General features: G+C 39.7%; 4 protein-coding genes and 1 pseudogene across 15 annotated transcripts; 2 read left to right on the forward strand and 3 right to left on the reverse strand.

The window, feature by feature from the left end:
* Nucleotides 1-26,117: 26,117 nt before the first annotated feature.
* MAP7 (microtubule associated protein 7) lies at nucleotides 26,118-192,179 on the reverse strand. 10 transcript variants are annotated; one of them, XM_060283920.1, is made up of 20 exons: nucleotides 170,112-170,344; nucleotides 169,597-169,850; nucleotides 88,817-88,918; nucleotides 81,524-81,601; nucleotides 65,916-66,079; nucleotides 64,995-65,112; nucleotides 61,014-61,124; nucleotides 55,432-55,545; nucleotides 50,521-50,672; nucleotides 48,487-48,675; nucleotides 44,390-44,505; nucleotides 43,771-44,054; nucleotides 41,149-41,359; nucleotides 39,598-39,769; nucleotides 39,257-39,358; nucleotides 38,808-38,858; nucleotides 38,648-38,705; nucleotides 36,075-36,177; nucleotides 31,828-32,051; nucleotides 26,118-30,027 (listed from the first exon to the last, which is right to left on the reverse strand). In XM_060283920.1, exons 2-20 carry the CDS (start codon nucleotides 169,727-169,729, stop codon nucleotides 30,017-30,019), a joined length of 2,493 nt encoding a protein of 830 aa, XP_060139903.1. In that variant the 5' UTR covers nucleotides 169,730-169,850; nucleotides 170,112-170,344; the 3' UTR covers nucleotides 26,118-30,016. The 10 variants fall into 10 exon arrangements, with proteins under 10 accessions (XP_060139903.1, XP_060139905.1, XP_060139904.1 ...); XM_060283922.2 differs by lacking the exons at nucleotides 169,597-169,850; nucleotides 170,112-170,344 and adding an exon at nucleotides 191,990-192,179; XM_060283921.2 differs by lacking the exon at nucleotides 170,112-170,344 and having other exon boundaries at nucleotides 50,521-50,648; nucleotides 169,597-169,942.
* A 5,657-nt stretch (nucleotides 192,180-197,836) lies between these two features.
* Nucleotides 197,837-416,211, reverse strand: MAP3K5 (mitogen-activated protein kinase kinase kinase 5). Of its 2 annotated transcripts, XM_030853368.3 has the most exons (30): nucleotides 415,343-416,211; nucleotides 345,780-345,919; nucleotides 332,156-332,179; nucleotides 325,903-326,096; nucleotides 324,964-325,132; nucleotides 323,690-323,796; nucleotides 321,242-321,412; nucleotides 295,312-295,424; nucleotides 289,516-289,675; nucleotides 286,909-287,062; nucleotides 274,054-274,161; nucleotides 268,268-268,317; nucleotides 265,619-265,714; nucleotides 261,913-261,994; nucleotides 248,170-248,303; nucleotides 240,643-240,770; nucleotides 239,859-239,995; nucleotides 238,830-238,935; nucleotides 232,992-233,149; nucleotides 230,369-230,546; nucleotides 229,636-229,656; nucleotides 226,572-226,749; nucleotides 226,313-226,481; nucleotides 220,494-220,679; nucleotides 216,987-217,092; nucleotides 206,566-206,809; nucleotides 202,117-202,229; nucleotides 200,982-201,094; nucleotides 199,362-199,438; nucleotides 197,837-198,649 (listed from the first exon to the last, which is right to left on the reverse strand). In XM_030853368.3, the coding sequence occupies exons 1-30, from the start codon at nucleotides 415,764-415,766 to the stop codon at nucleotides 198,589-198,591; spliced, it is 4,101 nt and encodes a 1,366-aa protein (XP_030709228.1). In that variant the 5' UTR covers nucleotides 415,767-416,211; the 3' UTR covers nucleotides 197,837-198,588. The 2 variants fall into 2 exon arrangements, with proteins under 2 accessions (XP_030709228.1, XP_060139696.1); XM_060283713.1 differs by lacking the exons at nucleotides 197,837-198,649; nucleotides 199,362-199,438; nucleotides 200,982-201,094; ... (1 more) ...; nucleotides 206,566-206,809; nucleotides 216,987-217,092 and adding an exon at nucleotides 219,729-219,979 and having other exon boundaries at nucleotides 415,343-415,901.
* LOC115851409 (heterogeneous nuclear ribonucleoprotein R pseudogene) lies at nucleotides 394,450-397,072 on the reverse strand (annotated as a pseudogene).
* A 33,954-nt stretch (nucleotides 416,212-450,165) lies between the features above and the next one.
* On the forward strand, nucleotides 450,166-540,377 carry PEX7 (peroxisomal biogenesis factor 7). Of its 2 annotated transcripts, XM_070043464.1 has the most exons (11): nucleotides 450,166-450,390; nucleotides 452,322-452,379; nucleotides 453,260-453,410; nucleotides 455,006-455,140; nucleotides 462,267-462,344; nucleotides 462,928-463,036; nucleotides 482,839-482,945; nucleotides 484,595-484,708; nucleotides 485,956-486,011; nucleotides 511,335-511,434; nucleotides 534,567-540,377. In XM_070043464.1, exons 1-11 carry the CDS (start codon nucleotides 450,261-450,263, stop codon nucleotides 534,633-534,635), a joined length of 1,107 nt encoding a protein of 368 aa, XP_069899565.1. In that variant the 5' UTR covers nucleotides 450,166-450,260; the 3' UTR covers nucleotides 534,636-540,377. The 2 variants fall into 2 exon arrangements, with proteins under 2 accessions (XP_069899565.1, XP_030709226.1); XM_030853366.3 differs by lacking the exon at nucleotides 455,006-455,140 and having other exon boundaries at nucleotides 450,167-450,390; nucleotides 534,567-540,376.
* Nucleotides 540,378-542,541: 2,164 nt separating this feature from the next.
* SLC35D3 (solute carrier family 35 member D3) lies at nucleotides 542,542-545,931 on the forward strand. Its single transcript, XM_030852859.2, has 2 exons — nucleotides 542,542-543,166; nucleotides 544,190-545,931. The coding sequence occupies exons 1-2, from the start codon at nucleotides 542,728-542,730 to the stop codon at nucleotides 545,017-545,019; spliced, it is 1,269 nt and encodes a 422-aa protein (XP_030708719.1). The 5' UTR covers nucleotides 542,542-542,727; the 3' UTR covers nucleotides 545,020-545,931.
* Nucleotides 545,932-576,716: the final 30,785 nt, after the last annotated feature.

Consider the following 576,716-nt stretch of genomic DNA (forward strand, 5'->3'; position numbering starts at 1 on the left):
GCAGCAGTGGTCCCAAGGCAGCCATCCCCTAGCAAGCGGTGCCCTGTGGCAGCTGTCTACTATGAGAGATGTCTTTCTCTTCCATCATACTGATGATATCCTGTTAACCTAGGTCTTTCCAGTTTAAAAGTAGCAGCCCCACGCTCATGGTTCATCTGATTGCACAAAGATGGCTGAATACAGACAAAACTTAACGACCTGGATTAGCTACAAAAGACAAGCATTCCCCCAACCCATCACCCCTAAACAATTACAGACCCAGACTTTAGGGACATTAACTCAAGAGCAGGCTTGTGAATTGGACTTGCCCAGTTACCCAGGAGGGCTGGGTTGGGGCCTGTAGCAATGGCAAAATAATAACAGTACCTTGGGCTTCTGGCTTTATCTGTGGAAGGGGGCAGAGCAGTGACATACCATGATAGCTGTTCTTCCCTGTGCTGTCTACAGTGCGATAAAACAGGTGGAAGATATTACAAAAGGCCTACCCGAGTCCTCAAGCAACGCAAAAAAAAAAAAAAAAACACTGTTTGGGGTCTAGAACAGCTGTGTGTGACATAAGGACCCCCAAGACTGTAAGGGTTGTGCAGGATATGTAGGGGTGGAGTGTAGGATCAGGCCACACAAGATTGCGTTCTCATACTCTCTGAGGCCCTGCTCGACCCAATTCCTGCTTCACCTATGTTCTATTCACATGAATGTGTTTGCCCTGTAGGCCGGAATGGCTCCACCTGCTAGTTTATTAAAGGGAAATACCTACCCTTGTGATGGTCATTAACCCGAGGAGCGACGAGGGACGTGTCCCAGCTGCTGGTTTCCCTGGTAGCTGATAAGCCAACCTGATTTCAATTCCCCCTATAAATGGTAGCCTCTTTCTCCCCCTCAGATAGCGAAGACTGCTCCCATGTCTTGCCCACCGTCTGCCACACATGGCGGGGTGTTGCTCCAAGACCTGCTTAAGGTATGTAAGGTCTCCCATCTATTAAGCCATCGATGTCTCTGTCCCTGTCTTTGGGTTCTTCCTTCAGTCTTGAGCTGGGCAACTACAGGGCTTGCAGGCCTTCGGGGTGCAGCCCAACATACATATACTGCTATACCCACTAGTTGATCCCTGCATTTTTACCAAAATACAATATCTACTTCTCCTTGCCTTTGTTACTACCTTAGCTTCTCTTTGAAACTGCATTTGTTTACTTTCCAAAAATATTTTTTTCTACTCCTTTGCCTCCTTACAAAAATGGTGCTGCCTTTTTGGCACCTTTCCTTCAATTGATGGTTTCTTACTACTCATACGTAGATGGTTTCATACTACTCATGGGCTCATCTTGGTGCCCATCTCCAGCTGGCTCACCCACTTTCCTCATCCCCAGCCACTGACAATAAAAATATTTGAAAAAGCAGTGGCCTGTGGCACCAACTAGCCATAATATAGATCTGTAAGTCCTCCCCACCCCTACCTTGGTAATCAAGTCTTGTGGACCAGCCTACCTGAGGTACCCATAAGCACGATTTCATACACATGTGTCCACACACACATTTACATAGTCTGCTTTCTTTTTCTTTGAGACCAAACTTTTTCAGTCAGTATGAAGTATGTTTTATTACCTTGCATTTTTTTAGGACTTGAATTCTTCCTAGCTGGAAAATTCTAGAAGCTCTAAAAACTTGACGTTCTTCAAAATACTGTATTATAGCCTTTGTTTTTCTTCTATTGAGAATATGTGATGAGTCTGACTAAGGGTTTATCAATTTTGTTTACCTTCTCAAAGAACCAGCTTTTAGTTTTATTGATCTTTGCTATTGTTTTCTTTGTTTCTATTTCATTTATTTCTGCTCTGATCTTTATGATTTCTTTCCTTCTACTGATTTTGGGTTTTCTTTGTTCTTCTTTCTCTAGTTATTTTAAGTGTAGGGTTAGATTGTTTATTTGAGATCGAATTGTTATAAACTTCCCTCTTAGAACTGCTTTTGCTGCATCCCCTAGGCTTTGAGTTGTCATGTTTTCATTGTCATTTGTTTCTAGGTATTTTTTAATTTCTTCTTTGATTTCTTCAGTGATCTCTTGGTTATTTAGTAGCACACTGTTTAGCCTCCATGTATTTGTGTTCTTTACAGTTTTTTTTCCCTGTAATTGACTTCCAATCTCATAGCATTGTGGTCAGAAAAGATGCCTGATACAATTTCAATTTTCTTAAATTTTCCGAGGCTTGATTTGTGACCCAAAATATGATCTATCTTGGAAAATGTTCCATGTGCACTTGAGAAGAAAGTGTATTCTGCCACTTTTAAGTGGAATGTTCTATAAATATCAATTAGATCTATCTGGCCTATTGTGTTATTTAAAGCTTGTGTTTCCTTATTTATTTTCTGTTTGGATGATGTGTCTATTGGTGTAAGTGGGGTGTTAAAGTCTCCTACTATTATTGTGTTACTGTCAATTTCTCCTTTCACGGTTGTTAGCATTTGTCTTATGTATTCAGGTGCTCCTATGTTGGGTGCATAAACATTTATAATTGTTATATCTTCTATTAAACCCTTACCCAGACTCATCGAGGCAAAAAAGGGAGAGGACACAAATCAATAAAATTAGAAATGAAAAAGGAGAAGTCACAACTGACACCGTAGAAATACAGAGGATTATAAGAGACTGCTACAAATAACTATATGCCAATAAAATGGACAACCACAAAGAAACGGACAAATTCTTCAAAAGGTAAAATTTTTCAAAACTGAACCAGGAAGAATTAGAGAATATAAACAGACCTATCACAAATAATGAAATTGAAACTGTAATTAAAAATCGTCCAACAAACAAAAGTCCAGGACCAGATGGCTTCACAGGTGAATTCTATCAAACAGTTAGAGAAGAGCTAACACCCATCCTTGTCAAACTCTTCAAAAAATTGCAGAGGGAAAAACACTCCCAAATTCATTCTATGAGGCCACCATCACCCTGATACCAAAACCAGACAAAGATATCATACAAAAAAATTATAGACCACTATCACTGATGAACATAGACACAAAAATCCTCAACAAAATACTAGCAAACAGAATCCAACAGCACATTAAAAGCATCATACACCATGATCAAATGCAAGGATTCTTCAATATATGTAAATCAATCAATGTGATACACCACTTTAACAAATAAAGGAATAAAAACCATATGATCATCTCAATAGATGCAGAAAAAGCTTTTGACAAAATTCAATACCCATTTATGATAAAAACTCTCCAAAAAATGGGCATAGAGGGAACCTACCTCAACACAATAAAGGCCATATATGACAAACCCACAGCAAGCATCATACTCAATGGTGAAAAACTGAAAGCATTTCCACTAAGATCAGGAACAAGACAAGGTTGTCCACTCTCGCCACTCTTATTCAACATAGTTTTGAAAAACCTAGCCACAGCAATCAGAGAAGAAAAAGAAATAAAAGGAATCCAAATTGGAAAAGAAGAAGTAAAACTGTCACTGTTTGCAGATGGCATGATACTATACATAGAAAATCCTAAAGATGCCACCAGAAAACTACTAGAACTAATCAATGAATTTGGTAAAGTTGCAGGATACAAAATTAATGCACAGAAATCTCTTGCATTCCTATACACCAAAAACAAAAAATAAGAAAGGGAAATTAAGGAAACACTCCCATTTACCATTGCAACAAAAAGAATAAAATACCTAGGAGTAAACCTGCCTAAGGAGGTGAAAAACTTGTACTCAGAAAACTATAAAACACTGATGAAAGAAATCAAACATGACCTAAAGAGTTGGAGAAATACACCATGTTCTTGGATTGGAAGAATCAATACTGTGAAAATGACGATACTACCCAAAGCAATCTACAGATTCAGTGCAATCCCTATCAAACTACCAATGGCATTTTTCACAGAACTAGAACAAAATATTTCACAATTTGTACGGAAATACAAAAGACCCCGAATAGCCAAAGTGGTTTTGAGAAAGAAAAATGGAGCTGGAGGAATCAGGCTCCCAGACTTCAGGCTATACTACAAAACTACAGTAATCAAGACAGTATGGTACTGGCACAAAAACAGAAATATAGATCAATGGAACAGGATAGAAAGCCCAGAGATAAACCCACGCACATATGGTCACCTTATTTTGAAAAGGGAAGCAAGAATATACATTGGAGAAAAGACAGCCTCTTCAATAAGTGGTGCTGGGAAACCTGGACAGTTACAAGTAAAAGAATGAAATTAGAACACTCCCTAACACCATACACAAAAATAAACTCAAAATGGATTAAAGACCTAAATGTAAGGCCAAGCACTATAAAACTCTTAGAGGAAAACATAGGCAGAACACTCTATGACATAAATCACAGCAAGATCCTTTATGACCCACCTCCTAGAGAAATGGAAATACAAACAAAAATAAACAAATGGGACCTAATGAAACTTAAAAGCTTTTGCACAGCAAAGAAAACCATAAACAAGATTAAAAGACAACCCTCAGAATGGGAGAAAATAGTCGCAAATGAAGCAACTGACAAAGGATTAATCTCCAAAATATACAAGCAGCTCATGCAGCTCAATATTGAAAAAACAAACAACCCAATCCAAAAATGGGCAGAAGACCTAAATAGACATTTCTCCAAAGAAGATATATAGATTGCCAACAAACACATGAAAGGATGCTCAACATCACTAATCATTAGAGAAATGCAAATCAAAACTACAATGAGGTATCACCTCACACCAGTCAGAATGGCCATCATCAAAAAATCTACAAACAATAAATGCTGGAGAGGGTGTGGAGAAAAGGGAACCCTCTTGCACTGTTGGTGGGAATGTAAACTGATACAGCCACTATGGAGAACAGTATGGAGGTTCCTTCAAAAACTAAAAATAGAACTACCATACGACCCAGCAATCCCACTACTGGGCATACACCCTGAGAAAACCATAATTCAAAGTCATGTACCACAATGTTCATTGCAGCTCTATTTACAATAGCCAGGACATGGAAGCAACCTAAGTGTCCTTCGACAGATGAATGGATAAAGAAGATGTGGCACATATATACAGTGGAATATTACTAAGCCATAAAAAGAAATGAAATTGAGTTATTTGTAGTGAGGTAGATGGACCTAGAGACTGTCATACAGAGTGAAGTAAGTCAGAAAGAGAAAAGCAAATACCGTATGCTAACACATATATATGGAATCTAGAAAAAAAAAAAAGGTTCTGATGAACCTAGGGGCAGGACAGGAATAAAGGTGCAGACGTAGAGAATGGACTTGAGGACACGGGGAGGGAGAAGAGTAAGCTGGGACGAAGTGAGAGAGTGGCATGGACATATATACACCATCAAATGTAAAATAGATAGCTAGTGGGAAGCAGCTGCATAACACAGGGAGATCAGCTCGGTGCTTTGTGACCACCTAGAGAAGTGGGATAGGGATGGTGGGAAGGAGACGCAAGAGGGAGGAGATACGGGGATATGTGTATATGTACAGCTGATTCACTTTGTTATAAAGCAGAAGCTAACACAGCATTGTAAAGCAATTATACTTCAATAAAGATGTTAAAAATAAATAAATAAATAAAAGGTGGTAAGGACTCTAAAGATAACCTGTTCCAGAGCCATCAGCTTGCTTATAGAAAAACTAAGCCCTGGAAACTTTAAGTGACTTTTTCCAGATCACAAATCAAAGCTAAAAAATGTTCATCCACTTTTCTATCATATCGAGTCGTCTCAAATTAAGAGAGATCGCCTACCTTAGAACTCAGTGCTTGGAATGTATAAAGCCTCACCTCCATTGGTTTTATATCTTTGGTCTAGCTCAAAGGTATTTCCAAATATTTCAGGAGTAATTTATTATGTAGGTAACCTGTAATTTCCCAAATTACTTGGTTGATGCAGTATGAATATTATCTTCATATATACAATGTATAGGATTTTAGGATCAACTGTTTGAAATTAAGAGAAGTCAATAATTCTTTTGTTTATTCCAATAGTATAATGATGGAACTGAAATAACTACCTGGCTATTTTAGAAATTATATACTTATAGCATGCTTTTTTTTTTTTTTTGATTCTTTAGTTAGCTTTAACTTTAATTTAGCTGGTATTAACTTTAATGATCTTTTCTACTTTATCTCCTTTACCTTTCATTCTTTCTATTTATCTATATATCTACTTTTTATTATTGCTGTTGTTTTTGTTGTTATATTTACTAAAGAGATTTTGCGGTTTAAAAATAAGAGATTTATTTTTTCATCGTGTAATTGTTTTTTTTAATAAATTTATTTTATTTTATTTATTTTTGGCTGCGTTGGGTCTTTGTTGCTTCACACAGGCTTTCTCGCTTTCTCTAGTAGCGGTGAGCAGGGGCTTCTCTTCTTTGCGGTGCGCGGGCTTCTCATTGCGTTGGTCTCACTTGTTGAAGAGCATGGGCTCTAGGTGCATGGGCTTCGGTAGTTGCGGCTCATGGGCTCTAGAGCGCAGGTTCAGTACTTGTGGTGCACGGGCTTAGTTGCTCCGCAGCATGTGGGATCTTCCCAGACCAGGGCTCGAACCCATGTCCCTTGCATTGGAAAGCGGATTCTTAACCAGTGTGCCACCAGGGAAGCCCATCATCATGTAATTCTGAAGTTAAACTTTGCCATGCAGACTTATGAGGTTGATGACGTGTGAATTTGGACTTGTTGGTTATAATCATAGTGGTGATAGTGTTGCTGCTGATGTGTGTCCAAAACATTTTGTAATAATGGTATGAATAATAAAGAAATGGCATTTGTTGAGTGTTTATTATGCATAAAAAAACAAAACAAAACAAGAGAACTATAAATACATTGCTCCCATCCTACCGATAAGAAGACGGATAAACTACAAAACATTTAAAGCCCACCAGAGCTAAGGTTGAAAACCTAATGAATTCGAATCCAAAAAGTGAAAGTCCCTCCTAGGAGAGAAAAGTCCTAACAACTGCCTTCATCTTTGGCAGGGCCGTGAACTGGACAGGGAGGAGGAAGTTCCACAGATGCAGGTAAGGAGAAAACAGCTGAACTTATAATGAAATTTACCCGTGGGTGACATGGCCTCTTTATATCCCTGGGAGACACAACTCTCTTCCATGGGATTTCATGCAGTACTCATGAGGGACTGGGGGCAAAACAGAACTGAATGTTACACTGGCTGAGGCACACGTCCCTGGGGCCTGTGGAAATCTGAGGGCAAAACCAGACAATAACATAAACTCACAGGCACGCTCAGCCTTGTGATCCTTATCATAGTTTTCAGCTATGGAGAGACCCCCTCCCACTGAGGTACAACGTGGGGCCTGCCACAGAAGGAGAGCAGGACGGAAGAACTAAAAAAAGCTCTTCAGGCATACAGATCCCAAGTATGTCAGAAGATGTTTTGATAAAACCCTCGAATGACTTAATCTGTGGTGAGCTGAATCTAACTAAAATAACCATAAAGCCCAGGCCCAGCTCAACTATAGACTAGATTGACTCAGCCTCTCACACTAACATCCTGGTGGAAAAAGATGTGCCCCTTTCTGGATATAAAGTTTATTTCAGCCTCTTCAATTTTTAAACATGCTATATACTGCATTCCACCAACAATATGAGGATGCAAGAAAGCAAGAAAACATGGCATTTTCAAGAGAGGAAATGTCAATAAAATCAAACTCAGCTATGACTGAGCTGTTGAAATTACCAGTTAGGGACTCTTCCAAAAAAAATTGATAAATATGTTAATGGGCCTAGTTGAATAGGTGGACAACATGAGTAAACAGATGGTGCATTTTAGCAGCGACCTGGCAACCAACAAAGAGCCAAAGGAAAATGCTAGAAATAAAAAAGAGTCTCAGAGATGAAGAATACTTTTGTAGGCTTATCAGTAGACTGAACGCAGCTAAGGAACAAATCGGTAAACTTGACAGGTCAATAGAAATTATAGTAAAACACAAACAGAATGAAAGATAAAAAGGAATAGAGCATTGATCTGTGAGTCATTGTCAAATGGCCTAACTTACTGGTAATTGTGGTCCCAGAAAAAGAAGAGACAGAATTGGGTAAAATAAGTATTTGTATTTTTTAAAATTGATAAAATGATCAGTCCACAGATCAAAGAAACTCAGGTACACACAAAGACAAAGATTCAAGAACTATAAACACAAAGAAAACCACACTGAGACACATCATCGTCAAACTGCTAAAAAAACAAAAATAAAGGGAAACCTTGAAAGCAATCAGAGGAAAATACTCTCCCTAAAGGGGAGCAATTATATAAATGACAGCTAACGTCTCATCAAAAACCATTGAGGGGCTTCCCTGGTGGCACAGTGGTTGAGAATCCGCCTGCCAGTGCAGGGGAGACGGGTTTGATCCCTGGTCCGGGAAGATCCCACATGCCACGGAGAAACTAAGTCCATGTGCCACAACTACTGAGCCCGTGTGCTGCAACCACTGAAGCCTGCGTGCCTAGGGCCCGTGCTCCGCAACAAGAGAAGCCACTGCAATGAGAAGCCCGTGCACTGCAACGAAGAGCAGCTCCCGCACGCCGCAACTAGAGAAAGTCCGTGAGCAGCAATGAAGACCCAACGCAGCCAGAAATAAATAAAATAAATAAATTTAAAAAAAAACAAACATTGAAACCAGAGGGAAAAAGATAAATGCTTAGTCAAAAAGTAAATGCAATTGTAGTTTTATTAAATATTGCCAAAATGCCCTTTAAGAGAATTGTGCAAATTCGAAATCCCACAGGCAATGTAAGAGTGCCTATTTCCCCACAGCTTTGCCAAAAGGGTATGTTATACTTTCTCCAATCTGATCAGTGAGAAATAGTATCTCAATGTAGTTTTAATTTGATTTCTTATGAGCAAGGTCAAACACTGTTTTACATATATAAGGGTCCTTATTTTATTTTTGGATGAATTGTTCATATACTTTGTCCATGCCTTTTCCCCTTCATTTTTATGTTTTTAATATAGTAAACATATTGACCTTTAACTATGATATATTTTGCAACTTGTCAGCCTGACTTTGACTTGGTTTACGGTATTTTTGCCCTGAAAACATTGTGTAATCAAATGTGTCCATTCTTCTCTTGCTGCATCTGGACTTTCAGTCATAGTTGAAAAGCCTTTCTTCTCATTCAAGATAAAGATGAATTCACTCAAGTTTTCCTCCAGTCCTTGTGTGGTTTCGTTTTTTACATTCAAATCACTGGTCCACTGGAATTTATTCTTAGATTTATGCTTCACACCACATATAACTTTTTCCAAACAGCCAACCAGTTCTCGCACCATTTACTAAAATTCCTTCCTGGTCTCAGTGACTTGAAATATCACCTTAAAGATTTCATATGAGCTTGGATCAACTTCTAGACTTTCTGTTCTGTTCCACTGGTATACCTGTATATTCATGTGCTATTACCACAGTTTTAATTACAGACTTTACAGTATATTTTTAGTATGGGAGGGCTAGTGGGCTAGTCCTCATAAACTTTCTTAGTATTTCTGACTGTTAACTTCATATGGAACAACATGTATCAACTTGTCTAGCTTCACAAAAAAGCTAGAATTTGGGGGGAGGACTGAATTAAATCTATGAATTAACTTAGGGAGAACTGACATCTTTATGATGGGGAGTGATCCTATCCAAATATGAGAGATAGCCTTTAATCAAAATTAATTTTGTTTCTTCAGAGTTTAAAGTTTTCCTCATAAATTTGTACATTTTTGATTAAATGTATTTCTAATATTTTATCTTTCTTGCTACTGGGATTTTCTGTCATGTCTAGTTGTTTACTATTTGTATATATGAAGGCTAATGACTTCCACATGTTCACTTTATAACCTGCTACTGAGTTAGTTTTATCATTGATTGTCTAGGGTTTTCCAGGTATATCATCATATCATCTACAAATAGCTAACTAACTTTATTGTGGAAGGGTCACGGTGGAAACGGTCAAGTTGATTATAACATTTGTATGAAAATGCAGTGAACCTGGAAGAGTCAAGACAAAGAAACAAATATGGTGGGCTTTACATTACCTGATTTCAGGTTTCACTGCAAACCACAGTAATTATAGTGTGGCATTGGTGTGAGGATATTTAAATAGATAAATGGAATAGCACAGACAGCCTAGAAATGGACCTATACCTATATGGTCAGTTGATTTATCAATTGTCACCAACATTAAATGAGAGAAGTCTTTAAACAAATAGTGCTAAATAACTAGATACAGATGTGGCAGAAAAAAACCCTTGATTATTATTATTACTTCCTGATCATTACTAATCTTTTGTTGTCTTTTAGCTTCTGAAATATTTATAAGGTTCACAATTCCTTATCTGTAGTTCCAAAATCCAAAATTCTCTAAAAGCCACAAATTTCTCTCTAAATCTTTTGGTGCCAAAACCCAACCTAACCTGAATTTAATGTGGCCACAAACTGAATCTGAAATGTGTTGAGGCAATTTATGTAGCCTCTATGTATTTTAGCATACTCACACATTTCGCGGCAGGTATATGAATGTATTTGATTACAAGTTGTTAACAGACCCTACTAATTGTGTTCCATACTATATAATATATGCAATTCATCACCTTGATAAAAACCTCCAAAATTCTGAATTCATACATATATACAAATGAGATAATACATGTAAAACAGTATATTATTTGGCACAGAATAACCCCTCAATATGTTTACTACTACACCACCACCATTATTATTACCATTATTATAAATTGTAGGAGTAGCCAAAAAAAGTGTTGGCTTTTTACTAATTACACTAATTACTTTTAAGTGTTTAGTCAAAATAACAGCAAAGGTTAAAGGACTGGTTCACGGTCAATAGGTGAATCAAGTCTCTGGCTTCCGTGGGGAAGTGGCATTGGCGATTCCACAGAGACCCCGTGAGGAGGAGGTGAAACAAAGCCAAGTGTCTTCCAGGAAACGTACCTTCCCTTCCCAGGTGGAGATTCTTCCTGCCTTGCTAATTTTAGAGAATCTGCAGGGATTAGAGGAGGTGGCAGTAGTGGGATTGCTGGGTCGTATGGTAGTTCTATTTTTAGTTTTTTAAGGAACCTCCATACTGTTCTCCATAGTGGCTGTTATCAGTTTACATTCCCACCAACAGTGCAAGAGGGTTCCCTTTTCTCCACACCCTCTCCAGCATTTATTGTTTGTAGATTTTGTGATGATGGCCATTCTGACTGTTGTGAGATGATATCTCATTGCAGAGAAAACCATAATTCAGAGACACATGCACCCCAGTGTTCATTGCAGCACTATTTACAATAGCCAGGACATGTGGGCAACCTAAATGCCCATCAACAGAGGAATGGTTGGGGAAGATGCGGTACATAGATACAATGGAATGTTGCTCAGCCACAAAAAGGAACGAAACTGGGTCATTTGTAGAGACATGGATACACCTGGAGACTGTCATACAGAATGAAATATGTCAGAGAAAAACAAATATCGTATAAGCACATATATGTGGAATCTGAGAAAATTGGTATAGACAATCTTATTTACAAAGCAGAAACAGAGACGCAGATGTAGAGAACAGATGTATGGATACCAGGGGGAATGGGGGGTGTGGGAGAATTGGGAGATTGGGATTGACATATATACACTATTGATACCATGTATAAAATAGATGACTGGCAAGAACGTACTGTGTAGCACAGGGAACTCTACTCAGTGCTCTGTGGTGACCTAGATTGGGGGGAAATCCAAAAAAGAGGGGATGTGTATATACATGTGGCTGATTCACTTTGCTATACAGTAGAAACTAATACAACATTGTGAAGCAACTGTACTCCAATAAAAATTAAAAAAAAGAAAAAAGAGGTGGCAGTTTTGCCAGTAGAACATAATCAGGAGAAGATTGTTACCATCCAAAAAATATTTACTTTTCGGGGGGAGAGAGAGCAGAAAGAACAAAATTCGTAGAAGGAATAGGGAAGGGAAAGAGAAAAGAGGGAGGGCCAGAGAGGACAGCTCTTTTCCAGAAACAGCACCTTTTCATGGGTCAGTGATAAGAGTGAGTCATGACCAGTGAGTATAATTGTATGAACGTTAAGGTCCAGTGAAAAAATTAAAGAAAAAGTTAGCCATAGCAAAAGCTGTAAATATTTTCTCCCACCCCATAGGTTGCCTCTTCACTTTGTTCGTGGTTTCCTTTGCTGTACAATAGCTTTTAAGTTTGATTAGGTCCCATTTGTTTTTGCTCTTGTTTTTTTTTGCCTTGGGACACTGATGTAAGAAAATATTGCTATGATTTATATCAGAATGTTTTGCTTATGTTCTAGAGGTTTTATGGCATCATGTCTTATATTTAGGTCTCTAAACCATTTTGAGTTTATTTTTGTATATGGTGTTAGGGAGTGTTTTAATTTCATTCACTTAGATGAATGAAATTAGATGAGGCTGTCCAGCTTTCCCTTAGATGAGGCTGTCCAGCTTTCCCAACACCACTTGCTGAAGAGACTCTTTTCTACATTGCGTATGGGGGTGTGGGTTTATTTCTGGGCTCTATTCTGTTCTGGGCTCTATTTCCCTTAGATGAGGCTGTCCAGCTTTCCCAACACCACTTGCTGAAGAGACTCTTTCCTACATTGCGTATGGGGGTGTGGGTTTATTTCTGGGCTCTATTGTGTTCCATTGATCCATGTCTTTGTGGTATTCTCTGAAGTCTGGGAGGTTATGCCCCCAGCTTTGTTCTTTTTCTTCAGGATTGCTTTGGCCATTTGGGGTCTTTTGTGGTTCCTTATACATTTTTAGGATTCTAGTTCTGTGAAAAATGTCATGAGTAACTTGATATGGATAGCATTAAATCTGTAGATGTCTTTGGGTACTATGGACGTTTTAACAATATTCTTCCAATCCAAGAGCGTGGGATAACTTTCCATTTCGTCAAGTCGTCTTTCAATTCCTTTATTAATGTTTTATAGTTCTCAGAGTATAGGTCTTTGACCTCCTTCATTAGGTTTACTCTGAGATTTTGTCTCAATGCCATTTTAAATGGGATTTTAAAAAGTTTTTCTGATATTTCATTGTTAGTGTAAAGAAACACAACAGATCTCTGTATGTTTTGTACCCTACTACCTTGCTGAATTCCTTATTAGTTCTAATAGTTTTGTGTAGAGTCTTTAGGGTTTTCTACATAGAATACCATGTCATGTCATCTGTATATAATAGTCTTACCTCTTCCTTCCAATTTGGATACCTTTTAATTTCTTTTGGTCTGATTGCTGTGGCTAGGACTTCCAATACTGTGTTGAAAAGAAGTGGTGAGAATGGGTATCCTTGAATGAAAAGACAACCTACGGAATGGGAGAAAGTATTTGCAAATGATGCAACTGACAAGGGTTTAATTCCAAAATATACTAACAGCTCATACAACTCAATAACAAAAACAACCCAGTCAAAAAGTGGGAAGAAGACTTAAATAGACATTTCTCCAAAGACATACAGATGGCCAATGGGCATACGAAAAGATGCGCAACATCCTTAATTATTAGGGAAATGCAAATCAGAATCACAATGAGCTATTGCCTCATACTGGACAGAATGGCCATCATCAAAAAGGCTCAAATAATAAATGCTGGAGAGGATGTGGAGAAAAGGGAACCCTCCTACGCTGTTGGTGGGAATGTAAATTGGTGCAGCCACTATGGAAGAGTATGGGGGGTTCCTTACAAATAGAGCTACCATATGATCCAGCAATCCTACTCCCAGGCATATGTCCAGAAAAGACAAATTCTAATTCAAAAAGTTACATGCACCCCAGAGTTCACAGAAGCACTATTTTCAATAGCCAAGACATGGAAGCAACCTAAGTGTCCATTAAACAATGAATAGATAAAGAAAATGTAATATAATGGAATATTACTCAGCAATAAAAAAGAATGAAATGCCATTTGCAGAAACATGGATAGACCTAGAGAATATCATACTAAGTGCAGTATGTCAGAAAGACAAATGATATCACTTATATAGGAAATCTAAAAAATAATACAAATGAAATTACTTACAAAACAGACATTGGTAACCATAAGTTTGTTTTCTAAGGGGAAAGGGATGTGGGGAGGGAAAAACTAAGAGTATGTAATTAACAGATACACACTACAAATAAAATAGATGAGCAACAAGGATTTACTGTATAATTCAGGGAACTATATTCAATATCTTGTAATAGCCTATAATGGAAAATATCTGAAAAAACATATATAAGTGAACCACTTTGCTGTATACCTGAAACAAACCATATTATAAATCATTGTACTTCAACTAAAAACGACAAGTAAAACAAAACAAAAAAGCTGTAAAAGTTTATTGTCCCAGAACACTAAGAAAAGTAGGTGGCTTGGATTTTGCAGTTTAGTGGACTAAATAAGCCCACTTAGTCATCGTGTGATTAAAATACTGTTTTAAAGGGAAGTTCGAGAGTAGGCAGAAGGAAGATAACAGATTTTGAGTAAGAAGGGCCTTGATAAAGGAGTTCTCCAGTTTCGGGACAGATGGAACGGGACAAAAATAGGCTCAGATACACAGTGGAGGATCAGTGAAGAAAAGAATGGAGACTTGATCAGAAATGCGTCAATTCTCTTCATTTGGGCTGAGAGCTTCTACCACCTCCTTCCTGAGATCCTTTGCAGTTAGTTGTCATGGACTAAATGTTTGGGTCCCCTTCAGATTCACATGTTGAAGCTCTAACCCTCAACGTGATTGTATTTGAAGATGGGAATTTGGGGAGATGAGGGTTAGACGAGGTGATGAGAATGAGGCTTGTGATGGGGTTAGTGTCCTTATGAGAAGAGACACTAGAGAGCGCTCTTCCTTTTTGCTGTGTGAGGACACAGTAAGAAGGTGGCTGTCTGCAAGCTGGGAAGAGAGCTCTCACACCAGCCACACTGATCTTCAACTGCTCAGCCTCCAGAATTGTAAGAAAATAAATTTTCTGTTGATCAAGCCATCCAGCCAATGGCATGTTGTTATGGCAGGCTGAGCAGACTAAGTGTGTAGCAATATACCGATACTTACTTACATCTGTTCACTCATTCCAGCATGTGAGTTCAGTCATTTCAAATGAATCCTATCGTCATTATTCCAAAGCAAAAGAGCCCCTTAAGGTATTTTTATATTTACATGGATTGAGTGCACCCTGAGTATTGAAGCCCAGACAGATCAAACCAGGAAAGCATCCCTTACATAACGCTGCATTAGTTAAGATTATTTCTGCCTGGGAATGCTACAAGTAAGTGAATGAGGATAAAATAGCTAAATAGGCCAGCTTCTCTGCACAATTCAAACTGGCAATAAGTGTTGGAAATCCTAGGCTGAAGTCTTTTTAGTGGCTCTCTTCCTCCACCTTCTGGACATTTGGAGATATAACAGGGCTGTTTGTTACGCATTTTTTTGCTTTTTAATTCTTTATCACCACCCTTATTGTGTACCATCTATTCATGGTAAAAGCTTCAGTAGACTTAGTAGTATGAGAGAACTTCCTTTATATGATAGTCTATTTATAAAATATCTACAGCAAACTCTATTAAGAATAATCACATGCAGACTACAGTAAGAACTCCTACCAATCAGTAGGAAAAAGACGAAACCCAAAAGAAAAATGGGCAAGAGCTATGCATATCGAAAGAGCCACTAAAAATTGAAGTGCTCAGTCTCATTAATAATCCAGGAAATGAGATAGCACTCTATACGCACGGGAATGACTAAAATTAAAAAGTCTAAAAGACCAATTTGGGGTGGGAATGTGAAGCAACAGGAGGTCGCATCACTGTTGATTAGAGTGTAAATGGTACATTGATCTCAGAAAATACCATGGCATTGTCAACTAAATTTGAATATTTGCGTTTCTGTTATCAAGCAATTCCACTCCAGGTATATAAAATGTGTGTGAGTGAACCCCAAGACACTTGTTCAAGAGTGCGGATAACAGTAATATTTTTAATATCCAAATGTCCAGAGTGGAAACCATACAAATGTCCATCAGCAGCAGAAACAGTACATACGTTGTGGCATATTCATCCAGTGGAATACAGAAACAAACAAAATGTGGAATCTTACAAATGCAATGTTGATCAAAAGAAATATACACACTGTACAATCCCATTTATATTTGCTGTAAAAAGACAGCAAGACCGCACTACAGTGTTTAGGTATGCTTAGGTTTAAAGAATAAAAGAGAGCCAAAAAGATGACTATATTTAAGTACAAATAGTGGCTACTTTTGAGGAGGGAGGGATTTGTGTTTTGGAAAGGGCATGCAGAGGTTTTCTGGGGTTCTGATAATATCCTCTCTGACCTGGGAGATTTACATGGGTGTTAAATTTAACATAAATCCTTACACTATAATTTATATTTTACCTATGTTTCTGCATGTATATTATATGTCACAGTACAAAAAGGTTAAAAGATATATTTTCTTTTAAAACCCAAGGCAAAACCATCAGATATGTGCTCTTTGCCCAAGCTAATGAATCTTGCAAAATACTCCCACAAATTCAGATACTATATCTCCAGGCCTGGCACAGCAGCTTGAATCTTCCTTTCGCTGTCGTAATGATAGTAATATTAATAGCAAAAACAATAACGGCTAATATTCATGTCAAGCACTACTATTAATGCATTCCACATCTCATGTCATTTAGTCCCTATTCACCCTAGGAATAATAATACCCTAGGAAGTAGGTATTACTTTTATGCCCATTTTACAAATGAGAATACAGGAACAGAGGAGTTAGTTGACAGCTTGTTAGTGGCACAGTTAGAATTCAAATACAAGGGTCAGAATTCCAAATCCTGTACTCTTAATCACGACAGGTAGCTTCAGGCTTCCTATGGCCTCAGTATCCTACAGGATGTTTATCCCTGCCGGTTTGATTCTAGGTTTGGAGATCTCTTAGACTTGCAGCATTAAGAACAGAGAAGGCTCTGAGGCCATCCTGCTGAGCTGATTTGGCCCCATTTGTATCCGAGTTACTGGTCCCAGATGGGGTGATATCTGCTAGTGAGAATTAAATGCAAGAGGCTTTTCATGTCCTAATAAGATCATTCCCTGGCCAGCTCAGAACAAACCACTTAAAATGTGTAAGCCTTAGTTTTAAGTCCTGAGTGAGCAAAAGGTTGGGTTTTCTTTTGAGGTGAAATATATTGTATCTTAATTACTCCATAGTGAGACTCACTTTCTTTGTGGATTTTTTTTTTTTTTTTTGCGTACGCGGTCCTCTCACCGCCGTGGCCCCTCCCGTTGTGGAGCACAGGCTCCGGACGCGCAGGCTCAGCGGCCATGGCTCACGGGCCCAGCCGCTCCGCGGCACGTGGGATCTTCCCGGACCGGGGCACGAACCCGTGTCCCCTGCATCGGCAGGTGGACTCTCAACCACTGCGCCACCAGGGAAGCCCCTCTTTGGGGATTTTTAAACATTGCTTTTGCAGTGAATTCTGAAAGTGTTTAGAGTTGTGCTAGATGTCATGAAATTTTTCTCCCTGAAATAAGGGTGAACATTTACATTAATTAAAAAGATTGTTTTTAGTTAGCCTGCAGAAAGTCTTAAGATATTCACTTGTGAGAAGATATAAGAATGGAGGGATGTAGGTAAATAGAACACTGGTGCAAACTACAATCAATAACTATTAACTACATGGTATAAAGGAGTTCAATAAAATTTGAGGGAGAAGAGAAAAAGGAGGAAGAAGAGAAGGAGGAGAAGAAAAATTGGTGATGATATGGTTGTAGGAATAAAAGAAGGACACAGACTTTTCATTTGAAATAACCCTCAAAAAGCAATACATATTTCAAGGGACAAGCCTCCTCACAGAGCTGCTGAGAAACATTAGAGCCCATGTTGAACAGGCCTTTGGTACCCTGGGGTCCTATTAATGACTAGAACAAAACTGTGCTTACTTCAAAGTCTTATGGGTCCTCCAAACAGTACAGATCTGGTCTTTGAAAAATACACACATTTGCATAGCATGTGATTCGAAGCAGCCAGTATTACCTGATGTAACTGTGGAAGTTTGGTTGTTTTTCAGTTAGGCAGAAAGCTGGAATAACACATTCACCCCGTTTATATTCTTTCTTTCTCCTTCTGCTGTTTGTCATACATTTCCTGAGAGGATAAATCTCAGTATAGAAGGAGCCATGACAAGGGCATCCAGTACTTAATAAAGATTATATGCTGTGTTCAGAAAATGCCCAGCGTTAAAATGAAGGTTAGAAAGGATTTCTTGGCTGGCTGTGTTTCCTTTAATCCCATTATCTGTGGCCTTGAATAGGATTAAGGCTCGGAGGAAGGGATAGGAGGAGGTATGGATAGAGGGGGAAAGCAGGGCCGTGAATGGTGTGTGGCAGTATTTTCCACAGAATTGCTCTGCCAGCCTGTAGTGAGAAGACTTTCAAGCCAATGCAGGTGCATGTTAAAATATATTGCAACAAGGCACTGAAATTCTTCCATGTATATATATGACCAAAAAAATGTACTTTGTTTAATTTTAAGCCCCTTTCTATTTATTTGAATAAAAATTTCAAAAAGAAGGGAAATAAAATAAAATAAAATAAATCGGTGGAAATTTCTAGTACAAGTCGTTACTCTCTCTGAGGGAAGAGGAACTAAGTTTCGTTTCACTCCTATTTTGTCCCAGGCACTTTGTCATGTTAGAAGAAAATCTTCCAAATCTATTCCCTTTAAACATACCTGGTTTTAAGGTTTAAAGAAACACTTTCACTGTATCACCATGTTTCTTATACTTTGGATGCCTAAGTGCAGCAGCTGAGGGACAGCATGGAGTAGTAGAAAAAATATAACATTTAGAATGAGATACACCTAGGTTTCAATCCTGCCTCTGGCTTTTACCAAATGTGAGATTGGGGTACTTTCCTTAATTTTTCTGAGACTGTTTCTTCATTTGCAAAATGATAAAAGGCTCTACTATTGCCTATCTTGCAAGAACGCTGTGAGAATTCAATGAGAAATGCAGATGAATAGTTTAAAAGCCAGGCTCGTAGCAGACACAGCCAGCCTTCAGCCTGTAGAAGCTATGATTACTTTTTATTTTCCTATTCATGAGATATTCATATATGAGGTGAGGACTAAACTTTGGTTCCCACCACTTTCCAATTTTAAGGTAATTTATTCTACAGGCAAGGCAAAGAAGGGGTAGGAACCTCAATCACAAATTCATAAAAGTCTTCTCTGTAGGTTTATGAAGACAAGAAAAAAGAGAGAAACCAAAAAGGAAAATGAAGATAGGAATGAATTATAGTTTTTTCTTCAAGATAATTCAATTTGACTTTTATTTATCACTGTCATTAGGTTTTGCCTTTCAATACTAAAGTTTTTTGTCATTCACTCGTCTATCAAGAATTTTTCATTTTCAAAATTTACTGAGTATTGACCCTTTGAGGGACAGCAAATTTTTTTTGGACCTAAGTTTTTTTCCCCCCATACCTGTCTTGAGAAACAAGAAAATAGCACCAGAATGGCCAAATTAGAAATCTCACTTGAGATAAAAACACAGGGCGGCATTTGACGGCACGTTAGACCACCTGAAAGTGATTTTTTTTCTCAAGAATCTGTACTGTTTGAAGGGAATGAAATATATCTCAATGTTAACATGGCAGCATAAATGTTTTAATTAAGCCAGTGCCCAGTGTGGGTGTGGAATGTTTAATTAGACCCCGTGGGTATCAGTAATGTCTACCAGATCTAGGGATGGTTTCTACCCCTGAGAGGATAGCTTTGCAGAAAGGTGTCTGTAGGCTTGCCTACAAATGGCCGGTCACCATAGAGGTTTCTTTTTCTCCCTGAGAATGTTTACAAACGGAGAAGAATTTTATTGAGTCCATATCTCATTACAGAATCCATCTCACCATCAGTTTCTAATGAAAATGGGAAGGGGAGAAAGAGCGAGAAGGAGAGGGGCTGAGTGAACTCAGGCAGGGGTTGAAGCTTTACACAGCGCCTCCCTCTTACTGGTCCTCTCTCAAAGCTCTCACAGTCACATCCCCTGGGCGGTTTGAATTCCAGATAAATTGAGGAGCTATGTCTCCATGGGAACAGCATGGAGAGAACAAAATGGGGAATAAAGTTAATATTTATAGCCCATGACTGTTGATTTTATGTGCTGGCTTTATTCATTAAGTTATCTTAGGGCTGCGATTGGCACAGGAAGATAAGGCTCATGGGTGCTTTAGTTCCCAAATCTATTTTTTCCATTCCTTTTCCAACCCATCCCTAAAACGTCAAGCCCAAATAGTGAGCATGAACTGTAAAGTTTATTTGCATAACTTTCCTTGGGCAGTGTTTTGTAGATGAAACATAGGCTTTGGAGTCAAGACGATGTGGATTCAATCCCAGCTCTGGCACTACCCTGTTTCTTCATCTCTAAAATAGGAATAACGATACTTACCTCTGCCAGCTGGTGAGGGGATTCAAAATGATGCATGTTAAGTCCCTGAGTCTGTTGCAGGCAGAGTCAGCCCTTCACAAATAGTTGCTATTATTCATATTATTGACCCTCTGCTCACTTAAATAGCTCGTCACATTTTGATTTGTAAAAAAAAAAAAAAAATAGGGCTAAGGAAGAGAAGGACAAATCATATTCTTTAGCAGAGTTCAATGTTACCAGGAGACCTTATATCTAGAACTGGAAGAAAACATTTTATAATTAAACATCTGGATTCTTCGGGCCTAAGAAGCTTAAATAATTACCTCTTTTCAAGGCATTATTGCTTTGATGTATGTTTAAAAAGTATCTTGGCACTTCCCTGGTGGCGCAGTCTTTAAGAATCCGCCTGCCAGTGCAGGGGACACGGGTTCGCGCCCTGGTCTGGGAAGATCCCACATGCCGTGGAGCAACTAAGCTCGTGCGCCACAGTTACTGAGCCCACGCTCTAGAGCTCGTGTGCTGCAACTACTGAAGCCTGCGTGCCTAGAGCCGGTGCTCCGCAACAAGAGAAGCCACCGCAACGAGAAGCCTGTGCACTGCAACGAAGAGTAGCCCCCGCTCGCTGCAACAAGAGAAAGCCCGCGCGCAGCAATGAAGACCCAACGCAGCCAAAAATAATTTTTTAAAAAATCTGATATCGCCTGTGACATCTGCATTTTACTATTATTTCCAGGCTGTTAGAGAGGCCCATTTCATCCACCCTGAGAGTCAAAGGCACAGAGGATATATACACCCACATACAAAAGCCTCTGCCAGCAGAGTCTGTTTTGTCATGGAAACCCTTGTCATTTCCAGCTGGAGAGTGAGTGATGATGTCATTATCAAGAGAGGACCAGGGACCAGGCTGAGCACCCAGTCTGAGCTGCAAGCCTATAAAGAATTATATTTCATAGTCAAATGGTCATCATACGAAGACAAGCCATCGGCACGAGGCGCTTAGGCTTTACATAAACATGTACTGTCTTTGGCAAGGAAAGTATTGGGCTTGAGAATTTGACTTGATGAGCAGTATCTGTATGTATGTGATTTTAAGAGAATGCATGAAGCTCTGAAGGATCTGTACTGTGTTTAGTGAAACTATAAATGACTCCTGTGGTCTAGTGGTTCATTAGACAAAGTGCAACCTGGTCTGGTCAGAGATCCACTGATTAGAGTTGGGGACAGACCGGCTGCACAGGAGAGGCTCTGACAGCCAGACCAGGAAAGAGGGCTTCAGCAGCCTGATGATAGGACCTGTGTCCAAACAGAGAACCTTGGAAGAGGAAAAAAGGGGAGCTCATAGTACCTATCCCAGGAGGGCAGGCTAAATGAGGACTGTTCCAGCAAACCAGGGTGTGTGGTCACTGCACGTGAATCATGGACACGACCTGATTTTCTCATAGAGAGCAGCTCTGCTGTTTTAGCTCCAGAAGTGTGCTGTGCAGCAAAGGATGGCTGAGAGGGGAATACTGGTCACCTACATGCAGGTCAAAAGAAAACACCAAGCTAGGGGTCCAGATATCACCTCAAACAAATCAGCCCTGGCCGAGCCGTCACACACACACGACCCCAGCAAGTCTCATTCTAAGAGTCACCCAGGACACCCTCACCACCACACCAAAAGAATCACAGTCTCCAAAAAAGAAACCTGGAAATGTGCCTTATAGTATCTCAGGGCTAAAAAGACGTTTAGCAAGCATTTAGTGCAATTTTGTCTTTTTATAAACTAGGGTAGCAGAGCGGTTGTAGCCTGAGCTGTGCACGAGGCAGGCCCGAATTCAGAGCCTGCCCCTGCCCCTTTCACCTGGGTGGGCCTGCGCAAGGTGCTGAGGCCCCCTGAGCCTCTGGGCTTTGTCGGGAGGATGTGTACTATGTATAAAGCGGTTTGGGCACCGTCTCCACGTAGAGTAAGACTTCAATAGATAGAAGCCACTGTTACTCTTTGACTCACCTCGCAGTCGTGGTGCTGGTTCAGGGCACAGCTGTGAATGAGATCTTTAAACTAGGTTACAGTTGTCATATTTTCTGTGCTAATGTCAGGCAGAAGGAACCGATATCAACCCAAAGTTATGTACATATATTTAAACATTTTTTCACTTGGAATAATTTCAAATTCTAGAGAAATTACAGAAACAACACAAAGAATGCCCATATACCCTTCATGGAGATTCCCCAGTTAACTTTTACATTTGCCTCATCACTGGGTCTCTATACATACGTAAGCACACACAGATACACACCCACACACATATATAAAATGCCTATGATATGTATGTGATGTATATTTCCCCTCTAAGCTATTTGAGGTTTACAGACCTGCTCCCTATTACTCTTTGATACTTCAGTTTGTAATTTCTAACAAGAGTACTCCCCCACCTGATGACAGCACAGTCTGGAAATTAACGTTGATACTCACCACCAGTATTTCACAGACCGCCCCCCCCCCCCCCCGCATTTGTTTTGGCTGTTGTTCCAACGTTGTCTTCTTTAGACAAAGGAGCCAGTCAAGGAGTATATGTTGCATTTCGTTCTCAGGTTTTCTCTCTAGTCTCCTTAGATCTGGAAATGTTTCTGTCTTTCCTTATCCTTCACGGCCTTAACATTTGGAAGAGTACAGGCCTGTTACTTTGTAAAATGCTCTTTATTTTGGGATTGTCTGATGTTTCAGCATCATTAAGTTTAGGTTATGCATTTTGGGCAGGTATGTCGAAATGCCGTGTTTCCTCAGTGTAACATATGAGGATACATATATAGATCTGGCCCATGAGCTGGACTAGTGTTAATGTTTATCACTCACGGTGATATTTGACAGGTTTCTCTACTTTAACGTTAATAAGTATTTTTTAACTTTTTAAATGAATAATATTAGGTATTTTGTGGAAAGATACTTTAAGACTATATACGTATGCTGTTCCTCATCAAATTTCCACCGTTTGTGGTATTCATTGATGATTATTGCCTGAATCAATTATTATTATAATTGCAATTTGATGATTTTAAGATTCCATATTCTTTCTATATTTATTACCTGTAATTTGACTGTGAGTTAGAGTTTTTTCTTCTATTTTTAATCAGTATGGCCTCATTAGTTTCTTTTATTTAATGGGTCACAATCTATGACTATCATTATTATTTTGATGCTCAAGTTGTCGTAGATTTGGCCAGTGGAAGGACTTTCAAACTGGGTCCTGTATCCTTTTGACATGTTCCCATAATTTTTAAGGCATTTGCCCACTTTATGGGGCATAAGATACATCAAACTCGTACTTTCCCTGCCCTTGCCCTGCAAGTAGCCATTTCTTTAAAGACCCCTCTTTCCTTTTAGTGGAAGATGATATTTAGTAACCAATATCTAGGTCCTAGATGTGATCATTGCTAATAGATTGTCATTGCTACTAGGTCCTCTCAGGAGGCAGAGCTAAGAAATAAATGTATGCATATACATATATATGTACAGAAATCTCATCTATCTATCTATCTATCTTAGATACTGTGCATTCACATCAATACCTCCAAATCTAGTTCAACACCACTGGGTTTCCATATTTGTAACTATTCTGAGAATGAAGAACCTTACTCCAATTATCTCCAAATATATTTACTTATTTGTCGATCTCTGTGTTTAATCAATGATAAGTAAGATGCATCTTCCTTTTTTTCCCCTCTTGAGAGTTTACTGTTAAACTAAAGCAGTAATTCCCTTCACACACAGAGCACATTGATTTCAATGAACTCATTTTAGAGGTCACAACATAGATGGAGCAGAGGATATGAACTTGGGCCCTGGAAGCAGACCTAGGCTCTAGTCCTGGCAGTGTACTTACCAGCTGTGTGATTTTCAAAGAATTCTTTACCTCTCTAAGTCTCCGAGGATAATAGTATCAACCTCAAGAGTGTGTTGTGAGGATTAAAGGAGTTAAAGGAGCTAATGTATAATAGCTGTTAACACAGTGACGAGCACATAGTAAATACACAATGAATGAGAGCTACTTTAACTATAATTGTATTTTCTACTTAATATAGGAAATTTTCTCTAACTTTCTAGGCCAGGATACAATTTTGGAAAGACAATTACCAATAAGCTTCAAAATTCATTAAAGCTTAGAGATAAGACAAATCGTAAAAACATTTTTATTACTCGTATCTCCATATGAGAGAAAGAAACTGTACTTAGCACATAAAAACCTATTCATACCTGACTTTCTTGGTCTCTGTTGAACATAAAGGGAAAAATTGTGCTCGATGTTACATCATCTTTTTCTGATCTGGAGTAATCATCTACCTTGAGTCAAAATCGGTTGATGAATTGCCTTTTAAAGACCTTCAGGGAATTCCCTGGCGGTCCAGTGGTTAGGACTCAGCGCTTTCACAGATGTGGGTCTGGATTCAATCCCTGCTTGGGGAACTAAGATCCCGCAAGCTGCGTGGCGCAGCCAAAAAAAAAACCCCAAACAAAAAAACCTTCATCAGCTTTTATGAGGAAACAAAAGCTTTTGAGCATGCTCCGTGCGTTAGATATGAATGTGATCAGAGTAGAAATGAAGATGGTGAGAGTAGGACCATAAAGGTAGACTTTATTTCAAAAGTAGTGGCCAGCAGTTAGCGGGAAATAGTGGACATAAGACGACAAATGAGTACGTACATACTTGTTCAGGTTCCCAGATGCCTACGCCCCGTATTTTTTATGTTCTCCCACTGATATGATAGAGGAATACAGGTAGCAAAAGGTGGATAACAGGCAAACCATAATCAGAAAAGCTTCCTGGCAGAGCTGTGGGCATGGGGGTGGATTTTTCTGTCTTGAGGGTCTGAGTGGGGACTAGACATGCATAATCCCACAACAGGCAAACTCAAGGAACGGGCAGACAAAAGCTCAGAGTTAAGACACTACTCCGTTGCTTTCCTTTTGTATTAGCCTGTGTGACATTCAAACTGAGTGAGCCTTCAAAGTGAGTCAACCGTGTCTGAACTTTCAATCTTCTGAGGCAAAAGGTGCTTCAACAGCAGCGTGCAGCCACAAGGGCAGCAGCAAACAGAAAAGAAACAGTTCAGAAGTTGTGTAAGAGGGAAACCTGGAGACTGAATGTGGAATGCAAAATAAAAAAAGAATATCTGATGTCTGAAGCGTGGATGATTGAAATGGTGGTGGGAGAAAAGACAGGGATGTCTAGAGGTAGAGCTGATTGGGGGAAGGAATGATAAGGTTGATTTTAGACACGGTGAGTGTGAAGTACTGGCAGGATGCACAAGTGGTATCAGCTGACAGGCACATGGACCAAGAGAACAGCCTTAGGAGGGAGGGCAGGGCTGGAAATTAAGATTTGTAAATTGGGCTAGGAAATGAATGTGGGTATGATTGCTCTTCAAGGCAATTTCGGGGGAAAGGGATGATGATTTAGGGTAAAATCATATTGGGTGGGGTGCTGGGAAGAAAAGGAAGACTCAGTTAAGAGGACAGAGCTGGGGCTGAGGAGGGCCAGGACAGCGGCAGGGCCACAGGACCTGAGGAGGATCCTGGGGGCTGTCTTTTTTTTTTAACATCTTTTATTAGCGTATAATTGCTTTACAATGGTGTGTTAGTTTCTGCTTTATAACAAAGGGAATCAGTTATACATATACATATGTCCCCATACCTCTTCCCTCTTGTATCTCCCTCCACCCCACCCTCCCTATCCCACCCCTCTAGGTGGTCACAAAGCACCAAGCTGATCTCCCTGTGCTATGCGGCTGCTTCCCACTAGCTTTCTATTTTACGTTTGGTAGTGTATATATGTCCATGCCACTCTCTCACTTTGTCCCAGCTTATCCTTCACCCTCTCCGTATCCTCAAGTCCATTCTCTAGTATGTCTGCATATTTATTCCCATCTTGCCCCTAGGTTCTTCTGACCATTTTCTTTTTTTCTTTTTTAGATTCCATATATATGTGTTAGCAAACGGTATTTGTTTTTCTCTTTCTGACTTACTTCACTCTGTATGACAGTCTCTAGGTCCGTCCACCTCACTACAAATAACTCAGTTTTGTTCCTTTTTATGGCTGAGTAATATTCCATTGCATATATATGCCACATCTTCTTTATCCATTCATCTCTGGGGGCTGTCTTAACATCCAATCCACCATGAGTCTAGGATGCCTTTCTGCAGTGTTAAGACTGAAAACTACATTTCCCAGATTTCCTCGCAACCAGAGGGTCTGGATGTGATGCAGGTTCTGAGAATCGGGTGATGTGAGTGAGGCTTGAAAGATGTACATAGCACTTTTGGGCTGCTTCTGCTGGCAAGAAGGTCATGGGACTGTTGGCTCCCTCTGCCCTTCCTGGCCAGTGTTCAGCATTCCCACATCAGCTTCCCGAGGGACAAGAGGCAAAGGCCTGGGAATCCATGTTTTGCTTGTGTGGCTCTAGCGGAAAGTTCCGTTGTGGTGGCTTCCTGATCTCTGGATCTCAGCAAAGGCAGTATGTTCAGTGGTTCCAGAGGTGGCTTCCTGAATTCTCATCTTCCTGAGTGGAAGAGGTAGTAGCTCTCCTAGTGAGTTCTATCTGCTGTGATCTGGGAGTCATTCCTGAGGGCCCAGTCTAGAGCATGCTCTTCAGTCCTTCCAACAATTTTAACAGTGTTTAAATTCCCCTCTGCTGAAAATACTGTGGTGGTTTCTGTTGTCCGCAACTGACCTCTGATTTGATACAAAATCCACTGGAGAAAGGATATTCCAGAATAAAGGGCTAATCAATAATTCAAAAGCTGTCAAAAAGTCAAGATGAGGATTTCACGCATGCATGCCAGCATCCATCCATTATAACAATTACCATTGCTAAGTCCCTAATGGGTACCAGGTACCACACTGGACATTTGGGAATACTGTACAAAGATGAATAAAAGTCTTTCCCCTCAAGGATTCAGTCTAGTGGGGGAGAGAATCATGAATATAAATGTAATAGATTGTGGCAAGCACAATGATAGAGGCATATTCAGAGAGTTAGCATTAGAAAAGAGGAAGGGCACCTAACCTAGAGTGAGACTCTGGGAGGAAAGTAGGTTTCTTGAAGGGAGAAACACAAGCTAAATATTGAAGGATGAGTCTTTTTATTTAGTTAATAAATACCGAACGCTTACTCTGGGTTAAGCATGGTGCTAAGATCTTTATATGCTAGACCTCATGGAATCCTCCAAACATTCACACGAAGTGGAGAGTATTATTAGCAGAGGCAACAGCATTAGCAAAGGCAGGGATGAGAAACACTGTTCCAGCTGACACCTGAAGATAGGGCCCCATCTCCCACCCGCTGCAAGACGGTAGGAGCCCAACTTTGATAAGACAACAAACCCAGATGAGTTTCACATGGACCAGCACCTCTCTTCCAGCTTTTTGTAGTTTTTTACCTCTCTGGCCTGCTCAGCCTCCTTATTCCCTCATTCTCCCCTTAAAACTCTGTTTTAGATTTGCTTTTATCATAATATACCACCAGGTACTGATGTTATGCAGGAGGAAACGTAGAGCCTTAGCTGCCAGCTTTTACTGGAAGGTATCTACCAAATGAACTTGTGACTGGCGATTAAATTGGCCTAAAACAGACTGCAATGTTGTGGAAAAGGAAACTAAAAGCCCATGCACCCTCATTCCGTGGAGAGGGTCATATTTGATCCCTGAGACCTTCCCTTAATGTAGTGCCTACTGAGGACCTCTTTAAGATCAGTAGGTGAATACTGATCTTCAAGGGCTGGACAGAAAGCATTCTAGCCATCGTAAAGGTCAAGGTCATCCTCTGGCAGTGTAGTTATCAAAACAGAGTTAACAATTTTCTACCACTTCTAATTAAAACTTGATTACTTAGAGGCATTCAGTTTGCTCATGATTGCTTAAGTTAAATATAAATGAATAAAGGAAAACCTAGCCAAAACAGAACTCCTGCTCTAAATTTTAAATCAACCTATTCTGTATGCCTGTTCAGAGGAAGCTGGTTGAGGTTAAATGAAGAACAATTTGAAAACTCAAGAATCAACCTAAGTGAAGTCATAACATATGAGAAACCTAAAAGTAAAAATATGTCATACACATTTTATTTGGTGTTCCATGCTAGGTCGATTAAAAAAAAAAACAATTTGGTTGAACAGATTTTTCTTTTAATATGACTATGTGTACATGGACAACTGAGAATAGGGAAAAACCCCAAATTAATGTTTTTAACAAATTACAGCTGTTACTAAAGACGGTATGCTTGGATTTTAAGGAAATGGTCCAATAAATGAACAGTCCCGCATTCAATCTAGATTAATCAATCCCACTTTGAATAAAAACACATTCTAGTGGCAGAAGTTTACCTTTTTTAAACACTCCATAATAAAAAAATGCGTTCCCTCAGTGTTCTCTCCTTCAGTATTTAGTTATTAGTAGTCTCTCAAATGGCAAAATAAAATTGAATTTGTATTATCAAATGAAAGTGCAAGTTTGTACAGCCAAGCTCAGCAGCGAAAAGTGAAGAAGGATGAAGGGTGAAAGCTGATGGATGCCACGCAGAACAAGGACCTTCATGAAGGTATCATCCTGCCGTGTCCTGGGTGCCAAACACAGTCCACATTCCATCATTTTTTCATTGCTCTTAAACGAGCAAAACCAAATTCTCTTTTTTATTTAAAGAAATATTAAATCTTTATTCTCCCCCACCTCCAAATAATTTGTGATCAGGTAAGGCAAAGGTAAGTCCCACCATCACTGGGGACAGCAGCAATAAACAGACTTCAGAAATAGCCCTGAATCATCAACAACATTCTCTCATGGTAACATAAGGAATGCATCTCATAAATCAAATTCTGCAACGTTGTTACATTGTTCTAATTTATTTGATTAGTTTATCTGAAAAAAACTTTATAAATACATTATTTAAGAGGACAGTAAATTATTTTCTTGCTCTGAAAAAATAATGTTCTTTTTTTTCACATTTTAAAACTGTTGAGTATGTTTTGCAAAAGGAGATGCAAGAAGAATGGGACAGTGGGGTTTGCAGAATGTCCATGTACAAGTTGCATTTACAAGAACCTGGTAATCTGCCTCTACAAATAGAGCTCTTTGCAATATAATATTTAAACAAACAGGCTTAATTTAAACGTCTCTCCTATTCACTCTACTTGTTGAACCAAGAGGTACTTATATTTCAAGTATTACACTGTAAAAGGTAAAAATTTTTGTGCCAATTTTACATGTTAGCTTTTAAAGTCCAAAATATCTATGTGAAAAATCATGCCTACTCGGCCCATTTCTTTTACAGCCAAATGCTCTCATCTTTTAGAGAATGCAGAAAAATATTGATTTCCTAAGAAGGAGCACACTGGAAAAAGCTATTTTAAAGTACTGAAGAACAAGGGAGGATTTCTTTTTCTCTATTGGCGAAAATTATTAGAAAAGCTATCCAGTCTGTTGTCTTTAGCTGGTTTTAATATAGTCTTTCCAAAATGATGGTCAAGAAACCTTTAGAAAACGGGGGAAGGGGAGATGCTCCTTTGTAGCATGGAAGGAATTCCATTAATTGTAGAAATTCTTATTAAATTTCTGCTTTGGTTCTTTAGAAGAAATGCTCATATAACTTCTATATTAGGAGACAGAAAAAAGAACAGATTAATATAACATTTATCTAAAATCTTAAAGAATACTACAGTAATATCTTACATTCCTAAAACTTTACCATGCTTTTATATACATTGTCTTATATAAGAATAGGCAATTTTATCAGGATCCGTGGTCTTATATGTAAGTGAATTCTACCACTAATAGGAAAACATGTCCTTTTCTTTAACTTAGGCTATATATCATTTCCTTTTCCAAACTGCGTTAAGTCAACTGTACTTTTCTTTGAGAACAGGGACTTTACATTCGTCTTGAATCCTCAGTCCCCGATACTTTGGGTTCCAGCCATACGTTGGAGGTTACATAAATGTTGGTTGATAAGTAGTCATGACCACAAAAGAAACCTAACACCACTTAATATCACAGACACTGGACTATGTTCCTAGAGAAGGTATGGAAGAGTGAGAATGAAATGACAGGTACATCAAAAGGTGATTTAAAGCCTGGCGAATGAAGCAGGAAGTCATCTGAATGTTCCTTCCATCTCTCTGAACCTGTGACATGACAAAGCAGGAAGCTGTACCAGGAATGTTTCCACCAACACACAGGTAATCAGATTGTTCTCAAAGGCTTAAGAGTCAGAATGTCAGGCTTTATAGCTTCCACTCACAGCTGGACCTTCTTCCTTTTACAATCTAGAAAAGTAGATCACTAAAGGGAAGTTACACTCCCCAGGTCAGTATATTAGAGAAGGAAAAAAGACTAGCTTCATTTGGATAGGAGGTTCAAAGTTGGCTTTTTCAACCAGTTTTAAAGTGGGAAATATGTTAAAAGTGCACAGATGGAATCTAAATGACAAAACAATTTGACCACAAATAATGCTTTACTGACTCATCTATAAACATCCTGAATTTGCTTGGCTCTCTTCATAACAGTATAAAAAGATGCTGGTCAATACATGAAAGTGAGGTGCTGGGAGAGAAGCTGATAGAAATCAAAGAGGTTTGAAAAGACATGGAGCTGGATTATCCCACTTGTTCTCGACACTGATGGGACTGTGCTGTTGAGTTACTATGAGCACTGCACTGGTAATTTTTTTATGTTGCTATTTCTCTGGGTCCTGTAAAGCTATTGTTCTTTTTGCACAATGACTTCAGGTTAAGTGTGAGTTCCAGAGACAGGGTATAAGAGAGTCACTTGCAGTTTCAACAGCTACGGTCACTCAACAAGGGATGGAAGGCCCTTGGGCTCAGTATGCTCCTAGTCTGGAATATTAGTCGCATTACCTTAAATTGTAACTATCTTATTACATTTAAAAAGGACAACAGTATATCATCCCAGGTTGCTAAACCCAAATGAGAGAAAAATGGTGGGAGAACATGTTGGCAGTCTTAAAATGTCTGAAGAGCTGAGAAAGATGGAATAGAAACCAAACAAACCTTTTCTCTAGTGGACAGAACTAGGTTCAATGGCCACTCAGTTATGGTCTTCTGTCTTAATATGAAGCGTGATCTGGGCACGCAATATGAAGCACTGCCACTGGGCAATGAGTACCGCTCCGTGAGGAGAGGCCCATGGATACCCAGTGGGTGCTGCGGACCGAATTTCTACACTGAGTGGGAGAACAAGAGCGGCCCTAGAAGTTGCCCAACCCAACTCAAAATTGAACTTCTAATGACCCATGCACAATCTCTTCCACGTGGCTTATTTGGTCCCTTGAAGGACAAAGTGTGCCACAGTCACACAGCAGAAGGTTCATTCCCTCTTGGGTGTCACATATTTATTTCTGATGATTACTGAAGGAAGTTCGAGGCAAGCTTACCTGCTGTTTGTTGTGTTTGAACACCATCTACCTGAGGCAGGGTCCCAAGTGTCCCTTCATCACCAAAGGCCAAAATAGGATTCAAAGGAATGTCTGGACTCTCGCTGTTGGTGACCTCTAATCTGGATGGTTTAGATCCAATGGGTAAATTTATAATTTCTTCAAAATCTTCATTCTGAACTGATATTCCATTTTCATTTGGTTGTTTTTCCAAATTGGGAGTACTAGGGAGTTTGAAACATCAAAATCAAAAGGAGTTAGTATTAAAACTGGAAAACATTTTTAGGACAAAGTGTTTTATAATAAATACTTTTATAATCTTACAATCGAAATGTTAGAATGATTGACCTCATCATTACTAACAAAAATGGTGAATTCTGACATATTTGTACTTTAAATTCTTATTTAAAAAAACAGCTTTTAAAAATAAAACTTATCAAGTGGACCAAGTTATCAATTAGAATAGATCCTCATCATCAACAGTTCTACATATATTTAACATGCCTGTCTACTGCAGGCATTTTATATCTCTTTGTCTTATAAAGAGTAGCCCTTATTAGGATCTGTACTTCAAAGATGAGGAGATTGTGGGGGGGATAATTTGCACAAGTCACACAACTACTGGGAGACAGTCCAGATTGAATGCGTGATCTCTGGTCCTATGTTTTTCTCATAATCCCATTTTTTATAGTCCCAGCTATTCAAATTCCAGCCCTTCCTGGATGTCTCCAGCTTCCTAAAACATGTGCATAATTTTATAGGTAAATTGTTGAAGACCAACCTTCTCATCTTTGCCCCTTAAATCTGCCTCTGACCCCACCTTATTCTTATTAATTCATGGTTAATATCTTGGATTTTTGAGCTACATTTTTTTAAAAATAATTTATTTTATTTATTTATTTTTGGCTGTGCTGGGTCTTCGTTACTGCATGCAGGCTTTCTCTAGCTATGTTGAGCGGGGGCTACTCTTCGTTTCCGTGCGCGGGCTTCTCACTGCAGTGGCTTCTCATGTTTCAGAGCACGGGCTCTAGGCTTACAGGCTCAGTAGTTGTGGTGCATGGGCTTAGTTACTCCAAGGCATGTGGGATCTTCCTGGACCAGGGCTCGAACCCGTGTCCCCTGAATTGGCAGGCGGATTCTTAACCACTGTGCCACCAGGGAAGCCCTTAGAGCTACATTTAACTGGCCAACAAATTCTTAGTTTCTACCTATAGTTTCTCTTAGGGTTTTTTTTTTTGGCTGCGTTGGGTCTTCGTTGCTGTGCGTGGGCTTCCTCTAGTTGCGGCGAGCGGGGGCTATTCTTTGTTGTGGTGTGCAGGCTCAGTAGTTGTGGCTCGTGGGCTCGGAAGTTGTGGCGCACGGGCTTAGTTGTTCCACGGCATGTGGGATCTTCCCGTACCAGGGATCGAACCCGTGTCCCCTGCGTTGGCAGGCAGATTCTTAACCACTGCACCACCAGGGAAGTCCCTCTCTTAGGTTTTTCACTCCCTTTACACACTCCATAACCAAATAGGTAGCCCGTTAGGTTATATGTTCATTATTATGCTTTACAATGCAGCAAAACAATGCCTGTGCACCAAATGAACGCTAGATTAATTTTATTGTTCACTTGATCTGACTGCAGCAGTAAACATATTTGCAAACTTCATAATTTGTTCAGTGGCTCATGTATAAAAAATGACCCTATCTGACAAAATTCTAGAGTTAAAATTTTCAAATGGAAAATATTAATAAGACTAAAAATGTGAAACAAAAATCATGATGGTTTTAACTTCTAATACACACTCATCATAAACAATGTTTACCTGCAGACAGAGATCTATGGAAGAGATCAGAAAGTCAGGTCTCTACTGTCAGTAATGCCAACAAATTGAACTTTCGTAAGTTAGTCTTTTTCCGTCTCCTTCCCAAATGGTGAAAATGAAGCTAGTAGACATCTAATCTTTCCTTTTTTTTTTTATTTAAGGAATCTTTGCTTTTTTTTTTCCCTATTGAGGAAACAGTTTACTTTCCCCAGTCAGTGAGATACATTGACTTTGTGGAACATATTCTAAAACATTTCTGATTTGGGTATTACGGTATTTTTTGTTAATTATTAAACCCTTTCTTCTAGAAAAAAAATAAAGATGCCTGACCTAAGTGCTTCACAAGGTATTGCAGGGTATGTTGAAAATATTATTTGTAAAAGTGCCGTGGAAGAGAACATAAAAATATTATACAGATTCAGACTATCATGGTGCGTTTCCGCTATTTCACTAAGGAGGGGAGAAGAGGCTCGGCATCATGGTAGCCTACATTAGCGCGTGTGCACTCGCACACACACCCCGTCCTAATACCCGCCGTTATAGTGCTTGCGCTGCCACGCCCTTCCTCCTGCTCTTTCCCAGTACCAATGCGCTTTCTGTAATCAGGGGAAGAGTTTTGGTTCCCATCCCAGAGAGATTTTTAAGTAGAAGTTTTGGCAAAAGAAATGCATCTTCAAAGCCCTTGTTCCTTGACCATGTCAACTCCTGTCACCTTCCAGGCCTGCGTGTGCTGACAAGCTGTAATGGCAACGCCAACCCCAGGCTTGAATCAACAGCTGACCTCATTTCCCCTCCCACTCTTACCCAACCACCCCACCCATTCTTACTTGTTAGCAATTAGAGGAATAATCATGCCCTGTGCTCTGGATGAACAATTATTAAATGTTCAGAGGACACTGTGACCAGCAGAAACTATAAAACGGAAGCTGAGGTTGCTGGGGTTAGGGTTTATGGATCTGTGTGTCCTCTTAAGATACAAGTATTGGCTTTTGAATTCCCCTTCTTTGGCTACTCTCTGGAGGTTGAAGTTGGATGCAAGACTCTTGAAGATATGTTTCAGGTTCTTATACAATGATTAATCACTTGATTTTACCACTGAAGAGATTCAGCTAAACTATAAGCTAATTTTATTCCTCAGAGAGAATTATCAGTGGCTTAAAAAACCTATCCTTTGTTATAATAATGGGGTTCTCTGTGGTACTTTTTATCCTTTTCTAAAAATCTCTGACATCAATGAACTAAATGCCATAAATTATAGTAGTTGGAAATGAGTATTTTATTTGAAAATCAAACTATAACTAAAAAAATGAAATATCACTTAATATATCTCTTGGGTAATTATGACAATAAATTTATTAAACATAATCAAACGCTTATTAAAATCTCTCTTAGGAAAATTATTTTCTTTGGTATTATACTGGGCAAATTAAAAAAAATTTTTACTGTCCCAGACAGATATACATAGATACCTTATGACTTATAGATATCTTAGGATGTCCATCTTAGGACAACTTGTCTTTTCATGGCTTCCAACAATATAAAATGTTGTATAGTATGTGTTTTTAGATGGAGAAAAGAATTTATGTATATCAAATCATTATGCCATATACCTTAAACTTATACAGTGCTGTATGTCAATTATATCTCAGTAAAACTGGAAGAAAAAAAGATCTTAGATCTTAAAAGACATTTTTCTATCTATTAAAAAAGTTAATGTGAGGAGCTTCAATTCTCTTATGGTAGCAAAGACTCTGGCATTAGAGACAGAACTCATAATCCAGTAAATTCTGATAATTAAAAAGTTGCAGCTGAAAAATTTGAACATTATTATAAATATTTCTACAAGTTCTCTATGACTGGATTTCTAGACACAGGCTATGATTACCCTTAATTTTCAGTTTTGAGAGCACTCTTACAACGCTGTCAGTATAAATGCAAGGGAACAGGAAGGCAATCTTTCTTTAACGCACACTTCTTAACTATTGTTAGCAACCATCTGTTTCCTCAATAAGAAGCTCTACTACTAGTAAAAGAAATATTGGCATCTAAATTACTTTTACTAAGGAACAAACCTGTGACTCACTATAATATTATATACAGTGAAAATACAGCTGCTGTATATCATCAAAGGGTGTGAAGATGGTCCAGGGTCATGCCAAATACATACAAAGGAAAGTAACAAATTATTCCCTGTAATTTTGTTTGATAGCCACACAAAAACCTCACCATCATATTTAGAGATTCAAGAAAAAAAGACATTTTCCTTTTCTCAGATTACAGAGTTACTAGCTCTACCAAACATTAATGAACCTAAATAAATCTTCATGTTAAAACTCAAATTCTGTCTGGCCCCAGAAAATTCTGGTGGGATTGGTGGGGCAAAAACAGTCGTGCTTTGCTCTAATGCGCATCAGTAAGAGAGGCCGCAGTTGTCTCACTCACCTCTCCACAGTCACTTCTGATTGGTGTGAGGCAACCACATGGGGGCTGGCTGCTGGTTCTCCTTGTCCTGGAGAGTTTGTCATATTTGGAAGTGCAGATACCGCTGGACATGGCAAAGAAGATGGAACAAAGGGTTACTACTACTCGACTATCAAACCCAAACCCCAGGAGCCAGAATGCCTGGATTTATGTCCTGGCTCTGCTAGTTACCAGCTGTGTGACCCTGGGCAAGCCACAAATGCTCTGGGCCTCAGTTTCCTCATGGATAGTAATAGTACCTAACTCATAGGCTACTGTGAGAATTGAATGTATTAACACATGCAAAGTACTTAGAACACTGCCCAGCACATTGTAAGGGTGGAAATCAGTGCTGTGATTATTTCTGCTTGTACCACATTGACTTTGGACAAAAAAGTATGTAATACTGAAACCAAAGCAATTGATGAAGATAACAGTAAGCTGATTTGGTCAGGCAGATGCTGAACAAATTATTACTGAAGGCTTTGGAGCAAATCACCATGAAATACCCTAAGTGATGAAAAATATTTTGGAAAATTCAGTTTTAGTCCCACTTAAGAATGGTAGGGATTTCATGCATGGAAGGCCAGTGAATTGTACCTAACTGTGCTACCTAGTCATTCAATATTCCCCACTGGAGTCTAGCGTGAGCAAACAATATTGATGACTGACTTTAAAATCTGGGCCAGGTTTACGTAAAATCTTAAGAAGAGACTAATAACTTAAAGCTGCCAAAATTTGCAAAGCTGGTAATAGGAATCTTCTGAGAAGACTTCTGATAGGTCTGCAAACTCACCTGCCTGCCCAGCCTAGAATTCTCTTTGGAGCACTGGTGATACCATTCAGTCCTCAACCAAATGTGGGACCAGGAGAAGAGGAACATATGTTAGATAATCCTCAGGCCTCGTTTTAGCACTATTAACTCAAACCAAATTTATTATGGAGTTGATAAACACAGGTGTGATGACTGACAAGTTGCACCTTCCTTCTGGCCATTGTTCATTCTCGAATTGAGGTACAAAGAATAATCGAAAGAATTGATAGGGGAATAGCAGGAAGAAGACACATGGAAAAACAAAAAAACAACAAGGAGCCCAGCCATGTACAAACTACAGCATCGGCTCCTCAAATAATCCTGGGTTGTTGTAATTTACATTCTAAAATGCTCATTCTGAGGACTTACTGGGTGCCATGCCTGCTTTAAGCCCGAATGTTATCACAACATTCTTGGAGGCAACCTGTTAAAAATGCAGTGGGGTTAATATGCAACCATTAGGCTATTCTCCAAACAAATATAATTAGGGCACCTTTAAAAGAGAATGAAAAGCCCCACACTGAAGGGATTATGACATAGAGGAACTCGGATAGCCTCTACTGAAGTAAAACCAAATCCCCAAATACCAGTATTTTACATTTGAAAACCCCAGAACAGAGAATGTTGTTTCACATAAATCATTTCATTTGATCTTTACTCCAGTCTACAATAAACAGTAAAAGAAACTGAGGTATCTCTGGTCCTTTCTTTTCATATTGATACTGCAGATGAGGAAAGAGGAAGACTGAATAATGAATTATCGACCAACCACCTGTATGTACAATCATGAAGACCACGTGGAATCACGGAAGGAGCCAAATTACAAGCTGGTGACTTGGACTCCAGCTGTGCAAGCTGGGCCTGTCACTCAATCTGAGTTCTCCTCGGGGGTAGGGACCTCGGCTGACCTGCTCACACTGAATCCTAGCACCTACAAAAGGGCCTGGCACACAAAAGTTTTCTGAAAATGCCTGCTTACTCCAAGATAAGGCATCTCCTATCTCACAGGCCTGCAATGGAAATTAAACAAGAAATGTATGCAGATGTATCTGACACAAAGAAGGCATTTCATAAATATTAGTTGAGTGTGAGTACTAAAACACTAAGATAAATTTTACTTTTATATACACCAAATTTGGTTTAAAATCACCAAGAAATTAATCATCTTTGTCCAAAGCCTATGGCATATGAACAACTTTCTAATGAAATTTCAACAAATTTCAAATTTTAACTCTATTCTGAAGTCAGAACTAAAAGAAATAACATTTAAAGCCTTTTCTGAGAAATGCCGTAAGTACAAGTTGTCAAAATGTTTAAATTTAATGTCCTTAATAGCAAATATAAACACAGATTCCTTTAGCAGATAGTAAATGACAAATGAAATTTAATTTTATAAACTCAAAGAAAATTCTTCTAATCGTGTGTATATATACACATATACGTGTGTATACATATCTATAGAGGCATACATACACATAGATATGTAGAGAGACATATATAGGATATAAAATGACTTAAGATATTAAATACTCCATTAGAGTATAAACAAATGTGAAAAAAATCTGCTAGAAATGCTAGAGATTTTTAGATAAAGGGGATTATTTGTGGACTAGATGAGAAACACCTAAGCTTCTGTGAGTCAATGAGTATTTTTATTTTAAATCAATGTTTATCTTGACCTCCACAGAATAAATTAAAAAATTTTATATTTGTATTGATCTGAGTTCACTGAAATAAGTACCTGTTTCTCTAATGAGCGCTCCCTTGGTTATATCTCCATTTCTCTGATCAACGGTTTTCTAACAAAGAAAAAAAAAAAAGACTTTTTAATGTTAAAATTACAAATGAAAGTTAAAAAAAAAGCCATTAAGAATAGTTTAAAAAAAAGGCCATCTCAATACCTTATCTGAAGCTTCTGTTCTTCTGGTTCTTTTCATTATCTCCTCAAGCCGCTACGAAAAAGGCAGAATTGAGCAAACACATCAGATGTGGAAAGAAAGCTAGCCTGGCGCATTTCACTGACTAAGCAAATAGCAGGGCATTGAAACATGTCCATTATTTTGGGAAAATATAATTGTCTTTGTCTTAACTGGAGTTACTCAAAGAAGTTGAAATTGGCTTAAGCCGCATGAATTGCAAGCAACTGTTTTTGGTGAAGCCTGAAACACCAAGAGCGATTTCTTTGGAGGAGAACATTAATACTGAGAGCTACTTTAGTTAACCTGGAATGGGCAGGACACTTTTGTTTTCTGATGGCAGTGAGCTAGTCTCTTGGTCTGGAGCCGGCTTCAGTCTAGGCAGAATCAAGAGCAGCGAGGGCGCCAGGCTGCGGGGGCAGAGACGCAACTACCTTCTTCCTCTCCAGGCGCTCCTGCTCTTCTCTCTGGAAATGCTTCTCCCGTTCCTGCCGGACCCTCTCTGCTTCTTCCCGAACACGAGCTTCTTCTTCTTTCTGAAAACGGGAAGTCGGTATCTGCTTCTTACACACAGGCCGGCTTTGCCCGCTGCCCCCAAGGTCCCGGGGCGCCCGAGGACGGAGAACGCGAGGACCACGAGCGCACACGGGGGAGACACAAGCACTCCTAACCACACGCTCAACAGCTTCCTCTTCCCATCTGGGCTGCCCCTTGCCCCATCTTGAGCCAAGGCTGCGCCGACCTGCTTCCCGGGCGGGAGCCGGCCCCCCGCTACCTGTTTCTGGATGCGCTCCATCTCCTCCCGCTCGCGCCGGGCCCGCTCCTCCTCCTGCCGCCGCAGCTGCTCTTCCCTCTCCCTGGCTTGCCGAGCTTCCAGCTGGCGGGCTTCCTCCTCTCGGCGGGTTCTCTCTTCAGCCACCCTTTGGGCCAATTCTTCTCGCTTTTGTCTGGAAAAAGACAAAACAAGACGAAGATACGTGAGGGGACTTCCTTGGCAAGGCGCGATCAAGTTTGTGGTTACCGCGAGAACAGTTTGTTGGGAGGGCTGGCCAACAGCATCCACTGATCCACGTGAGGCCACCCTCTCTCCTTCCTCCTCCCCTTCCCAGCCTCCCGTTGCCTCGTGGGAAACAGACGCAGAATGTATCCACTCATATTCTGAGGAGAGCTTGTTTTCTTTCTTTCTTTCTTTCTTTCTTTTTTTTTGCGGTACGTGGGCCTCTCACTGTTGTGGCCTCTCCCGCTGCAGAGCACAGGCTCTGGACGCGCAGGCTCAGTGGCCATGGCTCACGGGCTCAGCCGCTCCGCGACATGTGGGATCTTCCCGAACCGGGGCACGAACCCGTGTCCCCTGCATCGGCAGGCGGACTCTCAGCCACTGCGCCACCAGGGAAGACCCTGTTTTCTTGTTTTTTTTTTTTTAAAGCATCTGCAATATAACTATCTTTAAAGGCTGAGATCTGTTTAATCCAATAATGTGACTTTTTAGTAATGAATTTAACGCTCCCCTCCAAATCTCTGTAAGTAAATAAAGGTTATAATGTTCTGTTTCAGTACAGGGACAAGATGGACCATGTAAGCTCCCTGTTGGGACCAAGGGTAGGGCATGTCCAAGATGGCGGCCCAGCACTGGGGCTGCCGTCCTTTCCGGAGAGGCAGTTCTGCTTATTTGAAGAACAATTATATTGACATTAGCCTTATTAGCTCCAGAAGGGGGGCAACTAAGCAAACTGCCCCTGGCATACTGTCTGGCAGGCAGTCGTGGGGCACTTAACTATCTCACGCAGCTACCCTCTGAGAGGAATACTATCTGGAAGAAAACATGAGCTGTTAATATGCAGCTTTAAGATAATGAGAAAGATAATGAGGAAACATGGAGATGAGAGATACGTTAAATAAAAAATTAAGACTGCACAACTGTACCTCTACTGTGGTTACAATTATGCAAATCTATGTGTGTATGTATATATTTATGCATGTATATACACCCACACACTGTTCAGAGACTGGAAAGGGTGACCCAAAATGTACACAATTATTGAAATCTGGTAAGAATATGGATGATTTTTTTTTTCTTTAAACCTTTCTCCCTAGTCCTTCGAAAACAAAACAAAAAACCCCTTCTCCATCAATTTTGTTGCACTGTCATTATAATAAGAAAATGTGGCTTACAAAAGTCGCTTAGTGCTCAGGGGAACACCAGGGGAGACTAATTCTGAAACAACTAAATAGATTCACCTTCAACACTACTATTACCTCTTCTCCCTGACTGAAGACTTAATCCAAGGTGTCACTAGGGTGTCACTGAGCAGTGTCACTCCTTTACCTTTCGAGCTCTTTCGTCTCCCTCTTCTCCCTTTCCTCCTTCTCTCTCTGCTCTCGGGCCAGCCGCCTCTTCTCAGCTAGCAGCCTCGTGGCCTCTTCCGGGTCAGTGGTGCCCGCAGAGGTCTTCAGAGAAGCGATGGCAGTCACAGTGGATGAAGGGGCCGGAGTGGAGGCTGGAGCGGAGGCCGGTGCTGAGGCTGCCTCCGGAGCAGCTGTACAAACAAGTACAAGGAGAAAACCAGTTGGAAACAAAAGCCAAAGAACAACACAAAAACTAGCATCCCCCGCACCCCAGGCCTCGAATTCATCGCTATAAAAGAAAAGGGAATGTTTATTACTGCGCGTTCTCACGGTTTCACTGTATTCTATCTGTAACCGGGCAACAGATAACAAAAAGCCGCGTGTGTAAGTGAGACATCCGAAGCTGACACTCTGTCACCAAGCCTTATTTTTATACAAGTTAAATCAGTTAACAACATATATCGAATGTGTACTAAGTATAGAGCCTCATGTTAGGTTCTGTGGGAAGTTATACCCCAGGAAAAAGGAAGATGAGATCTTCCATTTCCCTTTCATTACCTTAAAAAAAAATTCCTTCTCTTTAGTGACTATTCATCACTAGAGGACTCAAGCCTTTCTGTGACCATGCCCAGTGTCCATACCACTGAGCCCGGACTCAGGCGGGAAGAGACCAAGGAAGAGGCCTCTTCTGTCTACCCAGAGCTGCCTCCAGGTCTGAGGAGGGAGGAACCAAGAGCCTCTTCGGGAGACGGCATCTGTGCTCCTTAGACATTGCAGGTCTCCACTGCCAGTTCTGATGCCAACGTGCAAGATGAGAGTAGTTCTCTGACCTTATCTGGATTCAGGAAAAGGACCTAGGGAGCTGGGGCACCCCTGCCATAGGCACCATGGTGAGGTGTGATCCCTGACCACTCCAGACCCTCCTTTCAAGATCTGCATTTCTCCTGCTGCTCCCACAGATTTTTCTTTGCCCTCAGGACACTTTTTGGCCTTTCTCTTCTCCCTCTTTCCATGCAAACAGGTATTGGACTCATCCATTCCCTTACTATACTATCATTTGTCTTGAGTCACTATTCTTTCTTTGCCCCCCACCCTGTATCTTCAAATTAAGTCTTAAAGAGAAAACTCTTGAATGAAGACAATTTTCAACAAGATACATTGAATTTCTAGTTCCAGGTGATTTTAAACTTCTAAACAGCATCTGGTTAACTTGGTAGAGATGAGATCCACTGCGTCTTTTGGAAAAAATTCTGACCTCTGTCAATCACATACGCTAAGCCAGTGGTCCCCAAACTCCACTACACACAGGATAACTGCCACTCTATTTTATCTGGCAATCCTGCACAAGAGTCAACAGATGAGCTTAGTATCCTTCAGAGTCCTTGGACCCACCACGTATTCTGATTCAATAGGTCTGAGGTAGGGGCAGCGTTCTACAGTTTGAAACATTATAGATGTGGTTTAAAAATATTTCCCTAAATTCTTCGAAAATCCTCCCTTTAAAAGATGAAGGCTAATCCCCCCAACTTGAGTGTGAGCTGAAGCTAGTGACTTGCTTCTAACGAATAGTATGACAGAAATCGTGATTTCTGTGACTTCCCTGGTGGCACAGCGGTTGGGAATCTGCCTGCCAGTGCAGGGGACATGGGTTCAGTCCCTGGTCCGGGAGGATCCCACATGCCGCGGAGCATCTAAGCCCCTGTGCCACAACTACTGAGTCTGAGCTCTAGAGCCCGCGAGCCACAACTACTGAGCCCGTGCACCATAGCTACTGAAGCCCGCGTGCCTAGAGCCCGAGCTCCGCAACAAGAGAAGCCACTGCAATGAGAAGTCCGTGCGCTGCAATGAAGAGTAGCCCCCGCTCACCGCAACTAGAGGAAGCCCGTGGGCAGCAACGAAGACCCAAAGCAGCCAAAAATAAATGAATAAATAAAAAAAGAAAAGAAATCGTGATTTCTGTGTGTGTGACTTCTGAGACTGGGCATAAAAGATACTATGGACTCCTCGTGATTCTCTCCCCCAGCTCACTCATTCTGCGGGAAGCCAGCAGGGTGGACAGACTGTGAGGACATCCAACAGCCCTATGGAGAGGTTCATGTGTCATGAAACGAAGGTCACCTGCCGACAGCCCTGTGCATGAGCCATCCTCTAACAACCCAGCTGAGCTGCTCCCAAATTCCTGACCCAAGACTCTGCGTGATATAATAACTGTTTGTTGTTGTTATTAAGCTGCAAAGTTTTGGAATAATTTGTTACACAGCAATAGGATAAATGATAAAATGATTCTGATGCAGGTGCTCTGAATACCACATTTTGTCAAATTATTGGACTCGGCCAATGAAAGGACTCATAAACCACACCTGAATTAATATGCTGTGGCTCTGACCATAGGCTGTAGGATGGATGATTCTTTCTTTGTATGTAGGAAAATTATATTCAAGAAAAGTTCCCCAGATTAGCCTTAGAGTAAAATTTTCAAGTGCCCAACAAGGGAAAAAAAGAAAGAAAGAAAAAGCTAAGTCAAAGCAGTGCAGGAGGAAAAGGAAGAGTGAATAAAGAGAGCAAGCAACCCACACTCCACCACGAGTCAGTGGATTCCTACCAGGAGCAACCTCTGGTTCGACAGGTGTCCCCTCTTCAACTGTGGCTTCTTCTACCTTCACCAAAAGTGCCCTGCCCTTTAGTGAGGGCTCATTGGCAACTTTCTGAGGTTCCTTCTCAGGGTCTTTTCTCTCAGGTTCCACTCTGACTTCTCTCTTGATGGGGCGGATGTTGCCGGGCGAGGGGGGCCGGACCTGAGCAGGGGCAGGTTTGACTGGTCCAGGAGGCATGGAGGATGCTGGTCTGGGGGTGCCAGGCAAGTGGGGAAAGGACTTGGATGGGAGCCTGGGCAACAAACAAAGTAAAGAGAAAGGGGCACATGAGAACAGGCTTGCCAGAACCTTCCTTTCCCCATACCTCCACCACGTAATAGTCTTGGAACACCAATACGGAAGAGAAATAAAGATATTTAGCTGTGTGAATGTGTCTTTTATGTGGCAAATGCAGAAGTACTCACTTTAGAGGCTCATTCCAGGTTTCTTTTTTCTTTCCTTTGAGGAAAAATATTACTCTCCAAGTGAAGGCCAAACAGTGTGGAGAGAACAGTTTCTTTTCAGAGGACAGAGGCTCTTAATTCTTCAACATGGAACAACCCTGCCAGCCTCTTACATTTCACTTACCAAAGTCGGGAGGAAGCTGGTGATCTGGCTTTGGGATGAGATGGAGATAGTGCCCTTCGGATGCCGGGTGTGAGGTGGAAGGGTAAGTTTTCTCTCTCCCTTTCTCTTTTATAGCCCTAAGTTCAGAGGAACACAATAATTAGATTTTTCCATGAGCGGGACAATCACATTCACAGTATTCAACAGTGGAGCTGCAATCCATTGAATGGCTTTTGGGAAAATTTCCAACCTTTGCCGTGTATATCCATTCCACCCCAACAAAAGGCCTTTATTAGGTTAAAACTGAACATTATAATTGAATTAACACAATCTGACACTAATAAGAAGGTTCTGGATGTGTGATCTGGACTTACATTGTAAAAAAACAAAACAAAAACACACTTTTAGAAAGCACCTATACTTTGTATCTAAAACTACCCGGAGCAAAATTTCTCAGAGTCTGGTTTAGCCCACACAAATGTCAAAATAAAGGTCCCTTTCAGCTTATTCCCCCTACCTTTATCTCTTTTAATTCTTAAGCAGTTTTTTTTTTTTTTTAACCCTGGAACACACTATAGCTCAGTTTATATATTTTTTTAATTTACATGTCTGCTATGTCAGACATTAATTCATTTTTTTCTTTATATGGGTGTTATACAAACAAGTCTTTCCTCACTTAGTGTCCTCTTGCCCTTGAAGGAAAAGTCAGGTTCAAGGTGAGGAATTTCAGCTATTTTTAGTCTTCCTCATTAGGGATGAAATGGAAATCTCTGAGCTCGGGCCAAAACATCAGCCCTCCTACGACTGCATACTAGGAATTCAGCCAGAGAGGTGACACCTTTCCTAGGTAGAAATGGGCAAAAGGAAACCCAGAAGTGTTCTGATAGTCTCAAGTCAACGAAGACAAAAATAAACAAACAAACAAACAAACAAACAATAAAACCCCCCAAACCAAAACACAAACAGAAACAAACAAAAAGACAAGGCACAGGGCAAGGGAGAAAGTACTCATTCCAAGTATCTGAAACATGGCCAACAGTGTTCTGGGATGGGAACAGATGCTGGCTGGAGGGACCTGTGTGGATGCCTGTCAGTCCTTCACTCTGTGGGATCCTTGCAGGAAAGCAGACTGAGGGTGCTAGGGAAGGGGCAGAACAACACCTAGCCTCAGGGCCAATAAGCTGGCGTGTACCTTCTTTTCTTTCCTTTTCTGCCTGGCTCAAACATCATGCCCCTTCTTTCTTCCCTCCCCTTTTGTTCCCTTCAGCATCTCTTCTAACTGCTTCTATTTTTCTTAGTAGCATCCTAGTTGATGGACTGGGCTATAGGTGGGGGAAAAACATCTCAGCGTCAAATAATACTCAATGTCTCCCCAGAATTTCTAAATAAAACAAATGCAGGACGAGGCAGGAAAGAGCTTCACAGGGTGTGTGCCACCTCTATATCACTTGCAGCTGCATGACCACCCTTTGTCCCCGTCTCTGGTAGTAGAAGGCAGGAGGCAGGTTATTGGAGAACAGCTGCAGTGCTTGGGTAGCAGAAGCAGCAGCCACCATATGGAACCCTCTTGACAGGTGTACAGGATGGCAATTATGCCTCTGGCAGATCAAGTCCCCAGAGTGGGAGGTACAGGCCTCTTCCCGAGGGAGGTTGGGGTTAAGCCCTTGAGTTGCTTTTCTTTCTTTTTCTCAAAACATTTTAATTTGGCTAAAGTCAGATCAAGGAGAGACCTGAATGGGAAAATAAGTCAGGAAAGGTAATTTGTTGTGTGGAGGATTTGGGGACTAATGTCATCATCTACGTCTTGATAAGACAGGCATCTGGGAATAAATCTACATTAAAGTGTATAATCCTCAGAGTCTTCTTTTTGTTAAAGTGCCACTGAACCAATTCTTTCTTTCTTAAAACTGACCTCCCTTTAATCACCTTTAGGGAGTAGGGGGAACAGGGAGAAGCAGTTTGGAAAAATGCTCAGTATTTGACATAACACCCTCCCAGGCAGGTAGATAGATGCTTTTACCCTCTTAGTTCTTTTAAATATCTTTCCACTGGTCTTGGACCCAATCACCTATTTGAGTTCCACACATGTAAAGATGCTCCTGATTCTCATCCTGATCTGAGTTAACAGCCAGTGGTCTGTACAATAATCTTTCCTGTTAACACGTTCCACAAGGCTAAGGTGGAACACACACAGCAAGCCCATGTCAGTGGTCTAGGCAACTTACCAGCAGGACAAAGACTTTAGTTTTACAACTAAAGTTAGGTTTAGAATACAAATAACCCACAAGAGAGGCAATATAAACAGATATTCAAAGGCAGCACTGTACAAGAGAACAGTGATGATAGAAATGTTCTGCACCTACACTGTCCAAAATGGTAGCCACTAGCCACATTTGGCTATTTGAATTTAGACCTAAATTAATTAAAATTAAATGTTAAGTTTAGTCTCACAAAACATATTTCAAGTGCTCAATAGCAGGCAGTTGAATTTAGATCTAAATTAATTAAAATTTAATAAAATTGAAAAGGAAATTAAGAAAACAATCCCATTTACAACAGCATCAAAAAAAGAATAAAATACTTAGGAATAAACTTAACCAAGGAGGTGGGAGACTTCTACAGAGAAAACTAGAAGGCATTGCTGAAAGAGATTAAAGAAGACACAAATAAATGGGAAGACATCTAAAGTTCACAGAATGGAAGACTTGTTATTACTAAGATGTCAATACTATCCCAAACAATCTACAGAATCAATGCAATCCCTATCAAAAGCCAACATCATTTTTTGCAGAAATAGAAAACTCCATCCTAAACTCATATGGAACCTCAAGGGACCCTGAATAAACAATCTTGAAAAAGAAGAACAAAGTTGGAGGTCTCACAATCCCTGATTTCAGAACATATTACAAATCTATGGTAATCAAAACAGTATGGTACTGGCATAAAGACAGACATATAGACCAATGAAACAGAGTACAGCATCCAGAAATAAACCCTTGTGTATATGGTCAAAGGATCCTTGACAAGAGTGCCAACACCATTCAATGAGGAAAAGATAGTCTTTTCAACAAATGGTGCTGGGAAACTGGATATCCACATGCAAAAGAATGTAGTTGGACCCTTACCTTACACCATATACAAAAATGAACTCAAAATGATTGAAGACCTAAATGTAAGACTTCAAATTATAAAATTCCCAGAAGAAAATGGGAAGCATCATGATACTGGATTTGGTAATAATTTCTTGGATATGACACCAAAAGCACATGCAATGAAAGCAAAAATAAACAAATGGGACTTCAAACTTAAAAACTCCTATGCATCAAAGGATATAATCAACAGAGTAAGAAGGCAACCTACAAAATGAGAGAAACTATCTGCAAATCATATATCTGATAAGGGATTAATATCCATAATGTATAAATAACTCCAACAACAAAAATTAAAAATAAGATTAAAAAACGGGCAAAGGACTTGATTAGATATTTCTCCAAAGATGATATACAAATGGCCAACAAACTTATAAGATGCTCAACATCATTGATGATTAGAGAAATGCAAATCAAAACCATAATGAGGTATTATCTCACACCTATCAGGCTACTATTTAAAAAACAAACAAAAAAAACAAAATGAAAAAACAAGTATTGGTGAGGATGTGAAAACACTGGAAGACCTTGTACCCTGTTGGTTGGAATGTAAGTAAAATGGTATTGTCACTTTGGAAAACAGTATAGCAGTTATTCAAAAAATTAAAAATAAAATTACCATAAGATCCAACAATTGGGTATATATCCAAAAGAACTGAAGGCAGCATCTTGAAGAGATATCTGCACACCCATGTTTGTAGCAGTGCTATTCACAATAGCCAAAAGGAAGAAGCAACTCAAATGTCCATCAACAGATGAACAGATTAACAAAATGTGGTGCATCTGTACATGTATACATGTGTGTGTATATATACACATACAGAAATATATATGTATAGACACACACACACAACGGAGTGTTACTAGCCTTAAAAAGAACAGAAATCCTGTCACATGCTACAACGTGGAAGGACAGACCTTAAGGACATTATGCTAAGTGAAATAAGCCAGTCACAAAAAGACAAATACTGGGCTTCTCTGGTGGCACAGTGGTTGAGAGTCCGCCTGCCGATGCAGGGGACATGGGTTCGTGCCCTGGTCCGGGAAGATCCCACATGCCGCGGAGCGGCTGGGCCCATGAGCCATGGCCTCTGAGCCTGCGCATCCAGAGCCTGTGCTCCGCAACGGGAGAGGCCACAACAGTGAGAGGCCTGCGTACTGCAAAAAAAAAAAAGACAAATACTGTATGATTTCATTTGTATGAGGTATCTAGTGTAGTCAAATTCATAGGAACAGAAAGTAAAATGGTGGTTGCCAGGAGCTGGGGGAGGAGGATGGAAGGTTGTTGTTTAGTGGGTATAGTTTCAGTTTTGCAAGATTTAAAAAGTTCTAGAGATTGGTTGCACGACAATGTGAATACACTTAATACTACTGAACTGCACATTTAAAAACAGTTAAGATGGTATATTTTGTTGTATGTTTTTTGTCACAATTAAAAGTTGCTTAAAAGAAAATTAAATTTCAAATTTGATCCGTCAAGTCTCATTTGCCACATTTTCAAGTGCTCAGCTGAATTCCACAGTGCAGCTCTGGAGTATAAATGATTTGTGAGTCGTTTTCTGGCAGTAGGTATTTGCCTAAATATTTAATTGCAAAGAAGTGAAAAGGCAGCCAATAGATCAAATACAGAAAGAAGGCACTAAAAAGACAAAAACAAAACCGGTGAGAAAATATAGGTTTTGGATCGTATGATGACAAATCCCTCTCATTTAATCTGTTGGCCAAGGATCAGCTCTCTCCTTTCCTCCTGGAGTGTTCATTTTTGTTTTTATCCGTAACAAGGTATCTTTTTCTTTGGTACACGCTTTTCTCTACCCAATAAGTATCCAACATTTGGGGCCAAAACTGTTCTGCTTAACTATTGCTACTCGTCCACAGCTAGGATCTCTGAGGCACCAAAGTGCTAATGATGGAAGACTTCCCAGACATCAAAGGTAGTTTCACTTCTGGCTTGAAGGGCTGGAGGTCTGATTCAATCATGAATTAAACCTTGACTCCTGAAAGCCTGAAGCGCCTGAAAGAAAACTGCCTGTAGGCAAAGCCACCAAGCTGTCACAACCCTTGAATTATCCTCAAAGGTCTAAGCAAAATCCTTTCAGGTGTTCATCAGCTTTATAAATCTGAATTGCTCCGAGAAGCTAGGATTGAAAAAAATTGTTCCAGCCTCTCATGGGTCATGCTATTGCCATGAGAGAGGGGCAATGAGATCTTCTGGTGGACTGGGAAGTCCTTTAAGACTAAAGTACAACGTCCGAAGACCACAGAACAATGTCTATACATTTCAGCGGCTACCAAATAACACACAGTTTAAATAAAACAAAGAAGAAGAAAGATTCTTGGAGACATACAAGTGACCTCATTGCAGTTATAGCATCGTGAAAATTAATGTTAGTTCAGCCACCTTGTCAGAAACAACAGGTGTAAATTATATTCTTCACTTGCAAAACGTGAGTCTGTAACACAGCCCAACAGCCTTTCAAGAATTACTTAGTGAATAACTAGTGTTTTCTATTCTTTGTCACTATATTTTAAGACCTGGGCCTTGACACGGATTAGCTAAACAGACAAAAATTCCTTATCTTGCTTTTTAGTGAACCACATTTAGAGTTCAGCCAGCTTCTGGACAGGGTTGGAATAAAATGCAAAGGCAGCAGTCCAGGCCCACTTCCCCTTCAAAGGTTTTCTTACTTTCAAAAATAAAGTATGTTGGCATTGCACTTATTCGTGTGGAGGCACCCATATGGCAGTTCAGCCACTCAGACATGCTTGAACAAAGAACAATTTTCATCTTCAAATTCAGATTTTCAAGGGGGAGCAGAATCGCCAAGTGGGGAGGAAGTGTGGGGACAGCACCACTCAGCCAGCCAGATTCAAGACTGGTGGGACGGATGGGAGGACGGATGTCACCATCGCCTGGCTTACATCCTCACTGCACCTCGAGGCGGTGTCCACTACGCACAGAAACAGTGCAGACTAGCCAGGCTGCTCCCAACAGCTACTCACCGCTGCGCCGTGAACAGTCCTCCTTCGCGCGGAGCCCTCCGGTGGCGTTACAAAGAATTTTGGTCGCTCCATCGGATTTCTAGAGTGTGCGGCTTTGTAGGGCATGATGTTGATGGGGCTGCAAGATGCTGAACGAGGACACATGGGGGTAACTAGGGTGCAGGTGATTGTTTTACACGCAAGAGTGCCAGAGGAGCAGTTGAAGGAAAGCCAAAAGCAGGATCAGGAAAAGTAGCAAAGCGGAAATAGAGAGAAAAGTAGGGAGAAGATGTTATTACCTAAAGGTGTCCAGACCATCATACTCAACTCTCCTCAAGGTCCTATTAGTTTACAGTGTGTCCAAAAGGAGGGCATGTCCAAATGAAAAATCTGGAATATAGAAACTATTTGGCTACTTAAATACTTATTAAAGATATAGATGTAAGCCAATAATTACAGAGAGCAATGGTCTTATAGTCCCACAAACAGATGGTTCTGATAAAATGCGACATTAGTGACAGATAATTTTAAGATAAGGATTGTTTATAATTAGATTTTTCCGAATAGCTTTAAGATGGAACAAACGGTGGAAAGACAGCAAGTGAGCAAGCAGGCAAGCAAGATATACTGCAACTATTTTGGGAGTAAAATTCAACAACCACTGGGGAAAAAAAGCAACTGAAATTTTAAGATGTTAAATGACCAAGTCTTATCAGGTATTAAGACTTGTTACAAGAATAACTAATAATTTCCAGAAAAAAAAATTCTGTAAGTGTTTTATCTACTTAAAGGCAAATCAAATGCACGCTTCTGGGTTTTCCCCAAAAGCCAAGGCATTTGATGGTTCATAACAAGCAGCAGAAAGTATGGGGAAATGGGATGTCATCATTTAAAACGGTGAAGGGAACATAAATATGTTAGAATTGCCAAAAATAAAGTTGAATCACGAACAGCTGTTGCAGTTTTACTCAAGATAGAAATTTTTTTTTGAAAACCACGTAGCTTCTGACCATTCACCTTCAAAGGAACATTATCATTAATCAAGTGATTCTGAGTAACAGTGGGTTTAAAGAAATTCACAGAACACTGCGTAGGTATCAAACATGTGGGTACTAATGTTCCAAGGTTCATTTTCAGATCTCATCCGGAAATCTTGTTTTCCAGCAAAAAATAAGACAATTAAACATGACTACTGAGGGGAATGCTATGTATTCGGACCATGTTATAAAATGACTTTACCCGACCCTAGCCATTGTAGTAGCAACCCTTTAAAGAGACTGTTAGGTCAACTGAATATAACAGTATTAATAAATTAAAAACTCAAAAGTTAACAGGACAAATTCAAGGTAATCTCAATTTCAGAATTATAGTTAAAAATATTTAAGTGCTTTTTTGGTTTAGTCTACAGACAGAAAGTCCATCAGATTGCATCTGTATTCCTGTTCTCTTTCATTAAATGCCTTGCAGTATCTTCTGGTTATCACTGCATGGTCAAGGTGGTGAATCGACTGGAAACTGCACTCTCTTCTCCCATCATCTGAAAACAGAACCCTTATTTCTTGGATAAGCCGAAACACCTTGCATTCCTTCAGTTCTCCTTAAAAGGTATATGTCTTACTTCCAAACTGACATAAAGCTTTGCCTCAGACCTTAATCGTGAAGGAAGTTTCCTTTGTGTTGTGAAGAAGGAGACCCTCTCCTCATCTGGCTTATCATGATCACAGGGAAAACTGTTGGAAAACAACCTTTTCTCAAGTGCCACAACAAAGCAGTTGCCCTTCCCAGACAAAGAAAGAGCTCATTAATGCAAACCTCTTCCAAGCCAATCAAATGCCTTTAAAGAAGAACATCCTGGCACAAGGCACTTCTGTGGGATTAATGACCAAGAGAGGCACACACAGCCCAGGGCACAGCCAGAGGCCATTAACTGCTCAAGGATCAAGAAACCCTAGATGACAGCCCTGCTCTGAGGCCATGGGTCTGACACTGAAAAAGGAATGAAGCACAGAAAGATGATTTTTTTTCCCTCTAGTGGAAAGTAATAATTTCAGGGGTATCTGTGGAGCACTTCCTTGGAGCATTTCCTGAGACCACCGTGGATATAACCAAGCTCATCATGCCTCTGGTTCATTCTTTATTATAGTGCTGAGTCAATGTGAAGGAAAGGAAAAAAAATATCCTTAAACCTACCTAATGTAGTCCAAACAAAAATCCTCAAATTTAATTCTTCAAGAAACATCGTCTGGCTAATTCTAAGGATACTACATTTCATGGAATTCATCGCTGTTCTTAACAGCAACTACTGAAAACCCTGAAACCTTTAAATCAATTATTCTAATAATCTTGCCCTTCTGAAGAAATAGGAAGAGCACTATATGATGGTTGTTTTCTTTTCCCTCCTAGAGTGCCCTCCATAACCCAAAGTAGTTTTGTTAAACATTTCTTTTATGGAAATGTCTTTGAGAAATCCTTCCACAATATCTGTTATTTCTTTCTACTATTGGTAGCAAGTGTGCATTAATTTAACGTATTCAGGATTTTCTATGTGAAATAATGGCTGCAGAGAAAAGATAATGCAGTTCAAGTGGTTGGAGTGCAGCAGAGAGAATAATTACATAGTAGAATAATAACAACATTTATTGAGTGCCTACTATGTGCAGGTACTATTCGAAACATTTTACATGTGTTAACTCATTTAATCCTGAGTTCTAATAATCACATGTATCATGAATGTATTTTTTAAAATGGGCAAGAAAAAAATCAACCCAAAGCAGTGGTCACAATGAAACATATGAGACTCTGATTTCCAATTTTCAACTGCTCTTATTACTTGTTCTGGGAATTTGCAATCACCAAACACCCTAGGAGTAAGGATGGCTGTTTTGATTTGCTACTGTAACCCTGGCTCTGGATGTAGGTCACCCTCTCGCCAATGGCAACTGGATATGAGGTGAACTCAAGGGACGACACTAAAATGGGAAGACGAGAAAAAATAATCAAGGAGACCAGATGGAAAAATAAAAGTGATGGGAAAAATGTTTTTGAGGAGATAAGTGTAAGAGACGTTTACATGAATAATTTCAAATGGAAATTTCTAAACACAACAGTTTTGGTTCATTAAATATAAGCTGTTATCAATGCAATAATAGGTAACAATGATCTAAGGAATGTATTAATAAAACAGGCAACTCAAGTAAAGGCTATGTATGCATTGCTTCACACTAAAATACATTACAAAAATGTATCAATTTGTGAAGAGCAGAATGGAAAAGTTGCAAAGTAAAGAAGAGACAGTTAGCAGATTAAAAAGCACCTTGGTTGAGCGCCAAGGAAGGTGGGAAGCTGGGCAAGTCGAATGGGTGGAAAATGAGGAAATGGTGTTGGAAGAGACTAGAGGAAGAGTGAAAGAATTGACAAAAGTTAGTGATGACAGAAATAGCAAAGAAAGACAATTTTTTAGCTGTGAGGCAGTCCTTTAGTATGAAACAACATACAATGTGGAGGTTCAGAAGCATGAGAACCATAAACTATTTAGATCCGATGAATTAGGACTGAAAAGCAGTTTTAAAGGTTTTTCAATTAGCTGGACATAAAGAACAGCTTTCATGACTTATATGAAAGTATGACAAAATGGACATAAAAATAAAGTATCTTGAAATAAACTGTAGTTTTTTCCTTCAGAAAATTCTCAGATGCAATGTGACAGTTGACAGGAGAGTTACTTTATAGAAAACACAGATCACTGTGGTCCAGCTAGTTGAACGCACAATGGTACAGAGAGCATCACGAGGGTGCCGAGGATAGAAGCACGTTTAAGACCTAGTCCACCAATTTTCTAAGTGCCTCTGGTATAACTCACTTATTGTCAATCTCTTGTTTTCCACAGGCAGGTGGTGGGAATGCCTGCACTTGCTTTCTTGACTGCCTCCCAGTGGTACTATGAGAATAAGGGTTGATACTAGCTCATTGGACACCACAGATGAAAGATATCATAAAACAACCAAGAATTATTATTAAAAAAGAGGGCTAGTGAACATGAAGTGGCTTGCAGAGGCAAAGCCTTTTTTAAAGGGAGCTTTATGAAGAGGCTGTGCAATTTCTCATGTGCCAAACATGAGGGCTGGTTACATAGATACACCAATTGTGCCCAAAGATATTTGGGAAAGTCAAAATCAACTCACCAGGAGAGAGACACTGCCAAAAGCCTAATAGGTATCTTTCTCTCCAGCCAGATGTAGACTCTATACGAACTTCTCATTAAACTAATTGCCTCAACCGTCAGGGGTGTTTTATATTTCAAAAAAGTAGAGGAGTTATAACTAATTATAATAACTAGTACTTGGCACATTTTACATATTTTCAAAGTATGTAACAAATAAGAACACTGTAATTAGCCTTCTCCACAACTCTTTATAGAGTTTTGAAAGGGTACCATTCCTCAATTACAGATAAAAGACTAGCCCAGGGAGGATACGTGACTAGTCCACAGCTACATTATGAAACGCTACGCTTAAATCGGCTTGTGCTTTGAGTTTATCCCCAGGCCCACAAATTAGTATTAGATATTAAATTATTTCTACCTTTGATCATCCGCTCAGATGCAGGGGAAGAAAGGTGGGTAAGGGATAGGATTTTCTGGTAACACTATGAACAGACAGAAGCCTCTGAAGCCATCTGATCACAGGGAGGGGCATCCTTTACCTGCCCGGCATCTGGTGTCCAGATAAGATGCTAAGACGGATGCTCAGAGGAAACGATACCAGGGGCATGAAACCAACACCAACAGACACATTTCCAACGCCATTCCACCAGGAGGAGGAGAAGCACGCGATGGGAAAAATTGAGATGGGATTAGATGAAAATGGGTGGCTTAGAGACGCTTCTAAAGGAGGACTTTACCTCACGGAGAAAGTTGCACCTTGACAGTTTTACCTGTATCTCCAGACAAGGCAGCTGTGCTTTTACTTCTGGCCAGGAACGAATGTGTGGGCGTCAGCAATCTGTTAACCACGCTGCTCTCCCATGGGCTGAGCTGCAGGCGGCGAGCTAAACGTCACCACATAAGTGAGATGTTAGAAGCATTCTTTCCAGGGGCGAGGGGGTGCAAGGCATCACCCCTATCGCTCCCACACGCCGGGCCTTCGCGAGAGACCTCGACAGAGACCAGGCTGTCCGGGGAGGAAGCTGGTGGAGAGTCAGGGCAGGAGGGACTCTGCTCAAAGGAGCAGCTATTCCATAAGGTGCCTCTCTTCAAGAGGTTAAGTTTGTGGCAGGTTCTGTATTAGTTTCATGGACACAGATTTTGCTAACCACCCTCCTATGGATCCAACAGGTAACAAAACAGAAGAACCATTTCCAGCAGGTTTGGCATGTATCTCTGAGTCTGTTGAACCCATCTGCCTCATCAGGATGGGTGGTGAGCAGACAGCACACACCTCAGCCAAAAGGCGTCCTAAGTACCCTGAATGTCAACTTCAACAAAGTCGAAGCTTCATGCAAGACTGGAAATATGTGGATAGAGAAAAGGTCTCCATTACATTTTGCTACATCTCCATGAATTGCTACTTGGGCAACTGGAGGAAATTAGATATAATAAAGTGAAAGAGGACTCATGCAACGTTCTATGTAAGTTTTTCTTTTGACTTTCCCATTTAGCAAGCAAGTTCTTTCAGGTCCCTGGTTTGGCAAAAGCATAAAAATTCTGATGGAGGATAAGGGTAAAGCTGAAGATAAAATTACGATAGAAAAGCCAAAATTCAATACAATCATAATGTCAGAAATTACTAGTGGGTGTGTGAAGAGTCAAGAAAATCAATTTTAAATGATGCAATGAAGTGGAGTCCCAAATTGTACTGGGGCTTCGCAAGACCACCGTTAGGAAATGCATACTAATTATAAATTAATTACTTTGCTTATACTGTTAGCTTCCAGCGATGGTCCATGAAAATATAGAAGCTACTTTCCAAAGAAATCAGGAAAGAAGCTCGCAAAATCCTACAAATATCACTAAAATAAAGTGATCATATACACTTGACCCTTGAACAATACAGGTTTGAACTGCGCACGTCCACTTACACGTGGATTTTTCCACATTTTGTATTTCCCAGTAAATATACAGTTGGCCCTCGGTGTCCATGGATGCAGAACCGGCAGATGCGGAGGGCTCACTATGGAGCTTCAGCATCTGAGGACTTGGGTATCTGCGGCGGCTCCTGGAACCAACCCTCTGCGGATACTGAGGGAGGACTGTATCTCTATTTTAGAATACACTTCCAAGTCGCTTATAAAAGTCTTTCAAACTGTCTAAACCTGACAAGGCCACTTCTGTTCTGCACCATAAACAGCAGGTGCAAGTCCTCTGGTCTCCGGAGCAACTGTCCTTATAATAAATTTTTATATATGTTATATTTTAAAGAAATGACTTCTGAATTCTAGGAAATTAGTTTTAGTTAATAGAAGCCATCCGATGTTAAAGGCTGTTGTAGAAAATATCCGCTCCTATTTGAAAGGAAGTACCAACCTCCAATAAGTACGTTAATTATCGGACTTTATTTCAAAAGAGTAGCTATTTTGATCAAGGTGCTGGTGAATTTAAGAACTAGTGAATTCTTTATTCGAATTTCTGTTTATTGGGAGAGTCTTCATGGTTAAAATCAATCTGCTGACAAATAAAAAGATCTGTTATGAAAACTATTGTAATAGTTACACAGTTAGTAGAATGCACAGTAGGATAAGTGCTATTATGAACTGTAGTATGGCAGTGTGTGTGTGTATGTGTAACAACAGCAGAATATAGTCTAACCTAAAATTAGAATGCATTCAGAGAATTAAATCAGTGGGAAAAGTGATTAGGATTAAATTAAAATCTTCACTAGAATTGTATTTTCAGTAGATGATGAAGGGAAGAAGAGGTGAATGTTTCCTTTTCTTAGATAAACTCTGTAGGATAACTGGCTTAGAACTGTAGAGATGGTTTATCAATGAAAAGCCGTGTCTTTTTTTCCCCTTGATTGAGAAGCTCAATTACTTTATTTCTGTTGGTCTTTAAGGCATCAACCAAAGAATCTGCCTCAAATGAAGATCATTAAACACTGTCTTTGACTGGTGTTTAAAGCAAATCCACAGAGATTTGTTTTATAGCTTCGAAACTGTGAATGAAAGATTTTGCGAGGAGAAACGTTTCCACATCTATCACATTCATAACTATGCTCTGAGCAAGAGAGAAACAGATCTCTTCCATAACTTTTTAGTAAAGGTTAGTACAGGAGAGTTACTTTATTGTTTTTTTTTTAACCTAGAGAGGCCTAATCGTGAGATGATAAGCTCCCGAAGGAAAGGTATTAATTCTCATGAAACAACTATGGTATTGATCCTACTTAAGCACTTAAAATGAGATATTGACAATTCCCATAAAAGACCATCTGGTCCAAGGACACAATCAAACATTAGAGATATTTGTGCTGCCCTGTTCCTTCACAAGCAGGAAGTCACTGTTCAGTCCCAGATGACGGGTGCCATGCAGAAATCAGGCAAGTGTTGCCACATCCTGACCTAAATGTCATATGAAATCTTACATTTTTAAATATGATGGCAATTAATTAGATCTAAAACAGGAACAAAAAACCCCTGCTCCGGTCAAACAGAACACGCGGGCAGGATTCAGCTTTAGGTCCGCCACCATGTCCTCTAATCTAGATTCTGGGGAAAAAAATGTATGAACTAATTTTCAGCAAAGAGTAGCCAATTTCCTTCTTACTTTTTTCAAACGCCCTATTCTTCTTCCTTGAGAAAAAAGCTGGTTAAGCAGGAAGCTTAAGATAATATGCAATACACATTTTTAATGCAAATTAAAATTTATTTTAATATTGCAAATTAATGCAATATTCTCTCTGTTGCAGCGATTACAGAAATCTTTGGTAATCAGGGGTTTCCTTTAACTCGGGCATTTTACCAGTTTATGTGACACTATATTCAGGTGTGATGATCAAAATATTTAAAAACTGGTGGGGCAAGGCACCAGTAGAGCTCTCCTAGTAGAGCTAGTAGATAACACTCTGTAGGGCCTGGGGAAGCACAGCTCGGGGAAGTGGATATTTACCAACTGGTATGGAAATATTCCAGCATTTTGAATAACCAGCAGAGCATTCCAGCTGAATGTCAACTTCAATAGTATCAGAGCTTCAGTTTAATATCAGCTTTAAGGCCTGTGCTGTAGGGCTGAGAAAGCTCAGACAATCTAGTAATGGTGTACACTCTCTATGATCAGGCTGTAAAAGCCTCTAATCATTTGATAAGCATGCTCTCTACTTTGATAATAAAGCATAATCGAATTTAAAAAATAGATAGCAGAAAAGAAATTATACTAACGAAATTACTTAAATCTCTAAATTAGAGAAGTTCAAATGCAGAAGATTTCTATTCTCATTAAAAGACAGAGCCCTCTCACTGTGCTAGGGTTCTGCCTAACTTAAAAAAAAAAAAAATCGCTTCCTGGACCACACGGGAGCCCCTGGATGAAGCGGATCTTTCTTCCAGGCTGACCTCGTCAGTTAGACCAGAACTGGTTCACAGTTCTTTTGATAAGGGGGGAGGAGACATGGAACCCGTAAATTTAGTGCTCTCCCCCTTATCCTTTTAGTCCAGCTTAGCCCTGGGTTTTATAGGCCTGCACCATAATTCAAGGGGCAATTTCCTGGCCCCAGCTATGAACCGCTTATTGAACTGCCCCTGGCCCTTAACCTCACCCAAAGGAAGAGTGCATGGAGTCAGGACTGATGTAAGGAAGGACATCCATGAAGGAGAGAACTACAAATGCAGCACAGCAGCAACACGGCTTGGGAGCTGGTGATCTCTGTTCTAGTCCCTCTTCTCCAGCGATTAACTTGTAGGATTTGAAGTCAGGCCCTTCACCTCTTAGGGACTCTATTATCCCAACTGAAGTAGATGAGCCAACCAACAAATTTTTCCCAGTTCTAAGATCCAATTACTTAAGGATATTCAATCAGATATTGTCATGCAGAGTCTACAAAACATCTTATTTCTAGTTGACACAGCACTGTCAATCCACAGAAGTGTGGACAGTACTCTGTTCGGTTTATTGCCCATCTGCCTACCCCCAACCTTGTCCCAGTTTTGGCTACGGGATTGTAGGAGGCAATAAGCCAAGGTTTAACTGAAAACTGCCGTGAGTCCCAGTTACAGTTTGTCTTAGACCCACGTTCACAAAAATATAAAATTCAAGTGCTAAGTGACCAATCCCAAAGAAAAGATGAATACACAACTGTTAAGAACAGCATGCTATATTTTACGTTATTTTAAGGGAATTGGTTTGAAAATAAAGGCTACTTATGAAAGGAACTTCAATTCATAATACTTTTCTCTAACATATAAAAGGCCATTAATTTGACTACATGTCTAATATCAACGATTTAGGCAAACTAGGTTAAAAAAAATGATTTAGGTTAAAAGGCAAGAATAGGCAGTTGATTCATTTACTGCTTTAAGAGATTAATTATAACATCAACGCATTATATTGTACATAACAATGACACCATAACTTTTATACAATACAAAATATACAAATACACATACACACATATAGAACATGCACACATTACATTCTTTTTAAAGACTATAAACACTTCAAAACCAATCAGTTTCTTAATAAAGCACTCAAAGTCACCACAGTTTGTTACTTTCAAAGAGTATGTGTTTTTATATTGCACAATAATTCTTTGGTTTTTTTAATTTAAAATCATTTTAGTTATGTAAAACAAGTAGCTTAACTTAAAAGCTCGATTTTTCATTCTATGATACGTAAATATGTAAAATAAAACTTTCATTTCATAAGTAACTCAACATTCATGTACTGTAAATCCATGGGATGAACAAAACTCAAAATTCAAATAAAATGTTAATTGGAGGACTATGAATATTGAAATTTTTAGGAGGCTTAAATAATGATGTTCTTGAAGTTAGGCCAAATCCCTTTAAATGAATGGACACCAGAAAACCAGTCACGCACACACAAGAAATGCAGTAAGAAAGGTTTGGTTAAAGGAGAAATAAATTAGCAAAATGAAATCTATCAACACGAATCATTTAAAAAGGTCTTTTAGAAAGTTAAAGCCTGGAATTCCCCAAGTACAGATGAAAAGTCAAAGACAATCTGATTGAAGTGAAATAAATGTTCATAACAAAGATTATTTGCATGTTGGTGGATAAGTGGGTGATTTCTGGAGCTGTAAACGCATGTACTAAAAACTTGAGAGAAGCACCGCTTTCATCACTGCTAAATGCAATCATTCAGCCAAGTTCTAAAATGAGAACCGTTCTTGTCGCAAGGAAAATGCTGCTCAGACGTTTATTGCTTTTTTACTCTGAAGTTTTTTTCTTCCTATTTAAGAAACGTAGGGAAAGCAACTTCAGATGCTTACTTTTATCTGTAAACATCCAGAAAAAAAAAGCATTAAGGAAATAACAGAACACTTTTTTTGTTTTCCTTTTGACTGTACCTCTATCTGGAGAATTTAGTAAAGTTGCAGATGAAGAGGAGAGCCGCTTGCTAATGACGGGATCAACATGTTTCGAAAGATTCATGGTGGAAACTGACCTCCTGTCTGGATCTAAAACAAATGGAGATAATGCTAATTGACAGCCAGCATGCAGGATTGCAATTTCCTAGTTCACTGATGGAAGGAAAAACTAGGATTGGATGCTTTCAGCTCTATGACTAGATCTTTACTATAGCACAGTTTTCTAAGTGGACATTTTAAAGGTAACTTAAAGGCTAGAAATAATACTCATTTTTCTTATAGGAAAATAAAAATATAAAATAACTATTCAGCTCACCAGTTAGTCAGCTAGGGAAATTCAAGCATATTGTTATAATACAACAAATGTAGGAAGACCAAAGGAAAGCCAGCGGAGGACAACGAAAATAATGGAAGGGGACTGTGAAGCACAAAGGGGCCCATAAAAGTGAACGCCTTGGGCTTCCCTGGTGGCGCAGTGGTTGAGAGTCCGCCTGCCGATGCAGGGGACACGGGTTCGTGCCCCGGTCCGGGAAGATCCCACATGCCGCAGAGCGGCTGGGCCCGTGAGCCATGGCCGCTAAGCCTGCACGTCCGGAGCCTGTGCTCCACAACGGGAGAGGCCACAACAGTGAGAGGCCTGCGTACCACAAAAAAAAAAAAGAAAAAGTGAACGCCTTCATGATTTCCCAAAGTGTGAACAATGGGGTAGTAATAGTGCTGGTAGGCTAGAATGCAAACACTAGAATAAAAAGAACACCAGGTTCTGTGCGTCTGCTGATACCTTTGCTTGTAGAGTCATTTTACCCAGGGCATTAAAGTTCATTATAGAAAAACAGATTAAAAAGGAAGAAAAAGAAACCCTTTAGGTGTGGAAAGAATGGCCCCCAGAGCAGTTCTTTTTTAAAGTACACTAATAACCACTCCTCTGTGCCTATAACACAGAGTTTAGTGTGGTTTACAGATGTAGAATCAGCCCACAAACCTGCCTAACAAAACTGGCAGCAATGCAAAGAAAATCAGAATTCTTTCTCTTTAAGTTTATTAATAATATTCTTATTGCTGTTGGATAATTTTAGGGTAATTCTTAAAGTTCAAGTCAGAAGAGAAATAGTAGCTGTATAAAAGGCAAAAATCAGCTCTGATAGTTTGCTCTCCTTACAGTGGAACTAAGCTATAACCACACTCACTAGCGTAAATCACATTCCCTGAATAAAACTGTGTATAAGGAAAAGTCTAAACATCTCATCATTATATTTATGTAGGATGCAGGGAGTTTTTCTGGCCTATAATAGCCAAAGTTAAAGAGGTTTTGCCATATTTTATTTTATTTTCTATGGTTAGCTTCTTCTAAAACTGAAAACAAACCAAAATATTCCTCGTGAGAGAGGCCTTCAAACCCCGTTCCCACTGGTCTAACTAACCCTGGTGGTAAAAATGTTAAAATTTCCCCCACAGAATAACCATTTTGGGCCATTATTTATAGTGTGCAGGAGATAAGCAAGTCTTCCATCAACATCAGACATTCCTGTCTTCTACAGGGACTCATCTTTACGGTTGAAGCAATTTAATTAAAAATTTTTTTATTTATTTAAGTATCCTTGACTTACATGAAGCAATTTAATTATTAAAAGGAAAATAACCAAACATCATTTCTGTGACTCAAATTTACACGTAACTGATGGGCTCTTAGGGCAATCCTAACAAAGAAAAGATTTAGGGTAAAATGTCAAAAGGAACATCTTAATGATAAAATGTGAGGTTCAAGGGCACAAGGAAGGAAAATGAAAGTCATTTCTAGGAGATCTTGCAGCAATATCTTTTCTGATATTGCTTTATATGTTAAGCTTCAGTTGGGGGGAGATTGTGTCTACATGCAGGCCTAACAAGCATCATTAAAATTATGGAGATATAATATGTATTTATTATATTGCTTAACATGTAAGAATTTTTAATCTTTTTCTTTCCCTCTCTGAACAAAACACAGATCCACAAAAGGATTCATGAAGAATCGGTTTAAAACGTATAAAGTTTTACAAAGCAGTGTGAGCTGATGTGGGAGCAGTGAGACAACACACTGATTTAATCTGGATGAAATTCAACTTCTAGGATTTGTTTGTTGTACCTACTACAAGTTAGGCCTTGTGGTGAAGTAAGGGGTACTCAAAGTGATCAAGACCTGGTCACTGCTCTCACGATCTCAGCACATCATTCTGACCTTTGAGAATTTTGGCAAATTCCCATTATTTTCAAACTACTCTGTTCCAGTATAAGAGCAATTTTCTCTAATTCACAAACCTTATAAAAAAGGATTTTATCCAACAGCTCACAAATACAAGGCTGGTTTCTCTTGCTCTGAGTGGCAATAACAAAGGTTATATATTGAACTGAGTGTGGAAGCAAGAAGTAAAGCTAAGGAACTTGAGTTCCCCTCAAAAATGTTTGAAAATCTGTAATAGGTTTACATGTGTAACGTGCACATGTAAAACAGGAAGCCAGGTAAAAGAAAAATAAGTAAGGTTTTAAAGTACATACCATGACAGCTTTTTTGCATGGAACAAATATGCAAAATTATCCCTAGAATGAAATATCACATGTAAATGATCCTCATGACCACAGATTTGACATGTGCCCCACAGCACATACCACTGGGTCATGAAGGGCCAAAGGAAAAAAACATGCTTTCAAATTTGGTTCACTGCAAAGTTGTGGCAACATGCTTTTAGATCTTTTTAAATGAAGGGGTTATAGAAGACACACTGAATGTTAGGAATGAAAGAGAATAAAGCAAATGAAAATCCATAGTTATTCAGATTAAAACTGAAAGTGGCAACAGCTGTACTGATGGGGTGGTTGGGTGGATAAAGCCACACTGGATGTACTTTGAGCCCTGGTGATGTATTAGTGAAAAAACGTTTTTTTAAGGTTCTATCCAAAAGGATCATTTAAAAAGAAAGTAAACATAGCACATGTAATTACTTTATTTCAATACCTTTAAGTCACCTGAGTCATACTATCAACACTTGAGAAACACTGTGCCACGTCCCAGATCTAGGTCTATGCAACAGGATATTAAGCATGCATTATGACTAAGGTGGTGATGGTTCAGCTATTGATGAACTGGCCCTAGGTCTGAGGTGCTAGCTACAGGTCAGGCAATCAGCAAATCACAAGGATGTCTGTACCAGGTTTTCTAGTACCACCAAAAGTTGTGAAGTGGTGGTCCAGTCCTGCTAAATCGAGAAAGGTGAATGATGACTCAACAAAACCACCTGGAGACAGAATGTAAGACAATGATTTTTCAAAGTAAATTAAAAAAAAAAAAAAAGCTTATTAGACTCACACAAATGAAAAAGAACTGACACACTATATAAAATTCAAGGTGTATTGAATTTACAGTACAAAAATAAAGCCTTTCACTAAATCCAAATTTCAGTACGATTTTACGTCAATTCAAGAACAAGGGAACATCCATTTGCTTGGACATCTACTATTTCTAGCTTCAGAAATCTGTATTTTCTCTTGAAGAGCCTTAGTGTTGCATATACTTTAGGGTCAGAATACATAAGCTCATGGTATTGATTCTGATTGTCAATACTGCTATGGTTCTTCCAGAGAAAAAGACGAAACTGGTTAACCTATTCCATAATCCTGAAACCACTATGCAAATGAATTACTTAAAATAACGTGGAGTTGAAAGTAGTTGTTTAGAAACATTGCATAGATTTCCAATTCTTTAAAGAATTTTGTAAAGGATGAGAAAATCAGCCTGTGTGGAGGGAGGGAACCTTATCTTCTTACCTCCATCACCCTCTTATCCTCAAACAGTAGAAGCATCGTTTAAGTGTAACTTAATTATTTCCGCAGGATTTTTGTTTTGCAAACACAGAATAAAAAAGCAACTGTGACTTGTACTGTCCAGAAAACAAGAGTGATTTTTGAAAGCGGTTACTGTCTGCTTACCTGCGCTGTGGGTACTGGGGCTCCCGTGGAGAGCGCCTCCCCATGACCACCGGTTATGTTTCTGTTTTGGCTTCTGGCTCCTCTCCATTGTACGTCGTACAACGGCTTCATGGCGTTCCTTCAAGGGAAGAGAGGAGCTGATGATTAGATTCCACCTGGATGTCTGAGGAGTCTTCGACTTCAGGCAGAGTGGAGAGAGAGGTACTACTTAAACTTCCTAAGTCCTACACCTTAAGGTGAGAGTAATATCAACCTGGGTGAGGGGTTACTGAAATTATTAGGTGTCAGTTGATAAAGCGCTTGGCATACAGCAGGTACTTAAATAAATGACGATTACTATTAGTACTGGGAGTGTGATGCTCCCATCAATTCACATAAGCCTGGTAGTGCAGGTCTTAGCTTAAACACATGTGGTACTGTATTTTAAAAACAGCATATGGAATCTACGGATGTGGGTAATCCTAACCCCACAACTTAATGGATTGTACGACTTTCTGTAACTTACCTATTCTGAGTCTAAATGTCCATTTTCACAAAAACTGACAACACTTACTCAAGGATTGAGCAAGAGTTAAATGAGACAATCTATGAGAAAACGTTTGTAAATGGTAAAGCCCTACAGAAATCCAATTACTGGGAGTAGTCTTAAGACTTCAGTATAGACGAAGTAAACATAAATAAGTTATAGGTCTAGACCAGAGAAATGAGCTTTTAAAGTTCCTGGGGCAACAGTGACAATCATACCATTCTCTACCTGATTTCCACACCACAACCTCCCTAGAAACTATGACTCTGTAAATCTGCTGCCTCTGAGACATTCTTGGTGTGCATGCCAGCACCTTAACGGGAAGCTTCACAGTAAACGTGCTGTGTTTCTGAAACAGACAAGCCTCCCACGTTTCCCCCAGAGCAGCATCTCACCTTGTCCTCCTCGAGCCTCTGCCTTCGCTTCTCCTCCACAGCAGCCCTCCTACGTTCCTCTTTCAGCCTCTGCTCTTCTAACTTCTTCTTCCGCTCCTCCAGGTGCTTTTCGTAGTGCTGCCTGGCTCGCTCTTCTCTCTCTAACCAGATTATTTCTCTTGCAGCTTCAGGAAGAAAAATGAGGGAAACCAAACACAGGCAGGTTTAAAAACTTAACAGTTAGGGCTGTAGAAACGGCCCACATTTAACAAACATGGATGGGGTCTTTGGTTTTAATTAACCAACCATGGCCTTTGCTTTTCTCAAATTTTCAGGAAAAAAATATTACTGTTAAATTTTTAGCATAACGTAATATGCAAACAACGAGGCCAAAGAAGATGCACTGAATTCTACTCTTTGGGAACTGGAACAGCCCTCTAGTTTGGTATATTATAACTGCAGAAGAGTGCATGCATCACATCTCAATGCTGATAGCGATGTGATGCCCTCAAACCCACAGTACCATCTGTCTCTCTCTCATTAAAACATGTGATATCCTCCAGATCAGAAGTGTGTGCCTTGGGCTTCCCTGGTGGTGCAGTGGTTAAGAATCCGCCTGCCAATGCAGGGGACACGGGTTCGAACCCTGGCCAGGGAAGATCCCACATGCCACGGAGCAACTGAGCCCGTGTGCCACAACTACTGAGCCTGCACTCTAGAGCCCATGAGCCACGACTACTGAGCCCACGTGCCGCAACTACTGAAGCCTGTGTGCCTAGAGCCCGTGCTCCGCAACAAGAGAAGCCACTGCAATGAGAAGCACACGCACCGCAATGAAGAGTAGCCCCCGCTCACCGCAACGAGAGAAAGCCCGCACGCAGCAATGAAGACCCAGTGCAGCCAAAAATAAATTAATTAAATAAATTTTTAAAAAATTTACGGAAAAAAAGTGTGTGACTTCATTTGTTTCAACATAGCATTGGTTCTGTAAGTGTTAAAAGGATTTGGGAGAAAATCCCAAAGATTGATAGTTGATGAAAGATATGCCTCACAGGCATATCACACCGAATCAGTAAAAGGATGTCAGGGATCAAATAAGCAGCCGACCTTGTGTCTGAAGAGTTCATAATCTATTTAGGTAAGACTTAACAAAAAAGCCGAATGAAAATATACAACTCAAAAAATATGGTTCAGTGATGGAATGCTTCCTTCTTCTTTACATATATATGCTCCTTCCTCATTTCAGGGAAAAATAAATCCCACAAAACTTTAAAAAATATGATGCTTCCTTCAGCCGTGACAGCTAAACACATTTTTAATGTGAGCTATTAACATTGTTGGCAAAAGTGTCCAAACAAGATATCAAGCATAAACCTGGAGGACACTACGGTGGTATATCAATTAAAATGTTACTTTTTTAAGGGAAAAACAATAAATTCAGAACATTTTGCTTCCTCTAAATATTTGATATTAGAGATTCTGTATTTCTGCTACCATTAAATCTTTCCAGAGCTATTCATTTCAGGAGAAAAATCTACTGAAATGGATCTGAACTGGCTTGACCTTCATGGAAGGAAAAGCATGAGGACAAACCCACGGTAAGTTTGTCCTCTGACATCACTCAGGGTGGTACACAGAGATCTGGGTTTTCCCAGCAGCTCTGCTGTTAACACATAGTGAGACCTGAACAATTTCATTTGGATTTCCGTTTACTCTTGCCTAAAACATGAAGAAATTGATCTTCAAGGTTCCTTCCTTCCAATGTTGAAAGCCCATGGTTTTAAAGAAATTCTCAGGCCCAAGTTAAAAGTTTACTCAGAGAAAAAGCACATAGTATGTGCTCAATAAATATTTACTGAATGATTGAATAAATTAAAAAAATACTCTGAGAACACATATTAAAAGTAACAGATAGACAGCATTATTCACAATAGCCAAGATATGGAAGCAACCTAAGTGTCCATATCAATAGATGAATGGACAAAGAAGATGTGGTATACATAGGCCATGGAATATTACTCAGCCATAAAAAATAATGAAATCTTGCCATTTGTGACAACATGGATGGACCTAGAGAATATTATGCTAAGTGAAATAAGTCCTACCTAAACTTGGCCTTAATATCTTTATTTGGTCTTGTTCTGCATTGCTCTCCAAAACATCCTCGTCAATCTCCCTCGAGACCTTTCTCCTTACTGTACCTCCTAAATAAACCGTACTTCCCCCATCTCTTTGCTCCTGTGGTTGCCTTGCTGGGAAAGTTGCTATCCTTTTTTTTTATCCAAACAGATCCATCCTTTAAGGCAGTAGCCTCATGAAAACACAGATTGCTGGGCTCCAACCCTCATTCATTTCCACTTTTTCTAGGATGGGGCCCAGTAATCTTCATTTTAAACAAACTTCCCAGGTGATTCTGGTCCCAAGTGATTCACTGATGGCATATGGAGGAACACTGCCCTTAAGGTCTTCTCCAGAAGCTTCATCTCTTCAGGGCTCATTGCTGCTCTTATGACATCTACCACAAACTTTAGCATTTCTTATACTCTGATTTCTATGTAGCAAAGGACTACCCCCCCCCCACTTTTTTTCCACTCACTATAGTGTTTTTCACAACTTGCACATAACCAAGGGTCTTACTAATTAATTACTTCCTGATTCATTGAGAACTACTTCTTGACTCATTCACCCATAACTGTCTGGTCTTAGGCAAATTACTTAACTTCCTTATGCCTCGCTTCTGTCAGGGTAAATTCTGGCTACATATAGGACCTTCTCATGGGTTTACTGTGAGGATTAAAAGAATCATTACATCTAACACAGTTAGAATAGTCCTCTGCACTTTGTAAGCACTCAGTAAATATTAGCCATTATTGCTAGATTTGTCATCATCATAATTCCAATTCAGAAAATTAAAGGTAGCTCGTAACATTGTGTTATCAGTCACAACAGGGCTAGACATTATTACAACAATAATTAGTTTTATCCCAAATAATCTTTTAAAGGAAGAATATTTCTTTATCAAACTCTTGAGTTCCACTTCTAATTTTCTACCAGGACGTGGAGATCCTATTGCAGTGCCTTTTTAAACAACTGTCGTCTTTAAACAGCCATACAGAGAACAGGCAAACAATGGTGAAATAGCAAACAGCAGTTTCATATTATTGCAGAGTATGCTGCTGACTGCTAGGATTATTACCAAGTACAGATCATGCAATCTTTTAAACTGAAGGATAATGTAAAATATTTCAATATTTTAATAAGAATTGAAAGTTAACTAATTCTAGGAGGTTTGGTTATTTAAAATATTCCCTGTGGATAATAGAAAATATCAAAGTTTTGTATTTTCTCATTAAGAAATGAGACTTTTGAATGCAAGAAAAAACATCAACAATTGCTATGGAGTGAATTGTGTCCCCTCCACTGCAATTCGTATGTTGAAGCCCTAATGCTCAATGTGACTGTATTTGGAGATAGGGCCTTCAGGAGGTAATCATGGTTAAATGAGGTCATAAGGGTAGGGACCTAATCCAATAGGATTACTGTCCTTATAAAAAGAGACACCAGAGAGCTCACTCTCCCTCTCTCTTCACGCTCAGAGGAGAGACCACATGAGAACAGAGCGGCCACCTGAAAGCCAGGAAAGGAGCTCTCATCAGAAACTGAAGCCTACCATAGCCTTGATCTTGAACTTTCCAGCCTCCAGAACTGTAAGAAAATAAAGTTCTGTTGTTTAAGCCATGCAATCTATGGTAGTCTGTTATGGTGGTCTGAAGAGACAAATAAAACTCATTCAGTATTTAAATCATTAACGTTCACTAATTTCATAGCGGCAGCTCTATAAAAGAATAACATGTCCCAAAAAAGGACCTGTGATGAATATCATTAACCTTTACTTTTGTGAAGTTATCAGTTTCTCCTGGACTCTGAGATCATAACATAAAAATGAAATGCAAACCCACTGTGGCCCCTGGACCTTAACAACCCAGTCCCATCCCTGAGCTGCTGCCACCAGGATTATACTTCAATGACACTGTAACAGTATGTCAGTGCCACACAAAGGGGAAATTCGCCATCAATCCGAACTCTGTTTAGAAACACACAGTGACTCGTGTACTAAAAGGAGTTTGAAATGAAAGGGTATAGGATAGAGTACAAGCTCCGGCTTCACAGGAACCTGAGTCCACCCCCCACTCCTGCCACCCTCCAGTATGTGTCACTGAGCAAGCAGTGACTTCTGTGGTCTCGTTTCCTCGAACCGTCTTCCTGAAAGGGCTGCCAGGTGGGCTCGCGGTAACATATAAAGTGCTTAAGGCAGTGCCAGGTACATGGTAGGGACTCTGTACATGTAGATAATTATAATGAGTGAATCTTTATGATCGTTATACTAACTCCTGTCTTATCGCTACAGAAAAAAGGCAGCTAAACAGAAGAACACAGATAGGACAGAGAACCAGATGGTGCACTCGTGGGCTGGGTCAACTCCCGTCCCAGTCACATTCGACCATCTAGTGCCCAGCCTGGTCCTTCTGAGCAGGCTTACAACAGTGTGGGTGAAGAACGTGTTCCACTACCGTCTGAGGGAAAGAAAATGATGACGCTCAGAGAATAGAGCAATGTTAACACTGAACCTCTGAAACACACACAGCTTAGGTTCATGCTAGGATATGGAAGGATATGAATAGGTTACTGGTAACACTGGCTACCAGAACAGCCAGTAATATCATGAAAAGTCAGAAAATGACAAGTGATAATATCTGAGTTTGGATCTTGATTCTGCCGCTCATTCTGTGTGACCTTGGAAAAATTAGCTAACCCCTCTGACTTCTAAGTTAGAGTGTGTACAAAATGTTCTCCAAGGTCTTTTTCAATTCACTCCCATGACTCAGTTGTTTTTACCTTTGAGGACATATGAGGGATTACAATTAGGTTTCTTTCTGTTTTGATTTTGAGGGCTAAAAATTTAATTTTTGTACTTTATCTCAATAATTATTGTGATTACTTACATTCAAATAAATTTCATTTTTATGTTGGTATGAAAACACTGATTGTTTTGTGTGTGCTAAATATTAATAAAAAAAACGGCTTAACTTGGTTAATCAACCCTGGGAAGGGGTGCTGTGGACTGAAAAATAAGAGCATCTGTGTAGGAAATACTAATTACTTTTATTTAATAATGAAGAAATGGGAATGAAAAGGTAACCACTAATAGTATGGAAAATTATAGCACAACTTCTAAATTAATATGGGCAATCATGGAATGAACAGTACTTGCATCGAACCGACGCCTACACCTCTACACCACCAACCCTACCCCTACCATAAAAAGGGAAAAAAACAAAGTTTAAAAGGAATGAAACTAAGCTAAAAGGAATAAAACTAAGCCTATTAGTTAAGACTGAGAGTTTTAGACCAGGCCAAAACTAAAAGCTAAAGGAATAAAACTAAGCCTATTAGTTAAGATTGAGACTTTTTGACCAGGCCAAAACACAAAACACCCAGTTACATAGTTTGAAAGAAACAAACCTAAAACAAAGTGTCAAAGAAAATAATGAATGAACAAATAGCTAGCTATCAGGCAAATGAAAATAAAATTGTAATAAATGTGGGAATAATAATCCCATTTTGTCTGGTAGTAAAAATCAAATGAAGAAAAAAACTCCAAAGGAGATAAATAGCTCTCCCAGGACCACATGGTCTAAAAGAGGTAGAGTTGAAATTTTAAGTCAGCTCTGATTCCAAAGCCTGTACTTTCTGTTACTACACACTATTTCCTCTGTATTCACAACTTCCTGCCTAAAATTTCCACTTGAATTTCCTGGTCAGATCCACCACATAACCTTACTCATATCTGCTTATTCATCCCTACCTCTGCTCTGCCTTCTACGTTCTGGTAGCAGATACACGACCTCCTAATGGTTTACAAAGTTAGACCCCTCGAGGTCATTCTCAATTTCACCTCATGGATGCTCCAACCTAACTCCACACTTCCACAATTGACTCCATCATTTTACATCAGAATTCAGTGTCTCCCCTCCCAACCTTTCGATTCTACTGTATTTAAGCCCTCATTCCCTTCTTATTCCTGGTGTTTAGTCTATCTCCTCTTCACATCTATCCTTCATACTGTTCTCAGAGACATCTTCCCCCCCACCCCCAAACAAACCCAATGTCACAGTCCTGCTTGAAAACCTGTTGGTTCCCCACTGTTCCCCAGTTCAACTCCTTAGATTGACCGTATAATCACGTACATTTTTACAAGCTACCTCCTGCCCAAAACACCTCTTCCCACCTGGCAAACTTCAACCATCTTTCAAGTCCTGGGTCAAATGGCCCTTCCTCTGGAGGCAAAGTCACTCCCATAGCTCCTTCAGACTCCTACCTGTACTCTAGATCGTAACTACTCTGCTCTTACTGAGTTCTTCCCCATATAAAACTGTGTCTAGTTTAGCAGATGATAAAAGTAAGTATGATGAATAAATGAGCTAAGGAGTTAAAGGATTATATGACTTCCAAGCAAAGTGATTTACATTGAGCCTTAGTGTTAATTCAAAGCCTTCTCAACAAGTCATTTAAACTGTGTTTCTACTTTCCTCTCATTTGAATATTACACTGGAGAACTGCCTGGTAATAAGGATGACCCTGCAGATACCCACAACACCTGTGTCTCCTGCCCGAGGGGACTTCCTACTTTGCCTTCTCCCCTTGACATAGCGGTAGACTAATGGGACTCAGGTGCTGAGACAGAGCTGAGGTGCTTATACTTGTGAAATGTCTAGACCCTTTCTCTGGAGATAGGAAAGCAATACTGTGCCAGGACTTCTTATCTTCAGAGCTAGGCCTAAAGGAGGGTTTAGCCTCAGCTAAAGTAAACGGAGTTTTGCTAAAGCACACAGAGCAATGGTTGTCCTTGGAATCTTTTTGTTACTGCCTCAACCTTAATCCACTTTCACTCCTCATAGAATGTTGCCATCCTCTTCCCTGGCTGTCTTACTGAGCCCCAGCCTACTAGACCAGAAGCACACACACCCCTCTATCTTTGTCTCCCTGTAGCTCAGAAACATTAGGTTTCTCCAATCCCAGGCATCTAGGTCAGTCTCTGGGGTCACATGACCTGCCATTCTCGTCTCTATCACCACCATCATCACGGTGAGCTGTGCTCAGTCCTTTATGCTGACACCAAGTGATTTACAGGCAGTACCTTCATAGCTGATAGCTGCCAGTGAGGTAGACATTGCTACTAAACTTATTTTATTAAACTTATTCACAGAGAAGTGAAGTAACCTGTCTGATGTCTCAAAGTTAGTCAGTGGTGGAACTGAAATGCAAACTCTGGACTGTCTGACTCCAGAATTAAACGAGGAACCATTACGCTAAAAGGCAGGATTTGGAACACCTCCCCATGACTGAATTTCCTCCTCTAGATCGGGACACAGTGTTCATCCAATGTGAAGATCCTGATCTTCTAATGTCACTCTTGGCCTTCGGCATCATCTGTTTAAAAGACCATTTACTTTTCAGGCTTTAAGACCTTTGAATTGTCAGCTTTAAAGGCAAAGTCAACCTGGGACAAATAAACAATGGCTGCTTAGTCACAATGATTCACCTTATGTCAAAGCTTCAGCCTCTGAGTTATCTAATCCATCCCGCAACAAGCATTTATTCTTTCCAGTCCCGAGCCTGACTCATGAGGCAGTGCTTTGGTATGTGCTCCTGTCCGAATTCCTCCCACTAACATGTACTCTGATCCTCTGGTTGTTCATAACCTGCCTGGAGGCCTTGGGAGCTTTTGTACACTTCATTCATTAAGTGACAACTTTAGGAGGTGGTTGACCACAGATCTGTCAAAGTTTTATCCAGTAAAAATTTGGATTACAAAGACTTTCCCAAAGTCTGTTTTTGTTTTTGTTTTTTTGGTGTGTGGATAGTCTTATTAAAACCAATGACTGTCTATCAATGATAATAATGTGAAATGTAAAACCAGGGACAGTTTCACTTATGATGCTAATCAGAGTACGGCATCACTGTTTACTAATTAATTCTAACCTCTCTATCAACATTTTTGAGATGAACATTCTAAGCCAGGTTGAAATGATCATTTATCTCTTGACTGCACTCTTATTAATACTGCTGCCCGAGGTGACAACACACACTGAGTAAGAAGGGTGGGGAGGGAAGCAAAGCAGAAAAGCTGTGACTGGAAGGGCAAGGAAGTCTGGTGAAATTATCTGAGAAACAATGCAAAAATAATTTAATTGAAGGTCAAAATCCTTTTCATGTTATCTTATTGTTATTTCTAATACAATACATTATGATAGGTCTCCTGTACAGCTTTGAACTTAGCTATAAAACCCAATATGAATGAACTGAATGAGAGATTTGATTAACTTTATTTTTTCTTCATGAGCTATGAGTCAATCATACAATTCTCTGATAAGCTTCCATGATTATATAGACTCTCAGAAAGCCCCCAGCTGGGAATGTGACTCCATTCGCATCAATACTTCAAACTTTAACCTGTATCACCTTCAAAAAGGGAAACCTTATATCTTCCTAAACACAGAAGACTATTCATCTGCTAAATATTCCTTTGAATTTGTCAACATATCGTAGGACTATTAGTTTCATAACATATATGAAGACCAAGCAGTTTTAAGGCACAACTATTCTATAGATTGCCTTTGTATCCTTGCTCGTCTAACTGAGAAAATGCTTAAGAATAAGAATTTCAGACTTGTTTGAGTGGACAATTATAAGGGTGGGTATTACCTGATAATCTGGTAATGTCTAACTAATTTGCAGTATACCTGCTGCATTCACCTCTACTTACATTGAAACATACAGATTTACTATTCATTTACCATTCAACCAACAATTGTTAGACATCGACTACGTGCCAGGCACTATTCTAGGTACTAGGCTATAGAAATTTAAAAATGACACAAGTCCTTTCTTTTATTAAGCTTATATTCCAGTGAAAGCCGACAGACAACAAACAAATAAAATATATACATGCTTAGATACTGACAGTGACGTGGAGAAAAGTAGAGGACTAGTTTGGGGGAGCTGCAAATTTGAGTAAGATGGCCAAGGAAGGCCTCACTGAAGAGATGGCATTTAAACAATATCGGAAGGAGGAGAGAGAATGAGCTACACGCATCTCTCAGGACAAACATTCCAGGTGGAGTGCATAGCAATGTAAGTACCAGGAGGTTAGAAAATTGATCTTTCACTTTAAGAGCCCAGGGTTCCTGGCTTAATAGTGACCGCACATCAAATATTAGGTGAATGAATATGTGAATTAAAACAGCAGGAACTAGCTGTAAAAAAAGGTGGTGGTGGTAGTTAGTATTACTTTAAACTATCTAAAGTAAAAAATTTATACTATTGCATAAATTCTACATGCTTTGATTCTTGTAGATGTTTCTGAAGAGAAATTAGTAACCAGGATCTATTCCAAGTTCTTACAGACTCTTTTTTAAATTTTTTAAAATTTTTTTGTGGTACGTGGGCCTCTCACTGTTGTGGCCTCTCCCGTTGTGGAGCACAGGCTCCGGACGCGCAGGCTCAGCGGCCATGGCTCACGGGCCCAGCCGCTTCGCGGCATGTGGGATCTTCCTGGACCGGGGCACGAACCCGCGTCCCCTGCATCAGCAGGAGGACTCTCAACCACTGCACCACCAGGGAAGCCCACAGACTCTTAATGGACTCCAAGGCTAACAAATGGTCAATGCCACAAAATTTTCTCAAAAAGATATCAGAATCTGCTCCAACACTTACATTTACCCTCTGGTTCTGTGTCAAATGGACAGTGAGTACAGCACCCATGTACCTTGCTTGTGCATGAGGAAGCAGAATAGCTCTTCCTCCACGTGAGAGCTGGGTATGTGCCCAGCTCTGAAACTTCGGAAAATCTACCACCGCATCTGAAGCATAGGGACCACTCTCTACTTAACAGAATCACCACTTGTTCAAGAATGTAAACATTGATCTTGGTGATCCTGTCCATATTAAAAATATGCTTAGGGGCTTCTCTGATGGCGCAGTGGTTGAGAGTCTACCTGCCAATGCAGGGGACGTGGGTTCGGGCCCTGGTCTGGGAGGATCCCACATGCACGGAGCGGCTGGGCCCGTGGGCCACAGTTACTGAGCCTGCGCGTCTGGAGCCTGTGCTCCGCAGCAAGAGAGGCCGCAACAGTGAGAGGCCTGCGCACCGTGATGAAGAGTGGCCCCTGCTTGCCACAGCTGGAGAAAGCCCTCGCACAGAAATGAAGACCCAACACAGCCATATATAGATTTAAAAAAAATAAGAAAATATAGTTGATATGGCAGAAAGAAGAAAGGGTCTATTAACTATCCCATTTTTTAAGATTCAGTTCCTCCCTTGAGCTAAATTATCACAATGCACTTTTAAAATAAAATAAATGACAGTCCATAAAATAACTTAACATCAGCAACTATGGCAGGCTCACACAACAAAAAGTACAACTGGGCTTCCCTGGTGGCGCAGTGGTTGAGAGTCCGCCTGCCGATGCAGGGGACATGGGTTTGTGCCCTGGTTCGGGAGGATCCCACATGCTGCAGAGCAGCTGGGCCTGTGAGCCATGGCCTCTGAGCCTGCGCGTCCGGAGCCTGTGCTCCTCAGCGGGAGGGGCCACAGCAGTGAGGCCTGCGTACCGCAAAAAAAAAAAAAAAAAAAAAAAAGTACAACTATTGTGTTAATTTGCACCTAAATGTGATAATACAGAGTGAAGTGTTTAGAACACTGCTTGGCCCATAGTTAGTGCTCAATAAACATTATTATTATTAATGAATAATATTAATATTATTAAGACGTAATTAAAGACGGGTAAAATCAGGAAAATCAGCAAATATTTATTACGCATCTGTTTTATATTTAGCTCTGTATACTGGGATAAAAAGAATTAGAAAACCATGGCCATACCCTTTAAAAGTTTAAAATATATAAAACCAGAAAGTTCTATAAAGTCCAAATAGAAAAAGTTCAGTAGCATATAAAGTGGCACTAGAATGTGAGCTAAAATATGATAGTTATGCAAGATATAGAGTAAGAAAATGAGAGTTTCCAAAAGGGGAAAGATCATAAAAACCAGGAAGGCGTCAAAAAGAAGGACTGGCACTAACCGTGACCAAGCTAGAGGAATGAAGTACATCCATGAGATAGTTTTGGGTAACTAAAATCTAAATTTACTAAGGTCTGAACTAGGATGAGTGCATAGGCAGCAAATTTAAAGGCATGGATCTGAGACCTATGTTGAAGACAGAGGCCTGCTGGTCTTGAGACTAAATGGATTCAGGGATAGTGAGTGTGGCAAATTCCACCTACAAACCAGGCTAGAGGTAGCTGAAGCCCCAGCTAGAGGACTAGGCTGAGTCCAGGCTGACCACTGGTACCTACAAACAGCTCAACAGGTCCGAGTGGAGACTAGGCAGTGCACAGCTCTGGACCACCACGTTTCATTCTGTAAAAGATGCGGTAGTTAAGGCTGGTAGAAAGATGCCAGTGCCTCCAGCAGCAGGAGAAAGCATCAAAAATAGTGGAAAGATAATTGGGCGGGGCAGGGGGGATGCTGGTGCAATTGACCGAGACACAGAAATTCCTCAGAGGAGTGTTCTGGAGGGAAAGTTGATGGGCAATGTAGTTGTATAGAGCGGGGGTCCCCGACCTGCGGGCCACGGACCGGTAGCGGTCCGAGGCCTGTTAGGAAGCAGGCTGAACAGCAGGAGCTGGGGGGTGGGCAGGCGAGCAAAGCTTCACCTGCCGCTCTCCACCGCTCGCATTACTGCCTGTACCAACCAACCACCACGCCCCCACGGAAAAACTGTCTTCCACGAAACTGGTCCCTGGTGCCAAAAAGGTTGGGGATCGCTGGTATAGAGGCTGAGTTTCAGATGACAGGAAAGCACCTACTGCCTTATGAGTAAGTTGGAAATGTGAAACCCACATTATCAAAAAAGGAGGGTTGAAACCATGACACAACCCTCCTTTTTTGTACAATTAAAAATACAATTCTCCCACTTACCCCAGGAAGAAAACCAAAATTAAAGCTTAGAAGAGAGATGGTAAAAAAGATGCAGAAGTCAAGAGAGAGAAGTTTGAAGGAACGGCCTGAATAGAATCAGATGAAATAGTGGTTGAGGAGATTTCTTCATGGGAAAACCTTTTAAGGCAGAAAAATCAAGCTTTCAGAGTGCATATGCTCAACCAAACAAACAGAACAGTCCCGTACTTGAAGAATTATGCCTGATTTTACGTGATAAATTGAAGGATAATGTGGAAAGAGCAGGCCACATGATATAATCCTACCATAAAGCATTAAAGCATGACTCAGAAATTTATCCTACAGAAAGTTATTAATAGATCCTCCCTGTTTGTAGAACAGTACAAACATGACATGCAGCCCAAAACAAAGACCTTTATTCTCCCTTTTAACTTGCTTTTTAAAAATGTGGATTACAAAAAAAAAAAATCTTTAATGATTTCAATGTTAATTTCAACCTACATCCAACAGTGAATAATCAATCTCACTGGCCAATAACTTTAAACTTTGCTTTGTTGGAATTTCTGGAATGTATTTTTTTTCTAACTTGGAAAGCTTTAAAGTTTGATAATAGTTGATATTATCAACTGCTTTCGTGTTTTCAAAAAGTACACCCCAAAGACCTGCTATTAAGTGACAGCCCTTCCTCACCCCTCCCACCTTTTTTTTTTTTTTAAACTATTCTACTCCCATCATAGCTTCTCCACAGCACAGTTTATATTTATGGGTAGTTTATCAGCTGCACTTTTTCTTTTAGAACTAAAATTTTTTTAGAAATTACCCTTATGTATTCTAAGGCACAGCTTAAATTAGATGCTAGATTTTAGATGACTCTTTTACAAATGTACGTGTGCATGAATGTTTATTTGTGTATTTATGAAGATTAGTTTCTACTCTGACAGCTTAAAAGAATAGGCCAAAATTTAAAAGAAATTTTAAAAGAAAATGCAAATAATGCAGAAAAAAATAAAAATGAGTAAAATAAAACAGAAATATGATAGATAAAAATGTATTTCATTAAAATTATGACTGTCAATGACAACAAAAGAGATAATATCAAAATTAAGGAAAACTGGGAATTCCCTGGCGGTCCAGTGGTTAGGACTCCTCTCACTGCTGAGGGCCCGGGTTCAATCCCTGGTCAGGGGAATTAAGATCCCACAAACTGAGTGGTGGGGTCAAAAAAAAAAAGAAGAAAAACTATGGTATTAAATACGGTAGGGTAAGAAGAAAGAAAAACCATGTCTATGATACGCTAGCTCACCAACAAAGTAAAGCTGTGACCACAGGATAATACAATAATCTGAACGTTACTTTGACCCATATAAGAATCTGATAAGCAGGTTGGGTCTGTTACCAGATGCCCTTTTGCCACCTGTCTTGCGTCAGTGCTCTACAGTCCCCACCTCTTCTAGCTCCCTGGATGACTCCTCTTCATCCTCTAGTTGGACGTTCAGGTGGCCCCTGACATCCTCAGGCTGGGCTAGGTCCTTCTGTGGGGTTCTCGATGCCCCATGTGCATACCCCTTCAATACCACCCTCTATTAGAATTGCTGTGTGTTTATCTGTTCCCGCCTCCCCACCACTAGACGGTAGCTAGCCCTGGAGGGCTGGGCCTCAACCTTTATTCATCTTCTTAACACAATACCTAGCAAATAGAGTTTTTAACTATATAAACTAATAAGCCATGTTCTACATCATCGACATGAATTAAAATGGGGCCACATATTAAGAAGAAACCCAGCCACACAACAGATAAAGTTAGGCAACTTGTAGGGAGAATCTGCAGGCTCAGAGCTATACAACTTTATAGCATAAGAAGGGAAATGATTTTTGTGTGACTAGCATATTTATACTTTCTACAAAAAGAACTAATAACGCGTGGATCTGAAAGACAAAGAAACCCAAATGGAAAGGTATGAGTTAAGGTGCAGAAGCTAATTCATGATGGGATTTAAATGATACAGGAGTCGTCTCCTGACCCTAGGGAGCTACTTTTACTCAGGTAGATACGAATCCACACTGCAGTGCTAAGGAGACATTTAACAGTGGGAAACCTAACCCAACAGGGATGGGGTGGAGAGGGGAGAGGACACAAGTGCTTATCTTTGCTTGGATGGATCCAAAACCAGAGTGTAAATACTTATGCTCGCCTGGAATCTCTTCCTGCTTTAGTAGCTCTGCCTTTCCCTCTCAGCTCTGATCCACTTGTCTAACTGACCTTTACTGGGGAGCAGTGGGCACAGTTCACAGAAGAAAGGTCTCCAGACTACACAGCACTCCAAGCAAAGAGGGACCCGCCTCAGGGCCACAGGCAGCCCTGTTCTCCAAGAACCTACCAGCCCGAGGGAGACCTGATAGAGGCAGGGAACTTCAAGCCTGGGTGCAAACTCTAAACACAGAAACACGCAGCTTGTTTACTGCCAGCAAGTCATTGAAATCTGTGTTGAAAAAACCTTGGCAGCATAAGAAATGACCTCACATGACCGTGATGGCAAGGGAGAGAAAGAGACCTGTGTTCAAAGAATGTAAACAATGTCAACAGACTTTTGAAAATCAGCTTCCAGTGAATTTCACAAATTTGGATTCTTGAATACAAATAATCAGAGATGGGATATGGGGCTGGGTTTTCCAACTGAAACATTAACGTTTACAAAATGCAGTAGAACTTTAGAAAAGTTATAGGTCATCCACTGGAAAGACTGTGGCAACCTAACTCAGCTCTGGTTTTAAAATATCCAGACGCTCTGGAAACAATGAGACACACTGACTAGACATTTCATCTTTCCAAGGCACATAAAGAGAGTATCCTGTTTTAGCAACTTTGCATAAATGGACATTAAAGGAGGAGTTGGCACCAACATCCTTGCTCAATGTTCTGGAAGACAAGGACTGCTGAGTGCTCGGATCTTGGCTTCCTGGTAAGCTCGTCCTGTGACCCAGCTCTCTAGGTGATTACGTGGCAAATGCTGCAGTTGCTAACCTTTTGCTAGGGCCTTAGATAACAAAAGAAAAATCAGACCCCTCAGCACAGGTCTTGTGTTTTTCCTGGCAGCACATTGGTAGCATCAGTCTATAAATTCAACAGCAGCATTATTTCAACATCGAAAGCAGTGAGTGCCCTAGCAGTGCACAGTCTCATAACTGTTCACATAAAAAGAACCACATGCTGACTCTCCTGGTATTTTTTTTTTTTTTTGCATTATGTGGGCCTCTCACTGTTGTGGCTCTCCCATTGCGGAGCACAGGCTCCGGACATGCAGGCTCAGCGGCCATGGCTCACGGGCCCAGCCGCTCCGCGGCACGTGGGATCTTCCCGGACCGGGGCACGAACCTGTGTCCCCTGCATCGGCAGGCGGATTCTCAACCACTGCACCACCAGGAAAGCCCTAGTTCTATGTTTATATCAACATACTAAATTCTGTTTCCCAATCCATCTGCAAAACTCATAAAGGCATGCTAGAAAGCATGCTTATTAGAGTGATGTCTGTTTGTCCATCATCCTCGAGGGGAAAAAAGTAACATTTCAACAACGGTGTCCTTGAAAGATCAAGCGAGGGCTGCGGATACCTAGCTGCTTCTCCCGCTCCTCACGCCGCTCCCTCGCCAGCCGCTGCCGGTCATCAACGCGCAGCACTGGTGGAGGGTCTGAAAAAGAGAAAAAAAAAACATGAGAAGAGGGGCAGATTTTGAGAAACGATATACACTGATAAATATCTTTTTGTCCAGTAAATCTGATGAATGAAATATTACTACATCTTACGTATAGTAACGTGACAACAATTAGTACATGTAACTATACTTTCAGTGATACACTTTATTATAATTTTCCTGAGAATTTCCAAGTATTATCTTCTATTTAAAAATATTACATAAGAGGTTAGATTCTAAGAGATCTCATCACAAGGAAAAAACCCATTTCTTTTTTTTTTTTCATATAAGATGATGGATGTTAACTAAACACATTGGGATAAACATGTCACAATATAAGTCAAGTCATTATGCTGTACACCTTAAACTTACACAGTTTAATTGATGCTGTATGTCAATTATATCTCAATAAAACTCAAAAAAATAAAGTAAAATAAAAAGACACACAGTCCCCCCAAAATTTGTGTAAAACATAACTGTGCCTTTGGCTTGTATTTATCAAACAATATATATGAGGTTTTGTGTTCCTAAGCTACTGAACCTCTAGCGTTTTTATGTTTCAAAAAGCCTGTTCCTTAACAGCACATAGACTCCTAAGTGAATTTATTATACTAAATACATGTTCACCAGATAGATGTGAACAGCCCAGCTCTGGAGTCAGACGGGCATGAGATCACTTCCGGTTCTGTCACTCACTTGCTGTGAGATTTGGCCGAATTACTCACTCAGCTCTCTAAGCCTTAAGCTATGATATAGGGTTCATGGGTTTTTCACTTATTGCCTATGAGGATAAAATAGAACCTATCTATCTCACATCATTGTAAGGATTAAATAAAATAATGCTTGTAACAGCGTTAGCACAGTGCCTAGAACTTGATAAATCTCAATAAATTCACTCATTTACTGAACACACTGAATAGCTACTGTGCACCAGGCAGTGTTGTATGTGCTGAAAAGAGAGCTATTAACAAAAAAGACAGAAATCTTTGCCCAAATGGGGTTTGCTTAGGGAAAATTTATGGAATAAATAAGTAAAATATAGAGAGTGAAAAAAAGGGCAATATATAAAATGTTAGACTGCAATAAATGCTAAGGAGATAGCAAAGCAGCCAAGGGGATTGTGAAATGGCAGGAAGGGGAGGTCTGACATTTTGGATAGGTGCCAAGGGAAGTCTAATTGTGATGGTAGCTTTTATGTGTAAAAACCAGATGGAAGTAAGGGAGCTACCCGTGCAGATATTCCAAGAGAGGAAAAGCAAGTGCAAAGGCCCTGAGGTTACGAGTACCTAAGGTGTTCAAGAAACGATATGAAGATCTGAGCCACTGGAGCAGAGTGAGATCAGTAAGTGATGGGGCCAGAGACCTGAGGGCCTGGTGAGGACTCTGGATTATGCTCTGAGTGAGATGCCACCACGGGGTTTCCAGCAGAGGGTCACATGAATACACTCACTCTGCCTGTTACTAAATAAAAGGAAAAGCATAGTAATAATAATGATGATGATAATTACACTTAAAATCAGCTTTGTTTTCCCTGCTACTTAATTAACATCACAATTTTAAGATCTCTTATTAAAAATAGAAACCTACTGGAATAATACTTTAGAGACAACTGGCAGAGCTTCATCAACAGACTTAAAGGACTTGCATCACAAATGCCTCTTAAATGTCACAGAATTTGTACATTTAAGGGAAATAAAAACTGTCTAAAAGTACATTAGGACCTGCATAAACCTGGCAGTGTGTATCATGGTCAGGACCAGGCGATGATATTTTATGCTTTTCCTTTGCTTTAAGGTATGCTTTTTCAAAAAATTCATAATACGAACCCCTCACTAGCTCATACTCATTATGATAATTATTTCCCAGATTTACTAATCATTTATGAGGTCTCAAATATTTTTTATGTAGAAAAATGTGGCCTCTGGTCCCAAAAGGTTTTCCTCTGACACTAGAAGAGGGGCACGTGGACTCCCCTCAGGCACTTTGTTAAGGATCACAGACAGGGGAGTTCTGCTGTCCTTTGTTTTTGGAAGTGACAGCCATAGCAAAATGGTATTTTGAAGAAAAAATGATCTGAGAACAAAAGCCAAAATGAAGTCAGAAGAAAGACTTCCAACAATTACTTATTGCTTAAAAGAAGTCCTTAAATAATGAGGTTTTACTCCCTCATGAAAACTTTGATTTTATTATGAAACTTGAAAATCAACTTTATTTATAAAAGCCACATAGGCACATTATAGAAAGTCTGTAAAACAGAGTCTATAAAGTCAAATTTTGTTCATGGAATATGGAGTATGTGACATTTCTAGCTTACTTTCAAGTACTTGCCAAATTTCACACAAAATTTTGAAAAGAAGGTTTTAATAGCAACGTATGGGACACGCACACTCATCCTCATCTACCTTCTTCCATCCAAACCAACCCTGAGAACTCTAAGTCAATAACTGATGTTTCTGCAGTCATGAGGCAATACTCAGTTATGCAATGGAATGCTTGCTTGCCTTTTAGATGCATAGTTGGAAAAGAGCAATGCAAGAGGGGGCATAGTTTACCTCTGATTTCTATGCTATCATTTCATATGAAAATTACACTCTTCACAAACTGTATCCTGTCTGGTAACAACTGTATACAACAACAGGCTGTATACAGTTCTATGCAGATATATCAATAAGAACTATAAATAAGGGCAATGCTTAAGAGTCGGAATATTCCCACTGGCCACCTTTATCACTTCAGTACTGATCTCAATCAGTATTTATTTAGAATTAGGTTTGAGGAAGTTGAGAACAAATGCAACACATTTCTAAAGTATAAGATGCATACTGACTATGATATGCTAGACAGTTTCGGTTGGTTTGGGGACCTGGCAATAGAAAATACTGTAGAGTGAAAAAGGTATTCAGTTTGAATTCTGTTTCTGCCCTTCTGGTCACATTAATAAAAAGCCACTTTGATACTAGAATGTTAATAAACACCCTGTGACAGATGAAAGATGGCTGTGAATGCAGGTAGGGAAGAGCAGAGCCTGGTCAGTTTTGTTCATTGTTATATTCCCCATTGCCTAGGACTATATTTGACAGGAAGGAAGGCATTCGATAAGTACTTATTAAATGAATGAATGAGGGGACTTCCCTGGCTGTCCAGTGGTTAAGACTCTGTGCTTCCAATGCAGGAGGCATGGGTTCAATCCCTGGTCAGGGAACTAAGAACCCCACATGCCAAGGGCATGGCCAAAAAAAAAAAAAAGAGAGAGAGAATGAATAAACAAATGGGCCAACAGTTTTAGCTAACTTTCAGAGCCAGTACACTTCCATTAAGCATCACTACTGGGGCAAACTCATACCAATCTTGTAGTTGACAACAGACTTTTTAAAATGTAAATACTAGCAATTACAATTTTAAGATTTAATAACTAAAAACTGATAAAAATGGTCTTTAAAGGTAGGATTTCAGAAAGAAAAAATACAATTGAATAATTCCAAGTAAATAGTGAATTTTCTGTAATTTTTGTCTCCCTCTCATTTCTACCCTCATATCACTTTTCTCTGGAACAAAATGAAGGTATAGAAAATGATTTGACATCACGAACATTTCACATTGTTTCCCAACAGATCTAACGTTGTTAGAATAGAACTGAGTTACTTATTCTCAGATGGAGAAGTTTTAAGAGAAATAGGATTTCGGTGGCGGTAAGCTTGCAGCTACACTCTGCATCCAACCTCCTACCTGTGATGATTGCAAAGTAGAGGGACTACCCAAATGAGGGCACTTTTAAAAGTGAAAGGGCGTGCTGATAAGAGTCTGTCTGTGGCGACGTGTGTAAACCTGGACTATTCTGCAAAAATCGGAACTAAAGAGTGACCCTCAAAGATCAAGAAAATCAACTCACTTTGACAAGGCTTTTTTCCAAGAACTCAGTAGACCTTGACTCCTATCTGAACCACTACTGTTTATACAGTAAACTACTTCTGTTAGGACTTTTTACAAGGACTTCCATATATATTATCAGTTTATTCTTCACAATAATCCTATGAGTTAGTCAAGCAGCTAGTCATTCAATGAAGAGTTATTGTGCCTATTTTCCAAATGAGAAAACTAAAGGAAATAAATGCATGTGACTAAGGAAGGTGGCACAGTTAAGTGTCAGAGTTAGGCCTTAAAATCCCATCTTTAACTCAATTCTGTCCCCCCTTTTCACAGCCTGGCATCTACAGTGTCATTAGAATCAGAAAACAGCTGGAAGATTACAGGTCATGTTTTCCTCCATGAGGGAAATTTATTTATTATTTATAAGAAGAAAGTTCTACTGGCTCTTCTAAAGACTTGTGGTGGGGAATAGTAGAGGGATAGGAATTAAGAGGCATTTTTAATAAACTGGAGTTTCTGCTTTTCTCAGGTACGTGCCCAGTAGTTCATGAAGAAAATGCAATTTTCTCTTCTAATCAGGTCAAACTTTTACCATTTGGGTTACAATCAAGGAGGAGGTGAAATGAGTCCTCTAAGAAATAATCGCTCGAAGCACAGAGGGAATGCGTGGGAAGAAGATTCACAGCTTGTTCTCAGGAAAAGCTTCACAGTGGATGTGGCAACTGAGAAGGATCGCCAGAGACACACTTGCTTTAAGAAGTGTGGATGGCATGGGAGGAGGGTGTTACAGAAGGAGAACAATGTAAGCTTGGTGTTTCCCAAAGTGGGTGGAACAGTGGAGTCCAAGGCTCGATTTTAGGTCATACACAGACAACTTTTTTTGTTGAAGTGTGGTTGATTTAGTGTTGTGTTAATTTCTGCTGTACTGCAGGGTGATTCATTGATACACGTATATACTTTTTTTAATATTCCTTTTCATGATGGTTTATCATAGGATATTGAATGTAGTTCCCTGTGCTATACAGTAGGACCTTGTTGTTTATCCAGGAAATTCTATATATAAAAGCTTACATCTGCTAAAAAACAAACGAACAAACAAACAAAACTTTTACCATTTGGAGGCAGCTGATGGAGTTCTGAAGAAGCATCTCGCACTTCCTCAGTTAACAGTAGTCATAAGCAGACTCTGTAACTTTACAAAGTGTCTCTTTTGGACTTGGTTCAAGTATTCACAGCTGAGAGTACCCTTCCCTCTTGGGTAACACAAGACACAGTGTGCACATATTTATAAAACACCATGAGGACCTTCCGTTACATGTTTTAAACGTAAAATATTAACAATTTGAATGTGAATAGATGCTTTCTAAATCAGAGATGTTCTAGAGCATAAGTATCAGAAAGTAAAGGAGGGCAAGAAATTTCACGAAAATTTACTGGATAAAAAGGGACGCTTTTTCATTGTCAGGATACTTGCATCTGGTTAGGGCAATACTCAAAATATCCCCCAAACAGCATGTGCTTCTTTTCTTTTTAAGTTCCTACAGTAAGAAAATCAACAAAAACTGCTTTAGACAGACATTCCTGTGACTCATATCCCATAAAATCAAAAGGTTTTACTCAAGCCTGGAACTCCAACTTGGAACCTCTTATGTCACCTTCAGAGATACTCAGGAAGATAACATCGTGGTTTTAAAAATAAGAGTCTTCTATGTATCTTTGCTGTGTGTATACACAAGAAAGCAGATGTAATCTGAAATGAAACGTCTCCTCACTGAACTTGACTCCGGCAACATAAATCAAATGGCTCTATAAAGAGATGGCCAGTTGGAGCAGAAAAGATGTTTTGGGCCTCTATATTTCTATGCACTCTGCATATGTCTCTTCTGATAATGGAAATACTGTGTTAGAATGATTTATTCATATACTGGTTTACTCCACCATACTGTCAGCTAGAGGGTAGGAATTATGTCTTTTAATAATATTTCCCTACTACCTATACAGTACTAGCACCAGATAAATAAACAAGTTATCGGGATATAAAAGTATAAATTGCACAGTAAAGAATGTAGCAATTAGAAGCAATGGTTGATGGGGAAAACAAGGGAAAACCAGTACAAACCATTTAGCTATGTTCAATTCTCATGGTAAAACAAACGGGATTTTCAGACTAAAGAGCTTCTACTTCTACAAGGATGCTCACTGGAGTATAAGGAACAAAAGTCCACTAGAACAAGCTGCATGAGGACAGGGGCCCTGTTGATTTGCTCATACAGTATCTCTCACAGTCCCAGTCATAAGGCAACTACTCAATAAACATTAGATGGTGGCTGGGCTTTGGGTGGATAGATGGATGGATAAATGAATGAAAATGCAAACTGACTAAATGGGGAAATCTTAGCCTACAAATTAAAACTCCACTGAAACTACACATCATTTGCCAGTAATGGTTACTCATGCAATACCTGCAGTAGTACTGGTTATTTCTCTCCTAAACGGCAAGCTAGATTTACCTTCTCTGTTCAAGACCTTTTCCACATGGGAAAAAAAGCCCCACAAAACTAGGTGCAATAGGGAATGTTTTCTATGGGGCTAGGTACCGTTATTTCCATCTTTATTCTCACTGATTCACTGTTCTTGAGTGACTTCGGCCTTGGATGTACGCTTCCAAGAACCTCATGGGGTGTTCAATTTGCCTTTACCTTCCTTTGACTGTCTCTTATCATCAGACTGTAAGTTAGTCTCTCCCAAGGACCACACAATGGTTGATACCTGGAAGCAACTGCATTGTCTGTTCAATTGTTTGTATTATGTTTACAGAGTGTTTGCTTCGTCGTATCACTGAGTGGAATAGACCATGAATCACAGGCTATCAGATGAAATTACTGTGTAGGTGTACAATCATTGCAGGGAATGGAGAACAAAAACATCATTCTATACCAGCTATACTGTGTGTAATGATTTCCTTAAGTGGTTTTTGAAAAAGTCACAAAAGAGATATGCAACAATGCTGGGCATACAGGTACAGAAAATGGTGTCATATCTATCATTTCAGGCAGAATGGCAAAATTATTTCCTCTTACACACTGCTTGACAGTAAACAGTGCATTCACATACACCATCTCACTGACTGTCAAAATGATTCTGAGAGGTAAGTAGGGCATAGCCTTGAATCTCCATTTTAAAGAGAGAAAATCAAGGTGTGAGAGGTTCTCTGACATATTCATACGAGTCAGTCTGAGTGTGTGTTTTGGTGGCAGGACTGAAACCAAGCTCTCCTAAATTCTAGCATGACTAAGCCCTTTGGGTTAACCTTCCTTTTTCCACAGCAAAGGCAATGCATAGTACCTGGTTTATTTCCTGTGTGGTTGCTATTCTGTCCTGAAATAGCAGAAGCAGGCCGGTTGGAGGCCGCGGTTTTCTTATCTTGCACTTTGTTGCCATCAGGCGCTATACAAATGAGACAAAAGAGAAAAGACATATTTAGTTTCTTAAAATTTATTCAGAAACATTCACATATTCAACATTTATTGTTAACCCTTGTATCAAATGCTAGGCTAGATTCAGGAAATATAAAGATTAAGCAGCCAACAACCCCTGCCCTCAAGGAGCATACTGTCCAGTGGGAAGAACACATTCAAAAATCAATAGCCTAGGGGCTTCCCTGGTGGCGCAGTGGTTGAGAGTCCGCCTGCCGATGCAGGGGACACGGGTTCGTGCCCCGGTCTGGGAAGATCCCACATGCCGCGGAGCGGCTGGGTCCGTGAGCCATGGCCGCTGAGCCTGCGCGTCCGGAGCCTGTGCTCCGCAACGGGAGAGGCCACAACAGTGAGAGGCCCATGTACCGCCAAAAAAAAAAAAAAAAAAAAAAAAAATCAATAGCGTCAGCTCAACTAACCCATCCTACAGTGGTGGCATGTTCAGGGTCCATGGATTTGCTCACCCTGGCTGTCCCAGTTTATACATAAAGCAACTGGGAAGAAATAAGACTGGGATCTACAGCCTCTGATCTTTGTTCTTAAAAAGGTCATGCATTAGGAACCAAAAAATTCCAAGAACATAACCAAGCAGGTCACCAAAAGGGAAACAGGGAAATAATTTACTAGGATTTTGGAAACGCCTCTAGCAAATGTTCAATGACAAAGATTATTCAAGAGACTAAGGGAAATGTACTCTAGGACGGGACCGAAGGGCAGAAATATCAGGCAATTCTCTGGTTATATAAAGTATAGGGTCCTTCAGGTAAATTGTTCTTCACACATATGACTTGAATATATTTTTAAAAGATATTTAAAGTATCTTTGCTACTTCTCACAAATCATGTCAAAAACCAAGCCCTTGTTATTCCCTGCCTCCTACCCTCTGCCTTAAAATCTGTTCCACCCAGTCTTCCCCATCCATTCAGGCAACTCCGTTCCTCCAGTAGATTAGGCCCAGAGCCTTGGAATTATCCTTGATTTCTCTCCTCCAATCAGTCCCCAAATTTGATCCATTAGTAAGTTCTTACAGCTCTACCTTAAAAAACATCACCTCTACCACTACCTTTCTGATCTCCTCTTCCCTGTGACTGCAATATCCTCTTAACCAGTCTCCCTGACCCCACCACTGATCCTCTTCAGTCTATTCTCATCTCGGCAGCCAGAGTGACCCCATTAAATCATAGGTCATGTCACTCCTCGGTGCCAAGGTCTAACAGCCGCCATCCCACTCAGAGCAAAATTCAAGGTCTGTCCATGGCCTACAAGGTAGGTACGGTTTGGCCTTTACCTTGCACCACTTTCCCCCTTAATTACTCTGATAATACTGACTCAGATCATACTGACTGACTTAGTCCATCTCAGAGCCTTTGCATGTACCTGAAATGTTCTTCCCCCAGATGTCAACACGGGTCTCCCCTTCACTTCCACTGGGTCTCTGCTCAAATGTGACATTAGAGTCCCCTTGATCTATCTAAAACAGCACCTCTATCACGCATTACCGCCCACTCCTTTTTTTTTTTTTTTTTGCGGTACACGGGCCTCTCACTGTTGTGGCCTCTCCCGTTGCGGAGCACAGGCTCTGGATGCGCAGGTTCAGCGGCCATGGCTCACGGGCCCAGCCGCTCCGCGGCATGTGGGATCTTCCCGGACCGGGGCACGCACCCGTGTCCCCTGCATCGGCAGGCGGACTCTCAACCACTGCGCCACCAGGGAAGCCCCGCCCACTCCTTCTTACTCTGCTTTGTCTGTAGCCCTCATCCCTGACATGTTACATATTTATTATCTCCTCCATTAGGCTGAGGGAAATGGCTAATAACTAGAAAACAGGACTCACTGGTTCAAGGTTTTGGAATCTGAAAGGGTGTGACAGTAGTTATGCTTCAGGAAGACTAAATTTAAAAATGGCACCTAAGATGGACTAAAAAAAAAAGTTACTAAATTTACCTTTTACCTCTGAATGAAGAATATACCAAATTATAGCTGTCTGTCAATTACATACAGTATTAACTAAACAGTTAGCTAAACAGACTAAACAGTAGAAAGCATCTTATATAGTATGTTTAACACTGTTTAACTGCCCAGTTTCAAATAATTTGTTGGCTTTAAATACAGGTTCAAACATAAACACTGATTGCTATAACACACTCTCATCCTACTTGCCAAAAACAAGTTGCCACTCATCACCACGTGGCAGGTAAAGTCCGTATTAGTTAGTATTGGCCTATAGTCTCACAATTTTAGAGGTAGCCCCTAAAGACCAAAAATTGACTTAATTGGAACTCTGGTGCTCAATATGGATAGAACAACATTCTTCCATATTCTGCAAGGTAATCTTAAAACTGCTCATAAAGATGATTAACAGAAAGGAGGGCACACAGATTTGCAATACCTTTATTATTTTCTTTTTATTATAGCCACCTCCAGCACATAGTAAATAAAGCCTTAACTAGTAAGCTGTTTAAGGGATCTTCTACTTATTATTTTTACTTAAATGAAAGATAATTAGGACCACTTGTTTAGAATATATTTCAAATGTATTCGTTTCTTTCTTGCCTTGGCATATTTGACATAATTTAATCTGTCTCTGGTGATTGAATATCTGCAGTTGCCCCCAGGTCCTGACAACACACATCAACCCTAGCTAAATATTACGTTACAGTAGACCATGAAGGAGATTAAACACATGTTCAGTGCAAGTGACTTTTCCAAATAATCCTTGGTTAATCCCTGATAAAAAGCTTTTTTTTTTTTTTGGTTGTAATTTGCTTTGTCTTGAAACTCTAAGATATACATTTCAATTAAACTTCAGGTCTGGTTACTTGAGTTCCAATTTATCTACATCTGACTTTTAACAGATCCACTCTAGTTGAACATCTATCTGCCCACTTTTTTGTTTGTTTGTTTTTTTGCTGTACGCGGGCCTCTCACTGTTGTGGCCTCTCCCGTTGCGGAGCACAAGCTCCGGACACACAGGCTCAGCGGCCATGGCTCACGGGCCCAGCCGCTCCACGGCACGCGGGATCCTCCCGGACCGGGGCACGAGCCCGTGCCCCCTGCATCGGCAGGCAGACTCTCTACCACTGCGCCACCAAGGAAGCCCTATCTGCCCACTTTATTATCATTTGGATCTCAGGAATTCATTTCTATCACAAAAGACCTGAGTCCTATTCTTAACAAGACAAATTTAAAATTGATCTTAAAGTGTGTTATGTTCATATAAAACTGACAGGTTAAATTTAGTAAAATAAAGGTAATTTAAAAAGTTGTCAGGCTATTTAGCCCAAGATTATATACTGTTAATTTTTAACCATTAGGTTGAACATTTGTCTAAAGTTTTCAGGCTATGTTTCTGCTTTTCTATTGGTCTTTCCTTTCCACCAATGTAATGGTCCTTATTTCTCCAAAAACCATTTTGGTTAACACTCTATCATGGTAAGAGGGAAGAGAAACTCAAACAGACCTGGGTTCAGCTGTGAGCCCTGCTACTAACCAGCTCAGTGACCTTCAAAGTTTCTTGACTTTGAATTTCTTTCAATTTCTTTGAATTTCTTTCTTGACTTTGAGTTTCTTGACTTTGAATCTGCCTAACTCACAGGGTCGTTGGGAGGATTAGTTGAAAAGATGTTAAGAACACGGATTGGCATATAGGAGGTGTGTAGCAAATATTCAGCACTCCTTCTCTCAGCGTTTACGCCCTTCCTCAAGGTCCTGGGCCTCCCACACTCGGAGGTGTAGCTGTGTGTTTGAGTTTGTGGGGAAGGTGTGCTTTGGAGTCCGTTGACCTGGCTCTGCCCCTTAGAAGCTGTGAACCGGTCACACATCACTTAACCTTTCAGCCTTCATTTCCCCATCTGCAGTGCAGGAAAACACTTTCAGAGTCGTGAAAATTAAATGAGACTGCCAGGCCCACTGCAAGGCTCAATACACGGTGGAAGGTATTTTAGGCTCTCTCCCTATTCCTACACCAATGTGGGAAACCAGGTTTCTAGTTCCTCTGGGCTGTGCTTGCTCATCGCTAACAGGGAAAGCAAACCTGTGTCAAACTGGGGACAGTGCTCCTGGGGAGCAGAGTCTGGCTCTGCTGCTGCTTTCAGAGGTTTTCAGCTCAGGTACAATCGCACCTCCTGGGGGCCTCAGGTTGCGGGACTTATTGGTACAGTTTCCAGGGTACAACCTGGCTTGGGAAGAGGTAATCATCCATCTTTCTGGGGCTTAGAGAGATGACAGTTTTCTGAGATTTAATACCTTTCAAGTTACCGTCACATTAAGTAAGTGTGAGCCTTAAAAAAAAAAAAAAAAAGAACCCTCAATCATAATAGGAAAATAAAATCTTCTGAGGTGGTTTTTTTTTTTTTTTTTTTTTTTTTAAACCAAGCGCAGGGAATTTCACTGTTTGAGAACATAGTGAAAAGGGGGAATTTATTCGTTTTAAGATTTAAACACTTAAAAATCTGGAAATCCTAGATAACTAGCAGGTAGGATCACATACACTATTTTTAAATTTACCATTAAAATAATACCATTTCTAAAATGACCCAAGTGACTTTCCAGTATTATTTATTTGAATCTCTTTTCTTTTCATTTTTCAAAAAAGAAAACTAAGCCATATACTATGACGCTTAATAAGTGTTTGCTAGCCTTATAAAATTTTTATTGATCTTCCTGCTAGCTTGAAAGCTTTATTCCATTAGTGGCACATGTAAGTGTATTAAAGACAAGAGGAAGGATGGAGAGAAGCACCCTTGTGGTCTGGGACTCTGCCTCTAAATCACTCTGCAACGAAATATGCAGGCAGCAGACACTTGGAGCTTTCATCCAGCAAAATTTCTGCAGCTCCTGGAAGTGCCACCAATGTGTCTCTGTAATCCATATCCTCTACCATTCACTGCAATGTCTTCCCATAAAGGTCATGGGGTTCCCACTGCTTTGTTTCTATTTTTGGCTGGATGGTCCGGTTGAAGAGTCTTCTCTCAATTGATCAAGATAACTGGTCCAACAAATGCTTAATTTAGTAAAATGCTTACTCTTGTAAGATATTTATGACTGCGACCTTAAGGACAATGCTGAGTTTAAACTCACTGAATGACAGGTCGTCTTGACCTCCACAAAAATTATGTACTTCTGTCACCATTATAAAGGGTGGCATGTGGGCTGGGAAACCGCAAAACTTTAGCCCTCAATTCCCAGCTCTGGATGACGGGTTGTACTCTGTGGAATCCAGCCCCACAGGCTACACACATAACTTTGGGGGAGTAAACCAGAAGACAGAACGAGAGGCTGAACTGCACACAACTGTCATTTCTGTAGTTAAAAATGGTTGAATTTTGCAACTTCATCTGTCTCAATCTCATAGTTTCAATCTACCCGTGCAGAACAAAAGTCAACATTGCAGGCCTGCAAGTGCTGTCTTGCTTTACGTCTTCTTGCTACGATAAATCTTAGCCACAAGTATGACTGTATGCTGAGTCCTGAGCCTTTCTTAGCGAATCACAGAACCTGAATCATAAATAGCGTATTTGAAAATCTGGCCGCAGAATACTGCTCTGGCAATTGAAGAATGTACTGGTTTAAAATCACAACATATAAAGATCACAGAGTAACTCTCAGGTAATTCAGAGTGTTTCACCTAAAATGTTCTGCTTTATGAGATCTGTTTGCTTATTTGCTTGACAGTTAAAATTTATTCTAATATAGCTGCCAGGAGTATTGTAGCATTTAAGTCATAGCTATTAAATGTTTTATCCAATATTATTTATGAACGTTGCATCAGGATAAGAAGGACATAATGCAATCTCGTAACTTCTAATGACTTTTCTGATTAACCCACATGATGGAGAGCTTTTCAGTTTAAATTCCTCATAATTGTATGTGAAGTTGTATAGGAATAATCAAAGCCCATGGGAGTCAGCATGAGACAAACCTAGGTTTAATTTCCCACTTCACTTCAGTTTTCTTCACATTTATTCAGTCAACACCCTACTCCGCGGAACACCTTGTGCTCAGTACAGGGAAAATAATATTAAGTGAACAATGCATCTTTTCTAACGCTTTTTCCTTTTCCAGACCCCTGGGAGCTTTTGATTCCCCTAATAATTTCTCTTCCTTTAGAAACATTCTTCCCTATCATGGCCTGAAGCACAATCTTGACCTCAGTCACTTGCAAATCTGCATTTATAAACAGTCTTCCACCTCTAAGGAATATATGCTCATGTATCTCTGCTATCACTTGAAACTATGTCAAAATCTGAACTAACTGTCCTCACAAAATCAGCCAACTCAGTCTCCTTGTTACTATCAATGGAACCACAATATTCCCAGGCTCAGAAATGTTATGTGGTGTTTTCAATAAACATTTACAGACACTCCCATGGGCCAGCCACTGTGCCATGCCCTAAGAATATGAAGATTGTAGGACGTAGCGTCCACCTGCAAGATGCTCATTATCCTTTGGAGGAGACAATATGCAAATACATGCAGTTGCAAAACCAGACCAATTCAGTTTTCAAAAATCAATACACTATAGAGGACTAATAACCAAATAAATGGTATAGTATTACAGGGATTCAGAGGTGGGAGGAGGTGCTACAGGGGGTAGTAGTGATGGGAAACTTCACTGGATAAAGATTTTGAAGAATGGAGCGAATCTGTGTAAGTGGTGGGGAAGCAGAGAACACGCCTGGCTGGGACATGGCATATGCAAAACTACCGAGGCAAAAAAAAAACGAGAGAGCATCAGGGGACTGACCAGTCAGAACGGTGGGTTTAGTAAGGCAGGCAGTTGAAAATAAGACAAACAGGCCGAGGTCAATGTGTCCTCCAATTCCATGAGTTTGGACTTCATGATGAAGGCAATGGAAAGGCACTGAAGCATGGCCACACGGCACTTCTGGCTGTGAACTACTCTAGCTTCAGTGGACTCTGGATAAATGAACGGTGAGGCCCAACAAGCCCGCTGGAAATGTATTTAAAAAGGTTATCATCTTAATAAAAGGAAATCAGACTAAAACCAGTTATCTTAAGAACTCCACTTTCTGGATAATTTAATAATTATTCAGATTTTTCTACTTACCCTTAACTCTTAATCATAAGAGGTGATTATGTAACCATTAAGGGGAGAAAGTGACACGATTGACTGTGGTGAAACCTCTGTCTGTAGCTGAAGCATCAGGGAGCAGGGGAGGAGCAGAGTCAGTGTGGCCAGCCTAGCAGGAGCCAGGGCAGCACCACACAGGGACCCTGCGCAGACGCTCCGGGTCTCCTCTGCTTCAGATCCTGCAGGAAATGGGGCCCCAGCCACGAACTCCAGGGAGCAAGGGAGTAGGTAGGAAGAGGAAACACGGAATGGAGGAAGTGTGCCTGGCTGGGAAAGAGGTGAGGTGTTTTTTTTTAATTTTTTTTTTTGGCGGTACGCAGGCCTCTCACTGTTGTGGCCTCTCCCGTTGCGGAGCACAGGCTCCGGACGCGCAGGCTCAGCGGCCATGGCTCACGGGCCCAGCCGCTCCGCGGCATGTGGGATCTTCCCGGACCGGGGCACGAACCCGTGTCCCCTGCATCGGCAGGCGGACTCTCAACCACTGCGCCACCAGGGAAGCCCCTGGGGTGTTTTTAAAGGCCATTTTGCAGGCGGGTCAAGAAAAGAAAATACGGGTAGATGCTGATGAATATCTTTAATCTTTCATAGACTGCTCAGGATGGGGAAGCAGCCACTTCACTATGCAAACTTACAGGTACTGTGCCATGGCAACGTCTGTAACTAGAGATACTGAAAAACAGTGCCGAGTCTGATTTGCCCCCCTGCACCAGGATAAACCACTTCATGGTATGGCACAACACCTGCCCACATTTAGCCTGGCAGCAATAAGAACCATGAACTATTTATTCAGCGCTCTATTGCTCATTTCTTGTTGCAAAAAGAAATGCAATTAAATGAGAACATTTGGTAATAATGTGTATCCGAGTCATACACCGCATCTTCCTTACTCATTCTGTTGACAGAAACAATTCAATTAAGACCTTTTTCTTTGCATTTCACACACTCCAGATAGAACAAAAAGTAATGACTTGGCGGCTACACTAGACTACATTAGAGGCTTGTAAGACCCTGTGGAGGTTTTAAAATCTGGAGGGTGCTCATCCAGCAACAATGAAGAGTGACTGAAAGTCACTTTCTGATAACTTCATTTCTTCATAATGAAAAACAAATTATGACAGTGATGGAAAACGATATTCAGCCAAAGAGCAAAGAAATTTGTCCAATACGGAGACAATACAAACCCAATGCAAAGACATTGATTTTCCAAATATAATCCAACATTGTGCCTAGTTATGTGATGTATGGGAACAGAATTCACCAGAAACATCACTCATCTTCAGAACAATAAGGCATGAAGAATGAAACAGATACATGTAGCTGTTTATTAACAGTTCGTCATCTATCAACTTCGTCTTTGATACTTAGCCAGGTGCAGAACTGTGATAAGTTCTACCAGACAGAGGAACTTGAGGGCAGGGATGGTGCCTTCATCTTTATAGCCTCTGTACCTTTAGTGTTTAGCCCACTATCTGGCATACAGGTGACACTGAATAAATGCCTGAAGAAGGAAAGGAGAGAGGAAGAGAGGGTAGATGATGTAGCCCAAACAAATTGTGGCAAAAGCCCAGGAATAAAACGTATTAATGACAAGGTAAGTAAAAAGAAAAGTACACATTCGCCCTTTTTTTTTTTTCTATGACAAACTGTTTAATGTTCTATAATGTGCAGCTTCTAAGTGAAAAAGGCCCGTTAAAAATCTACGAGCTGGGCTTCCCTGGTGGCACAGTGGTTGAGAGTCCGCCTGCCGATGCAGGGGACACGGGTTCGTGCCCCGGTCCGAGAAGATTCCACATGCCGCGGAGCGGCTGGGCCCGTGAGCCATGGCCGCTGAGCCTGCGCGTCCGGAGCCTGTGCTCCGCAACGGGAGAGGCCACAACAGTGAGAGGCCCACGTACCACACACACACACACAAAAATCTACGAGCTGTACATTCTGGTAATGGGGCAGCCGGCCCCCTCCCCAGCCGTCCCTCCGAGAGGCAGGGCAGGGCAGGGTACAGGCGCCGTGAGGACATGGTCCTGGGTGTGCTCACCAGCAACACACGCGGGTCAGTGCCCAAGGGTCACGGGGGTGGGGGCATGATATTTACACAGGGGAGAACCACGGACACACGTGTGACCGGAAGACACGAGGGGCACAGGTGACAGTGGACCCGGGAGGCCCAATGCTCCCGTGGAGGTATACACAAGAGATGTGGGCTGGACGGGTGGGCACCACGCATGACGGGCTCAGGGCTCCTGTAAGCAGAAGAGGCTGTGGAGCCGGGAGACCTCGTGTGCCAGGGGGAGGGGCAGACGCGAGCCGGCCCCATGGGAACTTGGGTGTGCAAACCAGTGCACAGGGGTGAGAACGCAGATGCTCCAAGGTGAGCGACGAGGGAGAGGACACAGACGTGTGCATTAGACCCACGAGATGGGTCCGTGGAGACACGGGGCCACGGGAATCGCCCGTTTTTTGACGGCTGCTGAGACTGCAGCGAAAAGATGACCAAAAGAATTGTCAGCTCACAGTCACATCACTCCACGTCAGAAAACAAAAGCTAGTTAGTGTCATCTTTGGATGGTTTTGACATTATGTCAGGCAAGACTCAAAATCAAATGACTGTTTTGGCAGCCATGTGTTAGAAAGGTTTGCCCAGTATCACTTATAGTGAGTATCTGGGAAATTCCAGGGTCAGTCTCCAAATACAGAACACTGCCTATACTGCATGGGATAAAGCATGAGAACAGTATAGACTTTGGCTGGAAACATCAGACAGGCTACAAAACAGGCATTTCACCTTTGAGGGGTTTGTGAACCCCAAATTTTTTATCCAAAGCAACTTAATTTGTTTTGATAATCTGTTTGTTAAAAAGCCAAAAAAAGTCCACCTTAGCTGAAATGAAGAAAAGCATTTCAGAAAAGCACATGTTCCATATATTTTGTGGAAACAACTGGGAATTAATTCTTAAGGTCTTTTGTTTATCACCAAAAGCAGCTTCTTGATTCGTGTTACAAAGTCCTTCTGATACATTTAGCTGACAGGAGTAAACACTACACACTTTACATTCAACCCAAAAGGCTTTTATTTAAAAGCAAACAAAAAATAAACAAAAGCCTTCCTCCAGCCAGATGGCAACACTATAAAGAGAATAGAAAATGCTGTATTTTCCTCCTGTATTAATATAAACCAGATTAAAAGGCAAAAGCCTTTTCATCCCCATGGGTGACGTACGTTCCTGGCGATTTATCACCAGTCACAAGGCAAGCTGCTACACAAATGATCTCTGCCCCATAATATGAATAATGTTTATGATTGAGCCAAGTCCAGGTCAAAGTAGAGAAAAGAGGTGAAAACCCTAACCATATTGTTTTCCAGTCTCACTGAGAAATGGTAAATTACAGGTTGTAGTTCATTGTCTAAATTTCAACAGCTGGGTAGGGAGTTTATCAATTAGACCCAATTAGATTCAATTTAATTGAATTCAATTAAATTCAATGTGTAATTAAAAGCAACTGTTTAAATAACTTGGGAAAGAAAAATAATTAGAACTCAACTTTATTATCCTCGCCTTAATTAAAGTAACCAACTGAAAGAAGTTTTTACTTTTAACAGGATTACAACTTGAAAGAAAACTAAAATGGCTAATGCTAGTGTTTTACAACATGAGTTTTGGCCACAAAACAGAAAAGATTTTGTACTTAAATGCAAAATATAATTATCAAGGTAGTAAATGTACAGTTCTCAGAAAGGATCCCAAATAAGCAGTGGACTTAGTTTTGCAAAGAAACGTGAAAGTAATTTTAATCCTTTGAGTATTAGCTGACTGAATGAGTTTAATCTGTGCTTCACATATACACATGGTTGCAGAAGATGAATCATTACTCCCTCCTCCTCTGCAGAAAACGGCAAAATACTTAACTTTAAATTTTCTTATGTTAACGCTGAAAACTCAGTAGGAATGAGTGGTAAATAATGAAAGATTAAGTTTATTCCAATTCATTCCAGGTAATTATTGAACATTTAGCTTAAAGGTTAAGACGATGGGCCAACCCAGTTTCACATGCTGTCTTATGCTGCAGTCATTTCTACATCTGTGACCTTATTTGTTTTTCTTCTCTCCTTGGAACATCAGCCTTACCATCTCTCCAACTATTTAAATCCAATCCATCTTTTTTCTTTTTTTAAAGAAAAATAGCCTTTATTTCTGAGTTTTAGGTTTACAGCAAAATTAAGCAGAAAGTAGAGAGAGTTCCCATGTACCCTCTGCCTCCACACATGCACACTCCCACCAACAACATCCTGCACTGAGTGGTACATTTGCTTCCCTCGATGAAGCTACACCGACACATCATTGTCACCCAAAGTCCATAGTTCACGTTTGTGTTCGCGTTTGGTGGTGTTTTGGGTTTGGACAAATGTATAATGTCACGTATGCACCATGATAGTGTCATACAGAATCCAGGCCATTTTTCGTAGTCCAGTTCAAATCTCCTCATGAAATCCTTTCTAGCTATTCGTATCTCCAACATATTTCTTTCTTTTACTACACTCCAAGGCTTCCCTGCACTACTTAGCATTTGATTTCATTCTATCGTACATGAGGTTTTTTTTGTTTGTTTGTTTTGTTTTTTTGCGGTATGCGGGCCTCTCACTGTTGTGGCCTCTCCCGTTGCGGAGCACAGGCTCAGCGGCCATGGCTCATGGGCCCAGCCGCTCCGCGGCATGTGGGATCCTCCCGGACCGGGGCACAAACCCATGTCCCCTTCATCGGCAGGCAGACTCTCAACCACTGCGCCACCAGGGAAGTCCCGTACATGAGTTTTGAATGTTTATTTCCAAAAGGTCAAAATACTGATAATCTCATGAGAGGCGAGGCAAAAACTGTGCTTTATAGTAAAAAAAAAAAAAAAGTGGGGGGGGTGGAGGGAATGGTTGATGCAATATTTCTCGGTTGGAAATTCATACTGCAAACTTGCATAGGGAAGGCTCTGGGTCAATCCATGCTGGTTGCCCAATAAATATCTATTCTCTGATGCTTCTTTTCTAACAGAACCCCAGTTAGCCACAACGCACAGTTCTGGCCAAAACGTTGAAAACTGAAGTTGCTGGTGGGGTTTGTGGGAATGCTCCTCAGAGGAGAAGCAGACACAGGTGGGTTTGTTCCTTCCCGCTCCTTTTCCTCCTGCCTTGAACCTGGATGTGATTTTCAGGGTAGAGCATCTGCCTTGTAACCAGGAGGCAATCACGAGGGAGAGGCTATGGGAATAACTGAGATCTGGCCCTGCCATTTTTAAGCTGCTGAACAAGTACTAGCAACGGTTCACTTCCATGTTTGATGTAGCTAAAAAAAAAAAAAAAAAATCCTAATTTGTTTAAATCACTTTTTTTTCCTAGATTCTGCAGTCACCATTAAAAGCAATCCCTAAGCTAACAGAGTTCTCACTAACTACAGAATGAAGTCCAAGTGTCTTAGCTTCCAAATATCTTCCAAACTTTGGCCCCAGCCCACCCTGCTAGCTTCCGCTCCCTCTATTCCCCAACAATCACCTCTCCCAACCCAGTCAGACATCACTGAGGGCTGAGGGGATGCTCCAAAAGAGCTCTGCAGGTGGGTGAGATTCAGAAGAAGCAGAGGATTTAATTTAGGTGCGGGAATGGGGGATAATAAAACGCTACAAAGGGCAGTGATGAACCAGAAAGGAAAACAAGGCACACAAAACTAGATATAAAAATATCTCATGTGTGTGTCTTAGAGAATGGCTTTTCATTCAAGGCATTCACGAGCAGGCTCGACACTGGGGAGTCTGGACGCACCTTGGATTTCAGCACCGCCTTCATTTGGTACATCATAACTTATTCCAATTTCTTCCAGAAGTCAGAAAGCAAAACGGGCTGGTTCATTATATTAAAGCAGATCCGCATTTAGATTTGAAAAACAGCAGGAGGAGCAAAATTAGCAGGAAAAAAAAAGAGCAAAAGATGCCAGATCAGGGTTTTGCTTGGTTTTTTAAAATAAATTTATTTATTTATTTAGTTTTGGCTGCATTGGGTCTTCCTTGCTGCACGTGGGCTTTCTTTAGTTGCAGCGAGGTGGGCTACTCTTCGTTGCGGTGCGCGGGCTTCTCATTGCCGTGGCTTCCCTTGTTGTGGAGCACGGGCTCTAGGCACGCGGGCTTCAGTAGTTGTGGCTCACAGGCTCTAGAGCGCAGGCTCTGTAGTTGTGGCGCACGGGCTTAGTTGCTCTGCGGCATGTGGGATTTCCCGGACCAGGGCTCGAACCTGTGTCCCCTGCATTGGCAGGATTCTTAACCACTGCGCCACCAGGGAAGCCCCCAGATCAGGGTTTTAATAACATCATTTGTGATAGAAATCCATTCCACAGGAATTCAAACAATTTAGAAGCCAGTAGATTTCTGAAAAGAATGTAAAGGGTTCTCCCAGAGCAAACCTGGTCATCTAGAATAGCTCTTGATAATTTCTTAGCCACAATTCTCCTTTTTTCCAATTATCTAGTATCCTAAGGCCCGATATACAACTGCTTATTAACTGCACAGAAGCACTCACAGTTTGGCTACAGGACTAAATTACATTTATAGAATTGCTGAGAGAGAAGGTATCAGAGTAGGTATTAATTGTACACTTGCCTATAACAAGAAATAAAAATAAAAATTTCAATTGATTTATTTTTAAAAATAACATTAGCTTTTCTATATTATACAAAGACTATGAAGATAAAACTTTGAAAGGTCCATAATCCCCTCACCTGAATAACCCATTTATTCTTTTTATCTAAAAAAGAAATGTCTATCATATGGTTAGAAAATTCAAATAGTACATAAAGCTGTAAATTAAGAAGTAAAAGCCCCTTCCAAAAACGTATGCGCATATATATTTGCATTCAACTTATTCAAAGCATCAGGATACTTGCTCTTCTGTTCCTTTCTTTTCTCATTTGGTAGACAGATTTATTTATTTATTGGGGCAGGCTGTGCCGGGTCTTAGCTGTGGCATGAGGGATCTTTAGTTGTGGCATGCAGACTCCTTAGTTGTGGTATGCATGCAGGATCTAGTTCCCTGACCAGGGATCGAACCCGGGCCCCCTGCATTGGAAGCGTGGAGTCTTACCCACTGGACCGCCAGGGAAGTCCCTCAAGTTCACTCTTTAATTGCACTGCATTTCGTCATTTCCAATACATGCCTACAGTAATCAAATATCAGTAATCCCCTATCTCACTTTCTCTGTAACTTCAAGTTCTCTGCATCTTCATTGCTGTGTGAGAACACAGCCCTGAGTATAATTTATATTCAACACCAGCACTTGATCCCTTGCCCCAGAGTCGGTGTATTCATCTCTTGCAGTTTAGGTCTCTCTGCTTCTGTCAGCCTGGACTCTACTGAGAAGGCAACCACTCTCAAGGAAGAGGACTATCAAAGCTCCAAGACGACTTTACTTTCCTGGGAGACAGAGGAAAGCCAACAAAGGCAGGAATGGGATCTGCCAGGAGCCACAGTGTTTGGTCTCAAACAGAAGCTTACCAACTAGGTTTGCTCCGTGTGGGTACATCTACCACTTCCCCTCTCAGGTTCGCAAGCCAAATCTGTATTGGTTCAAGCTGTGGCTTCTGCCAGCTCTGATGGGAGACACTGCGGGCTGGGCTGGAATCGAACTGCTTCTCTGGCACCTTCTCTGCATAGGAAACGTAGCAGTGCAGCAAAAGTAGAAGAATGCTTCCTGGCCACTTCTGTGCCCACTTCAAAGCCAGAATCATAGGCTGTTAAACGGGGAACTGCTGAGAAGAGCAGAAGGCTGACGACACCTGCAGTGACAGAGCACTGACTCCCACCTTGGGAGCTCTGCACAGATGCTGTACTAGCACTCACCCTGCTAGTGACTTTCAGGGGTATGTGGCTTGTGATGTGAAAATACATTCGACTCTATTAGGTAATTAAGACTATCATCCTGGAGTGCAAAAAAATGTGACTAACCTAAGACCTTGGTATGCTTAGAGCAAATGACCAGAGACTCAGTATCAGGCCAAGGAGAGGGATTTGAATCGCAAAGCATCCCTTCAATCTTCTGCAGGAAAGAAAAAGTGAGACTCAGAACATCGTGTTCTGCTCTCTTTATTATCTTTCTACTAGACACTGCATTCTATCTGTTCAATTTCTTTGCAACACTCAAAACATCCCCAAATAGAGGATCTCAAATTTTGGAACCTATCCAATACCTAAAAGTAGTAACGAGCGAGAACAAAAACGAACAAAAACGAAAGGAAAGGATCCAAATTTGAAAAGAAACAGGCCTTTTACAGAGGACTGCCAACTCACAAAGGCGACTGGGTGGCCCGTGTGACAAGCTGACAAACGGTATCAGGCCGGAAAGACTCTTTACAGGACACTGATGACTATTCGGTTTACAGGCTGCAACTTATATGCTTGTTTTCCCATACGTATGTTCATTTGAAGGATGCGACCATCCATTTCAAACAAGAGAATCCAATTACAAGTTCTAAATCCGCCTAAGCTTTAAGGTCTTTCGGGGTCACGAAGAGCTAAGCCAAAACTAAGCTGATAAACGGACTCCTTTCTTCGAAGTGCCTTTGGAATGCATCGTATGAGGCCATTTCTTACTTGACCACCTCCATCTGGGAGTTGGGAGCTAGGGTAGCTGGAGAAGCCAGGAGGAGGGTAAATCTGTATAGATAGCTCCTCCTAGAAGAAAGGGAAAAACTCAACACTTACTAAGTGGAGGTGGGGAGGAATGGAGCTGCCGTTAGCCAGGCTGCTCCCCTTCCATTCCACGGAAGACTGGCCTCGGTACTGGTCATTGGTCACCAGCCACCGGACTTGAATATCTCCCCACCCTGTTCTTTAACCAAGAACCTGCTTCTAGACCACCAGCTCTGTTTTCAGAATTCCAGTGGAATCACTGTCAGAAAGGAAAATATTTAAAGAAATATCTGAGCTTTCTAGTGAGGTGTGAATAAATCTCAGTGCAGTCTTGGAGTGCCCCCTCAAACCTGCCACTTTGCCTAGATGTGCCAGGGAAAATCTAGGAGGGACAGAGAAGCATGATTTCTTTGTGGTTTATACAAATGAAGCACAAGCTCAAGACTTCTGCAAACACTTTGTTATTCTACCTCCTTTGTTTTATAGCAGTGAAAACGCTTGGAAAATTTTCAAAAGGGTGTGTGCTTTCTGTAAATAGCGAGGTAGGGAGAGACTGTGATACTGTTTAGTCTTCATGTAGGCTAAGGAAGGAGAGCAATTATGGATGGGTGACGACAGGGCAGGGAGAAGGGACTGGGAGAGGGAGAAAATCAGCTTTCAAAACAGAATATGAGCAATGTAAGGGTAGATCATTGTACTATTAGAATAGATGTTTAGAAAGTGTTGAATGTATAACTGAGGTTTTTTTTTTCATAGAGATTCTATGATAACATTACTAGATAACAGGTTAAATAGGCTTTTGTGGGTTATCAGTTGCACATGGAATATTTTTATAACGTGAATGTGTTCCAGCTTTCAAACAGCCGATTCATAAATAAACTCTGGAACACAACCCATATATCATCAGGAATTGCTACCTTTTTTTTAAGACACTACAGAAGTCTAGCAAATATGTATAAAGCAAAGGTCATAGGTGATCATATTTTAGGACTAGTTGAGAAAGGAAGTTCACTTGATAAGTGTAATCAGCCATTTCAGTTTTTTAAATGTCTGAAACAGTCATTCATATTTTCCTCAATTCATTACCTCTGGATATGCTATTCAGTTTTCTTTAGGCAAGATTTTTCGGGCAGGCAGGGCTGAACTTGACTTTGTAAACAAATATTCTGTAGCAAAATTATGGCAATTACTAATGCCTGACAAAAACTCCATTTTTCATGTGTCTAAAAGATTAACTTTTTCATCATCTCAAAACACCATGGATAAGCATTTACTCCACCTCAAAGCAGGAACGGGAAAGATGAGTATGGCTGACGCCCATCTCAGTGGGAGTTGTTTTCATACAAGGAAACACTTACCTTCTCTAACTCACCAGACTGATTTTAGAGCATCTTAATCATTAAAAAAAATCACATTGAAGTCATATGTGGGGCTTCCCTGGTGGCGCAGTGGTTGAGAGTCCGCCTGCCAGTGCGGGTTCGAGCCCTGGTCCAGGAAGATTCCACATGCCGCGGGGCAACTAAACCCGTGCACCACAACTACTGAGGCTGCGCTCTAGAGCCCACAAGCCACAACCACTGAGCCCACATGCCACAACTACTGAAGCCTGTATGCCTAGAGCCCCTGCTCTGCAACAAGAGAAGCCGTGACAATGAGAAGCCCACACATTGCAACGAAGAGTAGCTCCCACTCGCCGCAACTAGAGAAAGCCTGCATGCAGCAATGAAGACCCAACACAGCCAAAAACAAAAACATAAATTTATAAAAATCATATGTGGACGTTGGCCTTCAGAATGATCAAATTAATGTGTGATCACATTAAAAATGAGCATCTAAGTCTTTACACTGAGTATCTAAGTCTTTACACTGAGTAACCAGTCACATACAATTTTTGCTGTATCTATCCTCTATAACAATACATCAGCCTTGGCAATGCGAGCATTGATGACATGATGGTATAACTCCACCATACGTGGAGGTAGGAATAAATACAAATGACATCACTATGTTTCATCTTCATCACCTAGGCTGATTTTTAAATCCTCCATGTGTATGCACCCTGTGCTGGGCTAGGACTAGGTGAGTTAAATGGGTTAAACAGGTGAACTTCTGAGACCTCTTGACTGCCTGAAATTCTACTTGTATATCTGGTAGAGCAACACCTCTGTAACAAAGAAAAATGTTTTACAATGACATACATCGCTGTCAGAAACACTATTGCCTATGGCAGAAATACTATGGAAGGTACATTCTATTATCTTCAGTTTCAGCAGAGAACTGCCTCCTTGTCCCTTTCCTTCCTCCTCCACTGACTTCCAAGCAGTATGGTCTATGTTGGAGGTGTGGCTGCTTCCAGTCTGAGCGAGACTCCCCATGATGAGAGCCCAATAGTCCCCCTCGGACTCCTTGGTAATTGAACTGGATAAGGTCTGGCACCCACTCATGAGAAGCCTGTACCAGAGAGAGCATCTCAGCACTCTCCCAGTGTTGACAGAGGGTGGACTTCCCTACCTCCATCCTCAGAGCCCTTGGCCCACTCCACAGAGATGCCCAGAAGCCAAATAGCTTTGCTCCTAAGACTTCTGTTTGCAGACACATCACTCCACCCTGGAGGAAAGCCAGCACCATCTCTGTGAGCAGTTCCCTAAAACTCACTGCTATTTAGAGCAATTGATATAGCTGCTGCCTTTGCTGGGGTTACACAAATACTGACACTGGTCTGACTTACATCAATCTGAGGTCATTTAGCTAAATTTGCACTTAAGAATGACAGTTTCATCTAAATTTTTAGGGACAGAGACAGAATTTAGTCATTTCATAGGAGCCTAAAATGAACACACAAATGGCAACACATTTTCATTTTCATTGATCTGGAGATTATTTTAAACCAGCTTTAAAAGTTTGTTGATTCTCCTTTCACTAGGAAAAAAAAAATCTTAGCCCTTTTATAAAACTTGACTTTAAGGAAAAGCTTAAGCTGAGTATAAAAGCTAGAAAAACTATCCTAATAGTATGCAATGTCCAAAATGTTGATTATAAATCTTCACATCTAGGTTTTAGATTATTATAAACCTTTTTAGATTACTTAAAACCATGCTTCAAATTCTAATTAGAAACGTCCAGTTGAGTATGTGCTGCTTCTGCTCATTCCACTCTCCCAGCAGGCTTCTGGTCTGTTATCTGGTATCGGATTAACTCAATAGGGAAAGAAAAGTAGCCTGAGGCGAAGCTAACAAATGAGAAAACACTGAAAACACTCAATGTAAAAAGGGAGAAACACAGACTGTTCATTATAAAAACCAAGCTCTAAAAAGTTAAATAAGATAGCACAACCACAGAAGAGGGGGAAAAAATACATTAGTAACAGTAACAAAAGCAACAACTGTGAGAGCCATTTATCAAGCGGCATCTGATGTAATAAGCACTGTGCTAGAGACTTTACATCCATCACATCTAGTTCCTATAGGTACTGCGTAAGGTAGGCAATGAGCACCCCCATGTTACACTGAAAACACAGAGGCAGAGAAGAGTAAGGGGTCAGAATCGGGTATGGATCTGCCGTGGTTTGCCTCCAGAATTTGTGTAGTTTTCAGTCACCATGCTGATTTTTGAGAAAAGGGTTAGACAAACTCACCTGCTAGACTACCTGGAGAATAACTGAGACCTGGTCCTGGGGCGTGAGAAGAGCCAGTGGCTTTTTCTTGTTTATTTTTTTTATGATGAGAAAAAGCAATAAGGGGGCCTCATCCCTCTGATGACCTATCTTGACCCTAAGGAGAATTTGTATACCTGCTTTGTGAAAGTTCAGCCCTGCATGGGCAAGTACACATGAAGTCACAGTAGTTTTACTATTTCCTGGTAGTTCATAGTACTAATGAATTCATAATAAAGCCACAGTTAGTTTTAAAGAAAAACGATGGTCTCCAAGACTACAGAAACAGAAGCAAGACCTTCAGTGAAATGATAGGAAAATCCACACGGGATGAAATCATATTTCTCTTTCTTAGCTCTTGCTCTCCCCATCCCTAGCTTAATTAAAAGGTATAAAATGGCGAGAACAATAAACAATTCTCATAGCAATCTGACAGTAGCTACAAGATAAATGTTTCAACCCCTTTCTCTGCCCAAATTCAGGCTATAGAGTACAGCTGATACACGTAGCTCAGTCTTAAATTGTACTAATTTGTATTTCATCAAAGTGAGAAGTTAATTTTATGTTCAACCGCACTGTTGATCAGTTAATACCTAAACCCACGTGGAGGATGCATACAATCTTCGGGATGCATTCAGGAGCCCCAGGGCCATGCAGCTGCTCTTTTCCAGAAATAAAAGTAACAAGTCCATTGTTATTTTTTTTTTCCTTTTCACTTTTCAAAATGAAAGGCAGCTGCTCTCAAACCCTCTATACAGTTGACCCTTGAACAACATGGGTTTGAACTGTGCGGGTCCACTTATATGTCTATTTTTCCCCAAAGTAAACACTATAGTACTACACTGTCCGTGGTTGGTTGAATCCGAGGATGTGGAGGAAAGCTTGGATGTGGTTCCCACTAAATTCACTGAGCTGTCGTAAGAAATTGCCATTTTCTAGTTCAGGATTGTATTAATATTGGGGCTGGCCAAAAAGTTCGTTTGGGTTTTTCTGTAACGTGTTACGGGAAAACCCAAATGAACTTTTTGGCCAACCCAATAATTGAGTAGACATTAAGTAACTGTAAAGAAAAAATAAATTTATTTTTTATTTTATTCATTTAAAAAAATTTTTGGCTGTGTTGTGTCTTTGTTGCTGCGTGCAGGCTTTCTCTAGTTGCGGCGAGTGGGAGCTACTCTTCGTTGCGGTGCACAGGCTTCTCATTGCGGTGGCTTCTCTTGTTGTGGAGCACGGGCTCTAGGTGTGGGCTTCAGTGGTCTGGCACACGGACTCAGTAGTTGTGGCTCGCAGGCTCTAGAGTGCAGGCTCAGTAGTTGTGGCGCACGGGCTTAGCTGTTCCACAGCACGTGGGATCTTGCAAGACCAGGGCTCAAACTGGTGTCCCCTGCATTGGCAGGCTTGATTCTTAACCACTGCGCCACCAGGGAAGCCCTAGGTAGCTTTTTTTAAAGATAATATAGGCCAGGAAGAAAGGAAATCTTGCTAAGATAGTGATAAGATGAGAAGTTTGAGAGCCTGAAGCTAATGAAGACAAATAAGGAGTGGCTGGCTTAGTCGTCAGCTTCATGCCTGGTCTCGCTCCAGCTATGAAGGGTAATCTTGGACTGATGGCCAGTCTAAATATCGCTAGATTCAATTTGGACTCAGTTTACTGCAATGGGCTGCTGGTCGGGCCGGGCAGGTTCACTTGGTTGGCTAGAGCAGAAGTTTGAATGCCAAAGCAAGATCCACGCACTGACCTGGTGGCACAGAATCACAGGCGACTACAACAAATAATGGGTGAGAGGCATGAGTTGGGTGCTTACAGATGTAACTACTCAGCAAAATATTTAATGAGCAGGCATCATTCCAAGCATAATAACACAAGGATAATGGTAGCGAAGTTAACGTCTCTCAAGACAGATAGAAATAGATAATTAAAACATAACGAGGTAAGGGGCTTCCCTGGTGGCACAGTGGTTGAGAGTCTGCCTGCCGATGCAGGGGACACGGGTTCATGCCCCGGTCCGGGAAGATCCCACATGCCGTGGAGCGGCTGGGCCCGTGGCCACTGAGCCTGCGCGTCCGGAGCCTGTGCTCCGCAACGGGAGAGGCCACAACAGTGAGAGGCCCGCGTACCGCAAAAAAAAAAAAAAAAAAAATATATATATATATATATATATATATAAAAAACGAGGTAAGTACTGAGAGAGAGGTATGTATGAGATTCTATGGAGGCACAAAGGTAAGGGAGGCTTCCTGGAGTAGGCATGCGGGTTGGGGGCACTTCTGGTCAAGAAGAAGGCAAGATAACCAAAAGCAGAAAGGAATTTACCCATTACAGAGAAAAGGGCAGGTATATGCATCAACCTTCAATCATGCTGACGTGAAAGCCTGTCAACTTTTTTTTATAAATGAAAGATCGTATCTTTTCTTTATTCCTTTAAAAATACTTTTCTTGTAGTTTTTTTTTTTTTCACTTGTTGCAAGGAGGAAACTATACATTTCACGTCACATTTTTACTGTTTCATAATTTTAGAGTATGGGTCCAAGGACACAAAACTGTCAAAGGTAGGGGATAAGCCAAATATTAAAATAAAATTATTTTATCTTCAAAAAAGTTGTTGGGCTTCTCTGGTGGCGCAGTGGTTGAGAGTCCGCCTTCCGATGCAGGGGACACAGGTTCGTGCCCCGGTCCGGGAAGATCCCACATGCCGTGGAGCGGCTGGGCCCGTGAGCCATGGCCGCTGAGCCTGCACGTCCGGAGCCTGTGCTCCGCAACGGGAGAGGCCACAACAGTGAGAGGCCCGTGTACCGCAAAAAAAAAAAAAAAAAAAAAATAGTTGTTTTACTTTAATGATCATTTTGCTTTCGGATTTTTACGCTCAATAAGTACTCGATAAATTTTAATATTTTATATTCATTTTTTCCCTAATGTAGAGCATCAAAACCACTTATTTGCCACCCTATGATGTTGTGCCGTGTACTGCAAAAACAAAATAAACGTTTTTATTCCAGGAATAAATATAAAAATAATGATAAAATTAAATCATTAAAGTTCAATGCTTTTCTCATGGAATTAATGGTATTCTCATAACAGTCTCCTTAGTAGATCTAATAATTCTGTCTTTTGGTCACTTCATGATTATATTTTACTGTCTCAGTATATGGGAAGCTATTTTCTGCCTCTCCCACGCCCTTATTTAGGCCATGAATACCCTTGCAAATCTCAGGAAAGCCATTGGCCCCTGACCCTGAAAAGCTGTCCATGTAACTGCAGAAAGTTTCATGGCCCCCGGGGACGGATGGTCAAGCACCCGCTCACCTCCTGCCACAGCAAAAGGTGCCTTAGGCGGTTACGAGTTCCAAACTACAAAGTGAATCTTCCCCATTTCTTGACATGAATTTTTTCAATTGATCTTTAAAAACATGATACTTAAAACAGTTCTTATAGAACAAGCTTTCAAAACACTTCTCATTTGAGGGTTTGTAGGAAAACCACCTATGGGCCTTTAACACGGAGATGTCCATGTCTCACCCAGACCTACTGAACTGCAATCCTGAGGCATTAAGTCTTAGCTGTACAATTTTAAATAGCTCCCTTGAGGAGTCTGATGTACATCCCTGATTTAGAACCAGTGGATTAGGGAATTTAAACTAGGATTCGTCTCCCACAGGCTTAAGTGATTTTTCACATTTTTCATTCCTTGGCAAAAAAAAAGCAAGTCTGGGGTTCCTGGACTAATACTTTAAGACAAGTTGGTGGGCTTTGGTCTTCCCCGGCTCAGCAGGCTTCAATCTGGGGTATGCATGCTCCTAAGGGTAACTGAAGGCTTTCCACAAAAGGATTTTCACCTTTTTTCCGCTTTGGATTCCTTTGGCAAAGGTCAGGCTAGATCCCTTCTCAGGATAATATCTTTAAATGAATAAATGAAAATACGTAGCATTACAAAAAATACATATTTAAATTATATTTAGGGACTTCCCTGGTGGTGCAGTGGTTAAGAATCTGCCTGTCAATGCAGGGGACACGGGTTCGAGTCTTGGTCCGGGAAGATCCCACATGCCGCAGAGCAACTAAACCCTTGTGCCACAACTACTGAGCCCACGAACCACAACTACTGAGCCCGCGTGCCTAGAGCCCGTGCTCCACAACAAGAGAAGCCACCGCAATGAGCCGCCCGCACACTGCAATGAAGAGTAGCCCCTGCTCGCTGCAACTAGAGAAAGCCCGCACGCAGCAACAAAGACCCAATGCAGCCAAAAATAAATAAATAAGTAAATAAATAAATAAATTTTAAAAATAAATTATATTTAAAAGCTTATCAAGATGTTAAAAGGTTTGTACTATAGCTATATATGTGCTTCCTTATTAACCCATTAAATAACACGATCTAGAGGCATGTCTCATAACTGCCATGATTTCAAGCAGTTATCTGTTTAAACTGCCTTTTGAGGTATCTGAAACAACTGTAATGTGTAGAAAATATCTGACTTCTGTTAATGCTAATACTGCTGTAGGTTTTTTGCTCATATTCATAATGAAAGGAAATGTTCGGCTAAATCCGAAAAAGAGGGGATATATGTATACGTATAGCTGATTTACCTTGCTGTAGAGTAGAAACTAACACAACATTGTAAAGCAACTGTACTCCAACAGAAATTAGTTAAAAAAAAACAAAAGGAAATGTTCAATTTCCAGAAAAGGTTATTGGAAATAAAGATGCAATTATTTTCTTCATTCAAATTCACACACTCCAGGTTAAAGAACCCTTGTTAAAGGGAATACGTGTACATGGAGGGTTTTAAGGGAACCAGTTCCCAGATTCTTTCCTAAAACCTTCTCACCTTGCTTTTCACATTCCCCTTCTCCCACTATCATAAGAAAGGCACACCATTTATGCCTCTTGAATATATGTGGCTCAAGGTCTGTGGTGTAAAAACTCTGAAGTGTAACCAAAGGAACAAGGAGAAGATGCACTGCTCCTGAAGAGGGGCCACTTGTGAACAAGGCAAGAAATACTACGGGAGCAAGGCCTTGATTTATACAAGTGAAGGGGGTCAGGAGATGCCACCCCCAAATATGCCACTCTGGCATATGGATTACTTTGAGCTGAAGGCAAATGAAAAACTGTGGACACAGGAAGCTCTCTGTCCTCCCCCTTTAGGTCTAAAAGCATTCCCTTGTGAAGGTGACCAGTTTCCGTTTTAAAGGCACTCTCCTTTCCCATACCAGAATTAGGAGAATGACTTTTATCACCAGAAACAACTTGAGTCTACATAGCAAATCTTACTAAATAACCCTTATCTGCCATTAGTTTCTCCCATATATTTACCTCCCCACAATTTACAGCCTCTAGAAACCCCAAACCCCTTTCCCTTGTCTAGTCACTTCTCCACAATTTATCACCTTTTGTTAAAATGATATATAAGTCCCTGGGTTTAAACACCTCTTTGGGTTTTTATATATTTTCTGTGAAGCCCTCAGGCATGTAAAAATATTAAGAAACATATTTGCGCCTAGAAATTAGAGCATTTCTCTGCAGTTATTAACGTTTTCCTACAGAAGACACTGAATTAACAAGATTTTTTCATTGAGGGGAAAAAATATTAAAAAACCAATGCCTTTTCTCCTGTTAATCTGTCTGTTGATAGGTACTTTAACTAAGGCCTGCAAATTAAACTAAGTGGGTAGAGGAAAAATTTTTCTACCCCTACACAAGTAAAAAGGTTTGCTTTGCCTGTCCGCCTATATTAATGTGTCATTTGTCATGGGGCACAAATTGATATACTTATTTGCATTAAAAAAATGAAGTCAGACCTTTTCTGTCAGACAGTAACAAGTATGATACGGCTGAGGGTTCAATCAACCACGATTTTTTGGATAAAATAAATGATTTAAGTCTGTAGCTTCAAAGTTTTGATAAAGGTGTATTTAAAGCATGTATACACCATGGAATTTTCTAAAATTAGAGCCTTTGAAACGATTTAAACTAGTTTTAAATAAAATAATTTTGGATTTCAATTTCTATGTCTATAAAGTAGCACATGATTTTTCAAATTTCTTCTAGGATTCACGCAAGCAAAAGTGTTTGAAGGCTGACCAGTGTTTCTTAGAGTATGGCCCATGAACCTCTTTCATCAGAAACAGTGCGGTGTTTGTTAAATACCGATTTTTATGCCCCATCTCAGACCTACAGAACTTGAATCTGTAGGGGTAGGGCCTGGGAATCTTCACTTTTAACAAACATCATGGTTGAATTGGATGTACACACCAAATTTGAGAACCACTGTACTTTATATTACTTTATATTCTTTATTGCTTTGTGGTGAAAACTTCCAGAAAAGATATAATAACGTTTGAACCATTTTTTGGACACATATTTATTCTCTGACTCCATGGACAGGCATTTGTCACAAGCTACATTATATAAACTCAACACGGGCTACTGACTGATACTTATTTAGACTTGTATGGCAGAGTCAATGTCAATAGGAACCATCTCTTTAAGCATCACTTAGTTTTCAGTGATATAGAATAGTAGTGATGATTTCTTTAATATATATGTGCCTTAAAATTTTGACACTATTTTTGGATAAGCTATAAATAAGCCCATCAGAGAACAGAAAGGCAAATATTCCCTTTTATACAAACATGTGCCCTACCACATGAGCTAATGATAGACTTCAACATTGGCCCTACTATCTAATTGTTGTCAGAGAAAAACCCAATAAAGCTCAAGGGTTAAAGCTTAGGCATTTGGCATTCCATGGGTATTTTAATATTTCTGAAAAATTTCCCAGACTAAAATTCTATTAATCATGCTACTTGGAGCTTCAATTTTGGGCCTTTAAAGAATGACCCAGTTTTAAATTATTCTTGAAGAAGTTTGGCCCTGCCCACTGGTACTTTCTAGAGGTGAGATGTGCTGACTAATTGTTCAAGCCTACATCTTTGTTAGGTCTCTCAGTTTTCATGTGATCAGATAACTCTACTCCAAGGTCAACTGCTAGTTAAATCCTGTGATTCCACTATTAACTGACACCATAAAATGTAATACAGAAATTTGCCAAGGAGTACAAGATCTCGTACTCACTCTTATTCAATAGCTAGCACAAGTTCAGTTTCAAGAAGCTATATTGTGGGCATATACGGTAGACGAATTCTTATATATATTCTAAAATCTACTCCTGTATTAAATAGGACTAACAGAGAACTGTGCAACGAACCACCCTGTCCTCTATAAAACATGCTTTTATGGTTACTTCCCAACTTTAGCATCGATTTAATCTGTTTTGAATATTTTAATACTCCTTTCTACACTGAATAACAGCTAAGGCTAAAAAAACAAAAACCCTGATATATTTATATCAAAATCAGAGTATTTTGAACTAAAACACCCACCTCTCACACATATACACCCCAAACATAAATTTAAAAAAAAAACTGAAACTAAAGATTTCTTTTTCCAGAGCTTCTCTTTCCTTTTGTCAAGGCACTAGATGTGTTTTAATACTATCAATATTTCAACTAAGATTTATACTTTATAATAATCTTTAAACTGTAATAATTAAGGCAAAATTTAAAGCCTCAAATATTGGCTGAATACGTATCATTTTGAAAAAAAATACTTAAGTACTCGGTGCTTTACAAAAATTGAAACAATATTGCTCTTTCAATATTAATTTATCCTGAAAGTCATCACCTAAAATTTTAAGCAATAACCTTCATATGGTACTGTGCTAAAATACATTTTTTTCTTTTCTTTTTTAAGACAAGGAGTTCAAGGAATTAGAGATAAGAAGCTGGGGCTTCCCTGGTGGCTCAGTGGTTAAGAATCCGCCTGTCAATGCAGGGGACACGGGTTTGAGCCCTGGTCCAGGAAGATCCCACATGATGCGGAGCAACTAAGCCCGTGCACCACAACTACTGAGCCTGTGCTCTAGAGCCTGTGAGCCACAACTAATGAGCTCTTGTGCCACAACTACTGAAGCCCACGTGCCTAGAGCCTGTGCTCCACAACAAGAGAAGCCACCGCAATGAGAAGCCTGTGCACCGCAATGAGGCGTATCCCCCGCTCACCGCAACTAGAGAAAGCCCACGCGCAGCAACGGAGACCCAATGCAGCCAGAAATAAACGAATAAATAAGTTTATTAAAAAAGAGAAATAAGCTGTTTTGACTTCTGAGGAAATAAGCAGGTTCTGGGTTCTATAATAATGCTCTGGGGTCTATGCTGGAAAAAGTCTTTATAAATAAGCTTAAACTGCAATAAGGTCCTTTTGGCAACACTAGTAATTTAAAACTTTGTATGATAAGAGTCCAGAGTTTTAAAAAGGCCACAATTGTTAAAGGACAATGAATTTATCACAAAGCATTCCTATTCTACAAAATGGCGTTACATCAATGCCTGACAGATGAAGACGCAAGAAGAAGTAACCAAGCAATCCTTTCAAGCAGATGCCAAGAAAAAGAAAACACACTTTAATGTTATATGTCTTTTAGAATGACTAAAAGAATCCTTCCTCATTACTCCATCCATCCACGGCTTACACTGGAGCGCCTACATCCAATGTGTTAGGTACCAGGGATATAATGGTGGGCAGAGGCAGGCACAGCCCTGCCCACATGGAACTTAGAGGCTACAGGGAGGTAGGCATTAGAAAAATGATCACACTAATGAATGTTACACTGTGAACCGAGATAACAGCTCTGAAAGGGAAGAACACAATTCTAGGGAGGAACAATACACAGGAAGCTGAATAAATGCTACTGTTTAAAATTCCATGTGGCTTCTTTTAAACCTTTTGTCCTTCCAGCTAACATAATTCAGGATACAACTCTAAGTAGAAAAATACTGTAACTAAAACAACTTAGAATCCAAAACTTATTTCCAAGGAGATTTCTTCATTTAATTAGTTTTAAAACAACACTTTCACCCCTACCACTTCATAAATGCAGATTTTTTTTAATAGAATGTAATTCCCACCATGGAATACTTTTACTTACCTGACTAAAAATCAAGAACTTAATACCTCAGTATAAAATCAGTATGTTAAGTATTGAGTTCTTATTTTTTAACAGGGGCTTTTTGAGGTATATGACTTTTTTTTCAAAGTGGCTAAATTTTCTTGGAAGAGGAAAGGCTAAACAGCATAAATCAACATCCTGTGTTTCGATGGTTATACAAAACTAGCAAGCAACTGCAAATGCATGGAAGTAAAAACCTTTCTGTTTTTCTCATGGGTATAATTTCAAAACATTCTGATGACAGCTATTGGCTGTAAACCCTATGTACAATGTTCAGCATATTTCACAAAGTTTAATAATTAATAAACATCCTATGTCATTAATTTATAATAAATAGAAGCTGCTTCAGTTTTCAAATGCACTGCTTAAGATTCTACCCAATGGTAATTAGCTGATGGTGACAGCTCTAAAATTCCTTGATTTGCATGTGTCATATTATGCCTTCTGAAAAGTCCAGTGAACTTGGGTGCACTCACCCAATGGACAGCACAGCCAATCTGTTGACACTGTGGTGAAGGAAAGTACAGCATTTATTGTAGGGTGCCATGCAAGGAGAATGGGCAGCTTGTGCTCAAAAGACCCAAACTCCCCAATGGCTTTCAGGGAAGGGTTTTTAAAGACAGTGTGAGGAAGAGGGTTGTGGAGTGACTAATCAGCTCATGCACAATTCTCAAATTGCTTGATGGTGAGGTAACAGGGTGATATTTTGAGAATTTCAATGACTAGTTTTCTAGTTCCAACCAGTCTGGGGTCTATGTGCTGGTGGTCAGCACACAGTTAACTTCCTCTACTTGGTAGGGATCTTAGTAACTGCTAAAAAAAAAAAAAAAAACCGAAAAAACAAAACCAAAACCTCAAGGATATGGCTCAAGTTATTACCTATAGCCCTTGAGGGGGAACTAAAGGTCCTTGATTTTATTTTATGGCTAAACTATTACTATTTTGTCTTAACTTGATTGCTTTCCTTTGTTTCTTCATTTTTTTCACTTTTCTAATTAAATTTGCTCTTTGGAACTCAGGGAGGGAAGGCCTAGGAGGCTAAGGCTTTTCTACAAATAAGAGGTGGGGGACACAGGGGTGAGGGTATCTGTCCCCAGGAAGGCCCCCATAGGGTCCTGCTTGGTTTCAGTCCCATTGGCAATCAAATGCTAATTTGGATTTAGAGCTGAACAACTCATGAAGATTTAACCACATCCAAATGATCTATGTGCAATAAAGATATCTTCAATTACCCCTCATCCAAAAAGGTCTCCTTGTGATTATTTGAGATGTTAAATTCAGCTGGTAGAAGGGATACCTGGAGACAAGCATCTGCTTCAGTTTATGCTACCCCCTTACAAACACAGCACGTAGCCATGAATATTGGAACCAGCTTCCCCGATGGTTAGAACTATCACTTTCTGGATCCTTGGTCGGATGGTCCTCATTTTTCATCTAGTGTGGACCCTGAAGAGGAATACTAGACATGTGCTTCCAAATGTAGCACTGAAAACCCTGAAAATACATGGAGCAGAAAGTGGCAGTTTTAGAGGTGCAGTATATTGGCGTAATTCTAAGAAAGGAATTGAGTCATATGAATCTACTGCCATTAAAAGGTTTAAAACTATTGACTCCCCAATTCTACTTCTGAGACTCTATCTTATGGAAATAACCTAAAATATTGGAAAAAGTCTTACATCTAAAGATGTCCATTAGAGTACCACGAAGGGCATCAGCATACACCGCTCCAAAAGATGCCACTTTGGCATGATTTTCAGCTGAAGGCAATTGAGAATCAACAGATGCAGAAAGAATTCTCTGCACACACACCCCTCCCATCCACCTAAAAGCAGGACATAAATTTCCTTTGTGACAGTGTCCCCCCACCTCCTATATCAAAGAAAAAAAGCAACTATCAGAGGGGAGCAACTCATCCCCAGAGACAGAGATGAGTTTGCATAAACAAACCTTACTACATTAACCCTTATCTTCCATTCGCTCTATTTTCTAGCCACTTCCCCACAATTTATCACCTCTTGAAGCCCCAACCCCCCTTCCTTTGTTAAAATGGTATATCTTGAATCCAACTAAAATCCCTGAAAGACACACTTGTCTTATTTAACTTGACTGTGACTGTTGGCTAGTGTTGATAGCACTGAATTATAAAACATCACACTTAAGTGCTTATATACTAAAATTATTTTGATTATCAGAAGTAAAATACAAAATTCAAATATTCAAAGCAAGAATTCTTAATAAAATGTTATATAAAAATGTTAATCTTTGACTCAGGACTTTATAACTTGTGTTACAGAAAAACATGAGACCTATGTACGGTTAATATTAAATCAAGTAAGTGGAAAGCTTAAATATTAACTTTTACCTTCTCGGCCCTTCATCACATGTTACTTGCTATTCAGGTAATGTTATTTTATTCTGTCTGTGATAAGATATTAAGAATACATTTATGTAACCATATTATGATCCAGAAATGGATTATGGCATTATCTTTTCAAAGAGGTCTTATAGAAAGGTACCTTTTAATGGAGAATGATTCTCGTGTATAAAAATTTTAACCTAAGTTTTAAAGTTGGTCTATGGTTCAACTGAAATTTATTTATTCATGTCACCTGGAGGTTCTGCTAAGAAAAATAAATTATACTGTCAACACCATAAACTGATGATTGCAATTCAGTACTAAAATGTCAGTTCAGAGGACATGTACTTCAATGTCTCAATGAACTGCTCTGAGAAAGGATTGGTGGTTTTCAATATATGATTTAAATCTTAGACTATGAGTAATGAATCTTGGAACTTAGGCTGTGGGACAATATGTGCTGCTACCCTGAGGCTCTTCTTATTGTTCACTAGCAACACACATTTCCTAGAAAGAGAATTTTAAACTTCTGTCTTCGATATGTCCCTGCCCCTGCTCTTTCTTTATGAATATCTGTGTGTTCTGTTATGGACAGGAAGTTAAACTCTATTCAACCTAACGTACTTTGAGATCTCCGGAGGGTTAGGTGAGTAAATGGTATTGGAAAGCTTTAGTTGTATTGATGCTTGCTTCAAAGACCACCTAATTGAAATAATCATCAGGCTCAGGAAAGTAAGAGCTCTGAAAAAATCGGAGAATCATTTTCCCTGGGGAAATTTCTAGCAGATTTTTATACGGAGTAATAGTGGCTAATATATTTTAAAAGTTTGGTACCATATCATTTAAAAGGAAAATCATATACCCAATGATATTTATAAAGAATTGAAATAACCACAAACACAACTGCCATTTACTGAATATCTATTATGTTCTAAACTGTACTAGATGCTTTAAGCATTTTGTCTCATTCAATCTATTCCTCACAGTAAGCCTGCATTTAGGTAATACTCTCCCCACTGTACAGAGATCAGGCTGTTAAAGAAATCTGTCTAACGTAAATGGCTAAATCATGAACAAAATCCACATCAATTTGACTTTAAAAGCTAGTATCTTAGCCACTGTGCTACAGTGCTTTCCAGATTTCTTTTTTTCAAATATGGCATTAAAAATTGTACCTTGGTCTTTTTTTTACTGTTTTAGTGGGGTTTGCCGCCCCAATTAGTGATATTTTGACAAATAGTAGAATTTATATAAAGTCATAAAGCATTTAAATTCTCATTTAAGGAAAGAACTTGCACTGTGTTTTAATATGTATTCAAGTAACACTGTGTCATTTGCTTAATGGATTATAAATCACTTTCTTGTGTATAATCTCACTTGACCATCTTAACTTGATTATGGCAGGTGTCACTGTTGCCGTTTTATAGGGGAGGGGACTGAGGATCAGAGAGGTCAAATGGGATTTTGCCCGTGGTCATACAGACAGCCTTCGAGCTGAGTTTGAAAACCTGGTCTTTTGACTCTAAAGTGCAGCAATTTGTCTTCTCGATAGAGGTATAGATTCAGTGTTACTTTGAGAATGGCTAGTGTTTTGTGAAAGCCTTGTTTAACAAGCGTTTTGGCTTCTGAAAACTACACCTACGTAGAATTCCTGGTAAAGGAGCTTGGGTTTGCCGGGCAGCGTGAACCTTCCTGAGTGTGTGGGAGGGACTAGTCCTCCTGAACAGAGGGCTGACCTCGCCCAGGCTCAGGGGAGGAGCGAGCTTATTTGGCCTGTGACTTGGTATTTTATCACAGAATTATTTTTCTAGAGTCCTTAATTTCCCTATTTTTCATGAAGGAAGTAAACTTTTTGGTTTTCTGTTCTTGACACATGGTTAACCATCTGTAACAGAAGATAGTAACATTTCTTGCTAACTTTCTTTTCTTCCAAAAGTTGGAACAAAGCACTAGCGCTGTCAAGCACAGAATAAATCAGCATGTTCTAGTGTAGTGACAGTCCATTTTATTTAAAACTGTATTTTTGTTTTCGTTATTTTGTGTGTTTTATAATGAGAGTAGGCGTGGCCTTCTCTACTTTGTTGCCCTATTGAAGACTGGGGATTGATCCATTAATGTGATAAATTGATTAGGCGTCTACTGGTTGCCAGGCACTGTTACCGGTGCTTGGGATACAGTAGTGAACAAAAGGGCCAAAACTCCCTGGCCCCATGGAGCAAACATTCTAGTGTGGGAGAGCACAATAAACATTATAGCATCAGCTGGTGCTAAGTACAAAGGTGAGAACAGGCCAATGACAACAGAAAGCAGTTTTTGTTGGGGTGGGAGTGGGGTGTCACTCTTACACTTTATTATAGTTATTCCAGAGCAGCCTGACGGTGGAAATAGGTTCTGCTCCCACAGCGGGATGGACCTTCGTTATGCCCTGGGAAGTGTACAGAGCACAGTTCCCTTCATCTCCACCCCAAATGGAGTTTAAGGTTTTTACACTGAAATTTTAGTTTCTGGAAACATGAAGCTACGATGTTTTCTACTTTTCTAAGCTCTACTCAATATCACATTAAAAGATGCAAATTGGAAAAGACCAAAATCCAGCATCTAAGAATAATTTAGTATTTTTAAACCACTTATCTAAGATTTTTAGACCAATTTTCTGGATCAAAAAAATTTCCCCCTCAATATAAATTTTATTTATTGGATATTTATCCAATTTTCTTACTAAGCAACCTGTATTTCATTTGATTCAAGCAAAAACAATTTTTTTAAATTTGGCTGTGTTGCGTGGCTTACGGGATTTTAGTTCCCTAACCAGGAATTGAATCCTCACCTCAGCAGTGAACAAGCGGGGTCCTAACCACTGGACCGCCAGGGAATTCCCTGATTCAAGCAATCTTATTTATCACATTTAAATAATTCACTATGAAACCCAATGCTTATTATGCATCAACTGTCTTATCCTAATATTTGAATACTATATGTAAATATGCTTTCTACCCAGAAAGATATGTCTATTTTGACTCATTAAGTGCAAAATGAATTTACTGATAAAAGTGAGTTAACTGAACAAATACATATAATAGTAACACCAATTTTTTTTCTGGGAAACCAAGCATTAGGGGAGGCATTTTGCCTCTTCTTTAGTGCATATACAGCCCTGAAAATTAGAGATTTATTCCCATTGTACAATGATGATACTGACATACTTATAAAGTATAAATAACTTGTTTGAGGTCACGAACCAGTGTCAGAGCTAAAAGGCAGACTTGGATCCAACTCCAAAGATATTCCTAATATGCCACTTTAACTCCATATTTTATCATCATAAAACACCAAAGGCAAACCACTTATTTATACCATAATCCATCTCCTTAATGGTCACTGAAACTACGTATCACTCACATTTCTTTCCTAGATGCATTTTTATTATAAAGTTTGCAAATATTATTTATGAAAATGAAGATAGATAATATTTTAAAAGGGCAAATAATTTAGTGAATAAAGCATTCTATTACTCTTAAATTAAACCTGATAAAACATCTAGTATATAAAGAAAATTCTAGAGAAGAAAATACAGTGATAAAAATACCTCTCCAAAATGTAGGGCATAAGATTCCGATGACTATAGTTTTTTCTGTAAAGTGTATATGTGAGTTAGTTATTTACATGCCATGCGAATAAAAGCATTCTGGTAAGGAAAGATATGAGAGGAAAATGCATGCAATGTTTCTGATAAAAAAAAAAAAACCTAAATAAAAACCAAAGAGGTAAGCAAGCGAGGTATGACCTTTTTTTAAATCAGCAAAAAACCCTAGCACTCCTCAAATACACCCCTCGAAAACAGAAAAGCAATCATTTCTCAAAATCTTCATGATCTGATTCAGATACAAATATTAAGAGCAATAAGAAATCATCAATAAATTATGCGCTAAAATGTTCTTTGGACAGCGGCGCAATTGTGTGTATAGCCTGCTACTGCTACATCCAGCACTCAAGGAGACCCTAGGAGTTCTTTCAGGGTTTGCACATTGTTTTTTGCCAAAAGAAAAGAAGTGGGAACATGGAAAATGGAGTATAATATGGTTTGCCTTGAATTTTCATAGCAGCTATCACGTGGCTGTAGGACAATCCATCATCTATAGATCACAACAAAGATTGTTTCATTTAATTAAAATTCCACTTCTTCTTCTTAGAACATTAAAACCAAGTCCCTCCCCCCCAAAACAAAAGGACTTATTAGAAGATTTCCTACTCTGTACTTTCACCCCGTTAAGTGTTAATTTGTCAAAACTGGTTTAAAGATTGCCTGATTCCTGCCTTGCCTTATTGAGAGTTTCAAAACACATTTTGAGCCCAAGAACTTACAGGCCAGCTTAGTGTCTTCCATCCTAAAATCCTTCTTTCTTGAATATGCTGCAACATATTCTATCTTCCTGATTTGAGTTCCTCAGCCGGGCAAAGACCAAGCCATCAGTGAGGAGGCCGTTTAATCACCCCAAGTATCATCTCTCACACGGCTCGAGGTACACTCAGGAGGAAGGCAAGAGGGTGAGGAGACATACGACTCTACAGCCACTGTTTCTAAACAGTAACCTTGTTCACTGAACCAAGTAAAAACGGAGAAAGGCTTCTGTTCAAAAGAGCCAGTGAAGCTCAAATGGGTGTGGGCTGGGAGTAGCGGAGGCCTTTCCTGGCTAAGAAATGGTTGTTAAACACCAGTTCAATCTCAGGGATTCAAACTCAGCTGGGGCCCCAAACAGAATATGCATTAAACACATTAGAACAACTGTTTACCAAGATCATCTAAACGTTATTTACTGTTTTTCCAGATTCTTTGGCCTTTTGGTTTCCTGACGTATTAACAATGGCATTTAAAACCCTGAAAATTATGGCTCATTTTGTTCCCATACCAAATGCATCTGAAAGAGGCCATCGTTTAGAATCAGTCAAGCAGAGAGACCTCTGTTCTTTGACTCTCTTCACTGAGAACATTCATGGAGCCGTTGAGAAACCACATGAAATGAAGTTTCGCTGCCCTTCAGAGGGTCCAAAAGATTGACTCGCTTTAGCAAGTTTTGAAAAATTCTGAAGGTCTCCAGAGAGAAGAGGAAGAATAAATATAAACACTAAAGTTTTAGAGATTATTTCTGGATAAATTAAATATAGATCCTCAGAATTTTTTTCTTTTAGCCAGTGATGAATTGCATTATAAATTTCGAATTCAACATTTCTATCACAATTTTACCTTAGGCTTGTCTTTAAAAGGACTTTTTGTCTAAGAGCATAGAGGGGAAACTGAGGAAAAAGGATCCAGTTCTCACTGTGTCTTTAGAGATTTAAAATGTGACATGGGAGCCAGAATACTTTGCTTAAAACCAATGAATTTAATGAGTCTGGATGATCAGTGGGCCCAATCTGGAAAAGGAAATACACTGTTTAGAAGAAAATAAGTCATTTCAAGCCTCTCTGAGTAGTAGGACTCGACCCAGTAAAGAGACTGGATGCATTGGATTTCTAAGATGTAAGAATTCAAGCACCAACACATATATATATGGAATCTTAAAAAAAAAAAAAAAGGTCATGAAGAACCTAGGGGCAAGACGGGAATAAAGACGCAGACCTACTAGGGAATGGACTTGAGGACATGGGGATGGGGAAGGGTAAGCTGGGACAAAGTGAGAGAGTGGTGTGGTATGGACATATATACACTACCAAATGTAAAACAGATAGCTAGTGGGAAGCAGCCGCATAGCACAGGGAGATCAGCTCGGTGCTTTGTGACCACCTAGAGGGGTGGGATAGGGAGGGTGGGAGGGAGGGAGACGCAAGAGGGAAGAGATATGGGGATATATGTATACATACAGCTGATTCACTTTGTTATAAAGCAAGAACTAACACACCATTGTAAAGCAATTATACTCCAATAAAGATGTTTAAAAAAAGAAAAAGAATTCAAGCAGCCCCTAGACTTGGCAATTAACCTTTTTTAATGCCCTTGGAACTAAAGACTGCTTAGTAGGAGCCAGTGGAATGCCAGCTGCAGCCAGCACCATCCCAGCACCTCCAGAGACCCAAGCATCACAGCTGCCTAAGTACCATCATTCCCACCCATCAGTTGCTTACATTTTCAAAAGCAGCCTGGATAAATACAGACAGTATCTCTAGTGCAGGGGTTCTCAGCCCTGGTTCTGTTGACCTTGAGATGGAATAATTCTTTGTTGTGGATGGCAGGGGAGGGGATGGGGCTTTCCCGTGCATTGTAGGAAGTTCAGCAGCATCCCCAGCCTCCACCTGCTGTCTCTAATAGCACTGCCCCGGTCCGGGAAGATCCCACGTGCCGCGGAGCGGCTGGGCCCGTGAGCCATGGCCACTGAGCTTGCGCGTCCAGAGCCTGTGCTCCGCAACGGGAGAGGCCACAACAGTGAGAGGCCCGCGTACTGCAAAAAAAAACACAAAAACGTCTTTGGACATCGCCAAAGACAATTGGGGTGGGGGTGGGGCAAAATTACTTCTGGGTTAAAAAAATATTTCGTCTCTAGTGGCTCCAAATACTTCTCCTCTTGCTTGCCCTTCAAGCAGGGCTAGTGTGGCAGGGAGGCTGGAGAGCCGGGCCTCATCCCCGAGGTGGGGGAAACAGACAAAGTGCTTCCAATCGCTCTGTCCTTCTGTTTTGTTGTTTGTTTTTGTTTTGTTGTTTTTCCGCCCCAGAGATCTTATTGCCTCAAAGAGGGACACGGAACTGACTCTACGGGAAAGGGAGGTCAAGAGTTCACAATGCTGGGACTGGAGGTCATAAACACGCCTACATATTTCTCTGTGCTCACGTTTGGTACAATGGCTGGGATATGATTAATACTCAAGTATTGCCCAAATGTCTGAAGAAGTAGAAGAATTCTCCAGTTCTGCCCAATTAAAGCAATGAAATGCATGACACAGGATAAGTGCTAGCCAAAGAAATATGTTGGCTATTAATTTCAGGATTTTTTTTTTTTTTGCGGTACGCGGGCCTCTCACTGTTGTGGCCTCTCCCGTTGCGGAGCACAGGCTCTGGACGCACAGGCTCATCGGCCATGGCTCACAGGCCCAGCCGCTCCACGGCACGAGGGATCTTCCCGGACCGGGGCACGAACCCTTGTCCCCCGCATCGGCAGGCGGACTCCCAACCACCGCGCTACCAGGGAAGCCCCAATTTCAGGAATTTTTGAGGCATGTTATTAAAATATCAACCTATTCCCACAATTCCACACCTGTATATTCAGTAGGGCTCCATAAGTGTTAGAACCGATACTCTGAATTATCTCACAGCTCATTTAAACAGAACAAAGACAGGAACCATGAATTTATCAAACAAAAGATAACTCCTATTAGCAAAGTAAAAACAATCCTTTCATTCCGTCCCTCGGAATCTTTATATTCTTACTTCAGACTCAAATGTAACTAGCTCAGTTATCTAGCTCGCAGCTCACTGAAGATTAGAAGCACCCAGTTTTGAGGGGACAGGGGGGTGTTATGAGAATCTCCTAACTGTTCTGTGGCCGTCCGAATCCTGACCTCCAACACCCAGTCATCAACACAGCTATGATGTTTCTAGAATACAAATCTGATCATGTGACTTCTTTGAATGCCTACGTTTTCCTGGCTCTTCCTGGTCTCACAGTTGCTTCTCTCACCACGTAGTGCCTCCGTAGCACTTGCTTCTCTCACCGCACCTCCGATAGTACCGTAGTATACTATCCTTCGTAGTATCCTTACAGAGGATAGCATACGGCTGCGTTTTGCCGCACTCAGCTCTCCTCTCCCCATCAGTCGTGTACGTGCTGCCACTACTCCCTGAAGATTACTCTCCTCCCTTCATCTGGCTAACTCCCACAAGACTTTTCTCTCTACCTGCCACCCACTCCTCAGGAAGTGTCCACGCTGCCTCTCCTGCTGTGGACCCCTCCACACTGTGATCAGATGGGTGCATATCTGAGGGCTATAGATATGAAAGAGAAGGGCTAGTGGGAAAAAAATATCTGCCTTCTCAAGTACAGACTGCTATAGGAAATAATGAAAATAACAGCTTAAGCTTGTTGACTGCCTGTTATGTCAGACATTTCTCTAATGACCCATCCCTGAAGGAATGGGTCTGACCTCACAAACCACCCTATTATGCTAATTTTACCGATGAGGAAACTCAGATATACAGAGTAGAGTAACTTGGGGAAGCTAGTAAGTGGCAGACTCTCAATCCCCACACTATGCTCTACTGTAGCATCTGCCCTCCAACTAGGTGACTTCTCACTTCTGAGCACCCAGGAAGCATCAGGCCAGTGTCGCCTGCTGATGGGAAACGACTGGTACCACAGGGAGAGAAGACAGGCGGGGAGAGACGGGAGATGACACGGTGGAGACAGTGCCCCACTCACCCCTTAGGAACAACAGTGTGTGACTGAACGGTGGTGCATTCATCCGGAAAAACAGCTGAATGCTAACAAGAGAGGAAAGAGAATAGAGGGTTTTGTTATGTGACTAGTGGCTCAAGGAGATTTCTATGTCCCAGTGCATGGAGCGGTGAGTACCGTCAACGATGTGTCATCTGAAACTGTAGCTGCACAGTAAGGATCTTAGAAAGGGGCACATTTCTAACTATATGCATCATTGTTGTTACTTCCTCAAGATTAAGGCCTCTGCTTATCAGTCCATTTTTTGGTTTCATTTTCAATATCCAGCAAAACTTTCAATGCAGAATTCTGGCAGGTGGATGAAGGCTGAACTGATGGGTTATCATTCAGACTTCTGGGAATGGAAATCACTTCGAAAACATAGTAGGTTTTAAAAACACATACATAACTCCTGAGAAATTAAGGGGAAATGAATTTGTTTATTAAACCTAAATTATATCATCCTTAACAAATATGAAAGATAAATATTTTTTAATGGGAGCTGGTGAATTATAAATTTGACAGAGCAGTTGTAGAATTCTGAGGAATCCACCTTCTCCCCTTTTGTGTGTTCATTCATTACCCGCTCACTGACTGACTGTCTGCTTTGCTCACAGGCCTCCTAAAACTGCTCTGTGGCTGAGATGATGATTCATCAGCTCTTTACTCCATTCTGGGTCCCTCTATGAACGTGAAAACTGCAGAGGCCCTCATCTTGACAGGGCAGCTCTTATCAAATCTGCTCATTTGCCACTCTGTTTCTTCCTTGTTCTTTTTTCTTTCCCATTTTTCTCTTTTAACTTTTGGCTACTAATAGAGAAACCAGTTCTTATAAAACAGGGCCTTTTAAGCTGCAGCAAGAGTTCTATGAGATGATGAGATAGCTGGTAATGTTTCCCCTCCCTGTTTTTTTTTAAAACAAAGCTTTATTCCACAGAGAACTGTGTGATCAGCTTTGTTTTGCACTTCTTACGAGGGGAGTTGTGTGTATATCTGTGCACATGTAAAAATGAGCATATAAATATATGCATGAAGATCTAGTTCTACCAAATAACTGAAAGAACATGGATGGGCTAAGCCCTTGGACTAAAAAGACATTGCTCTTATAGTGTATTCTCATTATTTATAAGAATTTAAAATGTTTACCTGCAGACTTTAATTTTTACAGAAAAAGAATCACATATACTGGATTTGATTACCACAGTTATCAAAATGGTGCAGTTTAAAATAAACTCTTGGTATTTTGTAGAATTTAGTATTTAATATAAAATACCGGGACCATGGCTATTGCTATGTTAAGGGGCAAATGCTGAGAAACAGATTTCATTTATGTTTCATATTTAGTTACTGAAAAATAAAAGCAGATTCATTTTATAAAGGAACTTATGCTTTTTGCTGAAATTTTTAAAAGCTAAAAATCACAAAGATTTGTTATACATAATTCATGAAAAGATTCAGTTCATCAGCTTATTATCTTCTGCAAATTGGTTTTGATCACGGCAGGTCTTAACTTGAAAACATCTGAACTGCTTCTAACCCCAATGTCAATCTAGGAATATTGCAGCCTACCATTTTGTCCAGGACCCCTCTTTGTCTTAGTTCTTGGTTTTTCCTTTTCCTCTGGGTTCAAAAAGTAGTAGGTGTAGCTTTAGGAGAATATTTGTTAATTTCAACCTTTATAAAGCAACTAATACTCTGTTTTGCTTTCCTTCCCAATAGGTATCTTGGCCCAAACTCTGTATATCTGAGTTTCCTCATCGGTATCTCTTTTGCCTTTAGATTGTCCCCAGAGGCCACAATCTTTAAGATGCTGGAAAAGGAAGATTCTGCTTTTCAGCAGAAGGTCAGAAGATTCAGCCCCCCGTTTTATAGTACCTTGGACAGTGACAAAAGTTACAAGCGCTGGTTATTTATGAAAACGCACTCAATTCAGTTAAAAATGTACTCCACACGTGAATGTTTTCTTTAGGGGAGTAAGTTAATAACATGCTTGTCTGTTTCTCAAAATCCACATTTATATTTCCCCGGAATCTTCCATGACCTCAAATTGCAGAAACAATTTTCCTTCATGTCAACACTTCACAGAAATGGCCAAAACTATACTTACCAAATGAACAAGAGATATTTTTATTTACATTGAAATCTTTTCCCTTCTAAATCTTTTCCCTTCGCTGTCATCAAACCTGCTCAATCCTCTTCCTACCCCACTGTAGGCATGTCACCAGCTGTAACCAGTTTTCCTGTGGCACTTGTGAGGCACACTAGTTTAGGAATAATTATAATGAAGTTATTAGAAATTGCTATGCTTGAAGCAACAGTTCTCACTAAACATTTCAGCAAAATCAAGTTGTCAAGTCTGGATTATTGGGGCCGAAACTGCTAAAAAGGGTCAATTGCTTTTTTTCAGTGGAAAAAAATCTCTGCCAAAATTTTCTAAGCATTTTTTATGACTTCTCAAAGGTTTAAATGCCCACTTCCATGTGGGAAATCTGTAAACAAATATCATCGGAACTTCCCATCTTTTGCTGTCGATTCCTGCAAGTTAATTACAATGTATTTCAGAGGGGATTTCACTGACAGGGAGGATTAATGGGGTAGCCTGACAGCTGGAGTCCTGAGTTAGATCAGAAATTAAAATAAGGAACTTGACCTAGTTTCAAAAGGGACGTTTGTTAATTTCCTCAACCCAAACCAGTGTTAATCTTTCAAATGCCTAAGGTTTTATTGCAGGGAACTAAAATATATATCCATATATGTAAGGAACTCTTGTAAAACACTTACAACTTTGACTTTAAAAAACACAATTTGATGTTTCCTTTTCCTTTTCTTGTAGAGTCGGCCTTCCCTATCTGCAGGTTCTGTATCTGCGGACTCAACCAACCACACATAGAAAATAGTCCAAAAAAAAAAAAGTCCAGAAAGTTCCAAAAAGCAAAACTTGAATTTGCCACACACTGTGCATTGTATTTACAACTATTCACTTAGCATTTACATTGTATTAGGCATTAGAAGTAATCAAAGATGATTTAAAGTATACAGAGAATGTGCTAGGTTATGCAAATATGCCATTTTATATAAGAAAATTGTGTATCTGTGGATTTTGGTATCCCTGAAGGCGGGGGTGGTGGTGTCCTGGAACCAAGCCCCTGCAGATACTGAAGGACGACTGTATATTCCAGGCTATGAGCACTCACTCTTCTCTCCCAGCTACTACCCCCAGACATTACGCGGTGCTCAGGAGTAATGAATGCCATAATGAAGTTGGGGAATGGAGGGAAGTAAAAACGTCAAGTGTGATATATCCAAAGTGCAAATTCTTATCTTATAACCTAATTTACACGCATGACCAGACTATAAGAGATTTATGGCACTGTGGCAAATCACTAGGAAACAAGAGCATTCAAGTTTTGTAGGGTTTTTTCCCATCAAACAGAATAGGGTTTAGCAGTCTACTTGACATATTGGGCAGACAACCTAGGCTCAAACCAGCATCACAACTTTGTTTCCACCTTCAGGCTGCAAGCTGGTCTTACCACTGTCAGTCTCTCACCTTTAATTCCTGTGATCTGTCTGATTAGTCACCTTAAAAACCAGCTCCAGGAGCTCGTCATTCCCGTGCTCAAGCACCTATCATGTCTCTCAGTTACCTGCCAAATTAAAGCACTGCAGTGTGTTTCCACCGACTTCGACAATTTTTTTCCCACCACTCTCCCAGGTATCCCATGTTTTTACAGAATGGATGCATTTGCTATTCCTTTAACATGCCTCACGATTTCCCTTCCTTTCCCTTTCCTTCTTTCTTTCCTTCCTTCCCACTCTTCTTCGCATGTGGAATGTCTCTTCAGTCATCTCTGTCAAATCCTCCAAATACTTCAACAAGCAAGGCAAACGCCCTCGTCCTCCATGAAGTCTATCTTGATTCTCCCAAACAAAAGTGCTCGCCCCCTTCCTAAGCCACACACACATCAATTATACTTCTCTAACAGCATTACCATTGGAGCAGAGTTATCAGACTCATCCATCTGCCCCCTGAAAGGCTTTCTGGGTATAGTTGAAGCTCAAGAAACACACTAAATTGCAATGACCTAGCTTCTAGTATATGGGTCAATTTTCAGTGCTATTGGGGTGTGTATTTCAAAAGGTTATAAATTAAACGATAAACATTAAGTGTAGAAAATAGAAAAAATAAATAAGTACAAAATATTTAAGATAAGCTGCAATGTCAAAATTCAGACATTACCACTGTTAAGTTTTTAGTTATATGTTCTTGCAGATTTTTTTTTATTTTACATATATGTAAAAATCCAAAAAATGAGCTTTTCATGTAACTCTGTCTTGAAATCTACTTTATACTCTGGACATCTTTCCAGGTCGACTATGTTTTCTCAATGTTATAAACAAGGCTGGCTATAGAGTTTCACAAAGCTTAACAATGTCTGAAGAATAAACTCTAGAATAGAATTGCTGAATCTTTGGTTAGGGATATTTTAAAACGTTTTTGAATTTTTAAGTGATATATTTCACCAAAGACAGCCTTTTCCACTGTATCCTCAGATAGTAGCAATACATTCACTCATTCATTTGTTATTTGACAAGTACCTGTGTGAGAATTACTACCTAATTGCACTGCATATTCTCGTTAAAAACAAACAAAAATAAATTTTGGTATAGTATGTATAAAAGGCTGTAAGCGTAAGTGATATAATTGAACCTACAAGGGGATTAGCATTTTTGGAGAAAGTACTAATAACAATTTAATATAAATACTGCCAGTACATTTTAGATCTAACAAAAGCATTTCTGTTGAAAACAGTAAGTGCTCAAATTATAGCTATTACTATGAGTTACTATTAACTACTGAAAACAGGTCAACTTTGATTTGTTGCTGGTCTTTAAATATTCTTTTAAATATAATAATAAATACACTGCTATAGAGCATCATGTTGAAGCTCCTGGGATTTAAATAATCTGCTACAAAATTAATGAGCCAGAGGTTTTGGTATTAAAAAATTATAATTACTATAAAAGGTATATGACAAAGCTGGTTTAGTTAATTTAATCTGGTACACACTATCAAAAGACCCTACTTTGCTTCTGTCACTAGCACCTAGGTGACATGAAGTCATTACTCTCTAGAGCTGCACCGTCCAATATAGTAGCCACCAGCCACGTGTAATTACTTAAATTAAAACTAAATCTAGTTCCTCAGTCACATTAACTACAGGTTAAGTGCTCACTAGCCTCATGTGACCAGGAACTGGCATGTTAGATAGTGCAGATCTATAACAGTTCTACCATTGCAGATGCTCCAGGTTATCTCACTGTAAAGTGAGGACATTGAAAGGCATCATTTCTAAAGTAGCTTCTAGATCTAAATTCTAATGATTTTGTGGCTTAAGGTACTCTTGTGATGCCCTGAAACCTTCATGAAAATATTATACCTATAAAATCTTAAATTCATAGAATCACAGAATTTAAAAAATAGAAGTTTCTTTAAAAATCACCCTTTCATTTATTTCCTAACGTTTAACATGGAAAAAGCTGACGTAGAGGACATAAAAGGTTTGCCCAAGTTTTTAAGACTAGTGAACGGATGAGCAGAACCAGAATCTACAATTCCTGATCTATGACTACTAATCCAGTGTTATTTCCATGGTGCAGAAGAGAAAAGGAATCAGTTACATTAAAAACAAAGGCCACTTAAATAAATAAATAAGTAAACAAACAAACAAACAAGAAAACAAAAAACAAAGGCCACTGAGTGTGTGCATACGTTTCTTAGGTGTGTGTGTGTATATACCTATTTCACAGAGCTCGCCCTACTGACAGCCTAGTGGCTCCTGTAGCCATGAGCACAGCTAGCACCCAGATCTTGGATTATAAAGTATTACTTTCCACTCTAAGGAACCAGGGCTCCTGAAGAAATGGCTGATTCCAAGGCTGAGTCAAGGAAAGTACAAGATGAGTCTGTAACACCTTGTGCCAGAAAGTAAGGATATGCTCAAAAAATAATGGAGACGCATCGAAAGGACACAGGAGCCAACCTCAAAGGGATCCCACTGTCCAAATCTGGGGGAGTTAGAGTATCAAAATATATACAGAAAAGCATTATAATCTACAGAGTAAAATAAATATCCCTGAGCCCACACTAATATAAACAAGAGAAAGGAAAAGTTCTTCCTTACAGTAGAAAGCTAACTAATAAATGTAGAGGGAATGATGAACTAGAAAATCACTCTTTGGCAACCAACATAAGACTGATTGATTCAGGCAAGAATCACTGATGCTAAAACTAATAGGTGAATATATGAGGAACAACAGAATATTTACATAGCTTCAAAGTATCTCCCCACAAGACACTTATTAGTTACAAAACAAGATGAGTAACTTGATAGTGGAGAAACCTGGCAGACAGCACCTTAACAGAGTGATGGAGGATAATATCACCAGGAATGGGACCAAACAACATGTGACTCCTGATATGATACACTGAAGACAAAATATCACTCCTGTGGCATTCTTGCTGGAAGTATATAACCTAAATCCACTCATGAGGAAACATCAGGCAAACCCAATTTAAGAACATCCTACAAAAATAACTGGCCTAAATGCTTAAAAAATGTCAGTATCATGAACTACAAAGAAAGGCTCAGAGAGTGTTAAAGAGTAAAGACACATGGTAACTAAACACAATGCCCAATCTTGAATTTTCTTTTGCTATAAAGGACATCACTGGAATAAATGGTGAAATCTGAATAAGGTCTGTAGTTTAGATAACATTATCACTGATAGTGTTAATTTTGATAAATGTAATATGGTTATATAAAAGATAGTGCTTGTTTTTAAGAAGGGGAGAGAAAGGATTAAAAATAAATCTTCCAAAATGTTAACATTTGGGGAATCGGGGTTAAGGGCACGTGGAAATTCTTAGTTGCAACTATTATTCCAACTTTTCAGCTTTTCTATAGATCTGACGCTATGTGAGAAAAAAAAATTCTTTTTAAAACATGGCCACTGAATCCCTGTTTGTTATTGATATTTTAAAAAAATTAATCTAACTTTTGACTCCTTTACTCATAGGACCATTAATTAAAATTGGGAAAAACTGAATGTAAAACAAAGTTTTCTAAAAATATGCTCTAACATTTTCTCCAAATTAAAGTGTAAGATGTAAAGGAAAAGCAAGCATCTTACCTATTTTCTTCTCTATTCAAATTACAACTGTCTTGCTATAAAATGCAGAGGAAATACAAACATCTATTCCTTTACATAGTGGCCCACCTTCAGGTATTTTTAAACTTTTTTTTTTTTTCCAGAAGAAAAAAATCAATTTGATTTGACTAGATGGAAAAAAACCTTTCATATGCTTAATGTTAAACTGGCCAAAAATAAATACGAAAATTGAGCAAAGAGCAATTTAAGGGTGAAACTAGTTGGCTTCGTGTGGCAGAAGGAAATGGAATCTGGCATCTGGAGCATCAGGAGATGAGCTGGGGGAATTTCAGGGAGCAGTTTCCCCACACCATGCGTCAGTTGGCTTGTATTCTTAGCTCAAGCTAGGCCTTGAAAGATCCAGCTCTACTACATCAGCATTCCCCTCCCAGGACCAAGACAGACTTCAGGTTCAGCAGCTCAAACCAAATTAAAAGCTGTTGTTAAACACAAGCCAAACAGAAATGGTTTTCATACTTTTTTTCCCTAAGTAAGATAAAAGCTAACTAAATAGTCTCTTAAGCAGTAAAATATCGTGATTTTGAATTAGGGAGTAAAAGCTACTTTAGTTGGATCCTAGCATAATTTACCATGTTAACATTACCAGAGCCTTTTGTAATTGCAGGAAAGAATATCCCTTTTCTCTCCCCATTTCCTTCTCTTCCCCAAAATGGTCATCTGGTATATATGGACTTATTTCTTTGCCAGCTAAATTAGCAAATCTTAGACTGAATTCCTCTGCTTTCTTTACCAATAACTTGCACATGGAAACATTTGGGCTGAGGAGGCATTTTCTTAGTCTATTAGGTTATGTTTTACGTACATGTATGCTTGAAGAGGGATGTTTATATACTTATAAATACTGGGAAATAAAGAAGTTTAACTATGTTAAACGATTCTTTAGTTGTTAATCATAATGCTGATATTCTTAACCACTTATTCAAAAGCTTACACTGTGGCTAAAGAGTGTGTCCTGAGTGATGCTTCTCCAACTGGGGTTCTGATAGTAAATGCATTTGGAAAATGGAATGAATTGTGTCTCTTATTTTGCAGAATTACAACACATATCATTATATCAAATGTTTTGAGGAATCCCTTAGTAAGTAAGCAATTTAATAAGGGTCTCCCAAATTTAACTGACCAAAAACTTTTTTTGTGCGATATTTGTTAATCTGGGGTAGGTCTGGGTTATATTCTACAAATGCCATTACAGTGTTTAAAATATATATTAAAGGGTTCTCTTCAAAAGACACACAAATAATATTGTTTCAACATGATATTTCTTTTAAAATTAAAACTATGTAGCAGTAAATTCTCTTTGTAGGTCAAACGTACTGGGATAAGCATATTGATCAGGAATTTAGGGGAAGTCAAATTTAGAGGTCACCTGATTGTCTTAATAGAACATAACTAAACTTGATGACTTACTGCTCAATCCTACTGAAGTTTTTTATTATTCTTCTTTACAATACGAATCCATGATGCATTTTTACAGAGGGCAAGAATAGACGTTAAACTCCATTAACAGGCTCCACAAGTCTGTTGTGGATGAACATTTTCTCCTCTTCCTAGAACCTTGTAAAACACCAAGTACATCTAATGGACCAATTAAAGTGATAAACCGTCACAGCATGCTCACTGCTATATCCAAACAAGCCGTTCTAAGAACAAGTACACCTGACTGCAAATGAAAATTCTCTCTAAATCCTGGATGTAGGAAAAACTGGGGCAGCTATCAGCTCAGTTCTCTAAAAGTCAATGAGAAAATCACCAAAAGTATGCAGAATTCCAGACGATATCTATCTGGGGGAGGAATGGGGGGGGGGAATCTGTGGGGAGAAGGAAGGAAAGGGAAAAAATTAGATCTGAATCCTTCATAAAGTACTTTATTATGAGGCAGGCAAAATCATGACCAACACCAGAATAGAAGCTCTCTCCTTGGAAGAACAAGAACAGGACAGAGGCCACCATACTAAGATGCAGCAGCTGCCCCAGAAACAGAACCGCTGCTGGTATGATAGCTGAGGTCTCCTTCACAGGCCTTTAAGTCTCCAAATAATATGAATGTACCTACTTTGTTTTCAGATTAAATCCTCTGTAATAATTTCACTAATAGCAACCACATGGGAAGCATCTGTAGCTCTCCTCAATTCTAATTTTCATAGGCAGAAGAAACACCGACAAAAATAGTCCCACAGTCTGTCACGGAGCCACTGCAGGCTGACCTAGTTAGATGCAGCAGGCTGAGTGCATCTGAGCTGCCCTAATCCTGCCCCAGCTTTGAGGCTGCACTGTGCCCCAGAGCTCAGGCCTTAGAGTTCACCAGGTCTTCACCGTTCATGAGTTTATAGTTGAGAGGTCATACTTCCGTCTCTGAAACCGTTTTAGTGTGGATCTGACTGAATCACCAACAGCCATGCCCAAATCAACTCTTTGAAACAGGGAGATTTCTGAAATCACCGTTTGCAAAGACCGTAACAAAGACTGAAACAAAAATCCATAACAATATTAAATTGCAAATGCTAAAATGGGAAAATATCTGTAACATATGTGGCCATAAAAAAGGTAGGTATCCTTTATTTATTAAAAAGAAAAAAAAACACTCCATTAGAAAATGTCACAAGAAATAAACATATAATTCACAAAAGGAAAATGCTAAGAAGCATATAAGAACTGTTTAACATCAGTTATTAAATAAATGCAAATTAAAATAACACATCATTTCTTTGCCTATAAAATTGACAGAAATTTCAAATAAGAGGATATCTATTAGAACTGTTTTAGAAGGATGTTTCAAAAGGATGTTTCTGACACTAAATGGAAAGAAAACAGTTTGTAAAACCACATACGCAATGATATGACAAGTCTGTAAACACACACAGACACTAGAGTTTCTAAAGACTACACACACACACACGCCCAAAATGTTAACGTAGCTATATGTAGATGGTAGGACTACAGATGATTTAAAAATAAGTTTAATCCTTTTCTGCATTTTCTAAGTGTCTCACAATATTTATTACTTTTACTATCAGAAAAATGTATGTTATATTTAAAATATTTAGGCAGTAACTAGTAGGAGATGCCTGGAGACTATTTCTGTTCATGATTTTCTGTGCTCCAGTCATTAGTGATGGCAGAAAAGATGTTTGAATTTGGACTGCTAATATGGGTGCTCACTTCATATGCTAACGTGGAGAGCTGAAAGTCTTAAGATGCGTATTTATTCTGGGAAAAAGGCCTCCCCCCAAAACCAATCAAGAGACAAGGCTTGGGGCTTCCCTGGTGGCGCAGTGGTTGAGAATCCGCCTGCCGATGCAGGGGACATGGGTTCGAACCCAGGTCTGGGAGGATCCCACATGCCGCGGAGCAACTAGGCCCGTGAGCCACAACTCCTGAGCCTGCGCGTCTGGAGCCTGTGCTCCGCAACAAGAGAGGCCGCGACAGTGAGAGGCCCGCGCACCGCGATGAAGAGTGGCCCCCGCTTGCCACAACTAGAGAAAGCCCTCGCACAGAAACGAAGACCCAACACAGACAAAATAAAATTAATTAATTAATAAACTCCTACCCCCAACAACAACAAAGACAAGGCTTGTGGGAAAAGGGTAACTTACACTTATTTATTTTCACATTATGTTCATATTTAAATAATGATAGCATTTCAGAAAAGGCAAATTTCTGTAACTGATTTCATTTTCAACATCCCTTTTTAAAGTTTTATGTAGCTTCTAGATAACATTCCTGTACAAGCTCTTCTACTTTGGAGAAAAACCATATGCTGAGTAATAATTTCTCTCACGCTTTTATTCACTTTTTAAAATTCAAAAGATGGTCTTTTTAGAAAGATTCATCTTTGGTATCATCAAATGTAGCAAAAGCAAACAATATAATTTTACATTTATTTTACCTACAGGATATATTCCCCAGAAATGATTATCATTAACATAAAATCCTACATTGTTCTTTATATAGAATATAATAGTGTCCAGTCAAACAACAAGTATTTATCGGTTCTTGCTATGTGTCATGTTAGGCACTTAAGTTCATACGTGCTTTGACAAAAATAATAATATTGCATGTGGAAACACACGCAATATAAATTAGGGATTTTAAAATTTTAGACATGACCTATGTCAATCCCCACACAGCCCATGCTTACATTCACCACCCCTCTATTTTTACAACTTTTTTTCAGATTTCTGATTTTAATAGGAACAGACTCTAATAGGTGCTAATCTCCTTGAACAGCATCAAAAGCGATTCCAAATTAAGGCCATTTCTCTCCCTTCCAAGGGTAAACTCGTATTTTTTTCATGAAATTTCAGAATTCATCCCACAACCCATGGCAGGGTGGACGTGGAAATCAAAGCATGTCATACTGACAGGTAAAGAATTGCATAAATTCATTTATATCCTGAAAAGCAACTCACAAATCTTCAAATAGAAAAAGGCATGTTTCTTTAAGCTGGTATTAACCAGAAAATACCTGATTAACATCTGCCCTTTTCTCCCTAACGTTAATGATTCTGTCCTTTTCTCCTCCATTTTTGCCTAAGTCTATATCTTCATTTTACCCCTTCCTGCTATTCATTTTATTTGGCAACAGTATACTCTGGAGAATTTCTGGGTCATTCCAACGCTCTGTAACATCAGCTTCTTCTACTGGGGACCTCGAGGACCCTGAAGACAGATCCCCATGGTATTCTCCTGTCTTCCACCGTGAATGGATACAAATGCTTTTGTGTGACCGACTTAAAAACTGCCCGCACACTGGGAATGCCAAGGCAGACTAGGAGTGGTGGCGGCATCCCAGCGGAACTTTCTGAGCACCTGTGGTGTTTAAGATTGTGAGGGAAAGAATAAGCAATGGGTAGTGGTGGGCATAGGGAAGGGAGAATCATCTGGCAAGGCAAGAAAAAGTTAAAACACTGAAATAGAAAACCATACAGAATTTAAAGGACTGTAAAGAAAGCTAAGGATATCAAGAGAAAAGCTGATCCGTGTAAAGCAAATTGCGATATTTAGTCAAACCTGAAATCTCAGGAGTTTCACAGTTATTTGAGAATAACATGTGACCTAAAATGAAATGCATGCTACCCTCAACTAAAATGGTGTATCCTTAACCAAAAGCCAGGTAAAGTGTAGTTCCCCCTGCGAATGCAATTTTCTAATCTGACGATTTTAAATATATTTTCCATATTACAGTTGTGAAAACCTACTCAGAGTTGCCAAGGCAACAACATTGCCCTTTATGAGAACAGCAAGCTCATAACACAAAACTTGTAGAAGCATCCATTACGGCACAGAGATTCACAAGACTCTTCTGAACTGGAGACAGCCAACAATGACATACGATTCCACTTCCATATATAATCGTTCTCATAAGCTGGCACAAGACAGACTTTGGCTAGTAAAAAATCCTTCTCTATCTAAATGCAAAGTTACAAACAGCAAAGTACTCTAGCCATTAAGCCTTCAACAATCACATGCTGTAATTATTAATACTATAGTTATTCAGTTCTGCTTTCAAAATAGAAATGGCACAAGGAACCCGAAGAGCCAAGAATAGAACATAACTATGAACATTCAAGACCATCCCACTTGAATGCCATCAGGAAGATTTCCTTCAGCAACTAGATAAAATTCTAATAGTGTAATTCAGCTGTGTAAAATAAAAGATCCAAGGAAAAGCTACTTGATTATGCTTTATTATAACTTTTGTTTTAATGATTCAAATATGCTAAATGATGTCATTAAGATACGGCAGGACCTCCATTAAGTAAACTTTACCTTTGTATACTGCAAAAGGCAAACATGGCTAGTTCTAAGAAAAATGGAAAGTCTGTTACAGTGTTCACACATTCTTCTCACACCTCATCATCCTGTTTTCAGATATCCAGTACCCTCCTTTCTCATTAACTCCCCATATCCAAACCACCAAAGTATCAAATGAGGCGTTTCCCCCCCCCCTTAATTATTGAGTTGATTACTATCCAATGTTATCAAGCATGGCATGGATTGTTTCTTTCAGATATCTGTATTTTACTTTTCTAACAGCTAAGCAAAAACTGCATCCCTCTCAGATACATGATTTGAGGCATCAACAAACAGCATAATCTTTCAGGGTGTGAGTCTGAATGTATCCTTTTGAGATAAGTGGGAAGCAGAAACTGTGTGCCTCCCTCCCTCCCCAGATACCTACCTGTGCTGCTTGGAAGGTGAGCTGACCTTGGTACTTTGGCATATTCCTATCATCAGTGCTTTTAAAGACCTGGAGTCCCATCCTCTCCCACTATGTCTGCCTGACAGGCCTCTGCCTGCAGACCCTCATTTTCTGCCTCTGCTGGGGAAGGTCATCAAGAAGATGTGATTGCCAGTTTGACCTGTGAGCTAGATTCAGGCATTTGGAGGCTGCTCACCCCCTCCCCTATCTTTGGAATGTACGTTCTGCTTGACTTCCCCGAGTTAGAAGCTACCCAAGGACACAGCTTTGAGACAGTAATTGTGGTGTTGAGACTCCCTGGACTGTGCACGTGACTGAACCCAGTTACAGCCTCTCCATAAACTTTTAAGATTTTGGCGGGAGGTCGTGGAGACCCACATGCCGTGTGGCAGCCTAAGACGAGCCTCAGAAGGAAGTTCCCTTGTTTATTAAACCCGCCAACTACCAATGTGTGGCGTTCTGCCTTTTTCTTGGGTCTTTCCTTGCCCTCTGTGTAAGGGGGCCAGTTTCAGATTTCACCTGGAAAGCCTCTGAGGAGGCTGTGACCCACGCACCCCCTTGGGAGCATCTGCCTTCCCCCATCCCCTGGCATCCCTCCTCCCTTCTCCCCAAACCACTCCTCTTTCTGATGCACACTTTATGCTTCAGAGACCTCAGGCATTACTGTAGTTAGGACTCTGTGATGTTTTTGAACCTTAATTCTTTTCTCCAGTCCTAGAAACTACCCTCCTGTGAAATTTTTGCCATTAATAACCCTGTCTCTGAAAGTGAAAGGTATTAACTGCATAAATTCTCCTAGACTATACAATGTGTCTTTAACAGGTAGTATTTTTTAATAAAAAGGCTTAAAATTACAGTGTAAGAGTCTGAAATTTAAACAGCTTTCCTTCACTATACTTTGTGTCAAGCTGAACAATGTGAAATTGTCACTTTATGTAAAGAATGGCCAAAAATGGCAATTTCAGGGCTTCCCTGGTGGCGCAGTGCTAGAGAGTCCGCCTGCCGATGCAGGGGACACGGGTTCGTGCCCCGGTCCAGGAGGATCCCATGTGCCGCGGAGCGGCTGGGCCCGTGAGCCATGGCCGCTGAGCCTGTGCGTCCCGAGCCTGTGCTCCGCAACGGGAGAGGCCACAACAGTGAGAGGCCCGCGTACCGCAAAAAAAAAAAAAAAAAAGGCAATTTCATATAGTTCAACTTAATACCTGAGCCAATTTATTATGCCAATGAGTTCAAGTGCCAAGATGAACAGTTTGCGCAAGACAGATGACAACCAGCAAGCGTCTTATTCCCAGGACAAGGCTGTGTACAACGAGTGACCTAGATTTCACAGGTGGCGCCTGCACCCAGTCTATTAAATGGTATCACTCAGTTTATCATGACAACAACTTCAAACTGTGGGCGGCCATTCCTCACACAACAACACAGATGAAGAGAAACAACCTGACGAGCACACTGTACCCCTTGCACAAGGTTAGCATCACCAACAAGCAAGGAACAAAGCTGGAGAATAAAATTAGAGATTTAATATCTCTCTCCTCTCTTTTCATATTTTTCTTTTAAAAGTCATTTTTATAATATGAGTCTAACATCCATTTAGTGGGTTATATTATATATTGAATGGAAACCTGAGATTTAAATACTGAAATGAACCAAAAGGCAAATTCATCAAAATGATGCTCCTGTAATTTCCCCCCACATGATTGGCTGGCTCTGTTTGGCTTCACATTCTGATCTCAAAGAATGGCTTTAATGGGAAAACAGCAGAATCATCGTGCTGTCAATGCATTCCTTCTACACAAGAAATAACTACTTGAGAGGTTCTACATTACCAATCCTCCATATTCAACATTCAACTAAATTGCTAGGGAAACTGGGGGGTAGGTGGGGAGGAGGGAGAAGAGATCTTCTCTGTCTAGTTCCCCTACCCATGCACTTATATTCCAATAGGAGATGGTGAGGACATACAAACAAATAGCTATAATGCAAGACACTGTGGAATTTACACACTACAGACAGTAAACGTAACACACGTGCAATCATTTCCTTTAGGTTTTGGATCCAGTAATAGGAAACACAGTACCTCTAAGTCAGGAATTGCACCGAGTATCTTTACCTAGACGACTAAGCATTCGTGAAGTTTATATTCATCTTACTTTAAATTCCTGGAACCAGGTACTGCCCCACCTAATCTTTTGATGAATGCAAAAAAAAAAGGGAAATTATCTTTCAACTAACCATGGTTTGATGCCAATTAGTACATAAGCTTCAAAGGTACATACAACCCTCACTCTACTAGTTCTCCTTCTCTGAGAGTTCGGGAAAAGGCATCTAGAGTTCTCTGCTGTCTGAGTTTTTTCATTTGAAAAATGGAAGATTTGTTCCGATCACTCAGTTATATCAGTAGGGATGAAAACATGAGATAAATAATGGATTTAACTCATTTCAAAATTACACCGTTAAGGGCATTATCTCCATACAAGAAGTATGTAATAAAACAAAGGTAATGAAAATAAAATTACTCATCTTAATCTTGCTAGATGAACCTAAGACATTTTCCTGAAAACCAAAAAGACAAAGAGGAAATGTCAAATGGTATTTTCATTCAAAGTATCCTCAGAGAGGAGCAAGGGCAGTGGCTTACACCAAAGTCAGGGCACTATCAAGTAAATTACTTAATGTCTGTCTGCTTGGAAGGAAGAATTGCCACTGGACAGAAGGTAATGTCCATTTACAGAATTTTGTCATGTAAAGTTCACGGATCTTATGTTCTAGGACCAAAAATTCTGTTAAAGATTGAAAAAGGTCTTTTGAATGAGATCATACAAAGCTTAACACTATTATACTTCATTGTGTTACAAGCACCCTGAACATGACCTTTACCTTCAACTTTTAAAAATAAACATTTGAATAAACAAGGCTAAGGGACTTTCTGCTGGTAAAACTTCACCCTTAAAAGTCACAATTCTACAATAACTATCTTAATAAAGTTTTGCAAAGTTATTTCTATGAAACATGTTCAAAATCCATACTGAGAGTATCCTCTTTCTCATTGGATTCAGTGATTTTCCAAAACTCTGAAACACGTGAGATGAGGGCTTTGCCGCAGAAGGGTGCTAATCCCGTCTTCCCCATCGGTGGCTGTACCTCCCTGTGAGTCTAAGAAGGGCACTGGGCTCAGTCCAGCATGCTGCAACATTCTATAAAGAGCTCTACTCCTGTGATGCTATTATTTGAGTTTCAGACTCCATATTTATAAAATGGGGATGGTACAGCTGACCTACCTCTCAGGTTATAACTAGTTAAAATCTTTACAGTTCTTAGTACGTTACCATTTTTTAGTTGTAAGGTATAAAACCACTTTAAGAGGCTGCATTCCACGACATTGAAGAGAACTGGAGATAGGGTATCAGCATAATAGGCAATCAATATCTGTTGGTCTGAATTGGGAGAACCAAGCATGCTGAGGTGGATGCCTTCAGTCTCGCAGCCAACCTCAAAATAGACTGTTGCTTAGGAAACAGAAAAGGGAAACATGAGGATTTGCCATAAGAAAGGCTGCATTCATAGCGTGTGATATACAGTAGCAAAATTAGAATCCCGACAGATTTAGTAACAGATTTGGTGGCAGTTGTAATATTGAGCCTTTATTTTATTGTGAAAACTGAGTTGATACACTCAGTGATTTTAGGAGACACGTTATTTCAGCAGACATGTTTTACTTATATTGTCCTTGGGGTAAAATACATGGTTTTCTGAAGGAGAAATCTCTGACTAAATAGAAATATTTGCACAGAAAAACCCATTGTTGAAAAATCCTATAGTTGCACAATCAACTACTGTACCTAATGCCCTGACCTATAAACTTAAAAATGGTTAAGATGGCAAATTTTATGTTATGTGTATTTTACCACAATTAAAAAAAAATCCTTAGTCACTATCCTCTCTCTAGTAGGTCTCATGAACGCCAAGGCTACAACTAATGCATAGAGTCCCTTCATTGTTGAGTCCTGTTTCCATGAGATAAAAGTTCTACTGGCACGAGAAAAACTAGAAAAAAAGTAGTCGAGAGATAAGATGTTTCTATCTTTAAAGCGTAGGCCTACAAAACAAAACTTGAGGCTGATGACAACCTCACATTGTCAAATCAGTAGACAGAATATTTCCTTGAGAGTCTCTGGATTCAGTAATATGGAACAAGCATTTCCACATCAGGACCATCCTAGTGTCCATGGAGACCACGATGCAAGGTCACCTCATGTACGTACACACACACACACACACACACACACACACACACACACACACACACACACACACGAGCAATGAGATAAGCATAACAGCTCATTTTATAAAGCTGAGATCATCACTGAAGCTTCATAGACAGCAGCATCAACCTGATCAAAACATAAAGCCATCTGGCCTAGCAGAAGCTCTTTTGGCCCTAGAAATTACACTGACTCTTTATATTTATCATTGTTGCTTATCTTCTACACATAGCCAGCTTTTTCTACCCTCCCTAGATCTCTAAGACCCTAAAAGCTTGAGCATTGTAGAAAATTAAATTCAAGAATCCCCCAAGGATCGGAGAAAGACATTATTTAGGTCCATTACCTGACTTATTCCAGAAAAGTGGTTTCTAAAGTGTTTGTGTCACAGCTTTCTCTAAGAGAAGTCCATGAACTCCAAATTTCCTTAGAAAAATGCACACCCAAACAATCGTGTGTGGACCATTCCAATTTCGTCATAGCCCACCTAAGCTCATTTTTGAGTTCCTGTCCTCCAGATCCTGGGTTTAAATATATAAGCTTATCTTCATGACCAGTGAAAAGGGTATGTGAGATTTTATATATGTATATGCATACACACAACACACACACACACACATCCATATATATACCCTTACATACACACAAAAAATGTATTCCTGATTGGTACAGCAACCTTTCTTAGAAATGTTCTTTCTACTGGGATTTGTATAGGTCCACATGTCCAAAGTGTGAAAAAGGACAGGTATTTGGATATAATCTATAGATATCTATATACACCTCAATTAAAATCTATTTACTAGAAAATGACAGTTTCAAGTTTACCTCACGATTGTCTTTAAGAATCACACATCTTGAATTTTTCCCTTGGATTGTATTTATAAGGATCAAAAAGTATTGTTATACTTGACAATAAGCTATAACAGTTTAAATGTTTCTTATGCTACAAACTGTAAAGGGCATAACTTACATCCCCAAACCAAGTATTACTGACAGATATACTTCTTTTGTCACATGAACACTCTCTCCCTACCCCAGAGGTGAGGTCAAAAGGAAATTAACGGCTCATGAAAAGTTGGCTTTCTACCCTTCAAAGGAAGAAATACGCTGATGATGGGTTTCGGGACTCAGGCTTTGGCAGGGTGGGGCATTATTTAAGCTCCCTCATAGTAGCAGCTCCTAATTACTTGCTGTGGAAGAGAACAGAAGCTGAGTTGTCACAAAAGGAGAGACAATAGCGTCCTCTTACGTGTCCTTCATTCCACTGTCATGCAAGTAATAAATGGGTAGAACAAATTTCACAAAACTACATTAACTCAATAAACAATGAGAAAAAGTATTACTATTTGTCAATGTCATGTTTCTCCGAGTCTCTTAATTTTTGCCTGGGAATACAATTCCTCAAGACCTCACCAATTTTCATGTATATGAGTAATCTCCAACGTATGAATAGGGTATTTAACTGGAGTTTAGAAAATAGTTCCCCCACAGAAACAATATTATATATGTTAACTCAGCTCCTAGGCTGATCTGCTAAAGCCCACAATCTAACCTACAATCTAAAGCTGAGAAGCACCTTCAGTGCTGCCACGGAGCAATATTTCCATGGGCTGGAGTTTCAACCTGGAACACAGCTCTCCCCTGCTGCAAGAAGACAGAACTTTCCTTACTTCCAAACAATAGCTGAGGCTGTCAGAACCTATGTCAGGAGGGAGGGCCTGGTTCCTTGAAGGAAGGGATTGTGGAACCACCAGGGCTAAACTTTTTGGCCAAGGAGTCTCTGGAAAACTATCTCAGGGCTAGCCCCTTTCTGGTCTTGTAACCAACGCCCAAACATCAACCTTATCTTTAAAATATAATAATAATAGCTACCATTTACTGAGCCCTTAAAATTTCTATGAACAATCCCCAATCTCCATGCAAATTTACTAAGTGCTCTTAATCTCATGTTTCAATTAAGAACACTGGGTTTCAGAGGTTATAGGGCATTGTCAGATGTCACAAAGTGAAGCAATGAGCCACAATTCAAATCTAGATCTAGCTGTTTCTCACATAGTTCCAAAACCCAAGTGCTTCCCATCGTATCAGTAAGTGTTGGAGAGGATTAAATGAAAAATTAGAGCATGCAGCCCAGACTCTGGCACATGGAAGGTGCTCACTAAACGTTTCTCTTTTTTCTCTGTCTCTTGGTTGACATGATTCATTCTCTGTTAGAACCAATGGTTTCTTCTCTTCCTGGCCTCTTCCCTAACCTCATGCTCTGTACTAAGTACTTGGCAGGGCAACTCAGTATTATAGGTTATAAATTTTTTTTCTCCCGTATCTTTTCACCCTTTCCTTTGTTTCACTGAGATCTCATAGGGTGATGGACTTTAATTCTCTTCTTAGGTCACGTGTCCTTTTGAGAACCTCATAAAAGCTATAGATTTTCTCTCAGAAAAAAAATGCAGACAAGGACATATTCACACATTTTGTATATAATTTCACAGATCCATGAATCTTGAGGACCCTAGCAGTTTTAGGGAGTCCTTCTTAAGACACTATACCACCAAGGAAGAATTCTATATTCAGATTCTTATACTCTAAAAGGGAAACATCCAAGAGCTGCAGAGTTCATCATCAGCATGGCAATGGGATGGGGAGAATAAATAGGGCCTTTATGTGAGGTAATGCATGCAACTGAGGACACTGGGAATGCTGGGATCTGTAGGGACAGGGAGATGGGAAGGAGAAACAGTTACAGCATTTATGCACTTTTCTTTCCCAATGACTTTGGTCAAGATAGTACATACAATGGTTCTAGAATGAAATGAAATCTGGAGGCCTCTGTGTGTCTCAGGGTGCTCACGTGTGTCTGTATCTATGTGAGCATGCTTATCTGTCCAGAGGAAATGGATGGAGAACGTTTGGAGGTCGGAGGGAGAAGGCAGAGCCCCAGACATGACTTAAGAGGGAACGGATTGGTGATGGAGGAGATACAAAGTTGGGTGAGCAGAGAGGTCCTACAAATCATCTGGTCACTTGTCTTGGGCAGTTGTACCTGTAAGGCAATATATATATAAACAGCTTTATATAATTTGTATATACTCACATATTTTAAATTCTTTGTAAAGAATTTAAAACGTGAACATATACAAACTATACAAATGCCTTTTGAAACCCACAGTTGTTTATATACAACTCTGCATGTGCATACACTGCATGTGCGTATATGAATGTGCTAGAATTTGACCTCTACTTTGATCAAAGGACCTCATTTATTATATATGTTAATGAAAATGCATCTAAATAAAGATAAGAAACATTTGAAGTCACCTAGAATATCAAAGATAACATTTTAATCAGTTTAGAAAAGATTTATTTTGCAACTTCTGACAAATATACATATTAATCTTTTCAGTCATTTATTTGCACAGCCCAGTTGAAGTTGGCTGTAATGATGTAGGCTGGACTTTCTCAATTACATGCTCCGAGGTGCAAAATATAAAATACAAACCTGCCGTTTAGTACACGTTTTAAAACAATGTATACATAAGCACACTCATAAATATATTCTGAAAAAAAATGCACATCTGCATACAAACCTGAATTACTTCCCCACCAGTATTCCATATAAATCACACTCCTAGAAATGCATCTGGGGTCCGTGAACATCAGCAGCTGTGGCACTGTGACAACAGCAGCTCCTCGTGATCTGTAACTTGTGTCCAGGCTCCTCTGCAATCTGACTTTGCCGCTCCTCGCACCAGGAGGTGGGCTCTCTTTCTCCACCCTTTGAATCTCATGACGTGTTTTGATCATGTACATGGCAGAAGTGACTTTGTGAGACTTCCAAGATTAGGGCAGAAAAGGACTTGGACCTTTCGCTCTCCTGGAATGCTTCCCTGAGACCACTAAATAGGTCTAGCCTACTAGAGGACAAGAGGTCACATGGAGGAGAACCCAGGTGCCCTGGTGGACCATCACCCAGAATTCCAGGCAAGTGAGTGAGGTCATCATGGACCTTCCTGCCCAGTTGACCCTTGAGCTCAATGTAGCCCACGTGTCAGCCCAGGCAAAACCAGCCGAACTACCAAGCCAGCCCACAGAATTATCAGAAATAGTAGACTGCTATGGTTTTAAGCCATAAATTTTGGAGTGGTTTGTTACACAGCCATGGTTAACTGATCCAGTAATATTAAGTGGAATTTGAATGCCAGTGCTATGTTGAGAAGCTCTAGTTCTTTTAGGCCAGGCCTAATGTTTTCAGCCTTTCAGTCTCTTTCCTTGGACCTGAAATGCCAGCTTGACTATATGGTGATGGTACACTAGGAGGTACTGGAGACTTCCAGGTGAGGGAAATAACCCTCTGGACTGGTTTCAATGTCATACCTCCTGAAGGCTCAGAAATATAGATGACCTTTCGAGAGTCTTCCTGGACTTGCAAATTCTAAAAGCAAATTCACTTAAAAAAATGATATAACAAATTGAGAGGATTTTAGAAACTTCAAAATATATTGCTAATTATTCAGAAGCCTTACAATAAAGAAAAAGCCCAAAGTTATCTTCTAAAAATAGCTTATGCTTGTAGAGAAAAATAACGGCAGCTAGCAGGCTGCCAGATAATGATGTCTACTCTGTGCAAGGAACTCTGTTAAGGGTTGTAGTGGCCACCATGGCTCCCCCAACAGCACTCTAATCCTCCCTCACTGTATCCCCACCCAGGTCCACGGCTGGGTTCTGACTGGCCTAAACCAAAGCAATCCTTGCCACCGCATTATTTTCAAGAGTAGTTAATACACAGAGAATACTGTAAAAATCAGAACATGTTATGGGCTGAATTGCATCCCACACCCTCCCTCCAATTCATATGTTGAAGTCTTAACACCCAGTACCTCAGAATGTGACTGTGTTTGGAGATAGGGCCTTTAAAGAGGTAATTAAGGTAAAATGAAGTCCTATGGGTGGATCCTAATTCAATAGGGCCGTGTCCTTCATAGGGAGATTAGGACACAGACAGGCAGAGGGAAGGCCATGTGAAAACAGAATAGACAGCCATCTACAAGTCAAGAATACAGGCCCTCAGAATCAACCAACCCTGCAGACACCTTGATCTTGGACTCCTAGCCTCCAGAACTTTAAGAAAATTAATTTCTGTGGTTTAACCTACCCGGTCTGTAGAATTTTGTTATGACAGCCCTAGCAAACCAATACACAGCACTTCCGGTTTAAGCGTTAGCAAACTCAGCCAAGGTGACAAATGATACAGAGGATTTATAGGCATTCATGACTGACAGGCCCCAAAGTAGAAAAGGCTTCAGTTTGATTGGAAAACTGACTAAGTCATCAGGAGAGTGGTTCCATTTCTCTGAGAAGTTTTTAGCTCTGGCCTCCTCTTACGGCTAGCTTTGCCCTCAGGCTGGTCTCTCCTATGGCCAGCAGTAAGACGGCCAGCAGCTTTTAGGCTGCGAGAGTCCTTCACCTCCAAGGAAAAAGAGGGTCCACTAATCTCCTCTGGACATGTCATTTGCATGGGGCCAATAAATCTCACTTGAAGTATCCTAACTAATATGAGGTTTCACAAGTATTCCCTCTTTTTTTTTTTTTTTTTTTTTTTTTAACCGGTACGTGGGCCTCTCACTGTTGTGGCCTCTCCCATTGTGGAGCACAAGCTCCGGATGCACAGGCTCAGTGGTCATGGCTCACCGGCCCAGCCGCTCCGCGGCACGTGGGATCCTCCCGGACCGGGGCACGAACCCGTGTCCCCTGCATCAGCAGGCAGACTCTCAACCACTGCGCCACCAGGGAAGCCCAAGTATTCCCTCATTTAATCAAGAGATGCCTCTATGAGCTAAGTTCTATTATCATCGCCATTTTACAGGGCTTAAGAAAAGCAAGGGTCAGAGGTTACATAACTCTCCTCAAGTTGTTCAGCTGATGATAGTAACAGAGCCAGAAGTGAACTCAGGGCTCTCCAATTTCACAGCTGATGCTTTCGATCATGACACTCATCTTTCCATGTACAGAGAAAGACCTAAACGGGGTTCAATAAACCTTTTCTGTAAAAGGCCAAGCAGGAAATATCTCAGGCTTCCAAGCTACATGAGAATGTCACATATTCTTTGTGTTTTGTTGCTACAACCTTTTAAAATATTAAAAAAAAAAGCCCCAAAGCCATGAATGTATTGAATGCTGCTGAATTTACACTTAATAATGTTTAAAGTGGTAAGTTTTATATTATGTATATTTTACCGCAATTAAAAAAATGTAGAAAGCCACTCTAAGCTCCTAGTATAAAAACAGGCCAAAGTCAGATTTGCCTGCAGGCTGCAGTTTGCACTATTGAGATTTACTTTTCTGAAGAACTCAGGACAGCTACAGGTTTCCTTGATTTGGAAAATAAACTCTGCAACCTCTATGGGAAAGGTCTGAAACAGAATCAACGGGCTGCCCTTCAAATTTACAAGCAAAAAAGTATTGAGGAGAGTAAGGTCATGGCCTCGGAGGCCTCCCAACCCTCCTGGGCTCCTCCTGTCTTGGGGAAGAACTTACTCTCCTAATCTCAGGAAAAAAATGTGTGAAACACTTTCCCTACAAGGACTATCAGTAGGAAAAGGGAAGATAACCTGGAGGTCCTTCTGTCACCAAAGATAAGAAGTCTCCCTTCATGGTTACTGATTTTGTTTTGTTCGGGATAGAGGGGGGGGTAGAAGGGGAGAGGGCCACCCCTGAAGAACCATTTTCAGGATCTACAGGTCTAGCAAGTGGTTAAAAATCCCTTGGAGCTCAAATGACAAGACATTCAAAGACTAAAGAATTCCCACAAGACAGGCTCACGTGCTTTTATTGTAGCCTAAAGCCAAATTCCAACTCTGGAAGCATATACAGTCGGCCCTCCCTATCCATGGTTCCACATGGGCAGATTTGAACAAATGGAGGATCGCATCTTGGGTGCCGGGCAGAGAGTGCGAAGAGCCGCCTGTGCTGCTCCATTTTATATAAGGGACTGGAGCATCAGTGTGGATTTTGGTATCCGTGGGGTTCCTGGAACCAATTCTCTTCAGATATCTAGTGACGACTGTAGTGACCACGTAAGTCAGTGTCTTACCTAAAGAACTCTGATCAGGGTCTCGCCTAGAACTTAGAAAAGAAGTGCATGAGATGCAGCTGAAAGACACATCATGGAAATGATCCAAAGGGAAGGAAAAAACCCAGATGCCTATAAAATAGGACCAATGTTGTAAAATATCAATACCAAGAGTAATGTTTAAGAATGTGGACTCTGGACAGATCTGGATTCTACTGTAATTCAGACTCTTGGCACTTCCTAGCTGTGTCATCCTGAGCATGTTACTCAAGCTCTCTGAGTCTCAATTAAGTCCCCTGTAAAGAGGATTTTAATAGTTATCTCTATTCATCATAGGCTTATTGTTAAGATTAAAAGGACATAGCAAGTGCTCAATGAATACTGGCAACTGTTATTAAACAATTATTCTAATAGAAGTTCCAAGTTCCACAGGTTTCACTGGCATCCCCAGGCAGGAAAACTGTTGGTCACAATCTGCACATTGTTGATTCAAATGGGATTTTCCTTTTCAATTCCTTCTTTATGGAATATCCTGTTAATATCTGATTTGTTTTTCAGTTAATCCTAACATTTAAGTGCATTCGTAAGGAGAATCTGTCTAGCCATTGCCTAGAGCTGCCTCAAGTTTTGCAGAAGTCTTTTCCGCTGCGGAGCACAGGCTCCGGACGCGCAGGCTCCGCGGCACGTGGGATCCTCCCGGACCAGGGCCCGAACCCGTGTCCCCCGCATCGGCAAGCGGGCTCCCAACCACTGCGCCACCAGGGAAGCCCTTGCAGAAGTCTTTTCACTGATCTTGAATCACATTGGAACTAACTCTAAATAAGTTAAATTCTTTCTGGGTTTTACAGTAATGTTAGAGCTACTACCTTCTTTTAATAATAGGGACGCTAAAGTAGCAAAGTGCTGTGCTGGTGGTTATATGTCTGACTGACTCCCACAGGGATTTGAACGGCAAGAAGAAACTTCTGATTAACAGCTTCTCGAAAAGCAAATGTTCCAAAAGCTGCTCTGATTTATCAGCAATCACATACTCCAATCTTCAACATTTTTCTAAATTTCTGTTTTAGGAAGAATTTAAGCTCATCTTTTACAAACATTTTCTGGCACATTTTCTTAACACAAGCTTAAGAATATTTGGGGGAAAATCTTAAGTGACGTAACCACAGTAGATTTTAAAGCGAAACATCTACCTTCCAAATCATTGGGAAGACGGACAGAAAACAGACTGGAAGAAAATACATCCAAAAGTCAGTGATTTTTCGCAGATCTTCCTTTCGATTGCTTTCTCTCTGATATTATATATCATTTATTTTACCCCAATTACTTATCCAAATTCTCTGTCCAAATGTCCTTTATTATATACATATCAAAGAAGTTACAGAATGATCAAACCATAGTATGACTTAACTTTCATTGTACTTATCCTTCCAGAATACAGAAAACAAACAGATCCATCATGATTTGCTCCCATGCAGCTCTCACCTAAAGCACCAGTGAAAACAGTTAAGCTCCTATCACAGGTTTTCCATTCTTTACTCACTGGAACATCCCAATGAAGGGAAGGTCACACTCTGTGTACGAGGATGCAGAATAAAGACAGACTCCTTCCATGAGTTCAGAGGGCCAGAGGTGGCCATGGCTTCATGGACCAGAGTCTGGCGTTCACTGACGTAGTATCTGCTTCCAGCTTCCACAGCAAGAACAAAAAAGACTGAGACACCTTTCTGTGCATTTTTCACCAGCAGCCAAGTTAGGTATATAGACCTCTGTTACGTAGCAGGGTTCTAAGTTGGACTTTGAGAGATTCAGACACATCAAGACTGGTCAGAGTACCTACCAGAAGCCATTTAAAAAAAAAAAAAATCTAACATCCATTTGCAATGGACCAGCTCACAGCTTTGGCACCGTGTGGTAGCAAATGAAGAATTTCCTTAACGAAGCTTAGTAGGCAGAGAAACACTGCAGAATTTCCTAAAGTGGTCCTCTGTGTGCAGTAGACATACACACACCCCACACGGAACTATTCCTTAGTCAAATATGTCTACTAGATTCCTTTCTTGGTGATTCATAATAGCATATTAAACGCCCTTACAAGTCCTATAGTAAAGACATTTGCCTCAAGTGATCTGAATTAGAATCACTCTTTTGTTGGCACAACCATTAACATCCTGCAGAAGGAGTGGCCTGGAGAACGCCAGTTTGGGAAACACGACTTTACCATGTAAGCGCAGAGCACTGGCCGGCACAGCACGAGCAGGGAAGGTGCCTTATGGATGGAGGTGGCACCTATGCAGGTGGCCTTGTTTGTGAGCACATCAGACATCCCCTGGGAAATACCCAAAATTTTGAAAACGGTACTTTGTGGGGGCCAAGGGGTCCTGAATCAATGAGTTAGAGCAATGACCAAGGCAATTTTAAATTATAATAAGAATTATACTTCGGTTGATATGATTATAAGTACAGCCCTCCTCCCAGAAATTCAGATTGATATAGATAGAAAGCACAGAATATCCCTTCGCCGCTCCGGAAAATAAGGCAACCGTACAATGTATCATGACATGTGGTTGAGCTGAGAGCATTACTGAAGTCTCCAGACCAGCAGTCTACAAGTCTAAGCTTCCTCTTGTTACTAAAATAGCCTCCACAATAATAAAAGAAAACCCACAGTCATGTACAGCTAACTCCCTACCTTTTAATTATTCATGTTAATACCTTGTATTTTTAGAGTTTATACTTCATAAATGTTAATCAGACCCAAGGATTACATGAATAATGGAAACCTGCAAATAATTACCAAATCTGATTTTAAACAATGTTTTCAATACATGCTCTCCCCAGAAATCTCCCCCAAACACAGCCTTTACCCTCCCCCCCACTTACATTCTTCCTCCTAAAAGAAATCTTAGTATAATTAGTCTTATCAAGAAAGCCAACTTAACTTTTATATACTTTGCTTCTTCTCTGGCAATGTAATAGTAGTGATACTGAAAGACCAAAAGGGAGAAGCAATGAGAAGAGAAAACCAAAAGGCTCAGGCCTGCAAACAAGATGCACTTGTTTGAAAAGGGGAATCTGAAACCTAGCTCTAAGGCCCAGCCACTCTTTCAATGGAGATGATAATTGCCTTCCCTCCAGCTCTGCAGGGTGGTGGTACCATCTGCTTCCTCCCCCAGTGACTCAGTATACCTGCCAAGAACAATGAGCTTCAACCCAGATTACTGATGCAGTGGTTTCCCTGTCCTCCCTCGGCGGGAGGCGGGGGGCGCAAGGCGGGGAACCCCACAAACAATGCCATTATTTAAAAAAATCTACATTAGCCAATGTCTGATTTTGCTAATTAAAACCAAATACCATGTTCATACCTATCCAACTGGCAAAAATAAAAATGGCCTACTAAATCCAGTCTAAGTGAGGATATGGGGAAATGTGACTCTCACATACTGTAGGTGGACTTAATGCTGATAAAATTGTTTAGGAAAGCAGTTTGGCATGTGAAAATGCACATATCATTTCCAGGAATCTACAGAGAAACTTTTGCATATGCCCAAGGAGAAGTTTATAAATGGTTATTATAGCATGATTTGTAGTAGAGACAAGGCAAAAAACACAAAATTCTCATCAACTTCTCCATCGGTCAGTTGGGGAATAGTACACTGCAGTAAAGTCACATTAGAGAATTAAACTGTGGTAAAGTCACATTACAGAATTCTATTCAGCAGTTAAAACAAATTATATTGATCGTTTTTGGATAGCTCTTTCAAAATTTGAGTGAGGGGAAAAGTACGAGGTAGCAAACTGATACATTAATATGATTTATATAGATTTAAATACCGCACGATATTTATAGATATATACATGTAGTAAAAGTACAGAAACAGACTGGAAGAGTGCACGTTATTTCCCTGAAGGGGAAAAGGGAGGCAGGGAGCAGAAGACGACAGGACCATGGAAGGATGCATAGGAAACTATGACATTAGCTATAATATTTAATTTATATTTCCCCAAATTATGTATTTTAATATAAAACATTTAAATATTTTTTAAATGGTCTGGAATGGGTATCTGGATATTTATTATGTAAACTTACAACGACATGTAAGGTGAAAATGAGTTGGGCCGCCAAGCCAACAAGTAGTATCTTCCTGAGTATTGTTCTAAGAACAATGCATTATTACATTTTGAAACACACTTTCGTGTCCTCATTTTTGTGCAGCTGACAGGAGAGCACTGAATGGCTAACAATGTTGTCATCAAGGTAATTGTCAAGGATAGCGAGTTTCAATAAAAATATTTGCTATAGGTATACATTCACTAGGTATGACATTATTTTCAAGTTATTAAAAAACCAAACGTAGAAGAAAAATCATCTTTAATTATATAATTAATTATTGGAGCAGATGCAACCTTGTTTTGACTGGTTCCGAGTCTCCCAAAATTTAAGAGTCTTAGCAGAAATGCTGGTTTCTCAGAACTATTAAGATAAAGCCATTGGGATTTCCCTGGTGGCGCAGTGATTAAGAATCCACCTGCCGGGCTTCCCTTGTGGTGCAGTGGTTGAGAATCTGCCTGCCAATGCAGGGGACACGGGTTCAAGCCCTGGTCTGGGAAGATCCCACATGCCGCGGAGCATCTAGGCCCGTGAGCCACAACTACTGAGCCTGTGCGTCTGGAGCCTGTGCTGCGCAACAAGAGAGGCCGCGATAGTGAGAGGCCCGCGCACCACGATGAAGCGTGGACCCCGCTTGCCACAACTAGAGAAAGCCCTCGCACAGAAACGAAGACCCAACACAGCCAAAAGTAAATAAATACGTAAAATTAAAAAGTAACTGTACCATTTAAAAAAAAAAAAAAAGAATCCACCTGCCAATGCAGGGGACATGGGTTCAAGCCCTGATCCGGGAAGATCCCACATGGCGCGGAGGAACTAAGCCTGTGCGCCACAACTACTGAAGCCTGCACGCCTAGAGCCCATGCTCCACAACAAGAGAAGCTCTACAATGAGAAGCTCGTACACCGCAATGAAGAGTAGCCCCCGCTCACCACAACTAGAGAAAGCCCGCATGCAGCAATGAAGACCCAACACAGCCAAAAATAATTAATTAACTTTAAAAAAAAGATAAATCCATCGAACTAAGAAAAATTTCCAAATAACCTTCGCGGCCACTCACCTGCCAGCGTATTAGTGCCAGGCACAGTTACGAGCACGTTTGACACATTATCCCACTTAATCCTTAATAACCCTATGAGAAAGGTGTCACTATTATCCCTGGTTTTTAGATGAAGCAAGTAGTCACAATATTAAGTCCCTTGCTGACGTATACAGTTCAGAGGTGGCAAAACTGGCTCCAGAGTCCAAGTTATTAATCCTACACCGTACTGCCTCCAAGAGAACAGGACGACACAGCTCAGACGTGAGCGACCAACATTTGAGCAGCATTCAACTGCTCCATTCAACATTTACTTTAACATACAATCCCCAATTTAAAATTTCAGAGATGCTTCTAGGACACTGACACCTGACTAGCTCATTGTACCAGTCAGAATATTTGGTTTTCACCAGGGACTGCATTATCAAAGACCTGTCACACCACTGGAAATAGGAAGCATCCCTGCAGATGTAAGAAGGATCTCTCCATCAGCATCTGTAAAAGGAAATTAATTCTGCTCCACCTTTTGACGGACTGCAGTTCGAGAATGCTGAATTTCGGCACCAGCATATCCTGCCACCCTAACTATCCTAAGCTATGAACTGACCCATATTCTTGCTATGGCTTCATACAGAGATGCCTGCATTCTTTCAATCAACATCCTAGAAAAATGAACACTAAGCCTCAGGGCCACAGGGGTGGAAACAGACAATGCTAAACGCTACAGATTTGTCCAGGATGAACTATTAATCATAGCCCAAGACGGTTTTATTATTTATTTTTTCTACTTTAACTTTCACACTAAAACATCACAGTAAAGCGTTAAAATAAAATATGCTAGAGGGGGCTTCCCCGGTGGCGCAGTGGTTGAGAGTCCGCCTGCCGATGAAGGGGACGCAGGTTCGTACCTCGGTCCAAGAGGATCCCACATGCCGCGGAGCGGCTGGGCCCGTGAGCCATGGCCGCTGAGCCTGCGCGTCCGGAGCATGTGCTCTGCAACGGGAGGGGCCACAACAGTGAGAGGCCCACGTTCCGCAAAAAAAAAAAAGAAAAGAAAAGAAAAATATGCTAGAGGAAAACTGATAGCCACATATTCAGCCAAGAAATGTCCTATTACCTAGAGTCATTAATCTTGGGGGGAAAAAAAAATCAATCTACGACACTAGAAATGACTAGGTAGACTGCCACTGCAATGGTTATGAGAGTACGTCAGAAGAAAGGAATTCAAGAAACACTAAAAGCCCTGAATTAAAATTTGCTTATTTTATTGATGTACAGTTGATTTACAATGCTGTGTTAATTTCTGGTATATAGCAAATTGATTCCGTTTTATATATATATATATATATATATATATATATATATACACATTCTTTTTCATATTCTTTTCCATTATGGTTTATCACAGGATAAAACGCTTTGCTTCTTAACAAATGACCTGCAATAGTATGGCCTCATTCTTTACCCTTGTCCTCTCGAAGTAATAAGGCATAGACCAGTGATTGTATTAACTTGCTCACGAGGCACCTACAGTTGTAATGATCCACAAGAAATGACCAAGAAATCCTCAGATGTGGCCTGGAACATTCAATTTATTTTCCTCTTACATATATAATGTAATGCCTCACAAAAAAATCATGCTGCTGGCCACATGGCTGAGTCATCCTTTGACACTCGGGATTTAGTTAAATCCAATGTTGGTGGGCAACAGCCCTTTTAAACTTTACCTTCTTCCTTCTTCAAAATCATATCAAATGAGGGGACTTCCCTGGCAGTCCAGTGGTTAAGAGTCTGTGCTTCCACTGCAGCGGGCACGGGTCTAATCACTGGTCAGGGAACTAAGATACCACATGACGTGTGGTGTGGCCAAAAAAAAAAAAAAAAAAAAAAAAAAATCAAATGAAAACAGAAGTTCCTTCTTCTTTTTTCTATTATTGAGTTTTAATCAGAATAATACAAGCTATATGCCTTTCTACTTACTTTCTCCCTCTATTCAAGACAGTAAATTATGATGTAGAAGCTAACATATTCACAGCAAAGTGGCAGAAAATGTTAGATGTTAAGAGTGAGAGGTAGAGTGGATGAGACACGGGGTGAATACCAGCTGTGATGTGATTTGACTAAAACGATTGTCCAGCAGCAATAAGGGCTCATCTGATGCTGAGAGAACAGGAAGGTGGAACAGACCTGAGCACTTTCACATAGCAGTCGGTAGCCCTAAAGAAGAAGAGGCCATTCAAGGATACTCAGCTGGCAAAGAAGGCCCAGGCATCATTGCAAGTGCATCGTTGAAATAGTTACCCATGAGCCCCAGGCTTGAAAAGAAGGCAAGTGAGCTGGAAGGGTACTAATAACTGTAAGGACACAGAGGGCTCGGGAGCCTAGGGGTCATGCAGGTGGTGACAGGTTTGGAAGGTGTGAGGCTGTGTGTCAGGTAGAAGGATGAGCTCACATATCTGGAAAAACCACATTGTCTAGCATCGGGTAGGCACAAAATCAGTGTTTGCTGAATCTGAAGTTCGTGGGTGCCTAGGGGAATTTCTGAGTTCATGATATTGTAGGTGGAGCGGTAACAAGTCCCAGCATAGACTTACACTGCTGGCTGGTTAGCTAAACGGAGTGAACTGAAGGCCATGGAACAAAGTAGATGTCCATGTCATTGCAACTTGTGGCAGTGGAGTGAAGATGGCTTTGAAGTCACCTGAATTGTGAGATAATGTAAAGTTGATTGATGACTGGAAGCATTGACTCAAGTGGTCAGTTTGGAATTGCATTCATAATTCATGCTGGGGTTAATATAACTGTATTCTAGACTACTAGATGGGTAAAGGGAAGCTATAGGGTAATGCACACCACCAAGCAAGAATTAGGAGAAAGGTTTACTGTAGTGTCACAGAAGAATCAGCAGTAACAAAATTGTTAAAAAAAAAAGAGATACTGAAGCAAGTCAGGGTAAAAACCCAGAGCGCGGAGGTTTTGAATCCAAACGTCTCAGTTGCTACTTTGCATCTTCATATGTTGCTGACCGAAAGGTCTGCACCAGGAACCATCTACCCACAAAGAATCTGTTTTTCTGGGTCTTGCGGGGGCGGGGGGAAGGATGATGCAGACATGATTTATTTTTATAATAATAAAAGAGAGGCATAAAAGGATATTTCTGAGGACGGCTTAATGAGATGCACCAAAATGGGTCGGGGACCAGCAGGCACATGACTAGGAACACACCGGACTGCTAAGTTAACAGAGGCTCTGGTCTCTGAGATGTTTCCTGCTCCACAAAGGAGCAGGCACGAGCCGTAGACACTACTTGTCAAAAAGCTCAGGGAGGGTTTAAGTCAATGATGATTTGTTTCTTATGTCATTTCCCCCCGGCTTGCAACTTAGGCTTACAGTCATGATAGTGAATTTCAATTGTTCCAAAGTAAGGTAAATGCTTTTAACACTTCAAACGTGGCAATAATGAGTATATACTGCAAACTAAAATGAATTATTTTATGATGAGCTTTTGGCAGGTCAAGGAAAGATGATGGTAGAAGGTGCTTCTGGAATGGTTTTACACTGGAATTTGGTCCAAGTTAGCCACTGCAATAGCTGCAGACTCAGTCACAACTCTTAGTTGTCCTAGCAGAAAAGTAACAGGTCATTCTGCATGAAGGCTAGTGGACAAATGTCTTTAATACGAAGTCACTGTCTTATCACCAGGCAGGGTGATAATTGATCTGTTATCTCTGTTTGCCAGATTCAAAGCCAAGTCCTGGACCTCAGAATGTTCCGAGGCCTGAACAGACAGTCTCTCCCAGCTGTGCTCCCCCATTTTCTCTGGCTGGTGGTGCCAGTGTGTCAATCTCTAATCAGTCATGTGACAAATAGTTAGGGATCTTCAACTATGTACTAGGCCTTGTACAGGTGCTAGGGATACAGTATAAATGAAACAGTTACACTCACTGCCTGCTCAGAGCTTAGTCTAGTTGCGGAGACAGACATTAAACAACTACTTGGCAAACAATCTACAATTTGGTTGGAGCGAGAAAGGACAAGTCCCAGATCCTGCGAGAGCCTAGCACACAGGACCTCGCCTGATCTCTTAAGGAAATGACATTTAAACTGAAGGACAGAAACTTCCCTGGTGGCACAGTGGTTAAGACTCCGAGCTCCCAATGCAGGGGGCCTGGGTTCGATCCCTGGTCAGGGAACTAGATCTGACATGCATGTCACAACTAAGAGTTCTCATGCCACAACTAAGGAGCCCTCAAGTCACAACTAGGGAGCACACCTGTCACAACTAAGCCCTGGCACAACCAAATAAATATTTTTTAAAAATTAAAAAAATAGGGCTTCCCTGGTGGCGCAGTTGTTGAGAGTCTGCCTGCCAATGCAGGGGACACGGGTTCATGCCCCGGTCCGGGAAGATCCCACATGCTGCGGAGCAGCTGGGCCCGTGAGCCATGGCCGCTGAGCCTACGCGTCCGGAGCCTGTGCTCCACAACGGGAGAGGCCACAACAGTGAGAGGCCCGCATACCGCAAAAATAAATAAATAAATAAAATAAAAAAATAAACTGAAGGACAAGCAGGAGTCAACCAGGTATCGCGAAGTGGAGGGGGGAGGAGAAGCAGAAGCCACAACAGGTAGAGAAGAGGGCTCTGCCTCAACGCACAAAGACCCACCAGCAAGTGCATTTAGTAACAGCAGCCGTAACATCCAACTAGTGCTTTCACCAAACGTTCGCCACACTTACTGCCGACTGACTAGTGAACGAAACAAGACTACCACAGAGAAATAAAAGTATTAAAATAAAAGCAACCTAGAACAAGTCTTGCTACTGAAAATACGCATATAGGAAAAGAAAAACGACACACATAAAGCTGACAGCCCCACATGTGAGTTTCTACAACCTAAGTCACTGGTAAAAACCTGCCCACAAGTCTAGGACATTTCCATCAAGCAATTCACACACACACACACACACACACACACACACACATTGGAAGGAAAAATAAATAAAACTGCCAGTTATAAGGAAAAATTTTCCTTTTGATTGGTTTCCATGACGGCAGAGGATCATTGCTATTGTTGCCTTTAACGAGGCAGACCGGGAGCTTTCCACTGATCCCGATGAAGAAGGGGTACACACCCTCTTAATTGTACTTGAAATAATACATGATCTGACATAATGGCAATTTACTTCCTTCACTTAACACGACAAAATTACAGGGTATCGCGATGAGTAATCTACCTAACATGTGGTATATCTGATCCACGAGAATAAACACAGGACAGTGATCCAGTCACATATGCCTATTGTGGGAGAGGGACTAAAAAGGCCTCAGCGAGGCAGGCCTCCTGGAAACTTTTCACAAGCAAGTTAAAAGGTAGGAGATTAGACTAGAGAAAATCTCTTTCTGATAGAGACTGATGAGGGTGCCAGAAAAGACAAGCATGATGGTCTTTTCGCTAGGCCATTCCCCCAAGAGAACATGTTGGTAGAAGTTACCAGAAAATGTGGGACATATGACTACAAATTACCATTTCTGTAACTCTCATTTAATGAGCCCCATTTATTTCCCAGAGAGTGTGCTAAGTATTGTACTTATGTCATCTCTAATCCTCACCACCACCCGCGACTATCATTTTCTTTAACACCTTTATTAGAGTATAACTGCTTTACAATGTGTTAGTTTCTGCTTTACGACAAAGTGAATCAGCTATACATATACATATATCCCCATCTCCCCTCCCTCTTGCGTCTCCCTCCCGCACTCCCTATCCCACCCGTCTAGGTGGTCACAAAGCACCGAGCTGATCTCCCTGTGCTGCGGCTGCTTCCCACTAGCTATCTATTTCACATTTGGTAGTATACATAAGTGTGACTATCATTTTAATAATTTCACTTTACAGCTGAGTAACTGAGGGTTGGAAATAACGAGGTTAAATAAAAGTAACTTACCTATTTTCACACTTGATCAAAACTGTGAAAATAATTTGCCTTTGTCTATACTCCTAAGCTCCATTCTCATTTCACATCCCACATTGGACCTAGGATGGTAAATTCTTTGGAATCTGGGCAAAATCTCTTAGAATTCTCTCTCTAACAAATCAATGCTGGGCATATAGTCTTAAAAATAGGACTTGCACCTTATAGTCAGCAAAGATGTTCAGTGGTGCTCTGGGAATTATTTCAAACACAAGGTCTTACATCCACTTGTGATACACTTTGGGCCTTTGTATCTGGATCTGAAGTATAAGGGGGTATGACTTGCCTTTTGAAGCTGGCAAATCTAGAACATAATCCTAACACACAGAGGGTCTGACATAAACGGGGCTCTTTCTAAAAGCTTATAAAATCTGAGAATTAAGATGGACTCTCTCAAAATTACCTCTGCTGCTGTGAAGGTATTAGTTTCTGCTAAAAATCTGGTCAAGGTGCCTGCAAGTAACCTGGAAAATTCTTGGTAGCAAAGGATTAAAGTTGCTCCTTGAAACATGCTGATGTTAGTGGAAATGGATACTCAAGTCAAGCTTCCAGTAAATAAGGTCTAAGATTTATCAGCTGGGAGATCCCCACCAAATATGTGTTTATGCTTCCTATGGTTGGAGCAGTCAGCTAAATTTTAGCCCCACTGATAACAGCTCTTGAAACAGGCACCCGATTTTTAAGCCTATTAGTTTTATAGAGCAAAACAAATTCCATTATATGTAGTACCTCACTGTACCAAAAAAACGTGGTTAGGTACAGGTTAAGTTGTGTTCCACTAGGACGCAGTGATCCATATGTTAATTTCTACTTCTAGAACACAGAATACCTGAAAGACAGCTACTTACTCACAGATATTTATGAGAATCCAGTGTGTGCAAGCCATACATTAGATGTTGTGATCCTTGTTCCTGATATCCTCTGTTCTTTTTTAAAAAATATAAATGCTTCGAATAAAACATTGTATTTAGGGTCTTTTAAGAAATACAAGTTGTACCAATCAACTAAGATTTTCTCCTCATAATAGAGATCTTTGATATTATTGTTCTTCTAACCTATACTTTTGCCTCACTTGCTGCAAAATTCTATGGTTAAAACCTTTTGCCTAGTCTTGAAATGGCACAAATAAGGACACTGGGAACTGGACAAGGATCCAAGTCCTACGGAACAAAAGAGGAAAAGAAACGAGGAAATGTGTGAGAATGACTCTTGAGTGGCATTCACACTTCTTAACATAACACTCCTCCTTGAAAAGAAAAAGACTCAGGACTTAACAAAGAGGACATTACAAAGAGGTGCTAGATCACCACCTATCCAACAGGAATATAAACGGTAAATGGTAGATTGTATTTCATTTGGAAACTTTAACTGGCAGAAATTCTACCTTTACAGTGGATAAGTCAAAAGAAGAGGAGTCACTGCAGGCTCCATCAATACACATTTTAACCCAATGCGGGGGGGTGGGGGGGGAGGGAGAACATAGTCTGTCAGAACTACTGTGTCCTGATTTCAAGGAGAAATGTTTATTTCTTTACATTCTAACCTGCAATTAGCTAACAAAAGGGGCAGAAGGCATTAACCTAGTTATTAACAAAGTAGTCAATTGATTCCACCTTGTAAACATATACTTTCATTTTTTCCAAAGAAAATGATGAATACTATGATGGAAAACAACAGAACAGCAGAATCCCTAGAACACGATTAGACAAATGCAGTGTGGTAGAGAATAATACAACTGACACATCAGACACATCCAAACATAGCACTGTCTCTTTCAAAGTAGTTACCTTGGAAGGACAATTCTAATACCATCAACACTTCTTAAAATTCCTATGTTAGTAAGACCTTTAAGAACCAGAGAAAATTATTTCTGAATGTTAAATTTACCTCCATTCAATAGCTTTCCCTGCACTCTACAAAGTACTTATGAAGAGGAGTAGTCCTGGCCCTTAAGCAGCTTACAGTCTAGAAAAGGGCATGGACGTATGCAGAGATAATTTCATTACCCTGTCAACCCTTCCTCTGATTTCAGTTTATATTCTTGCATCATTTGTACATACCTGTCTTCTCCTACTAGACAGTTAAACACTTCTGAGAGCAGAAACCATGTCAATTATCTTTGCATCACTTCCACAATGCCCAGCAGAGTAATCTGCACAGAGCACTTAACAAATATTGATTTAGGGAGAAAATGTCATATTACTTAATAATCACACTGTACTCAGCAAAACTCATCATAAGGCAGGTTTGCCTTGACACCTATTCAATGGCATTTAGTCACTGCAATACCTAAACAATCTCTCCTAAGCAAGTTATACAGTCAGCATTACACTGAGGCTTGGGTTCTGAGGTATAAGAGCAATAGCATACGCCCAGCTCACTCTCAATTACTAATTGTTATACGTCAATAATAACCAGGCATGTAAAACATTCATATTGCTATTGATCACATGGGAGAGAAATCTCTCCTTTAATAGTTGATCTAGTCTACCAGCTAACCAAACTACTGTCTGACCCCATCAGGTAATTTTGAAGCCACCGTTGGGAGTCCAGATGGTAAATGACATTTTCCTTCCCACTGAGTTCATTATGATGGTTTTCTAACAGTAGAGTACCTGGAAAGATGCTACTGTCATTAACCCAGGGTAATCCCGGATAGCAGCATTTAGCTTATTCAATTTAGATAGCAAGCTTCTCTATTCCTGGTAATGATAGAACGAAGATACTAAGCATGAAAACCAGGTTTGAGACACGGTTAGGTGATTAGACCGTGGAGTAAGCAGGAAAAAACCCCCCAATTTTTTATTTCTTATCTCAACAGTCAGACATAAAAGATAACCTGTATGTCATCCAGCTATGATGCTTTGGAAATAATTTAGAAAATAGGAGTTCATTAAAAGTTGCAAAAGATGGTATAGGCAACTAGTGACTGGTAAGAATAACAGAGCAGGCAATGACATCTAAGTGGAAAAGGAAAAATGAAATTGTCTGAAAATCCAGGTTAATGTGCCACCTTGCAGAGAACAGGCTGTCTGCTAGACGATGCCCTTCTTAATAACCTCATTCATTTCAGGACCGACCATATCTGGCAGCAGGAAGCGGTCAAGGATGGACAAAGCAAAGAGGACACAAATTCAGAAAGTCACAGCTCTATGGACTAGAACTGTGTTGTCCAATAAAGTAGCCACTAGCCACATGTGGCTATACTTAAATTTAACTGAAGGTAATTAAAATTTTAAAAATCAGTTTGCCAGGTATAACAGCCATATTGCAAGTGCTCCTAGCCACGTGGGGCTAGTGGTTATCATACTGGACAAGTGCAGACGCAGAATATTTCCATCACTGTCCTGATGTACAAAGCTAGACTTGAAAGTGAGCATTCCTATTGCTCCTATAGACCTGATGAGAAATTCAGAATCAAAGCCAATAGTCTTCACCATCAAGAATATTAGAGGGGCTTCCCTGGTGGCGCAGTGGTTGAGAGTCCGCCTGCCGATGTGGGGGACACAGGTTCTTGCCCCGGTCCGGGAAGATCCCACGTGCCGCGTCTGGGCCCCGTGAGCCATGGCCGCTGAGCCTGAGTGTCCGGAGCCTGTGCTCCGCAAAGGGAGAGGCCGCGACAGTGAGAGGCCCGCATACCACAAAAAAAAAAAAAAAAAGAAAAGAATATTAGAGATACCCAAGGTGCTTTATCTGCTTATTTTATTGAATGTGTCCATAAATTAGAGACATTTGGGGATATACAGAAAGTCTGGATATCCTTATCAGCACAGGGCTTTTTTCCCCTACTCTTCCGCCTCCGCCCCCCTGCCCTTGGTGTGGGGAAAGGTAGAAAAAGCAAAATGGTAGGGGATCAGAAAACTCCTTGATTTAAGTCTTTTATCCAAGGAGTTGCATAAACTGTCAAAACCAAACAGATTTTTAGAAGCACCGACTCCCCCCAGCCCTCTTTCCTTAAAAAAAAAAAAAAAAAAAAAAAAGCTAGAGGCAACTGAAAAGAACCTTTCAGAGATAGAAGAGGAATTCAAGAGAATTACTAAGGACAAAATGGATGGCTATCCTAAATTACTGTTCCAGGACACCCAAGGAAAAAGTGCCTCAAATCAAGAACAATATTTCCAAAACTACACAGTGGCCAGGATTCAACAAATCCACATTAATTTTAAAAGTTACCAAGTCCTAGGAGGCCAAATGATTTGCTACTAACAATTTAAAGTATTGAGTTCTCATCAAGAGAACACCCTGGTTCAACATCTAATTCATGGGCAAATAAAAGAATCACCTAAGTCACCTTCCAGTTACAGCATCAACAGATGCCTGAGGTGGGTTGGTCCTCAGACAGAAGCAATGTCTGACAGTAAAATAAAATCAACTACAGTAATAAGACTCTACTTATTAGAACTTCCCTGTATACAGTCTTTTAAAAATGAAGTAAAAATATACTTTGGGATTTAAACTAGAGAGTTTCAATTATATTTAATAAAAGCAAACAGATACACTACAGAACCAGGAGAGAGAGAGAGACAGTCATCTTCAGACACTGCATTCTATGTAAACACTCATTCTATCATTGCTCAAATATTTGCTTGCTACTTTGCCATGCTACTGCTCTGTGCCACACTGAGGAAAATGGGATCTCTCAGTGATAGAACAATCTGAATGTGAGCTAAAATGTAATCAGCACGTTGGCAGCAACAAAACTGATAACCTATCAGCTTAAGAACAGCTCATATGTATTTTGGGAAGGGGGTTGCAAGAATCCGGATACTGGAAAACTTAAAATGTAAGCCTTAAAGCCCTTCTTCAAAAATGCATGACGTTGCTGATCATTGCAGCCCTGGCAGGGTGGCCATGAGACAGCGCTAAAGATGATGCAGTACATGGGGACCAGAGAAGCCGGCGAGCTGCTGCTGGATTTCACCCTCATGAAAGGACAGCACATGAAACGGTCCTCTCCTTCCTGTAGCCAGCCCATCTCCACCTCTATACAGATGTAGCAGAGTTGCCATCAGAAGTTATAAAACCTCACGGTCCCCTCCCTGCTCCCCAGCTTTTCCCCCCACAGTCGTGCTCAGTGTTTGTTTTCCTCCTCTCTCAGCACTTCAAAATAGAAAAGGGGGTAATATCTTGACCCACTGCCCATGGAAAGGCTGCACTCTTAGGTCACTCTATCCAACTCATCCCTCTTGAGGAACTCACCTCATTAAACAGAAATCACCTGATGCACCTATGGAAGGTGAGGAGAGGTTCATTTAAACCTTGATAACTCATATTCCCTCCTCCTGATGAGGACAGCCATTGGCAACTGTTTAAGTGAAGATTAAAGCTCTCTAGGCCAAGAAAGCAGCCTGGGTCAAAAAGGCAGCTGATCTGAAAGCTACCAAATCTGCAAAATCTGTTCCCCGTTTCATGCATACGCAGCCCTACAGAGTGTATAAATACCACCAGCAAACGGTGCTAGGAGACCACCAGCACTCCACGCAGTGTGTACCCCGAGCATAGTTGAGAAAATGTGTTACAGAGAGCGTGGGAAACGGGGGCTGTCTCCGGCTCCGACCAAAGGGTAGGGCTAATGCATACCTTTTGGTCTTCTGGAATTCCCATTCTTTTGCTGTTCATCTTCCTCATTAATGGTGAATAAACCAAGGGGGACTGGCCTTGCATGGGTCTTCTTCAGTCTCTCTTGTCGGAAAGCTGTAGCTGATCCAGGCATACCGCTGCTACTTGCTTTTTAATTATTAGTACATCAAAACTATATGCTTATATAATTGCAGCTCCCAGGAAGCTGCTAGTTTCTAAGCTGCCGCTTCATTTGAGCACTTGTAATAGATCCCCTATGGGTAAACAGTGTGCAAACAGCTGACAGATACTACCAGCCTCTTGGCAACTGAGGCCCCACAGTTCCCCCTCACCTAGCAGCACCCCGCCTCCTCTGCAAGCCCCCTCCCACTTACCCCTCACAGGCACATGTGCTGGCTCAAGCTCGCTCACACACACACACACACACACACACACACATACACACACACTCTGTCTCTCTGTCTCTCTCCTTCCAGAAAGGCACGCAGGTCGGATGCTTCCCCCCACTGCCTAACCTGCTCAATCAGATCCCAGCTTCTCCCTCCTGCTGCGGCACCTTTTCCCAATCTTCTTTTCCTGCTACGGCACAGTAAAATATTCAGCACACACAGCACAGAAGGGAAAATAGGAGATGCTGCCGTTAACAGTTGCCCTGACAACCCTGACTTATCCTAATCAAGGAGGGCTGGGAGCGGCTCCATCTCCCCGGTGGAGCCGCCAGCCTGCCGGGATGCTGGTCCTGGGAACTTGCCAGCAGAGGGTTACAGCGTGAGGCGAGCAGCCCAGACGCTGGGCAGCTCCCTCTTCCAGTCGGCGGCCGGAGTAGCAGGAGGGGAGGAAAATGCAGTTTTGCTTGCACAGGCAGCAGTGGACCCCAGCTGGGAGAAAGGGGCTCAAGGCAAGACGGCGTTTTCTTCTTTTGGGGGGCCAGGTTTTCCATCGTGATAATGATTGCGAGCCCCTGGATAAATGAAGGCATGGCTGGTACCCCACAGCTCGCTTCACACTCAGTAACACATCCCAGTTTCCCTGACATTCTTACAACCCCAGAGTCTGTATAAACGCAGGCTTGGTGGCAACTGTCCTGAGGACCAGTGCGGCCCTGTACCCAAGACCCTCCAGGGAAGAGAACTGTGCCTGTTCTCACAGAGACCACAATCTGGAATACCCCTTCTGCAAGTCTAGCCGAAAGGACAGAAATGAGACACTACGATCCTCCAATGGGAAAAAAGCTGCCTTGATTATATCCAGCAAACTCCCCCCAGTGCCCACTGCTCTGGGCGAGTCCCTAACAGCAATGCTGAGCAAGTCTCAACACTTGACCCAATTTTAGTTCTTTTCTGGACTGATTTCTCCAAAGCACACCATCAAGTGATTATTGTTTTCTCCTGAAATAAGCTTTCTCACTTTATAAGACTCTCCATTTCTAGGCTGCCTAAAATTTATACTGTGTGCAAAAAACCCTAAATATACAATAAATGACACTAAAAAGTCAACCTCCAAATTAAGAAAATAATCTTTGTTCTTTTTGTTTCTGCCTTTTAATCAAATTCAAGTCAGCTTAGAAAGTCCAAAGCAATCCTCTTGCTCCCAGCCTACTCTTATTTTTTTCTCAATCCTTAAACTTATCCAAGAGGGGACGCAGGGACTTTGAGGCGAGGTAAATATCCTCTCTAAATCCTTTGCATGGAAGAGCAACTTCAGACAATTCACTATCCTCTCGGTACCTCAGTTTTCTCTGTAAAATTGCGGTGATGACATTTCTCTCATAGGATTAGGGGCAAGGATTGAATGATGGTGGCGCTATCGCAGTGAGAAGTGCTTAATAAATACCAGCTGCTTTAATTACATCTTAGAATACATTGTTGTAACTAGTTCATTTTTGCTTCATAATTATTTAAGGTGTTTCCAGTTCAACTGTCAACTCCATCAAGGGACACTTCTGCTTTTTATCTACTTATACTGCCCAGTCTCGGACTGGAAAGGTACTAAACGGTTAGCAAATCCCTGCTGGAAAAAAATAGATAAATCTTCAGAAATCTTTCCCTGCAAAGGCTGGGAGATTTAATTAAGTCAACATGTTTAGATTTGTGGCTTAGAGAAACACAGGAAATTTCATATATGGAGTTTATTTAAAATCATGTTAACCTGTGATGTAGGCATTTGGAATAAAAGACTGGGAAACGAGCTGAATGGGTCTGAGAAGGCATCTGAATCAGCATCATTTTACACACAAAGAGGCTGAGGCCCACGGAGTGAAGTTTCTTGCCCAAGTCAAATGTTAGTTGGCAGTAAGTCTACGATGAAAATTTAGATTCTCTTCTTCCTACTCCAGTTCTTCTCCTTCTGACAAATACTTGGCCTACAAGGTTTAGAATCCTAGACCCCTCTTCAACTTCTACAGAGATGGCAAGATGTGGAGAGGAAAGGAAAGGGAGGAGCCATGCCTTGAAATAAACAGTGGATACAAACTGGTTAATGTATTTCCATAACCTTCTGTAACTGGTAAACTTTTTTCTGAATTAAATAATTTTTTATTTCCTATTTATTTTTCTTTAATCAGATGATCAATAAACACAGGCCAATTATCACACATAAACATATTTATGAAATATTTTCAAATCTACTTTAGTTTCTTTTATTTCTAGAGAATCAGGCTAGCACTTACAAAAGCAACATACACACAAAGTATAGTTGAAACTAGCTTTTGGTAGAGAAAATGAAAATCAGTGTCTTGGGCAAATAACAGATTTCATTCAGAAATATTCCTCATCCAAGTAAAGCTAACAGCTTCTGATCATCTCCATTGAGTTTAATAAAAGTATTACTGAAAGAAATCAAGAAAAAGGACCTTTTTCTCCACCTTCCAAATAAAAAAATGAAAATGATAATATTTATACATTGTCCTAGGATGACAACAAAAATCCTTCCCAAGAGAGGTTTTTGAAAGGCAAAGTGGGCGCTCAAATTCAAATGACCTCTGCAGAAGATGTCCATTCCATTACTTTCAAGGATGGCCTCAGTCATTTTATGGAGAAATGCAACAGCAAAGCAAATACTACTTAGCGTTTAAGTTGTCCAGACAAGATTACAAATTTCGGGAAGGAGTGCTCCTTGAGGTCTGTGGCTGCACTCAAGGCACCCAGCAGAATGAAGGTCCCGGGGAAGAGAGATCACAGGACAGCCCAGCTCTACCACCCAGTCCAGGCAATCAATGGTTTTCCGCTTCTGTTAACTTCAGTGGAATACCCCTCAGTGACACAGACCGAATTTTTCATGCTCTAGCCTGAGGGTCTCCTGGAGAATTTTGATTTGTCTCAAAATCTGAAAACCACCAAAATGGCTGTTTTGCTTTGTTTTTAAAAGAATACGAGTTATACTTAAAATCACTTATTGGGGGAAACGAAAGGCTACCAAAGGAGGTCAGAGGTTGCCACCATCATGTAACCCATAAGGCAAGGAAGCCTCAAGAACAGGAATATAATAGCCCATCATCTGGGAACATGTTCAACTTTATGTCTGACGCTGTGCTAGGTGCGTTAGATATGTTATCTTTGTTAGTTACAATAACCCCAAGAGAGAGGAGTCACCACCTGACAGATCAGGAAACTGAGGCTTGAGAGGTTCAAGTTAACACAGCTAGTTAAATCACCGGGTCAGGATTAAACCTAGGCCCATCTGCTCTAACGCCAAGATGCTTTCATCCTGCTGCCCTGTCAATCCTGACTCCAGCACCAACTAACTGCATCTCAGTCACAGCTGGGACTAGTCACAGGGAAGCAAACAGCTCAAGATCAAATAATCATAATAAAGGATTCTTTTCCTACCCATGAAGTACACATTTCTTACCTCATTTAAGACATATGAAAACATTTGAGATTAGTTTCTTAAATGCTCAAACCCAGCCTTTAACAGATACAGGGGTTAAGTTATATAATTCCAGGACTGCTGTGGCTTGATCCCTGTAGGGGCAGAGCTTGGGGCTATAGTCTTCTCCTTTTTACACTCTGACCCCAAATAAAAGCAAATGTGGAAAGGGGGATAGTGAGACCTTAAATTTAAATATCCCCAGAAGTAAAACGAATACCACTGTGAATTTCTTTACTGTTCCTCAGCACGAATAAGTGTTTTCAGTGTGGCACAATTGCCGTTGCATGCTGCCTGCAGATATAGGAGCTTAATTCAGTTCTCATGGGAACTGGGGCAGGTAGACTTCCGAGAGTCAACCAGGTTTTGCGACTGTTTTGTTTAAATTGTTAAAATAGCAAGTGATATAGTAACGGAGACCTTGTATAAACGAGAGAAATGAGACACTGCCTGGTGTAAAAGGGTAGATTTTTACAACTAGCCTGGCTTTGTACAGAAAAAAAAAGTTTCAGAACAATCACAAAATGTACTCACAATCATAGGTGGAAAGTGGTACCACTCATCACTGCTATGAACCAAACAGGTCAACAGGCCCTTGAGCAGCTGCTGTTCCCACCCCACCCACAGCCCCACTCCCTTAGTACACAATGAATTTATGTCTCTCTGTCCTTCTACCCTGGCTGCCTGGCACCAACCCATGCACATGAAACCGAGTTAAACTTGCTGATCTAGCAGGGAAGTCAGCTCATGACTTGGGCCTTGCTGTCACGATGTTAAATAAAGGACTAAATACATGTAGGCACACGCATCCGAACATACACCTTCAGGCTTCTGTTCACATTTATGCTTCCTAAGCTTTTATTTTGTGACCATAAAACTGGAAAATAGCATAGCCCCTGAGTGCATTTAAGAATATCCTCTTGCAAAGAGAAATCTGTTTAACCAGTGAGAACGTATACCTAGATTTTTCTTTCTACAAGCCTAGTGAGCTTTACAGAAACATTACTGAAATGGTAAAGAGGCTGATTTGTACTAATCAAGTGCTGTAGTTGAAAACAAAAATTATTACTGCTGGATTGAATGGTCAGTCACTAGTAAATTACAGTTCTATATCTATATTAGTTAGTTACTTTTCAATGGGGCCCAGGAGGACCAAAATGCTTTCCCACATTTCTATATTAGAGGAGATGATTAATTCTTCAAAACTACTGGACTTCAGTCATCTTTTAAATTCTCTATGCATCTCCCCCAAAGTAAGCTGCAATTTACTTCTAGCAGGAGTTTTAGAAATCCACGTGTTAACGTAATATTTATAAAAACCTCAGCATCGTTTGAAAATGACAAAGCCAGCATAGGTTGACACGAACTCAAACAACCCCTAGGGAACAAAGGGTCCCAGCAGGTTCTTTGCCATCCCCATCCTTGACGTTAAAGGGCTCCCTTACAGTTTCCTAGGATGACGCCACTTCCTGATGGCCTCTGTGGCAATAAAGGCACAATATTCTGCCATCCTGCAGCATTATGCAGAGCTTCCGACAGGCTGCTGGACAAAGAAATACTCACAAAGGCAGACTGACACTTTGAAAGGAAAATAAAGCAGGTTTGCTTTGATCTTCCTTACCACCTTTTGTTAACAGGCTTATAAGAAAAACAGTAAACGCTACCCCAGCAGTGACGTGCCATGAACCAAGAAGTACCAGGTCCCTGCCGTGCCTTTTATAACATTTCTATAAATCTTTGCTGCATGAACACTTCGTGGTGCTAGCAGAGCCCGCTTTCCCATGTCTGCTCTGCCGTTAACAAATCTAAAACCTCCAGGGTTCGGTTATCTGAATGTAAGGTGTGGACACTAAGTCTTCCTGAAAACCCTTTCCTAAACATTATGTATCACTAGCTAAGTTGCAAATATTATAAAAACGCCACATTAAACGTTAACCCAGTAACATATGCTAGAATGCCTTTAGGGCCTCCGGTTCATTATTCTCAGTGATAATACTTTATTAATGTACATTACATGGACTTCTGAATTCCTTGACCAAAGTTAAAATGTGCACAGAAGCTCCTTTCCTCTAATAGCAACATCCTTATTAGTTTAGACATGCAACTTTACAGATTCAAACTGAGGCACAGAAACCAATCACTGGATTCAACAGAAGAATCAGATGCCCAGGGTAGTGTTTCTAAAAGTTACCTAATCCACCACTGGTCTGTGAGCAAGTCACATGTTTAATTTTTGAGACGCACAATTAGAAAGATAAGAAATGGGTTCCCTGTCTTGCTTTAGGACTGGTGAGATGTCAAGGATGCGAGATGGGGTGCTTTGGAGGATGACACTGGAGGGCAGGCAGCAGCCAAGTCATGTAATTGTTCTGCCACCAAAGACAAGGAGTCATTGAGGGGTGTTGATGGCTAAATGTGTGATCCAGGCAGGCCAGTCTGGCAGCTGGTGTTGGATGGGTTGGAAGGGAGAAGGAGTGAGACTTGAGAAAAACTTGTCACATGATAACTTGGTCCAGGTGGAGAAAAGAGATCTCAACCGGTGGCTGGGGAGACAGAAGGCAAAAGACAGGAAGACAAGAATCATTCATTCACTCATGGCTTTTGTTGTTGTTTTAAACAGGTATTCCCCGGCATGTGGAAGACTTATTTCAGGGGAATGAGCGTGGATACCAAACGCCCTCAATAGTCCAAATAAAAGCTGTGAAGCGAGCAGTGGGAAGGAAAGGAGGTTAATGTTCTTATAAAAGATTCAGATGAGAACGAGGGCTTTATATCTGTAGATAAAACAAAGCTGAGAGATGGCTAGAATCAGGACCAAAATTATCTAACAGACTGAAATAATGGACGATAGCTAAAAAGATTCATTTAGTCGTGATAACTACGAACACCTCTTATTACATTAAAAAGGAACAACTGCACAGGTACAAAGTGAAGACCTACCCAAGCTTTAGCAGATACAAGGAAGGAGGGCCCTCGGACAGTACGCTCACTACACTTCAGTGTGATGAGGCAGTAAAAATCCTAACAGCATCATGGGCGGTATCAGCAGAGAGCCAGCATGCTGAGTCAGCGGAACAGCCTTCTTTATTTTTTGGTCCTCACATCACATGGTCTGAGCTAGATATTTCCAATGGGATGATAAATTAGAACATATTCAGAAGAGAACAACCTAGGATTTATCATACAGATCCTAAGCCATAACACAGGAGGATTGTTTGAAAGAAAGTACATTTTCTCTAGAGAAAATAAGACTCTGGAAGAATAAAATAAATGAATTAAAGGTTAACTTTCAGTGTAGTTCAAGAAGAGAGACTGAGGTCCGGTGACTGGAAGTTACCGGAATGTAACGAGCTGTGCTTTCCATCACTGAGGACTGCCGTGCACAAACACTGATCTGGGGCGATGTGTTGGATTAACGCACTGTGTACGGGTTGGATTTTTAGACTTTAGAGTCCCTTCTGATCCTGAGATTCCGTGACCTGGTGAAAATGGAAACTAGAGTTATATCCCCACGGGAAAACAGTCAGGCAGAAAGAAAAAGCCTGAGAGATTCAGATAGCCCTTTTCCTTGCAGTCACTGTATCTCTATACTTAAAACTTCACAGGGCTTCACTTTGTGGGAAGCTCTGCAGTTGTATTGTTTTACTCATTCGACTGATGCCCCCCAGAGGTTTTAGACGTAAAGCTAAATAACAAAAACAATGGAAGCCCCGCTCAGTGGGTGTTTCCGTGGGTGTTTTGGATAGAAGAGGCCCACTCTACAATTTCTGCACCTGCAGCTTGCAGGCCTCTCTCCTCTCCTACCCACCCACAAATTAATGAAAACGTACTGTGTGAAAAACGCTGGGGAAGAGGGGATAAAGGTGAATAAGATATACAGGTTTCCCTTAACGGCACAATTTATTATGGATGGCTCACTGTGGCTACATGACTTGAGAGATAAGATACAAAGGTTTGGAGTGAAAAGCAATTAAGTATAAACCAATTCAGTATATTACTTTATGGACATTTTAAGGAGAACGATAGTCCTAAGTCTTTCGGTCAGTAAAAACATACATCATAGTAATTTGTCGTGGACAACATGCACAGAGAGAAGATTTTTGTCATGATTTTAAAGACACTGACGCGTTACTGTTGGTTAAATTTAAACAAGTTTTACCTGCAGAAATTCTCTCACAAATAACCTGCAATAGCTTGCCATGCATATCCTTTTGAACACTTTCTTATGTACAAATTAAAATGTTTGTTGCGTTCTCCAAAAATGTGTCCGTATATTTCTGTACCTGCAGTGTAGTAAAGGTTTAGATGAAACCCCATAATTATAGTGGCATACTGTCACGTAGGTTTCAAGCAGCAAAATAAACAGTGCAGCTCAGAAAAGAAAAAAAAATTGGAGACGCCAAGAACAATGTGTTTCAGACTGTACTGAGACTTCCCTCCAATCCTTATCCTTTGCTGCTCTGCTGCTCTTCCCAATTCACTCTCCTAAAACTAAAACTGACATCAATTACGATTTTTTTTCCAATTTAGGAAGGCTTAATAACCTCTTTTTACCTTTAGATTAAAATTTTCTCTCTTAAAAAGTAATCTAAGTGTTTTGAATATTTCTGGGGCAAACCCTTGATTTTCTTTCTAAGGGTCAACGTATCACGGTCAGGGTTCTCCAGAGACACAGAACACAGAATAAAAAAAAACCCACAGAATAGTACTTTTGGTTCTGTGTCTCTGGAGAAAAATACATAAAATGTATATAAAGAGATTTATTTTAAGGAAAAATAGCTGCTGCGATTGTGGAGGCTGGCAAGTCCAAAATTGTAGGGAAGGTCAGTAGGCTAAAACTCAGGCATGATTTCTATACTATAGCCTTGAGGCAAAATTCCTCCTTCTCTGGGAAACCCCTGAAGGCCTTCAATGATTGGATCAGGTCCCCTAGATTATCGAAGGTAATCTATTTTACTTAAAGTCAACTGACTGTAAATGTTAATCATATCTGCAAAATACCTACACAGCAACATCTAGCCTAGTGTTTGACCAAACAACTGGGCACTGTAGCCTAGCCAGGTTGACACATATAATTAACCATCTCGGTCAGTGACCCCAGAGAGATCCAGACACTCTATCCCACACTGAAATCAACATGCTGCAAATGAAAGCATGCCAGTCAAAAGTCTATGTGTCAATGATCATAACCTTCATTGAATAGGCCGGATACTATCTACTCAAATCATTTCCCAATATTGCAATGCTCTGTTAAAATAATATTCATAAACTGGGGACAGGACACCTCAGAGTAGACCTATCAAATCCCCCTATATATTTTCACTAATGATCTGTCACTGAGAAGCCAATACCGTTTGGCTTCAAAGCATCAAATAAACCCTTTTTATCATTATAAGAACTAAGCAGTCTGGTTGTCTCAACATTAAGTGGTTTAGAAAGTACAGATAAGAACGTTAAAAGAAATCCTTCCCACTGTTTCAATTAGAAGAAACTATAGTATGTAGATATATGGATGAGGGGGTGGTGAAATAAAACATGCTTTTCATGAGAAGGTAAATGAGGTACTAAACTTTATACATTTATTGACTTATTTGTTAATTAGAACCAACTCTGACTAAAGAAGAATTATACAATTCTCTGGCATAGTTCTGAAATCAACCTAGAGGAAAGAAGTGACTAACAGAAATGCTAAATTATATGATCAGGGTGGGTAGATTTGAGGTTTGGTCATTTTCATTCAGTGAAGGCCCACACTGAAAAGGATTAGCACATCCATTGTAACTGTCAGCAACCAACCAGAACACCAAAAACCTTAATCTAAATGATACAGGTAAGGAGAAGTATACTTGGGGTTAGCAAGCCCAGAAGCTTTTAATATTTGCAACTGCTAAGCCAAAGATGTTCCTAGTGCAACAATGATCACTTTTTAATAAAAGATACGAAGCATTAATTTCCATGTAGATACTGCTAGCAACCCAGTTCATTTTTTGGTAAATACAGCTTCTTTTAATCTTGCCTGACCTAGGGCCATGGAGATTTTAGGGGGCTCTTATATAGAAATAAATAACATCTCAGAAGGATGAACATGTTGATAAGGACACTTAGGGCGCTCCAAACCTCATCTCTAATACCTTTTACCTTTCATATTCGTGTTCTAAGCCCTTGCTTTAAAACTCATGTAAACTTCAGACAGGCATCTGAGGAAGGATTATAATGCCAAAGACTTGGCGAACTTCCTAAACCACCACAAATGGACCATTTTACCTTTTATCATAAGGCAAAACGGCTACACTACCACCGCTGAAGGTACTAAAATCTTTGACGTGCTTAAAAAAAAAAAAAGTTGTTCCAAACACATGCAATATTGCAGTAAAGGAATCAAAGTCATAATAAAAAATCTCTCCTCCCTCCCAAATTTTTTTTGCTGGAGACAGTACTAGCTGGTTTCCATACAGGCAGAGAGGAAAAGACTTGCCCTGAAACCCCTAAAACAAGAAGCACCCCCTCCCCGCTTAGAGCCCAGAGTCAGGCTGCTTCCAGCCCACTGGAAAAAGACCTTGTTCTTGTTTTCTGTTTACAAACAAGAAGAGGGTGGTTTTTGTTTAGTTTGATTTAAACCAGAGCTGTTTGTTTTAAAAACAATTGCAATGATGCAAATTGTTCCATGAACAGGTTTCCAGATAGGTACGTCAATATAGAAAATGATTTGCTCTGTACAGCAAGAAGTCACTGCACACTTCACAGCTAGTGTGGAACTGGACTTCACAGGTGTCTAAAGGCCGTACGCCGAGTCCTACTTCTGAAACAGGAGCCAGATGTAGAACAAACACCCTTTTTCTCCTTCCTTCTGACATTCTGTGCTCCTCCTCTTCCAAAACCTTCTTCAGTGAAACCCTGCCCGCCTTCATAAGGACATGTGATTCTAATCACACATATGGTTTAGGATTTGTGTTGCACAAGTTGGTGGATGACTGGGACCATTTTTTTTTTGCCTCCATGCTCAGCGAGTAGCAGGCAAACGTTGAACCAGATCGGTTTGTAAATAAATGGGATGACATTCTCAAAGCTGAGTACTTCGGTTACAGCTGGACCACCAAGAATTCAATCAGAAATGCCAATCTAGTGTTCTTTCCTGTGAGGATTCATTGGATAAGATTATGGGGTTTTTCTATTCAAAGGCATTTGCCCTCTCATAGGTCCCCTGGACTAAAAATGGCTCCAGCTCCCTTTTCTCAATTTATTTTAACGCTTCCCTTCTACTGTAGAGCTATTTCTTCTACTTGTACTTCCTGATACTCTGCCAGGGACTTATGCAAAGTCACCGTACAAAGCATGAGGATGTATCTTTTTATATACACAATAAGGGCATCTTCACAGTTTGTGAAACTTCTCACGAAAGTTTGTGGAAGGCAAGCTGTATATGCTTCGTCTATTTTTCTCATAGAGAAACATTCAGTGAAGTGACAGTGACTTGTGACGGAAATAACAGACCTGGCAAGTCCATCTTTTTGGTTTAAAAAGAACGGAAGTCTGTCTTTCATTTAAAGTGCAATAATTCTGTAGCAATCATACTTTAAGAACTTAAAACTTAGAACGATGATATAGTAATAAAAAACACTTTTAAATACCATAAAAATGAAACAAAAATAAGGCAAGAAGGGCTGACCTGGACGTCCAACTCAATTACACCAGAATCCACGAATCTCACAGGCCAGTGTGTAGCAAGCTACTACCGGAAGGTTTTGTGCATCATTTTGACAGGTGGAAAGCACCATTGTGCTTTGATGATGCTTCCCATACCTGAGCCAAGCCAATGGCCCTGTGATCACAGCTGCAGTCAGGCCTAAATCAGCATTACATTTGTATTCTCATTAAGGAGACTTACAATTATAAATAAAAATTTGCTTAAGGGAGAAATTTAGCATGCCAGGGTACATCCACAGTTTCAGTGACGCAGTACCAATCCTTAATAATCAGGACCACAATAATTATAACACTTCATGCTGACGCTGTGTCAGGCACTTATCTATGTACGTTACATGCATCAACTCATTTAATCCTCACCCTGTGAGGCTGGTACCACTATCTCTGTTTTAAAAAGGAAGAAACTGAGGAAGACGAATGGTCAAATGACTTGCCCAACATCCCTTAGGTTGTGCGTCGGGAGCGGGGGAAGAGATTGCAACCCAGGCGGTCAGACCCCAGAGTCCCAGCACAAAGTAATAGTTTAGCATTATCCCTAACTAACTTGGTAGTCAATTTTTGAGACCTATAGCTTCACACGTGCTCAGTTTCAGTATAATCTTGAGGGGGGGGGGAAAGAATCAAAGATACTTTCTCCAGGGATCACAGCCATTCCATCTCCCCTACTGCCCTTTTCCTTTTGGTCCTGGATTTTTACAGCTGTGCAGACGCCAGCTGCAAGGAGGAGAAAAGAGGAAACCAGTTCTGCCAAAGGTGAGCTCTCCCTGGAAGGGCTTCAAATCACAACGGATGGCATCACAAAACCTCACAAGCACACACAGATGCAACTCAGAAGCGCGTCTAGACGTTCTGACACACAGAGCCAGAGCTATTCATGTGAGGTGATGTTCAAAGCCATAGATGTGAATAATACCGCTGAGAAAAAATGCAAAGTGAGAAGAGCAGAGGTTACCAGACTGAGCCTTCGGTAGAGTAATATCTAATGATGAGAAAGAAGAGAGGCGAAGGAAGGAAAGTTTAGCCCAGAGGGTATTAGCGTCAGTGCAGGCAGAAGGCGGAAGGGGAGAGCATCACGGTGAAGGTCATGCTTGAGTCAAGTATTTACAGACAGAAGAAACAAGGGCTGGTCTCCAAAGCCAGGCATCTGGTGATTAGAGTTCATGGGTCACCATGAAAATCTCTGGGAAAAGTATATAATTTTCTACAAAGAGAACCCTTTAATTATCTATCCGAAACTGACCTTTCCTTGTTTTGAGGAGGGGGGAGAGGAAGGCAGTGTAACAACAAAGCAAAGTAGACAAAAAGAAAGCTAACTACCTAACATTTTGTCTACCTGAACATATTCAGACATAAAAGTGCATAAATATGTCCTGGAATATATGTGTACATAATACTTGGCTATTCAAGTGGACTCATACCCATATTCACTTCTACCTTTCCTTCAAAAAAAATTACTGGGTAAAATAAGAGATAATGTGAGTAAACTCACTAGATTGGGGGCAGTAGCCATTACGATTTTCCAGGTGGTTTTTATAAGATATACTCGACACCTCCGAATCAAACCTAAGGTCAAATGGAAGAGCACTAAATAGGAAATGGATCTCAAGTAGTTTTCGACCTTGACTCCACACTGCAACCACCTGGGGAATTTAAAAAATACTGCCACCTGGCTCCCACCCCTAGAGATCCTCAGATAATTGCCTAGGGTGCGGCGCGGGCATCCAGATATTTAAAAGGCCCCCAGGTGATTTTTCACTCACTGCCAAGATTGAGAAGCAATGATCTGAACCAGTGATGCTCCAGCACACGACCTCAATAATCGGTTCAACAACATAACCGTATGGCCAAGCAGAGAGCTATATTCAACTGAACCCACCAGGACTGCGGGGTGTACTAATTTAGAGCATCTACCATGAACAGAAACCAATCCGGGAGGAATGCAGGAAGCAGGCAACCAGGCCCTGCTTGGTGTCTCTGCCACACTAAAGAGTCTGGTCAGGAGCTTCTGGGAAAGAGGCCTGGATTAAAATCTTGAAAAGCAGCCCGGTATATTTACTGTAGTCAATTATGCACATTACTGCCACCAAAACAGGCCTTGTGTTGGGTTGTGGGAACACTAAAAGAAGGGGGGGGGGGTCCTTCCAGAACTTCACCTTGGAATTTAAACTCTTCCTAGAATATAGCTTCTTTTCTACTTTAAACGGTGTCAGGGATACAAGTTTTATACGTGGAAGGTTATGCCATAGTAAGTAGTAATGCTTCTGTTTACCAGAAAGCCAACTCCAAAAAGGAGGCTTTAATAGCATTAAAAAAGGCACAAAAGAAATTTTAACATATCCCAAATCTCAATACTCTATACTTAAATATACACAGTTTTACTAACAATGCTTGCAAAGCCCAGTTCACATATACCAAATGCATTTCACTCGGCTTCCTTTCTGCTTAGTTTTGCATCCCTACGTTCATCTGCACTATCCGGTCAGGTGTGTCCATTGTCGGCATTTTCTCACAATTCTCTCTCACAACTGCTTCTGTAGGAGCTTTCAAGGATGAGGAACTGTTGAGTGCAGTGAATTCTTGTCAAAAATATATTACTCTTCAAATCAAAATTCAAAGTGGCACTTATTAAAAGAAAATCTTATAGATTTTCTCAACTGGCTATTTCTCAAATAAAGATACTAAGGAGAACGGTAAACAAATAGAGAAAAACCATCTGATGCCATTTAAATTTGTGAACTATAAGTCAGAGCATTTTCAAGAGTTAATGAAGAGGGGACTTCGCTGGCAGTCCAGTGGTTAAGGATCCGAGCTTCCAGTGCAGGGTAAGCAGGTTCGATCCCTGGTTGGGGAACCAAGATCCCATGTGCTGCATGGCACAGCCAAAAATAAATAAAATAAAATGTGATATGGTTTAAAAAAAATTTTTTTTAAAAGAGTTAATGAAGAGGAAGAAAGCACTGACCCACTGAAGAGCTAGACAAACTTTAAAGCTTGATTTTCTATGGATAAAGAAGATGTGATTATCTATCTACATATTATATATATATATATCTACACACACACACACACACACACAATGGAATACTACTCAGCCATAAAAAAGAACGAAATAATGCCATTTGCAGCAACATGGATGCAACTAGAAATTATCATACTAAGTGAAGTAAGTCAGAAAGAGAAAGACAAATACCATATGATATCACTTATATGTGAAATCTATAATATACCACAAATGAACCTATCTACAAAACAGAAACAGACTCACAAAGAGAAGAGACTTGTGGCTGCCAAGGGGTGGGGCTGGGGAGGGATGGACTGCGGGTTTGGGGTTAGTAGGTGCAAACTATTACATATAGAATGGATAAACAAGGTCCTACTGTATAGCACTGGGAACTATATTCAATATCATTGGGATAAACCATAATGGAAAAGAACATAAAAAAGAATGTATATATGTGTATACTGAGTGTGCTGTACAGCAGAAATTAACACATTGTAAATCAACTATACTTCAATAAAAATTTTTTAAAAATGGATTTTCTAGAAAAAAGTAAGCCTGAACATCATACACATTTAGCATATAGAACCTTAGACCATGCTCAGTGGTTAAATGTCCAAAGACATTATCAAGACTTTTTACAAAGCTCTGCAAACACACTTCAGTAACTGAGAACAGATACTAAGTACCGGGTTTGACAACATAAATTCTGCCAACAAAGAGTAATCCAGGCAATAAAACAAATTATACCATCAATATTTCCAGCTTCCTAACTGCAAAAAACACCAAAAAAGTTATTTCCAAATTCTGGAAAGCTGTATCTCAAGGGATTAGAAGACAGACATTAAAGAGAAGAGAATTTGGATTGGCATGGGATGTGGTGGATGACAGCACTTCTGTTCATAATCAACTTCAGAATGCAGACTCCACAAGAAATAAATACTATGGGGATAAAAAAGAATAAAGAAGCCCATGACATTAGAGCCAAATAAAAACTCCACATTATACCCGGGCTCTAGGAGCAACTCTACCTCCACAAGTTTTCCTAGTTTAAGTGAGCATCATTTAGCGTCCCTAAGGGCACTATTTTACTTTGAGGTGATTACATTGCTTTACTAAGAGAACTTGGTGAAATGGCTAAAAAGCAAAACTAAACATAACAACATCAAGTGTTGGCAAGGATGCAGAGCAAGTAAGACTCACATACGCTGCTTGTAGGAATGCAAGATTGCACAGCCATTCCACAGAACAGTTCATCAGTTTCTTATAAACATACACTTACATATGAGTCAGCAATTCCACTCCCAGGTATTGCCCTTAGATAAATAAGAAAAACCTGTACATAAATGTTTACAGCAGCATTACTTATATCACCAAAGCCTGGAAATAACCCAATGTTTCTCAATGGGTGGATGGATTAATCTGTGGGACTTCCTTACAACTGGCAAACTGCCACCAATAAATACTGATACACAAAACGCGTCTGAATCTCAAATGCATTATATGCTAAGTGAAAAAAATTCAGCCTCAAAAGTCTATGCGAGAAGATGTGGTACATATATACAATGGAACATTACTCAGCCAAAAGGAATGAAATTGGGTCATCCGTAGAGACGTGGATGGACCTAGAGTCTGTCATACAGAGTGAAAGTCAGAAAGAGAAAAGCAGATACCGTATGCTAACACATATACATGGAATCTAGAAAAATGGTACAGATGAACCAGTTTGCAAGGCAGAAACAGAGGCACAGATGTAGAGAACAAACATGGACACCAAGGTGGGGAAAGCTGGGGGAGGGGGTATGAACTGGGAGATTGGGATTGACATGTATACACTAATATGTATAAAATAGATAACTAATAAGAACCTGCTGTATAAAAAAAATTAAATTTAAATAAGTCTATGTGTATGATTCCACTTTTATGACACTCTGGAAGAGGCAGAACTAGGATGGTGAACAGATCAGTGGTTGCCAGGCATTAAGGATAGGAGGACATGACTGCAGAGGGGTGGCATGAGGGAATTCTCTGGGGCAAGAGAACTCTTCCGGATCTTTATCATAGCGGTGGTTACATGACTATACATTCGACAAAACAATGAATTGTACACCCCCCCAAAGCAGTAAACTGTATGCAAATTAAAAAGTTTTAATTAGAAAAATTTCAAAGGGGGACTTTCCTGGTGGCACAGTGGTTAAGAATACACCTGCCAATGCAGGGGACATGGGTTCGAGCCCTGGTCTGGGAAGATCCCACATGCCGCGGAGCAACTAAGCCCTCGAGCCACAACTACAGAGCCCACATGCCAGAACTACTGAAGCCCACGTGCCTAGAGCCCGTGCTCCGGAACAAGAGAAGCCACTGCAATGAGAAGGCTGTGCACCGCAACGAAGAATAGCCCCCGCTCACCGCAACTCGAGAAAGCCCGCGTGCAGCAACGAAGACCCAGCACAGCCAATAAATAATAAATAAATTTTAAAAAGAAAAATTTCAAGGATTTGACATTTTTTCCTTTCACCAGTGAATTTTATGTAGGGTCTTTTAAATTGGCTACCTTTACCTTCCAACTGCTAGTCTATTAATCACATAATCTGCTACATACCCTGAAATGCCTCTTCTGGGGGTGATCAGTGACTACTCGGTAACCACGCCAATGGTTTTTTTTTTTCCTCTTCACTCTGTGAATCCTCAACCTCCTCGTCCCTCTCCCTTGGCAGGTATGGCATTGCTCAATTACGCTTTTCCTGACTTTCTGGCTTTTCCACCTTCTTTGCTGGTTCTTCCTCCTCCTGTGCTTGAAGTGCTGTCTCATCCCCTTTCCATTTTTCTTTCAAAACTCTCCTCACCCTCATGGCTTCAATCACGTTCCCCTTATGGAATGAATCCCAGAGTCCCAACCTGTTTTTCTCCTTCTTCCCATCCTTCCATGTGCCCATTAGACATTTCTACTTACACGTCCCCCTTGCATCTCAAATCTCCATGTTTAAAGCAGAGATTTTTCTAGTTCTCCTACCAAAACCAGGTCCTCCTCATGACTATCTTCATGCCACCCTTAAACCAATGAGCCAAACTTAAACCTGGTGTATAATATTATATGTCAACTTTTTACCTGCATCCTTTGACACATGCCTCTGTAGAATCTTGAGTTAATCATTCTCTTCCCATTTCCACTGCCATGCCACAGTGCTGGCCCAACGCCTGCCCAGAAGACTTCTGCAGGAACTTCAAAGCCAGCCCGTATGTAGCTGAACGTGTCCTGCTTAAATCCCTCCTCTAGTCTACACTGCTACTTCAAAATGAGGATCACATGGGTAGAATACCGATCACCTCGCTATCACCAGAGATTTGGCTAATCTGCCTGGTTATGCCTTATGTTCCTCATACACTCTCCCCTTCCCCCGCCCCGTGATACCCTTCCCAAAGCAGCAAAAATCAATCAAGGGAATGACTTTCCTAGATGAAGGGACCATGCATTCCTAAAAGGCACAGCTGAGCTCTTCTGCTAGACTTGGCAATCAAGCTTTCAAGATCCATGGGTAGACAATTGCCTAATTTATCGCACTTTATTAAAGATATGTTATCCTTAGGAATCATCAACATTTCCTCACTGCCTGCAGAATCATGTACTAACCTCTTAAGCTTGATCACGCCACAATTTGGCCTCAACGTGCCTTCATTCCTAATCCACCTCTAGACTCTTTCATGATGAGCCTCACACAGTCAATATGACCAAAACTTTGCTCTTTTCCACATCTGCACCTTTATATTTCTCTCTTTCCTCCATTCAACTTTATATGTCATTTACCCATTAAAAAAATTTAAATTACTATGCCCAGTATGTTTTCCATGATGAAAGACCACAGCTGGAAGTAATTCTTTCTTCACTTAACTCCTCATAGCCTGCAATTATTTGTTTGTGAGTGATGTTTTCCTTTTGAAATCCACGGACCATGTCCTCATCAACCTTTCAGCCACCATAAAGCTTTATAGAAGGTACATATTTCTTGGTCAAATTATGCTAAGCCTCAATATTTTCAATTCTTATAACAATATAATGAGACCTGAGTTTTAAAAAATAACCCATTTCAAATGATTTTCTGTCATGCACCAGGAGGCAAAGATGTTATTTTTTTTTTTAGAGAACATGCCAATACGAATTAGTGTTTCATACACATGCCTAACTAATGATATCCAATAAAGGCACTCTCCTGAGCACAAATGCCTCGTCTAATAATACTTTCCTCCTACTTCGCAAGATGCAAGAGCCAGCCAAAATATAACAGGAAAAAAGTTATCTATTCACTTGGAATGAAGCATTAATAGCTTTAGGACGTGACTTTCAGAACAATGAGTTTAATAACAAATTGTAGTCTGAACCCCATCTAACAATTTTTATTTGCAGGTATTTGTAGACCCTGAAATCTAATACCTTAAATATCACTTTTTAATTTGGAAAAATGCAGTGAAGGGTCATGATCCAGATCACAAAAAAGGCCCATGTTGTTCCCCTGCACTGCCTGCTAAAGAGAGAAAAAGCCCAGTTCCAGGTTCTATGTCATTTCCCCCAAAGGAATAGCAACAGAATTCACAGATTATAGGTATTAACTTATTCCCTGTGCATGAAAGTGTGCTCTTATGAGTTAGTCAAAAGCAGCTTTAACTTTGGTCTTAATTCAGTAGGCTTTTTAAAAGGGAGTTATTAAATTGAGAAATTACCTCTGCACACTCTCACAGCTCTGGGCACTAGCATACGATTAAGTACACAAAGCCTGGGCAGAGGCAATTTTGTGAATTTCAATCTGTTACCAAAATAATAATTAAAAAAGGACTTGACATCCTCTAGTGGTGAAATTGAAAACTTGTTTCCAAGTCAATTATTCTTCTCAGTTCTTGCCTACCTTTTGTTATTGAAATACATGTGGAAAGAACTGTTCATTCTCAAGAAAAATTTAAAAAATCACCGTAAAGAATGTGACTTGACTACCTTTGAGTAGAAAATATATACTGACAGAAATAGCTTTTAAATGTTGAAATAAATATGATTTTTATATGCTACCTTTCAATATTCTTAACAAATGTCTCATTTTATAGGTCGTATACTGCCAATTTTCAACCCATCCTTGATACACATACATACATATGTATATGATTATGAACACATTACAGGTGTTATACTTTTTATTTTTTTGTGGTACGCGGGCCTCTCACTGTTGTGGCCTCTCCCGTTGCGGAGCACAGGCTCCGGACGCGCAGGCTCAGCGGCCATGGCTCACAGGCCTAGCCGCTCCGTGGCATGTGGGATCTTCCCGGACCGGGGCATGAACCCGTGTCCCCTGCATCGGCAGGCGGACTCTCAACCATTGCGCCACCAGGGAAGCCCTACAGGTGTTATTTTTATAATCACCTGAGATTCTAAACTAAATTGCCCTAAAATTAGACCACAGTCTTTGCACATGGACAGAAAACCTAAGAGAGACATTTAAGAATGGGTCCTACCACCTAACAACCAGTTCTAAAAAGGGAATAAAATGAATCCCTCAACAAATGTTGCTATTTGAGGTGGCAATTTTCACCTGTTGATGGTAATAAAAGACAGAAATCCGCACCCCACCCCCCAAAAACCCACCTCAATACAATCCTGTAATTGTTAAAAAAAATAATGACTTGCAGCATTTGAATGTTATAATGTGCAATATGTCCATAAGAATGAAGTACTACATTGAAGTCTGATACTCAGGTATAGGTCACATGTCTTAAATATATGGAAAACTTTGTAAGTTGTTAAAATTCAAGCAGTCCTCACTTGTACACTCAAAATATCGCTACCTAGACTTCAATATATATATATTTTTCACCTTTCTTCTTTCTTTGACACCTGCTCACACAGGTGCTCTGAGCACGAAAAACCTTAATAGTAATCCAGGGTTAGAAAAATAGGAAAAAGATGCGAGCCGGAAATAAGTTTTAGTTAAATTATAAAGTACAATTATTCGAAAGACCATTTATAAAATTTGTCCCTTGGAAACTGGAGTTTCTAGGTAGAGATGTGGAAGAATTGTTTTCTATGAAGGAGACGGCAGCCAATTAAATTGCTCTCTTCATAAAGAAAATATTTCACTGACAGCCACAGGGTTGATTTGTAGGTTAATTGTTAGAAGCATGACCAGTTCGTTAGTTAACATGCTTGGGCACTGAATAAGCTAGTTTGTAGTTCACTTACATCTGAACAACTTGTTCACGTGCAGATTCTAGGAAGTGTTTATTTATTTGAGCAAAAACTACTGTGTACAGAAGCAGGTTTTTTTTTTTTTTTTCTTTGTGGGGATTAGGCACCAAACCATTTATATTCTCAATGAGGATGCTGCCCTCCTGCTGCCCTCTCTTGGGGGACCGTAACCCTAAGCACCCGGCTTCTCAAGTTCCCTAAAGCAATTACAAAGGCACGTCCTCTAAGCCACCCGTTCCCACCCCAAACGAAAATAATGACCTGCCAATCTTTCAAACATTTTAAGACAAGATAAACCACCCTACAGGAAATAGCGTGACTTCAAAGTAAACAAGTTCAAGATTCCTTGTCTTAACCTCAGGTATTTTCGCTGGAGGGATTAAGTCTTTAGTCTTTAGGCACCCAAACTCTACCTAGCAGAACAGATACACCATTTGCAAATACTCTTATAGCTTTCTTGGACCTTTCACATCAAAATAAGCATACCTTCTAAGTCAATACCTCTTTTTTGAGGGTGGGGGAAGTCTTACATTTAGGTAACAATTGTTTCCAGTTATGTGTAAGCAGAAAACACAACACAGGGAGCCTGCAATTTGAATGTCTTTTTAAAATAAGAAACTGCCTCACCGCCCCCATCCCAAGTGTAGGAAGGTACCAGAAACAGTTTACTGGCCAAGAATAGAAGAGGGGAGTAGGAGACAGGAGTGGATCTGCAAGAAAAAACTATCGCGAGGGGGAAAATCGGCTGCATATAGTAAAATGGGGGAGGGGAGGACTTAATGCTCTTGGAGATGTGAGCTCCTGCCCCTGCCTCTGGCGTGGAAGTTGGGAAGAGGGGGTTCCTCGACACAGCGCCCTGATGAGCCGAGCCAACGTTCCTGCCTTGGGTTGGTGCACGGACTACAAACATGAACGCCGAGGGCCCTTGTTTCAAGTCAACGAATCTCTGAGCCCTCCCCAGCACCTGCAGGCCCCCATCACCCTGCAACCAGCCCCTGCCTCGCGACCCCAGATCTCAGAACTCTCGTGAGCCGGTCGTTAACTGCGGACCCCAGGCCAGCGGGCGGGCGCTGCTCACGCGCGACCATCGCGCCGGGCTACCCCGGCACCCGGTGCGCCGGTTAAGGCCGGAGAGTTTGCGCAGAAAATGGTAATCCTGCTAGCCGTACCTGGCCGAGGATTATTCCGGCTGACGGTTTGGTTTGGGGGATACGATTTTCCCATTCAATTGAATCAGACCCAGCCCGGCAGGTGGGAGAGGAGCGGCCAGCGTCTCTCCACTTCCTCCTCCCGCCCGCGCTTCCACCTGTTTGGGGTAAGTCGAGCTGGAGCGCAAGAGGGGCGGCCGGCACTGCAGCGGGCGCCGGCGAACTTGGGCGCCGGGGCCGAGCAGCCGACGCGCGGAGGCGGAGGGCAAGCGGGCTCCGAGCCGGGGTACGCGGCCCGCCGAGCTGGCCTTTCCGGGCCGCAGCCGGGCGGGGGAGGGGAGCGCCGGCGCCCCGCGCGAGTCCCTCCCCCCACCCCCTCCCGCCCCAGGCCGGCTCGCTCTTCCCGGCCCGAGCCCGCCGGACCACCACCTGCCCCCGCAGCTCAGTCACCTGTTTCGCTCTGCGCAGCGCCATCGCCGCCCGTGTGGCCGTCGCCGCCAGCTCTCAGGTCCGCCATGGTGCTCTGATGACGCTCCGGGAGAGCCGCTCCGCCCTCTTCCTCGGCTTGGCTCCCGCCGGCCAACCCCCCTGCCGGGCCCCCGGCCCAGACAGGTGAACGCCGTCAGGGAAGGGCGGAGGAAGGAAGGAACGAGCGCTCGCGAGCCCGAGGCGGCCTGGGCCCGGCGCGCGGGCGCGCCCCCTCGTGGGCAGGTGCGGCGTGGCAGCCACTCCGACCCACGCGGCTGGGTTTCCGCAACCAGAGAGCGGGCGGAGCCAGGCACCTGGGCCTCGAGCTTGAGGCCCCGGCTGCCCGCACCTCGAGGTCTGGAGGCGGGTCGGCGACGCTTGGTGGCGCTATGAACTGGGACGGTCTGAGGATCAGTCAAAGTGAGGCGAGAGCGTGCGGACGGTCTATTCGTCTCTGAGCTCTGAAGCAGCCAGGTCAATGTTACTTTCGCCAGGACTGGCGTTCATGCTGACAGCCGCCAGAGTATGATGCCACGTGGAAAGCCGAAGTACACGAGCTGGATTCCACACTGCGGTCCGGTCTCCATTCTGCGCTTTAGGACGCCATTGTTGATGACCTGTCTTTTCACCAGGCTTCTATATCTGATGAACCCCAGGGCATACAGCTTAATGAAACTTGTGCCCAGTGATGTGGCTTTTCTTATTCTTGATTTCCGGTTAGCAACTACCCTGTGACTCCTGTCTTGCTCCGGAAGACCAGGAAAAAAAGTTTCTTTTTTTAAAGAAACATTATTAGCTGCAGAGAAACCAATTTCTGCTCTAATAAGCAAATAAACGTTAAGCAACAAAACGCTGAGAAAAAAAAAGTAGCCTGTATAAATGGAAACATAAAGGAACAAAACTGAGGAGCGCTCAGTTCTGCCTCGTTACACAGAGATGTACTCCCACAGACTCGGTCGGCTGAACACAAACGGCAAGCTCCCAACAGTTTTCAACCCTTTCAAGGACTTCAGCAGAATCGAGTGGACACCCAAGCGTGCCTGAGAACAGTGTTGGATTTCTCGCTAGGGTGACAATTCTTACCATCCTTGCACGCACATCCTGCCACTCTGAGCCCAGCAGTGGACTGGTTTCGTTTGGTTTACTGGGTCACTGGCTGACTAGGTAGAGGTTTTGCTTAAGGGACACTTGTGCTGTGGTTTGTAGTCATGGATTTTCCCTTAGTGCCATTTCTACAGTGGACCAGGCAAACTGCTCATTTAGCAATATGATCTTCCTAAATCACTTTCAAATAACTCTTATCACACTTCTAATCGATAAAAATAAAACACCAGGTGGGTGGAAGTAGTTTTAGACCTCAGCTTGGGCCCAAGCAAAGATATATTTTACGACATTGTCACCAGAGTTTAAGACACTTTCCTGTGAACATCAGAAAGACCCCCCTAAGCTGAATTTTGAGAGTTGAATTCTCTGGAAGAACCTTGGGAAAAGGAGGTGATTTGTTTTCAAAAGGAGGTGTTTGTTTTCTGCTATACCATTTACTGAAGTAAACCAATGAGTTCTTTCTTTGACTCCCCACCCCCCCAAATATCGAAGACTAATTGGTGTTTTTATTTGTATGCGTGTTTGGTTTTGTGTGTGCTTATCCCTTCTCTCATTCTTTTGATAACTTATGTTTCAGTTTGTCACAAGTTACACAAAAATAAATGCAATAAGAAACGCACCGAAATTCTTCACTTGGGCCCTGTACAGACTTTGCATTCCAAACCTCACACGGTGTCTGTAACAGGGTGGACTGTTGCGTGAATGCAGGAATGGATGACGTCTGTTAAATGTCACACACCACCACGTTGTGCTTTCTGTTGTCCTTTACTTAGAACATGGAAGCCATCTGTCCTGAGCTCTCACATCCATCTCGGAATCTCACGGAATCATCATGATCCCCTTTCCTGGGGAAGAGCTGAACTTCCTGATGCCACCTCCTCCGCTCCTGCCTCCTTTGAAACCTCATCCCTCCCTCCTGCCTACTCCTCAAGTGCCTCCATTCCAGGCGCTCTGCCCCCAACAAATACATTTAGGAGTCTTTGATTCAGAACATTTCTTCCTTTGACTTCCACCCTCCCAATCTCTTGTCATACATTTTGTTCACCAAAGGGTATACATGTGTGGACTCCAGTACCATCATCAGCTTATCATCTTTGTTTAACCAGCTGTGGTCTTTCTTACCTGTCTATAAAAACTTTCTAGGTCACAAAATCAAATAAACTGTTATTCTTTTTTAATCCGTCATTCCCTTAGACTTTCTGCAGCACTCGACCCTGATCGTCTTCCTCGTGACTTACGCCACTGGCCTGGTTTTTTTCACATTCCTCTGTGACCAGTTCTTTTGTCCTTTTGGGGACTTAAACTCCTCCTCCTTCTCGACTTGTCCCCAAACTTCCCTCCTCCCCAAATCTTAGGCCATAACCTTTCTGCTCTACTCTGTTTCTCACAGTCCTCATTTACTATTATCTCCATCCAAGTGACTCCTAAATCCAGAATCAATACTCTTGACCTCAGTCCTGACTTCCACCAATACATTCTCAATGGTCTCCGCACATGCTAGCACGATGCCCTGCCATTCATTCAACATGTCCCAGACCAGCACCGCCCCAAACTTGCCTATTTTTGAATCCTTCTCTCACTCACACAGGCTTAACATCTATCCTTTCGCTTTCATTGTCATCACTGCCCAAATCCGTGTTTCCAAATCTTGTCAATTCATTGTTCTGATTCCACCTTCTCAATTCCTATTGCTCTAACTCCTACTAGACCCTCATTCACATCTGAAACAGTCTCTGAACTGCTCTGTTCAATTTCCGTTCCCCCAATTTACCCAACACAACTTCACCAGGTTAATCTTCTAATACACAGCTACTTTACACACACCCACTCCCTTGCTAAAAAAAACCTGAGTCCCCGTTTCTACGTAATTAAATACTAACTTCACTTCCCTCCCTGACCACCCCCCAATCATATCCTGAGCTCTCTCCTATCCCATTTTCCACTTCTCATCTCTATAATTTATATTTCCAGCCAAGTAAGAATTTGAATGAGTTAAAATCTTTGAGTGCTTTAATGCAATATAAAAGTTGTTCACTTTCTCTAGAACACCTTAAAAATCTCTTTCTGCCTTTGTTCTTGGAGCTCTTTGCCCAGAGCGACTTCTCCAGTCCTAATTTAGTAATTCCTTCCTTCCAAGGCCTCCTCAGTGAAGCCTGTTCCACCTGCCCAGGCTCCCAGCAAGCCTGTCCTCTGAACCTCTTCAGGGCCTTCTGAGCTTGCCACTTGTCCAGCCTTTAATACAGACTAGATGTGATTTGTTACTGCAAACCTGTCTCTTCAACCTGATACGAATTACGTGGTGGCAGGGACTTTGTCTTCTCTTTCTCTATAGGTGTCCGTAAAGTCTGGAGCCATCAGTTATTTGATTTGTTGACAGACTGCAGATGTCCTTGATGACACACGTGCCTTACCTGGATTCTGAATTTGATGGGCTTCACGTATCTCTCTCCTGCTGCTACAGCTGGGTTCGCAGTGATTCCGCACTGTCACACTGTTTCATGTGACGGCTTGGGAATGAATGAAACAAAATATGCAATGACAGAATTGGGAGAGAGAGGTCAAAATGTGGTTAAAAAGAAACATTGGATCTACTTTTCCCAGCAAATTCCAGTTTTGTTTCTCTAATGAGACTGCCGCCAGCACCCATGCATAACTGTTTTGTTACAAACCATCTTTCTGGGTTCAGCTCTGGACCTTCACTTCTCTGTAAAGCCTTTCTTGACCCCCTCTGGCAGTTAGATGTAACTATAGCACTTACTACATGTACTGTTCTTTTATTGTCTTGATTCCACGTCTGACAGTGAGCTTCAGGGCCAAGAACTGTGTCTTCTTCAGGCACAGGATGCAGTACCCAGTACGTATTTACTAAGTACTTTGGAATGAATAACGAGGTAACACTAGCAGGCGGCATCGCAGTGTTCACTGTCTGCTAAGCATTGCACTATGCACCTCACCTGCATTATTTTATTTAAATCTTACCACAATCCCATGTTATTTCCCCCGTTTCAAATGAGGAAACTGAGACTTGGAGAGGTTAACTAGTTTGCCCAAGGTCACCAGTAAGTGGTCGTTTTGCTCCAGGCCTGCGTACTTAGACTCTTGCTGCACTAAATGAACAATGACTAGTAACCATCTGACGGCCACCTCAATGGAAAGGGGCTGTCCCTGTATCTCTCCAGGTGGCACTTGGAATTAGGAGGTGTTTTAAGGATAGTTTTAAGTTATCTGTAGAGCTTTGTAAAAAGACCTCTGGGCCCTACCCCAAGCCAATAACAACGGTTTCTCTGAGGTGGCACCATCGATGTAGTTTTTAAAGCATCCAGGTCACGATAGTGTGAAGCTGGGTTGAGACTCACTGGCCTAGGTGGATGCCAAAGGCCTTTTAATGCAAACCTTTCATGAAGATTGGGCCATAATGGAATCGCCTTCTTTTGTGACTAAGACCCAGCATTCTGGAAAAAAAAAACAAAAACAAGAATTAAAAAAACCTAGTGATGGTCGTCTGGGAATGTATTATGAACCATGTAGGGAGAGTGGAATGTTTGCCCATAGATATAGGGTAAGAGGAAGATCCCAAGGGGAGATTATATCATTAAAGAGTTGGCTGAAGATGGGTAGCATGATCCTATATACGGTCTAAAAAAAGCACTTTACCATTACAGGTGGGGATATGAACTGTGGCTTAATAAAGAAGTTACCCTGTGTTTCAATATGAGTGAAATGATATATCATTTAATTTATACCTCACCTCTTTGAGATTTCCCCACAGGACACAGGAGGCAACTATCTGTCCTTAGGACTGGGATGTAAGAAAAAGATGCACCTATGTTGTTGCAAGTATCAAATGAGGACATATCGGTGAGGACTTTTCGCATACTCTAATGCAATATACAAAAATTATATTGTATGCTGATGGGACTTCCCTGGTGGCACAGCAGATAAGACTCTGTGCTCCCAATGCGGGGGGCCTGGGTTCGATCCCTGATCAGGGAACTAGATCCCACACGCATCCCACAACTTAGAGTTCGCATGCCACAACTAAGGAGACTGTGAGCCGCAACTAAGGAGCTGGCAAGCCACAACTAAAGGAGCCCTGGAGCCGCAACTAAGGAGCCCACCTGCCACAACTCCAACCTAATGCAACCAAATAAATAAATGAATATTAAAAAAAAATATATATATATATATATAGTATGTTGATTTTTACATACATTTTTACATAGATGCCTCCGGTTTTATCAAAGACTGTTCTGTATGGATCAAATCATGATACAGCTCTGATATTTCTATCTTGCATAATAAACAGGTTCCGCTGTATTTAAGAAATTTGTTTATGTCATTCATCCACCTAGGAGCTTCAGACTTCATCCTATTCACATGGGCAGGTTTATAAAATATAATATGTATCCAGCTTAAAATAAAAATATTTCCCTCAAATATGAGAACTAAAATTAAGGGAATAGAAAATGCAGTGTTCTCCACTGGGATGCTATTTGCAGCCCCTTTGAGGGACACAATAGTCATCCATGGTAACTTGGGGCCTCGAGAAAAAGACACTGACTTTCTTTTATTCTGTTTTTCCACGTTCTCTTTTACCACTCTGTAGCCCTGAGGAATAACTTGGACGTCAGTTGTTCTTTGACTACTTGAAGGGAAGACAGATTCTATTTAACATTAGAGATGAAGAAATGGTTAGAATTTTGACACAGTAATTATCTAGATTGCCAAAACAAAATAAGAATTCTTTAGAATTTATCAAAACAGTATGTCGAGAGTCTTTTTACTTTTTAGAGTAAATATGACACAAGGGGTAGCTTTAGAACAAGCTAACGTTACTAGGATTCAGGCAGGTGCAACTGGTACAGTTCAGTAGTACATAAATGACTCAAACAAATGTACTCTAGACCGGAAACTTAAGTTACAAAATATAGTCAGTATTACAATTAATACAGGTAAGTAAAAACCATTGCTCTCAGATTCTGCACACTTAAAAAAAAAACCATAAACTTTATACAATAATCAAAATCACGCATTTCTACTCAAATTATTAGGGCATATTACAAACACACATAAGCCTAAAAGGTTATGGTCACATTTTGGTTTTGTTCCAGTGATGCACAATCACATGAAATGTTCTATCTGTTTCGTGTGAAATAAACATTTGGCTGAAGTGCTATAGCCGCTGAATTAACAATATTTCCATAAAAATGTTCAGACTAAAATAATCCCAAACATCGCAGCGTTTAGGATTATTTTGAGAGTCCTTACAAAGAGTCCTTATGAATCATAGAAATAGAAGCAGTTAGGAAATTTCAGTGTATTTTGTCTGTTCTGTTTTTTCTAACACGAGTAAACAAATACTGGATTTAAAGTGCAGCTTCTTTCTCCTCTCCCTTCGATTCTCCCTCGCCTAGAAGATCAGGTCTGTATTCGTTTTTAGAATCTCCAAGGAAAGTTGGAAACAAATTGAGCGACAGTCAAGTCTGTTTGTCTCGAAAGTCAGTGATGGCTTTCCACAGTGTACACAGCATCCCTCCCCTGTTTAAAGACAAGAACATGGTGAAGAGATCACTTCATTTGAAACAATGCCCTTGAAATATGAAAGTGACTTCTTAGTTTTCAGTGGCTCTGATCAGAACATGAAGATCCCAAAGTCTTATCACTCATTATGTATTCTTTTTGTATATATTTTCTCCTCATCCCTCCATGCCTTTCCTTTCCACTCCCACAGACTACCAGGGCCCAAAGTGTCATTTTAGACTTTCTGCACTTTTGAAATGTGTCTTTCTAGAGGTGGGTCAGAGTAATCATTATGTATGTGCTTGGCCTGATGGAAAAAACAAATTATTATAAGAAACTATCAGATTATAGCAGGTATTTGGATGGCAAATCAGTACCTCATCCTGCTATTTCTATTAAGCATGATGCAATCGCGAACCAAATTGGAGCATTTGTTTAAGGCAGCTTTAGAATATCTGTATGCTCTTCATCTGATGTGTTATCAAGAAAAGTCTTCCAGCTCACTCTGCATTTACTGATATAGACACATTGCTTATTAGAGCTCCCAATAATAGCCTGCTACAACTAACTCAGGTTTCTCAGAGCAGCTGAGAACTGGAGAGCTTCACCCAGGACTGTAGAGCTAGTTAGAGCTAGGTAGCGACCCAGGACGGAAGGGACCCAGGCTTCTTGATCTCAGCCCAGTGCTCTTTCCATCACGATGAAGACTGAACAGAAAGAAAAGTGGTACCTTAGTCTCAGGCATTTTAAATCGTCACGTGTAACGTAGTAGAGAACATCTGCTAGTGAATAATCCTCGGCCAAAAACTGTGGAGAAAGTAAAATATGCACAAAAGTAAGATGTTTTATGTACTTTCAATAAGTAGCAAACCAGCCATAATGTAAACATTGGCAAGAACGAAAAAAAAATCTAAAAGGAAATCCACGAAAGACATGATCTTTTGGAATTATTAGAAAAAAGGTCCCCCTATTACAAAATAATTACAAAGAAATACATCCATATGCCTTCCAGGAGCAAAAAGATTACAAGCAACACAGAATTTCTGATTGGTCTTCTGATGAATAGATAAGACTTGCTTGTAATTACACCTGCTGCTTATAAGATAATGTTTTTATTCAGGGTTTACTGCTTTGTAGCTTTATTTTTCTCCAGTGGATAAAAAGTGTTGCTTCCACTTAATTTCTTATAAAAGATACTTTCCAATACTTACTACAAAATCAGAGTCCTGAATTTAAGTGAAGCTTTTAATTCTAAATCTTTTAAGAAGGGCAGTGATTTAGTGGATCATCAATTACTACTCCTTAATTTTGACTTGAACCTAAGTTAGAGGGAAAAATATTTTGATGAACTTGATTGGATACATTATTTCCCATAGGTAAGAGAGTCCTTTAAATTTATTTAATTTGTTATGCAGATTTCTAAGGAGACCCTACATTTTTATTTAGTGGTCCAATAAATTATCAAGTCAAGAGAAATACATCTTTATTCTTAGTTGTTTAAAAAATTTAAATATAAAACTGAAATCAATGTAATATTGTACTGAGGCTCTTTCTATAAAATAATAAAAATATAACCTCTTACTATGTATATATGTGTATACATATTATGTAATCTTAAAACATAAAGAAATGCTATTCATGCTGACTACAAAAGCTCCCCACAGGGAGCAGAGATGAATTAGGTTCTTATAGACATAATATAGTTTATATAGAAAGTGTCTGTTTCTGCCATAAGTTCACTAACTAGTCTAGTTTATTAAGTAGCAGTAAACAGCTGCTGCCAGTGGAGTCTAAGAATGTCACAAGAGAATTAAAAAGTTAACACACAAGAGAAAGAATCAGAAACAGAAGAACTTTTTTCTTTCAGTTCTGTCTTGATTTTTCCTACTCTTTTTTTTTTTGTCCTACTCTTTATTTTCAACTCAAAAACATAAAAATCCTTAGGAGTTCTGGACCACAGAGCTTTCACCTGCCCTGCACATTCTGCACCTCTACCCCCAAATAGTTTTCCCTTCTCATCTGCCCCCCACCCCAGAACACCCACACAGATAGTGTATTCCTACATATTCCTTTAGACTTCAGCTCACTGGTCATCTCCAAAAACCTTCCCCAGCTTCTCCCTCCCTCTCTCTCGTAACACTTGATAACCTTTCCTTCACAGAATTGACCAGGACATAATTACACTTGTACCTATGGGATTATTTGATGATCATCTGCCTACCCTGGTCTGTGAGGGCAGGGTTGGGTCTGCATTTCTCACCAGTGTACCCCCTGTGCCTAGCACATAGTAGGCAGTCAACATTATGAAACAAAGTGAAAGAATGCTTGTCCCACAGAATGTTTTCTTTACCCGACTTATAGTGTCTTCATCGGCTCCATTTTCTCTCAGCCATTCAGTAAGTTCGGAATCTTCAGTATTTGCGCCAGGAGAATTCAGGTGACACGCAGGCAACCCAGGAATATCTAGAACAGCATTGGGAGGAGGGAAGGACGTTCTTAGCTTCAGCTAACAGAGGTCATCTGAGACCCTCCTGGTCAACATTTATTGATACTTTAAAAGATTTTTGTCTATCAGAGTATAATTAATAGAAACCATTGAGATTGGTAGTCTACATGATCATATAAATAAAACTCTTTAACACTGCTTACTATACCAGTAAATGGAGAGTCAGTGACAATAATTAATGATACTCCCACCTTATAGTTTCATATCAATTTTATAGCTTCGTAGAATAAAATGGTACACCAAAATTGTACTGTGTGTTTTTCATGCAACAAAGATGAGCATGATTAGCAGAGCGCCATATAATTATAATAATCTCTTTTTCCACTATTTGCAATAATATGGAAGGACCATATATCTGAAGAAAAAAAATATGAACTTTATTTTCCTCTAAACAGGCTAAATAAGATTGTCTAAAGATTATCTTTCATACCCAATTTCTCACAGAATAGATTTCGTCAAAGTTCCATCTGACTTTTTTAAAAAATTGAGATAAAATTGACATATAACATTGTATTAGTTTAAGGTGTATCCAACTTATGACTTTTTATTACTGTATCTTGATTCTGTTTAAGCCTTGTCAAGTTATAAGGGGGGTGGGAACACTAGAAAACACAGAATACAAATGCAAAATGACAAAAAATATTATTTTATTCTAGTAATTTCATTGTGAAATCTTAAAAAGAAATAAGGACCAAAAAATGGAGAGCCCTACTTACTTCAATAATACATAATCTCAGGAAACAGTGATTATGAATCATCTTATTTTTACTGCACTTATAAGAAATGATAGCTTGCTACAATTAAGAACTGGATTTTTTTTAAGGCAACTTCTGCTTGTAGTTGTGGTACAAGTGACAGATGCTGATTAAGCCATGACATAAAGCTACCTGTTGGCTTCCTAGCTTTTTTTTTTTTGGCTTCCTAGCTTTTTGTGGCAGCCTGAGTGAACAGTATTACTTTAAAATTTTCAGCTATTCACCTATTGGTTGGGACTTAAGCTTCAGGTGCTTAATTTCTTGGTCTTTTTCTTCAATAGCTTGATGAAGAAGTGCTTGTAATTCTTTCTCTTTCTGAACCAATTCTTCCAGTAATCTGCGGAAGGAAATTATATTGGTTGACAGGATAATAAAGCTAGAGCAGTCATAGAGTGATCTCCTAGGCAAGGGCTTCTCAAGCTGTCATGAACACAGGCACCCCTGGGATTGTATTAAAATGCAGATTCTGATCCAGTAGCCTGGGGCTGGGGAGCGTTAGGGGGAGGGACCTCTGAGCTTCTGCATTTCTAATGAGCTCCCAGCTGATACTCATGTTGCTGGTCCACAGACCCCCAGGTTGAGCAGCGAAGCTCTAGAAGGCGTGTTTCCAGACAAGAATTTAAAACTTCCACCCCCAGTTGTCTGCCAAAATCTTCAGAGCTGTTGTTCTGTTTCTTTTTATGACCGTAAATGGCAAAAAAGTTTATATATGATATTAACAGACCTATATTTTACATGTATGGCCCCTCATCAAAAACAGTGTGTCAATATGGGTAATACAACAGGCAATGCAAAGCAGAAAGGTAGTCACTTTTTTTAAACTATGAAAATCTGAGAAGTAACTATAGGTGAGGTCACCTATAGTACCTGGCATATAATAAATCCTCAATCAATGTTAATGGTGGTTGCTTGCGTTGTTGTGGTTGTTACTGTTATTTCTCTCCTTCTAAGGGGAGCAGTGAAGTGGGTGAAAGGATAGCTGTGTTCCTGGTACATTCAGTTTCCAGTTGGCATCTGATGCATTCTCCAAAGAAACAAGGAGAAATATTATTACACATAGTTCTTACGCATGAAAGGTTCACTATACAACTGAGAGCCAAGTGGTAACCCACTCACCATTCTCAACACAGTTTTCTGGGAAAACATTCCAGGTTGTGAAGAGAGATGTTCTGATTTTTTAGAAAACCATCTTCAAGTAACTTGGATTCAGAATTATAACAATTTAAGATACATAATTATTTATAAGATCATCAAGGTACATTGTTGCATGCCCTATAGCTCTTAGCAAGCTGTATTTATTTTACTTTCTGAGTAGTGACAGATTTAACTCAGGGCCAGATTCCATTCCAAAAGTTTGTTTCTGCTTCAGCTGACATGGTCTGAAGACAGCCCAGCCCGACAGAAGGCAGCCCTGGGCCTTGTATCCTGGTTCAGCCACCCACTTCCTGTGTTAACCTTGACAAATGACTTAATGCCTCTGGGCTTCAGTTTTCTCATTTGTCAAAAGGAAAAGTAGAACTTCCTGAAAGGATTGCTGTGAGCACTAAATGAGACAGTATAGGTAAAGTGCCAAGCACAGTGCCTGGCCTTTAAGAAGGGCTGTTTTGTTCCCTGCTGCCGCCTCAGGCCCCGGAAAAGAGGCCATCCAAGGCTTAATAGGTTTTTTTTCCCTGACCCCCCAGGGTCCATCCCTTTTCCACACAACAGAGACACGTGAGGCCATTAGGTGCGAGAAAGGGTCACAGTAGAGTAGGTAGCAGAGGTGAGACAAAAGGAAAACACAATGAGAGGCAGACAGAAAGTGGTTCCAGGAAGACAGCGTGTTTAAAGACAATTGCACAACTGCAGAGTAAACAGTGTACAATTAGGTGGATTAAGCAGTAGGAACTGAAAGCAAGAGGGAAGCAGAGGATTAAGGGAGACTTTTATCTACTCTAATACGAATGATATTCAAAGAAATGGATAGCAAGCTCATTATGAATTTTTTTAAGTTGGCAACTTTTTGGTCTGGTATATATTTTTGTCTTTCTTGCTAATTTACGTGTATGGAATAGTGACAGCATATTCTTATGTTTTTCTCAAAGAACACAAGTGAAATTTTCTAGAATTTAACCCATGTTTACCTAGACTATATATTTCCTTTTTATCTTAAAAGCCAGAACGTAACATTGGAAGCAAAGCACTGACAGGCCACCTCATTTGTCCCACATCCAGCTCTCAAAATTATTTATTTTAAAGGCATATCCATCCAGTCCATCAGTTTTATTTTTACTTTGTCTTCAGTTAGTAGGGAAATCCTTTGAAACCAAGGCAAATGACTGCCTCTCTGTTCCAGAGACGTTTGCCAAGGATCAGCCATGAGATCAATTTTTTAACTCAGATGGGTGTGGGTGGGGAGCTGGGTTGACGGGTAATTCCAGAATTGCAGGAAAGGGAAATGAGTTCGATTTTAACTACCTCTGCAGTACTGTCTCGACTCCTTGTGTGAAGCAAATTATTGTCAGAACGTTTTCTGTAAGCATATACTTCAAGTAAAGCATACATTCTAAAGCTATTTTGTTATTTTCTGCCATTTAGTATTATCGATGATCCAATCATCAAGAGCTGGATAAACTTGATGTATCTTTATCAGTGATTATCCTAAATATAAGCTTAAGATTTCTAGCCCGAGGGTTTACAAGCTTTCCTAAAATCACACTAACATTTCCTCAATTTATTTTGCAATATACGTACATCTATATATGTATAGCAAGGAATATTCCACTGAAAGCTACAAGGACCAATATAGACATGACCAGCCCTTGATCAGCACTTGGACAGAAGCAGCTGCCCTTTCTTTAAATCCTAAGTGAAGTGAATGTTGTACCTGGTCTCACTTTTCTGGGGGTGATGGAGCTGTGGGAGATCCTACTAGAAAAAGAAAAAAGGAGGCCAACAACCATATAGATTTCACAGATACATGTGTAAATACACAGAGAAAAAACAAATGAGTGGGCCCTTGTAAGAACTGTTAACAACATACTAATGTAGTAAAGAAATGTGGTCAGTCTTGCGGGCAGGCGTGGGAAGCAGGCCCTCAGCTAGCTTAAGACCCTCAGAAAAGAGATGTGAAGACCTGAAGAAAGCAGCCGGAGAAAGGCAGCCCTCAGGGACTACAGATGGATCGAGCATGGTGGACAGATGGCGGGGACGGGGTGTAAGTCAGGGTAACGCAAATGGACTGAGGAGAGAAGGAAAAGACTGCACTCAGGAGAGACACGTTCTAGTGACATAAGCCAGGATACATAGACGGAAGGTTCAGGGGCCAGAGGAGCAAATGCACCAGCTCACTGGTAAATAAAGTAGCTCTACTGTCTGGACGGCATGGGCAGGGCAGGGTTGGGTGGCTGGACCCAAACAGTTATGAGTGCACTTTCCTCCTCCGAGGATCAGAGAAGGGTATGAAAAAACAACTCCAGGACTGAGCGACAGACAGTAAACTGAAGAGAAGAGACTGAAGTCGACGGCTACTATAATGGATGGAGCATCCTAATGGGACTATTACTTGAGAAGAGCAGGAAGATTTCGATGAAGTCTTAGAAAAGGCTCCCGTTCTTTTCCACTAAGCAACAGAGATGCGAAGTAAAGAGCTGGGTTTCAGAGAACAAGACTGGGATAAGGAAGTCAGAAAGCCACTTTCCCTTTATTCAGAAAGATTTGTGTATGTAAATCATAGAAGATATGTATAGATTCACTTAATCGTGCAACTAAAAGTCATGTTTCTAAATACAGGATGAGGTTTGTACTACTCATACAAGCTTGGTATTCAAGCTTATCAAAAACCTGAACTTATGACTAAAAATAAAATGGTTTTATCTCCCCAGTGAACAACTTGGATTTTCAACTAAGGTTGCTAAATATTTGAACCACATTTATTGATTCACTCCAAAAAAAATAGTTTTCCCTGTCAAAACCCAAAGTCATAAAGTCAGTTGCCCACATGTCAACTGTAACCAGCACAGGAAGCTATAAATCATAAAGATTCAGACCTTGAACTGTGCCAACATCTGTGAAGGACAGGAAATATTTACTGTTCATTTAATAACCTGATCATGTGGGTTCTGTGTTATCAAATTCTCAAAGAAAAATTAAACTCCAGATATGACACAGCATATTAAAAATAAAGCAGAATCACAAATGTGGTCAACAGATCATCCTTTCAAAGTTTTAAAATGAAAAGCTTTTGAACCATTCATTTTATCTCCTCCAGAACAGAGCTCTTCCTCTCCTGAAAGAACCTGATATTCCAAATCACAGGCTCTCAAGAACACAAACTCTCTGCCTGTCTCTCAGCTATCTGTTGGATGGTACACGCTGCTCTGAGTCTGCATCCCAGAGAGTCTATGAGGTTACAACTAAGTTACTCTGCAAATCTCAGTGCACTTGGAGATAAAGCAGTGATCAAAGAAGAGCTGCTGAAGGACTGAACTGGTAGAAGCAGAAAACGTATTTGACTAAAGAGACCAATAAATCTCTCATTTTAATGAATAAAGCATTAAATCAAGTTTATATGAATGGGATAAAGGAATAATATTTTGTATATTCTGCAGACCAATCTTTAAAGTAGACCCCAAACACAGGCACTTATATGAAAGTAAGAAAAAAGAACCCACCCATGTCAGAATAGGACTTACCTATTTGTTTCTATTTTCATCCTTCCAAGCTGTACATTCAGCGATCGGTGAGCACTCTGGGAGTCGTGGGATACAGTAGAACTGAGTGTGCTCACCCCTGAGGTGGCCACAGCATCTTCAAGGACCACATGAGGTCTTCGGACAGTTTGATTTGAAGGCTGTTCTTCATGGTCATCTTCTGCATCCAAGTCTTCTTGATCGGCGGTATCACTCTCAGATGCAAGGCTAAAATGTGGCCTCAGTTCTGTTAAGCATATGATCAACAACACTGTTAATGAAATAAGAATGATTGCCTTAATTTCTTAAGACATGAATGTCATCTCCCCTGCTATCAGTAAGAGATGTATTCCCAACTGCTTTTCCAAAAGTGATGATGGATTTCTGCACATTACTTCAGATTTGTTTTTCCAATGAATTTGCAAAATTCACAAGATGTATAAACTCAGAATGATCTAACTCAAACAGAAGAGAAACTTCCACACTGCGCATAAGCTACGTGGGAAATAGGTTAAAATCAGAAAGCAATTATATAAAAACCTGTTAAGAATATAAAAATTTGTTTACACAATTAAAATTCATATTTTCAATTATATAATATCTGGCAACTATTAACTCACTTAGAAATGAGGAAATTGAGATATAGAGAGATTGTATAAACAAAAGTAAGAACACAGAATGCTTTTTGCTTGTAACATTCAAAATGTAAGGGGGGGGGTGTGTACTGAAAATGCCACACATGCTTATATTCATTCTAGAAGACTATCTGCTTTTGACTATTGGGTTAATTTTTGGTGTGTGTCCTACCCTAACCTGTTGACTAACCATTGAAATCTAAAGTGTAAAAGTTACAAGTCTCCAGCTTAAAAACACTGTATGACACGAGTTCATCTGCATGTCACTTCAGAACTGGGGTGATACCTTCCCATGGGAAAAACTATTAAATTGTGATTAGGGTCTCAAAATGGCCCCCCAAAAGGAATTACATTCGTAATTTAAGTGAAATCGGGGTAGCAGAAATACTGGGTCTTGGTTCCATATGCTATGACACATGGAACTTTTTTTTTTTTGAATGAAAGATTCTTTAAATTCTATAGTCTTTTACAACTTTCAAAAGTTTCACACACATGATTTTATATAATCCCATAATAACCCTTATTTTCCCTCTCCCCTCGCATTGCCCCTCCCCCCTTCCCTCTCCACACTGGTAAACACTTGTTTGTTCTCTGTATCAGTGAGTCTGCTTCTTTTTTGTTTTATTCACTAGTTTGTTGTCTTTTTTAGATTCCACATATAAGTGATAATAATATTTGTGGAAAGTTTGTATTTGTCTTTCTCTGTCTGACTTATTTCACTTAGCATAATGCCCTCCAAGTCCATCCATGTTGCTGCAAAGGGCAAATTTTCATTCTTTTGTATGGCTGAGTAGTATTATACACACACACACACACACACACAGACACACACAGACACCTTCTTTAGCCATTCATCTGTTGGCACCTTGGCAGTTGTAAATAACGCTGCTATGAACATTGGGATACGTGTATCTTTTCAAATTACTGCTTTTGTTTCTTTTGGATATATCCCCAGGAGTGGAATTACTGGGTCATATGGTAGGTCTGTTTTTAGTTTTTTGAGAAACCTCCATACTGTTCTCCACAGTGGCTGCACCCATTTACATTCCCACCAACAGTGTAGGAGGGTTCCCTTTTCTCCACCTCCTCGCCAACATTTGTTATTTGTGTTCTTTTTTAAATTTTTTAAAATTTATTTATTTTTGGCTGTGTTGGGTCTTCGTTTCTGTGCGTGGGCTTTCTCTAGTTGCGGCGAGCGGGGGCCGCTCTTCATCGCGGTGCACGGACCTCTCACTGTCATGGCCTCTCTTGTTGCAGAGCACAAGCTCCAGACGCGCAGGCTCAGTAGTTGTGGCTCACGGGCCTAGTTGCTCCGCGGCATGTGGGATCTTCCCAGACCAGGGCTCGAACCCGTGTCCCCTGCATTGGCAGGCAGATTCTCAACCACTGCGCCACCAGGGAAGCCCTTTTTTTTTTTTTAATGTTTTTTTTTTTATATTTGTGTTCTTTTTAATGACAGCCATTCTGACAGGTCTGAGGTGATGTCTCATTGTGGGGCACCTGGAACTTTCATTAGATCACAGAACCCACCGAGAATCTGATGAAAGCCAATGGAGATTCTCCCCAGAAGAGAAGCACATTCATACAGCATTTTCCCTGGATTTCCTGAGGGCTCATTGACTCCCTGCAGCCTGTTCCGAGCGTCTGTGAACCACAGGTTAAGAGCCCCTGTGCTGGGGGAGGGCTCTTAAGTGGGAGGGATGCAAGACCCCTCCCACCACTCCAATATAGCCCTATGGCAACCAAAGGGCCTACCCATCGCCAAATCCTCCAGGTAACTTTTCTTTCTTGGCCTTACTGACCTGTGTATGGTATTCTCCTTTAAATCTTTGCTGCTGCTTCTCTTCGTCAGAGCCTTTTTGTCTACTACCTGCCCCTTAAAAGCTGGAACCTGAATTCCATTCTTCAGTTTTATGTTTCTACTTACTCTCCATGGATGAGCTCATTAAAATCTATGAGAGTAAGTACATGTGGTGTGTGGATGACAATCTAGCCCGATTCTGTTACATCCAATACCTCTAAATATTCCTGTGCAGGAAGCACTTCAAATTCAACGATCTAAACAAGAACTCATCTTTTGCTCATAACAAAACCAGAGTGCCCTTTTTAGGGCCAGGTTTATGTAGCCCTGACTTGCTTTACCAATCTGTGTTTATTTTCAATTTTTTTTTTATCATGGTGAAACAATGCATGACATAAAATGTACCATTTTAACCATTTCTAAGGGTACAGTTTAGTAGTGTTAAGTATGTTCACATTATTTTTCAACTAATCTCCAGAACTTCGTCATCTTGCAAAACTGAAACTCGATACTCATTCAACAATTCTGCTTTCTCTCCTCCCTCCTGTCCTCGGCAACCACCATTCTACTTTCTGTGTCTATGACTTTGACTGCTATTGACACCTCGTGAAAGTGAAATCATGCAGCATTTGCCTTTTTGTTACTGGCTTATTTCGCTTAGCATACGTCTTTAAGGTTTATCCGTGTTGTAACATGTGTCAGAATCTCCTTCCTTTTCAAGGCTGAATAATATTCCATTGTATGAATATACCACATTTTGTTTATCCATTCATCTATCATTGGACACTTGTGTTGCTTCTACCTCTTGGCTATTGTGAATAATGCTGCTATGGACTTGGGTGTGCAAATATCTCTTTGAGATCCTGCTTTCAATTCTTCTGAATATATACCTAGAAGAGGAATTGCTGGAACATATGGTAGTTCTATTTTTTTTTTTTTTTTTTTTTGCAGTACGTGGGCCTCTCACTGTTGTGGCCTCTCCTGTTGTGGAGCATAGGCTCTGGACGCGCAGGCTCAGCGGCCATGGCTCACGGGCCCAGCCGCTCCGCAGCATGTGGGATCCTCCCGGACCGGGGCACGAACCCATGTCCCCTGCATCGGCAGGCGGACTCTCAACCACTGCACCACCAGGGAAGCTCATGGTAGTTCTATTTTTAATTTCTTGAGGAGCCACTATACTGTTTTCCATAGTGGCTGCAGCATTTTACAGCCTCACCAATAGTGCACAAAGGTTCTAATTTCTCCACATCCTCACCCTTTCTCTCTTAAGGTTAACCAAGCTCCACCTCTACACTGCTTTTTTTTTTTTTTTTTTTGCATTATCTCCTTTCTCCTTCCAAAATTCTATTTCCTAGATCATCTATAGTAGGTGTGACTCAAAATCAGGTGTTTGAGTTTTGTAAGCCTGGCACCTGGTATAGGGGCTAAGACATATTAGTCTCTCAAAAAATGTTGGCAGAATGGAAGTTATCCTACTAGGATTATTTGCATTTATAAGGGAACAAAACAGTGAAAAAAATCTTACTTTAAAAATAATTTAAGAGAGTTCAGTTCTATAATAAATTAGAGCAAGAGTAGGCCTTTTAAATTTTCTAAATTTTTTCTCATGGTCTCTAAACTGAAATTTTAAAAACAATTTAAAAGTTTTATTGTCCTGCTGAATATAATCTCACTTTGGGGGAAGGAAAATTTCTGATATTTATTATTACATTTAAATGTTCCCTTACATTCCCCTAACTCTGTACACTTTAAATTATCATATATTATCATTTTACTTATGTGCAAGTGACTAAAAATTTTTCTCAGTAATTAGAAAAAGGTAGAAAATTGTAGGGACTTTTCTTGTGGTGCAGTGGTTAAGAATCCGCCTGCCAATGCAAGGGACACGGGTTCAATTCCTGGTCTGGGAAGATCCCACATGCCACAGGCAGCTAAGCCTGTGTGCCACAACTACTGAGCCTGGGCTCTAGAGCTTGCAAGCCACAACTACTGAGCCCGTGTGCCACAAGTACTGAAGCCTGCACGCCTAGAGCCCGTGCTCTGCACCAAGAGAAGCCACCGCAATGAGAAGCCCACACACCGCAATGAAGAGTAGTCCCTGCTCGCCACAACAAGAGAAAGCACGCGCACAGCAACGAAGACCCAATGCAGCCAAATAAATAAATTTATTTTTAAAAAAATTGTAAGTGAATGCAATACTTTGTTATTTTGGTCTTTCAATGGTTGGCTCCCTGAGGACACATCATCGAATAGACATTGTAAAACATGCAAATGAGACAGAGCATCTGGTCTTTGTCCTCAAAGAGATAAGAACCTAAAGGAGAACTAGGGCAAATATACAGAAGAGTCATAAAAGCATGTACAAAGATAACATGTGTCAGCCAAGTGTCAGGAGAAAGGCAGGGACCCAGGGGACCCTGGAATGAGTGGATGGCATTTAAGCCCATGTGTGGGAAATTAGAGAGGGTGCATGTTTCCAAAACAGCAAGACAGGATCAAACAATGATATTATTCCCACCTCCCTACCCTCCCACTCCACCCCAACTGGTTAATTCCCCAGAGGAAAATAACTAGACCAAGCTTCTTCATTTTTTTTTTTTTTTTGCGTTACGCAGGCCTCTCACTGTTGTGGCCTCTCCCATTGTGGAGCACAGGCTCCGGACACGCAGGCTCAGCGGCCATGGCTCACGGGCCCAGCCGTTCCGTGCCATGTGGGATCTTCCCGGACCGGGGCAGGAACTCGTGTCCCCTGCATCGGCAGGCGGACTCTCAACCACTGCGCCACCAGGGAAGCCCTAGACCAAGCTTCTTTAACACAAGGTATTTCTGATGCCTATTAGGATCACAATACTTGTCAGAATGACGTATGATCCCTGCATCAAGCACTGCATATAGTTTACAATGCTGGTCATTTTACATTAATATCTACATGGGGCACATGACTGATTCAGCTTCACAACTGGTAGTAATACCAAGTGCTCTAGCAGTTTAAACAATTAGAGTTTCTATGAGAAGTGTGCCTACACTGTCGATTCTCTCTACCTTAGCACTGCCAACACGATCTCACGCTCAGCATTTCTCCATCTGGTCACCCACAGCCAGACTGTACTTGAGGAGTAACAACAGATACTTAACATTGCCAGTAATCCACAGGCTGATCCTTGATGACAAGTGGGAAAACATCCCGAGAAAAAAAAATTCTTAAGGGGCTTGCACTGTACTCTCTGTTCTGTGAGCTCTTTTTCAGAAGAAAGAAGATTGAACACTTTATTTTTTACTTTTCATTGTGAAATAGTTTTAGGATAACAGAAAAGTTGCAAACACAGTACAGAGAGTTCCTGTATATCCTTTAGCAGCTGCCCTAAACTTAACATCTTACGCAACTTTGGCACTATTAACAAAACCAGGAAGTTAACTTGGATACAATAGTATCAACTAATCTATAGACATTATTTGAATTGCACTGGTTTTCCCAAGCATGTTCTTTTTCTGATCGGGGATCCCACAATGCATTAGTTGTCATGTTTCTTAGTCTCTGCCAATCTGTGACAGTACCCTAGCATTTTTTTCTTTTTAATAAATTTATTTATTTATTTTTGGCTGCATTGGGTCTTCGTTGCTGTGTGCAGGCTTTCTCTAGTTTCGGCGAGTGGGGCTACTCTTCATCGTGGTGCGCGGGCTTCTCAGTGCAGTGGCTTCTGCTGCAGAGCACGGGCTCTAGGTGCACAGGCTTCAGTAGTTGTGGTACGTGGGCTCAGTAGTTGTGGCACGGGGGCTCCAGAGCCCAGGCTCAGTAGTTGTGGCGCATGGGCTTAGTTGCCCCACGGCATGTAGGATCTTCCCGGACCAGGGCTCGAACCCGTGTCCCCTGCATCAGCAGGCGGATTCTTAATCACTGGGCCACCAGGGAAGTCCTAACCCTAGTATTTCTTTATCCCCCATGACCTCCTTAGTTTTGAGGAGTACTGGTCAGTTTTTTTTGTACTGTGTCTCATTTTTATTCACTTATGTCTTGTCATGATGAGGTTGTGGCTCTGCACTTTTGACAAGAATACCACAAAGGTGATGTTGTGCCCTTCTCAGTGCATCATATCAAGAGGTACATAATGCTGATGTGTCTAATTACGAGTGATGCTTACCTTGATCTTTTGATAAAGGGGGTTGTCACTGTTTTCGCTGTGTAATTAGTAGATATCTTGTGGAGAGATTCCCCAAGACCATTCAAATATCCTGTTTCTCAGCACACTTTTATCTACTGATCTTGACAGCCATTGATTGTTCTTGCTTGCAATAATTATTACTGTGATGTTTGCCTAACGGTGATTTTCTATTTCCCTCATTCCTTCTACATTTATTAATTGGAATTCTACTAAAAAAAAGAGCTGGTGGGCTTCCTGGGTGGCGCAGTGGTTGAGGGTCCGCCTGCCGATGCAGGGGACACGGGTTCGTGCCCCGGTCCGGGAAGATCCCACATGCCGCGGAGCGGCTGGGCCCGTGAGCCATGGCCGCTGAGCCTGCGTGTCCGGAGCCTGTGCTCCACAACGGGAGAGGCCACAACAGTGAGAGGCCCGCGTACCGCAAAAAAAAAAGAAGAGCTGGCCCTTCTCCTCCATATAGTTATTTATTTAATTACTTATATCAGTATGGACTCATGGATGTTTAATTTATTCTATGGACTATAATCCAATACTATTATTCTTTTATTTTAATTTGTTCTGGCTTAGGCTTTGGGGAACTCCCTCACGCTGTCTCCAGTGTCCTTTGAATAAGCGTCCATCCCTTGGGGGCACTTCATTACTTTCTGCCATCACAGTATGTTCCAAGTTCATCTTGTATTTCCCCTGCCCTAGGCCTGGAAATCAACCATTTCTCCAAGGAGCTCTGATTCCTTTTATTAGAGAATGGTGTTTAGAAACCAAGATCTGGGTTCTGTCAACAAACACATCTAGGAAAATGTATGTATTGATGATGGTATACTTTTGAATTTGTTGATTTCTTTAGCATGTCTTTTAAAATTTGGTAAGTAAATTGTAGTATTTTGTCATCTAAAAGGAATTTTTATCAGGGGACTATAAAGAGAGACATTTTTAGTGTTTCTTTGAATCTTAATTGTATAACAAAATCTTTAGAGACATTTGGAAATTTGATGGAATTGTCAAATGCTTGAAATCAATTCCTCTTCTTCATATATTTCATGATTTATATGTTGGTGTACAGTGTACATTGTCTTCCCCTATCCCGAGAGGAATATAAAAAAAATACTTTCTTAATGTAATTCTCTAAAATTTCCACTTTTTATTTTATTTTAAAAATTATTACTATTATTTTGGCTGCACCACACGGCTTGCAGGATCTTAGTTCCCCGACCAGGGATTGAACCCGTGCCCACTGCCGTGGAAGTGTGGAGTCCTAACCACTGGACTGCCAGGCAATTCCTTTTTTTTCTTTGGTCCACTTTTTAAAATGCTTCCAAACAGTCATTTCAGTTGTCATCAGAGACCCCTAGTGGCCTCAAAGAAGCCAATTCACAGTGGAAGGACAAATAACTTTCCTTAGCAAACCCTTTGCATAAAGAACGTGCCTTGCTCTGCACATGGCTGGGTTGAAGCAGTGCCCATCACGGGGACACCCATGCGAGGAGACATGCCTCGCTGCACTGTGCCTGTCACTCTCTCTAAACTTAATAGTGTTTCACCTACAGTGTGATAATCAGTGTGCTTTATGAACTTTATATTTTGGAAGAATTTTAGATTTACAGAAACACTGCAAAGATAATACAGAGAACTCCCGTATACCTTCCACCCAGTTCCCCCAGTACATCTTATGTAACTATGGTACCTCTGTCAAAACTAAGAAATTAACATCAGTACAGTACCAATTGTATTAACTAAACTACTGACTACTTTCAAATTATGCCAGTTTTTCACTGATGTTCTTCTTCCTATTCCAGGATACAATTCATTGCATTTAGGTAATCCATTTTAAAAGGATTTTTTTTAACAAAAATTAGATTAACAATTTATTTATATGCTAGTTAAATTATTTCAAAGTATAATCCCTCACTCCTTCCTCATTTGAGCATTCTTAATTTAGGCTACTAGTGGATATAACTCATGGCCTATGCCTATCGCTTTCACTGATACACACCTAATCTCTCTCACCTCTTGTATCTTTTGGGTTTACAACACCTCTTTGGTACATTTCCCACATCCAAGCTTATTCCAGTGATCAACCATCTAAACATAAGTATGTACTGACTTCCTTAGAGCATTACAGTAGGTTTCCATCAGCTTTAGATTCCTCAGGTTCACATCCAACCGCTAGTCATGCATTTCAAAGGCTCTCTAGGATTTTTTTCGAAGTTCTGCAAATATTTTCACACTAATTTGTTATAACCAGGTGAAACTCATTTACTTATTGTTTCAACCAATATTTATCAGGAGTCTATTATTTTCCAGGCACCATGATGGACAGTGTGCTTAGCACAGAATAAAATAAAACAGACCCTCTGATGAGGGAAACAGCTATTAGACAAGAAAATAAAAGCAGTTTCTGATTGGTGCAAGTGTCGCCAATGGGGAAAAACCATTTCCAGGGAGAGAGAGTGATGGCGGAGCCTACTGTAGACTTCGGGGTTGGTCAGGACTCTGCAGAGGCATGCTGTAAGGTACAAGAATGCAAAGGTAGGTGGCAGGAGGGACGAGGGGTGCAGGTGCGCTCTTTAGAGGAAGAGCATGTTCAGGGACGTTAAAACTTCTTCCATTCCATCCTTTCATAAGAAAGAAAGAAGTTAATTCCTCACTCTCAAACCAAACAAGGTATTCTGAGAGAAGAGAGGGAATTCCACAACTCAGAAGGGTTGATGATAACTTAAAAGTTTGTGGTACCATTTATAAATAACATAAAATTTAAAATGTTTCATACTTATATTTTTAGATTTCTATTTTAGAACACTTCATAATACATGTAAAATTAGTACAATAGAACATGTTTCTAATTCGTATATCTAAATCAATCTATTTCTCTATCCATATCCACACATCACACACACACACACACACACACACACATACGGTGGAAGAGCTCTGCTTAAAAGTTTTATTAATGGGTACACTATCAAAACACGTTGCGGGCTTCCCTGGTGGCGCAGTGGTTGAGAGTCCGCCTGCCGATGCAGGGAACACGGGTTTGTGCCCCGGTCCGGGAAGATCCCACATGCCGCGGAGCGGCTGGGCCCGTGAGCCATGGCCGCTGAGCCTGCGCGTCCGGAGCCTGTGCTCCGCAACGGGAGAGGCCACAACAGTGAGAGGCCCGCGTACCGCAAAAAAAAAAAAACAAACACTTTGGAAGATTGTCTTAGAATATGAATACATCTCTCCCTCACTGCATAAAACCTGGTTTCATGAACACTACCCCTTTTGTAGCTCACTGCAAACACAGCTGGGACCTGTCTAGCCCAGTGATTTCTAAACCTGGCTGTGTATCAAAATGACCTGGAAGCTGGATGAAAATCAGGTTCCTGGGCTGTATCCCCAGCAGATTCTCACCCAGTCCGGGACGAAGCTCTGAAAGCTGTAATTTAAAGAGCTCCTTACATCACACAGTTCATTACATCACTCAATGCACTGGCAGGTGTGGGAACCACTGGTAAAGGATGACATGGGAATATGTTTTGTGGGCACAGATATCTGTATATTGAAATGCATATGTATTTGGGTCACCTGTATAGTTTTCTCTTTGTCTTCATATCCAACTATGCTCTTTAAAGACAAGGAAGCAAGTCTTCCTCATTCATAGTAAACGTTTTGCTGGGTGTACCATTGCTCAGACTATATGCACTAGATAAATATTATTTGGTGGCGTTGAAAGATTAAAAAAAAAAGGTTAACCTGGTCTTAAAAACAGTGAGGAGACACCATAAATGATAATGAACAGTAACTGAAATTATCAAACACTAAATATTTACCAAGTAATTAAGTATTTCTGACCTGGAACCAGAATGGTAATGGCTGTCTGCACCGCCTTTCGGATGATACTGTCTAAGGCAAACATCCAATGTGGCTTGATATTATGATTCCGAAGAACTTTATTGACCTGGAGGAAGAGAGTGACATTTGGTCTACTTTAATATTTAATTGCAAATAACCTAGCTGATGCACACATCTGGACGACATTCCATCAACAAAAATAACTAAAAGGTTTCTTTACCTTGAATGGTGGATAATTTCTTTGTCAGCGGAAAACAAATGCAAAATTGCCACTTCAAAATGAAGTTTGGTGACCCTCATGTAAGCAAGTGAGATACACCACTTAAGCGAAAGGCAATCTGGTTAAATGGGAATGTTGCCTCTTTGGGACTCAGAACCTGTAGCTTCCGCCTTTCACGATGTCAGCAGATTGGATGGTGGAAGCGGTAAAGGAGGAAAAAAAGAGTCCAAGGGGATTTAAATAAAAGTGATTGCTATTCTTAAACGTTATAACTACTGTTTAACACAACCAAGTGCTGCAGCATACTCTGGTGACTTGGAAACAACAGTAAAGGGGGAATATGAGCACATACATGCTACCTACAGATGTGCCACAGTGCACGCCTTGTTTTCCTTCCCACGCTTCCTTATATCTTATTTTTTTTAATATTTTTATTGGAGTATAATTGCTTTACAATGGTGTGTTGCTTATACCTTTTTAAAAGGGGGAATAATCTGCCAAACTCTTCCAGAAAAGCTGTTCACATTAAAAACCTTTGCTGTCAGGCTATATTTTTTTAGTGACTAGTAATATTTCACATATTCAAGTAGACGCTGAAGTAGATATATGCATTACCTTTCTTTTTCTCTTCAAAAATTATGGTAAAATACACATAACATAAAATTTACCATCTTAACCATTGTTAAATGTACAGTTCAATGGCTTAAGTACATTCACATTGTTGTGCAAGCATCATCACCTTCCATCTCCAGAGCTCTTTTCACCTTGCAAAACTGAAACTCTACACCCATTAAACAACAATTTCCCCTTGCCCTCTCCACCCAGCCCCTGACGACCACCATTCCACTTCCTGTCTATGAATCTGACTATTGAAGGTATCTCACATAAGTGAAATCATACAGTATTTTTGTGTCTGGCTCATTTCACTTAGTGTAATATGTCAGAACTTCCTTCCTTTATAAGGATGAATAATATTCCATTGTATGTATAAGCCGTGCACGTTACCTTTTAATTTTTATTTATTTATTTTTTAAAATATTTATTTATTTGGCTGCACTGGGATCTTTAGTTGCAACATGTGGGATCTTTAGTTGCGGCATGTGGGTTCTTAGTTGTGGCATGCATGTGGGATCTAGTTCCCTGACCAGGGATCAAACCCGGCCCCCTGCATTGGGAGTACGGAGTCTTAACTGCTGGACCACCAGGGAAGTCCCCACATTACCTTTTTAAAAATAACTTTTATCATAAGGCTAAGATAGGCTTATCTAAAATTTGAGTTAACTCCACTAATTTCTGGTTGACACGGGCATCTAAGAAAAGAGGCTATTTTCCCAACAGGGCTCTGACTCGAGATCTAAGAAGACGCTGGGGAGAAGGAGACCTAGCTGTAATCTCACACCAAAAGCTGGAGCTCCAGTTGCTTATTCCTGCCCTTGGTCCATCTTCATCAAAATCCCCCAGTTTAGACGGCAGTCTGTCTGAGGAATTCCTCAGAATAGTTGCTCCTAAGGAAGCGAACCATTGCAAGGTTCCCACCTGTTCTAGGAAGTCCTTTCAGACTGATTTTGTCCTGGTACTTTCATAAAGGACTTGCCTGTTTATTTGACAAATGCGGGTATAACATTTAGTAACTAAGAATATGTCTCTCGAGGGTCACAAATAGTAAATGGAAGAGGGGTCCTTTATCATCACGACCAGCTTCTCATAGCCCTTCATTAAACAGTATATTATATCCGGCCCATTCTTTGGGTTCATTCCCATCCTGGACAGTGAGTGAGCAAGAACGGGGCATGTGTGTGTGTGTGTGTGTGTGTGTGTGTGTGTGTGAGAGAGAGAGAGAGAGAGAGAGAGAGAGAGAGAGAGAGAAAGGGAGAGAGGGAGACCTGGCCTGTGGCCCAGGATTACAACTTACCCACTCTCAATCTGAATTCTACTCGCCTATTTGCCTTCCAGTCTCTAGGCTGGAAGCCAAATGTGTAGGCAAGTACAAAGTCACTAAATTATTTCATTTGGTTTGCAGATGGCTGGGGCTCGCTAGTTACAGAGTGAGTGTGCCTTTAGCATTTAATATTAGTGATAGGCTTTGCTCTCATTTTCCACGACCCCAATCGAGTCAGGAGCGTTGCCCTGCCCACAGTACAGCACAAGACTGAGCGGCTAACACAGAGCTCCCGAGAGCACAAGTAGCCACTGAAGGATTACAATTTGGTTTTAAATCAGGGATCATTTGAGCACCAAATGCAATTGTCAAGACATCGCCTATGTAGGAGCAATAAACACATTAGGAGTGAGTCAGTTTGGGGAATTTAAATAAAATCATGCAAAGTGCTTCCCTATTCACACGACAGGCACTGTCAAGAACTCTCTCTCTCTCTCTTTTTTTTTGAATTTTATTTTATTTATTTTTTATACAGCAGGTTCTTATTAGTTATCTGTTTTATACATATTAGTGTATACACGTCAGTCCCAATCTCCCCATTCATCCCACCACCATCCACCCCCCTGCCACTTAAGAACTCTCTTATTTCAGTCTCCCACACCTCGTAAGGGCCTTCCGGGAAGGACCTCAGGCTTTTTTTGGTACACAGTTCCACAAACAAGTCTCATTCAAGAATATCGCATATGGTTTGAATCAGGCTTCTGGAAAACCGGCTTCAAGTTTGTGTTGCATAGCAACTCAATATGAGAGAGAGGAATCCTCAGCGATCTCTCACCAGATCCTGTGAATTAATTTTCATCCAGTGATGCCTTGTGCTCTGAAGTATATTGCTGGCTAGGAAATAGTGAATATTTATTAAACAAGTATGTTTAAAATGTTCTGTATGGAAACCACAGCAGGGCGGAAAAAAATTACCGATCATCCCTGTCTGTACAGTTACATTTTTCTCAATGACCACTAGATGGCATGTCTCATATAGAATTAGAAAGTGCAGGACTAAAGTGTGCTCTGTTGCTAAAATCATCAAAATAAATAGTGACTGACTACATGATTTGATAAGAACAAAGTGCAGCCATGGGAGATGTTTGTGAGTTTTGTTATTTTCCATGGTGTTCAATTTTATGTGTATCTACTCTGGGGAGATACAAGATTACACACCAAACAACAAATCTGGTGCTTTGAGGCACACGGACAGGCAACCATCTCATACTTATTTATGATCCAAAGAGAACAGAATTGATCAAAATTATTAAAGAAAGAAAAGATAAAAACTTATGTTCTTATCCTATTTTTCTGACTAATTTTGGCTGGAGTCTGCGGGAAAACATGGGCAAAATATCATACTTACAGCATCTTGAAAACCGAAGAGCACCACCTGAACTTGACTAATGCCGTGGCTGTCAAAGTCCAGCTCCAGCTTCAGCTTGGACAGGGTGGTGGCTATGATCTTCCGGTCAGTGGACCTCACAAATTCTCCGAGGCTCGCGACGAGGGTTGTGATGTGCTCCCATTTTAGTTTAGGTTCTTCAGCCCCCTGTGAATAATAACCAATAATCTGTCGATCAGATGTATCTGTGCTGGATGTATCAGCCATGGGTCTGCCATCCCACAGCCGCTGCCAGAAGAACTGGGCTTAGAAATGCCCCCCTGCTAAGGGGAAAGACCATATTTGAACTATATGGCTCCTTCCCTGGCAAAAAAAAGAGAGAAATTATCAGACTTTGGGAGGAAAGGCACCTGCCCCATACATTGTCTAACAGTCATGTTATAGTCAGATAGACAAAGCTCTGCCCAAACAGGGACAGGCTGGGGCCATAAGATTCCACTCTCAGAAATTTTAACTGGGAGCTAAAGAGAGATTCAGCCGTAGGATCTCAGGCTCAAAGTCTGCCCAGAGAGATAAGTCATAAAATAGGGGCAATGGGACTTCCCTGGTGGTCCAGTGGTTAGGACTTTGCCTTCCAATGCAGGGGGTGCAGGTTCAATCCCTGGTCGGGGAGCTAAGATCCCACATGCCTCACGGCCAAAAAACCAAAACATAAAATAGAAGCGATATTGTAACAAATTCAATAAAGACTTTAAAAATGGTCCACATCAAAAAAACTTTACAAAAATATAATAAAATAGGGGCAAGAGTACATCCAGTTATAAGGAAGGAAGGAAGCAGAAACAACTGAGTAGAGAATGATGATCAGTAGGGAGAGAAGTGGACGGACACAGCAATGGCACACCAAGTGGGCCAACAGCAACCGAGCCAGAGGAGAGATGTACAGACTCCTGGGGCTTGAAGGCCCTTGGAATCACACTCTAGTTTCAGCCTGTGTGAGGCTCAGCTAGGCGCCGTGGTTGGAATTAACCTGAAAAGGCCACTTCCCTCATTGCTACGTGTGTCTGCCTACATGTCCGCAGTCCTTCAACTGCCCTTAAAGTGTGTCAATTCCTTGCAGTCAAAAGGGGCTCGCTTCAGACTCCACCCGGGAAAACTTTCCTTACCCACTGATAAGGCAATTAGTTATAAGAACGGACCAAATGGATGACTTCACATATTAAAAATTAAATACAATATTTAAACAAATTCCCTCCCTCAAGTTGAACTTTTTTTTTACTTTGAGCAAGGAACATTGCTTCCTTAAAGGAAACATAGTAGGATGTTATTTATCCTCATTTAACTTTAAGAAACAACTGGATTTTTATCATGCTCATTTCTATCTCATATTGCACATTTTGTTATTGCACCATTAAAATTAAATTCCTCAGCTGGGCTGTGAAAATTACAATTTCTAGGAGTCTACTAAAATAAAAGAGAAATGTCCCATCAAGTTCTTTCTCTCAATATATTTTCATTTGGGAGCTCCCTCTCATGTTTATGTTTTGACGAGAAAAGATTATATTAAAAAGCTTGAAAACTGTCATTAAGGGAATATTTTAAAATCAGACTGGGAACAATTATAAACTTTGTTTCTTTTCTTACCACGAACTAAATTACAACCAAAGTAAAGATTCATAGGCAATATCACAGTAACATGAAAATATGTTCAAAAAGATAAATGTGAGTTATTCAGAAATTGGAAGCTTATCTTAGTGAAAAATCAGTTACGTGTTTGCCAGCAGTTTAAATAGCAATCATTTTTTGGACATTAGCTTTGTTTTCACAACAGAAAAACATGCTGCTTCTGGTTTTTGGTGCCACTGCCCTACAAAGGAATGCTGTCTACCCTGGGAAATGTTCTTCTGTCTGGGATATTTCATCACGTACCTAATGGTTATTTCTGTTCTCACTCCTGCCTCCCCGTGTGCACTCATTAACGTGCCTTCATGAACGAGCATCTTAGGTACCAGGTGAGACTGATTCAGTATCAGAAAGTAGCATCTGACAGTGAGCCTTTCCTGAGCACCCAGAGGACCATCACAGATTCTCCTGCAAAGGGCCTCTCTCTTCTTTATCCCTTAAACTTCCTTAAAAATGGTGAGTGGATTTCAGAAGGATGTTACAGATTGAAAGGGCTTTCATGGGCCGCTTTGAGGACCTGACCAACATCTACCTTTCAGTCTTGTTCTAAAGGGTAGGCTTAAATGTAAAGATGTATCTATTAATAGAAATATTTAATACAATGAAAAGACTTATCTCCATCTGGTAGTAGAAGAAAATTAAAGATACTAGATAACTGTTATTAGCCTGCTTGATAATGATAATAATAACAATAATAGTTAACATTTGTGGAATACGTTCTATCATTATCTCAATGATTCATGATCTTAGTTACTCCTTATAGCAACCCTATGAGGTGAATACCATTGTTTCTTCTATTTTATGGATTAGGAAATTCAGCCTCAGAGAGGTTAAATAACTTGCTCAAATCACACAGCCTTTATGTGGTGGAACCAGGCCTCAAAGTCAAGTTGAGGCTGAACCCAAGCTCCTAATCATTACCTTCTATTGCCCCAATCAGTTGGATGAACCAGCAGTAACCTTGGGGCAGAACCTGCTCTATCACAAGATCACCATGGGATGCCACAGGAAAGGGTTCATAGAGTCCCCAGCAGTACAGTCAGAAGCACCCTGTCTATCCCTTGACGATTCTGGATTTACTAAGTGATTCTGACCTCAGAATCACTTCTGGTCCCCACTGGTCACTTCATGTTGGTGCACTGAGGCATGCTCTCTGACAGTCGCTTTTAAGTTTTTCTTTCCTTTCTCCTTTTTTTTTTTTTTTTTTTTTTTTGCAGTACGCGGGCCTCTCACTGTTGTGGCCTCTCCCATTGCAGAGCACAGGCTCCAGATGCGCAGGCTCAGTGGCCATGGCTCACGGGCCCAGCCGCTCCGCGGCATGTGGGATCTTTCCAGACTGGGGCATGAACCCGTGTCTCCTGCATCAGCAGGCGGACTCTCAACCACTGTGCCACCAGAGAAGCTCCCCTTTCTCCTTTTATAGAGAACATTCAAGCCTGCTTAAAAAACTAGGGAGTCACAAACACTTGAATAGGATTAACCAACTCCAAATTTAAGAATTTCAGCATGGTCATGAAACCTGCCAGGTTCTTTGCTGAGGGCTGGGACAACGACACTAACCAAGGCAGTCCCTGCCCTGATGGACCTACAGTCCAGCAGGGAAGACAAAGAAAACCCCCAAACAAGCAGATACTTTCTGTATTAGAAAAGCACACTCATTGGGGATGATTACGAGATTTAAGCAATCCCTGCGTTCTGTGTTTCTGACCTAAAACAGAAGCCTTCATTCCACAGTGGCTGCTGGTGATTCCCTCCCCCAACCCAAACCCTGTCCCCTTCCCTGGTTTATGTTTCTCCCAGCACTTGTCACCCTCTGGTGTAGCAGTGGGGAGAGCAGTGTGGTACTTGACGGCACAGACCCTGGAGCCAGGCTGCCTATGTTCAAATCCCGACTCCATCACTTGGGGCTGCATGGCCTCGGTGAGTTACTCAACAACTCTGTGCCTCTGTGTCCTCATCTGCAAAATGAGGATACTAATAAAACTAGTGCTGTAGGACTATTATCAAGAGGATTAAGTGAGCAGAGACACAGGAAATACTAAGAACAATATCTGGCCCATAGAAAGTGTTTGCTAGTATTACTATATATTTACCATATATAGAAACATATATGTAACACACATAGTATGTAGCAACATATAACTATATATTTAACTATATTTGTTACTATATATTCAACTACATGTTTACTGTGTTTTTATTGCTTTTCTTCCTCCACTAGAATGTCAGCTTCAATGAGATGCAGATGTTTTTTCTATTTTGCTCACTATAGTGTCCCCAGCACACAGAACAGTGCCTGGCATCTAGTAGATGCTCAATAAGTATTTGTTCAATGAATGACCTCCAATTACTGCCCAGTTGTTCCTTCTGTCTAAACTTGATTCCCCTTCTTATCTTACACCATCCGATTCTCAGTCCTTGAATGACCACAGTGAACAGACAGAAAGGCAAGAGTGACAGCTAAAGGTTCCAGACTGCTCCTGTCTCCTCCACCTCTCCAGATTCTTGCATGGCATCCTCAGCACTCATTCTACCTCCAACTCAGAGGCCTGGCCGCCCCTCAGCCCAGAGCACCTCCCTTCTGGGCCTCAGAGTCCCTGCTTGCTGGAGGCAGCTTCCCTTAAGGACCCAAGTCAGAGTTTTCCCAGAACCTGGAAATTTCAGTTCTCCCTGTACCCAGAGACCCTGCTGACACACACATGGCCTTTCAGCTCCTCCTACGGGATCTAACGATGTGAACATTACAGAATTCCTAAGGTGATGGAATCAGCAGAGAAATTTAGTGGGGTTCTGGAGACAAAGACAAGCAGGGGCTATAGAGCAAGAGCTGAGAAAGAGAGAGCCTGGCTCCCTTTACATCCCAATAAAAGCTGAGAACAGGTAAACTGCTAGACTGAGACTAAAACTTGACCCAATCCCTCCAGCTCCATCCATTTTTGCAGGTATTTTCCTAGGACAGAAGGGAGGGAAGAAGTTATGTGTCATCTACAATGATCAGAGAGGGACAGGTGGTGGCCACAGGTGCTAAAGCAGGTACACAAGTCCCTGACGCCAACAGAACTGAAAGAGGATGCAAGTGTCATGTCTGGGCCAAGCATGTCTGGGAGGTTTACACCCACAGGGGGCCTGAGCTTCTGCTCCAGGCACAGGAGGCATCACCTACAGCTTGGAGGCGGGGGAAACCCTATTTCCACTGGGGCAGAGTTCAGAGGGGATTCTTCCTCATTTCTGTAAACAGAATCCCAGGGAATACATTTTCCCAGGTATTATGGATGAAACAGTGCCATTCCCCCCACCCCCCAATTCATGTTTTTAAGCCTTAACCCCCAATGTGACCGTATTTGGAGACAGGGTCTTTAGGAGGTGATTAAGCTTAAGTGAGATCATAAGGGTGAGGCCCAAATCCAATAGGATTATTGTTCTTATAAGAAGAGGAAGAGACACCAGGGGCACACAGAGAAAAAAGGGCAGGTGAGGACACAGCAAGAAAGTGGCCATCTGCAAGCCAAGGAAAGAGGCCTCAGGAGAAACCAAACCTGCCAACACCTTGCTTTTAAACTTCCAGTTTCCAGAATCGTGAGAGAGAAATTTCTGTTGTTTAAGCTACTGGGTCTAAGGTATTTTGTTACGGCAACTTAGCAAACAAATACATCAGGGAAAAAGAATTTGACTGACCAGCTTTGTTTTTTCATAGCACGAATGGCCTCCTAGCACGCTAGATAATTTACTTATTATTGCCCATCACCTTCCATCTAATTGTAGCCCTCCAAGCACAGGGGTCTCTGTTGAATTTGTGATGTTTCCCAAATGCTCAGAGGAGCCAATGGCAGGTACCCTCATGCTAATATCAGAATTAGCAATTCACATGGCTCAGTGCATGTTTATTGACTGAATGAATAAACAAATGAATGAAGGGTGAAAAGGCGTGTAGGGACCAGCTGGAACTTCATCAACATGAAAATTTTGCTGCTGACTTAAAAACAGCTTATGTTCAAAAACGCAGTTTCTGTGTTAGGGATCTGCCTATCCCTGGGGTAGGTTTGTTTTATCATGAGGAGAGCAGCAGCTTCCTCATGTCTTCACATCACGTGTGACAGTTCCAAGTGGTTATAACAGTGTTAAAATAGGGGAAATGAAGTCTCCATGAGGGGTTTTACCTGAGCCAAAGATTCCATTAAGTTTCTCACAACTTTGTCTTGGTCTTCCGTCAGGATCCTGTAAAGCGTGGCCCGTCTCTCACTGTCCTTCCTCAGCATAAAGAATCCGGAATCTTTTTCTTCAGGAGAAGGTGGAGCGCTGTGGTCTTCAAAATTTTCGTCAGGGATGCTGCAATAATTCAGACAGCACAAATCACAATTTTCTTCACAAAATGACACACAACATACTTCTCTCAGCCAAAACAAGCCAGGTCTTTACCCCAGAAAGAGTGTCCGTATTCCTTTGACATCTTTTTCTCCGCAGGATTTGGCTCTTGTTTTGAAAGAGAAGGGATCCACCTTTAACTCCGTGTCTGGAGAAACTGAGCCGTACTCACTGCTACTGCTGGTGTCCTCCACCAGGACAGGCACTGGCAGGGAGATGCTCCTAAGATACTCTGCGTGTCACGAGAGGGGGAAGGAGACGATTAATGCTTCTAAGAACGTGCACACACGGACACACCTATTGAAAGACAGCAAGATTATTTGTCAAGTGTCTCGTTTCAGTGAGTAGCAAAATTACGCTTCGTAAGAGGCTGGTTGTGGGACCACGGTGCCTCCCAATGCTCAGTGTAACCCATGCATGAGGTCGGCGAGGAAAGGGCCTCCTGGGCTCTGAAAGGAGTATCTCAGGGATGTGAAACTGGAGGAAGCACCAGGCCCAGCATTTCTGGGTTCTGAGCCCTTCGTTTTTATTGTCCTCCTATTTGGAAGGTCATTTATGAGTCTTAGTTTTCATATCTATAAAATAAAGGACCAGATTCATAATTTGTAAACTGTGTGCCTCAGAAGCTTAAGGTTCACCTGTTTCTTGGGGCTGCCTTGGATGGGGTGAGTGAGTAGGATTCTGTGATTCTAGAACAGAGGTTCCAACCCTGTTTTTCCTGAAACAAATATGTTCTTTCAGTCATATATCAGGGCTCTGCTTAAGGATTCATATTTAAAAAAAAGGTTCTTTACTAAACACAGATTTTGGAAACTAATGGACTAGATGATCTCTTAGGTCTTTCCCAGTTCTCAGACATTATGATTCTATAACAAATGTAAGCTTTTATTTTATTTTGATGGAGACTGAACTGGCACAACAGGAGGTGCCTACATTTCATCAAATACTGGTTTTAAAATAAGTAATTTTTGCCAGAAACATCTTTACCAAGCAAATCAATGTCTCAGGCCAAGAGGGCAGAACAGAAAGGGATGGGTCACTGGGAGATAAAAAAAACATCCAGAGAATTCAGGAGGCCTGGAAGAAGTTCTGAGAGAGGAGGAACAGGAGGGTTTTTAGGAAAAGGAGAGGGGAGGGCTTCCCTGGTGGCGCAGTGGTTGAGAGTCCACCTGCTGATGCAGGGGACGCGGGTTCGTGCCCCGGTCCAGGAGGATTCCACATGCCGCAGAGCGGCTGGGCCCGTGAGCCATGGCCGCTGAGCCTGCACGTCCAGAGCCTACGCTCCGCAACGGGAGAGGCCGCAGCAGTGAGAGGCCTGTGTACGGCAAAAAAAAAAAAAAAAAAAAAGGAGAGGGGACTTTTGGACTGTGGTCTACAATAACCACCTATGGCAGTTGCTAAGCATCTCACATGTGTAATCGTTTTTAATAGTTACAAAGACCCATGGGCAGGTTGTCTAACTGAATCCACTGGACAGATGAGGTGACTAAGGGTAAGTCATTTCCAAGGTCCCCCAGTTAATGCATGAACCCAGCTCTGACCCCAGTGCCCATCCTCTTAATTCTGACTCTATAAAATCTTAAGATTGTAAAATATCTTTTTTTTTTTGGCTGTGCAGCACGTGGGATCTTAGTTCCCCAATCAGGGATCGAACCTGTGCCCCGTGCAGTGGAAGCGCAGAGTCTTAACCACTGGACTGCCGGGAAGTCCTTTAAGATTCTAAAATATCTTAAGTTAGACTCTAAAGCCAGAGCAGAGTCCCCAGTGCTCTTGAGTCATCCTGAGTGCAGAGGGGGGAGGGCACGTGGGAAAGGTGACCCAGAGTTGAGCAGGTGGACACCTTCCATCTCACGCTTGTTCTAAGGCACATGCTCACCGAGAGGGCTTGTGGGCAAAACTATCAGCTTAAATTCTCTCTCTCTAGCTCTCTCTTGCCAAGTGTGTAGAGTTGAGTTCACATAATTTAAATATGTGCGTGATGAGAATGTTTCCTAAAACAAAAACCGACCCATATGGAAGGGATAAAGCTATCATGCATTGAGCTTCTGGGCATGGCTCCAGCCTCTTTTGGTATATATTTTTTATTTTGTTCTCAGAACTAAATCTGTGAAGTAGGTACTGTTCTCAACATAGAATGCCTGATGAAACAAGTAAATTGCTGCCTGTCACATATTTAGAAAGTGGCTCAGTTGGGATCAGAACCAACTTCCAACTAAGTCCAAAGTGAATCAACTTCTGTTTAAGTCCAAAGTCAGTGCCCATTTTATGACACCAAAAACAGGCTGGTCGGGAGGCTGTGGCACACCCCGGGTCCTCCTTGTAAAACGCAGTGACTGCCTTCCAGCGTCTAGGCTGCTTGTGGAGAAAGGAAGAAAGGGAGGGGCTTCTCTTCACAGAGTTCTCCTTGACTCTCAGAATTGATGGAGGAATCTGGAAAGGCTGTGGCCAAGAAACCCCAATTACTGGGCCTCTTCTCTGGGCCGAGGCACCTTAAGGAACCTTAAGGAACCTGCAAAAGACTGCCCCTGGCCTGTGGGAGAATGCGCACGACGCTCACAGTGAACAATTAAGCCCCCTGCCTACGTGATCAACGGCTCATCCAACTTAGGAAAAGTCAAAGCCATGGTCATTTCTTTCCTGTTCCTTGAAATGCATTAGTTGATCTTCCTAGAGCAAATTTACCTTCCTAGTTATGATCTGCAAAGGCCAATATTAAAAATCACAACTTGTCCTGACCAACTAAATCCAGAGAGAATATAGGACGCCAAAGCTGACAGAGGAAGGTGTCTGGCATTGAAATTTTCCACAAGAAATCCATGAGGTGGCCAACTGGCTCCTCAATAAGAAAGTATGGACTCCTCTCAAATTGAAGATTTCAAAAACAGTCACCATCTTCCATTTAGGGAGGAACAATGGAAGCCTCTCTCATGAAGGAGAAAGGTGAGGGGTTTTCTGAAGGAAGGAACCCAGCCAGGCTTGCAGCCACACATCCTTAGTACCCAGAGGAGCCCCTCCATGTTAGCAAGGAACAGAGGATGAGGCTCTCTGACAGGCAATCTAGAGCTTAACTGTGATGTACCAAGCTTCAGCTCAATGGACAATATAAAAATAAACTCACCATTCGATCCAGCTGAAAGAGCTGTGGAAAGAAAAGCAAACACAGCAACATAAGCACGCGTTGGGTGTGTTGCTGAACTAAGAAACCAACAAAACATGAAGTGAATGCTTGAAATGGGATTGATGTCCTTTCCAGACATTCAGTCTGCCCATGTCATCCCACATAATCCCCAAAAATGCTAACAACAAACAAATCATTTGCTTGTTTTTTTTTCTGAAATGAGTTATGGAAATTATTGCAAAAAGACAATTTATATTTTTACACTGCTATTTTATTTATAACTGGCGATCTTCTCTTTTTTTTGGGGGGGGGGTTAATTATTCAGAAAGATAGTCTCCTCTAAGAGGCAATGAGTATTTTCTACTACCTAAAATTGAAAGAACATATTATCTAGATGGCTTAGAAGTTTAACAGCTCTGTAATAGCCCTATAGCCCATCTGTGGTAATTTGGAGTTTCAGCTTGAAAAGGCTACATTTCACCCCTTTAATTTTGATCTTTGTATCACCAATGCTAGTATATAGATGCTCATATTCTAGTTCCTTACTAACCATGTGATGGAAGATTATTATGTGTGAGGCCCTAGCATTTGTGAAACTGATGGTAACACTGCTTCCTGACCAGTTTTCAGTGATGTCTTTAAGCAAATTAGCTTACTTCTGGAAAAATCTTCCACCTTAAAAGTTTAGGATTTAGTGACTCTGACCTATACCCCCTTCAAGGCAACGACATACCTGAAAGCTTAGGTTGTGTCTTTTTCTTTTTGCTTGAAACTTTTAAGAAATCATCCATAAGCAAGTCGTTAGCACAGTCTCTCTTGTCAGGGTCTGGTTCAAAACATTTCAATATGAACGCTTTGGCCTCTGCCGACATGGACTCTGGGATCTCCGGGTGGACTTTAAACATTCCCACCTAAGACACAGCACAACGTGACTTCTGAGTGACCATCTTATCCCATGGGCTCTGGGTTGCATAACCTGCTCACCTAATGCAACAAGCTCCTTTATCATATACTACAAATTCATGGCTTTTCTCAAAGTGAGACAGGACTTGTTTTCTGTAGGTTATGGAAAGTTTCCAGAGCACTTTTGTAAGTTTATCAATGACACAGGCATAGTAATTAGCTTAAGATAGTAGACAGCAGCACTATAAAGTAATAATTCAGTCCTCAACGTTCTGTGCTTGGCTTTTCCATTTATGAGATTCACTGAATACTCCCAGCAACCCAGTGGATTAAATATTATCCCTGTTACAGCAATGAGAAAAATGAGGCTCACGGGTGTGAGGTTATATGCTTATGAAAAGGCAGATCTGGTATTTGAACCTTCATTTGTTTGGCTTAAAGCATATGTTGTTTCTCCTGTGCCACGGTTTGTGAACGTTTTCCCTGTCTCAAATTGCCTACATTAAAAGAGATATTTAAAAATACTTAAAATTGGGACTTCCCTGGTGGCACAGTGGTTAAAAATCCACCTGCCAATGCAGGCGACACAGGTTCGAGCCCTGGTCCAGGGAGATACCACATGCCACGGAGCAACTAAGCCCATGTGCCACAACTACTGAGCCTGCACACTAGAACCCGTGAGCCACAACTACTGAGCCTGCATGCCACAACTACTGAAGCCCGCATGGCTAGAGCCCGTGCTCTGCAACAAGAGAAGCCACCACAATAAGCCTGCGCACCGCAACGAAGAGTAGCCTCCACTCTCCGTAACTGGAGAAAGCCCGCGCAGCAGTGAAGACACAATGCAACCAAAAATAAATAAATTTATAAAAATAAATAAATAAAAATACTTAAAATTAAACAGTTTTTCTATAACAATGAGAACTTTCTTCTCATTGACATCACTCTAATTTTTTTTCAGTAATGTTTTCATGTATTTAGTACAGAGAAAACTTCCTAAGGAAATCTTCTTTGTTATTAAATAGCTTATATGAATTTATTATTATATAGATAATAAGATATAATTATCTGTAATAATTATAAAGCCTTTACTATGTGTCAGACACTGTTCTAAGTGCTTTGCACATATTGTCTTATCCACTCCTCAAAGCCCTTTTATTAGATAGGTACTATTTTTATACCCATTTTATAGATGAGGAAACTGAGACACAAGAAGGTTAAGTAATTTACCTAAAGTCATCAAATAGTTTGACTGTGTCAGAGTCTGGATTCAAACTGTGCCAGAGTATGCTATCTCATCTAAAGCATGTTGTATAATAATCCCAGCACCGTGTGGGTAACAGAGGAGCATTTCAGAGTGAAGTCCTAGAGACTGGTGAAAACTTGAAAGACTGGCCAAGAAGAGAAAGACATCCATTCAGGTCCAGAAAGGCAGCTCCCTGAGCAGCTCTCATTGTTCTTTCAGGTTTGGTTACACTACTATTTCTGTATCAGCAGTAGCCTATCATATTGTCTCTTAAAGTAAACCAAGCTTTGTACAAACACAGAAGGGTATGTACTATGTGGTCCCTCATAAGAGGCTATTCACAAACGGAGTAAGTACTAGAAACACGATCAGTGGCAGGGAAAGGAATAACAAATTATGATCAAAAGTCCGATGCCTTAGAGAATAGCAGACATGTGAGCTTTACTTCTTGGGAAACAGGTGTTCCGCTTAATGTTCCTCTGGCTTGGTGGAGTGGCAGGTGAGGACTACAGGGATTCGTGGGCAGGTCATTGTTTGCCCAGGACCCGGAAGATGAAGCTGTGGCCCCTGGGCTCTCTCAGGCCTATTTGCATATCATGTGCTCCCTATTTGCATATCATGTGCTCCCTATTTGCATATCATGTGCTTCCCTATTTTGAAAGATGGAGCTGCTTCCTTTCCCACCCCCAAAACAGTTACTAATGGGCAAATGAACAGGCTAGAAGAGGAGATAGATGAGAATAAGTTTGATGTACTTAAAATAGAAACTATGCCCTTTTATCTACGGAGCCTTCAAACTATTATGATAGCGGAGTAAAGGAAAATATGTCTTTAATACCTAAATGGAGAAAACATGTTTTTATATCTCCCTCAGTGGAAGATTTTTCAGCCTGTGTTTCCCAAAGAGCTTAAATCATCTTCTGTGGAGTGATGTGTTATTTATACTGCATTGTGAAAGGGCAGTCACAGGAAGTTACACTGAATCTCACTTTATAGTTGGGAAAACTAATGTGGAGAGAGGTGCTCCATGTGAGGCAGAGGTGCTGACCAGGGGGAGTGAATCTTGAACTTTATATCTTAGATTGTGCTAACTTAGGCTCCTTTCATTTTACCTAAAAAAATATGACATATGCACATGGAACATCCAGGAGCTATGAAGAGCTTTAACCACTGGTTTTTAAGACATTTGAGACATATGAAATGTGACCTTGAACATAGCTGCTTGTGGTTCCCCCAGTTCATAAAAGGGTGGTTTTCCAGTGGCCATTTCAATGATCGTGCAGCCTAAAGACCAAATGTCTGCTGCTTTCCCGTAGCCTCTTGGTCCTTTATCTATTATTTCTGGTGCCATATACTGAAGGGTACCTGCACATAATTCAAACACAGTTACACGTTAAAAAGAGAAAACAGATGAACACCTAATGACAGTTTCAATTTCTTTATATAAATAAGGTAACTTTAAAAGCATGATTTGGAAAAAAAGAAAAGCACGATTCGGGTCTTAATAGCTCATCTTCTTTGAATTCCAGTTTTTTATGCTGTTAATAAAAGGGGAAATAGCAGTTTTCATAATGGATTTCATTGGTGACATAAAAACAGCATAGTAATATTATCTGTTTACAAATAGATACTTTCTCCTTTCCTAGATAGTTGATTATAATTGAGGCATCATTTCATTGGGACCTCTTAGAAACTTCTAACAATCATTTGAGAATAACAGAAAATATATCAACACACATTTTTCTGCAATCAGTTTTTCAAATACATGAAGACTCCCTTTATGTATACTTCTAATCTTTTCCAGGAAAAATTTAGGTCATTCATCCATTTCCTTAGTCTGTTATTTCTCAGTTCCTGATTGAATGCTCAGTTCTTCTGTTTTCATTCTCATTTCTTAATCATGAAAGCATGAAGATTCTGAAAGTCACTGTTAAAAATAATGTAAATAGGGGTTCCCTGGTGGCGCAGTGGTTTAGAATCTGCCTGTTAATGCAGGGGACACGGGTTCGAGCCCTGGTCTGGGAGGATCCCACATGCCGCAGAGCAACTAGGCCCGTGAGCCACAACTACTGAGCCTGTGCGCCTGGAGCTTGTGCTCCGCAACAAGAGAGGCTGCGATAGTGAGAGGCCCGCACATCGCGATGAAGCATGGCCCCCGCTTGCCACAACTAGAGAAAGCCCTCACACAGGAACGAAGACCCAACACAGCAAAAATAAATAAATTAATTAATAAACTCCTACCCCCAATATCCTCTAAAATATATATATATATAAGAATAATAATAATGTAAATAATTTTGGGTGTACATTATTCTGTAAATCTAACATACGTGGCTTCTGCTGTGAGCCTGTGGTCCACGGATAACAGATTTAATGGGTCAAAGACAGGTCATGAGCCATCAGTATAGACAAACCACCAGAGTTGAGAAGAATAGAAAGAAAAAGAGAGGAGATTTAAAAGGCTTCATGGAATCAGAGAGTCATAGAGTGTGGTATGACGCAAAGAGCATTAAGTGGGGGCCAAGAACTCCGGCTCTAGTTCCAGCTTCGTATATCCCAAGTGGACACTCAATTGCAATTGTCTCATTGGCTCAAACTAGAGGCTAAATTTATACATCTAACCTGCAGTGATTTCTCAAAGTCCAGCAATGAGTCAGGAGTGTGAACAGGAACAGATAATTGCATATCCCTGGCTTCTGATATACTCACACAAATGATATAACCCATCCAAGATGCCATAATGAATTATTTCAAGTTCTGAGGCATTTGCCAAAAGAGCCACTTCAGTATTTTCTGATTCATAACCAAAGTGACAGACATTGTGATAAATACAGGCAACACCTTTTATGAATGCCCCATGCCTGATTTATAGGTGAAAATTGCTACACAAATGTCCTCTAAACAGTTCCTATAAAATCCACTATCAAAGGCTAGAAACTGGCTGTGTTTATAAAAATAAGGAGGGCTTCCCTGATGGTGCAGTGGTTGAGAGTCCGTCTGCTGATGTAGGGGACACGGGTTCGTGCCCCGGTCCAGGAAGATCCCACAGGCCGCGGAGCGACTAGGCCCGTGAGCCATGGCCGCTGAGCCTGCGCGTCCGGAGCCTGTGCTCCGCAACGGGAGAGGCCACAACAGTGAGAGGCCCGTGTACCGCAAAAACAAAAATAAAAATAAGGAAAAGTACATTATTTTTGTCACATATTGTCATTTTGCCAGGTTTATCTTCCAGACCTCATCATTACATGACAGTAGCTCATGTTCACAGTCATATACGACTCCACACGCCTGCTCTCAGCTTAAATCAGTAACATTACTGGAGGAAAGCATTTCTCCTGGCGAAGGATAAGGCAACCACGCTCCTCAAATCACTACCCTTAGTAGAAAACTGTTATGATTTCTCTTCATTGATAGCTTCCCCCAAAGTGATCATTTTTTACAAGGTAAATAAAATCAAGTGATTGTTTAGAAAATATGCATTGAAGTCTACCACTCTTTTTATATCTCTGGATCTAAAATAGACTTAATGAAAGAATTTAAGCTGTACTAACATCTCAGCAGGAATTACAATTGACCAAAAATATAGTGAATTTAAAAAACTGGACAATTCAAGTAATATATTAACAATGAATTCTGCAATGTTTTTATTCATCAGATGATATTTCAAAGAGCAACATCTGCCAATTGTATTAATTATCCCCCATCGAGCAGGTGCCAAAAAAAACAGGCTTAGTCATGTTTTCCTATCTGCTCTCCTTACTCCACAAGCACATGACACACTATTTTATAGAAAGAGATTTATAGAGTGGGATAATGAAGATCAAGCCAATCTGAACATTAGCCCAAGGAAAACAAGTGAGAGTATTAACTCTAAAACCCATAGCTCATATATCTTCATATCTTCAAAATAAAAAATTACTTTAAAATAATCTGTTTTAGAATTTCTTTGCCACTGCAACCACCCAGGGAGCCACTACAAGTTAGTGGTTAAAAGCTTAAACTTTGATGTCACACTACATCCACTCATTCATTTAGCAGGTCTATACTGAGGGTCTACTATACTGAGGCCAGGCACTTAGAATACAGCAGTGGCTGAAACAGGCAAAAATCCCTGGGCTTGTAGAGCTTACATTTTTGCAGTGGGAGACAGACAATAAACTATAGTACAATAAATAAATAAATTATATAAATGTTAGTAAGTGATGTGTTAAGAAAAAAAAAAAAAAAGCAGGGGATGAGGATCAGAAGTGCCCAGGGGGCTTCCCTGGTGGCGCAGTGGTTGAGAGTCCGCCTGCCGATGCAGGGGACACGGGTTCATGCCCCAGTCTGCGAAGATCCCACATGCCGCGGAGCGGCTGGGCCCGTGAGCCATGGCTGCTGAGGCTGCGCGTTCGGAGCCTGTGCTCCGCAACGGGAGAGGCCACAACAGTGAGAGGCCCGCGTACCGCAAAAAAAAAAAAAAAAAAAAGAAGTGCCCAGGGAAGGGCTGCCATGTAAACAGGGCAATCACAGGCCTCACTGAGATGACATCCGAGTTAAGGCTTAAAGGAGGTGAGGGACTTAGCCAGGCAGAGAGTTGGGAGAAGAGTGTTATAGAAGGAAAAGCATGTGCAAAGGCCCTGCAGCAGGACCCCGCCTGGTGTAATGAAGGAAGTGCAGGAAGGCTTGTGCAAGGTGGGAAGGATAGGAAGTGGGTCTAAAAGGTAACGGACTCCGAGTAGGTCTGAGCCTTGTCCATCATTGTAAGGACTTTGGTGTCTATTTACTCAAAAAATAGAAAGCCATTGAGGTCTTTGAGTGATAGGGCTTGAATTATGTTTTTACAGGATTGCTCTGGCCGTGGTGTTGAGGGAAGACCGTAGGGGCAAGAGTGGAAGCAGGGAGAACAGGCTATTGAGGTCATGCAGGTGAGGTGGGAACTATGGAAGGAGGGAGGAACTGGTCCAAATTTGGACACATTTTGAAGGCAGAGCCAATAGGTTTCCTTGGTGGATTGAGTTGAAGCATGAGAAAAGAGAGGCATCATGGATAACTCTAAGTTTGGAGTGGCCAATCGAGACAGAGAAGAGGGTGGGTGGAACAGGTTTCGGGGAGAAGCTAATTCATTCCATTTGGCATGTTAAGTCTAGTTGAATTGCAGCTCTTTTCCTTACTAGATTTGTGACTTCAGGCAAGTTATTTAACCTCTTTGAACCTTAATTTTCTCACCATAGACTGGGAAAATGATACCTAAGGATTAGGGTTGATATATGAATTTCAATGAAATAACATATAATGCACTTAACAGGGATGCAGTAAGCGCTCCCTAGGGAGTAGTTGCTGCTGCCTTCCCTCTCACCAAATCACTAAGAAGTCACACAGGTCACTGTCTTCCAACTCAGTTCATCAGAGGTTGCCTATACCTGTGCCTTGGCCAGCACTGAGTTAAGTGCTGTGAGGCCTGCACACCCCAGGCCCTCGTGATCAGCGCTGGACACAGACCCATGCATATGTGTCACACACATCACATCATGAGAGGTCAGTGCAAGAAGTCCAAGCAAAGGGGTCCTGGAGGACTGCTTTACTACAACTTCTCTGGCGATTAAAAAAAAATGTTTTAAAGATAAGCAGCAGATAGTAAATTAACACCTTGCCCAAATCAAGAGTCTGAAAGTAAGGATTTTCTTTGCAGAAATTACTGAGTCTTGGCACCATCTAAAGTGACTCTTGCCAAATGGAGGGAGTATGAGGAAAAGAAATGTAAATATATTTAAAGTTGCTAGAAGGATGAAATGTATTTTGTTCAAAAAAATACACTGTAAATGTGTTTAATTCTGTGCCCTGAAATACCCACTGCCGTGAGAGTAGGAATGGGGTCAGAGAATTTGCTGATTGAATGTTCTGAGGCGAAGCCTTATAGACTTTCTCTCTCTCTTCCTTTCCCCTTTCAGGCTTCCAGAACAGATTCTTCAGCAAGGTGGAGAGAAAGATGGACTGGGCAAGAAGATCAAAGCAAAGAACAAGGGGTAGATTACAAATCTGAGTTCTATCGTTTCTTCTGGGTATGAAGTCCCTTCTCTCTCAATTTCCTCATCTGCAAAATGGAGGCCATGCCACCTCCTCACAGAATTCAGAAAGGGGGACATCTGTCCATTTTGCTTTATATTAGACCAAAGATAATTCATTATCTTTTTTTTTTTTTTTTTGGCCACACCATGCCACTTGCAGGGTCTTAGTTCCCTGACCAGGGATTGAACCCAGGGCCAAAGCAGTGGAAGCACTGAGTCCTAACCACTGACCGCCAGGGAATTCCCAATAACAAGAACTTAACATTTCATGAGAATCAGCAGAATAATGGAGTGGTAAAAACTTGGAGTGGAGAGCAGGATTGGAGTTCCAGATGTCCTCCCCATAACTGTTGGGCAGTCAATCTCTCTGAGCCTCTGTTTCCTCTTGGCTACTGTCACCTGTTTGGAAATCACTTTGTCTCCACCCTCCCAGGATTTTGCTCCAGCGGCAGCTCAGTAGCTGCATTGCCTAATTTCTCGGGGAAAGTTTTCTCCCCACCCTGCTTCTGAGTTAGTGAGTCACTTCCTTTTTCTGAATTGAAATCTTCGTTATTTATGTGCTGTGTAGGGGAACAGACCACAGGGAGTAAACAGATTAGGAAAGAGGGAACTCACAGTCCAAATGGGAAATGATTAAAGTATAAGTAAGAATCACTGAGAGGCTGGGCTAAAGAAACGTTAAAAAAAGGAATCTTGTCCGGATTATAGTGGGTGTAGACCAACCAGGAGAGAAGTAATGACATGAAAAGAAAAACAAATAACAAATTGAGAGTTAAAAAAAAAATCTTCAGCGGCATTAAGCAGGAGCCTGAGCGAGTCATATAAATACGAGGTAAGAACTGGGCCAGATCAAATTCTCTATAACATTTTTCAGGGCATCAAAAGATATCAACATTAATGTTGGTGAGAACACAGACTAAATTTCTCTCTCACATTATGCTCAAATGCAGCAACTATTTCTTTAATTACATGAGGTCTCTATCATCATTGCAAAAACATACCAGTAAAAGTTTCAGTACATGGATTTATGCCAGCAAGCCTCTTTGATGTCCCGAAATCAGAGATCTTGAGAACACCACTATAGGTATTAATCAACACATTGTCACCCTAGAGAAGACAGAATTTTAATCAAAAATGTTATCTTTCTTCCAATATTGTTTGTTGTTGGCTTGAAAGTCTAGTAAGTAAAGGTGTCCTTACAGCAAAAAGGACACTGATTGTATACTCTTCCTTAATAGTTAATCTCAGTAGTGAATTCTCGACACCACTTTCGTTTACATATTATCAGTTCACAATCTGCTACTCAGGTCACAAGGTCAAACGAGGTTTACAGATAGTAGGGGCTATTTGTGTGTGATATGGGTATGATAACTTACAATATTTTTAACTTCTCAATCACTTTCCTTTCTTTTCTATGTTGTTTTACTTTTTTCCTGGAATATTTAGGGGCAGCACAAATAAATGGGTATTTGGGTTGGTTTTAGGGTAGTAATATTAACTTACTTTCAATAGTCCAGACTTTGTCATAAATTTACTAGTTCTGAATATTCCCTTTTTAAGGAGAATTTCATAAATTATCTAATTTTAGTTCAACACATGAGTATATGATACTTGTGAGAAGTGGGGATTTTATTTTTTCCTTCTAACTATTCATCCATTAATTGAACAAATATTTACTGAGTAGTAAGTATACAAAGATTAACCAGCCTGTAAGCCTCTCGGGAGCAAGGACCATATCCTGTTTAACTTTGTTCTGCTGAGCCACCAGTCCCACAGGGCACCTGAAACAGGGCCAGGCATATAGTGCAAACTGAATCTTTTTTGGTTGAACATGGTTAAGGGGTTTATTCCTTGAGTAGAAGAGATAAGACATGAATATCAATAACTGACTCAGGGCAGAGTGATATATTTCTGCTGTTTCTAGGATTTACTTATCATTCCAAATTACTACCCATAAGACAATATGACTTTTGCAAATAAAACAATTACTCATCAGGGAACTTAGGAGAATGAATCCTAGCTCATCCTACCTTTATATCCCGGTGAACTATCTGATTGTCATGGAGGTATTTCAATCCTTCCAGTATTTGCTTGGTATAAAAGCCAATTGTTTGCTCGTTGTCTTTCAGTGGGCCCCATTTGGAACGAAGGAGAGCTGAAAGACTTCCTGTAAGTAGGGAGAGACAGTGGATAAAATCTTATCCAAATGAATTCTTTAAAGCACGTTAATAATGTACCATGAATTTAAGCTAACATTTATTGGTTATTAACAGTGGCCCAGGTACTATACTAGATACAGTACTTGGGCTCAAATATAAATAGGAAAGTGTCCCTGCTCTGAAGATGGTCATTATCAAACACAGTCAAAGACCACTCAGCTTGCTAACCTTAATCCAAGTCACGATGATTGATACAAAAACAGTTCTGATACTTATTTATTGTCCCCTGATAAACTGTAAGGTAATGTCATATGTCAAATTTTTCTGTACATTTAGACAAATTAAGACCTGTAAACTAGTAAATCCCATTCAATTTTACTCCTCTTCAAGGCCCTAGAAACATATTTTTTTAAAGTAAGTTGTTTTCTGAGGTTTTCCTATACTTTATTTATTTATTTTTATTGAGATATAGTTGATGTACCATATTATATAAGTTTCAGGTGTACAACATAGTGATTCATATTTTTTAAAGGTTATATTCCATTTATAGTTATAAAATATTGGCTATAATCCCTGTGTTGTACAATATATCCTTGTAGCTTATTTATATATAGAAGAAACTTACACTTTTTAAAGAAAGAAAACCATCTCTTACCCCCTGGGACCTGCTCCATGAAGATTTTAATGAAACCATTCTCACTGAAAGAGCCCAGATACTGAACAATATTTTTGTGCTTCAGATGCTTATGCAGTGCTATTTCTTCATGTAGGGGCTGGGAGTATCTGAAAGACATGCAAATGCCAGTGAGCTAATTATGTAGCCAGACTTTTGTGTAAAAATTTAAGCAATACAAATGGAAAATTCCCATATATGAAATCAAATATGACCATCTAAGCCCTTTATTTCTCATCACATAAATTCTGTGAAGTTGGAGCCCTGGTAGGGTCTAAGGGGAAATGTGTCAGGTACTGTTCTAGGTCTTCTGTATATATGAACTCATTTCTCACAACAAGCCCATGAGAAGGTACTACTAAGACGTCCATGTTACAGATAAGGAAATTGATTCACAGAGAGGATAACTAACCTGCCCAAGATCTCGAGGCTAGTAAGTGAAAGAGCTAAGATTTGAACCCAGGAAAACTGAAATCATCCACACAGCTCACTGTCCACATTAACATGACCTTCTATTCCACTGGCTTCATAAGTTTATTATTCCAGGAGATTCTTGCTCAGGAAGATAAAAATTGCAAATAATTTTAATATTCATTCCAGAACTTACTGAAAGGCCCAGCAACTCTTCAGTAGAAAACATAAAACCATTATATGCCAAGCCTCCTTGATTCTATTCTATCCAATTCTATTCTATCATAATTTTTTTACCCAATCCTAACCGAGCCTCCATACTGAAAGACCAGTTTTAGACCAGACCTCAAAATCATGTACTTGGTATATACTGCTTTATCAAATTATAAGATGAAAGTGTTTTGTATTTCTAGAACAGACAGAACAACACTTTTTTTTTTTAAATTTTTGTTGGAGTATAGTTGCCTTACAATATTGTGTTAGTGTCTACTGTACAGCAAAGTGAATCAGCTATACATATACATATATCCCCTCTTTTTTGTATTTCCTTCCCATTTAGGTCACCACGGAGCACAGAGTAGAGTTCCCTATGCTATACAGTAGGTTCTCACTTGTTACCTATTTTATATATAATATCAATAGTGTATATATGTCAATCCCAATCTCCCAATTCATCCCCCCCTTCCCCTTTGGTACCCATACATTTTTTTTGAATTTTATTTATTTTTTATACAGCAAGTTCTTATTAGTTACCTATTTTATACATATTAGTGTATACATGTCAATCCCAATCTCCCAACTCATCCCACCCCCTTCCCCCCACCCTCCACTTTCCCCACTTGGTGTCCATGTTTGTTCTCTACATCTGTGTCTCTATTTCTGCTTTGTAAATAAGATCATCATACAGAGTGAAGTCAGAAAGAGAAAAACAAATATCATATATTAATGCATATATGTGGAATCAGAACAACACTTTTGATGATTATCTGAAGTACTATGAAGTTTGTAGGCTCTTAACAATCCTGAATATTAATATACCATCATATATTATATTACTATAATTATTGTATAACTAACTGTGGTAGGATGTCAGCAACGATAAACATAAACAGAGACTCAAAGCTATTCCCTAATTTTTTTCTGTCGTACAATGGAGGCTACAGGTATGAAAGGCATTAACCACTAAAACATAAAATACAAGTGTACTGCCTCATAATTTGCTTCAGTTCTACATGTAAGAAATGCTCAGATCTTATAATGGCAAATCCATATAAGGAGAATGGATTTTTTTTTGGAATGCCAGTAAGAAATACTAGAATCAGTTAGTATTGAATAATGTATTAGTAGGTTACAAAAAACCCAAATTCATTTAATTAATTAATTTTAAAATATATTTTACAAATTTATTTACTTATTTATTTATTGGCCATGCTGCCAAGCTTGTGGGATCTTAGTTCCCTGACCAGGGATTGAACCCAGGATCTGGCAGTGAAAGCGCTGAGTCCTAACCACTGGACTGCCAGGGAATTCCTACAAATACATTTAATTTAAACAAACTTTTATATTCTGTGAAATATTACTCAGAAAGCTGCCAACAACAACAAAAAATTGACTTGTATATTAGATTTTTTACTAATTTTAGTTTTCTTTAGAATTGCTCTAAGAACTAAAGGCTGGTATTAAACTAACCCCCTTAACAAGGTATCAATTAGGGACAACACCATTTTGAATATTGCTTGAATGAGTTAACACAAGAAATACCAGTGTTACCAAGAAGATCCTTACGTAATGACTCTCAACTATGAAGACATTTACAAGTTACTTTTTCCATGAAGTTTAAAACAATTTATTAACACTAATCACTAAGATTGCTCTTGATATGCATGAAATAAAATAGTGGCAATATTGGGCCAATTCTATAGATTTGGTAGATCAAGATGCCTAAATTATCTGAAGCAAGAGGCTAACTCAGTTTATGACAATTAAAGGGCTCCCACCCCTGACACTCTATTAAATATCAATCATAAATGTTTAAATATAAGATCCTGGAGAAACAAATGTACTACACACACTCCTCCTTACGTAACCAAAGGATAGCTCAAAGTTACAATAATAGTCAGGATTCATCCTGGCTAAGAAAAAGAACTTTTCTCCAATATGGAAATGATTAGTAACACCTAGCAATCCTCACTAAATGTAAGTGAAAGTTTAAGTATCAAGCACTGAATTAGCATGAAATTATAATTTGCTCAGGTCAATAAGCAATGTTCGTCTACAGGAATTACAAAAAAAATCCCGTTTCTTCTCAATTAGCTGTGACAATGGAAAGAAGAAATGGTACAGATAGAGATACACGCATTTAGTTTTGAAAAATTATTAAGTCATACATGTCTCCAGAGCACCTCTGCTGAGTCAAATTCCCACTACAACCATCCAAAGCAGTGGTTCCCAACCTCGGCTGGACATCTGTATCTCCTGGAAGGATTTTTAAAAATACCAATGCCCACGACCCACCCCAGAATTCTGAGGGGTAGGGCCTGAGTATCAGTAAAGTTCCCCAAATGGCTCTAGTATACAGCTGGGTGGAAATACCTGATCTAAGTTAATAGTTGAGGGGTGTGTAGAATGTTAGCGGAAGCCAACCTGAGATGAACAACTAGCTGAGACAGACTATGAGAGTGTCCGTAAAATGCGCCAGCTCGCTCTTACGACGACTGTGATGCTCTAACGAAGCGTTTTTAGAATGTGAGGGAAACACAGAAGAAGCTGTTTTTGTTGCTATGATCCTTCACCCCAGATGGCAGTGGTTACTATATGCAGGATTACGCATTATTCATACCCATTCTACCATCTTAGCAATTATCCTTTGTAACTGCTACCAAAAGCAACCTGAAAAAACCTCTCCAGGTCACAAAGGTGGAAATACCTTTGTGTGCTGTATCTCACAATAACATGATAGACTTCACTGCAATCTTCTTTTAGAGGTCACAGAAAGATGTCCCACACTAGTTGTTCAAGAGAAGGGCTTGTCACACAAGTATTTTCAAACAACCCATATTATACCAAACGGATCTTTATTGGTGTTGGTGCACTCTGTGTGTGCACAGTGGCAGCTGAATAAACTTAAGCTACAAAGATAGTTTTAAAAGTGGTTTCCTTCCAAGTACCTATTTAAATTTATCTGGTGGTGGGAAAGGAGGTGATGTTGCTGCAGATTAGTGAGCTTGCTGCAGCAATTTGATAGTGACAACTCTTTAAAATCTTGTATTGCTTAAAAATCCACTCTATGTATATAATACTTAAGAACCTATAGGAATATTTAACAAAAATTTTAATATGACAAATTTATGTATATTCCCTTAGGTATTTAATGAATAGTTTCTATCACCATCCCGTAAGAACCCATATATATGTCTCATGAACTAACCAAGGGGAAACTGCAAAAATACCACAGAAAACATAAAATTGAATTTACTGTCTGCCTATCTAATATCTGTTCTTCCCTCTTTTTATGATTTTGTTTGGAGAAACAACTGGCCAACTTAAAAGCTATGGAGTTTCTAGCCTCCTTTGTAGTTATGGGTGTCCACTTTTGGCCAATGAAACAGAAGCGAAAGTATGCTGGACATTTCTGAGAAACTTTGTTTTCCTTTTTCCTCTTCCTGCCTGGAATGCAGATATGGAGGCTGAAGGCACAGTGGCCCCTTGTCACAGTCATGCACCAAGGATGGAGACTAAGGATGGAGAAGCAGAAAGAGAGCTGAGGCCTGGGACACTGGATGCATGGGAAAGAAAGGTGTTTTTTTTCAGCTTGGGGTAATCAGAGAAGGCGTCTCTGAGAGCCTGAGAATTGAACTGGGACCTAACTGATGAAAATGAGGCAATCCTGCCAAAATCTGGGGACTGAGCCTTGGTGGGCCTGATGGACAGAGAGAGCACAGCGTGGCTGCAATAGAGAAGGTGAGGCCCCAGAGGGAGGCAGATGTCTATGCTAAGGGTTCTGGGCTTTACACTGGTTACATGAGAATCCACTGAAGGTTTTAAGTGGTAGTGACACAATGTGATTTCAACTTGAGAACGATCTCTGTGCCTTCTCTGAGGAAGGGTGGAGTAGGAGTGGAGGAAAGAGTGAAGTGATCTTGAAGAGCCAGCAGTGAGCGGGCTTGAAGAGATCTTAGTTCTCTACACAGAAGTCGAACCTGGGTAGCCTGGATGAAAACCAGGAATCCTAGCTGCTAGTCCACCAGGGGCTAGAGGCTAGAAGCAAAGTTCCCCTGGTTCTTGTCCCCGTTTGAAAGCAAGAATGTTTCAAGGAGGCAAAAACTGTAAAACAGGCACAAAGTTTATTATTAGAGACACAGCACAACAAGTGGGAGAGCACACTAAGAACCATTTATTTATTTAAGACAGAAGCAAGGCAGAAATACACATCCAGAGAGAAAGGGTACAGGCGTCCTCTCTAAAGAGGAGGAGTGCAGTAAAGAGGTGATTTAAATCACTCATATAGGACAGTCCTTCCGGGTCTTTGTTTACCTTTGGCCAATTACCTTGTTTCTTTTTTCACACCTGACCTGTTCCCCAACATGCGTGCACAATTTTTTGCTAAGATGGATTCCACTGCAGAGGCCTGTGGGTGCATGTCCACACTTATTATGGGGTGGTGCCCCCTCCCTTTTTGACCCCCAAGGAGGCTTCCTTCCTGTGCATGTGCAGACTGGGAAGTTTTCCCTGACCTTAGGAGTGGTCATCTTATCTATTTACCTCAGCAGAGTTCAGCTCCGGCCACTAATTTTGTCCTTCGAGTGTCTAGGGAAAACAAGGCTTCAATTTTACTCCACTTGACAAACACCAGCTGTCCAGCCCAGGGGCCCATCTATCTCCTACCTCAAATGCAGAGACTAGTTATGAATCAGTTGCAGTAAGGAGTCTGCGTGGGAAACCCGAAGGCTTAGACTGGTGATGGGAAGTGGTTTCCTTCCACTTCCCATCACCCATCAAATTCCTTCCACTTCCCATCACCCATCAAATTCAGAAAGCATTAGAGGTTGAGACAACAGTAGAACTTATGATGGAGTAACATAAACTGAGACAGAGAGGAATCCAAATGAATTCTAGTAGCCTCAACACCTGGATGGGTGGGGTGAGATTAACTGAGATAGGGAATCCTGCAGGTCAAGCACATTTGAGGGTAAAAACTCCATGGTTCAGCTTGGGCCATGTTAACCTTGAGGTGCCTTTTAGATTTACAAGTGGAGAGGTTGGGTAAACACAGGAGTGTCCTTTCTGAAGAAAGCCGATCATGTGACTGTACCACGGTGGCCAAATACCGTGAACTTGAGGGGCAGCCAAAATAAATCCATGATGTAGCCCAGCATTGAAGTTTGGCCGAATAAGAAATGTTGCAACAAGAGACTCAATCCAATTCTCTCCCTTTCAGAGTCTGAATCCACAACATGTAGAAAATGTAAATAATTGATTGTAGGAGCAGCTACCTTACAAAGAGAAGCCGTAAGAAAAGCTATGAGGCAGCAGAAATCATGAGATTGAGAGAAGAGAGAATTGTTGTTTGGAGAAACAAATCGTAGGACAGGGCACTGGAGCATGGAGCAGCAGATAACCCTGCCACCACAGCTGTCCTGCTCCCCGCACAACTTTCTTGTTCCTAAAAACCATTCCATCTTCCTCAAGGCCCCATTATGTGTGGTTCAAACCATTTCCTCAAATATTTCTTCTCCTTCTCTTTTCTTTCTGGTATTCCCTTTAGGTATGTCACACCTTTTATAGTCAGCTCACAGTTTTTGGATGTTCTGTTCAATTTTTTCAGTCTTTTTTTCTCTTTGCTTATCAGTTTCGAATGTTTCTATCGACATATCCTCAAACTCATTTCTGTTACAGTGTTTTTCACCTCTAGCATTTCTTTTCCATTCTTTCTTAGCATTTCCATCTCTCCATTTACACTGACATCTGTTCTTGAATGTTTTCTACTTTTTCCAGTAGAGCCCTTAGCATATTAATCACAGTTGTTTTAAATTTGCCAGTCTGATAATTCCAACATCCCTGTCATATCTGAGTCTGGTTCTAATGCTTGCTCTGTGTCTTCAAACTGTATTTGCTGCCTTTCAGTATGCTTTGTAAAAAAACCCAAAACAAACAAACAAAAAAAGCTGTGGAAATCTGGACATGATGTATTAGGTAAAAAGAACTCTGCTAAATAGACCTTTAGTGGTATGGTGTTGAGGTGTGGGGTGAGGGGAAGCATTGTTCTGTGGTTTTGTGAATTAGTCTCTTGTCTTTTAGAGAGCCTGCACTGCTGAGCTGTGTACTTCACAAATGTTTCTCAGTCCCCGCTTCGGTGGAATAGGATGGCTAGAGGGGCCTGGGGTTGGGCATGTCTCTTCCCCTAGGTTAGTTAGGCTCTGATGACACAGAGTTTAGGCTCTGGTAGAATAGTTTCTCTTGAGGGCAGGCCTTGTTAAGAACAGGTGTATTTCCAAATGGTTATTTCCCCTCTACCTCTGCAGGAAGCCTGGGGAAGGGGACTTTCTCTGACATTCTTTGTGAGGATCTGATAGGGCTTCTGCCCTACAACTGTGTCTCCAATGTGGGGGGCGGTGGTTTGTCCTGTGACGTCGCTTTTCCAACGGCTCGGAAAAAGTAAGAGTTGTTGATTTCTCAGTTTGTTCAGCTCTCCACTTGCTGTTTAGGATGGAGTGCTGACTTCCAACGTCATTACACGTCTGACCGGAAATTGGAACCCCTGGTTCAAACCATTTCTGCTGGTGCTTATTCCCCATCTATCTAGATAATAAACCAACCATGATCCAACATAACCTGAGCCCAACACACGCAGGACTATTCTCTTTTCTTCTCTTTGAAAGTCCTGTCCTTGTTACCTCGGAGATGCCATCCTTCCCCACTAAAGTGTTGTGCTTGAATCACTGAATGATGCAGCAGCTAAACTTCAGAGGGAGCTAACTAAAGCCATGGAGTTTTCAGACAGAGTTTCATTAATTAGAATATTACCAAAATATTTTTTAAAATGCTATTAACAACGAAAATACCTTAGAAAACAGCTTTCATTAGTCACAATTACTGTACCTGCTATCTCTCTCTGGGATTTCCTTAATGGCGATTCTGACTTGGTTGCTCATATCTCGACCTGCATAAACTATCCCATAAGTGCCTTTTCCTAAAACGACTCTGTCACCATTTTCGTCATATTCATAGTCATACTACAAAAGGAAAAAGGGGGAGAGAAGATTGAAAATTAGTTGCAGTCCACATTTTAAACATCAACTTTTTCCAAGAGCATTTTTTCTTATTTTATCAAATGGCTTTAACGAGGAAAAGAGTAAGACGAAGTTCAAAGCAGCAGCTTCAAGAACCAAAATACAGACTCAACATAGAGCATAGTGTGTTCATATTTTCACAACTGTTATGAATAGAGGGGGGACTGTATTTAAATCTGTAAAGGTGCTTCTCCAAAAGCCCACTTGGAGTTTTCTACCCACTGAATCCTGGTTTTCACTGATTCTGGAGATGAGTATGATTAGCATCAATGTCTATCAATAGCTATCACATCTCATTAACCTTTCTTTTGTTTTTCAGCTTTTGGTACTATGAAAGTATTTCACGCTCTGCCAGGGGAATAAAACCACTGAAAGGCTTTGCTTAAGAGGAAAATTTTGAGGTCCTACTGGTTGACAATAATAAAGTAAGGATTATTTGTACTTCAGCCCCGATTCCCAATTCCCCAAGATTAAAAAACATTTTAAAAATAAAAATGAAGGAAACATTTCATTTTTGATGTAAAAAGGAAATATTTACAGCCCTAAACCCCAAAGCGTCAAGCGTGTCAGTTGAATATGGAAAATGGATCAAATGAAAGGGGTATAGTGACATTTGGTAGAGAGGGACCTTCTCAGACCTGGAGGTGTCACCCAGAAAGGCACATCTTTTGTTGTGAACTTAAACTACAGGATTCAGGGTCATCAAATGATCAAGCCAAGTGTCTGTAGAAACCCAATGTAAAACTACAAACCAGCAGGGGAGACCATAAGCACAAGCTCCTTCTTTTGTCTACATTTTGCTAGAGTATAAAACTGACAGCATATAGCTAGGTTCAACTCACTGAAGGGTTTGAGTTAGCCATTAAAAAAAACCTGATTTCTAACATTCATAAACCTGCAAAGTTAACTTTAAAACAAAAAAATCATCCAAAAGAGGATAATGATCTGACAGTCACTAACAACATAGCCTTAAAATATACAGAGCTGACAAAATTACAGAGAAAAACAGACAAATATAAATCACAATAGGTTTTAATAGAACTCTTTTAGAAACCAATATATCTAGCAGACAAATTCAAAATAGAGACCCTAATGGCACAAATAACAAGTTTGGTATAACAAATACAGAGAGAACCCTGTATCCAGATATAAATTCCTTTTGTGCATATATGAAAGACATAAAATATTTAGTCACATATTAAGCCACAAAGAAAATTTAGACAAATTTCAAAGAATGGCTATCATAAAAACCATGATCTTTGACTATAAGATATTAAAAATAAGATAGCCAAAAGCTATGTTTGAAAACTGACTATTACAGTTTAAAATTATCAAGGGATTAAAAAGTAAATGATCATGGGAATTACAAAATAGTTGAAAAGAATGACAAGGAGATGAAAAATTTCATGGCTTTAAAGAATTGCATTAGATATAGACACTATGGAGAACAGTACAGAGCTTCCATAAAAACCTAAAAATAGAACTACCATACAACCCAGCAATCCCACTACTGGGCATATATGCTGAGAAAACCATAATTCAAAAAGAGTCATGTACCACAATGTTCATTGCAGCCCTATTTACAATAGCCAGGACATGGAAGCAACCGAAGTGTCCATCGACAGATGAATGGATAAAGAAGATGTGGCACATATATACAATGGAATATTACTCAGCCATAAAAAGAAACAAAATTGAGTTATTTGTAGTGAGGTGGATGGACCTAGAGACTGTCAAACAGAGTGAAGTAAGTCAGAAAGAGAAAAACAAATACCGTATGCTAACACATATATATGGAATCTAAAAAAAAAATGGTAATGAAGAACCTAGGGGCAGGACAGGAATAAAGACGTAGACATAGGGAATGCACTTGAGGACACGGGGAGGGGGAAGGGTAAGCTGGGACAAAGTGAGAGAGTGGCATGGACATATATACACTACCAAATCTAAAATAGACAGCTAGTGGGAAGCAGCTGCATAGCACAGGGAGATCAGCTTGGTGCTTTGTGTCCACGTATAGGGGTGGGATAGGGAGGGTGGGAGGGAGACGCAAGACGGAGGAGATATGGGGATATATGTATACGTATAGCTGATTCACTTTGTTATAAAGCAGAAACTAACACACCATTGTAAAGCAATTATACTCCAATAAAGATGTTAAAAAAAAGAATTGCATTAGAAAAGAAAGAAAAATTTTAAATGATCAAGTTAAGTGGTCAGTCAAGAAAATACAAAAAGAAGAATATATTACTATCCAAAGACAGTAGAATAAGTTTCTGGTTTTGGCAATACAGTAGGCTAGGTATGTGAAAATGTTGGGCTTCCCTGGTGGCGCAGTGGTTAAGAATCCACCTGCCAATGCAGGGGACACGGGTTCGATCCCTGGTCCGGGAAGATCCCACATGCTGTGGAGCAACTAAGTCTGTGCGCCACAACTACTGAGCCTGTGCTCTAGAGCCCACGAGCCACAACTACAGAGCCCGTATGCCACAACTACTGAAGACCGTGCACCTAGAGCCTGTGCTCCACACCATAACGAACAGTAGCCCCCACTCACCGCAACTAGAGAAAGCCTGTGCACAGCAATGAAGACCCAATGCAGCCAATAAATAAATAAATAAATAAAATTAAAAAAAAATTATCACTTAAAAAAAAAAAGAAAATGTTCCTGTCCAAAATACCTAGATAAAATAAAATACTTCTATTGCCTAGCCAGGCTTATAAAAACATAAAGAAGACTTCAAGGAGCTAGAGATTAAGAGGAAAAGGAACACTAAAGGGATAATCACAAGAAATGATGTCCCTGCAGCCCAAGCGGTGGGGATGAGGGCAGGGCTTTCAGACTTATTAATCTAGGGCAGAGGTTGGCAAACACTTTCTGTAAATGGCCAGATATTGAACATTTTCAGATTGGTGAGCCAAACGATCTCTGTGGCATTGACTCAACTCTGCCACTGTAAACAGCCTATTCAAATGGGCATGGTTTTGTTCCAATAAGACTTTATTTACCAAGGGAAGTGGTGGGCTGGATTTGGTCCTTGGGCTCCAATTCACCAATTCCTTATCTGAGACTTTGGTCTTAATGGTCATTGGGGACAGGAAATGAAGCCTTGTGCCTATGCAAGGTGAGGAGCTGGAACACATAAAACCAGGGTCCTTGAGGACTATAACATGGTGAGATGGTAGATTAGAAAAAAGTCAGCCCACTGCACTGAGAAACAAAAAGAAAGCTTATCTGTCTTAGACTAAGCTCTGAGTTGACAAAAACAAGTCTCCTCTGAATACTTCCAACCATTGGCCGATCCTCATGCTGTCTGAAGTTTACATTTACACTTACAATTAATACCCGTAATTGGTCTTGAGCCTGGGAAATCCCTGGAGTGACAACAGAAACACAGCAAAACATTTAAAAGGAAGACTCCCTTAACACAGGCTATGCAGGATTCTCACTGATAATGCACCACTGAAATTGAGCTCACAATCCAAAATTTTAAAATATATAATGAAACAATTCACCATCAGTGAGTGTTGGCTGATTTGACAAATATCAATCCCTAAAATTTCACAAAATAAAACAAATTGAAATGCTAAAATAAGTACATTTAACATAAAGATATAAAATAAGAAATCCACAACATGAGAAAAGGATAAGACACTCTAGAAAAGGCCAGACAGATTTGAGACAGACTCAAACCTAACCTCCAGAAGTTGAGCCCTAAGTAGGAGAAGCAAAAATAAATTCACACTCAGATATGATATAGGGAAACTACAAAATATGAAAGGCAAAGAGAAGATCATAAAAGAAAGCAGAGATAACAAGGGCAAATTACCTACAAAGTAGGTAATCAGATTACTTGGTGAACTCTCTGGGGTATACACTCTCAACTTGAGAGACCACTGTCACAGAGGATGAGGAATATGGGGGCATACTGTTACCAGCTTGTTTATTTGTTTCCAATAGGTTTCCAGGCCTTGACAGAAGGCAATCAGGCTGTATGCTTTTGGGGAAAGCTATGCCCACATGCTAGGACCGAGTGAGCACTGGTCTCCCTGTTGTAGACCCTTCTTTGGCAGAGGAAAGAGGCCAAGCTTTGGAAGACAGGTGTCTACTTGCCCGGTGGCAACACTGTACCCAATGTACAATAGAGAATACTCCTTGCTACCTAATATATGGTTGAAGGCTGTCTTAGACCAGAGGAGAAAACTAGATATGTTTACAGGATGAGAGAATAGGAAACAGGGATCATTTAGCAGTTTCCCCACACTAAGATAAAACTCCAGCAAAGAGGCAGTAAACATAGTCCAAAAATTCCACTTGAAGGAGTCCAAGTCTCTACACCCAACTCCTGTGGCCCGGACTTCTGCCATGCTGTACCATGCATGCCGGAACTCTACCAGCCAGGACCCAGGCTGGCAGGAGGCAGGACAGGGACCATCACCAAAGTAGCTCATCTTCGCCAGTGTGTCTATCAAGGGGACAGAAACCTGTACACTGAACCTAGTACTACCACCACCTTACATTATTATAATGCACTATAATTAAAAGAAAAAAAAAACAGCTTTCAATAACCTACCTCATTTGATGGTCATAATAAGCCTTTGTCATAGTAGGGAAGGTCTATGATTAGCTCCAATTTACAAATGATCAAAAGTATCTTCCACTGAAAGTATGTCAGAGCAGTGGTTTAAACCAGCTCATCAGGTTCCAGGTTTTCTGTTCCTTCTACTGCCAATGGTGAAGGAAAATCCTTTTACAGCATGAGAGCTGCATCTTAGTTCTTAGTTCTGGTTCCAAACACCAGTACTGTAAAGATGTTCCAGCACATTGTCAATATCCAATGAATACCCATTCACTTATTCAAGCATACAGTAGACATCTCTTGGCCATCTTAGACTCCATTCTTCCCTTTCCCTTACTCCCCACATCAAACTGATTGCCAAATGCCACCAGGTTAATCCTCACTGCTCTTGCCTCATTTCAGGCCTTCCTTGCTTCTGTACTAATTCTACAGACTCTTAATTGGCCTCCCTGTCTTCTCCTCTCTTGTTGCCCTGTTCCCTAATTCATTCTCCATTAAGTGGACAGTGAACTTTCCAAAGTTCAAAGTTCCAAAGTGAGCTTTCCATGTTCATACCACTGCCTCTGCTTTATCCGTTCCTCATGACTTTCTGGATCAAATCCAAACTCCTTAGCCTGGCATCAATGCCCTTCAGGACCTTATTTCTGCCTCTGTGTCTAACCTTCTATCTCATCAGTGTCCCCCCAGAATTCCCAGGGAGGTTCCACAGATCTTTGTGCCTTTACACATATGCGTTTTCTACCTAGGTAATTCTGCCTTCAAAACAAGGAAGCTTTCTTGAACTGTCCACCTGACCCTCAAAAGCTGGGTTAGATTCTGGTCTGATATGCTTCCAAGGCCTTCTGCCCTCACTCGCTCACACCTTTTTCACTCTTCTCTTACCCAAATCTGCATTCCAGTCTGTACTCTGAGCTCTTTGAGAACAGGACTTTAATTTCTCTGTCCCTAGTCTTAGCCATATCTGGCTTGTAGTAGAGGCTCAGTGATTATTGGCTTAATTAATCAATCAGGCTATAAAAAAATTGATGAGACCCTTTTTAAAAACCAGGTGCCAAAACAAAACATTTAATGTTGCTATCCATTTATTTTTGATTGAAAGGAGCTTTGCCACAGGGATACTTACTTAACATAGAGAAGAATATATAAGCCTTGATGAAACTGCTCAAGTTTTAGTTTCCCTAAGGAATGTAAAGCATCAACAGACTATTCCTTTTTAAAAAAACAAAATTAAGTATAGAAGTTGACTCCTGTTAAATGACGTGGTCATGGGAAAAATCAAAAGGGCTTTCAATAAAACTGAAAACCGTTCCAATGGGTAGCTGCCGCTTGGTTTCTCCATCTTTTTTAACCCCTTTTTCCTATTCTTACAATACAGAGATATGAATTGAAAAAGCAGGCTTGAGAAAACTGCCCTGATCTACAAGAAGAGAGAATTATCTATGTGATGGCCAGAAAAAGTAGACCAGAGCATTGGCCAGAAGCCAAGGGAAGGCAGGGTCTGTCAAATGACAAGTAGGTAGAAAAAGGAAGGTGGGGACAAGGCGAATTCAGTATTTAAAAAAATAAAAATAAAATTACACTGCTTATATAGCTCGCATTCTATTTCTACGACAAAGGGCTAGCAACTCAGGCTGTTGCTGAGGGAGACCACTGCATTCTGAGGCAGTGATGAGGACGCTTCTAGAATCAGCCCTCTCTTGTTGCCTGCCCACAACTGCCTAAACTGGCACTGGGAGGAGAATGAGCGTAGGAAGACAGTCCTGACAAGGCCAAACAACGAAGTGATGACTCACTTAGTCCTTGCACCGTCCAAGGATCCACAGTAAAACAGCCACCTTCTAAAAAGCCATGTACTTCCCCCGGCACTTAATCACCTTAGCTGAGTAGTCACCTCAAAAAGCCAAACGATAGCTTTGCTAATTTTCAGTCTATATCGCCTTAGTAATATGTAAATGCTGAAAACATTAATAACTACATTAATTCATTTCATAATTCATGAAAACATTAATGCTACTAATAGCATTAATAGAATAGGAAAAACGCTGCAGGTACAGATATCTAATCTCATAGCTCTCTCCTCCCTCAGATCTTTACTCAGACCTTCCCTTCTCAAGGAGCCTTCCCTGGCTTCCTTGTCTAAAATTATACACCCTGTTTCACTGTAACTTCCTAAATCCTTCCCTGCCTAATTTTTCTCCTCTATACTGATCATTATCAAATATAGCATGTATTTCACTTATTTACTCTCAGTCTCCCACTATACTGCAAGCTCAGTGAAGACAGGGATTTTCTGTATTTTGTTCTCTGCTGGATCCCCAGCGCCTAGAGAGTGCCTTCCACAGGTGTCGAATAAACATTTGTTGAGTGAACTGATAGAATCCACTTGGACCCACTAATGTGGTACCAAGATTATTTTAAGCTGAAAACATCTGAATAAATTGCAGCTGCAGAAAAAGCCTTATCTAAACTTTTTTTGCTGACTTAAGCAAAGTCTCTCGAAAATACAGCTGCCATGATCCCCTCTCCAGGAGGTTTAGGACCACTTATACCTTGATAAGAAATGACTAAACCAAACCTTTTCAAAACTTTCAGTACCTTCCACTTGTTTCTCATTAGTTTCCCACCATGTTGCTTTCCCTTGAAGTCCTATTAAGAACTTTCCTTATTAAGATAAATAAACTCTTAACTCTAGTTGTTCAGGAATCACTTCTTTGCGTGTTCCCTCGTACAGAAATAAACTTTGTCTTTTCTTCTGTAATCTGTCTTTCGTCAGTTAATTTGCAGGCTCCCAATTACTGAACCTGAGGTGGTAGAGGAAAAAGTTTTTTTTCTCACAACAGAATAAATGAATGAGTAACAAACTGATATTCTTATCATACAACACCAGAAGTGATAGCTTTTCTCAGGCAGTGCAGTAATTGTGGATGTTCAACTTGAGATCTGTACAAAAACAGAAACAGGATGCCAAAGAAAAACAAACCAGTGTGCTACTGGATGACTCTGAATTGATTTAAATGAATTCTAAACCATCATTCACTGTTAATGTCTGTCTGTGAGACAAATCAACAGAAAAAAAAACGGTAAGGTATTTCATCATCCGGCAGATGTCTGAGTGAAAGGAAAACATTCCTTTTATCTTGCTTGTCCCTAACCCATCCCACAAGGGGGCAACTTCCTCTCTATGCACCCTGGAAACTACATATAAACAGGTTCACAGGGCCAGCTGCTATGATTACCTGAGGCTTGTGTCAATCATATGCCCATTTTGATAAAACAGTGAGGTAAATATTACAAATGCATTAAAGAAAAAGGACGAGGAGGGGAAAAGAGAGGGAGAATATATGTATGTTTGGGAGAGGCATGAGGAGGAAGACAACATATTCTGTATTGAACACCAAAGTACCTCAGTAATTTATGGCTTTTTCAAGAATCTAAAAGAGAGAGAGAGAGAGAGAGAGAGTGAGAGAGAGAGAGATGAAGAGAATGGGTTGAGTGGCTTGATTATGGTATTCAGCTTGATTATGGACTTAACATTGATTAAACAATCTTCAAGCTCATTTCCCAGCATTTACTCTGCCCCCTGCAATCCACATCCCCCTCCCCCCAGTTTGAGATATGGTTTAAACAGCTCTGGTTTTGTCACTCCCCAGCTTCAAACCCTTCTAAGCCTTCTGAATGAACTTCTGCTTGGATGCCTGACACCATGCAAGACTGTGGTGAAAAGGGAAAGAGAGCCACAGTCCAGCCTTGGGATGTAAACAGTCTGGTGCAGGCTACTGAATTACAAGGCAGTGAGAAGAGCTAGGGCAGAGGAGTGGGCAAAAATGCTGTAAGAGCAGAGAAAAGTGAGAAGGGGTGTTGAAAATGATTCAAAAGTAAAATGATTCAAAAGTCAAAATGACCCTTGAGCTGGATCTTAAAAAATTAGGAAGCAGTCACCAAGTAGGACAAAGCAGAAAAAGCATGTGGAGTTGGGCACCTGCACGTCAAGCCCAGAGGCAGGAACAGCCTGGCTGTCTGAATAATGGAAGGGAGTTCGGCATTGCTGGACCGCAGAGTGCAAAGGAAAGCTAAGTTACAGCCAGGGAGGTAAGAATGTTCTATGGTGTGGAAATCTTCTACAAAGAGTAGCATCAAAGCTTTTTCATTTTAAGTTTTAATTTTTTTCAATACCATTTGCAGCGACATGGATGGACCTAGAGATCATCACACTGAGTGAAGTAAGTCACAGAGAGAAAGACAAATATCATATAATATCGCTTATATGTGGAATCTAAAAAAATGGTACAAATGAACTTATTTACAAAACAGAAATAGAGTCACAGATGTAGAAAACAAACGTATGGTTACCAGGGGGTAACGGGGCGGTGGGGGGAGGAGGGATAAATTGGGAGATTGGGATTGACATATACACACTAGTATATATAGAATAGATAACTAATAAGGGTCTATTGAATAGCATGGGGAACTCTTTTCAGTACTCTGTAATGATCCATATGGGAATAGAATTTAAAAAAGAGTGGCTATATGTGTATGTATAACTGACTCACTTTACTGTACAGCAGAAACTAATACAACATTGTAAATTAACTGTACTCCAATTTAAAAAATTAAGAAAAAAACAAAACAAAACTTTTTAATTAGGGGAGTCACTGGATTAAATCTGCCTGAGAGATCTCTCCAGTGATGGCAGGGACAGTGTATTGATGGCAGGAGAGATATCAGGCCACATGAGAGATTCTGAGGACCTGAGATGGGGGACTGATGGAATGGGGTGAGGGACTAGAGAAAATGCTGGGGGTGAGGCTGGAGCAGAAGTTGCTCTGAGGTGTCTGGCTTGGGTAACAGTGTAGATGCCCTTGTTCTTAGTGAAGCTATGAAAGGCTGGGAGAACAAAAACAGGGACCACAGCTGATAAGTGTTAGAACTCTTACAGTTAACTGTAATTCATTGTTCAGTGATTTCAATATAAATTTATTAATACATTAAACTATTTAAGATATGGGTTCATAACCCTTCCATTTCAAAAGACAGCCTTGAATCAAAAAACATGGCCTTGAATCAAAAGAAGTTGTTTCTCTTTCTGTTTAAAAACAGAAAAGTCCACTGAAAGTGGTATTGAGCTATATTTAAAAGACCTGGTACAGTTTATACTAACCTTGAAAATTATAAAAAATGTGAGCTAGGAAAGGACATTTAAGATCTTCTTGTTCAACTCTCATGTAAGGAATGATATCATCTTAACCCAGCAGGAGTAGGGATTTTGTCCAAAGTTATAAAACTGGCTACTGGCAAAGTTAGAGCCAGAACCCAAGACCACTGACCCCAGCACAAGGATCTTATCAGAGCAGAGTCTAATATGATCAGTTGGAGGAGGGGTCTGACCATGACCCGAAGGAGGCTGAATCCCTCCCACAACTATAATGCTTCAAAGAAACCTTGGTTTTTTAAATCAAAAAGAAAAGTAAATCTTAACTTGGGCTTAGAATAAGAAGTTTTTCAAACACCAGGAAGTCTAAGGATTAGCTTCAAATTTGTGGTTTATGGAACCACATTAATAGTTAATGTTTGCCAAATGCTGATGCCACCCCAAGTGAAGTTAAAAACTTTTTAAAAGCATCTGATCTTTCCAACATTTTAATTTTGTTTTGGGCCAAGGTACCCAAAGGCTTCAGGAATAATTGGCACATGTATTGAAACAATTTTAATTCTATCTCAAATGAAGGTAAAGACCAGAAAATAATTATTCTGCATATAAATCTCCAAAGGAATCCTTCTTGTTTATACTATGAAGAATGGGAAGAGGAGGAATTATTTTTGCTACGTCATTGATGGGCTGAAGTTTGAGTTCAGTTTGTGGTAATGAAATTAAGGAATTCATTTTAATCAAATATTTAGAATACTGAAAAAATAATGTTAGTCGAGAATGTTGAAAATAGCTAAGAAATGTGATCAAGGGTATAATGGAGTTATCATAAGTTATGTAAAAATATAAGTTAAGGTTATTTAATAACTCATATTGTATAGGTGTTCTGGCTACAAAGGGACATTCCGTGAGAGGGAGAGCCAAGATGGATTTCATCATCTTCACAGCCCAGCACATCACCGTATCCATTCATTAATGTTATGCTAACAGAACACCCAAGACTACAACATCAGCAATGTCACTAGTGGCAAAATGGCAAACTAAGCCAAAATATTACTTCAATACTTAAAACAGGTACTCTTGAATTCACTGTATAGACTATACAGTCCACTGGGAATACTGCAGAAGTCATTCTATGTCATAGACTTTAAATTATTCTGATAGAATGCAAAGGACAGAAGTACACGAGTGTTTTTCTAACATTAAAAGGATAATGGGACTTCCCTGGTGGCGCAGTGGTTAAGTCTCTGTGCTCCCAGTGCAGGGGGCCCGGGTTCGATCCCTGGTCAGGGAACTAGATCCCACATGCATGCCGTAACTGACAGTTCATATGCCACAACTAAGGAGCCCGCAAGCCTCAACTAAGACCTGACACAACCAAATAAAAATAAATAAATAATTTTTTTTTTTTTTTTTTTTTAAGGAATAGTATACCTGTGCTTTCTTGAGAAGTATGAGTTAGGAGCACTTTGATGAATCGGAGAGCACTGGTATGAGATGGTTTTTGTAAGGTCAGTAGACCTACTAAAACTCTCTGGATATTCCTAGGAAGAAACCTGAGCACTTTCCTCCATCTTTGGCTGGTGAGTGTTCTCAGCGTTTGCAGGAGAACTGTCTGATCAAGAAGGGTGTCTTACAAAATCCACCCCATTTAGTACCACTGCACACAGATCAGGAGACCTTGACCCTGGATCTTCTTGACAGCTCTCTGAACAGTGATCTACCTACCCCTTTTACATTATAGGAGACTGAGTCAGGAAAATCAGCTGGCCAGATTCACCACAAATTCTAAGGCAATTAAAGCCATGTTCTGCAATGCATAGGGTTAAATGAGTTTCTAAAGCAGAGTCTCTCAACTGTTGATTCAATCAATTATGAAGACCAAGCTTGTCTAACATGGCTACCATAGCCTGTCTGCGCTATGTGTATTTTGGGTAAGATGGATTTAGTTTTTCAAAGAAGGGTATGAAATAAAGGATAGCTATCACTGTTACTGCTTTTGTAAACCCAGCAATTTATGATATTGTAAAGTAACTTTATGGATTTTCAAATCTATCCACTTGCTAATTTATTACTAATGGAACTGTTTCATTTTCATTTTCTTTGTTAACTTTTACCCTGGCCGTTGCTATGTATCAAGTGATTCTAAATTTAACCCAAATAAAAACAGAGATAATGAGGTGCAGTCAAAAGAGCACTGATGTAGAAACCAAGAGATCTAGTTCCTACCCACAATCACTTAAATAAGAAAATATAACAGTGCAAAATATAAAGCATAGCAAATAAGAAGTATTGTCTATAGTACTTCTGCAGACAGCAAGCTAGTGCGTGGGGAAGATTTCTTTTTTCCTAATTAGGCCTATCATCTTTTTATAACTTAAAGGAAAGAGGCTTAGGCTTAGCCAGGAATATCAAAAGCTACACAACTGCTAGAGAAGTATAGAACTTAACTACAGGCAGAATTAACAATTGGTTATTATATTTAAATTTCCCTCGACTGTTACCCTACTACTTCAACGCTTACCTAAAACTTCTAGCCTACGAGATGACATTATCCAAGTGATCTAATACACTAGGTATACCAGTCAGGTTGGTGTTCTAGTTTCTTCAATTTCAGTTTGACATTAGAAATGTAATTTTCATATTGCTTGGATTCAGAAGTCGGTCCCAAGTCATACACTGGGAAAGGCTTGGAGGAAACAGAGGCCCACTACCACGCCTGGAGAAGCGTCAACCTTCAGACACTGAAGATGCTCTAGTGCGAGAGTCAGCTCTCTTGAAAGTCCCCAGCACTGTCCTCACTGTGGTGGCAGCCTGTGCTATACACAGCAGAAAGACATGATGGAGAAAATGGACACAGTCGAAAAATAGGTGTCTGCAGTGTACTGTATCTAGGAGGCACAAGGAAAAGCACTGCGGTCAGAGCAACAGCACTGGGGTGATTGTTATCACCTCCTCTCTCTTTTTTTGGGGGGAGGGTACGTGGGCCTCTCACCGCTGTGGCCTCTCCCACCGCGGAGCACAGCCTCCGGACGCACAGGCTCAGCGGCCATGGCTCACGGGCCCAGCCGCTCCGCGGCATGTGGGATCTTCCTGGACTGGGGCACGAACCCGCGTTCCCTGCATCGGCAGGCGGACTCTCAACCACTGCGCCACCAGGGAAGCCCTCATCTCCTCTCTTTATTCTGTTAATCTTACATTGTTTCAGGTTCTCTGCTTAAGCATACAAATGAGGACCACGAATGCTTCTAACATTCAGAATTTTCACTGAATTTTGCTTGTCTGAATTGCAACATAACTCAGAGAAGAAAAAAAAAATGTGTAAGGGCACTGTGACTCTTGCATTGAGGGCTATCAGCACCCTCAAAGGTAAAGCATAGTTACTCACATCAGAGTAAGACACAAAAAACTCAGTATTCCTGACTAAGAGTTCTCCAATGTTTGCTTTTTAGCCCTTTTTAACCAAAGGAATTCTAGAAGCTGCTTTTAAACATTAAGGGAAAGTTTACAGACTCTGGCTGAGCTCTCTACCCTTTGTCACTACTCACGAAGCACGCGCACGCGCGCGCGCGCGCACGCACGCACGCACGCACACACACACACGCACGCACGCACACACGCACACACACACACACGCGCGCACACACACACACACACACACACACACACACACACACACACACACACACACACACACACACACACACACACACACACACACACACACACACACACCCTTTCCCTCAGTAAAGCTTTAAATAGTTCATTCTAAAAAATTAGCCACAGAGAAATTTAGTAAAATGAACTCAGAAACCAAAGTCATTACCTCCAGGGAGTCACCTTCACAATCTCCTTCCTCTGTATTTCTCCCCTTCTCTTCAGTAATGGTGTTCACCATTTCAAAAAACCTGCAGTGAAAATTGGTATGTGGTCACTCGTAATACATAAGATATTACATATAAGCAAGCACGTTTCAAAGTGACTTCAGAGCAAAACAAATGGGACCTAGAAGAGTCAGGCAATAAACAAAATATCAGCATCAGTGCGAAAAATATGATTTTTCATATTTTTGGTAGGATTTGCCGGAAATTTCTGACCTAATGCCTCAAGTAATAGTAACATGATATGTTACAGAATTAGAACAGTAAGGCTAGACAAGGTCACAGAAATGTTAAGAATGTGGACTTGAATATCATACCAAGGTTGCTAGTATTTGTGTGATTTGGGGCAAGTTTCTCCACCTCTCTGAGCCTCGTTCTTTAATTATAAATGGGGAATATGAGTACCTATCTTACAGGTTGTTGTGAAGATGACTTGAGGTAATACTTGTAAAGTGCTCAGCACAGGGCACTCATTAAATATTAGCTATTATTGTTTTGCTGCTGTTAATATTACTATTTTTAATGGGACATAACAAAAATACCCAGATTCTGGAATAGTGTCTCTAAATTCTGAGCTGACTCTGCGACACAGTGTTGGCCACTACATTTGATCTCAGTTACTGAATCTTCTGCCTGAGCACCTCAGTGTCATACATGTGGGGTCCCATATATACAGTCTGCAAAATACTGATGGAATCAGGAACGGCTAGCTTGTATGTTTGTGACAGAAGCCACCTTTCTGTTGGTGACAAACATTTTCTTCAGGAACTATTCTTGTAAAGTTCCTTTTTTTTTTTTTCTTCCTAGAGGTCATTTCAGAGCTCCCCCCCAAAATTATGGTAAGAAACAGATTTCCCTCTGCAACGCTAGCTGTGTCTATCCATTCAGAAGGGATGCTAATGGTTTCTAGCCCAGAGGTGGAGTAAGGGAGGCACTGTGAACAGAACTGATGATCTCACAGGCAGGTGATGCTGTGCACTGCCAGCCCAAGGGAAGAGCAGGTTACTGTGTGACAAGAAAAGTCTCCCTAACACAACTCAGAACGTTTATGCTATCTCTGTACCTATGAGATAATAGAAAATAAATATTGGTCTCTGCCCCCCAGGTTCTGGCCCAGAACTCCTAAAACCCTTGTAAGTGATAAGAACACTACGAGCATCTCCTGTGTTCTAATATTTGTCTAAGACCCCATCTCTAACATAGGGCTCCTAAAACCTTCGTAAATTCCTAAGTGATACAGAACCAGGAGCATCTTTTGTTCTAACGAAGCGACTCTGGGTGGACTCCTGGATGGGGCTGGTCAAGACCAAGCCACGATCAGAAGCTTGGACTTTTCAGCTTCACTCCCCCACCTTCCTCCAGAGAGGGGAGAGGGGCTGGAAATAGAGTTAATAATTGTTCATGCTTACATGAGGAAGCCTCCATAAAATCCCAATAGTAGCGGGTTCAGAGAGCTTCTGGGTTGGTGGACATACCCATACAGGGAGGGTGATGCACCCCAACTCCACAGGGACAGAAGCTCCTGCACTGGGGACCCTCCCAGACCTCACCTTAGACATCGCTTCATCTGGCTGTTCATCTGTCTCATGTCCTTTAATAAACTGGTAAATGTAAGTAAGTGTTTCCCTGAGTTCTGTGAGCCTCTCTAGCAAATTAATCGAACCCAAGAAGGGGGTCGCTGGAACCTCTGATCTATAGCTGGTATATCTAAAGCACAGGTGATAATCTGGGCTTGTGACTGGTATCTGAAGTCAGGGGAAGAGACGGTCTATGGGACTGAGCCTTTAACCTGTGGGATCTCACTCTATCTCCAGGTAGACTGAGTTCAATTGTAGGTGTCACAGAGAATTGCTTGTTGTGGGGTAAAACCTCCACACATCTGGGGACCAGAAATGTCAGAAATAAAGTGTTTTGTGTGAGGAATAAAGGAGACACGAAGGAAAGAAACACAGTAGGGAAGAACTGGGTTTTTTTCCTACACAGGAAGGAAAAAACCTTTTCTTATACAGTACCTCTTATCATCCATCCATCCATCCAACAAATACTCATCAAGTTTCCACTAGGATAAAAAACTGTTCTGGCCTTTGGGAATATGACAATGAACAAAATAGACAAAGTCCATTATGGAGTTGGAAGCCTCTCTATGGAGTCTGCGTGTGATGCCTAGTTCCTCACTCTTCCTTTCTCTATATATACATTCTTTGGAGGTTAAAGACAAGACAAGAAAATCCCAAACCTGATCAGAATGATGGTATGCTCCGATGAAGATTACATATCCTGATGAGTTACAGACAAAAGCAAGTTCAACCAAAAGGAAGAACATGAAAGACCTAAACAAATTCTAGGTTTAAAGATAGACTTTGAGATGTGAGGTAAAGATTTCCATCAGCTACTCACACAAAAATTTTCAACACCAACTTTTCTAAATAGAATATAACACTTCTAGTGGGGTGGGAGTACAGTGTAATTTTTAGATGCTTGGATTCTGGAGTAACATGTGCCCGGTTCAAATCCCGGGTTTTATGCTTTTTGGCTATATATGATTATAGGTAGTTAAACTCTCCAAGACTCTACTTTTTTTTTTTTTTTTACTCTTTTCAACAAAAATATTAATATTACCTACCTAATAAATTTTATTTGAAGATTAAAATAGATATGAGGTCTGAGGTCATTACTCCATAAATCTTAGCTATAATTATCACTGAAACAAATGAAGAGCCTTGAGAATTCAAGTGTAAGTAGAAAAGTCGACCATACACGTGCTAGGAATTCTTTCTTATTTCCAAGTCATTTTACTACACATTTTACAATAATAAAGATAAAACTTTAGCTAAGAATCTTAAATTAAACATACATATTTTTAGTACCAAGATTAAAATGATTGACTGTATATTGGAGCTAGCATATCAATCATTTATAATGGGGTCAAACAGTGATTATTTGAAAGAACCACCCCAGCAAAATCTTAAGTCCAAGCTGGCTTTTACCTGCACGTTGGTGTCTAAATTGTCACGCACTTCTATAGGTCCCCACAATTAGTCACTGTGTTCTAAGGGACCAGGAAGTACTTAGTCATTAGCCCAAGACAAATATACCCAGGGAGGTTAACCCAAATATACAATGCAGTCCATGTATTTTTGGATTATCTTTTATGGGTGTAGATTACATCACTGGCTCTTAGCTCAAGTTGTTCCTCCACCTAAAAATCCAATATAATTCGTCGAGGGTCGGGCTCAGGCACTTTCTAGAGCCCACCAGTTGATTCTAATATGAACCAGAGTTAGGAGCCACTGTTGCAGACGATGGTGAGATTATTCGAAAGAATTCAAGAATGAAAATTTTGGTAATCACATAATACATGACCACTTTAAAAATGAGTCATAATACTTGGCAACTAACTGGTAAATTTGGTTAATGTTTTGTCTAAGGAAAAATAAATTACGACTAAGAAAAAGGTTCATTTATTAAAGAAAGTTCCCCAAATTCTCAGTTAAACATGCCACATGATTATAAGATATCAGTGCAAATGAAATATTTATATAAGCACATGGCCATGAATTCTTTACAGGAGCTACATGTTCATTCATTAATTAAAAATAATGATCAGGTAAGAACAGTCTTTTTCACACATAAACAGTGACTAATACGTACTTTTTACAATGAAGTTCTGTACAGAAATAGATTTGGAAATCATCAGAATTGTGAAGCACATAAAGAAAACAGCATCGTTCTTCAAATTTAGAAACACTGAAACAAACAAAGAATTATTCACAGTAATCTCAATACTTCCATGTACTGTAATGAAAAACAAATACTTTTCATATTCAGTCCCAATTATGATATCAGTGTGGTTTATACCAAAATGTTATAAATAGCACTTTAAAAAGTGACATTCCCTGTACCACAACACTAAAATTATTTAATATTCTGAGCATTATCCTCCTGCTTGTATCGGCAGATAATGTTGCTCTGGGGTGTTGTAGGCACACAAGCCATGTGTCCTACAACTTAGCATGGGGAAGGGGTCTTGCCTGCTGTAGCACTAAACTGTGTGCTTGAAAGAAAAGCGTAAATATCAACTGGCTTACTGACCTTGGTGATTCTGGTTCCGTAAGATGTGTCGAACAATAAAATGCTTCCGAAGTAGGAAGGCAATGTGTGGAGGCAGGTAAAGCACCTCATTATTGTAGAGATTATAAAGGAGTGAAGAAATATGAAACAGCAGTTGGTTTGGACTCAGCAAGTCCTTTACTTTACAGAAACTGAAACAATTTTGAGTTTACCAGTCAGGCCACGCTCTTTTTTTTGGTGTGTGTGTGTGTGGTACGCGGGCCTCTCACTGTTGTGGCCTCTCCCGTTGCGGAGCACAGGCTCCGGACGCGCAGGCTCAGCGGCCATGGCTCACAGGCCCAGCCGCTCCGCAGCATGTGGGATCTTCCCGGACCGGGGCACGAACCCATGTCCCCTGCATCGGCAGGCGGACTCTCAACAACTGCGCCACCAGGGAAGTCCCCAGGCCATGCTCTTTTATGCCAAGGGTTGGCAACTATTTTCTGTAACAGGTCACAGAGTAAATATATCAAGCTTTGTAGGCCACACTACTCAGTTTTGCTGTTGGAGCAGCCTTAGGCAATACATAAATGAATGAACATGGCTGAGTTCCAATAAAACTTCATTTACAAAAACAGGCAGCGGGCCATATTTGGCCTGTGGGCTATAGTTCTCCAATCCCTATTTTATGCCTCTGCATCTGCTGTTCCTTCCATTTGGAATGCACATCATTTTTGACTTTTTAAAGAAATTCTATTTACCATTTAAGGCCCACCTTAGAGCTTACCCTCTCTCCCTTCACTACTTCTACCTGAAACAGAAAGACTTCCTCTTGTCCCTCTGGTCTTTGAACATACATCTGTTAATCTCACACTGTACTATCATTAGTTGTTAAATGTGTGCTGCTCTGCTGGGCTGTGAGTGCTTCAAGAGCAGAGTTCATGTCTTAGTCCTTTGTGTATCCTTAGCAGAACAGGACTCAACATTTGACAGATAGCTGCTGCTCAATAAATGCCCATTGGCCGAGCTGAACAAGTCCTAAGCTGATGCAAGACAAACTGCTGACAGCTGGATTTTCTTCTATAGTTTGTCTTCTATTTATAGAGGAGGAAGTCAAGAAAAGTTAGCTCTCTTTGAAGTCACACACTGGAACTCAAGTTTCTCAACATATAAACCAACAGTAGCTGCATATAATCATTCCATGCTGATAAAGTGAAATTTATGTTTACCATACTTTCCTAGATGGATGGCTTAAAAAGGCAGCAGTAAGTAATGAGTGTCTTGCTAATGACTGGTCTTAAAAATTAAATATTAAGAGAGTAATGCTTTATTTGAGAAGGCATGGATTGGAAAGATATATATTGAGTCAGTCTGGCCTGTTTCTGTTCACATCATTCATGAGGTAACAGGTGTTTTTACCAGGCAAACTCCAATTATCAGTGACCCAGACGACTCTGCCAGTTCATATGCTCCAACAAAACCAATTACTATTATGCCCAAAGCAACAGAGTATTGCATAACTGGCACACAGAAATCTGATTTTTCTCATTTCTGTTTATATGGGGCACACAGTAGTAAACACAACTAATTTGGTTTGAAATTTGCAAGAGCTGGTGTCTCATAAACTTCTGTAGAACAAGTATGTAAACATTTAACCAGTGGCTCTTGATTCTGAAATAAATCTCATTTCTAAACCCCAGGAATTGGCATTAGGATGGCAATGCCAGAACTGAAGGGAGCCACTGTAACCTCAAGAACACTTCATTAACGGTGACCTCAGGAAAAGTTGTAGAAAAATGAATTCCCATAATCTCACCATATTAATATTAGCTACAGGACACAATCTGGCAGATGGTATGTATGTTTTCAATACATCTAAGGAGAGATTAGTTCCTGGGATACCAAAAGACCAGAAAAACCATCCTCTAACATAAACCCAGCTAGAGAGGACCCCACACAGCTCACTTTTATCCTCACCTTGACTCTGGTCCACAGTTCACATTTATCTCTCTGTCACCACATTTTAAGTAGGTGACAAGTGCAAGTGCAGAGTCAGTTCAAACAGTGAAGGTTTTATTGCAAATTTTTTGTAATGGAGATAAAGAGTCTGAAGAAGGCTGAGCATTTTCACCAACAGAAGGATTCTTGAAGTTCTTTGCCTTTTTAAATCATGACTACAAGTCCTATCCAAGACATTCACACTCTAGAAAAACATCTTCTAAGTAAACGAAATGCACCAAGGAAACTTACCTCACTCCCCTGACAGAAGAAGCACTAAAATTCCACTCATGTATACCTTTCTAGAACACAGGGGAAGAACAACAACAAAGGTTGAGTCATCCAAATGAAAATAACATAACAGTAATTTTGTTTTATTACTTTTAAAAAATATACACAGAGTCATTTTTCCTAGTGCATAATTCTCCACAGACAAACTATCTGGATGGAAACTGCAGTTCATTCTCAAGCCACAAGGGTGATATTTACTCTACTTAATAATTTCTGTACTTCAATAAAACAGCTTCCAAGAGAACCTAGGAGAATTAGTCTTATTAAATTCTAAAACTTGATTTTTAGCAGATTAACATAATAACTGTAGAGCCTGAAATTTTCAAGTAAAAAAACCCAGTGATCAAGGTAATTCAATTATAGTTGAGCGATATTTCTTTTCTGAGAAAGAAAAACATTAATTTGAATAAAATCTCTTCAAGGTTTAAAGATAATTACTTCTGAATTATCTTTAGTTACATTTTCTAACCAAAATGGTGGTTCTATTTCTTTAGAAAATAGTTCAGCAAGTATGTATGTATGTAGACACATGTATACGGTGTCCATCGTTGCTACAATGTGTTGTTACCTAATTTATGCAAAAGTCAATATGCTAATAAAGTTTAAACATAAGACATTTAATTATCATATGATAAACATGGATGATTTACAGGGCCAAGATGAAAAAAAAATGTGGGCATTTATTTCTTGAGTTTATTACTAAATCTGAGTTAAAACTAGTATTAAATTCATATGTATCTAAATTAAATAAATGACAAGCTAGATGGCATTCCCTATAAAAATATTTGTGACAATATACTGAATAGAATTAATAACAAATACTTTTATGGAAATAAAGGAGTTGATACATGTATGGTAGTTAATTCTGTATTGTATTGTTTTGTAGTCAATTCTGATTGCAGTTCAAATACTGTATTGTAGTCAATTTTGATTGCAGTTCAATTCTGTAAATGTAAAACAACCAGGGAAACAAGCTCTTATCCACCCACTTAAAATACTGCCAGAGGCTGAGGTCTTGGCTGGGCTAGTGAAATGGGTAATGAAGCCCATGGCTCTGAGATGGCCCAGAACTCTCCTTTTGGCCAAAGCAACTCAAAAAGCCATCATTTATATCCATAGCACCTAGTTCTTTGCTAGGACCATGCAACTTAAAAATAGATCCTCTCAAATCCAAAGTAGATTTACTAAAAAACTACTTTCAACGCACATCAGTCAGGTCATGGGGATGTGACCTGAATTAACTAACACAGAGCAAATGCTGCTGTGCACGAGGCCCAGAGAGGGCAGAGACCACAGAAAGGTACTCATGGAATGCGGCTTTCTTAACAGGAGTACAGAGGGACTTAAATTAAAATAGCAGCCTGCAGCTTCAGCTGGTAATTTGGAAAGTTGCTTCTAAATCCTGTCGGCCTCAGGTGACCTTCTAAAAATATGTGACCCGAGAGCTGCAGCTGTTACCTGCACGCTCCTTGCACACAATGCCGCCTTATCCTCAGAGCCTGCAACTGAGCTGCTTTCTAAGGCCATCCCCAGGATCAGGAGGTGGGGGTGAGTGCGGAGCGGGCAGGGCAGTGTATAAACCTGCGACGGAACACAGCAACTGACAAACACCTGCAAGACAGCCCTGGTAAAATCTATCCTCCATCAGCCCTGTTCTGGGAACAGCCGAGGAGAGATTTCCCAGATTGACTGGGCTGGTTTTGTAGGAAAGAAGTAGAGCATTTTCAGAATTTTAGGTTCCTGGAAGGTTGTGAGTGCCGCCAGGAAATGTTCCATTTCAGTGGTACAAAGCCCAGGGCCTGAGATGGAGTGATCTGGGAGGAGGAGTCCTCTCTCCCCACCTCCCTTGCCTCTCACCACAGAGAGGCGCTGCTGAGCTATAAAAGCCAACAGGTAAGGTAAAAGTCTTCTGGGTCCGTGTGGGAATCAGGGGAAAAGGGCGGAGCAGAGGCAGAACTGGAGTGATAATCAACCCCAACAAGCCCCAAACCAACACTCAACCTACTCCAGTCAGCACAAGCACCAATTTCTTGAAACTGGTTAGCCTCAGATGCTATGCCCCAGCTAGGGCAAGAATGAAGACAAGGAATTAATACTGAGTTAAGATGGCAGGAATGCCTGTGGCAGACACTGCTGGCTCCCCAGGCGACAGCCATTCCCATCCTTCTTTGCTAAGAAAAAATGAATTTTGTTCAGGTTCAGGTGGCAAGGTTTAGGGACGGTGAAATTGATTCCCTAAATTGGCCATGGTAAGCCCATTTCCCTTGCTGGTGATTGCCTTAGGCATGGACATGTGATGTAACTTTTGGTCCAGGGGAAAGGCCCTAACCTTCTTTGGATGCTGTCCACATGAAGTGATGCTTGGAGTTGCTATTTAAGACCACAAGAGAAAAAACAAGAGCACATAGAGAAGCCAACCAGAATTCTGACACTGTCAAGCCGCTGAAATTACCCCCAGAATGATCCACCTCAGAAGTTCTTGTAATATGGGACAATGTTTCCTTATTACTTAAGCCACTTTTAGTTGGGAATTTTGTAGTTAAAAACTTCCTTGATGGATGAGAGCATCATATCATCAAAATCTAGAATCTGGGATTAATATATTCCCCTAAGAAATTTCCCGGGTCTTCTCTGAGTGGCCACTGGTCGGAGCTGGAGTGAGGGAGGGGAGTCAACACCAAGTCCTCCACTGGGACCCTGCTACCTTGGCCTGACAAGCCACCAGATAGGCCAGGAGTGCTTAGCTTCAACCCTCAAAGGAGGGGAATTCTAAATAACAACGATTTAAAATATCTTGCAAATAACTTCTCTCTTCTTCATTCTAGGTTTTTCTTTCAGGTATTCATGAAGACTTTCTTCAAGCACCAACTTACTTTAAGCGGCAACCAGGGAGAGCTGTTAAAGGACTGGGATTTCAATTAATTTGCCCCTGACCATAGAGTAACTCTCAAAGACTCCCTGAACTCTTGGGACTTGGTATAATGACCTTAAAGTTTTGAAAATTGCAATATAAAGTATATACTAGCTCGTATAACTGTTCATCCCACATTTTAGAATGAAAATACTGAGAGAGGGAGTAGAGAAATAAATATGATAAATGAAAAGCAACACTCTGTTTTTCCACTTTCAGAGGAAAAAAATTAAACATTCCATGACCAAAAAACCACTTCCTGTTTAACAGTAAGACCTATAAAACCTGTTGCTTATCTGTTATTTAATTACAGCCATTACAGTTGCTTTAAACTAATAAAATAATAACAAAGTTATCTTCATTGCTTGTCCTCATTCCAGTTATATCATTTCTATTTTAAAAAACAGAGAAAATGGTAGTGGTAATGAACACATTATGGATAGAACTAGGGTTTGCAAAGAAACTGACAAAAATTTAAAATGGAAACAGATTGATTTAAGAAAGCTTACATTTTTGAACAAGGACTATTTTTAGCACTAAAGGTAATAGGCAGTGGGGACAATGCAAATGTAATATTTCTTGATCAAAAGGTGGTAAAAATGGAAGCAGGACAATTCACAGCCTAAATCTATAAATCTTCTTAATGTACTAATTTATATCCTAATATACTTCTTAGCATAATATAAAAATTGTCTCTACAATTGTCACAAAACATAAGAGAATCAAAACAAGGCTAACTGTACTGAACATAGAACCTCCAGAAAAAGAAAATAATGACAACTGGAAATAGTACTCTTTTTCCAAAAATTTCTGGCTTACTTTCTCTTCTTTTTCTGTCTTCCAAATAACTTCTGGCTCTCCACTCACTCTCAGGGTCTGGCTAATCGCTAATTCCTTTAGCCACATTCTGTTTCCAAGTGTCCTTGGATAACCTTGCTCTTCCCAATCAAGCTTCTGAAAATCTCTCCCAGATAATAACGTTCATGTCTCTAACCTCTCTTGGTTTTGTAGTTTCAAGTGGATGGCTACTCTACTTCTGCTTATGAGAACATGTATGCATATAATTTAAAATAATGTAAATAAGACACTGTGTACTTTAAAACAAGGTTAATGAGATGCATATAGATATATTAGTCATTATCAATTTCATCATGACGGCACCACTCCAAGTGGAGTAGAGACTGGAGGTTCCAAGGACCCCCTCCTTCAGTTCAATTAATTTACCAGAGCCGCTGTCCCCTCCCTGGAGGTCAGGGGTGTGGGGATGAAAGTTCCAATCCTCTAATCACCTGGTTGGTTCCCCTGGCAACCAGACCCCATCCTTAGGTGTTTTCCAAACATCACCTCATTAACATAACAAAAGACACCTCTGTGGCTCTCAGCACCTAAGAAATTCAAGGATTTTAGGAACTCTGTGGCAGAAACAGGGCCTATGATCAAATATATATTTCTTACTATAAATTGCAATATCACAGTTCCCTAATATAACACGAACAACCTCCCAAATGATTGCTGCCATGTCATCTAAGGAGAAGAGCAGGGTTAAATTCTGGGCTTTCAATGTTAGGGTTTGCGTACTGCCGCAATTTTATTACTGTTTTTGTTACTGTTGTTAAAATACACTCGGTATTCATTATATGTCAGGCTCTGTGCAGTAGACTCTACCTACATTATTTTGATTAATTTCACAACTTTTGAGGTGGATATTATTATTCCATTCCACAGATGAGGACACCGCAGCTTGGAGATGCCATGTTGCCCAAGGGATTTGAGCCCAGGTCTGTTGACTCAGACATTTCAAAAAACTGACACTGACATTTTAAAAAACTGCAACCCCATACCCTCAAATAGTCTTCCTAATTGCCTTTTCTGCTTTATTTCCCGCTTTTCACCATTTAATGTGCCTATATCTTTTATTTATTTGTTTATCTTCTGGTTCCCTGAGTAGAAGGTAAACTCCTGGGCAGGAATCTGGCCTATTTTGTATACACTGTTTTCCTCGTGCTTAACACAGAGCCTGGTAGTGCCTGTCACAGACTAAGTGCTCCATAAAGATTTGCTGAGTGCACGGATGATGTTTAAGGAAAATGAGAAGGGTATTTTACAAAGTAATTAAAAAAAACCCACAAAACTACTTTGCCACAAGACTCCTCATTTCTGTGGTTTATCCTATGGACTGGAATCAGCTCTTGAAAAGTTTCTATTTTAAAAAAATAGTAGGATGATTTGTACATGCATTAAAACTGATGAAATATAGAAATGTAAGGATTATCCAAATGATGGTTATGAGTGGAAATGAGAGCATTCAAGATTCTTTTGAAAACCAGTGGCAGCGCAGCCCACCTCATGTTATACCCAGCACATAAGTCAGCGGTAACCTGAAATGTAGCAGTTACTCTGATAACCAACCAGCGAGATGCAATTATAACTCTAATCATAACACCGTAAGACTAGAAATAGCGTTATTCTGACAGGCTTCCTAGAATTAAGATATGCATCCTTTAAATCATATATTTTAAGTATCAGGTCTTTGGCACATAATTTAATTTATAGCATGAATTTGTAAAACAGAAACAATCCCATTTTGGGTGCCCTTTGGAGGACTATGCCATCTATAATAAAAATACAAACAGTTGAATTATATTTTATTAAGTGAATGAAATCCGTAACCAAAATCTAACAGTTTTTATACTACAGAATGTATTTATGCCAAGATAAATACACAGGAAGCTATTTCTTCTTAACTAATGTATATATTTGCTGGAATATATAAATGCCCAAGGGGTCTAAAGTCCTTCGCTACGAATACTCTTGTCTTAATAATTGCACAATTTACCTTGTCATCAGGAAGTACGTGCCAGATAGATATTGTCTTTTCCTCCACTTCATTGTTGATAGACAAATACGAAGGTTGATAGATTTTGGTTGGTTCTAATATTAATACCTTGAAAATATAAGGCTAATATTAGTGACTTAAGATTTAAGCCATTTAGAGCTGTTATAACAACACTGCACTGACACAGGAGATTAACGGATGAGGCTGAGTCCAACGCTGGAGTAAAACCATTTTAACTTCTGATTGTTGCTACCCCTATGAGTCCTTTGAGCATTTTATGGTATTAAACAATTATTATAAATTCCAATAATGCATCACCTTTCATTGCTAAAGAAATTAGAAATAAATGTTTGAAATCCATATGTTGGTTTGCTATCCCCAGGGAATATACTAATTTTATATATATACATATATATATATATATATACACACACACACATGTATATATATATATTCAAAAACTTTTGTTTTATCTTATAATCAATACAGAATCTTTTATTTCAGTTTTTAAAAAAATTTCATTTTTTTATAGTTAATTTACAATGTTTCAGGTGTACAGAAAACTGATTCAGTTACACATAGATACATATCTATTCTTTTTCATATTCTTTTCCCATAATCTATTTCTATAAATATAAATGTGTCAAAGAAAGGCAGAAATGTGGTAAAACAAATAATTCTGTGCACAGAAAAGATTCCATATATAGAGTGTCACATACTTATTTTTGATTTTCTGCGGCCACACCTTACCATAAAGATGTAGTAGTATGGTTTTCATACCCTTATAAAGGGATTGAGAAATGATTTTGATTATTATTGAAAGAGTTTTATATATAAACCAAAGAAATGAACGTAGTTGCATGAAATAATAAAATGTTTTTGCACTGCCTTCCAGATAAGACCGGTGGGCTTCCCTGGTGGCACAGTGGTTGAGAGTCCGCCTGCCGATGCAGGGGACACGGGTTCGTGCCCCTGTCCGGGAAGATCCCACATGCCGCGGAGTGGCTGGGCCCGTGAGCCATGGCCACTAAGCCTGCGCGTCCGGAGCCTGTGCTCCGCAACGGGAGAGGCCACAACAGTGAGAGGCCCGCGTACCGCAAAAAAAGAAAAAAAAAAGATAAGACTGGTATCTTTAATAATGATTTAAACTTTGTGAGAGAAAGAGACTTTAACTGTGCTCCTGTTTTGGAGATATATGAGGGATATATGACAAGTGAGATGAGAATCTCCATCAAAGGACTGGATGATGTATTATATTATTGCTAATATCTCATATTAGGAGCAAATAACATTAAAATGCCACACGTGCCCTGATTTCAAAGGTGCTACAGATATTACCTATTTGTACAAACACTTAAAGGCACCTATCTAGCTCAAAATTTCTGTGCAGTCTTAAGTAGAAATACTTGGAAAGAAAAGAAAATACTTAACACTCAGAGAAACTGGAATACTTTTTCTTTAAGTTCAGGTACAGAGAACTAGAGAAAGGGGATTAGAAAGACAAAATTTTCTTTACTTGAGCATAAAAAACTTTAAGGGCATAACGAATTCTTGGTCAGGCTCTAGCTATGAAAATAAGATGACATGTATCAAAATAAACACACAGTAAGAGCCCACTGGGGAACATAGTCTGATTCAGAAACATATTGTGTGAATCAAGGTCCAAATTCCCATCAACAGCTAAGTGGCACCAATGAATAATAATGAAAATCATTAATATTCAACCTGAATTTGGCAGAAATGGTGCTCTCAAATCTGAGTATCCCAGTGTTTGTGAAATTAAAACGAATAATAGGGAATAAAAGGTGGGTCTCCCAAAATCGCACCCAAGTCACTCCGATGACAATGAGAACATACCTTGTTCCCTAATGACGTGGCCTGCTATCTAACATTAGAAAAGCACAGCACAGGTTATCTCCTGTCTTCTTAAACGATGGTGGTATTGTCTCAAATATTTCTAATAGATAAAATATGAACTATGTGTTTCTTATCTTGAGATACGGAATAAAAAACTGGTTGAAATTATTATTCTCTAATGCTCGCTGAGCCCTTTGAACTGGCCTTTGAAACGACAAAATGTAAAGAATTTGTAGCACGTGCTGTGGATGTCACAGAAAGCCTGAGAAAAGACAAGAAAAAAGGAGGCAATTTGACAAAACCAGCTAGATACAACTTGCTAGAGAGTATACACATTCTTGCTTTTAGTTTCTAGTCTTTTATATAGGTTAACATTACAATTAACGGCTAACTTCTGAAGTGTGAAGGAAGACAGCAAGGCCTGTAAACTCTGAAGAGCAGATATTAAGTAGAGGTACATATCTAAGCTCCTATAGCGTCTGTGAAAACACCACCTCCTCTTCTTCTTGCCTGACATTAAGTGATGGGTTGATGGTCTCCAATGTAGGAAGGAAAGAAAATATACACAGAAGAGAGGTCAGGAAAAAGAATAAATCAACCTGAACTCAAATAATAATAAATGATGGGACCTTTCATTTCCCAAAGAAACTTTCTCCTCTTTTCTTTTGCCCAGGGTCACACTTATTTCTTGGAAGCATGAGAATGGATATGGTAGTGAGATAAATGAAGACAATTAAATTAAATATTTTCTTTTTTTTTTTTGTATTTTATTTTTATACAGCAGGTTCTTATCTTTTTTATATATATTAGTATATAAATGTCAACCCCAATCTCCCAATTCATCACACCACCACCACCACCGCCCCACCCTGCTTTCCCCCCTTGGTGTCCATATGCTTGTTCTCTACATCTGTGTCTCTATTTCTGCCCTGCAAACCGGGTCATCTGTACCATTCTTCTAGGTTCCACATACATGCGTTAATATACGATATTTGTTTTTCTCTTTCTGACTTCACTCCGTTTGACAGTCTCTAGATTTATCCACATCTCAACAAATGACCCAATTTCATTCCTTTTTATGGCTGATTAATATTCCATTGTATATATGTACCATATCTTCCTTATCTATTCGTCTGTCGATGGGCATTTAGGTTGCTTCCATGACCTGGCTATTGTAAATAGTGCTGCAATGAACACTGGGGTGCGTGTGTCTTTTTTTTTTTTTTTTTTTTTGTGGTACGCGGGCCTCTCACTGTTGTGGTCTCGCCTGTTGTGGAGCACAGGCTTCGGACGCGCAGGCTCAGCAGACATGGCTCATGGGCCTAGCCGCTCCGCAGCATGTGGGATCTTCCTGGACCGGGGCACGAACCCGTGTCCCCTGCATTGGCAGGCGGACTCTCAACCACTGCATCAAAAGGGAAGCCCACATGTGTCTTTTGGAATTACGGTTTTCTCTGGGTATATGCCCAGTAGTGGGATTGCTGGGTCATATGGTAATTCTATTTTTAGTTTTTTAAGGAAGCTCCATACTGTTTTCCATGGTGGCTTTATCAATTCACATTCCCACCAACAGTGCAAGAGGGTTCCCTTTTCTCCACACCCTCTCCAGCATTTGTTGTTTCTAGATTTTCTGATGATGCACAATCTAACTGGTGTGAGGTGATACACCTCATTGTAGTTTTGATTTGCATTTCTCTAATAATTAGTGATGCTGAGCAGCTTTTCATGTGCCTCTTGGCCATCTGTATGTCTTCTTTGGAGAGATGTCTATTTAGGTCTTCTGCCCATTTTTTAATTGGGTTGTTTGTTTTTTTTAATATTGAGCTGGATGAGCTGTTTATATATTTTGGAGATTAATCTTTTGTCCATTGATTCATTTGCAAATATTTCTCCTATTCAGAGGGTTGCCTTTTCGTCCTGTTTATAGTATCCTTTGCTGTGCAAAAGCTTTTAAGTTTCATTAGGTCCCATTTGTTTATTTTCATTTTTATTTTCATTTCTCTATGAGGTGGGTCAAAAAAGATCTTGCTGTGATTTATGTCAAAGAGTGTTCTTCCTATGTTTTCCTCTAAGAGTTTTATAGTGTCCGGTCTTACATTTAGGTCTTTAATCCATTTTGAGTTTATTTTTGTGTATGGTGTTAGGGAGTGTTCTAATTTCATTCTTTTACATGTACCTGTCCACTTTTCCCAGCACCACTTATTGAAGAGTCTGTCTTTTCTCCATTGTATATCCTTGCCTTCTTTGTCATAGATTAGTTGACACAAGGTGTGTTGGTTTATCTCTGGGCTTTCTATCCTGTTCCATTGATCTTCCTGTTTTTGTGCCAGTACCATACTGTCTTGATTACTGTAGCTTTGTAATATAGTCTGAAGTCAGAGAGTCTGATTCCTCTGGCTCCGTTTTTTCCCCTCAAGACTGTTTTGGTTATTCAGGGTCTTTTGTGTCTCCATACAAATTTTAAGATTTTTTGTTCTAGTTCTGTAAAAAATGCCATTGGTAATTTGATAGGGATTGCATTGAATCTGTAGATTGCTTTGGGTAGAATAGTCATTTTCACAATATTGATTGTTCCAATTCAAGAACATGGTATATCTCTCCATCTGTTGGTATCATCTTTAATTTCTTTCATCAGTGTTTATAGTTTTCTGCATACAAGTCTTTTGTCTCCCTAGGTAGGTTTATTCCTAGGTATTTTTTCCTTTTTGTTGCAGTGGTACATGGGAGTATTTCCTTTTGTTGCAGTGGTACATGGGAGTATTTCTCTTTCATCATAATGATGATTAGTGTATAGGAATGCAAGAGATTTCTGTGCATTAATTTTGTATCCTGCAACTTTACCAAATTCATTGATTAGCTCTAGTAGTTTTCTGGTGGCATCTTTAGGATTCTCTATGTATACTATCATGTCATCTGCAAACAGTGACAGTTTTGCTTTTCCTTTCCAATCTGTATTCCTTTTATTTCTTTTTCTTCTCCGATTGCTGTGGCTAGGACTTCCAAAACTATGTTGAATAATAGTGGCAAGAGTGGACATCTTTGCCTTGTTCCTGATCTTAGAAGAAATGCTTTCAGTTTTTCACCATTGAAAATGATGTTTGCTATGGATCTGTCATATATGGCTTTTATTATGTTGAGGTAGGTTCCCTCTATGTCCACTTTCAGGATAGTTTTTATCAAAAATGGGTGTTGGGACTTCCTTGGTGGTGCAGTGGTTAAGAATCCACCTGCCAATGCAGGGGGGCACAGGTTCGAGCCCTGGTCTGGAAAGATCTCACATGCCAAGGAGCAACTAAGCCTGTGCGCCATAACTACTGAGCCTGCGCTCTAGAGCCTGTGAGCCATAACTACTGAAGCCCGTGCGCCTAGAGCATGTGCTCTGCAACAAGAGAAGCCACTGCAATGAGAAGCTTGTGCACCACAACAAAGAGTAGCCCCCGCTCACCGCAACTAGAGAAAGCCCACACACAGCAGCAAAGATCCAACACAGCCATAAATAAATAAATTTATTAAAAAAAAAAATGGTGTTGAATTTTCTCAAAAGCTTTTTCTGCATCTATTGAGACGATCATATGGTTTTTATTCTTCAGTTTGTTAATATGCTGTATCACATTGATTGATTTGCATATATTGAAGAATTCTTGCATCCCTGGGTTAAATCCCACTTGGTCATTGTATATGATACTTTTAATGTGTTGTTGGATTCTGTTTCCTGGTATTTTGTTGAGGATTTTTGCATCTATATTACTCAGCAATATTGGTCTGTAATCTTCTTTTCTTGTAGCATCCTTGTCTGGTTTTGGTATCAGGATGATGGTGGCCTCGTAGAATGAGTTTGGGAGTGTTCCTTCCTCTGCAATTTTTTGGAGTTTGAGCAGGATGGGTGTTAATTCTTCTCTAAATGTTTGATAGAATTCACCTGTGAAGCCATCTGGTCCTGGACTTTTGTTTGTTGGAAAATTTTTAATCACAGTTTCAATTTCAATACTTGTGATTGGTCTGTTCATATTTTCTATTTCTTCCTGGTTCAGTCTTGTAAGGTTATACCTTTCTAAGAATTTGTCCATTTCTTTCAGGTTGTCCATTTTATTGGCATAGAGCTGCTTGTAGTAGTCTCTTAGGATGCTTTGTATTTCTGCGGTATCCGTTGTAACTTCTCCTTTTTCATTTCAAGTTTTATTGATTGAGTCCTCTCCCTCTTTTTCTTGATGAGTCTGGCTAAAGGTTTATCAATTTTGCTTCTCAGTGAGCCAGCTTTTAGTTTTGTTGATCTTTGGTATTATTTTTTTGTTTCTATTTCATTTATTTCTGCTCTGATCTTTATGGTTTCTTTCTATCTACTAACTTGGGGTTTTGTTTGTTCTTTCTCTAGTTGCTTTAGGTGTAAGGTTAGATTGTTTATTTGAGATTTTTCTTGTTTCTTGAGGTAGGATTGTATTGCTATGAACTTCCCTCTTAGAACTGCTTTTGCTGCATCTCATAGGTTTTGGATCGTCATGTTTTCGTTGTCATTTGTCTCTAGGTATTTTTTGATTTCCTCCTTGATTTCTTCAGTGATCTCTTGGTTATTTAGTAACGTATTGTTTAGCCTCCATGTGTTTGTGTTTTTTGTGTTTTCTTCCCTGTTATTCATTTCTAATCTCATAGCGTTTTGGTTGGAAAAGATGCTTGATATGATTTCCATTTTCTTAAATTTACCAAGGCTTGATTTGTGACTCAAGGTGTGATCTATCCTAGAGAATGTTCCATGTGCACTTGAGAAGAAAGTGTAATCTGCTGTTTTCGGATGGAATGTCCCATAAATATCAATTAAATCTATTTGGTCTATTGTGTCATTTTAAGCTTGTGTTTCCTTATTAATTTTCTGTCTGGATGATCTGTCCATTGGTGTAAGTGAGGTGTTAAAGTCCCCCACTACCACTGTGTTACTGTCAATTTCCTCTCTCATAGGTGTTAGCATTTGCCTTACATATTGAAGTGCTCCTAAGTTGGGTGCATATATATTTATAATTGTTGTATCTTCTTCTTGAATTGATCCCTTGATCATTATGTAGTGTACTTCCTTGTCTTTTGCAACATTTTTATTTTAAAGTCTCTTTTATCTGATATGAGTATTGCTACTCCAGCTTTCTTTTGATTTCCATTTGCATGGAATATCTTTTTCCATCCCCTCACTTTCAGTCTATATGTGTTCCTAGGTCTGAAGTGGGTCTCTTGTAGGCAGCATACATATGGGTCTTGTTTTTGTATCCATTCAGTGCACCTGTGTCTTTTGGTTGGAGCATTTAATCCATTCACATTTAAGGTAATTATTCATATGTATGTTGCTGTTACCATTTTCTTAATTGTTTTGGGTTTATTTTTGTAAGTCCTTTTCTTCTCTTGTGTTTCCCACTTATAGAAGTTTCTTTAGCATTTGTTGTAGAGCTGATTTGGTGGCGCTGAATTCTCTTATCTTTTGCTTGTCTGTAAAGCTTTGGATTTCTCCATCGAATTTGAATGACAGCCTTGCCAGGTAGAGTAATTTTGGTTGTAGGTTCTTCCCTTTCATCACTTTAAATATATTGTGCCACTCCCTTCTGGCTTGTAGAGTTTCTGCTGAGAAATAAGCTATTAACCTTATGGGAGTTTCCTTGTATATTATTTGTCATTTTTCCCTTGTTGCTTTTAATAATTTTTCTTTAATTTTTGTCAGTTTGATTACTATGTGTCTTGGCGTGTTTCTCCTTGGGTTTATCCTGCCTGGGACTCTCTGCACTTCCTGGACTTGGGTGACTATTTCCTTTCCCATGTTAGGGAAGTTTTCAACTATAATCTCTTCAAATATTTTCTCGGGTCCTTTCTCTGTCTCTTCTCCTTCTGGGACCCCTATAATGCAAATGTTGGTGTGTTTAATGTTGTCCCAGAAGTCTCAGGCTGTCTTCATTTCTTTTCATTCTTTTTTCTTTATTCTGTTCTGCAGCTGTGAATTCTACCATTCTGTCTTCCAGGTCACTTATCCGTTCTTTTGCCTCAGTTATTCTGCTAGTGATTCCTTCTAGTGTCTTTTTCATGTCATTTATTGTACTCTTCATCTCTGTTTGTTCTTTAATTCTTCTAGGTGTTTTTTCTTTAATTCCTGTAGGTCTTTGTTAAACATTTCTTACATCTGCTTGATCTTGTCCTCCATTCTTTTTCCGAGGTCCTGGATCATCTTCACTATCATTATTCTGAATTCTTTGTCTGGAAAGTTGCCTGTCTCCACTTCATTTAATTGTTTTCCTGAGTTTTATCTTGTTCCTTCCTCTGGTACATAGTCTTCTGCCTTTTCATTGGCTATCTTTCTGTGAATGTGGTTTTCGTTCTACAGACTGCAGGACTCTAGTTCTTCTTGCTTCTGCTGTGCCCTCGGGTGGATGAGGCTATCTAAGAGGCTTGTGCAAGCTTCCTGATGGGAGAGACTGGTGGTGGGTAGAGCTGGGTGTTGCTCTGGTGGGCAAAGCTCTGTAAACCTTTAATCTGCTTGTCTGCTAATGGGTGGGGCTGAGTTCCCTCCCTGTTGATTGTTTAGCCTGAGGAACCCAGCACTGGAGGCTACAGGCTCTTTGGTGGGGTTCACGGCAGCCTTGAGGAGGGCTCCTGCCAAGGAGTACTTCCTGGAACTTCTTCTGCCAGTGTCCTTGCTCTCATGGTGAGACGAAGCCACCCCCCTCCTCTGCAGGAGACCCTCCAACACTAGCAGGTATGTCTGGTTCAGTCTCCTATGGGGTCACTGCTCCTTCCCCCTGGGTCCTGATGCACACACTACTTTGTGTGCCCTTCAAGAGTGGAGTCTCTGTTTCCCCCAGTCCTGTTGAAGTCCTGCAATCAAATCCCGCTAGCCTTCAAAGTCTGAAGTCTGTCTCATATGCTTTCATTACCAGACTAGATCCAACAATAATATTTGTCCATATAGGCCAAGAAAAAGTTATTTCAAACTGACATTGGATCACCCTTCAAACCCTTAAACTAACACTTAGCTGCAAAATAGATTACTTCTCAATAATATTCACACCAGTAGCATTATTTGTTACATGGTCCATTATGGAGTTCTCAATATGATACATACACTCAGATCCCTACATTAACTGGTTCTTCAAAGGAATCTGGGAACTCCTCCTCCTGTTGCTGGACCCTCAGGTTGGGAAGCCTGACGTGGGGCTCAGAACCTTCACTCCAGTGGGTGGGCTTCTGTGGTATAACTGTTCTCTGGTTTTTGAGTCACCTACCCAGCAGTTATGGGATTTGATTTTACTGTGATTGCGCCCCTCCTACAGTCTCATTGTGGCTTCTCCTTTGTCTTTGGATGTGGGGTATCTTTTTTTGGTGAGTTCCAGTGTCTTCCTGTTGATGACTGTTCAGCAGTTAATTGTGATTCTGGTGCTTTCGCAAGAGGGAGTGCTTGCACGTCCTTCAATTCTGCCATCTTGACCCAATCTCCCCTAAATATTTTCTAATATAAGTAACCTGGTCAAACCCACTTCCAAAGAAAGATAAGGTAATCACCCCAATCAAGACCTATCACAGCCTTCACAACTGTGAGCTACAGAAGCTGCTACTCTAAGGACACAAAGAGTTATAGTGACTGACGCAGAACCACAGGCACTAGAAGCTTGCCTTTCTCTATGCAGTAGAGCATGGGAAGAAAATTCCAGTGATTTCAGGGAGTGAGGGGAAAAGGTGAGTGAGTGAAGCAGGATGAATGGGACTGTAATTGACCTCTTAAATGGTAGCATCCAGTTGGCTCAGGAGATTGCTGCTTTGGGAGAATGCAGTTACGAATTCCCCATCCCTTTAATTTTTCAAGAGTAGTTAAAGATCTGGAATTTTATGTGAACTCTCCTTATTTTTCATTTGACATTTTATAAACTTTATTTTTCAGCTGAAATACTCCACCTTTCCATCCATTTTGTCCATCTTTTCCTTTATTTTCCTTAAAATCGTATGATACTTATGTGACGTCCTTACCTGGGAACTACAACATGAGAATCACCTTGGGGAATACCTCTATTGCCTGGTTTTAGCTCTTATTATGTCACTTTTTCCTGCTCCTTAGAATGTCTAGTAATCTTTAATACATCTGAATGACACATTGCAGAGACTCAGGATAATATCTTTCCAAAGTTTTTGTGTTTTTGGTTTTTTTTCACCTACATAACAGTTAAATTATCAGTGTATGATCTTGATCTTATCAAGGCATACTTTTATTGCAGCTTTGTTTTAGTTTTGCCTTTACTTGTAAAGCATGGGCTCTATACTCTCAACTAGATGCTTTGTGGACCACAGTCTGGGCTCAAAGTCCAACATCTTATCCCTGCATTATTTATTCTCTGGAATATCTGCAGACTTGTCAGCCTTCCAGAAGATGCTCTCTGCCACTTCTGGTCCTGATCTCCTAATCAGCAAGGGAACTTACCTTGATAAAGTTTATTTAAGCCATGTAGGTTTCATCCAAAACCCAATTTTAATCAAATATTGGGACTGGAATTTGTGTTTATTCAGGACATGCTTACTCCTCGTTCACACCATCGAGGCGATCCCTAGGGCTCAAGGGAAATACGCAGGCAGAATCCTGGGGCTCACTTGTCAAGGCTCCCCCTTCTCCAACACCCTGTCCCTCATATTCCAGCTGTCTTAGGATTCTGAACACTGATCCCTGCCAGTGCTGCCCAGGGAGAAGCCACCTCCTTGGGCTGCAGCCAGAAAAATGACCTTAGTGAAAAAAGAGGAGGTGAAGGTGGGACTCAGCTCTGGTACCTCCCCTCTCAAGGACGGCAGCCCTCACATGATTGCTGTTTAATGCCTGCAAACAGTTGTTTTATATATTTTGGTGGTTTCCTTTGATAAGTTGTAAAATGTGCTTTCCCAAGAAGAGATTATCTCAGATTTACAGCGATTTATAGCAGTATCAAGACCATCTACTCCCTCACAGCCAGCACAGAAGGTTCAACTCTCTTCATTTTTAAATGTTGGCAACAAATTCTTCTCTTTTTTTAAAATCACGGAGTGGTCTTTTAAACATATGAACTTAATTATGTGCATAAACTCACGCATAATAAGAGAAATACTAACTCAAACGACCCCAATATGCCATTTTTCATCTATACGTTTAGCAAAAGTACAAATCTGATAAATACACTTGTTTGGAGAGACTCTGTGAAAGCAGGTAGTTTCACGTATTGCCAGTGGGAATGTCAATTGATATCATCCCTACAGAAGGCAACATGCAATATGAATCTATTCCACTTCTGGGAATTTATCCTGCACATATATTTGCACACATGCAAAATGGCAGAGGTACAATGGTGTCTTGTGTTAATTTGCATTTTTTGGCTACCTAGTGAGGTTAATTACCTTTTCATAGGATTTGACCATTTTTCTGTTTCTCTTGCTTATCAGTCTGTAGGAGTTGTTTTTGCTTGTTTGTGTTTGTTTTGTTTTTTTGCATATTCGACAAATTGATCCTTTTGCAGCACTAGTATTAAATATTCTCTCCCTACCTAGCATTTGCCATGTTTATGGTGGATTTTTTTTTAAGGTGAACAAAAACTTGAATTTTTAATGAAACCAAATTGGTCAATGTTTGCCTTTGGGGCTTATAGGTCCCTTTCTGGCTTAAGAAAGCCTCTCTTTCCTGGAGTATATACCTATATTCTCCTAGCTTCTCTTATTATTTTCTGGTTTTATTTTTTTTATATTCACCTTATGACAGACTAATTCATGTTAAAGTCATTTAAATTAGCTCAGAATAGCTAATATGAGTGGTTTCCTCTCATAGCCAACTTTCTTAGTCCAGCAACAGTTGATTAAATACTTCAGTTCTGTGCTGTCTTCTTTCACTACCACATTTACTACCATCAGAGCACCAGCTAAAGGCAAGCTGCCAGCTCACTCTGAGATAAGTATTTTCCTAGACTACACATTATCTAGGCTAGAAAACAGAGTGAAGTGTTTTAGTTTGAAAGGCTTTTCAACTAAAGATCCTGCTGAGCTTACGGCTTCATCTGGAAGCAAGAGTAAAGGAAGAGAGTTAATGCCAGTGATGGATTTAATTAAATGAAACATTTGATCCTACCAACAAGAACTAGAAAACAAGATTTTATAAAAAGAATTGAAAAAAAAAATTGAGAGTTGTCACCACCTCTGAGTATGAAAGACTGAGACAAAGAGAGCTAAAAACAGAGAGATTTATGCCATCACTTGACATGGGAAGAGATCTGTGTACACAGTCAGTTGCCAGTAATTCTTGAATTGGATACTAAAGCTATATTGCTTTGGATGGTATTCCAAGAACTATCAGTATGGGGATGGCATCAGCTGAGATGGACAATATATTTTTAAAGTGTATGTGCGTGTGTGTGTGTGTGTGTGTGTGTGTGTGTGTGTGATACATTTAAATATGTAAATTTGATAGAGACTAGCCAAAATCATGAGTTGCAGACCAGAACCTATAAGGCATCATTTCCCATCCTCTAAAGCACTGTAAAAAGTGACTGGAGACACCGCATCTAACTCTGACCCACATGGGTAGTAAGTGGTAGTGATGGAGTAACAATGCAGGTGAGCCTGACACTTTTCACCACAATAATGTTGATGATATTGATGTTGACAATGTCAACAAAACTGTAGTACGAATGAAAACCAGCCATTCATCTGGTCTGAAGAGATATCTTGACTTCCTGAGCTAAGAGATAATCTTTTCTTGGGGAAGCACACGTTACAACTTATCAAAGGAAACCAACAAGTTTCATGGAAAAAACATGAAAATGTATCTTATTTCTCTGATTGTGAGAAGTTATTTTAAAAAGTAAGCTAAAGCAAACCAATTTGTAGAAAATAAATATATTAACCAGATGACCATTTTCTTTTTAGGGCATGAAAACCAGCACATTAATACAGTCACAATCACAAGCGCAAGATGTTCTTCAAATAAAGGAAACAAAACATAAATGTCCTTAGAGTTAAGTGAAGAGTACTTACTGGAAACCTAACTACAGTGACATCTGTCTTTGTGGCCTCAACCAGGAAATCCATCCAGAAGTCCACAAGTTCCTGCTTGGCCATGGGCTGTTCTGAAGTCAGTTTCACAAAATGCTTATATATCAAAATCGTCTCTACAATAGACTTGAGGTACCTAAAAAAATCAAAAGATATAAGACACGTAATAGGCAAATGTAGAACCACCTGTTCCATCTATCCCAGTCTTACTCTGTAAATGTAATTTAAATATGGCATTAATAATTATGCATGCCAAGTCACTAAACTTTATTATTTGTTATATGTCATGTACTATCACATGTTATCTCACTTAAATCTCACAAAAATTCAGTAAAGTAGGCCATTTTACCTCCATTGTAAAGATGAGGAAACTGAGGTTTAGACAGCTTAAGTAACTTGGACTAAACAATACACCTACTTAAAACATGACTTTTAAAGTAATGCCTATTCTATTCAAGAAAGTGGTTAATGCATTTGTTTTAAAATATGCTCCCTTGAGAGAGCTTTTCTAAGTAGACCGATCATAAGGGATATTATTTTGCTCTAAAGTAACTCAGCTCATATATATTATACAAATATCCTCAAACCTTAAGACAGATGGTGCCTTAAAGGAAAAAGTCAGGAAAAAATGAGGAGCAAGATAATTATATGAGATAATGGGTAAGCAAGCACTTTGTAAACTATAGACATGGAAGTTAACATTAAGCTAATGCAAACAAAGCATTGTTTTGTGGTTGTTATTACTATTGCATAAAATAACGTCTGTTTTCTTGTCAACAGAGGCCAAGACACCTCAGACCAAAGCTCTTTATAACCATGCTTCAGTCTCCTCTTCAGCCATCATCGGAATGGTCACATAAAGAAATAACCAACTTGGCTGCATGTAAACGTGTGCATTTATTGGTTCAGTTATTTTCATGCCATTTGCTGAATGCCTGCCGTCGACATGCTACTGACAGTACAGCCCTGTCCTCAAGCTGCACATGGTGTTGAGGAGACAGAAATGTAACAGGTATTACAGCACCATGAAATAAATGCCCACAGAGCTGTAACTCACAGAGATACGACTAACAAAAGTCATACAGTCAGTATCAATAGAGATATGACTGAAGAACGACGGAAACACGAAAGAAGAAAATTTCCGGAGATGAAAGAATCACAGTGTATGTAACAGCATCCACCATCGTCTCTCTGGGTGTGGGGAAGGGTTTTAGGCCAGCATGTGATTTATGAGCTGATGTGATTCGTGAGTGTTCCCCAGGTGGAGAAGAGGGCTGGAAGACGATGCTCAGTGTGGGCTGAGACACAATGGCATGACGTCAGAAACTGGCATGTTCAGAGTAAATAGACAGCAGCATAAACCTAGGGGTGTGACAAGAGCTGAGGTTTAATGACTAAGGGCAAACCTTGTTTGCCACGCCAAGGAGGTGGACTTTATCCCTTAGGCTGTGAGGAGCCATTAAACTACGCTGATTTAAAGATTTCAGTGGAGGGGAAGGGTCAAACATGCATTTTAGAAAGATCACTATGAGAGCAATGCTGGGGAGGATTTGCTAATAAAGGAGATCTGAATGTGAGGAAATGCTTTAAGAATCCATGAAGGTCTACCATGGTGGGAATTTCCTCAAATGGTCCCTCTGATGAAAAGAAGTCAGTGGCCTGAGCTCTGAGCGCTCTGAGCTTTTCTTGATATCACAGTTAACCTTTAAAAGTCTTTACAGCTAACGGTCAATCATTACATGTGATGCACGATAAAATTAGCATTCAAAAACAGTCCTGGGCTTCCCTGGTGGCGCAGTGGTTGAGAGTCCGCCTGCCGATGCAGGGGACACGGGTTCGTGCCCCGGTCTGGGAAGATCCCACATGCTGCGGAGCGGCTAGGCCCATGAGCCATGGCCGCTGAGCCTGCGCGTCTGGAGCCTGTGCTCCGCAACGGGAGAGGCCACAACAGTGAGAGGCCCGTGTACCGCAAAAAAAAAAAAAAAAAACAGTCCTAAATGCAGATGGAATTTTGTTTTCATCTCTCCAATTACCACATCCATAGTGATGAGACTTGGGTACATCCCAAGAAAAATTTGAAATTAGAAAAACACATATAATATAGGAAACATCTAAATGTTCTTTTTACTCAGTAAACCCTGAGTAAAAAGAAGTGAAAAGCAAGAATGAGAATTCCAAAAATGAGATTAGATCATGAAGGAAACAAAGGGCACATGTTTGGAGCGGAGGCTGGGAAGGCTGAGATGGAAGCTTGTGAATCTGCTGATTAGAGTTGCAGGTATAAAATTCGAGGCCTTTGCATGATTCAAGTGGGTGACCCTGCCCAACCTAGGCTAGCAGGTTGGTCAGTGCGATGGAAAAGCTAAGCTTGGTGGCTGGTGGACATACCTCTGTCCAAAGCCATCAGAACCTACATATAACACATTTTATTTACGAGCATCAATCACTTTTTCCTCTAGATTCTGCATTTTATTCTCTAAGCAAATAAAATCCCCTAATTGTCAGTTCAACAGATTTAACAATTTAGAAACAAGTGATAGGAGCTTTTATCAAAAATAACTGTACGAACACCCAACAATTTACTATTACCATGCAGGTGTCTTCAGTTTGAAAAGCTTTTCAGATGCTTGAATGACTCTCAAGTGGTCATTGGCCAGGACACTTGCTCCCAGGAAAAATCCAACTTCCCAGTAGCTCTGGAGCTTTTCCAAGTTTCCCTTTTTACCAAGAAGGCTACTGAGCTTCACCCCTAGAAGATGAAAAGGAAGAATAACTTTACAACACATGGCAGGCAGGCAGAGCTGACGTTTTATTAAAAAGCAAAACTAAGCTTTCATTCCTCCTTTCAGATTAAAATAGTTTTGTTAAGTTTCTGATTCTAAAAAGGGCTTAAGTTCACTGTAAAAAAAAAAAAAAAGAAAAGAAAAAGCAGACTAATCAGAAAGGTACACAGAAGCAAGTGAAAATTTCCCTCAATTTGAAAACCACAAAATAACTGTCAGTGTCACACTGATGTACATCGTTCTAGAATTTTTATATATGCATATATGCATAAGTTAAAAGGTGATAACACTCAACCTCTTGCTGTGTAACCTCCTTCTTTCCCTTACTATATCATGGATTCTTAAATTACTTGAAAGGGAAATATACAGAAATTCTATCCATCAGGTGAAGTATAAATGTATACAGTACATATAGTTTACAAGAGTAAAATGTTATAATAATTACGCGAAAACACTTATACACTTACAAAGTTAAAGAAATAAGGAAACTGACAAATAACACTGTCTTGAATACTGTGGCTTTGTAACAATCAGGTCATGTAAATCCTCCAACTTTGTTCTTTTTTAACATTGTTTTGTTACTTCTGGGTTCTTTCCATTTCATTCTAACTTTTTATCTCTACTCTGCCTTGTATTATTTTTGCATTTGGAAGGATTTGTTTGCTTAAAAATATATATATCTCCGTAGAATTGCCACTAACATCCATAACATATGACAGGAAAGTTACTAAATGTCAGGAAAGTTATCTGAGATTTGGGAGTAAGGTAAAAATGTGGAACATGTCATTTCAATATCATATGGAGGCATAAGGCCACTCGAGGACTGTCTAGGGAAAGTGTAGCTAAGTTCATCTCACTATTTATTAACGATCTTAGAGAAGTTTACCTGTTAACTTGTATAATATGTTTTTGTTCAGGAGAGATGTAAATAATTTCTGCCTAGTTAAACAGTGAATCCCTAAGATTTATAAACTGTTGGACATAAACAAGCTTTTTAAAACAATCAAACTCGGATATCTGATTCTAACATTTCTTTCTTCAATTATGAATACCCTAGCCTTCTTAAATAAACTTTAAACGGGACATAGCCTCTTACTGTTTCCACGTTAACTGAATTAAATAGAGTAATATTTTATATTTTCTGAGAGTCATAAATTTATCTTTTTTGAAAATTATACTTTAACAAAACAAAACAACCTTTAAAAACCTTTATGCTGGGCTTCCCTGGTGGCGCAGTGGTTGAGAGTCCGCCTGCTGACGCAGGGGACACGGGTTCGTGCCCAGTCTGGGAAGATCCCACATGTCATGGAGGGGCTGGGCCCGTGAGCCATGGCCGCTGAGCCTGCGCGTCCGGAGCCTGTGCTCCGCAACGGGAGAGGCCACAACAGTGAAAGGCCCGCATACCGCAAAAAAACAAAACAAAGAAAACCCCACAAACTTTATGCTGCTTTTTATCATATAATTCCACTTAAGCCAAGAAACTTTTAGGAAAAAGTCCATCTGGGAATTCTTCACATTTTGAGATGATAAATTAAAAAGAACGGCTTTGCCACCTTAAAATTTCATGAGATGAGAAAAATTACACATGTGTATGCAACAACATCCATGATCTCCTATCTGGACATAAAAAATACAACAAATACAAATGGAAGAAGAAAGTGCAGGGGGGAAATCAGACACTAAAAATATGTGTCTCAACCTCAGTTGAAAATGAATTCTCTTTTTTGTGTCATACTTGGGAACAATGAATGCAGAACTGATCTAGTGCCAAACCATTTAAACATTTAAATAGGGACTATGAAAGTGTTTAATAGTAAAATTACAACATTAGTTTTAAAATAAAATTTCAGGTTTATTCATGCTTCCCAGAAGTTCATTCTATGAGGGTGATATTAACGTTAGCCTTGGCATAAATCTGTCACATGATTGTTACCCTAAGCCATTCAGCATTCAGACAAAATTTTTTTTTTAAATGGCAAATAGTATTTTAGTATATGGATGGATCATTTTAATTTCCCCAAATGCAGATGGTGGCTGCTTTTTATTACTATAAACATTCTTATACACGTTGCTTTGTGCACTTGTTCGATTACTTCTTTGTAATAAAGTCCTAAACCTGGACTTGTTAGGGACAGAGGGTATGCCCATTTTAAGTGCTGATATTACGGACACTATCATGTCCTTTCATCTTTGCCAATATGATGGAGGAAAAAGGAAACATTGTCTTTTTAAACCACTTATTTCACATTCACCATATCAGGTGGCACACATCCATCCATCCCACCATTAGGGATGCTGGTTGGATCACTGACAGCTGGATCCCTCGAGGGAATATATACAATGAATTGTATGGGAACGTTTGTTCCTTTGTTATTAACAAGCAATCTGTGGGTGAGCTTTGGTATCATGTAAATATGGCAAATGAAAATTTAAAAAAATAAGCATCTTAATGGTTTTAGTTCTAACTGATGATCCTTGTCAGAATCATTATTTTAATATCACTAGCATTATCAACTTTATCATTCCTTCTACTTTATTAGCTAGCATTCTTTTGAAGAATACATTCTCCTGAAGAATATACAGTTAGTATATAGCATGTCTTAAGAAGAGCTTTACCTCCTCAACTGGATGAACTATAGTATCCCTTTAAAAGGAAGGGAAAGTACTGAATTTTTTTGCTTATAATTTTCAATTTTCTAAGAACTTGGCCACTTCCATAGATGGCAAGTGAATTGTTTTGTGGTTGGTGACGCGTTTTGTTTTAGTTTTGATTTCTTTTTCTTGATTATCCTTTTAGACTCATGGAGTTTTATATTCAGTAATACAAATTTTATTTTAATAGCTCCCTGAAAATAAGATTCAAATAGTGGTTTGTCTCAATTCCAATCACACTGTTCTTTTATTACATCATCATCTCATAAAGTCTCATGGTTGAAAACTTCCACAGAAGATGGGAGAATCATCTTTTATTTAGCTAAAGTTTGAATATTAATTTTAAGACTTGTGAAGCTGAAAAAAGGATAAAGATGTAAAAAGCGGTTCTGTGTTTTTAAATCCTAGTTCTAAATAGTACAAACATCAGTGATTATTCAAAAACTGGGAAATTAAAACACAGATCATGAAGCAATTAGTCATAACCTCAAACAAACACACAACTAGAATTAAGAGTCTTTGGGCAACAGATTATGACAGCTAAGAACTGTTCTGACATTAGAGTTCTTAAAGTTAAGATGATGTGTTTGGAAAGCCTCAGATTTAGCGATCTTCTTATGACATCTTAATCTTTAATTGCTTATCCTTTATGAATAAATCAAATTTCAAAATACATCTAAAGAAAAGATTTTATAAATTAAAGTCTGATTACTATCAGAACTCAGGAACCCAGAATAATTTGTATATTTGCAGGGGACCAATAATAAAAAAAGTGGGAGAAGATATAAATTACTAAAAATTTTGATTAAAAAGAGAATGCAACTTATATTTTTAAATATGCCAGATATGTTATCAATCTTTTTTTATTATATACTATTACTAATAAAATTATTATATTAAAATATTCATTTATTTAGTCAAACTATTTTCCTTGAAAATCCCTTTAACTCTATTTTACCATATAAATATTAACTTTAGGTCAACCTATGTTGATTAGCATAATTTGTGATTGAGTAGAATCTAAATTAGTGAGTTTTAATTGCCTTCTGGTTTTTAAGGACATATAATTTAGAGTGTATATCACAGTATTTTAGAAGCCTAAAACTTAGCTCTTATGGGAACTAAAAATTTATTGTCAAGTCAGATTTTAAGTCTGTGTATGTTTTGCAATTTCCAAAATTAAAAATTCAACTTCATATGCTTTCAAATGTTTGTTCAACATGTATTATGAATCAGCTCTTCTTGGAAAAAATTGAAGTGTGTTTCCTTTACAAAGTTACATTAATCACAGTTCCTCAAACCTCAGAGTGCTGACCATCCTTTTTCTTTCCCCCAGCTTTTGAAAGGTATAATTGACATAGCATTGTGTAAGTTTAAGGTGTACAATGTGTTGATTTGATACACTTATATCTGGCAAAATGATCACAGTGTAGCCTTAGCTCACACCTCCAACATGTCATATAATTTCCACTTCTTTTTTGTGGTGAGAACATTTAAGATCTACTGACCATTTTAATCTACATTTAACTTAAAAATGAGAATTTAGAATAGGTACATTTCAAACCACTATGTTACTGCTCTACTTACACATGCAAATCAGTGTCAAATTCTGTGATGATCTGCAGGCTTCAACCTCAAGTTCAAGAACAGAGCAATACAAATCATTTTTAGATCACTGATGCATAAGGAGTTTTGGCTAGTGTTGAGTTTTTTAAATAACCTTAGATGCAGAATTTTATTATAATTATAATTTAATTATAATAAATAATTATTTATAATAAAATAATTATATTTATGAAAAGTGTATATTTTACTGATTTCATTTTCCAACTAAAAATATTATTTCAAATAAAACTTTGTGCATTGAATACCGCTGCAATCCAGCAGCAACAACCATTGTATCATTCTTTTAGTCTGCGTCTTTTAAAACGTACTTAATACTCAAACTTTACTTGCCTCAAAGATTTCCCAGAACATCATATAAGGCCATTTTATTAGTCTTTCCCAAATAATGTAAAAAAAAGTCCAGGGCTCATTTCTTCTTATGACAAATTAAACAAAACATTTCTCCAGTTAAAAATCTTAAAGGAAAAGTTTCTTCTACAATTCATAGCTTAACTAAGATAAATTTTTTTCCTCTACGAAAAATATGGCAAACTATTTCTATGTCTGTAGTAAAAACTCCTGCAAGAGTTGTAAAGGGTCTCTGAAAGAGAGGGGTTAGACACTCAAAAGAGAGCAAAATCTGATTACCTTAGATAGTATTCAATATCTAGAACCTTAAAAAATGTTATCAAAGCCAGAACCAAGGAAATCACACAGAATTTGTTCACTGAGATATCTTAATCTTCAAAAATTCCAAAGAAGGGTCAGCATATGAGACAATGTCCACTGATAAAAGGGAAAAAAGCACATTCTATCAATGGCTACAATTCAGAGATGGTCTCTGAGGAGACCAGTCACTGCCAAGACTGCCATCTGCTTGACCTGTTGTTCTAGGGGTTTGGGAGGCTCTACCTCCAACAAAACTGAAATCATACGGGCGAGTGTACAAGAAACAGAAACAGGAAATATCAGAGTTTCCTTCCTCCCTTTCTTTCTTTCTTTCTTTCAGCCCCAGGAAAGCAAAATCAATCTAAGATAGGAAACTTCCCTGATGTTCCACAAAACACTATCTTATTTGGCAGTTGAGGGCTAAATGCAGAGCCCATATTTTTAATTAGTTTGAGCTGGAATTAAAAATATCAGGTAAAATAAACTAAAAACTGAATTACAACCCAATGTCAGGATTTTGCACAACAATATGAAACATTAAATAAGGAGATGTAATTTGTTTTTTAGGAAGTCAGATGGGACAGAAAGCAAAAGGACTATCTATCAAAGATTCTTTTTCTTTGTATCGTTGGGTACAGTTTCTTGATTTCCATGGAAAGCGTCAAACTGTAATTACCAACTTTTCGGAGCTCAAAGGAAGATTCGAACTGGTGCCCAGATGCCAGGAGGAGGACCGCATAATTAATTCCTGACTGTAGTGTTGGCTCAGATTCAAATGCCTTTTTGAACCTATAAAAAACACACACACACACACACAAATGTACAAGTTTACTTTTTCAGTCATGAAAGTTTGAGTTTGCAATAGCTTCTGTTTGCATAACTCCAAGGCCTGAGCAAGTAAAAATATTCCATGGCTTTCACCCCAGAATCTAGTGTGCTATTAGGATTTAATGCTTAAGTGACTATATACCCTCACCCTCAGCAACATGGCATTCCCCTCACTTAACTCAGCCTCATCATAGCATCTCCAGTCTTTAAAATAATCCTCTCTTCAAAGTCTTCCATAAATGTGAGAGAGCGTGTGTGTGTGCGCAAACATGTGTAAACAGTGAAAATTTAAAGATAAGAACCCTGTACATATTTTAAGTAGTTTTTAAAAGATTCAAAAATACACAAAGCAAAAAAATATATATATATACACACAAAACAATGAGGAAGATCATTTAGGTAACATACTGAAACAATCACTTCCATAAGAGTGATACAGAAATGCAATAAAGAATGTCAGTTGCAGTAAGAAATTAAGGAAAACAGAGATTGTGCCTGTGCATACTAATTCTGGCTCAAAGAGAATGAGAACACTTTTCTGAATATGCATGAAACTGAATATCAACCTTTAAAAACGTTTCACAATTTGAAAAGACTTCAGTGTTTGTACATCCCCTGTATTTTCAAGGTAACACTTCCTAGGTTCCATTCAAGAGTCTCCTCACATACATCATTTAACAGGCAACAATATTCAGTATTATTTCATTTAAGAGCATGAAGAAGAACAAAATTAAAATAAATGCCCTAGTGACTAATAGAAACTGAGCCAAACATGAAAAATGAAATAGCTATTTAAAAAAATCAGATCAAGGAAAATATAAAGACTAAATACCTAATGAATAACCATTTAATGATACAAAAAAAAGGATACCTAGGGAAAAACACATTAAAATTCCAAGATAGAGGCATTCTTATTAAAATCATTAACTGTGAAACTGAAAGGTGTGAATTGCCAAAATGGCAGCCCCCACAATAATGTACATTAGAGTATATTATTGGCTTTTATATACACCTGAAGTTTTCCATAATTTAAAATGGTAAGGTAAACTTCAGAAGAAAAGTCCATCTTTTCTGAATATTGAGAATCATGTGCCCTTTTTAAGGGTCTTACTTTTTAAGCAAAAAAAGTGTCTCTGAAAGGAAACAAAACTCAAATAACTATTAATCTTAACTAGTTGGCTCGAACAGTTATATATGTAAAATAAGAAAAAAATATTTCTAACTGCATCACTGTTGCTGATTAAAAAGCATTTTTATCTCTCCAGAAGTACAGGTGTTTCCCAAATCTAAAATGGAAAAAGCATGTACCCAGACTGCTGATATCCAAAGCAGGTCATATCAAGGAAAGACATGATTTGTAAGTCTTAGACTCATATAAGACCCAAAGGTCTTTGTGTTTGTTCAGAGGCAAGTAGAAGGTCCCAGCAAAAAAAGATATAGGAGAAGAGAGGAGTTAATACCTTTCTTTCTACCAATACTTTATAGTTTCCACAAATTCATATCAAGATACATAATATTTTTCAACAAATACATTCTTTCATTTCTCCTGAAAGAAAAGAACATGGAAGAGTTCTCTTCAACATATTCAAGGGAAGATGCAGGAAGATAACACCAAATCAACCAATAAATATTGACTAAGTGCTTCCTATGTGCCAAACTAACCAAAATGAAAAATTGGGCTTACAGCTGTTTTTTCTGTTACCATGAACAATACATTTAAGAATATTTTAACCAAAATATAGATGCAATAAATTAATAATTTATACTTTTTATGGCTCACAGAACTCCATAATAATAAGCTGGGTATCGAGGAGAAAGTCTTAAGGAAGTGGAAATTCTCACACACTGTAAAAGTACATTAGTATAGTATTTCTCGGCAGAAATTTGCCAATATCTATCAAAAATTGTAAAATATTAAAAAAAGCAATGCATACCTATTGACACAAGATTTCCATATCTATGGGTTTATACTAAGAAAAAACATTAAATATGTAATCAGAAATTTGGTTACAAGAATATTTGTTACAACATGAAACAGTACTTCCTAAGTTTCCCACAATATTATAAAATGGAATATGGAATAAAATGTATTCCGAATGTTGGAAAGCTATGTAACTGTTTAAATTAGAAGAATAGTCAATGTCAGGGGAAAACCTGAGTTTCCAGGTAAGATATAATAGTCTACTTGGGAGCCATCACTCCTGCTACAACAACTAGGTGGGAAAAAGGATACACATCAAAAACACATTTTTATAGATGCTGGAGATCTATGGAAGCAACAGCACAACAAAATCACTGAAATAAAATTCCGAACAGGGAAGTGTCCTACCAAGGAGAGCTGAATTGCTTTTGTCGCTATAGGGGCATTTGCTGATTCCAACCATAATATTAAGCATAGGCTTGGCACAGGCAGAGAAACTCTACCTATTTGAAACGCTACCAGGGAAAAGAGAAACAAGTAGATTTCCTGATAGTTGCATGGGCTGGCATGACAGGGTGAAACCTGGAGGAACCGCAAATGTGCAGCCGGTTTTCTCCACAGGACATTTGTTGAATGCTGGCTATATGAGCAGTTGGGGATGAGGTATGGCTGGAATGGCAGTGAAATATGAAGTCCAGCAGTACTTAGGAGTGAAGTGTTACTTGAGGGAGAGGCTGCAACAAATAGATGGCAATCTCCTCCAAAGTCTGGAGCTGTATAAGAGAATAAGCAGTCAAACTCAAAACCCCAAAGGGCAGTTATAAAATCTTCCACAGTACTTAAGGGATAAGAAGATAGAACCCTGCTTGGCTCTCAATCAAAAGCTGAGGGCGGTCACATCCAGGAAGCAGGAACAAAACAGAGACAGACAGGGTCAAATAAAACTGAAACCCAGGATGGCGGAGTAGAAGGACGTACTCTCACTCCCTCTTGTGAGAACAGCAGAATCATAACTAGCTGCTGGACAATCATCTACAGGAAGACACTGGAACTCACCAAAAAAGATACCTCAAATCCAAAGACAAAGGAGAAGCCACAATGAGACAGCAGGAGGGGCGCAATCACAGTAAGATCAAATCCCATAACTGCTGGGTGGGTGACTCACAGACTGGAGAACACTTATACCACAGAAGTCCACCACTGGAGTGAAGGCACCCCAACCTGGGGCTCCAGCAACGGGAAGAGAAATTCCTAGAGAATCAGACTTTGAAGGTTACTGGGATTTGACTGCAGGACTTCAACAGGACTGGGGGAAACAGAGACTCCACTCTTGGAGGGCACACACAAAGTAGTGTGTGCATCGGGACCCAGGGGAAGGAGCAGTGACCCCAGGGGAGACTGAACCAGACCTACATGCTAGTGTTGGAGGGTCTCCTGCAGAGGAGTGGGGTGGCTGTGGCTCACCATGGGGAGAAGAACACTGGCAGCAGAAGGTCTGGGAAGTACTCCTTGGCGTGAGCCCCCCCAGAGTGTACCATTAGCCCCATCAAAGAGCCCAGGTAGGCTCCAGTGTTGGGTCGCCTCAGGCCAAACAACCAACAGGGAGGGAACCCAGCCCCACCCATCAGCAGTCAAGCGGATTAAAGTTTTACTGAGCTCTGCCCACCAGAGCAACAGCCAGCTCTACCCACCACCAGTCCCTCCCGTCAGGAAACTTGCACAAGCCTCTTAGGTAGCCTCATCCACCAGAGGGCAGGCAGCAGAAGCAAGAACTACAATCCTGCAGCCTGTGGAACAAAAACCACATTCACAGAAAGATAGACAAGATGAAAAGGCAGAGGGCTATGTATCAGATGAATGAACAAGATAAAACTCCAGAAAAACAGCTAAATAAAGTGGAGACAGGCAACCTTCCAGAAAAAGAATTCAGAATAATGATAGTGAAGATGATCCAGGACCTCGGAAAAAGAATGAAGGCAAAGATTGAGAAGATGCAAGAAATGTTTAACAAAGACCTAGAAGAATTAAAGAACAAACAAACAGAGATGAACAATACAATAACTGAAATGAAAAATACACTAGAAGGAATCAATAGCAGACTACTTGAGGCAGAAGAACCGATAAGTGACCTGTAAGACAGAACAGTGGAATTCACTGTTGCGGAACAGAATAAAGAAAAAAGAATGAAAAGAAATGAAACAGCCGATGAGACCTCTGGGACAACATTAAATGCAACAACATTTGCATTATAGGGGTCCCAGAAGGAGAACAGAGAGAGGAAGGACCCAAGAAAAAGGCTGAAGAGATTACAGTTGAAAACTTCCCTAACATGGGAAATGAAATAGCCAACCAAGTCCAGGAAGTGCAGAGAGTCCCATACAGGATAAACCCAAGGAGAAACATACCGAGACACATAGTAATCAAATTGGGAAAAATTAAAGACAAAGAAGAATTATTGAAACCATCAAGGGAAAAACGACAAATAACATACAAGGGAACTCCCATAAGGTTAACAGCTGATTTCTCAGCAGAAACTCTACAAGCCAGAAGGGAGTGGCATGATATACGTAAAGTGATTAAAGGGAAGAACCTACAACCAAGATTATTCTACCCAGCAAGGATCTCATTCAGATTCGATGGAGATATCAAAAGCTTTACACACAAGCAAAAGCTCAGAGAATTCAGCCCACCAAACCAGCTCTACAGCAAATGCTGAAGGAACTTCTCTCACTGGGAAACACAAGAGAAGAAAAGGACCTACAAAACCAAACCCAAAACAATTTAGAAAATGGTAATAGGAGCATACATATCGATAATTACCTTAAATGTGAATGGATTAAACGCTCCAACCAAAGACACAGGCTTGCTGAATGGATACAAAAACAAGACCCATATATATGCTGTCCACAAGAGACCCACTTCAGACCTAGGGACACATTCAGACTGAAAGTGAGGGGATGGAAAAAGATATTCCATGCAAATGAAAATCAAAAGAAAGCTGGAGTAGCAACACTCATATCAGAAAAAATAGATGTTAAAATAAAGAATGTTGCAAGAGACAAGGAAGGACACTACATAATGATCAAGGGATCAATCCAAGAAGAAGATATAACAATTATAAATATATATGCACCCAACATAGGAGCACCTCAATATATAAGGCAACTGCTAACAGCTATAAAAGAGGAAATTGACAGTAACACAATAATAGTGGGGGACTTTTAACACCAAACTTACACCAATGGACAGATTATCCAAAATGAAAATAAATAAGGAAACAGAAGCTTTAAATGACACAATAAACAGGATAGATTTAATTGATATATTTATAGGACACTGCATCCAAAAACAGCAGTTTACACTTTCTTCTTAAGTGCTCACAGAACATTCTCCAGGATAGATCACATCTTGGGTCACAAATCAAGCCTCAGTAAATTTAAGAAAACTGAAATCATATCAAGCATCTTATCTGACCACAACACTATGAGATTAGAAATGAATAACAGGGAAAAAAACATAAAAAATACAAACACACGGAGGCTAAACAATACGTTACTAAATAACCAAGATCACTGAACAAATCAAAGAGGAAATCAAAAAATACCTAGAGACAAATGACAATGAAAACATGACGATCCAAAACCTATGGGATGCAGCAAAAGCAGTTCTAAGAGGGAAGTTTATAGCTATACAAGCCTACCTCAAGAAACAAGAAAAATCTCAAATAAACAATCTAACCTCACACCTAAAGGAACTAGAGAAAGAAGAACAAACAAAACCCAAAGTTAGCAGAAGGAAAGAAATCATAAAGATCAGAGCAGAAATAAATGAAATAGAAACAAAGAAAACAATAGCAAAGATGAATAAAACTAAAAACTGGTTCTTTGAGAAGATAAACAAAATTGATAAACCATTAGCCACACTCATCAAGAAAAAGAGGGAGAGGACTCAAATCAATAAAATTAGAAATTAAAAAGGAGAAGTTACAACAGATACAGCAGAAATACAAAGCATCCTAAGACTACTATAAGCAACTCTATGCCAATAAAAAGGACAACCTAGAAGAAATGGACAAATTCTTAGAAAGGTATAACCTTCCAAGACTGAACCAGGAAGAAATAGAAAGTATGAACAGACCAATCACAAGTAATGAAATTGAAACTGTGATTAAAAATCTTCCAACAAACAAAAGTCCAGGACCAGATGGTTTCACAGGTGAATACTATAAAACATTTAGAAAAGAGCTAATACCCATCCTTCTCAAATTCTTCCAAAAAAATGTGGAGGAAGGAACACTCCCAAACTCATTCTATGAGGCCACCATTACCCTGATACCAAAACCAGACAAAGATACTACAAAAAAAGAAAATTACAGACCAATATCACTGAGGAATATAGATGCAAAAATCCTCAACAAAATACTAGCAAACAGAACCCAACAACACATTAAAAGGATCATAAACCACGATCAAGTGGGATTTATCCCAAGGATGCAAGGATTTTTCAATATACGCAAATTAATCAATGTGATACACCATATTAACAAATTTAAGAATAAAAATCATATGATCATATCAACAGATGCAGAAAAAGCTTTTGACAAAATTCAACACCCATTTTTGATAAAAACTATCCAGAAAGTGAGCATAGAGGGAACCTACCTCAACATAATACAGGCCATATATGACAAACCCACAGCAAACATCATTCTCAATGGTGAAAAACTGAAAGCATTTCCTCTAAGATCAGGAACAGGACAAGGATGTCCACTCTCACCACTAATATTCAACATAGTTTTGGAGGTCCTAGCCACAGCAATCAGAGAAAAAAAAGGAATAAAAGGAATCCAAATTGGAAAAGAAGAAGTAAAACTGTCACTGTTTGCAGATGACATGATAGTATACATAGAGAATCCTAAAGATGCCACCAGAAAACTACTAGAGCTAATCAATGAATTTGATAAAGTTGCAGGATACAAAATTAATGCACAGAAATCTCTTGCATTCCTATACACTAACGATGAAAAATCTGAAAGAGAAATTAAGGAAACACTCTCATGTACCACTGCAACAAAAAGGATAAAATACCTAGGAATAAACCTACCTAGGGAGACAAAAGACCTGTAAGCAGAAAACTATAAACATTGATGAAAGAAATTAAAGATGGTACCAACAGATGGAGAGATATACCATGTTCTTGGATTGGAACAGTCAATATTGTGAAAATGACTATACTACCAAAGCAATCTACAGATTCAATGCAATCCCTTTCAAATTACCAATGGCATTTTTTACAGAACTAGAACAAAAAAAATCTTAAAATTTGTATGGAGACACAAAAGACCCCAAATAGCCAAAGCAGTCTTGAGGGAAAAAAACGGAGCTGCAGGAATCAGACTCCCTCACTTCAGACTATACTACAAAGCTACAGTAATCAAGACAATATGGTATTGTCACAAAAACAGAAACATAGATCAATGGAACAAGATAGAAAGCCCAGAGATAAACCCACGCACCTATGGTCAAATAACCTATGACAAAGGAGGCAAGGATATATGATGGAGAAAAGACAGTCTCTTCAATAAGTGGTGCTGGGAAAACTGGACAGCTTCATGTAAAAGAATGAAATTAGAACACTCCCTAACACGATACACAAAAATAAACTCAGACCTGAATGTAAGACCAGACACTATAAAACTCTTAGAGGAAAACATAGGAATTACCCTCTTTGACATAAGTCACAGCAAGATCTTTTTTCATCCACCTCCTAGAATAATGGAAATAAAAACAAAAATATACAAATGGGACCTAATAAACTTAAAAGCTTTTGCACAGCAAAGGAAACCACAAACAATACAAAAAGAAAACCCTCAGAATGGGAGAAAATATTTGCAAATGAATCAACAGACAAAGGATTAATCTCCAAAATATATAAACAGCTTATGCAGCTCAATATTAAGAAAACAAACAACCCAGTCCAAAAATGGGCAGAAGACCTAAATGGACATTTCTCCAAAGAAGACATAAAAATGGCCAAGAAGCACATGAAAAGCTGTTCAACATCACTAATTATTAGAGAAATGCAAATTAAATCTACAATGAGGTATCACCTCACACCAGATAGAATGAGCATCATCAGAAAATCTACAAGCAACAAATGCTGGATAGGGTGTGGAGAAAAGGGAACCCTCTTGCACTGTTGGTGTGAATGTAAATTGATACAGCCACTATGGAAAACAGTATAGATGTTCCTTAAAAAGCTAAAAATCGAATTACCATATGATCCAGCAATCCCACTACTGGGCATATACCCAGAGAAAACCATAATTGAAAAAGACACATGCACCCCAATGTTCATTGCAGCACTATTTACAATAGCCAGGTCATGGAAGCATCCTAAATGCCTATCGACAGACAAATGGATAAAGAAGATGTGGTACCTATATACAATGGAATATTACTCAGCCATAAAAAGGAACAAAATTGGGTCATTTGGTGAGACGTGGATGGATCTAGAGACTGTCATACAGAGTGAAGTAAGTAAGAAAGAGAAAAACAAATATCATACATTAACACATATATGTGGAACCTAGAAAAATGGTACAGATGAACCAGTCTGCAGGGCAGAAATAGAGACACACATGTAGAGAACAAACGTACAAACACCAAGGGGGGAAAGCGGGGGTGGGGTGGTGGGGTGGTGGTGGGATGAGTTGGGAGATTAGGATTGACATGTATACACTGATGTGTATAAAATCAATGACTGATAAGAACCTTCTGTATAAAAAAATAAATTAAATAAAAATTTTTAAAAAATAAATAAAGTAATTAAAAAAAAAAAAACCAAAACTGAAACCCCGACCAACTCAACTCAGTTGTGGTTTTTGAGGTAATCATCTTCTCACCCTGCCTGGCTAACAGAGGAAAGTAAGAGCCTTCTATGAGAGAAAATAAAATCTCCTCAGTCTCAATAATTCTTAAATACAAAATATATGGCATACAATAAAGAATTATGAGACATGCAAAGAGTCAGGAAAATGTGACCAATAAACAAAAGAGCAAAACAGACAAGAGAACTGCCTCACAGATAATTCAGATGTTGGAGTTTGTAGACAAGAACTTTAAATAATTATTACAAATATGGTGAAGAAAATTAAGAAAGAAATGGACAAATGAATGAAAAGAGAAACAATTTTAACAGAGAGTTGAAATCTAAAAGAAGAGAATCAAATAATCTAGAACTAAAATGTACAATGCCTGAAAATAAGAATTCATTGTATGTGTTTAATAGCAGACGACGCAGCAGAAGATAGATTTGGTGAAATGAAAAAAACAGGTCAATAAAAAATATCAAAACTGAAACAGGGAGGGAAAAAGGTAGGGTAAAAAACAAAACAGAGCATAAGAGACATGTGAGATATAGTTAAATGGTCTAACATATGTATTACTGTAGCCCCAGGAAGAGAAAAGAGAGAATACAGAACACAAGAAATATTTGAAGACATAAGGCCAAAAATATTCCAAACTGTTGAAAACATTAACCCACAGATCCAAAAAGGTCAGCTAACTTCAAGCACGATAAAATAATAAGTACAGCCTAAATGTTGAAACCAAAGACATGGAGGAAAATCTTAAAATCAGCCAGAAAGAAAAAGATACATTACTTTCCAAGGAGCAATACAATTGAGAGCTGACTTTGCAATACAAACTATGGAAGCCAAAAGATAATGCAACAACATCTTAAGAGTGATAAAAGGAAAAAGAAAAGGTGTAAGAAAGATGTGTTCATACAAACAAAAACTGGCAGAATTGGTTGCCAGTAGATCCATATTACAGAAAATACTAAACGTATTCAGGCTGAAGAGTAGTGATTCCAGTTGGAAGCACTGAACTGCAGGAAGAGCATCAGAAAGGGTAAATATTTGACTATATATAAAAGATATTAACTAAACTATTAAATATTTACACTGCTCTAAGTTTCTTTCCTTGTTCAGGAAGTGGTAAAGTACAAATTTAAGGTAGACTGTAAAAGCCAAGGATGTGGATTGTCACCTCTAGGGAACTACTAAAAGCATAACATAAAAAGTATTACTAAAATGTTAACAGATGATAAAATGTAATACTAAATTAATCGAAAAAATGGAGGGAATGGAGGATTAATGGAACAAAGAAGATATGAAATAAATAGAAAATAAATAGCAGGATGGTAAGACATAAGCACAACTACCAGTTACCACATTAAATGTAAATGACCTAAACATTCCAAATAAAAAAGACTTCTCAAATTTGATTTAAGAACAACAGTGGAAAAAAAAATAAAAAAAGAAAGAAACAACTATAATGCATTTAAAAGAGACACACTTTAAATATAAGGATACAGTTAGGTTGAACGTAAAACGATGCATAAAGATGTATCACTCAACTACTAACCAAAAGAAATCTGTTGTGATTATATATTAATATCAGACAAAACTAACTTTAAGGCAAAAATGATTGCAAGATATAAGGAGGAACATTTCATAATGATAAAAGGGTAAGTTCAACAGGAAGATTTATAATCCTAAACACACTTGTTAACATGGCTTCAAAATACATAAAGCAAAAACTGATAAAACTAAAAAATAGACAAATCTACATTCATAGTGGGAGATCTCAAAACACCTGTCTCAGTGATGATCAAACAAGCAGACAAAAAATATCAGTGAAGATGCAGAAGATTTGAATAACATGATTAATCAAGTTAATCTACCTGACTTATGTGGAACACTACACCCAACAACAGTGGACTATATCCTGGGCTATAAAGGCACCTCTCACAGAAATAGAATTAAACTAGAGAACAAGAAAGAAAGATATGTTTGTAAATTGGGCACCTACTTCTGAAGAACCCAGGGGTCGAAAAACTCACACTGAAAATTAAAAGGTATTTGATCTGAACAATATTGAAAGTTCAATACATCAAAACTTCTGGGATGCAGAACAATTTTTATCTTTAAATGCATATGCTGGGAAGGGAGCAAGGTTGAAAAATCAATGCTCTAAGCTTCCATCTAGAAATATAACAGCATATATTCCCACACAAAGTGGAAGGAGGGTATAATAAAGGAAAGAACAGAAATCAATGAAGTCGAAAATAGATGTGCAATAAAGAAAATCAACAGTGCCAAAAGTTGGTTCTAGGAGAAGATAAATAAAATTGATAAACTCCTAGGTAGGTAGACTGCTCATAAGAGAGAGAAAGAGAATACAAATTACTGTTATTCAAAAGTATCAGAAATGAAAAGTGGGACATTAGTATAGGTCCTACTAGTATTAAAAAGAAACTAAAAGTATATTTGGAATAACCTTATCCCAATAAATACGACAACTTAGGTGAACGGGAAAATTTTCTTGAAAATCACAGATTAGCATGACACAAGAAAAAGAAAGGAAACTGAATAGTTCTATATCTATTACAGAATTTATAGCAATCTGAAATTATTCTTTTTATCAGCTATCTCCCACTATAGAATGTATGCTCTCTGAGAGCAGGGACCTTGTCCGTCTTGTTGAGTACTAAATCTCCAATGCCTGATCCATTAGGATGCCTGACTCATTGCAGGTGAATGAAGGAAAACTGTATCCACTTCTTACCAAGAGCCAGGCTGAGACAAGTGATAAATACAGCAGGTCGTATAAACTTTGAATAATCTATTCACTTCCCTAGTAATGTAAATCCTGACCTTGTTAAGACCATAAGACCAGAAAGCTACATCCTTGGACCACATTACTAAATTGTGTACCATCTTCACCATATTACATTTTAATATTATTGGAATTCACTATTTAATAAAAAATATTGAAGATATTGTTTATATAGTTTTCATTGCTGCCTACTTAGAGTCTTACATGAGAAGCTCCTTTAATTTATTGCTAGGAGGGTATAGTCTCCTCTGAAGAAGTGTCATATGATTCACTTTTCATGCTGTTACTAAAAAGCTTATTTTAAAGAGCACGTTGATCCTTATCACTGGAGTATCTGTGTTCCCTGGTGCTAACTTTCCACATATATTTTATCATTTCACTGTTTTCTGTTTTTTGTTTTTTGCGGTACGCGGGCCTCTCACTGTTGTGGCCTCTCCCGTTGCGGAGCACAGGCTCCGGACGCACAGGCTCAGCGGCCATGGCTCACGGGCCCAGCCGCTCCGCGGCATGTGGGATCTTCCCGGACCGGGGCACGAACCCGTGTCCCCTGCATCGGCAGGCGGACTCTCAACCACTGCGCCACCAGGGAAGCCCTCACTGTTTTTTTAAAATTCAAACTTGATAAAAATAAATATAGATGCTACAATAATGAAACCATCCATTTCACCTGAAGACGATAAATTAGTCATTTTAGGGTAAATGTGCCAAGTATCAACAGCAAATCCCAGTGGCTTGCAAGTTTCTGTATCAGCTGGCTCAGCTCTGCCTGACATTGTTCTCCCTCTGGGACCCAGCCTGAAGGAGAGGCTTTCCCCAGAAAATGGCTAAGGAAAAGTAAACCTGGCACAGCCACGACATAGCTTTTAAAGCTTCTGCTGATAAAGAGTATCAACCAACACACATACCTGAACCTGGTGTCATGGGGTAGGAATATATCATCTTCCTATGAACAGGGACAGTGTATTTCTAACAATAATACAATATAGCCCTGATGATATTCTCTACCACAGGAAACTGTGGGTACCACCAGATAGTAAAGGAAACAATAACAATAGCTGCCTATCATGACTGGGCACCTACTGGGTACAGGCATTGTACCTGACACTTCGAGCATAATATTTCTAATTCTGACAACTCTTTAAGGTAGGAAGGATTCTCTCAAGTTTACTAATCAGAACACTGAAGCATGGAAATAGTCAGTCACGCAATTTAAAAGTGGTTGAGCAGGAACTTTACCCAATTCTGCTGGATTCCAAACTTGAGCCCTCTTCTCTGTTTGACTCTACTTAACCTTTGGTGTGTGTTTAAAAAAAATTTTTTTAGTCCTTTCTCATTACCTCTGCTTTTGTTTTTGCTTTTTAGTAAAAGGGAGTTGGATGAAATAGGAAGAATAATAATGAGAAATAAAAATAGAACTGCTTTTATATTAAGGATAAAGCTTGGATTCTATATACTACAGAAACAGGTATTGATATATTCTTGGAAAGAATGGTGTTTGTCACAAAATGTATTTGATCAATCTTATAGACTATAGACTAATATTTTTAAAAGACTGATATGGCAATACTGATGAATGTGTCCATAAAAATGCACCAAAGACATTTCATGTCATTGAAAACTTTACAGTTTAACTAGCAAGAAGATAAATGAACATGAACAATATGTTAGCTCTTACATAAAGAAATCTATAAACAGTGATTTATAGTGTAAAACTATCTATAAAAATAGAGAAGTAAAATGATTAGAGGTAAGTGAAGCTAAATTAAGACTTCATGAAGGAAACAAATCTTAAGGATGGAACCAGGCATCTTAAGAAAGTTCTAGTGAGTATATTTGAGTAACTGTATGAAGTTATTTCCACTATTGTTGATTTTTTTCTATTTTAGTACTCAATATTTGTTGAAAGAGGATAAATAATTTGTATTCTTCAACTCATTATTACATTGAAGACTTTCAAAGCTTTTGTTCAAGTTTTCAAAGCAGCAGATTTTTGTTCAAGGGCTACCTTATATCAGCACTGTATTTGTCACCTGATTGTAAGCTAGCTAAGTGCTTGATAATGGAGTGATGAGCTCTTTATAATAAAGACATAGCTCACTTTTTGCATCTCTACTGAGCTGTTCAACAAAGTCAAGAAAAAAGAAAATATTCTTGAATCAATTGTTTCGAGCTAAAGAGCATCTACTTTCCATCAAAGAAGAAATTGAGCTCAACTCAAGCTCCTTCTCTTTAGCTGTCATTTTCCTTCTTTGTGATACAACAGCCGTGATTCTTTCTGTGAGACACACAAGTAATTAAATTAGAATTTCACGGTGCCTTACATCTCCAGGGATATTTCTGAAATTATCACTCATAAAATAACTCAGAGGTAAAGCAAGACAGCATGGGATGAAAACTAGTGCCAAATCACTGTTGATCTGATCTGGAGATGGGGGGGAAACCCTCTCCAATTCAAACTACTTATTTGCATGTGAGCTTTATTATTAAAGAAAAGTCAGGACGAAAAATCTAAAAACTCAAAATTCTAACTACCTTCTTTCAGTCCTTTTACTATTTGCATATTTTTTTTCCACAAAAAGAGAATCATGCTATTTTAATAATCTGTTTTTTAATTTTCACATGATATCATGAAGCATGTTACTGTTAAATATTTGTTTAAAACCACAATTTTCTGGACTTCCCTGGTGGTCCAGTGGTAAAGAATCAACCTTCCAATGAGGGGACACAGGTTCGATCCCTGGTTGGGGAACTAAGATCCCTCATGCCGTGGGACAACTAAGCCTGAGTGTCACAACTACTGAGCTCGTGCGCCTCAACTAGAGCCCATGTGCCACAAACTACAAAGCCCACGTGCCCTGGAGCCCGGAGGCCACAACTAGAGAGAAGGCCTGAGTGCCACAACAAAGAGCCTATGCACCGCAATTAAGACCCGACGCAGCCAAAAAAATTTTTATAAAAAGAAGAAAGAAATTCACAAAACCCGAATTTTCTTCTGGGCATATACTCAAAAGAATTGAAAGCAGGACTCAAACAGATATTTGTACACCCATGTTCACAGCAGCATTTATTCACAATAGCCAAAAGGTGGAAACAAACCCAAGTGCCCACTGACAGGTGAATGGATAAACACCATGTGGTATATACATAAAATGGAATATTATTCAGCCTTTAAAAAGGAAATTCAGACACATGTTACAACATGGTGAACCTTGAGAACATCATGCTAAGTGAAATAAGCCATTCACAAAAAAGACAAATACTATATGATTCCACTTATATGAGATACTTAGAGTAGTCAAACTCAGAGAGACAGAAAGAAGAATGGTGTTTTCCAGGAGCTAGGGGGAGGGGAGAATCGAAAGCTGTTTAATGGGTACAGACTTTAAGTTTTGCAAGTTGAGATGGCTGTGGGTGAGCAGTGGTGATGAGAGCACAGCAGTGTGAATGTACTTAATGCCACTGAATCATACACTTAAAATGGTCAAAATGGTAAGTTTTATTTATGTATATTTTTACCACCAACACACACAACTCTGAACGAATGATATTCCATCACTCGGGGATGTTATCCTTCCATTCAACATTTTCCCTACTGTTGGACATTTAGGTTTCTTCCAATTTTTCATTACCATACAATTCAGTGTAGGAACACTATAAACACATCTTTGTTTCCATATCTGCTATTTTTTAGGATAGTTTACGAAGTACATAACTGGATTAAAGAACATGAATTATTTCAAGGCTCTTGATACATAATGCCAAACTGCGTTCCAGAAAGTTCTTACCAATTCACATTCCCAAGAGCAGTATAGGTGAGAGACTTTTATATCGCACCCATGCCAAATTAAAGTATTCTCATCTCTTTTCGTTCTTGCTAGTTGATAACAAGAAAGCACAGCTCAGGATTTTAGTGGGCACTTACCTGATTGCTCCTGAGAGTGAAGAGTTCTCATATGTTTATGACCAATCTAAACTCATCCTTCCAATAACTGCCAGTTCCCTCAAATTAAAATGCAAAATCCATATTCTAAGAAGGCTAGGAAGATGGGAGGAGACAGATTCGGGAAAGCTCTGAAGGGGAGGTAGGGCCGGGGGTTTAAACTTATTCTTAAAAGATATGAAAAGCAGTGAAGGTTTAGGAAGAAGGGACTGACAGCAAAATACAGGGAAAGTCTAAACATTTAATAAAAAAGGAACAGTCATATTATCAATTATGGTTAATCTATTCAATAAAATGGATCCACTAAGCAAAATTTCCAGGGACAAAGAACTCTGCATAGTTGAAAAACTCCCCAAGCAATTCTGATATCCAGCCAGGCCTGGAAACAATTGCTTTGGTTCACTAAGTGAAATCACCCCTATTCTTCCAAATGCTCCTTCCTTTTCATCATAATGCCTGGCAAACATCTAGTTCTCTCACTCATCCCTCTGACAACTGGGTTACAGAAAGCAAGCCTTAGTTTCTCTCCTTAGGTGCATACTGTTCATTAGCCACAATTAGAAAACCTCCACAGTGACTTATTCAATATGACCATTCTTGGACTTCGACTTGGTCATGCCACAACAGAGCTTCACGCAATCTGTCATCTGTTGAATCCCGTATTAAATCAAGGTCAAGGCCTGAGAGCAATGCACCAGGGCACTTGTTTACAAAGTAATCATGGGCACACTCTGTGTTTTACCCAAATCTCCAGGTCATCCTGGAACTGCTGGTCCCTTAAGAGCCATCTACATCTGGACACCAATGAGCTGGGTGTCACGCTGAGTTATGAAGACCTCTTCAGGTTTTGTGCTCTAAGGACAAAAATCATCCAAAATTTGGAAACTCACTTATAGAGACAACCAAGGACTAAACAAAAATGTCAGTGAAATAATGGTGAGATAAAACTCTGGGACGGGGGAAGAGGGTGGTAGAAATAGAGATACCACAGAGAAAGATATCTCAAAACCAAGAAAAAAAAAAAGGGCTAATCTGGCAAATGGAAAATAGACATTGGTCTTTATTTGTATGTCGATTGGTTTGTTACATAACTCTTCCAAAGTAAAGCCAACCCCATTAATCATGTAAAAACTAAACAGTTATTAGGCCCGCATGACTGTTTGAATAGCACTGTCACTGACGTAAAAGAAAATTAGTCGATAAGGCAAAGCTGTCTGTTCTTTCCCAAGTTACTATGGAAAAATGAACGTATTAATGCTAAAAACAGACTTAATGCTTTTAATTTCCTGGCTACAGATCTTTTTTGGCATTACAACAGGGAGACATGATTATGCTAATACAGTATAGGTACCTAATTCCCTTTCAAAATTCTGAAAATGATTTCCTATCTCCCCTCAAGAATACTATGATCTCTAAAACCAAATATGATTTCAAGCAATCAGTGCCTATCCCAGGTGACCCCATGACAGCTATGGTATTGATATATGAAATTCTAGCAAGTCCTATGTACAAAGTATACAGACTTTCTTTTCCCTCATTAGCTAAAATGTTCAACTAGATCCAGAAATAAGAGAAAGGAAACTCAGGCATATTTTGGGAAAAAGGAATCTAATCAATATCCATTAATCTAGTCAATGTCCATTTTGAACATGGATAAATATAACATTATATAAAGAAATACAAAATATTTTCTCATATTATATACTAAGGATATAACTCCAAGGGCCTACTAAATTCCAGGACTTGAACATATGTTGCTTCATTTAATCTCTCAAACAGAGCATCTATTCCTCCTAAAGTGATGAGTTTAAACCATTTGTAATAATGCCGTCTTCCTTGCTAGTGACTTGTGTAGTGCTGCGGTGATGATGAAATACTAGAAGCATAAAGAAATGTAAGGAAAGTGTGGGGTAGGTTTTTATGAGTGTTTTCTTAGTCCTAAGAAAAAGATACAAAAAGTGATGGCCTACTTTTCTCCCATCTCAGACCTGGCATAGCTAAGTTTGATAACTGAAATGGCCACAGCCCCTTACAACTCTAAGAAGGCCAGACTGAGGGCAGAGCCACCCACAGCAATAACAAGGAAACAGACTTGGCTGACATTTTTAAGCTGCCGACTCAACCTAAACCAGACTCAGTCCTATCTCTGTACTTCATGTTTTAGAAGTTACATTTTCTTATTGCTTAAGCCCATTGGAGTAAGGTATTCGGCTACTTTTAGGATGCTAAGAACATTTCTAATTCATCTAGGTAGGTATTATTCTTATTTTTCAAATAAGAAAACTGAATTTCCTAAAGGTTAAGTAATTTGCCTAAGATCACACTGTTTCCAAGTACTGAGTCAACATTTATTTCATGCCGGTCTCCCAAAAGTCCAGGCCTCCTCAACAAAACAGTACAGATATTCCTAGAAATGTTTGTTCCTAGAAATTCCAAGAAAGTGAGCCTAGGATGTAGTAAAAACAACACTGGATCTGAAAAAATTGTACTTGAAATTTTATTAATCACAAAACATCAAGAAATTCACTTAAGTTCTTTGAGTTTCACTTGCCTTAGTTGTAAAATGGAAAGAAAAATGTCAGCCTTGCCTACTTTACAAGGTGTGTTAAGCCTCCAGTGGTTAATAACATATACAAAAACCTTATGTGAACTCTAATGTTTAAGCGATTGATTATTATTTCTACCTATTGAATAAATACTGAATATATCAAAACGTTCTAAGTCATTCTACATATGAATTCAGCATAACTTCTTTGTGGTTACTTCTTTTTCAGATTAGGTTAAAAAAGAAGTTGTAGAGATAATCTTGACAATGAACCTTCCATGACCTCCAAGTCATGGTCCATAATATTGCCTTGGGTCATTCCATTTCAGTCTGTCACTTCAGAAACTCCGTGGGTTTTGTTTTCTGCGTTACTTTGGTTTTTTGTTTCTTTAGGATGTAAGTCTAGGCTCTTGGGTCACAATATTTCCTTTGAAAGCTGGCTATCCTCCCAGCTTCACTCTCTTGCCTCGCTCTTTTTTTTCCTTTTTTTTTGGCCGCACCTTGCAGCATGTGGGATCTTAGTTCCCCTACAGGGGATCGAACCCACGCCCGCTGCAGTGGAAGCTGAGTTCTAACCACCGGACCGCCAGGAAAGTCCCGACCTTGCTCTTGATTCTATAGTAGCCCCAAACATCCTCAAACCAGCACTTGTGACAGGTACCACTGCTGCTTTCTTTAACTTATATTTAACTTTATATTGACAAGCCATGATAAAAAAAAGCTACAACCGTTTAATAACTAAAAGTCAAACTCAGTTTAGTTACCTAAAGATCAAAGAGGTATTTTTCATACCTTAACTTGGATTATAGAGACTTACATACAGAAAAAAATTAGCATTATTTTAGCCATCCACAAGAGCTTCAGTGACCAAAAATAACTAAGGAAGTGACAATGAAAAACATCAAATGTTAGAGAACTACTCTTTTTTTTATACTTAAATCAGCAGGATGTGTTCCTTTAAACCACTCACCCTCTGTCCCAGATAAGCTTCAACAAGTAAAGTTTGTTCTACAACATATTACTATTCTCCAAACTTAAAAAAAATCTAAACCATAAACTTTTTTCTTATTTTGTATTTTTGCATTCTGAATCCCAAGTAAACCGCTCAGAAAATAGACCTGCATTAGAAGATCTCCCAAGAAGTAAAAAAGTGCCCTGATAATAGTACTCATACCAAACACAATGAATGCTCAGAGGAGTGTCAAGCTTTCTCCCTGTGGTGTAAGTCAGGAACAGTAAACTCATTAAAGATGTTAAAAAGGGAAATTTCGGGACTTCCCTGGTGGCGCAGTGGTTGGGGGTCTGCCTGTCAATGCAGGGGACACGGGTTCGAGCCCTGGTCTGGGAAGATCCCACATGCCGCGGAGAAACTAAGCCCGTGCACCACAACTGCCAAGCCTGCACTCTAGAGCCCACGATCCACAACTACTGAGCCCACACACCACATCTGCTGAGGTCTGCGCGCTCTAGAGCCCGTGCTCCGCAACAAGAGAAGCCACCACAATGGGAAGCCCGCGCACCACAACGAAAAGTAGCCCCCACTTGCTGCAACTAGAGAAAGCCCCCACACAGCAACAAAGACCCAACACTGCCAAAAGTAATAAATAAATTAATATAAATTTTTTTTAAAAAAGAAGGGAAATTTCAAGAAAGAGTTCTATGTGCCATTGTAATCCCAACTGCTTGGGCCTCTTTTTCTATTGAGCTGAAGTTCTTATCCTAAACTTCCCATGCTCAGTAGATGACTGTCCACTCAAGCCAACAGAAAATGATTCAGGCTATGGAAACTGTCCATGGAAAGAAGCTTTAGGGACTGACTGCCTGCCACTCACTCCTTATCCCATCGCGGCACTTGACGAGTGAAAGCTCAGAGGATTATGGGTCAAAAAAGGTCAGTTGCAACAACTCTCTGGGACTCAGGAAATGCATAATCCTGGGTAAGTCTGGCCAGATGCCTAATAACCTCGGTAATGCCCTCTTAGGTCAGCACCTTGACAACGTGCTTTTACTTCTCAGCTCTAACAGAAAGGGAGGCTACAGATGATGCCAACACACCAACACGAATGAGTGTGTTTGCAGGACTGTGGGAGTTGGATTGAAACACTAAGAAATACCAAAGTGGCTTTACAAGTGTGAGGGCATGAAAAAACACCCATTTTAAAATAGGGGGGAATTGTTCTTAACGACCTGTAGGACAAATGGGTATGATGATAATAATGGCAGGTTATAGACAGATAATCTACAGAAGTGACATTCTTATATTACTCGATAAATCAGTGAGTGACACACCCAGGTCAACTCCTAAGGCTCTTCCCATGAAAAGGCTTTGAGTTCTAACTGCTTTCACTGTTCTTACTAGAAAATTAATGAGGGCTTCCCTGGTGGCTCAGTGGTTGAGAGCCCGCCTGCCAATGCAGGGGACACAGGTTCGAGCCCTGGTCCAGGAGGATCCCACGTGCTGCGGAGCAGCTGAGCCCGTGCGCCACAACTACTGAGCCTGCGGTCTAGAACCTGTGTGCCACAACTACTGAGCCCACGTGCCTAGAGCCCGGCTCTGCGGCGAGAAAGGCCACCACAATGAGACGCCCGCGCACCGCAGTGGGGGGTGACTCCCTGCTCGCCGCAACTAGATAAAGCCCGCACAGCAACAAAGACCCAACACAGCCAAATATAAATAAATAAAATAAATTTTTTAAAAAAGAAAATTAATGAATAGCTTAAAATGAAATAATAAAAAACTGACATCTTCAATTTGACCTGAAAACTTTGAACACAAAGATCTTTTGAGAGACAGTTAATGTAGTTAATGTTCCTCAGCTAAATGGGAACCATTGAAAAGGAGCCAGAACTGGGAAGTATAGAAAGTTAAAACAAAAACACAACCAGAAAAAAAAACTTGTGTTCCTTTATTGAACTTTATGTGACCTTGAAAGCTCTCAGTAGTCTGAATTGTTTGGTTTTTCAAATGGGGAAACACTTCTATTTTATTCCCGTGCACGATGCACATTAACTTCATAAGATGTTTTCCATTTGAATCTGCTGACCACGAAAATCAGGCTTTTAAAAATTACCTATGCATTTCATTATCACTGCCAAATCAAAGCATTTATACCAGCACAGTGCTTCCAAATATCAGATTCTAATTCTCCTACAATTAAAAATCTTCTAAAAGTGGAAATCTTCTGGTAATAGAAAGGTTGCATAGTTACATTTCTCTTTTATAACATCAGGGAAAAAATTGGTTAAGAGAAATGGTAAAACTCTCTGAATTGCAGTAACAATTTATAATACAAATTTAAAAGTCCAAACCAAAGCCGTCAATGAAAATCTAGGAAGTTTTCCTCCCTTATTATAACCTATTATCCCAATTTCAGGCCACCATTAAACTGTTAAGGTGATACAAGATTCTGAAACGTTAAGATTTCTGTTTCACAATTTTAAAAAAGTTATGCTCTCATAACACCTGAACTAAGTCAACTTCCTTTTTTTTTAATTGAAGTATAGTTGATTTACAATGTTGTGTTAATTTCTGCTGTACAGAAAAGTAATTCAGTTACACATGTATATATATGTTCTTTTTTATATTCTTTTCCATTATGATTTATCATATGATATTGAATATAGTTCCCTGTGCTACACAGTAGGACCTTGTTGTTTATCCATTCCATATATAATTACATCTGCTAACCCCAAACTTCAAATCCATCCCTTCCCCAACCCCCTCTCCCTTGGCAACCACAAGTCAGTTCTCTACATCTGTGAGTCTGTTTCTGTTTTGTAGATGGGTACCTGTGTGTCATGCTTTACATTCCACATATAAATGATATCATATGGTGTTTGTCTCTTTCTGTAAGTCAACCTCCTTTAATATTTTTTTTAAGTCAGGCACTCTTTGGGGAACATTTTAGAAATACTAAAAAGTACAGAAGGATAATATAAGCAACACTTCCCACTGATATACCCACCACTCAACTTAAGAAATAAAATGTTTTAAATATTCTTGCAGCTGCATATGAAGCATTTCACGATCCCTTTTTACTCCTTCCCCACTGGTAACTATTCTACTGAATTGGGAATTTATGATGTGTCTCTACTTTTACTAGATGTGTATGACTGTTTTTAAAGTTTCTATAGACGAAATCATACTCTATGTATCCTGCCATTTGGTTATTTTGCTCAACTCTTTTAAGATTTTTTTTTTTTTATGTTTTAACTTTTATGTAGAGAAACTTCAAGAATTTCTCTAGGGTATAAACTAGGAATAGATCTGCGGGATCTAGGGAAGGTTAACTGTCAACTTTCCTTGATAATACCAAAATCTTTAAGTAGTCATAAGATTTTCTACCACAACCAGCAGTGGACTAGGACTCCCGTTTCTCAAACATCCTTGCCAACAACTGACAATGTCAAATTCATAAATTTTTGTTAATCTTCATAGTGTAAAATGGTATGTCTGTTTTAGCTTGTAGGTAGAGCATTTTTTGTATTTTTTAAAAATATGTTTGTTGGCCATTTGTGATTCCTCTTTTGTGAGTGATCTGTTCTTCTCCTATGCCCATTTTTAATCTTTTTTCTTTCTTTCTGAAGTATTTTTAGGAGTTATTTATATATATTGAATATAAATCCCATATCGGTTACATGCATTGCTCTCTGCCTGTGGTTTATTTTTTACTTTGTTGATGATATCTTTTCTACATATTCATAAATACTTTTACCATTTCCAGTGCTCTACATGCCTTCTAACAGATCCATGTTTCCATCTGGTATCACTTCCCTTCAACCTAAAGATTTTCCTTTAACATTTTTTGTAGTAAGGGTCTGTTGGCAACAAATTATCTCAGTTTTTTATTTATCAAGAAATATCCTTATTTCATCCTCACTTTTGAAAGACAATATCACTGGGTAGAGAAATCTTGGTTGACCGTTTTCTGCTTTAAGTACTTTAAAGATGTTATTCCATTGTCTTTGGCTTCCTTCTGATTAAAAGTCAGAACTCACTCTTTCCCTTGAATATAATGTATCTTTTTTCCTGGCTGCATTTATGATATATTCTTTAATTTTGTTTTACAGGAATCTGACTATGAGGTGCTGAGGAATGGATTTCTTTGTATTTACCCTGCTTGGGTTTTTGCTGAGCTTCCTAGATCTGTGGGCTGTTTTTGTTTGTTTGTTTGTTTGCTTGATCAGATTTGGTTAATATTTGGTCACTAATTCTTCAAATATTTTTCGTGATATATCATCTCTCTTCTCTACTTCTCAGACTCCAATAACGTATGTTAGACTGCTTAATGCTATTCCACAGGTCACTGAGACCATTAATTTCTTTCTCAATCTTTTTCTTTTCTCTGTTTCAGTTTGAATGATTTCTAATCACCTGTTTTCAAGTTTATTGATCCTTTCTTGTATTGTGTCCTATTTATTAATCCCATTAGATGGAATTTTGACTTTGAATACTATATTTTCAGTTCTAGAATTTCCATTTGGTTCTTCTCCAGTTTACATTTATCTCCTATAATTCTTCATATTTTCACCCATAATATCCATCTTTTCCAGTAGTCTCTTCAACATATTTATCATTGTTATTTTAATATCCTTCTCTGCTAATTCCAAAATCTTTGTTGTCTGTGGGTCTACTTCTATTGACTGATTTTCTTTTTACTATGGATCATACTTTCCTATCTCTTCACAAATCTAGTAGCTCCTAATGGTATAGTAGACATTTTGGATGATATGTTGTAGAGAGTTTGGATTCTGTTATCTTCCTCTTAAGAGTGTTGAATTTTGTTGCAACACACAAATAAATCACTGGCAGTTCACCTTGTTCATGTGGAGTCTTGGTTTTAGGTTTTATTAGGGTGGCTCTGTTTTGGTTTTCCTCTTAATTTTCCTTAGTCCTGGGATGTTTTTTTATTCTGAAGTTTTTTTATTCTGAAGTCTTGGACCTTCTGGAGTTTCAGAGGAAAGCTCAAACTGTTTACCCAAACCCCTTTGACTTGGTGAGGTTCAAACTCCAAACTCTGTCTCTCCTGCATTACACAACTGCTGAAATCTCTGTTCAGCTCCAGCCTTCTGGCTGCTATTTTCCACTGGACTCCTTTGAGTTTTACCCACATGTGCACATGTCAGGGGTCAGCCAAGAATGGAAGGGCAGTTTATACTTATATTTTGGGCTCTCTCTGTGGCTCCTTCATTTAGGGGGTCTATCACTCAATTTCCAGGCACTCTGGCAGCCTCAGACTAACTCCTCCAACCAGTGAAACTATGATTTTCATCTTAAATTCTAACTGCCCTGTACCTGCAGATCAGAGAGCTCTCTCAAAGGAAAAAGCATTTAAAAGTGGATCTTATCTAATGTAGTACCCTTCATCTAAAGATCTAAAACTCTTCAGTTTCTTACTATCTTTAGTCACTCTTCGGTGCTTTCAAACTTTTTTTTAAGTGTTTTTACAATGTTTATAATTGTTATTGGCAGGACGATCAGTGCAATAGAACCTACTCTTTCCAAAAGACAGAACCTTGATGAGCAGATGCAAATTTTAGTGGACTCTAGTTTTCCCAATCTTTTATGGTTTATGGTATTAAAAATACCTTGTTTAAGAAATTCTTTCCTAACCCAAAGTCATAAATTCAGTTTGTATATTTTATTCTAAAAATATTTTTTCTAAAGGTTTTTTTTAAAAAAAATTTTTGATCTTTAATTCACTTGGATTTTATTTTCTGTGCATGGGTTAGACTAGGGATTCATTTTTATTTTACAAGCAGATAAACAAATTTTCCCAGTACCATTCCTGAAGAGTCTATTCTTTCCACTCTGGCTCATGAAGCATATCATGTCATAAATCTAGTCTCAAATCTATATATCTCAGTCTGTTCCAGCCTCTCTCTTCGGTTCCAGTGTTTTATTTGTCTATGCTTGCACTCATACTGCAACATCTTAATTATTACATTGTAATAGTATGTCTTGTTATCTGGGAGAGCAAGTCCCTCTACCTTGTTCTCCAAAATTGCTTTGCCCATTCTTGGCTCTTTAGTTTTTCACATAAATTTTAGAATCAATTTGTTGAATTACATGAAAAGCCCTGCTGTGGAGAATTAACATCTTTAAAATATCAAGTCTTCTCATCCACAAACTTGGTATATATATATATAGATATATATAGATATATAGATTTTTTTTTTTTTTGCGGTACGCAGGCCTCTCACTGTTGTGACCTCTCCCGCCGCGGAGCACAGGCTCCGGATGCGCAGGCTCAGCAGCCACGGCCCATGGGCCCAGCTGCTCCGCGGCATGTGGGATCCTTCCAGACCGGGGCACGAACCCGTGTCCCCTGAATTGGCAGGCGGACTCTCAACCACTGTGCCACCAGGGAAGCCCAAACTTGGTATATTTTTCCACTCAGGTCTTCTTTCATGACTCTTGAATTTTCCCCCAAATTTTATTTTTATTGTATTATACTTTAGAATACCTTTTAAAATTCTTTTTTCTTAAATCATTATCTTTTCAACCAATTTATCCCATTTTACTCTGCCTTATTAAATGAATTCCAACAAAATTATTTACTAAAGCTATAAATTGTGAGATTTATTTCATAATACACAATCAAAAGGATAATAACAATAATTTAACACTCATTTGCAAACAATTTTTTATGTTATGGATTTATCAAGTATCTTATCCTGTGCACTTACCAAGAAGCTCCATGGTCTCTACTTTCAGAATCCATGAAATTAGAGTCCAAAAACATATCTTTGTAGATTCGACCAACGAGGCAATACATATCTGAAGCAACTTGCCCTTCACTTTGCACCAGGGGAATCATAATGTCAAGAGCTTTTGCTCTATCTCCAGGGAGATTTCTCCTAAGGTAGAGGAGGGAAACATCATTGTTTCAGTATAGATTACAGAAGCAGTTTAGGCCAATTATCTTTTTAAAACTCTATTTAATATATTGATTCACATTAGTGAAGTTTGGCAAGATAAAAACAACAACTATATTTTGAGAGTCTTCTGTAAATCTTTTTATCCTATTGCATGTCTACTGCGTTTAACAAGGATTTCTTTTGAGTTGCTTTTCTGCTAATGGTGATAGATTTGTGCTTATCCATCCATAGTCCTTCCAATTTCCCTGCAGTCTCTGTGCAAATTTAAGTTGATGCAGTGAGATTAGGAATGCAGTCTGTGGCCTTGAATGGGGTAGAGTCAAGGAATCCAAACAGAGACAAAACCCTGATGCTATAGGTTTCAATGGCTTTTACTTTGAAACACTGAGCAAACTAAGTCACAGACAATACCAACAATCCAACTTTAACCCAAGAGTCACTTATCTTCTACACGTGACCAACTGATTATCTAAGGAAGCTGCTTTATATAGCTCATTTTAAAATCAGCAAGTACATATAGATGGTTCTCAAAGATTAAAATTCTCTTAAGAATTATTTCTTGAACCTTGAAAGCATTGTGCTAAGTGAAGGAAGCCAGTCACAAAGACTACATGTGTATGAGCTCATCATATGAAATGTCCAAAGTAGGCAAATCTATGGAGACAGAAAGTAGATTTGTGGTTGCCTAGGTCTGGGGTATTTGAGAGGAAATGGGAGGGTGACTGCTAATGGGGAGGGGGTTTTTTTTGGTGGTGATACAAATGTTTTAAAAGTCTTGGTGTTCATGGTCACACAACTCTGTTAATACACTAAAATCCATTGACTCACAGTACACTTTAAATAAAATTGTATGGTATATGAATTATATTTCAATAAAACTGCTATATAAAAAGAGTTATTTGTATTCTCAACTACTATTTTAAATCCTTCTGTGCATGAAATTCCTTTTTATACTTTGTACTAAATACCTTGAGTTTAGAATAATGTTGCATACAAATACATTTATCATTTCATTCTATTCTATTTTAGGAAAGACAGAGACAAACTATGGATAAAGGAAAATATAAGAGGCTCTATGGACTTTCATTTTTCATTTCAATATAGAATATATTTCATTCCATCTTTCATTTCATCTTTCAAAAAGGATTTATTTGAAAACCAGTTGGAACAGATAATCTCTGGAGGTTTCATCTCACTCTGCCAAATCTAAAGAAAAAGATGTTTAATAAACGGGGAGATAAAATAGACTTTCATTATACATGTACTGATAAAGTTAGCAATTTCTAGAGTTTGGGTAGATAAAAAAGGAAACACACAATCTCTGGTTAAAGAGCATGCTGACTTTTCTTTGGAGACAAAGGCAGGAGAACCTAGTGATGAAGAACAGAAATACCAGCATCAGCTAGATCTGGGTTTGAGCCCCAGTTTTATGATATGCTTACTCCACCTCTTCAGTTTCCTCATCGGTAAACTAATTAAACCTTCATGGCAAATGAATGATAGATGTGAGGTCCCCCCCCTTTTTCTTTTTATCATTCTCTCCAGTTGTAGTAATTACATACATATTCAACTCTCCGCCATGGCAGAGGACAGCACAACTAAGGTTTGGACAGTTCAGTGCTCTAGGCCTCTCTATGGCCAGCGCAGGGATGATCCTCCACGGTGACTCTGGGTAGAAAGTGGCACTGAGGCAGGTGCCAGCCATGATGCCAACAGAAGGCGTGGAGGCAGGACTGGAAGCAGCAGTGTTAGTCCTGGTCCTAGAAGATTCATGGACACATGACCTAAAATGTGGCCCACAGAGTTTTAATTATAATTAGGTATGTTCAGGGCAATCCCAGTGAACATATTTTCTGGTTAGGAATATGTTCACCTAGATATAACTATCCCTACTCTAGTTACTTTTTGTGTAAATAATCATTTGGTGTTGAGTATATTTAAAGATAACATCATATCCATGGAATTTAAAAAATCCTAAAAAATATATAAATAGCAAATACAAATTTTGACAGAGAAGAAAAAGAATTTTTAGAATTTAAATATACAAGCATTGAGGGACACTTTTTTACTGACAAAAAAGTCAGAAAAAATCAGAATGCATGCTTCCTATATTTTACATGGTTGAAGTAGAAATATTAACATTAAATTCTAATAGGGAGTGGTTGCAAGGCTATAGCAAAAACATACCATAGAAAGAATATGGAGGTTAAAAAATAAAATGTTAGCACGTTGTGGATGGAAACTTTTTCTTCTTACCTATTCAGTGCAAATGCATAATGAAACTTCACATGGTGATGGGAGGCCAAATCAAAGGTTGGCAGCTTTTCTAAAGTCTCTACGAGCTTCACAATAGAATCATAGTCCTTTTAAACAAGAGGAGAATAACATAGAATTAAACCATTGGGAGAAAGTCCTGACAATGAAATGCCTTTGGCCAGCCAGCTACCTGAATCTGAGAAGGGCATTTAAAAAATGAACTAGAACCCACGGAATACTCTGAAGAATCTGAAACCAAGAAGAAACTGTTTGTTTGTTTGTTTAAATAAGGGGTTTGGATTATATAGATAAAACATTAGAAATATTGAGTTACCACATCTGACCTAAAAAACAATAAACCATCTAACATGGTAATGCTACATTGTCTAAATATGGGTGGTTTACTTCTCCCTGGAGCCAGATTCCTGGTATGCAGGGTCTTATCAATTACTTTCAGGGAAATAATTTCCAAAATATCAAGGACATGGAGCAACTAATTGAACTTCTGTGATAAGTAACAGAACTATTCCGTTTCAACACAAGTAAGCTCTCTAGTCATGGAATCCTAAGTGCCACACTTTTTCCACGTATGTGAATCTTTGTTGTCCACATGAAGCTTTACTCGGGCCTGAAAGGTTGGGAATAAGAAACCAGAAGTCGCTTAAAGTTTACTGTAAAACTCCAATAGCAAAGCCCCAACTCAGAGAGGATTTCATTCTACTTACCATAATTTAAAAATTTTAAGACATCCCGATAAAAATAATATTGCATGTTCATGCTTTACTTTATATATTTTTAAAGTTATTTTTATAATTAATCAATTGCACATTTCATACTTCTATCTAGTTAGGCCCAGTACTATTAATTTCAAGCAACACAAATTCCAGGAGTAAGAGAGATGTCTGGAAAGCTCTAAAAATTTCTGCTCTTTGCCAAAACAAAGCTTTCACTTATTGACTGATGGGTGTGCCGGAGGCTAATGGAATAGAACAGGCTGTCTGCAGATTAGCTATGCATGCAAATTTTTCTTTTTGTTCTTTTGGAGGAAAAAGTCAGACCTTTACCGTACAAGTCTTTCACAATCACTGATGGTTAACTTATATGAGTCTGCTTCATTTATCATAAAATCTCTGGATGGAAAGCTTAGGAGAGTCAATAAAAAATTACATGTAGTGACATGAATGACTTAATAGCTAACTAAAACTGGATATTAACACTCCCTCATTCCTCCAACGTGCTACATGACAAAGACGTGACTTTGAGCAGCTTCTCACCTGGATATCTCTGTAGGAAAGTAACAGATTTATGACAATATCTGCTGTCAGGACTTCAATATTATCCACTCGCTGTCGAATTCTTGCCAATTCAGCTGCCAGTTCTTTACCAGTGTATAAGTTACGAGCTTTCCTGATATCATTGAGTATAGATTCCCGGAAATACTGGCTGGTGGGAAAACACACATTTTTTGGAGTTAATATTAGAAAGGATTTCAATGAAAAGCAATGATCTTATAAGGAAACGGATGACATCTGCAGCACTCGTACCTTTCAGTTCGTTAAGATGCACAGAATGAACACCTTATCTATCTGGTATTATTTAAAAACTGGGGCATCCTATTCTTTTACACTCTGCCTTGCTTCAGTAAGAATTAAAGGTAAAGACACTCCAAGCTAATAAATTTTCCAAGACCCTGCAATGTACCACTTAAAATGCTAAAACTTTATTTTTCATTTTACTGTTTTGAGTAGAAATTGTTCTAAATAAATTAGGTGTGCCTGTGATTTGAACATAATATAACATTTTCCTTCTGATCCAGCATCATCATTTATCAACCTAAATGATTGCTCTTAACTAAAATATAATAGTGCTTTCAGCAATTTTTAGAGAGTTCTTGTCCTTACACTAAAAGTCTCTGGACATTTATTCAGATAATATTTCTGTACTTTGAATATATTTTTAGCTCTACCATTTCTACAACACAGTTAACAGTCTTTTTTTTTTTTCTGATTTCAAGTTGTTCTCCTCTGAATAAAGTGGACAAAATACAAGAGGTGGACTAGGCAGCATCTATTTTATCCACTTAGAGGGTTTTATATATTTTTCCCTGGTTCTTGGTTGAGCACTGCATGTAAGAAACATCTGATAAGTTGCACAAATAAATGAAGCAGATGAACACTTCATTATCACCACCAAATAGCATTACTAAACTTTACCTGCAACTTGCTTGTGCCACCTTCAAAAGTTGAATGAAACGATCCACAAGAGGTAAGCAGATGGGTCCAAGGAGCAGCTCGAAGTTCGGCTGCATGAGCTCTGTCAAGCCCTTCATGAAGCTGCTATCACAGCAGTAGACCTTGTTGTGTGGAGTTATCATGTAGGGAATACATGTGTAGTTCCCAGTGCACATCTGTGGAAAGAGGAGGCGCCAGAAGGTGCTGAGCTGGCCTGCAGACTCCACACTGACGTAACCCTAAATCCTACTTTTAAATAATAATCCTGAATGTGAAGGTAAATTTTTAAAAACCTCATTTCCTATTTAATGACCTATGGAAACGGAAGTCTCTTCCAATTTCTTTAATTCCTTACTTCAAATAATTAGGACTTTACAGATGATGAAAAAAAGCATGGCACAGTTTCTATCAATTGATTAAATATTTATTCACCGTTTCTCATGGCTAAGGCAAAATGATATATGCTGTAGGTAAAATAGGGTAGCTTAAAACACAGCCTTTGGCCTTCAGGGAACTTAAACTTTAGTCAGAGAGACACAGCATAAATACATGGAAATGATAAGAGCTAACATTTCAGGGCTGCCCACGTGACAGCAATGTGTGAGTGATGCCAGGATAAACTGCTCCCCTCCAGGCTGCTCTATCGCAGTCGTGGCTCCATTAGTGTCCCAGTTACTAAATCTAGAGACCCTGAAGTTATCCTTGATGCTTCCATTTCCTTCCATAGCCTATCAAAGTCCTGTCTATTCCGCCTCGTATTGGTCCATTTCCCTCCATCTTCTCTGCCAACACTGCAGACCATGCCACCAACATACCTGGCCCGAGCCATTGTAATTGGCTTTTAGCTGGGCTCTCTGCTTCTCTTCTTGCCCATCAATCTATTTTCTACCCAGCTGTCAAAGTGATCTTTCAACAACCTATATCAGATGACTTCCCTCAGGTGCTTCAAGCCCCCTCGTTTGCTCCTGGCATGAAGATAAAACAGGTCACTGTAGCCTACAAGGGCTTGACTATCCAAACACTGCCTCTCTCTCCAGCCTCAGCCTGTGCCACTCTCCGCTCACTCAGCACCGCCTTCTGTCCGCTCCCGATGATGCCAAGTGAGGGTGCACTAGTGCAAACAAAAGTGGAGGTGGGAAGTGTAAAGGAGAAATTGAACTGGACACCCCTGAGTAAGCGAGTCTTAACCAGAGCTTAGGGCTCAGGGAAGGAGAAGCGAATAGATAAGGGTTTCAAACTCTATATGCTGGGCAGTGGGAATCATGGAAGGATTCAGAGCAGGAAAGAAAACATAAACAAAGTTGTGCATTTTGACAGTCTGGCCAGAAAACGGAAAGAACTGAAAGAGAAAGAACGAGATTTAAGGAAATTAGGTGGGAAGCTACAAAGCATGACCAGATTGACAGCAGCAACAGTGGACGTGTGCACTTGACTTCAAGAAGAAAAACTCATGGAGACCAGCCAGCTGATTACAGATATTGAGAGAGATGAAGAGGAAGGCATCAAAGGTGACTCTACCGTTGTAAATGGGGCTCCTTAAAGAAGAGTGGGATCCTTAACAAAAAGCAAGAATTCAGAAGGCGGAACCAGACTTAATTATTTATGAACAGATTACACTCGGGGGCACTTGATACGTATCAGGTAACGAATTATACACAGAGCCTGACTTCCAGTTAAAATATGAGAAGAACTTCAAGTGGGTGAGATTTGATTTGGGGTGGGTAGGGTGACATGCACACTTTTGAAAGGTTGGGATTTAAGGGGAACAGGACATCTAAAGGGATAATGTCCAAAACAGAGTTGGACATGTGTGATTGGAATGTAAAAGAGTTTCAAGCCAAAATACAGACCTGGTGATTCTCTGGCATGGCTGGATCTGAGGAAATGGGAGAGACCTCTAAGAGAAAAATCCATAGAGAAAGCAAAAAGCAGGGGGCTGAAAACTAGAATGAGATGGGTGGAAAACTCTATTTATCACTGTTCTAGGGAATCCAGAAGCCCAAATTATTTGTTCCATGTCAGAATTACAGAGAACGAGGCATCACTTCTCTTATCCTTTGAACTAAACGAATGAGAGCAAACATTTATTCACCTTGGCATGTGCTGGGGAATGAATGGCCATACATTCACAACAGCCCACTGAGGGAGGGGATCTTGTCTCCATTTTACAGGTGAGGGTTCAGGTAAGGCTTGGCAAGGTCACACAGCTGGGCTGTGATGTGTCTGGGACTCCAGTCCAGGAACTCCTTCTCCAGAGGGCCTGCCATTATGGCTTGGGGGCTGGGCACCCTCCCGCCTGGCCTTGACCTGCCGGCACATCAACCCCTTTGCCTCAGGTCACCTTGCACAGACCCCTGCAAGAGCCAAGTTACTGCCTTGTAGCAAACAGATGAGAAGTGTCAAATGCCCTTACGGCTAGGTTTAATTATTTATGAACATGTTATTCTTTGAGGCACTTGTATTTCAGGTAATGAAGCAGAAACTGGACGTGACTTCCATTTAAAGTGCGAGAAGAACCTCCAAAGGTTGAGATTTGATTTTTAAATCAAGCACATTAAATTGTTCCTTTTGCAAGTTCTCCTTGATGGACCAATAATTGGAAGACTAGTGGGGAAGAGGAAAAATAAACATATCCTGCTACTAAAATGTTACCAAGATCCCACAGCAGGTCCACCATTTTAATCCTTTTACCCAAGCTACTGTCTAAACAGAAAAGAAAGGCAAGTATATCAAGAAATTGCTTTCCAAAGTTTCTGGAGCTTAAACTATGAGGGAGCTATATAAAAGAGCCACAGAATCAAATACTCTTGTTTTATATAAGCACTTGGACTCAAAATTACAAAGAAAGGCTCTGAATCTTCTAAGTCACAAAATAAGGACAAACAGATGAGAAGCCAATAAACCAGAAAAGCACTTTTAGAGTTTCTTCTGCTGCTGGATAAAGTTCTGTATCCTCAAAAGCCTTAATACCATGTGTATCTGTGTATAAGACATGAACCAGGACACATTATTACTGAGAGACTGGATATTGGGGGATAATGCATCTGTGTAAAACTAATTCTATCAGATGTCTGGGTGTGTGTTGAGCAGCAGGCGGGTAAAGAGAGAAAATGAGAGTCATGCAAACAGCAGAGGAAATCAGATTCCTGAAACTGTCCTCAAACCCCATGGGATGAGGTTTCAGAATCCTTGTTGAAGGTATTCAGCATGCTAAGGCTTTCCCAAGTTCCTGGCCTCACTGCTCTTTTTGGAGTCTCTTCCCTGTGCTTCTAAGGCAATATTTTTTTTCAATGTCCCATTGTTTATGGCCAAAAAAGGGGGAGAGCAGTAAACAGCAGGAGGCACATGGATGCTTCTAGGCCCAGCGAGCATGCAGCAGGGAGAAAGTGTGAGTGCGGGGAGCGGGGAGCGGGGAGTGGACTTCAGATTGTTTTTTTTAAATTAATTAATTAATTAATTTTAACATCTTTATTGGAGTATAATTGCTTTACAATGTTGTCTTAGTTTCTGCTGTATAACAGAGTGAATCAGCTACATGTATACATATATCCCCATATCTCCTCCCTCTTGCATCTCCCTCCCACCCTTCGTGTTTTTTAAAAAGATAACAGCTGCTGAGAAAAGCACTTTTTCAAAATGATGAACACTAATAATAAGGGAACATTTATTTCCCAAGCTGGCTCATGTATAACTTAGAAATATCATGACTGCAATTTCTTTTTACAGATGGCTACCAAACCCCGAGTTTGAAATAAATAATAATCCAAAGCAAATAAAAACAATGACTGTGTGATCAAGTGCAACAACTGTCTTTTATTAATAAGATACTAATTCTAAAATATTTAAACCTACTTCTTGAAAAAGAAAGCCCACAGCACATTTCTTTACATTTCAAAATACTAAGGCATGATCATAAAATAACAAGGCTGATCTCTCCGGCCCATGCTTGTTTTCATGGCTATAAAAACACAGAGCTCAAAATCTAAATGTGTTCTCTCCGATTGCCTTCACTGCTTTTGTTTTAAAAAATAATAATGCCAATTCTGTTTTTCAATTTTTAAAGGTTACATAAAGGTGAACATAAGTATGTATGGAAAATGAATTAACCTGGGAAGATATGCTCTCAGCAGTCAAACATATTGAAACATATGCTCAAAATACTCAACTTTTGAGAAGGACACCCAGCACCAGAAACACAGCAGCTTACTCAAGTCAATGGGTGACTTGTTCATAACGTGCAGTGTAGGGTCAACTGATAAACCTGCTTCCCCACACATCCAACCCATCACTGGGCATGATTAGCTCTTCCCTGCCATTCAGGTAAATGCCACCTCCTCTGAAAGACCTTCCATCCCCGCTTGAGGGAAGGGGCGCCCACTCTTTGGCACCCACGACCTTATGTTAATTTCTCATTTGTTTGTTTGCTTATTTGCTTGACCTTCTCCCCCAGCAAGACTCTGGCACTTCTCAGTTGTTGTCTCCTGAGACACTTATGAATGGGCTGTCTCTACTTTCAGCCTTCACAGTGAGTCTCTTGTGGCACCAAGCCCAAAACCTGGCACACAGTTCATGTTCCATCAACATTTGCTTCACAAAATCTGTTACACCGAATTGATGCATGCAGCAGTAATTGTTCATTTCCTGTTGAGATGTGAAGAATGAGTTTATCATGGCAACATTATTTATGCTGCAATGAGTCTCTGATCTGAACTCTTAAATCTTTATCTCTTAAATTTCCAATCTAAGGGAAATTTACCCATTGTAATTTTAATCTTATCCTCATCTTAAATGGAATCACGTGCAGATCTTCATGTAGTATGTTATTTCCACTCTAAGTTTCAGAGATACATTCTTTAAGGTTTTAAATACTGGCTTACCTTCCAAAATGAAAAACCATTGGCATAACAAGGCTGATTTCAGAATATATTATAATTATCTTTCATGCATTTAAAATTTTTAAATTTATTTTTATCACTTTTTAACTTTTGTTTAATTCTGTGTGGAGGGTAAGAACTTTGAAGTGTGGTTTCAAAGGTCTTAAAGTGTGGTTTACAAGACTTAGGAACTTGGACTTCCCTGGTGGCGCAGTGGTTAAGAATCTGCCTGCCAATGCAGGGTACACGGGTTTGAGCCCTGGTCCGGGAAGATCCCACATGCCGCGGAGCAACTAAGCCCGTGCGCCATAACTACTGAGCCTGTGCTCTAGAGCCCGCAAGCCACAACTACTGAGCCCGTGTGCCACAACTACTGAAGCCCGCACACCTAGAGCCCATGCTCCGCAACAGGAGAAGCCATCGCAATGAGAAGCCCGCGCACCACAATGAAGAGAATCCCCCCCCTTGGGCTTCCCTGATGGCACAGTGGTTGAGAGTCCGCCTGCCGATGCAGGGGACACGGGTTCGTGCCCCGGTCCAGGAAGATCCCACATGCCGCGGAGCGGCTGGGCCCGTGAGCCATGGCCGCTGAGCCTGCGCGTCCGGAGCCTGTGCTCCGCAACGGGAGAGGCCACAACAGTGAGAGGCCCGCGTACCGCAAAAGAAAAAAAAAAAAAAAAAAGACTAGCCCCCACTCGCCACAGCTAGAGAAAGCCCGTGGGCAGCAATGAAGACCCAATGCAGCCAAAAATAAATAAAAAATAAATAAATTTAATTTAAAAAAAAGAATAGAATGTGTGTGATATTATAAAAGAAACGAAAGGACTTAGGAACTTAAGTCAGTACCAATATAAAGATGATAGAGGTATGTATATATCAATATATGGATACAAATCTCCGTATGTGTGTGTGTACATGTGTATATATGTGTGTATATGTATATTTATAATTTGTATATATAGTGTATATATACAGTGTATATATAGACATAGAAATCTACATATGTATATATACAGATAGACATACATATACATATGTGTGTGTATCAGTGTATGTATATACACTGCTTTAGTAACACTCATAATTACACAAAATTGAATATAGTATGGAAATTTTTTTCTAAAACATAATTATATATAGAAGAAAACAGGTATCAGTGTCATCTCCCATTAGTATAAAGTTTCACTATAAAGCAATATTTATGTAAAATAACCCATATTTATATTGATATGTTAGAAATTCTAAAGAGGAAAAAAAGAAATAGAAATTAATAATTGTGGAAATGGAAAATATACCAGAGATCAGTTTGATGGAAAAGAAAAGATAAAAAAGTTTCTGGAAGGGTTAAGTAAAATACTCACAGTATTCTTCTGGCAAATGATTTCCTGAAAAATGAGAAAAGAGAAAAGTAAAGCAGAAGTTAATACAAAATTAATTCAACTAATTAATTAAAATATTCTATGTAGAAAAATTTGTATTAACGATTTTATTATTTATTAATTTAGCAATTGGAAATTTAAAATATGAGCAGAAGGTGTAGAGTAAGCTTCTGCATCTAAGTTTACAATCTGATGGAGGAGACAAGAATGCACAAAGGTACCATCTACGGTTGAAGGAAAACAGCATAAACACGTAGAATCCAAAACCCGAATAACAAAAAAATCATTTCTGCAGAGTATGTATGTGCAGAATTATCTTATAGCTACAATCTTTTTGGGAAGAGATTTAAACAAGTTTGCTTTCCCAAAGCACAATCTCACTTATGCCCTGGGAAGAAACGTAGCAGCATGCGTGGAATAAAGCTGGAAGTAAAGGGCATTGGCTACTTGTCAGAGTGGGCAAATCCACATGTAGACAATAAGAACATCTGACAATAACTAGTCATAAATATTGTTATGTTCTGTTCCGTAAGAAGTGAAACGTGATAAATACACTGCAGGCAGTGTCCCTATCTTCTAGGTTGTGAGAAATAAGTGAGATCATGCAAATAACGTGGCTATACCGTGTCTGGTGTATACAAAGTTCCCAATAAAGCTAGCTAACATATTATTATTCCTAGACTTTAAAATGACTAGAGACGTGGAAGAGACAATCTAGAAGAGCCTGTGGCATAAGGGCTTCACTGAGGTTGGGGAATCATGATTTAGGAAGGAGAGATGGGACAGTGTTTTGGAAAAGATGGCATGTATGTTGCCATGGAAACAGGAAATGTAAGGCATTCGTGGAGCCTAAAGGGTGGTCCATCTGGCCAAGAAGAGGAGCCAGCTCAGGGGAGGTAAGAGAGGAGCAGAGGAGGAACGCAAGGCCCAGGGGACCAGCTGTCATTCATCCCAGGGTCAATATGGGGCAAAAGGGAACCTAGGAAGGCTTTGTCTTGGAGCAGCATGTAAGATTTTTGAATGTTTATGGGTAACAGATGAGGAAACAAAAATCTATAGAGGAAGGAATTGTGCAGCGTAATTGTGAGAGTCATAAAGATGTATATAAAATACTAAAAGAGACCCATCAATACCTCACAATCTTGCTGATGAAAAAAGAACATACACACATTTATAAAGAAACATTATAAGCCTGTACGCGCAGGCATGTATGCACACACATGCTACACCCAAAGAGCTATACTGTAGCAAGGGCTGGGGTTTCTAAGAGGAGGATGTTCCTAGAGTTTGAGGAAGGCTGAAAAGATCATCAGAGAAGGCGGAACTCAAGAGGAGCCAAGAATAGGTCACACGTTCCAAAGGCGAAGCAGGGAGGTGGAGATCCAGGCCAGAGGACTTAGGAGCCACAAAGGCCCATTTAGGGAACAATAAATATTATTACTGGGGGCTAAAGAAAACAGATCATTTCGAGAAGTACAGAAGAGAGAAATAAAGGGGTACTTGGAAAAGATCTTGAATTCAATCATTGGGCTAAAACAGAAAGTTCATTTTGGCACACATTGATAATATTAGACAGTTATCTGGGGCCTTATTGAAGAAGGCCTTGAATGTCAAAATAAAGTACTTTGTTGTGTGGGCATTTGGGCATATGACAGTAAAAGCGGGTTTTTTTAGGTGAATGATATACATAAAGAAGTATCAGCACACACAAGGACATTGTTTGTAAAAGCAAAGGTTTGGAACAACACGAATGTTCCATCAACTAGAAACTGGCTGAATAAACTATGGTCCCTCCATACGATGGAATACAATGCAGCTGAACAAAGGACGAGGAAGTTCTCTACAGAGTGATATGGAAAGGTCTCCAAGATATACTGCTAAGTGAACAAAAGCAAAGGACAGAATGGTTGTTACCCTATGCTCCTATTTATGTATATAAAAGGGAGAAAAAGAAAATTCTAATTTGTGTATTTCTAAAATCTCTCTGGAAGAATATACAAGAAACTATTAACAGTGGTTGCCAATGGAGAGGGGAGCTGGCTGGCTGGGGGACAAGGATGGGAGCATGACTTTTCACTAACATATCCTTTGCACTTATAAATTTTTGTATCAGGTGAATGCATTACCCAAGAAAGACAAATAATTAAAAGGTAAACATTGTTAAAGTTTTAAAAATATGAATTAGATAGTGGTATTTAGTATTGGATGGGACAAAGCACTTAGGTAGCTATTGCAAAGCTCAGGGATGCCAAAATAAGGACTTGGACAATGGTGGTGCCCTGGGGGATGGAAATTAAGAGACAAATGAGTGATGTTGTTGAGGAAGGTTGAAAGTGGCTTTTCCCACAGTGTTTCACAGGTGGTTAATGCATCTCTCCACCCATCCACACACACACACACACACACACACACACACACACACACACACGGTTCATGAAGAACATAAATAGGAAAATGTTGGATAATCACAAAGACAGGAACATAGCATGCGGGATTTTCCAAACAATTTATGGAGCATCTCTCCAGAGTAGCAAACTACACCTTTTCCTGAGATAGGCATGTCCTTCTCTCATCTCTCTAAGTAAAAAAACAAAAGAACAAACAAAACACACCCTTATCTTCATCCTGTACCACACAGCATGCTCTGCGAATAGCATAAGAAACCTGTTCTCTGTGAAGCAGGCCTTGACTGCCTTCAATGACACCTAACCTCCTAACAGAAACAGGTGATGTCCTTATTTTTGCCCTCATGACCCCTCATACGGACCTCTATGAAGCACTGCATGTACGACATTGCAAATATTGCTTCATACAATTCTCCTATCCTACAGCATGAGTTCCTTGGATGCAAGAGCCTTGTTTAGTTCATATTTGTATCCCCACTGATTGCCTAGCAGATTGCAGGGCATATAGTTGGTGCTCAATAAAAGGATGAATACATTAATTAGTTAACGAATGTATAAAATACTGGACTATGAATTAGGATAGATACGTGTAAGTCTTGGCTCTTCTCCTGAGTGGCCACGTGCCATTTCACCTCTCTCTAATATAACACACGAAGAATTGGATTGAGTGATCGCTGGTCCCTTCCAACTCTGTATTCTATCATTTACTTTTAGCTAAAGGCCTATCAGAGTCAGCACTGTCCTTGTGCCAGTGGAAGGAGAGATGTCCTCATGCCCAGCACAGGAGCTACTCTACCATGATTTCTGTTTGGTGCATCTGGCACAGAAATGGAGGTGGTGATGAAGGGATCTGTGGTGAGGGCTGAGTGCGCTGAAGCCTCCCCTCTGCTTGGCACCATAGGAAATAACCACAGCTGCTACTGGCCTACAGCCAACACGTTATGTCTTCCTGAAGAATTGCTCACTGAAGTAATAACCCTCTTACATGTCTTCTTTGCTTTCATTTCAGGTAATGCGTGCATTATAACAAATTCTAAAACTATATTAAATCACCCCTAGAGCAATCTACTGAATTCTTATGAACGCTTGCTCATGTTTTATAGAAGCTAACTGGATACAAATGGCTCTCTTGAAGGAGAGTTTACTTACAGCTTATGATGCAACCTTAAAGGAGGTATCAACTATAAGAAAGAAAGGTACTATTTGTGCATTTTAACTCAGTACAAATAAATAGCAAACAAGACCTCAAAAGGTATCTAACTACTGAGGTAGAATAGTGAATGTTTAATTTGTGCTAAATCCACTGAAGGAAAAAAAGGACAAAGGGAATAAATTTAAGAGGCAACTGCAATATTTCACATCACTTCATGGGAACTTTTCACCTAAAGTGCCTAGAAATGAAAAAAATAAAAGTCAACATAAATTCCAGTTCCTTACCAGTGAAATGTTTCTGAAGATACATTACCCCACTACAACTTTGTTCTTGCCTAAAGTCTTTCGGGGGCTTTTGATCAGTGCGCTCACTGGCTGTAACAGAAACATCCTCAAATGTTTTTTCAATACTCCAGGACCCTCTGATAAGCAACCCCAGAAGCAAGACAAATGAGACAATCTAGCCTAGGTCTCATTCCAAGGGAAGACAAAGACAACTTTTGAGAGCTATTTGGGACAATGTAACATTGAAGAGGTCATCGTAAGGATAAATAAATGGAGAGTCCCCCAAACTGGAAAGTTTCTGTGACTAACATTTAGGTAATTACAGCCAGAAGTAGGAAGTGGGAACAGCTGGTGTGAGGTTGCCAAGTCAAATGGACTCAGGGTGGAAGAAACAGAGTTAGCAACCAGGATCTGTTTCCTGAAAGAAAAGAAAGGAGAGGGCTGGGAGTTCTTGGCCAGGAAAAAAGACCATGGCTCCCCTGCTGGTGACCTTCTAGGTCTTCTCTTCTGATATATCCTTCTGTCCCAGTGGAACGTGGCTAGTTTTCTACTAAAGTTAGGAAAAAAGGAATCTTTTTTGTACTCCCCACCTCCATCCTTTTACCTGATTTCAATGCTTCAAAGCTAAACAAAGAAATATCAGACGGGCTGCTGTGAACACCACGGGCCTCACTGAGAAGGTGGGACTCATCTTTACCCTTCCACATGCTGAGCGGGCTTAGGAAGAACACGCCAACACAGGTGTCACAGAACTGGCTCATCTTTAAAGTTAGGGAACTAAGTAGACTTGTGCTTACATGTTATGCTTACATAAAAGCTCCAGTTAAAAAAAAAATCTAACAACAACCTGGAACATCATATTTTTGACGGACATATGAAATCTGTGGACAGACTTAGAGGGAAATGTACCTGATGACAAGTCCAAGAATATGGCGCTTGTCCTGCTCTGACACTTATTAACTGTGTGTGCCTCTAAGTCATTGCATCCCTGTGGATTTAGTTCTCATCTGTAAAGAAAGCATCTTCTATCTGTTCAATCTACACAGTAACTTGTCTATCTCATTGGGTCATTTTGAAAGACCAAATGAAATAAGTTTATGAGAGACCTTCAAGTGTTTTAAAGCCATAGGCAATATGAGGTATTAATACTATCAAAGCAGACAACCCCAACTCAATTCCCACCGTTATCAGATACAGAGGCATCTTGTACCAGTGTTGTTCATGATCATGGGGAAGAACACATCATGATCATGGGTAAGACATATGAGCAACTGTCAATAAAAACAACCTGTACCAAAAATCAGGTTAAATTATACCCAGGCTGGAAAGTAATCCTAAAAGAAATTCTAGACTTTCTTCTCCTCCTCTATTACTTTTGTTTCAAGTTAAAAAAAATTTATCTTGGTGGGAGAACTCTACTGTAAGTAGATACATATCTTCAAACAGCTGAAGAGTGACATTTTATACGTTCAGCATTTGAAAGAGCTTCTTAACGCAAACTTCTTATAATGTGTTGTTATTATTAAAATCAACTTCCTCTTTTTTGTCATCAGCTGTTTCTTTCAGCAATGCCTAATTGGACCATATTATTCAAGTACAAGTATTTCTCAAAAAAACAGACTGTATTGTTGCAAAGTTAAAACATAATGAATTTCGGCACAGTAAATTACATTTTACACATAGATTTCAGTAAAAATTTCAAGGATGCATTCTAAAAGGACTCAGATAGGATGATGGGTTGCAGTGCCACAAAGATCAGCTTCCACAGAAAGAATCAATTATTTATAATGAACAAAAGGGAACAGAATCCAGCAAGCCTTGCCCCATTGGGTGGAAGTTAGGAGGCTTTCAGACTCACACCTTCTGTGTGCAGAGGTATTCCTTCTTGCTTTTTAAGGTATTCGAACTCATGGTCCTGTGATGAAAGTCTCTACAAATGAAGAGAATACCTGGTGCCAACCCAGAGATATGATGTCATCTTCCATTCACTATGTAGCATAGATTCCCTTCTCCCTTTGACAAAATGAAAATAAGATGCTAGAAACAATGGGATGGGGGAGGGTAAAGGAGGAATTAGGAAGGAAAGCAAGGGCATACTTTATCCAGTATACAGATAATTCCTTTGAAGATGTAATATTGCTAATTGACATCAAAGAAAACTGGATTTTCTAGTCTCAAGCCCTTTCCCCAACCTCAGGGATTCAACAACTGGAAATCAATTCCTGCTAAAGAAATCATTCATCTAGTCTGTCAGTTCAAGATCTTGAGAGAAAATCTTGATACAGCAGTGCTCACAGGTATTTCTTAGCTGTTCCTCCCCAAAATTGTCTCTTTTTCTTCCCCCAATTTGACATGGAATTATTATAGCTCAGGTGAAAGTTAGATAATTTCTGGAATAAGTAAAACAAAAGAACAAGACTATTTTTTTCTCTCAACAGAAAAAAAAATCTTTCCATGAAATATTAAAAAGTGTATGTGGGGGCTTCCCTGGTGGCACAGTGGTTGAGAGTCTGCCTGCCGATGCAGGGGACACAGGTTCGTGCCCCGGTCCGGGAAGATCCCACATACCGCGGAGCGGCTGGGCCCGTGAGCCATGGCCGCTGAGCCTGAGCGGCCGGAGCCTGTGCTCCGCAGCAGGTGAGGCCACAACAGTGAGAGGCCCGCGTACCGCAAAAAAAAAAAAAAGGGTATGTGATGGCTAAGTTGAACAGGGGAGATGCAGAATGCCATGGTTTACAAATCAACGGTTAGTTATCAAGTAAGCAAGACACTTGTGAAAATGTCCAGGAGCAGCGCTGTTATATGGGGCAGGGCCAACGTTCACAAATCGTTAGACTACTTTATAGGATCATATTCTCAAATGACTTTTTTCCCTAATACTTACTGTGTACTTTGTACCACTGACTAAGTTAAGTGCTATTTTAGAGTGCTGAAAAGAATGCAGTAAAAATTCATTATTAAGCTAAAGAATCATAAACCTTTGGGAAAATAACATTTTAATTTCATACGCAATTCAATCTAAAACTAAACTCATCTTAGCTACTTATCTTGCTAAGGGAGATAAAACTTTAAGAAAAGGAAGCAGTGGTATAAGACGAAAAAAAAAGTTTCATGGGTTTAAGAACACTCTAGAATCTGAGCAAATTTGCCAAACACATGTAAAAATTTAACTTAAGTTCAAGGTATTTATAACAAAAATTACCTTGATCACCTCACCAGTTTACTAGAAACTGGTATAATCATCAAAATTTACAACATGGACATCACTGCCTGCTCTTTGCAAAACTATAACCATTTGCTTCAGGTGGAAATGAATGATTACCAGAAAAACAGACAATTGTCCAATTTCTCATATATAAGCACTAAAGGAGATTGGGTCTCTCTGTATCTACAGATATACATCATGGGTCTAGGTACCATGGAACTGTTTGAATGAGCAACTATGGTAGTTCTCAAGGTTCATCCATGTTGTAGCATGTGTCAGAATTTCCTTCCTTTTCAAGGCTGAATAATGTTCCATTGTATGTGTATACCACATTTTGTTTTATCCATTCATCCACTGATAGACATTTAAGTTGCTTCCATCTTTTGGCTATTGTAAGTAATGCTGTTATGAACATGGGTGTACAAATATCTCGTGTAGGTACTATATTCAGTGAGATCGTGAAGGATTAAGCATGTAGATAGACTGCTGTAGAGAACAGTTTATGAAAGCAAATCCCATCTGGAAAGTGACTTTTCAAGCAATGGCTACAGAGACTTCCCTGGTGGCGCAGTGGATAAGAATCTGCCTGCCAATGCAGGGGACACGGGCTTGATCCCTGGTCCGGGAAGATCCCACATGCCGCAGAGCAGCTAAGCCCGCACGCCTAGAGCCTATGCTCTGCAATAAGAGAAGCCACCACAATAAGAAGCCCGCGCACTGCAATGAAGAGTAGCCCCTGCTCACTGCTGCAACTAGACAAAGCCCACGTGCAGCAACAAAGACCCAACACAGCCAAAATAAATAAATAAATAAAGGATCCCTGGACCAATTAAAAAAAAAAAATCAATGGTTACAGAGAAAAATACAACTAAATTTCTTGAATAAGGAATAATCTCACATAATCATTAAGCTTCAACACAAGCTGTGTCACCACTAACTGATGTGTATATCAATCTCTAGACAAAGACTTATTCTGCAATGGATAAAATGGGAATAAAGCCTATCCTAGTGCAGAAAGAAAGATCCAAATGCATGTGAGGCTTTCTAACCACAGGTAGAACATTAGAAAAAAGAAACTAAAAAAATATTTTGAGATTCAAATGCCCAAAATATATGTAAATTATCCTGATGGCTACAGGAAATAACAGAGTATAACAACTTTTTCATTAAAAAAGGTTAATTATGAAATATTTCAAGTATATAAAAATATAAAACTTAATCATACACTCCTTTAGCACAGCAAAGAAAACCACCAACAAAACAAAAAGGCAACCTATTAAATGGGAGAAGATAATTGCAAATGATATATCTAATAAGGGATTAATATCCAAAATACATAAAGAACTCATACAACTCAATATTAAAAAAACCTGATTAAAAAATGGGCAGAAGATCTGAAATAGACATTTTTGAAAAGAAGACATACAGATAGTCAACAAGCACATGAAAAGATGCTCAACATCACTAATCATCAGGTAAATGCAAATCAAAACTACAATGAGATATCACCTCAGACCTGTCAGAATGGCCATCATCAAAAGACAACAAAGTGTTGGCAAGGATGTGGAGAAAAAGGAACCCTCATTCACCGTTGGCAGGAATGTAAATTGGTGTAGCTTCTGTGGAAACAGTATAGAGGTTCCTCAAAAGAACTACCATATGATCCAGCAATTCCACTTCTAGGTGTTTATCTGAAGAAAATCAAAACTAATTTGAAGAGATATATGCACCCCCAAGTTCACTGAAGCATTATTTCCAATAGCCAAGATACAGAAACAAGATACAGAATCTAGATGTCTATCAATAGATGAACAGATAAAGAAGATGTGGTACACACATATGTTTATATATGTACAATGGAATACTACTCAGCCATAAAAAGAATGAAATTGTGCCATTTGCAACAACATGGATGGAGCTAGAGAATATTTATGCTGAGTGCAATAAGTCATACAGAGAAAGAGAAGCACCATATGATTTCATTTATGTGCAGAATTAAAAAACAAAACAGGCAAACAAACAAGACAAAACAGAAACAGACTGATAGATACAGACAACAAACTGATGGTTGCCAGAGGAGAGGGGCGTGTGAAGATGGGGAAAATAGGTAAAGGGGATTAAGCGGTAGAAACTTCCAGTTATAAAATAAATAAGTCATGGGGATGTAGTACACAGCATAGGGAATACAGTCAATAACACTGTAATGTACTTTGTATAGTGACAGATGGTAGCTAGACTTATGGTGATCATTACTATGCTGCACACCTGAAATTAATACAATATTGTAAGTTAATTATACTTCAATTTAAAAAATTTAAAATAAAACTTTTTCACACACCTATGCATGTACCACCTAGTCTTAGAAATATAATATTACATATATAGTTGAAGACTCCTGTCATCCCCTCTCAACTCTATGCCACTCCTATCCTTCAAAGAGGTAACTATTCTTAATTTATTTATAATTCCCATACATACTTCTATCCTTTTATAATATAAATGTATAAAAAAATTGTCCTGCACGTCATTACATTTTGTATAGATGGCACTATACTGTACACAAGCTTCTATAATTTTTTTTCCCACAACACTCTTTATGAGATATATTGATAGTGGTACAGAAAGCTCTAGTTAATTCATTTTAAGTGCTCTATAAGATTCCATTAAATGACTATACCAGAAAGTAGTTATTCATTCTTCTGTTGATAGATATTTACCAATTCCTCTGGGGGAGAGGTTATTACAAACAATGTTAACATAAACATTCTTGATTATATCTCCTTATGCATGCTAAAGATTTTTTTTTACAGTATACATCTAGAGACAGAACTGCTGACTCTTGGTGATACGCTCATTTGATATTATAAGCTATTGCCAAATTGATCTTCAAAAGGTAGTGCCAACATACTCTCCCACCAGCAATGCATACGTTTTCCACTCTCCACAGCTTTGCCATTGGTATAATAAGGGCTTTTAATTGTTGGCTTTTAAGTGGTATTTCCTTGTTTTGTTTTGCTTTGTTTTTATATGAAACATTATTTAATGTGAGTGGGGAGTAGCCTAGAAAAAACAGAGGGAGCTAAACAAGGGAAAAGGGGGAAGAATCACAAGAATTAGAGCTGAGAGCAGTTGTTGTAAAGGAATTTCTGATGATAGAAGAAACGGTTCATTAAAACAACTTCCTCACTCTACACAACAGCCATTCATTTCTCCCAAGCCCTTTCTGATGACAGACGCATTCTGTGTATTGGCCCAACAACTTACTGGCCAATGGTGTCCAGACCTACTGTCCCGTTTACCGAGAGACCCCAAGGGAAGATCTGATAATTTCTCTGATGCACGAAATAAATCAGAAAACAACTGTTCCCAGCAATTTCTTATTTTCAAGCAAATGTAAATCTCAGCATTAAGAGTCTCACTAATAGGCACATAAGAAGTTTTCATGATACTTATCTAGAGAAAATTGTGAAAATTGTTATTACAATGCTAAGAAAAAAAAAGAATATCTATCAACTTCCCTTTCTCAAAGTGCAACGATGATTTTTTTTTGAAGAAAATTAAATATTTCTTGCTACAATAAGAGAGTACTTGTAATTTAAAATGACTACAAATCCTATTGCAAGTTCATGATTTGATTAGATCCTAAATATGCTTCCATATGAAAACTCAGACATAGATTTTAAGTACTTATATGGTTCCTAACAATGATTTTTCAGAAGCTTAAACTTAAAAAAAATTTTTCCTATGATTTCTTCCTAAGAATTTGCTGCTAAAGAGAAACTGTTCTCTTCAACAAAGAGCAGTAGATGGAAATAAAACTGGTGCAGCTGTACTTTCTAGATGCCCGAAGAATCAACCTAAGTGAAGCTAGGTATGGGATAAGAATAACATTCTCATTCTGTCTTTGCCCTGTGAAAATAGGGAGATGCTTCATTCTTATTTGGTTAATCCATACATAATATATTATTTGTAAATATCTCTTGTTCTGCCTTATTTCACAGCAGTTTTCCTTTCTGTTGGTAGATGGCAGGGATAACAGTTACACCTATAACTACCTGCAACAGAAATAAATTTTAAAAATTAAAAATATACACACACACACACACACACACACACAGACTTTCCTCAGTAGCAGAACCCGAGGAACTTCCATTGCTCAGAGACTGAAAAAAAAACACTTTCTACCCCAGAACTTTGTCCTCTGCAACCACATACCTATTTGGGCCAGGAACAAACTAAATAAGAAAATGGCAAAAGCTTAGGGAATACAGTCAATAACATACAGTCAGTGGAAGGAGGAAGACAAAAGAAGGGATGGATGTTGCATGGAACAACTCAGGACGTATGCTTGATGGGTTTTTCTAAAGGAACACAGTTAGCAGGAATGTCTGATATCCTTCTAACTAAAAGTAACTGCAACCAAGTTTAGTGGTTAAGGGGAACAGGCCTTGGAGGCAGGCAGACATGGTCCCAAATTTTCCATATCACCTTGGGCAAATGATTGAATTTGTTAGAGTCTCAGTTTGAAATCTTATAATTTGGTGATAGAATATATACCCCAGGGACTTCCCTGGTGGCGCAATGGTTAAGAATCTTCCTGCCAATGCAGGGGACACAGGTTTGATCCCTGGTCCAGGAAGATCCCCCATGCTGCAGAGCAACTAAGCCCATGTGCCACAACTACTGAGCCCGTGCTCTAGAGCCTACGAGCCACAATTACTGAAACCTGCGCGCCCAGAGCCCATGCTCTGCAACAGGAGAAGCCAACATAGTGAGAAGCCCGTGCACCGCAACAAAGAGTAGCCCCTGCTCACCACAACTAGAGAAAGCTCGCATGCAGCAACGAGGACCCAACGCAGCCATAAATAAATAAATAAATAATTTTTTTTAAAAAAAAGATTATATACCTCACAGGGATGTTTTAAGAATTAAATGTGAATATGTACGTGGGTAAAGCACTTAGTACCTAGCACATAGTAAGAGCTCAATAACAAGCAGTGATTATGTACAAGATAAATGAGTATATTTTAGATAGACAAGCCTCTTTAAAGAACTGTTTTATTCAAATACCAATAACACTTCTATACAAAGGCTGGCTGAAAGCAATTAAATAAATCAGTTTATTTGTCCCACACAAATTTCTGATAAGATTAGCTTTATCTCTTTCTCTCAAATGTAATTTAAAAAAATTTCCTTAGGAAAGGATGGCCATAAAATTAAATCACCAGATACCAGTAGGACAAGAATAAAAATAGTGTACTGTGAAAAATGTCCAACACAACACTGCCTGCTGAAAATAAACAATGCAAAGAAAATAAAATAGCAGAACACAAAGAGTAAATAAAATAATCTCTTCATCAACTGCTAATATATGTTGCAAATAGTACCAAATCAAAATGTTTAATTAAAAATACGCCATCATGAAATGTATGATACATTAATTAAAGGGGTACATTTGGGGCAAAATTAAGTAGGGGTTGCTTAAAGAATTGTTCCAGGTGAAAAATAGATTTAGACGGAGTTGGGGAAAATCCCTTAGTACTATTTCAGAGTATTCTGGAAAGGGATAGCCTATTAATCCCCAGCACAATGCCTGGCATACAGCAAAGGTATTTGCTAAATGACACTCTGCAGATTTTTTAGAGAAAGTCATATAAGCTTCAGATATTCAGATAAAAGCAAAATACTACTAAATTTTTTTTGGCTTGGATTTTGGGTTAGAGATCTTCATATTACCAATTCCTAAGCTACTGAAAGTATGGCTCTGGGTTTTAGGACTCCACGTTCCAAGGTTGGCTTTGATTTGGGAACTTGAAAGTATAGATGAGAAAAAGCCACGAAGAGGTAGATGGAAGTTTTGCAAAGGAAATGAATGATATCAGGTTCAGCATGAGTTATGTGCTGAACTGTTAGATGCTTTTCAAAGAATCACAGTGTAGACTCACTTGGCCTTGCAAAAGCATTTTAGGCAATCTTTTTGGATGGAGGAAATACCCTCCTATCATTAAGTTCCTATAATGGAGAGAATGCCATGAGACATGCTGAATTTTGCAGACAAATACGGTAAGTTTTCCTTCCCCTTTTCCCACTTTAACTGAAATCATATCCCAGTGAAAGAGGATGGCAATTTTTGGTGATAGAGAATTTCTACTCAGAGTACTTTCAGTAGGCAGCGTATTTCTAGTTGGAGACAGGTGTGCCCAATGAAACCCCCAATGGTGACACAGCACGAGGGCTGTCCATACTTTATGCAATCTCCTCTTCTTTCTCCAGTGTGTATACTGACAACTTCCTATTAACAACAGTCTCCTCAACTGCAACTCCAATCAGAGCTCAGAAATCAACACTAAGTTTTTCCCCTATCTGTGTATCATCAAATTTCCACATTGAATTCCAGATAAACCTCACAATGTAATTCGTCACTGTTACATAATTATTGGACTAACAAAAACATCCTTTCATAAACATACACTACTTGAATTTTTTTTTTTTGGATGACGGAGAGTTATCCCTAAAACTCTGGTGCCTAGAGTAAATATTTAGTAAACAAGTGAGGTACCTTCAGGGACTGCAGAGAGTCTGAATTAGTATCACAGTAGAGGATGATGTTGTTGGCCATGCTGAAACTTTCTCTCACTCCAAGGTGGTAAAACAAAGACGGCTGCCGGAAGGCATCACTCATCTCCACCACGGCAATATCTGCAAACAGAAAACAAAGTCCCCCGAAAGATGACACCTAAATAATGCCCAGTAAGCACTTTTCGGTTCCAGTTACTTAGTATTCAAAGAGGAAATAAGGAAACCATAGGGACTTTCCCTCTTCATTTACCACTGACTTTTTAATTAGCAGTTCTATCAGAAGTGGTTTTACAAACTGCAGCAAAACTGCACTTTTAAAACAATAAGGGGGTCATATAATTACTGGAACTAAGGAGAGTCTGCAATGGTGGGAAGCAGGACTTATTCTCTCTGTTAAATTTCAACACTGAAAACAAGTTAACAAAGGTTCCAGAAGCAGATCCATGGGAAACAGAAGCAAGTAATAAATGTAAAATGAGATTTATAAAAGCAAATAGGTAAGATGATGACTCAATTCAGAGCTGTATTTTATAATAATTAATATGTAGCAAGTCCTTAGCAAGTATAATCAAGAAAAAGAAAAATCAAAGGTATAGAAATTATGACTAAGAAGGAGAATATAACCACAGATACAAGTTCTTCCAAAGCTCATAGATGACTAACACCAGGGTGGCATAAACTTGATACCAAAATTTGACAATGTCCCAAAAATAAAATTCAGATTAGTCTCAAACTCATTTATGTATACAGACAAAAACATGAAAGAAAACTGAGCAAAATGCATCAAGCATTATACTATAAGACCACTAGATCATGGGTTTAAAATTTATTTGGGGAATGCAAGGATGGCTCAATGGAAAAAAAATCATCAGCATTCCCAAAGATGCCCCAAGTATTGATACTTTAAAATTCAGAATCCACTTCCATTTCTCATTAAAAATAACGGCAAACTGAAAATATAAGGGCACTTCTTTAAAATGAAGAATAATATATATTTCATAACAACTGCCAACTTTGTGCTTATAGGTATTCCCATGAAAATCAGGAAAAAGACAAGACTGTCAACTATTCTCACTACCAGTACACTCTCTGAAAATCCTAACTAATGCAATAAGATTTCACAAAGTATGGAAACATAATTCTATAAAATAAAATACATAATTATCATTACTTGCAGATGTTACAATTACCAACCCAAAAAACCCAGTAGAATCAATTAAACAACCACTATGAGCAATAATACAATTTAGTAAGGTGTCAAGATCCAAAATTATGAAAACCAAGAGCTTCCTTTATAATCATAATAAGCTTCTGGAAAATGTAATAAACAGATCCTACTCACAATTAAAATGAAAATGTTAACATACAGCAAATTTAACAGATGATGCTAATTTGTTTAAAATATGTGCAATACGTGACACATGAAAGGTTAATATCTTTATAAATTATCTCGATTGGTCAATTTAAAACAAATAAGAACATTACAATAGAAAATTAGGCTATGGACATAGGCAGGTAAAATCACAAAAGTATAACTAAAATGGTAAATAAACGTATAAAAATATTCTACATCTCACTACTAATAAATGCACATTAAACGAATAATAGTGTCAAGTTTTTTCCCTAACAAGTGGCCTAAGATATTTCAAAATACCCAATGGAGATGCAAAGAAATGATACTCTTACATGCTGTGGGGAACATTTTAGGAGACTTGAGTCCTTAAAATTATGCACACTCTTTGACTCAATAATTCCATTCCTAAGAATTTATCCTGTGAAAATTCCTATACATGTAGCAGATTTACTTGTAAGTATATGCACTGAAATATTATTTTTGCAGTAACAATGGAAAATGCCTAAATATCCATCAGTAGAAAAATGGCGAAACACACACACACACACACACAAATTCAATTAATGGCACGTTATTGAAAACTATATTATAGAAGAACATTTAGTATTGGGGTAAATTCAAGCTATATTAAGGAAAAATATTAAAATATATACATTATAATGTATAGCATACATATTAAAATATAATGTATACATTATAATGAATAGATTATTATATATATTCTATGTGTATATATGCACATGAATAAAAAAGTTTTGGAAAGTTGTATACCAAAATGTAAACTGTGATAAAGCTGTGTGATGGAATTATGAATTACCTTTTCCTCTTTCTATCTTCTATGTCTTTCACAATTTCTATTATGAACATTGATTACTTTTGTAATTTAGGAACCCACCAAAATACACAAAGAACATTGAAGCCCCGTGTGACTGAATGTAAAACCAAACTGCAGCACTTTTATAAAAAGCGACACAGACCCTCGAGAGGCTGTTTGAGACAGTCGGCCTTATCTAATGAATGTGAAATTAGAGTCTGCATTCTGTGAAGGAGAAATAAATCAGATCAAATGGAGGCTAAAGACATAGAAGATTGAGTGAGGTTATAAAAGGGGAGGACAGGTCACAGGAGCATCAAAAGATGTTTTCAAGGCTAACCATGACTTCGGGGCTCTTTAATACAAATGGAGAGCTTTCTTTTGGGGTCCTTACCATTTACACATCAAAAATCAACACCCGAACAAACTGAGTCACTGCATCCCACCCACACGCCCCATCTGCCTCCTGCGCCCACACGGCTTGCTCCTCCCACAGATGCCAGCCACTCAGTCAGCGACGCCGCTTTAAAATCAAGAGAAGGCATACAGTGTGGCTGAGAGAAACCAAATAAAACAGCTGCCGATGAAAAATAAATGAGAGATATACAAAGAAAAATGCTAAGTTAAAGTAGTGACAAGAGGGGGGGAAATGGGTTCTTTCCAGAGAACTGACTCGTGGAATTTGTTGCTAAAACAAAATACAAACGCTGCAGAAGGCTTTCAGATTAAGAGAGAAACGAGACATTTAAAATAAATGGTAAAAGCAAACTGAGGTATATTCACTAGATCTAAACAGGAACAGACCCATATGGGGATGCAATATAGAACATTAAAACTGCTAAATTGTATAGTAATTTTAAAATACCATAATACCATATGATAACTCAGAAGAAGACAGGCATTTTTCCTACCTCAAATTCAGATAAGTGATTTGTTCTAATGTATTTGTATTTTTTCTTAATATATTTCTTAATTTCCATAGAGGAAAATTTACTCTTTCATCTGCTTTGTAAAGTGTTAAAGCATGTGCCCATTTTTTTATTGTTGAGTTTGTTTTCTTACTGTGAGTTTTGTGTGTTTTTATATTATCTGGATATGTTTCCTTTGTCAGGTATGTTATTTACAAATACTTTCTCCCAGTTTGTGACTTACCTCTTCATTCTGTTAAGTGCCTTTAGGAGAGCCGAAGTTTTTAACTTTAAGACCAATTTATCAAATTTTTTTTCTATTGTGGATTGTGCTTTAGGTGTGGTATCTCAAAAAAATCTTTGCCTAACCCAAGTCACAAAAGTTTTCTCCTCTGTTTTCTCCCAAAAGTTTTATAGCTTTTACATTTTACATTTAAGTTTATGATCCATTTTGATTTTCTCTTCCAAAAAGTTTTGGATTTTCTATTCCATTCCATTGATCTCTGTGTCTACCTTTTGCCAATACAGATGTCCCTCGATTTACAATGGGGTTATGTCCAGATAAGCCCATAAGTTGAAAGTACTGTAAATTGAAATACATTTAATACACTTAAACTACCGAACATCATAGCTTAGCCTAGCCTACCTTCAATGTGCTCAGAACACTTGAGGACTGTACCACTAGCCCGGGAAAAGATCAAACTTCAAAATTTTGAATTATGGTTTCTACTGAATGGGTATCATTTTTGTACCATCATAAAGTCCAAAAATCATAAACCGAACTATTGTAAGTTGGGGACCGTCTGTGCTATGTACACTGTTTTGTCTACTGTAGCTTTATGGTAGGTACTGGAATCAGGCAGTGTGAGTCCTCCAACTCTTCTGTTTTCAAAACTGTTGTAGCTATTTGAGTTCTTCAATTTGCTTTCCTGTATAAATTTTAGAAGCAATTGGTAGCTGAGAGCTATCCGTTGATAGTTGCAAAAAATTCTCGCAGAATTTTGACTAGGATTATGATGACTATAGATCACTTTGGGGAGAACTGACATCTTAACAATATTGAGTCTTTCAGTGCATGAATATGGCGTATCTCTCCACTTATTTAGGTCTTCTTTGATTACTTTGCCCATCAGTATTTTGTAATTTTCAACATATAGTTCCTACACATATTTTGTTAAATTTATACCTGTTTCATTTTTGGGGTGCTATTGTAGATGGTACTCTTTTTAAAATTGCAAGTCCCAATTGTTCATTATTAGTACATAAAAATGGTTGATTTTTGTATATTGACCTTGTATCCTGAAGCTTTACTAATAAACTCACTTATTAGTTCAAGGAGCTTTTTTTTTTTTGGCCCATGCTTTGGGATTTTCTACATGGACAATCATATCATCTGTAACTAGAAATGGTTTTCTTTCTTCCTTTCCAATCTGTATGTCTTTCATGGTTTTTGTTTTCTGGTTGGTTGTTTTGTTTTGCCTTGTTATACTGGCTAGGACTTCTAGTTACACAGCATTTTTTTACACAATAATATTTCATTATCTAACTAAAGAAAATATTATCTTATTATGGCTACCTTCTGACTCTGATGCATATCTTCTCAAAAGTAATAAAATAAACAGGTGAAAATTTTTTTCCTTGTGAAATCATCCTAAGACATGCTAAAAATGCATAAGATGATGTAATTAAAACAAACTAAATAAATGCCTGATATGCCACCATTTTTGAAACTCACTTATATGGGGTACAGTTTACCCACTTTATTTTATAAACATGTATTTAGTAATTACACGTGTCAGACATCCTGTGCTTTTCAAATATTAAATCACTTAATCTTCATAATACCCCTTTTGTGGTAGGTAATGTTATTATCTCAGGACATTGAGGTAGAGAAGGTATAAGTAATCAGCCCAAAATCAGTCTGAAAGCGGTAGCACCAGGATTCAAACCCAGGCAATCTGGCTGGAGAATCCATGCCCTTAATTCTTAAATGAGCCACACACTACACTTATAGGATATGGAGGTTCTAAAGATCAGAACAAAAATGAAATGCAAAAATAGATTTGGGGACTGACGCATATATACTCCTGTAATGTATTTCATGAGTAAATGCACGTAATAATCGTCTAACTGAGCTTTTGTGGTAATATTGTGCGTAAAATTGCCACATTTCAAAATTTAAGGCTGTCTGTCATTTAAAAATATAGGCAAAGACATTAAAATCTCTCACAGTTGTATATAAGGTGTAGTTTCTTTCCTTCTTCCAATTCAATTAACGCTAAATGGAGCATCAAATTAGGTTTGCCAGGAGTTTATTAAAGCATAATAAATTTCTAGGACAATCACATAAGACTGTTGTGAGTAATTGCATTTTGGTCAGCAAATGGCAGTGGTTCATGGTCTGCGTTACTTTCTATTTAATTTTTCCTTGGTAAACCATATCTGTTAAATATCTCACAAGAGCTGCTGCTGCCGTTGTAAAAAGCAGCATTGAAGGAAGACATGAATGTTTATTTCCATCTATTCAGCGTTTTTCCTTAAGCATCAGGATCGCTGATGACAAAGCAAGAGCCCAGTAGTGATTCAGCTTGTTCTGTAGTCTAGAAGTGCTCTAAAGTTTCATAATCACTGGAAACTTCCCAAGTTATTACACAGAACTACGCATCCAGTCATGACGGATTAATCCCCACAATGACCCATTAGTTCCAGTTTAATTCAGCAAACATCCTGAGCCATTCTCTAGTAGGATGGATGACAGAAACCTATGTGGGTGAGGCATCAGCTGGCAACGGAGTCAGAAAGTGGAGCACCTCAAACAGCACCCCCGGCACATCAAAGGCATTATGGAAGAAGCCAAGGAAAGGAAGGGTACCTGGGACTTGGTTGAGAAATACAGAAAACCACACTAGAAAACTACGTCAATTCCCAATGGGATCCTTAATGGGTGAACCAAGAGAGATACTCTAAAGGGCAGACACTAACCCCCAAATGATCATCCCTTCTTAATTCTTAAGGGAAGCATAACCTGCATTCCATTGATTTTTCTTTTATGAATGAATAAGGGCTGTTTACAACTAATCTACAATATGAAAATTACTAAAATGTTACTCATAGCCTAAAAGTAGTGCCCCAGGAGAGTATCCTGAAGTTTCTAAGTCAGTTTTCTAAACCCTGGCAGGGATACAATGTTGAGAAATTGCAAAACTCCTACTGTACAGCTAGAATTGCTGAGATTTTCAGGAAGGATAGAAGAATAATCCATCATCATTGTTGTTTTGAATTGGTCATGGTTTGGCAATTCCTGCTTTAAATTACTACTCATTTAGCTTCATCAGCACCCTTTTATTTTCTTGTATGTTATTTAATTAACCCTGCTGTGTATAACGATACACATTTGTATCAACAGTAGATTTTGGCCCCCAATTTCCTCATCCCTAAACTCCAATAAATATATGCACAGTGATTCAAGCGTGAATCACTCATATATTGCTCAAGCAAATATATATATAATCTCCCCACCCCAGCCCTAATTTGCTTGTTTGATGTTTATTATACTGAGGTATGGGGGCGGGGTGTTTAACCTGAAAAGAAGCCTGGGAGGTAAGTGATCAGAGGGACGGTTTGCACTTCCAGAGGGTGGTCTTGTAAAAATATTGAGAGCCACTGCACCTACCAAGGGGGGTGGGGGTGCAGGGAGAGAAAAGGGGAGAAGCCTAGAGAGGAAAAAGAAACAAAAGAGAAAGAAAGAGGGGGGAAAGGGGAAGGAGAGAAACATGGAAAGAAGGAAGGAGGGAACAGAACCAAATAAGATTGGTGGTGTAAGAACTAAAGTCCCCTTGCCTGGGCAATAGCTGCAAGAGTTCAGTTCACGATGCACCAGCTTGAGAGAATGCAAGGGGGAAAGAGCACACATCTGTAGGAGGTGCCCAGCCCAGAGCGGCAGGACCTAGAACCACAGCTCTCGGCCAGGAGGAGATGCAGCCTCAGAAAAGCACACCACAGAGCTGAAAAGCTGGAAAGGAAACCTCCCCATCTCCAGTGGCCTCGAGAGGAGTCATGAATATGCAAAAGGCAGGCAAGCTGTTTCATGACTTCCAGTGTCTGAATCCTAATTAGGTTTCTGGCTGGGTGACATTAGACACCTTAAATTCTCTGAGTTTCGGTTTCCTCAACTGTAAATTGAGGATAGTAACACAGGTATTTACCATATAAAACTGTTGTAAGGGTTACATGTGCACTAGGCACAGGAAACTCTCAATATATGGTCATTATATGGAGCCACTACAAAAAATGTTCATAGGAAGCCCTTTGAGCAATTTATCATGTTATTGAAGACAATGCGACTATATAACTCAGCACCACCTGATGAAGCCTCAGATGAATAATTACTCATCGAAGTGATGTTGAAATCAAATTCTGAAGGCATAGAAAGCCAACATAAAGAATTCTGACCTGACTTTACAATCAGTGGTGATCCATCCATGTCCATGAGTTTTGAGAAGAGGTGCGGCAGGATCAAATTTTTGTGAAGACAAACCTAGAATCTGTGGATGGATGAGTGTCACAACAGACTGGAAGGTGGGAAATCAGTTAAGTTAAGGAGTCATTCAAGGGACATGTGCCCCTAAACTAATATAGAGATAACATGGCGCGGAAATCATGGTGGGGAAGCTTTAGAAATTTGGTGGATGCAGGATAATCAAAAAAAGAATTAAAAATGCTTCTGTTTTGAACTTGAATGTTTAAGATTGATGACCTGTCATTAACATAATAAATGACAACAGGAAGAACCATTTTTTGGGTAGTAACTTGACTTTGGATTGGGACACACTAAACATTGTGTGTGTGTGTGTGTGTGTGTGTGTGTGTGTGCGTGTGTGTATCTGACAGCTGTCACTCTGTAACAAAGTGACAGCTGTCAGATACAGAAAGATGAGAATCAGACTGAGTGATTTAAGAGTCAGAATGATGGACGATAGTTCAAGTAGAATTGTAGATGAGATTATCAACTTAGTATAGAAAGAAGTGAGAAGGCAGCTTTGACTCAGGACATCCTTTCTTCATTATATATCCAATAGAAACACAAATAGATGTTCACCAAAAGACATGTAATGAATGTTCATAACAGCAGTATTTATACACCATCAACAGTAGAAGAAATACCATGTGCTATATACAGACAATGGATACTACACAGCAAGGAGAATTTTAAAATCTATAACCCTATGTGACAACACGGATGAATCTCACAAACAGGTTGTTAAAAGAAAGAATCCAGATACAAAAAAGTAGGTACTTTATGATCCTGTTCATATTAGGTTCAGAAATGTGATATTCAAAATCAAAACAGAGGATTCTTTGGTGGGGGGCAATGGCTGAGAGGGGCTCCAGGGGTCTTCTGGAGAGCTAGTAAGGGTCTGCTTCCTGACTTAGGTACTGGTTACTCAGGCATGTTCATTTTGGTCAATAATTTTGTCCAGAATATCAAAAGAGGGCTGTATTTTGTTTCCTGTGGCCATTTTAACAAATTACCACACACTTGGTCCCTTAAAACAACAGAAATTTATTCTTTCACAGTTCTGGAGGCTGGAAGTTCAAAACCAAGGTGTCAGCAGGGCCAGATCAGGCCTCCTCAGAGGCTCTAGGGCACAATGTGTTCCTTGCCTCTTCCAGAACCTAGACGTTTTAAGCATTCCTCGGCTTGTAGTGTGTGTGCCTGTGGTGTCAAAGTGTCCTCTGCCTCTCTCTTAGAAGGACCCTTGTGATGGCATTTATGGCCCATCCAGGATCATCTCATTTCAAAACCCTTAATTTAATCACATATGCAATCAAATTTTCCAAATAAAGTAGATTCACTGGTTCCTGTGTTTTGACATAGATGTTGAAGCCTACGGGTGAGGGTCATTTTTCAGCCCACCGCAAGGATTATAAAGAAGCCACATGATGAGGAAGGTGAACCCAGCAGAACCAAAGGTGTTGAGTAAGAGCTAAGGAAATGGAGGTAACAAGCACAGACATTCTCCAGCAAGGAAGAGGATTAACACCCATTAAGGTCCAGAGGAGAGATTTTCACATTCAATAAGGAAACTGAGACATCAAACAATGGAAGGGGATTTGAAAGGGCTAAAGGTGTTTAGTTTTAGGATGGTGTGCTCGAATGTTAGTAGAAAGATTAAGATTTTAAAGAGGGGGAAGTAATTAGTGGAGACCGTCTCTACATTTTTGGATAAGACAGATGGGATGGGATCAAAGGTGAAGGGGAAAAGTCAACTTGGAAAAAAGGAGGGATACTTTTAAGAAAAAGGTAAGTAATACAAAACAAAGACTGAGAAATAATAAAGTGGAAGGGAGAATGCTGAGATCCTTCAATTCAGGTGAGGACTTTTTTAGGCCAGAGCTCAGGTGCTGGTGGCCAACAGAGAGGAAAGCCCAGCCCAGGGACGGCAAGAGCAAGCCTACATCCTGTGAACATCCCTGGAAACATGCCAGAAGGCGGCACTACCTCTGCTCTGGGAAGTCATGACCCCGGTACATTTCTTTTTTAGGAGAACTTTATGTCATTTGTGATAGTAAGAATGCTAACTATTGCAGTTACAGGAAGCAAGATGTGAACCCAAGCCTTATAAGAACCAAAAACTATTTTTTTCCTTACTTCTACTGCCTAAGATGTAGTAAAGGAGTATTTGACGAAAAGAGGGACGCCAATTTTATTCTGCTTACTGGCTACAGACAAAAACCTTAACCAGACATGAAAATCTCAATCTTACAAATGAGTATTCTGGGTCACAAGGAAGACTGGGCTAATAAGGAATCCTTCCTCCTTATCAGAGAGGAATTTCAAGCACACAATATTTTGATGGCGGTTTAGTAAGTGTCATTAAGGGAGCCCTGTAGATACTCTAACCAGATTCAATCTTCACGTGAATCCTTCATTATCAGTGCACAAGGAAAGGAGATAAATCACAATTTTTATCTTTGGTGAATAGCAAGTACTTTATGAAGTGATATTTCCTGGTCACAGGTATAGCAGTCCCCTACAATTCTGCTTATTAAAGAAATACAAATAGGTCCTACATCAAAAAGTATTAACTCTCTTTCCAAGTTAAAAAAGGGTCTAGGGACTTCCCTGGCAGTCCAATGGTTCAGAATCCCCACTTCCACTGCAGGGAGCACGGGTTCAATCCCTGGCTGGGGAACTAAGATTCTTCATGCCACGGGGAATGGCAAAAAAAAAGAAAAAAGAAAGTTGCATAGCATGTACAAAAAAGGGTCTAGTTTATAATCTAAGAATTATTTTTTAATGTTACGGCAATTACAATAGACTTGGACATGATCTATAAAGCGTATGCTATATAAGAAAAGTATGAATCAGAATTAAATCTAAAGATATTTATGTGACAGGGCCACGGTGCACCTTATATGCAGAAATGGAATACGAGGCTGTTTTGACGGCAAAAATGTCTATGTCACCGTTGAAAACTATTTTTCTCCTTGAAATTTTTCTATTTCCTGAAGGTATACTGGGTTTAAGGGTCTAGAATCACAAATTTAGATCTCTATAAACTCATTTTATGTACTGAATTTCAGTCCTTAAGTAACCAATCTATTTTCATTAGATACTGAAAGAGCTATTCAGAAAAATTTGAACAGGCTTTTTAAGAGTTTACTCTAGTTTTTATGGTGGTTATGGTGTATGGCATTTTTTTTTTAGGTCTGTCATATTTAATTTTAATTAACTCTTCATAGCTGTCTGCATTTATGCTTCAGTGAATTTCCCAAGCACACAACGTAGCCCTCTGTCACCGTAAGACTCTCACACAAGCACCATCCTTACCGACTGGATTAACTGGCGCTGGCGTTAAGTTGTGTGAGGTTACAAGAGTCCATTTGTGATCATTTCTGTAAAAAGAATCTAATTGTTCCTCATAGATGTGCATCCCTAGTTGCTTTACACCTTTCCAACTTATTCACATAGAGATAACAGACAGTGACCAGAGAGCACCTGAACATTATCTCACGTAGCTCTAAAGCAAAAATGGCTGTGGCAATGTCATTCCCATTTAAGGCTGTTCTGATTAAGGGAAGATTTTTCTCACTCTGTCTAGGGAAATAGCTGTAGTAAATGTTTGCTATATCTACATAAACAACAATACTGATTAAAGGAGTGTAACACAGGGATACAATCAAGAAAATTCAGACTATGGAAAATTCTACAGGAAAAATGACCTGGTTTCCTCAACAAAAACATTACAGGAGGTGAGGGAGAGCGATGGAAGGAAAAATTAGATATTAAAAGAGACTTAAGGGATCCTGTCAATTGCAAAGTAGGGACCTTATTTGGATTCTAACTAAAATAAATGTTAAAAAATCATGACACATAGAAAATTTGACAACTGGCAGGATGATTGATGATATTAAGAAATTATTTTAAGTGTGATTAGAGCCTGTGGTAGGAGCATGGTAATTTAATCCTATATTACAAAAAGGAAAAAAAAAGCTAACTGCTGGCGTATGGGACCACACAACATATGTATTCTTTTTCTTTTTTTTTTTTAAACACATATGTATTCTTTATCAAAGAGTGTTCTTCCTCACACAATACGGAATTTAATTGCAAGCAATAAACACTGTACTGTTCCTGCTGTAGAAGAAAGAACACAGGTAGTAAAATGAAAGAAGCCCAGCTTGCACAGGACTTGTTTGGCAGAAACAGTGACTCACCACGGTAAGCAGGTCAGTTTGAAAGCGTTTTTACTTCTTGCATATATGACTGTCGTCTGTTGTACTCATAAACCCAACTGGATCTAAGAAGTGTGGGTGAGTACCGGGGAGCTCCACGGTGCTCCAGATTCTTAAAGTGCAGACGGGCAGAAACCCCCCTAAAGCAGGATTCATCTAGCATGTCTCTAAAAGACGCCAAGCTTTTGCTTTCTTTGTAAGCTGTCAAAGCTACTCCCAATACCTAATAAGTAATCGGCATCTGGTCAAAATGTGTGCTATTTTTATTCAAATTTACTTTGTTCTTCTTTCAAGAGTATCTGTAATTCTGTTCGCACAACAGATGTGTAAATATGATTCCGCCAGCAATGATTTCACTCCACAGCTTACATGTTGATATTTCAGTAGAATACAACAATTCATTTTGGGGTTTTTTAAACACTTCTTTCTGGAAGATGATCTATTAGAGAGAATGAGTAGAACTGAAACTATTCATTGTTAAATAATCCTTTTATTGCTGTCAGACTTAGGTTGCTGACCTTAACTGACTGTAACGAAATAGTCTGGGTCCTTTTTTTTGCCTTCTCACTAAAGTTAAATCTGTCAATCTTCAGGAGTTCACTTATGCTCTAGGAGAGTTACAGTTCGTTTGTTTTAATGCAACACATTCATGGGATGATAAAAATGTCACTGAGAAAAGGAGCTGTCGGTCCATCTCAAAGGCCAGCCACACTAGGATGAAGACAGGGAAGGAAAGACCGCTTTAGCAGTTCTGCAATGGGGAAAATGGGAGACACCTGTTCCATAGACACAGCAATAGGCCGGGCAGCAGATGATATGCAACCCCCTTCCGTGCATTACCCATTAGGTTATGCCCTCCTTAGAGCTTTCCAAGAGCTTCTTATCACACTGCATGGGAGGATCAGGTTTCTTAACCTCGCTTCAATCTCAGTCATCACAGCACCCTGGAAATGCTCCCTTTCCTCTTCTCCCACACTTGTTTATTTTAACAAGCATTTATTATCTGTTCTGTGCAAGGGACCGTGAAGAGGTCAAAGAAATCAGCACCAGCCCTTCAAGTGCATGTGAACTACAGAAGTCCAGGGTCAAATGAAACAGATGTGAATATTCCATTGATTCTGATGGGGGTCTCAGGGAAGGCAGTGTAGGGGCAACGGCGTTGAGGTAAGCCTTGAGAAATGGTAATATTTCAGTACACAGAGGCTGGCAAGGAAGGCCATTTCTGGCTACTCTGTGACTGCATAATTTAGGAGTTTCTCTCCGCCAGAAGAATTGCCCCACCACCTAAGAATGGACGTGGGCACAGCCTCCCACTGACCAAGGAAGGGCTTATTGCTCCATCTACCTGGTCCTCCTGCAGGAAGTTTACAGACAGTAAAATAAATTGCACAGATGTTGTGGGTTTTGTGTTTTTTTCTGGAATTCTTTTCAATAATAACTTTTTTCTTACTAGGAAGAGAGAGATTGCATTTTGCTCGTGCCTTTACACACTCTAAGTTGCATTACTAAGTGCATCCCCTTCCTTTATGTGTCACTGGGACGCCCATGTTATCCCTCTGCCCTACTTCTTGGTCCAAGGTGAGTTTCACTCCCTTCCCTTTTCAGAGCTCTCTCCGCTCACCATCCGACAGCCAGGGATCTGCTGTCTGTGCGCTGGAAGGTAGCTGATGCCTACAAGCTGAACAGAAAACGCTGGTAAGGAGACAACTTTTAATTCACGCTGCTGATGCAGGAGAGACAAACAGAAACCAACCAACAGGAAAGACTTCTGAATAAGAGAAAAAAGTCTTCCGGGTAGTGCTCTGGCCGAAAGATATGTTTACCAAACATCACCACAGCCATGGAGAGCATTCTGAGGCAGTGGGGAGCACAAAATGTGCACTTGCTGAAGGCATTAACACAGTTAATTTGCTTCAAGGAGAGCGATATATCTCCCCAATTCTCAGCATTTGTTTCTATGTGTATATTAACAACGAGAAACAGAAAGAGCTAAAGAACTGAAATTACAGTGAGGAGAGTTCAGGCAGCACATGCATGTCTTCTTGGAGCAGCTGCTATAACAGCTGTAACCTGTAGCCACGTCAGCTCCGACACACTGGGTACCAGTTCAGCCATCAGTTCAACCCATCCCTGCTACGTGCCAGGCCCAGGGATACAAAAGTCAGACACACACACACACACACACACACACACACACGCAGAGTTCCTGTCTTCAGAAAGCTTATGTTCTAGTGGGAGGACAGAAAATCAAATAATCATACAAATGCAAATGATAAAACAGAGGGCGTTTGGAAAGGTACAACAGAGAGAGCTAGTTAGTTGATGGGGCTCCCCTGACCAAGTGATGGGATCTGAAGGAGATGTGGAAATAAAGGGAGATCAAAATAAACGTGGCCTATCAGTAGGCAATGCTGACCAGGTATTACAAACAGCCAGGTGTCCCTCCTGCCAGGTGGGGGCGGTGGGTAGCTGGCTGGGGTCAGGCTGCCCGAGTCTGCGTTTCATCTGTGTAGCCCTACGCTGGAAACCCACCTTCCCACAGCGGTTTCCTCATCTGTCAAATAAGAACAACAGTCCCTGTCCTAGAAAGGGCTGAACAACAATGAGCCCTCAATGCCTATTAGCCATTATTAGAGAGCGGGCCATGGATTGGGAGGTACCTTCACACCTTATTTCCACCACGGAGAACTGTCCACAATTTATAAATAGGTTCCTGTACTTTTCCTGTTTGATAAACAGGGCATATAAAATCCATAAAATGAGTTTCATTCCCCTCAACAGACTCCTGCTGCCTTGACAAAGACTCTAGTTAAACAACATCTTCAAGAGAGGCCCCAGACCATATGGAAACAACCAACATTTGTGGTTAGTATTTTGGGGTTGGAAGGAGGCAGACGAGGGCAAATAATTGCAAGGCCCCCAGAAGGTGCTGGAATGGCCAGCCGAGCACATATCCTGTTTTGCTTCAAACAATCCCAGATGATGCCTTCTGTCCCACTGTAATTTCTAGTACAGAGCCCTTCACTCTGTCACCCTGAGCAATGGGGCAGTTCCTGTTCCACTGTGTTGTCACCTTCCATAGGCCATGGCAGCAGGGGCTGCAGCTGTCAAAAATCTCAGTAAGAACCGCCTCCCCTCACCCCATTAAGCTTGGCCCTGGGTCTTTCACTAGACGAAGACCTCAGCCCTGGATGTTCTTCAAGTTACTTTTGGACATAAGCTGCTTTTCCAAATCTCCCGGACCAAGGTAATAGGGGAAACTGTGTAAATGGCATGGAGTAGAATCAGACAGCTTTTAAACTCACCCTCTTGCTACTCCCAATGAAATGCATTTCATTTTGCGGGGATTTTTCCCCTTTTCTTTGGTCATTGTCTGCACTCATGCATGTGTGTGTGTGTGGTGTGTGTGTGTGTGTGTGGTGTGTGTGTGTGTGTGTGTGTGTGTGTGTGTGTGTGTGTGTGTGTGTGTGTGTGTGTGTGTGTGTGTGTGTGTGTGTGTGTGTGTGTGTGTGTGTATGTTTCCCTCTTTTTACCTGGCCCCTCTTTCACTCTTATCTTGGTTTTCCTTTTCTGGAATCTGCATCTTTCTCCAAGAGCTTATATTTGTCCTCTCGTCTTTCTGCTGTTTACTTACCATTTCTACCGAAAATACCCAAGTCAGGTTCAAGTTTCTTTTAGACTCAACAAGCCAGAGCTGGTTTTACAACAGAACACGTGTCCCCTGAGTCTGGGACTAAAAGACCCAAGTGGTCTTTTGGGAACTGGTTTAAACCAGGCAGCCAGATCTGAAAGACCATATTCTCTCCAGCTATTTCTACTCCCATGTGATTTCTTTCAGAGCACGACTGAGACAATGAAAAAAAAACCAGAAAAATTACCTGAAATTCCACCACCCATAATCATACCACAATTAACCCAGATGCTATTTTGACTATGATTCCTGAATTATTTTTATGTTAGCTTGCTTTTAGAAAAAGTATGACACAAATTATTTTCTTAAACTGCAGATCTTCCTTTTGTACCTATTGTCATAAACAAACCAGACTTGTGAAAGGGAGCTTGAGGGCTCAATAACAAAGGAGCAATTTTCTGCCGTTTATTTGGAGCCTATCCCTCTGAAGAAGAGCTACATTTTTTCCTTTTCTTAGAAATGTGGGTTAAATTAAAATGGTAAATGTTTTTCACTTCTGGAGCCACTATTTACTTCTTCATGTTGAATTCCCAGTAACTGTCATCATATCTCATGAAATATGTACACTTGCTTTTCTATCAATATGACTGTCTTGGTTAAAGGTAAACAAACTATCAACATGACCCCATCAATGTGACACTCTTTACTAAATTTATCAAACAATAAAACTATATACAGGTAAATGATATAAATTTAAATGTTGTCAACTCTCAGAAATAGAGTGTATCTAGTCCTCAGCATTAAAGAAGTAAAATATTATGCATATTAAAATGATCTGTGGTTAAAACTTATCACATAGAGATATTAAGCATTTTGGTGTATTTCTTTCTTGGCTTTTCCCTATACAATTATTACACGTACACACACATACGTACGTACACACACCCATATGGTATGGGGGCAAAACTGCAATTATTCTACATATAATGTTCCAATCATAACCACTTCTAATTGCTAAGGTTACATTTAGGGAAGCTTGAGTTTGATGTTCACAATTTGCTGTTGAATCAAAATACTAAAAGTCTGTGTTCAAACATATACAAAAAGCCCCCACTAAAGTTAACAGTACTTAACGGTGAGAAACTTGAAATTTTCCCACTAAGATCAGGAATTGGGCAAGAATGCACCCCCTTCATCATTCCTTTTTAAGACTGTACTAGAAGTCCCAGCTAATGCAAAAAGACAAAAAAAAGGAAATGAAAGGTATACTATTGGGAAGGAAGAAATGAAACTGTCTTTGCAGATGACAATTATCTATGTGAAAATCTGAAAGAATAAACAAAAAAACGACTAGAACTTACAAGTGATTATAGCAAGGTTTCAGAATTCACGGTTAATATACAAGTCAATCACTTTCCTATATACCAGCAACAAACACATGGAATTTGAAATTAAAAAGAAAATACCATTTATATTAGGACCCTACAAATGAAATACTTACATATAAATCTAACAAAATATGTAAAAGATCTACATGAGGAAAACTACAAATCTCTGATGAAAATCAACAAAGAACTAAATGAATACAGAGATATTCCATTCCAAGTTTATGGACAGGAAAACTCAATATTGTCAAGATGTCAGTTCTTTCCAACTTGACCTATAGATCCAATGGAATCCCAATCAAAATCCTGACAAGTTATTTTGTAAAGATAAAAAAAACTGATTCTATATGGAGAGGCAAAAGACCCAGAATAGCCAACACAATATTAAAGGAGAAGAACAAAGTTGGAGGGGTGACACTACCAGACTTTAAGACTTACTATAAAGCTACAATAATCAAGACAATGTGGTATTGGTGAGAGAATATACAAACAGATCAATAAAACAGAATAGAGGACTCAGAAATAGACTCACATATAGTCAACTGATCTTTGACAAAGAAGCAAAAGCAATACAATGGAGCAAAGGTAGCCTTTCAACAAACAGTGCTGGAACAACTGGACATTTGCATGAAAAACAATGACTCTAGACACACAAAATTAACTCAAAATGGATCACAGGCCTAAATGTAAAAGTATAAAACTTCTAGAAGATAACATAGGAGAAACTCTAGATGACCTTGAATATGGCAATGTCTTTTTAGTTACACCAAAGGCATGATCCGTAAAAGAAATAATTGATAAGATGGATTTTATTAAAATAAAAAACTTCTGCTCTGAGAAAGACACGGTTAAGAGAATGAGAAGACAAACCATAAACTGGGAAAAAAGATCTGTAAAAGAAATTCTGATAAAGGATTGTTACCCCAAATATACAAAGAACACTTAAAAATAAGAAAGAGAACAGCCAGATTTAACAACAGGCAAAAGACCTGAATACACACCTCACCCAAGGAAGACATACAGATGGTATGTGGTATGTAAGCATATGAAAAAATGCTCAGTAGCATATGTCATCAGGGAGAAATGCAAATTAAAACAACAATGACCCCACACACAATTGGTCAATTAATCTGCAACAAAGGAGGCAAGAATATACAATGCAGAAAAGTCTCTTCAATAAATGGTGCTGGGAAAACTGGACAGTTACATGTAAAAGAATGAAATTAGAACATTCTCTAACACCATACACAAAAATAAACTCAAAATGGATTAAAGACCTAAATGTAAGACCGGATACTATAAAACTCCTAGAGGAAAACATAGGCAGGACACTCTGAAATAAATTGCAGCAATATCTTTTTGGATCCATCTCTTATAAACAAATGGGACCTAACTAAACTTAAAAGCTTTTGCACAGCAAAGGAAACCATAAACAAAACGAAAAGACAACCTATAGAATGGAAGAAAATATTTGCAAATGATGCAACCAACAAGGAATTAATATCCAAAATATAGAAGATCATACAGCTCAACATCAAAAAAAAAAAAAACCCACAACCCAATCAAAAAATGTGCAGAAGATCTAAATAGACATTTCTCCAAAGAAGACACACAGATGGCCAAAAGACATAAGAAGAGATGTTCAACATCACTAATTATTAGAGAAATGCAAATTAAAACTGCAATGAGGTATCACCCCACACCAGTCAGAATGGCCATCATCCAAAAGTCTACAAATAATAAATGCTGGAGAGGGTGTGGAGAAAAGGGGACCCTCTTGCACTGTTAGTGGGAACGTAAGTTGGTGCAGCCACCATGGAGAACAGTATAGAGGTTCCTTTACAAACTAAAAATAGAGCTACAATATGATCCAGCAATCCCACTCCTGGGCATATATCTGGAGAAAACCATATTTTGAAAAGGTACATGCACCCCTGTGTTCACTGCAGCACTATTTACAATAGCCAAGACATGGAAACAACCTGAATGTCCATCAACAGAGGAATGGATAAAGATGTGGTATATATATACAGTGGAATACTGGTCAGCCATAAAAGGAATGAAATAATGCCATTTGTAGCAACATGGATGGACCTAGAGATTATCATACTAAATCAAGTAAGCCAGTCAGAGAATGACAAATATCATACAATATCACTTATATATGGAATCTAGAAAAAATGATACAGATGAACTTACATACAAAACAGAAATAGACCCACAGACAGAGAAAACAAACTTACAGTTACCAAAGGGGAAAGGGAGGAGGAGGAATAAATTAGGAGTTTGTGATTAACATACACACACTACTATATATAAAATAGATAAGCAACAAGGACCCACTGTAGAGCACAGGGAACTCTACTCAATATTTTGTAATAACCCATAAGGGAAAAGAATCTGAAAAAGAACATATATATATATATATATATATATATGAATCACTTTGCTGTACACCTGAAACTAACACAACATTGTAAATGAACATTTCAATAAAAAATAATTAAAAACAAACAAAAAACCCCAACAACAATGAGATTCCATTTCACACCCATTAGAATGGCTAAACTTCAAAACACTGACAGCACCAAATGCTGGTGAGGATTTAGAGCAACAGGAACTCTCATTCACTGCTAGTGAAAATGCAAACTGGTACAGTCACTTTGGAAGAAGTTCCACAGTTTCATAGAAAACTAAAGATATTCTAGCGATATGATCCAAGCAATCGTGCTTAGTATTTACCCCAAAACGCTGAAAACTTACGTCACACAAAAACCTGTACATGGATGTTTATAGCAGCTTTATTCATAACTGCCAAAACTCGGAAGCAACCAAGATGTCTTTCAGTAGGTGAATAAATAAACTACAGTACAACCAGACAATGGAATATTATTCAGCATTCAAAAGAAATGAGCTATCGAGCCATGACAAGATATGGAGGGACTTTAAATGCATATTACTAGTGAAATAAAGACAATTTGAAAAGGCTATATACTGTATGACTCCAACTATATGACATTCTGGAAATAGCAAAATTTAGGAGACAGTGAAAGGGTCAGTGTTTGCCAGGAGTTAGGGAGGAGAGAGGGATGAACAGGCAGAACACAGAGTACTGTTAGGCACTGAAACTACTCTGCATGATAGTATAATGGTGGATACATGTCATTATATTTTTCTCAAAACCCACAGAATGTACAATACCAAGAGTGAACCCTAATGGACTTTGATGATGTGTCAATGTAGGTTCAGCAATGGTAACAAATGTACTACTCTGGTGGGGGATTTTGATTGGGGGGAAGGCGGGAGTTATGCTTCTGTGGGAGCAGGGGGTATATGGAAAATCTCTGTACTTCTTGCTCTGTTTTGCTGTGAATCTAAAACAGCTCTTCAAAATAAAGTCTATTTTTTAAAAAGAAGAATCCTAGATCCCTCTCCCCTGCCCCAAAAAGGCTGTGTTCATGACATCAGATTTTATAAAGAGGGCTCCTTTCGCAAGAGCTCCCACACATCCTGAGATTGTACTGGAAGGCGGATCTAGTTCCCTGCCACCAAAGTGTGGAATCGGCTACTCCACTCCGGTAGCAGAAAGCGGATCCCTTCGACCCATCTGCCCCAATGTGCACTGGCATTCACACCCTGCACAGCCCTCACCAACCCGGCACCTGGGAGCCCTAGCCAGATGCAGGGCAGCTACCAGACCTAGTCATTTCAAGATGAGTCACAGCCTTGGATGCAGGTCGTTATCACCTAGGAGCTTCGAAAACAGCCTGAGAACTCGCTCCAAAGATCCTGATCTACTCACTGTGGGGTGTGGCGTGGGCATCAGAATTTTTAGAATCAGGTGATTCTAATTTTCAGCAGGGCTCAGAACCACCAATTTGGAAGCTGATTTAAAGATGCTCACGCATCCATCAACCACGCAACCTGCCTAGAAGCAAAGCACAGGCTGCTTGTTTCAGCATTTTGACCCATTATTGTGCTCCTTAGAAATGGTGCCAACAAATATTCATTTGCACCAATGAAAATAACGGCTCTTAGAACACAGACCTGGGTGAGCAGTGTTTGGATGGAACTCAATTTTGCCTGTTCAGAATGGTGACATGGCAGCAGCTGGCATACACTTGGCAGTTATTAAATATTTTTATTTTTTGGGCAATTTAATTTTAATTGGTGCTTTTGCAACTGTTATGTATCCTGTTTGGAAAAGTTCCTTTAAACTAGTTGAATAATGACTACTTTTCCCTTTTCCTATATCAAATTATTAAAAATGGGCTAAACATAATTATACTCATGTATTCCACCAATATACAAATTTGGGGGAAGAAAACAAGTTTCCTTGCATTTTCAACTTCCCACCCTCAGAGACACATGAACACACTTCTCAGTAATGAAATAACACTGATGTGGCCTAGAAAAGAGGTTTTTATCTGGGCACACAAAGCATTAAATCAAAGGTCAGCCAGCTCTCTCCTTCTGGCTGCTATGGGGAGGGAGGGAAGATGCTGGTAACTCTCCCAGCAAGTGGATCTTTCTCCCCCTTCTCTGAGCTGGGAGTACAGACAGGCCATGACCCCCAGGACACCTATACTCCTGACCATGAAAATCACAACACCCTATTCACAAGGTGGACTTTGAAAATAAAAGCCCTTTAATTCATGAGCTAGGCTCCTGCCATTGCTTCCATCTGTTTTGCTGTAGGTATTCTGCATGTTTCTATTGATTGTTTCCTCAACACCTTCCAGCTACACACAGAGAAAAAGGGCGCATGCGCGCGCACACACACACATGCACAAGAAGGGGGTGGAATCTGTGTGCTACTTTGCAATGTTTTCAATGAAGGCATGTATTATCTGTTCTTTTTTGAGGCAGATAATTTAATCTAGACAATTTCGAGGATTGTCAGTGTGATCCAGGGATGTCTTAGTCACATTTCAAGTTAATAAGTTGAAATCAGGTTGATCTCTAAAGTTTTCTCCTCGTTAAAACCTGGATTGATACTGGGAAGTTGGCTTTTGGGACTTAAGCTGTAGAGGATCAGCCAGCTGCTGTAGAGAGCACAGCCTAGAAACAGGGCAAGCAAGAAGCAGAGAAATAAGCCAGGAGGTACTTGCCTAAGTCCAGGTATGAGAAGAAGATGTTATTACAACTAGGGATATAGCAGTAACAATGGAAAGATACAAATAGGTTCCAGACACATTTTAGAGAATCACAGATGCTTAACATGATTTAATATCTAGATTATTTTTATCTTTAAATAAACAAAAAACAAGATGCAGAAAAGTAAAGTGTGTTATCATTTTCTGTAAAAAAGACATGCATTTCCTTGCTATGTATTAACAAATGTATCTATAGGATACAGAAGAAATTGATATCGTTGTTGAATCTGGAGAGAATAATTAGGTGGCAGTGAAACAATGGTAGGAGGGTGACCCTTCAGTGTACATACTTTTGTACCTTTTAAACACTGTAAATATATTACCTGTTCAAAAAAAAATTTTTTTAAAGAAAGAGGAAGATAACAGTGAAATGTTACCAATTTCAAAAAAACCCCTCATCTGTATCATTTTCTACACCTCCACCGAAGCTCAACTGGTATCCCAATAAAATCCCAATAAAATTTAGACTTAGTATCTAAAATTCTTGACTTCTTCAATAAAGCAAATACCTGTCACAGTACATACAGCAGGTTTATGGCCTAACATTAAAATTAATAAGGTTTCCCTAGGTCTAAGTTATAAAATACTTGGCATAAGGGAATCAAATGGAAAAACGTAAAATTTTGAGTGGCCAGAAAAATAAAAGCATGGTCATTTTTAGGTCTGTGAAAAAGGATACACATAGGAGAACTTAATCTAAACTGTAATAAGATATCTGACTATGAACTGTTAGTTACAACATTAATTGTAATTTAGAGATGTAGGAGTTTCCAACTACTGTTGGCTGAAGATACTGGCCCCATGATCTTAGACGAAAATGACCAGTGAAGCACTGAACATCATAGAAAGAATACTAGATGTAACACTGAAAGTAGTTTGCATCCTGAAAACCATCCTAGTAGAAACCTGTGGCCCATCCATGCAGAGAAAGCCAGACAGGGTTCTAATGCCCAAGAAAGAAAGGCAAAATCTATGTATAATCACTGTTTAAGAAAGGAAAAAAAGGAAAGAATTTAAGAATGCATGATAATATTCTTTCTTTTTTGCAACAACAAAAAATGAAGATGAGAAAAATTTGCAGAAATCACCTGGTTATCTCCCCCCCAGGACCCGTCAGTACTCCCAGAGACCTTGGCTTGAGCACCCTCTGTACTCCAAGGATGGTCAGCTTGCTCCACACATGTAGTTGGAAGAAATGCACTCCACTGTTGCTGGAATATTCAAATTCTATTTTAAAATTTGTCTAAGTGCAAAATCTGCTTAAATTTCTACTTTTTGTTTCTAGTTCCGCTTTCCTAAAGCCACCCTGAAAAAAATTCCTCTTCCTCCAAATTCTTCTCCCTCCAAAAGGCTTCAGATGTTTAACAACAATCTTGGCATTTCTGACATCTTTTTTCCCCAGATTACATACATCTCTAGTCCCTTCGTATGGTAACAGGATTTCCAGTTCTGCTAACATGCCTGCTCTCTGGCTATACTCTGACCAAGGGATGTATAGGGAGCCAAGGACCAATAAATAAAAGGGTTTTCTGGGGTGAAATTACGTAGAACTACTTTTCAAAGTGTAGCTCCTAATGGGACTTACAGAACTGATTAGCCTTCAAGATGGCATGTGCTGAAAATGTATGACAAAGGCTGAGAAACGATGTGTGTCTTTAAACTACTGTCATTAGTGTCTTTCGTAAGACCAGTGGATTAAAGACAATAACTGGAGAATAAGTGGGAGGTTATGAAGTAAAAATAGTGAGTGAAGACCAGAGTTTTCGAATTTAACATGTACATGAATCACCAGATTTTCTTAAAAAAAAACAGATTCTGGGGACTTCCCTGGGGGTCCAGTGGCTAAGACTCTGTGCTCCCAATGCAGGGGGCCCGGGTTCGATCCCTGCTCAGGGAACTAGAGTTCACATGCCACAACTAAAAGACCCTGCATGCCGAAACTAAGACCCGGCACAGCCAGATAAATAAATATTTAAAAAGAAAAAAGAAAAGAATCTGCCTTCCACTGCAGGGGACAGGGATTCAGTCCCTGGTGGGGGAACTAAGATCCCACATGCCATGGGGCAACTAAGCCTGCGCACCAAACTAGAGAGCCCACGTGCCGCTACTACTGAGCCCGTGTGCCACAACTAGAGAGAAGCCCACGCACCATGACGAAAGATCCCACGTGCCGCAACTAAGACCCAACGCAGCCAAAAATAAATTAATTAATTTTAAAAAACAGATTCTGATTCAGTTGTGGGAGGAGGGAGTGATGAGGTTCTGCCTTTCTCACAAGCACCCAGGTGATGCCCATGCTGCTGGGACAGTGATCACCCTTTGAAGCAACAGGCATATTGCAAATCCATACACGGGATATAGAGGATGTTTTAGCATAAAATGAAACAAACTTTATCCAACACGGCAAACATTGCTATACAAAACAAGCAAAAAAACCAACTCCAGTCTATCAGATATATGGTAACTCTTTTGGGGCAATAACATCTATTACCATAATTTTAGAGAAAGATTTCAAAATGCCAAGTCTCTGAAAGAAACACATTTCCATTTTCTGTCCCAAAGTGAGAAATCCTAAATAAACCAGTACTCCTTGAGTCATGTGTAAAGCTGTGGACGCATGTAGGTAGGCATGGTGTATGAGATGTTATCCTTCTCATACCCTTACCCAACTGTCTTAATCCACCTTTCTGCATCAGGCATGAAAATCTTAGCTGCTAAGTTTTCTGAAATGTGTTCAGATAAAGGAGGCACTTGGAAAAATGTTAATATTTACCATTACATATCCACATCTGGGCCTTATAACTACCCATAATGAGTACCAAATATGTCTACTTATGTGAGTTTGCACAAATATGTTTTTATTCAGGAAAAAATTGGAAGATAAATTTTTCTTTGAAAAAATAAAGAGGGTTCTTTATAAAACATGCAAAGAAAAGGAACAGGGCAAACAAAATCTGAGAAAATGTATTAAAGACTACATAAAAGGGGACCTTCAAGATGGTGGAGTAGCAAGACATGAAGATCACCTTCCTCCCCACAAATACATCAAAAATACATCTGCAGGTGGAACAACTCCTACAGAACACCTACTGTATGCTGGCAGAAGACCTCAGACTTCCCAAAAGCCGTGCGGCTGACAGGATCTTGGTGCTCCGGCCTGGTGTCAGGCCTGAGCCTCTGAGGTAGAAGAGGTGAGTGCAGGACATTGGACCATCAGAGACCGCCCAGCCCCATGTAATATCAATCAGCAACAGCTCCCCCAGAGATCTCCATATCAACGCTAAGACCCAGCTCCATCCAACAGCCAGCAGACTCCAGCACTGGACGCCCCATGCCAAACAACTAGCAAGACAGGAACACGACCCCACCCGTTAGCAGAGAGGCTGCCGAAAATCATACTAAGTTCACAAACACTCCAAAGCACACCACCGGCCATGGCCCTGCCCACCAGAAAGACAAGATGCAGCCCCACCCACCAGAACACACACACCAGTCCCCTCCACCAGGAAGCCTACACAAGCCACTGAACCACCTCACTCACTGGGGACAGACACCAAAAACAATGGGAAAAATGAACCTGCAGCCTGCAAAAAGAAGACCCCAAACACAGTAAGTTAAACAAAATGAGAAGATACAGAAATTTGCAGCAGGTGAAGGAGGAAGGTAAAAACTCACCAGACCAAACAAATGAAGAGGAAATAGGCAGTCTACATGAAAAAGAATTCAGAATAATGATAGTAAAGATGATCCAAAATCTTAGAAACAGAATGGAGAAAATACAAAAAATGTTTAATAAGGACCTAGAAGAACTAAAGAGCAAACAAACAATTATGAACAACACAATAAATGAAAATAAAAATTCTCTAGAAGGAATCAATAGCAGAATAACTGAGGCAGAAGAATGGATAAGTGACCTGGGAGATAAAATAGGGGAAATAACTACTGCAGAGCAGAATAAAAAAAAAAGAATGAAAAAAATTGAGGACAGTCTCAGAGACCTCTGAGACAACATTAAACGCACCAACATTCGAATTATAGAGGTCCCAGAAGAAGAATAGAAAAAGAAAGGGTCTGAGAAAGTATCTGAAGACATTATAGTTGAAAACTTCCCTAACATGGGAAAGCAAAGAGTCAACCAAGTCGAGGAAGCGCAGAGAGTCCCATACAGGATAAATCCAAGGAGAAACCTTCCAAGACACATATTAATCAAACTATCAAAAATTAAATACAAAGAAAAAATATTAAAAGCAGCAAGGGAAAAACAACAAATAACATACAAGGGAATCCCCGTAAGGTTAACAGCTGATCTTTCAGCAGAAACTCTGCAAGCCAGAAGGGAGTGGTAGGACATATTGAAAGTGATGAAAGGGGAAAATCTACAATCAAGATTACTCTACCCAGCAAGGATCTCACTCAGATTCGACGGAGAAATTAAAACCTTTACAGACAGGAAAAAGTTAAGAGAATTCAGCACCACCAAACAAGCTTTACAAAAAAAGCTAAAGGAACTTCTCTAGGCACGAAACACAAGAGAAGGAAAAGACCTACATAACAAACCCAATTCAATTAAGAAAATGGTAATAGGAACTTACATATCGATAACTACCTTAAATGTAATGGATTAAATACTCCAACCAAAAGACATAGACTGGCTGAATGGATACAAAAACAAGACCCGTATATATGCTGTCTACAAGAGACCCACTTCAGACCTAGGGACACATACAGACTGAAAGTGAGGGCATGGAAGAAGATATTCCATGCAAATGGAAATCAAAAGAAAGCTGGCATAGCAATTCTCATATCAGACAAAATAGACTTTAAAATAAAGACTATAACAAGAGACAAAGAAGGACACTACATAATGATCAAGGAATCAATCCAAGATGAAGATACAACAATTGTAAATATTTATGCACCCAACATAGGAGCACCTCAATACATAAGGCAAATGCTAACAGCCATAAAAGGGGAAATCGAAAGTAACACAATCATAGTAGGGGACTTTAACACCCAACTTTCACCAATGGACATGTCATCCAAAATGAAAATAAATAAAGAAACATAAGCTTTAAATGACACATTAAACAAGATGGACTTAATTGATATTTATAGGACATTCCAACCAAAAACAACAGAATACACTTTCTTCTCAAGTGCTCAAGAAACATTCTCCAGGATAGATCATATCTTGGGTCACAAATCAAGCCTCAGTAAATTTAAGAAAATTGAAATCATATCAAGTATCTTTTCCAACCACAACACTATAAGACTAGATATCAATTACAGGAAAAAAACTGTAAAAAATACACATGTAAGCTAAACAATATGCTACTAAGTAACCAAGAGATCACTTAAGAAGTAAAAGAAGAAATTAAAAAATACCTAGAGGGCTTCCCTGGTGGCACAGTGGTTAAGAATCTGCCTGCCAATGCAGGGGACACAGGTTTGATCCCTGGTCTGGGGGGGATCCCACATGCCGTGGAGCAACTAAGCCCATGCACCACAACTACTGAGCTTGCACTCTGGAGCCCGTGAACCACAACTACTAAGCCTGCATGCCACAGTTACTGAAGCCTGCATTCCTAGAGCCTGTGCTCCGCAACAAGAGAGTCCACCGCAATGAGAAGACTAGACACCGCAACGAAAGAGTAGCCCCCACTTGCCACAACTAGAGAAAGCCTGAGCACAGCAACGAAGACCCAACACAGCCAAAAATAAATAAATTTATTAAGGAAAAAAAAAACCTAGAGACAAATGACACTGAAAACACGATGACCCAAAACCTATGGGATGCAGTAAAAGTAGTTCTAAGAGGGACGTTTACAGCAATACAATCCTACCTCAAGACATAAGAAAAATCTCAAATGGACAACGTAATCTTACACCTAAAGCAATCAGAGAAAGAAGAACAAAAAAAAAAAAAAACCCAAAGTTAGCAGAAGGAAAGAAATCATAAAGATCAGAGCAGAAATAAATGAAAAACAAATGAAGAAAACACCTGCAGACATCAATAAATCTAAAAGCTGGTTCTTTGAGAACATAAACAAAATTGATAAACCATTAGCCAGACTCATCAAGAAAAACACGGAGAAGACTCAAATCAACAGAATTAGAAATGAAAAAGGAGCAGTAACAACTGACACGGCAGAAATACAAAGGATCATGAGAGATTACTACAAGCAACTCTATGTCAGTAAAATGGACAACCTGGAAGAGATGGACAAATTCTTAGAAAAGCACAACCTTCTGAGGCTGAACCAGGAAGAAACAGAAAATACAAACAGACCAATCACAAGCACTGAAATTGAAACTGTGATTAAAAATCTTCCAACAGGGCTTCCCTGGTGGCACAGTGGTTGAGAGTCTGCCTGCCGATGCAGGGGACGCGGGTTCGTGCCCCGGTCCGGGAGGATCCCACGTGCTGCGGAGCAGCTGGGCCCGTGGGCCATGGCCGCTGGGCCTGTGCGTCCGGAGGCTGGGCTCCGCAGCGGGGAGGCCACAGCGGTGAGAGGCCCACGTACCGCAAAACAAAAACAACAACAACAACAACAACAAAAATCTTCCAACAAACAAAAGCCCAGGAACAGATGGCTTCACAGGCGAATTCTATCAAACATTTAGAGAAGAGCTAACACCTATCCTTCTCAAACTCTTCCAAAATATAGCAGAGGGAGGAACACTCCCAAACTCATTCTACGAGGCCACTGTCACCCTGATACCAAAACCAGACAAAGATGCCACAAAACAAGAAAACTACAGGCCGATATCACTGATGAACATAGATGCAAAAATCCTCAACAAAATACTAGCAAACGGAATCCAACAGCACATTAAAAGGATCATACACCATGATCAAGTGGGGTTTATCCCAGGAATACAGGGATCCTTCAATATATGCAAATTAGTTAATGTGATACACCATATTAACAAATGGAAGGATAAAAACCATATGACAATCTCAATATATAGAGAAAAAGCTTTTGCCAAAATTCAACACCCATTTATGGTAAAAACTCTTTGGAAAGTAGGCATAGAGGGAACCTACCTCAACATAATAAAGCCCATATATGACAAACCCACAGCTAACATCATTCTCAATGGTGAAAAACTGAAACCATATCCTCTAAGATTAGGAACAAGACAAGGTTGCCCACTGTCACCACTATTATTCAACATAGTTTTGGAAGTTTTAGCCACAGCAATCAGAGAAGAAAAAGAAATAAAAAGAATCTGAATTAGAAAAGAAGTAAAACTGTCACTGCCCTGCACTGTTTGCAGATAACATGATACTATACATAGAGAATCCTAAAGATGCTACCAGAAAACTACTAGAGCTAATCAATGAATTTGGTAAAGTAGCAGGATACAAAATTAATGCACAGAAATCTCTTGCATTCCTATACACTAATGATGCAAAACCTGAAAGAGAAATTAAGGAAACACTCCCATTTACTACTGCAACAACAACAACAACAAAAATAACTAGGAATAAACCTACCTAAGGAGACAAAAGACCTGTATGCAGAAAACTATAAGACACTGATGAAAGAAATTAAAGATGATACAAAGAGATGGAGAGATATACCATGTTCTTGGATTGGAAGAATCAATATTGTGAAAATGACTATACTACCCAAAGCAATCTACAGATTCAGTGCAATCCCTATCAAACTACCAATGGCAGTTTTCACAGAACTAGAACAAAAAATTTCACAATTTGTATGGAAACACAAAAACCCTGAATAGTCAAAGCAATGTTGAGAAAGAAAAATGGAGCTGGAGGAATCAGGCTCCCTGACTTCAGACTATACTACAAATCTACAGTAATCAAGACAGTATAGTGATGGCACAAAAACAGAAATATAGATCAATGGAACAGGATAAGAAGCCCAGAGATAAACCCACACACATATGGTCGCTTTAGTTTTGATAAAGGAAGCAAGAATATACATTGGAGAAAAGACAGCCTCTTCAATAAGTGGTGCTGTGAAAACTGGACAGCTACATGTCAAAGAATGAAATTAGAACACTCCCTAACACCATACACAAAAATAAACTCAAAATGGATTAAAGACCTAAACATAAGGCCAGACACTATAAAACTCTTAGAGGAAAACATAGGCAGAACACTCTATGACATAAATCACAGCAAGGTCCTTTTTGACCCACCTCCTAGAGAAATGGAAATAAAAACAAAAATAAACAACTGGGACCTAATGAAACTTAAAAGCTTTTGCACAGTAAAGGAAACCATAAACAAGACGAAAAGAGAGCCCTCAGAATGGGAGAATATATTGGCAAACGAAGCAACTGACAAAGGATTAATCTCCAAAATATACAAGCAGCTAATGCAGCTCAATATCAGAAAAACAAACAACCCAATCCAAAAATGGGGAGAAGACCTAAATAGACATTTCCCCAAAGAAGATATACACATTGCTAACAAACACATGAAAGGATGCTCAACACCACTAATCATTAGAAAAATATAAATCAAAACCACAATGAGGTATCACCTCACACCAGTCAGAATGGCCATCATCAAAAAATCTACAAACAATAAATGCTGGAGAGGGTGTGGAGAAAAGGAAACCCTCTTGCACTGTTGGTGAGAATGTACATTGATACAGGCACTATGGAGAACAGTATGGAGGTTCCTTAAAAAACTGAAAACAGAACTACCGTACGACCCAGCAATCCCACTACTGGGCATATACCCTGAGAAAATCATAATTCAAAAAGAGTCATGAACCACAATGTTCACTGCAGCACTATTTACAATAGCCAGGACATGGAGGCAACTTAAGTGTCCATCGACAGATGAATGGATAATGAAGATGTGGCACATATATACAATGGAATAGTATTCACCCACAGAAAGAAATGAAACTGAGTTATTTGTAGTAAGGTAGATGGACCTAGAGTCTGTCATACAGAGTGAAAGTCAGAAAGAGAAAAACAAATACTGTATGCTAACACATATATATGAAATCTAAAAAAAAAATGGTTCTGACGAACCTAGGGGCAGGACAGCAACAAAGACGCAGCCGTAGAGAATGGACTTGAGGACACAGGGAGGGGGAAGAGTAAACTGGAACGAAGTGAGAGAGTAGCACTGACATATATACACTACCAAATGTAAAATAGATAGCTAGTGGGAAGCAGCTATATTGCACAGGGAGATCAGCTAAGTGCTTTGTGACCACCTAGAGGGGTGGTATAGGGAGGGTGGGAGGGAGATGCAAGAGGGAGGGGATATGGGGATATATGTATACATATAGCTAATTCACTTTGTTACACAACAGGAACTAATACAACATTGTAAAGCAATTATACTTCAATAAAGATGTTTAAAAAAAGAAAAAAGATTATATATAAGATTTCATGATGTCAATACAACGGTGGGAAATTTTTTGGTATTTTGTTTTGTTTTGTGTAAGAGTGAAGGTGAAATTAAACTACAGAACTTAACACGTGGCATAGTACAATAAGAAATACCTTTGATATTAAGAATTTAAAATTGAAGGCAAATCTAAGAAAGTTAAAAGGTGAAGTAGACATTTTGTAGAAACTGTGATAAAAAATGAGAGAACTTGGGACTTCCCTGGTGGTACAGTGGTTAAGAATCTGCCTGCCAATGCAGGGGACATGGGTTCGAGCCCTGGTCTGGGAAGATCCCACATGCCACAGAGCAACCAAGCCCGTGCGCCACAACTACTGAGCCTGCGCTCTAAAGCCTGTGAGCCACAACTACTGAGCCCACGTGCCACAACTACTGAAGCCCGCAGGCCTAGAGCCCAAGCTCCACAGCAAGAGAAGCCACCACAATGAGAAGCTTGCGCACTGCAACGAAGAGTAGGCCCTTCTCGCAGCAACTAGAGAAAGCCCGCGTGCAGCAACGAAGACCGAACACAGCCAAAAATAAAAATAAATAAAATAAATAAATTCTTTTAAAAAATAAGACAACTACTTCCAAGGAAAGGCCATAGAATAAAACAGCTTTAAATAGATCAACACCTGTTAAGGTTCTTAGATGCCTGCACACACACACACACACACACACACACACACACACATATATAATATATATAATACATATGTACGCACAATTTTTATAATTAAGGAGGAAAAATTCAGCCAGTGGAAGGGGTTTCTTCAGTATCTTTCTTATACAGTTATAGGCAAATTATTGATCTTAGTTAAGAAATAAAAGTGGAACAATATAGAAAATTATATAATATGGCTGAAAAGTTGTAAAAGATTTTGCCTTAATAATTATTGGGGCCCCAGTAGGATACTTATGCTAAGGCAACCAGTGAAGATGCAATCACTCTATACTACCTGGTTGTCTAATATGAATCTAGACTAATATGAATCTAGACTTTAATGTCTCAGGACCATTTTCATGCCCATAGTTAGATGACCCCCTTCACACGAACAGAATGCTCACTCATCTTCCAAATGGCTGAGCTCAAAAATGACCTCCTATTAGATCTTCTGTCACCCACAGCACAAAGTCTAGTTTGCAATTACCATGAACTTAGAATCTGTCATTTTTTTATTAGTCTTGTCCAACAGGATGTGAGCTTCCAGGTAAAAACTGAGCCGAATTCATCAGCATCATATAAGCCTACATGAATGTCTATTGCGTGACTGAGTGAATAACGCTGGATGTTAGAGGCCAGGGTTGAAGGGGGCTCATGGAGGCTGCGCTTTGCAGCACATCTCCATCCAGAGTTTAAGGAGCAACCCAGTACAGTTCATGGCAAGCAGCTGTATAGGTGAACCACCTACTGATGCACCTTTCAAACTCATCCTCTTCCAACTTAGCAACATGCAAACAACCGTCATTACACAAACACCCCTATACCAATATACTCATCAAAGCAGAAATTAGAGACAAGATGTGCTCACCTTCCCTCCTTACCCCATTGACTCTGGGAAAAGTCACAGCCCCTTGCCCTTCCATTTTTTCATTAGCCAATACAGAATGGTTCAAAAGCACATCCTACTGTCCCTGAAAGACAATAAACACCTCTTCTCCTGCTAGTTTGGTGTCCCGAAGAACTGTCGAGGACCACTAGTTCTCCTTAATGATGAAGGGATGAATTGTTAGAGTTCATGGTGCATCGAAGTATTTTTGTTGTTAAAAATAACTTGTCACATTACTTCCTCAACAAGATCACATGGTATCTTAGGTAGCTTTAGAACATGTTGCTCTTAAAAGGTATTTCTGAATCTAGACTAAAAAATTTGGCTTTTTTTCTCCCCGATTTATCTTTGGTTTTGATTGATGGGAAGAAAAAGGGTCTTAAATTTGTCAAAAGCTATCATCTCAGACATTTCATTTTCTTCCCCTCTCTAAATTAAGTAGCTCCAAGTCCTCGTCCTGCAGTGTGTTTACACAATTGTCTCCTGCTTCTAAGGATCAACTACTAAATGCAAAGCTTTCCACTCATCTCACTTAGTGTTTCAGGGGATGCTAAAAATTCTGGATTTTCTGATATAACTTTAAAATTTTGCTTGTCAGAATGACAAGGAAAACAGAGAATTTGTTCCTCTCTTTGGGGACCTCGTTAGGTCGTTTTCTCATGACTTCCAACTCCAGTGAGTGCATTTCCCTCTTTTTGTTTTTTTTTTTCTTCACTCCCTCTTCTTCACGGCTTAATCCTTCCGCAGCAGCATTCCTTTGCCATAATTCAAGTGCTCTATAGAAATCTGCTCATAACCTTTGCTTCTCCTTGGGCCCTGCCTGCTCTTTTGCTTTGATTTTACCACCTTCGTTTTGGATGAGGTCACCAAAAGACCCGTCATCCTACATCTTCCCAGGCATGTTAAGCTTTTATTTGGGGATTACAGCAATATCTTTCGGTAGTTTAAATCACAGATTAGTAAAAAGAACTGAATTCCAGATTGCATTATTATAGCCCATGGGAATTTGGGAGATGTGGAGTTTACTAGCACTAAAGAAACAGAAGCAAACGCTAACAGGATGTTAAATATAGTTGTGAGGACTTTGGCCAAATATAGTAACATTTTTACAAAGAAACATATTGGTAGACAATAACCTGCTTATTTCTTCCTTCTATCCAGCGAACATAAACATGCCAAAATGCCTCTAATGTAGAAATCTGCTGGTAAGTTACAGCCCGCAGGTGCCGAATTAAACAATCCTTCCCCACCCTTCTCAACAATCAAAGAGCCATGTTTTAAAACTGTGACCTCAGCCTAGAAAGGCTGTGAACAGTGCTTGGGAAGAAGACAGCGTGTTGTTACGGTTCTTGTTTTCTGGTTCAAAGTATTATTTCCCAACCCAGGCCACCCAAGAAGGGATGTGGTTATACAGAAAGTAGATTCAGGCTTGCATTCTTGTAGTCCAACTCACCAAACATGTAAAATATCAAAAACACACCAACTTAAAAGAAAAAGCCAAGCTACTCCTACTTTTAGAAGGTTACCACCCTAGAAATATAGGTGAACCTTTAGGATGATTATGCTTGATGGCATCCCATTGACCACGGTAATCATTTGGGTTCTAGCTCAATTTCTTTCTTTCTTTCTTTTTTTAAAAGTTATTTTATTGAAGTATAGTTGATTTACAATGTTGTGTTAATTTCTGCTGTACAGAAAAGTGATTCAGTTATACATACATAGACAGTCTTTGTCATGTTCTTTTCCATTTCGGTTTATCATAGGATACTGAATATAGTTCTCTGTGCTGTAAAGTAGGACCTTGTTGTTTATCCATTCTATATATAATAGCTTGCACGGTTCTAGCTCAATTTATAAAAACATCTCTAGTCTTCTTCTAAAGTCATCTTTATTTACTTTTAGTTCATCTTTTTCAGGGTGCTTCATACCTTCCGAGAAAGATTTGTACATTCATTCTCTGCGTCCCTTTATCCCTCCCTCTCCCCTTCCCTCTCTCTCTCACTCATTCAAACATTCCACAATTTTGTTAGCACCTACCATGCCCCAAGCATGGTTCTAGGCACTGGTGCTACTGAGATGATTAATCTGTAAGTCTGTGTTTTCAAAGGCTTACAGTCTAGAGGCGGAGGAGGATTTTAAACAAATCGACTGTAATTTGCATCAATAGGGTCTATATGATAGGGAGGTGTGCATGGGAGAGTGTGTGGGTTATAGATGACATTTCAGATATGTTCTGAAGTGTGGTTTCACTCTAGACTGAGGAAATAATGCAAAGACATAGAGTTGTGAAAAGGGAGGATTTCAGCGTGGCTAGGACAGTGGCTGGTGGCAAGGGAGACAGAGGTCAGGCAGAGGTTTAAGGGTTTGAGGATCTGGGTTCAAGTCCGAGTGTAGGCTTTAGAAGGTGGGTTCTGCCTGCTCTGCCTGATACACGCTCCTCCCAGATCTCTGCATGGTTCCTTCACATCATTCAGGCTCTGTGTCTCAATACCACCTCCTCGTAATTCTTGCCCCTCCACCTACAATTCCTGGCTCTAGTCCACCTCTGCCCTATGCTGTCTTATTTTTTCTTCATGGTACTTATCCCAACAGGGAGTCATTATTTGTTTACTTGTCTGCTTGTTTATTGAGTGACATTTTCTTAAGACCTACTGGGGGACCACAAATGCTATACAAAAGAATGCCTACATTTTAGATAATTTTTCGTATGTGGGAAGCCTGTATTTAAATAAATCTGAGGGCTTCCCTGGTGGCGCAGTGGTTGAGAATCTGCCTGCTAATGCAGGGGACATGGGTTCGAGCCCTGGTCTGGGAAGATCCCACATGCCACGGAGCAACTAGGCCCATGAGCCACCACTACTGAGCCTGCGCGTCTGGAGCCTGTGCTCCGCAGCAAGAGAGGCCGCGATAGTGAGAGGCCCGCGCACCACGATGAAGAGTGGTCCCTGCTCGCCACAACTAGAGGAAGCCCTCACACAGAAACGAAGACCCAACACAGCCAAAATAAATAAATTAATTAATTTAAAAAAATCTGAGTCATCAACCCATAAAACAGTAATAGAGGCCTTTTTGCTTTTTCTCCTATGAACGCTGGATTCTCTACCTTTCCTTCCTGTGAAATTATATGAACCCAGTGTTACGCAGCAACAGTCCTTACTATAGCTAGTACTGTAGGCTCTCTGTATCCATAGAGGCTGGCTAGGCACTCAGATGAATGGATGAATAAGGAGTAAGGAACCAAAGGTGACACTGAGGTGTCCAGTCTGAATGACTGGAGAGAAAATACAACCAGGGACACGGGTTTCAGACAGAAGATGACAGCATTAATTTGAGGTTAGAAGAGATGTTCATTCAGTAGATTGTTGGACACATGGAAATGGAGCTAAGGAGGGAAGAATGGGCTGCAAATATGTACTTGAAAGTTAACAACGTGGCTATGTCAGAGCACAGTGAAATGATCTTTTGGGATGTCTGTCTTTCCAACTAGACTATAAGCTCCTTAGGGGTACCATAAGCTCCACGGTTTCTTGCTGCTATAAACTGAACAATCATGCCCCCCCAAATTCACATGTTGAAACATAGTCCCCAAAGTGATAGCATTTGGAGAATGGGCCTTTGAGAGATGGTTAGGTCATAAGGATGGATCCCTCATGAATGGGATTAGCACCCTTACCAAAAAGACCTCAAGGAGCTCCCTCACCCCTTCCACCATGTGAGGGCATAATGAGAAGATAGCCATTTACGAACCAGGAAGCAGGCCCTCACCAGGCACTGAATCTTCCAGTGCCTTGATCTTGGACTTCCCAGCCTCCAGATCTGTGAGTAATACACGTTTGTTGTTTAAACCACCTAGTCTATGGTATTCTGTTGTAGCAGCCTGAACTGACTGACACCATCTTTTCATCCCAGATATCCTAAATAATGAGAGAACAGTAAGAAAGACAGAGGGAGAGCTGTCAGCCTCACGTACTTTCCTGTTAAGGAGAATGAAGACAAAAGGCCATATTATGTGATACTTGAAGTCTCTGTGGATTCATCAGAAGAGACGGATTTCTACTAAGTGATGGGGGAAAAGACAACCATAAGAGGTGAAGAACATGTGTCAGAGAGCAGAGATTACTTTTCCAAGAATTTTATCAGAGATGTTTCAGCCTCGCGGGAGCTGATGGTCCAGTACGTGGATAAGGTCTCCTTTTCCTCTTCCAGCTTGTCAGGAAGAGTTACCCCAAAGGCACCTCCAGGAGACACTTTCTCAAGAGTATACATGGGCTTTCTCTTCAGAGCCCCTCTAGGCCTTGAAGCAAAGCTCCTTTTTGCTCCTCCAGCACATTCATGAACTTCCATCCAGTCAGGGTTAAGACCTGAGGAAACTCAGAGGTTTCAGGGCTGTGGTAGAAACTGATAGGAAGGCTCTTTGACCTGCTTTGGTTCCAAACCATTCAAGCCACCTAGCCCAGAGATGGAGATCTTCAACGGCTCCAGCCTAGCTCACCAGTTTTATACTGCGGCCTGAGGCCAGAGCCCCATGTAATAATCAAGAGATGCTTTGCTTTGCTACATTTTCTGGCCACATACCTACCTCTGGGATCTCTCAAGAAAATAAGTTCCAGGGCAGAACTGTCGTATTCCTTAGGAACCCAGCCAAATACAACTATAACAGCATCTCAATTTCAACACAGCTTACAGGAAGAGAGTCAGGGCTGGGTGTGCAGAGAAATAAGATCAAGGGAGCTGTTCAAATATTGGGAAGCAAGAATTTTTTTATGAGTCATCTGTCTTGTCAGATAGCACCACAGATCTGTGCAATATTCATATATTAACTATTAACAAGATCCCCTTTTGCTACTCTTGGAAAAATTAGAAAAATTTTTACCTATTAGAAAAATTAAAAGTTCATCAGACATATTAATCAGAGAACTCATTTTATAGATCTTAGAGACTTCTTTTCATACCTTGAAATATCTGAATACATTTTAGATATAAAATAGAGAACGTAAAAATGAAACCAATTAAAGTGGTAAACTAGTCATGAGTGTTACATAAAAGTATTAGAACTAAAGTAATAGCCTTTGTGTAAATAACTAATGCCTATTTTAATACAGGCACCCAATGTAAGGCTTTTATTTAAATATTTTGGTACATTAGGTTCTTTAATAATTTAGGAGCAAATACTATTTTGATTTTACTTTCACTTAAATGCACTGTAAATTAGTGTCCTTACATCATACTAAAATTTAAAATTGGGACTTCTCTGGTGGCACAGTGGTTAAGAATCTGCCTGCCAATGCAGGGGACATGGGTTAGAGCCCTGGTCCACGAAGATCCCACATGCCACAGCACAACTAAGCCCGTGCGCCACAACTACTGAGCCTGTGCTCTAGAGCCCGCGAGCCACAACTACTGAGCCCGCATGCCACAACTACTGAATCCCGCGCACCCTAGAGCCCACAAGACACAACTACTGAGCCCGTGTGCCGCAGCTACTGAAGCCCACGTGCCCTAGAGCCCGTGCTCCACAACAAGAGAAGCCACCACAGTGACAAACCCACACATTGCAACGAAGAGTAGCCCCTGCTCACCACAACTAGAGAAAGCCGGCATGCAGCAACAAAGACCCAGTGCAGCCAAAATTAATTAATTAATTAATTAATTAAACTTATAAAAAAATAAATTTTTAAAAAATAAAATTAAATTAAACAATTTTCATGCACTTTAAAAGCTGGCTTCTTAGCCCCTGCAAAGTTTATTCTTACATAATATTTTAAAGCACTGCAAAAAAATCATTATGCAATAAAGTTTTGGAATTTTTTGCTTTTATTACTCTAATTTTTAACTTTTATGATTTTTTTAAAAGCCTTATAACTTTATATGATGAAAATTTAACCAAAATGAAAACTGTCTCTGCATTTATGCTGCATTTACAGGTCTTTGAGACATTCTTCCAGGACTCTAAGCTACTACTACGACTAATAATACCTTTTGTTTCTCATTTTTAAAAATGGGTTCTGTCCTCCTGCCCAACCATTTTCAACTGGCGTACCAAATAATTTTTGTAGTTAATGCCTTCAGTCCAGATCTGTAGATTCTGCAAGAAAAACATTTTTATTCCCCCCTTACCTGAGCTTTAGAAAAGTCAGTGAAATAGAGACCAGCAGGAAGCAATTCATAAGTGAAGCCTTTGTTTATACTTCAATAATTTATAAATAATCAATCATTAGGTTTAAGTGTATTCTGCCTTGATTAAAACTGTTAGTCCCCCTGAGAAAATAAAAATGTGTTTTGAGTTTCTGCACATCTTACATTCACAGTAGGAATCCTGTTTTTTGCCTATTTTTCTATGTGCCAAACCTTTGTTAAGGAGAGGCTTTTGAAGGTAAATTGGTCTTTATACAGCCTAATTTACTTGTTCATTCAATGAATATTTACTGAATAAACACTATACACCAGGTGCTAGGGTGAACAATACGGACAAAGATGCATAAGAAGTTGATTCATGATAGGCAGGAATCAGTAACAAAAATCTATATTGTAACCTAAGAGTAACATGGTCCTGAGATCTTTAAAGAAGAAAGTTTCCTAAAACAGCCATTATACTAAAAACTATACATAAAGTACAAGTTGGAGGAGGTAAAAGACTACCCATACACAAACTATTCCCTATTTTCAAAGAACAGGCTGTGTCTACTATTAACATGGGAAAAGTCCACAGAACTTTAGAGGGGAAATGAAAATAAGCTAAAACAACATTTTCACACATGTTTTAAGTTACTGAGGCAGGGAATGGGTTTTGAAAGTCTTTACCTAGTTTTTTATATCTCCAAGTGCCAAATAAATGCAGTAAGCCAGGAGAGGGGGCTACAATCACTGCCTAACTTTTGAATCCTGTTCTGACAGACACTAGGGACAGCAGGATAGAAACCACATGAGATGATTCAATCAGTCCTCCCTCATCTTGTGGAAGAACGATGGTATTTTTAAAACGCATCCGGGGAATTCACTGGTGGTCCAGTGGTAAAGAATCCGCCTAACAATGCAGGGGACACACGTTCGATCCCTGGTCAGGGAACTAAGATGCCACATGCCACGGGGCAACTAAGCCCACACGCCTCAACTAGAGCCCGCGTGCTGCATACTACAAAGCCCACGCGCCCTGGAACCCGTGCACCACAACTAGAGAGAGAAAACCCGCACGCCACAACTAGAGAGAAGCCCGCGCACCAAAACGAAGAGCCCGCACGCCACAACTAAGACCCGACGCAGCTAAAAATAAATTAAATAAATCTTAAAAAAAAAAAATGAAACGTATCCAATTGTGATATTCAAATTGCCATAAAATGGCAAGAACATCTCAAGCCTAAACAGCAAAGTATAGTCAGCAGTCAGTAACATATAACTGTCACCAGCCTAGATTATTTTTTTCCTTCCCAAAACAATAAAGGACTTAAAGGCAGTTAAGACTAGTAAATCCTATACTAAATGTCAAGATACATGCCATTATACATATTGATCCGCTTTCATTTTAGCCATGAGCAACAGCTAGAACAAAAGGCAAAAGATTTTCTGAATAAAGCTCTTACATGAGGTATTGCTTATGAAAATGATCAAATCCTTAAGTCACATATGTTCAATGAATTTAATTAACAGCACTATTTATTTATTTAAGAAATACGTATCGAACATCTATTACAGGTGAGCACTAGGGACACAAAAATGAAGAAAACAGACCTTAACCTAACTAAAAAAACTAACAGTCTCAACGGGGAGGCCAATCATGAAAATTCGGTAGAAGCCTGGCAGCCGGCACTGTGGGAAGACAGAAGAGGGAGCTACTAACTGCCTGGGTGGGAATGCTTGAGGAGAGGTTTACAGAACTGGCCTAGAGGATGCAATGGAGCTCCCCAGCAAGGGAGGGAAGTAAATTCCAGGCAGGAAGAAGAAAGAAGTCTAGAAGAACTGGGTCCCATTTTCGAAATCATCGGATCTAAAACCTATCATCACAGTAAAACTACAGAACTTGAAAGGGGGGAAATGGAAAAACAAACGGAAAATGACATTTGTACACAAAAATGGAGAGATCCCTGAGCTTGATTTATTAGGGAAACAGCCCTGAATCTGGGTCCAAACACAGGGCTTGGGAGACGGAGTTGCAGAGGAGGCAAATGGACGCCCAACCTGGGCAGACTTTGCAAATGCTGTGCTAACAAGTTTCCTCTTGCAGATGGTCAGGAGCCCGAAGCAAGAAACTGCACTGGTTAAAAAGCCATTTCTGGGGCTTCCATGGTGGCGCAGTGGTTAAGAATCCACCTGCCAACGCAAGGGACACGGGTTCAAGCCCTGGTCTGGGAAGATCCCACATGCCGCGGAGTAACTAAGCTCGTGTGCCACAACTACTGAGCCTGCGCTCTAGAGACCATGAGCCACAACTACTGAGCCCACGTGCCACAACTACTGAAGCCCGTGCGCCTAGAGCCCGTGCTCTGCAACAGGAGAAGCCATTGCAGTGAGAAGCCTGCGCACTGCAACAAAGAGTAGCCCCTGCTTGCCGCAACTAGAAAAAGCCCGCGTGCAGCAATGAAGACTCAACGCAGCCAAAGATAAATATAAATAAATAAATTTATTTTAAAAAAGAAGAAAAAAGCCATTTCTTAGCGACTACTCAGACAACACAAAAGCGAAGTGATGGAGAAGGAAGGTAAAAAGAGTGAGCCACCAAACGGCCCTCTTGAGAGCAAAGACAGATAGAATGAATGCGTTTGGGGAAGACTGGCTCAGTCAGCAATTCTACCAAAAATTCAAGATTGCTAGTGTCTTCGTTGACCAACAAGGTGCTAGAAAAAGGAAACAAAATAATTTTAATATTAAGACTTCAACTTCTTTGAATTTAAAATCCATGACCTTAAAGGAAGGCAGGCATATACTTTCGGTTTCTAATTTAAGCAGAGGACAACACTGTCCATCTGGATCGAGGAACAAAAATAAGAAAGGAAAATCTATACTGATGGCCCCGCCAGAGAAGAGTTGCAAGAAAGAGGCAGGGCAGCAAATGGGGAAGGGAGTGCGTATGGGAAAGAACCAACAGAACAACAGAGCTCCTGACTTTGTATGGTTAACGCTGGACACACTTTGTTTGCCAAGTAGAAGAACCAATGCTTTTTCCAAATATAAACAGTACGTTTGATAGGATACCCAGCCAAGAACTGTCTGCCGATGTTTGCACATGACTCTCGGGTTTTCTGTGGGCAAAGATTAGAAAGAGAGGTTGGCACATGCTCGTCACTGGTTCAGCCATCCATGGATGGCACCAGAAATAAGGCAGAGAGTGTGGGAGGGCAAGGCAGGAGGAGAGCTTAGATTAGGAAAAGTACAAAAAGAAAAGTAAACTTCTAGTCGAGTTTCTAAAGCCACGTAGAATTCAACAGGTGGAAAGCACCAAGGGAAGTACCTCCTGTACTCTGTCTTTATCGCTCTGGAAACATTAATGCTGGCTGCAAACCTCTCTAGGGATAGGCACGTTGCCTGCAGATTAAACCGGTCCATGAACCACATGTATCTGCACTTGACCCTAAGGGAAGGTCTCTCCCCCTTCTTATTCCCAGCCTCCTGAGGTCTCTTGGTTAATGGCCAGGCCACTGCTACCACCTGGTCCTCTCTGTGGCCCTACTCCTTCCTTGCCTTGCCTTCTGCACAGCTAGAGGGAAAAAACAACAAATCCTGTCCATTCCCAAAGCTGAGATGGGGTAGTAAGTCTTGGATGCATGTTAATTTGCACAGATTTTTGAAAAGCATCAATCTCTTTTTCGCATAACGAGTGAGTTAAGATCTGGAGTCTTGGGGAATTCCTTGGCGGTCCAGTGGTTAGGCGTCCGTGCTTTCACTGCTGAAGGCGTGGGTTCAATCCCTGGTTGGGGAACAAAGATCCCACAAGCCACATCATGGCCAATGAATGAATAAAAGAGATCTGGAGTCTTGGGGAATTCCTTGGCGGTCCAGTGGTTAGGCCTCCGTGCTTTCACTGCTGAGGGCGTGGGTTCAATCCCTGGTCGGGGAACAAAGATCCCACAAGCCGCAGCATGGCCAATGAATGAATAAAAGAGATCTGGAGTCTTGGATGTATAAACTGGATTTTCACCAAGTTGTTCACTGCCTTGTCCACTTCAAGCAGCAGCCAGGGCAAATTTTCAGCTGTCCAGTCTCTGTTCAACCATCTAATCCCAATAGACCCAAATATGTGGGGAACCAGGTCAGCTTTCAGACAAACCTTCTTCTGGTGGATAGCAAAAAGTCTCAGGAAAGTATTTTGACAGCAAATTTCCTAGCAGCCCTATCTGTAGAGAAAAAATAAGTTTTTTTATAGGGGAAAAATGTTTTCCATGTAAAGCATATTCTTGCTGAATCCATTCAGGTACCTTCCATTTTGAGTTTTAATTGCTTCTTTCTCAAAATTCAATGACTCTCCTTGAGGCTCAGGCCTTGGTTCTCTCCATGACTTAGCTACTACATGGAAGCGAAGCAGGCAGAGAGCTACTGACTTGGGGATCAACCCCCTGCACATGTGCACACCCACATGGTGTGAAGTACACAAGGACATTCAAGCTTGGTGGATGTTTCCAAAGACCACCACCATCAATTCCTTACCCCTCGGTGTGCACGTGCCCACTTCCCCATTGAGCTATCCCCCTCCTCTTGAGTCTGGGTTGGCACTGTGACTGCTTTGACTGACAAAATGCAGCCAAAGTCCTGAGAATTTTGAGACCAAAGCATAAGAGAACTAACAGCTTCCACTTCCTTCTTCTGAGAAACACTCGATCTCAGAATGCAAACACCATGTGAGAAGTCCAACCTGGCCGTGTGGAGAGGCCACAAGAAGAGAACTGAGGCCACTGCAGAGAGCCTACACCAACATCCAGGAATGGGAATGAGCCTTCCTGGACATTCTAGCCCAGTCCAGCCCCTAGATGACTGCCGACCCAACCAACTACACATGAAACGGAAGAACCACCCAGAGGAACCTAGTCAACGCCCTAAGTTGTGAGGGATAATAACAGATTGTTGTTAGAAGCCACTGTATTTTGTACGGTTTAGTATGCAGCACACAGAAAAGTGAAACACACACTTCTCAAAATAATAAATCGTCACTGTGAATATATAAATGTTGCCCGCTCCTTTCCTGTCTACTTTCTCGGTTAATCCTCAAAACGATGGTAACTATAGGCTTTCTCATCGCAGAGAGGATATGTGAGGCAGAACTGAAACTCAAAGCAAGCCTCCTAACCCTAAAGCATGTGTTCTTCCCACCATGTCTCGGGAACTGAAATGTGTGAACTCTGTGGGGTCACCTTGGGGCTCCCTGCAAATCTGTCACTTTGGGCACCACGACTGCCACACATCTGCTTCCAGGACTGCGTCGCTCTCCCAGCCCCAAATGCCCAGGCAATGGGGAACTTTTTAAACAGTATCTTAACAAAGTCAGGAGTCATCATTAGATGTCCCCACCACCATGACAATCAAATTTATAAGGTAATATAGCAACATAATAAAAGCGCATCTAAGAGCCTCTTGTTAGATTGAAGCATCAGATTAAGTACTGGATTAAATGGTCTCTAAAGTCCTTTTTATTCCAACAGTCTACGACCTGCCTGGCACTGTGCAAAGATCCTTGCCTGCACGATCCCATCTAATCTTCTCAGTAGATCTATAAGGCAGTGACTGTTTTGACCTCCGTCTTACAGACGAGAAAATAAAGCTTAGAGAAGAACACAGAACCAGTAAGTGGCAGGGTCAAAGCTCAAACACAGAGGTCTGTCAGAGCCACAGTCCACGTTTCCATCATTACAGTATATGGCTTCCCTCCCTTCATGAGGAAGACATGATTTTTTTTTTCTAGTCCTCTGATCAGTGGAGACAGAAATCCCCAATGTGAACATTCCAAGAAACAGTCCCTAACCCTGATGAGCCCTCCCAGCTGTGCCACAGGTCATGAGGTGGGCAGGAATCTACCTGGTACAGCATAAAACCAAGGAAGCTGCAGGTAAAGCCAGAACCCCCATCCCCACCCCGGGGAGCAGTCAGACACTGTCCGCTTAAATACCTCACCCGCAAATCCACACCAACTGTTCTGCAGGGTGTGTTTCTGAGTTGAAGCTCTAGTTTCCCCTTCGAACAAGGCCAAGCAATAACTCAGCAAAGAATTGACCGTAAGGATGACCTCTGGGTCATCCTTCACAATTTAAAAACTAAAACAGCTGGGCACCACTGGTCTCATAGCCAAGTAGGTCAAGTCTGTGCCCTTGCTGTTCCGTACTTCCACACCCGATTTACCTTGATTCACCCATGGTAACGAACAGACTGATAGATTACCGGAGTTTTGACTCTTCCCTTCATTACCAGACACAGCAGTCAACAACTGCATTTTAGGGTACTAGGTAGTAGGATATCTGGCTCAACAGAACTAGACAGGTTGGAATCTGTGGTTGGGGAGAGAGGTCATTAAGAGATTTACAGAGCAAAGAGCTTGTCAATGTGATTGCCCAAGTTAAGGCAACAGTTCAGAGAAGGTTTCACATTACACCAACATAAGACCATACTGGGCAGGTTAAACCTATAATAAACTCCATTCCTTCATCTAATATCTTAACACTAAGATGTTGTCTGCAAAACACAGAGTGCTAAACCTGGAAATATTTACAGACTGGGATTATTTTTAAAGAGAGCATGGACTAACAAGTATGTTATAGGAAAATTAACATTTTAATGTTTTTTTCTTATAAAAACCAGATTTTCTATTTTTTGTATAAGAAACCAAATCATAAGTTTATCATCACAATTCAAGAAATATTTGACTTTTCACATTTAAATATTTAAATTTTAAGTAATAAGCAGACAGAGGTAAGTAGTGATTCCCCATTTATTCTGAAGTCAGACTCTACCAACATCCCTAATTCTGATAAGTGCCAAACCCACAAGAAGGAAGGATGAAAGGAAGGAGGGAAGAAGGAAAAGAGAAAGGAAACAAAGAAAGGAGGAAAAGAAGCCAGGGAAAAAGTGAAATCTATCCAACCCTGAGTACGACAATGACGATAAATGCCCAAAACCTGAAAACTCTGCAATCCATGGTTCCATGATCAGTCCAATAGCCAATAAATAAAAAGCAAAAGTTGAGACTGGCTGTCACAAAAGCCAAGAAAGGCAAGAGAAACAGGAAGGGAAACATTTTAAAGAGAAAGGAAAGGATATCAAGGACAGTTAAAAAAAGTAAGAAGACCCAACTGTCTTTTTTGCAAAAATGAACGAGCTTAAAATTCATATGGAAATACAAAGAGAACCAAAATCGCCAAAACAGTCTTGAAAAAGAAGAACAAAGTTGGGGGCCTCATACTCCTTTTCAAAGTTCCTTCCTTTTCAAGACTTAATACAAAGTTCAAGTAATCAAGACTATACAATACTAGCATAAGGATAAACATACAGATCAATGGAACAGAATCAAGAAATGAACTCATGCTTTTATAGTCAACTGATTTTTGGCAAGAGCGCCAGAAAATTCAATGATGAAAGAATGAATGGTCTTTTCAATCACTGGTGCTGAGACAACTGGATATCCACATGCAAAAGAATGAAGCTGGACCCTTACCTCACATGTTATATAAAAACTGACTCAGAAAGGATCAATGACCTATATTCAAGAGCAAAAACTATAAAACTCTTAGAAGAAAATATAGGTGTAAGTCTTCGTGACCTCAGATTGGGCAACAGTTTCTTATGTTAAGACACCAAAAGTACAAGCAACAAAAGAAAAGATAGATAAATGGGACTTTATCAAAATTTAAAACTTTTGTGCTTCAAAAGATACTATCAAAAAAAAACCCCACAAAATGGGAGAAAATATTTGCAAATCATATATCTGATAAGAGACTTATATGCAGAATATGTAAAGAATTATTACAACTCAGTAAGATGAATTTTAAAATGGGCAAAAGATCTGATGAGACAGTTCTCAAAAAAATGATATACAAATGGCCATAAACACATGAAAAAGTGTTCACCATCATTAGTCATTAAGAAAATACAAGTCAAAACCACAATGCGGTACCACTACATATCCACTAGGATGGCTAGAATCAAAAAGACAGACAATAACATGCATCAGTAAGGATGGAGATAAACTAGAGCCCTCATACATTGTTGGTGGTACCAGAAAATGATACAGCCGTTTTAGAAAGTGTTTCAATGGTTCTTCAGAAAGTTCAGTTACCATGTGAACCAGCAATTCCACCCCTAAGTATATAATTAAGAGAACTGAAAACTTGTATATACCTGTTCACTGTAGCTTTATTCATAGTAGACAAAAAGTGGAAACAACCCAAATGTCCATCAACAGATGAATAAACAAAATATGTTATATACCCACACAGTGGAATAGTATCCAGCCAGAAAAAGGCATGGAGTATCGACACCTGTTTACAACATGGATGAAGCTTGAAGACATGATGCTAAGTGAAAGAAGCCAGACACAAAATGCCACATACTGTATGATTCCATTTATATGAAATATCTAGAAGAGGCGAATTCAGAGAGACCAAAGAGAGTAGTTGCCAGGGACTGAGGGGAAAGGGACATGGGAGTGACTGTTAATGGATACAGGGTTTATTTTTGAGGTGATAAAAATGTGTTGGAATTAAATATTGACGACGGCGGCACACTTCGTAAATCTACTAAAAACCACTGAATTCGACACTTTTAAAAAGTGCATTTATGGTCTATGTTATAATCTCAATTTTAAAAATAGATTAAAAAAATAAAAAGAAGAGATAAATATACAGAAGTGGGATGGGGAAACAGTAAACAGAAAAACAAATGGTGAGGAGATGGGAGAGTGAAGACCAACCACCACCTGAGTATTTTGTGGGCGAGGACTATGTCCCAGCCACTTTCTCTCTCCAAAGTCTGGCACACGATGCAGACCCAACCAATGTTTATTGAATGAATGAACAAATGAACGAATGAATAAATGAGGAAAAACGGCATGTTTGGAGCAGACGGCTACTACATACAGCAATAACGCTAACTCTAAGCACATCAATGTGCTACACTAAAAAGTAAATGACTTCTGTAAAGTAACAACTAAATGACTGTTACTAAGTTTGCCTCTTCCCCCAAGGGGAGGGGAAGCCATGTAAGGGGTATCTTTCCCTCCGAGAAATGGGCTGGAGGCATTAGGTAATATTAAGAGCAAGAGACAAGGTCACTTACAGAAATAACGGATGTAGTTCAGACATGCATGAACAAACAGTAAGTGCTATTTAAAGAAATGTCATGTTGCTAAATTTCACTTAGCTCACAAGTTGTTTCCTTTTGTGAATCGCAGTACATTGGCATACAGACACATTACTTTTCCTACATCATTACAACAAAATTAACTCAAGATGGAGGAGGAAGTGTAAAAGAAAGTCTTAAATTTTCTAGAAAAAAGTACAAATAAATAATTCTCAGATCTACAGATAAAGCAAGAATCTACACTTAAAAGCAACAGTAGAATTCACAAAAGATAATAGTTTTGACTATAAAAATATGTAAAGAATTAAGACAAAAATTAAACTAAACATCAAACTAGGGAAATAAAGTAATACATTGGGAAAAACAAAGGACTGATATTCTTTTTTTTTTTTTTTTTTTAATGTTTTGAATAGATTTTTGAGTTTTATTGAAATCTTACATGAACAAGAAATTGGAAATACAATCACATCAAAGAACAAATTGTCACGGCTTTGACGTTTAAGCCAAACAAATTTTGTAGGGCAGATTTCAAAAAGATGTGAAGTTATAACAATTTAAAAACACAGTTGACCTACTTCTAGGAATGCAAAACATACAATCATAGGTTATTTTCAATACAAGAAAACTTAAATTTGTTTGCTTTAATTTCTTAAAACTACTAAGACAAAGCACTAGCTTGTATTTTTATTTACAGCATACTCCATACTGCTAGGTAATCTATCCCAAATCCAAAAAATGAAGCTGTCCAAAACCAAAGGTTCTGCAAAATCATGATTTAACAGTGTGCTCAGCTTGTTTTGAAGCTAAAATGAAGCCTGAAAGGATAAAAGCATTGTAACTCCCAGAATAAGGGAACTCTGCAAGCCCAATAATGTCCAAGAGCATTTATGAAAAGAGGAAAAAATAAAAAGACTTGAGTATATACACAATAGTGATTTCTTCAGCCCAATACAAATGGCAGCAAATTGCTACTTAAAGATGAAACAGATAAGCCAATTTTTTTTTTGAAGGATGTAGATCTAGAGCCAATCGTATCTTGCCAGTATCATTTTCAAGCCCTCACTTGTCTATTTCCACTGTTGCCCATAAGTATCCTGATAAAATTCCTGGTTGTCATTATTGTAACCATAGTTACCAGAATAGTCACCACCTTGCTGAAGCGGCTGTTGAGCGATGGGCTGGGAACCCCAGTTCTGTTGGTTGTTGGTCTGACGGCGCTTGGAATCAGGTTGGTTGTACCCATCTGCCTTTCTCTTGCCTCCTACATTGCCCCCACGGTTGCCCCGAGATCCACGGGAACCACGGCCTCTCTGCTGTTGTGCAGGACCCCCTCTGCCACCCCTAGAGCCTCTTGGTGGTCCCAAAGGTGCCCCCCTTTGTGAATAGCCAGCTCTACCTCTTGGAGGTGGTGCTCCCCGCCCCCTTGGTGGTGGTGGAGCACCTCGCCCTCCCCTTCCTCCTCCTCTTCCTCTTACTGCATAGCCATCATCATAGCCGTAGTAGGGATCTTCATAGCCTCCACGATAGTCATGATAATCATAACCATAGTAATCATCATAGTAATCTTCATAGCCATAGTAATCTGGAGGGTAGCCATATCCACCTCTCCCCCCACCACGACCCCGACCTCTAATTGGAGGTGGCATACGAGGAGGAGGGTGATAGTAATAATCTTCATACGCAGTGCTTCTGGAGGCCTGTCTAGCAGCTTGGCGCTCTTTCCTTTTCTTGTCTGGTGGCTTGGCTAAGACTATTTCAATTTCTTCCCCTTCTATTTCTTTGCCATTCATTTCATCCATGGCCTTAACAGCTGCTCCTCTGTCTTCGAAATGAACAAATGCATAATCTTTCAACTTCTTCACTCTTTCAAGTTTTCCGAATTCAGAAAACGACTTTTCCAGTATTTCTTCTGTCACTGTAGTAGCCAAGTTTCTCACAAATAAAACTTTCACCTTAGCCATGACTTCTGGATCTGGTTCTTCCACAGGGTCAGCCCATTCATCCGTAACTACATTTCCCCATACTTTTACTTTTCCACTCATCAGCCGGCGTCTGGCTTGTGCTGCTGACTTGTGATCCTCATACTCAAGGAAGCAGAACCCCCGATTCTTCTTTTTGTCATCGGGTTGATGATAGAGAATAACGTCCACCAAACCCTCTGTTAAACCTGTGACTTTACTGAATTCTTCCAGAATGTTTTCTTTAGTCTTATTCTTCGGAATTGATCCAACAAAAAGCCTGTTGTTTGCCACAGAAATGCACACTCCAAGGTGTTTACCAGGGCGAATTTCATAGCTGTCACACAGTTTAACAGCTTCCTGTGCAGCTTCCTTTCCACAGAAGGTGATAAATGCATACCCTCTGTTCTGACCAGACAGTGGATCCATCATAAGACGTAGATCCCAAATGGGACCAGCCTTTTCAAAAAGGGGCACCAACTCATCCTCATATAAATCTCTTGGTATTTTACCTACAAAGACTTCTGTTCCAATTCCAGGTTGCATGCCAGAGTACACACTGTCTGGTGGAGGACCACCATACTTCCTCTGTCCTGTGGTTACATCCAGGGTATAACCAGTCCTCTCAAGCAAGGCCTTGATCTTTGCTTCATCGGGTCCCTTTGTAGACTCTTGCACCTTGCTCCCCTGTTTCTCCCTTTGCCTGTAGGTCTTCATAACTCCACATAAAAATGCACTTTTGTTCTGAACATGTGATAAGTCACTTTCCTTGAACTGTTGTAGTACAGACAGAGCTCCTTCTTCATTAAATTCCCTGAGAGCATCAATGGCTCTTTCATCAAGATCGACATAAGCTACCAAGCCTGTCTGAAATATTTCATCAAGTCTTTCTGCCACCTTCTGTGGGAGGCCTGCCTCTATCAGTGTCTTGTAGTGTTCTGTGTGAGTTACACTGGAAGTATCCATTGGTTCTTCCTCTTCTTTTAACTGTACCGCATTACCATTCACCTGATTAGCCATTTTATTATGCTGCGGGGCAGAGCTGGGGCCGACGGCCGGGCCCGTGAGAATCAGCGCGAGGCGCTTTGAAAACGACTAGAAATGGCGCGCGCGCCACCCCCTCCCCCCCTCATGGACCTGGACTGATATTCTTAACATGTATATAATTCATGATTATTTTAAAGGAATCTGGTTTTGAGGGCTTCCCTGGTGGCGCAGTGGTTGAGAGTCCGCCTGTCGATGCAGGGGACACGGGTTCGTGCCCCGGTCCAGGAAGATCCCACATGCTGCGGAGCGGCTGGGCCCGTGAGCCATGGCCGCTGAGCCTGTGCGTCCGGAGCCTGTGCTCCACAACGGGAGAGGCCACAACAGTGAGAGGCCCGCGTACCGCAAAAAAATAAAATAAAATAAAATAAATTAAAAAAGAATCTGGTTTTGAAAATTGGGTGCCATTTTTCTTTTTCTCTCTTTTTTTGGCTGCATTGGGTCTTAGTTGTGGCACGCAGGATCTTCATTGTGGCATGTAGGATCTTTCATTGCAGCGTGCAGGCTTCTCTCTAGTTGTGGCACATGGGCTCTAGAGCACTTGGGCTCAGTAGTTGCAGTGTGCAGGCTCAGTAATTGCAGCACGTGGGCTCTCTAGTTCGGCACGCAGGCTTAGCTGCCCAGCAGCATGTGGGATCTTAGTTCCCTGACCAGAGAGGGGACCCGCGTCCCCTGCACTGGAAGGCAGATTCTTAATGACTGGACCACCAGGGAAGTCCCAATTGAGTGCCATTTAATGAGATGTTAGGAACTAGAGGAGGGGACCAATTTCTGTAGGGAAATGAGTTTGAAGGTTATCTGTGGGATCACAGCAGATGTGGAGTATACATCAGACAGTTAAAGCTACAGCTAGGGAGTTCTGAGCTAAAAAGACATAGTAGGGAAACATCTGACACCCAAAAAGGCATTTTGTTCATTTCACAGGGACTAAAGGAATGAAATCCACCTAATCCCCCATATTGTTACTAGAAACCTGTACAACTAAACCTTTCTACTCTAATCTTTTTATTTATTGTAATTACCACTATTATTATCAAATAATAATAATATTATTATTACTATTAGAAGATTCTGTACTATCTTGACAACCCAATATTTTAAAATATGTTTTCTTTGGAAATGCTCTTTTAGAAAATTCAAGTTTCACCCTGAGAACTGATTTTCGAAACAAGTTTTTAAAAGATTGGGCTCTGTAATGGTTTTTTACTAAAGGAAAGAAAGAGAAAGGAAGAAAGAGAGACAGAGAGAGGGAGAAAGAAAGAGAGAGAGAGAGAACTTAATCCTTGGTAAAGTCATCCTTAGGTAAACAAAATGTTTCTAAGCAAATGTTTCTAAGTAAATGTGTCCCTTCTCTCTCCTACTCCAGTAAGTATTACACGAAAGAGCTAAGGGGGTATCATCAGAAACATGAGTCAACATCAGACACATGTGTCCTTCACTGGATGCATAAAAGATAAGGCTGAAGGGAGATGATTCCAAGATAAGCCAGTAAAGCAATAGTAACTATTCAGATAAGATTTTTTTTGAGGGGGGAGAGCTTCTTTTGGAATGGACAAATAGACAAAGAATACAAGGGAAGGAGCCTGTCTGGTAGTGAGAGCACCTTCAAAGTAATCCAGGGTTTATACCAGTACTGTAGTCAGAGCAGCTCTCCACTCAGGAGTGACTGGAACCTAAGGTGAAGAAAGCCTAAAAAGCAGTCAGAGTTTTTAAAAAATTTGTTTCCAGTGTAGGTTTACGAAGTGAGATGACACTAAGTAAAAAAGATCTCTTTTAAAGAAAGAATCATTTTTACTTAAAAGTGGCCAGTGTTATATGCAATGAAGTGTTTGAAGTGGCTGAGGAAATAACAAAAGCATTTTTGATCTCAGTTCTTATTCTTTGAGCTTCAAAAACCTATGAAATCCAGCCATTGGAGAGAAAAGAATGAAAAACTTACCTAGCCTGAGCTATCCATTTTCTTAGTGAACACTTTCACCTCCTGAACAAGTCCAACACTTCTGTAAACTGAGTTCCACCAGTAAAGAACACTCAACTTAAGCTGTATCACTGTGAATTCAAATTTATTATCTAAGTTACAGAATTTCACAAGGAAAAGCAACTCTATTTTCAGCTAATTACAATTAGCCAAGAAAACAAGTACATTTACAAAGGGTCACACTCCGAAGTTCTTTCTGGAAGAAGGTGGTTGGGAATTTGTATTCCACGTTCCCCCAGAAACAATGTTAAATAATACTTGAGCCCACAAAGGCTTACTGACCTCATCGTGTCTCTAAGGCATAAACACCGGCAGGACCAGGCAAGGTCCCTTAGCCTGGGAGCAGGGTACACTGCTGCCAGCAGCTGCCTTCTCTTTCTGCTTCTCTCACCAACACATTGGTTTATTTTTTTAAATTATTTTTATTTATCTATTTTTTTAAATTGAAGTATAGTTGATTTATGAAGTTGTGTTAATTTCTGCTGTATAGCAAAGTGATTCAGTTATACATATGTATACATCTTTTTTCATATTCTTTTCCATTATGGTTTATCTCAGGATATCGAATACAGTTCCCTGTGCTAGATAGTAGGACCTTGTTGTTTATCCACGCTGTATGTAACAGTTTGCAGCTGTAAAACCCGAACTCCCGGCCCACCCCTCCCCCAGCCCCGCCCCGTTGGCAACCACAAGTCTGTTCTCTAGGTCTGTGAGTCTGTTTCGTAGACGGGTTCATTTGCAACACACTTCTTTAAAAACTACTCTTGGTCATACGCCTCCTGTTGTTCACCAGCAATCACTCAAAGACACTATTCCAGACAACCACCGCCACCTACTCTCCTGAAATTGCTCTGGCAAAAGTTATCAGGGGCTTTCTAATCTCCAAGTCCAGCTATTTCTCTGAAACGTCCAACTTTACTGACTTCTGACCTCTTCCTGTCGCTCTCAGCTAGCTCACTCTTTTCCTCTCTCTTCCACTCTCTGAACTTTCCCCCGTCCCTTGTCTTACCTCTTGACCACTTTGCTTTCTCACGAGTTGATGCCTTCCTCTGTCCATCTTTAAATGTTGGTGTTGTCTCTGTTCCACCATAGGCCCTCTTTTTATTCTACCTCTTTCTTTTGGGGAGTCTCACTTATTCTCAGAATTTAAAATGCCTGGCATGTAATAAGTGCTTTCACTGTTATCCTTCAAAACCCAATTCAAATATCATCTTCTATCCAAAGCCTTAGCCAACCTCCTCCACACTCCCCTCTTCCCCAGAAGAATCCTCTGTCACTTATGTTCTCAAAGCACTTTAAATAAACTTCTAATATAGCAATTAGCAATCAGCAATCAGCATAGCCTACTCTATTTTTTTTTTTTTTTTTTTTTTGCGGTACGTGGGCCTCTCACTGTTGTGGCCTCTCCTGTTGTGGAGCACAGGCTCCCGACGCACAGGCTCAGCGGCCATAGCTCACGGGCCCAGCCGCTCTGCAGCTTGTGGGATCTTCCCGGACTGGGGCACGAACCCGTGTCCCCTGCATCGGCAGATGGACTCTCAACCACTGCGCCACCAGGGAAGCCCCTACTCTATCTTTATAGCTGGTCTCCTGCACTGGACTGTGAGCCCCTCAACAGAAGGGTTGATTTTCACTGAATTCAGTAAGTGCGGCCACTTCATGATCAAGCACAGATCTATAGGTCAAGTACAGATACAGAAGACCTGGGGGATGTCAAGATCCATAAAATGTGATCTTTGCCACCTAGGAACTTCACTCACACTTAAGTAGAAAAGACAGATATCAAAATCAATTCATAAACACCACTAAGGGAAAATGCAATATTCATTCATTCAATCCATCAATACGTATCAGGTGCCTATTAAGTGCCAAGCACTGTATTAGGTACTAGAGATGCAGGATAAACAAGACAGACAAGGAAAAGAGACATGGAATTATACTTTAACGATCCTTTATAGTACCCGAAACTGCTTCTTCTATGTCAGACCTTTCTAACAAAGGATTTCTCATTATCCTCTAACATTGGACTTGACTTCTTCGGTTGTTCTTCTTAGTCATTTCCCATATGATGCAACACTTACGGAGTGACAGGTTTTCTTTATATACTCCAAAGAATCAAGTAAACAAATTAAGATGTATTTAATAGTTCTTAAGAGATTATTTTAAGAGGTAACAGATAGACTAACATAAACATCAATAAAAAATTACACAGATCTTAAAGAAGGGCTAAAAAATAGAAAGTTAAAGAGTTCCATGATTATTCTTAGCTTAAATAAAAAAGAATGCTAAGCTCCAGCTCATAAATAACTATGCAATATGCTGGATTTAGGAAGGAATTTCCCTGGTGACCACATATTATAGCTCAAATATTGGGCAATACTTTCTTCTGTGGTTAAAGCAGACAATTAAAAGACTTGAGAAGGTAATTCTCATAGACTAAATATAAAGTCATCAGAAGCTCATAGGCCAGTTCAAGTCTTAGGTGGAGCTTTCACAATTTAGACCAGGTAACTGAAAACTGAAAGCAGATTAGGGCCTTGGATTCTCCAATCATAGCTTTTTTTTTTCTCCTTTAATGCTCTTAGAAAATCGTCTCAAATTAAGTTGGCTTATCCTCTGGCACAGAACTCTGTTTAGGGAACATACTCTTACTCCCCTGGCAAAGAAATAAAGGAGAACCAACCCAAAAAAGTGGAATTTGAAAACAGAAAAATCAGGGCTGCTTCATACATCTGTCTCTGCAAACTTATTCCAACATGTCTAATGATATTTTCATAGGAAAGCACAAACCTATTAAATAGTGGTGGTCTGGGAAAATGAAGGCACGACAACACATAAATATCATAGTACAATTTTGTTCAAAATTCCCAAGCAGTGTCACAACACAGTGGCAATGGCTTTTGTGTGAACAAACTTGCTGCTAAGGATGGTGTCTAGTCCCTCTTGGGCTATTCCAAGATTAACAATGAATGGAAAGAGGTAATAAGAAGAAGATACCAGCCTTGGATAATCAAGAGATTATCAATCACGAAGAATGTTCACTATATATTTAACAAGATGAAACCTGCTTCTTTAATAAAATAGAGTTTTATTAAACGCAGAGTCCTGAGCTCTGAGCAGCTTGGAAATTGTGAAGTAGCAATTTTCCATTACTTATCTCCCTTTCACCAAACAGTGAAAATATGATTCAATGTTGGAGGCAAACCAGAGAGATAGAGCAATATCTTAACTTTGGTTCCAAGTGTATAAGAGATTTGGCTGACACAGAAAAGTGTCACTCTCGTGCTATCAAGGTTTTACCTTCTCCGAGATTTCATAAATGGGCACCGAACGACAGTTATAAATGTAACCATAAAACTACACAGAGGTTACTTGAGCTCAGTCACCTACAATTCTTGTCTGCCTTTTTTCTGACTTCTGTTGCCTTAAACAAAGAATCGAGAACAGGATTCTGTCTGGACTTTTAAACTTTCTGTAAATCCAAGCAAACCAAGCCTTAACCCTGTCATTAATGAACGCTAATGAATATTTACATGTTAGCAGCTTGGAAACGCTCCTGCAATTTACTTCTTCACTAGTCCATCTTTGCATCTAACTCATTTCTTCAAAAGAACCTTAAAAAGTGAGATTTGGAAACATACTATGTTCGTGATAAATATGAACTTTTGTCACTTATACCTTGGTGTGACATAAATCAATCCAAATAAAAACTTATGACCAAGTGCGTCACTCATTTGAATACATGCTATATGGACCAGGAAACACTAACAAAGTACTCCTGGAAATTAAATGTTAAGTCAAAAGCAGAGCTGACTGTGCAAAGATTTCATAATGCTGACAACCCTTAATTTTAGACATTGGAAACAACACAAATGCAGATTTGCAGGTTGACACTAGTAAACACAGCAGATCAGTCCTTGGGTAACCCACTCATGTGGCATATTTAATGATCAAATAAATGTTCTACACTACTGAGTTATAAAGGAAAGAAGAGTCTAGGACTCTATTAAGAGTCTAGGCTAGCATTTCCTTTCCAACTTTATTTCAGATTTACCAACTGCCAAGTGTACTTTAAGCCCGTAAACTATTGGCAGCACTAAGTTGCTGGGCAAGAAAAGTTAGGCCAACTATTGTCGTAACTCACGTGCAAGCTACAGCATTGTTCTCGAATTTCACTAGATCAAGCCAAGCAACTTACACCCCAACTCTGTTTTGCAACACACACACACACACACACACACACACAGATACATTAGGTTTTAAAGCCAGACTCTGCCACTCTACATAGTCTAGAAATCTTTTCTTACTCTGAGTGTATATAAATAGTAAACAGTAAACTGACCAAGAGTTAGTTTTGAAAAGCTAAAATCCGACTATCTAGATCCAAAGATCTGAATTTTCACTGGATCAACCAAAGCTAGTTTCCCAAGACCAATTCCTAAAAATCTAGAAATTGTCTTGGTAGAACTAACATACATCAACTGTATGTATGTGACTCAAAAATAATTAGAGGACTTCCCTGGTGGTGCAGTGGTTAAGAATCCGCCTGCCAAGGCAGGGGACACAGGTCCAAGCCCTGGTCTGGGAAGATCCCACATGCCATGGAGCAACTAAGCCGTGCACCACAACTACTGAGGCTGCGAGCCACAACTACTGAGCCCGCGTGCCTAGAGCCCATGCTCTGAAACAAGAGAAGCCACTGCAATGAGAAGCCTGCGCACCGCAACTAAAGAAAGCCCACATGCAGCATCGAAGACCCAACGCAGACAAAAATAAATAAATAAATATATAAATAAACATTAAAAAAAGAATTAGAAAGGTTACATAAAGTGTACATTCATAATGTTGCTTAGAAAGTTCAAAGGTCGCCCAGATTTCAACCTTAGTCATTTTTATGTATACCATAACACAGATCTGGTTCTGCAAGCATCAACAAGGTATCTAATAGGTGTCTGACATTTAGATTCCATTCTCTAAATGGAATTTTGTTTGTTTGTTTACTATCTTCATTCTTGCCCAGCCACTCAGTAACTTTGCATTCAAGCTGACTATTTTCTGTCAACCAAGGACCATACATAGGCCCCAGGCATTATCAACAAGCAAGTAACACAATTTTATCATGGACTATATGCCTAAGGAATCCTAAACTGATACTACATTGTTGGCATGTTGCAATTACCTAAAATAGCCTCAATTTTTTTCACAAACTGAAAGGATTAATACAAGAGAATTTAAATACAGATCAAATTCCACTACTGTAGAAACAGTATATAAGAAAAAAGATTCTAAGTCTCAAGTAATAGCTCCACTTGTTTCTATGAGTCATTATATAAAAAAATTCTTCCTTGAAGTCAATTTAATAGATTTTGTCAAAATTTATAAAAGACCTTAAAGGTTTTTAATAAAATCTGGGTATTTATTTAAATAATTTTGGAACATGATACTGATTTCATATAAAAATAAAGTGAAGAGCCTAACGCGTAGTTTACAGGTGTGTAAGATTATTATTTTCAATGCATTTTCACATCTGTTATAGCAGTAATGAACATTGTTCTCATGTGTCCAGTTTAATGAAATCATCCATATTGTGAAGTCCTTAAAAAAATTTCCTTGGATGTTTCACTTATTCACTACTTAGAGCATCACCTTGCATGTGGTAGGCTCCCAATAATTATTTATTAAATTGTTGAATTCAATGGGCAGACTGTAAGACCATAAAAGGCAGAAATTGCACTCTTAACATAATTCTGTGCAGATCTTAGGAAGAAATCTTGCAGATTTTAAGTAGTCAACAAATGTCTACTGATGAGAAGACTGTAATTTAAATGTTCTCAAACAGAAGATTTATTTCTAGCAGACAGGAGAGCATAATTATAAATGAACAGATTCTGGGATCAGACAGTCTTAGGTTCAAAACTTGGTTCTACCAAGTGGCACTGGGAAAGTGGATAACTCTGCAGGGTCTCAGTTTCCCCATGTGTGAAACTGATCCACTGGTATTATCTGCCTCATAAAGACTGAATAAGTTCAGGCATGTAGAGTGACTGGCACGGCACCTGGCACTCAGTAACACATGGTGTTCATTTGCGTATGACTTGCCTTAAATTACAAGATCAAAGTAACATATTTGGTGTGTGGAGTCTTAGAGCAATTTGCCAGCCCTCTAAAATATTATATGCATTTCTTCCCTCCAAAAAATAAACCTGTTTGGAGTGATCTAGACTACTGAAGTTCCTGTTAGTAATGATGATTTCCTAGTATATGAATGAAGCTGGGTTTGCAGACACTGCAAGCAACACACTGGTGTATTTCTGACTTGTTTCTGGTCAAGGCACCCTCTGGGAACTATCTGATTTAAAAAAAAAAAAAAAAGCACCTTTGACTGTCTTTCTAGTGATAAAACCATTTTATAATGCTTTTGGGATAAACGTTAAGTTGTATAAAACTGATAGTAATGCAAATAATACTTGTCCACAGCGATACAAATGAATATTGTTTGGTAGAGATACAATTGATTTCCACCTTATAGAATAGATGACTCCAACATTTATACTTATAGACTTGCCTTACAAGAACACTCTATGACATAAATCACAGCAAGATCCTTTTTGACCCACCTCCTAGAGAAATGGAAATAAAATCAAAAATAAACAAATGGGACCTAATGAAACTTAAAGGCTTTTGCACAGCAAAGGAAACCATAAACAACACCAAAAGACAACCCTCAGAATGGGAGAAAATGAAGCAACTGACAAAGGATTAATCTCCAAAATTTATAAGCAGTTCATGCAGTTCAATAACAAAAAAACAAGCAACCCAATCCAAAAATGGGCAGAAGACCTAAACAGACATTTCTCCAAAGAAGACATACAGATTGCCAACAAACACATGAAAGAATGCTCAACATCATTAATCATTAGAGAAATGCAAATCAAAACTACAATGAGATATCATCTCACACCAGTCAGAATGGCCATCATCAAAAAATCTAGAGACAATAAATGCTGGAGAGGGTGTGGAGAAAAGGGAACACTCTTGCACTATTGGTGGGAAGGTAAATTGATACAGCCACTATGGAGAACAATATGGAGGTTCCTTAAAAAACTAAAAATAGAACTACCATACGACCCAGCAATCCCACTACTGGGCATATACCCTGAGAAAACCATAATTCAAAAAGAGTCATGTACCAAAATGTTCATTGCAGCTCTGTTTACAATAGCCAGGACATGGAAGCAATTTAAGTGTCCATCAACAGATGAATGGATAAAGAAGATGTGGAACATATATACAATGGAATATTACTCAACCGTAAAAAGAAACAAAATTGAGTTACTTGTAGTGAGGTGGATGGACCTGGAGTCTGTCATACAGAGTGAAGTAAGTCAGAAAGAGAAAAACAAATACCATATGCTAACACATATATATGGAATCTAAAAAAAAAAAAATGTCATGAAGAGCCTAGGGTTAGGACGGGAATAAAGACACAGACCTACTAGAGCATGAACTTGAGGATATGGGGAGGGAGAAGGGTAAGCTGTGACAAAGTGAGAGAGAGGCATGGACATATATACACTACCAAACATAGGGTGGATAGCTAGTGGGAAGCAGCCGCATGGCACAGGGAGATCAGCTAGGGGGTTTGTGACCACCTAGAGGGGTGGGATAGGGAGGGTGAGAGGGAGGGAGATGCAAGAGGGAAGAGATATGGGAACATATGTATAACTGATTCACTTTGTTGTAAAGCAGAAACTAACACACCATTGTAAAGCAATTATACTCCAATAAAGATGTTAAAAAAAAAAAAAAAAGAATTGCCTTACAGTACATTAGCAGTTTGGCATCTATCAGCAATTTCATTGCAGCATTCCTGATTGTGTGCGTGCGCGTGTGTGTGTGTGTGTATGTGTGTGTAGTATCTGCTCTTCAAATTATCCTTTGAACCAATTTTATTATCTTACTGGTTTTTTCATGGTTTTCTCTGTAGTATACTGGGGAAAAGCCTGGATTATTTGGGATTCAGAAGAGGTGAGTACGACTTCCTACTCAACCAGTCGATTTATTCTGGCCAAGTCAAATACCCTTCTCCAAGGAGGAGTTGCCTCAACTGTGAAAGACAGAGGACTACACTGCCACATCTATTTGTTTTCTGAAGCAAGTAAGATAATCAAAAGAGGACTCCATTGCATAGAACAATATACATTTACATTATCATTCTGATTTCGCCACATAAAATCACCTACGCCCCAGTGTGACCAAACTATAAATTGGAAAACACCTAGCTGGAGGTAAAAGCCGCTGTGGCCCCTGGACGGCAGGAATCACACTCCTGGTCCTGGGTTGCCTTGGCTCTAAGCTGATACTTGTCACAATGAACTTATTAGAAAACTTGAATGTGATATCAAGAGGTATTTGACATGTAATAGCCTGGGTTTCCTTAATTCTTTGGGGATGATTTTTAAATAAGAAATAGGGGTAACTTAGATTTTGAAAGGAGAGAGAATTCTCTGGCTTAGGCAAATACCTGGTTTTATATGGTTTGGAGTCAGTGGTCAGATGGCCTGACATCCACTGATAATTCACTAGAGTAGTTCTCCTCCATGTTTCCGTTTCTTAAGAGTTCTTAGAAGAGACTAAAAGTATTGGAAAATACTAATGTAATTGGTCACAACCTCTTTTAAAGCCTTGCTGTACAAAGAAATATAACTTCCTTCCTGCATGAATCATATACCAAAGGCAATTGCTTTGCCCATTGTTGATTACCTACTGTAACAGAAATGGTTTGCTTGTGGAATGTTTACTGTTACCTTGTGCAACTTCTGAAGCATTCAAGTTACACAGATCCGCTCTGCTAGGATTTTCAGTAGAAGACACTGTTAACATTTAAATTTTTTCTCCTCTCTTCTGTGTCCCCCTAAGAAAACTGCCACAATGTAGCCTGGGTTCTGTATCTTTTAGTTTTTATGTTTTCTTTTGGAAAAAAACAAAATTACAAAATAAAAAACATAAGATGTAAGTACTCACTTTCCAACTTTTTTGGAATAATTAGACAAGACTTTAAAAATCAGCTTTGTCTCATAGCGTCTCTCCTTCGCCAATAATCTGACACATATTTTGATGAGTTTTTTTTTTTAATAAATAAAGTTATTTATTTATTTATTTTTGGCCACGTTGGGTCTTTGTTACTGTGCACACATTTTCTCTAGTTGCAGCGAGCGGGGGCTACCCTTTGTTGCTGTGCGCAGGCTTCTCATTGCAGTGGCTTCTCCTGTTGCGGAGCACGGGCCCTAGGCGCGCGGGCTTCAGTAGTTGCGGCACGTGGGCTCAGTAGTTGTGGTTCACGGGCTCTAGAGCACAGGCTCAGCAGCTGTGGCGCACGGGCCCAGCTGCTCTGCAGCACGTGGGATCCTCCCAGACCAGGGCTCGAACCCGTAACCCCTGCATTGGCAGGCGGATTCTCAACTATTGCGCCACCAGGGAAGCCCTTGATGAGTTTCTTAAGTCAACATCTCCAGCCAGAGATAAAAGCCAATATATTAAAGCAATGAAAGAAGTCAACATATTAGAATCACCAGTGGATTTTAAAATAAATTATAATTTTGCTTTGCTTTCCTATTTTTCTTTTATGACACTAATAAAACTTGCAAATCTAATTTTGCTCCCTGAAAATAAGGGGTAGCTTTCTTAAACAGCCAGTTTCCCCACATATCTATATCCAGTTTATGGGACAGTGAGGCTGTTTTCTCAAGATATACCTTTCCCAAGGCTGTTGGTTACCGGTTTCTTCCTGATACTCACACAGCTGTAGTTCCTGCAACACTGCCCACTCCCACCTCAGTTACTATAGTCTCAACTCTCACCTTGCCTCAGGCAGAGCGGAGTGCTGTTTGAAGGGTCCGCTTAGGGCAACTACTTGCAAAGCAAAACCAGTTGGTACCTGTTGGTGGAAACTTGCACATTCACTGGGCTTTGTGCTTGTCAACCTCCCACTGCTCCACAAAGAAGCAGTGAACCAATTTTATCCCGCAAACCAGAAACAGGAACTGAACGGGCCTCTAACCAGGCCTCCAAAACAGGAAGCAAGGGACAGTCCCTGCAGCCACCAGAGGGGAACTGACTTGTAGCAGAGAACTCCCAGAAGGCTGGCACCAGCCACGGCCACTGGTGAGACAAGGCCAAGTTGTGAGCCTATAATTAGGCTTCACCTAGACGTGGAACCAACTTGAACTATCAACTGATGAACATACGAAGCAGACAAAAGGCAACCAAACTGAAACAAGAAACCAGGATCCCAGGAGCCTGGGAAGCAGGACCAGTGGGGACAAGCTGCAGTTGACTATCTGGGATGAGAAATGGGTGCTCTAAAAACAAATGTTATTTTTGTGCTTTGGAGTTTCGTTTTTCGTTTTGCTTTTTTCCAATTTTCTAGTAAAGCTCTTTTTGGAAAATTTTAACTTTGCCTCCAAGAAAGCAAGAGGAAGCACAGTGTTCTGAGCTCACAGGAGGCAGGCAATGATATGCCAGCAAAAAGTCAACAACCCAGAGAAAAACCATGAGTGGGCCTCTACTGGGATATTTTTTTAATCCCTTCCTAAACTAGACTTTTTCTTTATGAGTTTGCCTATGTTTGCTCTTTTGATAATTTTGCTAAGGCTTGTTTCTTGGGTGAAGAAGCAGTGATGAGGTAGGAAGGGGCTATAAGGTGGTTTAGACTAGAGGTTCTCAAACACTGCTCTGTTAATTGGCACGATAAAGTTTTCATCCATCATGGTGAAATGGGAAAAAGAATAATAAATAATGCGTTTTTCCACACATTTACTGTATGCAAAAAGCTATTATTTAAGGTTATGCCTTCCCTAATTCAACATAAAAAAATGTGTTTTCTTTTTAAGAAGTCATGGCAGTAGCTGGCTGGTTGTCAAGTTTTCTTTTTCTCTCTTTATAATACACTTACCTGGGAAGATAAAATGTTGACAAACTCATGTCAGTCTTCAATTTTTTCAAACCGGTTCATGGGAACCAATATTTAGGAAATACTGACGCCACCCAAGTATACTTCTCCCTCCAAGTATATGAGACAGTATATAAGAAAGCCTCACTGGAGTTAAAAGTAGAAAATGCAGAAGTGGGCTGGAAGATTCTCAGGAACTTCTCAGTCTGAGATAGACAGGAGACAAAGGTTATGTGTGCTTTTTTTGTTATCAAATAAGACTGGAAGTCCTAAGGAGCTGTGCTGGAAGCAAGTGGAACCAAACCCAGAAAGTTCAGATGCCTGTCCAGTGACATGGCCCAAATGGGTGACTTTTATCACAAACCCAAGTAAGGCGGGAACACTATAGAGATGAAAATATAAAGGCTAAGTTCTTAAAATTTCAGCCTCCATGTGTTTCCTTCCTGTTACCCACTGTTGCTAATGGGTGAAAGGCTGAGTAAGAGATTGCAATACAGAGAGCCTGCCTAAGAGAAAGGCCAGGAGAAGTTCTGGCTAGGGGCAAGGAAAGGGGAAGCAGGCAGCCATCCACTCCTGAGCCCCCCGAGAGGGAGTGAGGTGGCCTTGAGCAGAGCACTGTCCCTGGGTCTTACATCAGCTGGAAGTCAAGCCCCATAAATAGGTTTGGAGGGGACGAAGGTGAAAGTGTTTACGGATCCCCTGCCGTATCACTTCCTCCTTCGCTGAGCATCCTTCCTCCTCAGTCCCTGCCCAGGCTTCCTCCTCTCCCTAAAGCCACCCAATCCTTCCTTTGTCCCCTGCCTCAGCAGAGCCCCTCTTCTCAACACCACCAATCCAAAGTGATGCTCGTACATCCAGCCAGGATGCTACCAGAAGCTAGATGAACGCAAAAGTTCCTGATTCTAGCACAGGGAAAGATGTATTCAAAGTCCCAGTTTCAGGACTTCCCTGGTGGCGCAGTGGTTAAGAATCTGCTTGCCAATGCAGGAGACACGGGTTCGAGCCCTGGTCTGGGAAGATCCCACATGCTGTGGAGCAACTAAGCCCGTGCGCCACAACTACTGAGCCTGAGCTCTAGAGCCCGCGAGCCACAACTACTGCACCCTCGTGCCACAACTACTGAAGCCCACGTGCCTAGAGCCTGTGCTCCGCAACAAGAGAAGCCACCGCAATGAGAAGCCCGCGCACCACAACGAAGAGTAGTCCCGCTCACCACAACCAGAGAAAGCCCACGCGCAGCAACGAAGACCCAACGCAGCCAAAAATAAGTTAAATAATTAATTGTTTAAAAAAGTCCCAGTTTTAGGTTGGCAGGAACATAATTTCCTGAATGTTTAAACAGATAAATGGGGTTCACACTTCAAGTACACTGAATTAACAAGGCTTCTTATAGTCTAGTCCCAAATTTAACCACCATCTATAATACTATTTCTAAGAAAAAGTGTGCTCCTGGATCTAAGCAGCAACCTTGAATCATTTAGCCTGAATGAACGAATATAACTTCTTTATGGTTCAGTTTTTCCATAAGCAAAGCAGGGGAATAACAAAGCCTATACCAGCCATACTTCACAAAACTAATGTTCATTTTTTTAAAAATGTTGAGACCCTGCCAGTTGGGGTCTGTCTACCTGAATGGAATAGTTCTGCATCACTAACATCTGTATCGCTGACATATCTTAGCTTTCACAGAAATTTACTGCCTGCAATGCAGGGAGCTGGGAAGGGGTGTTGTTAGCCTGGCAACTGCCATCTCTGAGTGACAGTATTGTATGTGTAAGTACAATGAATTTTCATAAAATCTTTGATAGAACATTAGTTTCCTCTCAGAACGGGAATGAAAGAGAGAATGACAAGTGTAGTCAAAGAACAAACTCGATTACAGTTGAACGATAATCAAATAGGGAAAAATCAGTGAAAACCTTTAACTGCAATCTATCCTTTAGAAAGATACCAGTACACAAAGATAGCGGAAGCTTCTAAAAATGTAACCAAGCTTTAAGTTCTTATTCATTCCATTAAGCTGAGCTGTTCGAACACCAACATTCCCTTTGAAATGTTGAGGCCCTTGTTAAGTCCCTCTTGCTTACCATTCTATTGCAGATTGGGGTCACCTCTGAACCCCACTCCCCAGTTTGATTCTAGAGGCTATTTCCTGGAAGCCCAAGGCATTCCGTGTAGACCCTCACAACCAGGACATGAATCTGCGCTTCTCACGGACCCTGATCTCCTGGAGGTGGCAACATGCTAGATATTAATACAAGCAGTTCATTCATCTCTGTGGACTGAAGTGATTCATTTTTTAATCAATACTGTCACAATTTTAAGGTTCAGAATTTGAGGGCTGGAAGGAATCTTAGAACCCAATTATTACAACCCTTCTCTGAGATTTTAAATTACTTGCTCCAAATTAGAGAAGAACCAGGACCAGATCTAGATGTTGAAACTCTTGTTCCAATGCTCTGTCCCCGCACACCCTGCTGCCTTCCCTTTTCAAACTCACAGGATTACATGAGGGAATCTTAGAAATTTTCTTCAATCTCCCCCTCTACTTCCATCCTTGGTCAGTTTTATAGGCCGCTGAAGGAGACAAAGGGCCTCACTCACAATTATGTGGTCCAGAGCAGAGCCAGGATGAAAACTCAGATGGAACTTGAGGGATGATGTTCTTCCCACTATATCATAATGGTTCAACTTTCGAGCGGAGGTAGTGGATGTAGAGCAATGGTCAGCATGGGGCCAAAACCTTGCCAGGCCTGTTTTTGTAAGGCCTGCAAGCTAAGATTGGTTTTTCCATTTTTAAATGGTTGGAGGAAGAACATCAAAAAAGAATAATACTTTGTGAATTACATGAAATTTAAATTTCAGTGTCCATTAACAAAGTTTTACTGGAATACAGCCACGATGATTTGTTTAGGTCCTCCTGAGTAATACCTGCAGAGTTGAGGAGTTGTGAGAGACACCTCCTGCAAAGTCTAAAATGTTTATGCCATCTGGCCCTTTACAGAAAAATCTGCTGAACCCTGGTAGAGGACGAGCAAGCACTCTCTTAGAAATCAGAAGTCAAGTTCTACTACTATCTAACTTGGCCGCCCTCAGTTTAGAAAAACAAAGGGTTTGGACAAAACTGATACCATCCTTATTCGGTCACATCTTCAACATCTTCATGCTGAATGAGGAAGCTCAGAGATCATGTCACAGGCAGGGGTAAAACTGGGGCCTGCCCAGGTTGAACAAAGCAGTGGGATGGGACAGAGCTGGCCCGGAAACACTGGTTTTCCTAGAGCGTGTCCTCCTCCCCACTATTCCACATTGCACCAAGATGGCTCATAAGGTCCCTGCCAGCTCTCTGCCACATGAGTTTGATGCTTCCCTCTCCTGATTCTGAGAGTAAATTAGCCCAGCTAAATGCAGATAGCAAGGGCGAAGCCGGACTTTTTAGAATCAGGCACCCAAAGTGAAATCCTCCATTAACCAGTTGTTACCTATGACCTTGGGCCAGTGATGGACCCCTTGGTTTTCTCATCTAAGAAGGATGCTAAGTACTTTCTTCACAGGCTTGTTTGGAGGATTAAATGAGATACATTTCAAATGTCTGGTCCCTTCTAATCTTTCTCTCTCCCTTTCCCAGAGACAGTATTTGGAGAATAAACAGTACGTGAGCCTTGTTAGGAAACTCTTGCAGATTAGCTTAGAATTTAAGATTACTTTTATAAAAAATACCCAATCTATCAATGCAATAAAACCAGACTCATTATTTCACTGGGTGTTTTCCTCACATACCTTTCAGTTCTTTGAAACTTCTTCTAAATTATAATCCAAAAATAAAAGTGCTGTAATTTTTAGAAAAGTTATATTTCTTGTTTAGAAAAGCAAGCCACACAAAGAACCAACCTAAAATATATTATACTCATGTCCAGTTATGAAGACCAAGACTGTAAAATACACCCGAACCAAAGTCCTAGTTTATTTAGTCTGGCTTCCTTAACATGAAGTTCTTCTTGTTCTTAAAATATTCAGCTTTGGCTGAATTCCAAGACAGACACAAGCCTACTTCAGGTGTTTTGAAAGACTGAAGAGAATTAGAACTGGAAACAAGATTGGATTATAAAACCTTCTATGTGATCACAAATGCAAGAACCTTATTGCTTGAAACCACCATTAAATCAAATTTTATGCCCCCACTTATAAAAAAAATAAATATGTATATATCCTCAACATTGGTTGTACAGGGTGCTAAAGGTTAATTTCAATAACATGCTTTCATCCCTAACATTTGCTAACAGATAGCAAATTGCTGCAGTCACTTGAATTGCAGTGACACTTTCTGAAATCTGTAATAGGTTGAAAAGATTTTTTTTCATGAATTATTCTAGCAACCACTTTAATGGGCACACTTTAATGGCCAATCTAATCTTAGTTATTAAAATAGCATATCAGTGTTTTAAACAATGTTAAAATTATATACTTTCCAGGGGCTTCCCTGGTGACGCAGTGGTTGAGAGTCCGCCTGCCGATGCAGGGGACACGGGTTTGTGCCCCGGTCCAGGAAGATCCCACGTGCCGCGGAGCAGCTGGGCCCATGAGCCATGGCCGCTGAGCCTGCGCATCCGGAGCCTGTGCTCCGCAACGGGAGAGGCCACAACAGTGAGAGGCCCGCGTACCACAAAAAACAAAACAAACAAACAAACAAACAAAAAATTATATACTTTCCAGCCCATCATGGCATATGGAGTAATAAAAAACAGGCCTTGGTTCTTTCACCAAAATCCTAACAAAGATATCATACAAGTTTAGTGTAAATTACAAAGTTGCTTTTGGAAGTTATTACTTGAAACTTCAAACTGGTAAGAGATGGGAAATCAAACCACTAAACTTAAGGTTAAGGGAGCTGGGAAGATCATGACATAACATGCAAATTCATACAGATCCGCTCTGCCTGCAGCTGGCTGAGTGGCAGAAGTCATGATTTCTGTACTCTCAAAAGTACACAGAAAAAATGAGGACATCATCTAAAACAGGCACAGGTATATACAGAAGGAAAATGTGGGCCAAACCTAACAGAACAGAAACCAAAACACTAAATGTAGAAAAGGCTGACTGGGGCAAATATCTCGCAATGCACGAGATCAGAAGTTCTTTAAGGGGACCACACGCACCCCGGGCTCCTGGTGGCTGGGCAGTCAGACTCTCGCACAAATACACTCTCCCCAGAGCTGCGAGAGGCCGCCCGGAGCAGTCACGCAGCGCGGCTCGCTGCCTCTAAGATGGGGCAAGAAGTAAATAAGTAGGAAGCACGATTGCTGCCCAGAAATTGTTTTTTCCTGCCCAGGAAAGAAAACAAAAAACATTTTTCCCCCTGCGGTGGCCTGGGAAAAAGTGAACCCTGACCGCGGCGGATGGGGAAGGGGTTGCACACGCACCTGCATTGTAAAAACGGTCCAACACCGCAGTTTCCCCAAAGTCCAGTTTCCCGAAATGCAGGGTCTCCAGGGTGGCGCCCACCGTCTCGCACGCCTGCCGCAGGCACTGCAGGGCCTCGCTCTCGGCCACCACCAGCTGCCCCTGGCTCGCTTCGTTGATGACATATGCCACCGTGGTCCGTCGGCCTCCTCCGCCACCAGAGTTGCCCCGGCACCGGGTGGCGCTGCTCCCGGGGGTGGCACTGGGACACGCAACACCAGGGGCGGCGGCACTCTCCACGTTCCAGAAGCTGCCCGGTGGCGGCGGCGGCAGCTGGTTCTCCTCGCCCTCGGCGGCCGCCGCCGCTCCTCCCCTCCGGTAGCTGCCGCCCTCGGCCAAGGGTGGCACAGAGAAAGTGATGCCCTCGCCCGCCTCCGCGCTCATCTCTCCTGGCCGGGCTGCAGTGGCGGCGGCGTCCCCCGCCCAGCCGCACCGTCTGGCCAGCCACAGCTCGGGGCTGCTCCGCGCGCGCCGGGCTAAGCAGCTGCCATCCCGTGTCGCGCCGCGCCGCCGCCTCCTCTCCGGCGCCCTCTCCCCCGAAGGGACGCCGCTGCCCGGCGGCGGCTCGCCCCTCCTCGGCGCCTCCGTGGCCGCGCCGCTCGCCCGCTGCAGGGTGTAGAGTACAAGGGGTGGGGAACCGGGTTGAGCGGGAAGAGACAGCGCTTCCTTTTCTTGGCGGGCGGACAAGTCGGCTAGCGAACCTGCGCCGCGGCGCGACTCAAGGGCGCCCCTCTCGGGGTGCGGTGCGCCCTGGCCACCCGGAGTGCGGTCCTGGTTCCTTCCGTGCCGGGCGCTCTGGGAGGGGTCGGGGAGGGCGCCCTCTGGGTGGGGAGCTACCTGGCCAGCACCTCAGAGGCGGGCCGACTCCCTGGACCGCGTCCCGGAACAGCTGCAGCGTCCGCCGAAAGGATCCGCCTTCTTCCTCGGCGGCGGCTCCCCTTCATCTGCTCTGTTTCCTCCTCCTTCCCCGGCCTCGTTTCTCTGCCGATCGCCGCGCCCGCTTTGGCACCAGCCTAGCCGCTCCAGTCTCACCGCTCCTTGCAGCAGCTCGCCCAGTCGGCCACCGGCTTCTTGGCCGCCCACTCGTCGCGGCACCGAGAGTCAGGGCCCGCCCCGAGGGAGGGCGCTGCTGGGAAGCTCGAGTCCGGACTAAACCGACTGCGCCGCGGCTCCCGGACCTCAACCCAGCCCCGAGCGCCGCCCGGGGCCAAGGTTCTGCACCGTCACCCACCGGGCCCCCCACCCAAGAAGACCTGGAGTAGGCAAAAGCCCGGAGCGCACGCGACGACAGGATGGCGCAAAAAAAAGTCTCTCTTGCGAATACTCGTGTCTTCAGAGCCAGCGCAGGAGGCATTAGCAGCGTTCCCCTTAGCCAGGGCGCCCCCCTCCGGCCCCAGCCGGCCTCGCTCTGCAGCGCGGTCCGGTAAAGCGTGCGGCGCTGGCAGGACTAGGGCAGCATCTGGAGGCCAGCATTGCGCGGGGCGGGGGGGAAGACTTCAACTACAGTCCTGCAGCCGGCCTGAACTGGAGGGTGGTTTACTGGTGACAGTGGCTCTCCGCAAGTGGCAGGCTAAATTTATCGGGTCTGCCCTGGTACTTTTCATTTTCAAATTTTCAATAGCTCTGCTATCATGAATAATTGATTAGCTTCAAGTGCTGAACGGTATAGCGTTCCCATTTGGGTTCTTAAAATTTCCCCCAACATCGCGCATACTTACCTCAGATAGAAAACCGGTTCTATACTGGACTTGGCAACTCGTCATCCGCCAGATGAAAGAGGGAAATTAAGTGATTACTTCTATTTTTTTAAATTGCACCACGGGAGGGCGGGGGGGAATGCCTGAATTGCCTAAGAGCAATCAAAAAGTATCTACTTATTTGGGAAGCAAAAACAGATGTGTAAGTTCTCAGAGAACTCCAAAATGCTATAACTTCAGGAAAACCAGTGAAAGCTGCAGTGAAATAAAGTAACAGGTTTGGGCTTCCCATCTCCAGGAACCGAGATGAATGAGTTTTATGAAAAAGGTTGAAGAATATTGCAAATTACATGCAAGCTAGGGGGAAAAGGAAGGATAAAACAGTTGAGTAGTAAACGGTGAAAAGAAGGAAGAAAATAGTAATGTGGGAAAACACCTAGCAGCTGAACAATTGTATCTGCACAATTGTATCCTTAATGAAGCAAAGTGAGTTAGCTTTTTCTAAAGATTTGTAAAACGATAGAAGTAAATTTCTAGCAAGGAAACTGGATTCTATGTGATCCACATCTGTTTTTGAACTTGATATCATTAGGAAAGTAATTACTTAGTGAATCTGTGATCATAAGGAAACAAAACGTTGATGGACTACTAATAGATGTGTATCTTTTAATACTTCCAACAACTTGTCAAACCTCCAAACTTCTGTGAAAGTGTATAATCCTCCACCCCATACTGGCCCAAAACAATAAACACAGGAAAGTCATTGGGACCATATCTGGAAAATTAAAATGCCCAAATTCTCAAAGAGCACTTGACTACACAAATAAGGCCCAAAATTATATATAGAGCTATTTTCTAAAAACCATAATTTTTATACCATTTCACCTTTGCTTCCCTTCCAGATCTTTTCAGAGCCATTGTTCATATATAATTTTGTTTTATTTTACTCACTTTGTTTTACTTTGAATTGATTTAATAACTTTAAAGATGTTACTGATTACTGGCACCCAAACCCCAATGCAATGCTGAAAGACTACTTTCCTTGGTCCCAAGGCTCTCCCACCTAAAAGGCATGGTTTAGCTGATTAATCTTACACAACGTGTAACCAAATGAAATTTCCATTTTTATAGCTGATAAACAGTTGAAAGTATGTAAATTCAGATGGTTCAATTTACAACTCAACTTTGAGTCCTGTGCGGACGCAGGGGCACCAGGCAGAGGGCATGGGCGTGGTGCTGAAATTCTGCCTACCTTCAGCTTGCCAGGCCTGCCTCAGGGTGTCTGTCTGGAGGAATGAAAGCCTTCTAATTTGATCACCCAGCAGTTGTGCTTTTTGCAATTCGTCTGTATAGAAGGCGCACCTTTTTCTAAGCCAAAAGCACATCTAATATGGTAATGGTGGACAGGAGAAAAAGCATTGCCTATCTTGGGCTTCCAGGTTTCTTCTTGAAGATGCAACATGGTGAATTTTAAACCTGAAATGGGCAAGTGTCTCCTAGCTAACTAGCTTTTGCTTTAGGTGACAAGTTTGCCTCTCTCTGTATCCTCAGGTAAGTAGAAATATTATATACTCTTTTTTTTTAATACAGCAGGTTCTTATTGGTTATCAACTTTATATATATTAGTGTACATATGTCAATCCCAATCTCCCAGTTATTCCCACCACCATCACCCCCGCCCCCGCTTTCCCCCTTTGGTGTCCATACGTTTGTTCTCTACATGTGTCTCTATTTCTGCCTTGCAAACTGGTTCATCTGTACCATTTTTCTAGATTCCACATATATGCATTAATATACAATATTTGTTTTTCTCTTTCTGACTTACTTCCCTCTGTATGACAGACTCTAGGTCCATCCACATCTCTACAAATGACCCAATTTCATTCCTTTTTATGGCTGAGTAATATTCCACTGTATATATGTACCACATCTTTTTTATCCATTCGTCTGTTGATGGGCGTTTACGTTGCTTCCATGTCCTGGCTATTGTAAATAGTGCTGCAATGAACATTGGGGTGAATGTGTCTTTTTTAATTATGTTTTTCTCTGGGTATATGCCCAGTAGTGGGATTGCTGGGTCATCTGGTAATTCTATTTTTAGATTTTTAAGGAATCTCCATACTGTTCTCCATAGTGGCTATATCAATTTACATTCCCACAACACTGCAAGAGGGTTCCCTTTTCTGCACACCCTCTCCAGCATTTATTGTTTGTAGCTTTTTTGATGATGCCCATTCTAATCGGTGTGAGATGATACCTCATTGTAGCTTTGATTTGCACTTCTCTAATAATTAGTGATGTTGAGCAGCTTTTCATGTGCTTCTTGGCCATCTGTATGTCTTCTTTGGAGAAATGTCTATTTAGGTCTTCTGCCCATTTTTTAATTGGGTTGTTTGTTTTTTTGATATTGAGCTGCATGATCTGTTTACATATTTTGGAGAGTAATCCTTTGTCCATTGATTCGTTTGCAAATATTTCTACCATCCTGAGGGTTGTCTTTTCATCTTGTTTATAGTTTCCTTTGCTGTGCAAAAGCTTTGAAGTTTCATTAGGTCCCATTTGTTTATTTTCGTTTTTATTTTCATTACTCTAGGAGGTGAGTCAAAAAAGATCTTGCTGTGATTTATGTCAAAGAGAGTTCTTCCTATGTTATCTTCTAAGAGTTTTAGAGTGTCTGTCTTACATTAAGGTCTTTAATCCATTTTGAGTTTATTTTTGTGTATGGTGTTAGGGAGTGTTCTAATTTCATTCTTTTACAGGTAGTTGCCCTGTTTTCCCAGCACCACTTATTGAAGAGACTGTCTTTTCTCCATTGTATATCCTTGCCTCCTTTGTCACAGCTTAGTTGACCATAGGTGCATGGGTTTATCTTTGGGCTTTCTATCCTGTTCCATTGATCTATATTTCTGTTTTTGTGCCAGTACCATATTGTTTTGATTATTGTAGCTTTGTAGTATAGTCTAAAGTCAGGGCGTCTGATTCCTCCGGCTCCGTTTTTTTCCCTCAAGATTGCTTTGGCTATTCAGGGTCTTTTGTGTCTCCATACAAATTTTAAGATTTTTTGTTCTAGTTCTGTAAAAAATGCCATTGGTAATTTGATAGGGATTGCATTGAATCTGTAGATTTCTTTGGGAAGTATAGTCAATTTTACAATATTGATTCTTCCAATCCAAGAACATGGTATATCTCTCTGTCTGTGCCATCTTTGATTTCTTTCATCAGTGTCTTATACTTTTCTGAGTACAGGTCTTTTACCTCCTTAAGTAGGCTTATTCCTAGGTATTTTATTCTTTTTTTTGCAGTGGTGAATGGAATTGTTTCCTTAATTTCTCTTTCTGATCTTTTATTGTTAGTGTATAAGAATGCAAGAGATTTCTGTGCATTAATTTTGTATCCTGCTACTTTACCAAATTCATTGATTAGCTCTAGTAGTTTTCTGGTGGCATCTTTAGGATTATCTATGTATAGTATCATGTCATCTGCAAACAGTGACAGTTTTATTACTTCTTTTCCAGTTTGTATTACTTTTATTTCTTTGTCTTCTCTGATTGCCATGGCTAGGACTTCCAAAACTATGTTGAATAATAGTGGCAACAGTGGACATCCTTGTCTTCTTCCTGATCTTAGATGAAATGCCTTCAGTTTTTCACCATTGAGAAAGATCTTGGCTGTGGGTTTGTCATATATGGTCTTTATTTTATTGAGGTAAGTTCCCTCTGTGCCCACTTTCTGGGGAGTTTGTATCATAATTGGGTGTTGAATTTTGTCAAAAGCTTTTTCTGAATCTATTGAGCTGATCATATGGTTTTTATTCTTCAATTTGTTAATATGGTGTATCACACTGATTGATTTGCATATATCAAAGAATCCTTGTGTCCTTGGGATAAATCCCACTTGATCATGGTGTATAATCCTTTTAATGTGTTGTTGGATTCTGTTTGCTTGTATTTTGTTGAGGATTTTTGCTTCTATATTCCTCAGTGATATTGGTCTGTAATTTTCTTTTTTTGTAGTATCTTTGTCTGGTTTTGGTATTGGGTGATGGAGGCCTCGTAGAATGAGTTTGGGAGTGTTCCTTCCTCTGCAATTTTTGGAAAGAGTTTGAGAAGGATGGTGTTAGCTCTTCTCTAAATGTTTGATAGAAGTCACCTGTGAAGCCATCTGGTCCTGGACTTTGGTTTGTTGGAAGATTTTTAATCACAGTTTCAATTTCATTACTTGTGATTGGTCTGTTCATATTTTCTCTTTCGTCCTTGTTCAGTCTTGGAAAGTTATATGTTTCTAAGAATTTGTCCATTTCTTCCAGGTTGTCCATTTTATTGGCATAGAGTTGCTTGTAGTAGTCTCTTAGGATGCTTTGTATTTCTGTGGTGTCTGTTGTAATTTCTCCTTTTTCATCTCTAATTTTATTGTTTTGTGTCCTCTACCTCTTTTTCTTGATGAGTCTGGCTAAAGGTTTATCAATTTTGTTTATCCTCTCAAAGAACCAGCTTTTAGTTTTATTGATCTTTGCTATTGTTTTCTTTGTTTCTATTTCATTTATTTCTGCTCTGATCTTTATGATTTCTTTCCTTCTACTAACTTTGGGTTTTGTTTGTTCTTCTTTCTCAAGTTTCTTTAGGTGTAAGGTTAGATTGTTTGTTTGAGATTTTTCTTGTTTCTTGAGGTAGGTTTGTATAGCTATAAACTTCCCTCTTAGAACTGCTTTTGCTGCATCCCATAGGTTTTGGATCATTGTGTTTTCATTGTCATTTGTCTCTATGTATTTTTTGATTCCCTCTTTGATTTCTTCAGTGATTCTTGGTTATTTAGTTTCATATCATTTAGCTGCCATGTGTTTGTGTTTTTTACATTTTTTCCCAGTAATTTATTTCTAATCTCATGGCATTGTGGTCGGAAAAAATGCTTGATATGATTTCAATTTTCTTAAATTTTCCAAGGCTTGATTTATGACCCAAGATGTGGTCTATCCTGGAGAATGTTCCATGCACACTTGAGGAGAATGTGTAATCTGATGTTTTTGGATGTAATGTCCTATAAATATTAATTAAATCTATCTGGTATATTGTGTCATTTAAAGCTTGTGTTTCCTTATTAATTTCCTGTCTGGATGATCTGTCCATTGATGTAAGTGAGGTGTTAAAATCTCCCACTACCATTGTGTTACTGTTGATTTCCTCTTTTATAGCTGTTAGCATTTGCCTTACGTATTGAGGTGCTCCTATGTTGGGTACATATATATTTATAATTGTTATATCTTCTTGGATTGATCCCTTGATCATTATGTAGTGTCCTTCCTTGTCTCTTGTAACATTCTTCATTTTAAAGTCTATTTTATCTGTTATGAGTATAGCTACTCCAGCTTTCTTTTGATTTCCATTTGCATGGAATATCTTTTTCCATCCCCTCACTTTCAGTCTGAATGTATCCCTAGGTCTGAAGTGGGTCGCTTGTAGATAACATATATATGGCTCTTGTTTTTGTATCCATTCAGGAAGCCTGTGTGTTTGGGCTGGAGCATTTAATCCATTCACATTTAAGGTAATTATCGATATGTATGTTCCTATTACCATTTTCTTAATTGTTTTGGGGTTGTTTTTGTAGGTCCCTTTCTTCTCTTCTGTTTCCCACTTAGAGAAGTTCCTTTAGCATATGTTTTAGAGCTGGTTTGGTGGTGCTGAATTCTCTTAGCTTTTGCTTGTCTGTAAGGCTTTTGTTTTCTCCATAGAATCTGAATGAGATCCTTGCTAGGTAATCTTTGTTGTAGTTTCTTCCCTTTCATCACTTTAAATATATCATGCCACTCCCTTCTGGCTTGTAGAGTTTCTGGTGAGAAATCAGTTATTAACCTTATGGGAGTTCCCTTGTATGTTGTTTGTCATTTTTCCCTTGTTGCTTTTAATAATTTTTCTTTGTCTTTATTTTTTGTCAATTTGATTACTGTGTGTCTCAGCGTGTTTCTCCTTGGGTTTATCCTGCCTGGGACTCTCTGCACTTCCTGGACTTGGGTGGCTATTTCCTTTCCCATGTTAGGGAAGTTATCAACTATAATCTCTTCAAATATTTTCTCGGGTCCTTTCTCTCTCTCTTCTCCTTCTGGGACCCCTATAATGCGAATGTTGGTGCATTTAATGTTGTCCCAGAGGTCTCTTACTCTGTCTTCATTTCTTTTCATTCTTTTTTCTTTATTTTGTTCTGTAGCAGTGAATTCTACCATTCTGTGTTCCAGGTCACTTATCTGTTCTTCGGCCTCAGTTATTCTGCTACTGATTCCTTCTAGTGTATTTTTCATGTCAGTTATTGTATTGTTCATCTCTGTTTGTTTGTTCTTTAATTCTTCTAGGTGTTTCTTCTTTAATTCTTCTACGTCTTTGTTAAACATTTCTTACATCTGCTTGATCTTTGCCTCCATTCTTTATCTGAAGTCCTGGATCATCTTCACTATCATTATTCTGAATTCTTTTTCTGGAAGGTTGCCTATCTGTCTCCATTTCATTTAGTTGTTTTTCTGGGGTTCTATCTTGTTCCTTCATCTGGTACCTAGTCCTCTGCCTTTTCATTTCGTCTGTCTTTCTGTGAATGTGGTTTTTGTTCCACAGGCTGCAGGATTGTTGTTCTTCTTGCTTCTGCTGTGCCCTCTGGTCGATGAGGCTATCTAAGAGGCTTGTGCAAGCTTCCTGATGGGAGGGACTGGTGGTGCGTAGAGCTGGGTGTTGCTCTGGTGGGCAGAGCTCAGTAAAACTTTAATCTGCTTGTCTGCTGATGGGTGGGGCTGAGTTCCCTCACTGTTGGTTGTTTGGCCTGAGACGACCCAGCACCAGAGCCTACAGGCTCTTTGGTGGGGCTAATGGTGGACTCTGGGAGGGCTCTCGCCAAGGAGTACTTCCCAGAACTTCTGCTGCCAGTGTCCCTGTCCATGTGGTGAGCCACAGCCATCCCCCACCTCTGCAGGAGACCCTGCAACACTAGCAGGCAGGTCTGGTTCAGTCTCCTATGGGGTCACTGCTACTTCCCCCCCTGGGTCCTGATGCACACAGTACTTTGTGTGTGCCCTCCAAGAGCGGAGTCTCTGTTTCCCCCAGTCTTGTCGAAGTCCTGCAGTCAAATCCCACTAGCCTTCAAAGTCTGATTCTCTGGGAATTCCTCCTCCCATTGCCAGACCACCAGGTTGGGAAGCCTGACATGGGGCTCAGAACCTTCACTCCAGTAGGTGGACTTCTGTGGTATAATTGTTCTCCAGTTTGTGAGTCACTCAGCCAGTGGTTATTGGATTTGACTTTATTGTGATTGTGCCCCTTCTACCATCTCATTGCGGCTTCTCCCTTATCTTTGGATGTGAGGTATCTTTTGTGGTGAGTTCCAGTGTCTTCCTGTCGATGGTTGTTTAGCAGTCAGTTGTGATTCTGGTGCTCTCACAAGAGGGAGTGAGGAATATTATATCCTCCTAATTCTATAATGCTACATACAAAACAAGGTATATATAATTTTAAATTATCAGAAATCAGTAAGGAAACCAGTAAAAGATGTATCAAGCATCTAAGATAAATTAAGAATTCAATTGATTGCTAAATTTAGCTCTGTGTTTTGACTGCCAAAATAAAAAGAAAGCACATGATAGTACAGACATTCATGTGAAGAGTCAAGTCTTAACCTGGCACTGAATTCTATAAAATAAAGACTTTATTACGTAGAATCTGATACAGAGGACATTGGGGAATATAGTACAATTGAATATGGATTTGTAAAAAAATTATATATGTTCTTCAAATTTAGATTTAATATTTTTAAAACCAAGAACCTGATATTAAATATTAATTCAGTGAAGGCATTATTTTAGAGGAATCTAAAATAGTATTCAGATACAATGCTTTCTGGTTATATTAACTTAATAAAAAAGAGGAACTGAGGGGATTATGTTGTTCACTGAAAGCTCACAAGTTGGCATTCCACAGCAGGAAAAAAAAGAATTCAAGGAAATGGAGAAGTAACATATTGCTTGGATCCTTACCACAAAAGCAGGCTTCCCTAGAAGCTTTTGGCAAAGATTAAATCACAGTCAATGAATGATAGAATTATAACTTCGTAAATAGTCTGTGACATCTTTACACTTTAAAAAGGCATGGCAACAGAACTGAAGTTCACTAGTCAAAATTATATCCTCCCTCAGAGTCCATTGCACTTCCACTTAGAGATTGCCCGGGGGGACACCTTTGAGAACACCTACAGGTAGGGCAAAGAATTTTCCTGATAAAGAGCTGGAGAAATATAAGGGAGAGATTTCCGCTTCTGATTACAACAGATTAGGTAATACTGATCAACCGTCTCACTAAAGAAGACTAAGAAGGCTGGACAAAATTTAAAATTTAAAATAAAGGCATCAAAGGACGAATGAGACAATGAGGAACTATCTGGCCAGCTTCTGAAAGAAAGGAATGGGATTCAGAGGGTGTGCCTACAGTTGGGGCTGCTTTGGGCCTGGCAACTTTTGTGCACAGGAATTAGGCGACTGGGAGGCTGAACTGCATTTCTGACACCTCAAAGGATGAAGAAAAAGTAAGGGTGTTATAGTCTAGTCTAGATGTATGTGTGAATTGGACGCAAAATGACCCTTTCGTGGATAGCAACTCTTCCTTCCGAACATATGAGTAGCCCAGAAAAAAGTCTCAAACCCTGAAAGTGGATTAAGGTAACTCCAGGCATTCAACAAACAAAATTCACTCCAGAGAAAGACAAATCATCCTGGACCATGAATTATTTCACAAATATAAGATCCGTGGATGTAGACAAACATTTTAGTGCATGGTAGAATGGTAGAGTAGGAACAAGAATACGAATCCAATCCTGCCTTAGCCTGCTGTTCCTGAGTTCTCCCCTCCAGAACCACTCTCCATTCATATCCCCATAGACTCTACCTCTGGAGGCTAATCTGTATGAATTAAATCAATGGGTTTCCTTGTTTTCTGTTTACCAATTGGGTTTGGTCAATGCAGAGCCCAGCAGGGGTTCTGAGGAAGGACAAATACTGGGACTCATGAGTCACCTCAGGCTGGCTGTGTTGCTCAATAGGAAGTCATTCCTCTTCTCAAGGTGGCAGATCCTAAAGGAAGTACAGGCTTTCATACTCATCCCTCACCTTGTCCTTTGGCACCTAGAAATGATGATGGCTCTGAAACTGCTGGCTCCAAGTTACTGTGCAATACCTTCAAGCTTCCCTATAATCCCTCCACACCTTTGCAGTTAGTCTTTTTGTAAATAAACCCACCTCACATTATCCTGTTTCCTGCTGAGACTCTAATAACTACCAATGAGCCTTTAGAAATCAGAAAACTAATTTAACCTCTTTCAATTTATTTCTTCATCCATAAAATAGTGTTGAATTAAATTAAATTGAAAATCCTTTAAAGCCTTAATGTGCTTCGTTTAAGAATTCAGTAGTGATACCTGTTCTTTTGCTGAATTGAAATGTGTGAAGAATCAAAGTACTACTGGGTAACCAAACAGTGGATGAAGGTATGTTATCTTTATAGAAATATTTCAGCTAATACATATAAAGAGTCTGAGATAGTTAGAATGTCACCATTTTGCAACGCAGTGAATTTGGATCCAGGTGTGGATAATCAATAGTTACTAACATCACTAAAGGAGAGACAACCGGATCTGTCATATGCCTCCTGATAGGAAAACAGACCACCACTTATGAGGTGGTCATACCAAAAACAGTAGGCGTGAATCTCATCAAAGCCCTGGAATCCAAAGCTGAGGTTCAACAACTAATTCCAGGAAATACAAAGAACAAAAAAACAGGTTAAAATACTCCGGAGATGCAATGAGTAAAATCTAGCTGGTGGGAAATTCTGCAAGCAAAGGACTCGTTTTAATTTTTGCACAAGTAAGTTACTACCACTGTAAATGATGCTAAGTTCATTTTCTAGTAATGACATGATCAAATGTGTCTGAGAGCCATTTCCATCTGAAAAAAATACAAGTGCCCATCACCATGCTAACTGCTTTCTATGCATATCTCACATCTCCCATCTTTATAATGAGAAATCCAGGAACCCAGGGGAAAAAGGTTACCCAATATCAGGCAAGGAGTTAGTAACAAGACCAGGGTTCCAATCCCGAGCTTGTGCTGCTTGTTATAATGCGAGGATAAGACCATTGCATCTGAAAATATCAAACAACCTGCTTTTTTCATTGTGGTGTGAGGACATACAACCAGTTCATTTAAAGCTGCATGAAGTTTAAAAGAAGGGTGATGAGAAGTTAGGACAGAGTCTATCTGCCAAATTTGGAATTGAAATATCATGTCCAAAGACCATTCTTTCTTCTTATCCTGGAAGCTGGGTACAGTAGCTGTGTTTCTAAAGTCCACAAGGGTGAATGTGGTTTGTGTTTGTTTGATGCTTCTGTTTTGTCTTGAAGTTTGCCATTTATTTCATAATTAATGCTAATTTAATACAAAATCATGTTTTGGATTTCTAAATTCTCCGAGAAAAACCTGTGCTCGTGGAAGATGAACCAGGTTCCTTGGCTTATATATTAGCTTCTAATTCTCCCTCCACCTGCTTCAGCAAACTCCTGGAGCAATGGTACTTAGCCATGGGCGCAGATCAGATTCACCTGAGGAATTTTACACACATAGAGACCCTCCTCCCAACTCCTAACCCCAGAGATATGATTTAAATAAGTTTAAGAACAAGAGGCTTTCAATATACCTATAGGATTTGATAAAGCAATTTTGTTATCTAGAGATCTTACTCTTGGGATTCTTTTCATCTTTGTTTTTTAGATCAGTAAAAATTTATTTATATCTTTTCATCTTTAAGTGACTCAATAAATGCTTAAAAATGGACAGAATTGTCACACAGAGTGAAGTAAGTCAGAAAGAGAAAAACAAATACCGTATGCTAACACATATATATGGAATCTTAAAAAAAAAAAATGGTCATGAAGAACCTAGGGGCAAGATGGGAATAAAGACTCAGACCTACTAGAGAATGGACTCTAGGACACGGGGAGGGGGAAGGGTAAGCTGGGACAAAGTGAGAGAGTGGCATGGACATATACACACTACCAAATGTAAAACAGATAGCTAGTGGGAAGCAGCCGCATAGCACAGGGAGATCAGCTCGGTGCTTTGTGACCACCTAGAGGGGTGGGATAAGGAGTGTGGGAGGGAGGGAGACGTAAGAGGGAAGAGATATGGGGATATATGTATATGTATAACTGATTCACTTTGTTATACAGCAGAAACTAACACACCATTGTAAAGCAATTATACTCCAATAAAGATGTTTAAAAAAAAAAGAAAGAAAGGGATTTGCCATAATACTTAAAAGGATTTGTACTCATTCATTTAGCACTACATTAAGCTTTAAGTATTAAACAATAAAGTATGATCTCAACTGAGTTCACTCCTATCTGGAGAGACAGATGTGTAAAGAGATTGAGCTGCGATAGAATAGGTACAGAAAGAGTAGGAGGAGGAGCTATATCAGTCCAGCTGAATGGGAAGAAATTGTGGCCTCTGCAAAAGCATGCAAAAATGTACTGACACGGGCTTCCCTGGTGGCGCAGTGGTTGGGAGTCCGCCTGCCGATGCAGGGGACACGGGTTCGTGCCCCGGTCCGGGAAGATCCCACATGCCGCGGAGCGGCTGGGCCCGTGAGCCATGGCCGCTGAGCCTGCGCGTCCGGAGCTTGTGCTCCACAACGGGAGAGGCCGCAACAGTGAGAGGCCCGCGTACCGCAAAAAAAAAAAGTACAGACACGAATTGGTATGTTGAATTATAGAAAACTGCAAGCATTTCAAGTACTAATACGTGTAAAAGAGTCATAGTAGTAATAGCTTCATAGAAATTATGGTCTTACCGTCCGCCACTACTAGCTATTGCTACTCATTTTCAGACAGGCTGGGACCTGGGACCTGAGACCCTTTGCTGTAGTGCTTGCACCTGGACAAACATCTCCTTGAGCAACAGAATACAAAGACACTGTAAGGGTCTAAAAATAATTGTATGCGCGTCCAGCATGCGCAGTTGGGGCATATTATGAACAACAGCATACAAAAAGACCAAACCCAGCTGACACTTCTGAGGTGCCGGAAGCAAAAGCAGTGTACTGCGTGTGATGCCTGCACACGGCCCCACCAAGGGGTGGGCAGCCCACCTAAGCCACCACTCGGCCTAACCCACCGCTCCTCCCCTAACCTGGCCTCTCATCAATTTCTAAAGAGTCCAAGAACCCAGGTCAGTCACAATTATTTCTACAAAACTACTACTGCAACTGCTCTATTGTTGTGCTACTACTATTACTAGGATGCATGTCTGATATGGTAGTTGTTAAGAAAGCATGGAAACCAAGGCTGAGGCCGGATTTTGAAGCATCTTCATGAAAGTCAAGTTTAATTTCATCCTATAAGGAAAAGAGACATTCAAGGATTTTAAGCAGAGGAGTAATATGACCCCATCTATATTTTAGAAAGAAAACTATGGCTTGCTGTAGAAGTTTAGGCCTGTGGCTAAACCCAGAAGGAAGTTAAGATGCTTCTGTAAGATTCCAAGCCTGGCCTCGGGAAGGAGCAGTGATCTTGTTGCCTCTCAGGTCTCCTCAAGCTGGAATTATTTTTGATGTTTTTTTTTTTTTTTTTTTTTTTTTGCTGTACGCGGGCCTCTCGCTGTTGTGGCCTCTCCCACTGCGGAGCACAGGCTCCGGACATGCAGGCTCAGTGGCATTGGCTCACAGGCCCAGCCGCTCCACAGCATGTGGGATCCTCCCGGACCGGGGCACGAACCCGTGTCCCCTGCAACGGCAGGCGGACTCTCAACCACTGCGCCACCAGGGAAGCCCTGATGTAATCTTTGATATGCTTCTTTTAAAAGTATAGTTGCCAACATTTTCATTTCTATTTCTGTCCTAATAAGTTAAAGCAATTTTAATGCAGAGAAATGGTTCTCTTCACTTTTTGTGAAAGGAAGACCAAGGCCCTATCTATTTAGTATTGTTCTATGTCCCACGCACACTCACCATTTCCCAGACTGTCAACGTGTCCCCTTCTTCCTCCCTCACTTCGACTAACGTTCTTACTGTTAAAGGCATCCCTTTAATTTAGATAAACAAATCATGGCAAATACGTAGATAGAGCCACAGTAAGAGCTTCTGTGTAAGAAATGGAAACCAACTCTGACTACCAAAACCAAAACATGAATTTTTTATGAGGATATTGGGGCTCACGCATCAATGCAAGGTTGGCGTCCAGGCTCAGAAAAGGCAGAAACCAAAAGCCTTCAAAGGCCAGGAGCTATAGCTAAGGTCGCTCCACAGGAACAATATCTGTGACTTTTTCTTTGTCACAGAAAATAACTGTGAATTACAGTTGTTAAAGACATAGGACTTCTAAAATTAATAGTGCTACTTCATGAATAAATAGACAAATCAATCAGACAGAATAGAAAATCCAGAAATACATCAAGTTACATAGGAAAATTTAGTATACGATAAAAACAACCTTTTAGAGTATTGGAAAAAAAGGACTTTCAAAAAAGTGGTGTTGGAATAACTGCAAAGCCATATAGAAAAGTTAAAATTGGATTCATTTCCCACACCATACACCAAGAAAAATTCCATATGGATATGAGATCTAATTATAAAAAATGAAACAATATGAATACTCAATAAATATATGGGTATATTCTTTTCAGCTTAGGAGCGAGAAAAACTTTCAGGACTATGACTCAAAATTCAAAAACAAAAGGAAAAATAGATAAACCTGATAGCATAAAAATAAAAAGTCTTTATATGGCAAAAGATGTCACAAACTAGAAAGACAAATAGCAAACTGGGAATAAATATCTGCAGCTGATAGCACAGCTCATAAAATGAGTTTCTAAAAATAGAGACTAAAAATCCTATAGAAAAATGAGCTATAGAAAGCTACAGGCAATTCATAAACATGGAAAAACAGGTGTCCTTTACCCATATAAAAAATGCTCAACCTCATTCATAATGAGATAAATGCAAGTTCGCATTCCATTTTTCAGTTACTAAGTTGCCAAAAATCCAAAACTTTGACAACACACTCTATTGGTGAGACTGTAAGAAAGTAGGCGCTCATTCATATCTGGTGGAATAAAACAATGATAAAATACCTGCAGAGGGAAATTTGGCAATATCTAACAAAAGTATGTACTCACTGATCCCTGGCCAATCAATCCTACTTCTAAAAATGTATCCTGAGGTTACACTGGTGAAATTATGAAAGACATTTTTAAAGACTGTTCATTTTAGTACTATTTACAATAGCAAAAGATTGAAAATCACCCAAGTGTTCATAAGTCAGGAACTGGTTTAATAAACTATGATATAGTCACTCAATGGAGTACTATGCAGCTATAAAAAGGAATGTTGACTATCTTTACCATAACCATTTTTTCTAGTTTTCTGGTTATTTTCACTAGGATGATAATCCCAGGTGAATTCAAGAAATAATTTTTTTAAGTAATGTGTTATATTGCTACTGAATTTTGTAATATAAACTCATACATACACGTATATGTCTCATTTTCTTAATAAAATGGTAACACGTGATATACAATTGCCTACTGCTTATGGTTTCAGGTATTAGACAACAGGCAGTACAGGACTGGGAACCCTGAAATAAGGGAAATGAATGAGGTGACTTCTGTCAGAAGGCATTTTCTGTACAGTGCTGTAAGGAAGGAGAACTCATACATACACGTATATCTCTCATTTCCATTAGGATGATCAAAGATTATCTTGATATCTTGGAATACTATATGAATAGCAAAGATGGATACATGTAAATATAGGCTGCCCTTGAGATAATCTGAAATCCTCTTTCAATGTATGGGCCAAAATATCATATATATTTCTACTATGTTTATCTTAATTACAGATCTCTAGTATAGAGTTCCAATTTATGAGACCTTTGAATAAATACAAATATTTATTGTCTTAATGATTTGTGAACTAAAACTTACAAAAGCCAACCAAGAAAAATTTGTTTAAATAACATTTTATTTAGATAATAACATTTAATTAAATTGATCATTGTGATGATTAATTTTATGTTTCAACTTGACTAGGCTATAGTGCCCAGTTGTTTGAGCAAACCCTAGCCTAGACGTTGCTATGACAGTATTGTGTAGAATGGTTAAAACATACAACAGCTGACTTTAAGTGGATTACCATCTGTAACTCATCCAATCAGTTGAAGACCTTTAGAGCAAAGATTGAGGTTTCCTGGAAAAAGAATTCTGCCCCAAGACAGAAACATAGAAATCCTGCCCTAATTTCTAACCTGCACTATGTATATTAAAAAAATATGTCAAATGCTAAACATTTAAACTTTACCCACAATTTCAAAACAGAAAATTTTCTGTAGATTCAAGAAGTTATCAATTTTCCTAACTTGTGTTAGAACTAATTCACAAAATGTACAAGTGTTTATATACTTCAAGCACAATACATTTCATTTGAAGCCTCATGTTTTTCATTACATAAATTTAACTATTTAATTTTAGTACATGATTCTGAATTTGTGCATGCCATCAAACATACCATATCCCAATTCCCAATTTGGTATTTTTTAGTAACTGTGCTTGTCATTACTGAGAAAACCAATAAAACTATATTTCTTTAAAAATTAAGGTAAAAATTTAAATCTTCCAGACTCATTGTAGAATATTTTGTATCTTTAGGTATTTAAAATATGTTTAATATAAAATACCCAAATTTGGAGTGTTAAAAAAAAATCCTGAAATTCATAAATCATTTTTCTACCCAAAGGGATGGGAGGATTGGTTTAATCCCTATCTTTGTAAAACCAGAGATTTTATTTAAAACTAGATAAAATTTAAAACTGTCATTTTTTTCTCCTTTATTTCTTTGAAGTTCTTTGTCTATTTCCTATCTTTGAAGTCCCTTTGAAGTTCCTATTCTTCTCCTGTGGCCTATGACATTTCTTTTTTACTTTTTGAGCTTACCTCTGATTTCAGAAAAAAAATATTATTTTTAAAAGTTTATTTCACACCACTTTTAGCTTCATACAAATACATTCACAGTCCTACCCCCTTTCTGGATAAAAGCAATTTCAAGTACAATACTCAACCTCCAGTTCATTTTATTTCATATATTTTACCAATTAAAGCTTCCTAATTTCAATTAAATCATGTTTGGAATACACAAGTCTTAGATAATCATTCTTGAGCCCTGAGATCTCTGAATGCCATTTCCAGTTCAATAGACTTCTACTATGTTTGTATGATTCACAGCACTCCAAGCTCTTTTTGGATAGAATAGAAAATTTTGTCTGTATAACAGATTACCCCACACTGTAAAACAGAGTCTTAACATTTAGAAATATTTAAAATTCATCAACAGGGGACTTCCCTGGTGGCGCAGTGGTTAAGAATCTGCATTCCAATGCAGGGTACGTGCGTTCAATCCCTGGTCAGGGAAAAGATCCCACATGCATGCCTCGACTAAGAGTTTGCATGCCACAACTAAGGAGCGCACTGGACGCAACTAAGACCCAGTGCAACCAAAATTTTTTTTTTAAATAGAAAAATAAAGTTCATCAACAGCTCACTTACTGCCTCTGTTTCACTGGGATTCTTTATTTCAAACATGGACAGTTCTTTACTCTTTGTAGTCTAGGCTTATTCTGATTTTTAGTTTCTGAAATACTAAGCTTTAGACTATGAGGAAGTTAATTTCAGTACATCTGACCTCTTCTGGGGAGATGTCTTTAGTCCATTTAAGGTAGTTGGGGCAAACTCCACTGGAGCACAGCACTTTAATAAGGCCCATACCCTGGTAATTCTATTTCCATTATTTATAGGATATTCACTAGGATATTGCCTTTCTCAAATTGGAAGGCTGTTAGAAAAAAAGCGTCAGGGAATAACTAGTATGGCTAGGGTCATGTGTAGCTCCAGAATGAGACTATATCTAGATCAGAGGACTAGGAAAGGCTTGGCCTTGGTTTTAAACCCAGGCCTGTGGAGTGAGGGGTAGAGAGAGCAGATGTCAGCTATTACAAGAGAGGGAGCAAGGGGTGTGTTGAGTAGATAGGATTAATAGTCATGGCAGAGACTTTAAAGTCTCTACTTGTAGACTGAAAGGAATTACCCAGTCTAACCTGTTTTTGTGTGAATTCCATCACATTATTCCCATCAGCATTTCCTGGGACCTGAGCTCTGTAACACTGATACTTTGTTCAGTACTCAAGTGTCATAGTCACACAAGGGAGACTTTTTACCAATAGTCCTGCCACCCAGCATGAAAGGGATTAGATAAGAAATAGTTGGTCGCAATAATTGGAAAATGAAAGCATTCCATGTTTATTCCCAAATAAGCCGAGATATGTTTATCACACCACTTATGGTCCTTTATAACCAAATGCAGAAATTATAGTTTTGTCAAACGTGTGTGTGAACCTGATGCTGACTGCCTCACTTCCGAGTATAGGGGTTGCTCTGTTGAACAGAGTCCATATTGAGTCAAAGCATGCAGTTTCAGTGGAGAAGAGCCCTGAAAGTAACATACTTTGTATCATGTCGCTCACTTCTAGTCCTTCTGGTTACTACAAATTTCTAGGGGAAAAAAGAGAAACTCTGAAATGTGGTTTTCCGCTCTTACAAATGTTCTCTTCTGTGCCCTCTGCAAATCCACCTTTGCTGTGCTGCTAGTGTAAAGGGAAGGGTTTCAGATTTTTTTTTTTTTTTGCCTCTTTAGGAAGAAGTTGGTGTTTTCTTTTTACATGAACATTTAGTCAAACTTGCAGAGGGAACGTTTTTATTAACTGTCCCCAAAAGTTTGTTGGATACTCTAAATCCCTATTAATTTTACTTGGGCTGTCTATCATTCATCAATCATTTCTCTGCTCATTTATTATCCTTCCTATGTACCTTTAAATTTAGATTGGTTTAATGGGAATATGATATGAATTTCCCTAAAAAGAAGGCACTTACTATCATCAATGAACATTACTAGCTCCTCATTTACTAGTGGCCCTGACTCATTCTAAGCTTACGTCATACTCAAGAAAGGGGAAATGAACAAACGAAAAAAAAAACCCCAAAAACCCCATTGTATTAAGCAATGCATTTCCAATGGCATTTTACTTTTTGTATTCAATAGTTATTTATCAAATTTAATTACAAGTTCATATAGCTTTGATCAACAATACTAGTCATCATACTAGTACTGACAATACATGAATGATAACTAGTCTTAGAAAAAGACAATCCCCCAAACCATATGGTTATAGGATATTTTTTTAATTAAAAATTTAATTTACATGCATATTTTTCTTATGGTGATATATGATAAGGAAATCAATAAAATAATTCCAAGCATAAAAATATATTACATTAGAATAAGATTCAGAGGAGAATAATAGAATGGAATTATGAGTTCAAGGAGAAAAAGAAATGATAAAATGTCTAACAATTAAAGATGAATCTTCAAGCATTTTTAAAAATTGATAATAGTGATAGGCAGGCTCTATAAAATGGCCCCCAGTGATCCCTGCCTGCTGGGGTTTTTTTTTTTTTTTTTTTCGGCTGTACTACTCATGGGATGCTAGTTCCCCGACCAGGGATTGAACCTGGGCCCTCAGCAGTGAGATCACAGAGTCCTAACCACTGGACCACCAGGGAATTCCCTGCCTGCTAGTATTTATACCCTTGTGTAATCCCATCCCTTTGAGAATGAATTGACCTAATGACTTACTTCTAACAAAGAGAATATACAGCAAAAGTGATGGGATGCAGCTTCCAACATTAGAAAAAGACTGTGGTGACCAAAAGACTGTGATTTCTCTCCCAAAAGAGGATCTTGCTCATCCTCTTTTGTTCCCTCTCTCCCTCTCTCACCTGTTCTGAGGGAAGCCAGTTGTCATGTTGTGAACTGCCTTATGGAGAGCCCCATGTGGCAAGGAACTGAGGGAGGATTCCAGCCACTGGCCAACAAGGAACCAGGTCCTTAGTCCAACAGCCCACAGGGAACTGAATCCTGCCAACAATTATGTGAGTGAACTTGGAAGCAGATCCTCCTTAGTCAAGTCTTTAGATGAGACTGGAGCCCTGGCTGACCCCTTGATTGCAGTCCTGTGAGAGATCTTGAGTGATGTGACCCAGAGAATCTGTGAGAAAATAAATGGTTTCTTTAAACTGCTTAGTTTAGGGACAATTTGTTACATAGCACTAGGTAACTAATATAATAATTGTGAATCAAATGGATATTGTTTTTAGAATCTGTTGGACACATTTAGGAATGAGAAAATATTTTGAATTTTAAAATGACATTTTTCAATAAGCTTGAAATGATATCATTTGCAGCTATTTAAACTTATGAGAAAACATTTTAGAAGGCAACTTAAAACCTGTGTGGGGTTCATAATTTTTCTAAATTCTTTTAGGGAGTAGAGAAGTGAAAAATTAGCCAAGACGTAACAGCATTGGGAAACCCCATTCCTTGGTGATAGTGAAAAAGGTTAAGGGAGAGAATTAAATCTTAAATGGAATTAAAGAGTTCAGTTATCTGCCTTGAGAAAGTAACGTTAGTAATTGAGCCAAGCTAGATGGTGCACAACTAAAATAATAACCTCTACCAAATGAGGACTTAACAGTTACACATTTTACCTCATTTAATCATTACAACAACGCTTTGAGGGAGATTTTATCTTTATGGAGATTTGAGGAGGCCAGTTTTTCACACCCAAATTATTATGTTGAGTTGAGCCTACAGAAGGGGCACTCATTTATCCAGCCATTTCTCCATGTGATCCAATATCCATTTTTGGGATAAATCCACCCATTTATCCTATGACTAATCAAGGGACTGTCATTACATGTGCAGCTCACCTAAAGTGTTATACTGCCCCAGAGCTGAAAGTGGATAAAAAGATGTCAGACTCTCCTCGTTATACAAGTTAAAAAACACAAGGCCTGGGTTCAGTCCTAAGTCCCTGATTCTGAAGGCCTGTGCTCTTAACAGCTCTGTCTTTCCAGTAGATATGAAAAATGGTTAAATGCATTTTCTACTGTGTTCAGATTATGTCAATCGTACAGATTTTTGCCTCTCTTTCTACATAAAGGTTCAGTAAATACTAACACTCTGGTTAAGATGCTAAAACTTTTTTATTGTAGTAAAATATACATACCATAAAACTCACCATTGTAACCATTTTAAGTGTACAGTTCAGTGGCATTAAGTACATTCATATCGTTGGGCAACCACCGCTGCCACCCATATCCCAAACTTTTTCATCTTTCCAAATGGAAACTGCATTCCCATTAAGCAATAACTCCCTATTGCCCCCTCCTCTTACCCCTGGCAACCACCATTCTACTTTCTGTCCCTATGAATTTGACTGCTTGATGTACCTCATATAAATGAAATCATATAATATTTGTTCTTTTGGGGCTGGCTTATTTCACTTAGCATAATGTTCTCAAGGTTCATCTATGTTGTAACATGTGTCAGAAGTCCCTTCCTTTTTTTAAATTTTATTTTCTTTCTTTTAATTTTTTTTGGCTGCATTGGGTCTTAGTTGCAGCACATGGGATCTTCACTGAGGTATGCGGGATCTTTCGTTGGGGCGAGTGGGCTCTTCCTTGTGGTGCGCGGGCTTCTCTCTAGTTGTGGCGGGTGGGTTTTCTCTTCTCTAGTTGTGGCACACAGGCTTCAGGGCGCGTGGGCTCTGTAGTTGTGGTGCGCGGATTCCAGAGTGCATGGGCTCTGTGGTTCTGCTGCACGCAGGCTCTAGTTGAGGCGCGTGAACTCAGTAGTTGTGGCTCGCAGGCTAAGTTGCCCTGCGGCATGTGGGATCTTAGTTCCTGACCAGGGATCGAACCCATGTCCCCTGCATTGGAAGGCGGATTCTTTACCACTGGGCCACCAGGGAAGTCCCAAGAAGTCCCTTCCTTTTTAAGGTTGAATTGTATGTATGTATATACCGCCTTTTGTTTATTCATTCTTCTGTCTGTGAACACTTGAGTTGCTTCCACCTTTTGGCTATTGTGAATAATACTGCTATGAACATGGGTGTATGAATACTTGTTTGTCAGTTCTTTTGGGTATATATCCAGGATTGGAATTGCTGGATGATATGGTAATTCTATGTTTAATTTTTTGAGGAACTGCTATACTGTTTTGCACATTGACTGTATCATATTGCATTCCTACAAGATTTCAAGTCGTTAGTGATGAACAATGAGTAATACAGACAATTAGCCCACAATTATGGACTCTCGGAGCGCAAAGACACTTTACAGTACATTAGTCCAAATATCCTTCATATTCGAAGATAATGCTTAAAGTGTTTGGATGATGATTATGTTACCCTCTAGCAAACATTGATTAAAGGCTTCCTACGTGCCCAGCACAATGCTGCACAGAACTAAAAGGGAAAAAGAAATTACCCATCCTTTTCTGGAATTCTTTCCTATAACTACCATATGCAGCCTTAAACATAGCAACCTGTTCATTTACCTTGGATAATCGGATTCACCTGGGTGGAAAGACCATGCATTTCAATTATTTTACTTCCTGTCTATCTCCATGGGAAAGATAAACTAGTTTCAATAAAGATGTGGGTTGGTAAATATTTGCAACTAGAGTCTTTATGAGGTCACCATAGCAGTTATAAAAGCAAAACAATTTAAATGTAATTGTAGATCCTTACGTAAACCTGACATCTAGCCATGTCTACCTACATTATTTTAGTCTTCCACAGCATTGGCCAAGTTTAGAAGTTACACAATTCTGATGTTTAATGAATGTTTAGATGAAAACAGTTTCTATCTCAGTTGTGAAAAACCAAATACCCTGAAAGGATAATGAGGATAGGTAGTAGACAAGCATATTATAATAATAAAGGGAGCTCTGTATAAGTGCTGCTAATGCTCTAAGTGTTCTAAGTGCTGGAAATGGTCTCTCTGCTGGACCTTGAATGACCTGGTATCTTACCTCCTCTTCAAGACTTCTGTTAAATGTCACAATAAGTGAATACTATTCAGTTTTGAAGAAGAAAGAAAGCCTGTGATTTGGGACACTATGCTAAGTGAAATAAACCAGACTCAGAACAAATACTACATAATCCTGCTTATATATGGAATCTAAAATAGTTGAATACATAGAAGCACAGAGTATAATGGTGGTCGCCAGGGGCTGGGGTGGGGGAAATGAGAAAATGTTGGTCAAAGGACACAAAGTTTCAGTTATGCAAGATGAATAGTTCTGGAGATCTCATGTACAGCACGGTGACTATAGTTAACAATACTGGATCATATACTTGAAATTTGCTAAGAGGGTAGATCTTAAGTATTCTCAACACACACACACATGCACACACACACACGACTATGTGAGGTGATGGGTATGTTAACTAGTTTGATTGTGGACATCATTTCAAAATGATAGCGAAACATGTATAAATATATACAATTTCTATTTACCAATTACACCTCAATAAAGCTTAAAGAAGAGTACCAATAAGGTGTGCATGGCAGACAGCAAGTCTATGCCTTAGTTTTCTTGGCTGTGCAGAATCTTAGAAATCAACCTGTTTAATACCTATAAACCTTTTCAAAGTTTTTTCCTCCATGAGCTCCAGAAATGTCATGGTTTCATAAGCGGTTAATCAGAAGTTAATATCAACATCAGAGAATGAATGTAACCACCCTGCATTCATATAACCTCAGTCTAAAAACAAAGAAAATTAGAATTTTGTCTGGCCTTTGCTGCAGAATTATAAACGTGCAATTCCTATTTAACTTTTGAAATATTTAGATTAGTTTAAACTTGTTGTAGTGTTTGAAGACCTCCTAGCTAGAAATTATTGATCCAGTTGAAACTTGTCCATTTTACAGAGGAAGAAATAAAAATCTAGGGAAAGTATGGAATTGAGAATTAAAGGGCAAATTGAGATTAAAACGCAGTATTCTTTGTCCCATAGCTTACTTGCATTTAAAAGAGGAATCTTTAATTAATTTAAAAAGTCACAGGGAATAAATTCATTTTTTAAAAAATAAATAAATACATAAATTTATTTATTTATTTTTGGCTGTGTTGGGTCTTCGTTGCTGCATGCAGGATTTCTCTAGTTGCGGCGAGCGGGGGCTATGCTTTGTTGCAGCGCGCGGGCTTCTCATTGTGGCGGCTTCTCTTGTTGCAGAGTACAGGCTCTAGGTGCGCAGGCTTCAGTAGTTGTGGCGCACAGGCTTAGTTGCTCTGCAGCATGTGGGATCTTCCCGGACCAGGGGTCGAACCCGTGTCCCCTGCATTGGTAGGCAGATTCTCAACCACTGCGCCACCAGGGAAGCCCGGGAATATGTTTCTAGTACTGGAGTTTCAGGCAGTCTTTGACTCTACTTCCATCCATATGCCTAGCAAAGCTGGACTCCAGTTGGAGAGTACAGGTGTGGGGAGAGGTGTGAAGAGAGGGAAAGGGAGAGATAGGAGAAGATAAAAAATATTTCATGTCTCTCTTATTCCTTAATTTTCCAATTCAACTCAAGTTGTCAAACATTTATGGAAGGCTTACTGTATATTGAGCATTCTTTAAGATTCTGGAGATTCAAACAAATTAGACCTGGAGTTGACTTCAAGTGCCTAAAATCCAGTATAGGAGTGGGTTTATTTATGTATATGTTTGTTTTTATTCTAGAAAACCTAGCCTGTGGGATGAACTACAGTATTCTACAATGCTGTAGTCACGTATTACTAGGGAAGGAGTGGCTAATATCTCAGAGTCCCTCAGAATTTTTTCCATGGTCAGGATTATCATAAACAATTTATCCCAGTTGGAACCAGCCTTTGTCCTTTCCAGAGAGACCACACTATTTTTAGCTTAGACTGGAAATTTTCCTGTACCACTCTTGGCCAAGGTTCCAGCTGTTTTGTGTTTGCTCACTTCAATATTTTCTTAACTTCTCTTTAGCAATGAGAAAAACTCCAGAGATTTCCTAATTTACTCTTTGCACTATTACAAAAAATACAGTGAGGGTTTAGGCTTGTATTACGCTGCAATCACTCAATAATAATATTTCCTGAATGCCTATCTCAGGTCCCTGGGATACACCACTGAACATAACAGGCAAAGATTCCTGCCCGCGTGGAACATACACTCATTACTACATATAATAGAAATCTGAAATAATTAAGGCTCAAAATATAATTTTTTCTCTCATATAAAGTAAGTCCAGATTTAGTCAGTCCAAGGCTCCACTGGTGGCTCCACTGTCACTAAGGATCTTGACTCCTTCACTATTCGTTCTCTCAGCCTTGTCTCATAGCTTTCATCCTCAGGATCACCTCATACTCAGAAAATGGCTGATGTAGTCCAGTCATCATGTCTATATTCCAGGCAGCAGGAAGGAGGGGAGTGCAGGCAAAAGACCGTGACTTCATGCTAATTAGTTCTTTTAAAACAGCTTTCTTAGAAGCCTCGCCCAATTATATCCACTTAGAAAAGGGATATCTGCTAGGGAGCCTGGAAACTGTAGCTTTAAACATGGCAAGTATATGCAGCCAACAATTTGGAGGTTTTGTTACCAGGAAAGAAGGAGAGAATGGATGTTGGATAAGCAATAGCCTTTGTCACATATATCTTAATCTTCAATATAATGCGTGTGCATGTGTATGTATGTATCTATAAATAGAGAGATGATAGGTAGATAGACAGGTGGATAGACAGATGTACAAGGAGAAAATTTAGAGCATCATAAAGGGGACTCATCATATATATGTAGTACTTTGGGGGCTGTTTTTACCCTTGTAAAAAATAATATATATAAAACCTAACTTTAAATATTAGACTTCTACCCATCTTTAAATTTTTACAGTGATTATCCCACCTAGACAGTTATTGTTTAAGGAGTGTGGGGTATGGGCTGTCACTCATTTCACTGAGTGAAATCCACTATCCTTAGTTCTCAAAATAATCTGCCGATTCCTTACTGTATTTATAATCTGAGTCAAAAAGGTCTCCCTGATTTCGTAAATAAGAGAAAAAAAAAGGACTCCTCTGAGAGGTCCTGTATTTGGTTCAGGTAAAAGACTGTGTGTCCTTAAACCCTTCGGTCACATTGGGGGTTGGGGCTTGAACATATAAACTGGGGGTGGGGGAGGGGGAACACAGTTCAGACCACCACAAACAGTAACACAGAGAGCCGTGCTCTACCATCATTTCTTGATAACTGTGGCAACGCAGTAGATGAAATACATAATACCTCTTAATGATGTAAGCGGGAGGTGAGAGTGCAGTCAGCTTCTCCCTTCCTCTCCTCTTTAACATGCCCTGTAGCCCCAGGAATGGAAGAGACGTGTGGCTCTAAAGTAGTGGGTGTAATGGTAAGAGCTCTGTGCACCTGGAATACGCTCAGTTCTGGCTCAGTTGTGGAAGAGCCGACTTCCTTTCTTTTGGCCTGAGTTTCCTAATTTGTAAAATGACAGTGATTAAGTTCAATTACTGTCACAGCATTTTATTTAACTGCTAGAGTAACAGTAAATAACTTCTTGAAAGATTCTGAATTTGTACTATATCTCTGGTTTGTTTTTGTTTTTGTCTTAGAAACACTTTTGATTGAAAGATTGGCATATGTATCAACAAAAGCAACAGCATATTTTCCAGATGTCTTGACAGGGGGGGAAATTCCTTCAGTAGTATATTAGTCTACACAGGATGCCGTAACAAAACACCACTGATTGGGTGGCTTAAGCAATAGCTATTCATTTTCTCACAGTTCTGGAGACTAGAAGTCCATGATCAAGGTGCTGGCAAATTTAGTTTCTGGTGAGGGGTCTCTTTCCGGCTTGTAAATGGCCACCCTCTTGCTGTACCCTCACACAGCTATCCCGCTGTGTACGCGCAGAGAGAAAAGAACTCTCATGTCTTTTCCTCTTCTTATAAGGACTTCAATCCTTTTGGATTAGGGCCCCACCCTTATGACTTCATTTAACCTTAATCACCTCCATAAAGCCTCTATCTTCAAATTTGGTCACATTGGGGGTTGGGGCTTGAACATATAAACTGGGGGTGGGGGGAGGGGGAACACAGTTCAGACCACCGCAAACAGTAACACAGAGAGCCATGCTCCACCATCATTTCTTGATAACTGTGGCAACGCAGTAGATGATATACATAAGCTATATGTTAGTTTAATGTCTCAAATTGCTTCTTCATTTTGGGCTTAAATTATTCAAATTGGATAGCTTAACTGACTATAAGACTGGATAATTGCTCCATGCGCTCTCATTTCCCTGATTTAACTACCTGAAAAATAAAAAAAACAAGCTTCCTTTCAAAGGGTACATGGTCTTAGATCCCATTTAATTTAACACTTACTCTTCAGAATTTATTTCTTCAGAGCAGAAGTCTACTACGAACACAAAGACAGAAATAGTTAATAACAACAATAACAACATACTTTTGTCTTTCTGTTTCAGGCATTTAACTAACTTTTTCAAATGACTAAAAAGCCAAGAGAGAAAGAAATCTAAACTTCACTGAGCGCTTACTATGTACCTGGCATAATACTAGGCCCTTTGCATAAACTGACCACTAAATCCTTACAACAGCCCTAGAGGCTATTATTATATCCATTTACAGAGAAGAACTGCCCACAGTTGAACTGAGAGGGTGGAACCTGGATTTCAAACCAGATCTGCTTAGTTCCAAAGCCTGTTCTCAGCAATATTATTTGGGGTAAAACTGAATATACATAATGTCAAGTAGATTAAGATACTTCTATGTTGTTAAAAAGCATGGGATTAAGACTGTGTGTGGTTATGGAATGGTCTCCAAGATATATTGTGGGAATTTTTAACTGATAGTTGCATATGGTTTAAAATTAAAAGATTTTAAAAAAATATCCAGTGACTAGAAAGTCTTGATTCCATCTTATCTCCTAGTGTCTCCATTATTGCTTCCCAGTGGCAACCACTATTACCAGTTTCCTTGTGTTTCTTTTGAGATATTCTATCAATTGAATAACAGGACATCTACACACATACACACATTTTGAAAACACAAATGGTGGCATATTAAAGCCCTGTTCTGCACTTTATTTTTTTTAGTAAACACTGTATTGCTCTCTGACCAGGGGCACTGAAAAGTTAGAGTGAGAAGGACACTGCTTCTCACTATATACTCTTGAATAATTTTTTTAACCATGTGCATGTATTATTTTTCTCAGTTGTAAAATGTACAAGAAAATGTCTGCATATTTTTAATATTTGGATAAAGATCTTAAAAACAAATAGTAAGATTTTAAAGAAAACTAACTCAAGGCCATTTTATGTCTCTTTTAATTTTATGGCACAATTTCTTCTTCTTGAGGAGCATGATTTTCGCAATATTTACTTTCTGAATTAAGCTTTGGGTTGTGATGCTACCTAAAATCAACGCACCTCTAACAGGAAATGTTACTCTGTTGTCTATGAAATATAGAATCCAAGTTTTGGAATAAAGTATGGCTACAGCCTGGTGGTCTTACTTGGAATTAAAAAAACCTTCATTTACAATCACTTTTCTTTAAGACAAATCTTGGAGTCATGATATTAAGAGATAAAAAGAGTCAGAATCTATCACACTTATTTTACACCTGAGAGAGAGTACCAAAATGTAAAGCAATGTGTCCCAAAACATAAAACAAAGATTCCTAACATTCAGCCCACTGCTGTTTCCATTAAAAAAAAAAAAAAACCTTAATAATCATTATCCTTATAAATATTTTATTCATTAAACTTGTCATAAAAAGGATATGACCTGCACAACCCCCCCCCAAAAAAAGAGAAAATAAGAAAAGCAATTACAATTCTTAAAAATGATATTAGATGAATGTTCTTTTCATATTCAGAAGTTAAGTTCTAGAGATGAGTTAGAACTTCTGGAAGTATTCAAGCTCGAGGGAGAATATGAAAGAGGACAGAGAGCTTGTGGGATAACAAAGCAAAGACTTTTCCTGCGTAGGGGGTAGCATTAAAGAACACCCAGAAAAGTTAGTGGGTGTAGGGAACAAAAGAATCTTTCAGAAGAAATCTGTAGGCAATCCTTGTTAGTGAGGTGGGGGAGGGGAGATTTTATTTTCTTTTTTAGCTTTTTGAAAGTTTTCTCTCTGAAGAGTGGTGGAGAATAAAATTAAATTATAAAACTTTTCAATTTACTTAAGAACATTAAAGTTTGTTTTTAATGCACCAGACTTTCTGTAAAATTAAGACTATTTTTTAGAGCTGTTTTAGGTTCACAGCAAAACTGAGGGGAAGGTACAGAGATTTCCTATACATTCCCTGACCCCGCACATGTGTTGCCTCTCCTACTATGAACATGTCCCACCAGAGTGGTACATTTGTTAAAACTGATGACCCTACATTGACACATCATAATCACTCAAAGTCCATAGTTTACATCAGGGTTCAGTCTTGGTGTTGTACATTCTGTGGGTTTGGACAAATGTATAATGACATGTATCCATCATTATGGAATCATACAGAATATTTTCACTGCCCTAAAAATCCTCTGTACTCTGCCTATTCATCTTTTCCAACCCCCTCAATCCCCAGCCCCTGGCATCCACTGATCTTTTTACTGTCTCCATAATTTTGCTTTCTCCAGAATGCCATAGTTGGAATCATACAGTAAGATTGGCTTCTCTCACTAAGTATTATGTATGTATAGTCCCTCCATATCTTTTCATGACTTGATAGCTCATTTATTTTTAGTGCTGAATAATAATCCATTGTCTGGATACACCACAGCTTATTTATCCATTCACCTATGGAAAGACATCTTGGTTGCTTCCAAGTTTTGGCAATTATAAATAAAGCTGCTATAAACAACCATGTGCAGGTTTTTCTGTGGACATAAGTTTTCAGCTCCTGTGGGTAAATACCAAGGGGCACAACTGCTGGGTTGTATTATAAGAGTATGTTTAGTTTTGTAAGAAACCACCAAACTGTCTTCCAAAGTATCTGTACCATTTTGCACTCCACCAGCAATGGATGAGAGTTCCTGCTGCTCCACATCCTCACCAACATTTGATGTTGTCAGTGTTCTGGATTTTGGTCATTCTTATACGTGTGTAGTGGTATCCCAGTACTCTTAACAATTCTCTAAGTCATATGGCTTCCAGATCCTTCACTGCTCTGCTTGCCCTTCTCAGAAGCTCTATATTATGAAAAACTGAGGCTCGAAGAGATAAGCTATTTGCTCAGAATCATACCGTCAACCACATCTGAGCTAAAATTTGTATTCATCATTATTTGCAATGGATTGACACACAATGCAGCCACTTTTTTTTTTTTTTTTTTTTTTTACTGTGAATAATGCTGTACCGCAAATCATCACGCAGTCTGGGGACTATGAGAAGAATGCCAGACAACTTCTAAGATTTCTCTTTCACATGAAAGCATGCCTGCCTTTTTGCACAGGTTTGAAGGAAATCAGTGCTGTTTCTACTTCTTAGTTAATGAAAATGATAGCTTTTGAAGAATATGCTATTTTCCAGAGCTAAGAAATCCAAGGCAGGTAATGAACATACTAGGTTTTTAATGTCTGATACTCACTTTAAGATGACCATGTATGTTCCTTTTGTACTTGGTAAGTTGTTTCTCTATCTGAACTTATCTTTCTTAAGAATATATAAACACATACACAGTCCTGAGAAATAGCTTCGTACTATTGTGCATATTTGTCTGAGAGAATGAAATATATATAGTGACCTAGGTTTGTGTTCATTGTAAATGGTAAGATTTATGAATTGTCGAGTCAACCTTACAAAGAATCCTGGAAATGAGTGATCCTGATCTGACTGTGACTCCTCCTGAGGTCAGCTCTAGGACACCATATTCTGAGTCTTTATGCCACTTAGTCATGATGGGAATTATAGTTGACCTGGATTTCCCCATTGACATTTCCACTTGATTAGCTGTGTTTCATTCTAGACTTAAGTAGGAGGAAACTTCTGTTTTTCTTCTCAGACATATGCTCTCAAATCTATAGAAGTCAGAAGTCCTAGCGGAATCACACAACAGACATTTCTGGTATGTGATTCACCCATAGGGACTATGTGGGCATCAGTACAGGGCCTCCAGGTGTTACTTAACAAATTAGAGCCATTTCTTACTAACTCAAACTAATTGGACAAAGAAAAGTCTGAATTAGTAAAATCTTTAATCATATACTTAAGAAAACCTTTTAATTGTAATAATTTCAAACTTACAGAAAATTTATAAGAATAATACTTGAAGTGCCCATATATGTTTTACCCAGATTACCAAATTTTTAACATTTTAAACCACACTTGTTTTTATCTTTCTCTCTACTGTGCCTGTTTATATTATTTATTTTTTCTGCACCATTTGAAGAGTTATCCTTTTATAATTCCCTTTACCTCGTATTACTTCCTAAGTATTTCCTAAGAATAAGGGCATTCTCTTATGTAGCTACAGTACAGTCATCAAATTTGGGACACAAATGGATACAATAGTTTTTATCTAACTACCATTCATAGTTTTCAATTATCCCAATAAGGTGTGCATGACAGGCAGCAACTACATTCCTCAATCCTCTTGGCTGCACAGAACCTTAGAGATCAACCTGTTCAATATCTATAAACCTTTTCAAAGTTTTTTCCTTCGTGAGCTCCAGAAACATGACGATTTCATAAGCAATCAATCAGAAGTTAATATCAACATTAGAGAATGAGTGTAACTACACTGCATTCACATAATCTCAGCCTAAAAACAAAGAAAAGTACAATTTCAGGCTGGCCTTTGATGCAGAATTATAAATGTGTAATTCCTGTTTGGCTTTTGAAATATTTAGATTAGTTTATCTAATCCTGTTATAGTTTTAAAGACCTCCTGGCTAGAAACGATTGATTCAGTTGAAACCTTTCCCTTTTACATAGGAAGAAACAAGAATCTAGGGAAAGTATATTACTGAAAAGTAAAGGGCAAATTGAGATTGAACCTCAGTATTCTTTGTCCTATAGCCTACTTGCCTTTAAAAGAGGAGTCTTCAAGTAATCAATCAAAAAACTCACGGGAAGGGCTTCCCTGGTGGCACAGTGGTTGGGGGTCTGCCTGCCAATGCAGGGGACACGGGTTCAATACCTGGTCTGGGAAGATCCCGCATGCTGCGGAGCAACTGAGCCCCATGCGCCACAGCTGCTGAGCCTGCGCTCTGGAGCCCGCGTGCCACAGCTGCTGAGCCTGAGTGACGCAACTGCTGAGGCCCGTGCGCCTGGAGCCTGTGCCCTGCAACGGGAGGGGCCGCTGCGGTGAGCGGCCTGTGCACCGCTGCGGTGAGCGGCCCGTGCACCGCGGCGAGGAGTGGCCCCCGCTCGCCGCAACTGGAGAGAGCCCACACGCAGCAGCGAAGACCCAACACAGCCAAAATTTAAATAAATAAATAAATAAATAAATAAATAACAACAACAACAAAGTACATTTCTAGTACTGGAATTTCAGGCAGTCCTTAACAGGAAAAAACAGGTCACTGGTGGATCAGGGGGTAGGCGTGGGTTTGATTGAAAACGGGCACAAGGGAACTTTCAGGTTAGTTAGGCTCTGAAAATATACTACTAGGTTAGGCTCTCGTTAACTAGTTTTCCCTGAGACCAGGCCTTGTTAAGAAGAACCGAATGCGCTGGCTTATTTCAAAATGGTTCCTTTTCTCTTCCCCCTGCAGGATGCACAAAGTGGTTTTTTCCCGATATTTACTGTGAGAAACTGGCTGGCCTCCTAGGCGTAAATCTCACAATACTGTAGAGCATGACTCTTTTCACCCCCATTACCATAATCTTTGTTTAAATTCTTATCTTTTGCTTGAACTATTGCTAAAGTCTTAACTGGCCTCCCCATTTCCAATCTGTTTTCCAGTTTGTGTTGCCAGAAGATCTTTTAAAATGAAAACTTGGTCATCTAATTTCTCACATTAGAAAACTTTGATGGTTCCCCATTGTTTACGTTACAGTAGAAGTCAAATTCCCTTGGTATTGCACACAAGACTCTTCATGAACCAATACAATATTCTAGTCTCTCCGTCCAATACTCTTCACCATACCCCTTTCATCTGGGCAGGCTGATACCTGGCAGCCACAATCTCCTATGGGTCATGCTGTTTTAAGTCTCCTGTTATTCCTGCTCCTATAATGACCTCCACCTCCTTGTCTATTTAAAGAAAACCTTATCATCATTTACACAAACATTACTTGTTTTCTGAAGGTTTTTCTCCCATCCCCCATCTTCCAGCACTGACAATTCCTTTTAAAAATAGCCCCTATATATTTCTCATAGCATCTACAGTTTTTTGATTACACTTAACTGATGACACAAACTATATCTTATTGCATTTGAATCCCCAGTGCCTAGCACCGTCCTTTGTGTATAAAGTGGCCATATGACTAGGTTTGTACCTGTTGACCTGGCTTAATTATTAACTGCACTCTCTCTTATTCTCAGAAGGGTCTTGTTTAGCAGATAAGCAATATATGGCCACCCTCTACATGGTATATGCCTGGTAAATATTTGAATGGATGAAGGAGCCTTCGTTTTCATCTCTGGCATCTGAGCACTTACTACTATACAATAAATTTAGGAAGAATTTTTTAAAAATTTTAAGTTAGTTTCTTACGATGTTTTTTTTGCCTTAGCTTGACTACCGCTGATTTAACTTTGCTTTAATTTACCTCGGGCAACACGGCGCTCAATTGCCTTCTGGACTCGCAGCACAGTTTCAGACTTTGCTGTAACTTGTCTCATTTTGTAATCATCAGCCACATTTCCTGATGCCAGTCTTTCAAAAGGTCAATAAATTAATAAAAACCAGATAGCCCGCAGTGGAGGCTGATATGTAAAAACAGAAGGTGTCAGAATCACCACCTAACTCTCAGAAATACTGCCCTCACGTCTACTTCGTCACAGCGGGCGCCAAGCATCTGTTTTGCCCAAGACAAAAATGGCCTCCGTCAGAGTCAATTCCCTTTCCTTTGCGGACCAATCGAAACCTAGCATTCAGGGCACCCAGTGTCCTCACTTCCGTCTCAGCTTCTAGGATCTCTAATTCTCTTAGCGAGTCCGGACCGGTCGCCTCCAACTCGGAAGGGCTTCGGCGGTTGGGGCGGCCAGGCACGCAGGCGGCGGGCGGGATGAGCGCGGCGCGTGGCGGAGCGGTGCGGACGCTGCGGGTGACCGGCCGCCACGGCTATGCAGCCGAGTTTTCCCCGTACTTGCCGGGCCGCCTGGCCTGCGCCACCGCGCAGCACTACGGCATCGCGGGTGAGGCCGGGCCGCGCTGAGCCGCCGGGGCGGGGGCGGGTTCCAGCTGAGTTCCAGCTCCCTCTGGTGGTCCAAAAGCACTTCCGACAGTAGACGGCGCCAGAAAAGAACACCAGGGGAAGCAGAGGAGGAATGCCTGGCTCCCTGACCGCCTTTGTCCAGGGTGGGGAGTTGGTTGAGAGTCGAGTCCATCATCTTTTCCAGTTACAGTGCGGAAGTAGCGTGTGGAAGATGCCTAGTGCCCCTAGTTCTTATGCCTTAGAGCGCACCGACACCATCGCTCCTAGTGACACACACCCCTCCAGGTACACGTGACCCTGCGGAGAGCGGGCTGAACCTGTGGGGCCCCTTCTACCGGTCCGACGGGACCAACAGCTCTTGGAAGACGGTCTGCAGGGTCACCCCAGTACCCACTAATTGGACCACATTCCCCACAGGCAGCATTCCGGCTGTGCGTCTTAAGGATGCTCCTGAGCAGACGCCAGGAGTTTCCCCGCAAGTGCCAACACGAAATTGTTAACGTTCTTTTCTCGCTTTTTCTTGTCTCCGGAGGAATACAAACATTTGCAGGCAGTTAAGAGGTTCAGGTTAATGGTCTCTGGTCCTGGACTAGGTTGAAAGGCGGGGTTCTATTCTTGACTTACGAGCTTTCTTTTAATTCATCTCGTAGCTGTTGTATACGCACTGAAGGTCTATGAAAAAATTCATTGCATGATGTCAGCTCTCGACAGTATGTTTTGTTGGGTCCTACAGTGATTTAGTGATTTCTAAAACGGAGAGGGAGAGAAATATTTGCCTTAATATTTTCACCATTAGCTTTTAGTGGTTGCCAATTCAGGTTTACGATACTTGCCTACCATTTAGGTTGAAGACTCGTGAGTTTGTAATGATATTTTAAATTAGATCCTTAAAAAAAACGCCTTAAGAGGAATTGATACGTTTTTTTAAGTCAGTCATATTTAATAGTTTTCTTTCCTTCAACCCAATAACAAATATAACTTTTAAAATATGCTGATCCATTAGTAAAATAATTCCTCTTTGGTAGATAATGATATGTTGTGTTCAGCATTTTACCACCAAGTACGTGGTGAGTTCCAGTAGGCATTTTGTTTTAAAATTCCATGCTGAATTTATTTTATTTTATTTTTAAAGTATGGAACCAGTACTCTTTATTTATTTTATTTATTTTTTAAAAAATAAATTTATTTATTTATTTATTTTTGGCTGCATTGGGTCTTCGTTGCTGTGCGCGGGCTTTCTTTAGTTGCACCAAGAGGGGGCTACTCTTTGTTGCGGTGCACAGGCTTCTCATGGCGGTGGCTTCTCTTGTGGAGCGTGGGCTCTAGGTGCACGGGCTGGGTAGTTGTGGCTTGCCGGCTCTAGAGCACAGGCTCAGTAGTTGTGGTGTGTGGGCTTAGTTGTTCCGTGGCATGTGGGATCTTCCTGGACCAGGGATTGAACCAATGTCCCCTGCATTGGCAGGGAGATTCTTAACCAGTGTGCCACCAGGGAAGTCCCAGAAGGTATTGTAGATTTATTGTGAAGGCAGTGTGACGTAGAAGATACACAATCCCTGGGGTCTGTTAGCCTGAGGTTTCTCACCTGTAAATAGGGATGATAACACCTGTTTGGAAGGTTTGTGTGCCTGTCATCCTGCCTGGCCATAGAGTATGCACTTAAATATCTCTCCCCTGTTAGAGCTGTGTCTGGATTCCAAGCATAGGTGAGATGGTAAGCTTAATATTTAACTAAGCACAATGTAGAGAGAGAGACAGAAATGGAGAGCACGGTCCTGATCATTTTGTATACATGGCCTCAAGTAACTTGAAATTTGTGACTGTAAAATTAGGTACTCAGTACTTGATACCTCTTTGCCTTGACATGGTCCCCCAGCGGGTTCAACAGCATGACCTCAGCATTTTTCTCCCTAGGCTGTGGAACCCTGCTAATACTGGATCAAAATGAATCTGGGCTTAGGCTTTTCAGAAGGTAAGATGACTCTAACTATTAAACTTATATGTGTTCTCTGTTGCTTTTAAGACCTTAATAGAATTAGTTTTGAATCTTTGTGATCAATAAGATGTTTTAATTTGCCGTATAAAAGAACCTTCAGGATTTGCATAGTATAGAGCTTATTTTTGCCATGAACTTGTGATTATGTCACTTTTCTTCTAAAGCTCTTGTCTCTTAGTATTCACTTATACATTGTAAAACTTAAACATAAAAAAATGTGAGCTAGTTGGTATACTGTTTGACATTCCTATCTTTGCTTTCTTCCTAATGTACTTTAGCTTTACTCATTCAGGAGCTAATTATCCATTTTGTGGATTATCGCTTCTTTCCCTTTCTTCTTTCCATGCCTGTCTTGTCTGTGTGACTGTTAGACTCATTAACGTCTCCATCAGAGTTAGTCAAGGGTAGAGAAAGGAAAGGAAATTTCATCAGAAAATAACTACCTGCTGATAGCTCAGGTGAAAGATTTATGGGAAACACTGAAATTATTGATCTAAATTAGTACTTTCAAGTGCTTGTTCTTCCCTCCTATGAAACACAGAAAGCAGTGAGCACCCAGGTGTGGCAGCATGTCCTCGTGTAAATGGTGCCGTATTTCTAGTTGGGAGCCCTGATTTTAACCTAGCTGTGCAGTTTTCTGGCTGTGTGACTGGGCTGTTCTTTTAAGCTCTCTGAAGTTCTTTCTGAATCTGGCAAGTGGCTGCTCTACGAATCTCCCATATTTGTGAAGCCCATGTGAGATAATGTGAGTTAAAATAGGTGATAAACTGTAAAAAAAAAAAAAAAGCAATGATTGTTATTTTATGTTCAGCTGCCTATGTAACTAGATTTTTTTGTTTTAATTTTCCTGGTGTAGCTTTGACTGGAACGATGGTTTGTTTGACGTGACCTGGAGTGAGAATAATGAGCATATCCTGGTCACCTGTAGTGGTGATGGCTCGTTACAGCTCTGGGACACTGCCAGAGCCACAGGGCCACTGCAGGTCTACAAGGAACACACTCAGGAGGTAGGAAGGGAATCTTTCTGGGCTGATTGTTTTTCTTTGGTTGAAATCCATTTGGGGGTGGAAACATGGGGAGATGTCTTCAGGGGACAAGAAGTTTAAGCTTTAGTGTTTCTTGTACATGTGTACATGTTAGATGTCACTTGTTATTTGATTATTCAAACATAAAGTACCTTTTAGCCTAAGGAGCTGGAAAAGAAGAAAAGGTCAGGCTTCTCATTAGTCAGTAAAAACGCCTCCGGCAGGAAGTATACCGTGGCGCCGGTTCCTCCAGAGGCGCATCGCTTTCTTTACGCTGTAAGGAAGGATATGCCTCCATACGCTGCCTTAAGATAGAGGTAGGTGGACTTTTCACAGAGACATCGTAAGATTGCCTTTAGGACTTCACTATGATTCCTAAGGATTTTCAGAATATATGGAAGCAAGAGCTTGAAATACTGACTATAAGGCAGAGCTTACCGAAGAAGTTTAAAAACTAAATCTCTTACATGTGCTAGATATTGTGTGTGTGTATGGGTAGCATAGAGAATAGTTTGGCCTTCAGTCGTATTAAAATACATATATACTTTTCATGAACATGATGGTAAAGACATTCTCTTTTGGTGTTTTACCTTAAATGTTTTAAGAATTTTCTCAAGGTAGCAATAGATGCTTCAAATGAAAACTTGCAAATTTACTTTCAAATTTGTGCCTGGCCCATGGAAAGACCTCAGTAAATGCTTATTAGGTGCAAGAATGTTAGTCTCTTGTAATAATAGACACATAATAGGTTATGTGAGGATTGTAGACATCATTTTTATAGTTCTAGCTATTAAAAATGAATATCTCTAAGATCTGACTGAAAATAATAGAAAATTTTAGTTCCTCCATTTCATTGTAAAGGAGGCTCTTTGAATAAATGTAGTTATAAATGATCGTGTTTTCATAGAACCACTGAATACCAAGACAACTTTGGTAAAGGAGGAACTTTAGTTTCAGCATGTTCAGTGCAAAAATCCCCACAAAGCAGCATGTCCAAAATTCAGACATTTTGGTACCTTCATGATTTTTGCCATTTTCTTATACCACTTAGATTATGATTAACTTAATGTTTTTCTTTCTTTTTTTTTTTCTCTTTTCTTTCTTTTTTAAAAATATTTTTCCTCTCAAAAGTTTTCTTTCTTTTTCTTAAATCTTTGGGCCTTGTATTGCTTATCTATATAAATTCTAGGGCTGTAGCTAACAAATCGTGAAATAATATATCCAGTTTTATTAAATGGTAGATACTGATTTAATGTTTTCCTTTAAATGAACTTTACATAGTTATTTCACTTATTCTAAAACAGCACATATTCATGAAACCATGGAATTGATAGCTTAGTATGTACATTTATTTCATGTATGGTAAAATAAATTTATAACGAATAAAATAAAATGTATGTACCAGTTAAAATCATCTCTCGTACAACCAATGGTGTTTGTACTGCTACTACTCTGGAAAATACTGTTCGAGAATGTTCCGTGTGATGGTCACGCAGTCTTTACTTCAGCTCAGTGAAAGTGAATTTCACTATCTCATGTGATAACTTATTTGACTTTTTGATTGCTCTATTGGTTAGATAATTGCTCTCTTAGGCCTAAATCTACCTTCAATATCAACGAACCGTTGCTTCAACTTCCCTTCTCTGACATGGCGAGACCAAGTGCAGTCCCTCTTTTCCAGGAGACCCCTTGAAAATCGCTGTCATGCCCCCGTAAGTCTTCCCTCTTCCAGACTGTACCTTTGTAGTTCTTTCGACCTGTCCTCAGGTTACACGGTCTCTATATCTTTCACCCTCCTGGTAAACTCCTTTGGGTGATCTCTTGTTTTACAGTGTTGCTTTTAATGTTGTAAAACCTGATTTATTCCAGAAATGTGTTTATTAGTGCTGAGCTTTATATGACTTCGCCACCATGATCTTGAGCCTCTGTTTCTGATGATATTACCTAACATGGCTGTGCATTCTCCTTAGCCACGTTGTAGTGCTGGGTTACTTTCAGTCCACTTGTAAAGATCTTTGTACTATTGTTAAACCAGTGGTTTACATCATTCTATAATTATGTAACTGGTTTTTTGAACTGAAGACTTATTTTATTGTTTGTTTTTTCAGACTGTTGTTCTAGGTTGTCCTTCCTCATTTTCTTGTCAAATGCAATTTTTTTTTTTTTTTTTTTTTTTTTTGCGGTATGTGGGCCTCTCACTGTTGTGGCCTCTCCCGTTGCGGAGCACAGGTTCCGGACGCGCAGGCTCAACGGCCATGGCTCACGGGCCCAGCCGCTCTGCGGCATGTGGGATCTTCCCGGACCGGGACACGAACCCGTGTCCCCTGCATCGGCAGGCGGACTCTCAACCACTGCGCCACCAGGGAAGCCCTCAAATGCAATTTTTGATAAGCATTTTGTATCAGTTAGATGCCTTGGCTGTTACCATAAGAGAAAACCAAACTAAAAGTGCTTTCAACGATCTGAGTTTTTTATTTCACATAACCAAGGATATGGAGCTGGGAATGGTCCAGGTTTGTTTAATTTAGACTTGGCAATGTCATCAGATACCCGGGTTTCTCCTGCCTTTCCGCTCTGCTCTCCTCGGTGGGTTTCTTTCTTCTAACGCTCCATAGAATTCCAGTTATCATCTCATCACATGCCCAGTCGTAACTCTGTCACTTGTGAGGGAAACAAGTCACCACTCGTACTTTCATCTAAGTAAGATTCACCCCGGGATGAGGAAAGGACAGAGCTTTTCCTGAAGGGCAAAACTGGGGTTCTGTGAGCAAGGAGAAAGGGAGATTGGTGGTTGGGGAGTCCCCATCACTATGTGCCACAATATTACTTCTTGTCTTTCTCACGATTGTTAGTAAAAGTCGAACCACACCAAGGCGGATGACGAGTAGAGAACTGTAGGACCCTCAGAAAGGTTGTCCTCCATGAGATTGTTAAAGAATTTCTGGTGATCAATCTAAAGCTCAGTATTATTATACCAAATATTTGGCATTTTTCATTAAAGAGAAATACAGCATTTATTTAAAGTTTGTCTCTTATTCCAAATATGCAGAAACACTTAAAAGGATTGATTTAAGGTCAAATAGAGTTTTGAGGAGCTAATAAATATTTGTTGAATATTCAACAAATAGTGTTGAATGAAGTCCAACAGTCAGTTTTCAGATAGTCAGACAAGTACTTACTGAAGCAAAAAGGAAAATTCCAAGACCTAGATATATTTTAGGCCTTAAGGAATAAAGGTCCTGGTGAAATGAAAGAAAGAAAAACATGGAAAGTTTCCCTTTGCATGGCTTCTAAACTTAGCATCAAAGCAGGAATCGGATTCTTCTCTGTATTATTTAACTGCAGAGGCCATTATGTCTTTTGAGCCCCATAAAATGCCTTCAGCTTAGCCTGCTGCTGAATATATAATAAGAATGGAAGAATAAGAAAATTTTAAAAAGTTCAGCAAGAAGGAGAAAAAAGAGAGTAATTGAGAATTTTGTTTCTGACTTCATGGCTTATAGCACTGTGCTGTTGAGAGTGAGTTAAAAGTGACTTTAAAGATGACAGACTCCGTTTAATATTCATTTCAGCATCTAATTCTCAGTGTTGTTATTACAGTTTTTTAAAATAGTTAAAATTTGTCTTCGTTGTCAAATAGTGAGGCTTATCAGTTTGCTGAAAAATTTTAAAAGATATTTGATCCATTTAAAGTTTTTGATCATGAATTTATAAATAAAGGTAAAGAATCAAGGCATTTATCCTGCTTTTCCTGTATGAATTTCACTGTGGGGTAATCAAATCGTTGGTGCAGAAATTTTCTTGTAATAGAATTCTACCTAGTAAATATAGAAGGGATAATAGAATTAGAAAATCACCATTTAGTAGCCCCTAATGAAATAATGACCCTAGGCAAGGGTTATCTGTGGATGCTAAAACCATTAATTTACAAGTGATCCACCTTATGGACAATCTTAGGATCACTAAAAGTGGATCAACCAGAAATTACACACCTCCTAATACAATAGAAAGCTAAAAAAAAGATTGAACTGAATCAAATCAAACCTCTAGATCTAACTTCCAATTTAAAGAAAATAGGAAGGGTAGAGGAAAAAGTTGAACACCACCATGAGGAAACAATTAGCCAAATCCAGAATGTATTTAGAACATTCCATAGGACCAATAACTTTGTTTCTTCAACAAGTAAATGTCATTGGTGGGGTAGGGGGACCTGAACCAAGGTGGGAAAGGGAACTTTCCTAGATTAGAAATAACTTAAGAGACATAACAGCTAAGTATAAAATATGGATTTTGTTTGGATCTTATTCAGATAAACCAACTATAAAAGGACGTTTCTGAGACAGTCAGGGAAATATGAATATGGACTGAGTATTAGACAATGTTAGGAACTGTTGTTAATCTAAGATGTGAAAATGGCCTTGTGCTCATGTAAAAGGTGAAGACATTCTTTCTCCTGAAGTATTTGTGAGTGAAATGGTCTGATGTTAAAATACTCCAGTAAGTAATGGAACAGATGAAACAGGATGGGTAAAATATTGATAATTATGGAAGGTATGTGATGGATACCTAGGGATTTATTATGCTATTCTCTCTACTCTTATGTGCATTTTAAAATATCTGTAATGAAAAAAAATTTAAGTTTCACATTAAAAGAAATATGTAGCCCTTTCTTTTTTTTTCTTTTTTTTTTTTTGTGGTACGCGGGCCTCTCACTGTTGCGGCCTCTCCCGTTGCAGAGCACAGGCTCCGGACGCACAGGCCCGACGGCCATGGCCCACGGGCCCAGCCGCTCCGCGGCATGTGGGATCCTCCCGGACCGGGGCACGAACCCGCGTCCTCTGCATCGGCAGGCGGACTCCCAACCACTGCTCCACCAGGGAAGCCCTGTAGCCCTTTCTAATCGCTCAGTAATTAAAAGTCAGTGTCCCTTTCCTTTGTATTGATACAGATAAGTATGAACATTCTGGACACAGTTTTTATTTGATGATTTTTAATTAAATAGACCAACTTAAAAAGGGCAACACTGTACAGTAGATTAAAAATGAGCTCTTTGGGAATTGGACTCAGTAATAAAATTTGTCCTCCTCAAACTGTGGTTCTGATGAAGTTCAGATTTCATAAAGCAGCACAAAATATTCTTCAGTGTTTTTCGTTTTTCTTTGTGTAGTTTCCCAATTAATTTTCTTCAATTTTCTTTCTACCAAGAGTAATTTCATTAAGATAGGCCTTTAGAGGACCCTGCTTTTAAAGCATAGCTGCATATCTCTCTTCTTTTTATATTTCCCGTGTCCACTATTTGAGTGGGAGTGGAGGGGGGAATTGGGAATAGGGAAAAGATGTAAGAGTAGACTAATGTGAGATGTACTTTCTAGTCTCCCGCCCTTGTTATTATTTTCTAGTCTTCTTACTTTACATTATTTTTCTTAGTAGTTTTTAAAAAATCACAACCTGAAATTGTGTACTTATACTTACAGCCTATCTTCCCTTGCTAAAGTATAAGACCCATGAAGGCTGGGGCTTTATCTGTCTTGTCTAACACTATACTCTCCCTCCCACATGCCTTGTTCATAGTAAGTGCTTAATAAATATGTATTGAATAGTTATGTGACTTGAGGTTGGGATAATGGAATCTAGTCATCCTTTTTCAGCTGTCTCCCAAACATCTCTCTGGTTGTAAACTTTTTTTCAGGGCTTGAGGTTAATGCCCAAACCCTGTTCTTCCTAGACATTTCCACTTGACTGTCAGGCTGTCACCGCAAACTCACTGTGTCTAAAATTACACATTATCTCCCTTCCTCCAGTCGTCCAGCTTTGTTAATGCCACCGTCACTGACAGTTCTGAGGCACAAAACCTTGGTGTTATCTTGCAGTCGTTCACTAGTCCTGTAATCCCTAGGGTGCTTTATGTCCCCGTTTATGTCTTTGGGGGAGTTTCTGGTCACTATTTTCACCTCTGCTTTCTGGTATTGACATTTTAGCCAGCCCTCAGGGCCCTGCTAGGATACCTCTCTTCTGGGCATCAAGCTGAATTTTGCATCCCTCCAGCTTTTGTATTTATGGTCTACAGTTTTCGTTTTTGTGTTTTAAACACAATATCCTGGCTTATACTGTTAGTTTCTTTCCCATGTCCTAGTATATTAAACACAGTAAAACAAGCAAACAAAAAGTATATGTTGATTGAGTCACCTTTATTTCCTTCTTTTTTATCCCATTTTTAACCTCACCATGTATGTCCTATGCTTGATTTTGTCCTAGACCCTGGTGCTTGCCACTTTGTTATGAGTCACATAGAAGAGCTGGCAGCAGCCCTGGTATCAGCATAGTTTTCTTACGTCGTGTCTCTTGTTCTCACTGGGGCTGGGTTCTCTCTGAGCCCGCGGAGGCTCTTGCAGTTTTAAAAGGTGAGAAGTTGTCAGGTTTCAAGTCCTCTGTCATGCTGGAAGTGTGTAGAGGTAGAGGAGTCTGAGCTAATGATGTTATCTTTTAATTGTATTTGTTCAGTTATCCTCTAAAATGAAAACAGTAGCTCTTTATAAATACTTAGCAACAGCACAGGTTGTGGAGATAAATTTGGTTGGTTAAATCATTTTAACTCAGTTTCTTGAGTGCCTGTTACATTGCAATGAGCATGAACAAGATGGTTCTGTTTATGATGGTTCTTCCAGAATATAGCAGGTGTGGCAGTTATTTAACACTAAATTGAGTGAAGCATGGTGAATGCTGAACTAGGAGTAGGTGTAAGATGCTGTCGGAGTGCACAGAAGGCAGCATCTGACTCCTCGATGCCTGAGGGGTTCATCAGGGAGGCTTACTTCACAGAAGATTTAAAGGGGCTGAGTCTTGACAGATGAGCGGGGGTTCACCAAGTAGATAGATAGGTAGGGGCTTTAATATGGGTATGGATAATTCATGAAAACAAAATGCAATCAGTCTGGGCCCAAATGGAGCTCCAGTGAAGGGTGATACCAACAAGGGCAGGGTTTTATTTCCTTAATATCACAGTGCAAGGTCACTGAAAAGTTCCATTTTAAAGCGCCGTCATGCAACATATTGTAGAGACAGCCTAGCATCATGATTAAGGTGGACTCTGCGATTAGGCTGCCCAGGTTCAGACTTCAGCTCTGCAGCTTACCAGCTGTGGGAATTTGGACAAGTTACTTAACCTCTTTGGGCCTTGGCACGGTATCTACTGCACAGAAGTGAAGATGAAATGAGACAAAATATGTAAAGTGCTTATGACAACATCTGGCAAACAGTAGGTGCTCAATAAAGATTTCCTATTGTGGTTATTTTTGACTGTTCACATCAGCTTGGAGCAGGGGTTGGCCAGTTAGTACTCGTGGGCCAAAGCCAAATCCAGCCCACTCTCTGATTTGTAAAGTTTTATTGGAACACAGCCATGCCCGTTTATTAAGTATCATCTGTGGCTACTTTGTGCTCTACAAGGCTGAGTTTAGTAGTTGTGACAGAGACCAAATGGCCCATAGTATATTTATTATGAATATAATAAATATATTAATACAGTTATTATATAAATATTTAAGGCCTAAAATATTTATATGGCCCTTTACAGAAGAAACTTGCTGAGCCCTGGCCTAGAGGGTAAAATCAACCTCTTTAGGTCTCAAGCTCTTCCCTGATTGCTTCCGAGCCTGCCTTTTTCTATCCATAACTGACAGATGGCTGCAGCAGCACTTTGGATTTTGCTGACCTTTCTGTATACTTTATGAGCTACTCTCTGTTGCTGGATCATGATTTCGTTAGTGTTCCAGCTGCTTTTCTCTCTTGTGCAAGAATATGGGCTGCAGCAGGGCCAGAACTGGGTGGTGAAACACTCACCTTAGTACATAATTTAAGTACATAATTTAAGGGGGCCCCAAAAGCTCAGTAGTCAAGATAAATAATCTCTTAATGCAGTATTTAAAAAATCAAAATTAATGTAAGAAAAATCTACGATGAACAAAATATCAAAGTTTTAAGTAAGGACATAATCGGTATTACTAATTATTTTTTGTTTTAAACTCAGGTTCCAACATGGCTAGGCATAGCACTAGGCAGCAGAGAACAGGGAATCCATACTTAAGCCACAACAAACCCCAGACAGTCATGCTTTCTGCATAAATATGGTAGAGTTTTTAGATTCAAAATAACCTGCTGGCTGATCACATTTAATGGCATACTCAGGTCCATGGCAGGACTACTTTTGTAAAGTTTAATTATACACATATTTGGTTGAACTTAGCTTCCAGTAGTGATCTGTATATAATCCGTTGTATCAAATAACAGAATTAAAAGTATTTCCATAAGTTTTCATATAATTCATTTGAAGTGGTTTACTGAGAGCAGCATTGGATAACTAAAGCTGTTTACCAAGAGATCTGAAAGTATCACGTCATTCCGATAAGCTTTTTCAAAGAAAGACCAGAAAGGGATATTAATTGAATTTTAATGCTTTCTGATAAACATTGACCTGGCAAGCTTTTTTAGATGACTAACTTTCTAATCTGCTCTGACATTTCTTCAGGGTGCTGCAAACAGTGATTTGTTGGTAGGTTTAAAAATATGTATAATTTGTTTTAGTGAAGAAGGTTTTGGAAATATTCTGTAGGATCCTGCTAAAGTAGAATGGAGTCTTATCTGTTAAGGGTAAGGCTGGAGGAACGGACAAGATGACCTTTCCCTTTCTCAGACACCATATTGAGATTTGCAGGACTTTATTTGACGTTTCAACGAAGTGAATTAGTTGTTCTAACTGGCTGTCACTGTTACAAACAGATAAATGTAATATTGAACTTGATGCTCTTTTGCATTCTAAATGACACTTTAAAATGTTTTTAGGTGTACAGTGTTGATTGGAGTCAAACCAGATGTGAACAGCTTGTGGTGTCTGGCTCGTGGGATCAAACTATCAAACTGGTATGTCCACATTACTGTATTTAAAACCAAATATTCCCTTCCTCAAAGCTTCCACTGAAGTTTTTTCTTTTCTGGAACATACTTCTATTGCTTTTCAGTTAGGCAGTTAATTTTCTTTTCAAAAAATATACTAAAGCATTTATTAGAATTTAAAATTTTCTGTTCTTCTAGCTATAAACTGATAATTAGCTCAGTGTTGATTATTTTGGCCCCTTAAATATCATCTTGCTTTATATAAAAATAGACTTTTGGGCTTCCCTGGTGGCGCAGTGGTTGAGAGTCCGCCTGCCAATGCAGGGGACACTGGTTCGTGCCCTGGTCCGGGAGGATCCCATATGCTGTGGAGCGGCTGGGCCCGTGAGCCATGGCCACTGAGCCTGTGCGTCGGAACCTGTGCTCCGCAACAGGAGAGGCCACAACAGTGAGAGGCCCGCGTACCGCAAAAAAAAAAAAAAAAAAAAGACTTTAAAGAAATCCTTTAGATATATATGTATATTGTGTGTGTATGTAGATACATATATGGTAATATAAAGCATGATGAATTTGCCTCTGTTAGGTAATTGATCTGTTCATTTGTTTGTAGTGGGATCCAACTGTTGGAAAGTCTCTGTGCACCTTTAGAGGCCATGAAAGTGTCATTTATAGCACAATCTGGTCGCCCCACATCCCTGGTTGCTTTGCTTCAGCCTCAGGTAAAGAATTCATTTACCAAAAGCGTTATTTGTAGGGAATGGCGGCCTCACTTTCCCCAGTAGGTGGCACTGTGTACCTTAGATTTGGAGAAGAAAAGGGACTGCATTCCTATTTGAACTCTTGAGACTCTTTCATTCTTTCTCAATCTCTAGGTAAGAATTAGCCTGGCCTGCTTCTAAACCTTTGACTTAACGTGTGCCTTTTTGGTGAGGTGAGAGGTAAGGGACAATGTGAGGGCTTTGGCATCAGACTTGATTGAATTTGGAAACTCTCTTCAGTGGCCGATTGTGGGGCGTCAGGGTGATGCGATGGGTTTTCGCATCAGTAATATGGGGCTAAGAATGTCTAACTTACGGGGTTGTTGTCAGCATGAAATAAGGAAACATGTAAGATGTCTAGCACACAGTCAACCTCCTTTGCTTGATATTTACCCTCTTTTTAGGGATAGTCTCTTTAATTCATTGCCACTAAGCCATAGCAAGAATATGTTTGGTATGATCTTTTTTCCTAACTGTTTACTTTTGATTCATGTCAGCAATTCTAAGATAAAGCGGATACTTACATTTATATGTCTCTATGTTTTTTGTAGAGAAAAGTCATTTTATAGAAATTTAAAATTACACTTTGTACTGTTTGCATAAGGATTTACAAATTTGGTTTGTTGGCCGATTCCTAAATCATGTATAATCTGAACAATCTACTTTATATATAATTTGAAGAGAAACATTGCACAGTTTCTCTGCAGTGCCATTTAAAACAGCTTGGTCCACCTGCCAAATGGTCATTTAAATAGCTGTCCTCATCTTCACTCGCCCCTGGCTGCTCTGGAGTGGGTCTCCCCTGGCCATTTACCTTCTTCTCACACCCTGTAACCCTGCCGTCACAGCTCTTGTACTTTCCTCCTCTTACCTTTTCTTTCTGCCAGTCTATCCTGTCACCCTTCTGTTGTCCTGACTTTACATGAGCAAGTTCAGTGGAAGGGTCCTTCCATAAGGTGATGGGGAGTAGAAGCTGAGATAACAAGAATAACACTCCCTTCTTCCCATGGTTAGAAGGTAGAATCATTCCCAGTGGGGGAAACAGTATGTTGGAAGGCATTTAGAGGTTATATTCATGTGGTTAAGGATATGGAATATTAATTCTCAGTGATATTGTAATATCTGCCACAGTATGACTTTTCATACTGTGAATTTTATAAGCACAACTATTAATGAATAAGTATGGTTAATTAATGATTAATTAATGATTAATGGTCTGTCTTAGGCAGATCATAACCAGTTATAAATCTTTCAAAGTTGGGAACCAGTCTAGCTCCTTTTATTAGCTACTGAGCTGCTTTGCTTAGATGGCTTTATTTTTGGTTGCTTTATCAGAACAAAGGTTGAGTAACAGTTATAAGAATGTGTTAATTAATCATAAATATTTGTGGTGATTGACAAGATAATATCAGCTCTTTATTTCTTGCTTCTTTTATAACTTTCAAAAAATAAATTTATGAAGAGAAAACAGAAATGGTATCTCGATAATTCCCGTTTGAGCATATACGTAGTAAAGAAATGCAGACAAAACAGAAACATGCCAAGTAAAAGTAAGTGCTCATTCCCCTCCTCCTATAGAACTACTGTTAACATTTGCTTGTATTCCTCCATAAAAATTCTTATGCTCATTCCAGAATATATGTTCAAAAAATTAAAAATATTAATGGGGAATATTCTTCAGGAAAAAGTCAGATATCTTTAAAGGCTGAATTTGCTTAGTGATGTTAGGTTTTACATGCTTATAGGTATAAAACTTTTGTTGTTGTTGAAATTGTACAGGAAAATAATTTTGCAATTTTGAGTCAGAAAATCTCCTGTCCCAAATTCATTTTCCCCACTGAAAACATTGTTATTATAAAACAATTTTTGATTGTGGAGATTTCTTAGTAATTACAGCTGAATTGAGTGAATCATACCACCATTCAGAAAGAGTTCTTAGACTATAGGTTTAAATACACTTGATGGAAGAGAACATCTCCCAATTATATATTATGAATTATACATATGCATTTATATTATATATTTAAGTTTATAAAATTAAAACAAATCTAAGTAGAAAAAGAGGTACAACAGGTTTCTTTTATTTGATATACGACCAATAAACGTTTGTCTAAAGAAAGATTTCTGATACTATTTCCTTCCTAAAAGCTCTGATACCTTAAAATATATTGCTTCACTTTTCTTTTAGATAATTTGTATAATGTATTGAGTGCCATTAAAGCTGTAAAAAGCGTAGAAATAAAACAAAGGTGAGCAATTTAATTGGCGTAAGCAAGGGCAGAGTTTCTTTTCTAAGGCTGCCTTTTTTAGTCACTTTCATCTGCCTCAGAAGACACATACCGGGAAGGAGAAACTGGTATCTGCTCAGGGTATTCCAATGTAAGGAATGATTCAGTTAGACCATTTGGGAAAATGTATGCATAAATATAATCTATATGACACTTGTTATTTTCCAATGTGTTTATTTCAGGGCAGCAACACCTTATAGATTAGACAAAACAATAACAACTTTCCCGGTCTAGATGATGTCAGTTTATTCTGATAATGAGAATGCTGATAGTGTCAAGGCAACAGTTATTTTAAGGTTTGGACCTTGAAATGGTGAATGGATGTGTCTCCTCCATCTGTTAGAGGTTTGCCAATTCCATGAATGAAAAATTACAACTAATTGTTGTTTTGATTTGTGTATTTGATTACTAGGACTAGTGAACACATTCAGTATGTCAGCTGGCTGCAGTAGTTGTTCTTTTGTGAGTCACCTGTTCATGTCTTTGGCCTGTTTTGCTACTGAGAGCTGTTTGTTGTTGTTTTTCTGTATTGATGTATGAGCTCTTTTTTTTTTTTTGCGAAACGCGGGCCCCTCACTGTTGTGGCCTCTCCCGTTGAGGAGCACAGGCTCCGGACGCGCAGGCTCAGCAACCATGGCTCATGGGCCCAGCCGCTCCGTGGCATGTGGGATCTTCCTGGACTGGGGCACGAACCCATGTCTCCCCTGCATCGGCAGACGGACTCTCAACAACTGCACCACCAGGGAAGCCCTGAGCTCTTTTTATATTTAGGAATTAGTTCTCTGTATCTTACGTCTGTTACAAATATTTTCCCAATTTTTTTCTGTCCTTTAACCTATTTATTATATTTTAATTTTTACTGTATAAGCATTGAAACTTTTTGGTAGTCAAAACTATCAATTTTTTGCTTGATAGGTTTCTGACTTTCATTTAGGATGAATAAGGAGTTGGCTCAGTGAAAAGTGGGAGGCCTTAGATGGCATAGCAAGAGAGAACATTCCAAGCAGAGTAGTATATTCAGAATTAAGAACTTGATGTGTTTGAGAAACTGAAAGAGGGCCAGAGGCACTGTTGCCTAAGAGGAAAAGGGTAGCAAAAATGAGGTCAGGATCACAGGCAGGGGCCCAGATCATGCCTTGTGGGCTGGATTCAAGACTCTGGATTTTATCCTATGGACAGTGGGAAGACATTGAAGAGGTTTAAGCCTGGGAGTTATATGATTAGGCTTGCATTTTTAAAAACCCATTTTGGCTGTTGTGTAGAGAATAGTTTGGAGGTGAGCCAGAGTGGTTGCAGAGAAACAATTAAGAGAGAGATGAAGGCATGGATAAGGATAGTGGCAGAAGGGATGGAATAAAGTAGGCTGATTTGAGTGGTATTTCGAGATGATTTTATAAGATGTGGAAGAGGTGGGAGAGGGATGAATAAAGCATAAGTCCTAGATTCTTGGCAAGGACAAATTCATGGATGGTAATGTCATAACTGAGATAAGAAATACATTTGCAAACGAAGATCTTGAGTTAGTTTTAGAGCACGTTGAGCCTGTGGGATACACATGTGGGGTTGTCAATAGCACGTGGAGTTTGGAGCTGAGAAATCAGGCCTTATGAATAAAAATTGTGTCGTTGGCTCATAAATGGGATCTAAAGCCATTGCAATACATCAGAGCACCCAGGAAAGACTAAATAGAAGAAAACTTAGAATAGAGCACAAGTTGGCAAACTATTGCCCTCAAATCAAATGACCCACTGACAGTTTGGGTAAAGTTTTATTGGAACACGGTCATGCCCATTCATTTATATATTGTCTGTCTATGTCTGTTTTCATGCTATAGTGGCAGAGTTGAGTAGTTATGACAGAGACTGAATGACCCTCAAAGCCAAAAATACTTACAGTTGGGCTCGTTACAGAAAATGTTTGCTGACCCAGGTATAAGTCTCATTTGAGGGGAGATAAAGGGATGGAAGGTCTTTTGCACAGTGTGGTTATTTAGGGGAGGAGAGAAGGCACAGTAGCAGGGGAGGGGAAGAGTACTTCCTGTATTGTCTCCTTGTTTCATTATCTAGCATCTGAAGATAGGCAATTGGTAGGATAATTGCTCCTTTCTTGCTAATAAGCTAAATCAATGCCCTGAGATGTTGAATCATGTTGAGTGGGTTCCACAGGAAATATAATATCACAGAAATCCTTTCTATTTGTTATGTTTTTTAATTCTAAAACTTAAAAATGACCAAATGTCCCTGAATTCTGAAGTATGACTAGGTTGGAGAACCTCAGAAGTGGAAACCTCCAGGTAAATTGTGAACAGACAAATATGTCCCATTTAGATTAAGCAATTTTTTTAGATCCTAAGATAATAGTGAATTATAATAACTTCTGTGTGTAGAGGTTCAGTTAACTCAGAAAATGTTTTGTTTGCTGATTAAAATTAATAGTATTTTCTAGAATGAAGAAAGGTACACTGATAAAATTATTCCTACTATTTTTAAAATTTCTAAGTTGTAGTTTCTCAGTCCATAATTTGAACCAAATCTTTTCTGAAATATCAAGTCTTTGGGGATGGGACCAGTAATATATTTTTCCTTGTCACATTTCCTTTTCCAAGCCTAAATTTCTTCTTTGAGTTTTTTCAGTCTTTCTGTGGCACAACTAGCCATAAGGCTGGGTGTGTATTAAGTAAATGATAGCAATATTAACACACTTGTTTGAATTAACTAACCCTTCAGCCTGCATATATAACTTGAGTTAGTCATTTTTATGCTTTTAATGGAAATGCTAATGAGTTTCATGTTGATAGTGAATCAGATCTGCAAGATGACTGCAGTTAAGCATAATGGTTATAATTTGACCATTTTATAATTTTACTATTGGTGAAAAGCCCTAATACAGAGACTGTTAGTACAAGTTCAATTAAAATTCTTGTAAGGATGTGAATTAGTTTGACATTAACATCATTTTCTTAGTGTAGGGATGCCCTTTGGTCTTATATTCTACAGTTTCAAAGTATTCGCCTCAAACTCTGGAAGGAATTAGTGGTGTAGAATAGATCCATCTTCAGAATGAACTGAAACATACTTCTCTTCTAGTGAAGCAGAGAAGGCATGTCTGCTAGGAGCTCTAATTGGTAGCATTTGTAATAAACTAGAATTAATAATGAGTATAATTTAGAAAAGTATTAATAAATAAAACCGTAAATTACTGATACATTTTAAAAAATTCCTTTACCTTACTATTGCATGTAATTTTATTAATTTGTATTATTATTTAAGGCCCCCAAATTATCTTTGTTTTTAATTGTTCTTTTACTGACCATGACCAAAGGTAAAATCTGATAGCGACAAAGTCAGGCAGGGGGAACCTACAAGATGGCGGAGGAGTAAGACGTGGAGATCACCTTCCTCCCCACAAATACATCAAAAATACATCTACATGTGGAACAGCTCCTACAGAATACCTACTGAATGCTGGCAGAAGACCTCAGACTCCCCAAAAGATGCCTCAGGGCAACCTACATGCAGAGGCGGGGCCAAAACCAAAGTTGAACCCCAGGAGCTGTGCGAACAAAGAAGAGAAAGGGAAATTTCTCTGGGCAACCACAGGAGCAGCGAGTCAAATCCCCACAATCAACTTGATGTACCCAGCATCTGTGGAATGCCTGAATAGACAACAAATCATCCCAAAATTGAGGCAGTGGATTTTGGGAGCAACTGTAGACTTGGGGTTTGCTGTCTGTGACTGATTTGTTTTTGATTTTTATGTTTATCTTAGTATAGTTTTTAGCACTTGTTATCATTGGTGGATTTGTTTATTGGTTTGGTTGCTCTCTTTTTTTTCATTATTTTTATTTTAATAATTATTTTTTAATTTATTTTTTTCTTTCTTTCTTTCTTTTTTCTCCCTTTTCTTCTTTTTAAAAAATATTTATTTGTTTTTGGCTGCATTGGGTCTTCATTATTGAGTCTTCGTTGCTGCACGCAGGCCTTCTCTAGTTGAGGTGAGCAGGGGCTACTGTTCGTTGCAGTGCATGAACTTCTCATTGTGTGAACCTGCAACCTGCGAAAAGGAGACCACAGACACAGTAAGTTAAACAAAATGAGAAGACAGAGAAATATGCAGCAGATGAAGGGGCAAGGTAAAAACCCACCAGACCAAACAAATGAAGAGGAAATAGGCAGTCTACCTGAAAAAGAATTCAAAGTAATGAGAGTAAAGATGATCCAAAATCTTGGAAATAGAATGGAGAAAATACAGGAAACTTTTAACAAGGACCTAGAAGAACAAAAGAGCAAACAAACAATGATGAACAACACAGAAAACAAAATTAAATATTCTCTAGAAGGAATCAATAGCAGAATAACTGAGGCAGAAGAACGGATAAGTGACCTGGAAGGTAAAATAGTGGAAATAACTACTGTAGAGCAGAATAAAGAAAAAGGAATGAAAAGAATTGACAGTCTCAGAGACTTCTGGGACAACATTAAGTGCATCAACATTTGAATTATAGGGGTCCCAGAAGAATAAGAGAAAAAGAAAGGAACTGAGAAAATATTTGAAGAGATTATAGTTGAAAACTTCCCTAATATGAGAAAGGAAATATTCAGTCAAGTCCAGCAAGCACAGAGAGTCCCATACAGGATAAATCCAAGGAGAAACATGCCATGACACATATTAACCAAAGTATCAAAAAACAAATACAAAGAAAAAATATTAAAAGCAGCAAAGGAAAAGCAACAAATAACATACAAGGGAATCCCCATAAGCTTAGCAGCTGATCTTTCAGCAGAAACTCTGCAAGCCAGAAGGGAGTGGCAGGACATATTTAAAGTGGTGAAAGGGAAAAACCTACAATCAAGATTACTCTACCCAGCAAGGATCTCATTCAGATTCAACGGAGAAATTAAAACCTTTACAGACAAGCAAAAGCTAAGAGAATTCAGCACCACCAAACAAGCTTTACAACAAATGCTAAAGGAACTTCTCTAGGCAGGAAACACATGAGAAGGAAAGATCTACAAAAACAAACCCAAAACAATTAAGAAAATGGTCATAGGGACATATATATTGATAATTACCTTAAATGTAAGTGGATTAAATGCTCCAACTAAAAGACATAGGCTGGCTGAATGGATACACAAACAAGATCCATATATATGCTGTCTACAAGAGATTCACTTCAGACCTAGGGACACAGACAGACTGAAAGTGAGGGGATGGAAATAGATATTCCATGCAAATGGAAATCAAAAGAAAGCTGGAATAGCAATTCTCATATCAGACAAAATAGACTTTAAAATAAAGACTGTTACAAGAGACAAAGAAAGACACTACATAATGATCAAGGGATCAATCCAAGAAGAAGAGATAACAATGTAAATATTTATGCACCCAGCATAGGAGCACCTCAACACATAAGGCAAATACTAACATCCATAAAAGGGGAAACTGACAGTAACACAATAAAAGTAGGGGAGTTTAACACCCCACTTTCACCAATGGACAGATCATCCAAAATGAAAATAAATAAGAAAACACAAACATTAAATGACACATCAAACAAGATGAACTTAATTGATATTTATTTATCAGAAAACAACAGAATACACATTTTTCTCAAGTGCTCATGGAACATTCTCCAGGATAGATCATATCTTGGGTTACAAATCAAGCCTTGGAAAATTTAAGAAAATTGAAATTGTATCAAGTATATTTTCCAACCTCAACACTTTAAGACTAGATACCAATTACAGAAAGAAACTGTAAAAAATACAAACACATGGAGGCGAAACAATATGCTACTAAATAACCAAGAGATCACTGAAGAAATCAGAGGAAATCAAAAAATACCTAGAAACAAATGACAATGAAAACACAATGACCCAAACCTATGGGATGCAGCAAAAGCTGTTCTAAGAGGGAAGTTTATAGCAATGCAATCCTACCTCAAGAAACAAGAAAAATCTCAAATAAACAACCTAACGTTACACCAAAAGCAATTAGAGAAAGGAGAACAAAAAAACCCCAAAGTTAGCAGAACGAAAGAAATCATAAAGATCAGAGTAGAAATAAATGAAAAAGGAATGAAGGGAACAGTTTCAAAGATCAATAAAACTAAAAGCTGATTCTTTGAGAAGATAAACAAAATTGATAAACCATTAGCCAGACTCATCAAGAAGAAAAGGGAGAAGACTCAGATCAACAGAATTAGAAATGTAAAAGGAGAAGTAACAACTGACACTGCAGAAATACAAAGGGTCTTGAGAGATTACTACAAGCAACTATATGCTAATAGGTGGACAACCTGGAAGAAATGGACAAATTCTTAGAAAAGCACAACCTTCCGAGGCTGAATCAGGAAGAACTAGAAAATATAAACAGACCAATCACAAACACTGAAATTGAAACTGTGATTAAAAATCTTCCAACAAACAAAAGCCCAGGAACAGATGGCTTCAGAGGCGAATTCTATCAAACATTTAGAGAAGCGCTGACACCTATCCTTCTCAAACTCTTCCAAAATATAGCAGAGGGAGGAACACTCCCAAACTCATTCTACGAGGCCACATCACACTGATGCCAAATCCAGACAAAGATGTCACAAAAAAAGAAAACCACAGGCCAGTATCACTGATGAACATAGATGCAAAAATCCTCAACAAAATACTAGCAAACAGAATCCAACAGCACATTAAAAGGATCATACACCACGATCAAGTGGGGTTTATCCCAGGAATGCAAGGATTCTTCAATATACGCAAATCAATCAATTTGATACACCATATTAACAAATTGAAGGATAAAAACCATGTAATCAGCTCAATAGATGCAGAAGAAACTTTTGACAAAATTCAACACCAATTTATGATAAAAACTCTCCAGAAAGTAGGCATAGAGGGAACCTACCTCAACATAATAGAGCCCATATATGACAGACCCACAGCCAACATCATTCTCAATGGTGAAAAACTGAAACCATTTCCTCTAAGATCAGGAACAAGACAAAGTTGCCCACTGTCACCGCAATTATTCAACACAGTTTTGGAAGTTTTAGCCACAGCAATCAGAGAAGAAATAGAAATAAAAAGAACCGAATTGGAAAAGAAGTAAAACTGTCACTGTTTGCAGATGACATGATACTATACATAGAGAATCCTGAAGATGCTACCAGAAAACTACTAGAGCTAATCAATGAATTTGGTAAAGTAGCAGGATACAAAATTAATGCACAGAAATCTCTTGCATTCCTATACACTGATGATGCAAAATCTGAAAGAGAAATTAAGGAAACACTCCCATTTACCATTGCAACAAAAAGAATAAAACACCTAGGAATAAACCTTCCTAAGGAGACAAAAGATCTGTATGCAGAAAACTATAAGACACTGATGAAGGAAACTAAAGGTGATACAAACGGATGGAGAGATATACCATGTTCTTGGATTGGAAGAATCAACATCGTGAAAATGACTCTACTACCCAAAGCAATCTACAGTTTCAATGCAATCCCTATCAAACTACTAATGGCATTTTTCACAGAACTAGAACAAAAAATTTCACAGTTTGTATGGAAACACAAAAGACCCCAAACCGCCAAAGTCATCTTGAGAAAGAAAAGCAGAGCTAGAGGAATCAGGCTCCCTGACTTCAGACTATACTACAAAGCTACAGTAATCAAGACAGTATGGTACTGGCACAAAAACAGAAATATAGATCAATGGAACAGGATAGAAATACCAGAGATAGACCCCCACACATATGGTCACCGTATCTTTGATAAAGGAGGCACAAATATACAATAGAGAAAAGACAGCCTCTTCAATAAGAGGTGCTGGGAAAACTGAACAGCCACATGTCAAAGAATGAAATTAGTACACTCCCTAACACCATATACAAAAATAAACTCAAAATGGATTAAAGACCTAAATGTAAGGCCAGACACTATAAAACTTAGAGGAAAACATAGGCAGAACACTCTATGATGTAAATCACAGCAAGGTCCTTTTTGACCCACCTCCTAGAGAAATGGAAATAAAAACAAAAGTAAAAAAATGGGACTTAATGAAACTTAAAAGCTTTTGCACAGCAAAGGAAACCATAAATAAGGCAAAAAGACAGCCCTCAGAATGGGAGAAAATATTTGCAAATGAAGCAACTGACAAAGGATTAATCTGCAAAACATACAAGCAGCTCATGCAGCTCAATATCACAAAAACAAACAACCCAATCCAAAAATGGGCAGAGTACCAAAATAGACATTTCTCCAAAGGAGATATACAGATTGCCAGCAAACACATGAAAGGATGCACAGCATCACTAATCATTAGAGAAATGCAACTCAAAACTACAATGAGGTATCACCTCACACCAGGCAGAATGGCCATCATCAAAAAATCTACAAGCAATAAATGCTGGAGAGGGTGTGGAGAAAAGGGAACCCTCTTGTACTGTTGGTGGGAATGTAAAGTGATACAGCCACTATTTAGAACAGTATGGAGGTTCCTTAAAAATTTGAAAACAGAACTGCCATAAGACCCAGCAGTCCTACTACTGGGCATATACCCTGAGAAAACCATGATTCAAAAAGAGTCATGTACCACAGTATTCATTGCGGCACTATTTACAATAGCCAGGACATGGAAGCAACCTAAGTGTCCATCGACAGATGAATGGATGAAGAAGCTGTGGCACATATATACAATGGAATATTGCTCAGCCATAAAAAGAAACGAAATTGAGTTATTTGTAGTGAGGTGGATGGACCTAGAGTCTGTCATACAGAGTGAAGTAAGTCAGAAAGAAAAATACTGTATGCTAACACATATATATGGAATCTAAAAAAAAAAAAAAAAAGGTTCTGATGAACCTAGGGGCAGGACAGGAGTAAAGACACAGACATAGAGAATGGACTTATGGACATGGGAAGGGGGATGGGTAAGCTGGGACGAAGTGAGAGAGTGGCATTGACATATATACACTACCAAATGTAAAATAGCTAATGGGAAGCAGCTGCATCGCACAGGGAGCTCAGCTCGGTGCTGTGTTACTAGCTAGAGGGGTGGGATAGTTAGGGTGGGAGGGAGACACAAGAGGGAGAGGATATGGCGATATATATATACATATAGCTGATTCACTTTGTTACACAGCAGAAACTAACACAACATTGTAAAGCAATTATACTCCAATAAAGACGTTAAAAATAAATAAGTCGGGCAGAATTGTATATATTAGCCCTTTATTCAGGCTGAGTCACACACACTTCTTTGTATTACATTGGCCTTTTGTGTAGCATATTATACATAATATTGACTCTGGATGTTATTCAGAGTATTCAGTGTGTGAGAGTGAATAGCAGAAAAAGACTGTGTGTAGAGTGTTAGCAGTATAATTACAAAACTTAAGTATCTCTACTTTGTAAATAGATAGTATATAAAAAGAGTCTTTTATCAACAGAATGTCCATTTGCTTTAACAGAAAAAAGAGACAGTTTAATGACATTACCTTCATGTGTTATATTAGAAATGAATGTAAATTGTGGTCATACCAGCCAGCACGTCTTTGGTTGAAAGTGAAAGATATTCTGACCCAAACTGCCTTAAGGTAGAAGGTAATTTGTTTGCTCACATAGTTGAAATGTCCAGAATTACACCTGGCTGTGTACACACAGCTGGATGTAGGGCTCAAAGACCGTTCTTGCTATCTCTTTTGTTCTGTGTTCTGTTAAGTTGGTTTCAGTATCTGGTACCACATGATAGCAAGATGGCAGTAGCTCTAGCCCCTGCATCCTTTCTTGTTTCTGTGCAGTAGGAGAAAGTGGGAGATTCCTTTTCAGACATCTAAAAATGTTTCATTTTCTCTCATGGGCTCTGATGGCCTGTGTGGATGTTCCTAAACTAATCACTGTGCTTGGGAGAGGAGGCTGTAATGTGTTGATTGGCTTGGGCCTGGCTCAGCTCCTGCAGTTGAGAATGGGAAATGGGAGAGAGGTGGTACCCAGCTACATACACTGAGAATGGCAAGAGTGAATCCTGGTTAGGTGAAGAAGATGAACTAAATTGTCTGCACATCCAAGGCTTGGAATAAATCAGAAGGGATTTGACAAAAACCTAATACTGGACCTGTGAGCTGTAACCTATGTTCCTTAAAAAAAACTGAATATAGTAAAGCCATTTTTCTGCCAGATTTTATGATTTTGGAAACTCATTGGAAGGTTTATTTATCAACCATTTGACATTTCGCTGAAATATTTCTTCATGATGACTTTTCCAATATTTGCCTACTCGATAAAGTTGAAAAGACTTAAAGTTTTTCTTCCACTCTACAAAAGGAGGGTTTGTGGCATAGTAAAAGTTGGGGTAAGCTCTAAAGCTCTCATTGTGCCTTTGCCATTTCAAGAGAGAGAAGAAAATTTGCTTACCAGGCTGTGTGCAGTGCACTTCTTTGCATGTTTTCTTTGCTTGACTTGTGTTTGTATATTTCCTATAGGGCATGTATATTCTTTGACATAGCTGAGCACCTTACACAAGCAAACACTAAAGTTTTTTGATCATTATTATATAATATATGGGAATAACCATTTTACCAGAATTTTTAAAACATACTTAAGGTTAAATTTGATTATTGACAGGGACATTGTCAGTGAGTCAGTCAGATATTTAGTGAATGTCCACCTGTGTCTGGGCACTGAAGATACAGTGAGTGTATAGTCCAGTGGGAAAGAGAGATGCTAAGAAAAAGCCTAGCAACCATAACGATAAGGAGCATGAAGCTCTTTGAGGACGAGGGCACAGCACAGTGGTTAGGGACATGGACTCTGCAGCCAGCCTCCCTGGCTGCTTTCACCACTGTTACGTGACTTTGGTCATGCTACTTAACTTCTGTCTCTTCAGTCCTCATTTAAAAAATAAGGGTGATAATAATACCCATGTCATGGAGTTTTGGTGAGGATTAAGTGAATTAGTATGAGCAAAAGGCTTAGGACAGTGCCTGGCACAGAGTAAGGGCTCTCTGAGTGGTGACTCCTATGATTAACCTGTGTGCTCAGAATTCTGTGGAAACGTAACAAAGGATTCTTGAGCTTGTCAAAGTTGGCTGGTCAGAGAAGCTTCTCTGAGGAAATAGTGTTTAAACTGCTACCTTATGAACAAGTAAGAGTTAGGAGATGAGAAGCGGGAAGCAGAGGGAGGGGATGTGGAGAGAGCAGGGCATATTTGAGGAAGATCTGAATGGCCTTTGCATACGTATGTGCTGTAAGGATTAAGAGTCTGCTTATCTAGAAACTAAAACTCTGAGAACGGAGTTTTAGAGTAACTTGCTCCAGGTAGAATCTGGAATGCATGCTTGTGTAATAACATACTAGTCCAGTGATCCTGAAACCTGGCCCACCAACAGAGTCATTGGGAAGCTTGAAAAAACAACAGAATTCTAGCCTTCATCTTAGTCCTACTGAATCAGATACCTCTGAGAAGTGTATGTATGTATGTATTTATTTATTTTTGGCTGCGTTGGGTCTCCTTGCTGTGCGCGGGCTTTCTTTAGTTGCAGCGTGCAGGGGCTGCTCTTCATTGTGGTGCACAGGCTTCTCATTGCGGTGGCTTCTCTTGTTGCAGAGCACGGGCTCTAGGTGCGTGGGCTTCAGTAGTTGTGGCTCGCAGACTCAGTAGTCGTGGCGCACGGGCTTAGCTGTTCCACAGCATGTGGGATCTTCCTGGACCAGGGCTCGAACCCGTGTCCCCTGCATTGGCAGGTGGATTCTTAACCACTGCACCACCAGGGAAGCCCCAGAAGTATATTTTTTAATCACCCCAGCTGAGTCTAGTGATCAGCCTAATTTGGAAAGCACTGTACTAGTCTGTGGTGTCACTCTGTTTAAGATGCCTAAATAAATAGCTTATTTCTGTTGATGTAATGGAAATTGCATGTTTGTTTTAATAGAAATATACTCATCTCTTTAAAAAAAAACCCGACAGAATGGTTTCAGTGCTGAATTCAGAGAGGAAGTGGTTTCCTTAGATTGAGAACTCTTTAGGTTTTTTCCTCAGTTTTGTCATAGTTTGAGTTATATTATGGTCTTTATCAATTAATTCTCTTACTTTGTCTTCTTGCTTACAGACAAGAGCTTGCTATAAAACATAGTATAATCTTTGCATAAAAATAGTTTCAACTGCAGAATTCATGGTTGAGAAACCCAGTATTGTAAAATATTTGTCTTCACAAATATTACAAATGGTAGAAGCTTATATGATAGGCAGTCAAGACATAGTTTTATGTTGAATCCTGTGGCGCACGTATAGCTAATTATGTCTTTCAACTGCTTATAACAGTTTATAGTTTAAGATAGTATATGCGAATATAGCATTTGAGTTTTTCCAAGAATCTGGTCACCTTCAAAGTTGTATGGTATTTGCAAATCTAGACCTAAATATATCATTAGCTAAGTTAAGACAGACCAAAAGGGAGGAGTATATAGAGATTTAGATCTTCCTTAGCAGAGTTCTCTAAGGACATTGGTTTTGTTTAGTTCATGAAAGTTGTATTAGTACAGAATTCATATTTCTAAATTATATGAGATGAAAGGGAAGAATATTTGAGCTCTTTACGTAAAGAGGATTAATATGAAGTAAACTTTCTTTTGAACAATGAAAACTAAATTACTGCTATTACAGACTCCATATAATTGCATAAATCATAGCCATGCCTGAATATGTGGAGTCCAGTAGTTAAAAAAAAAATCATTCTACTCTAAGAAAAAAGTCATATTACATCTGATAGGCATCTGGCATTTCAAGTAAATTATTTGGGCCCAATATGCATCCTTTTCCTACTCATTTCACTTCACAGTTTCAGATTCACTGTTTACACTTATTCTCCTTACCCAGTTACTTAACGCTGCAACTTGAATTAGACATAATAGTAGCCAGCACATCCTATACCATATTCTGCACTTAAATTCACTGGTTCTGCTGCCAGTGGCAAGTCTGCAACTGATAAGAGAAGCTGGTAATTCAGGTGGTTCTATGGCACTATCACATCTGGCTGACAATGAAAAGCCAGTTGTCTGGAAAATGTAATTTGAAAAATACATAAATATAGATGTCGTGGTGGCTAAAAGAGTTGAATGAGTCCTGGTACCAGTGGGCCAGAAGGTCCCTCTCCTACCTGGAAAACAAAGTGGTGAGGAGGAAGTGACGAATGTGTGCAGCAGAAGTGGAATTCTCAGCTCATTCCGAGCAGTTCTCACTTTTTTGTGCCCTTTAAATTAACGGCAAGAGGGGACAACCTAAGCCATGGTGTTTTTAAAAAGCATTGCTTGAATATGATGGTGAAGAACCAAAATATTGTCCCAGAGTAATTTGAAATACACATATATAATGTATATGATATACATAATATAACAATACATTATATAATATACATACAGAACAGTGCATAATCTTAAGCATGTGATGAATTTTCACAATGAACACATCTGTGTACCAGCACCCAGATCAAGAAACAGAGCATCCCAGAGGCCTCCTTCACATCCTTCCAGTCATTACCCGACCCCCCCACTCGAGGGTGACTACTGAACTGCCTTGTAATAGCATAGATTAATGTTACCTGTTTTTATGTTTTCATGTCTAGTTTCTTTTGCTCAACATTATGTTTTGTGAGATTCATCCATATTGTTGCTAGAATTACTAGTTGTTTCTTAATTTCCTAGTCCACGTTTATTGTAATATTTTGGTACTTTAAAGCATTCACATACACCCATAAAATGTAATTATTAGGAATGTAATTATTAGGATGAACACAAGCTCATTGAACTTTAAACAAAGCTTAGTCATGGTTATAGCAGACTTTATGATTTCAGACCTGATATTACATATAAATTTTTGAAAGCTAGTATACATCATTTAGGCATTTCCTATGTTTTAGTGGAAGGCTTGTGCCAAATTGAATCTTTTTCTCTGGGGCTAGGCTTTATAGCGTTTGAAGCTTCAGGTGAATTCCATTCACTGCTTCCATGATGATAAGGACTCACCTTGCCTATAGGTGATAGAACTTGAGCAATCTTAGGTCTTTGTAGAATTTATTGAAAAGCAACCCCAAAAGGGGAAGGGATGCTTAAATGACCCCCGGACACATTCTCTGTATCTAACCTGGACTTTTCTCTGCTTGTTGACTTGACTCTGCAGGCCAGCTTTCTCCATACAGTGAAACACAGGGCCACCAGCAGCTTCTCAATTTTATAACCTGTAAATTCTACTGTGAGAGAGGGACTGACATTATTTTTTCAGTTATACTTCAGAAAAATCCCAAGTAGATACTTTTGACCTGTCAGCTGTGGCAGGGGCAGAAAATGAGATAGTATGACTGGTCTTGCTTAGACCTGTCCTTGGCCAGTCGATTGTGTTGAGCCATAGGTCTTTCTAGAGTCACATGGTGAAAAGAGGGTGCTGTTCCTGGAAGGGTGTTGCTGGGCAGACCAAATCTGGACATCTACACCACCCTGCTGTAAACTCTGAAGGTTAGGGAAAGTCATGAAAGATCATTTAATCAAAGCTACTTAGACTTCTGAAAGAAATTCTACTGACTGGTGGCTAGACCACAGACAGTGATTATAATTAGGACCCCTGAAATTTTGGGAGCTCTAGTCTATACCAATTCTGAACCATTTCCGTTTGGTACTTTCAAACTCATCATTCCATCTCATCCCCACTGTCCTTAGCTAGATTCAAAAACGTTAGTCACTCTCTTCTATCAGAGTGGTTTTCAACCTTTTGTAAAGTAGGAGGATGATGCTTTTTAAATATAAAAAAAATTTAGTCTCGCACACAAACAATAGTACATATTTATGAATACATAAAAATGTTGTAGAAGTATTACCAAAACACAAACTACAGGGATGCACACCGAATTCAGGATTGTGGTAGGCTTGGGCAAGGAGGATGGGGAATGGGGTTGGAAATACAGTAGAGGTTTCAACACTATCTGTTGTGTTTTGTTACTTTTACTTCTAAAATAATTGTGGGGCAAATATGACAGAATGTTATGTGTGTGTGTGTGTCTATTAAAATTTTCCCCAATTTATAAAATAATTAACGTATAAATTAAAAGAATAAATTGCTCAAGGTTTCGCCAACATTGATCACGTGGCACTTCTCCTCTGACAACATTAGGGGGCAACGTTGTGTAGTTATAGTTCACACAGGCTAGGAAGCCAGGCAGCCTGGGTTCTGATTCTAGGCCCTGATTCCATTGTTTCCTCTCTGCTGACTTACTTCAGCTCCATGTGCTTCAGTTTCCTCATTTGTAAATTACTACAAAAATTACTTTTTATGTTATCAAAATTTTTACCTCACTTGTTGTGATGTTTTTAAAGTTAATATGTTCATCTCTTGGTATCTGTTGGCGATTGGCTCCAGGACCCTCCCAGGATATCAAAATCCCTAGATGCTCAAGTCCCTTGTATAAATTGTCATCATATTTGCATATAATCTATGCATATCCTCCTGTATACTTTAAATCATCCCCAAATTATTTAAAATACCTAATTCAATGTAAATGCTGTGTAAATAGTTGCCAGCACAGCAAATTCAAGTTTTGCTTTTTGGAACTTTCTGGAATTTTTTTTCCTGAATAGTTTTGGCCCATGGTTGGTTGAATTCACAGATTTGGAACCCACGAATATGGAGGACTGACTGTACACGTAAAATGCTGACCAGCATTTGGCATATAGTAAGCACTGAATAAATATTAGTTATTATTTATTCATGTTATTAATAGGGACAGGAATGACTTCTAATCATGGTTATGTTTTGTTATTTTATTTTTAAAACTTTATCTCATTTCAACTTTATAAGGCAGATTTGTTTTTGTTGTTTTTTTTGAAGTATAGTTGAGGTACAATGTTATATAAGTTGCAGGTGTACAATATAGTGATTCACGATTTTTAAAGGTCATACACCATTTATAGTTATTATAAAATATTGGCTGTATTCCCTGTGTTGTACAGTATATCCTTGTAGCTTATTTTATGCCTAATAGCTTGTACCTCTTAATTCCCTACCCCTATATTGCCCCTCTGCCCTTCTCTCACCCCACTGGTAACCACTAATTTGTCCTTCACGTCTGTGGGTCTGTATAAGACAGATATTTTATCATAGGTGAGGAAGGTAAGAATCCAGGATGTTAAGTAACTTGACTAAACGTCAACAGCTACCAAATGATTGAGCTGGATTAGAACCAAGCTCTGGAGCTCCAAAGCCCCCATGCTTAACTTCTACATTTCATTACCACCAGCAATTTCATTCTTATCTTTCTTAAACAACTTGCAAAGAAATCAGAAAAAAATGGTCTAAAACTCTTGAACTTAGGTAAATGACATATGATTTAGAATTGGGATGATAGGAAATTGTATGTAGGTAACCAAAGGAAATTTTTAAAATTTAGCATTTTTATATACCACATATTAGCGTATCTACTATATTTTAGAGACCATGCTAACGATTTACAGAAACTTTGTTACACTAAATTCTTATACCATCCTGCATGTAGTCATTCTGTTTCTTTTTTAGAAATGAGGAATCAGTCTCAGAGATATTATATAACTTCTGCAGGGTCAAACAACTACTAAATGGAATCAAGACTATGCCTGCCATCATATTGGTTTTTTTTTTTTCATTAAGCTGAACTAGCTTTCTCACATGATCAGTTATTGTTTGTAATTTAATTTTGATGTAGATATACGTATATTCAGGGTTTTTCATCTGGTCATTGTTATTTCCTCATAGTTTACAAAATCGAAGGCAAACAGCATGTAAAACATTTAATCAGGGTTGACTTTGTTCAGCTATGTGATATAAATCATTTTTGTAGTAATTCAGAGTATTATCTGTAGTAATCAGAGTAATTCAGAGTATAATAATTCAGAGTATAATCATTTTTGTAGTAATTCAGAGTATAATGACAAATTTTCTCAACTTGGTTTTTCCAAGGTGAAAAATATACCTTTGGATGGCCCTTTAAAATATAATAAATGTAAAAGCTAAGATTTGAAAATTATCCATTTCAACTTGGTAGATTTTGCACACATTTAGCAGTAAACTATTACCATTTTGTTTCTTAGAGAATATGCTGGTATAGGGTGCTAACTTTATTTATAAGAAACAAAGATTGTCAGGGCCTTTTCCTATCCTGAAGAAAAATGCATTGGGTGTGTGTTTAATCACTGCTGTGTTTGTCTTAGTGTGAGATTTAGATTTTCCTGCTTTGAGTAGATCTAAAAACATTATCATGGTGCCTTTTTTTTTTGTAGTTCATCACTTTTAGTAGGTCTTATGCATTATTATAGAACAAAAACAATGTATATGTGTATATGATATATAGGTGGCAGTATCCTGTTAGTGAAAGTGGTGTGTTTTCCCCTGACTTGTTGTCATGGGTACCGAGTATCCAAGTGGTGTGATGGAAAGTGATCAAGTCTTCCTCTTTCACCAGGTGATCAGACTTTGAGAATTTGGGATGTGAAGACAACAGGAGTCAGAACTGTGGTTCCAGCACATCAGGCAGAAATTCTGAGTTGTGACTGGTGTAAATACAATGAGGTACCTTGTCTGGTTCTATCCTGAGCTGCTGAGCCCTTCCTAATGTTGAAATGTTTTAGATTTTATTTTATCTTTGTTTATGTGGACTTCGATAGTGTTTATGGACCATTAAGTTAAATTCAGTCCCTTTCGTTTCTAATTGATGATTGTGAGTGACCTGCATTAGCATTAATTGGATTTAAGTGCACGTAAAACAGGCTGAATAAGAAACAGAAATTCTCAAAAGTTCAGTAGTGCAGCCTTACTTGTTTATTTGGGAAACTGCTTTACAACTTACGTAATTTTTTACTTTATTGCTCTTAACCCTGCCAGTTTGTATCATCTTTTGCTTTCATTTCTTGTTCATTTTGCTAGTGAGGCTGCTGAATTATTTGTAACTTGATTTTTAATTTGACAGTCCATCAGTTTTTAGAATTTTCTGTTTTATCTTCCCTTATAAGCCTAACCAAGCTTCATGTTTCTGTAAGATAGCAGTGTCCATTTGTAACTTTTTGCAGAGCTTCAGCTAACTATATGAGCATATGAATTAGAAATAGAAATGGATTAAATATTTGTTGATATGCTGTTTAAATATATTTATGTACCTGAAGTAGTCTGTTGACTATGACAAATAAGTATAACATATGCCTTATTTTTCCCACTTTTAAAGTAATCAGTGAAGGTTAAGAGAACATTGTATCAGCTGAGTTCTTTAAATAGAAAGAAATAAAATAGATTTAAAAAATATAGAACATATTCAAAATAATACTTGATTTTAATAAAATTTTCAGTGCTGATGACTACAGTTCAAATCTCTCTCGTGAATTTTCCAAATAGGAAAATGAAATTGTGGACTGTGTGTTATACTTTTAGGAATTCTAAAAAAGTTGCTGATATATACTTGAGAGTAGTTTAAAAATTTTTTTTTAAATCATTGCAGCTTTTTTTCAGATGAGCTTATATTGAAGCCGAAAATGTTCAGACAATGGATTACTGCCCTGGTTGATGTGGAATGGGGCTGAGTGTGGACGCAGCTCTTGGCCTCTTGAGCCATGAACTCTGGGTTCACCTAGGGTTCTAGATAGCAGAATTTATAAAACCTGACTAGATAGGAGACTTACCACTTTCTGCATAAATTCTCAGATAGTGTTACATATTATATTAAGACATGGCCCATGAGAGTTGAGAGCAGTGATTGATTTAGAATTAGAAAAACATAAAAATTTAATTTATACTTTGCACTTTCAAATATTTGTAAATTAGCAGGCCTCTTGCCTTTTAATGCTTGGTAGAAACCTCAGAGGATGCTGAAAAGAAGGGTGGGCTCGTTTGTCAGGTATAATTTTTAAAATCTTATGTTCTTATTAATATTCCTAAAAGTAGATTGGGAAATCTACAATGCTGTTTGAGACTATGCCTTTTTCTGTTGTGTATAGTGTTCCATCATATGCCTAAAGCATATTGAGTTCCTTTTCTCTCAAGTCCTACTAATTTTTGCTTTTTGATATATATTTTGACTCCTTTCTATAATGTTATGTAACTTTTCAAGAATGACTCCTGGGGTCAGATTAAACAAATACCAGAAAATAGACACTGTTTCTAGTAGGAAAGCTTGGGTACTGCTTAATTGCAAAGATGTCACACTTTACTTTTCTCTGAATTGTTTTCAGAATTTGCTGGTGACAGGGGCAGTTGATTGTAGTTTGAGAGGCTGGGACTTGAGGAATGTACGACAACCAGTATTTGAACTTCTTGGTCACACCTATGCTATTAGGAGAGTGAAAGTAAGTTTTTATCTTTTCTTTTTATACATAGAACAAAAATAGAAATATATTTAATGAAGTATATATAAAAGGTGTTTAGGGGATGGGTTATTGATTCTTTTTTATGCATGTTTTTGTTATCCAATGAATGATAATGAATATTGAAAGCTAAAATTGGGTAAAATACTGGAATAATTATTGAATGAATTGTAATATGTAGTCAAGCAGTACTTAGGATTAAATAAAAATGTTTTTCTCATTCTGTCATTCCCATTCTACTATTCCTTTTAATATTTTTTAACTCTAGTAATTTACTTTGAGTATTATATTCTTTACAATTTTTCATTCAGTGGGAAGATTTCTTTATTTTGTTGAAACTTGCACAGAGAGAGAGTTAATTCTTTATTTTCCCTAACATGATTGTATATATGAATGTTCTCAGAAGTTTAGGGTAGAGACAGTTTTCCACTTTCTAAACAGCAGAGGATGAGGTAACATTTTTCTGCTGATCCCCTCAAATTTGTCAGGTATAAGGTGACTTAAGTTAGTTTCCCAGCTTTTATTTAGGTAAATTTTGCTAAGTCACTGTGGAAAACATCTTATTAAAGGACATTTCCCAATTTCATTCTTTGTTTTTTTACATTAAGGATAAAAAGGTACCTTTTTGATCTTTTCATTGAGATAATTATGTTATTCCTATTTTAAAAATTCTAAATTGTAGTTAATATTTTAAATTTTACTGGTTACAACTCAACATATGAGACACAGTGCCCTGATTTTTTTTCATGGCACACAGATTTTAGTAGTTAAAAAATATTTTCTATATATATTTCACAGTGCTTCTGAGAATGAAATAGGGTAATGTAGTGAAAGTATTTTGCAAACTATGAAGAGCATTCACATGTAATTATATTATGTGTATATAACTATTAAAGTACTGGTAAGAAAAACATGGAAGAAATAAAATTGCAATGGGCAGCCTGGTAAAACATGTTTATTACTAAATACTACTTGTCTTTAAATTTGCAGTTTTTGACCTTGATATCATTTTCATTAGATGTGATATACAAAGAACATAAAAATTATTTTAAAACTTTTAACATTTAAATGTTTATTTGATACTTGTGCTAATAGCAATCATAATATGTATTCACAAAATTGGTTAAGTTAGATGAACTTTATTATAATGTTCATGGGAATGACCTTATGAAGTAGCATGTTATAATTACAGTTAACCTCAAAAAGGGTTTTTTGTGGTTTTTTTGTAGTTTTCACCATTTCATGCTTCCGTGTTGGCCTCTTGCTCCTATGATTTTACTGTAAGGTACAGTGGCTTTTGATATGTTTCATTGTGAAATACCAAGTACCATTTGCCTCTTTGCAGCTTTTCTGAAGGGTAATAAGTTATCTTACTAATATAAAAATAATCTGAGCTGAGCACATAAGAATATTTGCCACTGAGATTAATATTATTTTTTTCTGTTTTTATGATCTGGCCACATATATGAGTAAATTCTTTAGTATTTAAAGGTTAGCTTGATTGTTCCGTTTAAAAGCCTTTTTTCCTGACAGTTGTTCCTCGTAATATCTTCCTATGCTATAAATTGAATAGCCAGTATCTTTTAAATTAAAATTTTAAAAATTACGACATTTTATTTCTTCAGTCTAATTATGTGAATCTTAAGGCTAAGATTGTTACATATGAAAAAAATCAGCATGAGTGTATGTATGTTTGTGAATATATGACTTTGTATGTATGTGTATGCACATGTGTATCTATGTATTAATATGTGTATGTGTATCTCTAATCATACCCCCAGTTCTGATCCCACACCACACAGGGTTCATTCTACTTTTTCTCCTTTTCCAGATTTAAAACTCCTGATTTAAAACTCTCTTATTCACAATATATTTACCTATTTGCTACCCTAGAATTCTCGGAAAGTAGTTTAGAAATCACTGTATATCAGTTCATAGAGATCTTTTTCATTCTGTATAATACTTCATTATGTAGACGTACTATAGTTTATTCAACTAGTTTCCTACATATGGGCATTTAGCTCGTTACAAATATTTTATAAATAAACAGTGCCACAATGAATAATAACCTTGTAAGTACGTACATTCACATCACTAGAGAATTAGCTTCAGAATATATTCCCAGATGTGCGATTGCTGGATTAAAAGGTAAACATATACATATATATATATATATATGGTTTTGTTAGATATTACCAAATTCCCGTCCATAAAGAATATACCAGTTTCCATTCCAAGCAGCAGTGTTTGAGACTCCCTGTTTCTCTACCATCTAAAGATCGTTGATTCTTTTTTTAAAAAATTTATTTATTTATTTTATTTTTGGCTGTGTTGGGTCTTCGTTGCTGCGCGCGGGCTTTCTTTTAGTTGTGGCGAGCGGGGGCTACTCTTCGTTGTGGTGCATGGTCTTCTCATTGTGGTGGCTTCTCTTGTTGCGGAGCACGGGCTCTTGCCACGCAGACTTCAGTAGTTGTGGCACGTGGGCTCTAGAGCTCAGGCTCAGTAGTTTTGGTGCACGGGCTTAGTTGCTCTGAGGCATGTGGGATCTTCCCAAAGCAGGGCTCGAAGCCGTGACCCCTGCATTGGCAGGCAGATTCTTAACCATTGTGCCACCAGAGAAGCCCCAAGATCATTGATTCTTTAGGGGTTTCCAAGTTTGTGATCATATCATCTATAAATATAGTTTTACATCTTCAATTCCAATTCTGATGCCCCTAATTGATTTATCTAATTGCATTGACAGATACCTTTATTACAGTGTTAAATAGTGTTATAGAGGATGTCTTAATTCTTGTATTAGTAAAAATGCCTCTAGTGTTTCCTTGTTAAAAGTAAGATACTGACTTTAAGAAAAAGTGTATGTATTTATTTATCATGCTAAGAAAGTATGCATCAACTCCAGTTTTCTTGAGTGTGTTTTTTTTTTTAGAGTCAGGAATTGATCTTAAGTTTTGTTGAAGGCTTTTTCAGCATCTATGGAGATGATCATGATTTTTTTTGAGCTATTAATATAATGTATTATATTAATGGATTGAACCAACCTTGCATTCTTAGACTAAATCCCTCTTGTTCTTTGTGTATCGTTATCTTACTGTGGTGTTGGATTTTGTCTGCTAATATTTTATTTAGAGCTTTTACATCAATATTTGAAGGTGATATTGACCTATATGTGTATGTGTACCTCTAATCATACCCCTCATTCTGATCCCACACCACACAGGGTTCATATAGGGTTTTTTTTCTGTTTCTTTTTTTAAATTTTTAGTTTGTGTGTCAATGTTTTAATTGCTTCATCAAAAAGAATTAAGAAGTTTTTCTACATTTTCTAAGCTCTGGAACAGTTTGTGCAACACGGAGGGTATTGGGTTTTTGAAGCATTGGTAGATTTTCCCTGTGAAACCATCCGGGCATGGCTCTTTTTGTGGAGTACTTCTTGATAACTTTCTTTATTTCTTCTATGGAAATTTGTCTGTTTAAACTTTCTATCTCTAATGGGAGTTTAGGAAATTATCCTTTGCTTATAGGTTTTCACATTTATTTATACGGATGTCTGTAGAGTCATGACTTTTTAATTTCTTCTGATTCAATGGTTATTTCACTATTGTCATTTCTGATTTTGTATATATGTGATTCCTACTTTAAGTTATCTAATGGCATGTTTATTTTGTTATTTTTTCTTCAGCATACAAGATTTTGATTTATGAATGAGAACTACTGTTTTTCTATTCAGTACCTCATTAATTACTGCTTTTATCTTTATTTCCTTCTTGATACTTTCTTTTGGCTTACTTTCTTTTTCCAACTTTTGATCTGGGAATTTACTTATTTTTATTTTTTCATTTTGTTAATAAAGTGTTTAAGGCTATGAATTTTCTTCTAGTTTTCATTTCAATTGTAACTCATACATCCTGATATATAATTTTTTTCATTATCATTAAAAAAATGTGTAACTTCTATTTGTATTTCATCTTTCTCCCAAAAGTTGTTTAGTAGGAAGTTATTTAATTTCCATATGAAAGTGCCTTTTAATTTTTGAAAATTTGTTAATAATTTCTACTTTTATTGTGATCAGAGAACACTGTTATTAGTCATTCTGTTTTATGGAATATGTTGATTTTTTTGTGGAGGAGAACCTAGTAAATGATCAATTTTTGTGAATGTTACATATGCAATTGAGAAGAAGGTATATTGTCTATTATCACATTGTAAAGTTAAATATATAACCATAAGCTCTACTAATTGATAATGTCATTTGGATCATCTGTATCCTTTCTTATTTTTGGCCCACTTAATCCATCTTGTACTGAGAATGGAATGTTAAAATCTCCTATTATCAGTGTGTTTCTATCTATGTCTCCCTGAATCTCTTCTAGTTTTGAGTTCATAAAGCCATATGCTGTATTATTTGGTGCATAGATATTTTCAACATACATTAGTGAACTGAGACTTTTAGCATCAAAGAGACTCTTTCTTTGACACAGCTAATTGCTTTTTAGTTTTAATTATGCTTTATCTCTTACTAGTATCATTGCCTCTGCTTTCATACTATTCCCATCTTCCAGGTATACCTTTTTCCATACTTTTATTTTTAGTTTTTTTGAACCATGTTGTTTCTGGTATGTCTTTCATACAGAGCATATATTTGGGTTTTGCTTGGCAAGCTAAATCAAAAATCTTTTTATTATAATATGCAAGTTTAACCTATTCATATTTCTTGATAAAAATATGTTTGATAGCAAGTCTGTCATATTATTTTATGTTATGATTATTTTGTGTATTATGTTCTATTCATTGTGTGGTGTATTTTTTTGTTTTGCTTTGGGGTTTTTTTTTTGATCTTTTATCAAAAAATTTATATTTAGGTAAGTTTTTTTCTTTGTTTCATTGGTTTCCTTTGGTCTTATAAATTTTGTAATGCTTTTATTCCCTTTATTTTGTTTTATTTAAACTTAAAAAAAAACACCCCAAACAGTTCACCCACTTCTCCTTCTCCCCATCTGCTGCCTCTGGCAACCACCAATCTTCTGTTCTATCTGTGAACTTGTTTTCTGTTTTGTTTTGTTTTTGTTTTTTTCCATCCATGTTGTTGCAAATGGCACAATTTCATTCTTTCGTTATGACTGAATAATATTCCATTGTATACATATGACACAATTTCTTTATCCATTCGTCTGTTGATGGACACTTTGTTTGTTTCCATATTTTGACTGTTGTAAATAGTGCTGCAAGGAACATGGGGATACATATATCTTTTTGTGTTAATGTTTTCTTCAGATAAATACCCAGAAGTGGAATTGTTGGATCATATGGTATTCTATTTTAAGATTTTTGAGGAACTTCTCTACTGTTTTCCATAGTGGCCTTACCAATTTGCATTCCCACCAACAGTGCACAAGGGTTCCCTTTTTCTCCACATCCTTTCCAACACTTACTATTTCTTGTCATTTTTTTTATCATTTTGATAACAGCCATTGTAGTTTTGATTTGCATTTCCCTAGATTCATGATGTTGAGCAACTTTTCATGTACTTGTTGGCCGTCTCTATGTCTTCTTTGGAAAAATGTCTGTTCTGATCTTCTGTCCATTATTAAAATTGGATAGTTTGGTTTTTTGCTATTGAGTTGTGTGAATTCTTTATATATTTTGGATATTAGCCCTTCATCAGATATATGATTTTTAAATATTTCCTCCCATTCAGTAGGTCACCTTTTCATTTTGTTGATGGTTTCCTTTACTGTGCAGAAGCTTTTCAGTTTGGTGTAGTCCTACCTGTTCCTTTTTACAATACCAGTACCATACTGTTTTAATTACCATAGCTTTGTAATATAGTTTGAAATCAGGGAGCATGATGCCTCCAGTTTTGTTCTTTCTCAAGATTACTTTGGCTATTCAGGGTCTTTTGTGGTTCCATACAAATTTTAGGATTGTTTGTTTTATTCTGTGAAAAATGCCATTGGAATGGCCATCAAACTCAATAGTAAAAAAGCTAAAAGTTTTTCCTCTAAAATCAGGAACAAGACAGAGGTGCCCACTCTTGCCACTTTTATTCAACATAATATTGGAAGTCCTAGTCAGAGCTATTAAACAAGAAAAAGAAATAAAAGGCACCCAGATTGGAAAGGAAGAAGTAAAATTGTCATTATTTGCAGATGACATGATATTGTATCTAGAAAACCCTAAAGACTCCATAAAGAATGTTAGAACTAATAAATTCAGTAAAGTTGCAGGATACAAAATCAGTACACAAAAGTCTGTTGTACTTCCATATACTAATAATGAACTATCAGAAAGAGAAATTAAGAAAATAACCCCACTTACAATTGCATCAAAAAGAATTAAATACTTAGGAGTAAATTTAATATAGGAGGTGAAGTACCTGTTTATTGAAAACTACAAGAAATTAATGAAAGAATTTAAAGAAGACACAAAGAAATGGAGAGATATTCTGTGCTCCTGGATTGGAAGAATTACTATTGTTAAATTGTCCATACAACCCAAAGCAATATACAGATTTAATGCCATCCTTATCATTAGTCCCTTGTTTTTCAAAAAATTTAACCATTTATTATCTGGTTTGTTAGTTTTTAATGGTATTTATTTTAACTCCTACTTGCTGCATGTACAATAACTTATTTTATGAACTTATTTTACCTTCCTTTTTTTTTACCCTCCCTTTTGCATCAAATTTTAAGTTGTTTTATTTATATTTTGTTAGAACATACCACATATAACATGTAATACATACCATGTTATATATTATTCTTCCACTCTTGTTTCCAATTTTGTTTTCATCTTAGGTACATAACTAAATATATTAAATGCTCATCATCAATCTTTTTGCTAAAATTTCCTCATCATGTTTTAGTTTGATGAAGTTTATATTCTAGTAAATTCCTCAAGAAGGGCTCATGGGTACAGACTTCTCAGGAGCTCTCGCATATTTAAAATTATTTCTCTGTAGTCTCGATGCTTGAAGGATAACTTAGCTGAACATGAACTCCTTGATTTACATTTCTTTCCTATAGGGACTCCAATTAAACATAAATTGAATCTCTCTTACTTGTCTTCTATATCAGATGCTTTCTCTCTGATACGTTTTTAGTCTCATTTTCATTCCTTGGTTATTTTTCTCCTGTCTTTGATGTCCTTATATTTTTGTGTAAATTTATTCTTTGAGCACCATGTAATTTTGTCTTCATTTCTGATATGAATTTGCCTTTTTTCTTCTATTTCTTTCTCGTGTCCAGTTAGCTCTATTTCACTTTTTCCTGTTTTTGTCCACTTCTTTTCTTTGTTTTTGAATTCTTGATTGTAAGGGGAAAGCTCTATACTTCCGACACCAGATGTATGTGGAGTTTTCCCACACCAAGAAATTCTCTAATTCTCAGCAGACACCAATGGTGTGTCCTACAAAGTTAACTCAGTTCTAATTCTATCTACCTGGAGATAACATCAGATCCCACAGATTAAGAACTCAGTTCCACTAGACTGCCCTGACTTCAGATGCAAATTGCAAGCCTAGATTGTCACCTGTACTTCTGACTGACTAGCTGTAAATTGGGGTTCCCAAGACCCCCTCCTCAGGTTTTATAATTTGCTAGAATAGCTCACAAAGCTCAGGGCAACGTTCACTATGTGTACTAGTTTATTGTAAAAGATATTATAAAGGATAAAAATGAACAGCCAGAAGAAGAGGTACAGAGGATGAGGTCTGGAAGAGCCCTGAGTGCAGGAGCTTCTGTCTGTATGGAATTGGAGTGCCCCACCCTGCCAGCACATGGGTAAGTTCACCAACCTTGAAGCTCATCAAACCTTGTTCAAGAGTTTTTATAGAGCTTAATTTCCAGCCCTCCCTCTTCTCTGGGAGTTCAGTGGATGGAGCTGAAAATTCCAGCTCTCTAAACACATGAGACTATGTAAGGACTCCATCCTAAGTCACCTCATTAGCATAAACTCAGGTGTGTTCCAAAGGGACTCCTTATGAATAACAGAAGACATTCCTATCATTCAGGAACTTCCAGGGGTTTTAGGAGCTCTGTGCCAGGAACTGTGGACCAAGATCAAATATATTTCTTATTATACTACACTGATCTAGGTCAATTATTTTTCCTTCCTGTCCCCAGATGCTTGTTTAGAGATATTAATTCAGTTTAGAATGTTATATTACAGTTTTTCTTACACTTTGCTATTTATTTTTTTGAGGTGGTCTTTTGTCAGGTGAAATGTTTGAGTTTATGGTATCCATTTTATTTTTATGTTTTTTAAAAAATAGATTAAGACTTTATGTGTTTCTGCATATCCATGTACAGGATTGATGGTTTGGGATTGGTACGTTTCCTTCCTTTTAATCCTCTTTTCCCTTTAAACTATTAACTTCCTAAAATAACTCCTTGTGTCCATATACTTTAAAACCTGTACTCTACTCTATGCTAGGCTTTTTTCACTATTTTCACTCATAGGAAGGTGGTGGCTCTAAATCAGTTTTAGACCTTATCCTAGCTCTTCTCGGTTCTATTCAGTTTTTCCTAAATTTCCCTTGCTGTCCAATAAAGCTTGGATCTGGAACATGGGAGAATGCACATTGGGATTCTGGGGGATTTTTTTGTTTTGTTTTGTTTTTATACATGTAATTACAAGTTTGGATATGTTGAAGCCTGAGTTTTATGTAGTTTTATTTGTTCTTTTTGTTGTTCTGTATTGGTTTTTGTGAGGATACACTAAGAGGTTTGGATGTACATGGCCTCATTGCTTCAAACTACCCAGAATTCCTCTCCCCTTTACTTCTGAGTCAGTATTTGATATGGCAGAAGCTATGTAACTTTGTTAGTGTAGAATAACAATAAATTACAACAATGCCTTGGGAGAAATTACATGCTCTAACTTGGTTTTTTTGACTGATCCAATACAAGCAGGCAGACAAACTGGGAAGTATAATCACACTGTCTTCCAGCTCTCAATTAAAACGGTACCATAACAAGTTTTTTTCTTTAATAGTCTGTATAAAATAGTATGGAGTGATTATAGAATTTTTAGCATGGGAGCCAAAAAATGGCAACCTGGCAGACAGGAAGAAAACTTATCAGTTGTTCACCACCCACCCCAATCTTTTCCAAAGTGCATCTCTGGAGCTAGATCATTGGCTGGAGGTTAGCGCTGTAAATATGGCTTTGAAGACCATTAACTTACTGGTGGTTTGGTCCATAGGAATGCATCAATCAAAGGGCGATAAGTTTAGAGAAAGAAAAGCAAAAAAACAAAACAAAACAAAAAAACTATCTTCAGGAGGGAATTAATGTTGGAAGGAAGAAGGGAACAGCCCACCCAAAACAGGAGGAGACCCCAGAACATGCAGTATGTCAGAGAAACTGCCGGCAAGGATATCAACCAGATGTGGATGGCCAGTAATGTGAGATCCTCCAGGTAGGGTGAGCAAGATGAAGAGTGAACTTGGAATCTTCTCTCTTACATAGTGTCACCTGTGGGCTCAAAAGGGATTTCCGAGTATAGAATCTAGTTCTCGGATTTCAAAGTCTTTTCTGGTGTTTAAAGCTGTTTGCAAAAGTCTTGACAACTGAGGTGGGAGCATTAATCTTTTGACATCTTAAATCCATTTCACTGTTCTGTTTCTAATTAAAGGGGAAAACCTAGTGACTACTTATTCTTTCTTTTCAGAATTGTCATTATGATCTTAATTCTACTGACCACTCCCTGTTTTATCTATATACTTAAGTATCCTAAAACACCCGGTTGGGAAATGCCTTACCTTTGTTGATGTAGGTTTAACTCGGGAATATGTTAAAACTGGGCTTTTAAATGCAAACTGCAGTACTCTAAAATCTTGTAGGTACCTAACTATGCTCAGAAATCATTACAGTTTTTGGCTCAGCGTCTTAATATTCCCTCCACTTTTTATTGAAGTATAGTTGATTTATAATATTATATTAGTTTCAGGTGTACAACATAGTGATTCAGTATTTTTATAGATTTTTTCTCTCCACTTTTAAAAATTAGGCTTTGATTCTTTCCTGAATTCTGAGCAAGACTGGAGATTGGGGGATAGATGTTTACTGCTTCTGGGGAGAGAGAGATGGCTTAGGTCATGGTTCTGTGACACACTACAAGATCAAAAACATCACAGCTAGATTTGTAAGCATTTGGAAAAATTGAGATTATAATTAGGTAATATGAGATCTTAAACATAGTTGAAAAAGACTTCAAATAGGCAATTTTTCTATATAACTTAGAGTTCAGGTTTCTTTACTGTGTAAAATGGAATTAGTAATATCCTCATAAGCTTGCAAGGTGATTATAAGAACTGCATAAGAGAACATACTTGAAAATACTGTGCTAATTCTTTATCTCGGTTTCCAACCTTTGCTTCTCTTCTCAGGCCACCCGCCCCTCAACCCTATTCCCTGCACTTTCAGCAAACAACCTTATCTCTCTCTTTAAAAAAATAACTGTAGGATGCAAGCACAGATTATCTATTTTCACTGCAAGCCTGTAAACTTATTTAAATCTCTACCTATCCGTTCCTCCTCTGCTATTCAGAAGTCTTGCACGAGTGCTCTTAACCCCAAACACTTCTGTGTCCTTCAGCACTTTGTTCCATTAAATTACCTATTCTCTCTGTTATATCCTCAGTCTCCAACTCTCTACTGACTTTCTCCTCAGCCTGTAACTTCTTCCTTTATCCTGTATTTACCTTTAAGTTTTCTTTCCTTCTTAGCCAAGCTTTTAGTGTCGCCTTAAGCTCCATTCACCAAGGCCGTAAAAGCTCTGCAGTCCTAGGGTGCTCTGCTTGGAGGTCTTACCCTATATCATTTGAATCTGTAAAATGGATCCACATCGCTGATTAAACAGGGCTAATTATCTTGAAAAGGCTTTTAGACTTTGGCTTTTGAAGTCGTTTGGCAGTGAGTGGCTCACTTATGATTGATTATGACTTCTTGGCAATCATTATGCTTACTTAGGAATTTTTGTGAAGTGAAAAACTCTAACTTAAAAATTGTCTTCAAATGGAATGAAATGTTTAATACAAAACTTAGCAGTTAATAATGTTAATTTATGTACACTTCATTAAAAATTGATTTTAATTTTCAGCTCTTAGACATTTTTGTGGACCCTTGAAAGCATATAGTCCTAGGCACTTATGGCTATATGTCCATTTACTCCTAAGCCCACAGCTGGCTTTAGCTACACTTCTTTACTGAAATTGTTCTGGCAAAAGCCATCACTGACCTCAGTAATACCACATCCAGTCCACTTGTCAGGACCTGTCATACTGGACCTCGCTGCTGTATTTCAAATTGTTGATCACACCTTCCTTCTTGAAACTCCTTATCCCAGGGATTCCATGTTCTTCTTTTTTTTTTTTTCTCATCCTCCCTGACCTGACTCTTCCTTTTTGTACTTCATCATAGAATCTTTCTCTCCCCCTTAAACTTGGCAGACTCTGGCTTAGTACTTTTTTACATGTCCATTCTAAGTGATAATGCCCACCCCCCTCTTCCAGCTCTGACCTCTGCTGAGAGCTTCAGGCCTGCTTATTCAGCTCTATGCTGGATTCAGGTACCTAGTGTCCAAACAAGCATCTCACTCTGAGCTCTTTATTTCTTCCCTTCCTTCCCTCTGCAAGGCTTGCTTATTTATCTACATTATTTGTCTCAGTTAATGAGAACAGTATCTCTAGTCAAGTCTGAAACCTGTTCTCCTTTTCTCCTACAAAATTGGTAAACATTTTCCCAATATGAAGTGGAGTAAGAAAACTTAAACCAAATTGCTTCACTGGCAGTATATAGAAGCGACATCATTTTACTTCCAGAAATAGGATTTTAATTTTAACATACATTATAGCTACTATTACTGTTCCACCTTAATACTAAATGTAACTGGGGCTACTAATCATATATTCCAATGTAGTATTATCAAAGACTTTCTTATGCAAAGGAAAATGAATAGAGAAAAGAAAATGATTTGAAAAACTTTAATTTTTGAATGTATGTGTATATGTATGCATATTTGTAACTCTCATCACTTGTTGAAAATACGACTTTTAATTGTACTAATGCCTTGTGTGAGTTTAGTCTCTCATTACTTTTGTGTGGTGACCACTCATTAGAAAGGTCAGAAAAGGTGCATTTTGGGTAGATTTTTACACCATGTGATATGAGTTAAATTTATCCTCTGAAGAATTTTAAATCTCAGTGGATTGATGATATTTTTAGTGGCAGAAAAATTATTTTAAAACAAAAATGATTTGAGACATAAGACCAACAGTAACCTGTTTAGTTTTTAGCACTGATAATTATACAGATATCACTCTAGATTCTGTATGGCTACTTTTTGTAATGTAAACTCTTCAAATATAAGTTTTCATTTACTTGCTAATTTATATTTTGTTTATTTTTTTAAGCTTTTAAAATAGTTTATATGGTGGGCATTATATCAAAACCGACACTATGATGGATATTTTAGTTTTATAAATTGCAAGTTCCATATTTTTTTACATGGATCTATTATCATATCTAATAGGGAAAATCTTTAAGTCCTTTACCTGTATAGTAGTTCATTATGCTTCATCAAGTAAGTAATAAAGATCTAGAAAGTAATGTATAAAACAGATTTGAAATTATTTTGTATGGTTTAGGTTAAATAAAAATTCCAACCTTCTGGAAAAAATATCAGAACTCTCTTCAGTTGATGGGCAATATATTCTGTAAAAATAGACATTGGTTCTTTCTAAACTTCACTGAAGATAGTACTAAATTTAAAATATTTCAGAGTGGATTATTTCCATTCTTTTATGAATGTTATCATCATAGGTTTTAGCATATTATCTTTCTTCCGATGTACTTTCCATTAGATTACTGCTTCTTCTGTCAAGCCGTGTTTGCTGTACCAGCCACACCTAAGTATGGTTTGAGTTCTAAATGCTAGTGTTTGGTTTTATATCAAGTAGATCATTTCATAAACACAGGGAGAAATCAACAAACCAGGTATATATGACAGCCAAACAAAATAAAAGCTATAATTATGTTTCTTCATTAGGAAGAACATTTTGTCTCTTCCATGTTGTAGCAAATATTTCTCAGATAAAGATATAGCTTTCATAAATTGCTAAAGCTAAAACGATGAGTTTAGCCTCAAACAGAGCAACACTATTCTGTTTCATGATACCTTTATAAATATTCTAACCTTTAAAACATTTTAAAATCAGTGGTCTTTGGTAATAATAAACCAAATAGCAGGGTTTTTTTTAGACTTACAGATTTTTTTTTGGCAAGAAAAATATGAAGTGAATTTTAATTCCAGTGTTTTCAAACTGTACTCATCTACAGCTTGTATGATGTGAAATTCTTTGCCCATACCAGCAATTTTAATGTTTCCAACTCAACTGTTAAGCTCCTTTTTGGATATAAAATGATACAGCTGTACTCTGCTTTAAAATTCAGGCATATTTTACAGAATGGCTGGTATCTGTCAGCCATTGTGGTAGACAGTTTGGAATATCTTGCTGAGGAAATGATGAAAGCAAAGGCTTAAAGAGGAATAGAAGCACACAAAGGAACCCCGAGCATGTCAGTTGTGTTGGCGTAGTGGGAGATATGTAGTCACAAAAATAGATGTGGGGTAGTGAAAGATACATGTTGAAGGGACTAACTGTGGGTTGGCACATTCCCGGGTAACACAGGAGTTAGGGCCACAGACTATGAAGCCAGACTGCCTTTAACTCTCTGTATAAGCTTGAACAAGTTATTTTAAAACTGTGTGGCTCAATGTCCTCATCTGTAAAATGGAGATAGCGATAGTACCTACTGCATTAAGATTACTGTGAGGATTAGGTGAGTTAATATACACAAATTCTGGCACATAATAAATGCTATATAAGTGTTTGCTACTATAGTCATTATTATTATCGCCAGAATGGATGGTGACAGAAGAGCATCTCTGTGGGGTTGAGGCCCATTTCAGCTCTAGTCTTCAAGGGTAAGATAATTTTTATTTTACGACAACAAAACAGGCAGCCTCAACCTGGCCTTTTGTTGGCCCCTGCCTCCTTGGAGTTCAGTTTCTTAGTGACAGTGTGAAACTTTTTGTCAACATGTTCTCCAATACATAGCTTTTACATTCATAGTTCTAGCTCTGAGTTCTAAAAATATAAATACAAGGTAAGAGTATTTTATCAATGCTTCTCTTGTGTGTAGACCTGATAATGACACCATTTGAGTTTACTAACAATTTATTATTCAACATGAAACACAGTGAGGGCTGACCAGTGGTGTGCTGATAGATATTTAGCAACCAGCTCTTTAGGTGGGTGGGGGGAGCCTGACGTGTAGTGTTTGAGATAGGAGTTCAGTGGTGTCAATACCCCAACCAGGGCAGTATCAAGCTACCTGTGTGATATGATGTCAGTAAGCATGGGGTCGGGAAGAGATGTGCGCATCCAGCTCTCACAAGCCAGTATGAGCTGTCTCCAGCACTCTGCTGGGACTGGCCCTAGATGCTTGCTATCTTAATAATTATTGATTTTTTTAAAACTTCTGTAATTATATGTGCATGTATCTACATTTTCATTGAAAAATGTCTAGAAAGGAAAGGTATACACCACGTAAACTTTACTTAAGCATTCTCTATCTCCTCTCCTTTCAGGGGCTTTCTGCCCCCTTGGCAGAATGTTTTTTCCCTTCAGTGCATCTTAGATTTCTAGAACTTTCACATTGTCTCCATGGGCTTCTAGAAGAACATTCTTACCCATTTATTTATATGGAGGTAAAAGGGCTTAAGGCTTAACGTGTATGTTTTCCTAGTTACACTTACACTTTAAGTTACACCTTCAGTAATTCTTAGTGGGGACATATTTGATTTTGTGGCAATGGTGGAAGACAGTACTGGCATTTGGTGGGCAGGGACCAGGCATAAGGTCCTGCAATGGCAATGACAGTCCCTACAGTTAGGAATTGGCTCCCCTTCCTCCAGTGTCAGAAGTGCCCCGATTGGATTGGATTTCAGGCATTCGGAACACTGAGTGCGATAGGGCCAAGAGAAGATGAGTCTTTATTATGCCGAAAATCCTTCCACATCAATATCTGTTCTTACATTTAACTTCTTAGTTTTGGTTATCTGGGTCTAACTTATATTTTCACACAACACTGCTGTGGGGTGTGTGCTCATTTTATCCAGAAGACAGTTGACTCAGAGAGAGAGAAAGACTGGCTGATGTCACACAGAGCCAACTTGAACCTAGATCTTCTATTTCCGGTCTTTTTATGTTACTTGATACCTGAAAACATCTTGTAAGCCTAGGGCTCTTATGTTTCTGATCGAAATTGCTGAAAACAAGCAGAATCACTAAAAGACTCAAGTCATGTCTGTAGTTTATTTTTAGATAGCTCAGCAGATAGTATTTTATATACGTATGTGTAGAGAGAGAAAGATAAAGCAAATGTGGCAAAATTTTAACAACTGGTAAATCTAGATGAAGGGTATATGGATGTTCAGTATACTATTCTTTGGATTTTTCTGTGGGTTGGTAATTCAAAATAAAAACATTTGAGAGAAAAATAAGCTGTATTTGCTCATGTAAAATAAGATGCTGAAAATGTTTCTTACTATCAATACCTTTAAGTTAATTATTAAATGTGATATTTAATTATAATGTTTAATTGTAAAATAAGATAAATAGCTTTATTATGTTGCATAAGTGTGAAAATGGCCTTTAGGTGGATTGGGGTGAATTTAGAAGCCTAACAAAGCAGCAGACACAGAAATACCTTTTATCTTTGTCACATTTACTCTCGTGGGACTTGCCTTTATACAGTAAGTGTCTTTACTTTGGTGTGCATGATGGGCTTTTTTTGATCCTTATGATTATTAGCACAGAGATTTCCACTAGCAGATACTTCTTTTTCTTCCCCTTCCCCATAAAAAAAGGTCAGCCAAAGTAAACAGATAGTATAGCTGAATATGTACTCTGTCTCACAAACCTTTCATTTCAACTTTACCTAGTCCCCCTTACTCACAAAAAAAGGTCAGTTAAAGTAAATAGATAAGAAGTGTGGCTGAATGTGAGCTCCTGTGCAGGCTTCAAATGATCATTTTACTTCATCTTTTAAGACAGTTGCTTTTAATTCCTCTACATTTGTTCTTCAAACCACAAGAAATTGTGTGGCTAATGGTATGATACTAACTGTTAATATTTGTAGGAACTACGACTGTATTCTTAAAATGATCCAAGAGTTGTTTAATGTTCCATACCTTTCAGACATCTTAGATACAAATGTCTTTGTAACTCTATCACATTTTTTGCTTTGTAGCAAAGGTTCACTAAACTTCATCACTGATATTAAGAAAGCATCTTAATGTAGTTGTCTTTGGTTTCCTTTTTAATAGTGTGAATATTTGCATTCGCACCTTTGTTTAATTCTTGCAAGGATATTTTAGTACCAAATATATTTTATGTTAATAAAGCATGTTGCCTGATTACAGGGTAGGACTTATCTGTTTCCTTGTTTTGTCCCTGGCATCCGGGGCATGGATGCACTAAATAATTGTTTATAAATATAAGTGAATTTAAATTATATGAAAATATATGATATCCTTTGGTCACTCTGATCTTAAAAGCTTGCAAAAGATTGTATTTAAATGAGGTTTTCACTTTATGTTTGAAGTAGTAATTAATAAAACCAAATTTAAAACAGAAAGTCCTATTGAGATAAGAAAATGATATTTTTCAAGGAGAAAACTTGCTGTTCTCTTGTATTTAACTCAGTAATGGCTAGATTGCAAAATTTTACTGTTAAACAAAACTTGGAATCTTTTATTGGTATCCTGATTGTTAACTAAAGTTACAGAAAGATGTTTTATTTTTTTCTACAGTCAATTGTAATATGCACTTTACTGTTAAATCTCTTTAAGCTTTATATTCGTAATGCTTAAGATATTTGTAGGTATGAACCAGTAACTCTCAAGTTCATTGATATGTCCCCAAAGATTTTTTCCATTTGACTTGTTTAAATTAGAAAATTCTTAAGGTAATTATTCTCATACTGGAAATATCTTTTGATGAAGTGAAACTTAACTTTGCTAGTTAAATGCCAGGTGAAAAATGAAAATAATTTCCTATAAAATGAAACAATACACACTAATTAGAAAAAATGTGTAAGACTTTGGATTTTAAATACCTTGATTGATAACTGCAGAACGTTTTTCAGAATTATTTAGTACTAACATTTTTCTTTAAGAATCACATCAAATCCATGTCTAATTCAAAACCTAATGCAAGCACATGAAGAAATAGATCTAAAAGGAGTGAGGACGCTGGTCAGAATGGCCATCATCAAAGAATCTACAAACAATAAATGCTGGAGAGGGTGTGGAGAAAAGGGAACTCTCTTGCACTGTTAGTGGGAATGTAAATTGATATAGCCACTATGGAGAACAGTATGGAGGTTCCTTAAAAAATTGAAAACAGAACTACCATATGACCCAGCAGTCCCACTACTGGGCATATACCCTGAGAAAACCATGATTCAAAAAGAGTCATGTACCACAATATTCATTGCGGCACTATTTACAATAGCCAGGACATGGAAGCAACCTAAGTGTCCATCGACAGATGAATGGATAAAGAAGATGTGGCACATATATACAATGGAATATTGCTCAGCCATAAAAAGAAATGAAACGGAGTTATTTGTAGTGAGGTGGATGGACCTAGAGTCTGTCATACAGAGTGAAGTAAGTCAGAAAGAGAAAAACAAATACCGTATGCTAACACACATATATGGAATCTAAAAAAAAAATGGTTCTGAAGAACCTAGGGGCAGGATAGGAATAAAGATGCAGTTGTAGAGAATGGACTTGAGGACACGGGGAGGGGGAAGGGTAAGCTGGGACGAAGTGAGAGAGTAGCACCGACATATATACACTATCAAACGTAAAATAGATAGCTAGTAGGAAGCAGCTGCATGGCACAGGGAGAGCAGCTTGGTGCTTTGTGACCACCTAGAGGGGTGGGATAGGGAGGGTGGGAGGGAGACGAAGGGGGGAGGGTATATGGGGATATATGTATACATATAGCCGATTCACTTTGTTATACAGCAGAAACTAACACACCATTGTAAAGCAATTATACTCCAATAAAGATGTTTAAAAAAGGCCACTCTGGGAAACTGTAAAAATAAATAAATAAATAAATAAATAAATAAATAAATAAAGGAGTGAGGAATGTTAAGCCTTAGCTTAATGCAGTAGAAGTCACCGCTTTGAACTCTGAATTGTGCTGATTAGTTCCAACAGAAATTTTATGGATTTTGTCAGTTAATTTGCATTATAATTTTAAAAGTCTGTTGTGCAGTGTCGAAAGGCAACTGAGTAGATTTTGTTGTATATATTTGTACAACATCTAATGTAAGTGTTGCTTTGCCTCATCTTCCATAGCAGGAAGTCAGAAGATAAAATCTGAAAATGAAAATAATCAGTGAATTCTGTGTGTGTATTATTTAGAAAATATGGACTAAAATATCAGAAGAAACAGCTAAACGAATTGAAAGTGATTGCCTCTGAGGTGAACTGCTCTTTGTCATGAACCTTGTAGAAGTAATGGACTCTAATCTGTGCAATTATGGTTTTTAAGAAAAAAGTTATAGAGCAGGGAACCTCAGTGTTTTCCTCTCTTAGTGACTTGCATGCATAGTCAGTCTCTTTATTTAGATCAGTGGGGTACTACCTGTCAGCTGTTAGTCATTTACTCTGTCCCCTGAGAACTCAGGGATAAATAATTCACCCTTGAGGGCTGTCCTGAAACCCCAGTGTAGAATGTGGGAATACTAAATGTTCTAAAACTGAATTCTTAGAGATTTGACCTAATAGAATGAACTATATGGAGAATAAAAAACAATTATTAATCTGTTTTCATCTTAAACAAAATTCAGCATCGTCCCTTTTCTTTCTTCACTATTAGATCGTGTGTGTGTGTGTGTGCGCGCATGTGTGTGTAAAACAGTAACCATCTTGAACTAGCTTCAATAGAAAAGGGGAATATTTCTCAAAACATGGGATCCCTCAGAGTCCAAGGCTAGGAGTGTAGCAGAACCTAAGGAAACTACTGAAACTGCTTTACTCCAAATGCCTGCTTCATCATTCCTCTTTTTTTCCCTTAAGCTTTCATGTCCAATCACTGGAAAAGAAACAGAATTACTTGGTCTGCTCTGTCTCTGTTTTTCTCTGTCCCACCCTTATTCATGTCTGTCTTCTTCCCCTCACTCCCTTCACTGTATCCATCCTCCTCTGAGGAGAGAGTTGTTCAACAAAGGAGATCCTTGTAATCTGTGCAGACATTTCCCGGCCTGATAAACCCGAGTGGGTTTATTCACAAATGCTTAGCTGCTGAGGTGAAGACACTAAGTATTTCATGGTTATAGAGCTAATCAATGACCAGAGCACAGGCAGGCGGCTGCTGTGAGTTTAATGTTCTTCAGCACTGAGGTGTGGAGTGAGGTTCCACTGCAGCCTCATCTGATCGTGTTAATCACGTTATCGTCTGTACTTCTGTGAAATGCTCTTCTGCTCCAGGTACTCACATGTTGGCACCAGGTACAGTTGAGATGTACATAGACTATTCTTATCCCTGAGATACTGATAACTACTTCATGAGTAGATAGCGTTCTTACCATTTCTTTTTTAGTTTCTTTTTTAGTCAGATATTTGTTTGGAACTTTACTGCGAAATTATTTCATGGTTCTTCAATTTGTACCAGTAAGCAGTAAACAAACCCAGTGTGAGTTTTTCTTTTTTCCTTTATCTCCTCTTGTTGAGGTGTGGCATTCTTCAGAAAGTCATCTGCATCCCTATGGATCGCAGCCATACATACTTTCAGAACGAGCCTTCCTTTAATGGTTTTCTTTAATTTGTCAAAGTACTCTAGGCCTTGTGGTGTATGGTTCCTGGGCTTAATGTTTATTGTGATGGAGTAGAGTCAGCCCATCTAAAATACTGATCTAATTAAAATCTTAATTGAAATATTATTATTAATTCCTTTAGATAAAGAAGCTTAAGTCTAGAATTTTATCATATTTAACCCTGAAAGTCTGTAAATATGGTATGGTTTCCGGATATCTGTAATTCAGTGTTCTGAAAGTCATCTGTGAAAACTGTTAAGTAATTCTTCAAAAGTAATCATATATTCTTCATTTAGCAGGCAATTAATATTTTTCTGTTTTAAACTTTATTTTTGTTATTACCGGTTCCAAAAACAAAAAAAAACACAAATAACTCTCCAGTCTAATCATTTAAATGAGCATTAGCACTCAATAAGCATTTTTGAATTAATTAATGAAAGTTTACCTCTTTAAAAAATTGTTTCGATAGTCTACAATTTCTATTTGTTTAATCCCCTCCAAAAGTGATACAGATGATAAAATAATAAGGCCATGATTTCATGTGTTCTACTCAGGGGCTTGTGACTTCAAAAGGATGGGAATCTCTGAGGTTACAAAAAGAGCTGATCAGTTCTCAACTGATACCCAGGTTAGGAAGGGACAGCAAGGTAGATGAGAGGATGCAGTAAGTGCACATACAAAAATATTAGAAGGGAGAAAGGAAAATTCCTATGCTTCTTGCCATGGGAAATGCAGATTTATTCTAATTCATGAATTCCTTGGGGTATTGGTTTTGAATGTAAATTGGCAGGCTAATGGAGTCTTGGTGTGGGCTTTGGTTTATGAAATTTTCTATGGAGTTTGAGGAGTTTGGGGGAAGCCTGACTTGGTCCAGTTCATTTGAATTTTCAGGATGTTAATCAAAACCACCTGAAGAGTCCCAGATCCTTCCCAGCTATATGCCAGATTCCCTGGCATGGCCCAGGCCTAGAGAAAAAGGGAATGGGAGCATCTTTCAGTAGAATGTACTGGACTTGAAGCCACTAGTGTCTCGTGCCTTGGGGCTGCCGTTAATTAGCTATGTCACCATGAATTGCTTAATTTCTTTGATCATATTCTCCTCATCTCTGAAGTGAGAATAATTATACCCTGTATATCTACCTTGAAAAGTTTTTGTGCTGATCAAAAGCAGTACAAGAGAATGAGAAAGCACTGTGTAAACTGTGTCAGTCTTTGTTGCTGAGGATGGATTGGGTAAAGTGAAGGAGTCAGTTTTGGATCATCTTTGTCCTTTATTATTGGTAAGCTGGAACTAACAGCTGTTAATACACTAACAGGTTATTAATAAATTCTTCCCAGTAATTTGTTACCACCAGTGATCAGTGATTCTCAAAGTGTGGGCTTAAGACCAGCAATATCAGCTTCACCTGGGAACTTGTTTCGGAAGCAGATTCTCACGCCACACTCCAGAACTTCTGAATCTGGTTTTAACAAGCCCTCCAGGTGACTCTAATGCAAACTTAAGTTTGAGAGCCACTGGTCTAGATCAGTGATTCCCAGTTAATGGGTAATGTGCCCCACGGAGGTCAGACTCTCAACCTGGGCTGCACATTACAATCACCTGGAGAATGTTTGCACCTCCCAAAGTACCCCAGGCCAATTAAATCAGGATTTCTAGGAATAGTGCTCACAGGTCAGTATTTTTTTAAAGTTTCTCGGTTGATTCCAGTATAGTCAAGGTTGAGAACCACTGCCCTATTGGCCTCACCTTCTGCCTGAAATCACTACTGTTTCTCATGGGAATTTATCAGATCTGTATCTTGAAATAATTTAAGTTTGAGAAGTACTGCTTTGGATGGTGATTCCCAAACCTAGCTGGTTGAGCATCAACATTTCCTGTGAAAAGCTTTCTGGATTCCTTTCAGACCCAGTCAACTGGAATTTCCAGGAAAAAATTCCTCAGCAAGGCTGGGGCATGTGTATTTACTGAATGTCTGGTATAAGGAGTTTTTGGTCCATCATTTGGGAACCACATCAAAAGGTGATTTAAAAGTTACCTTATTTGTGAGGTTGGCCTTAGTTATCTATCTTGTCCTTAATATCCTCACTTAATTTTTTTATTCATCCTTTCATGAAATATTCTTTGGGTGTCCATGTGTCAGACAGATACTTTTATACATGTAAGAGATACAAATAGGGTACTGTCCTTGAATTCAAGGAGCTTGGTGCCCATTAGAGGAAAATAGATCTATAAATAAATAAATGCATGGAAGCATTGTAAGTATTATGATAGAAGACAGAAACATGGGAATCATTCTTGATTTCTTCTGTCCTGTTAATTCTTCTGCCTAAATTTATCTCCAATCCAGGAACCTTTCTTAATCTTCACTGTTACCGCCTTAAATCCAAGCTGCTTTCTCTGCTTTCCACCTGGCTAACTCCTCAACCTTCAGATTTCAGCTCAGTGTCACTTCCTTGGGAGTTCATTCTTACATCCCTCTGCATTGTCTTTTGGGGCATTTGTCAATTGCAATTACATTTGTGTTTTTGTGATTAAAAAAAAAAGTGTCAGTCTACCCCACTGGACTGTGAGCTGTGGAAGGGCTGAGGCCAGGTCTCTCTTGCTTCTGGTGCTTATACCTCACACATTCTAGGGCTTATAAATTGTTGAATGAATAAGTAATTAAATAATGAGAAAAGAAGTTGTTACATTTTTGCTCATCACTCTAGAGAGTGCTGGACCCAAATAGTGCAAACAGAGGGAATTACAATGGTGCAATTTGCTTAAAATTTCAAAAGCACTAGATGACTATGAGTTACTAATAAAGGACCTAAAATGCCTTCTGGTCCCTAAAAAATTAAATTATGAGCAGTGTGAAAACAAAAACCTCACAACTACTATCTGATTACTAATTAATAACTAACTTAAATTAATGTACATGCAAGGCATTGAAAAGTTGCCAAAACATTTCCCCATCTTTTTCTTGTAGTTAGGAAAGACTCACAAAGAGTTAATAACTAACTCAAGTTGAAAACAGGAAAGAAAAAGGAAGAACTTTGAAAAATATTTTAAGCCCTCTGTTGAATTCACCTGTAGGCTTAATTTCAAAAGCATTGGTATAGAGATTTCAAATTACATTTTAATCAAGTAAAAAGTAATTTCAGCTTAATTTTTGAAATAATTTTGGTGTTTATTTGACGCAGTGCTACATGCTTGCTTTGTTCAAGAATTGTGCATTCAGAAGGCAAAAAGGAACTCAACCAAGACATTGTACTGTGATGAATTTTTCTCTTTCCATCTCCAATTTAAATGAAAAATGTCCCTACAGTTCTGTAATATTTTTAATCATTGGAGGCCTGTCCAGTATATTTACTTCCCATGAGAGAGCTTAAATAGTCAGTGATTTCATCAGCAAAGAGACAAAAAGGCACCAAGCAGTATATGTGCTGGACCAAAACAAACATTTCACTTAAAAGTAATGTGCCTTATTTGACCACTTAATGATATATGTAGCCTGACTTCTCCCATATTAAAAGGAGCCCATTTTACTTGTGTGATAGGTGCATGAAGGCTCTCGGATATATAGAACTTTTGGGGCCCTGGAGTCCGGGGGAAGATTGCACGGAGAGACCTTGCCCACTCCCTTAATTGCAGTCGTGAGAAAACCTGGAGAAAAGCTCGCCTCCTCCTTACAGTTCACCCCTTCCTGTTGGCACTTGAACGGAGATAGATAAAAAAATTCTGGCAGTGTACATGTCAAACTGTTAACAGTGGTTGCCCTTGGAGGGTGGGAATGAGGAAGGAAAGACATACATTTCTTTTGTTATTTATTGAAAAGGCCATTTATGATGAAAAAACAAGTTATAGTTTATAGTCATAGTGCTCAGCTTTTGGTTTTCTCAGCGTATTTAGCTTATGCAATTTACTGTATTCAACTTGATATTTTTTGATAAGACATTTTAATTTACTGAAAATTATTCATATTAATATTGCTTTTTCTGGTTTTCCTGGCTCCTCCCTTTGAGGTTAAGAAAATTGAAGCTCAGGTTCTACCTATTTCACACACCCTCTAAGGCAAAAGCTGGTTTCCAGTTCCACGTCCTCCTCTGGGTTTCAGTGTTTCCATAGTTTTTACCTGAGTGTTCCTCACTGATGCTTTTGTGAAGTTTTTGTGGTGTTTGTTTTTCTGTATTATGTAGGATTTTGGTTTTTTTCAGTAAGAGTGTTGGTCTAGGCACCTAGTCAGCTATTCTGCTGGGAATGAACCTCCCATCATTTTTGCAGCATAATGTACACTTTGTATATTACATAGTTTCTATCAGAGCTATGAAATGGTATCATAACCAATGGCACTTTTATGGCATTCACTAGACTAGCCCTCCCTTCACCAAATACTAACCTTAGAGTTTTAGCATGCGTTTTGTTTGATGAGTTTTTTTTGCAAAATGCAGATAAATACTTGATAGTTTTTCCTATGTTAAAATTAGGGTGGTATGAATCTGTGGTGTGGAACTGGGTGGGGCTGTGACTGCCCATCAAGTTATGTATTAGCACAAATTCAAATTGACTTTTTGAGTAGAATTTCAGCCCTCCTGCATGTGTGACTTTCCCTATCACACTTATTCAAGCTAAAGTTGGATGGTTTCACACATGTGTCCTTATTAGGTAACCTAATTTTCATAAGGCCCACCTCTCCTGTCCTCAGTGTAGCCTTATCCTTTAACTGGCTTAAAATACCAATAAAAACTGTTTTCTAGGAACTTGTCAGGAGGGTATAAATGAATCCTTGTTGCTTTTTATTATCCCTAAAAAATTCTAAAAGAAACCAATCTTTATGGTTTGTCTAAAGAGTAACCCATTCTACTGAAATAAAATCTAAATCCCAAATGAAGTCAGAGAGCTGATACCTGGATTAAATTGACTTTCCCATAGAAGGGACTGCTAAACTACCCTTTGGGGTGATGCCATTGACTCATGAGTAACAGCCCATGAAACAACATCTCTGTGTTTCCTTAAGAGATGTTGAGGATGCTCTTCATTACCTAAGCATAGGGTTTCTTCTCTGTGAACTCCCAAGGATGAATTCCCTTCTGAGATTTCCAAGAGCAATTTGGATGTAGACACTATGAATTCAGGGCCTGATCGTGTCTCCCTTTCTTCTTTGGCTGATGGAAAGCTTAGCGTCTCAAGGTCCTCCCTGTCAAGTATATACAACTTCGTGAATATATTTTTGTTTACCAGTCTCATTGCAGGTTTGAATTTACTTTACTATCCTTACTTTTCATTTAAATTATATATTTTTGCCATATTAAATGCATATTTTAAAACCATTTTGAATATTTTTTGGAACAAAGTGGGTATATACAAAATCATTTGATTATTGTTTCAAATAATGCAAATCAGTGAATAACCATGTTTCAGGAATGAAATTACACAATTACATATTTACTTTTGGTTATTCAAAATCTGGAACATTAGATTTCAGTACAATTTCTGTCTCTAGACCCAAAGGAACAAATATGCATAGACAGTGGAGACCACTATTATGATTTCTGAGAGAGACTGCAGCCTGTTCCCTCATTTGTTTGGACAGGAAAATTTTCAAAAGTAAAATCACTCTCTTTAAATATTGTGTAGATTTCAGTAATCTGATAAATGAGCTATTTATTCATTGTCTCTCTGGTACCCAACAGTGGATTATCCATAGCAACAATCCTTTTCAAACTTAATGAGACCGACTCTGTATTTATTAGGGAAATAATACCACCAGGTTAAACAAACTGACTGTTGGTTCTGTGTATTTACTCTCTTTCAAAGAGATCTGCTAAACCTTCAGTGTGTTCCATGTCGTAGATCATTAGGGAAGCTGAATTGGATATGACTCTATGATTCTGAATATGCCATTTTTGTGGTGTGTTTAGAGTCAAATAATAAAGATGATGAGCAAATAAAGCTTTAGACATAAAGTACTATTTTGTGCATTGAAAATAGGGCCAAATTCTTCTCCGTACAGTAGAAATCAGAGATATATTATGATAACTATTACCACTCCCAGTCTATAGAGGATAAATAGAATACTTAATACTGGCCCAGGAAAACATATTTCAGTTTTTCTTTATGCTAGAAATTACATTGACGTGGACTCTATAAGAAAGGTCGTGCCTCAGAAAAAAGGTAGTTTCAGAATTGCAGAGATTTTCATAAGAGAACAGATTCTTTTTAAAGACTTTGAATTGCTGTTGAAATGTAAATTAAACCTGCAATCTTTTCATGTCAGTTGTTGAGAAATGAAGTAGTATTTAAAAACACAAAATGTTAGAGTTCATGTAATCCAATATCCTTATTTTATAGCCATGAATGCTTTTAGAAATTGCTAAAAAACTCTAGTGTCTCTCATCTCAAATGTCCTTGTACTATATAAAAAAACAAACTAAATGTGTTAAGCTTCCATCCTACAGAGTATGCTAATGGGAATATAATAAACTTTTGCAAGGGTAGATTGAGTAATAATTCCATTTGGTTTTTGTCTTTTTATATACAGTAGAAAAGAGCACATTTTTTTCCTTATTAGATTTTTAAATGTACATTAGTAGTGGGGCTCTGCATTTATGTATTGATTGAACCTGTTTTGATGAAATCTGCTATGTTAAATATCTATTTTTTCTTAGATAAAATTTTTTGTAGTTTTAATATTTAAATTATTTCTTTTTCTTTATGTTCACAGATTCTGGAACTTTTCAAAACCTGACCCTCTTCTTGAAACAGTGGAACATCATACAGAATTTACTTGTGGTTTAGATTTAAGTCTTCAGAGTCCTACTCAGGTAATGGATCAATCTCCGCATGTTTTTTCTACCCATACAGTTTACAAATAGCTCTACGTGTGGCATGTGTGGCTTTTATGAACAAGAGTTTTGCCTTTAGGGCAGGGCAAAGTACATTTACTTAGTAAACCTGATCTTTTTTGCTGTATAAACTTGAGCATTTGAAATACTAGGGAAGAAGAGGTATCCAGAAACTTGGCATACCTCTCTCCTTTTGAGAGATTGACTTGTCTGAGAGGAAAAGGAAACTTCCCCAAAAGTATTGTGCTTAACATTGTAGACCTCTTCCAATGGGTAACAAGAGAAGAATGGAATGAGGAAGGATTGTCCCCAGTGGTTGGTGGGAGTCAAGAGTGTGTGGTCCTGGATTCAGCTGTCCTGCTAAGCATTTGAGATGATGGGCAGGTCATTTCCCTGTCAGGACTGTCACCCTCATCTCCACACCCCACGTTGGAAGAGAGGCTTTACGTGAAGAACAAAGTAGAGGAGAGTGGCAACTGTTTTAATTACTAAAGTTCATATTTCCGCCCTTTTTTTCTCTTGAGAACTTCAGAGTCAATATTTTAGATTTTAAATATTCTTCAAGTTTTTTAAAAAAGCAGTTTCAGTTTTGACAATTGTAAACTCAGGTCAGAAACACTGGACTATGTTGAGTGATAAGATGCTTTATAATACAGACTATGTGAAAACAACATATCAATGGAACAAAGTAATACGTGAAAATTCTACAATATGACTAAGAAGTTACGCGTTTATGATAAATTTTAAAAGTTAGACAAAAAGCAAATTACATTTCTCAATACTGTATTCTTAAGTTTAAGTGAATACATGGGTTTCTTTTTTTTTTTTAATTTATTTATTTATTTTTGCTGTGTTGGGTCTTCGTTTCTGTGTGTGGGCTTTCTCTAGTTGTGGCAAGTGGGGGCCACTCCTCATCGCGGTGCGCGGCCCTCTCACTATCACGACCTCTCTTGTTGCGGAGCACAGGCTCCAGACGCGCAGGCTCAGTAATTGTGGCTCATGGGGCTAGTTGCTCCGCGGCATGTGGGATCTTCCCAGACCAGGGCTCGAACCCGTGTCCCCTGCATTGGCAGGCAGATTCTCAACCACTGCGCCACCAGGGAAGCCCATGGGTTTCTTTTTATTTTAGGAGTTCAAGACAATTCTGAGTTTAAAATGTTTTCATTAGACATTAGAATATTCTCATTAACATTAGAATAATTGTTTGAAAATGACTTAACAGCATCTAAGAGGAGAACAAATTGAAATAGTGAGGGGTGAAATGGCATTATCTTTAATGTGTATACAATGTGCTTTAAATGTACTAGTTCTTTTTCTGAGAAAAACATTTATTATAGATGATTTTTTAATAAAATAATTATACCTGTTTGCTAGCCCAGTTTAAAAAAGTTGTAACGTACCTATTGAAATATGGCAATACCCAAAAAATGACCCTAAATAGATATCTTCCTTCTCGTATATTTCTATTAACCCATCTCTATGATCCCCAGACTGTGGCCTGAGGCAACACATGTGCCTCCGTGACACATGGCAGTTCCTCACCCAGGTCTTGGAGACAGCCAAATGTCGAATTAGTGTTTTCACTTTCTTCAGATAAGTACGTCGAAGTGTAATTACTGGATCATATAGTAGTTCTATTTTTAATTTTCTGAGGAATCTCCAATATTTTTTTCCATAGTGGCTACACCAATTTGCATTCCCACCAACAGTGTATAAAGGTTCCCTTTTCTCCACATCCTCACTAACGCTTATAATTATTATTTGGCTGCATTGGGTCTTCGTTGCTGTGGCCGGGCTTTCTCCAGTTGTGGTGAACGGGGGCTGCACTTTGTTGCGGTGCATGGGCTTCTCTTTGCAGTGGCTTCTCTTGTTGCAGAGCACGGCTCTAGGCGCACAGGCTTCAGTATTGCGGCACGCAGACCCTAGAGCATGCAGGCTTCAGTAGTTGTGCCACATGGGCTCAGTAGTCGTGACCCGTGGGCTCTAGAGTACAAGCTCAATAGTTGTGGCGCACGGGCTTAGTTGCTCCGTGGCATGTGGAATCTTCCCTGACCAGAGATCGAACCCGAGTACCCTGCATTGGCAGGCGGATTCTTAACCACTGTACCACCAGGGAAGTCCTAGAGTTAATTTTTGTGTATGATGTAAGATAGTGGTCCAGTTGCATTCTTTTGCACGTGGCTGTCCAGTAATTTGTGTTTTTAAAGATCATTCTGGCTGTTGTGGAAAAATAGACCATAGGTATGATTGGAAGCGGGGAGGTCATATTGGAGTATCTTGGAGTAATCAGGGAAAAGACAATGGTGACTTAAAATCTAAGAGATGTAGAGATGGAAAGATTCAGAATAAATTGCTGGATGTTTCGTGTGGTTCAACTTAATAGTTTGGAGATAGTGATTGTAGGATTTGCTGCTGGATTGGAAATAGGCTATGAGCAAAACAGAAGAACCAATTTGGATTTGGATCTGGAAAACAAGGTGAGATAGGGGAAGAGGAAGGAACTTCAAATAGGAACAATCAAGAGTTGTGTTTCAGATGTCTTCTGTTAGACATTCAAATGGAGATAGGCAGTTTGATAGAGGCTGTCCACCTCAGGGAAGAGTTTAGGGCTAGAGACACAAATATGGGAATTTTTAGCATATAAATGGCTTCAGAAGTTTGGGGGCAGAGTGAAATTATCTGGAGAGAATATGTGCAAGAAGAGGCTCAGAAAAAACTAGAAGCCTGAAAGAAGAGAATTCCAGCAAAGGGGATTGAGAAGGAATGACTAGTGAGGTAGAAGAAAAACTATAAAAGTATGGTATCTTTGAAGTTCAAAGAAAATAGTAGTTCAAGGAGGAGAAAATCACACATGCTGCTGGTGGGAATATAAAATGTTGCCATCACTTTGGAAAAGTTTGACAGTTTCTTAAAAAGTTAAATGTAAATTTACCATACACCTCAGCAATTACACTCTTAGATATATACTCAAAAGAAATGAAAATATATGTCCACATAAAGACTTGTATGTGAATGTTCGTAGCCAGAAAGTAGAAGTAATCCAAATGTCCATCAACTTGGTGAATGAATAAATGAAATGTGGTATACCAATGCTACAACATGGGTGAATCTCCAAAGTATTATGCTAAGTGAAAGAAGCCAGATACAAAAGACTACATATTGTATAATTTTGTTTATATAAAATGTCCAGAAAATGCAAATCTATAAAGATAGAAAGGAGATTAGTGGTTACTTGGGGAAGGAGCTAAGAATGGGAATTATCTGCAGATGAACACAAAGGGTCTTTAGGGCGTGATGGAAATGTTCTAAAACTGGATTGTGGTAATAGTTATACAGCTATGTAATGATACTAAAAAATCATTGAATTGTACACTTAAAATGGGTGAATTTTATGGTATTTAATTTATATTGGGTTGGCCAAAAAGTTCATTTGGGTTTTTCCATAAGATGTTTCTGAAATACCTGAATGAACTTTTTGGCCAGCCCAATACCTTGGTGAAGCTGTTTAAAAAAAGAGAGAATGGAAGAAGTTCTGATTTTTCCTAAGATGTAAAAAGATGAAAATCTTTTCACTGTAAAAATAAGAAAAAAGGCAGATAAACTATAAAATCAGAACTTTGTGAACCCATCAGAGAGCTGAGGTGGCAGGGAAAAAAGAAGCCTGAAATCCGAAGAGAGTCTGACCCCTTCCTCTAAGGAGAGATGGGACACTAGGACTATTTTACCTGTGACAAAGCACAGGAAGAAGACACAGCTGCTATACAAAAGGGATATAATGGAAAAAGTGAACAACATGTGTGAACAAATGAGGGATTTCAGCAGAGAGATGAAAATATAAGAAAGAGTCAAATGAAAATAGGAAAAAATTTAGAAGTACAGTACAAGGGATACAGTCCTTCAATATACTCATCAGTAAATTTAGAGATAGGTCACTAGAAACTACCCAAGCTGAAACAATAGGAGAAAACAAGAATGAGGGAAGTAAAAGAGAATAGAACATCCAGGAACTATGGGACAATGTCAGATTGGAGTCCAGAGGAAGGAGAGAATAGGGAAGAAGTATTTAAAGAAAATTTTCCAGGGAATTCCCTGGCGGTCCAGTGGTTAGGACTCAGTGATTTCACTACTGTGACCCAGGTTCAATCCCTGGTTGGGGAGGATCCTGCAAGCTGCATGTCATGGCCAAGAAAAAGAAAAAAGAAAAATTTCCAAAATAGTAGAAGTTGTCAAACCACAGATCCAAGAAGTCCAGAGAAACCCAAGCAGGATTTAAACAAAGAATCAAAACATCAAGGCATACCCATATTCAAACTGCTAAAAAACAAAGATAAGGAGAAAATTTTAAAGGCAGACAGAGGAAAAAAGAAACATATCCAGAAGACTAAAGATAAGAATTACAAGAGACTTCTTGTCATAAATCATATAGACCAGAAGATGATGAAATGTCTTTTTAAAGTACTGAATGAAAAAACTGTGAACCCATAATGCTATACCCAGTGAAAGTACCATTTGAATATAAAGAGAAAATAAGGAAATTTTCAGACAAAGGAAAGCTGAGAGCACATCTCTGCTGTAAGAAATGTTAAAGGAAATTCTGTGCAAAGAAATAAGCCCAGACCAAAACATGAAACTATGGAAAGAGAGAAAAGGAGGGAGGGAGGAAGGAAGGAAGGAAGGAAGGAAGGAAAGGAGGAAGGGAGGGAGGGAGGAAGGAAGGGAGGAGGGAAGGGAAGGGAGGAAGGAGAGAAAAGGAAGAAGAAGAAAGGAAGGGAAGGAAGGGAGGGAAAGAAGGAGAGAGAAAAAAAAAACTCTGGAAATGGCAAAAATGAAGTAAATATACAAGTCACTGTTTAAGTTAATTTTATCACTCTGAAAAATAATTAACTGCCTAAAGCAAAAGTAGTATTGTATTCAATACATTTGTGTACAATATATTGTAAGGTTTTTAATATATGCAAAAGTAAAATGTAGGACAATAATAGAACAAGGGAAGAGAGGCAGGAGTTAGAAGTATACTATTGTAAAGGCATTACTACATGTGAAGTGCTATAATACGATTTGAAGGTAGATTGTGATAAATTCAAGATGTATATTGTAAGCCCTATGGTAACCTCTAAGAATTTTTTTTTTTTTTTTTTTTTTTGTGGTACGCGGGCCTCTCACTGTTGTGGCCTCTCCCGTTGCGGAGCACAGGCTCCAGATGCGCAGACTCAGGGGCCATGGCTCATGGGCCCAGCCGCTCCGTGGCATGTGCGATCTTCCCGGACTGGTGCGTGAACCCATGTCCCCTGCATCGGCAGGTGGACTCTGAACCACTGCACCACCAGGGAAGCCCTCTAAGAAATTTTTTAAAAAGAGCTATCATTAATAAGCCAATGGTGGAAATGATTATTTTAAAAATCAATTACTTCAACATAATAAAAGCCACATAGAAAAATGACACTTAGCCAACATCATACTCATTGGTGAAAGACTGAAAGCGTTTTCTTTAAGATCAGGGATAAGACAAGGATGTTCACTTCTACCAGTTCTATTCAACATAATATTGGAAGTCCTAGCCAGAGCAATTAGTCAAGGAAAAGAAATAAAAGGCGTCTAAATTGGAAAGAAAGAAGTAAAATTATATCTGTTCTCAGATAACATGATCTTATATGTGGAAACCTTTGAATCCAACCATTTCAACAATTATATTAAATGTAAATGGTCTAAACACCAAAATTAAAAGACATTAAAAGTGATAGATATGTGAGGGTCTTTGAGAAGACTAGGTCAAGATTTAGTGACCTATCAGATTTAGGGTTTGAAGAAGAGGTTTTCTGACTCCAAGTTCTAGGATTTGGTTACTTTCTATATAACATTTTCAGTGATTAGTTTATCCTGTTCTTCTCCATTTTATTTATACTGTGTCTTGGACTTTAAACTTTCCTTTCAAACTAAGATCATGATCCCAACCAGTATGTTTTTTTAAAAAAACATATCTAACATTAACACATTTTAACCCAAACATTTATTTTTATTATTAATGTATAGTTTTACCAAGTAACATTAAACTCCTTTCTAGGGGAAGTAAGAATCAAGTTCTTAGTGCATCTCCCTATTTTTTTCTCACTTATTTTATCTCAGTTATCTATTTCTATATAACAAACTCCCCCACAACTTATTGGCTTAAACAACAATTTTCTTTGCTCACAGTTCTGTGAGTCAACAATTTGGGCTGAGCTCAGCCAAGCAGTTCCTCTCTTGGTGTCTCATGTGGCTCTGGTCATCTGGTGGCTTAACCAGGACTGGGTGGTCTAAGATGGCCTCACATAGATGTGTAGGTGTAGCACTGGTTGTCTTCTGATCCATGTGTCTCTAGATAAGTTCAGGTTTCTTCACCTAGCATTGTAGCTTTCCAGGAGGACGAGAGCAAAAGCTGCAAGGTGTCTTCAGGACTAGACTTTGAAGTCACATGGCATTCCTTCTGTGGCAAAGCAAGTTACAAGGCCAGCTCAGATTCAGAGAGTGACAGAGAGACTCCACGTCTTGTTGGGAGTAGCTGCAAAGAATTTGTAGCCATTTAAAATCTACCACATTAACCTTTTGTTGGTATAGTTGATAGTTTAAGTTATTTTTGACATATAATATTTATTCTCACAAATATGTATTCAAGTTTACTTGTTGCATGTTAATTTAATTTCACTCTTTGTTCATAGCTTATTCTCTTAGAAAGTATCTTTCTCTCACCTCTTAGAAAGTACCTTTCCATCTGCTTTCAAAAATGTGTCACCTCTGTGGTGATCTTAACAGCTGTGAGACTTTGCTGATGTTACTTTTGGGCTCCCATGTCTTAATATATTCCCTGTCTTAAAAGAGATTTTTCTTGTATTTATAATTTTATATTTTTCTTTTTAGCTTCTCCATTCTTAGAGATCTGAAAAATGAGATCCAAAGACATTCTTGTATTATAACCTTCTTTCTTTTTGACAGAGTGTAAGATCTTGTCTTTAAAGGTTTAAAACTTGACAAATAAGTGTCTGGGGTCATTCTTTAAGGGTAATTGCTGTGCCCTCTTGTTAACCAGGCTGAAATCATCTTTCACTTCAGAAAAATTTTCTTTGAATTTTTTCCCTCTGATCTGGCATTTTCTCTTTTCTTTCTTATCATTATCTCTACATTGGAAACCTTTTTTTCTGTTTTTAGGCTTATGATTCTAGACCTGTAATATGTCCATTTGTATAATTGGGATTTTCTGTATTAATGTATTTTTAGAATCCCTGACTTTGTGCTCTGCAGTATCAACTCTGCTCTTTTGAACGTTCATGGATATTTAGTTTAGTATTTATAAGCTGGGTACAGGTTTATATATCATTACACATTCCTTTTGGAATATAGTTATTTCTCTTTTAAATCCCCTTTAAAGTAGGCGTTATTAGTTCATTCCAAGACATCTCATCTATGTGTTTAATAAATTTATCTTTTTTCCCCATGATGAAATTGGAAAATTATGTTTAGAAGAAAGAAAAAAGATTACCCATGGTTTTGCCACTCTAGAAGCAATCTCAATTATACCATATTAACTTGTTTCTTTTCAGCCCTTTTTTAGGAATTTTTATTTGAAGTGTAACACCCATATTGGAAAAGGCACATATTTTAAGTGTGCAACTCAGTTAAGTTATCAAGAAGTAACTATACCTGAGTAACTACCATTTAGGTTAAGTATGGAACACACTACCAGCATCCCAAGAAGCCCACTCATGTTTCCTCCCAAATCTTATACCCCTTTCTCCTTCCCAAAGATAAGTACTCTCCTTTTCATTTTGTTTCAGTGTAAGATGCTTAGATTTGGTTCTGATTTAAACTAGTTCTGTAGGTGTAGTTTTTTGGGGTTTTTTTGTTTTGTTTTTTTTGTGGTACGTTGTGGCCTCTCCGGTTGTGGAGCACAGGCTCCGGACGCGCAGGCTCAGCGGCCATGGCTCACGGGCCCAGCCGCTCCGCGGCATGTGGGATCCTCCCAGACCGGGGCACGAACCCGCGTCTCCTGCATCGGCAGGCGGACTCTCAACCACTGCGCCACCAGGGAAGCCCATGAAGTCTTTTTGATTTTGTAACCCATTCTCCACAGTATCGTTTCTCAACCTTCTGCAGTATCATTAACACTCCGGACATTTGTCCTTACCTCCTATCTTATTGTTAAAATAGACAAGAATGAATATCTTCTTCCAGTTCTATCACCTCAAAATATTTATGTTCCATCTCTCTTTTTCCCCTTTCCATTAGGTTCCTAATTTTCTCATTGGCTTCTTCGTCCAGGTCAATAATCCACTGGTTTTTGTTTTGTTTTTAGACCATCAGTCAGTTCTTTTCTCTATTTTCAAAACTCACTTGATCCCACTGTCTTACCTCCCTACCAGTAAATTCAGTTTCTCATCTATTATTAGACATTAAGAATTAGTAGTTTACCTGTTGCTTTTAGTTTCTCAAAGTGAACACTCTCTTTTAAGCCCCTGCATCTGTCTTCCTTTCATCATTCAATTAAGCCCCAAAAGGTCACTAGTTAAAGCTCCTGAAAACCAAGTTAGCCTTTTCTCAGACTTTTTTTAGCTGTATAATGTTAATTTTTTTTAAAGAAAAATCTTCCCCTCCTATTGCTTTAATGCTAACCATGCTAAGCAGTTTTCCTTACCTGTTTGCTAAATATCTCCATCTCTTAGGCCAGTTTCTTCCTTACCATCCTTCCAAAAGCAGATATTCTCCAATATACAAGTCTTAGTCCTCTAACTTTTATGCATCTTCTTCTTGCAGTTGGCGTTTAATTATATGTTAGTGATCCTTGACCCGTTTATCCAATTGCCTTTACTGTGTGATCTCAATAGATGTTATTATATACTTATCCTTCAGTATTCCTAACATGGTCAATTGATTGCATGATGGGGCCAGACTAGAGACCTGGGAAAGCATCCTAGTTTTCTTGTTTCTCTTTGCATCCCTAAATTCAAATGGGCATCAAGCTTATGAATTTTTCCTCACCAATATCTCTGAAATATGGACCATACTATTCTAGCTCCACTGCCTTAGATAAGCATTTATTAGTATCTCTGCCATGGATGACTGCAGTAATCTCCTAACTGGTCTCTAAGCTCTTTCCATCATTCCACTGATTTCTCAGCACTGCTTATGGGGAGAGCTCTCCATAATGCAAGTGTGATTTTGTTAGTCCTTGACCTGAAATATATCAATGGCCCCATTAAAGGCAGCAACAAGATGAGGTTTGCCACCCTTATTACTGTTAATCAACATGGTTCTAAAAATTGTAGCCAATTAGTAATAGGAGAAAACAAAATGGAATATAAATATTTTTAAAAGGTAGAAAATTTTATCATTATTTGTACTTCATACTATTGTCAAATGTTATAATCCAAGAACATCAACTTTAAACCTATTAAAAATAATAAGTGTTCAATAAGGTCATTAAAGATATACAAAAATGAATACCATGTGGATACCAGTAATCATCAGTTAGAAAATAAAATGGCAAAAATTACTTTTACATGGCAAAAACTATGTGTGTGTATGTATGATACATAGAAGAATAAAAATTTTTAAATGTGCAGGACTTTAGATAAAGAAAATTATATACCTTCACTAAGGGACTTTTTAAAAAGACTAGAATAAATGAACAGACATATCATGTTCTTGCAACAGAACACGTTTTTTTTTCTTACGGCTGTCATTTTTTTAGGCCTTTTTCATCTTATAAAGATATTACGTTTGCCTCCTAACAGGCCTTTCTCTTTTTGGAACGCGTGGTCAGTCACTCCTGTGATTGCTCTTTAACTAGTCTGGCCATTAACTTTCTGCCATACTAGTTATATACCAGTTTTAATTTACAAATCAACATAGATAAATTGTCATCCTCATCATGTCCTCTCAGAAAACTTTCAAGAGGCAGCTTATTACCTCCATAGTAGAGTCTGAACTGTTAATCTTACTTTCAAGACTCAATATTATCTATGTTGCTTTCTAATTTTATTTCTCAACCATCCTATGTAATCTCCCTATTTCATACCAATTATATTTTAATATTTGTGATCTCCATGTGTTTGCCACTTTTTCCCTCACTGTCCTCCACTTCTGCCTGGGCAAAGTATTTCTGCCTTTCCAAGTCCTGGACAAGGTCTTCTATTCCTTCTCTCCTTCCTCTTTTTTTATTTCAGTACATATTCGAGTGCCAGCCATGTGTCAGGAGTTACATAGTGAATTTATGCAAACTCCCTGATATGTATGTACTAAATAAATGTTGAATGAATGAATGAATGAAAAGACCTTTTTTTAGTATATTAGTCAGCACTTTCCTTACTTTTACTTAAACTCCATACTGATTAACATAATAAACCACGTTCTTCTCTGTAGTCACTTCCTTCCGGAAGCTGGTTGAGTAAATAAGACGTATTTTCTTTAGCCTGTTATTTAATACATTGCAACATAATGTCTGGGCTGCTTTTTCAAAATTTAGAGTTGACTGTGATTTCTTTCATTCTCTTTACATCTCTCTGCTTATTTTTCTTGTTCATTTTTGCTAAAGAGGTCATATGTCATACAGATAATTATAGTAGTTTGAACAAGTTTCCCAAGGGCAAAAGCAATTGTCCACAAAATTGAGAGAAAGGAGTATAATGATAAATAGGAAATGGAAAACTTGTCAATAAAGTAAATCTCTTAATGGGTCTGTAGGGCTTCTTTGTTATATTAATAGCCATATTAAATCATTTGAAGTGTTACCTTATCAGTGGCATGTGTAAACATTTTAATAAAATGGAGAAAATTGATAAATTAAGGAATATAAATTCATTTTCTAAATTATACATGTATTTAAAGTCTGATATTTTCATTATAATGTTTCCTTTTCCAAAATTTGCATTTATAGGATCATTATTATTGAGGATGTTTTATGACAAGTCTTATTTGATCCATCAGTGATAAATTTTTATTATAAACTCCTTATTGACTGGGTTTGTTTCTTTAATACCCTTGGGTCTACTGTAGAACTTAGCCCAATACTTTGCACATAGGAAATGGTAAAATATTTGTTTAATACAGTTGCTCTCAAGCATTCCATGTATAACAATGTCATGATGTATACACTATAGCTGTATTCAGAAATTAATGGGCTATAGTGATAGATAATAAATTTCTATTCAGTTTTTCAAGAATGTTTCATTATATGTTTTAAAGAAATTGACATATTAGGGTAGTAGCAAGAAATTCATATTTCTAATTAGTGTGCTTATTCTTAAAACTTAGAAATATCTATTGTGCTGTTCAAAGTAAAATTGAAATAACTAAAAATAGAAGTTATATGGACTCTTATCCTATTAATTATTTTCCACTACCCTAGGAAATAGCAGCTTTTAAAAATAATAATGAAAAAGGCTGATCCTGTCTTCAAACTTTACACTAAACAAAGAAGTATAAAACTTTTTGACAAACCATTTTTCCTGTAATGTCGATAACTTTCATTTTGAGTTTTATTGAAAAGGTTTGTGTTTTGATCTCAGATTAAAGGAAACTTAGGGGAGATAGGGATGAAATGTACTGCAGTGGGGCTTGCAGGTTAAGAAATAAGTTTTCTACTTGAATATCCTCGCAGAAGATGTAGAGACTGGAGGCTCCTACCTTGTGGTGTCCGCATGCACAGCACCGCAAGGGGAGAGGGTCACACGAGATAGGCCTTGGCAGCCAGCCTTCAAGAAACCCTAGACGGGAGTCAGACAGGAGCCAGAAAAAAGCCTCTCTCAAAAGATTAAGAGTTTCATCAGAGGACTTATAATGCAATTTAGTAACCTTTAAGCTAGAACTTTTAGTTTTTCATTTATTCTTTTTTTGTTGTTGAAGTATAGTTGATTTACAATATTGTGTTAGTTTCAGGTGTATAGCATAGTGGTTCAGTAGTTTGGCAGATTATTCCATTACAGGTTATTATAAGATAATGGGTATAATTCCCTGTGCTGTACAGTATGCCCTTGTTGTTTATCCGTTTGATATGTAGTAGCTTGTATCTGTTAATCCCATGCTCCAAATTTGTCCCTCCTCTCTTCCTTCTTCCCTTTGGTAACCATAAGTTTGTTTTCTATATCTGTGAGTCTGTTTCTATTTTGCATGTATACCCATTTGTAGTATTTTTTAGTTTCCACATGTAAGTGATATCCTATGGTATTTTCTTTCTCTGGTCTTCATTTATTCTTATTTATTCCACTGCCTAGAACACTTTCCTTCTCTCCATTGTATCCCTGCCCCACAAACAGAGGCTCTCTGGCTTAGCCATACTTCTTTAAGCCACAGCTTAGATAATATGTCCTCCTGAAAGCATCCACTTTCCTCACATTTGGTTATAGTGACCCTTTTCCTATTTCTACTAGACCCTGTCATTCCTCTATCATTGTTCACATCACTCTGCACTGTAGGTATCTATTTACTTATTAATCTCTCTGCTGGACTCCAGATCTGTGGGGACAGAGACGAGGACCATCTTGTTTACTGTAATATCTCCAGCATACTTCTGACACAGAAGAGGTGCTCAGCAAATATTTGTTGAATAAATGGATGAATATAAGTATATATGTATATGTGTATTATATTTTAGATAGCTTCGTAGTGCAGAGGAGTATTTTACTAACAGCTCCTGGGACATAAAAGAAAGCTCCCTATGAAACCTCTAATTAATACAGGCAGACCTCGGAGATATTGCAGGTATGGTTCCAGACCACCACAATAAAGCAAATATCTCAATAAAGTGAGTCACACAAATTTTTTGGTTTCCTGGTGCATATAAAAGTTAGGTTTACCCTCTATTGTAGTCTGTTAAGTGTGCAATAGCACTAGGTCTAAAAAAAAGTCCATACATTAATTTTAAAAATACTGTATTGCTCAAAAATGCTAACCATCATCTGTGCCTTCAGTGGGTTGTAATCTTTTTGCTGGTGGAGGGTCTTATCTCAATGGTGACGGCTGCTGAAGGCTGGGGTGGCCGTGACAACTCTGTAAATAAGATAGCAGTGAAATTTGCCGTATTGATTGACTCTTCCTTTTACAAACAACTTCTTATACTATGTAATGCTGTTGGATAGCATTTTTACCCACAGTAGAACTTCTTTCAAAATTGGAGTCAGTCCTTTTAAACCCTGCTGCTGCTTTGTCAACTAAGTTTATATAATATTCTAAATCCTTTGTTGTCATTTCAACAGTCTTCACAGCATCTTCAACCAGGAATAGATTCCATCTCAAGAAATCACTTTCTTTGCTTATCCATAAGAAGCAGCTCCTCATCTGTTAAAGTTTTATCATGAAATTGCAGCAGTTCATTGAATTGAATCACAATTCAATCAGGCTCCACTTCTAATTCTAGCTCTGTTGCTGTTTCCACCACTTCTGCAGTTACTTCCTCCACTGAAGTCTTCAACTCCTCAAAGTCATCCATGAGGGCTGGAATCAGCTTCTTCCACATTCCTGTTCTTGTTGATAGTTTGACCTTTCCCCATGAGGCATGGATGTTCTTAATGGCATCTGGAATGGTGAATCCTTTCCAGAATGTTTTCAGTTGACTTTGCCCAGATCTATCAGAAGAGTCACTATCTATGGTAGCCTTATGAAATGTTTTTCTTAAATAATAAGACTTAGAAGTCGAAATTACTCTTTGGTCCATGAGCTGCAGAATGGATGTTGTGTTGGCAGGCATGAAAACAACATTAATCTAATTGTACATCTCCATCAAAGCTCTTGGGTGGCCAAAGTGCATTGCCAATGAGCAGTAATATTTTGAAAGGAATCTTTTTTCTGAGTAGTAGTTTTCAACAGTGGGCTTAAAATATTCAGCAAACCATTTTGTAAGCAGAGGTGCTGTCATCCAGGCTTTGTTGTTCCATTTCTGGAGAACAGGCAGAGTCAATTTAACATAATTCTTAAGGGCCCTAGGATTTTCAGTATGGTAAATGAACATTGGCTTCAACTTAGAGTCACCAGCTACATTAGCCCCTGATGAGAGAGTCAGTCTGTCCTTTGAAGCTTTGAAGCCAGGTATTGACTTCTCTTCTTGAGCTGTAAGAGTCCAAGATGGCATCTTCTTCCGAAAGTAGCCTGTTTAGTAGTCTGAACACTGGGAGTGTGTTGTTTAGTGTAGCCAGCTCATTGTCTTGGTTTGATCTTCTGGATTAACTTGCTGTAGCTTCTGCATCAGCACCCTCTGCTTCAACGTTTATGTTATGGAGAGGGCTTCTTCCCCTAAACCTCATAAACCAACCTTTGCTCCTCCAAATTTTTCTTCTGCAACTTCCTCACCTCTTTCATTTCTTCATAGAATTGAAGAGAGTTAGGACCTTGCTCTGGATTAGGCTTTGGCTTAAGGGAATGTTGTGACTGGTTTGATCTTCTATCCAGACCACTAAAACTTTCTCCATGTCAGCAATAAAGCTGTTTCACTTCCTTATCATTCGTGTGCTCACTGGAGTAGCACTTTTAATTTCCTTCAAGAACTCTTTTTTTTGCATTCACAGCTTGGCTAACTGGTGAAAAAGGCCTGGTTTTGGGCCTGTCTTGGTTTTTTTTTTGTTTTGTTTTGTTTTGTTTTTTGCGGTACACGGGCGTCTCACTGTTGTGGCCTCTCCCATTGCGGAGCACAGGCTCCGGACGCGCAGGCTCAGCGGCCATGGCTCACGGGCCCAGCTGCTCTGCGGCATGTGGATCCTCCCGGACCGGGGCACGAACCCGTGTCCCCTGCATCGGCAGGCGGACTCTCAACCACTGCGCCACCAGGGAAGCCCTGTCTTGGCTTTTGACACGCCTTCCTCACTAAGCTTAATCATTTCTAGCTTTTGGTTTAAAGTTAGAGACATGCGACTTTTCCTTTCACTTGGACACTTAGAGGCCATTGTAGGGTTGTTAATTGACCTGTCTTGGGGAGTAGAGAGGCCTGAGGAGAGGGAGCGAGATGGGGCAGATGGCCAGCTGGTGGAGCAGTCAGAGCACAAACAACATTTATTGATGAAGTTTGTTGTCTTGTATGGGCACAGCCGTGGCACCCCAAAACAATTACAATAGGAATGTGAAAGATCACTGATCACAGATGACCATAACAAATATAGTAATAATGAAAACACTTGAAATATTGCAAGAATTACCAAAATGTGACACAGACACAAAGTGAGCAAATGTTAGAAAAATGGTGTCAGTAGACTTGCTTGATGCAGGGTTGCCACCTTCAATTTATAAAAAACCACAGTATCTTCAAAGTACAATAAAGCGAATCACGATAAGACGAGGTATACCTGTATTCATGGTGCTCAGAAATTCCATTTATCCCCCTAATCCTATAAAACTTTTTGCCTTTACCCAGATCTCTGACCTCACACCTGATTAGGTGCTCGTTACCACATTTGAGGCTCTACTCAAGAAAATCTTTGGAGGAGGAAAATCACTGCACATACATGGATTCATTCATTCATTTATTCAACAGGCATTTATTAAAGGTTTATTATATACAAAACACAAGGAGTACAGATTTGCTCAAGACATGTAATCAGTGACTCTAAAAAGATCCTGTTTAGGTTTAGTTGTACAAAAGTGTTTACATCCATATGTGAATGTTGTTAGAAAACAGAAGCTATATTGCCCAGAGGACTGTCACTTTCTTCTTAGTTGTCATAAAGCATAGAGCCTAATTTATTGTGCAAGTGTGGTAATGTGCTCAGCTCTGATGCCTGAAAGATTTTGCTCCATTTGTTCCCTTTAGAACAGATTTTTTTAAATCTGTATTTCCTTAATTTGGCCCTGTGGGTTTTAGCCCATTTAGAACTCACCAGGGTACAAATCTCAAATAAAATGAGTAAAATAAAAATATTGTTTTTAACCATAGTTTAAATGGGTAATAAAATTTTCTAATGCGTTTAAGTAGAAATTCTGGATACTCGCTTACGTATCAATAGAATAAGATCGGGAAGCTATGTAAACTTCTGGTTAAGAACGCTTCAGGTAGGACTAGTGTTTTTCTTTAAAGATAGTTCAGTCATGTTTCTTCTTTCTTAGTCCTCCTCCCAGTTCATGGTCTTCCTACCACATATCAACCTACCAGATTTGAAGCTTAGATTCTAAATAAAAATGTGAAAACATGGCACAAGGTGTTTTCCATTGTATTAGTGGCAAATTAACCTCTTCTTTCTCCTCAAGAAAGGAAGAGAAATTTTCCTTTAGAAGATTATTTGAATAATGCTAAATTTCTTTTTAGTCAACAACAAAAAATTCCTGCACATAAAGTACTCCCAAAGAAGTCCAGGTTAGTGCACAGGACAAAAGTCCTGTTAATTGATATACAGTCAGCCTTCTGTACCCACGGGTTCCCCATCCACACACTTAACCAACTGCAGATTGAATATTAGGGGAAAAAAATTCCAGAAAGTTCCAAAGAACAAAACTTGATTTGCCACACACTGTCAACTATTTCTGTAGCGTTTACATTGTATTTACAACTATATACATGGCATTTACATTGTATTAGACATTATAAGTAATCTAGAGGTGATTTAAAAGTATATGGAAGAATGTATATAGGTTACATGCAAATACTACAGCATTTTATATAAGGGGCTATAGCATCCATGGATTTTGGTGTGTGTTGGGGTCCTGGAACCAGTCCCCTGCAGATACTAAGGGAGGACTGTATATCGGGGGTTCTATAGTAGAGGCTCTCATTTCTGGCTGCATATTAGACTCTTCCCTACGTATTTATAATACTCAGCTGGTGAATGCTCTGGATTAACTTTTGGGGGGCCAGGGGTTGAGACTCTGAAGGAAATTATTGCTTTTCTCTCCCCTCCCCTCAAAATGTATATACCCACAAAATACTGCATTGTGGACTTTCTGAAGCCCATCTGTGGACCTTGGTTTAAAGACCCCCAGCTGGGGCTTCCCTGGTGGCGCAGTGGTTGAGAGTCCGCCTGCCGATGCAGGGGACACGGGTTCGTGCCCCGGTCCGGGAAGATCCCACGTGCCGCGGAGCGGCTGGGCCCGTGAGCCATGGCCACTAAGCCTGCGCGTCCGGAGCCTGTGCTCCGCAACAGGAGAGGCCACAACAGTGAGAGGCCCACGTACCGCAAAAAAAAAAAAAAGACCCCCAGCTGTAGATCAGCCCTAGGTGATACCAATGAAGCTGCTCCCAGGACCACACCTTGAGGACCAGTGCTGTGAGGATGGCAGTCATCTGTCTTACCAAGCCCTCCAGGTGATGCTAATGCATGCCAAAGCTTGAGAACTACTGCCCAATAGAAATGCCTCTAGGAAACTACAGTTTAATAGTATGCTTTTGTCTCAATTGAGGGTTGAGATGTTTATTTTAAAAACAGCCATATGAAGAATGACTTGTATCTCTTGTAAATCCACTCTTTTGGTATTGAATGCTTTTTGTAGTGGAGGTATATTATTATATATTTCTCTTATAGTCAAGTTCTAGAAAAAACTTTATCTCCCCTGATGAACTGGTAAATTTATTATGCTATTTGCTTATCTTACATTACTGTTTGCATTTGTCAGCTTTGCTGTCAGAAGGTGGAGATAGAGCTCAATTTCATACCCCATTTTAGCAGTTATTCTTAGCCTCTTTTTCCTAGTATAATTATCGGCCCCTTATCCCCATTTCATGTGTGTTCTTTTAATGAAATGGCTTTTCTGTGGCCATGTTAAAGGATAATTTTCAAAATGGCAGTCATGGCTCTCATACAAATATAGCATGAACATGTGTCAAAGACCTTATGTAACTTGTGAAGGATTTTACAACTAGCTCAAAGGAGCCGAAGAAAAAACACATATAGGCAATTGCTGAATGTGAAAATGAATTTACTAATAGGTGCAGAACCGGTCAGTATCTATAAGGCAGTAACATTTAATGATTAGAATCATCTCTTGGGAGACAGGATGAGGCATCAGTTGCATCTCCACAGGACAACCTTCATTTGCAATTTTAATGGCTGAGAATCATTTGATTACTATCAGTTTTCTATAACTTTAGAGTTGTAAAATAATCCAGTCAAAGACATTGGAAGGCATAGACCCCTATAGAATCAGGTAACCCTGTGGGGCTCTAGGACAATGCCAGCATTCTGCTGAAAGAACACCTAGCAATCTTTTGCTGATTGCAATCTTTCACAGTTTTTCCTGACAGCAAGGTAAGGAGCAAAGAAATGAGTCCTCATATAGGAGACTGAAACGGAGAAAGAGGATCTTCGGTAGATGAGGAAGGAGATATCCTGTTATCGTCTTCTCATTCTCTATGCTGACTCTGGCCTTGAAGGAGTCTTCATGGCAGGAGTGCATTCCCAGGGATGGGAGGGAAAGATGGCTTGTTGTGGAGAAGCAGGATGAGACCTGGGAAAGATTCCTTGCTGTGTTTGACAAGCTAAAGCAATGAGTAGATCTCATCCAGTAAAGCAGATTTTTTATTATCATGTCATCTGTTTGTTTATTTTTTGGTCTTTTTGTTAACCCTTATTTTTAGCAGTCTTTTTTTTTTTTTTTTAAATGTCTTTTAGGCTGGCCTCAGATAGGTAGTTTGGGAAATTAAGAAAAAGCCCCAGGGGCTTCCCTGGTGGCGCAGTGGTTGAGAATCTGCCTGCCAATGCAGGGGACACGGGTTCGAGCCCTGGTCTGGGAAGATCCCACATGCCGTGGAGCGGCTGGGCCCGTGAGGCACAACTACTGAGCCTGCGCGTCTGGAGCTTGTGCTCCGCAACAAGAGACGCCGCGACAGTGAGAGGCCTGTGCACCGCGATGAAGAGTGGCCCCTGCTCGCCACAACTAGAGAAAGCCCACGCACAGAAACGAAGACCCAACACAGCCAAAAATAAATAAATAAATAAAATTAAAAAAGAAAAAGCCCCATGTTTACCCTAAGTTATAGAATGCCTTTAAGGCCATTGGGGTGGTGATGGTAATTAATGAGTGCCCCCTAACCCGAGACCCACAGCGACCACACCGTCACCTTTCTTTACCAGGAAGTCTCTACAGTGCCTTCCTTAGAGAATCTGGAGCTGCATTGTTAGTTTACTAAAGTGCTTCTTACCTTATTATTTTTTTAATTGTTAGCTTTTTAAAACTTATAACACTAGATGGGGTTTAATTAATTAGTTAATGGAGAAATAGTGTTTGCATTAATTTGAGTCAATCTGTTCATAATTCTGTATCATTGCAGTTTTAAGTCTTTCTCATATTACCAATTAATGTAGTACAGAATTATGAACATTTGCTGATTCAGTGGCCTTGACATCTGTTTATAAGTTCTAAGTAATTAAGAAGCTGGATTGAAGGGTGCTAAATAGGGATTCAGAAAGGTAATTTACGGATACCTTATATTAGAAGCTTACGTCTCGTTTCTCTGATCCTTTTCTCCATAGTAGTTGACACTTAACATACAGAAAGGCCCAGCACTTGGAAAAAAATATACATAGGTGAGACGGATAAATTTGTATAATGATCTTTATATTCCGTGGTATAAAAATTTACAGTTGCGGGCTTCCCTGGTGGCGCAGTGGTTGAGAGTCCGCCTGCTGATGCAGGGGACATGGGTTCGTGCCCCTGTCCGGGAAGATCCCACATGCAGAGCGGCTGGGCCCGTGAGCCATGGCCGCTGAGCCTGCGCGTCCGGAGCCTGTGCTCCGCAGCGGGAGAGGCCACAACAGTGAGAGGCCTGCGCACCGCAAAAAAAAAAAAAAAAAAAAAAAATTTACAGTTGCAGGATTAGGCAGATGATGAGTGTCAGTTGGCCTTTTGTGAGGCACTATTTTCAGTGGACAGACTCAACAGATTTAGGTTCTGGTTCCAACTCTGCTGCTCTAGTGTGGTTATGAGAAAAAATTAATCTCTGCAATCTTAATCTATAAAATACATTCTTTGAGCTAATCTTCATTGTGTCATTGTTATGACATGGAACATGACATGGTCCATGCCCTCAAAGAGCTGAAGACACATGTGTCAATAAATAAGCACAGCTGATTATTATAGGTACAGTGAATGACTTCACAGAGGAGGTAATGCTTAAATGGATTCTTCCCAAAAGAGGTGTCATCTCCAGGCAAAACAAGGTGAGGGGCAGAGGGAAAGGGAAGGAGAAAGAGGTTATTCAGGGGAGGGGATCAGTGAGAGGATAAGAGCACAGGGGCATGAACAAGATGCCAGGATTTGAGTGTGTGAGCCTGGTGCAGTGAGAATAAAAGAAGTGGGTAGCAACCAAATCTTGAAGAGTCTGGTTTTTAATGCTTAAATGAAAAAAGTTTGACTGAAAGGTCTCTAATGCTTTCTCTAGCTTGGATTCTGATCTGAGATATTGTTAATGAATGATAAGGAGTTAATATGTTCTGATTAATCTGAGCAGTTCCTGTATTCTATAGTGACAGCCAGGTAATTAGATTGACCAGGACTGTGAGTTCCCTTATATAACTTTCAGCCTTTGCAACCATTAAAGGATGGGAAATACAGTGCAAATAACTTTGGTCAATTCCCTCTCCTGCTACTTCATCCTTCATGTTACTATCTACATTTTTTCATTTCTTCTTCTTATTTTATTGTGGAAAATTTCAAATGTATAAAAAGCAAACAATAGGATAATGCACTTCCATTATCCAGCTTCAACAATTATCAATCAACATTCTTGTTTTGTTTATTCCTCTACTCATGTCCCACTCCTCATTCATTATTATTATTGCTATTATTGTTGTTGTCATTATTATTCTTACTATTTTTAGGTATCATCTACATACACTGAAATGTACAAATCTTAGATATAGGTTTTTGACAGATACACTTGTGTAATCTACATCCCATCTCAATACAAAACATTTGCATCTTCCTCCAAAATTCCCTTGTACCCCTTTCCAGACTTTCCCTAGCCCCATCCCTCCCTCCAGCTGAAAAGACAAAACAAACCAAAGCCCTAGTTTTTTTTTTCATCTTAGATTAGTTTTGCCTGTTTTAGAACTTATATGACGGAATCTCCTGAATGTACTCTTTTGTTTCTGGCTTCTTTCCCTCCACTTATTATCTGTGGGATTCATCCATGTTCTCGTGCCCATCAGTAGTTCCCTCCATTGTTTTGCTTAGCAACATTCTGTTGCACGAATTTACTACAATTTGTTACCCATTCTTTTGTCTGTCTTTTGGTTGTTTCCAGTTATGCGGTATTGTGAATGAAGTTGCTGTGTACGTCCTTGCATACATTGCTTTGTGAAGATGTTTTCATTTCTGTTGGAAACCCCTCTAGGAATGGAATCACTAGGTATATGTTTAACTTTATAAGGAATGGGCAGTTTTCCAAAGAGTGGTTATACCAGCAAGGTATGAGAGTTAGAGCTGCTCTATATCCCTGCTAACATATGATATTGTCTATCTAAAATTAAAATTTTAGCCCTTCTTATGAGTAAGTAGTGGAATCTCATGGTGGGTTTTATTTGCATTTCCTTGCTGCCTAATGATGGTGAATATTTTTATGTGCTTATTGGTCATTCATATATCTTTTTTTATCTGTTAATAAAATTTTTTTTTATTTGTGTTGTCTTTTTATTATTGAGTTATAGTTGTTCTTTATATATTGTGGATACAAGTTCTTTGCCAGATATATGTTTTGTGAACATTTTCTCCCATTCTGTGTTTTGCTTATTCGGTTTCTTAGCAGTGTCTTTTGATGAGCAAAAGTTTTATTTTTGATTGAGTCTAAGTTATCTAATTTTTATGGTTATTGCTTCCTGTTTAAGAAATCTTTACTCACCTTTAGATTGAGACTATATTCTCCTGTGTTTTCTTCTAAAAGCTTAATACCATTAGCTTTTATATTTCAGTCTGTGGGCCATCCATCTCAAATGAACTTTTGTTTATGGTGTGAAGTTGGGGTTGAGTTCATTTTTTTCCATATGGACATCCAGTTCTAGCATCATTTGTTGAAAAGACTCTTCTTTCCCTGTTGGATTGTTTTGGTACATTTGTTGAAAAGCAGCTGTCCGAGTGTGGGGTCTATTCCTGAGTATGTTCTGTTCCTTTGACCTACTTGTATATCCTTATTCCAGTATTGCATTGTCTTGATTACTGTAGTTTTATGATAAGTCTTGAGTCAGACAGTGTAAGTAGTATAACTTCGTTGTTCTTTGCCAAGATTTTTGTGGTTATTTTAGGTCCTCTGCCTTTCTACTTCAACTTTAAAAGTCACTTTCTCCATTTCTATTAAAAAGCCTGCTGGGATTATGAATTATTTATAAATTATTTGGGGGGAGAATTAACTTCTTAAATACTGAACCCATGAACGTGGTATATTTTCCATTTATTTGGGCCTTCTTTAATTTCTCTCAGCTGTGTTTTAGTGTGGACATTTTGCATATCTGTTGTTAAATGTGTTGCTAAGTATTTTGTTATGTGATGCTATTGTAAATTAATTTTTTGATTGTAATTTAAAATTTTTTCTTGCTAGTATACAGAAATATGATTGATTTTATATAGTAATCTTATACCCTGAGACATTGCTACACTTACCAAATTTTTAACACACAGTTCCTGAGCACCATGAACTATCTTCCCTTCATGTTTTTATGTGACTTTTTGGACTCGAATGTCCATATCTCCCATGTCTGCCCCTAAAGAGGGCCAGTGTGAATGCCACGGCATTTGTGAAATCTTCTGACACTGCCCCAGTTGGATTCAAAGAGTTCCTACCCTGAGACTCTCTATTAGAGCACTTTCCACTTTTGGTTTTGAATGAGCCATTCTTTGAAGGCAAGAGCTATACTTTACCTCCTTTTTTATCCCCACAATAGCTAGTATGATGCCTTGGTTCACAGTTTAGGAATGTATCTTTTCAACATTTATCTCAGGACCTATAGGGAATTATGTAGCTCTGCCAGGAAATCCTTACAGGCAACTTCAATCATTTGGAACCAGTCCCCAAAGTGTATCTTAAAAAGGGAAAATAGACCTTTTTTCAAAAACGTGTCCCTGTGTACTTCCTATTTAAAGAGATGTTCCCTGCTGGATGATCTACTTACACTCTAAAAGACTTAGGCTTTTCTGCCAGTTTTGAACATTTGTAGATTATGTTTCCTTTTTGTTTTCAGGTGGCTGACTGTGCTTGGGATGAAACAATAAAGATATATGATCCTATTTGTCTTACCATGCCTGCTTGAGATAAACTACTCAGAAACAAAGGATATGACTGAAGAACTGCTTAGCAGGAAATAAATGATTGATAACATAGAGTTTATGTTTTTATATACTATTCAGATTGAAAATTGAAAAATGTATTCTGGAATCAGTTTTGAGGAAGCTGATAAAGACTTTGGCTCACTATTTAAGCTTCTGGTACATGAGCCATATTTCTTAAAATCCTAAGGAATATTGAAGTTATGATATATCTTATAGTATCTATTAAAATATAACCTTTCTAGTATAAAATGGATTAAAATATGAGAGATCTATAGATTATATTGATATATTTCATTTTTAATTTGCCATTTTTGATGAAAATATCACTGCTGTTGATAAAAATCTCAATAAACTGCATCCCTTGATCATTTATGATTTTATGACACCCCCAACAAGGTTACTTTTTCTAATATAGTATATATATATATAACACTATATAATATAGATATACCTATGGTTCAGTAACAGGGCTCTAATAATCACTGATTTATTCAGCAGTTATTTATTGAGCGTCTACTGTGTGCTTGATACATGGAATGAATGAGATTCTTTCAAGGACTGGTGTCTGTCATGCTTTAAGAACATGGATGCAGAGAGTTAAGAGCTTACATGTATTTTACATTTATTCAAATATTTTTAGATATTATACCCATGACCCTATGTCTCTCTTCCTATTTCTCTACAATCAGATTTTTAAAAAACTGGTCACTGGGCAAAAAGTCTTAGGTCCCACCAAGGTTTCAAGCAATTACCCTTGAAACTAAGTAATGAAAGCCCTAAGTAATCCTGTAAACCCTCCTTACTACCTCCCTAAGTCTTGAAAAACCTTTAGGTGTGACGACCTATAAAGAATTAGGTTAAAAGGGAAAAATTAGTGGAATAGACAACTTTGCATAACACTTATGTTTTTATATAATGTTAAAATAAAACGTTATAAATGGCGAAAATTGTCATTAAATTTTTAACAAGTTTTTGAGATTTTTTTAAAGAGCAAAATATACTTGTAGTAATCAGAACAAAGATAAATGTAAATGTATGTATATTGTCTAATTTACATACTTCCCTGTTTACTTGTTACAGAAAAAAAAGTAAGCTTACAAAACACAAAAACAAGCCCACAGGAACAAAAGGAGACATAAAGTGGAGCCAGGAGTGGGCTTGAAAATATATGCCTTAAAGTCCCAGAAAGTTGCCACTGGCAGCATAAATGGGAAGTCTGGTCAAGTACACAATGCTGCCCAAGGCCTGAGGGCAAGGACTTCGTCCTAGTCCCTGGCTTGGCCCTAGCACCATGCCTGGCACGTAGAAAGTGCTCAGTGCATATTTGTCAAATGAATGAATGGTCTCACAGAAAGTATAACTCTTTTCAGTTCTTAGACCAATCAGTGCTAATTGTTTTTGAGAGGCCCCCATAGAGAGGACACTGCTTCACATGAATGTCTTGTAAGGAACAAGGTGCTCAAACACATCCTTCGATGGGTCACGATGATTAGGTTGGTTCGTAGAGCTGCTCTGTGTTGCATGCAGTTCAATAAAAGTGGGTTCACAGTGAATGTTCTCTGTATCGGCAGAATTTATAATAGACCTTTTTAAATACCTAACCCAGATCATATTTACAGTGAAATGAAATTACTTATTTTTCTTTTAGAATGCAAGAGATTTTATTAAAATAATCTACCATGTATCATTTGAAACAAATACTTGTGATTTAAAAACTAATATCTCTCTTGATTTATTTCCCCTCTATTTCAGGGAGGTTAGAGATGTTTAGAACCCTAACTTCATAATACTTAACTCAGGTGCTTGGAGTCTCTCAATCTGAAGGAGGGTGGGTGAACATTTCTTCAGTGAGTTCCCTGAGCTAGGATTGGCAAACTAGAGGAAAAGGAGCTGGATTGTGTCCTGAAAGGGAATGCACATGATTTTGGAATTCTTGGTAATTCACAAGCCGAGCAGCCTCTGGATTTTAGAGGACAACCAGTCATTCTTCTAGTTGGGAAAATTAGAATTTGTCTCCTGGCAACTGAGTTCTTGGGTTTCATCCTGCCTGCCTCCCCAAGTTCCTCCTGCACCTGCAGTGACAGCACAGCACTGAGGAGTGGATGCAGGAAAGGGGAACTCAGGTCACTGAGCATCTTCTGTGATCTGGGCATTACATGAGATGCTTTCTGTATCTAATCCCCTTTAATCTTTATAACGTCCCTGCAAGGAAGCCCTCCCATTTTCCAGACAAGGAAACGAAGGCTCTCGGGAGTCATAGCGGAAATGTGGAGCTGGAATTTGAAATCTGCTATGACTGGGTCTGGTCCTGCCATGTGGCCACCTTTTCCTAGGAATAACAGAAGTTGGCCCACTGAGAAATAGTAAAGCTGTGGGACACGCTGGTGACTAGATCCTGATCATTCCTGAGAAAACTGGCAAAATTGTGTTTCCAAATCTAAAGCGCTAAGAAGCTGACCCTGGGTCTGGGGTGACCCTAAAGTATATCAACCCCAGGGAGACCCAGGCTGAGAGCCAGCCATCCCTTCTGCCTTTGGCAGTGAGTGTTCTCTGCATATCTTAGCTATAATTTGACTCTTCCAGCAATGAACTCATTAATTTCTTACTTAACTGGCCTCTTCTTGAAAGAGATAATCCACTTACGTGTTTTTGACTTCCATACTGACTACTCCCAAATCTCCTGCCTTCCCCACTTGGGTCTCCCTCAGCCTTTGCACTCATTTTCTTTCAACCAAATTCATCTTGCTCACCAAATGGGCTCCTCCTGCACATGCTTTTTTCATTTGTTATCAATACTGTCTACCCAGGCTCTCAAGCTAAAGACCTAAATGCCATCCTTGTTCCTTTCCTTATTCCCACCTTTCCAGTCGAAGGCACATCAAATAGGTCACTAAGTCCTATCCCTCTCACACCCTAAATACTTCTCCATTCTGTCTCTTCCCCTCAATCCAAACACCACTGCCCTAGTTCAAGCCGTCATTAGCTTTTCTCTGGATGATCACAACAGCTTCCTAAATGATGTGTCTGTTTCAAGTTCTGTACCCTTGGAGTCATCCTCTTCAACACAGCTGCCGGAGGCTGATCTGAAATGCAATCTGACTACATCAATTTCAGTGTAAACCTTTTCTCTGCTTATAAGATTGTCTACGGGAAAAAGTTCAAGCTTACTAACCAGGCGGCCAAAGTCCTCTGGGGCTAGCCCTTGCCACTCTCTGCAGCGTGGCTTCTCTCCACATTGTCACGAACTTTGTGCTCCAGCAGCACCAGTGTGCTCACTAACTCCTTGTGTAAATAATGCAGGTTTTCATTTCTATCTTAGCTTAAGGTAGTCCAGGTGCCTGCATTACCCTGCTCTTGGCTTGGCAAATTCTTACCCATCATTTATTTGAAAGTCATGTGAAATGACTAAAGAAAAAGTTTGACAACACACAAAAATTAAAATAGCAAAACACACTCTTAGCAAAGCTAAAAGAAGACATATTGGAAGGATATATTTGCAACATATGTAACAAATGATTTAATATCCAGAATTTATAAAGAGCTCTTAAAAATCACTAAGAAGACAACCAAACATAAAAGCAACAAAGGATATCAATAGGAAAACAAGTGTTTAATATACTGCAAAAGGATACTTAGTTGAACTTTGTCTCATTGATGACAAAGACTTCTTTTGCTTATTAGTTTGGCAGACATTTAAAATATTGATACTATCCAATATCGGTTAAAGCGAAAGTACCGTTATACACCTTCTTGGAAGGCAGTTTGGCAACGAAGGTTTTAAATTAGCCATTGACCCAGCAGTTTCAGGTCTAGGATTCCCTGCCTGTACCCACCAAATCCTTACAGAAGTATCTAAGAACAAATTTCCAAGGGTAATCATTACATCAGTGTTTGGTAAAACCTAGACGCCTGTCTGGAGAAGAAAGATTATATGACAGAACAGTCATTTAAAGAATAAGGTAGAACTGTGTGTGCTGACATGGAAAAACAGATTGTTATTGATATGTGTGTTATCTGTTTCTGTGTAACAAATCACCCCAAAACTTAGCAGCTTAAAGCAACAAACATTTATTTATCTTACAGTTTCTAGAGGTTTGGAATCCAGGAGTAGTTTAGCTGCATTGTTTTCGCTTAGGCTTAGGTTTTCTCATGACATTGCAGTTAAGCCCGTCACCTAGGTCTGCAGACATCTGAAGCTCAACTGGGGCCGAAGGGTCAGCTTCCAAAGTCACTTACGTGATTGTTAGCTGGCCTCAGATGCTCACTGTAGAACCCTGCACTGGCTGGCTGAGTGTCCCTACGACATGGCATCTGGCTTTCCTCCAGACTGGATGATACAAGAGAAAGAGAAAATTCAAGATGGAAGCCTCGGTCTTCTGCACACTAATCTCAGGAGTAATGCCATCACCTCTGCTGCATTCTACTGGGCACTCAGACTGACTGTTGTACAATGTGGGCGGGGTTAACAGGAGTGTGAATATGAGGAAGCCAGCCATCTCTGGGGTCTGTCTTGGAGGCTGGTTACCACAATATGCTTTTATAGACAAATGTGTATGATATCCTAATTTTATTTTTTTTAAAGGGAGAATTATGTATGTATACATATGTGCACAAGAAAAACTGAAAGGTTCATGCCAAACTCTCAACAGTAGCCAGCTCCATGTAGTGGGACTGGGGGTGGGGAATACTGAAGACAGCATGTTCACTTATTACTTACAAAGTTTGTTTTCCTTTTATGTACTATAATGAGCATGTATTACTTTTACAATTAAAATAATGAAATAAGACCGTATTTCCTTCTCCAGGAAGCCTTCTAGGACACACTTCTCAAGCCGATGCTATTGCCCTCCTCAGCACTCTCCTTTCTGCCACAGGCCCCCACTGTTGCATGAGTGTCATTGTGTTGCCTCACCTCCCTCTGTGTATCCCTGAGGACTAAGATGAGTGCTCATCTTTGAATCCTCTGTGGCTAACAGACTGCCTGGTACAAAATACTAGCTCTGTATATGTTTGTTGAATGAATGAGCTAAAGGATTTATTTAATGCCATCAGAATTTATTGTGTAGCTCCAAAGGTAATGGAGGTTGAGTCTTGACCCTTGATACCAGTAGGTCAAATAGCTTTTTGACCTTCAGATCTACATTCATGTTCAATTAACCTTGCTAAACATAGTATTCTTTTTTTTTTCTTTTTGTTATATTTGGTTCTCTATATCAGATTTGTTATCAATTGTTTGGTTAATGTAATCTGATATCTATTTATATATGCTTATATATTTTGAAGGCCTGAAAAACTGTCATAGTCCCATGAAATTAAAGAAAATAGTTACTGAATGAAACCCTCTCCTCATTTTCTCCCAAATACAAGCCTGTAGTGGACAATTAATACTTTTTTAAAAATATTTTTAAGCCATTTAGAGTTGGGTTTTTTTTAACACACATAGTATTCTTACTTTTCCCATTTTTCCTTAGAAGATTTCCCATTTTTCTTTTAGGAGATTATCTAGTAACTGGTGTGGGAGATGGTATTAAATTTTTTTTAAATGAAAGCCCTAATGGAAAAAATTATATGCAGTAAAATGGAGAAAATGTACTGTTTCATGCCAATGTAGGTTTCAAACATTAAGCTAAATATTCTTGCCTAAATGAGAAGGGTAAGAGAGCTGAATCAGCCCCAAATCTTTTACCTAATGTTAGTATCACAAATGGAAGCAATTATAATTGCTGGCAGAAATGAATCATTCCAAAACTAGGTCTGTGCAGACAATTCTTTATATTCACTTAATATGGCTTAAAACAACCATCCTTTAATTGGAATAGTCCCCAGAAGTAGAAATGTGTTATTAGCTGATGCTGTCTTTAAAAAATTAATTTTCAAAGTTTTTATCTGAGTGTACTATGAATATATGCTTATACCACCACACATATAAACATAAATTTCAACTGTTGCTTCAAACCTCATTATTTTCTAAAGGAAGAACATCAACACTTGAAAAACAGAGTCTCTGAAATAGCCAATAGTGTGTAACCATAGCTTGTAGCTACAAAACCCAAGAATTCGCCAGGGAACCGGAAGCACAGTTTTCAGTATAATGCTTTCCGGTTGCCACCGGGGGCCATTCCGCAAGCATTTTATTGAGTGCCCACTTCTGGGGGCCTACTAGGCCCTGGGCATACCAGCAGGAGGACTGGTCGAGACCAAGCTCCCTCCCACCAAAGGGAGCTCCCAGCACACACAAAGCTGCCGCAGATGAAGGACTGCAGTGATGCTACCAGTCCCTGATGTAAACTGTTATTTTGCTGCTGCGGCAATAATAATCGCGGCTTCAACATCTGGGCTGGAAGCGTTACGTTTAGCACAGAAGTGGAAATATGGAGGAGAAAACAAAAGAATTAGTAGGGAAATGTGCCGTGTGTATTAGGGCAATGTGGTGGTTAGAAGGTTGGGATCCCAGTGGGGGTGGGTGGGTAATAGAAGTGAAGGAAAAGAGAGGTAGGGCGCCGCGATCTCGCGCGCTCTTCCTCGCTCCGGAATCCTGGCCAAGCCGGTAATTTTTAGGCAGCGCGAAAACTAAACTGTGCTCTTAGTGGTGACCTCTGCTGAGCGAACCCGCTATTGCTACCGAGTTTACGGTCCGGAAATTACTTTCCAGGGAACGAAATTCAGATCGTAGGGACACAGAAGTCTTGCACCTGCAGAAAATAAGAATTTCATTCTTTTTACTCTTAGCCAAGTAAGAAGTAAACAGTTCACAAGTCCTGTGGGAGACAGACATGCCCTGGGCCGGGGAGGCAGGAGGTAGGGGTTGTCCTCCCCAAAGCGGCCCGTGACGGTTCCGCAGGTGGCGGTCGGTTCCAGGGCATCCAGAGAAAGCTCGGCTCTACGTCCGCGTTCTGCCCCTGGGACCACGCCCTCCCTCCCCTGCTTCCACCCACACCCCATTCCCCAGAGCGGCCAGTCTCTCCCCGCTCACCCCTGGGAACCGTTGCCCCGGCGATCCTCCGGAACTAGTAGAGGCTACTTGGACTTAGTTTCTGCTGTTTTGCCTATTTCACATCTTTGCCTCACTTGGAATAGGTGTCCCTGCCCCCGGCCCCAGGCTCGGCTGCCCAGCGAGGCCACGGCGCCCCCGGGAACCTCCCCCCGCCCCTAGCCGCGAGCGTAATTCCAGGTCCCTCCTCGGAAGGCGCACAGGCAGAAGAGCGTGTCGCCCGGGACTGGGAGGGACCAGCTTCCCGCTCTAAATAAAGCACGTCCCGGCGGCGGCCCGGGGCCCTGGGCTCCTTCGATATTGGGGCGTTGGCGCGCGAGAATCCGTGAGCCCCGCAGCCCGCTGGCACCGACCTTTTCCCCTTCCCTGGCCGGCAGCTGAACAGGGTCCCGCGGCTGCGCCGGGAGGAACCGTGGGTGGGAAAGCCGCTGCAGCTCAGGGGGAAGGGGGCCGAGGGAGCTGTCACTTGTTGCGGCTAATGAACGGTGCCCGACCGTGGAACGCAGCTGTTTCTAAAGTCTTTAGCTGTGCCCGCGATCCCCCAGCCTGCGCCCCTCAGCTCGGAGCCGGGAAGCAAGGGCAAGCGGGAGCAGCTGGCCATGCGGGAGAACAGAGGACCGCGCCCCGAGAGCCCGCCTGGCTGGGTGCTAGGTGCCCGAGGGGCGCAGGTCCGGTCCCGCTTGCGGCCGCTGCCGGGGCTTCCAACCGCAGAGCGTCCTCCCTGACGGGGAAACCGCACGGGACACAACCCAACGCAGCTCGTCACCTACTTACAAATCGCTGTCGCTAGGATTCCCGCCACTCCTCTCAGACCAGCCCCCCACCCCTGCCACTTTTCGGAGTCCCCCGCCCCCGTCACTGCCTCCCCGGAGCTGCGGGGCAGTCGGACGCGGAGCCGCAGAGCCGCGAGGACGCCCGGCTGGAGCTGCCCTTTTGCAGCCGAGCCGGCGCCCCCTGCTCTTCACCGTGGTGTTGGGCGGGCTCCCCTGCCGCCCTCGCTCCGCTCCTCCCGGCTCTCTTCCCCGCTCTCCTTCCGCAGGTCTCGGAGCTCCACCACCGCCGGGTGCGGCGGGGCAGGCGCGATGCGGCAGCTGTGCCGGGGCCGCGTGCTGGGCATCTCGGTGGCCATCGCGCACGGGGTCTTCTCGGGCTCCCTCAACATCCTGCTCAAGTTCCTCATCAGCCGCTACCAGTTCACCTTCCTGACCCTGGTGCAGTGCCTGACCAGCTCCACCGCGGCGCTGAGCCTGGAGCTGCTGCGGCGCCTCGGGTTCATCGCTGTGCCCCCGTTTGGCCTGAGCCTGGCTCGCTCCTTCGCGGGGGTCACCGTGCTCTCCACGCTGCAGTCCAGCCTCACGCTCTGGTCCCTGCGCGGCCTCAGCCTGCCTATGTACGTGGTCTTCAAGCGCTGCCTGCCCCTGGTCACCATGCTCATCGGCGTCCTGGTGCTCAAGAACGGCGCGCCCTCGCCGGGGGTGCTCGCGGCCGTGCTCATCACCACTTGCGGCGCGGCGCTGGCAGGTGAGCGGGACCCGCGCGGACCCCCGGTACACCCCACCCCACCAGTCAGAGACCGCGGAGATCACTTAGGGCAAAGCCCTCACTTCCAGATGGGGAGACTGAGGCAGAGAGAGGCGGAAAGCTTTGAACGTGGTCGCTCGGCTCGAAAACGGTACTTCTGAGACCCAGCAGAGCCTTCCCCAGGGTTCCGGCCTCCCCCTTTCAGAGCCCCCTCCCCCGCCCCCCGTCCTGGCTTCCGACCCCCGCCCGTCTCACTCCGTATCGCCCTTCCGTTCTCGCCCTCCCCCTTCCGTCTTCCCCCTTTATTCGTTCCTTCCTCCGGGAGGGGTGGGAGAGCAGCCTGAGCCTGGGAGCTAGAGTCCCCAGACCAAGACGGATGGAGGAGGCCGTGAACTTCCCTGGGTCACTCGGGGCCGGAGTAGGGAGGGACGACGGGAGCCAAGCTGGAGCCCCGGGGCTAGTTTGGGATCTCCGGCGCCGCGCGGGGGCCTGCGGGCGCGAGGCAGAGGCAACTGGATTGAGACCCGTGCGGGCCGGGCTTGGAGGACTGAGCGAGATGGGAGCTGGCGAAGCGGGGTGCCTTCATTCGAGGGTCGAGGGGAGGGTGTTCTTCGCCCGGTTCCCAGCCCGCCGGCGGTTAGAAGCCACTAGCCGGGGCCCGCTCGCTCCTCCGGTGCCCCACGGAGGCGACAGGCGTACCACGTGCCTGGGTGACATCCGTGCCAGCTCGGGAAGCCACAGCGCCTACCCCGAGGGCATCTGCGCTGTCCTGGGCCTCTGTCTTGGATAGAGGTAGACGGGAGACCCCCGGGGATAAGGAAGGGAAGGAGCGCCTCTCCTGCCTCGAACTGGGCATTGGCTGAACTTGGCTCTTCCTTTCGATAAGCGTGGGTAGAGCTGGGCGCGAACCCTGTCTACTTTCCAACAGACGCCTTTGCCCCAGTGGGTACCCACCCTTGCCAACCCGGTGTCTCCTCTTTTTCCTTCCTGCCCTGGCTCCTCCGGCCTCTTGATGCGCTCCAGGAGCCGGCGACCTGACCGGCGACCCCATCGGGTACGTGACGGGCGTGCTGGCGGTGCTGGTGCACGCCGCCTACCTGGTGCTCATCCAGAAGGCAAGCGCCGACACGGAGCACGGGCCGCTCACCGCGCAGTACGTCATCGCTGTCTCCGCCACCCCGCTGCTGGTCATCTTCTCCTTCGCCAGCAGCGACTCTATCCACGCCTGGACCTTCCCCGGCTGGAAGGACCCGGCCATGGTGTGCATCTTCGTGGCCTGCATCCTGATCGGCTGTGCCATGAACTTCACTACGCTGCACTGCACCTACATCAACTCAGCGGTGACCACCAGCTTCGTGGGGGTGGTGAAGAGCATCGCCACCATCACGGTGGGTATGGTGGCCTTCAGCGATGTGGAGCCCACCTCTCTATTCATTGCCGGAGTCGTGGTGAACACCCTGGGCTCCATTATTTACTGCGTGGCCAAATTTTTGGAAACCAGAAAGCAAAGCAATTACGAGGACTTGGAGACGCAGCCTGGGGGAGAGGAGGCGCAGCCAAGTGGAGACCAGCTGCCGTTCGGCTTGGAGGAGCTGCCCGCGGAGGGTGGAAGTGGCGGGTCGGAAGGTGGGACGGCAGCAGGTGGCTCCACTCAGCAGGGTGGGCAAGAGGCGAGGGGCGGCCCCAGAGGAGTCCCGCTGGTGGCCGGGAGCTCGCAGATCTCACACAGTCCTGCAGAAGTGAGCAAGAGGTCATTAAAGGATACTTACCTGGAAGTGTGGAGGTTAGTTAGGGGAACCAAGTACATGAAGAAGGATTATTTGATAGAAAATGAAGAGTTACCCAGTCCTTGAAAAGGAAATGCATATATGTATATATGTACATACCCTTATTTTCTATGTTAGAGATGACATATTTTAATGAGGAGCCGCCCAATATTTTGCTTTGAGGAGTGGGGAAGGGAAGCAAAGAAAGAAGCTGAAACGCCTGATAGCAACAAAATTAGCAACGGCGTGTGAATAATTTAGCGCGAGTTTAGCCGAGCATCACAGAGACAAAAGAATGTGAAGGTGACTAACAAATTAAGGCAGGGTTTCCGGCTGCAGACTCCTGGCACATTTTTTTCATTATGACCATAACCACGTATCTGCATGTACCAAGAGTCCTTCAACCACCCCCTACAAAGATGGAGTGTAGAAATGATGGCAGCGCTTAGTAAACTCAAAGATTACATGCAGGGGCACCTTTTTGATGATAGTTAGATCTATAGTTTTTATGGCCAGCTGGGAAGAGTATATTATTGAAATGACATTTTTAAATACACTGATGTTTACTGTTTATAGTCATCTAAAATATGTTTCCTCTAATATTTCCTCACTTTTAAAAAATATATAAGTGCTCTACTATTCTATTATATATTGGTAGAAAATGTTAAAGCTATTTTGAAACTGAATCCTTAGCTTTCATCATGAAGTTTAAAGTTGGCTTTTAGTAATTATAAAAACAATTGGAGAGGTTGTTTTGGTTCATTGCTTTATAATATTTATTACTGAATGCCATAACCTTTTTAAAAAACAGTTTGACTGTGTCCAGTATTCTCTCAAGGAAATGCAACGGCTGACGTATAATTCAGTATTAACTGAAACCCAAACAGAAATGAGACCGTTCTGTTAAGCTAGGCCTTTCAAGTTGCACTGCACATCCAAACCGTGTTACAAAAAGAGCAACTGCTATATTCACTTTATGATATTTTTCTATCTTAAATTTGTCAAAATAAAGTATGAGTCTCTCTGCTAAAAGGGATAATGTTAGAAATTTGTTCTAGACACATCTGTGTCCTCTTGCTGTTGTGTGGCGTGTGTTTGCCTTCCATGGTGGTGTTTTAGTCTCTGGGATGCAGGGCCCATCCCATCAGGAGCTTCCTAAATTAGCATGGCAGTTTGGTTTCAAACAACAACAGCATCAAAACACTCTCATTTTCCAGTCAAGGAAAAGTAAAGTAAAATAAAGTCCTGCCTCATGCTGCAGTGTGAAAGCCATCCACAGCTGACTTCAGTTAACATAGAGTTTGAGACATAATAGTAGCGGGCAGCCAGGGGGAAGTCTTCCTGTGAGCCCTCTCCTGGAGAGGTACTTGGAGGGTGAAGACACTCATTATTTGCCAGCATATTTCTGAGAGTCTCAGATGGTGGCGTCCTTTATTTTTCTTTATTTTTCCAAAAATCAAAACAGAGCAAAAAGCAGAGGCGTCAATTTGTCTCCACAAGTTGGTTAAGTGACATTGTAATGGTTTGTAATGGTTTGTGACTGGGTCTGGTTGACTTGTTCTCACGGCAGTTGATTGTTTCCATAGGTACCTCTACAAGCCATTTAAGATGTAGGAGCTCTCACTTGGCTGCAGTTAGGAATGGTTGGCTAGAGTTATACTGGCTTCTTTCAAATTAAGCGTTAGTTGTAATGCTGGCATGCCAGAAGGCAACATCCTGCTGCAACTCTGTGAAGCTGAGAATTAGTGAAAAGCAGCGAAGTTGAATGAAGTATATATATTTTTGTTAAGTCCACTATCAGGCAAATGGATAAAATGATTGTTTTTCACTGAAAAAAGAATTCCTTTTGGTTAAAACTGTTGGTTTGCATTTATTACAAAAAGATTAACTCTTTTCTGTCAATAAACTTGTGGAGACACTGTATCAGTTAGAATTCTCCAGAGAAACAGAACCAAGAAGGTGTGTGTGTGTGTGTGTGCATGTGCGTGTGCGTGTGTGTGTATACTGAACCTAGAAGATTTATCTATCTACTTTAAGGAATTGGCAACTGTGGGAGTTGGCAAATCTAAAATCTGTAAGACAGGCCAGCAAGTGGGAAACTCAGGTGGGGCTTTTATGTTGCAGTCTTGAGGCAAAATTCCTTCTTCTGCAAACCTCAGTCTTTGCTCTTAAGGCATTCAACTGATTGGATGAGGCCCACCCACATTATGGAGGGTAATCTCCTTTACTCAAAGTTTACTGAGTATAAATACTAGTTATATCTTAAAAAGTGTCTCCACAGCAACATTTAGACTACTATTGGACCAAACAACTGGGCACCACAGCCTAGACAATTGTCATAGAAAAGTAACCATCACAGACACCTATGGTAGGAGGGGTGAGGGGGGTATGATAGGATAGAAAAAAACCAGGAAGATCAAAAGTGTCACATGCATTGGTTTGGGCAAAGCTTGGGAGTCTCTCCGTGGAGCAAGCAAGTCACAGGGCAGGGCAGCATAGGAGTTAGTGCTGGAGCTCAGCCACGGGAGGGCATGATTAGGTGGCAGCCATGGCCTGGTTTGCAAATCCTTCCTCCATGGTCAGTAGCACTTGAGTCCATCCACAGACTCAGGTCCACCCTGACCTTTGGGCTCTGTCAAGGCATTGAGTCAGGCACGAAGGAGGCTTCTGACATTCTCCAGAGTATCACCATGGGAGGGACTCAGCTGGAAGTCACAACTGTCACGTGAGTGACCCAGCCTTTGTGCCCATTTCTGACAACTTGGATTCTCCCTTTTTCTGAGAATAGGCCCCCACCTTGTACGCCTTTTGGTGTCTGGTCCCAACTGACAATCTGTTCCTCTATCAATTCTTCAGGATGGAGGCCCTGCCTCACACTCACTTGCCACTTCTCAGCTGGAATCTGTCTGTGGAACACAGCATGATGTCGGGCCTTCTCAGTGCTGGCCCTGAGCTGGACCCCTACCCAGATTCTGTCTAGCCCTCTATTGTTAACCGAGTCATAGATCAATCAGAAGCTCTGGGGTAAAAGATTTCCCAGAACTGTGCAGGTGAGAGGGTGTGTACATGCTACTGTGGGTTGCTGAACAGAGCTGAAGCAGTGACCTAAACTTCTATGAGACTAGCCATCCTGAAAAGTGGTGTCAGAGGGCCTACTAGTCTGTATGATGAATAGCAATAGTTCACCAAGACAAAGCTGGGTGAAACTCACAAGTCCTTACCTGACTGAAGATTTTTTTTTTTTTTTTTTTTTTTTTGCCTTTTAGTTTGAGAAGTTTCTATTGACCTATCTTCAAGCTCACTGATTCTGTTTTGACCATGCCCAGTCTGTTGATGAGCCCATCAAGGTCATTCTTCATTTCTGTCAGTGTTTCGGTTTTTTTAAAAAACTTCTAGCATTTCCTTTGAATTCTTTCTTAGAGTTTCCATCTCTCTGCTTACATTGCCCATCTGCTCTAGCATGTTGTCTACTTATTCCATTAGATCCATTAGCATATTAATTATAGTTATTTTAAATTCCCTGTCTGGTAATTCCAGAACCTGTGTCAAATCTGAGTCTGGTCCTGATGCTTGCTTTGTCTATTCAGACATGTTTCATCCTTGTTACTTAACATGCCTTATAACTTTGTTGTTGTTCTTGAAAGCTAGGTGATGTATGGGATAATAGAAACTGGGGTAAATATGCTTCTAGTGTGAGATTTCATGGTAATATTGACTTTGTTTAATGTTTACTGCAACTGTTGTCTTTGGGCTTCTCTAAGAGCTCCTCCTTAAATAGAGTTTGACACACCTCAGCTCTTACAGCTGTAATCCACTCTTATTAGATTGGAGCCTTGTCGGCGTGCTGGTAAAGTGTAGGGGCGGGGACGTGTTCTACAATCTTATTATTACATCTCAGTCTGTTAGTGGCCTGTGTCCCTGGGTTGTGACCTTCACAGGTGTTTCTTAGCCTTTTCTTTTTTCTCCACTTAGATGATACAGGAGGACCAGAGGGGCCTCCAGTGGGAAAAATGCCCTTTCCCCAGGGTGGGAAAGTCTGGTAAGTCCCCGCCGCTGGAGAGTAGGCCTCTGTTGTGAAGAACCCTCTGGGCGTATTTCAAAATGCTTACTCTTTCCCTCCCTCTGCCAGAGTGCCAAGGTTTCGGAGAAGTCAAACCCATGAAAATGTAGTGGCTCCCCTAAGACTCCTCCAGGAGTTTCTCACGTGGCAGTCCACATTCAGCTTCCAGAAATTTATAAAATTTACCATTGAAGTGTTTCTACCAGTTTATAGCTCCAATGGCTTCTGCTTCAGGTAAGGAGGTCTCTGCTGTAACTTCCTGGATTCATCTGTCTATCCAGATTTAGGGGTGGCAGTTTGCCCTGTGACCTCAGTTCTCTGAAGAGTCCTTGCAAAGTCATTGATTTTCAGTTTGTTCATCTTTTTCTGCTTGTAAGGAAGATAGTAACAACTTCTAAGCTCTTTATATGATGGAGCTGAACCAGAAGTCCTGGCTGAAGATTTTTGAAAAGTCTGCTCAATTTCTATAATGACAGCCACTGTGAAGGGAAAGTAGACATTCCTAAGGAAGGTTCCAAAAGAAAATAAAAGCACCCAAAGCTACTGGCCCTTCTTGTAACTCCTGACCTCTGCACCTCATGTTGCGTGTTGGCCACTCCTGCACTCAAGCTGTGGTGATATACGCAGGTGAGTGTGGGCAACTTTTGAGTCCGAGTGTGAACAAGGGTCAATGCACATTGAGATTGGTTGCCACAGTAGTTGTCATTAGTATAAATCAAAGTCGTTTTTATTGTTGCTATTTGCTTAAGTCATTTTAAGTTGAGATTTCTGCCACTTTCAACCCAAAGAGTCCCAAGTGGCACAAATATAAATGAATGGTTCTTAGCCCACAGGGTGGGGTGAACAACAAAAGAGGTTTTTGTTTGTTTGTTTTGTTTCTGTTTTTCATTTTTCACCATGCAAGCTGTTACCTGCACCTGACTAGGGATTAGATATGTCACCCTGGTCTCTTACAAATTACCATCTACCATGTATCACCTATGGTCTTAAGCAACCCATGGTTTTACCTGTCGTCTTTCTCTTCAGTTTACAATTCAGTTGAATCCCACATTCATGCTTCACAAATTCACTGGACATTGGAGCAATGTTGTGTATTGCACACTATTATAAATAATAATACCTGAGGTTTATTATTACAGTGCTTGCTATTTGCTCGAAGCAGTTCTAAGTGTTTTATATGGACTAATTCATGTAATTCTCACAATATTCCTACAGGTTGGCATTAATATTATCCCAATAATACAAAGGATAAACTGAGGCATGAAGAGGCTCCGTAACTTGCCCTGGTCTCATAGCTGGTAACTTGTAGGTGTGGGAGCTGATCTGAACCCAGGTGGTCTAGCTCCAGTGCCCATCTGTCTCACCATTATGCTATTCTGCCTCTTGGTAAGAAGCACTCAACCTCACATCATAAAGCTGGAGGAGGTGGGAGTGGTGGTGGGCAGTTCCAATGCTTGTTAATTTTGCAACTCAGTGAGGACCCAGACTCTATCCATGATTCCTTTCTGCTGTCCTCAAAAAGGAAAAGGATCCAACCTACATGTTTGTACGTACGAACAGTTTTCTGTTTGTGAGCACTAAGGGACCCAGAGAGCAGTTGAGGTACCATGAAAACAGAATAGAGATAGGGGTACAATTGCTATTTTTTTTTTTTTTTTGGCAGTACGAGGGCCTCTCACTTTTGTGGCCTCTCCCGTTGCGGAGCACAGGCTCCGGACGCGCAGGCTCAGCGGCCATGGCTCACGGACCCAGCCGCTCCGCGGCATGTGGGATCCTCCCGGACCGGGGCACGAACCTGTGTCCCCTGCATCGGCAGGCGGACTCTCAACCACTGCGCCACCAGGGAAGCCCTCCAATTGCTATTATAACCAAGTCCCCAAGATCTCCAGGCTTTTTGGTCCATCTCTCATTTAATAGTCAAATAAAACAACTTAATCCTTCACCTTAAATAACCCTGAAAAGTACAGAGCTTCAGACTAGTGTTTCTGAGGATTCCTTGAGCATGCTCAGTGTTGTTGATGACTTCCTTCTCCCAGCTGCTGTGCCAATCACTTAAAAAAAAAAAGCTTTATTGAAATATAATTTACATCCATAAAATTTGCTCATTTTAAGTGCACAATAGTCATTAGTATATTTATAGAATTGTACAACTGTTACCACCGTCTAATTCTAGAACATTTTTAACATCCCCAAAAGAAATCGTGTACCATTAGAAGACAGTATCCATTTCTCCTGAACCTTCCCAGCCCCTAGCGTCACAAACCTACTTTCAGCCTCTATGGATTTGCCTCTTCTGGTTGGATGCTTCCTGCTGTCCTGAAATTGCTCTTTCAAGCTGCTCTTCCTAACCCGCTCCTGTGCTCCTTTTTTACGCCAGCTATTGCTAATAGACAGTTGATGTTGGGATGCAGTTGAGATCTGCTAAATGCTTGAAGCTCCCTATCACAAGGGCATTTCAGTGCAGGAAAGGAAAACTTGAAAGTTAATGTCGAAAGCCCTTGCTCTTGGTGTCTCTGAGTATTTCTCTCCCTACTTGGGCCTTGCTTGCTGCTGTGCACAGTCCCTTTCCCATAGTCACACTTACCCTAGACTTAAGCCCCCAAGGCCCTTATTTTCTTAATATTTTTCTGAAGAAGTAACCGGAAGGGCTATAATGCTGTTCTCTAAGACAAAAGAGCAATCATTCTCCAATATAATTCTTCACCACGTCCTAGAATGTGGAAAAGCCATAGTTATTAAAGCATCACCACTTTTCTGTCCCACTACACAAAACACACACACACAGATATGTATATATGGGGATATATATATATGTGTGTGTATATATATATACACACATGGATAGAGAAAGTTACTCTGGAAGATTTTACAATTAATGCAAAGTTAATTGCCCATCTGTCATCTCCCAGCCCCTCTCCTATTCTTCCTTGCACACAGAACTCTAAACTTGTTCAGGTACAAGCAACAATGTGCTCAGGGAAGGTGGGCTGACCCCCTAGTTGGATTAGTCATCATTTTTCTAAAGCCATCGTGGTGGACCCATAGCTCTTTGCCAATGATTGGTTTAGCGGTGGGCCTGTGACCCAGCTAGAGAATGAGGTGAATGAGTAAGTATGCTAGGGAAGGGGTTCTGGGCAATTTCGCTCTGATAAGAAGATGCTCTTCAGAAGAAACTCCCTTTATCCCGCCTTTGCATGCAGTTGGTGTGGATGTGATGTCTGAAGCCACAGTAGTCATTTTGCAGCCGTGAGTGGACAGCCCTAAGGGTGTACAGCAATGTGCTGAAGGCAGCCAAGAAAATGAGGGAAAGAGTCTGTTTCTTGACACCGTCATTGTGCTGCTGAATTAGGAACACTGGAACTGCCTACTTCAGGCTTCTTGTTATAGGAGAGGATAAACTCCTATTCTAAACTCCTATCCTATTTTTGGTTGGGCATTCTTTTTCTTTCAGTCAAAAACTTCCCAACTGATATAATTTAAATTTGATAATTACTTTTGCTTCTGAAAGAAAATACACTTGAAAAGCAACACCGATTTTAACCCATCTATCCATAATTTATCCCTTTATTCAACATTTATTAAGTAAATATTATATACCAATTTCTGAAATGTGTTTCCTTTTTTAAAATATTTCTTTATAGTCAATGTAATTAGTGATTTTATATACATGAAGGATTCCTTCCAAAAGGGCTAATTTGAGGATAAAGACTAGTCAAAACATTCTTTGAAAGGGCAATAAAAACTCTAAGGTTGGGCTTCCCTGGTGGTACAGTGGTTGAGAGTCCGCCTGCCGATGCAGGGGACACGGGTTCGTACCCCGGTCCGGGAAGATCCCACATGCCGCCGCGGAGTGGCTGGGCCCGTGAGCCGTGGCCGCTGAGCCTGCGCGTCCGGAGCCTGTGCTCCGCAACGGAAGAGGCCACAACAGTGAGAGGCCTGCGTACCGCAAAAAAAAAAAAAAACCTCTAAGGTTTATCTTCTAAAGTTTATCTGAAAGACACAACTGGACAATGTTTCTCATATTCACCAAGAGTTTAAAAAACGAACTAGAAATGTGATTTAAAAAAAAGGGGCAAAAGGTGTCAAAAGAAAGTTTTTAGCAAAGGAGATCAAATGTCTCTTATACAGATGAAAGAATCCTTAACATCATTTAAATAGGAGAAAAGCAAATTAAACCACAATGAAAACACGCGTGTCAGCAAGGCTGTTGGAACGAAGGTTGTTCAGGAGAAAGCACGTTGGTACCACCTCTGAAGACAAGAAAATGGATGATAAATAATGCACCTTATTATGGGCTGAATGTTAATGTCTCCCTCCTCTACCCCCAATTCATATGTTGAAATCCTAACCCTCAAGGTGTTCGTATTAGGAGGTGGACCCTCTAGGAGGTGATTAAGTCATGAGAGTGGAGGCCTCCTACCTGGGATTGGTGTCCTTATAAGAAGAGACAAGTGAGCGTGCCTTCTCTCTCTGCTCTCTGCCATGTAAGTGGACAAAGAGGAGCTGGCTCTCTGCAAACCAGAAATCAGGCCCTCTCAAGACACGGGATCTGCCATCACCTTGATGTTGGACGTTCCCGGCCTCCAGAATTGTGAGAAATAAATTTCGGTTGTTTAAGCCACTCAGTCTATGGAATTCTGTAGTTCAAACTGACTAAGACACAGCTATTATTTCATCCAGAATTTATCCTAACAATATGATTGCACATGGGCACAACAATATATGTACAAGGACTAAACCATTTTTGCCATACCAAAAATGACAAGAATCCTAAACTTCTATTTAAAGAGTGCTGGTTAAATAATTTATGATACAGCCAAACCATAGAAGACCTGCAGTCATTTACAAAGAAAGACTTGGGGATGATCTTCAAGATATGTCTAGGAAAAGCGTGCAGTATAGAAAAGTGTGGATTGCATGCTACCGTGTGTCTACAAAAAGGGATGCTGTCCCTTTGTATGATATGATATCTTTGGAAGACTACAGAAGAAGTTGGTAATAATTCACAGTTGTCACTGTGAAGGGGAATCAGGTGACAGTGATACAGGGGTCAGAGGAAGACACACTGTGTACCCCTTAGTACCTTTTGGATTTTGTGTCCTCTGAATTATCTACTTAAAATTATTAGCATAATAACTTAAAAAGGTGACTACATTCCATGATGGGACCAACAAAGCCTCTTTGTCTCCCAAATTCCCCTTTCCATGGGTTCTTGCTAAATACTGGTGTTTGCTGCCTGCTGTTGAACATGATACTGACAACCCACTAAAAAATACACCAAGGCTTGGTGAATCCTTAATATTCCCCCCAAAGTATAGAGGATAAATAAATCAATTTCCAAAAAGTAATTCAAAATATGTGCTTGTGCCCGATAAGATTGCTAAGGTCTGAATGTTTGTGTCTTCCCCAAATTCATATGTTGAAAAAATAATGCCAAATGTGATGGTATTAGTAGGTGGGGTTTTGGGAAGTGCTCAGGTCTTGAGAGGGGAGACTTCATAAATGGATTATTGTTCTTACAAAAGAGACAAAGATTTTATTTTAAATAAATACCTTTGGTGGGCACTTAGTTTTCCCCAGGCATTCCTTCTCCCTTCTTCCTTCTGGTACTGGAGTGCCCTGCTTCAGCTGCAGACCTCAGACTACAATCCCAAGTCTCCCTGCAACGAGCTGCAGCCAATCGGATATGAATGAATAGAATGAGGACAATGCCCATATCACTTGTTTAAAAGAAACTTGCTTGTTGATGAGAAAGTTTTGGAAATGGATAGTAGTGATGGTTGCACAACATTGTGAATGGAATCAGTGCCATTGAATTGTATACTTAAAAATGGTTAAAAGGGCAAATTTTACTATATATAGTCTGGTCAGACTGCTATAACAAAATACCATTTTAAACCACAAACATTCATTTTCACAGTCATGGAAGCTGGAAGTCCACGATCAGGGTGCCAGCATGGTTGGGTTCCGTAAGGACCTGCTTCCTGGCTTATGTAGACAGCCACCTTCTTGCCATGTCCTTACTTGGCTAAGTGAGAGCTCTGGGCTGTTCATCCCCTTACGTGGGCACCAATCCCATCGTGGACTGTTCATCCCCTTACGTGGGCACCAATCCCATCGTGGACTCTGGGCTGTTCATCCCCTTACGTGGGCGCCAATCCCACACGACCTCATCCAAATCCAATCATCTCCCCAAAACCCTACCTCCAAATACCACCACACTGGGGATTAGGGCCTCAACATATGAATTTGGGGAAGGTCACATTCAGTCCATAGCAATATATTTTACCACTATTAAAAAAATTAATAATGTAATATACCCAAGTCCATTGACCGGTACACTTTAAACGGGTGAATTGTATGGTATGCATATTTTTAAAAAGTAAAACAAACCTGCTTGTCCTTTCCTCTCTCTCTTTCCTGTCCCATGGCTGGACTGTGGATGTGGCACTGACCCAGCTATGACCAAACACATTTAGAAGAAAGCTGGGAACCTGAATAATCCTGTGAGTGAGGTTTTCTACCATCACAACCCTACCCCTACTTTCAGACGATTGTGAGAGAGAAATACACTTGTTTGTTGAACTTCTGTACTCAGGATTCTTTTTAGTTCAGCAGTTTAGCCAGTGTTCTCACCGAAACACTGTCACCTCACTTGTCACAGTGAGAAAGACAATGATTTGGAAAAAAGAGACAGGGATTGAGGGCATCAACCTACTCTCTTTCTTCTGCTCCTTCCCTCCGTCATCTTGACCAGCACTCCATTTGTAACCGGCAACGTCCCAGGACTCCACAATTCCTATACCCACTACATAATTTTACTTTAATTTACAGAACGCCCAGTACTGTAGATAAGAGTAAGCTACTACTATCCAATTTTTTTTCCTTTGATTTCATTAACAGTGGATGGAGTTTCAATGAGCACAATATTCTACAGTAGAACTTAAATAAGAATTAGTTCATGGTTCACGCCAACAGAGTCAATTGAATATATCAACTATATTCAAATAAGCAAATCAATTTTTTCCCTAGCTATCTGAGTAATGTCTGTTTGCCATTTGTTCCTTTTATTTCACTACAGAAAAGATTATGGAACATGAAAGCAGAAGGGTAGAAACCATCACTTTTCTTAAATCCATCCTTTATTATAAACTAATTCGGTAGATCTTCAGAGCTTGCAAGAATGTAGCAATGGATTAACTTCAGTGATACGTTCTCAAAATAACCCATAAAGTAAATTTGATGCAGCGGGAAGAACAATTACTTATTATCAAAGGGCATGCCTTTGATTATGTCTCTTCACATGATGTAATTCCAAATATGTTTGGCTCATTTCTGCCTCTGGATCAACCTTTTCCTTTGATGTGATGGAAGAGACAAAGGTTGATTTTAATTGTTTGATGCCAAAACACCTGTTGAAAAATTTAAAAACTTGATAATCTTGATGTTTTTCTATCTTGATGCAGACCTAATTCAGAGAGATCTGGACAGTGGACCAAATTCCTTGCTTTTCGTTTGGCTATTTGGCTTCATGCAAGATAGCCATGTGTGTGTATGTGTCCTTGTATCAAAGATCTCTTAATGAATGAGAGATGCTATTGGTCTTGGACTGGCTTTCCATACAATTATGATGAATCTAGAGTGCTAATGTATTGTGTGATTTAATAAAACATCACCAGTTATAAATCTCTGCTATATAGCACCCCTGCCTTGGATTAGTGGAAGTTAACACAGGTCATGTCTGAAATTCAAAAGTCCTGACTACATGTGGAGTGCTTTCACACTGATTGCCCAGTTCTCTGAAGGGCTATAATTCTTTCTCATCAATGATTGCTGTGCCCAGTTACCCTTAAAGCAGCCCATTGCAAGCAGCCCAGTTCAAAAGACCAGTTTCCTATTTTCCTTTCAGGAGTAATGTTCAATTTTCAAATGATTTAGACAGGCAAATTGGGGAAAGTTTTACATTTTGCAATTTGCCTAGTGGGTGTCTTCCAAAATCTGCAATATATTTTATAAACATTATTACTGACTTGGTAAACGGCCATTTCTGTAGGCACTTACTGTCATTGTGATGGTATAAAGGCAAATTCACTTTACCTAATATTCCCTAAGCCTTCCAGAGTGCTGCAGTAATCATAGGATGGTGCTACCTCTTCCATGTGATGAATGGCTTTGTAAACAAACACTCTCCCCTTTAATTCCATCACCATATGGAGAGATGATTGTGGAAAGGGAGCCAGTAAACCAGGCAGTTCACCGCACAAAGGCAGGTACTCCACTGTCTTATCTGCCCTATTTCCCACTGCCCAGCACTGTGCCTGGAACGTGGTCCAGCACTCAATAAATATCTGTTGACTGACTGACAAAAGAAAACCAAGTCATGAAAAATCAAAGCACAACTTCAGTTTTCTCATTCAATTGGAAACTACATTGGATTATAAGCTCTTTTAAGATGGCCTGATTGGTAAGCCTGATTTCCCTAAAGTGCCATTCTTGGAAAATAAAATGCTGTAAATTGAATCTGCTGGGTAAGGAATTGGCTGTGTAGTCTCTGCATAAAAGGCAGAGGCAGGAAGGCTTGGTGCAGACTGTTTGGAGGTCTGCTCAGCGAGATGGGGAGCTCTCACCCAGCACTCTTGGTTCCCTGAGGCCCCATGCAGTCAGGTTTTAGGAGACTTGCTCTGACTCAATCCAATAAAAATGTTCATAAAGAAATTTTTTTTTTTTTTTTTGGCTAGGATGCTTGTCTTGAAAAATAATATAGAACATTGTTAACAATTCAGACAGGAATGGTAGAAATAGGTCAGACAAAAAATGAAGGGTGAAATTGGCCTGGCCTTTCTTTAATCTTTTGAACAGTGTTTGAAAGAGCTCTTGGCCGATGAACAAATTTGTTCTGTATTGTGGAGTTAATATCTGTGCCAGGGTTTTTGTCATCCCTCTGGGCATGGTGATCAATATAACTAATAAAGAGGAAATGGCTAGACTGAGCCCATTGGAGGCCAGCAATCTCCCTAAGGGGTCCCACAAAAGAAGACACCCTGAGATAATAGTCACACTGAGTTTGGAGAAATGTGGGTCTTCGCAGAACAGTTAGTGGCTCCTCAGTTAGCACTGAGTTACCTTGAGGAAGCTTGGCAACATCCAAGGATGACACTAGAAAAGAACAAGAGAGTGAACCAAGCGAGTGAGGGAAGAAGGAACCATAGGAGACAGTGAATGAGCAGAAAACAAGGGAGGCTTTAAAAAAAAAAACAACTTTATTTTCTTAGAGCATTTTTAGGTTCACAGTGAAACTGAGAGGAAAGTACAGAGATTCCCTACACAATGCATGGCCTCCCCCATTATCAACATCCACCATCAGAGTGATACATTTGTTACAATCGATTAGTCTGCCCTGACACATCCTGCTAAGTCCATAGTTTTCATTACAGTTCACTCTTGGTATTGTATATTCTGTGGGTTTTGACAAATGTACACACATCCATCATTATAATATCATACAGAGTATTTTCATGCCCTAAAAATCCTCTGTGGTCTGCCTATTCATCCCTCCCCCACACTCCCAGCCCCTGGCAACCACTGATCCTTTCGTTGTTTCCAAAGTTTTGGCTTTTCCAGAAGGTTATGTAGTTGGAATCATACAATATCTAACCTTTTCAGACTGGCTCCTTTCCCTACTTAATGATACGTATTTTAGTTTCCATGTCTTTTCATGGCTTGATAGCTCATTATTTTTCAGTGCTGAATAATATTCCATTTTCTGGCTGCACCATGGTTTACTTATCCATTTACCTTCTGAAGGGTATTTTGGTTGCTTCCAAGTTTTGGCAACTATGAATAAAGCTGCAAAAACATCCAGGTTTTTGTGTGGATTCAGGTTTTTCAACTCCTTCGGGTAAATACTAAGGAATATGATTTCTGGATAACATGGTAAGAGTATATTTAGTTTTGTAAGAAACCACCAGACTGTCTTCCAAAGAGGCTGCACCATTTTGCCTTCCACCAGCAATGGATGAGAGTTCCTGCTGCTCCACATCTTCACTAGCATTTGGTGTTGTCAGTGTTCCAGATATTGGCCATTCTAATATGTGTGTAGTGGTATCTTACTGTTATTTTAATTTGCATTTCCCTGATGATATATGATGTGGAGCATCTTTCCAAATGCTTATTTGCCATCTGTATATCTTCTTTGGTGAGGTATCTGTTAAGGTCTTTGGTCCATTTTTTAATGGGATTATTTGTTTTCTTGCTGTTGAGAAAGGATCCCTTATTAGGACAGCAGAAGAGTTTACTGATGTTGGGAGTGAACCAGTGGTCTGTATCTGAGATATATATATATGGTATATATATATGTATATGTTTATCCAGTGCTAACACAATCTAATATATATGTATATGATATATATCCCTGATATATATATGTATCCAGTGCTAACACAATCTAAGTCACACCCAAGAGAACCTCTGATTAAAACACAGCGATAAAGAGAAAAATATGTAGCCACCAACTCAAATGCAAAGGGAAAAAATGCATGTTATCAGAGGTATTGTTTGAGAATCAGATAGAAGCCCTGGGTCCAATAGGATTTTTAGGTTTAATGGTTCGATGAGAAAATTAAGGAGGTTTTTCCCTTTAGAGGACTGTTGACTAATTGCCAAAATAGAAACCAATCTAGTTACCAAGTCCTTCAACGTTAGCAGGAAGTTAAAGATGTGTATGAAGAACTGCAAGGCAAGAGCATATGCTTTACACAAGACTCCCATTATTACCCAGGGTGGTCTCAGTTTTCCTTTTTGAAAACTGGGATGATCAAAGAGCTTCAGGATTAAGCTTTTTAGTTTCCTTGTTTCTGTTGTTGTTCTACACCTTGGTTATCCTTAAAAGCTTAATATTTCAAATTCTGACTAAAAACGAAATAAATGATTTGCTTTGCAGAAACTTGCTTTACAGAAATCGCTTTACAGATTCTAAACATTGTTTAGGTTAGAAAGTTACCACATGGGGGAAAAAAAAGAAAGTGACCGCATGAGAAGAGGCTGTTCAGCTTCCTCAAGCCTCTCCCGGAAGGATGCACGTCAACACCTGTTAGAGGATTCCCCCCACCCTTCCACCAGCTATGTTTTTATTTATGTTTGTGTATTTGTGTCCCCACTAGACAGAGCTTCCACGGAGCAGGGCTTGGGTTTGTTCATCTTTGTATTTCTAGTGACCATGTGCTTTATAGCACCTAGTGTGCATTTGGTAAGTGCTTGCTCAATGCACGAATCCCTTCTGTGTTGAAAATATGTTTTCAAACAAAGAAACACTTGTAATAAAAGGAGTTCACAGGCCCTTCAATGGCAGGCCTTGAAGAACAGTGATGCACTGAAAATCCTCCCTGCCTTTCCTGCTATGGTAGTGTTGTCAAAGTGTTCAAACCAAATTATACCACAGACATCCAGTTAATTCTTTTTCCCTTTTTATTAAGTCGGCCATGCATTTCTTACTTGCAAATTATGTTGTCCTCAAACCTGGGCATGTCACTGTTATGTAAGCTGGACATTTAGGGACAAAGAATTTGTTTTTTGTTGTTTTGTTTTCAGGTTCAAAAATGGAAAAAGATCTTCAGGGAAACTAGCAGAGCTGGATGAGTCCAGCTGTGGAAGGGTAGGAAAGGTGGCTTTCTAAAAGAGGCCTAATCAATGGAGCCACGTCTGTGTGGCTGAGGATGCATTCAAATGCCTGCCAGACACTGTTATTAGTTCTGGATGAACAATGAGAACTGTAATTTTTACTGGCTTAACTTTGAGGATTTTCCCAAAGCTGGAGGCACTCTGATTAAAATCTCCAAATTTGTTAACTAACAAACATTCCTAAGCAGGCCAGAATTTCTCCTGATTGAACACTCTTAATATACAACATAGAAGTGCAAGGTACCCCAGTAGATAATTATTTAAATGAGGTGCCAAATACTTGTGTTAAACAGACATCTTAATTAGCAAAACAGATATATTTTTGCATTTAAAATACTTAATAATACCACTATTCAAGAGTTATAAAGACTGTCTTCTCTGAGAAGGTCAATGAAGTCCCTACTGTTCATCTCCATGCATCCCAAAGTGCCTTTCTTATTTCCTTCTCTTCATGTCATTCTCATGGATTTGCTTGAGGTGTTGCACTTTCCTGAGAGAATAATTTTTATTGTCAGATATGTAAAATGATGTTTTCTTAAGACTGTATGAATTGGCAAAACTGAGCATAAGAATATAACCTAAAATATTTTGTAGAGAAGCATCTAGCTTGTTTGTGATGGTTTTATTAGCTGCTTATGGCAAAAAAGTCTTTTTTTTCTTAAGCGTTCAACAATGCATGATTTTTATTCTCTCGCTCTGAGAGCTTGTATCAAAATATATATATATATTAAACCAAGGAAAATAACTGAAGATTTATGGGCCTCTTGTGCTTTAAAAAGGAAATAAAAAAGGTAGCCACTAATTTGCTCAGATACAGCAGGCTTAGTGGTCCTGTATTTTGAAGATTTTAAGAATGTTTCTTAAGGTGGGAGGAAAGGGAAAACATTCACTATCCCTTTCCAGAATTTAAACAGAGGGCAGTAGACATTCTTTACACCCAAATAAAATTATGGCAGCAGTTCACATGTGACCAAGGTGAATGTAGAATGGAGATGTTCTAAACACAGCTAGGACTCTCAGCAAAGCTAATACTCTAAAATCATATGATTACATTTTGAAAGAAAATGCACAAAAACCAAATAGGAATTTTGAGATTTTTCATTTGAAGGTAAATCTTAATGCTATTAAATTCACAAATATGTTAATTTAAATACCCAGTTCTATTATCTAAAACACACATTGCAAACATACAGATACCTATTCTCTCCACATGTCAGAGCCCATTCATTTCATGGTTTGGAAATGGGGAGAATAGATCCCCTTAAACTGCAAGTCAGCAGTTGTTTCTTTACAGTTAACTTTAGCAAAACTCATTCAAAATAGTAATTAACAATGATCTTCTTTACTTGTTAACTCACAAGGAAACACCTTCAAAACTGCATTTTGTTAAAGTTTCTGTACTAAAATGTAGAAAAACTGAACTACACAAATATTGAAAAGTTAAAACTTCCTTAATTTTTTATTCCTGGTACCACTACCACAATTTACAGGACAATATACCTGATTTAATAAAAATAAAAATAAAAAGCTACAACAGATAAAAGACCTCAGGAATGTACATCTAATTGACACTACAGTGCATTCATCAATAGCTGCACTTTTTGCAAACTGTGGCTATGACCGTCCTGAACAAGAAGGGTTTCCTGTTTAAGCTGCAGTAACTTTTCTGACTGTGGATCATCGTTCCTTCTGGCAGATTTTTACAGTTCCTCTAATGCATTTGGGACGACTGTCTCAAAGTAACCTGCAGCTTTCCTGATAACTCCTTGCTCTCTCTCCTGCTAAGAACTGTAACCCTTTTCTTCTGGGTTTTTAGAACCTTCTGCTACCATCCACCACTTCCACCACCAGACCCATAACCACCACCATAGGGACTTCCCGAGCTTCTTCCACCCAAACTGCCCCCCTTCATGGGTCCATAATTTGATTGCTGTTGTCCACTATAATTTCCAAAATCATTATAGTTCCCACCATACCATAGTTACCTCCAAAATTTCCTCCTTTACTGTAACCATCATATCCCCCCCCCCACCGCCACCATATCCCCCACCTTGGTTTTCATATCCTGGTCCACCACCACCATAGCCTCCTCTACTACTGTAACCAGGACCACTGCCATAGTTACCACTGTCGCCTCCAAATCCATCATATCCACCATCACCTCCTCCATGACTACCTCTGCTGCCACCACCTCCACCACCATAGCCTCCTCTTCCACCAAAGTTTCCACCACGGCCAGTTACCTCCATCGCCTCCAAAGTTTCCTCCACGACCCATAAATTTGCCAGATCCACCTCCACGAGTCTTCCTTTTCTGAGCTGGATTATGATTGGTCCTTGTCCGAAGCTCTTATTAGAATTATTAAAAGAAAGGCGTTATCACTCTCTCTGAGTGATACTCAGCCTTCTTGGATGATGGATTTTAGTGTCTGCAACAGTGGTTTAAATTTGAAAAAGACTCGATTTATACAGCTACCATGACAGATGAAAATGAGGGAGTATATTCCTAAACTTGAAAAATATTAATATGATCTATTAGGCTTCTTTTTTTCCTTGACCAATCATCCAGGTAACAAATATTTCTTGGGCACTTTGTTGAGTAAGGCACTTTGGGCACACAAAGAAATGTACTTAAGACTTAGCTCCTGCTCTCAAGGAGCTAACATTCTCCTTGGGAAGATGAGATATATGTACATGGCAAGTGACTTAACAATCCAAAATAGTACATGTCAGTACCAAGAACAAAACAAAACAAAACAACAGACCTTTCATTTGCAAACTATAGATGTTTGCTCCAAGGCAGAATAAAGTTAGTAACTACCAAAGCAGGATTAAATTTCACTCCCTTGGTAAGTCTCTAAGCTTGAAAGGTTAGAGGCATATAATTTGGGAATGAGAACTATTCGTCTACAGACAGTGCAAGTCTAGATTGTGAGCCAGATCCTTCAGACAGGTTAGTAAGTGGAAGAAAAACGAATTTCATAGAGGCTACGTGAAATGACTCGTTTTATCAAAGTAACTATTGGAAAGGGGACAAATCATTCCAGCAATTCCCAGGCAGGCTGGAATGATTGGACACCAAGCATCAGTAGAAATAATGTTAATGAGATTCCTTCTCAGGTGCCACAAAAAGCATTATTCTTCCTCTGTTCATATCATTGCGGAATAACCACAATGGCTGATGTGCTATTGACTTTCTGGAACCCAAATCTTGTGCAGCTAAATCAGCCTTTCTTACTGTTCACGCTGGGATTCTCTAGATGTCACCATCAGAGTCCTTGTCACATACAGGGTTCTCCCTTCCTGCTTCCCCTTGAGGAGGTAGAATCATCCACAAAAGAGGCCAGTTGCTTTTCTGCTCATTCATCCCACATGAGATGAGTGTACCTGAGCTGTTTCAAACAATGCCCCTCCAGATTAGAAATGACCTAGAATGAGATCAGACTCTGAAAGGTGGTCCATATCTGGAGAAGGTTAAAATATGAATGTGGCTTTGTACAAGACGTTATTAACAATGCCTGAAAACCAACAGTTGAAGCCAAGGACCGGTGATGACCAACCATATAACCAATTTGTAATACATGGAGGTTTGGGGGGACCACTATTACTTTCAAACACAAAATTTCCCGTTGCTACAGAAAAAGGAATAGAGAAAGAGCTATGAGAAGGGAAAGAGGCTGACTCAAAACTCAAACAGGAATATTTCATGTTAACAAGCTGCCTGCCAATAGTTTAAAAAAAATTCAGGAGTCTCCATTAAATTGAATTTCAAACGCATCTCTTTTGTGATCTGTTAATGAGGACAGTTTGACATTTTCCCAGGTGAAATAATTTAAGTAGAAACCATGTGACATTATAATCAATTTAAGCAGCTCTCTAACTACTTCAAGTTTGTCAAAGTGTTTTACAGTTAAAGCTATAATTAGCTAGCCCTTCTAAATTCACTGTGAGGTAAAGATTTGAATTATCAAGGAAGCTTTATAACTGTGGAAACAAAGAACAAATAATTTTCAGAAAGAGGCAGCCATTTGGGTGCTGGTTACAAGGATATGTTCATCTTGTGAAAATTGATCAAGCGACATACTTAAGGTATGTGCACTATTGTGAATGTATATTACATATCAATGACAAGTTAAAATAAAAATGTGTGTGTGTGTGTGTGTGTGTGTGTATTAAGAAACCTGGTATAAAGAGAAAGAAGAAAGATCCCCTTCCAGACTAACTTTTCTGAAACTACCCAGTAAGGGCGTTTGTGTTTAGTGTAATGGGCCTTTGTCCTGCTGAGCCAGACGCCTGAGGTGCTAAAACTAACTCAGTTCCTCCTAGACTTAAGTTGGAGTTTGAAAAGCATAGACTTGTGTGTTCAGGTGTGTAGATGGGAGTTAAAGTGGCAAGAAGACAAATAGATGGATTATCACATGGTTTGTTTACCGAGGGGTTTGCTTCCTCCACGGAACTCTTGGGTCTTGACGGCCCGGTGCACTAGAAGCAAGTCATGACTGTGACCTCCAGGTTCAAAGCTTTCATCTCGCGGAGATGGGAACAAGCTCCTAGAGGGGAAATTGCTAGAGAGTGGCTGACCCGCTCACTCCCAGGGCCTCGGTGCTTTAGATCCAGATAGACCTGGAAGCAAATTCCAGCTTGATGGTTTATGTACCCTGGGCTGTGGGCAAACCAGTGGACCTTTCTGACTCAATTTCCTGAGAAGCTTAAAGAGAGAATATAATAATGCCCATACGGTAGAACTGTTGGGATGATAAAAGGGAAAAAACACACAAAGGTCTGGCAGGCACTGTGTTGTATGAATTCCTGCACCACACACACCACTCCTTTTTTCATTTAAAACCAGAGAAATGGATCAGATTAGTCCCAGAGTTCTCAGCAGGCAGGAAATGGAAGGTGACAGCACCTTCTTAAAGCAAAACTCACCTCTGTCTCCCTCCCTCTGTCTCCCTCCCTCTCTCTGTCTCTCTCTGTCTCTCTCTCTCTCACACACACACACACACACACATACACACTCTCACACACACACGTTCCTCCTTGACCTGAGTCTCCTATTTTCTGTCCCTTCTTTCCACTAGCTTTCGATGTCAAGCTTCCTGAAATTTGAGTCTGCTCTGCTGTTTGCGCTCTCGCTTCTCCCATTCAGTCTTCAGTCTCTGAGATCTGGGTTCTAGCCCCACCACTCCACTGCAACCGCTCTGCCAAGATCCTCAGAGATGTCACGCTTACAAAAGTCAAGTCCCTTCTTCAACTTGATCTGATTACTTTTCTGTGGCATTCGTCCCGTCGATCGCTCTTTCTCTGAAACACATTCCCTCCTTGGATTTTACATGGCTCTCACGGTTTTCATTCTGCCCATCTGCCCACTGCTTCTCAGTCTCTTTTTCAGGGTCTCTGAAATGCAGGTGATCTTCAGGGCTCCCTACCTCTCCTTGACCATCTATCTCACCCCCACCTGTGACTCCTCCTACCTTCCAGATGGCACACAAATGTATCTTTCTATCCTGTCCTGTCTCCTGAGCTCTACGTCTCTGTATCAATCACCCGTGGGAAGCTCCATTGATTAAACATCTTGTCTCAGCTGTGTCCACCATTGCCGCTGTCTCTACTTCCTCCTCCTCTATCAGGCTCCCTATTCCTGAGCCCTGAATTGTACCACCATCTATGCTGTCGCTTTAGCTCTCCCTCACTACTAGCAACGAATCCATCGACAGGTTTGGTACCCTCATTTCTTATAAATCCTCTTGAAGCATATGTGTTTCTTGTCCTCACACTCACTGCTCTAACCTGGCCTTTTCTTTTCTTTTTTTTTTTTTTTTTGCGGTACACGGGCCTCTCACTGTTGTGGCCTCTCCCGTTGTGGAGCACAGGCTCTGGACGCGCAGACTCAGCGGCCATGGCTCACGGGCCCAGCCGCTCCACGGCATGTGGGATCTTTCCGGACCGGGGCACGAACCCATGTCCCCTGCATCGGCAGGTGGACTCTCAACCACTGCGCCACCAGGGAAGCCCCAGGCCTTTTCTTTTTAACTATTATTATTACTCTTTTAAAAAAATATTTATTTATTTATTTTGGCTGTGCTGGGTCTTCATTATGGTGCACAGGCTCTTTGCTGCGGTACGTGAGCTTCTCTACTTGCGGCTCTTGGGCTTCTTTAGTTGTGGCACCGGGCTCTAGAGCACGTGGGCTCAGTAGTTGCGGCTCGTGGGCTTAGTTGCGGTATGTGGGATCTTAGTTCCCCAACCAGGGATCAAACCTGGGCCCCCTGCATTGGGAGCATGGAGTCTTAACCACTGGACCACCAGGGTAGTCCCTAGCCCTGCCTTTTATCCTAGTTGGTTTTCTTGATTTGAGTCATTTAGAAAGGAGGTGACAGCCTATGTACAACACTGATGCTGTGAATACAAATCAGATTAATCCCTTCTTAAACATGCTAGTCATTGCTTCCCATCTACTTCAGAATGAAGTTCAAGCTCTTAGTATAGCCTTCAAGACCCTCTATGATTGCCCTGGCTCTCTTTTCCAAATTTCACTTTTTCATTCCATATCTCATATCTTGAGATTGTGCAGCTGAGATTGCCAGTAATGTCCTTCACTTTTCCTGAACAACTTCCATTCATCTTTCAAAACACAGTCAGCTCTGGGAAGAATTCTCTCACCTTCACCTTCTCTTCTGCACTCCATCCCCAGCTGGGTTGGGTGCCTGGTTCATAACATTCTGCTCATAACAGGAGACCTCCCTCTCTGCATTGTGATTGTCTGTCTACTTGTCTGACTTTTTCATTAGAGGCAGGAAATGTGTTCTTTCATCTGTTTTGCCAGGGCATAACACGATGCCCGCATGTACCAGTCCCTCCATAAATGCAATTTGAGTGAGTGATGAGTTGGCTAGAGCAAGTCTGTGGGAAACTTTGGTGAGGCTTTGGAGGAGGAGGGAGGTGTGAGTGTGTATGAATCGGGTGGCTTATCGACTCCTCCACAGTCTAGAACTAGCTCAAAAGTAATTTAAATACAAAATGAGAAGCTCATTTTTTTCCCCTGATCCACCCACATTATCATTTCACTGCTACCTGAAGACTAAAAACCATATAGCTTTCTGTTGCTTGCATGACCCTGTCAAGTGATCTGAAACATGTCATTCGTGAGCAGTGTCTCTGGCGGGGCTGACACCCACAGGAGAAGATTTCTCCCAGCCTTTGCTTTTTCTCTCCTTCATTCTTCTGAAACACATCATATATTCCTGTGAGCTTTTTCATCCCGGAACAATTCTCCTCTGATGAAAACATCCTCTTCATCTTGTTCCAACCTCCCTCTTCCCCCAAAAACCTCCATGGATAGAACAAAGGTGATGACTTTTTAAAAATTTTAATGAGGCATCCAGGGGAGTGGCGTAGAAGGAGATTTTAATGTTGCACTTAAAAGAAAAAACAGACAATTTGTCTGAATCTTCTTTTGGAAATGTATCAAAGGGAAATATTTGGAATTCAAATGTAAATTGTAAAACAGAAAACAGAATGTCCATTAGAATGAAATTGATGCTGACCAGTGGCCCAACGATCCCACAGAAACAAAGATTTTTGTTCCTTTGAAGTTAAATAAATGTTAGTTATACTATGTTTTTGACCTCATCTGTTTTTCCTTAGAAATATTAGTATAGAATGGAAGATAAAAATCCATAGGCAAACGACTAAACTCAATCTTATCTTTGTTCATCTGTCTTCATTGTTATTTTACATCAAGGTCTGGATCAACTTAATTTATAAGGAAAAGAATATTTATTCCATGACCCTGTATTGAAGGAAAATTGTTGAGTTAAAAAACAGTTATTGGGTAGAGGGAGCATGAAATATTGAAGAAATTTGTTACCTTTTGTGGACATCAGTATCTGTAAGCAGCTACCTTACAATTATAAAAATTCATTTTGCTTAAGTGAGAGAAAGCCTCTTAGGGTTATTATTTAGTCACAGACTTCCTCCATTTTCAGTGGGTGTTTACTAAGAAAATGGAAGTAGAAGAGTGATTATTTGAGCAAAATGTGTTTCAGTGCTGATTACCAAAAGCCTTATTTTCTCTACAGAGTTAAGATCTCTTCAAATTCTCTCTCAATTTCTCTTTTTGTTTTTGTGTTTGTTTCTTTTTTTACTTTGAGTAAACACAGCCATTAATGACTGAGCTACTGTGGCCAGGCCCCCAGTCACCCACTGCTGTGGCTGCTGGTCTGGAGATAATTTACCAGGGAGGAAATAATGTAGACGAGAAGCTGGCAGGGGGCAACGCGTAGCAGAGGGTCTCTTAGTAACACAGATCTTCTTTCTCAGTTCTCATCTTTCATTTATCCAAGTTCCATTCCCCCAAAGAGGTCTTCCTTGCCTCTCCCTCCAGGCCCTCTGGTTCCATAGCCCTCAGCAACTACATTCATACCTATGCTTATTTATGGACTTTTCTCATGTCCTTCTCAGATTATTGTCCATCAGTAGGTTTGATTTTCTCTAGTAATTTATATATTCTCTAGGAGACTGGGTTTCTTGAGTTGGGAGTTGAGAAACAGACAGAACCATAACTCTATTGACCCTCATTCTCTGTCAGTGAAGGTGACCCTTTCACTGGGATATTGTATTTACCGTGAGTTTTTATACTGTTGGTTTGGTAGTCTAGAGAGCACCCTTTTCTGAAGGATGAGGTCATTGACTAGGTCAGTCATTCGAGGAAGATTTGCAGCACTCAGATGCTTATGGAAAGTTGAGAGAAAAGAGGTCCAGGAGGGCTGTGGGATGGGAGTCTGTAGGGGTTTGGGCCAGAGGGTCTCAAGAGGTCCAGGAAGTAGTTCCCAAATGTTGGATCATAAGATGGCAATCTCCACAAAGAACTAAGTTGGGAGCAGAAGAGACCAGGAGTTTGCAGTTCTGGGTTTGTCTTTGTGCTGGATTAGAAGGCAGAGACTAGACATGCTATGCTCAGTCAACTACTGCAGGGTCAGATCCCAAAGTCCCATGTCAGAATGTCTGTAAGCTTATTTTATTCTCTGTGTTCATTTCCATTTTATCTGCTGAAAATACTGAGTAAAATCTTTTTGAAAATTTGAGCTTTTCTAAGATATGCTAAGGGAAAAGGTATAGGGTTAGGTTATGCCTCTAGACCAGGAATAAATATTTTAGGTTTGTGGGCCATATGGTCACTGTCACAGCTACTCAGCTCTGCTATTGTAGTGTGAAAACAGCCACAAGCAACACATAAATGAATGAGTGTGACAGGGTTCCAATATAAGTTTATTTACAAAAACAGGCAGGGAATTCCCTGGTGATCCAGTGGTTAGGACTCAACACTTTCACTGCTGGGGGCCTGGGTTTGATCCTTGGTTGGGGAACTAAGATCCTGTAAGCTGCGTGGTGTCTCCCCCCCCGAAAAAAACCCCAAAACAGGTAGGAGGTTGTCGTTGGCCCACTGACCTTAGTGTGCTGTAGACAGGAAAGGGGGTATGATCCATCCCTGAGGGCCAGGGTAGCGGTAGCAGAAGGAAACCAAGTAAGAGACGCAGAAGGCATAGGTGGCTCAGGAGACAGGCTAGGATCTCCTGGCTGCCTAAGACTTGAGTGTTTGGGTTTTAATTTATTAAGAGAGATACTTCCCTACCCCCACCTCAAAAAAATCTTGAGAACAGGGATTTTTTTTTCTTGTTTGTTTCTGCTGTATCCTCTGCACCCATGCAGTTGCCTGGCACTCCAAAACACTTGTTGATGAGTAAATATTTAGTGAATAAAATTATCTTACATAACAGGGTTGAATGAACATTTAGTATCTCTGTGACCCTGGGCATGACTCAATATATGAACAAACAAGCAAAAATACTAGTTTCAGTATTGCAAGGCTAGAAAAAACAGTTGCAAAGAGAAGAAATCAAATATACACTTTCAATTTAAAGCTAATTGAAGGTGAGTGTTGTGTCTACTCATCTCTGCATCCAGCACAGGACTGTGCCCTATGTAATCCACACTGTGTTGGTAATGAGATACTTGAGGGTGGAGCCAAGTCTTGAAGGCAGACCCTAATGGTGGGCAGTGCTATGGTCTGAATGTTTGTGTCCTTCCCCCCGCCCACCCCCAGAATTTATATCTTGAAACCTAATGCCCAATGTGATGGTATTAGGATAGGAGGTGGGGGGCTTTAGGAGATGTTTAGGTCATGAGGGTGGAGCCCTCATGAATGGGATTAGTGCCCTCATGAAAGAGATGCCAGAGAGCTTCTTTGACCCTTCCACCATGGGGGTGACACTGAGAAGATCCCATCTATGAATCAGGAAGCAGGTCCTCACCAGATGCCAAATCTGCCAGTGTCTCCCATTCTCCAGAACTGTGAGAAATAAATTTCTGTTGTTTATAAGCCATCCAGTCTGTGGTATTTTTGTTGTTACAGCCTGAATGGACTAAGATGGCAGGGGAGGGGAGGATGACTTAGCAAATCTTCACTAGGCTTCTTACAGAATTATCCATTGCACCCATGTGGAAACCACCCTACCTGCACATTTTGGTATTTTCACTAATAATACCTTTTTGGAGACTATGCTATTAGGTTATATTGTATTATGTTTAAAGTATTATGTGGACTAAGTGCTTATATCTATGCTTCTTGCAAAGGGAAGGCAAGTTCCCTGCACTTTTCAGATTTCACCACCTGCCACTTTTCAGATGCCAATGTGGGGACATGGGTTTGAGCCCTGGTCCAGGAAGATCCCACAATACTTTTCAGATTTCCCCACATTGGCATCTGAAAAAAAAGCCCATATGGACGCTAAGGATTTGGGAACTGATTCCCATAACACTACCTGTGCCTGGGGTAGGGCATGATGGACATTCTTGAAAGAGTTGATAAGAACTCTTTCGAAGGATAGGATGACAAGGGTGGGAGGGAGGTGTAGAAAAGGCAGTGGGGAGGAGGAAGGCAGCACCAGTCCGGTAGGAAAATGGGGGAGAACTGAAAGGGCACAAAACAGTTAACTCACCTTTGCCTGTGATTGGCCCCTCTGTGTCATATACTGGGCATTGACTCACCCTCACCAGCACAAGATTTAGAACCGAATGTTTTTGTCTTGTGTTTGTTGGACGAGCTGATTTTTATTCAGAGTTTCAGTCAGGAAAGGAATCAATATTAGAATACGTGGTTTACAAAACAGGTCAAGATTAGAAGATAGAAAGGGTACAATTTGGAAAAAGGAGAGAGGACTTAAGGTAAAGTCTGGGCAGGCTGATTTTTTGTCCCTGGCTTGTGTCATTAGCACTGTTAGCAGCAGATGTTGCTTGCTCTTCTCAAATTAAATTTTAATGTCCTTAGAGTTGGAATAATGCAGTTCAGTTCTCTCTCAACCAGAGTATACCATCTCTCGGTACTTTCAGAACTGTTAAGGTGTATTTTGTGTGTAACCTTTATTTTGTGTGTAATACATATGAATGTTTTTGAGCATCATTCAGAAACAGGCCATTTCTCTTTGACAGGTCTGTATCGATTCAGGGAAATGTTTGCTATTAGGCTGACACTGTTGTCAGCTTAATCCAAAATAACGTTAAGATTAGGCTCTATGGGTGGAAAAGTCACTAAGCTAAGTTTTAAAAACTACCTTTGAATGAACAGATGAAAAGAAATAAGAAAATTAATTTTAAAAATCTTTGCTTGAATTCAAAGTTCATGAAACTCTGTTGTGAACTTACTTTTAATACATAACTTTAAAATTGAAGAAAATATTTGAAAATTAGTTTCATATTTTTTCAGCACTGCTTTTAACTCTGTTCACCGGAATTGCAAAACTTATCTATTTGTAGAAATTTTGCTTTCTAAATATGACTCTTAAGCATACGTATTTATCTCATTGTTAACACATATCTTTACGAAAGAAATAAGCAAAAGTTATAGTCACACAATTACCAAAGTATCCCGTGTAGATGATTTCTATTTTAATGAGAAGTCGAAAAAGACTTCTGAGACAGAGCCTTCCCTATTAAATACTACATAACCCTCTCCTTGCTGATGCCAACTAGATCATATTCCAAACTGATGATCCAGCTGTTAATTCAGAAAATAAAGCAGGTGAGAAGGTCTCTATTTTGCCTTTAACTTTCATTATTTTAACAATTTTTTCTTTCTCGCTTCAAATGCAAGTCATTAGCAAATGTCACCTAAATGGTACTTCCTTTGTGACTTTGCAGCTCTCTTTGTTATACATTCAGCAGGCCTGAAGCCTCTTCTGTGTATTTCTGGAAAGCTATTCCTCTGTGTAAGCTAAACAAATGGTGCTGTTTAAGCTGTTAAAATACAGTACCATAGTTGTTTGTTTTTTGGTTTTTTGCATCCTCAAGTTGCATCTAAATGAGAGGTCTGACTAATTGGTTCTAGGAATAGTATCAAAAGCAGCCCTGGAGAATTTCTCCTGGTATTAAGGGAATGCACTTCCGGCGCTCTCGCCGACCTCAAACAGAAGGAAGGGCGTCCCGGTTTCCCCTGGAGCCGCTTGCACTTATCTCCACCAGCTTAGTGGTAGTGGGATGCGGTGGTGGGGAGAGCAGGAAGAAAGATAAACGTGGCATACTGCAGGCAGACCCGTGCTTGGAGGGGAAGGAACTGCTCCAATCGAGAGAGGAGCCGGGGCAGGGCTGGCCACGTGGGCGAGCGACCAGCGCTGTCACACAGGGTCCCGCGCCCAGAAGGGGGGCCACCCCCGCACTCCCAGTTTCTGCCGTAGCCGTTTTACCATAATGATTTATCTTTGAATTTGTGTCAGGTAAGTGAAGTCGGACGGGACAATGAAGTACGGGCCGAGATCCTGGAGCCTCCCGCCGCCCTCCCGCCTCCCCGGGGACCGCGCATCCTCGCAGCCGCCCTTCTCCCGCGCCGGCTGGGCAAGGGCTCCGGGAGGGCGGGGGGCGCGCGCGCACCCAGACTCTTGGCAAATGAAGGGAGGGCACTAACCGAGAGTGTGGAATATGGCACATGAAGGGATCGACTTCTTTCCGACCCCATGCCCTCTCCTCTTTAAAGCTGCTTGAAAGGTTTATTAGTGGTTCCTGGATCTCTTTCCCAAAGGGTTGGAGTAATGCCCTGAGGGCTTGTCACGTAGGCCTTTACCCCTTCTAATCAGCCAGATGGCAGCTGCGGGAAGCAGCCAGGGAGACAACAATCACGGGACAGTGTTGACAGGGAGGTCTTCAACTGAATGGGGAACACGAGGAAGCATATGCCGTGGAGTTTCTCCGCCTGGGATATTAGATTTGCTTTTGTCAGTTGGGTTTTACGTATTAGTTGGGAATACTTCAATAATAAACAACAGCTATTTGATTATGTTCATTTACTGGGCCAAAATAGAAAAATGCTTTAAGAAAAAAGCCCTTCTAGATTAAAATTTCATCTCAGAAACATGGATAACTTGTCACCGCTCTTAATCTAAAAATTTTCCTACCTTTGTAAGTGGTTCAAAGTGTGTGTGCTGTTTGTGCTTGTGTATTTAGTTTTTTATTTTTATATGAGAAATTATATAAAAAGAAAACACACTCTCTTCAGTAGCAACCTGTAAATCTCATAATCCTTAAGGGAAAAGGGACCAGAGAAATGGAGCTACAAGGAGAGACGTTGCCTGCCTTTGCAGACCTCAGTGTGGTCACTGGCTTCCCTCAGCAAGGGCAACATACCGTGCAGATGTGCAACAGAAAGCAAGCAGAGAGTCTAATGAAAATGCCAGTAAGCCCTTTGGGAAGCTGGCAAAGTGTGTGACAAACGCGGACACAAGCTCCATCCATAGGCCTATTATTAGAATAGGGACAACGTCCAGCTCCCTTAACTGTGGAATGACATACTTATACCTGCCACTGAATTGCCTCAGTGTCACCTGTGAACTATACCTAATCTTAGACAGCAAGACCATTTGCTCATTCAGTTATCTGTCTCTGTGTCCATCAACTCATCCATCCATCCAAAAGATTGAATGTGGTCCTTTAAAACTGTATACAACAGGCTCTTCTGTCAGTACAAATATTCCCTCTTGGAAACCGTAATGTGACATGAGTTATGATTAAGTGGATTATATTTTTCCTATCAAAACAGCATTAAAATTGAGAGCTTTCTTCTGTTCAAATCCCAGAAAAAAGGTAAACAAGACACAAAATATTTGGCAAAAGCATCAATACAAGTAAAACCCCACAAGCCTCTATAATCTATAATACAGTAGAAGTATACGTGGGAAGACCAAAGCTGTGAGAGAGGAAAGGACTTGCCTGGTGTCAGTCACTTAACTCAAAAAAGCTAAGCTTATAAACCTGGTCCTCAGATCCACGTTCCTTTTCTGATACCATATTTCCTCTCTCAGAAAAATCCAAAGATTTATTTAAGGTTGCTTAAGTAAGAGATCACAGTATACTGTAATACGTGCATACAACATGAAAAGTTACAACTATATTTCATATGATTAAATTAAATCATTAGCCAAAATATATATTGAAATAGTTAAAGATTGTTATTCAATTAAGAATGTAAATCAACTATACTTCAATAAAAAATATAGAAATTGTTTGCTTTATTAAGAGCTACTAAAATTTGGCGGGAACAGAGGGAAAGCCCATTTCCCTTAATAAAAGTGCTCAGGAACATCTGAGCCAGTAATTAAGTGGGCTCGGTCCGTTGTTTGCCTGACTAGGTTCCATCCGTTCCTTCTTCTTTCCCCACAGACCCAGATTTTATTTGGGTTCCTGTCACTTCTCTGCCCCTTTGTGCCTCAGTGACGTGGACCCCTTCCCAGCTCTAGGGCTGGTCTCCATGAGTGTAAGGAGGTGTCCACACCCTTGCCTATGGTTGGTTTTGGGAAAGTCATATGACTTAGTCAAATGGGACAAGAGGGGAAGACTGTTGGAAGCTCTGGGGGAGATTTCCAGAAGATGCCGTCTCTCTGAGGTTATTTTGTCAGGGCTGAGATTTGCAGCAGCATCTCACTACCTACCCATGAACTAACAATGAAGTGAGTCAATGAATGGTGTTTATTGTTTAAGCCCATTGAATGTTTTCCTTTGTTTGTATCCCCAAAATGGATGCACGGATGCAGCAAGTGCCCCCCCTCCTCCCCCCCTCCCTCCCTGGCTCCCTATGTCCCCCTAGCATGTTGCTATGCACAGGTGTCCTCCTCATTGTGGAGGATGCTTAAGTGAACGTGAATTCAGAATCCCTGCCCCCAAAGGGCTTACAGCAGGCTTCACAACTTTTTTCATAACCAGTGCCCTCCCATGAAAATGTAATATCACAGGTATACTATATATGTGTGTCTAATATCTATCTATCTATCTGTCTATCTAAGCTTTATACATTAAAATAGTAAGACTTTTTTGTCCCCCCAAGAAGCAATTTTTGCCTTCTTGGGAGAGATATTGCCTCCGTTGAGAACGGTTTAGAGGGAGAGATGGAAGCAGGCAGTCATGATGAGATACATTACGATGAGGATATCCCCAGGATGGGAGCACCTATACACATACAGAAAGCAGGGGCATTGCAGATTCTTTTACAGAACAGTCATTGCAACACACAAATATTTAAAACTATTACCATGGGCTTTATTTGGTCTTAAATTTATCTTGTTCCATTCTCTTCTCTCTTTCCCCATCATCTTCTCCCACAACAGCTACATTCTGACAGTCTGAAAGAAGAAAAGCAGAACCCAAGGACAGCCAGGGTTGGGGAGGGGGTGTAGGGAAAGAGGCTTCAGGTCATAAACCTCAGTTTTGTTGGTAAATCATCTTATTTTCTGTCATGTCTCTGAAATCTCTTTTTCATCTTTCTCTTCTTTTTTGTTTTCTTTGCTATCATCCTCATAAGCCTGTATTGCCTCTGGTCTGGGCAATTATTTCTCTCTTTTTTAAAATTATTTACTTAGGACCAACTGAATTTCAAGTACTTCCTATTACAGTCTCAAGCAACACAACAACCATGTGGATTAGGTATTAATGCCTCCATTTTACAGACAAGGAAACTGAGGCTCGAGTGTTTTAGTGACTGGCTCAAAGCTAGAAGCTAGTAAGATATA

Source organism: Globicephala melas, chromosome 14, assembly GCF_963455315.2.
Source record: "Globicephala melas chromosome 14, mGloMel1.2, whole genome shotgun sequence".
In the NCBI taxonomy this organism is placed as follows: Eukaryota; Metazoa; Chordata; class Mammalia; order Artiodactyla; family Delphinidae; genus Globicephala; species Globicephala melas.

Coding starts and splice junctions, on each gene's coding strand:
- MAP7 (XM_060283920.1), bottom strand. CDS start 169,729: ATGCCTGGATCAGCTACAGCTTTCCGACAAGAGAGACTGAAGAAGACC. Junction 65,113..65,915: donor AGAGGCTCGAGGAGGACAAG/GTGAGATGCTGC, acceptor CTTCCCTTGAAG/GAACGCCATGAAGCCGTTGT. Junction 39,770..41,148: donor GAGACGAAAGAGCTCGAAAG/GTAAAGGAGTGA, acceptor GTCTTTTTCCAG/ACAAAAGCGAGAAGAATTGG.
- MAP3K5 (XM_030853368.3), bottom strand. CDS start 415,766: ATGAGCGCGGAGGCGGGCGAGGGCATCACTTTCTCTGTGCCACCCTTG. Junction 265,715..268,267: donor TCTTCTGTCAGGGGAGTGAG/GTAAGTTTCCTT, acceptor TGTTTGTTTCAG/TGTTTCTAAATTTGAAGAAC. Junction 199,439..200,981: donor ATGAAGACACTATAAGTCGG/GTAAAGAAAACA, acceptor CTTTCTCCACAG/TTTTTGGCCGAGGATTATTC.
- PEX7 (XM_070043464.1), top strand. CDS start 450,261: ATGAGCGCGGCGCGTGGCGGAGCGGTGCGGACGCTGCGGGTGACCGGC. Junction 453,411..455,005: donor ACAAGGAACACACTCAGGAG/GTAGGAAGGGAA, acceptor TCTATTGGTTAG/ATAATTGCTCTCTTAGGCCT. Junction 482,946..484,594: donor ACTGGTGTAAATACAATGAG/GTACCTTGTCTG, acceptor AATTGTTTTCAG/AATTTGCTGGTGACAGGGGC.
- SLC35D3 (XM_030852859.2), top strand. CDS start 542,728: ATGCGGCAGCTGTGCCGGGGCCGCGTGCTGGGCATCTCGGTGGCCATC. Junction 543,167..544,189: donor TTGCGGCGCGGCGCTGGCAG/GTGAGCGGGACC, acceptor GATGCGCTCCAG/GAGCCGGCGACCTGACCGGC.